We start from the raw sequence: 533871 nt of genomic DNA, 5'->3' as shown, positions 1-533871 counted from the left end.
GTGGCAAATGTACCTTTAAGCGGGACAGGGCGGGTAGCTAATTTACAACCATTGTGACTCATGCGGGTAGTGGCAACACAGGAAGAGAAATGGTTCTGGCTCTGAGGTTCATTGAATATGTGAACACATATATACAATCCCCCCCACCCTCCCAGTGAGGGGTAAATGTGCAATATGTTTTGAGCGGTAAATATAATTGTTTTAGGAGACAAGAAATTTCAGGCTCTAGTTGAGGGGCTACAGAAAGAAGGACCATGTAAATAGTCGCAGATTAATATAAACTGCGTAGGAGCGGCATCACAGTTTAGAGCATGAAGTAGAAAGTGGGGGCATGACGAAGGATCATAAGTTTAAATAAGGGAATGCTACTTGTCAGCGTATTGCCAAGCTAACTCATTGAAAGAAGGGGGCGTGTTCTAAAGAAAATAGTTGACAACACATGCTAAATTTTCGAGGAAGGTATGCCGAAATGCCAATTCTTACTAAATTAGTAAATAAGAAATACACAATAAATTTTAGGATACACGAAGGGTCTAATAAACTGCATTGGAGAGTTGGAGATTGTTGAGCTGGATGCATGTATTGCAGGGCAAATGAGAATGCCAGTGGGGGTTCCCTCATTTTCATTTTGTGTGAAATCTCTCTAAAACAATACTCTTTGTCTCCTTGTGTAATAATGTTGTGTAAAAACAGTCATTTTTTAATGTCTTGCGCATCTCAGTCTTAATGTGCCATTTCCCGTAAGGTTCTCAGCAGCAGTACTTATAAAGCGTAATGCATTGATACATTGCAGATTTCATAATGTCAATTTTATATTAAGGTCACATACGCACTCTTGGACAAATGTCTATTGTTGAGAGATGTTATTGGTAGTGTCCTTAAATTTTATTCACTCTTATTTTCTATGTTGAAAAGGCTACTGTAAATTTATTTGCTTTTGCTGCTGTATGTGCCTTGTTGGATTCACAGTGACATAGTGGTTTAGTGTTCCCAGTAACACGCAATTCCTAAATTTGCAAAATAGAAATTTCTCCTACCTTTCACTTGTCTTGCCCAGATGCCTGAGCTGTGCATTGTGCCCAGTCACATCAATTAAGTATGTTACTTTCAGGAGCTTGATGACTTATCAAATTTTCCGCAGTGTACATGTGTAATTGCACAGACTGAACTCTCGTGATTCTCTTCTTATTTTGCTAATGCATGATGCAAGATTCCAGCAATGCCATGCGCTACATTTGTTGGTCAAGATGCTTAGAGAATGGAGTTGCTGCACCTCGTGGTTAACCGTGAACATTTCCTTTCTTTTGGAAAGCTAAACGCCATTTGCTGCATCAATTGCATTTTTGCAGCTCAGATGTGTACTATACTTTTTCTAATTTTTAATCAATTAATATTCACTGTTCAGTATAAAAAAAATGGCTGTGGCTTAGCTAAGGTTAAGCCCAGGATGCGAAGCATACTAGAGTAGAAGTACTCCCAGATACACTCGCAACTTCATACTTTACCTCGGACTCTGTGGAGGAACGCTGCTGTTTAGCCGCGTACTGTGCACGTCGCTTGGCAAGCCGAACTTCTCGTTCTTCGGTCGTTTCCGTGGCTCTTTGTAACTTGCGCTTTGCGGTCTGACGAGCGGCCCTTTCCTTTCCCGCCATCGCGCTACACAACTGGCCTCGACGAGAGCGCGCCGCTCTTTTATACAGCTGTTATGACGCCAGTGCCCTAGCGGGAGGAACGGGAGTTAGGCCGCAGCACCGGCTGTGCGACCGCAGGCGAGCGCAAGGGTTGAGCCCGGCTTGCAGCTGTTGTGACGTCAGTGCCCTAGCGGGAGGAGCGGGAGTTAGGCCGCAGTACCATCTGTGGGACCGCAGGCGAGCGCACGAGCTGAGACCCGGCTATGTAGCTACGCGGCCGCAAGCGAGCGCACGAGTTGAGCCTCCACCTTTGCAGCTGTTATGATGTCATATGGTAGCTACGCGGCCGCGCGCGGCGCAGCAAGGAACAGCGCGGTTGTGCGGCTAGTATGCTTCGCATAAGATGACGTGCAGCGTGAAGGACAAGGACTGCGAGAGACGACACACACTGCGCTGACTTCCAACAATATTCTATTGCGTTGCCACATCGTGTGTTTGTACACAAGAGGGGTCATGCGCAGAAAATAAGAGGCAGGCACAAGGGGTGTGCTAACAGCAAGTCATTGTACTAAGAACATGGTCGCTTGAAAAAAAAAACATCACAATTTCTATCTGTTGAGATAAAGGACTTCACTAGGGGTCAGCGTGATAGAGGGGGCACTAACGCACACACTACCCAGTTTTCTCGTGAAATCAGCTTCAATTATTTACCGGGTGAGCTGTGTCTCGCCAAAACTTCCGTATCTTCAAAGAGGGGCATGCAGCCACAGTCCCGGCAATGGATGCCCAAGTGGCCTTGAACAGTGTTATGGACGTTGTTATAGTGCTCTCTTAAACCATCATTTAGGCACCTGCCTGTCCGTCCAACATATTTACTGCCTCAAAACAGGGAAATATGGTAAAACACATTCGTTGCACATATCGCAAAACGTTTTCTGTGCCCGACAGAGCAACAACTCTGACGCTATTTAGGCGCGTGTACACACTTACAGAGCTTTGCCAGCTTTTCTGGGGCTTAGAAAAGGACTGTGATTCCTGCAGCTTGCCCACTCTTTTTTAGCCTATCGGAGACATCATGCACATACGGTAGCACTGCGAACCTGTCTTTCAACCGGCTGGTTCCTTGACTGAGCGGGCTCATCACGGTTTGTGCACCTCAGAAGCTGTTCTGCTGTGGCTGAAATTAAGGGCAAAGGGTAGCCAACCCAGGAAAGGCGATCAACCTGTGCAACAAAACTATCTAGCATTTCATGTGAGCAAGATTTATTTAGGCTGTTATGGAGGCAAAACTTTACAATACCTCGTTTAACAAGCTTTGAATGTGGAAAGTTAGAGGGCAAGAGTGACTTCTTCTCGGTTTGAAGCACTAGCGCACCTGTTTGTTTGGAAGGCACTGCCTGAGATCTAGAAAGCGCAAAGAATCATCAATGGGGACCTCATTTGTTCGTTCTAGAGGCTGCAGCTATTAAAGTTCTCCAAGACTCCCAAAGCAGCAGGCTCAAAAGCGTGATCAGTGCAATCAATAAATAACAGGTAGTCCTCCACAAACCTGCACACTTTGACAACGGGAGACGCGTGTAGGTGACCTTGAATATTGCAATCATGATTAGCTAGATAAATATCACTTAGTGGCGGCGCTAGGCATGATCCTATACAATATACGGAGGAATGGTGTTTGTATAGGATCAGGCCTGGCGCCGCCACTAAGTGATATTTATCTAGCTCATCATGATTGCAATATTCAAGGTCACCTACACGCGTCTCCCGTTGTCAAAGTGTGCAGGTTTGTGGACGACTGCCTGTTATTTATTGATTGCACTGATCACGCTTTCGAGCCTGCTGCTTCGGGAGTCTTGGAGATCTTTAACAAAGCCTCTAGAACTGACGCATGAGGTCCCCATTGATGATTCCTTGCGTTTTGTAGATCTCAGGCTGGTGTTTCGAGCCGAGAATAAGAAGTCACTCTTGCCCTTTAACTCTGCACACTCAAAGCTCGTTAAATGGGGTATTAAAAGTTTTGCCTCGTTAAGAGCCTCAATAAATCTTGCTCACAAGAGATAAAACATAGTCTTGCTGCACAGGTTGATCGCCTTTCTTGGGTTGGCAACCCTTTGCCCTTAGTTTCAGTCACAGCGGAACAGCTTCTGAGGTGCACAAACCGCGATGAGCCCGCTCAGTCAAGGAACCAGCCGGTTGAAAGACAGGTTCGCAGTGCTACCGTATGTGCATGATGTATCCCATAGGCTAAAAAAGATTGGGCAACCTGCAGGAATCAGTCTTTTTCTCAGCACCGGAAAAGGAGGCAAGGCTTTGTAAGCCTGTAAACGCGCCTAAGTCACGTCAGTGTTGTTGCTCTGTCGGGCACAGAAAACGTTTTGTGACATGCGCAACGAATGTGGTTTATCAAACTGTTTCGCGGCAGTAATCTTGTGCGACAGACAGGCAGGTGCCTAAACGATCGTTTAAGAGAGCACTATAACAACGTCCCTAACATTGTTCAAGGCCACTTGGGCATCCATTGCCGGGACTGCGGCTGCGTGCCCCTCTTTGAAGATACGGAAGCTTTAGCGAGACACAACTCACAGGTCATCCGGGAAATTACAGAAGCAAATTTCACCGGAAAACTGGGTAAAACTAGTTAGTGTGTGCGTTAGTGCCCCCTCTATGGCGCTGACCCCTAGTGAAGTTTTCTATCTCAACAGAGAGGAATTGTTTTTTTTTTCAAGGGAGCACGTTCTTAGTACAATGACTTGCTGTTAGACACCCCTTGTGACTCTCATTTTCTGCGCATGCCCGCTTTTGTATATATTACACACGATGTGGAAACGCAATAACATATTGTTGGAAGGCAGCGCAGTCTATGTCGTCTCGCAGTCCTGGTCATTCACGCTGTACGTCATTTTTTCTCATTAATTGCCAACTATGCCAAGAAACCATCTTTGTTCAGCATATTTATAATGTTTGACACGACCATTTGCTGGCAAATGTTAACAGTGTGATACTTAACTTGAACTTTTGCATGACTGCCTGTGCTGTGTTCTTTTAGTAACCAGAGTATGGCTAATTTATTAAACCATATTTGCTAATTTTCATAGTCACATGCTACAGCAAGCCCTAATCTTGTATTACTGCATCTAAGTGCAAATAATTTAGAAATTTACTATGTATTTGAAAACGCTGTCCACCTTTCGTGCTCAGCAAAATCGTTTAATCAACAGTGGTTTGCTTTTATCACGCCTCCTACTGCACTTTGCACCCACACAATAGTAAATGTGGAATATTCACTCTTGATTTACAGTAATAAAAGAACCCATTTCCGATCTACATATTGTATATGTACCAGTGCCTTCGGGTTACAAAACAAAAATTTATAGAAACTGGAATTGTAGTTAGAATATCTGCTACACAGCACCTTTAGCCCAGAGAACTCTCGTTTCACAAAAGAGGACGAACTATGTAGGCACGAAGAAATTCTACATATTTTTCGTGCTCAAGTAATCTTGTTGAAAAGAGAAAATTAGCAATAATGCTCCTGGCATAAACCTCACTTAAAGCACGTCTATGCTTGGAAAGTATTGTTTCAGTCTGAAGAATGTTGGCCAGTTATGCTTACATCAACTTTCCAAACTTTTCATAATGCTTTGCCATTACATTAGTGCACAAAGTAACAGGTGTCTTTCTTGTGCGTTCGCTCTGCATTTCAATTCCCTAATTCACCTTTGCAATATCCCTTTTTTTTCAAGGCATCAAAACTTGAATTTTCGTTCATTGGGGCGTAATACTGAAAATTTATTCCTTTATGTGGCCCAAAACACTGCGAGGTCAACTCAGGCTCTTTCAGTGCCGCTATACATACTTTCTTCTCTAATAACATATTTGATCAATACATATATTTTAGATACCTTTGTGGGAAATGTACATGTTCTTGTACTTACGGATGTGTTTGGTGATTGTGCATGTTTATATTTCATGTGATTTAGGTATATCTTGTACTCTGTATTGCAGCATGCAATAAATATGTTTAAATTTTTCTTGAAAATGCAGCATATATCTTACCAGTCTGTGTTGCATATTATGTGGATGTGGAAATCGTGATAACCGTTGGTGTTGATATACATGCTCAAAAGTGTCATTTGCTAGGTTGTATTTGTGCAGCGAAGACAGGTTTTGCAATATACACCATGAATTACTAATATGTAATGTGATCCACACGTATATGTGTTGTGTATGCCCATCGAAGCTTCAAGGCCAGCTGTTCGACGGTGCGTTTGGTAGCCGAACTGGCACACGTGAGAGTTACGCGTGGATCGCTGTACATAGTAGTAATTGAAGGCGTGTACTGCCGAACCTGCCTTCCATACACACTAGCAATAAAAGGGTGTGCACCCTTCCAACACCCACATAGATGGGTGTTAATGTGGACTTACACCCTTACACCCTAAATTTATTTTGCTGGACACCCTTCCTCTAGGGTGCTATAATTTCACCCCAACTGTACGGTGTAGACAACAGCACCCTTACGGTGTTCGTCTGGCGACAAACTGATTTACACCCTTAAGGGTGTTAAAATGTTTAGAGTGTACGCGTAGCGGGTGTAAGTGTGTTCGTGACGTATTGGCGTAGCTCAATTAGCATTGGCCGCTTCAGCTACTATAGTCCGCATCCACAGTGGCGTTGACCAATCGCTTCTACTGATTGGTGATTGAGTGTGACGACGCTTTTACAAGGAACAGTAACTGGCCTTGGATGAATTGTCATGACAGCGGCACTTTCCAATGGAGCGACAACCGGAAAGCGGTACTTCCTCGCTGGCTTGCCCGACTGGTGCAACCAAACGAATTCGAATCTTCATGCCACTGAAATTCTCTCTACTTCCGTTTAGAACTGTACCTCTGAATTCATTTCCGTTTTTGAAACATTCTTTGCTCTTCAATCTTACCCTTAATCAAGGTGTTGTGCACTGCATATCTATTCAAATTTTTTTTTCGGACACTCAGGCATCATAGCTGCTGGACGCTGATGTGATGGAGAGCACGAAATTTGCCAAGTGACATACATACGCAATGACATATTTCTTGTACCATGATTGTATGTTCTTATATTACTGAGCTGCCCTACGCGTAGCACAAAGCCTCAACGTACTGTGCGAGTCACGGTGCTGTTTGTGGGCAGAATGGCATGATTGTTCTTCATTGTGAGAAAGAGGTGGTGCCAATTCTTTCGATGTTGCTCTCTAATTGCTACTCCAGGTCTTCATAACTCACCGCGGTTGCTTAGCGGCGATGCTGTTATACGCTGGTAAATAAAAGGTTACGGATTCGATTCCCGGATGCGGCGTCCACATTTCCAAGGGAGCAAACTTTTAAAAATGCTCCAGTACCAAAATTTAGGTTCACGTTGTAAAATACTCCACATAGATAGAATTCTTCCGAAGTTCCCCAGAACAACGCGTGCATCATAACTATATTGTGGTTTGGGCGCGTAAAACCCCAAAAATAAATTAAGGTAGCTCGTCATAACCCACATAGGGTACCAGTTTTGCGTTCACAATAAGAACAGCTATTTTTGGCGGGACACCTAAGGACGTATTCATTATGTTCAACTAATTATTTACGTATCGCTCATATAGTGGTGTTTCCCTTTTCTTTTTTTGTCTCTAGTGTTGTGTAGTGTTGCCATCCGGGGTATAAAACACCTGTCACCCAGGATCGCCCCGCAATGTATATTTCGCCCAATCGCGGTCAAAACAGGGTCATTTAGGCGCTGATTACAAATGATACACCCCCGGCCGAAGTCCTTGACACTGATACTGCGTGCACTGTGTGTTCAGTGACTGCGGCTTTATACAGCAGCAAGACAGGAGCTACCGCAATTAAAGTAGCGAAATGCAAGAGGCACGTGACATAGACTCCCTCTAGCGCTCGGCGCTTGTAGGTGGTCATATGACGTCTAATTTTTCACCGCTGCGTTACATGCACCCCATTTGGCCGATACTCACTCCTGGCGCCAAAACGGGGGACGGTGCACCTCTTGCCGGTGAGACAGCAGACTGGGAGGTGAAAGCCGAGATTGCTTTGCCTGCGGCCATCGCCGCGCAGCTTTCTTCTCGCCTTTCGTTTGCGCGTTTTCTTTAATGGCTGCACTCCAGAGGCGGACAACAGGGGGCGTTACGGTTCATCTCGCTCGCTTCGCGCTATGACCTGTCCCTCTGGCCCCGGCTCCAGTTTCTGAACAGGAGGGACGCGATGGCGAGGTCAGCGGGCAAGCACAAACCGCTACTGGGAAAAGAAAAGTGGAACGCTCTCCTTTCTTTTTTTTCGCCGACTCCCGGGTCTTCTTGGCGCCACCCTCCTGGACTCTGGCCGGAGGCCGCTACCAGGAAGCTCGCAATCTCGTGCCAGCTGGAAGTTATCACAGCACAGACACATAATAGACGACAAAAAGAAAACGAACCAGAGGGAGTGACGAAATTCGCCCAAATCGAATAATGCGGAGAGATACAAACAGTATGAAAGACAAATTAATTATAACGAAGCCAATAGACGAAAGCTTTCGAAGAGAGACGGGAGAGAGTAAGCACACAAGACGACACAAAAGAAGGGAGAGAAGAGGAAAATAAAACCAGAAAGAGCAAAAGGGAATGAACGAAGGAATGAAGGGAAGGAGTAACACTTAAACGTCACACTTGAAAGAACAAACGAAGAAATAGTGGGAGGAGTGAAATCCTCGTTGGCGCAAAAAACATCAGCGCAAGTTTACTTATATGGCAACTACATGTAAGCGGGCACCGAAAAAACGTTCTGTTTTGGAGGAGACCGATATGCCGGAGGAGATAAAAGGAAGACGGAGGGGAGAGAGGCGGAGTAGGCAGGAGTGGCGCCGGCGACAGCCGCATGTTCGCGGCGGCTACCGGCACAGGCGCCGCGGCAGCTGTCCCACCCAGATCTCCATTACCGAAAATTACCGGCGGGCGTTCTCAGTAGTCCGTTCGCTTGCTATGACCGCAAGAACGAAGCGGCAGTCGTGCTACTGCTTCTGCTACGGCTGCGAGGGAGCGCGCAACTATTAAAAGAAAGCAGAACGAATCCCTAACGTTGTTCCCTACGCGTGGTGAAGTGGTTTCGTACGTGAAGGATACTGACAGGGAGGGCATTCAATTTGCTATAAACGCTTCATGAGATGAATCGGCGGTTATACTGATTACAGGTAAACGTTGCAAGGAAGAAATAAAACACATGCGGATGGCAAAAAAATAACCCGTTCGTGGATCGGCAATAGAGATGGAAGCAGCTCCAGTGACAGCTGCCACTCGTCGTTATGGCATAAACGTCCGGCAACTTATCTTCTTCAGCGCTAGGCTACATTCCTACGCTATCACTGTTTAAAGACCATTATCAAAGGGACACAAGCTCTGCACTCAAATTAACTACATGCTTAGAAGAAATACTCAGGTTGCTTTACTGGGAAGCATTCTGAGCGAGGATCGACGGGGAACATCTCGGCTAGGTTTGCGGATGAAGCTGTCGTTGGAAACAATGCTACCGATGATATTCAATGAAACGATTGAACACGTTAGCTGATAAAACGTATTACAGGTCTTCTGATTAATATGCAGAAAACTAAGCAATGCTTTATAGCCAAGCTAGAAACCGATAATTCGTGATCTGCATTATGTCTCAGAGTTTTGTCTCTTGGGTCGATTAGTCGCAGGGGAGCCAGATAATGAGAAAAAATCCACAAGAAAAATGGGTTAAATGACATACGGAAGGCCGGCCCCTTAATGCTGTCTTTGGAACTGAAACTGTGCAATCATCACTGACATCAGCGAACATGGGTACCAAGTAAAGGGAAACGTAGTCGAAGAAGGCGGAGAGCCACGTAGCGTGATGAAATTTTAAAAAATTGCACACATAGCGTGGTGTCAGCTGACTCAAGAGAGAATTAATTGAATATCAATAGTGGAGGCCTAGGTCCTGCAGTGGACATAAAATATGCAACCTGAATACGGAATAACTATAGCTTACTAAATAATATTCCAGCTTTCATTACGCTGAAACATCGTGTTCGAGGATGTAATGTTATTGATTTTATAAGTGGCACTTATTTGTATTTCTGTGTTCTCTTTCAAATGTTGCGGATACCACTGCAGTAATTAGAACGCTAACAAAACGAGGGACAATAATTGCAAGAGAATATTCCTATAAAATTAACTGCTAAGGAAGACTAGTTCGGCGCGTGTGTATGACCATGTGCGCAATGTTTATGTGAATCTTAGATATGTTGTCACTACTTTTTGTTTATTCTGTCATTGCTTAAGGTATACATACTGTTTTCTGACCACCTCTTAATCAGAAGAAGTAGCCGGTGCGGTCTGCTTGCCCCCATGAATCACTGAACACATATAACAACACAAAGCAACAAGCGTGCAACAAATGTGCAGCGTAGGTAATCAGTAGTGTATTAAGTAAGCAGAAAAGCTATAAAAGCAAGGAAAGCACAGTTAAGGACGGCGCAGCATTATTCTGCTGGAAAGTTCGAAGACTTTGATGCATGAAGCGTCTAAGGCATACCGTATAGGGCTCACTTCATATTCAATTACCACAGCATGAAGCAGTGGTCGTTCAACGCATAGGGCAAGGGGATGCTCATTGCAAAGCATACCATAGTCGAATCAAAGACAGCCCTTATATGCTGCCATGTGACAAATGACCGATCGAAACTTGACCGGCGTGTCCATGATGCAATCTGTCATATTCATCCCGTCGAGCGTGCAATCTGACCTCAAAGGCGCACTTGGCCATTTGGAATTCAAAGCTTACCGCTCGTCTTCGTCTTTGATAAGAGTGGAAATACGATACAATAATAATTGGGCAAAACGAAGCCATGAATATTTCTAAATCAATCTACGTCAGGGGGGCATGCTCTTTTAGTTCTATTCGCTCAATACACACCCTTTCAATCTTCCGACATAAGATACGACACCTGCGTCAACTGTGTCACCTTCGGCACATTGATCGCTTTGCCTCTTCGTATATTGTTTCGTGCTTAGACGAAAATAAGTTGTGCTGCATCGAAAGGAGCTCTTTAACACCTCAATCGTTCCCAAGACATCGCTGCGTGGGCCTCTCCCACTTCCCAAAGACTTTTGTGCCTCACAACGCCAAGAAGGCGCAAACTCCTTCTTGGCGCAGGGGAGCCAGATAACGAGAAGGAGCTCCTTCTCGTTATCTGGCTTCTCAGAAAACAATCACGCCTTCTTGGCGTTATTGTTTTCTAAGAAAGTTACATAATCTTGTCGTCAAAATTTCGCAACTCCCCTGAGATGTCTCGTCAATGCTAAATTTGATTTATTGCGAAATCTTTAAGATCATGCGACAATACACTTCAGCATAGTGGTGCATACGGCAAGGTTTGTACGAATATACATTTTGCTAGCTTCGAAAAATAAATAGAACTCCCTTAAAGCTTGCAAAAAACGAAGCGTTGTTCTCGAAAAAGTGTTCATTCCTTAACGAAAATGCGTTCCTATATACGATGGTTTGCGGCGCTTCTCTCTGGTTTACACTAAGCGTGAGTGGCTTAGAAATGAAACGTCAAGACGCACAAGTCGCGTTTCCCCTACAACGAGCGCGTGTACATTGTGCATTGTTTGCTGGTTGTTCCAAACGAACGCGTCGGCAGGTTCTGCTTAGTCTATAGCACAGCGCTTAACCATGCGTTTACCTCGAAACAAAAAGCCTGTGGTTTCTGTTTCTACCAAAACCCAATTATAGCTTGCGCAGCCAACCACCCACCGCACAGAAGCTTTTTTTTTTTTTTTTCTTCCGCTAATCCACCACGGTAGTCTTTTGGGCGACGGTATCCTCACTGCGCTGGCAGGCTGGCACTGGGGCGTAATACCAGCACCTTCCTCCAGCGCGAAGGAAGTGAACGCGAACGAGAGAAAAAAAAAATAAAGAAAGAAGCACCGCCGCCGCGGAGGCATCGAGTCATCCGGGCGCCCGTCGGGGCAATCAGGGCCCGCCTAATCATCCAATCAGCCCCAGCGCCGCAACTGGCTACCTCCGCCGCCGGGTCGCTCGGTCGCCACCAGCTCGTTTTCTGGCGAATCTGTTGCGCCCTCCTCCTCGTCCCCTCCCCCCCCCCCCCCCGATCGGCTGAGCATGCAGACAAGGAGACGCCGCCGGACCAAGATCCGGCATCAGTGTGTACGTACGCGCGGTGCTTCTGCTCCATTACGTGTGCGATAAGGTCGGGCGACCCGACAGACGTCGCGCTATAGAAACACCTGTCCGCGTAAAGTACGATCGGTAAACGAAGCGAGCAAAACGACTCGCGACATCAGTAGGTTTAGCGACGACTCAGTAAAGATGACGTATCTCTGTCAAAGAGCTATCCTTAGTTTCCTTATATATCAATTTTTTTATTCCACTTACATATTACTTTCTTCTTATGTCGAGTAGTTGGTTATATGGGTTTATCGAGGGTTCAAGACCGAAGCAATATTTCGAGAGTAGGATGATTATGGTTTCGGGATGGTTGCGCTATTTGAGTAGTTTCTTTTTTTTTTTTTGCGCCTCTCCTACCTTTCGATGTTTATTTCCTTCTTTTGGCCTGGTTTGTACTTGGCTAAAGACACCTGCTGATGTTACTTTCCTGGCGTTTCTCAGCGGTCCTAGGTGAGATCAACTTGTTTGACACATCTCGATAACCTAAGTATAAAATTCAGACATACGTGAAATAAAAATCCCGTTCAAATCAGTGTTAATTTTATGTGCCTTTATTCTTGCTGCTCTGTTTCGCACTTCAAGTACATTTACCTCGGACAAAATGCGACAGTGCTGAAGCGAGGCCTTCCTCGCGTACCACATTATAAAAGGCTCTAGATCTACTTTTCGTTTTCTGCTTGGCGGTATTCTCTTAGAGCTTATATCTCCGTTAAAACTAATTCTCGAGTTTCATGTTTCCAAATCACGATCTCCTTATGGCGCACGCTGCAGTAAGAGGCTCTGGAATAATTGGGACCGACTGTAATCTTTTGATGTGCTCCCAATGCTCGGTACGAGCCGCCGGTCTTGCATTAGCCCGCGTCGTTCGGGAATCGAACCTTCGACCTCATGCTCAGCAGGGAAACACCGCAGTCACTCAGCTGGCGCGGTGGGTAAACCAAAAAGCCTAGCCGGTACCTTCCATGTGCAAAGCTGACAAATACCAAGATCTGACCTTGCTGTTGAAAACAGCGTCGAGTTCTGTGAAAGCCAACTGCGAGGCGACATTCCGACAAACTGGGGACACACGACATGAGACCGTCGCGCCGATGCTGACAGTGAGATGCTTTAATCCAGTGGCAAATTGAAGGCAAGTCCAACTCACATCGGTGCCACCAAGCTTACAATTTAACCCAGATTTTCTGACCGCGCAATCCTGCTCTCAATTAAACGGACCATACGTCGTTGATTGCTTTTATCTCACGCCGATTCGCAGCAAGGTCAACCCGCCAGGCCGTCGCATTTTGAGCAGTATTAAGCGTAAGGGTACTTACTGTTCGCCTGCCACTTACCTATTTGAATGGAGATCCAAATTTTTGTTTACTCAGAGAGCAGTAACCTAGAATGATCTACCCACCACGACGCTATGCGCCATTCCATTCCTGCACACATAAAGGCTTTCAGAGAATCATCACTTCTGCGTTACTACTAACGCATATCGCCTTTGAAAAAAAACCTTGATAGGGGCAGATCTGGTAGGCTAAATATGTGAGATTGTACTGAATGGTACGTTTTTAGAGGCACTCAAATAAATAGTACATGCTGCTCATTAGTATTGATGGGTGTGGCGGTTTATGTTGAGCACTGTCTACCTAATTATGTGCAATGCGAAAGGACACGGCCGTGTATAGTCACCGAGCGGCCGTCGTAAGGCGCCAACTGCACAGCGACGGGCTGGTGAACAGCGCCGCCAACGGCAGAAGTGAGCACACTGGCATGTGAAGCAGACGACGGGGCGAAGGCGTTCACGGTGCTTCCAGTGATTTCGCACTGCGGGTTTTAAGGCCTGAAGCACCGGGAAACGCATTTGCGTGTGTTTGCTTTTGAGAAAAGTCGCCACTTGTACGAGGCGGGCCACATTTACGGCACCAGTATAATGTATAAAGCAGAAAATTAGTGCAAATTGCGATGCAAACGCACCCCTTCAACAGAGCTCACCGCGGTAAGATAACTTTAGCACCAGCGTTTATATTAGATATTACTTTTCTGTGCACCTTAACATTTTCGCGTACTTAATCGCGTAAATAGGGGAAGAGCAAAACAAATCACTCACGATCTAGGAAAAATGTATAAAATTCATACCTTGGTATGCAACCATGGGGCTGCTGGGTGTGTGCCACTGGGTATGTCCCAAAGGCATCAGCCGCTTTTCGATAAACCTTTTTTTTTTTCGTCATCTTGGCTCGCTGAAAGTATAAACAACATCACACCTACACGGCGACATTTGCACAATGCGATTTTCCTTGTGAATGAGGGTCGGCGTCGACATTGTTTTTAACGTGATAGCGTTAGGAGCTCGTGCCGCAGAAAATCCGGTGTCGTCGGCGTTGGCGGTGAGCGAAAAATCCTGGAGGACAATTCATAAATAACAACAACTTGCAAGATGGGCTGGGTGGGAATCGAACCAGGGTCTCTGGAGTGCGAGACGGAGAGCTACCACTCAGCCATGAGTTCGATGGTTCAAAGCGCGACAAAAGCGCCTCTAGTGAATGCGGTGTTGCCTTAGAAACGTGCCGTAGAAAGTTATACTGCGGTGTATATCCGTTATTATGAGCATGTAAATTACAGAAGTCGCAGTTAAACGCATAGCGAAGTACGTTTACGCTACATTTCTTTTGCGCTTGGCGCACACGCAGAGCCATCTTGCGGCAAGCACAGAAGACCCCCTCCTCGCAACGTACGGCGCTGCCCCGACAGGTGGCGCGCCACTCGCCCGCTTCTTCCCTTCGTCTCGTCAAGAGCATGCCGAGCGAATGAGTGGGCGGTGCGAACGGGGTGCGATAACGCTATCGCGTTCCACTCTTGAAGGCGAAGCTTAAGCGTCTTCCAATTTTTTTTTTTCGGTTTTCATAAAAGCACATTCTTGCCAAAGATGGCCTTCAACATCGCATTTGTGCTCTTTAAGGGCTTTGCATGGGAGATATTGAGCTAAGAGGCTTTCGCTGCGACTGAAGCGGTTTCGAAAACTATTCCAATTTTCTCGTTAATCATCCAATGACGAAGTGTTTGTCAGAAGACTGCAAAGATTACCAGAGCGACTTCAGTGGCTATGAACGATAACAATATGTCTCTACGTTTAATATTCGGCTCCAATGACAATGGAGCGCCGAGAACATCTGTGTAGATTGACGGTGGGATCGTAACTGTACAGTTTCCTACAATACGTACTAGAGGAAATCCTGGCGCTGCAGTCTGAAATGGTGGGAAGTACATGGATTTGCCTGATCTTCGTCCTTGTGGATTCAAACGTTCTTCTGGCTTTGTATATTACCCCATATAAATCTTAGTGTCATAAATTTCAGCGCAATCTATGCTCTTCGAAGTGCAGAAGACGCCGCGAACACGCACAATTGCTATTAATTGCAGTTATTGAGCTTGTTCAGGGGGGCCAAATCGAAACGCGCCAAGCGTGTCAAGGCACTATGCCCGCGAGAAATTCATAAGGGCGTTTCATTCGCTTGTCGACAGGAGCTTGACACTTTGGTGTCTGTGATATCCTCTTTGAGGGCCTTTTAAATATGTACAGTCTCTCGAAATGATGTAATATTATTTTTCTGCACCAAGTGACATACTTTGTAGCCGTTTGAGTGGTGTTGTAATGAAGGTAATAAAGAAGAAAAAAAGCGTCCGTGGCTTAACGGTTTCAATATAAGGCTCCTGCGCTAGAGTTCCTGTATTCGAATCCTGCCGTCGGACAATCTTAATGACGTTTATTTATTTATTTATGACGCAGTACATCGTTGAAAATGACGAGTTTACAAAGTCACAAAGCTGTTTGAAGCCAAAAAGACTAATTTTAGGCAAATTCATGTACTTCCCATAATTCCCATGTTGGTACAACAGCTCTCATTGCAGCTCCCGTAGACACTAGCGCCAGAGTTCCCTCTAGTAATTATTGTATGAAACTCTATGGTTCAAACCGTGCGCAGTCAAGTCGATCACCTCTGCAGCGAACGCTTCTAGAATGGAATGGCCTGTATAACGAAAGAATAACTCTGTCCCTGTTCTTGTGCAAGCTCCGCGACGTTTACAATGAAGGAACCTGTATAATGAAGGACTCCGGAGCCCCCAAGCGTGCACTTCGTTATAAAAGTGTTCGACTGTGCTACATTTCTTTGGCACCGCGGACACGTATGCTTCATATAGCGCGAGCTAAAGCACAGGTGTGCGCTCTAGCTTCTATTCGGCCACAGGCGTTAATGGCTTTCTTCCTTGCGTGACGAGTGGGAGCATGTCAGGTTGTCCCATTCTTGTCTCGTGGCAGCTAACGCTTTAGGAGGCTGTGTTACCCCACCTTCGGGCAGGGCTCTCATTCCCCAGTCCTTTCGTAGTAGCAGAACACTGCAAGGCGCTGTGAGACATTCTACCGCCTTCTGACTTGACCCAGGTTGTACCGTTTCTTTCTGGAGTAAAAAAATTTAACGACGATTACAATACTTCGTAATGCGAAATCTATACGTTTGCATTTCGTGATATATTGGCTGGCACAGACAATGTGTCTCGGGTGACACAATGCAAAGGGAGCGAAATGTGGCGCGACTACCTGGCTAATCGGTATATCGCGAGAGGCACCACGTGGGTGACCAGTGGGGGAGATTCACAGCAGCCGCCGCAGACAGACCTCCGCTTATTCAGCGCTTCGTTTCCACATATGGTATCGATGGACCTGCTGTCCGAGTGTCGGTGAACAGACGATGTGCGCTACTATGGCGCCCTCTCGTAGCGGTCGCCGCCGCAGAGCCCGTCTTGCTCTCCACTACTCTTTTCTTCTCACGCTTTCGCCATGCCCTTCTTCTCCGCTTTCCTCCTAGCGCTCTCTTAGCTACCGCCATCTTTATGCCCCGCTGCGCTCCACGTTCTCCCTTTCATCATTCGCCGGGCTCATTCGCTCGCTTACGCCTAAGAGCCGCGCTCTAAAATGGAAAAAAAAAGGAGGCATAGGTATCCCTTTCTTTTTGTCTCTGAGCTGCTCGGCCGGTGGCCAGTGTGTCGGGCAGTTCACGTTCTCTGTACGTTGTAAGTACCTTTATCTTTGCAATACTTCGCCATTCTTAATGTCTTAGAAACAATCCCCATCTTCAGTAATGGTTCATTTCACATAGCATAGCGCGACGAGAGCCGTCGGTGCTGTAAGTGCAAGCACGCCGGTGAGCTTGAGCTCGCCGTCGATGCACAGCAAACAGTCATATGCCGGACGCAACTAGAATTGGGAAGCGCGAGGAAGGAAAATATGCCCTGAAAGGAAGACTGATGCACTGATAAGACGACAAAATGGTGACTACAAACCTGAGTGTTCGCCTTCGTGGCCCAAGCTCCGGAGCGGTTGCAGATACGCAGGGGAAGACGGGCAATTCCCATGGGACACGGAGCTATCGCGTATGAACGGGTCCCTTAGTCGTGTTAAAACTACTAGACCATAGCAAAGCGGCGTCGGAAATGTACTTGCTCTGCGATTGAAACGCAATACGCGGAGCGTGCGGCTGCCACCGCATTCTTTCTTTCTTCTTTTGCGCCACAGGTGAGCACTAGGGGATCGCCGTGGGACGAAATGCAGTCACAATGCGTCACAATGGTTCTCGCTTTCACTTAATACCAAGATGCATCAGCTCGCGGTCCCCAGCGCTTACAGTCGGTGCAAAAAGTGCCGGCGACCATGCGCTTCGAGTATCGCGTTTCAATTGCCGAGCACCGTACGTGCTGTTGCCTAGAGACCGCGCGTATTCAGTATTTCCACCGTACCATCTGGGGAGGTCGCGATGAAAAACGATTGAAGTGAATGGCCAAACCAAGTTCAGTCATGTTTCATTAACTGTTTGTGCACACGAAAACGCAGCATATTTGCTCAGATTTTGTTTCACTTGGTGTTTTATTTGCGCAACCCAAAACAAAAAACGGCGGACCATATTAAATCAACGTAACTGGCGGCAGCGCCTGCTGAGTCCGGGCCGGCCGTTACATGCCATTACATTCGTGGCGCTTGAAACGTTGTTTCGTTGCGCAAAATACATGTGAAGCACATTTGATGTTCTCACAAAAAAAATTGTGCCCTCTGATTTCCCTGGTTCTCCCCACTGATGCATAGTGTTATAATAGAATGATCAACACTATGAGATTCAGTGTGTTCTATAATTTTGTGCATGGTGTCGGGGTGGTACAATAATATTAGCAACGTTTCAGGAAGGCTTGAATCAGCATTGTGGAATAATGTTTGTTTCTTTCAGTCATTGTTACCAAACTTCACTTTGGTTGGGGCAACAAGTGTAATGTAGTTTGGTAGCGCTGCTGCCAACATATATATTATGTAGGCATCTGTGTTTAAACAAGGCCAGCTAATGGTTTGCCAGGAGCTAAGGTCCATGTAGACCATTAAATTTTGAGCTTACACCTGTGGCTATTACTGCTCAATGAATGCCCAACCAGGAGAACTGCCCATAACATTTTCTTCCACTATATTAACTCTAAAGTTTCGAACAGCGTTTGAACTTAAGACTTGTTTAAAATTACCCATTTCCTTGTTCAAGTAACACAAAGGTTCTACAGGAAGACTGAATCTCGAAGCCATCAACAGTGGCATGAATATAAACAGCGCTCAACGTTTCGCAGTCTTGAAGCTGGTTATCATATTGCCGCAGAGGGCTCTCCACATGCCACTTACGAGCACTCTCGTGAGGCATTACTCGTCGCATCGCCATTAGAAGAGCGCCAGCAACGCCTCGCGCATGGCAATACAGTGCGTGTCTCCCGTGCACGCGCACACACAGCAGCGCACTAGTCTCTCGTCCAATGAGAAGCCACGGCGTGGCTCCTGGCCTTCGGGGCGCGTGAAAAGTGCGTTCGGCGTGGAGACGCGGTTGACTGTCGAATAGGCTCCTGTTAACTCTTCTTTTAAATTGTGTAAATGCTTAGTATTGAGTTTCCAGGCACAAGTTCGCCCACAATTAACCAGTTTGTTTAGTGTGCTTCATTGAAGACTGCTACAATATTGCCCATCCCATTTTTTTTTCTTCACAGGCTTTTCTTGACTGTCTTATATATGGTCATACCCAGTGAAATTTTTATGTCGTTATTTTTTATTATTTGGTCAATATATTTTTTCTTCATCGGCTTTCAACAAAATGTGTATTCATAATACGCTTTCATTTACCATTTACACTGATCTTAACCATATGCATCTTGATACAAAATTTATTTTGCTTAATTTTTCGTTGCTTTTTTTTTTCAAATGTGCAAGCAGTTTATTTTAATTCCTATTTTGACTTCTTTGAAGACTAAGTCTACTGGAATAATGATTGCTTACATAAGTACATCGTTTTCTGTTTTGGTCACCCCTACTCTTTGCAAGAACTGACAGCCGTGTTCTACCGCTCCATCCCGATCACCACTGCTACGCACGCCCTCGTTGCCTTGAACACTTCGGTTTCTCTTGACCTATTATATGCATCAAATTCTTCTCCCCCAATAAGGCTAGGAGCCAGTGCGCTATGCATAAAAGAACGATGCAAAGGAAAACAGTTGTTACCCTGATGACAAGCACCTTTGTTGAATGTCGGCTACAGCAACATCGCTTGTTCCAACACTGTTGGTCTACGTAGATGTTTTTCTAACGCATAAGTTGCTGCTTTATTTTGTTCTGTGATTATCCTTTTATGCCGCTTTCTTTAGAATGGGAATTCACCAATACTATTTGTTTCTCCTAACAGCAGCAAGTTTATCCTTGCAAGGCGTTTGGGGTCAAGAACAACTTTCACCAGGAAAGAGTGCAGGACGAGTGATTGAAGAAAATAAAGTTGCTTCTGTGATCTAAATAACTTGAGGACTGAAATGTTGCACCTGTTTGTATATATGCTTTGCAATGCATTCATATCACAAAGTACAAAGTGTTTTATCTTTTCAGCTATGTCTGTGTGCTGGCAAGACAATTTTCTCAATGGTGACCTGCCGCTTAGGCTATGAGCTCCCTTAATGACATTTGCTTTCAAAGATATGTATTGTCGTGGACAAAAGCACCTTGGAAGTTTAAGCATCGACAAAAATGCATCTCGGCGTTCAAGACCGCTGCAAACAGTGTGTCACGTATGCACGTTCTGAACGCAGATGCAAGCACAGCTGATCCCATTAGATAGCGCTCCAATAAAATTCGGTCAGCGCTTGCGCGTCTCGGGTAATTTCGTGCCGGATAATACATTCTCCAAACAATGAATATGCTCTGTAAGACGAAATACTGGAAGCACCTGTACTTTAACGGATATAGTACGGATTCAGGATACCGTGTGTTCCGTTTTCTGAATACGAGAAACACCTGTACTTAAACGGTTACAGTACCAATTCAGCATACACTCTTCCGTTTTCTGGATACGAAAGCAGTCGTATTTTGTATTACAGTGTCTCTTCTACGGCTGTCCGTTCTACGGAAATGACCGTTCTTTATTTACGGAAAAGCGTTTGGTCCCACATTACCAGCGGATTTACCGTAAAATGAGGAAAATTTTTTTTACAGTTTACTTTAGCGGCTATAGCACAGATTTAGCAAACAGAGTCGATAGTTTTCTGAATACGGGAAGTACCTGTGGTTAACGGATATAGTACAGATTCAGCATACAGAGTCGTTAGTTTTATGAATACGGGAAGCACCTGTACTTTAACGGATATACTACAGATTCATCGTATAGAGAATTTCATGTTCTGCATACGGGAAGCACCAGTACTTTAACGGTTATAGTACATATTCAGCATACAGTGTGTTCCGTTTTCTAAATACGGGAAACACCTGTACTCTAACGGATATAGTACAGATTCAGCCTACAGAGTCTCTCGTTTTCTGAATACGGGAAGCACTTGTACTTCACCGGTTATAGTACAAATTCAGCATACAGTGTGTTCCGTTTTCTGAATAGGTGAAGCACCTTATACTTTAAAGGTTATAGTACAGATTCAGTATACAGAGTTTTGCGTTTTATAAATACGAAAGCACTCGTATTTTCTATTACGGTCTCTCTTTTAGGGCTGTCCGTTCTACAGAAATGACCTTTCTTTATTTACGGAGAAGCTTTCGGTCACACATTACCAGCAGATTTGGCGTAAACCAGGGAAATTTTTTTTACAGTGTACATGGTATAGCTTCCATAGAAATCCATACACTCGAAACGCGGTGGCACAACGGTGGTTTGTGGGGCTTAGCGCCTTCCCTGAAGATGGAACACTTCCGGCGGAACATAAATAATGTGAGGACATACCCATTAAAAAGAAGTAACGTTATTTTATTTGTCAACAGCGCGAAATTTATTTTAGTGGCCTGCCATTACGGTAGTATTTTCAAATGTCCAACAATTCGACGCGATGGCCGTTTTGAGCATTTAGCGCCCAAATCGATGCCCTGAAACGCCAGCTGTCACCGTGGCACCCACATACGGTGCATCCATTTTTTTTTCTTTGCGCGCCGAAGATAGCTTTTAGTCACGAGTGCTGGTTACATCTTCGGACGCCAAGAGCGTTGACCTGCGCTGGCGCTTGAAGACCGCGAAGTGAAAAATTATCTGGTAGTCGTAATAAAATAAAGAAAGGTGTTCGAACAGCTCGCTTAAATAGTCTTGAACACGTGACGCAGGCAGCGCGCATACACTGACGGCAGATTGCCATCGTTCTGTTCAAATTGTGTGGCGTAGTCTGAATCATGAGCGACTCAAGATAAAGGTGTCGAGATAGCCCTTTTTCCCTGGCAAGGACACGTGCCTTCCCCCAGTCGATTGCGTGGCCGCTTGAAGCAGCATGCTCAGCCGAAGCACTGGATTACACATTTTCTTTTCTCACGTCATAATTGTGCTATTTAAGATGCTTTTCAAAGCCACCAGTTTCAGCAATATACACGTAGTCGCAATCCGCGCATTGGACAACGTACCCAACAGCTGGTCCTTAACGTTGACGAGCGATTGTCGTAGTTTTTGGTCTGGAATTTGTGCCACTTGAACATTGTAAGAACGCAGAACACGGCTTCGAGCTTCACTTGCGGACGGGATTTGTGGTATTCCAACGCGCTTTTGACTAGAGGCAGCATAGGGTAACTATGGACGTGTCATTTGTCGTTAAACAGCACTCAAGGAAGAACATGGGTAACTACAGGCTAATAGTTCCCGCCGTCCAGCTTTTCACCATGTTTCATCCCAACCAAACGGGCTTCCGTCAAACACTGAACTTCCTTCACTGACACCTTGATCATGCGGTCGCTTGGGGGCTGTGGCGCAGGCTACGTAACTGGCTCTTCTCTGGCCGGCGTTCCATACCGACCACGCCGACACACGGAATCACCGCCTCTGACTGACAGCCGCTCTTGAATTCGCCATATGTGCTCGCGGACAACTTTCCGTGGCAATGAAGAGGAAGCTGCGCCAGGCAGACCGCGCACAAGCGGGAGCGCTTCTGAAAACAGTCCCTCCCGCACTTTCATCCGCGTTAGCTTAAGGTGGGGAAAGGAAAATATAAACACCTCATTTACAACAGATTCATAAGAGAGAATACGCCACGGCGCGCATGAGGTAATCTTGCGGCTTTTCCCTTCCGCGTATGCGCAAACGCGAAACCGTCGCCCGTGGAAGCTGCGTCGGTTCCAGCGTCCGTTCCGAGAAAGCCGAAGTGCTGCGCCAAAAGCTGTCAAATGCTGCCGGAGTACTTGGCGCGGTAACACATGTGCAGAAGCTCCGCCCCTAGTACTTTCCCTTCACTGCCGTTCAGTGCCCACAGCTTTATTCTGTTTGCTCTAACTTCCAAATGAAGCGTCCTTCTGAGAATTGTGGGCGACTACAGCGCGTTAGTTTCTTTCTAATATCTGGACCAATGTTTAGAAGAAAATTAACGTAATATAAAGTAAATTCCAAAATTAAATTAAAGGCTATTAGTAGCTTTCAGAAGCGGTTTCACTTCTGAAGAAAGTGCCTGGTTATCTTTCTACTTTAACAGTATATATAGTAAAGCGTACTAGAGATGCCAAGAAAGAGTATGCAGGTAATGTAAGTATACATACAAACAGCGTCCCCAATTCAGGAAGTCGTTTTCAGATCACTAGCCTTAAGATATCTGCAAAAGACTCCTTATCGTGGAACAGCTATAGTTGGAGAATGTGGGCACCCAAAGGATAGCAAAGGCGGTGCTTCTGCTTGTGTGCCCGAAGTATTAAGGTAGTGCTCGAAAGGGCTTTGGTTCGTTATAACAGATGTTAGAACAACGCTGTTCTACGAAACTTGCCGTTTGCCAAAACGCGCAAGACAAAAAGAGAAAATCAGCAGTATCATCCTAAGGACGAATCGCACTGACATCGGTAGCAAGATTTAGCGTTGCCGGTGAAATTCTCGGATACATTGTTCTTACTCTACACGATGTGACATGTTAACGCAACGTTTCCAAATCCTGCTGGGCAGAACGAGCAGCGCACTGGCGTGATGAGCGCTAACACATTAAGGCATTCGCTTTGGGAGAGTCAAAGTTGAAAAAAATGTCTGTGTCAAGTGTGGGAGGCCCGTTGCGTGGTAGAGGTGGGATAGGAAAGCCTATAAGAGTGTGCGTGCGTGCGTGCGTGTGTGTGTGTGTGTGTATGTATGTGTGTGTGTGTGTGTGTGCGCGCGTGCGTGCGTGCGTGCGTGCGTGCGTGCGTGTGTGTGTGTGTGTGTGTGTGTGTGTGTGTGTGTGTGTGTGTGCGTGTGTGTGTGTGCGCGCGTGCGTGCGTGTGTGTGTGTGTGTGTGTGTGTGTGTGTGTGTGTGTGTGTGTGTGTGTGTGTGTGTGTGTGTGTGCGTGTGTGTGTGTGTGTGTGTGTGAGAGAGAGAGAGAGCGCGCGCGCGCACGCGCACGCAGTAGTGCATGCAATGGTAGCTCAACTGACAGTGGTCTGCTCCGGACCACGGTCGGTTGCACTTCCTTCGTCGGAGAAGCAGGACGTCTGTCAACTGAGCTCCTGAACAACACTTTGTAATGTATTGAAAGCGGTTTACGCTACGGATGCGCGACCCCCAAGAAAGGCGACGTAATACTAAATCATTTCTCTGGCACTTATCGCTACATTGCCACTATTTTTTTCCCCGTTGCAGGCGCCGCACTTCGATTATGCACGAGTGAGACCGGCGAGAAACGGTCGGCATTAGGCAGCACAGGGTGAAATTTAACGTGAAGTTAGTTTGGGGTTTGCTGCCCAGACCAGAGCATGCATACTAGAGTGATACTCGTGAGTAGCGCTATAGGGCGCTCCCAGTTTTTGTGCGCACACCGCTAATGCCAACGGCGGAAGGCAGAATGCTGCCCTTGCTTGACTACAACCGAGGTGACTGAGCTAGCGTTGATGTTGCGCCCGCTTCGCTTCGTTGTTTTTGCAGCCAAGCGCACTCTGAGTCCCTGGAGGTCCTCTAAGCCTCCACGTGCGAGCCGAGAATTTCGCTCTCAGCGTAACGGTGGAGGTGGTGCCGTTGGCAAGAATGTGCCTGGAGTGACCGGATAGCAATAACAAGTGACACATAACATTCACTTGTCTATTTTGTTGTTGTTGTTGTTGTTCTCCCTGTTTTTTTTTTATTTCATTCCTCCTTTTTTTCTTTGCAGTATATAGGATGTTTATGGTTCCCCTCCCATAGCTTAAGCCAACGCGGATGAAAATACGGGGCGTTTTTCAGGAGCGCTGCTACTTCACACACTTTTCCCCCTATATTATAGAGCTTCCCTCCACAACTATGCCTCGACTCAAGGAAGTTCGTGGCAGCGCCGCAACTCGACATAAGTGGTCACAAAGCTTTACTGCATTTCGATGTGTGCGAAATGTTCAAACACCCGTGTACTTAGATTTAGGTGCACGTTAGAGAAGCCCAAGTGGTAGAAATTTCCCGAGTCCCCCACTACGGCGTGCCTCATAATCAGATCGTGGTTTTGGCACGTAAAAACACATAATTTTAACGCTTTAATGACACAGAAGGGTTTGGGTGCGAGCTAGTTGATACGGATCATTCATATTGGAAACAGCGCCAAAAAAACACGGACAAAGGAGGACACAGGACGCTCTGCGCCAATTGTTTAGAAGCGCACATCATCTTCAGCCAATGCGTGGCCCTCTGCTCAACTCGGTTGGGTCAAGAAAGAATTTCGGATTCAGAATAGCTTGGAAAGATGTACTTCTGCTTTTTTTGCCTCCAGAAGCTTTTTGCCTCCAGTCGCCAGCACACAAATTGCTTAACAAGCGGCAAGAAGTAGCTGGGGTACGACTTCAGACAAACACCTACCCTAACCCCGTAGCCTATCACTACTACTACCCTCAGGGCCATACCCTAATACACGTAACAATTTTAGGAAAACAGCGTATCTATTCTACATTACATGGTAGTGCCCAGCGGAAAATCACAGGAGTCATGGAGTCAGTAATACTGAGCAGTGGGAGGCCGTATTGCTTAGCTCCGACCTTGACCTACAGGCCAAGGTCATCAAGAGAGCTGAAGAAGCCTCCCGGCCCCAGGGGCTCGTAGCTGCCTAACCACAAGGTCACCCGTCAATACCTTGTTTTCCAAAAAAGTCTTTACTCATTCACTCACTCACTCACTCACTCTGCCACCGTAGCTTTTCCTTCATTGCCACAAAGTGTTGTCCCGTAAGTGTACAGTGCGCCTCACAAATAGTGTCTCCCCACTATGCATGCACTGAACGTTAACCACTTCATTGTGCACAGATTTACACTCGGGTGTCCTTAAAGCTGCGTAAACGTGGAGCACCAGTCGAAGCGACAGTTCCCGCTTAGCACTAAATCTCAAATTATTTCTCAGTACGTCGCAGGCTACGTGAAAAACAATCGCTGAAATACAATATCCCTTTCAGCCATCTTATCTGGATGAGGAATATTGAACGATACATGACCGTTGTGTTCGAGATGGTTAGTCAACAGACAGCTCGCAGGCTTAATGAAGCCGCAGGTTTCAGGCTGGCATTCTCTAAGCTGCAGTGAACTTCGTCCTGCAGTGGAGATAAAAATAGGGGGCGGCTGCTGCTGCTGCTGCTGCTTGGTGCTACTTTTGCTACTGCTTGCTGCTGCCGCTGCTGCTACTACTGCTGCTTGCTACTGCACACTCTCTTAAAATTTTCACACCCTTATGGGGGTAATGAGAGTGCTTCGGTTTTTTCGCCCTTGTAGACACCCTTGAAATGCCCTTTCTTTTAAAAAAGGGTGTTCCACAAGAAAACACCCTTGGAACAACACCCTAGTTCTTCTAATTGACACCCTAATTTTACGGGTGTAAATTAACAAGGCTATAATATGATAAATGAACTCTGGAAGGTCACACATTTATATCATAATGGTGTGCCGAGCAGTGGGACACCCTGTGTCCTTAGTGCAGCATGTTTTGTTATTAAGCTGTGCTGCCTGGTGGCAGTGTACTATCACTACAAAGGAAGATGACGAAAAGCATGGGGTGCGCGCCTTGCTGCAATGGCGAAACCCTAAATTTTTTGCCTGAAAGGGTCTCACATTAATATGTAGTATTAAATGCTGAACCAGGGGAGCAATGTGGCTACAACTCTCACATTCTGGCTCATGTACCGAACAAGATAGTTACATACCTAAGGCTTGACAGCATTTACAATACCTAGGCGGTCCATTAACCGCACGGCTGTAGTGAATACTAAAATACTTGCAGGGACCCGCCGTGGTTGCTTAGTGGCCATGGTGTTGGGCTACTAGGTACGAGGCCGCGGGATCGAACGCCCGCCGCGGCGACCACATTTCGATGAGGGCGAAAACACCCGTGTACTTAGATTTAGGTGCACATTAAACAACGCCAGGCCGTCCAAATTTCCGGAGTATCCCACTACGGGGCGCCTCATAATTAGAAAGTGGTTTTGGCACGTAAACCCCTATAATTCATTTAATTTTTACTTGCGGGCATAACACCTTTTTGTAAAGGTGGTGTCCATGCTACACCAATACTGAAAGGGCGGTGTCTGTGGTATAACCATGTAGGTTGGGTGTTTCTTTTACACCCATGTCTTAAAGGGTGCTTTTTATTAACCACCCATACGCAAGGTGTCATCATTTTAACACCCTTTCCTTTGAGGCGTGTTACTTAGCACCCTTTGCTTGGGGTGTAGCAATACACCTAAGAAGGGTGTCACCCATGGGACAAGTCATTTACACCTTTAAGGGTGTTCAAATTTTTGGAGTGTGCTGCTTGCTGCCACCGCCGCTGCCGCCTATAAGTTGGAGTAACTTGGCCGGTGTCGGCCGCTGTTCTGTTTTGCTTCTCTCATGAAAACAAAGATTGCGTTGCCGGCAAGTGTCCCAAACATCAATTATTTTGCCTTTGACACTTGCAACCGGTCACTAAAATAGGGCGTTTCGCCGAAAGGCGGGACATTGAAAGCGATAGCAAGGTGTTTACATTCGTCACACAAGGACATTCGGCGTCTAGAGATGCGCGTAATTTTTTAGCTCGGCACAACACCATGGCAGCTGAACCTGCGTGGCCGGTAGCTCTACAAGATCACCAGCTCATTTCAACAAAGGATAGAAGGAGAGAGCCGGTTTACTTCGCTAATCACTTATGTTCCCGTTGTACGATGAAAAAAATTACTTTGATGGATCTACATCATACACGTACGTTACAAATCGTACGTGTGTGTGTGTGTGTGTGTGTGTGCGTGCGTGCGTGCGTGTGTGTGTGTGTGTGGGCGTGCGTGCGTGTGTGCGTGCGTGCGTGCGTGCGTGCGTGCGTGCGTGTGTGTGTGTGTGTGTGTGTGTGTGTGTGTGTGTGTGTGTGTGTGTGTGTGTGTGTGTGTGTGTGTGTGTGTGTGTGTGTGTGTGTGTGTGTGTGTGTGTGTGTGTGTGTGTGTGTGTGTGTTTGCAGAAAGTGCTTTCCGAAACGTTATGTTGATCGTCTGCATTTCCAAGTGATCAAACACCGTATTATAGCATCCGCTTTTGAACTAACCACTCATTTTGCGATGAAAGCTTAACCTCGAAGTTTCTTTTTTCTATCGTTATAAATCTCAAAGCTTTCTTTTTATTTCAGCATGAATCTTACAAATCTGTAATTGGGCATTAAAAACCGATATCACAGTTTTGTACATTGCATCTCTTAGAACATCTCAAGCGGACAATTTTGATTTATAAAATGACAGCTTAAGTGAAATTGTTACAGCTTAGGGTTTACAAGGGTTTCTCAATAGCCCTACTCAAAAGTAAGAAATATATCTTAGAGCGGTGAAAAATAAATCACTTTTGTTTGCTTTAGACGTATCATTCAGTGCAGTTTACATAATTATGATATCATTTTTCATTACTGAGTTACAAAATTTTAAACGTAAGTGTTGACCTTATTAAGATTTTTCAATTTCGATAATATTTTTTTAAGAATTGAAGTCTTGTACAAGATATCGTTTCTATTATCGGTAGATTTTTTTTAACGACACATGCGTCAAAAATACTGGTTCCCGAAAAAAGTTATTTTTCCGTTCCCTTGTGTTTAGTTAGATAGGTACCGCCGCTTCAATATGTGATTTTAAACAAGGAAGAGCTGTTTTTAAGGCCAAGAACAAGAGGAGAACATCAGTGTTCTTAAGAACGTGATGAAGTGTTTTTGTCGCACGTGCATGACGAAGCTGTCATCCTCATCCGACCGTGATGTGGAAATAAAACGTTGGTATTTCGCGTTTACAACATGCCAGTGACTAATGAAAACTTACTACACATTAGGAACGCCTAATAACCACTTTCTCTTCCAACAGTCTGATTCGTCTCACTTCATTTCGTGCAGATACAGTGTCGTCATTGCCCTCAGCCCTTCGCGTCGCATCCCGTCGCTTCTTTACTGAGTCGATACGGAGCTCATCGCTATACTTTCGCCGCTAGCAGCCGCCCTAAACTTTCCCTCGAGAGATGACGGCCCGCTGTCGTTACGCAAGTCGACTCGGCGAGGGAGAAGGGTAGCAGGAACAATTAACCAGCAGCCGTTCTTCGGAGTCAGAGGAGCTTCTTCGTCCAAGCCGACGTCTCTCGGCGTCCTCTCCCATCCCAGCCACAGGCAGACCAAAACATCGCGACCACTTCCCGGCGCGTACCACACACACACACCCCTTACCCTCACCGACTGGTGCCAGTAGTGGCATCGACGGCGGCGACGTCGAGCCCGAAAGCGACTCCGGAACGCCCGAGGCGGACACCACAGCGGCAGCGTCTCCGGCGGTGGTGGCTCTTTCCCGAGGAGGAAAGAGACGCGCGCCACCGACGACCCGGATCTTGTCCGCGGCGACGACGCGCTCACCGACTAGCTACTGCCTTGCTCGCCTCTGCCGCGGCAGCACCGACCGACCTCCCTGCCCAATCCGCCGCTGAGGCCCTGCAGCTACGGCAACACACAACGTCCTTGACTCCCCGGAACTGCGGCGCCAAAGACGCCCGCCGCCGCCAGCATCGCGCCTCATCGACGTTGTCGTAACCCCACCCCCCCCTCTAGCCAACCCTCACCGGTGTTCCCTCGTCCAAGCCACCCCGCTCCAACATACACACACACTTCCCTCGTACATGGATGCGCGTCTTTCGACAACGAGGGGTCAATAATCGGTTGTTGTAGCCGGCTGGCAAAAGAAGAGGGGGACGCTTTCCCGCGAGCCCACGCGGGGAGTTACTATGGGGAACCAGCGCTGGATAGGCGGCGCGTCGAAAAGAGTGCGTTGCACGCCGCCCTGGCGACGAAACGCGGCATATTCCAGCCACACAACCAGACGACACACACATACGCAGCCGCATTATAGTTCGTATGTTTCCGTTTTCGCGCCGCTTCAAGTGGCGTTTTTGTAAAGAAGCTAGCGCCATCAAGTGAAGAAATGACGAAAGAAGCTTTTTAAGCTTTATACATTTTTCACAGTGCGTCGCGGCGAGCACGTGTGTTTCTTTAACGGTTGCGTCGTGTATCGATGCCATGCTTGCGTGGCTGCCTGCCTCGCAAATCTAGCAGTTATGGCTCCGGTCGTGCTGCGCTATGGTTTCGTAAGTATTAGTTGGCCTGAAGATATTCCATATTTCTCTGGCTAGACATAAAAAATTCTGATGTTACTTCGCCACAGCAGTCAATGGAGAAGAAAGCTTTATCGCATCAGCTGACTCGCGCAAGCAAAGGTTTGAGTGCTCGGCTGCTTGACCCGTAACAATCCTGGCTACATTTAGCACTAATTACATTAATTTGCCGGATGCATCTCAGCGCCGAGTCCTCATCCGCATGCGCATTTTTATAAACACATAGGTGGCTTAGTCACGCGTGCGCCGGCACTATGCGCATACAACTCGTATTACAAGGCAGCTTCCCTCCTACATAATTCTTGGCAATGAATGGATAATTTTTACCTTTCGTATCGTTCACTTGGTGCGGTGGCGTTGGAAGGGGCTTGGCGGTGGCATTGCGAAGGAAAAATGGTACATATACCGGATGGTGCATGCTATTGCTCATTTTGTTTCCGACGAAATACCGACAGCAGATTCTGCTGTTTGGTACTGTCTGCCATGGCTGACCGTCTTCACTATCGAATAAACCAAGGATACACGCGAAATTTGATTTAGAAACCAGCCCGACACCGCTTGACAGGGCGACAAGACGGGAGCTTACTCCGCTCGCCTGACTGCTTGGATCCAACGCCGCCTCCGTTCTTGTTCGTAGGGTTTAGATGGAAAGACGCAGAAGGATACATCCTCCCTCATCCCGACTTAGTTGTGGCACTTGTATACGCAACAGTATCGTTGGCGCCCTTTTGTTTTCCTTCGACTTTAAGGGCACGCAACGCAATTTTCGTCCGCGAAGGAGGCTGCATTGTGCACGTTCTGACCGCCAGGGCGGCGCTGCAGGCGCCGTGAAAACTCCAGCGCTGGTTCCCCATACAAGCCGCGCATCAACCCTCCCCCCCTCCAAACTTACGTTCTCACCGTGCACTAACGCACAGACGCGCGCACTTTCTCTCGCTGTGTTTTCTTCCTCCTCCCGCTCGCGCTACCTGGCTTTCCAGCTGTGGTCTCTCGCCTTGCGTACGCGCCGAGTTGAGCAGCTCCCGGCCGTCTCGTTGTCCGGCTCCGGAGCCTCCGATCAGCCGTGGAAGCAGAAGCTCTTTGGTGGTGGCGGCGGTAAAAGACGCGGCTACTTCGAGTTGCCCCCGGTGGCCAAGTGCGCCGCTTGGCCGGGCCAGTGCGACTCTCTCGCGTTTGTCCCTCCGCCCGGCCGCTGTGGAGCGATGAAGCGGGGCGCCCCGCAACGGCTAAACGCCAATTCTTCTTCGGGAGAGGCTAACGCCGTTTCTTGATTGCGTGTTTACATCTGCGAGCGAGCCGAAGCGTTTCGTTGTCGTCTGTCTGTCTTTGTGGGGTCCCCCTGCTTCTCCTTCCCTCAGATCTCTCGCGGCCCTGTGCGCTGTCGAGCGACGGGCGCATTAATGTGCGCGTTTCGTTACGCCGACTGCGGCATGCGACTTCCCGGAGATGATTTGTTGAGAGGAACTCGAAGTGAGCTTGGTGCGGAGGACGCGAGTTGGCTACCCAGTAAGCGCTTTTCCGCGTGATCGGAAACAGTGCATTCTTTTATTGCGTAAACGTAATGCATTCGCAGGCGCCTACCGTCATCTCGTATATGGGCTCTCTCACTGAGCCCTCAACTTATACCTTCTAGAGACATCTGATGCCACCCCACCACCTAGTTGCCATTAAAATGCACATTTCAATTTTTATTGCGGCACTCGGCCACCACATTGACGTTCTTTTGCTTTTTTTTTTGCGTTAGCATGAAATGCAGCTCGAGCGCTCTCAACGAAGCGCCATCGTCGCCTTTAACTTACCTTTGTATTACTACAAATGCGTTCTTTAACGGACTGCCTCCACTCCAATTAGGTAAAACAGCACTGAACGGCCACCCTGTACTATTCCACCCACGGAATCTAACAATACGACAGTGTTATAAGCAAACGCCGACCTCTGTATTCATCTTTGATTTCAGGAATAAGTGGTCTCATCGCCTACCAACATCTTTTATAATTTGTCTATCGTAATCGTTAATGATTAGACCCTGATGACATGGGCGCTTCGGGTCTTTCGTGCGTATCGCATTTTGCCGCTATGGCATCATTATTTTTGTTAGTACTCAATTGTAGAGATAACATCATCGTCTGACAACTGAGAAATATTAGCTCACCTAGTTCACACGCACTTGTCTTATGTCTATCCGCACATGTCTATTCGCAGTCTTTAAATCGCGGTGAGCTCTAATTCAGCATGCTCTCGTTGCACTTTACGTTCTCCGCAAAAAAAGAAAAATATAAGAATACCTCTTAGAATGCTCAGGTTCTGTTTTGCTTCCATAGGTTCGTAGTACTGTAGCTGCAGTCGTACCATCGACAAGATTTGACGGAGAGAACATTCTGTGCATATTGTCATTATAATTTTAAATAACAACGATGCTACAATCAAACCGAATCAATCCGGAGATCCTAGACTGCTGACTTCTTGCCGTTATTTACATTGCAGTCTGTAGCGTACGCAAAATAAAATTAACGGTACGCACTTTTCTATAAAAATAAATGTACCATTTTAGAGTACAGTCTCGACATGCAAGCACTTTATGGGATGCTAGTTTTAGAGCGTCAGCTATTAACAGGAGCTAAAGTAAAATCTTCTGTCCTGTCCCCGTTCACAGCTTTGATGCAACCATTTGGTGCCTTTTCTCCCGTGCATGGTCGACAAACGGGATATAAGCTGGCTACATTACTGGACAGATCCTTGTTCTGCGTCTCTGAAAAAGCTTAAACATTCACCCCCCTCCAAATGCCCGAAGAAGCAAATTCACGTTTGCTGTTCTCTCGCTTCGCTGAACCACTCACTCGTTCTGTGAGAGACCGAATGCGCGCAGCTTCGACGGCTCGCTACATTAAAGCCATGTCTCCAGTGAATGCTAGCTTGCGTATATGGTAGTACCGATGGGAGAGATTCAACTTCATTCACTAAAATGTCCGTCCATATTAAAAGGAAAGAAAACAAGGCGGAACCAAGAAGTTTGACTTCTTTTTCTCTCTTAACGATCCGAACGCAAGAAAAACGTGGACGAAAGTACTTCTTTTTCAGCTGAGGTGCAGAATTGTTAATGTAACGCGAGATGAAAGTGGACAAAAGGCAAACTGCCATCTGTAGGAGGCGAAGCGACATCTTCCGCATAAGACTTGCGACGCTTTATCAATTGACCTACAGTGACGGCTGTTCTCCCGCCCTCTACCTTGGATATTTTTGTAGGTGTGCTAGATCAGGCCCTCGAGGTCTCAGCCAGCTTAGCTCATGACGCCAGTGGCTGATGTGGCACATCCTTTTAACCGCAGGCGTGGCGTAGTATTTCACCTTAGGTGCGCTCAACTGGCCAGTTAAGCCGTACCCTACCTGAAGGCTACAGTCTTTCATACTCGACAGACTCGCCATGTGCACGGAACCTACAGAAGGGAAATAAAGAGCCGAGTGACCCGATTTTTCGTTAGCTAGGTTTTCAATGCTCAATACATTGAATATTAAGTATTCAGTGGGGTGGAAGCGCAAAAAAACGTTTTGATTTCTTCTTATGTAGCCGAATGTTCGCGGTACCTGACTAGTTTAGGCTAGGAGCTTGAGGAATGACGAGGTTAGCGACAGTGCTGCTGTCGCTGAAATATAGGAAGCACATTCTAGGACGTTAGCTTGGACTGGTGCTTTAAAGCGGCTCTGCCAGTTTCGTAAGGCTTCAGCCAATCTTGCTAGTCGTCGCGATTTATTTTCACCGAGGCAACAGAGGACCGTGGTGGAAAAACAGTGTCGGCAGCAGTTCTTTTTTTTTTTATGAAAATATCCGGATTTGGGGTGGAAGCACTCCACCTCATAAGAAAGATGGTCAAGTGATCATAATTATGTTGACTTGCATGGAATTCTCTTAACCAGTCCTTGTTAGCACTTCTTAAAGTATAATCATAAGTTACAACCTGCGGTGGCGGGACAAATATGCGAAAACGCAAAACAATCCTCAATTTTATCAAACAGTATCACAGCTCAAGGTTGCGCTTTACTAATAAAAATAGCTTTAGAAGCACCCCCCCCCCCCCCCCCCCCAGTGACACCGTAATATGCTGTTCTGTGCGTATTTAAGTAGCAGCGACAAATAGAGGTTCGCATATACTCGTTGGGACAAATTTCGGTCGTGGTATTAAAATTAGGCAAATTTTCTTGACACTTGTTTTTCGAGGACAATATGGTGGCTGTTTGTGCCTTTAAAAGTATCGTGAAGACTCCAAAAAAGGCAGCGTTACTCGTTAAGGTGACAAGAAACTGACTAAATTTGGCGGGTTTCTCACTAAGTGTCAATACCGTGCAGTTCTTTAATGTTGCGCATATGCAGAAGCGGTCGTCCGCGATGGCGATGTCCCCAGAAATAATGTACACGGCCGGCGGCGCCACAGTGGTGTAGGAATGCCAAAGGCAACCCGTACGGAAAGCGGCGCCAGGAAGTGCGCCGTCGTTACGCACCTCGATGTCCGCGCCGGAAGGGAGAGGGTGTGGGCGAAAGGAGGAGGAGAGAAAATTAAGCGCTCGTTCCACAGGTGCCAATTCCAGCGCAGACTCACACGCGGTGTGCAAAGCCCTCGACTGATTACACGTTTTGACACCTCTAATAAGCCGCGGTGTGTGTGTGTGTCTGTGTGCGTCTCTCGTTCTTCTTCGTACCGCCAAGTCTAGCCGAGCGACCTCTGCCGCGTAATGCGCGCACTTTTTTGGGGGGCCCCCTGATGACGCGGTCTTCGCACACGGCTGCTGGTCGTGTCGCAGATCCAATGATTTGTGTGGCACCGTTCCTGAGGTCTATAGGCTGGCGTAATCAGAGCGGTCCTTGGTCTGTTGTGCAATGGTCTTGTTGACCGATACGATTCTCTGTCGTGGAAGCTACTGGAAACAACGGTTGCTGAAATAAAAAAAAAAACGCAACACCTGTACAATATTGAAATCGATTGCAAAAGCGCGGCTTAATATAGTCGCTTAGATTGTTTGAAGAGCACATTCACCTATGAGATAAAAAATAGGCAACATTGTACAATATCGGAATATGGGGTACCAAATACAGATTTAAGACACGCGTATTCTAACATAGGCTGTTGGTGCAGTTCGCACTGCTCGCGCATATAAGATATGATTGTAGTATGTAGCGCCTAGATTGCCACTTGTGCGCGTGAAAATACTACGCACTGCTTGAGGAAAGAAACGCTATGTAAACAACGGGGCATTTTAAACATATGAAATTCCTTTTCACTGTTTGTTTACGATATAGATATACAAATTTCCTGCTTGAGAAAGCGCAATGCCAGTCATTCAGTTGGACTACTCGAAGAGGCCGACATTACTCGCCATAAAATAAAACTTGTGTAATGATGTTTATTTAACGTATTACTCTACAACATATATTGTAATTTACGGATTCTAGTAGGTGAGTTCGAGTTTTCTACGCCTAGCTCGGTCAGTTAATGTTTGCAGAGCGTTGCAACCTAAGTGGAGTTTGCCACACCTCGAACGCCACTTGTGTGCGGAAGAAATAACGCTGACTGCATCAGCAAAGATGCATTATCCAAACACTTGACTGTTAGAATGTTATGTCATTCTGCAACTTCTGTCATTCTCCCACTTACCCTTCCGTTTACACAGGAGTCAGTAGCACCATACAGCGTGTCCATATAACCCGCAAATTGTGATGCAGTACATGCAGAGCTGATTGGGAATCAAGCTTGCAGTTGCCTCCGAATAGCTTTTATTACGACAGCAATTATATGGACACTGATATATATATATATATATATTGACACGTGTACTTATATTTATGGGGCGACCACGTTTCGCCGCCTACCAAATCTTATCGCACAGCGCGGGACGCGCCTGCATGTATCCGAAGTTTCTGGAAAGTTATCGATGCTTCTATCCGCTGTCTGTTGTCGCCGAACCTTGTGTTATGTGATTTCATCGCGTCACGCGAATGGTGTAGAACTTTGTGGAAGGCAGGCGGGTCCCAGCGATTAGTCTGGAACATTCGATGACTGCTGTATAAAAGCCGACGCGCTGGACCCACTGATCAGATTTGCGACCATCGCCGACCGTGTTCGCCGCTATCGTTGTGTTATAAGTGTAGCCTGTTTTTATGGGCACAGGTTCGCCCAATAAGAGTTAGTTTTTCCTTCACAGTATTGCTACTGTGTTCTTCAACGTCACCACCACGTGACAATATATATATATATATATATATATATATATATATATATATATATATATATATATATATATATATATATATATATATATATAAAGAAAAGGGAATGAAAGTGCATAAAGGATAAATTGTCACCGGTGTGAGCCGAACCCACAACCTCCGCATTACACCTTCCTTGCACTACCAATTGTGCTACAGCGCCTGCTATGAAACCGTCCATTAACTTATGTATATATGTTTACTAGATCTAGCTGGGGAGTGTTAGCCAGCGTCCCGCAAAGCCATGGTAGGATGATGTGGAACATCCTTTTCTTGCGCGATGGCGGCGCGTAACACGTAAACACACGAGAACATTTCAACCACGGCCAATGAGGCTCAAGCATCTACTACTAATCATCCGCGGTTTAGTTGTTGTACGCTGCTGTGTTTGGTATAATTGCGAGAAAACACCGCGAATGAACAGTGAAAAGGAGAAGCGCGGTTGCAACACCGGAATGTTAATACCAGCGTGAGACGACGAAAAAGAGGTGAGTAGTAGCAATGCTCACTCATGTTATACGATGGGGCGTTTGGATGATACCGCCCCTTTGTGAATGATGAGCACTGATGAGTGCTGATGAGTGCTGATGATGAGATGAGTGCTGTAGTGCATGACGTAATTGAACAGCGTCACGTTTGGTAGACCTCGTATGTAGACGCGGTCGATGAGGCTGCCTCCTCTCGATGCGAACCGTTATCAACCGCGTTCAACAGTACTCCAATAGCGCCTCTTCCTCTTCACAATCACACTCACTCAACCGTACTCCGGCGGCACCTGCTGTTGCATATGGGTCGCAAGCCCCAAGGGTAGCGTTGGCCTGGCGGCCTGGGACACAACTGGAAGCATCCGAAGGTCCTGCCAAAGCATGAGTCGACTGCTAACAGAACAACTTGTTTATTCTAGCATCGCAAAAGAGCGGCCGGTCAGGTCGACCGAAGTGGAGAGACGGGAGAGCACGTTACTCGACAGAAGAAATAGGAGCCTCTCTCTTGGCGTCCGGGGGCAGCTGCTTTTATACTCTCGGAGTTGTGGGCAAGAAGGAACGGCTTGGGATGAGGCCACGTGACGGCGGTGCTCGGGCACGTTGAAACTAGAAGGTGACGCATCCGCCGGGCCGGCGCCGGTCAGACCTCCTCGCTTCACAGTTGGGGGAGCTCCTCTCCCCGGCTGCCGCGCTTTGACAAGCGTGGGCACCAACATGCACACATACACACACGCGCGCGCACACGAAGACACGTGGCATTGAAACATGCCTGGACGCGCTTGGCGGGGAGGCGTTGCGGCAGCGCTGAACGGGCCAAAATGTCCGCCGCTTTGAATGAAGCCCCGGCGTCCGTTGCATCCGCGCCGGCTATACCGCCCGTCGTAGGCGAAACGTAACACTGCGTATGGCGCGGCCACGTAGGCCCTATCTTGAAAGCGATCTGCGTTGAAGCCGGAGTGCGTCGTCTGCTGATAGCTTCGTGTGCGCCGGGTTTTCGCCGCTTGGTTCGTGTTAAAGCTCCATGGCGGATGGAGCTCCAAGATGGAGCTCCATCCGCCCCCCCAAATATTTTTCGTACTGTCATGCGCCACCTACCAAACAACCCCTTGGCGCCGGAAATCATGCTGGATTTTGTCTAGAATGTCCTTTTCGCTCTCGAAAAGACATTTCAGCGCGAAGATAGTGAAGTGGGGCGGGATTTCGCGGCAACGCCCATGCACCTGGATTTCCAAAACGCAAGGAGCTCCCTCCGAACACGAAGTTTCAATGGCGTTTTGATGGCTAGCGGGCTCGTCGCGGCATCTCGCGGAGACCGCGGAATGTACAGAGCACATAGATTTCAATTCCGAAACTTTCCGAAAGTTCTCATACAGTTTTGATGCGAAAGGTGCACTGACATATCCAAATTTGTGCTTTAGATTTTCAATTCCCAAACTTTGTGGGTTTGATGTTGTTATAAACATTTGACGCCAAAGCACGTGCGTTGACTTTTCTAAAGCCGTACATCGGACCATACAACGAGACAAGCCAAATCAACACACTATCAGACAAGTTGACAAAGCACGCAGCGAGGTCCGATAAAACGAAGCGTTGTGGTGGTTCATTTGTGCCGTCATGTCACAGAAGAGAATATCAACATTTTTTTTTTCACCTGCCCCAGAGCATTCATGTCAAGACACTAAGGTAACTACGTTCTTATTATTTCTTTCTGTTTTGACTTTTATTCGTGAGGAAACATTAAGCCTCTTCAGTTTTCTTGTCCTCACTACCCGCGGGCTGCCAGAGCCAGCCAGAGGTCATGCGTTTTTCACGCGTTGCCCTCACAACCGCTGGGCACACTTCGTGCGCGCGCGTTTTTCTCTGGCCGAGTGGATTTAGGCCTCACAGAGTTTTGGACGCTTTCTGGCTACCAGACGAAAAAAAGAAGCAATGGTCGCTCGCCGCCGCCACTGCGGGGACTCGAAGGATTGCAACGCGTTCGCTTAAGGGCATCACCTTCATTTCGATGTTATCGCAACCTCTCCGGAAAGTTTTTTGTCTCGCCAGTGTAGGATAACGAGCAGCACACATATGGTTCTTTGAGGACTAACCGTCTCACATTTTTTGCGATAATCCCTCGGTAGCCATATTACGTGCCCAAAGTAGGCACTTGATTGTGGCCAACACGCTTTCCTTCGCGTTTTTTTTTTTTTCATATTGATGCCTTCGCTCCACGACGCCCCACATGGGTCAGCCGACGACGGTGATGAAGTCTTGTGCGCGCAAGGGAGAAAAGCGGCAAGGAAGCGCGCCGCCTCCTGTGGCGCGCGATACATCAGGGGGAGTGGAGGGAGGGGATGGGGGCTGTGATCTGTGAAACTGTGGTTGCGCAAAATGTTAATTTGCTCTATTTGACGCATTACACGCTGTGAGTTTTTGTTAGTCAGATTTATTGAAGACTTATACGTATATTTAAATATCTTCTCGCGAGGTTTTTTGTATATACGTGTAGTGAAGTTTGTTTCCAATGACACTTTTGTTGCCCTTTATCAAACTGTATCTTGGCATTTGTATATTCCATTGCATCTTCGCATTTCTAATGTATGAGGGCGAGTCAAATGAAAGAGAGCTAACCCACTCCGCGCAATAATGGTTCGGTTCGTTATGCGCGAGGCATGCGCGTAGCACACAGGCATCTCTCATTTAAAAAAGTGACACGCAGGTGTAAGGCTAAAGGTTCTTTAATGCTCTCATACGCTGGGTCGAACATGGCTGCGTGACATAATGGGCACTGCAAAAGTGGAACAGCGTGGTATCTTGAGATCTTTGACTGCTGAAGGGGTTTCCCAAAAATAAATTTGTCACCGTAAGGCTGCCGTGTACGTTGAACCTTTCATTTCATTGGTCAATGTGAAGCGTTGGAGCAAACGGTTGAAAGAAGGACGTGAAAGTTGCAAAGGCGATCCAAGATCGGGCCAAAGCCACCGTGCAATCACCCCAAACACAATTGCAAAAGCTGATGAGCTAGACGAGAACGGAAGGATAAGCATCGGTGAATTGGCAGGGCGTGTTGACATCAGTCACAGTTCCGTTCGCACCATAATTCATGAACATCTCGGTTATCGGCTCTTGTGTGCGCAATGGATGCCCAAGATTTTGAACCATCGCCAGACGACGGAGAGGTTCGGCGCTGCCTCGACTCATTTAATCCGGTATCACAATGAGGGTGACGACTTTTTGTCTGCAATTGTGACTGGGGACGAATCATGGTGCTACTACTACGAGCCTGAAACACGGCGGCAAAGCTCACAGTGGAAACATTTGAATTCACCAACCCCAAAGAAAGCAAAGGCCGTCATTTCTGCCGGAAAGGGGTTAACATTTTTTTTTCGATCGTCAGGGTCCATTACTGATCGAATTCGCTAACCGTGGAGAGCCTATCAATCGTTTCCGATATTATGAAATGCCGGATCGGTTGTGTGTCCTAATCAAGAACAAACGAGGTGGAAAATTGAGGAACGGGATCATCTTGCTCCACGACCATGCTCGTCCCCACGTCATTGAAGTGGTTCATACGAAACTGGCAAAATTCAAGTGGGTAACGCTGCAACATCCGCGATACAGCGCAAAAGTCTCGCCTTGCGACTTCCACATTTTGAAGCATTTGAAGAAACCGCTCAAGGTAGCTATATTCATGTCGGACGATGTCGTGGAAGAATCAGTTGCAGTTTTTGAAGCAGCAATCCAAGGACTTCTATGAATCTGGAATCACGCGACTCGTTAGTCAGTGGGACAAATGCCTCAATGCTCATGGAGACTACCGTTTGTCATATATCCGCCTTAGCTCGCTTTCGTTTGACTCGCCCTCGTATATCTTGCAGAAATCCTGCATTTTATAAATACTCTGTGTTGAGACTATAATTTCGGTGCAATTGCTCGCAATACACGACCGGTGACCTCTGCTCCTGCGCAATACATTGTAGCAAAGGACAGCGTCATTGAGATTTTTCTCTGGTCGTTGCATATGTGCAAAAATGCAAACAAGATTCTTGAGTGACAAAGTTTCATTAAAATGTTTGTCCTCAACTTGTTCATTTCATGGCCTTCAAGTAGCATGCACTGCTCTGCTGGTTTCAAAGTGATATAGTTCTGAAGTTCGTGTGATATGTTGATTTTCTTTACGTAATAAATAGACAGAAAGCATGGAAGCATTGGCATCAATTGTTTGGGGGCAGAATTTGTGAGACATTCTATTATATTCTTTGATGAAAAAAATACATATTTAACTAGTCTTGACAGTGCGTAGCGTTCAAGAATTCGTTTGCAGCATATTTGGCAATGGCAATGCAGTTGTTATTAATGTATTTGATCGCTTGACAACTGCTATAAGGAGGAGGCCGAGCTTCAACGTCAGCCCCCCCCCCCCCCCCCCCCGCGAATGAAATTTCTGGCTATGCCACCGGTGCCCTGTGTTCTCGCCGCTCAGTTCGCGCTGAAGCGAGAGACAGCACGGAGGCCAATTTACTCGCTACTGCTGCCGCGCTTCTTCAAGCCAGCGTTTTGACAGCGAGTGTCAGCGGTCATCGAGTGAGATGTTTGTTTGTGCGCGCAGGACACCATGCATGTTGATTTAGTTAGTAAGTTAATGTTTATAAGCTTATACGGTGGATGAAATTACTATCCTTACTTCTTTTAGGTGTCCAATAATGTGCTATCGCAATCAGTGATTTTCCTTTCGGTTGCACCGGCGACGTCCTCGCAATGCGCAAGTTTCTTGTCCTTGCCGCTCTGCGTTGCGCGTCGTCTGCTACTTTCGGGAAACGTTGAAATGACAAATTGCTGTGTTTCGACCGCAATGACACGCCCATGATGGTACACAGCAAAATTCCTTCGACATCCATTTCTTTCTTTTTTTTTCAGGCTTGTGCACGGAGTCATCATGACGATTATAGAACTACGAGATCACGTTGCAGCACACACTGCAATGTGAGAAGCTGCTGCTGAACCTGGATTGGCTGGTTCTCGGTGTGGCCGCTAGGAGGCGAGCATACAGATGGAGTTGGAAATAGGTTCTGCGCGAAAAGCTTCTAAAAATTTGTCAACCAATGAATTTCCGTCATTTTGGTCATGCGTAAAATATCACTGCGAAATCATCTACATTGCGATAAACCCTTGTCACTGGCAAGTCAACAAGGTTAGGCATTGGGCTCCGGTCATACCTTACTAAACGTATATCGCTGAATAGAAGTGCGAGGCATGAGCCAATGCAAGCGCGTTGCCGCCAGATGTACAAGTTATCCTGGTGTCAAGCTAAAGTGCAGCCCATGCAGAACGATAGCAGGTAAAAAAAGTCATCCATGCCAAAGCCGCACGAGATCTATAACTTCACTGCACCGTGTGTGAAACTACATTTCCTAATTTCTGATTATTCAATTATCAGCAGCAGCTTATTTTATAAGTACTGCAGGGTGGAGCCCTCTACTGGCGATCACCAATTGCCGCTGCCTTGTGCAAGCTTGCATCATCGTATGCCTGCAAATCTACCAATTTCATCACACCACCTAGTTCTTGCCTTCTCTGGACACCCAATAATTACCTCTATAGATCACCGGTTACGCACCATACATAATACATGCACTGACCAACTCCACCTCTTCCTCCTAATGACAGCTAGCATACGTCAAATCGACTACACCGGTTTCCTCTCGGTTCCGCACAATTGTCTTCGTTTCTCTTAGTGTTCCGCCTATATTTTCTTGTTCCATCGATCGTTGTGCATTGCTTAACGCCTTTTCAAGCTTCGTTGTGAATGTCCAAGTTTCTGCCCCCTTTGTTAGCACCGGTAGAATGCAATGACTTTGCACTTTTCTTTTCGCTTACGGATAGGCTGCAGGGCACGAGTCGGTAATGCTTGCCGTGTACGCCTCAATCCATTTTTTTTTTCATTCTGTAAAGTTTTTTCCTATAGTATCTTATTTCTAAAAGGCTAGATAAACGTACTTTTGCACAGATTTCTTATGCTGACAGCTAAGCATGATTTGTTGTTCGCTTGCCAAGCTATTGAACATTACATATGTCTTCTGCGTAGTAATCTTCAGGTCTACTCACACTATTCGGCAAAGGACCTCAATCAGTCATTTCAAGTCATCCCCATCATTGCTGAATAGGACAATGAAATCTGGTAAACACAGGTTGCTGAGATGTTTCCCGTTGATCCTTATCCTAAACCTACCTAGTCTAAACTTGAATAGTTCTTCTAAGCATGCTATGTATATAATTGGAGAAACTGTGCCTTCTTTCCCGATCCTTTTATTGACCGCTATTCTTGCCCTTTTCTTGTGAGGAATTATAGCAGCTGTTAAAACTTCTTGATATTTGTAGATATTTACGCATGCTTTCTGCGCTCCTTGCCTACGTAATACATCAATGATTGCTCTTACGTTTTTTCGTAATCTATGAAATCCATAAAAGAAATGTTGGTTCTACTCCGTAGATTTGTAAACCACCTGAATGATGACGTAGATGTGATAAATTGTTAAGTGCCCCTTCTTCAACTTCAAGTCAGCCAGTTCAGTGGGCTGACTGAAACAATGTGTGACCCTGAGTTTATTAGAAAAAGAAACTTGGTGAATATCTTGTACAACATCGAAAGCAAGCTGAAGAGTCTGTAATTATTAAATTCATCGGTGTCGCCCTTGCTGTTGATCGGTATAATGTTGGCATTCTTCCAACACTATGGTACACTTGAAGTCGTGAGGCATTGCTTATAAAGGGCCACAATCTTTGCCAGTATAATGTCTACTCCATCTTTGGTGAAATCGAATGTTATTTTGTCGTCTCCTTCCGCTTTCCTTCAGGACATGTTTTGTGTAGTCATTATAACCTCAAGGTAGTTACTCACTGAAATATGTTTTCTGTTTGTCACTACTTCCTGTTGCGTGGCTACTTATTGTAGAATTCTCTGCTTCCATTAAAAATATAAAAATTGTTGATGCACTAATAACTCCTAAAGTTAGGAAAGAAACTTGCACATTTCCTCTTTCCTCATCGGTCACTTTTCCTTTTGGACCCTTTTGAGATCTATGCACTGTCTCCCGCATCGATCCCAGTGGCTTCGTCCAACTCCTCTCAATTCTCCAATGACAGCCTACTGATCTATTCAAATCATTCTTTTTCATCGCAGGTTACATGCGTTTACCTTGATGAAGAGGGAATATCCGCTCTTTACGAAACGAGGACACATTAACCGCGACCATTTGTCTCGCGATCTTACCCGTTAGGCACACGAACGCACACAAAAAAAAAGGCTATTCCTTTGGCCACAGAAAAGCTCCTCTCTTCCGTTTACAAGCTAGCTACCCATAGGATGAGGAGCAGTCGTACAAAAACCGGACCTTGATTCTGAGTGCGGGTGAGTTTCAGTGAGTACAAGTCAGTGCGAGTGTGAGCCTCAGTGAGCCCGTGATAGTCCTCCAAGATTTGAGTCTGAGTGATCTTACATAACTATAGGCGTGACTGGCGCAGTCCGCGTGAGTCGACGGTTGCATTAGAAGACGTTAGTAAACGCTCGAGTAAGTGTGAATCAAAGCTTCTTTGAGCCAATCTGAGCCTTAAGAAATATCATACTGATTGTAGGTACATCGCAATAGTTATCAGTCTGGGTGAGCCTACCTGTCGCTGAGTAGATGAGTCGAAGCGAGTCATATTCAATCATTGCCTGCACAGCTCTGGTCACCGCCTTTTAGTTGCGATTGATGTTCAGCGTTTTATGTAGCTTCATAAGAAAACATTGAAGCTACTGTCCACGAGGAGTATTGAATCTGAAGGTGTAGGTTTCGAGCGAAACAGGGAAAGAACGAAAGCAGTTTCACAGCTCGGTTTTCAAGCTTAATTGTGTGCGATCGTCCGTGCGTGATCGAGCGTTATTCCTCTGTACTAATGAGAAAGAAAACAGAACACTGGCTGTGTTGGTGAAGTGCACTGAGAACTCGTATTATCCATGGTGTCGCAATCGAGAGGCACTTAAGCGTTAGATAGAAGCCATCAACGCAACTTAATTACAGTTGCCAAGTAATACAAATGTTTGTACTACAGGGAACGCACGTGTTTTTATGGTCCTAACGGAAGGACAGGAAGCAAGCGATTGTTGTTTTGTCGAGCGAATCCGTTACTTTACCTTTTTCTTGGCAAGGAAACCCTGGATGCTACGATGGTGGTCTAACAATATGGAACTGATATATATATATATATATATATATATATATATATATATATATATATATATATATATATATATACAACTTTAATTCTTTATCTTTTAATTTATAAATGCGGTACGAGGTGTCAGTGCTATTAATTACGCGGGTATTCCTCGTTAATATTTCACGATTGCTCGGAGAGATTCTTAGATAGAACAATTTCCAACTGAAGCTTTCTTATACGACTCCTTTTACTTTTGCCATCTTGAGTGCGTAATTGCTAGACGCATTGTACAGTTGCGGATACATTATTTAGTGTTCGTAATTGTGAATTTCGTTTGCGTATAAACCTGTTCGTCATCCTACATGCGCCACGTAACAATTCACAGCAAGAACCGGGAGCGCGATCGGGGTCGTTGTTCAGAGCGCGCGATTGACTAAGCCGTGCCTACTTCGTGCGGCTGACGAATTCGGCGCTGCCGGGGCCAATCGCGCGCGGCGCAACCGAACGCGCGCTCCGAACAACGATCCCCGATCGCGCCCAGGCCATTGATAGACAAGTAATGGCCGTCAACCGACTTGTAGATTTCTTAAGACAAATAATACTTTCAACGGATAATGTTCTTTCTAAATGAAATGTGTTTGTCTCAGTCTTAACTTTGCGTAAGCTTTCGTTTTCGCTTCACAACATACTCCTGCTTCTGGGGCAGGTTCGGTGTCGTAAGGGTCGTTGCTATGGGACAAACGACCAGATGTTCTGTGCTTCTAAGTGCGTTCTCAAGTGTGAAACCCATTTGCCACACTTGCCAGGGTGTTGTTGCAGTTTCTGTGACTTCAAGCTCTCCTCCTTTTGTTGCGGGTGCAATTGCTCACGTGTAGCGTTGCCTATGCGTGGAGGGAAACACTTAGTGTTCCACGATAAATTCCTAATAATTATGTAAATCAATGTGACTCGATATTTATCCCCAACATTTCATAGGTAAGTATTCTGTTTCGAAAAAAAATGTGAGAATTGTTCTGGGTAAGCTCAAATAGCGGAACCAAAGAAGGTGAAAGAGACGAACACGGACCAACGGACAAGCGCTGTCTTGTCCTACATGTTCACTTTTTGGGATCTTTCATAAGTTCCGCTCTTCTATATTATATTAAAAATGAACCAGCTATGTCTCTTCGGGCTGACTGCGTTACGAGAAATGTTGATGTTTTATTGATGTCAACCCTGTACTGCAACATTTCCCTGACAGGTGATGACGTTTCCCTTCCTGTATGTCTTCAATCCGACAAGCGAAATTCATTTGTGTCGCTAATGGCGGTGAATACGACAGTACAACACTTCCCGTTTTTCTTCAGAATTCGATGTCAATGAAACATTTACGCCCCCAGTATTGCAGCATTGCGTTCCTGGGCCGTACCAGCTGCGCCCCGTTGGACCACCGACCACTTCACAGTATCGAGGGTCTCACCAATGCTTGGCGTCCTCCCAGTATGAAGACCAAACACTGATGCTTCCAGCACCTAATGGGGCAGTGTTCAAATGTGTGTGTTTCTTCACATGCATCCATGTTTCCAGGGCGAAAGAGAGCACGCACAAAAGGCACGAGGCGTCGCCTGGTTGCATTACATTCGCATTCCTGCGTGTCGTTTCAACTGTGCCGAAGCGATCGGTCCTCAATGGGAAATCCTGGATTCCTTATTGTTCATGAAGACAGTGTTGTCCGGCGACAGACTTTTCTTAAAGGAGTCCCGTTGTGTTCGCGCCCACACCCTCCAAAGGAAGGACGCAATGACAAGCGTTTTTTTTTCTTCTACGAAACAATAACTTCTTTTGTTTCTTTAATTGCATCCATTGCCACATAATAGACAAGTCTCTGTACACAGTGTTTTTGCGCTCACGCAAGCGCGGTGACGTGACACAGGAAACGCAACGTGACAGTGCTCCAAACAAAGCAAGGACTCGTACACGCGTAATGTCCACACCGCTCGTAAAAACAAAAAAAAAAAGAACAGCAATAAAGGAGGAAGAAAAGCAAGGAGTAAAGTACAAAGTGCAACTGAACTGTTGCAGGCACAGCGCACCCTGCAGGCGAACGAGGCGCTGCTGCAGCTCTGTGTCGAGTTAGCGAGGAATTCTGATTTTCAGCAAACGCAGCGAAAACAATCTTCCGGAGTTTATGATAACGAAGGTGAAAAAAACAATATTTCAGTACCCTTGTTCGCACACACACTAACCCGGCGGGCTTGTAGCACGATGTTTTATATATGCGCCTCAATATCTTTTCAACCTAAATTTTGCATAAATTTCAAGTGAGCATACCATCTTTAGTACATCTGGCCGATGACCTTATTCAGAATTCCTCAAACGGTACTAAAAATTGTTTCCTAAGGTAGTATTTCGGATAACTTTTCGAGGCCCCTTCGTCACTGATTTAATCCAGAGAACAATTTCCTCTGCCCCACTCTGACCATCAAGAATGCTTCGGTTCGTCACACATTTTTGCGGTATCGGCCTAATAATCTTTACTTTCACCAAACACATCAACCTTTTCATGGTTTCCGCAAAGATGGACAAGCCAACGTTCTGTGTGGCTGCTTATTCAGACTAGTGCGATTTCACCTCCTCAGGGATAAACAGTGTTGTGGATGCGGCTGCAGTCCAAAATTTGAAGCCACGCATGACCCAAGCTGGCATTCGCAACAGGACAAAAGTGCAGGCAACAACGCACTCTCAGAGGCAGAGTGTCGTGCGAAGCAGTTTGAAATAAATATGTACTGTCTCGAGTACTGTACGTCTTCCACTATGAAAGAAAGTTATGGAAAAGAAAGAGGGAGAGATGGTAAATAAAATTCACAGGGATTATCCGCAGCGGTGAGATCTGTATAAGCGTGCATTTCGCACATTCACAATACAATAAGAACAGAAAACACACGCACACCAGTAAGAACAATAAAATTTCTTCCTTCCTTCCTACATTTAGGAAGAAAGCACAAAGGAAACAAACACTCCACATAAGCGGATGCTTCGTGGCACAATAGAGCATGTTCGAAAGACGCAAGATGAACATTTGTTCTCACCTAAAGCTTGCAGGGGGTGCACACATCTTTCTCCATTTATTTACATATACTTGAGTGAAATATGGTAATTATATCTTTGATCAAGAAGGTTTCGCGACAGGAATAACTATGGTATGACAGCTCACTCGATATCTTAAGGTTGAAGAAATAGAAACCATACACTTGTATTTACAAGGACTAACGTTCCTCAAAAAGACATGACATGAAATGACATCATGGTCTGTAAATAAGGCACTGGGGAGCAGCGATGAACATGCATCGTAAATACTTTGTGTGTCATAGGTGTAAAGCGGTGCTTTCAATCTAAGCTTATCAAACGTGACATGCGATCGGTAGACGTAGAACATGACTTTCGGGACGTCTCAGCTTGCTTGCAAAAAAGGGGCCCGAATTTCGTTAAGAAGCACCCGCTTCTTTCAGGATAAGCCACGGATAGATTTCATTTGTTTCGGTAGGCGCTAGTAAGCAAAACTATTTACTATAAAGCAGCACACATCTTCTCAAATGACGGACCGACTTATTACCTTGGAAAAGCAATTCTCAAGCCAGAACAAACAGGCAAGTTAAATTTGATATCGAAATCCGCGCTTTTTTTCAATTGGCATCCTGAGTCAGTTTCAAAGAGGTGTTGACAGGCATTCCGAGTGCCCAAAACATTAGTTTCGTACAAAAACAGTGAGCGCGTTTAATGGCACCGTCACACCTATCAGAAGCAATCAGTTGGACGGAAAATCGCGTTACATCAATATAGGGTGCCGCATGTCGTCTGTGCTAATCAGATTTGCGGGAGTCACCTTGACTGTGCGTAGTGCGTATTAGGTGAAAATATATAATATCTTGTCGCTTATGTGCTGCTCAAGATACTGCTGTTCAAAGCAAGTGCAAATCTTGCACATGATTGCAGCAATAATCACGCAAATATTGTTTTAGATATCATGATTACAAAAATACCCTCCCCGGAGAGGCGCCTTGGGTTGAACTCAGCCGACCTCAATTAAATTGGTGAGTCGTCAACAAGTCCTACGAGGAAAAGCAACGCCGGCTCCCTCAGGCACTTAGTGGCAAACTTCCTGCTACGACCTTACTTGTATCCATGGATTAAAGCGTTCTTTAAGTGAGCTCTAATGTTGTTCTACCAAACACTGGCTCACATCAGCCCTAAACAGGCACGAAACACTTCGCTTTGCTCATTTCTGCAGAAATGTGGCATAAGGTGCTTTTGGTGGCAGATAGTCTACCTTAAGTTTATCCATTTCACGGTAAGTTCACTCATTTTGTTAAAGCACCACTGCAGTTATAATAAAAAGAATGCCGTGGTATGAGTTCACCACTCAACATAAGTGACAGCTGCCATGTGTATTCAACATGCATGTAAGATGCTCGTAGTGGAGATCGTTGCTGAGTGGCGAAAAGAGTAATATTTGCCTCATCAATACCACACATGCAAGCTGATTACCGTCGCACGAGATAGGCAGGCTATACGTCCGGAATAGCCGTCAAAGTTGGCATCTTGTAATACCGCTGGCTGACAGACATCCAGGCAACTGCGCACATTACACTGAATGACGGTAAAATGGCAGACTGTGATGTTTTTGGTATTCACGCGGTTGCCACTAGTTCATTTAGGTAGAGGTGTTTTTCACAGATGAGGCAACTCAGATACGTCACAGCGAAATGCCTACAGTAATGCACGGAAGGCAAACACTCCTCATGCATCGTTGTAGTTTCCCGCCTTGCTCTGACATTCGTTTTTAGACACTTAGACACTTTACATGCTTGAAGTTGATTCAGTAATCCAGACACCTTAACCTCAGCGGACATTGCAAAGAAAAACAAAAAAAAACAAGAAAAACAATCCGTGCGCCACTCGATAGTGTACTTCAGGAGCAGCACAGCCCTTCCAGGTTTGCACGTACACACTGAATAAGTGACTTCGTGTACTACAGAAAACGAGGCTTGCAAGTCATTTGCCAGTCCTCCAAGTTCTACCCAAGTTTTAACCACCATGGCTTGTCACGAAAAGTTCCAAATAAATTTGAGAATTAAGACACCTTGTGAAATGAAATTGTTCACTATATCGGCTCTCCTAAAAGGTAAGGAACGCGGAATGGCCGTAGAGTTTGTGTAAGGCTCGCGGCCTTAAGGGAATCGTGAGTGGTACACAATATAGCTCGTTTTCACGAACGTCTCAGTCAAGATCAAAACGAATACCGTAAGTGTAAGGCACAACAGTTAATTGCATTCATCGCACTCGCTAAACTTTTTTAAGGCCCCGCTGTCTATTATTGTTGAACTGCCCTGCTCGCTCTTTGTACATACATTCTTTAGAGCAGCAACACAGTCATTGTATATTTTTGCCCACTGACCAAGGTAGTCATATGAACGTTCGTAACGATCAACGTCAACTTCACCCACGCAATCACGTCATGGCGTTGCTACGACACTTATGGGCAATATGATGTAACCAGAACGTGGTACTTATCCGTGGTAAAAAAAACGTTTCGAATTGAGTCCAGTTTTCCACTCTTTGGTGTTGCGGTCAAGGAGGAGCACCTCTTGTCACTGCTCTTTCTCTCGTCGCATATCGGTGCTTGGAAAGGTGATGCCGGCTTCTCAAGGCATTGCTTGTCGAAACTGCCACTTCTAGGTGTCGTCATCTGTAGCTGCGATCACTATGCCCCATTAATGGCTATGATACGCACGAAAGCACACGCATCATTCCTTACACTGCTCAATCGAATGTTCGAAATAAATAATGCAAACATAGGCTTCGTGGGGAGCTGTCCTTGGCTCTCGATCGTTTCCGAAGGAAGATAGCGTTCCACAGTTCTTCTCTAAAGCAATGGTCCATGTAGCTGGTGCGCTGCCACGATTGGAAGTGCAGTTGGCTTTAGTTTGCCCCATGTGCTGCAGGAGCGTAATAGTCCAGAGCTCCTTCATCCAAGCCGGGTATTCGTGCTCTCTGTATTGGCAATATGCCATACGGTGGCTCTCTCTCTATCTCTCTGCCTCGTGCGTGGACAGCCGAAGCTGGACGGAGAAGGTGTTGCGGGTGTCACACAACCGTGACGTGGCCGGCACCAAGCACTGCAGTGAAAAAAACACAGAAAAATTACATAAGCTGTATTTCTTCACATTCTCAAGCATATCACTGTAAAACGCGATAAACCTTTCAGTGTTTACATCCATTGGCTGCCAAAAAAGTTGCACCATGCGGATAATATTCCCGGCACTATTCGCTTTGATGACCACTGCTCGCAAAACACGCCATCATCGTTGTCTTCATCATCATCATTCTAAATGTGCTCTCTGTGGCAAAGAATTGGTAACATCATCTCTGGAAGAAACGGTGACTGTGAGTGCGCCTCAATGTTGTTACTCTGTGCAGGCGCCCATGTGCAGCGAACGGGATGCAGTTAAGACAAGACCCGCAATCAACCCGATCCCGAGCCTCCGTCAGTATTGTGACGCCATCTACTTCAGACGCCTGCAAGCGATTCCTTTTAACGCACCGTAATGTTTCCATTGCAATGTTGTCAATGGCGACCGGATATTTCCGGAAAATATATGAAATGAACTTTACAGATTCTCCATACGCGCGTGCTACGTTTCAATGTTTGTTTTCGCATCACGTTTTGAATATTTTTTAGCGTTACAATAATGAGAGGTAGCAATATGTCGACGCCCCTGCGGCTGCCATTCCTTTTGCCCAGCTTTTCCTCTATATTTAGTCTGCTAACTGTACGCTCTGCGGATGAAGGCATCCCTCGAGACATCTAATTTTCTCAGCCAGTTGTGGTCGGTCAAGCCACTAAGCCCCTCTACGCGCAAGTTTCTCCATGACAACCCTCGGCTGCTTTGCCTTCTTTCTTCTTGCTATGTCAGTTATTTTGTTCCTGAAATAGACAACAGGATGTCATCTCTACGCATTACAGCCCTAGTGCACCCATGCCTGCCTCATTTCTATAAAAGATGTCTGTACCGTCGTTCCAATTCTGTTGTTTTTCGATCTCTACGATCGTATTTTAACATATTCTACTTCACGTTCCCTAACTTTCATGTTTCTGGCATTGTAAAACTGGCAGAATATTCTCGTTGTTAAATGTGTTGTTTAGAAAGTGTCAGAACTTTCTTCAAGAAGCACTGTAGCCGCTTCAAGGGCAACTGTATTAACTGAGAAGAGCGTGGTCATCGCTATCACTAGAACAGACAACGTACAAAACTGGCTGCTGTTAGCAATAGTAAATGTCGTCACAGCGTGACCGAGACCGATGACAGCACTGGCTTGCTAATTATGCACTTTGAAGTATAAATCTGTCTGACCCTCTAAAACAACTGCACTCTCTTGGTGCAGCTTATGTTGTTTACCCGTTGCCTACACGAGTCACACCTGCACTTACTTTACTAACACGGATGAGTTTCTTCCGATTGAGCACCTGCTGTTCTACATGGCACACTCTATTTTTCACTGGAAAAATAACTAAGCAAAAGTATATTTCTCAGAATCGCAGATAGCGTCATCACTGTTGTGAGATCCAAGCGCAATCAAAGAGTACAATTTCGGCTGACTGTTGAGTCTGTCCCGTCTTGGAAACATTCGGCCAACCAAAGGTTGTCATAGGAAATGTAAACGTACCGCTCCTTCATCATTATGGATGATGGATTCAACTGCCATTCAATTTCCTTAAGTGCCCTGAGATGACATGTAAATTATGGGTTACGCTATTTTTCAGGAGATATATGTCAAAGGCCCAACGTATCACATATGCTACGCTGAGTTACATCAAAATGGTAATATCAGCATGGGAAACAACGCAAAACGCATAGTCGAGTTTGCGATAAACTGGAGTGAAATGGAAGGTATGCATAAGTGAACAACCGAAATTGTACTTTGTAATTACTGTAGAAATGAGGCTTTCACTCATAAAATTTCAAAATTTCATTATTTTTGGACAGTTGTACCTGCCATGTCGAGAAGAAAAAGGGTCACAATTCGTTGCAATTTTTCTGGAAGTTCCCGTCTGTATAAGCACTAGAGGGTTGTACAATACAAGACGTAGTAAGGAAGACAGGAAAAAGCTGCATCAAACCAGCTTGTGCCGCCCGATCATGCCGCGAACTAAGCAGCAAGGAGAGCTGGCGACTCACACATGCGGCAGAAATGAACTCACCAGAACTCTGAGAACACACGAACTCACCAGAGAACATATGCCAATAGTCAAGTGTCTGACAATCATTTACAAAAATTACAAAGAATGTTTGAAACATGGCGTACGGAACGCAACAAATTATTTGTGGTTATACGTAACGCCTACATATACCCGCTCACTAGAGCTCAGTGTTAAAGAACCTCAACTATCTACCAGCAACGAAGGGAACCTCACCCGGTCAGGACTCGACGGAAGCAGGTTCCTCAGGAATTGCCCGGTGTCCCGGCTGGGGCTGTGGAAGGCACGCTCCAGTTGCCGCGTCAATGCCGCCGCCCGTCCCACCTAAACCAGGGGGGCCGGCGCCGCCCACCGGCCGGTGCCAGTAGGGATGCGGATGGTGGTGATGAGCCGCGGCCGCAACAGCTGCAGCGTGCGCCGCAGCCGAGGCGTCGAGAGCGGCCGCAGCTTCCTCTTCGCTGCCAGCTCCGCACGGCGCCGATAACCGCGGTGGAGCGAAGGCGCCCCGGTGGTAGAGGAACCCTTCTCTTAGGTCCGCCGAGCTCTGCGCCGCAGCAGCTGCCGCAGCTGCCGCGGCCGCCGCTGCGTACGGTTCCTTGCCGTCGGCGAGTTCGAGCGTTAGGCTTAGCTCCAGGTAACGAGGGTAGTATGCGGGCGGTTCGAGAGGCGTCGGGTACTGTGCCACGCTCCGAGCGGCCTTCGCCACCTCGGGGTCGTCCAAGGACATGTACGTGGGCCGCAGGTAACCGGATCCGCCGCCAGAGATCAGTTGGGAAACGTCTTCCGTGTTGGTGGGCGTCAGTGACTGTTCCACGTCGGCCAGCCTGTCGTCGGGTAGCTTGGTGGGGGCGCGAAAGGCCGCGGGAACGGGAGCCGTCGCTGCCAGGACCTGTCCGGGACCACCGTAGTAACCGGAAGGAAGCAGCGGAGCAAGTTCCGTGAACGCGCCGTAGCTCGGCCTTGGGGCCTTGGGGAGGGTCGGACTGTTGGTGCTGACACTGCTGCTGCCGCTCACGCTTCCGCCGCTGCTTACGCTGATGCTGTGACCGGGAGACGCCGGTCTCTTGAGTCCACCAGAAGACGAGGAAGACGGTGACATCCACTTCCGGTGATCGGGCGAAGGGATCGGGCTGTTGGTGCTTGCGCTTGCGGAAGCTGTCGCGGCTGCAGCACTAGTTGCAACGCTGCTGTAAGGAAGGCCGCTGTGGTGTGAGGGGCCGCCGTACTGGAGTACACCGGGGTGGTGCTGGGGATGGTGAGGCACCGGCGCTCCGTTGAGGTGGTGGGGCAAAGCATAAGGTGAGTGTGGCAACGGTGCTTGCGGCACTTCCCGCGGTGGCGGAGGTGGCGGAGGCGGTGGGTAGGGCATCACGGGCGTAGGGTAGTAGGCCGGCAGGCGCGTGGCTTCGTACGCAAGGCCGTAGTGCATCTTCGAGTGCAGGGAGTAGTACTGGTAGAGCCAAGAGTTCGCGCGCATCACGGCTGCTTCCCGTTCACTGCAAGAAAGAAGGCGGTTATTATATTTCAGTTACAGACTAAACACCTAACAGCAGAGGACTTTGTGAATTAGCGTTTCGCTCAAATCTTCTTCCCACTCTTATTTTTCAATTCAGCTTGTTGTTCTTACCGAAGAGGTCTTGTAAGGCATCATGGTTTGTTGCAAGCATTTCACTTTTTTAAATGCGACGTTTAGTTGCAATCACTACTCACATTAACCCTTACGTCGTGTTTTTGTTACATGCATTTATTTTTCAGTACGCATCAATTTCGTGAAACCTGTGTGTGTGGTATGGTACGAATTTTCACTGCGGCAGTATAGCGAGAAGCTGTTTTTCATCAAGACGTGCGGTGTTGCCTTCATTTAACCAAGCTCGCCAGTCTTAGAGATCGTCGAGCACCCTAAGACAAGAGATGCCTACATCAGATGCCTTCTTTTTCTTCACAAGTATGAGCTTGACGACGAACACTTAGGGTCCCTTTCTTTATTCTTTTTCGGGGGCACAGTAATGTCACAATGCAGTACGCACGAGCTGCTGAAGGAATACCAGCGTGAACATTTGATATCTCACCTAAGAACCTGGTTGGTGCACACTATGACGGGCTGCTGGGAGCTGTCGGAGCCATCCTTCACCTGAAGCACGGCATGCACCCACAGCCAGCCCGAACGACTCGTCTGCAGCCGCACCAGCAGGATGCACGATCGTTCTTGCTCCGACTGTGTTACTGCAATTGTCCAAGAGGACATAGGTGTGTTAAGCAAAGCCAACTTCCGGCGTTTTACTTCGATGGCAACGTACAAACCCGCTGATGTCTACGGCACACTCAACGCATTATTAAACAGTGCGCCGTTAAATCTATACAGCCCGATGTCCACCTGTTAGCCTACAGAGGGAGGATAGGTCTCATTTATGAACCTAACACACATCTGAAATATATGTACTTCTAGTTTATTTGTAAAATTACTAAACACATCATTACTTCGCATACGTGCACATCCAGGAAAGTAAGTGGCACGATCAAGGGCGGCGGCAGCAACCGCTTCAAGAGGATGCTCCCCATTCTACGTAAGGTCCGAGCGCATGCTTGCTGGTATGATATGCTGCAAGGAAACGCATTCATATTGAATCCGATAAGCGCTCGGACACAAGCGTTGCATCTACAGATACTATATAGGACAATACCTACTGCCAGATGATATGTCTAAACAACATTTGAAACATCTGGCAGTCTGGGCAGCGCAGCGTGCGCCACATGAATTACAACTAAATGCCGCATCGCTTCGCACGCGTCAACCGCCACACCAGCGGGCTAGCGTTAGCAGTCACAGTTGACCCGCTGCTGTTGTTGACCCGAGCACTCGCACGCAAACCGCGGGGCGAGGCAGCGACTACTTATGCGCGCATAAGACGCCCCCCATAAGGACCCTCTTTATTTTTATTTTTTTACAACGCTAAGGCAACAGCAGCACGTGCGACCACCCACTCCCTCACCACCTTCCTCCCCGCGTGTTCCTTTTTTTGTAGGTCTGCTCCTCGCGTGCGCCTTCGTACGCCTACTTCCACACAGCGGCAGCGCCAGCGCGTACACCGAGTTCCTGCCTCCGAGGCGGCAACCTCTTTTTCTTGGTCTCTTTCTCGCATCGCGCCGGATTCGTGATACGGCCCTGCATCTGAGAGGCCAGCTCCCTGAGATGAGAAGGGGGAAATCAAAGAAAGAAAGGAAAAAAAAGAGAAGGAAAAGGCTGGGAAGCCTGAACGAGAGAAAGAAGGAAACCGGTTGCTCGTGCATATTGCCGTTTGTCTGTGCTTGCCGCAGCAAGTTCGCCACCGCTTGCTATATAGCAGCGAGGCAAATGGCTGGCTTTTGGCTGTACGGATACATAGCTCGGCCTAAAGATTGCTCTGCGCGCGGGGCTCTATGCACCGTGGAGGGCGGGGAGCAACAGTCGTTCGTTCAGAACCAGAAACGGAGAAAGAAAGGAGAGAGAGAGAGAGAAGCGGAGAAAATACCGAGGAGAAGGAGGGTGGGCAAGATTGGGATCGTGCGTATAATTTCTCGCTTAGATCGCGTCACGCCCATGGCTTCTTCTTCCCTTAGCCAACGTGCACCCCCTTCATGTGTATTCCTGTCTGTGTCCTTTTTTTATCTTTACGTTTTTGCTTCTCCGGTCCTCTTGTTCCTGCTTTTCCTGCAGTCTCGTTGCTTTGGTAGCCGCTTCGTTTATCCTTCCCCCCGATTTTCCTCGCCTAAATTTGCACGCGGCGTGCTTGCGCGTGCAAGAGAGCGAGCTCTGGTGGACGAGCCTTTCGTTCTCGTCGGGGTCGACCGGTGTGGCCAATAGGAGAGACGTTCGGCTGGCGACTATGGTCACTTAATAAGGAACCCCCCCTGCCCTCCTCTTTTAAAAGAAGGAGGCGGGCGGATCTCCAGGGCGGATCTTACGAGATGCGCGGTCCTTGGCACTGTTTTTCTGTTCTTTTCTTTGAGCCTGTCTCTGCTGCTGCCAGAGCCAGATTCGTCTTGGAGCGGGTCGAGTCCGAGTGTTTAATTTAGCCTCCCGTCTCTCTTCTCCCTCCATGGCAATTTCGTATCTCGATGTTGCTGCCAGGCGGAGTGATGTGCCTGTTTGCTTTGAGGCTCTTAAGGCAGCGCCAAACGTACATCAGTATATTTGTTTGCTTTCACGAAAGTACGTGAGCTTAATTACATCCGTGACGAAACAGGACATGTAAGTCAAATTGTAAACCGTAAGTTCTAGTCGACATGCTGCATCAACAACGACCCCAACCCGTTCCCAATTGCATCCTTGATTAAATAGAAACACTGCGAGTCAAATTCTAGACAGCGGGTACATATCAACATTGTCCGTGTTATCAAGCAATGGCAGCGTTATGAAAGAGCGACTCCTGCCCGTTCTCAGTAATGGCCTCTCATCGACAATGCGTGGATATCAGTCCATTGCTGGTTATTTACAAATCTCCATCCGATGTTATAACTAGTTTTGTATCTAATGAAATTTTGAATACCGTCGTACTGGAATGTCAAAAACACGATACTCACTGAGGCGGTGCTTTGACTGTGCTTCCCTCAGGTGCTCCCAGTGTACCAGCTCATACCAGGATATGCTCTGAAGGCTGGACTTTTGGTAACCCAGATGGAACTCGCCACTGTGGAAAAGGACAGCGTAAAATGTATTTAAAATACGCACCTTTTCATACATTGTTCCCAGTTTTGTCAACGTACTTTTCTGAGAGCTCCCGAACATGTAATGACGCAACATTTGGTCTCTAGGAAACTCATAACATCATCGGCACATCAGTAGTACGTGTCTCGAGATGATACGAACAAAGCCGAAGTAAATGTCGCTGTCACAATACTTGTCCTGTTAAGATCGGATGTGTTACGTTACGTTATCAGGTTAAGCACATGTACTGATCGACGGCTTTCAGTATCTCAATGGGTCGTTTTGAGTAGCTAATGCCAACAATCCAAGGGCTACCCTTATATATGCCCACCTGGGCACTTCGGAGGACGACTGAAATCTCCAGTTAGCAGCATTTTCAGTTGCAATACGTCTCCTTCGATCGTCTTGCGCGAGCAATGGCCGAAAATTAAGTCTGCGGCCTTGTGCTCAGATACGCCGCAGCCGCTAAATGGCAGAGATTCGTGATACAATCAGACGACATCGAAATGGCACTTAAAACATGCGAACACCATAATAGTCTCAAGAGTTTCAAGACATTTACATGAGCGGTCTCCCGACAGCTCAAGTAAAATCTCAGCTTTCCCAGGTCTACAGTGGCACGCCTCGGCGGCAGTGCCCTTCTTTTTTCTTTTTCTTTTTCATATTATGCGGCATCATACATAACGTTGGTGCTAGCAGGTGGAACAGGTTTGTCCTGGTCACAAAGCGAATAAGTAACTAAAGCTACAGAAAGTGTTGAAAAATACTAAAGGGAATCACAGCATTCAACGCACAAGCATCAGAAATGCGTCAAACCATTAAATGTTAACTACGAAAGGATAGTTTGAGAACAAGTATAAACAAGCACAGCTTCCTTGACGATGAGTGTATCAACATAAATACATATCACTAGCTCCACAAGTGACACTCAAGGATACGTAACATACAGCACGTGTAGTCTTTGTTAGTCGAGCATATAATATGCGTGAGTTTAGACGCGATCGTTTACGGCGAGCATCTGACTAATCTTTTGCAGTGCTTCGCAAAGCGACGAGCGATATTCTTTGCAACATCGCAGTTGGTCAACTCACAAGTAATTTTTATTTTCTTTAAGTTTTGCTCTGTAACAATACAGTACTTTCAGATTGTCATACCTCTGCTCTTCAAATTCTAGGTAGAGCTTAGCTGCCCACACACTCTGTTTTTCTTCGCAAACACTCGGCGTCATGCACCTATATCTTAGGCGATAGCAGTCTTATTACATTAGCAATGTGAGGAAGGTAAGTAGCGATCTCCATACGGCCGTACAGAACCAGACATGAATGCGAAGACAAGAATGTGAAGTTGCGCCGCTTATTTGTAACGACACACAACATGAAGAAATACGATCACACAAAGATGATGATGTGTTACGTAACTGCTGTTTTTTTTTATTACATTCAAAAAACAATTGCGACAGCTACGAAAACGTTTTTTGCGATATGTTGCTGATACTGCATAAAGTGGGGCGGGGGCTATAACGGCAACATAATGCATTATTGTCGCCACCTCCTCTGTAAATATTCTTTTTTCTGAAAATAATAAATTCAGTTGCATTTATTCGAGTTTAACTACAATAGATACAGCAGACTTTTGTTTAGTGGAACCCTGTTAAGCTGAATTTTCGGATATGAACGATGTGTAAACATTTGACTGGCTTCCCATTAACCCAATGCAAGAAAAAAAAAACGAATACTACTACAACGCGGAACATGAACTTCCCATTTTCCGCAGCCGCCATTTACGCCTGCTATTCGAAAAGTACCCAATAACAATGATGGCGAAATGTAAGTAGAAGAAGAGACAAGAAAAAAAACTACAGAAATGTGATAACAGGATTTCCCATTCGCATTCAGCGTTGCTTCCTGGTTTTCTCTAGGTTATGCGATGGGGATTGCTTGTGCACCTGCACCTTACCAGCAGGAGAATGCAAGGATACTATAGACAATTCCAAGTTAGCTGGCTGCAGGAGCTTCCATGTTATCTTCTTTTTTTCCTATCTACCTACTTTTTCATTAGGACGAGTCCAATCGGCCACCCGGGATTCGTCGAGCAGGAGCTGGCTTCCCCGTGAATGGAGGCGTAAATTTGTTTTTTTCACGCGCTGCCGCTGCTGCGCGCGCACAAGGCCTGCCACTCACGCAGACCTCCGACCGACGGCCGATCCATTCATACATCGCCGGAAATCGCGGCCGGCGTATCGAAGCCGCCGTGTACGCATACGCACTCGCTACACGCGGACGGCGTAGTAAGCGCGCACGCTTCGGCTTTGATCAAGCGTGCAAGCGCGTGAGCGCACGAAGTCTGCCCACGCGCCCGCAGAGGCGAAGAGTCGCAAGGCCACGACGCCAGTGTTTTTAATGCGCGCACTGCGCACACGCTTTGCCATCCCGGCGCGATCGTGTCGGCGCTTTCATGATGCACGGGAGCATCGTGCAACGTAGACTCACCCCCCCGCCCCCTCCCCCGCGCGTCAGCGCATTATATAGCATCGGCAGGGCGAGAAACGTTGCAACATCCGCCGCGGCAGTGGCGGCGGTAGCGGTGGTCTTCACCGCGCTGCACGTCGTCACGCCGCTTGCCTAAGGTTACAAAGGCACCGCGAGGCGCGCGCAACGAGTACTGCTGCGTAAAGTCCCTTGCTTTAATGCTGTGGCCCAGGGAAGCTCCATCTCCGCGCACAGTACTCGCAGAACGCACCAGAGGTCGCTCCGAATGAGCATGCGCGTGCCTGGCCGCATAATGCTGCGTTCCGGGTAATGCATCCTTCCGTCCAACTCTAACGTCTCGTTACTGGCTAGAGCACAACTCCAGCTCTGTGCGACAATTTTCTCTTTAGCGTAATAGCCAAAGTATATAAGTCGCGTTCAATGCTCCGTGGTTCACCGCTATTCCCACTGGGTCGACAAAAAAAAAAAAAAAAAGACTTTAGGTAGAAGTAAACAGACTTTAAACGGCTTATCCTATTGGTCCTATAAAGTACATTGACTGTAGGGTAGCAAAACCGGTTAGGCTAAACTGGTTAACCTCCCTGCCTTCCTTCTCCACTTTTTCCTTCCTTCCTTCCTTGACTGTGCATAGACGAGTTTGTCATGTAAGGCATAATTAACCCCGGATACTCGTGGAAATCCCATAGGCATAAGTCGACTGTACTCGAAATATATAGAGGCATTGAAACACTGGCTACCCACAATTTTTTTAGGCAAGGCACTTATAAATATCTTTCTTAATGTGCGACAGTAGAAGGATCTCATGCGAGCGGTAAAAATGGCATTATCTTGAAGAGATCTCATGTTTGCTATTTATGCTAGCATCTACTAGGCCACACGTTAACGATCGCCAAAGTCAGGAAAAACCGGCAACTCAATTGATCTGATAGCAGAAGTTCCACACTGTCGTCACTTGTCATGCATGTGTACTGTACAACGCTTCCAAGAACTTTATTCAACACGTGAGAAAAAATCGCCCTCTCTGAATAAATGCAACGTACACGTTGACTTTTCCGTTTCTGAGTCACGATTGCCTGTTGGAAGTTGAAGTCGGCTCGTACACCGGAACTGCACTATTCGTTCTGATGCCACTGTGCTGGATGAACAGTGGCGTCATACCGACCATTTCCAGAAAACGATGTGCGCATTTGTGAACATTTGTACGCAGGGTTCTTCGTCGCTCAAGACTCGGTGATGCTTATGAAAACTATTGTCTCTGGCTTGGTTACATTCTCGTGACCACGTGTGCCTAAACTACCTTGTTTTTTTTTTTGGCAACGTAATTAGCAACTGCACATTAAACAAGTCTATCACACGCTTTCATCTGCGATGTAGTGTGATCTTGAGCTCTAAATCTTAGTCGTAGAATCGGAAGGGCCTTGTACATAAATGAATGAATACCTTACTTTTTCGCTACGTTCTACCTGCTCACTTTCCGTTTCCCTTGCAGAACAAAACAATTGGCAATGTTTATGGCAGCTTTCTGCGCATTTAAACCATTCCTTTCAGCAAATGTAATCGCCGGAAAACCCCAGCCATCTTTTCACGCTCGCATATAGTTATCTTTTCTCAACGCCGCGCAGTCTCTGCGTCCAGAAATTCTAACCTCGGTTGTAAGCACAACAAAGTTTACCTCATAGAATACTCATTGCTGCTCTTAGGAGCGGTTCGCGCCTCAGATAATTAAGTTAGGGCGGTTGAATTGGCAGTTGCCCAAGCGCGGTCACTGTCTTGGCGTCCGCGTAACAGATACCTACATAACTATTTTGCCTCAGGCATACAATCACTTCTCAGAGGACTGCGGGGCAACACGAGTACGAAAGACAGAAGAAACGAAAGCAAGAAAAAAAAAAAAAGCGAGTGGGCGATCTTGAACAAATCACACATCCGGGTACGACTCATGATTCTTGGACGCGGGCCTTCCTCTCACCACTAGATACTCCCTCTGGCACGCATGCGCACTGCATACGTCAGCGTAATTGCGCGTATAAAAGGCGCAGCGCCACTTCGCTCTGCCTTCATGGACGCTAATCGGCGTGAAGGATATTTACTTCCTCAGCCCCGATTCACGCCACCATTCCTGTTTCAGTTGTCGTCTATGTTACTGCACGAATCAAAATGTAAACGTTGAGTAAAATAGATGTGCCAAACGTAAATTTGCCAGTATTCTGAAGGATGGAATTAAAATCTCAGAAAACAAATCACGTTAGGTGGTTGTTAGCCTGTCCCAAAATGCAGTACAGTGCTTGCCTGACCGAGCACGACATTGAGTGACCAGGGCATGGCATTCATAGAACACGGTGGACATGGAGAAAGCTGCTCTATAGCGAAAAGTCACGAACGTGCGACACATCGACATGCTGGCTTACATATCTTGCAGACATTCAATAGATGACAAACATTCGCTATGGTATGCTTATACTGAGGCCTCCACCGTCCAAAAAACGACGTGACAGTAAGCACCGCGTGTGGTCCACTTATACGTGACCCCATATCACTTACCGAACGGTCAGCAGTAGTTGGCTCGCCCAGGCTTTCGTGATTCGAGTACCCCATATTCTTAACAATGAGTAATCATACGTGCTTCTCCCAGAGGTAACGCGTGCGAGAAGCTTGGTACAGTCCACGACCGCGGTTTTTGTTGCAGTTAAATAGATTTAATCCGTTCCCTGCTGTTCGGGTCACATCAGAACGCATTATAACGCTTTACATCAAAGATGACGCAGGCAGCTTCGTACTGGGTTCTGCAGGGCGCGTGGGTATAACACGCCATTATACACTCAGCCACGACCACAACGAGGTTCGATTGCCCCTAATCTGGGCGCGAGCGCGGCGAAGCACTCGCGATTGTGAACATCCGAAGGTGAGGTCGTTACCGTCGTATGTATGTCGAACGCGCCAGCGCTATAATGTACTACGTGAGCGCATTAGCACAGAATACCGCCTTCGTGCCCTCAACTCGTCAGCCGGGCACCAAAATAAGAAAAGAAGAAAAGAATCCGTGCTCATTTTCACGTATGTGCGAGGCTCTCCAAGTTGCCCGTGGCTCGTTCCTTCCCGGCGTCCTTAATGGAAGTCACGTCCGAGCTCTTCGAAGTACTGACCGCGCGCGCACAGATCTCTCGGGATGCTGCGGAGCCCAACTATGCGCCGAATGTGGAGTTGCGCTGGCCGAAATTCGCGTGCATTTGCAAGCCAGTGGTGGTGCATACTCTGGCGTCGCTTCAGGGCGGGTCACTGTGGTCAGGCAATCCGTTTGTGGGCCGAGTCGGCGGTATACACTCATCGGTGCGTATATACCTTGCTTTCCTTCGCTCTGGTCGCGGGTTTGCAACCCTTCTTTCTCACTCCCTCCCGGGGGCCCGTGTTTACTGCCGGCCGCCAGGTGCATCGCTCGCCGGTTGTTACGCGTACGGTTTTTTCATAAAGGCGCCCCAGCGGCCTTGTAGGTGCGTAGCGCTCATTAGCGGGAGGAAGGTACAGAGGAGGTCGGAGTCTGCGGCTTTCAAAAACGTCGGGGCGGCGCGGAGCGCATCGGGCCGATGACGAGATGCGAAACTTCCTCCTTCGTGCGCGCCTCAAAGGCCGGCCGAATCATCCGTGACCGGGGCTTGTCCATTTGTCAATGTCCACCGCCGAGCGGCTACACGTATACGCACAGCCCTCTTCAAGATTCTCCGGCATCAAGCTGCCGCTCTTCAAAGCGTCCCCGCCTTCCTTCATTCTTTTATTTTTTTTTTGTTTTTTCCTGGTTCAGACTCCTCTCTGGTTTGCCCGGCGTATCGCGTCCACTAAGTGGCCGGAGCGAAATGGGCATCGCTTACACGCGTCGTTCGCTCGGAGCGCCAGAAATGGAGCTTCGACAGCGCCTCCTGGTGTGCAGCTTGGCAGAAGTATCTCCTTTCCGGCTGCGAGTCATAGATATACGTACATGCTGTGTGTGTCTAAGGACAGATTGGCGATGAAGACGCATTTAGAGGCCGGCCGATGAATCTAAGCCCGCTTGCTTGTGCTCCAATTTCGGCTCATCTGTGATCCGCGCTCACCGTGTTCTCCGCTGACAGCCGGCGTGTCTTATTTAAGCGGAGGCCGTCTTTAGCGAGCATTACAAATGCGAGGCTATATTGCACGGTTTCTCGGCTATCGGTCCTTGCAAGTCAGCAAGCTGTCTTGTTGATTTTTCTTTGAGGGCGTAACGGGAATTTCGACTGATGGCAACCTGACGTTTTATCCTTATGCCTTTGTGTTTAAAGCGAAGCGTGAATTGCCAGCTTTGGGAATCACTGGGAAATGATATGAAGCAGAATTCAGGGGCGAATTGTAAAGATCAGGCACTGTGCCCAAAGTACAAATACCAAACTGCATGTTCGCCTGAGCAACATCGACAGATTGTCGAATTAGTTTATCTCAGGACACTTGCTTTCCTAAACACTTTGTGTTTAGAAATTCAAAGGTATTTGCCCATATTAACAACCACGGACAGCAATAGCGAGCGGCTGCAACAAAACTATGAGAGCTCGTAAGAAATAATGACATGCCTGAGCCCGCATATCAAATGTTCAGCGCGGCATATCGGCAATGTAAGTAATCACAGGAGGTAACAGAACACGGGATCCGAGCTACAAAAAAAAGGAGGGGATGCACACTTCATCTTAGTTAGTGCCAGCGTTCTAAAATAAAAATTTTCATTCAACACTCAAACGTTGTACCAAGTATATAGGATCATTGCACGCCTACATTCCTGGCTGCATGGTGAGGTCGCGAGGAAATTAATGTTCTTGCCAAGTTCACTCTCCCGAGAGGTTTAGCGGTCGGCTGTGCGCTGTCACGCTGTTCCCGGCACTGTTCGAGCCAGCTTGAAGGCTAGAATATTTTCATTCATGGCATCAGAATATTTTTTCTCGCTACTACGGAAAGGAGGCCGTTGATGCCAAAATGTAAAGGCGCCCTTCAATTGCTTCATGCCATCACTTAACCAACTCCCTCAAATTCAGCACGCCGCGATCAATCGGCACACGTCAGGACTCGGCGAGCACCGGCTTTCTTGACGAAACAATTACGCATCTCCAGGAGTAACGACACGCCACTGCTGTCCACGCGCAGCGTTCCTCGCATACACAGGGTCACGCGGTGTAAAGATCGCGCACGTCGCAAGACATGCATCGCCTTAGAGATCCAGGCACCGCCTTCCAGGGTGCCGCAGCAAGCTCCGTGATTCGCGGAGGATTAACCGGACACGCTCGGAACAATGGACGTGCGCCTGATGAAAAAAGCGATGCTCATCATCGAGACCGAGCAGGCTGCAAGAGTGGAGTATAGATGCGATACCCGTGGAGGACTGTAGGGGAACGAGGACGAGTGAAAATAGAATAATAATGAGAAGAAGACGGCGTGGCTAGTTCTTTTTGGCGTGCTCCCGGAGCACGTCCTCCCTCATATCCGGGAGCGCGCTTTCTCGCGAACGGTGCGCGTGCTGCCAACATGGCGGCCGCGTTCCGTCATGCCGCGTCACGAGAGAACGCGGCCGTTGCAGGGTGCAGTGTGCTGTATTGCTCGGTAGTACGCGTCGCTTAGAAGCCGCTGTCAGCCGTAAGGCGTCTGCTGAGCCTCAATTAAGGAAGTACAAGGCGGGTGGGGGGGTGGGGAGTTGAAAACTGCGGTATCTGCTCCTGCGGCCTGCAGAAGATTGTGAAATGCGCATTCTGGGCAGCCATTCCGGGGCTCGTTGATGTGGACACTTTGAAACTATAGTCCTGAGCACGGGCTGGTACGTGTCATCTTCTAACGGCGGACGCTACGGCTTCTTTTTGCATCGGCGAAAGCCACGGGATGACACCAAATCCTAGCAAGACTTGTGTCCATAGCAACACAGAAACTTAAAGTGATCAACAGCCATCGATGAAGGAAAACATCAAGCTGGAGCCACGCTTTCGATTAGAGGACTCGGTGCTATCGTCGAGTTGTTAGCCCTGAGGAAGACAGGTCGGGTTTTCGAAGCCTCGGTCCCAGCCTTGGACATGCCTCATTCGACCCCGTAACGTGGCCAAGGCGATTCATGTCACGAGTTCTGTGTCTGTGTTAGTGCATCAATTGCTCCCGAAAGTAGGGCTTTACTGCGACAGCAGCTGGCAACTCGGAGACACGTCATATACGCCAGCGCTCCTGAACCATAACGGTAGCCTCAGTGTACAGCTCAGACGCGAAAACTCCCATTAGCGACATTGACCCTTCGTGCATATTTAACACCTGTGAAATCTTCTTTAACACGCACCTTTAGATCAATCTTCTTCGGTAGGGGTTCCCTGCACGAACAGCTCCGTAAATGCTGCCCCCTATTGAGAAGTTGCACGAACCGATAAGACGTGAGCCTGAGACTTCTATCGGGTCAAGAATAGTAGTGCGTCGAAGTATTCAGGGCGCATGTTCATCCCAGTGCTTTTACACAGACATCTGACACCCGAATAATACAGCAACGTGAGGGCACTGCAGGTACACACGTTCACGTTACCGATACACAAGGGCCCGCACGCTGGTGCCTTTCGCACGCATTTCGATCTGACGCTGGCGTTAATGAGAACGCTTTAAATGCACCCTTCTTTCTTTCCTTCAACCGTGATCCGAAAAAGGCACGCTCCCCTACGGGCTCCCATTAGCAAGATCGGCACGGGTCATCGGACACAAGTAGTGCGCCCCATGTTAATGTGCCAAGGAGAAGTCGAAATGGGTTCGTGGCCGGCTCCAGACTCGCGTTCTAATTGCGTCACGCCAGACGCTAACCGTTACTCCGGGCTGGCACTACGGGCATACGCTGCACAAAGAACGCACTTGAGAGAACGGTATCGCGGGGTGCCTATAGTGTAGCGCACGTGCGCGTCGGTTGACTCGATATGATTTACAGCGCGTAGCTCCCGGCGGCGTTTGGAGCCAAAATCGTGAGCACCCGCTTCTGTTTTCCTGGTGCAACGAGCGCATACTCGGCTGGTTCGGGATGGATCCTGCGTCGAACAAGTTTGGTCACCGCTGAGGAACGCCCCTGCGGGCAAAGTGGGCCTGGACGACGAGCTATAGCAGGGAGCTAGCTGATCACGATCTGGGAAAGGCAATCATCACGACGAAGCACCATATAGAGGTGCACGGTCAAAGAGCGTGCCCGTCGTAGCCGCGCGAAGTAGCCAGTTTAGCAGCGGGCTTCTCCTCCTCCGGCGTCGGCAATGCCAGTGCTACCGTCCACTACCGCGTACGCACACGAAGGATATCTAGCCCGAGAAGGGTGCCTTGGCTCGGCGAGTGTAGATAGGCGTGCTAGCACGGACGGAGCAAATCTACGATGAGGAGCTGCGCCATCGAGAATGCTGCTCGTTTGTGCAATGGAGATCGATCATTAGGTGCACTGACACATTATATATATATATACATATATATATATATATATATATATATATATATATATATATATATATATATATATATAGATATCGTAATGGTCGCGCATGTCTCAATCATGTTACCGCTGAATCGCCACTCGATTTTTGTCCTGAAGCGCTCAAGGTACGTGATGTGAACGACTATACTTGTCAGACTGCTGAGACATTGTGAAATGCAGCGAGAATCACTTTTATAGACTAAAACATGCCACGACTCCACGTGCGGGTGTGAGGGACTTAGTTCTTCCCGCGGCAACACTCGATATTCAGGGGAGAAGTGCTTAGCCTTCTCCTGAAGCTTCTTAAATATGGCTAGCTTATCGGCGAGTATTAGCGCTTATCTGTATCTGTAACTGAACGTCACCAATCGCTTGAGGTCGTTGGTATAAACGCTACGTGGTTACGGCGTAAACTTGGTGGAGCAGAAGAATTTCACCTATCTTTCACCTTGCTTGTCTGTCATGGAATAGCATTATCGACAACGGGCATGCTCACGCTCCGTTCAGCCCACATGGCTTTATTTAGTTCCACACCAGAACGGATGATAGGCCGAAGCAATTGATACCTTGTCTTTGCAAGGCCAGCATCATCCTGCTTAGTCCTCTCCCCCCTCCTCTTCCTTGAACACACTTTATTAGACTGTATTTTGCATTAAACTGCGGCTTTAACATTTTCCTTAGGCGACTGACAAGTGCGCAGAGATCTCCGTGATAAACCACGCAGCATAAGTTGTCGCGTACTTCTTTGATTAACATATAGGTCGACGTTTAAATAATTCTGTTGCCGGACCAAAAGTGGCCGAACGAGGGAAAAGCTGCTGCTAGCAAACAAGGCTTTCAGCGATGACAAACACTCGTTATTCTCCTTAAAATCCTGCACAAATCTGTACGTTCTTGCTACACAAGCAACGTCGACTTCGGGCCTTGCTGAAACCCATAGTCGTGAGATTTGGCCTCCGCCTTTGGTCACACAAGGCGACGGCATTCGTGCAGTATATGTCTTCGAACGTACCTCAGAAAAAAAAAAGTGTAGCGCATTCCAGAAGATAGCAACAAACGAAACATGTGTCTCGAATGAGAGACGGCGTAAGAAAACAGGCCTTCATCAACAAGATTCTGATCAGTAACTTCAGTTCGCTGAACTAGCGCAAATAGAGGACCAGGACAAAAAAACCCTGACACAGGACTTTAGGTCATTACATCTGAGCCAGGTGTTTCTTAGACTCCCGTTTGCACGTCACTTTTGAATTTAGACAGAGCGAAAGTTCTACAAGGCCAACCGAACATTGTCGGGCCCACGTCATCGAAGGCACACTGACGCGCTCCCACTACACGGATCTGTATGGGTCTGCAGCCCGTCGAGCATTCAACGCCCACTCGTCACTCCGCTAGCCATTCGCACAATTCCTCGCTCGAGAGGTGAATCGTAAATGAGGTACCTACAGTTGGATGTAGTCTTTGTGGGACGTCAGAGAGACAAAACAGTGTCCTCCATTTCCTGAAGTGCCACGCGCTCAAACTAAACTCTCAGCTATACAAATATTCTTCAATTGCGCTCTTCCAGCGGCGTCAACTCGGTCCGCACGCCGCTAATTACGTCCCGTAACTCACAGCTCACGTTCTGGCGGTAGCGCCGCTAACGCGAAGCGGACGTGGCCCGTAAATCTTGCCGCCAATGGGAATGCCTCGTCGGCGACCCTCTTCTCAAATGCAAATCACTTCCTCTTACACGCAAGCAACACACAGCGGGAAGCACAATGGCACGCCACCCACCTCATCCACACACACCTAGGCTACCTTTTTTTTTTCTTGAGGACGGTGCGCGGCTGGCGTTCGCACTTTAAAAGAAGCCCTCCCCCCACCCCTCCCCCCTCCCCGAAATGTCGGTGGACCCGCGCGACACACTGTAACAGAGCGCAGCTGCCGCTACTCCCACTTTTTATGGGGTTTCTAGGTGCGCTGCCCTGGCCCGTGTGCGAGGCACGGGTACGCCGTGCGCAGTTGCTCGCTTGTGCAGCTTCTGCGCCGCGATGCGCTCGCAGCCATTATTGCGGCTGCGAACCAGAGAATCACGAGTCGGCGTTTCTTAGAAAGCGGCCAGGGAGTGCGCAGGCGTCCGTATACGCTCCGTACGGAGTCAGCTAAAGAAGTAGAGAGACTAAGGACAACGAAGAAAACGCGGAAATTCTCTATGCGCAAGAAAGAAAAAGAAGAGACGTAGAAAGGCGAGCATAAAAGGTGGTTGGCATGTCCTACGCCACGAAAACGAAACGTCCCACTGAAGCTGACATAAAGCTGAACGAAAATGCGAAACCTTAGGCTTGAGTGAGCGATGAATGAGCAGTCATGAACCTGAAGATGTTATGATGACACCATAATACTTATTTACGTTACTTCTGGAATATCAAACGCATGCACTTTCCCTTTTGCGCATGTCGCCAATGAGACGTTTGGAAGAATGCACGTGAAGCGGAATGCCATCTTCGCCAAGAACTTCTTTTCGATTAAACGTACGTTTTGAGGATATATATGCGAGAATTACCTAAGTTACAGACAAAAGGAGGAAGAGTGACCGACGAAAGGACGCCATGAACGTGAACGCACGTAAAGCAAAGCTGCATTAAAGTAGAACGTTATGGTTATACAATATATATATATATATATATATATATACGCCTTGTTCTAATTTTATCAAAGTTACATAAGCAGTGGCATGAGCTTTAAAGTAGTATATCTTGTCAAACCTTCTGCGTCAATTCGGCCTATAAACGCCTGTCTCCATGAGTGCTCGTCCGACCTTCTTGTTTATTTTACCACATGTCTACTGACCGAAACCACAACCAACCGCTGTGTCGTATCGTTTCCTTTATCCTATAGATTGTACGCATCCACGCTCCTCCGTGACAAGTGCTAGAATTGCGCTTCTGGCATGCGCGCTGTGGAATGTGCGCTGAATTAGGCGTGAAACTAACGAAAGTTGAACGGTCGTATCGTTAGTACGGAAAAGAAAAATTAAAATGAAGAGTATCTGAGAGTGCATGCAATTTTCAGAGCGGCGCGAAGCCACAGCAGCACGTAGAGAATAATTCTTGCGTGGAAACTGTCAGCTTCGAGGTACGTGTTGTGTGCAGCAGAGGAATCTGACTTAATGCACCGAGTGCTTCCCAGTTGATTTGCTCGCTTCCTAGTTGTCTTCGTCGCCGTAATTCGAGAACCCCAAATAACTATTAAACGGCCGCAGCAACGACAAAATTGAAAACGGGACGAGAGCTTTCTTTCTCTCTTATCCTGTCGGTCCCGTTTACACGACTGACTGCCACAGAACTTCGCATTCGTTCACGTTTAATGTCACGCGCAAAAACGCGGCTCCCAGGAACGTATCTCCTCCGTTTTCGGCGCATTAATGAAATCTTGCAAAACATTTCCTGGGTATGCGGTGCATTGTCGGGCTCAAGTGCCGCGGCCTCCGTTATCATTTATTTATTTTTTATTCGTGAACCCTTCGCGATGCTACTGTAAATGAGACCACCTTTCCTCGGACTTCCGCAGGCTGCTCCTATTCTACGCTGAATTCCCTGCTTTCTGCTGCCTCCGCATTTTAGTGCAAGCGGAAGCACAGCCGTGTCGAAAAGCGCATGACGTCTGCGGTAGTCCGGAAGCGAGAACGCGCTTTGATTCGCTGCAGTTGTAATTGTGTTACGTGGTCGCCCTCTGCTGTTCTTTTTTTTTTTCATGTTTCCACAAGACTACTCTCACAGCTCTCAAGGAAACACGTTCTTTCTATCACCTCAATGACAAGATTGCTTTATCCAGCTGGTATTCCTCTTTTTCATGCTTTTTACAACCAGTCATTCTTTAAACGGCATTTCCCACAGGAATGCAGACGCCTGAATCCGCGAACTATGCGATGAATCCAGGGGCTGCATGTATAACCATTCCCCTCCTCAGGGAAACAGCCACTGCCAGTTCACAACGAAGAGGACAGCGCGGTCGTGCCATCCTCCCTTTATTTCGTCCGCTTTCCAGGTAGCGCTGCTTAATATATACTGATTATGCGCCAACAAGAACAGCTACAAGAACCACAACGAAGAATTTGTAGTATACTTGTGAAGAATGCAACAACAGGCAGTATTGTTCTCGCAGAATTGTCTTTACTCTTTCTCAAAGCTTAATTGCGGCATGAAACGTGGGTGTCACAGATAACCTCTTTCTCGAGGTTGTTTGCTTCCCAAGTCTTTCTGCATCCATGACGCGCATGACAGCTGTGAGAAGAGCTTCAGTAGTAGATATCGCAATCCCTTCTTCGGTTTTACAGCAATTACAGTGGACTAAAACATCATACAAACAAACAAACAAACAAACAAACACAAAACGGTGTCCGTGGGCGCTTGAAAAATCTGCGCCACTATACACGTGATTCCGAGACGACATCTGAGAATGCAGGTACTTCAATTCCAGTGGCTCCAGCGGTTTCTGGAGCAACCTCAATTGCACCAATAACTGGGATCTTTTGTAACAGCGTTCAATCGCATTTCATGGGTGATCAATTGCGACGTAAGGAGAAAACGCACTTGTCACGAACGTCGCCCAGAGTTGCATATAGTTCCGCACCAATAATGCTATACGAAACACTGACGCTAGCGTCTGCTGCGTGGCTGTCCAGCCCGCGATGGCATGATTGGTGGTACAGAGATATGGCTTGCCCATTATTCTTTTAGTTTCAAACTGGACGTGTAACTTGCTAGTCAGTATCTAGATTCGGAGTAGTAAACGCTTGAATCTACATAAATTTATTTATGCTCTAGAAGTAAGATAGCACAAGCAATTACAGCTCCAACATAGTTGTCCCGAACTCGACTGTGATACAGCGCATTGTCGAGTTGGCGAACTAATGGCAGCACTGGTTTCGATTGATGTGGCAATATCTGACAATTAAAATACCACCTACAGCGCAATGGCACCAACCTGGGTCCCAAATAACCTCGGTGGCGGCCAAAATTAGCTTAGCAAGCTCCCTTCTAGGAAAGCTAGCTTTAAGAGAAAAAAAAAACGTTGACCGCTTGAATGACGCGAACAAAAAAAAAAGGCAGCATTGTTCTTTGCCATATGATTCGGTACAAAAATACTGTGAAGTACGTCTACTGCCAATTGTCCTAGAATAATTTCAGCGGCGGGTTTCTCTCCGGCGATGCGAGTATTCCCTTTGGCGTGCGCTGAGGCGAAGACAACACGCCGATGTGCGGGTACTCACTTCCTGTCCAGGTGTAGGAACTTCATGTCCATGGAGTGTATGGAAGTGAACACGGACGTGGATCCCTGGACGACGCACTCTCGCGTCTCAGGCATGGCGACGGGAGTGCACGTGGCCAAGAACACGGGCTCGTTGCGGCTGCACAGCGGCAGGTAGGACACGAAGTGGCCCTGCACCAGGACCACCTGCGGGAATCAAGCAAAAGACGCGGCGTTCAACAAACGACAGCGCAAACAAGGCTGAAATGCAGCTGCCCGTGTGAAACGCGAGGTTGACCTCGTTTATGCGCGCACGAAAGGGATCCCGTTACTTATTGCACCTGATTCAATGCTATAGACGCGCACAGGAGCGTCAACAGCGCTGCTCTTCGACACAGTTGCATCCTACTGAAACGTTAACTTTGTCGTTCCAGTAATTAATCAAGCCTTCCGTGTAATGCTTACGTAATATACGCCAATTCCATATAAATTCCGCTAAATTTCCGTAGTAATCGTACGGAAAATATATACAGTTATCGGAGTGCATGCGGAATGTTTCAGGATATATGCATTTCCTTTGCCGAGACACTTGGAAACGTTGCATAAACTTAGGAATAAGCAATTCAACAGTAGCCGATCCACAGGCAGGCTGTATGGACGCTCTCACGTGGGCTCAAATGAATGTAGGACTCGCAAAGCTATCATGCAACCCGTCACGCACGCTGAAAATGCGTCAACAAACACTCCGGTACGAGTGAAAGTGGTGCTCTTTGCCTCAAGTAAGTAAAAACACGACATGCAAAAAGGCGCGCAAGAAAGTGGCGTAGGCAATACAGCACTGCGCAAAACAAGCAATCGTAAAAAACCAGTGTCCCCAACAACGTGTTGCTTACAATGGGTCAGTAGCCGCCACAAACGTATAGAAACGAGCTTATTAACGGCCGTCATTCAGCGCTTTGAACACGCTACAGATGCTTCGACAAACACTGTTCGCCACGCGAGATTGAAACCGCAGCACTTAATAATAAGAAGAAGACGAATGTGCGCGGTTCCGACGACAAGGGTCATTGGGGGCAGCCGAGCGGAACAGAGGACGATACGCGGAACGCCTCTCCATTTCTGCACTCGCTCGTACGCAGAAGCGAAACGAAACGCGGCTGTGAATAAGAGTGGCTCCGGATGGCCGATGCATCTCAGCCGGTGAAGAAGAGCAGCGCTCCTCTTCCTTCCCCTCTCGAGAACGAGAAATCAATGCCGTCTTAGCCGGAGGGGCGGGGATGACGCGAACAGAAGAGGCAGCAGACGACTAACAGAAGAGCGGCAGAAAGAAGATTGTTTCGTTCCCAGGGATGGAAACGGCAGGACTATAGGGCCAAGGGAGAAATCCTGGCGTGTACAAAAGAGTTTCTTCCTTTTCTTCTCATTTTTAGAAAAGCAAATCGCGCACCGTCTTTTGATTGTCTTTTCTTTTTGGGGGTGCGGCAGGGTCATCTGTACGCCGTTCTCACTACCCCAGTCCGAGTAGACGGCATCGCTCGTCCCGCCCTCCCCTTTGGCCCATAGAACAGGCATGTGCTACAGGCATTGTTGCTTGTCGTCTGCCGAGAGCAACCGCTGATCGTTTCGTCGGAATCATCTGGTGTTTCTCTCTTGCTGGTATTGAACCGTACGGACTCATTTCTTGTGCGCGGAATGCATCGTTGACTGCTCTGAAGTCCGGATGTGAACGCTCTATCGCTCTGCCTCTGTTGGCGATGCCCGGTTGTTGTGTATACTGCAAGTGCCTGGCAAGGAAACACGGCGTCTATTACGTACCGGTTGAATATTCTCGTAGTATTTTGCGTAGCCGCTGAACGTCTCCACCGGCATAGCAGAAGATCCTGTTTATATTTGGACCTGCCATTGCGCGTGCGGCTAAGTAGTAGTTTTGTTTGCTATACTTTCGGAGGTTCGGCATTTCATAAGTGCTTTCAGTGTAAACTGATGGTGAACTTACGAAACAAGGTTAGCATCATTAGGAATTAGGTTTGTGTCACTTCTCTTCGATATATGCTCCTCTATTTAGGTTTGTTCCGTGTGCCCATATTCATAGATCTTAAAGTGAAAAATGTCTATGTTGTTGACTGCTAATGTATACACAGTACCAGATAATGTCGCAGTCGTCGTGGAGGATTCAATATTTTTACAGAAACGCGGCGGTGGCGTTAAGCTTTAGGGCGTGTTTTAGGAACCGGAAAGCTGTGAGGCCAGGTAGCTCGCTTTGAGCCGTTGTCGATCTAAACATTCCAAGTGCAGCCATGGCTGTCTTTCAAGTGCACTCGTGCCCACTAACTACCTCAATGACGAGTTCCTCGAACCCACGCTAAGCTACACCTGTAATTGCTATGCGACCGCAGTTCTTTGTTCCTGCCGAGAAAACCGGCCATTCACCACCCTTGCAGCCCCGTATAGCGTAGCGCGCAAGCGTCGAAGCCTCTGCTTTCCATTTCTTCGTATTGCGAAAGATTTCACCCCTCCGCCCCTACAACGAGAAACCCGCCGTGTGTGGGTTGTGACTATACGGTAACAAAAAGAAGTGACGTCAGTCCCACGTACGCGCTCGCGCGTCTTCCACTTGAAAGAACCACGGCAAGAAGACGACAAGACGTGCGATGGCAGGGCAGAAAACATGACGGTGCGCATCCGCCGAGGTTCCCACTTTCCGCTTCTTCCATTGTCGAGGCGTGGATATGGCAGGGGTTGTGGAGGGAAAACGAGCTTTCAATCACCCTCGGACCGCAAGCGTCGGTTGTGATGCGCCCATCATCTATCGTGTTCGTCTGTCCTTTTCTCTCTCTCTCTATTTTTTTTACTTTTGTGTATATCGTCAGCGTGCTTGTGGATGCTTGGAGTTGGAAAGGGCCATCTTTATAGCGATTGTGGCTCGCTAGGTCATAATACAATATCTAACTGCTCTCTAGCGGCCTACATGGTATGTATATATTAAACAATTTCACATAAAATGTCCATTTTGATATGACTGTTGTCAGGATGTAGATATATCTGCAGATATTTTTTTTTTTTATCATGGACCTCTATGTTTCCCACTGACTCCTCGGCCTGTAGTTTCCTATTGTAACATTTTACATTCTCAGAAATCAATTATACCATTTTTGAAATGCCCTAGAAACAAAGTTTTTTTGGCTACATAAGTAAAACCCGTGATTTCCTCTATATTATTTTATATATCACTTGACACCGCCTCGGGAATGATTGCACGAATGATTGCAAGTCTTGGCATTTTCAAATTATCAACGTCAGTAATGACAGTACCTTCTCATGCAGCCGTGATAAATCCCGTTTCTTCAGACCGGAGGGCTTGTTGAAGTAGGTTGCCAGTATACAGGGTGTTTCAGCGAACACTCAAAATTTTTTAAAGGTTGCCTATGGCAGAGAGAACAATTATAGTTCATGAGGTGGTCTACTCGAAGAGGGGGTACTTGCACAAGAAACTAAAATGCATAATCGACTGATTAGCAGAAATTCCCTCATGAACTTTTTAACTCGTTACCTTATGGCCCATATTACAATTTACAAATTCTAGCCGTTGAATCCACAAGGCGGATCCACTTGAAACGAATCTTCAGGATGACACGAGCTTTGAGATATTAATTCCCGAACTGTGCGGATAAATGCATTGGCGTTCCAGTCACTTTATTACCAAAACGTCGTTTTACCCATTGAAGCACAAAGCTAACTGTAATGCCAATGCATTTCTCCGCGAAGTTCGGGAATCAATATGTCGAAACTGGTGCCATCTTAAGAATTCGTTCCAAGTGCATGGTTCCGCCTTGCGACCTCTCCGGCTATACAACTTGTAAATTGCATTATGTGTCGCCAGCTAATTCTCTGAAAACTTAATTAGTGATCTTTTTAATTAGTCGATTATGCATTTCATGCTTTTCGTGCAAGTAATGTCCGCCTCTTGGAGTAGACGAGCTCATGAACGGTGCTCTGAACGAAAGGCAGCCTTTCAAAATTTCGAAAGCGTTCGCCTAAACACCCTGCACACATTTTGAAACAGTATACCGAAACGTACACCTCGGCTGTTTTGATGTGTGCTACTTGGAAAGCGTTGTGATGCTTGAAACATAGCTACTGTTCCACTTGCATACAAGCGCCGCAGCAATAAACAAAATGACTGACTATTTCGCAATAGGCTTTGTGATTCAAAATATAAAACGCGTTCTTCGTTCGACGCATTCGTGAATTTGCAAAGCATCCTTTTTTCCCTTAAGTGCATCGTTTGCCATTGGCCGGCCGCTTTCTATAACTATACGTCCAGCATCAGCATTGGTTTCGATTTGCTCCGAAGAATTCTAACGTAACAGCTCCTTGCAAATTGCGCCTCAGATCTGTAAGACGCTTCGAAACAACGAATTCACACAGAAGTTGCCACTGCTTAGCGAAGCGTCACAGAAGCGCCCGCCTGCCACGGGAAATCCCGGCTACCGCGATGTGTGCCGCTTCCGCGAACGTATACCTCGGCGGGTGGCTTCAATGGAGTTGTCAGTGAACTTGGCGCCTCCGTGCGCGGAGGGTCACGCATTCTATAGTGCAACAGTACACGGGCACGCCACTTCACGCACCCTAATTCGTGGAGCTTCCTTGTGGTCAACCTCGTTTACGCGGTTGGAAGCGAAAGCAAGGAAATCGAAGTGGTAACGAATGCGATAGGGCGTGCCTTTTGCACGGCGGCCGCAGAGAACGTTGCCGTAAGCTGATGCAACAGTGAGTGAGTGAGCAATAGCGTTTGAGCTGCGATGACGCGAAACACGTTGCTAGAGGCTACGGTGCGTTGTCATTCGAGTACCCGGGAAAGTCGGAGGACGGAGACATAATTGTGTGGCGGTGACGCTAATGCAGGGTATTTTTTGCGTACGCGGATTAGAAAGAATGCGACGATCCAGAAACTGACGTATGCAAACAAAGCGGATACAGGGTATGTACTTGTTTAGCATGCTATTTTGAACTGAGAACTGCATTTTTATTTCCTTCTGTAGTTTTGTTAACTTTTCTGGCCTTGCTCCATCCCCCTGTGCAGCGTAACCAATAGGACACCTAATCTGGTTAACCTCTCTGGCGTTCACCTCTTCCTTCCTTCCTTGAATTGCGACAATTCCAGTAAAGCATTCGGCGTTGCTCACTCAGCAGGGCTATCCAGATAATTCTTAGGCGTGGGATTGTCCTGCTGGTATGCGGTTTCCTTCTGACGTCATTTTTTTTTTCAACACGCAGTGCAATACTTCGCTGTGTGTGGAGGCGTACGGTTAGTCGTTTCATTATTAATGTTCCCACGTGTACTTTCGTTTCACAATAACGGCAGCTGAGCGAGCCATAACGGCTGAAATGTTCAATCTGCTCGTTTACTGTGTTGTTTTACGGCGAATCTAAGGAGGTCGAAGCACTTCGTGTAGCATTACAGAAAATTACACACAGTATACAAAGGTGCTCTAAAAATTCTGTCTGGCAAAACAATCAACGGCGCCTTCTTCTTCCTCTTTTTCTTGTGCTTGTTTCTTTCAGTCCGTTGCAACTTTGTGGCACTGCAAGTACTGTCCCCCGATCTCTTTCTGCCAAATCTCACATTTGCAGTAGGTGTTAAAATGCCCGCACGCTTCAAATAAGGCATATCGATTCCCTCAGACATGCGCAAAGAATACGTCCCGCTGCAACGGGGCTCGTCACGTGCCGATACAAACGCACTGCTCTGTCGAGGACAGCAAGTGTCCCTGTATCCCGACTACACTCAATCGCCTGCACCGCGAAGTGCACACACGAGAAGGCGAGGACGCACCTTCTGGTCGCCGAAGCGCATCTGACGCCGTGCGTTGCGCGACACGTTCATGCGGCACAGAAAGAGCCTCGTGTCCGGCTCGTGGTGCAGGACCCCCAGGGGATTCGGGCTCCGCATCAGCTCCGCCTGGATGGCCTGGTGGTCTTGCTTCTCAATGATGTCGTACACGCTGTCGCCGTGGATCAGCAGGTCCTCCTGCGAAACGGACACGCCAGAATGTAAAAATGGGTCTACAAGCATGACACGACGTCGTGTATGAAGTTCATTTCATTCGTAAAGAGCGTTAGCTGTTCTGATGCCGCGATCGATAGCAGTGCGTACTGGTGCACTCTGTGTTCAATAAAGATTAACGTTAAAGACTTCAATATGTAAATTTCATGCGCCTCGGGTTACAATTTGTATACGTGCGTGTCGAGACCTGATACTTCGACGTGCCAAGTATGTGAAAAGCTTTACGTATCGCACAAGTCAATGCTTCCGCTTCCGATTACCAGCGGAACCGTCATGACGTCTTGGGAAAATATCCAACAGGCTGCGTGCCTATCTCACAGGTCGAAATGTGCGGTGGCCTCCTTGAGTCCTGATAACGCGTCGAGCAATAAAGAAACTTGTAGGTACGAAGTAATATGCACCTTCTTGACACAGCAGGACCCGAAGGCCTTTTTGCTGTCGGAGAGCACGCAAATAATTTCAGCTAGGCAAGACTACACGCAGCAGTAATGACGTGCCGATTATAATCTCGGAATTATTTACTAGATATTCCCTTATTTAAGCGTTCAGTGGCAATACATGCTGGAGAAATTCACAAGAAAAGGAAACAGGTCAACTAGTACGTTCAAGATAAGATGTATAATCGGCACAAGGCCAACTAGTAGTGCCAGTATCCGTATACTTGAATCTCATTCTGAAACCACAATAAATGCAACCAATAGATGATGCACAGTTCGGTAGCTTAAGTACAAGAACGTTTAATTATAGACAGTCATTTGGTCGTGGCCAGTGAAACACTTAAAACAGAACCGTACCTTAATCTGGTGCAAACATTTCACGTAAAGCTTGACTTAAGGTATGTAAAGGTGTTTCAGTAATGACATATTGCATAGTTTATTTAAGCAGGTTGCCTGAGCAAGCGATCCGAATAGCTTGACGAAAGTGTTTGACGACTGCAATATTTTCTGCCGTTCGTTTTGGGCAATCCGACGCTTTGTTGTACAATGATCCTTGCTTATTTTCTTATTTATTTTGTACACTTCCACAAGGCGTCCGATCGTATTGCAAGAGGTGGGCTTCTTTTTTTTTTTTTCGTGCATTTTTGCTCTCTTTCTAGCAATTTTAGTCGCCTTTCGACAATACTTCTTGTAAAAGAGCGCCGTTCAATATCGATGGTTTATTTATCTTCTTCTCCTTTGTGTAAAAGTCACTTTTCTTTCGTATGGCAATGCAAAGACCATACTCTCCTCTTTGTCTTTGACTCCTCTGGATCGTGGCCGAGCCCTGTTAGCTATAATCTATGCCATATCCTTGGTTCTTTCTGCCTGCTCATAACTTTTGACAAATTGCTAGCGAGTAATTCAACTTCTCAGTGAAGAATTGCGTTCTCCGAGCCGATCCCATGCGTGCCTAAACCTACAAGGCAATATGCACACGCGCACTGGAACGAGGACGCGTTATCTGCACTCCGGCCCGCGTTCATTTTTCGCGCAGAGACAACTGCACCGCTTCACTCGGGGTTGGTTTGTTCTATCTCCCGGCTGCATCTCGTACGCGCTTAACGATCCTGCGGGCAGCAGTTGCAGCAGCACTCAGCGAATAGGGGGCGTGAGTGAGCGAGCGAGCAGAGCAACCTCGGCCGGCAGCCGCGTACCCCTTGCTTTTCGATGACTGCGGGGCAGGAGCAGATACGCTAGTAGCCCGTACGCGGCGTAGGCAACGCGCACGAAGCTGTCCACCCATTTGTTTGCACTTGGAAATTTCGCCGGCAGCAAGGTGTCTAGGCGCTCGACCGTGCTGTAGTACAGCAACATCCCCGACATGTGTTTACGGCGGCGACAAGTTTGACTCTGTGTGTGGAAACCTTGTTCGTCGTCTGCACTGCTGGGTCAATGGCGAAGTGGCATTGCCCAAATCGGGCCTGAACGCGGACACGCGCAGGCATGAGAGAGAGGAAGACAAGAGAAGAAATCAACTATAGAAGCAGATCAGCACTGCAATTTGGTAATTCACTCATCGCCATCGATACGAAAACCCGGTGAAGTCAGCTGCTTCATGTGATTTCAGCACTCCCCTCAAACAAAAAAAAAAACAGACCGTTTTGTCCTACTGTAACCGAGTACAACCTCATTCCAACTACTTTTCCTTGTGCTATACACGGGAATCACACGAATGACAGCAGGAAAGGCACTACGTGCACTACTTATATTCCGAGAAAACTTTCTGTCGCGAGATTTAAGTCTGAAATTAGAAATGTTCGCCGCAGAAGCCCAGAAGCTCACAAGAACTATTACAATATGTATGGTGTTGTCGTTTGCATTGCTCAAACAGCTTTCCCTATCAATATCTATGCTGCAGAGACATGCGCTTGAAGCATTCAATCGTCGTTCGAAGATACAAACTCGGGGCACTCCTGTAGACGCACCGCACCTCTCCGGGCGTAAGGAACCGGCTCTGCAGAGGTCATAATTCTTTCCCAAGAACGACTGTCGCCCGATGTTCAACACTGGTCCCCGGAGTACATGCGGGCCGCTTATCTGCTGCTAACTCAATTACCAGTTCTGCGCAGCTGCCCCTCAGCGAGCTGCAGCGCGTTGTTCCCGTGTGCGCCCGGCTTTCGCACGCACACGTGTACGTGCCCACTACTTGCGCAGCCTTGGCACGCAGCCAGTGCCTCCTAATTAACGCCCCTGCGCTCATTACAGACTTTCGTCGTATTGTTTCTCTTCGCGCGGCGCAATAGAAATATAAAGATAAGAAAAAAAAGAACGAGATTGCCTAATTGCTAACCACCTTTTATTTTTCCCCGTTTTTATACCGACCTGCAGCCTGACTCTGTAGGCGTAGCCTTCGGCGTGGGAGGGGATGCTTTGCCTTGTAACGCGCATTGCCAAGTTAGCCTATACAGTGCGAGCTGCGACGCGAAAATCGCCCTTTGCAGGGGGTCGTAAATAAGTGATAAGTAAAAGAAAATGTTCGGAAAGTTGGGCGACATGCAGCCTCGTTCGATTTTTTCGTTGCCTTTAATTAATTGCGTAGTAGGGTTTCGTATTACCTGTGCGGAAAGTGGGTGGGGGGGGGGGGGCATTTTGGATCAATTTCCTCGCGTGTCTCCCGGCTATTTCGATTGGCGTCGGAGCAAGGTCGAACCAGCTAACGTCCGGATAAGGAAGCACTGACCAAAATGGCTAAACGTCATTAACTCGTAGTGCTTCCTGGAGAATGCTAATGAGTATTTTTATACGCGAGGTAAACATTAAATGTTGGGAGAAAAATCCGCCGTTATGTAAAAGGTGCTCTCTTTCGAGGAGGACTTTGACTTGCACGACAATAGAACAACTTGTATTAATTCAAAATCGCCCGAGCCACTTATATCAGACATTTTAGTTTGAATGTCAAACAGCGTAGGGCTATATATACGAGCTGAAAACGCACGCTTACATATTTAATTATAGGCAAATAGTTTAGGAAACGCAAATAAGCATATTCTAGTCCTACTTGTTGAATTATTTAAGCAAATGGCAAATATCTTGCGCCAGTACATATAGAACTTCGAGCTTTTATCAATTTCGCATCTCTGCTGTACATATTCTATTATGGGGCGTTATCTAAGAATACCAGTTATTTAAGAATAAAGAATTTCAGGCAAGAAATGCCTGCGTATACCTTCCAGTCTTTCACCCTCACTTCGACACGACGTCAGCTCAACTCGTGTGGGAGGTAGTAGAAGACGATTACAGAATTTTACAGAAGGGTGGCAAAAAAATAAGCATTTACCCATATGACCATATTGCAATAAACTTCCCATATAGTAAATGCGTGGCCATGCACGCACCTTAAAGAAGTTTTGGCACAGCGGGGCATCTTTGCAGAAAATCCACAAGAATTCAAGCAGGAGAGATCTGTACATGGCTTGGATAACGCACACTAAACAGTTTCATTTAAAAGTGCAGCGAAAAGTTTCATGGAAGTAATGTCGATCCTACAAGGTGCACAACGTATAGAAACGTTACAATGGTCCCAACAAGAGGCCATGGCATATTACAAAGCACAAACTAGGTCTGGTGAAGAGAAAATCTGTCAAAGATCTTTCATAGATCATGCTTGAAACTACCACTTACATCTGTAACTAAGAGTCAAGGAACATTTAATAAAAAAGGGCAGTACAGTATTCAGTCAACTTTGCTAAAAACTTGACATATTATTCAGTTAAGGGCATGATACTTAATTCAAGGATAGAGCAAACGTGACTTAACACTTACCCTCGGGTATACTTTGGAAGTACTATTTCGTTCGACAGCCTTTTCTCATCAGTAGGATTTTAAGCGATTGCGCGACGCCCACAAGTGAAACATAATAACCTGAAGAAAAATGTACATCCGTTTATTACATGGATACAATATAAACTAAGCGTGATTTCCTGCATTTTTGATTGCTTTGTCTGAAGGATTTGCAGCCGCAGCTCTACGTCCCTCAATCACTCTCGTGAGAAAACGTGAAAAATAATTCAGGAAGGGTGAGATCATATCAAGCATCACGCCCAAAGGATCTCGAATAAAGCTTAGAATAAAGAATAAAGCGGTCTTAGAATAAATCGGTCCTAGAATAAAGAAGTCTTTCAAGTAAACGAAAGGCCGCCTATTTCAAGCAGCGCTTCTAATTAGTGCAAGTTCACGTCTACCCACGAGGCGAAGCTATAAGCGTCAACTGGAAAAACGCACTCGCATTGAAACATCTCGCGCAAACGCGTGTATAGTCTTTGACTTACAAGCAAGGAAGCAAGCAAGCGTTTGTGCGACAAGGGTCCGCATAGCTCTTGTACCCTGCTAACGTTTTAAGCATATGAGACACAAGCATTTCTTGCAGTGACCGTAGGCAGTCATCTGCAAAATTTACGTCGATCACGCAGAATAGCACAGGCGGCATCGCACATTTTCGCTTATGCAAAAGATGAAGAAAAGAAAGCGTAAATAACTGAATACTACTGAGTACTGAATACTGAACTTTTGAGTCAAATTATGATGCCTGAAACTGGGATCAAAATACATATATCCATTAAAAGGTGTACAACAGATGTGTACAATCAGAACGGCACCTGCACCACATTCATGCGCTTGCCTGTGAAGGTCCGAGGATGATTCTTCCCAACTGTGTATGCAGCGTACAGACAGGCACTCACTTCGTTGTTCCAGCGCGCCCTACATACATGGCCACCGCGAGAATCAATGCACGCGGTAGTTCCTCGCACGCCTTGCGCGCGCTCGGCAATGCGCTGCGATCCTTCTCGGCGATATCCGCATCATAGTATGGCTGCGGGACATCACGCTTCACGCCGTGATGAACTTTGCCGCTGCTGCTGCCGTTGTTGTCGTTGCTGTTTGTTTGTACATAGAGAAGGGCACCAACAGCCACCTAACAGCACTCGCCGCACCGCGCAAGGCGTGATGTCCCCGAGCTACCGATCCAGAGACCACGGCCGCCATCGCAGCTCCGAGTGCGATTATCGAAAATGGCTCGTGTGCGGTCTCTCCCTCTCAATCTCTGTCACACTTCCCGAGATCTGACACGCGCTCGCATCGTGTCGAGGCGAAGGAGCCAAGATAAGAGGAGGAAGACAAGCAGCCACAGATTATAACTCGGTTCGAGGAGAGAAAGCTGCTCTTCGAGCGTATATACAACCGGCGACGGCGCTTCCTCGCTTCTTCGTCTTCCAGCGTTGCACAGACAGTTAATTGCTGAGCCCGTTCGGCCTTATTTATCGATCATGATCCCCCCTCCCCCCCGTCACCCTTCTCCCGCGAAACCAGTGGCCACCGAAGACGACGCTCTCTCTCTCTCTCTCTCGCAGCAAATGGGGGAGAGGGGGCAGTCATCGCGTCCGGTTCGCGACGACGGGTCGCCCGAAAACGCTTCGTCGGTCACGCCCCTTCGATGCCGTAATGAGATCAAGTCCTTCACGTGGCACGGCGTAATGTAGGCGTGGTTGAGATGTGTCAAGGATCAGATCGAAACCGCATGATTATTATAGAGGGACAGTGTGTCGCGGCTTTCTACGGATACCGCGAAGAGGGCACCTGTGTATACGGCGAGAACGCATTTTGACTGTGACAGAGCGTCAAAATGCCGAGAGATTGCAGCCTTTGAAACTTCCTTTTCTTTAGCCTTTCTTTTTTTTTACTTGCGTTGATGTACGACCCTGAGTGTTTCCCTCTTCGTTTTTGTCTAGTCAATATCTCAGCTCTTCTCTCATTTTGAATAAATTTTAATCATCCATTGCGCCTGACTACCGACATGCGTTGCGTCCGCATAAGCCGTGGGTTTTCTTGTTCTTTGATATTTCAAACGCCGTAGGGAGATGCACGCAATTTACCACGTGATTTATCAGTCAAGCCCCCTATCCTGCACTGCGTCGAACGGCGTTTAAATAGCCCCTCAATCATTCAATCAAGCAGTTTCATTTTCACCTTGTAAGGAGGAGACGGGGCAGAAATCAGAGATACACCTTATCAAGGGTCCTGCTGCATTATTGTGACCTTGCTTTGAATCTTTTCACGATCGTCTCTGTCACGCACCAGAGAGCTGACAACCACGTGGAGGTGCATCGAGGTCTTCGGTGTCAGCGCACAGCACCTATTCCGGCCAACTGCGGCTTCTCGCCCGCATTTTCATGGTGGACGCGCATTTGTCTATTCTCTATTACATTCATTACCTGCAATTATTTTGGTCCAGTAGGCTGCTGTTTGGCTCGAGCAATTTACCGGCGCATATCCAAATGGCAAGGCTTAAGGACGTTTCATTCCGTTCCTGCTGGGGCCCCCAACTACAGCTTGGGGACACGGCCTCAATAGTGATTTATGTACGCCAAGGGCATCGTCGCGGTAGACAAGGTTGTTTATTGCTTTTCATTAACTAAGAAGCGATCGCTTGTCACTGTAAAACAGCACTGAGTCAACTTCGGGCCAGAATATATTTTTTATAACAAACAACCATACGCACAGAGTCAGGCCAGCGGTACTTTGGGGTATGTAAATTTCCATGTTTTTCTCACTTTCTTGTTTTCTTTGTCTTTTTTTGCTTACTGTACAAGGGTATTCGAAAACGTAATTAGCTGCGATACGACAGGGCTGTCTGGGAAAATGTTCTGAGTTTAACATTCGAGCGCTGTTAGCTTAAGTGCTCAGTGTTGAAAACAACTTGGCCTGTGATTTCTGAACACAGTACTCTAAAAAGAAAGAACATTAAAGTTCCTTTATCGTATTTCAGAAACTTGTAGGAGGAAGTGAAAACTGCTTGTACCTCAGGCACCTTTCCAAGTATAGAGTTATGAGCAGTCAACTCACCATAGAGTGACCAAGGTACTCAGCGGCGTTGTCCGAGATATAGAGCAGCTTGCCGTTCTGCGTCATCATCATCAGGAACCCGCTCATTGCCTGCGTCGGAGAAAACACAAACAAAAAAATGATTAAACGCGATATCTTCTGCTTGACACGATAACTCGATGATATGCAATTAAGAACTACTCCAGATACTTGAGGATTCATACTCGCATATGTGTCCGCCAAAGATCTCATGCAAAAAAAAAAAAAAAAAATGTCTCTGGGTAAAATATTGTCGCAATTTAGAAAGAGCATTTATCACGCGAGTTCGGAATGTTTGCTTGCTCAATCAATGCTCATCATCAAAATTAATTAAATATACTGCGTTAGTAGCAAGTGCACTCCGAGAGACGACTTCTCGCACCACGAAGCCTATGAAACATGAGCTAAGGTGTTCTTTTTTTTCTTCTCTTTTTTTTTCTTTTTTCTTTGGGAAAATGGTTGTGTCGGTTTTCGTTCCAAGATGAAGTGCGTTTAAGTTGGGGCTGCGAAATTCATGAATTAAAAAGAAAGCATCTGCTAAAGTTTTGGAGAGACGAATGCGCCAACGCAATCTGGCTCTATTTATAAACAGAAACCTATACCTTCCTATCGCAAAGCCACGATACTCCGTGGTATGAAAGCAATCTCTCTTTCCATTACAAACATGCGTTGGATACGGCTCGCGCTCATCGAAAACCGATCGGCCTCAGTCAGCGATCGCTATCGCCACTCGTGAAAGAATCGAGCAATGGAAAAATTGCCGCGGCTAACAAAGAACAAAAAAAGAAAGCAAAATACGTGCGAAAACAAAAAAGGATATTTGCGGCTCGTTTATAACGACGAGCATTCATCCATCTCAAACACCTCGCGTTCGCTCCCTCCCTCCTCCTCCCCCTCCTTGTTTCGCCTCATCGCCACGATCAAAAAGTCACAAAAAAATACAGCGAAAGCTGTGCAGCTCATGCATGAACGTAGCCTGCTCCCGCGGCAGCAGCAGCAGCGGTGCCTGCATGTGACTACTCAAGCGCGCGAAGTTATTATCGGTTTCTAAATTTGCTGCCGTTCCGGCAAGCGACCCGTGTAAAGCGGCTCTCACTACGCGCTTCCATCGCCAATGCGCGAGCTCTAAATGAGTTCCGGCACGGACAGACGCACAAGCGCGCTCTGCCCGAGTTGCTGTTGTCTCGGGAGCTGCACAACCGGACTTCGGGAAGGAGCGGAATTAGTCACCGACGAAACGGCTTCCTCAACGAACGCGTTCGAAGTAGCGGCCGAACGGGCGGGACGGGCGGGTTTGCTTATAAGGTGCGAGTTATGCGGTGAGCTGCGCCGCGCGCACGTTGACCGTTGTTTGGCCTGCGGTTTCGGGGCGTGCCCCCCCCCCCCCCCCTCTCGATATTTTTTTCTATTTGTTTAACGCTCGTCTACGTGTGTATTGAGTGTCTGCGTTTCGAACGAACGCAGGGAGTTGCTAGGTCTGTGCGAGAGTGCATTCGAGTGCTGAGAAGACATGGGCGGGTGTGAACTCCCCGCGCACTTTCTGGGAAGTGCTTAAATGAGGAAACAACAGCCTCTTGTCCGGGTTTCGCTCTGTTTCGCTCTTTCGCGTATATATACTCTCCGTAGTGAGCGTAGGGCCATCGCCAGGCTGAATGGTTGCGAAATATCCTGGTGTTCTCGTTTGCGGGCGGAGGAAACACTTGCGAGACAATTAGCTCGTTGAGACCTTCGCTGTTCATTTCTCCGTTTGTCTCACATTTGTTATTTACCGGGCTTGCAGCGGTGCCTCGAGTGAGTAGCTGTACCCAACGCGGGGATTTCCCTGTTATTCTATAATAACGAGAATATAGAATGGCGTTTCTGCGTCGCCATATTCGCACCGGAACGCTTCTGAGCAGGATCTCTCTGGTCGTCCACAGATTCCCGACAAACATTCTAGCTGACCTTTAGTATAAATCCGCATTCACGTCTTCTCCGTAGAGGATTCTCCTGTACCTGGCAGATACGCAAACTCTACAGACCCTGGACCGAGGAAACAACGAAGGTCGTTCCGCTAATTCTACGTAAGTGAATGAATGCTTGCGCAACTGATCTCACGTCGTTCATTACGCATGGGAGCTTATAGTCTGCCGCTGTCCTAACGCCAGTAGCGCAAATCCCTTTTCCTACTGTACATGTGCTCAGCACAAGTTTGAAGAGAACGCCAATGCTGGCTGTGTTGCGTATTTCGCCACGGAATTGTAAGCGCAGGTGTCTCCTGAACCATATTCCCGTTGTATAACGTCTTTCGTTCTTACCAACGGGCTCTTTCATCTTAATTTGTAGCCCAGTCGATCGCGTTTAGGAAGTGAAAGGAAATAAAAGAAATGCAACTAGTTGGAACCTATATACAGTCAAGCTTCGTGTAAGTGCATAGAGAGTCCAAACACGAGTTTGTTTTTATTCGATGTCCGCACAAAGTTGCACGGAATGCTCTATTGAGGCATTACAGAGAGGTGAAGGAGAGCTTTCTGGCTCTTTTCTTTATCGTGCCCCCGCAAGGCTGGCGCCACCACTGCAGCGGTGATGATGATATAATGGAATCCCCTTTGAAATGGAGCGGTGACAAATAGTCACCTAGCCTGCTCGATTTAATCCCGTATGCTATACATGTTTTTTATGTAGCATTTTTGCACACATCTGCTTTATCTTTTTTCTTGTTTTCCTTCAATATCTACTTTGTACCGCTAGCTATGACTGTAGAACATCCGGTCGTATCGATCTCTTCCATGATTTCTTACCACCAATACTCTAAAGGTCTCTTGCTTATATCGACTACTGACCGGTTGACGCTTCCGTCCACTTTAAACCAAGCGCTTCTGGATGCGTGGAGCAGAACGACATCTGGTGGTGTTGCAAGGAACCAAGCGGCCCGCGCAGCGCGCGTTCTTCGCTGTGATTGGTTGCCATATTTAGCTAGAGAACAGCCAGGCCGCAGCACCCACGGTCACGAAAACCGCCGAGGTTAACAAAGAAAAGCTTCCGTTTTGAAAACATCTGCTTGAAACTTAAAAACGTGCTTGCCCTACAGTCTGCTAAAGCCTAGCCTACCGGCGCCATTTGCAGTAGCAATCTGGTGACCAAAGTGAAATTCGTCGAGATATTTGTCTATTGCACGACTTTATTACGGTAGTCGAGGTAGGACAAAACAAACTCTCCACAAATGGAGGTACGAACACTATAAAAACGAGCAGACGAACACTAACGTCGACTGTTAACTGCAAGGTATCACAATGGCGGGGAAAAGGAGGAAGGCGCCGATCCTATGTGCGCATGCAATGCTCAATGCAAGGCGGCGTGAACACGTCCACCACGGACACGTGCGGGCACTGGCGGAAGATAACGGCTTAGGCATGACAATTATTTGTGCAATCAAACTCAGGCCATTTCATATCCCATGAGTATCCACAATTTGCTCAGGTTTCTGTCAATATAAAAACATGTCACCATCATCATCGTATCTAAGAACCTATGTCCTGTCGTAAACATCAAAATAAGTAAAACGCGTGGCTCACCAGCTTCTGTTGGTGGGCAATGACTAAAGGAACGTGCTTTCTGTAAGCCGCAGCGTGCGATGTAAGTACGTTCGAAGTCAGTCAAACTTGCTCTGTGTTCGCATGTGTGCCATCATTCGCTCTCTATAGGGCTTCTGAAAGGTTGCAACGACGAGTCAATTCGAACGATAGTCGACACTCCTGAAGCACGTTTGTTTTCCTTTAGATTGCATTATAAGTAAGATGCGTTTATACTAAACATGCCTGCAGGCCGTGACAACGTGACTGACAATACAGGCTCGCCAAAAGTATACTCTTCAAGACAAGGAAAGGTAGTCGTAGTCTTGGCGCCTGGGAGGGAATGCGTACAACTTTTGCACGCACTACAGTTCTATCTTAAAAAGAATGACTGATTACCTGATTAGTTCATTGATTGGTTAGTTGCTTGAGTAGCCTATTGTTTTAATATTTGATTGATTGATTGATTGATTGATTGATTGATTGATTGATTGATTGATTGATTGATTGATTGATTGATTGATTGATTGATTGGGTGAGTGAGTGAGTGAGTGAGTGAGTGAGTGAGTGAGTGAGTGAGTGAGTGAGTGAGTGAGTGAGTGAGTGAGTGAGTGAGTGAGTGAGCGAGCGAGCGAGTGAGTGAGTGAGTGAGTGAGTGAGTGAGTGAGTGAGTGAGCGAGCGAGCGAGCGAGCGGCCGTAATTAACGTTGGTATGTCCGCGGAAATGTCCCCGCACGTAACAAGAAGCGAGCGTTCCTTTCCACGGGAGACGTGATGACGGCGATATTGATCTCAAGAAAGGAAAGTCGCTTGATTCTGCCAACCCGCAGCTCGTGCAGGCGTCTTTCTTTAACGTGTCACGTGAGTCACGAACGAAAACGCACGCCGCCGGTCGCGTGCTCGCGCCTTGCAGGGCACGACAGCGACGCCTCGAGTTGTCGTCGCGTGCCGCCAGGTCGTCCGTCATAAAAAAAAAAGAGAGAGTGCGCACCGAGCAGAACGGCCGAGAACCGGATCTCGATCGGCACGTGTGATAAGACGCCCCGGCGAAAATGGTGGTAGCGCCGCTGGTATGCAGAGATGGCGCACCGCCGCAATGCCGCGCGGACGTGCGGGGAAGTGCGACTTTTTTTACGTTTGCGGGAAATCTGAAGTCGTGACTGTAGTACACCACATCTTCGAGGTACTGTGACTGCTGGCCATTGTGTCGCAACTTTGTCCTGCCGATACGAGTACTTTGTATTACTAATGACGCCTTAAAGCAAAAGGACATGCAATTACCATTTTTGGGGCCATGATGCTTACATTGCTTTCGCGCTCACTTTGCCACTTTGTCAGAGGAATTTCGACAGCGTAACGAATTTCAAGATGATTCTGAGCGATGCTGAGAAGAGCCTGAGAAAAATGAAAAATGATGTATTTGTTTTTCATTCTCAATACTGCAGTAAAGCTATCGTTACCTGTTGCGCGTAGGTAGGCGTCAAATTGCTGGAAGCAAAGGGTAGTAGTACACTTGTGGCGGTATTTGCAATCCACGTGTTACAATCTATCTGCAGCGATCAATTACGGCGCCCTTTTAACTCTTGCGTCGAATTCGGACGCTAAACTTTCTCAGTCAGTCAAGTACTCAGTCTGCCAATTGATAAATATATCACTGACCAGTTATATCAATTGCGCTCCTCCATGTTTATATATATATCTATATATATATCTATATATATATATATATATATATATATATATATATATATATATATATATATATATATATATATATATATAAATACCTTCGAATTCTGTAGGAATTAGAACTTATTTACTACGATGTAACTCTCGCACGATAGTCATGCCTGTTAGTCGATTAACTTCAAATTAAATAAGAAATTGGAACCCGTTCCACACACTTCATATCAGCTACCACTGTACAGTGCTCAATGGTGTACGTCCCTTCCTGCACGACATTTTTGTCGGATATTTCAGGCTCCTAAAATTCTGCAGCCTAGAAAACAGTGCTGTAGAACGAACGGCCTCGTACGCACCACAACGCGACGATAACGCAAGCCGGTTGTATTAAAGGAAAGCTTTCTTTGCCACTTTCTCCAAACATGGTGTGTGCTATCTGCATGCTGTGTCTGGCCGAGTGTACAACAGCTTGGGCCACCAGTCACGTGGCACTGAGTATGTGCCCTTGCAGACATCTTGGGTCACTGGGTATGTGCAGCTGGACGTGCGACACTGCGTATGTGTACTGAATAGACAACTGGCTCACTGGGTATGTGCCACTTGGCACGTGGTTACTGAGTACGCGAATCACTATCAGCATCACCAGGCTATCTCTATGTACCCTGCAGGAAGAAGGTATCTCCCAGCGATCTCCTAGTACCCTTGTCTTGCGCTAGCTGATTCCAACTTGCACCTGCAGATTCCCTAGTTTCATCAACACAGCTACTTTTCTGCCGTCTTCGACTGCGCTTCCCTTCCCTTGGCGCCTATTCTGCAGTTACTCTGATCTTCCACTGGTTATCTGCCCTACGCTATACATGGCCTGCCCAGCTCCACTTTCTTTCTCTTAATGCCAATTAGAATATTGGCTATCCCCGTGTGCTCTCTTTTACATGCCGCCCTATTCTTGTCTATTAACGTTACGAATAAAGATTTTCGTTCCACCGCTATTCGCACAGTCTTTGACTTGTTCTCCAGCTCCATTGTTAACCTCCAAGTTACGGCCACATATGTTAGTACCAGTAGAATGCAGTGATTGTACACTTTTATTTTCAAATGACACTGGTAATGCCTGCCGTATATTCTCTAACCCATTTTTTTATTATTTTGTAAGTTTCTTTCTCATGATCAGGGTACCCTTTGAGTAATTACCCTAGATAAACGTACTGCTGCACATACTCCAGAGGCTTACTGGCGATCATGAATTGTTGTTCCCTTGCCAGGCTATTGAACATTGTGAACAAAGCATGTGAATATTCTTGGCCAATTCCACAGATCTTGGCAAGTGTGCGAATGAACAAGCCGAACAAGGAGCCAGAAGTGAAGAAGTTGGCAGCTAAGGTAGAATAAAGTGAACAAACTGGGACCAGAGAGTGCATTAACGAGGAGCGTTGATCTGCGTAGAAACGATGCAGGAGGAGTGAAATGAAGGCATTCGAGTTAACGTGAGGAACGCATCACTTATTACCAAGTCCCAGATATGCGTGGAAACCACTGATCTTATTTCTTTTTATTTCTTCTCCTTTCTTCTTCTTCTTTTTTTTTTTTTTGTTTGTCTGTACCAAGCGGCTCTTGAAGAAGTTAGGACATCGAATGACTGCAGTCCATATTATTTTCCTCCTCTGTCATTCTAAGAGCTCCTTCTAAACTCAGAGAGTGAGCGTACAGCGTCTATCATGACAGCCAAGAAGATGTCTTCTTCTCGTTATTATTCATCTATTTTTTTTTCTATCATAACTCGTCCACACTGACCACGAGGGAAGGCAACACGACATCGCCAAGCAACGACGCGGCTGAGCGAGGAGGAAAGAAAGTACTTTCTTTTTCTTTCTTCCTCTCTTCTTTGATAACGTCCGGTATTCATTTATTCATTTATTTATCTTGGTTTGTGTTTCTTTCTTTATGCGCGAAGAGACAGCGCCCGTATAGTCGGTCCCACCGCATGCGCCGGAACGAACAGGCGGGCAACCTCCTTTCGCTTTTTTTCTGCAATCCCCGCGAGCTCGCATTAAAACTGCGGGGAGGCGACAATGTATACTGCGCAACCTCTCGAAAGGTAGAAGGCGAGAGGTGGAATGGGACGTCAGGGGTGCTATCGACGACTTAAGCACCTTCGCCGGTCGCTAGGCACGCGTGCAGGAGGCCCGCAGCTCGGCACGGTCATCAGCTTGCGTGCTTATGGTGGCACTGTACATGCAACAACCCCCATCGCACTCTCCCGGCGCGCTCGAAGCACTTCGCCGTTGCCGCGGCGTTGATGTCCGCGAGCCGTTGCCGGACGCACGGGGCGATCGTTGCTGGGTCGAGATCGTTTTTTACGAGGCGTAAAAGGAAGAGCGACACCAGCACCGCGATGACCTGTCCCAGAGCGTGGGTCGCATTACCGTGGACGCCTTAAAGTGCAGGAGGTTGGAGGGGACGCCGATGCGCGGGCTGTGGCCGTTGCGTTCCTGGTGACCGGCGAAGGTGACCGCAGTGTCTGAAGGCGGCGGCGGCGGCGCCTTTGTGATCTTCTCTGGCACGCAGTGGTCACGCGACAGACGCCCGACGTTCAGAGGGAGCCTCGGTGAGCGTACAGCTCTCGTTGGCCGTCGTCCCGGACGTTCAGGAGAACGAAAGTGCGTTCCGAGCGTTCGGGATTTGCATTCTTCGTTTCAGGGCCGGTAAATTATTATTATTCCTTCCTTGCCTTTTCTTTCCTTCCTTCTTTCTTTTTTTTTTCTTTTGCTTCCACTTTATTCTCAGAATGGCGTAAATAGTTTCCCGTAGTAACAGTTTCACTTGTTTCGAAATGTACCCATTTTTCGTGCTAAGATATTTTCTGTTTTGTTCAGTTTCTGTATCTCCGTACTTAATCAGTTGTACGAAATGGAGACGCACCCTTCTGATCAAAGCACATCCGCGATGCAAATTGCAGAATTCGCGAAGAATGGTACGTGGCCGACCATAAGGTTGCGATGCGATTTTGCGCAAGATCGAACTAAACCTCCAAGAGAGACGCTGTGGTCAACCAAGCGCAATGGCTAACCTGCGAACGACGTCAACAAACTGAAGGCGTTGCGGTGCGGACTCACAAAAGAAAACTCCCGATAGCCTCCCAAGCCCGGGCCTTCATTTCTTTCTTTCTTTTTTTTTCTGTCACTTTCGAACTTACACGGCCCAACAAAACGGGCGGACAGCGGAAAGGCAGCCTGGGCAAAACGCACTCTTTTACACGCTTCCACACACACACGCACAACAGCACGGGCCAGACAGTTAAAGCTGACGCCGCCGCGATGTCTTGAGAGAGAGCTGAGCAGTGACGGCTGCTAGGGGTGCAGAAAGAAGTGTGTGTGTGTGTGCGGAGAGGGTGTGTGTGTTGGCCTGTGGAGGGGCAGCAGAGAAAAGCAAGGTTTAGCCCGGGCGAAGTAGCGCGGTGGGGGAACAACCCAGATCGTGACGAACTTTTGGCGCGATAAGCGAGCCGACCGCGGCGGAGAAGTGGACTGCCCCCGGCCCGGTACGCCACCCCTCCCGTGTGCGTGTGCGTTTGTGTGGGTGCTTGCGCGTGCGTGTGTTTGTACGTGCGTTCGTGAGTGTGTGTCTGCGTTCACACGGCACGACCCCCGCACCGCCCTCGTACACCGCAGCTTTCCTTCCTTCTCGCAGCTTGCGCCGGGAGCCCGTTACCGCATGGAACCACGTACAACCGACGTTTTCTGCTCCTCAACAAAGCGATGCAACTCCACCCGCAGCTGTCCTCTGTAGGAAAGCAACTGAATGTCCACTTCACGTTTGATGTTTTCTCCAGCACGAGGGCACTGCCTGACGTTAGCTTTGGCTTTTTGACATTTGTGATTGCGTGACATGCGCTACGAAAATTTGTTCGTGTTAACTCCTACTGGCATCTTATTCACATCGCACTCAGAGTCTTTGAATGATTCCATTCTTTATAATACATAACTACTTAAGGGTCATGTCCAGCCACCCGAGGTCACGTTCTGTCAAAGCTATGCTGACGGGACATTCAATAAAAGTAATTGTATTCTGCCTTTTCATCGCTCTTGCCAAAATCATAGTCAAGGCTTTCGACGAGCACCTGCACAGGTCTTTTCAATCGGCGTACGTGCTTGGCCTTAAGGCCTGTTCGAATTGGCAGTAACGATATCAGGAACAGAAATCTGCTTAGTATAAGTAATCGATCGCTATTACGCCGTAATGGGTAGGAGAGAATTGGAGAGGAAAATAAGTACCATCGATCAGCGGAAAGAAAGATCGTGTAGTATCGAAGGTTTATGATATTCTTAGATATGTTCATGTCTATTGTGGCATTTTGCTCGCTTAGTAATTGGCGTGCTTATGAAATTTTGCGAAGTTTCTATTCTTATTTTGATGTTGTGTGACTTGCACTTTTGTTCTCCTCACGTGACAACTGGCGGACGAGACCATCTTTTGTTGCCAACATTACCTCGTTCGGGGATGTCATTATAAACGTCGGATAAATTTAATAGGTAACGGGTTTGCGTACAGTGGTCTGTCATGTAAAGGTGGAGTTTGCCTTTCGCAGGTGGTTTAACCGAATAATTATACCCAAAAGGACACAGGAATAAAGAAATTTCGCTTACACGCTTCTCATTTGTGCATTTGTACGCTTGCCGAAAAACCTCAGCACATGCCTCGCCTATCGCACAAGACTTCCGCGATTAGCCCTATCAACGCCTACCGCCTAACAACCACCGTTCCAACCACATAACCACACTAACATCTTTTCCCGGAAACCTATGAGCGCTAACATTCAAGCAACTAACGACTATGCATACTGTTGTCAGCAGCAGTGTTCGGAGTACAATGCTCCAGTGGGCATCGATCTTCCCGGCCGCTGAAGCGGCCATCCACATTCCACGCGGCCGCACGAAATTGTCTCAGACGCCATCGTCTCAAGCGGCGCATTATTACGATCCTCCCGAGGCGCCGTCCATCGGGTATTCACCGCAGGGTCGTAGAAGGCGTCTCATACAGCCGGGGCCTCTGTCAGCGCCGATATGCACCTTGTATGCCTGGCGTGGCCGGGCAAATTTTTTTTTTCTCTCTCTCTTCTCGCCTCTTTGTTTTTGTTGTTGTTGTGGGCAGGGTAGAAGAGCTCAGGGGCTGCCTTCGTTGTCTTTGTGCGGGCGCATAGCAGCGTAATGTGTACGCCCGGGGGCCGGCCCCTTATCGCGACCTTTTTGCGCGGGGGTAGATCGGCGGCGCGCAGCAAACGTGACCAGAAGATCCTGGTACGGTACGCCATCCACGCACGCCGCTCGCGATCACGCCGAGCGGAGCATGCGCAACGTATCCTGGTCTGCTTCTGGGCACGATGGTTGGCCCGTTCCGTTTGCTTCGGCCTGGCGTTTACACGGCCGGGGCGGGGTCTCGGTGGCAAGCCGTGTACGTACATACGAGGCCGGTTTGATCGACTGAAGCGGTGGTATAGATGCCAGGGGGACCTCGAGCTCAACGCGTGCAGTGTTCTTGTGAGGTACGAGACATTTGAGGGCCGCGCTGTTATATATATCGAGGCGCTAACACAAGATAACCTTTCACACTCAAGCGAAACATCAACTTTCTCTTAATCACTCAGCAGATCGAACGTAGATATTTGCGATGGTGAAGGCACTCTCTGGCGCTCTTCTCCTGCTGTGCAGACAAATATGTTCTGGGTATTCTTAACTGACTCGTACCGATTTACCCACGTGCGGACATGGACGAAGGGAGACAAAGGAAATTCGCACTTCCTGTATGGAATCTACACTTGCACTTATCGATATAAATTTGTTAGAACTTGCTGGTTTTCCGATACTGTTCTTAGAGGACACTATAGCCTTCTGCAAGGCCACATGTGGAGGAAATGCTGGCAGTGTATTTGTACGTTCGACCTCATAGTAAATCAGAAGAGGAACGTCTATGGCTCCGCGCGGTGCCTGCAATGCTTTGCCCCTCATAGACCACCGCACTTCATTTAACATTTCATGTTTGAAAACGAGTGACAACTAAAGAAAAGAAAGTGGAGAGCAGAATAACCATGAAGACGTGTTTGGAATATTTGTACCGAGCACAATGCAATAAGTTTAAATGGCCCACTCGAAATTGTTTTCTCGCCTTGATAAGTTTTCTGTGGCTCCCCTACACGGAAACGCAGGTTTACTTGAATATGTGGAACGAGTCATGAAATCTTTTACAAATATTACACTAAAAAGGAATACCGTGCACGACAAGTCAGGTCGTGTACTGAGATGTTCATAGGCTTTTGTTAAAAGAGCTGTTTTGACCACTGTTGTAGAATAACTTTGGTGACGGGGTATGGAACTAGTAAGAAGTTTTTCTACTGTTTAATGATACGCTGGTATACACATGTGGTTATTTCGATTAGCCATATTGTTTTTGAACCCGGTACTATCCTTGTTGGCATTGAGCCCAGAGAAGGCTCTGAGCGTACTTTGCATTTTCAACAAACGTTATCAAAACTGCACTGAATTAGACTGCAGGTCATACCACGCTGGCGCCCACGGGCACGTTCAGCACGTAAGAAACACGTTCGCTCCACTTGGCGAAGTGCACGTGCGGTATACTGTATGCATAATGAACAACATAATTCTACGCATTCTGCAGACGATAAGGACGTTGGATCCGCCTTTCCTCTGAAAACTCTACACAGATACCCCATACATGAGGACTCGGTCATAACCCAGGTCCCCTATATTTAAAGAGAAAAGCTTGAACGTCACTAGAGGCTTCACTCGAAGTTGCGCCGAGCTAAGGCCGTATACCCTATGCCTCCAAGTATGCTGCGGGGAGATCAAGGTCCTCCGGTCCAGCCTACGCGAGTCGTCTGCTATCCTCCGCTCGGCCAACTCCCTCCCCTTTAGCTTCTGCGAACAACGATGGTTGGCTGGCGCTATCTAATGCCATAATGAACAGCTGCATGCGCGACGATTAGCGGAGATCGGTGCAGGGATAATGACGCTGAGGCTGCGAGTGGCCCTCCTGCTCGGCATATCAAAAATACCGCCGCACTCTCGCTCGCTCTCTTCTCCGCGTGAATTACGCGGTCGTCTGGACAAAGAAAAAGAAAAGAAACATGGCTGCGTCTGCTGCTGCGCACTATTTGTATGGAGCAGACGAGGCGCTTACGCATGTATATACGCACGCACACACATGAGGAACGCCAATCACCACGCCTCGGGACTCATGTATGCGGCGGAGCAGACGAGGAGAAGGAGGAGATAATGAAAGAAGAAGCAGACGATGATAAAATACCAACGCCTATATGGCGATATGGCGGGGGCATGGACATCGCGCGACGAAGAAGCAAACAAAAGAACCAGCTCGACGAAGCAGACGAAAAAGAAGAAAGACCATGAGAGATGCAGACGAAACCTGCGTGCGTGCGTAACGATAGAGCGCTATAGTATACACGTAAGTGCCGCGACGAAATAGACTGCAGAAGGGAAAAGAGAAAACGAAATAAAACGACCACTACGCAGAGAGCAAAACCGAAACCAATCACAAAGATGGAGAGAGATGCAAGCTGCGACGGATGCCGCGGGGCCCGACGCCATGTTGTGTGCGATGAGGGGGCGACTGTGCTCCGGTGTCAAAGGTTAATGCGAGCAGCAACGCTCGCGGGACCCCATCGGAGGTCAGGGGTCGACTCGGCCTTTAGCTCTGTTTTGCCACAGCCCTCTTCCTTCCTTACACGGGGTTCGGGGTGGCTGATAAGAATTACCTGCCGGAGGGGCTAGGAGGGGGTTTTGGCTGCGGGGAGACTCTGAACGATGCAAGCAGAGCAGGGGCTACGGGACGAGCCACACGAAGACTCAAACAAAGAAAACATACCGAAAATTGTGCAAGCGGCTGCCGAGCTATCCGGGTACGCAGCTGAGGACCTAACTGTGGGAGAACCCGTGTATCGATGTCTCGAGCGAAAATTTTCGTTGAGCCCAGCTTTCTTTTTTTTTTTTTTCCTGTTGTGGCGGTGCGGTTTAGATATGACGGAGGGTACAAGAAGGCCTTGGCGTGATAAAGCCTACGCTGACGCAGTAATTTAGCCACAATTTGGCTAGTCTCAGACACCGAGAGCCGATTATGGTTGCGGGTCGAGGCGTACCCGGTTTGTGGTCAAGCGGTTGCTCCCCGAGCGCGGCTCCCTTTCAAACCCTCCTCTCTCGGTATTTCGACATCTTTAAAAACGAGAGATAGGTAGGACTCTACAGTAGTCCAACTTCAGATTTTACAGCCGATAGTAGCACGAACGCGCATGCAGATATGGCTATGCAGCAACAATGTTATCTCCATATGTTCGCTCTTGTGGACGTTACGGCTTCTCTTTCAAGTGACCAAAAGGAAGCGAAGACGCCTGCATGCATGCCCGTCGTTGCGCCCCTATTCGTTGTTTCCCTTCTTTCTTTCTTTCTTTCTTTCTTTCTTTCTTTCTTTCTTTCTTTCTTTCTTTCTTTTTTCACAGATGCGGCGACTGTGGTCAGCCTTGCGGAAGACAAATGACCTTTCACGTTGGTGTGATGCAATCCGTGGCGAGTGATAAGCCCTAATGATCTTGGCGAAGGCATGAAGTGCGCATAGATGAACCTGGCAGAGTGGAATGCCCTCACAGTTTACGGAACCCCCGCATGCTGGGAAAGGAATCTGCATCCTACAACGGTACTCGACCATAACCTATTGTAGCCGTTTGACATTGTAACTCTTGTTTCGAACCTCGCAGTGTAAAAAAACAAGTAAATAAAAAACACTACCTATATGCAGTATGCTTCATAAGCAGAATTGCAGTACCAACTAAGTTATGTAGCTTTATGACGGCATGCTTAAACGCCTAGAAAGCACATGCGCGACGGTGGCCATGACAGTTTAACAATGGTCACGACTCCTGGTACAGTGTAAGGGTTTACTTCAGATCCCTATGTCTCATGCCAGATGAGCAAGCGCTCATGTTACAACCATTCTTCAACACTTTCATTGGGTCAAATGCGAAAATTTGCAGTTGCCTTTCACCGCAGATGGCGTATGACGCGCACATGATGGCCGACGTCACCGTAGAAGTTTGAATACAGAAGAAGCGCGCAAGCTGATGCTGCTCTACACTAACTACGGCATCTCCCGTATTACACGTCGTCGCTACTTTTAAGCTTATCCGCTCGGCTCAGTGGCGCGGTGAGCGTGGGGACGGCCATCTTGAGTAATGCGACGTATGTTTAAAAAGCGTAATTCCAGTATTTCGCATATCTCTCATTCGATAGATATGTAAGACCAGAGCGCGGCGCCTTGAATAGGAGCATTTCTGGAACGTCTTAGTGCAGTCAGAGACAAGAGTATGTGTATACATAGCACGACTGGCGAACATCGGTGTTTGCTTCAGCGGAAAACATGTTGATTTCTTGAGACAGCTGCTTCAAATTTCAGTTGATGTATAAAGGTCGGTGGCAGTGTTAGGTGAGGTTTGAGCTCATAAACTCCTTACCTTATCGACCATTCCTTCGAAAGAGTACACTGATGCATACGCTTATAAGAGGCACTTTTAAATATCAGTATGGAGGGGGGGGGGGGGGGCGGGGGGGCGGGTTCAACTTACTTTGGAGAAGCCGAAGTGTATAAGCGGGACCTCCGGCAGAACATCGTGTTTCCGGAATACTGCAACGATAGAAAACGAAAAAAAAAAACATGAATAGGGCACGCGATTTAAGACACACAGTTATACAGTGGCTTGGCGTAGGCCCCAAGTGACAATGCCTGATATTGTCCAGCACGTGACAAGTAAAGGCAAGAAAACACTCACACGATAACGTGTCGTACTCCGGAAAAACGCACATTTACCGTGCCACATGGTAAGTTTGGGAATTGATTTCCACTCATGGCGGCAAAGGTTTAAGCAGAACTCGCAGCGGAACAAGTTGTACTTCCAGCGGGCACTTAGAAAGAATGCATATCGCAAAGTAAATGCCCGCATTCTCTAGACTGAAAGCAACAATGGTCGACGAGCCATCATACCACACACACAAAAAATGATTGGAATAAATATTCCTCTTTCAACATAGTGTGCAGGTTTGCTTGCTATATAGTGCCACGTGGCCTATCGACAACCTTCGAGGGAAATACACCATCAGATTGACGTGATGAAGCATCTTTGCCTCCGTACTGTGAATTTCCCGGTACTGCACCAGATACCCAACACCAGCAACAAGCCGACTTAGCTACACTGCAAACACAAAAGTTATTAAATTCAAAGCTCACGGCCACTTTACTGGTGAACGAAACCATTACTCTTTAGGATTACTAACAGGGAAACAGATTGTGGGCTTCCGCCGAACTATATATACAACATTGCTCAAACTGATGTGTAAGCGCGTTTATGAGCCCTGCTGTCCTTGATGGTACCTCGCTGTTTGCCTTAAATACAGTTGCAAAGCGTCAGTAGGGAACATATTTTCGGTTTCTCTAGCGTTTGCTCTCTGACACCCAGCTCTGCTTGCAAATTCACGCAAGCGGAATTAATTGCTCGTGACCTATATATTGTTAAAAAGAAAGGAAAAGTAAAACTCGGGCATGTAAAAGGGGAACCGCACCGCCACCGGGTCAACCGCAAGGCAACGCCCACATTGGGAAACACCGAGTGGGCGGTTCCAGGCTGGGAAGGGCGGGGCCACGCCCTTCGATCGAGAGGTCCAAAGCAAGAACAGCCAAACGCATGTTCTAAGGCAACAGGAGCATATGCATTCAGCGTTCTGCAATGAAGAGACGCGGGGTCCTGCTCTTTACACACAGCGACCGTCCCGTTTATTTCTCCGTACAAGCGCAGCCGCAAAAGCCACATACGAAAGTAGAGAAGGCAATCTTTCCTTTTGCTTAGGTCCCCCGCTTTCACTGCGAGTTATGAGAACTTGTTTGCGTAACTCGCATCACTTTCTGCTGAAAACTCCTGACTTGAGTCTGTCAACCTTAAATTTGCACAGCACATTTCTTGTGACCTTAGTTTTTGGGCGTGTCATTTAATGCATCAAGATGCATGCAGTCTCAGCTCCTGTGCGCCTTCGCACCATAGCTGTTTGCCTCGATCGCATGTGTCGTTCTTTTTATTTATCGCAAAAATATCCTCACCGGACTCGGCAGCATCCATTTCACATGAATTCATGCGACGCTGCGTGTTCAACACTACACAGCCCAACACCGTTATCTGGTACAAATGTAGAACGTGCACATAACTAGCCGGCTGAGTCACTCTCAGACGGCTACTACTCAGAAAATTTAGTAGACACTGGATTTTCGAGAGAAAAAAAAACATCTTAATTCCGCAGCCGCAAGTTCAATGGAAATTTTGAGCGCGTACAAGCCTGTGCGACCTACACATTGACCCTCTAAATTACAAGCGCCACGCCCTAATAGATCGATCAATTTTTAATCGTCGTGCCCTTGTCCCACAAACATCTGTCGCCAGCTGAAGTCTTTCTCAGCCTGTTCTTATCTCACTCACGGATCGTGCAACGCTCCACAGAATTCCGCGGTGTGCGGTCGCAGCGTGCCGTCCCAATCCCTCTCGTGCTCGCGTATTTCTGGCTCGTGTCTCTAACGCTATACCCGTATAAGAAACACACGCATACTACAGGGACCATGCGTTTCGGCCTGTTCTCGTGGCGCCTGCAGATCACACACACCGCGCGCGCGGGCCCTGATTGTGGTTCGAGTAGCCCTCGGGCTGGGTCAGCCCTCCGAGGCGAGGTCAGCCCAGCCGGAACTCCAGCGCAGTCCTCGCCTTCTCTTCTCACATCGCCTCCTCTCTCTCTCTCTCCCATCGGCGACTATCATTCTCATCTCCGCCATTTTTGCTCTCCGTCGCCCCCTGCAGGCGCCCTGTGTAGGCGCCCGCATGTGCCCCGTGGCGCTCGTCGCGTAATTAAATAAGCCGCCGCGCTGACGCCCGTCGCGAATATCGACTCCCCTGTGCCACCACCTCAGCCGTTGCCTGGCGTCGCCTCGCCTCCTCTCGCGAGTTCTCGCACTCCTCGCACACAAACACACCCTCGCTCTTTTCCTCTCTACATCATGAGAAAGGCTACCACAGCAGCAGGACCCCAAGACAAATGACCGTGGCGCTGAACGCCAGCCAGAACAGGGACTCAATTCAAAAAGCTGTAGATAAATTTGTATAAAGCAGTACCAAGCCAACACGCCTTTGACAGCGAACACATTATTACCGGAGGCTAATGACGTAATCAGAAAAAAAAAAGCTTTTACGAACAAAAAAAAAAAGAAATAAGTTTTTGCGAATTCGTCCCCTCGTTCGTAGGTGATCTAGGCCATCGGCAGGCTAGTTTCACAAACAGTACATATGTCTGCATAAAGATTGGCTGCAATTTTCTCTTACGAGCGATTGTATAGCGTAAGAGCCTCTTGTGAGTTTTTGAGAGCCCGCCGTGTCATCACTTTCGTTGTTCCTATCAGCGCTCGACAGCATCGGTTTCGCGCGGTCGTGTACTTTGCATTGACAAATCAAATACCCCGAATATCCTTTTTATGATAGTGGGGAGGGCAGAGGGATGGTGTCGATAACGTTCCTAAACTGCACACTGGGTTATGAGGGCCCCAATGCGGTTTCGAACACTTCGGGGGTTCTCTAATTTGCATCCGAAGCGTGGGTTACACGAGCGTTTCCGCATTGCGCTACACTCGAAACGCGGGTCGGGAATCGAACCTTTTACCTCAACTGTTTCCAATAGCAGAACGCCATAGCTGCTGAGGCAAAGGTATTGGACATTACAGTAACTTTGAGACTCGCTACGCAATAATACCTATAATACAGGCAGAGCAACCAAAATAAACATTCTTTGTACGCAAGGTATTTATCACACATAAAACTGCGAAAATTAACAAGTTTTGCAAGTACACGCTGAAACAATTATTAAATAAGCAGTTCAACATTATATGAAATCCGCACACTCCTTCAATAATACCTATAATACAGGCAGAGCCACCGAAGGGAAGATTCATTGTACGCACGGTATTTATTACACATAAAGCTGCGAAAATTAACACGTTTTGCAAATAAACGCTGAAACTATTATTAAAGAAGCAGTTCAACATTATATGGAATCGGCACACTCTATCAACCACAGCAAAGCCTTGGTACCATCTTTTCTACGGTAGACGTGACTCTGGGTTTCTTCGAGCTTTCTGGCTGAACACCACGTCAAAACTTGTGAATTGAGTAGCGCGGAACTGGAATTATCAGGATTTTCTCCGGGACGAGATACCCTTTATTATACAAACTTAAAAAAAGAAGAGGATTAGATGAGGAAATGCGATTTTGGGTCGTATTTTGTGCGCCGATGTCAGTCAGTCACGTCTCGTGCGTTCCAAAGAGAAGACACTCGCGACGCAAGACCGCGGGGCTTTTTTTTCCTCACAAACGTCGTTATTCGACGTACGCCGTGCTTCTACTGACATTTGTCGCCTTCAGTCCAGTTTCTTTACTCAAAACTCATTTGAACGAGCGAACAGTTTTTTGCACGGCATGTCACTGGTACCTTCAGCATGGCGTTCAACTTACAATACCGTTTATGACGAGCACTCACTCTCGCTAAATACAAATTAACGGCACTAATCACAGGGCACGAAAAGAAAGCGAACAACAGTGATGAAATAACCGTGTGAAAATCGAGAGTGTGTCATTATTCCTTAGCTGATTGTCCACAATGTATCGAAGTTCTTTCCTTGAGCCGTGCATTGTGCTCGGTAATTTCTCGAAAAGCGTACCACCTTTGAACGCCGAATGTTCCCGGCTGTGCATCTGCTTCTAAAACAGGTCATGTGGTCACCTTGGGCAAGTCATTTGCCTCCTCTCCATGGTAGATGATTCATCCAGCAACAGTGTGTAAGAATTCTGCAACGAAACGGTTCATCCCCAATTCTCCAAAACGAAAACCCTTGCTTGATTTAGAATACAAAGACACCTCGTTTTCCTCGCTTAAGTTTTATCTACTGCTGTTTATTTTACTGAATTGTCTTCCGTGTCCCAAACGAGGCCAGAGAAATGCTAAGGCGTTTGTGTCGTGTATGTCCCAGACATCCTTGCGCTACTGGTTACGTCGGGATAGAACTGAATTACAGACGCGTCTGGCGATCGAGAAATTTCACTGTAAAAAATATTGCAGTAAATGACACAAAATGTCTAGGAAGCTCCATCCCGAAGCATTTCACCATCAAAATATCGGCAGGCCGCCATTTTGTAAGGTGTACATCCCGACGTGCGGCGCACGGCAGTCAATTGAATCTCGCTATTCTCTCTCTCTCTCTCTCTCTCTCTCTCTCTCTCTCTCTCTCTCTCTCTCTCTCTCTCTCTTTTTTTTTTTTTTTTCATGGAGTATTTGTGGGTGTCTCCCTCTCTTCTTGTTCACTGGAATAGAAATGTGTGGTCGGAATGACGCCGATGGCTTGTCAAATATGATAAAAACCTGACACTTAAAATGACGGCTTGATTTAACAGACTATACCCAACATTGGACCTCTGCCCCTTATCGAATGTGGTGATGACGACGATCAAGTATCACAAACGGGAAGTACAACCATCTATCGCCTACATCAAGAGGACACCATTTAGCAAAGCAGTAGCTTCCATATCGAACGCTATAGCTTGCGTGCCATGGTGCTGTTGTTCTTTTTCATTCAGTGATTTGTACATTTAAGGCCTAAAGTTCGGTAACACGCTTTCTTACAGTGCAGCTCCACGGAGGTATGATACGTCTGGGCGTTTTTACGAGCCGAGAGACTACATGATTAAACAAAACGTTACTGGGCGAGATAGTTGAATTAATCGATAGATACATAATAGCGAAATTTAAAGGCAAGACACGTTTTACGAAGATCCGCACTTGAAGCATGCATCTGCATCTGCTTATAAAGTTTTTCTGTTTGTGCACTTGCTTCTGTCGCCTGTTGTACCGCCTAAACTATAGGACTTGGACATGCACCCTGCTTAAATCATAGAAGTCTGCCTACGCTGTCATAACCTACACAAGGAACAGGATAACTACAACAACTAAAAAACTAACTTCTTCGCTCATGTAAGGTTTAGCAGCGACTTAACCTTCACAATTCAGTTTAACATAATCTCCAATTACTGCTCCGTCCCTACAAATATAATAGAGCACGCTAATGCCTCATAGTGAACATAGTGATAGCCTCGCGAACTTACAATCATCAAGCTCTGCTTTTTCCGTGTTGACTGTTGTGGTACCTAAAGCTCAATGACGATATTCAGCCTTGGAACATGGAAACGTAAGAAGGGAAGCCCATAACATATAAACGCGGAGTTGGCTTCTGTCGCCACAGCAACGCACGTCAGAAGACGTGAGCGTTCACACTCGGTAGCTCATACGTGAGGCCAGCGTGCGACCGTTTCCCGCACTCTGGCGGACGTCCCCGTAATGCGCGTAAACGAGTAACAAAATTGCGCCGCTCAAGCGCTATAATTGGTCATAAATAATAAGCGTCGCGTCGTCTCTACCACTTTTTCCTTGTAGGAGAATTATGGAAGAATACGAGTATGTAGCCGCGCTTATGGGTATCTTTTCGTGGTGCTTTTCTTGTTCGTCTGCTGTAACTTTGTTGCGCTTTTCATGCTTATCCCGTCCTATAACGCGTACACGTGTTTCTTTTCCTTCTAGTATGCGCTAACTCTAAACTCCATTTGTCAAGAGAAAATCACACCTCCACTTAGGCCTAACCGTGACAGCAACGTGGTCAGAAAACAACCGAGAGAAAATTAACAGCTTCTGTCTTCTGTATAGCCGCCTTCTGCAGTTGTTCCTGTGTCCTTCGTGTTTGTTCACGTTTTACCGGTAGCACCCTCTTTTAATACAGAGTGAAGATGGAGTGCCAATGAGCGTAGCTAAGCACCGTGCGCTCCTCACTGACGTGCACGCGAGGATCTCGTCAACTACAGCACGGTTTTTAGAGCAGCGCTTACTAGACTGAAACGCGCACGCGTCCTAAGCACGCGCTACGTCTCCCGCCGTGTTTATTTTTTTAGTACATATACCGGCGTCGTGTGCTCGCGTGTCCGAATGAGCAGACGTTGACAGGTATTGATTCAGAAAAACGGATTACCCACGCTCCGCAGACGACGGCTTCTCTCCGTGCGACCGTGCCGAATGGAAAAACACTTAGCAAAAGAGAGCAGGCTGTAAGCACAGCGCCTCACGAGAAGCAGGATGTAAGACAAACCGCATTATATAGCAGACTCCCGTGCCTTCTCGGGCGACGACGCGCTGTTTGCTATAACGGGCAGTCATTGTTTTCTTTTTCGTCTGCGTGGATATGCGTGGATTCACGCAACAGCGTAAAAGCCCGAATCATGCAGAAGAAAGACAAAACAACTATGACCGCCGCAGCGACTCTGGCTTTTAAAGATCACCTTCGCGTGGCAGGCCACCCTATTCATCTTTTTGCCATTCCGCCGCTCCCACCGAACACACCGACTGCACGCACTCACAAACAAACAGACGCGCTGATTGAAGGTTACGAAACGGCGGCGGCAGCGTTTTTGCCAGTCATAGGACATCACCGACAGCGCGTAGTGCTGGCAGACAAGAGCAGACGACGCCAGGCGTGTTGTAGCAGACGAAGAAAACCGCTCGACGAGTATACGCGTTCTTTCGAGCAGACGGCGCCGCGGAATAGTCGGTCGTCTGTTCACGCGGCGTCGCGCCAGCGTGATCTTGCGAGAGAGGCTCTCGGCACCAATGCCCGTCGTTTTCGAAGTCGCGACGCGACGGGGAGACGTATTACAACGACCGGACTTGGAGCCGGGTTCCGGGTCGGCTCCCTTTCGCTCGATCCTTCGCCGTGGTTTTATACGGCGCTCACACAGACGCCATTTTGTACGTCTCACAAGCATATAAGAAATAAAATAAACAGCAATCGCAAGCGAAAGTGCCGGCCGCAGATATGTGCGTATATATGTACCAGACGCCCATACGGCTCGTCTGTTATACAACCTGTCTTTAGCGCCGCCTGGTGGCGTACGCGGCAGCCTTCTTTCTGCTCCCCCCACGTTCGTTGTTTTCGTATTTGTTCCCGCTGCCTCGAATGTAACACGTTATGGACACTCTTCGCTTTGTCGAAGACAGACCGGTGCACATAAAAGGAGCCGGACCCCGGGAGCGCGTGAGATGCGTAATGTCGGGTATAGAAAGACACCGCTGCTAGCAGTACTGTCGCCGCCAGCCTTGGCCCGCGGCCACCACCACTTGCTGGATTAGAGGCCCCTAACGCGGCGCCAGCCCACCTTCTTTCTTTCACTCTCGCCTTTCTTTATTTCGGCTCTTCCCATAACGTACCGTCCCCCCCACCCCCTCGTCCCGCTCTTTTCTTTTCCGAGGTACGCACCGGTTCCTGTCGCCAAGATGTTATACTACGGAGGGAAAGCGGCAATTCTGTGAAAACTTGATGACTGGTATTGGGTACTGCAAAGGGGGAGGCGCAGAACGCGGATGTGTGCGTTGTCCCCTGTGGTCAGAGCGCATGCGCCCCCGGTTCGCCTTTGGCGGAGGGCTGCGGTTATACGTGCCGTACAAACGAAGGGGGCTGTTCTTTCTCGAGAAAACACTTGTCGTCTGCGTCTTCTGCGTCCTTTCGTCCAGTGCGTCTGCATGCAGGGCTGTTGCCATATGCGTGCCACGTCAGCTATGGGTTCTTCGCTCTGTGGTTACAGGTGATAAAAGGGGAAAGCGAAACGCGGTTTTGTCTCCGGTTCGAGTGTTCGTTAATTCGCATTTGTGCCCATCCGGAAACTGTGCGAGCTGCTTCCCCGGAGCTCCGAGTGAGGTGGACGGCGGCACGTGTTTCAAGACGCTTTTGACCACGTTGTTCTCATTGGAACGTGAGGCTAACTTAATCGGAAAGAAACTACGAGAATATGTCGCTAGGAGTGTTATTCTGCGATAACGGTAAATCTGAGGCTGCTATACTGCAGATATATCTATCAGTACCTGAGAACAATAAGTGTATGACTGAAAAGTGCGTTGGTGGCAACGTAAGCTCTTGCCAGATCCTTTCCCAAGTTTTTCTTCTTTTCTTTCTTTTTTGAAGTGCGCTTCTCCACATTGCACATTGGCACAAATAATGGAGGCACCGTTCATGATTTGCCTCCACCCCAACGTCTGCACATGCATGGGTGGGGGTGGGTGGTGTTGCCTCTTGCTTGTACTTTGATCCCGGGACTAACGCCTTCATTTTCCATTGAATGGGACAAGCAACATGTGCTGGTGCAATCCGAGATTGCATAAATAACTGCGCCGCCGTAATTAGGAAACACGCGGGAAAGCTAACTTTACAGTTACGAAGAGGGTCTAAAGTCACTTTTCTTTTCTTTTTTTTTTAATAGAAAGCAGCTGTTCGCATCTTGCGAGTCATGCTTAATAATTATGTACTCCCTGAATTTGTTGCCGGTACAAAACCTTTTATTCGAAATAAAACTCCTAAATATATTTAAGTTTATTCTATAACAGGAAGCTTTGCTCAGGCCCAACTCTTACGCGGCCTATTAAAATTCATGTAAAATGCAAAAATGTTTTTTCTGAGATAAAAACTGGACCGATTTTAATGAAACGTGTTGCATTTGAGAGAGAAAGTTAAATTCTAGTGACTAAGCGGTATTTCAACTTAGAACCTTAATTTTTGTTACATTCTCCAAATATTCGAAAATTTGAAATATATAGATGCACGAAGTTTACAAATTAATAACTGTGCATCAAAAATAGATATCGCAGTTCTGTAAACGGCATCCATTAAATAACTGAAAGCGAATAAGTTAGACATGTCATTTTGTATTTTACACGAGTTTGTTACGTTGTTTGCAAGTGTACTGCAAAAACTATATTTCCATATCACTAAAATTTTTGAAATGCATGCGTAACATATCAATTTTGTCCGCTTTAGATGTACTATTAGATGCGTTTCACAGAATTGTGGCATCGTTTTTCGCTGCTGAGTTAGAGAGTTGTAAAATAGATAGTTTTGCTTTCTGAAAATTTTTGATTTTTGCCAATTTTTAATAAAAAGCTGAGAATCTAAATCAGGAATTGGAGACCAAGAGTCACTATATTTTAGGTTTTTCTTTCAAACGCAACAAACCTCGCCAAGTTTCGTGCAGTGGTTGCAGAGAAAAACGAATTCTCCTTTTACGCGTACTTATATAGGAACGCCCGAGCTAAAGGTTCCTTCCTCTTATTTCTCATGTGCCCACTTGAGCTAAGCGTACTTCATAGCTTTCATTTTTCTGAGCCGAATGCCTGTACGGACCGATTCGAGCTGACCCGAAGTGAATGTATGCGCCAGTTGCGGGCTAAGCTAAATTCGACTCGGCACGGTGCTGAGCTGGACTGCTTTAAATATGAGGGCGTCGTTAATCTCTGTGCCCTGCAACCGAGCGGGGCTACTATACTGCGTTGTAAGCGCTCTGACCTTCTTTCTCTTGCGCCTTCTTCTTTCCTCGACGTAACCGTACACGCGGTAGCCGTGAGAACGACGCCACAACTCACGACTGGACGTCACGAAGTGACCGACTGCGCGAGCGAAGGGGAAGCACGAGCACACTACGGACGGAGAGAGAGAGAGAGAGAGCGTACAGAATGGGAAAACCAGTCAGAAACAGCAGGTCTTCAGAAACGCCTCGCTGTGGAGCTGCAACCGCACGTGTAAACGTATCACCTCCACCGACGTCAGTCCTTTTCCTTCGTTGTTGTTCACTGCCTAAGACGACACTAAGACAAACCACAGCGTTGTCATCATCTTCTGCTTGTTTTTATTCTTTTTTTTAACCTGCGTAGCTCATGAATGAAATTCATCCGTAGTTTCGTCTGTGGCGTGAAAGGGCATGTATATAGACGTCGGCCACCGCGTCTTATGTTTAATGCTTCCGAAACTGGGGCTGCAGAATTCGTATCTTGATCAGCTAGGGGCAGCAGTATTTTGGGCAGCAGCTGCTGAGCCAAGCCTGCATGCGTGGTATATCTTGTCCGCATTTCGTTGCTAACGTGGCTGCACTTTTGAAGCCGTTGCCTTTCCCATCTCGTGGTGTCTTCCAATGGATTCGAACCCCGTGGTCCCACTGAATTTGTTTTGTCTCTGCGGGGGTCACGTGACCATCTTGGTCTATGGTATATAGCTTGAAGCACCAACCACCGCAAATACTGGCGGGCGCTTCGCACGTATTTACGATATCAAAAAGAAATATAGAGACAAACGCAAAAGTAAGTTAGCAGACCAGCATGTTCTGCCGTCCGAGGTGCTTTTTTTTTTTTTTTTCAATGACCTCAGAGTGGATACAGGGGTTCTAAGAATATTTTGTAAGTATTTCAAGGTTTCGTTTTCTACCTAGAGACGACACGCATGCCCGCACCAAATGTGGGACGGCGTCCTTGGAAGCTTGTGCCTCTCCGGGACGCATGACGCGGCATTTCTCTTTAGCCTGGCTCAAGCGAGACCGCGTTTCTCTTTTTTTTTCCCGACGTTTCGGCTGCGAGTGTGTCCACAAACGGTTGGTCAGGGCCCCCTTCGCGCACATCCCCAGCGCGCGCTACAATGCCTCAACGCGTAACGTCCTTGCGAGACGTGGCGCAAGCCGCGGGCAGAAGCCGCCGAGGGCCAGCGCGAGCGATCTCGTCGTTTTCCGGCTGTCCCGTTAAAACTCTCGAATGCGGCGAGCGAGGAATGCGGTTTCCGCGAAAACTCCCTCGCGGCCAAGCCGTTTCGGCGGCTCGCTTACGCAAACGACCACTCGAGCTAAGTAGCGCAGGACTCTTCGCCAGGCGAAATATTTCCGCAATATTATTCTCGACACCACGGTGTATATACTCTAAATCTTACGCACGCTGCTCGCCACGTAGACAAGGTGCATATTTTTAAACAACCAGTACATGGTTGAGGCGGAACAATAGGGGATGGTTTTGCAGGCCCCCATACTGCAATGCAATACAGTACGGCAGGCCCCCGTTTGGGCCTGCAGTATTGCATAAAAAATAAATTAAAATAAAATAATAAGGTTGACGCGGTTTATCAGTGTTATAATCGGCATTGCCAAATAAGTTTTTTCGAAGTCGGCTACTCCTATTACTCGTGGCCCAAGATAAAGAAGGCTCACCGTTAGACCCTAAAATTTTTTCCTGCCCGCAGTGAATGCAGCTGCAGCGCCACCCGCGGCTTCTCGAATGCTGAGAATGAAATATTTCTTGTCAATGATGCGAGAAGACAATCTTTGCCACGAAACATCGATTTGTGTCGCCATGCATAAAGGGTGACATGTGTGTGTTTGCGTGCGCTTTTTCGTCCTGTGCCTTTCCTTCGTACTGTTGTCATCACAGTGACGTCATCCTATTCAATAAAGGAAATCACGAACTTTATATTTTACAAGGTGTCCCAAGTATCGTGTACCAGGATTTAAATATATGCAAATGCCAGGTAGCCGGACCGAACTAAGGTAATGTTGTTTGCCGTCGCTTGGAGATACACAGATTATTTTTCGCATTCCGCCTAAATACATAATTAGTTCTAATTAATTTACCAACTTATCAAACATTCTAATTCGACGAACGGTGTGAATGAGAAAATTGTAAAGCGACATAAAAAACTCGCGGTACAACTTTCCATTGCTCAATACGTGCTACATATGTTTTTTTTCCGGGGGTGAAGGAAGCCCGCGAATACGCACAAAGTACATCGAGCGGCCACTCACGCGGCAATTAGGCGAAATGGAAAAAAAGTAATTTATAAATGTATTTCCAAGTGACGGCAAACAACATTACCTTGGTTCTGTCCAGCTACGTGGAATTTGCATACTTTCAAATCGTGGTGCACGATACTTCAGACACCCTGCATACCTCCTTGAAAACAGGCTCAGCCCAAACAACGACAACAGAGCCCGAGACCCACTGCTCTCACTCGTGTAGTTTGCACATGAGACGGGCATCCCCCGTCGTATGCGATCCCCTTCCCTGAACGCCCCCTCCTTTTAGGTCGAAGAGCCAACCTGGTTGTAATAAAGATGTTTCTTTCATTCATTGATGGTACTTCCTCACTTGGCGGTAAACCGAGCCTTCAACTTCTCTATAATGTTTTGCCGCATTTCTAGTGGCTTCGATGTGTGTTGACACAGGCGTACCAGAACAACTTTGGCATTTCTCAATAATATGTTTTGCCTCAGTTCTTGTGAGCATTGCCAACAAGAGCACGAAGTGGTACGGCAGCGCTGATATAAACCAAAAGCAATAACATCCTTTAAAAAGCTTTCAAGGCAGTTGCCTCGCAGCCTTGCATGAACAATCAAAACACTAAGAAACAATCAAAAAGAAATAGCCTCCAATGTAAACCTATTGTTAGACCTGGATGAGCAGACAGTTTGGACTCCCTTGGGACAGGATGTATCGATAGGTATAAATTAATTCCACAAAAAAAAATAGTAACCCCAACAAGCGCTACATTGCAAGAGCTTATGAAGTATTCCGAACTGTCGCATTGCGTAATCTATCTGAAACATTTCCAACGTTACTTGTTTGTCAGCTCCGATTGCATCAGCTTACCGTTTACAGCATGTAACAAAGTAAAACACGGTAGTAAAGATGCGTACACTCAATGTCAAATCAGGTGATAAAGAAACCACGCTTGAGCTCGCTTCTTTATCGCGAGATTAGAGCGCAACGTGCAGCCTGAAATCCGAGGAAGGTTATCTCCTTTTTTATTTCTTCGACACCTGTGGAATAATTATGCAATATCTGCGCGTACGCACCAGCGGTGTGTGCACACTCGTCCACACACGCTTAAACACGTATTCCACGGTAAGTCACGTTCTCGCCTTGAACTGGCACTCGCCTCTTAGTCAGCCTTGCGTATGCATATACGCTATACGGCACACCTGTCTTGCGCGCGACCTCTGCGGGTTTGTATACGGAGGCAAGAATGACGGCAACGAAAGCCGGAGAGCGCGAGGCATTGCAGGTGAAAACGTAGATCCAGCCGATGCAAGAACCAGCACGGCTTTACTGTGGAAAACCTGGTGCGAGGGTGAATCTGTAAAGCAAGAAAGGACGGTAAGAAATTTTTAAAAAAGTTGAAAGTCACAAACGCAGTGAGAGGCTGCGGAGCCTCCCCGATTGTGTTCATGCTATAGCGTATATGCGTACAGTATATGTGTACACAATACGTCATACGTCGAACCCGTTGATGGGCGGAAGGCCACAGCGGTTAATACGCCCGGCACAATATCGAGAGACCATGACGAAGACAGCAGCAGGTGCTGCCGCCGATGGAAGCTGCGCCGTGTAGTGAAGCGTTCGCAACTGTTGAAGAAACTCTCTTCCTGCTTCGAGAAAGAAGGCATAGGTTAAACAGAGGAGGCTGGGCGAGACGATGAATCGCCTGCACTCCCCTCTTTCGATCGAGGGCCATATATGCGCAGACGGATCGCGGCGCCAGGTGTTTAGGCTTAGCTCGTCAGGGAGAGAGAGTACACTGTGTGTGTAGAGCGTACGCGTTGGCGTACACACACGCCGCCTGCTACACGTGTGTGCTATGCGCGGCGACGGGGCCGTCCACTCGGTTCCGCCGTAATAGAGCGTCACGCGAGCGCTCTGCCGCGTCTTGCGGCGGCGAGCTTAAAACGCGGTGCGAGGACGCTTCAGCAAAGAGCCAAGTTGGCAACGTCTAAGCGATACGGGCACAACCACAGCGTTCGCGTATCTGTAGCCGGCGTTCCGAGTTGTCTGGCTAGTGTACGCAAGACGAAGCGCCGGGGAAGAAAAATACAACCTCCATTTTTTGGCAGCGCGGGTGTTTGTGTTTTGGAAAAAGGGGGGAAGAAATAAGGCGCTGAGGCGCAAAGCTGCAGCAGCCGCGTCATAGTTTGCTTCTTGTTCGTCTGTCCGCTCGCATGCAGCTTGCCTCGCGTACCGTCTGCATCAAGTGCCCTCACCGAGCAACCTCCACTCTCCCCCTTGTATATAGCTTGTAGCCGCACCCGGAGGGCAGCGTAGCGTTTGCGGGAGGACTTACGAAATCGTGATCTGAAGGAATCGGCGCAATGCAATTACCGGACCGTCGGCGCGGCTGGCGGGGCACAACGCGGAGAGCCCGCCCCGTCGCGGTCGCTATGGGTCGCGCGCCTTTTTTCTTTTTGCAGATGATTCGGGGTTGCTTTGCCGCGTGGGGCCCAATGGCGGACGAGAACGTGCGCGGCATATGGCAGCTGCAACGTCTCGCGTGCGCATAGAGCGAGATGGGGGGGGGGGGGGGAGGTATCTACAGTACGAGAGTACTGACCCCCCCCCCCTCCCCCCCACCCTGCAGCCACACAGCCGGCGCAATTTGCCGCCGGGGATCGTGTTTGAACGGCGCTGATTCTGTTTGCCGAGTGGGAAGGGAGCCTCCAGACGGTGCGTGGCGTTCGCGTCTGTTATGCTGCAGGAGTATCGTGCGCTCCGTTCTGTAGGGCAGACGATCGGAGCCAATTGGACGGGAATCTTCGCGTTCCGTATTGGCGCAATCGGTTATCCGGGTCTTTTCATTCAAATGTTCTTCGTTGTTTAGCTCAGGGGCACCTGCAGGCTTTCCTTTCTTTATTTTTTCTTTATTACTTCTCTGTCTGTGCGTATAATCCTGGTAATTTCTTTTGTTTCAAATCATGGCCGTCGAAAAGTGTTCACGTATTAGATATCGCGGAAATATTTCAGATGCGCTTTAAGTTTCAGTCTGTCCGTGACGGCAATATGAGTGTGTCTGCTAATCGCAAAGTTGCGCTACGCTGCCTCCTTTGACGGGCACGTTAGAAACCAAGAGACCAATGTTCAATATGTAAACCAAGAACCAATATTTAAGTAAACATCTGTCCAGAAGGCACCTGATGCTTCAGAGCTTACACGTAGTCTTTTCTAGATTATTCTCGAAACATTCCAGCTTCGCAGCTTATTGCAGCTTTACATGCCCCTCGACTCGAGATCAGAGACGCAGTTGACATAGCAAAGCCCGTCATTAACTGTAAGCTGTCTCATATACTCTAGCTGCAAACGCTCGCACAAATGTTGAATGGGTTCAGTTCTACGAACTTTACTATTTCCGAAACTCCAAATTAGAAGCCGGCGGCCAACGTTTGCAAGACTGCTAAGCCTGCTCAAAACGGGACAGAATATTGGCTTATATAAAAATAAACATATACGGCAGCATTGACACATGGCACAGTCTACACATTGCACTAATGAAGTAGCGAAATAGATCTCACCTGTGCGCACCTTGCTGGCCAATTATCGAGCAGATATCGCAAGCGCTTTCTTTCACCGACACACCTACTCAGACGCCACCTATCGCGAGTTTGTGGTTGTTGGATCAGTATTGCTTCATTGCCGCTTCCCAAAATAGAACGTGTACAGCCTACAGGGGCATTTCCTTTCAGCATAAGAATCGGTTTTATTGTGATAATTGGCAAGATTACACGATGTCAAAATTCCGTTTATATAATGGAACAAATAATGCCGATCTCGACGTTGCGGCCCACTCAGCTCCTAAGGCTCAACTCCAAACATTCCTGCGGCGGTCCGGCTACACTGATGCCAGCCGAAGGCTTAATTACTCCAGGTGCGTGCTCATCGTGAGCGTAGCAAACGCAAATGCGATAGTCAATCGGCAGGTGCTGCTTCGACGAGTGTATACGCCCACGCGGGAGCCAGCGTTGCGGATCCGCTGCCAGACAACGTGCCGTACTCTCCTTACCGAACAACCCTTGCTCGTGAAAGAAAGAAAAAATAAACGAAGATCACGACCGCAGTCCCCACGTCGTCTGCTGGCAGACCTCCGCTCAAACATACGCAACAGACGACCAGGCGTTTGCCCAAGCCGCGCGCTGCTGATTGAAGACAGGTCGATTTGTGGTGCCTCGAGCAGAAGCACGCCCGAGCGTTTTGATCCCGAGCCCGGTGTAAGCGTGCTGGGCACGGACAGCCCGGCACACAAGTCGTGCCTTACGCGACCGCAGGTGTTCGACGCCGAAGAATCGAATCGCGCCCGCGTACGCACACGAGTTCCGACGGGTGACGCACACAAACACTCCCGTGGGAGCTCTCGCTCTCCAGCTCGGTTTGCACGTACCCGGGCTGTTGTTGCCTGCCTTTCTTATTTCTTTACTCGACTCCCGTGCGTTCGTTCGTTCCGACTTGAGCGCCCGCTGGAACAACGCGATTGAGGGCTTTCGCGGACTGTGCCGGTAGGCGTCGCCGTAAGTCGTCGTCGACTGCGACGACGTCTAGCGGAGCATGTGCCCCGCGTGATTGCCAGCTGCGTGAGAAACGTTCCGCGTCGATCTATCGTACACTTGAGGGGGGGGGGGGGGGGGGTGCAGGCGCAATTTATCCCGACCGGACCGTACGCGCAGTCTTACGCAAAAAGCCGTTAGCGGCACACGCGCGCACAGTCTAGCAGGTGCAGCGTCGGAAACGATCTGTCCTTGGAGTGGTTTGCGCATGTGCGAGCGGGGCGACCCACGTGACGCAATGTGGGACACTCCCAGTGAAAGTGGTTATCGAACACCCCCCCTTCGGCTGTGTCCCAGGCGGCCAGAGTTTGCGGGCGTATTCGCTGTGCGATCCAGGAGTGCATCGCAGAGTTGGTGCCCGCTCGTCCCTGCGTGTGCCTGTAATTTGGCGGGAAATTGCGGAGCACTTCGTCGTCTGCTCGTTGCGCCAGCATATTTTTGCACAGCCGTTTCTTTTTCTTCTTTGTTTCGTCCTATTTTATTTGTTTATTTCTTGCCTAAAGTGACCTTCGGAATGCTTAACAGAGCTAGCTAACCGCTAGACAAACATTCACCTTATCGCTATACAGCCAGACTGCCAACTTTTCGGCTGCACAGCTTCCGATAGACGATCAGCCGTCTATATCAAACGGGACGTTATATTATGAATGTTATCCGCGCCCTGCAACGGGTTCCTGAGCTCCCAATTACGTGCATGCAATCATTTTCCTTGGGTCTTTTCCTGCGCCAGTTCAGACGCACGTATAGTTGTATCGGGTAGAGTGTCTCGATTTCCTTGCCAAGATTACACGTCTACATAAGCTTTCATAAACGGTCTCTATAATATTGAATGTGTGACTTAACAAGCGATGTGTGTGATAAACTTAGAAAGAACTCGAGACTTTAGAAAATATGCCACTATTCGTGCACCGTATGTCAACTGTTATCCTCATTTTCTTTCGCTAAAGAACACGTTAGTGTCAACATTAGGCATACAAAGGGATTCAAAGGCATGTGGCGAATGACAAAGCCAGGTCGCTTACTCCCCTCATGATGATATCGCGTGCTTTTCTCTTTATGACGTTCACGACGCTTTCGGCACACATAAGCTTAAGATGCACCTACACAGGAAAGTGGTGTATACGCTTCGTTTTCTATTTAGACTATTATGGCCGTTAGTTATAAGCTATTGCGGTGGCAGAACTGAAATATCCCTAAAGGAGCTCAGTTTTCTCGCGTTAATTGGGCAAAGAACGACATCGCAACATTACAAAAGCCAAACCGGTATTTCCCCTAGATGTTTAAGCCATAGTGCTTATCCCTGCAGCAGGTTGAAGTGGGGTTGGAGAAAATGCAAACGACGTGTGCCCCATCAGTGATCTTTTTTTTTTTTTTTTCAGTAGACTTTTAGCATTGCGTCCTAACTTCCTGACTTGCAACACGCAAATATAGGTATGTGGTAAGCTGCTGGCGATTACGTACCGTTTAAGACCAAGAAAAAGAACATTTCACGAGAAAGTTCTATCATGACATGCAATTGTGTGTACGTCGCTGCGTTACCACGCATTTCAAGAAGAGTTGTGAAATTTTATGTGCCAAAGCCGCGACCCAATTATGATGCACATACTTGCAGAGGACTCCAATAATTTATTGGCTGCCTGCGGTTCTTTAACTAATATGCGGCCGCAGCAGCCGGGATTAATTGAACCCGCGACCTCGAGCTCAGTAGCGCGGCGCCATAGACAGTAAGCTACTGCGGCGGGTATTGACGCATATTTTATGTTTTAAGAGGCTGAACGGTGTTCTCAAGTGCCTTAAAGGCAGCTGAGCCCAAAACACACGTGGCTGTACAACACGCTACAACTTTAGGACGAACACCTTCAACTGCATCATTCAGGAATGATAACAATGTTCAATCGAGGTGAAGGAGCTCGAATATTGCTGTTCAGAAAGGTGCACTCGAATACGTTACGTGATCTGAGTAACAAAAAATTAGTTCATTTGCACGGAGGACGGACAGACGGACGGATGGACGGACGGACGGACGGACAGACAGACAGACAGACAGACAGACAGACAGACAGACAGACAGACAGACAGACAGACAGACAGACAGACAGACAGACAGACAGACAGACAGAGAATTGCTCCACATACGCACACATGAAGTGCACGCAACTACAAATGGAAAGCGGCGGTAATCGACAACCGCGAATGTACGTCAATGTGAAGCCCCGTCGAACGCGGGCATAGCCGCCCTCCCCTTTTCGCCCCCCCCCTCCACTCCTGCCCAAAAGCTTGGCTCGAACTCTCACCTCCCACTGACCACCACCCACAGTATGCCGCAGTGTCGTCCCAAGGTCACTCAGCCGGGGTCAGGTATGGAGAGGCAGCAGCCCCCCTGCGGCCATTAGGACGGACCATGCGAAGGGTCCAGGGGGCGCGACCTGCGCTGACCCCGGTGGCGACCCCTTGTGGTGGAGAGGAAAAGCAACAAGGCCGGCATCCGCTGCTCTTTTGCTACATTGCTCGTCGGGTGGGGGCGTATTGGTCTCGCAGAAGGTTTGAAAAAGGCCCGGCGGGAGGGCAAGGCGGAACAGGACCTTCTTCTCCCATAAGCTACACACCGGCGCTGTTTTGGATCGCGGCATGCGAAGACCTGGCTGCACATGTGTGGCTGTCGAGATCGCCTTGTTTTCCCTTTTTGTGTGTTTGTTTGTTTCTTTTCGGTGGCTTCTTCTTTCCTCTGTGCGCGGAGTCTTTGATCGCCCCTCTTAGAGTATTGCGCAATGTCGCGCTTTGTATGAGTTCTTTCTTCGTTTTCCGTAACGCCCGCATAGTATGGACGTACACCATTGGCGTCCTCTACGTCTCGCCTGAGCGGTGCGTGGCTAAGCGTGGGAGCTTTGTTGTTATAAGTGCCCCGCGATTCGACCCTCTTTTCGAGTCGCGCTAAATGGCGGAATTTTCGCTCGCTGATCGTTTCTTGCGTGGGCGGTTGCGTGGAAGTGGCTATTTTTCGGTGTCCTGAACCGGAGTTCTCGAACTATAGAAGGGGGCAGCTGTACTTAAAGCGCGCCGCCTGGGAAATTGTTTTTGCGTGCATCTCGGATTAGCTTCACTCTTGTACCACGGAGGCACGAGTATGTTGGGAATACGTCAGCCCCGTTTCTCCGGCGAGGCAGAGGTGGATGGGGGAGAAGGCATTGCGGACATGCGGTTGAGTTGTTCAGGCCCCGTCAGGCTTATAAAATGAACAGTAGGTTAGAATTCAAGCTATACGTACTGCTGGTTTTCAGGTGTCTTGTTGCACAAAAAAGAGGTCAATGTTACGCACCGAGCAGTTGCCAATACGAAAACAGAAAAATTACACGCCCATATAATATATGAGCTATACAGTACTGTTACGTCAACTGAAAATGCTGCTGAGGTGTTGCCTCTCACTTTGAACCGCTTGTCATATTACACCTTGTTCGTGTGTCCGCGTGTCTGTGTGACGCATCAATTCGCATCCAATGAGAGCGATTTATTGACTGATCAACACTTCCTTCATTTGTTTGCTTATGAAATGTGCGGGGAAGCGTCTGTCGCACACGGAACAGCTTGTTGGTGTATATAGTTACATGCCTTCCACACGGGGGTACGTATGGCGCTTTCGCTAAATAAGTTAGTAACTAAATATACTTCGTTGTGTCACCCTTTAAGTATGTTATCTTGGTCGCTCTCACTGATACAGCGTAACCTGCGCTCAAAGAGCGGCTTAACCAATCTGCGCTCGAAGGCGAGTGAGCAGTTTCCTTTTCGTTTTCGGTGCCGTGCTCACGGAAGTTCTTACGCCTTCGTCGCGTAATTCTCTTGGCGGCAACGCTCAAACTGCGTCGGTATACCAAACAACACGTTGACGCTCTCGTTCGAGAACGCCATTAACTACACCGCTTATCAGGCCCGCTTATCGCACTTTTCGGCTACACGCAGTTGCCGCCGCACTGACAGTGGTAGGCACACTGCACGTGGCAAAACGAGTTCGTTCGCGAAAGGTGATCGTCACAACATTCTGCACACGATGCACGTATTTACTTCAAATGTGCTATAATATGGCACAAGTGGTGTATACACCCATAAGTTTATCGAATAAAGGCTGCAGCCATTATTGGTATACTGTATAAAAGTCAATACCCCACTTCGTCCACTCATTGCGTCTCTCCACAACAGAAGTAAGAAAGCTCGTGAATGATGCTTGAATTTCGTTATTATTGTTTTGTTTTTTGTGATCCTTTCATTGCGGTGAAGAGTGGTCGGAGCTCTAGCCGAACACTTCGACCTTTCCTCAACCACTGGCGGTTCACTCGCGCCCTTTCATACGTTGCGTAAGTTGTCGAGGTGGGTATATATAAACGGTGTTGGCTCATTTATTTTCTGTTTTAGAACGGTTGCATTAGGGTTTGCTAATTTTTACTTTTTTGTGCGTCTGACAGCCAGTGGTACCTTCTCTCCTCCTGTGGGCGGCGGCGGGCCGTCAAAGGCGTCTCTCACATCCGCGTGCCAGCCGGATTCAGGGCGGGAAGGAGAAAAGTTTTCCCACGAGGTTTCCGGACAAGAAAGGCGCACGTGGGGCACTAGTTTGCCTCGTGGCATCAAGTGATCTTTCAGCTCGTCCATCGCACCTCTCAGCCCAGTTTCGTTCCCACTGAATGCGTGGCGATTTAGTTCTACACCCGCAGATAAAGTACCTTGAAATACATCATTCGGATGGTCCTTTGCTTCGCTTTTGTCTACTATAGTCTCAGAGCCGCTCGAACGAAGCTGTCCATATACCGAGTTGTTCGAACGGTGTCCATAAAGTAAGGATGCTTGCGTGAGCGTTCACAGAGGCAGTTGCTTATTGTCAGACGACGTCCTATGCAGCAACGAAAGTATAGTCTGTTTAGCAAGCCCTCTTCTGTCGAAGTGTACAACAGCGGAAGGCGCTATCTGCGAGCCTATATTGTTCTCATAATTAACAAAAATGTAGATAGGAACGTTGCATGCTCAAAAGCCATGCATGTTCAGGTTGTCTGTCTGTGCCTATCTCTCTCTATCTTTCTCTGTGCCTGATGCGGGGCATACCCTTGAAAGGTTCAAATACAGCCCAAGTTTGACAGCTGGAGCTAAGTTGTCGTGAAACTTCCGCATAGAAACGAGTCACATGCAACGTCTGTGAAACGTTAAACGATTGCACACTACAAGGAAAGTTGCCTGAGGCATCTCTTTTTTCGTTTACGATTGGTCTCTATACCTGTCCATCTTCCTGCGAACCTGTGTTTGGTTCGATTCGGGAAAAGAGCTTCTCGCTTGCTGACTTTTCACTTATATACGGTTGTCGCCATCCGGAGGATCGAATCGGCATTCACAAGTTAAACGTATAGTCTTTGTGTCACGATGGGTCGGCAAGGTAGTCGGATGCACCCAGCCGGTGACCTATCGCGCATACTGTCAAGAGCGTAACTGCCGGTCAAGACGTCTTCTGCTGCATCGGCAACGTTTATGCGCCTGCGACCACCTCGGTAAGGTGTGAAAAGACTGTGTGGAACGCTATGTACGGCTGAACACGTGCACATGCCGCACACGTGTGTCGAGTGCCCCCAGCCTACCTGTAGAATACTTTCCCACGTATACCGCGCCGCACCTCTCAAGATTTACAACCGTGTAACACTCGTTCGCCCCGAGTCTGCCCACACAGGCCCGTGGAGGAAAAGAAAACAAAACAGGAGAGCCAGGATTTCTGGTAGCCGATATTCCACCTCCCACAACATCATCCGCGCGCTCCTCCGCACAAGCTCATGCGCTCGGGGACGACACGGCCCTGATGAATCTCCACGTAGGGAGCGTTGATCCCGTCAGAGGGCGGTGCTCCGACGGGGCGGGTGTGCGCGCGGCATCTTCTCGGGGCGGGACGGACGGTCTTGCTCGGATATCGAATTTCACGGAAGCGGCCGCAACTCTCTTGCCGCCGCGATCGCAGCAGCAGAAGCCCCGCGCGCGTCCAGAAACCACCCACTCGAGAAAACACCAAGAGCTTTCCGCGCTGCTCCTGTGCATCGTACTTTTTTTTTTCGGCCATTCTTAATTTTGGAAGTTCTCGTTTGTCGGTTTACTTCTCTCTCTGTCTCTCCTTTTGTTTCTTTTTTTTACATCGTTGCCCCTTACCGTTTCCGATGGCCGAGACAGCTTTGGGCCACGCTAAAGTCTGCGCCGACGCTCGAGCAAGGCAACAGCTGTGGACAAATTACCGGAGGCGACCCACTTATACACCCTCCAGGCCTGTACGCAGCGGGCACTGCTCGCTTGCTTCATTTCTCTCCCTTACCTTCCTGGCTTACCTTCTCGCGCCCTCGCTCGCTTTCGAGGCGCTTCTGCGGGCTAATAGGCTGTAATGCAATTTCGGCGAGACAGTTATTACGTATCCAGTTACACGCAAAGCGAAGGTCTACTGACCAGGCGCCGCGGAAGCTGCGGTACATAGTCGCAGTATAGTCTAACGTGTTGCGAAGGAAGGCGGGAAAAGTACTTTTTGTCTTTTCTTGCGAGGTAACAGAAAAAGAAATGGTGAGGCCTAGCTGTCATGTAGCTACAGCTACCGTAAACGAGTGGCACGACTCGGGAGCAGCGTTATTCCGCGTTTCTTAGCAGTTCTGTATAAACGTTGCGGGTTAGATTTCCCGTAAAGTAAATTTCAAGACATGGAAGGATGTAGAGCGAGTGTAACGTGACGTATGTTCGTGTTGTCAATTGTTCCAGAAGCAATATATTCGTTCTGAACTCTTACGCATTCGAGATCACAAGGAAATTAATGTTTGGAATACTACAGAAGTGCGTATGCCAGTCGATACTATCCATCAGTTTTCGTCCTCGCACTTGTCCACATTGAGGTCATTCTAAAAAAAAAAAAAATCCTTAAACCATTCTTGCACTGCTCTGGCAAAAAAATGTTCGAGGTGTCAGAAAAACTATAACAGCGATAACTAACGAATGTCAAATACAAAATCTCGTTCATACACCGTAGGGCGTAAAAGGTGTAAAAAGAAGAGTGAAACAGTGTGACACCACGCACATTCACGTGACAACAGCGCCATCGACACCTAACGCTACTGGCTACTAGTGTCGTCTGTATAAATCACTTGTCGTTACAAATTGCAACATTGATGACAATATGAGGTGCTTATTAGCGCAAGCGTCGCATATGGCAGCAGAGGAGTGTAAAGTTGATTGGTGCTGTTGCACTAAGAACTGCAAGAAGTGGTCCCGCACACAAGGCTGTACGTGATGGCATGACCTGACTTTCTCCGATCTGCCTTTATATTGATATATTCGTTTTCTTTAATGGTGCGCAACATTTTATCCTCCTTTTTCTTTCGGCAGCCGTTCTTCGGCAGCCTCTTCTATCAGGGCAAATGCTTCTAACGATAACGCCCTGAAAGATGTCAGGTTCTACCAAGAAAGACTTAGAAAAAGGGCATAACAAACGAAAACACGCTTAAGTACAAAAAGAAGTTGCAACAAATTGCTTGTGAAGTTATGCGATGAACGAGCTGTTCTCACGCTGTAAAACACAAGAAAGCTAAATTAGAAAAAGCTAAACCAGGTTACTTAATTGTTAAAGTGAGGAGGCCGTACCCCTAACAGAACAAACTGCAGCTTCGGCGTCCTCACTACAAAGAGACCAATGAAAACAAACAGCAAAATCATAAACGCAACCTAGTAAGGGGAGGGATGCGATGATGAAGCGTAAGGTGCGGTAGTTCTTGCCGAAAACGAAGGTGTTCGAGGAGACGCGGAGCGGAGTAGGGAGGGTGAAAAAAATTAATTAATTTGCCCGAGGGCGTCACTCCGCGCTGTTTTCCAGAAAGCAAGCAAATGTTCTCGAAGGGCAGAGCAAGTTGCTTTTATTATTATTATTATTATTCTATTATTATTCTTACGTGCGTTGCCCGTCGTATATATAGTCTATCACGTCGACCGACAGTGCCGCCTCGGTGCTTGGGACGAGCGCTCAATCGCGAAAGTCGTTTATCCACGTCGCATAACCTGTCTTGCTGAGGGGGAGGGAGGGGGGGTTTCGCCTCGACCACCGGGAAGGAGGCGGTGCTGCATGCGTGCGATGGAGTCGCGTATGCCCTCGTAAGGTTTCCCAAGAGGTGGACGCGCTTACATGGAATGTAAATTTAGATACACCGTAGTACGTGTCGAACGGGGTTATGGATATGGCCCGGTGAAACCACGAGAGAGAGCATCCATTTAAAGGCTCTTCGGAGGCTTCTCAACGTTAGTCCGGAACACGTCGAATATCCGAACCACTTTTGAGTTTGGAGTCTCGACAACTAGAACACCTTCTTTGACAACTTCTTCCCTTATCACTTTTGGTAAGTGTGTCAGGAAAAATTAATAAGTTCTTCAGCTAGCGCCATTTGCGGAACACGTTCGAAGGTGTACAGAGAGCGCGGGCATGGGGATCGAAAACAGGTTACCCTGACCGCTTCGGAAAGGTCAAAGTTATCTCCGCGAGAAGGAACCGTCCGTGGCCAAATCGATTGTGCAGGATAAGGAAAGGCTAAAAGTAACCGTTTCCCGACACCTTTAACCCGACAAACGAGCGTCTCCTACGAAATAGATGAGGAATGAAGTGCCTGCGCGCAGAATGAAAGAAGCAAGAGCGTATGATAAGGTTGCCTCGGTTGCAGTGTTCGAGTGCGTTCGACATGGGTGTACTCGCCAGCTACAGAACAGCGCTTGAATTTCAGCGATGCAATGTCTTCGTTCAACGTGTGCGTTTTTTTTTTTTTTGTCGTTTCAGTAGTTCCCGAAATGCAGGGGACGCAAACGGGATCAGTAGTTCTAGTGGCGACCTCTTGTAACGCTGTGTTTAAAACAACGCGCGATAAAGCATCCCTGTAAAGAGGGCGGCGCTACACAATCTACGCAGCATAGAGAGCAAGCGCAGTGTATCGCAACATCACCTCCCAAGTGTTCTAGCTTTCCTTTAACTTTCGATTTCAAGAGTTTCTTGTTTAATAACTGCAAATAAATGGGAAGATGGGCTATGCACGAGAACCAGCTATACCAAGGAGTTCTGCAATACATTAAGCTTTCTAGCAGGTTGCGGTTGAACACTGTTGAAAAAAGGTGGCGCCACAAGCACTGCGATTCTCGGCCAGGAGTCGGCATGCCGGTAATCCGTAATCGACAACGTGTACGGGGCCGACTAGAACCATTGTAACGATAGCGAGACCACCCTTCCTGCTCACTATCTCCAATCTCAGCGTTATAGCTAGCGATACCAGGTGATTTCGTATACACCTGAGGATATTTTCATTTCCGACTGTCTGAACGAAAGCGGCACGTCGACAAGAAACAAACGCGCGAATGCACCTTCACTCTGCAACAATCTTGCCAGTTTGTGGCTCCGTTCTGAAACATAAATCTTCACATCCGAGATTGATCGAGATTAGGAAAAGCGCAACTTTCACGCATGGCTAGCTTTTCAGGACCCCCAACAGCGCGTGGGAACTACTGAAAACCGAAACGCGATCTAGGACATATTCGCACTTATTCCTCGCGAATGTCCCGTACCTACTTTGCGCCTCGCTGGCGCAGTACGCACACAATCATCGGGTATTTTTTTTTTTTTTGTCATGACACTATCGCTAAAGCAACATGCATGCAACACGTATCCGCTGTGTGGCCTCCGGTGATAACAGAGAACGAGAGCAACGCGGTAGGACCCAGGCTGAATTACGCGCTAGCTCTCTCGAGTTTCAACGTTCGTGCCGGCGCCTCGAAAATTGTTCGACGCGGCATCAAAGAGAGGGCCGGTTTCTTTGTGTGCGCTAGCTCATCGACACTTATCCGATAGACGATCGAGCACGAACCATCGCCCTAGAAAAAGAAATAAAAACGAAAATGGAAAAGGCGAGAGCGCAAAACCATTCGTGTCAGAGGGAAAACGCTTAACGAAATAACGTCAACTAGAAAAGAAAAATAGAATATCAAGTAGTGTATAACTATGTACAACTGGAGCGAAGCCAGTGCTAGAAAACGCCAGAAAAGATTCCGACTGACTGTATGCATGGCAGCGCCACGGGAAAGCGCGAACGACCACGCCTATAATTAGAATCCGGTTCGGACTCGATTTCTTGGCGCAGTGAAAATCGTCGGCACCACCATCATCACTGCACCAGCAGCCCGAAAGAGGCAGCAGAACACGGATGGTAACAAACGGGAGTTCGCAGAAATTGCAGGAAAACGGACCAATTACACCGAATCGAGCTCAGTAAACAACGTACGCACCACTCAAACACTCACGCAGACGCGGACCTCCAACACTTCGAACTGCATTCGAAACGGAACACGGTGCACTCGAGAAAAGAATCGTAAGCGAATGCACCGCTTCTGCAACGTAGTGGAAGAGGGAGGCAACGACACGCCCCCAATTAGACCTTCAGACCCCGCATTTGGAAACACTTTTGGCGACTCGCCGAAGGGGCGCATGGCTTTCGCGGAAAGCGAAATGGCACGGAGATCGACTGTTTCGGAGCAGCCACTGAGCAGACGATTTATATGTATGAGACCTGGCGCTCAGGGTTCAACTGAAGCAGCAAAAAGCAGAAGAGGGGCGGCGCTGATTAAAGATGGCGGCCTCGGCTGGTGTAGTTGCAGACGACGGCAAAGCTTCGCAGGTTGGAGACTGTGCGTCAAACAAGATACAATACAGTAGACACAAACCGTCGGAGCCTCATTTAGGCTCGGTGGAGCCGAGAAACGAGAAACGATTGCGTAAGTAACACGGTGATGCTGCGTTCTAAGAGAATGAAGAGAGGGAGGGAAGCGGACAAAGCAACTATAGCAGACGATCTGTACGCGTGTGAGTGCGGACAAAAAGTGCCTCTTCGATCTAATGAAAAGACAGTGGGTCTGTTGCTCTGTCGGTGAGCCGGGGCGGGAGTGGCCGACTGTTTATTAGAGGTAAAGACTAAAAGGGGTCAAGCAGGGGTCATAATCGCCATAGCTGTTCCCTCTGTTTCGCAGACGAGCTCGCACATACGCACGTACGCTGCAAACGAAACTTGTGCTGGTCAAGCACTCTCCGTCTTTTCGGCTGCTTTCTTTGAAGCGTAATGGTGCCTTCGCGCTATGTCAAATACAGTATATGCCGGCGGGTACGCACTGCTAAGGAAAGAGGGGGCGTTTCTCCGGTACAAAAAGCTACAGACAGGACAGCAGCAAAAAGACAGGGGGGAGGGGGGGATAAACACTGACGCGGCAAAAACGCGGTAAACTGGAGTAGCCTCTGGGAGTTGGCCTAAGAATAAATGGGGGGAGTTACCGAGGTGGCAGCTCATCTCGGCAGTCAAAAGAAAAAAAAAGAATCGTAAGAGCGCTGATCAGCTTAGAGGGAGTCCTGCGGGCTGCTGCTGCTGCTGCTGTTCGCATTATATAAAAGAAAAGTAGCGCAAGCTACCAAGTTGGCAAAAAGGTGAACGCGGGGAGGGGACGTGCCATACAGCGATCATTTCCAAAGGCTGCAATTTACCGGGAGTTGAGCGCTTCTGCCCTCTCTGCAGTGGCCCCTCCCTCGCCTTTGCCCCCAACAAAAACTTTGCCCTTAGGGCAAGAGTATTTCTTGCTGTTAGGTATAGAGTGAGACGGCAGTTCAGATGACACGTTCAGAAGGCTATACAAAGTGCTATTCCTTTTATTGGCACCAAATTTTTTTAAATTGTCTTCGACTAATAACACAATTCGAACCCTCGATTTAAATTACTCGGCGAGGCGGCCAATAATTGTACGAGAAATAAAATAGTTAATTGGATAGTTAAAATTACTACGCTAATTAACTCTTTAATTAATTACATTACGGCACTTATTTCTATCTACGATTTGTAGCTATAGTGAGTATATGCGAAGCATTCGGACGTGAAACGAATTTTCGAGACTACGCCAGTTTCAAGATATTCATTTTCAATGTTTCCGTCCAAGTGCCTTGGCGTTCCAGTTACTTTTGAGCTTTAGTGCATAAAGGAGCTTTTTCCTGAAATAGTAAGTTGAGTAGTTGAGCAGTAGTTGAGCATTTTCTGTCCTCGTCCTTAACTTACTTCGACATGTTCGATCGCGCGTAGGACCCGAAGTTGATTGTCGTTACGGGCTTAGTGTTTCCACACGTTAGGGCGCGATCGTACTGCCCCCTGAGTCGTCAGATCTGAGTCGTCAGATTGCCACGGGTCATTCCCGATGCGTAGCATATAGAATACATTGGACGGCAGAGACAACAGCGTGTTATCAGTTCTAGAAGAGTTCTTCAGAATATTCGTATTCTGTATATTAGTAAAAATTCAAGCGAACTTGATTTGGTCACCGGAGCAAATGGCGCGAGCTCAGACAACGTGCGCTCTTTCAAAGGAAAGCGAAACGAAAAGGGGCGAGATTAGTAGGGAAGGTGGGAGGGGAAGGGAAGGCGTAAATATACAGGAGGCGGTGTCATGCAGCCTGATCGTTCTAGAGCTCAGGCGTGTTTACGTGCCAAAACGGCTTCGCTTAAACGCGTGACGTTTGGCGTGTGTCGCATACTTTTGTTAATTAGTTTCCCCCGCGCTATTCGCCAGGGGAAGCCCTCGGCTCTTTTCCGAACCATTACAACACCGATGCTGCACGAACACGTTGACGTGAGAGAACGGATAATTGCCCCCGTCAGCTCCTCCCCCCGTTTATTTTTCCGAGCATGGCGGCAGTTGCTTTCCGGGCGGAAACGACATGCTTTCCGGCTCGGCTAGGTGAGCAGCAGCAGCAACAGATGCTTTCGTGTTCGCTCCCGTCAGGCTATAGTCTATATAGACTGCCTGGCGTTAGGCTGCGTAGTGTAGATCAACGACTATCGAGGGGTTCCGACGCACCTCACCTCTTTCTGCAAGGAGGAATCTATTTATTGATTGATTTCCGACGTGTGTTTTTCTCTTAGGGATTGAACGTGGGCTTCTATTTCGCACGAGGAACGTATATTTGCACACATGAAATGTATCACGAAACTAGAATAACTATCGAAGCCAAGGCCTTTGACAACGGAGTTCTTGGTCTGGCTAATTCACGGTTGACTTTGCTTGCACCGAACGGCCACTTGTCCGCCCACCAGACGGGGGGCAGGATCAGTTTGCAAGTGAAAAGCTCCAATGCGACCGCTCGAACTGCATCGCGTAGTAGCAGTAGCGGACGCGCGAACTATTAATTTTGGCTCGCATTCTTATTGATTGACTACTTATATGATTGGCTGATTATGATTGACTGAGCGGCTGACTGATTGGGTTCGACGCCCCAAATCAACATGCGGGCTATGACAGGCGCCGCTGAAAAAGGCGCCTGAATTATTTCGGTTGTTCAGATACGTTTATTATTTGGCAGATTATACATCACCTTCCGTGGTTTTTTGGTGGCTTTGGTTTTGCGCTGCTAAGCACGAGGTCGCGGCATCGAATCCCGGCCACGGCACGGCCGCATTTCGATGGCGGCGAAATGCAGGAACCCCAGCGTACTTACATTTAAGTGCCCGTTAATAAACCCCAGGTGGTCAAAATATTCTGGAGTCCCCCACTACAGCGTGCGTAATAACCAGATCACGATTTTGGCACGTAAAACCCCCATAATTCAAATTATACATGAGTGTTTGTTACATTGTATATCCATCAGACTGCGGCCGCTATGGATGTGACTCGAACCCGCAATTTCGTGCTCAGCCTTTGAGTGGCGCACTCAGTGAACCGCCGATTGGCCGGTGCTTACAAATGAATAAGCGACACAAGCTTTCCGATGCTGCAGAGCCCTGCGCATCGTCACTAAGCTAATCGTGTAACGCTCCCTGCTGTAGAGTTTCGGAAAGTTCGTGTTTTAATATGTCTCGAGTGGTCTGGGAGTGCGGGTACGAACGCCCTAGATTCACTTTTCTTCGTGCAAATTAAATTTCGCACCCGGAAGACAACCCCAATGATTCGCCCAAAAAGCCTCAACTTACACCGCGCACACTCCTGAGCACTTAAGCTCAATTTAACTTCCTTCCCGAAGTAATACGCCCGCACAAATATGCGACGCCCCAAGCGAGGCCGCGCTTCTGCCGAGGACAGTCAATCGCTAAACGAAAAGAACAGGTCGCCTTGAGTCGTGGCGCCGACATTCACCTTCGGGCGTGAAGGAATCGCCGTCTCGTACGACACCGCGGGGACCATTAAACGTCCGGGGCGGCCCAGGCTAAAAGGCGCCGGTAATCACGGAGGCCTGCAAAACACGAGACCCCGCGGAAGGAGGTGCGATAATTCCTTTGCCGGGGTCGTGGGAAACGCGCCGTTGGGTTGCGGAGACGCCCTGCGGCCGAAACGCGCATGCGCGCCTCCGCCATTCGCGGGCATTTCGTCGTCGCGTGTGCGGGCAGGCGAACGCGGAGAGAATCTGCGGGTGGTGGCGCTGTCCGGAGAGAAGTGATAGTTGTGTTCGCGAACAAATAAAGCGAAAAAAAAGACAGCTAGTCTAGTCTGGTGGGACCGTAACGAGTTTCACTGATTGCTGTTTAATTGCATTGGCGTTACGGCAAGGAAATGCCTTCGTGGACAACTGAAACAAGAAGGCGGCATTGCAACGCATCTTCTCATGTGTCTGCTGGTAAGTGACTTGTTTCTTTGCGCGCTGCGACCATAATTTTGTGGCACTGTGTTGACATAAATGTGTTTTTTTAAACTTGGACGTATGCACTTGCGATCACGAACTCGGTGTCAATAAGGACAGTTGACTTGAAGCCTTCGAAATTTGTGCCATGTTTAGCAAGGAATCGCGGCGCATACGCAGAATGCCGCGATATACAGTGTCTTAATATGACATTACCCCCCCCCCCTCCGTTTTGCCCTTCAAAATATGTGCACCAGGATACCCTGCGTAAAACGACCGGCGACAACAGACGCCTGCCCCATCCCCTTTCCCCCCCTCTCCCCGATCAAGCTAGTGCCGCCCCTTCCACGAAAATAATTCCTGGCAGCGCCACTTGTCTTATATAGTCAGCGAGAGGTGCGAATTGACATCCACGCAACGATCGCGCGTAATCGCCATCGACCCCGTGGCCTGTCGGCGGTTTCACGCCTAATCCCCCATTGGGGCTGTCACACGCGTCGATGTGTAAGTATTCGCGACCGAGCGTGCTCAAGTGTGGTCCAATTAGGGCCCCGCCCCTCAATGCCGCGCGCACATTAGGGCCGCACCCATAGAGGTGCCGGCCGAGTCGAGCTTGTATGCAGGACGAGGTGCGGCGCTATTAGATATACAGAGGCGTGCATGTTTTATCGGCGCACGCGCGTCTACACAGGGGCAGCGCGACGCGCTTATGCGACAGGCGAGAGAACTGCTTCTTAAAGACGCACGCTGACTACGAAATGGGTGTAATGACAGCCTGTCGTCAATTAGCGGGCGACGACGATTAAATTAGCGGCCACTTGTTGGGCTGCAAGGTGACTGGGAGGGGCTGCTAAGCAGGGCGGGCTTTGACGATATTTGAGCGTTCTGCATCGTATAAATAGGGAAAATGAGTTTTAATGTGGCCGCGACGACAATTTTTAAACGCGATAATATTCCCGCACATGAGAGCGTGGAGAATATGTCTTTCCGCAAGCTTGTCGCAAGCGGGGAAACTCTGCGAAACATTTTTAAACCGAGCTTGTACAGTTAATGGTTGGACAGGCTGCTGAGTGCTTGAGAGCCGGCGCAATATAGGCAGTGGCGTAAAATATAAACAAAACAAAAATGACAACCATTCCACTCTGTCAAGGTGGAATGACGGCGAAAGCTGAAGCCAGTCGAAGTTCTCAAGCGAAAAGCAAAAAGCTTTCGTTGCCATTCCATCTTCACACAGTGTAATGGTTGTCGTTTTTTGCGTTGCGAGTCTGGCGTCATTGCTTGTTCGGAGGTGTCCAGGCTCGCGATTGTAGCTCTCGTGCAGCATCGCGGGAACATTCTTCGTCGGTGCTCGTTTCGCGCCGGCGCCGTTTGCATTCTCATTCCTGTTCCCGCCGGCGCTCCTCGTACGCATGTTGTTCTTCGGGTGTACGAACTATACGTGTCCGCTCCATCGATAACGCGGCTGTTTTTAGCGCCGATATCTCTCCTGCTTATATACTCCGATAACCTTGACGTCACGCAATTGTTCACGGCGAGCGCTCTAATCTGTTCCGCATTTTGACATATGCGCCGCCGCACTGCACCCGTACGTGATCACACACAAAGCAAACAATGAAATCCATTGTGTATAGGTTTATTAGAAATCCCTAAGTCCGTTTCTGTTGCCAGACGCCGAGAAAACTGCGGAAGGTAAGTAATACAGAGCTTTCGCTGTAAAAAGACAAAGAATAACTGCTGTAGCTATTTACGAGTGCTCGTTAACTATACATGTCCTGACAAAACCAACACAATTTAACAACAAACAACTTCCGAACAAAGTGCAACGCACTATCTCAAAGAACAGATACCGAATCCTGAAAGACAAATGCACACGCATATACTCTCGATTCCCATAGTGTGCGCACGACTGCAGCGCCAGACTTCCCCCCAAGCGACTTTAGTGCGAAGCTCTATACCGCAGAGTCAGCAATGTGCCCGTGGGAGCGGTGGTACTTGTGGTCGGTAGACGGTGCCATAAATGCCACTGCCCGATCGGCGCCTGCCAGTAGCGCCTAAAAAAAACGAAAAGAGAGCCTAATAAGACTGACGGACACTCCCTAAGCCTCGGTGCCACCGCTCCCTGTATTTCTCGCTAATGGCCTAATTGAAGTCTCTCGGCCACTTCACCAGGGCGAGGTGGGAAGCAGCCCCGGGGTGGAGAGAAGGCCGCGTCCGCGTGGTTCCGCATACAGATGCACTTCGAAGGCCGCACCCACCGACATGCTCCAGCGTGTGTACACACATATATGTGGCACGGTGCGTAACAGTAGCGACAACGTGGCGCTGCTACGTGTTATTAGGCAGCTCCACTCCATTACGCAGGCGGCCGACATGAATCACGCGATATGTGGGTGTGTGCAGTAGAAACTACAAAGAAATTTGATACAGGTGTATACTCAAAGAAGCTGGAAGACTCGGGACGAGTGCCTGTTTCTGCCTTTCTTGCGTGTCCGATCACGCAATTGCTTGGCATAAGTACCTCCGGGGTGGTTCGGACGCGTGTCGATATTTCTTGTACGTATGTTTCAAGAGCGTTCTGTGCGGCATTATTCGTGTTCCGTAGGGCCGAGGGACAAGGGAAATTAGAATTACCCACAGTCGATACATATATAACTAGTTTGGTGAAGAAAATTAGCACCAACAAGGAGCCCAGCTTCCCGACCTTGCTCAATTAAAACAGCCCCGTCGCCAACGCTCCTAAAGAAGAGACTGACGCTGAAGCTAAAAGGTAGAGGGCTGGCCTAAGGTACTGCTCTAGATATCCGGTAAAATAAACCTATTTACAGTACGAAAGGGACCATTACTCGCAGTAGCGGTAATAAGATAATTTAAGCACAAAGCAAAAAACACTAATCATTACTTCCAATATCACTAGCCGTTCATACTCGAAGAACTCCAGCAATTCAACATAGGTGTAAATAACCCTGTGCTGATGGAATGCACCATGACTGCCTAAGAAATTAAAAAAAAAATGCTTGTAACTGTGGACCTGTAGACCCGGCTCGAGGAATCAAGATATCATATTTCGCTTCATCATTGCCTGTATTGGACTATACCATTTGTAGACAATATTACAGCCATGTGCTTGTATTATGGCTTGTGTTATGTACGCCAGATGTGCTCTCCCTCTCGTTTTCAGGCTCGCTTTGTCGTGCCACTCATGCTCTTTCTTCGGGTGGGGTATGTAGCAAGTGTAATGGTATCACATTACATTGTTAAACTTCGCTTTATCTTCCATAGTTATATTCTTCTACAATTACAATCTGGGAACTACTGATGAAGCACTTATTCTTTGTCGTTGAGATCACACTCAGTTGGAGACAGAAACCGTCAGCATATTTTTTATGGCTTACAGCAGAAAAAACAAAAGCGAGAGGTTATTTAAAGGCATGGCTTGGAGTGACACTGCAGAACGAAAAGTCCGCCATACCATTATTCGCATTGGGCTGTTAATCTAAGCAACAAAACATTAAAAGTAGAGGAACACGACAGAAATTTCACCGTCTCGTAGAAACTGCTCGGAATGCCGCACTTCCTTCCGAGGTTGCACTGAGAAGCAAACTAAAACAAAGCAAAAAGAAGCGAAATGCAACACACGCACCGCTCTCAACCGCCTAAAGTTCTAAAAAGTCCGCTACATTTGTTCTCTACGCATTTTAACGCTTATCTCGTCGCAAGATTGAAAAAAAAAGTAAAGAGAACGTCGTGCTAGAGATTATCGCCACACGATCTGCTCCAAACGACCGTGACGAAACTCGCGACAATCTTCTCACTTCTCAGATGCCCTGCAGCACGGCGCCCCGCGCTCGAGCGGTTCGACTCTCTGCAGCATCTCGGCGCGTCGTAATGTGTTGTAAAAAAAAAGAAAAAGAAAAAGTAACCCGTCCCCGTTACACATTTCTCGGTTGCTTCGCCGCAGAATGCATATTGATGGACCGGGAGGAGGGCGCCACAATTTCCTCGCTAGTTTTATGGCTCCAACTTACGCGACGTGGCGGTTTCAGGAAGGCAGCGGCTCATTGCATACACGCGGTATATATATATGGATGCACCGGTTCCCACCGGCATCTGATGAATATAGATAGGCTGCTCTTCCAGAACTGGCAACTGGGGAGGGTGCGGGAGGGGTCTGGTCTGTGGTCAAGAGCTGGGCGTTCGTTATGCCGGGGCCTGGGAACCTGACCGGAATATAGCGTCGACCATACACTCTGACCGACCCGTGTTTGGCGCCGTGCATTCGCAACGGTTATAGGCTCCGACGTATTTGAGCGAGTTGCTATCTTTTCATAACTCGTTCGTGGTTTTCTTTTGGTTCGTGACCTCAAAGGTTTAGGCTTGGTCGACTAGCTTTGCCCTGCGTTAGGTTGAAGGGCGTGTGTTTGCGAAGCTCCCCAGTGATAACAGCTTTATCAGAATTAACCACTGCATAGGCACAAGAGAATGGTGTAGGGTATGCAAAATGCATTGCCTATATAGACAATTTTACGTAGGCGTACGAGTACCGGCATCGTGAGCTGTTACCATTTGCATTTTCTAACTCTGATGAACTAGCGCATGTTATCTACTATCGAGTCCAATAACGTGCCTGAAAATGGTTCTCCAAAAACATTTCGTGCTTCGGGGTCATGCTAATTCAACATCATTACAAACCAAATGACAGAACTTGTACGTATACCTGCTCAAGATGGAGACGATGGATGGATGGATGGATGGAATAACTTTAATGAAAGGTCCTGCGAGCTACGGGGCGCAAGGTCCCATATAGCGGGCCCGAAGATAACCCGAAGATAAAGTTTCTACGCTTTGATTCTAGAAGGCCGAAGATAACACGAAGATAAAGTTTCTACGCTTTGATTCTAGAAGGCCGCTACTTATTCAGTACTTAACAGGAGCTTAAAACGTAATTCATGGCGCGTATTTCTGATCACCGTAAACTTGAACCGGAAGCGTTTCTGTACGAAATTTAACACATGTTTTTGGCTCATTAACTTCGCTTCTCAAATATCCAACTTGCTTTCCAAGAGGAACCTATATCAGGTGAGGTACCACATGGGCTCGATTCCTCACTTCTGCTTTCAACGTGCCAAACTTCCTTTACATTGTGAAGCTGCACCGGCTAACGTGGTTACACGGTTTGCGATTGTTCCACTTCCAACATGTGCAACTTGCTTTCCAAGATACATCTGTATCGGGTGACCTAGCAGATGCATGGGTTAGATAATTACCTTCACCTTTCAACCTGGAAAATTTCATTTCCAACGGCAAGCTGGGCCGGCTGACGTGTTTCTTAAAGGTGATCTTTGCTTTCACAATGTCCAACTTCCTTTTCAAGAGAAATCTGTAGGTGATGCGATCAAATCGTTTCTGATAATTAACTTCTGCTTTCAACAAGTACCAATTGCTTTGCTATGGAAATCTGTACCTCGTGATGTAGTATCATGGTTCTTGGGCATTAACTCCGGCTTTCAACATGTGCGATTAGCTTTCCAATAGAGGTCTGTACCAGGGGGAGGGATTACACGGTTTCTGATCATGAACGTCTGCTTTCAATATGTACCGCCTGCTTTCCAGGAGAAACTTGATTTCAGATAGAAATATGTACTGGGTGACGTGATAACGTGGTTTTTGGTCAATGCCCCCTGCTTTCAATGTATGCAACTTGGCTTCAGATATGCATATACCAGGTGACGGGATTACGTGATTTCTGGCCTATAACTTCTGCTTTCAATATGTACAACTTGCTTTCTAACAGGTACGTGTGCCCAGTGACGTGACGTGAAGTGTTTGTCAATCACTTGTGAAACGTGTACGTCACGGAACCCTCCGTCAGGCCTGATCGTGGGCTTGTGCGAAAATTCGTTTCTCTCAGTTCTCCAAACGTTGATACAGACGCCAATCCTGATTTCCTAACTTCCCTTGACGTCAAGGAGGGAGAGAGCAAAAAATTTAATGCTTGGTACACCAACCAGGCGCCGGTCCAAGCTTGGTACTCGATGTAAGGGAAGAGTGCCAAGGCGGCTAAAGGGCACCTGCATTTAACATTCCACAGCGGCAGACTTTGAGCCTCGAAATATGCCTCGAATACGTGGTAACGATACCGTAGGCTCAGGTAGATACGTAGATTACACTGACAAATATTCTGAAGCTAACGCGTTTGAAACAGCTGCTTATTTGGCGATCGATACAATTGTTACCGTCCAGCTATACAACAAAATAGAGAGAGGAAAACTAGTTTCACGAAATCAATGCGTTCTGCTCCGTATATCTGCAAAGCCGGCTCGCCATAAATTGCTGGGATTCCGAGACACACATTCTCCGTTATCGCATGCGGCCGAGCCTTGGCCTCTTTCGTAGCCCTCCACTGGCGAGGCAAGAGAAGCGGCACTCAAGCATTTTATCGCTTCTGTTCTGGTTTACTGCGTCCTTTCATGAACAACACGGGCTGCGCATAACGATCGGTGATTCGTGGCATACCACGACGTCGGACACGCAAGTATACAGTTCCTACGGCCGCAATTCACCGACCGTAACACGCGAGCAAAATGCGAGCCCGTAAGGTGAGCGCATCGGGGCAGAGTCACATGGTCGCGATCGTGGGAAATGCTATGCGACGGGAGCATCTCTTCGCGAACAGGTAGGCGCTGCGGCGTGAAGGGTTACGGTGACGTCACCATGCAGCCCAGCACGATGGCAGCCTCCCTGCTGACCTCGCCTCTCGATTCCCAGTATAATAGGTTGGAAGGCAAGCGCGGTCAAGACACGAGGATAAACGGAAGCGAGTGAAACGTACGGTGCCAGTGCATATCAAGTGCGATGCATGAGCGATGACGCGCAGAAGTGTGTGGAAGGCAAGAAGCATCGGTATCGCACGGGCGTTTACAAAACACTCGTGCTCGCCGGTGACTAAACAAATCACGGAGACGCAGCCGCATCTCGGCGAGTTTGTTTATTATTCACGTAGAAGCCCTTTCCTGCTCAAACGAGAATAATTATTGCAGATGAAGATACAATAGTGCCCGTGAGTGTTTAGCTTCGTCTGCCTTTTAGTTTTCTGCGCTGAAAAGCAGTTCATGTTTGAAATGCTTTCGTTCGCAAAGTAGAATAGGCGAAGCGATGATGTACTCCGTTTGTCGTCAAAGGCGACGCATTTCTGGGATAAAATATTGTGTAGTAGCTTTCTTGGTTTTTTCCATACTGGCGGCGAATTAAGGGAGTCGAATCAGATAACCCATAGTAGTGAAAGCGCGGGACCTTGTGCAGCATGATTGACACAACCAAGGGACAGAGGTGGGCCAGGGGGACAGCAGGCGCAGTAGAGATATCAATAAAAAAAGAAACTGCAAGAAATAATGCTCAATGGTCACCAGGACTAGGTTGGAGGAAGCCCCGGTAATCAGTAACTAAGGCTTCGCTCGGTGTATATACGGTTCTCGCGGGTCTAAGTACCGCAATAGAGTGCATGGTGTTTAGCACAGCGTAAATAACATCGTGTTTCGGATGTTTCCCGTTAATACCGTTGAAGTTTGGCATGCTGCCTGGTTCTCTTGAAGTTTATACGTCGAGACTTAGCCAGAGAAAAATTGTTCGCGCGCATAGAAAATTAATAATTGATGTTGGGAACATGAAAGTCAAGCACTCCGATAGGCGAATCCTAAAGCAGGGTCCCCACCTGGAGCTGTCGCCGCTGAAGGGCGATGAAGTATCGAGCGGAAGAGGGAAAACTGTGTAAGTACGGCTTCCATTTGAATAAAAGGGAACACGTATACAACAGTTCTGGGAGCCAGGCACCGGTGCATGGGCGAACGTGCGGCTTGGCTCGTCTCAGCCACAGGTCACGTGGCGGCCGTCTGAAAAATGGCGCGCTCCGGTATTTATCTTCAGCAAAATGCGGGGTCGTTGCTGCCATTCATTCTTGTTCTTTTCACTCGCGCCCTTTGCGAACACCGCTAGCGACCTTCTCGCATATTCCCGGGCATCCGCGGCAAGTGTCGGTAGGGTGGTCCGTTCTACACACATGCAGCGCCGAGGACCCCCCCCCCCCTTTTTTTTTTTTTTTTGGCGGCAACGCGTGTCTGTAATGTCGCTGCTTTTCCTCGTTTTTTTTTTTTTGTCTCGCCACCGCAAAAGATAAATGTGGCGCTGCATGCATAAACATGGCACGGGCACGGCGATGCATGTGGTGCGGAAGGCCCTGTGGCTGAGCGGTAGGGACGCTTGCTTTGAGCATAAGGCAACCGCAGTTTTTGGTAACAGCATCGCACGTATGGAAGAAGCATGCCACATACGCACACCACCGCGGGCCAGTTCGTTTTTTTTTTTCGGGGTTGTGTGCAGGCTGCAAAGGACGGAAAGAAAGTTAATGATAGCGCGGTTCGACAGCCGACCGAGGCTGCTGCATGTGGGGAGAGATTAAACAGGGTACGACACGCAGTTAGCATTCGTACACGTGACTATAGCAATACACTTCCGTCAGTGAAGTTCACCAGTGATGACAAATGGCCGCGCTTCACCACGTCGCTTTTCGTGGTATTATTTTCCCCTGGTCGTTTAATAAATATGCCGTAAGAGGTCGGTATACTCCTTGTTTGCGTGCTATTTTTGGCGGCGCGAAGTATACTTAATGCATAAGGCATCAGAGCCTAGACGATTTTGGATCATAGTCTCTACGAAAGATCACCACATATTACCATAAGCCGCATAATTTGTTGTCTTCCAAGCTTGCGTGTCTGTGTGTGTGTGTGCTTGTGTGAACGTCTGCGCCTGTGGTCGCTAACCATAGCTAACGGCCACGATAACGAGACGCGTACCACAAGTGCGAGTTTTTGTCCTATCGTCACTGTAGTATAAAGACGAAATACTATAATCGCTGCCAGAATTTCAAGCTAAGAAGCCACAATACCGCGCAAGTCGGACTGAGGTTGACGCTCGAACCATGTCGTTGCATGGTTGCGTAAGACGAGGGCTGTAAATAGTGCTACGGGACAAATGGAGCACCAGTAACATTAGACTTTTTTTTTACACTCAGAGAGGCGAACCTGAGCAACGAAAATAGGAGGGTAAAAAACGCCGAAATATCGCGAACAAACGGAGGCTATCACCGCCGCCGGTCATCGGGGTAAAGAAAGGCACGCCGTCATTAGCCGCCACCGCCAGTGACGGTTTCAGCCCGGGTATTATGCTTCCCGCGCACACTCCTTCTTTCGGGCGTGGTAGCCAGCTCTCCGTATTTAGAGCTACGGCTCATCGGGATTTTCAGTGACAGCTCATTGCACGTCGCACCATCAGTTGCGTACAGGGTTCTGTGGCGCATACGCAACCACCGTGCATTTCAGATTTAAGGCATAAGCAATGAAAGAACGAAAGAAAAGAAAAAAAGAAAGACGAGCACAGAATGAGAGGACACGAGGCAAGCACTGGACGTCGGTGCCCCGAGCCAATTTGACGGCGAGAAAGTTAATGACACCGCTTTGTGACAGGCGAAGTGGTTTCCTGCCTTTTTTTGGCAAGCGACAATCCCCCATGCCTTTAAGAGCGTGCAGCGTCTTTACGGCTTCAGCAACCGTCAGGCCGTACTGGGACAGTCCGTCGCCAGATGCTGGCAGCAGCAGTCAGTAAGTGGATATGGAATGCCGAAAGTAGGCCTATCACGACACAGATAATCCTATTGACGAATAGATTTGGTGGCGAACTTCTGCGTCTGCGAGCTCTGACGCAACGACTTTTTGATGCACGCGACTGTCTTTCTCGAAACTTATGCCAACATCGAAAAGAAGCATTTATAACATAACAGGGGCGCAAATTGAAAGTAAATATAGACGACGAAGAATCGGTAGAATGGTGCACGTGCGCGAGACGAGCGAGCGACTAACTTCACACTTATGAAAGTCATTATTTAAATGATATATTTGAGCATAGAGTGACCTAATTTTCTGAGTGATTTCTGAACGTCCCTGAATAGTCTGCTCATGGCGCGGGCCCAGACAACAGAGTCATGCTTGGTGATGTGCACAAGGAGCCGAAGGGTATAGCGTATGGTCGAACTGTCGCTTTAATTTGGCACCTGGCTTTGGTAACTCGTAGTGTCTACGCCTTCGGAGACATATGTAGTCTGAAGGCTTCTTAAATGTTCAGCCATTGTATCGCGGGAACATTAATCGTACCGTTTTCCCACCTAACGTATGCGACAACTAATGACAAAGAAACTTTCGAAGCCTTAACTAGAAAAAGGTGGCATCCATTAAAGCTACGTTGCCTCTATGAGGTGTACACCATGGCGGGGAAAACAGTCTGGCATGGCACGTCATAAGGAAGGCAATGTTCTTATGACGCGAAACTTTTTGTGTAACTACTATGCATATTCTGTCTGAAACGGTATTGCTTTGGTCTCCATGTTCGGATCCACAACTTGACCCATTATCACGTCCGCTGGCGGAGGCAGAAATTTACGGGGGACTCGAGGGCACCTTTTTAGGTTTCTCGTTTCCGCAATACTGCAGGCAACTGCGCAACCGCCTTTTAGTGTTGCGGCCGATGGACGTCGCCGGGCCGTTTTTGTTGTCTCCGCGCTGATGCCAGCGTCGGCCATTGCGGAACCGAGCCAGTGGCAGAAAAGTAAGATGCCCTCGTCCTCTCGACGTGGCCGTCGTTGTCTTGGGCATGCAGAAACGCAGGGCGCGCGCTGGCCGGCGTTTGCGGAAGACTCTGACCGCCAGATGCACCACCACGCCCGGATGAAAGAGACACCATGGGCCAGCCAGCACGGGAGCGAGACCGCCTTTCGGGCCACAATGAGAACCTTCTTCTCTGGGAGCTACGCCGCCCGCGCCGTTTCGCTAAACGCCTCCGCCCTTACTTTGGAAAGGCATGCGTATAAAATGCGCCTTTCTTTTTTCTCTCTGTCTCGTTTATTCTCTCGCATCTACCTGCCTGCGTACGACGGAGGGGTCGAGCAAGGAACTGCAACGTGTACGGCCGGGGATTCTGAACAGAGGGTTATTTCGAAGGTACGACGTCTTGGTGGGCTAGTTGGCGAACTTGTGTTGACTGCGGTGTCTAGTGATCAGCGATAGATACGCGATACTCGGACATACATGGCGGCCGGCACTTTCTTGCGCCACCGGTGGGCGCTGGTGACACTGAGATGATCCGCTTTTGTGTCACGTGAAAGCGAGAATCTTTTTGGTGCATCGTGACTGCATTCGGCCTCCTCAACGATCACCGGTGGCGCAAAAAGCGCCAGCCGCCACGCTGTCTGAGTATCGCGATTCAGTCGCTCAGCACTGCTCAGTAGAGTTGGTGTGGGTACAGATCGCGCTCGTGTTGCCAAATTCTCTTCAGAATGTCCTTGCGTAGTGTCTGCGGAAGTTGATCATGTTCGCCTACGAGCCGCATTGCCACTTTGTAACGCTGTTCACGCGAGCATCAGCAAATGGGAGTGGCATGTCACCCTGTGGGATTTCTGTAACAGCCCCTGTGTTGCTTTTGCATCATGAACCCCGTAGGTGTGTGTGTGCGTGCTTGCGTTCGTGCGCGTGCGTGTGTGGGAACTGCAGCTGCCGGAGACAATTTTGCACCTGGCTGCGTCCTCATTGTCCTTGTTTGGTAAAGGCGATATAAATCTCTTCTTGATTACTAAAGGTGGTCACTCCTGCAGTTAATATGATGAGAAATCTCGTTGCTGGACAAAATTTCTTTACCATTAGCACTTCGTTTCAAAATCGGTTCATCTCCAGCTATCTCATTCGGCGGCAAAAGTGTCGATACGACTACAAGTGCTACATGGTAGCTCAACTACAACTACTGTCGAACCTGTCGATGAAACTTCCACTTGACATCTATACGACGAAATACCGATAACCTCCTTTACGTATTCTTTTTGTAGACACCGAAGCCGAACAGGAATTCAGGACTGTGTCGAAAAAACATTTACTGAGTAAAAAAAAAAAAAAGTTTTCTCGGTGCCCTGCTTTGTGGCTTCTGACACTCTGGATAGCGCTCGGCGTGGTATCGAGCCAATCTTCACTGCCGCGGCAAGTCGCCGATGACGCTCTCGCGACGTAAGTTATGCGAACGGTCGCCCAATTCGCTCCCGTAATCCACGAGCCGACAGTTTTGTCCCACAGGTCCTTGCCGCGCCAGTACCCTCAAGTGCCTTGCACTATAGAACGAATGCGACGGCAGTGGCAGGCACCGCCGATGTCCCGCAAAGTATACACAGAGCCGCCGGCGTGGGGGCACGGAGCCAAACGCAGCCATGCGGACGGGTGCCGCTTCGGCGGCCTCTTCTCGCAAGAGGCGCCGTAGTCCGCACATAGAGAGAGAAAGTATCCCGCCCACGGACAAGAGGCCGATGTGAATTTGAAAGACGTGCACCGCCTGGCCGCTCGCCGCCAAAGCAGCGGGCACCGCGGCGCGTGCTGTATGCACAAAGCGCGCGCGTCTTCGGAGCGGCGCGGTCGTCCGTCAGGACGACAAATTACGGGCGTACGCGAGCCGATCGCGGTGGGACGGCCGATTAAGCACCCCGCTCGCCTCGTCGGAGAACTCGACCGCGCGCGCGCGCGAGAGAGAGAGGGGACGGATTCCCTTTCCCAACTGGAAGAGAAAAGAAAAAGATTTCTCGCCGACTCGTACGCCAGTCGAAACACGCTCTCTTTGCACCCCTTGGCGCTATCTAAACGGTCTTAGGTGTGTTTTACTGTCGTTGCGTTCCTTTCTTTCTTTCTTTCGAGGTTGTAGGCAGAAGGCGGGCTCTTTTTTCTGTCCGTTTACGTTTTTAAGCTGAATTTAGCGGTCTCCTATAGTCGAACCCTTCTTTCCGTCGACCTCGTGTTCGCGCGAGCATGGCGGCTGTTTCCGCGACTTCTTCAACATACCTTACTTATTCTGGCCGTTCTCATCCGGGATGTGGATTTTCGTTATTTTATCCCCCCTCCCACACACACACACACACACAACCCTTAACTCTTTAGTGGAGTCAAGAACCGTGTGCTATTGCCGCATGCGCGTATACACAGACCACCAGTGCCTTTGACTTGCCCCTGTGTAGCTTTTTTTTTTTTTTTTAGCCTGCCCTCGGTTTCTCGAACTTTCTTATTCGTTCGATAGGCGCTTGCAACAAGAAGAAGGCAAGAAACAAAACAGCACGCGCCAATGCTTCTGAGCGCGCGCGTTCGGCAGGATGGGCAGCAACCCCCGCGACGACCACTGACTGCGAGGATTAGCGTCGTCGAGAGAAAAACTCGTCCTCCATTATTCACCCGTCGCGATGGCCCGTGATCCTAGCTCATGGACGGAGGTGGAAGAGCGGGGGGTAGGAGGGGGGGGGGTAGGAGACGGGACGCTCTGCCTGTACTGAGCGCGCGCGCGTGGTGTGCATACGTAGACGGTTCGTAAACGGCGGCAATTTAGTACTAGGAAGAGAAAACATGACAATTTGCGACGTGCCCGTTCGTTACCGGCCGGAATGTATCACACGGGGCGCGGGACACAGACGTCAGGCCGGATGCAGAGCGCGCGCGATCGACGCCTCTCTGGTCGTAACTGCTGCGCTCTGTTTAGTTTTACAGGGAGCGTACGAAATCAAGCGCCGCGGTATATCGCCCATGGAGGCTATGGCGCTGCGCCGAGGAGCTCGAGGTCGCGAGTACGATGCCCGTGGCGGCGGCGGCGGCTGCATTCATAAAGGGGCGGAATGCGTAAAATGCTCGAGCACCGTGCATTTGCTGCACGCGTCAAAAGAAAAACATAACAAAAGCTAGGGGGTCAAAATTATTCCTCAGCCCTCTCTATACGGCAAGCCTCAATGTCACATGACTGTATGTGCCGTTAAGTGTTTATCGCTGCATATACGATAATAATCACCCAGGACCTGAAGCTGAAGTGGCATGTTAGGCGAACTGCCAGGCTAACTTTTCCAGCATACCAATAAAGCTTGTTTCTCTCTCTCTCTCACACACACACACACACACACACACACACACACACACACACACACACACACACACACACACACACACACACACACACACACACACACACACACACACACACACACACACACACACACACACACACACACACACACACACACACACACACACACACACACACACACACACACACACACACACACACACACACACACACACACACACACACACACACACACACACACACACACACACACACACACACACACACACACACACAGGCAGTGGCTTTGGCACGTACAAGCCCGGAATTCGAAAGTACATGGAATTAGTTGGCCGCTTCTTCACAGGTTCAACACGATTGCTGAACAAACAATATTTAAGGCAGTACTGTTCATGTTCAAATGCCGCTACGTGTATTTTCAAATATAGCGGGATGCATCCAAATGCATACGATGCATTGACTGTGCATAAGCTTCACTGACGTTGCCTATACGGAGTGTTCAACAGTTTTATTCTTCAGAATCGTCTACATATATGCATCGTGCCGGGAAACATAGATTTGGGAGGCTTACATCGCTGCATGCCCGAGGAAATACAATAGTCGAGGTGTCATTTGAATTTATTTTTAGCTACAACGAGAGTGCAAACCATGCAATCCCGAGCGGACTGTTTTGCATAGGGAGCCTGCACTCAAGCTTAGCATGAAGGCGCCATACCGTTAGATGTAAGGTAGCGCACTTTTTTTTGTAATGGAAAAGCTTTGTTGCAACTTTTTTAGGAAATAAAGTTAGTCTATCCGACCGGACCAGATCAAGGTCGGCGGTTTGTTCAGAAGAATGAACGTTGAGCTGAAAGAAAAATATGAGAGAACGTAGAAGTAGAATAATGGGGTAATGCTTACTGGATCCTGTTTGCATGGCCAATTAAAACCTGGGTCTACTTTCGCAAAGTAGCCCTTACGCTAAATCAGTTCCTAATTATAAATACGATCCGCCACTCAATCGACCTTCAGCGATGGCAACCGACCAATGAGAAATTTCCCACGTACGGAAAGGTTTGGGAATTTTACCAATGGTCTTTTAAAGACTACAGTTCCCTCACTGCAAAACTATCGAAAATCAGGGACAAATATTGAAATATTCATATACTGAAGTATTTTACTGCTTACAAACCATAATAGCGAGAGTTCTAGGCGTAGAAGAAAAAAAATTCAAACAGCCTAGACATTGCTTACAGACGTACAGACCATCACTGGCCCCTTACAGACAGCATTTGCATTCCTCCAGACTATATAAAGGCGTTATACAGTTTATAGACAACAGCCGTTACAAATACATTCCCTTTGTTCTAGAGAGCATCAAATACTTCCAAAGGGAATATTTGCAGACCTTAGTTGACAAAGCGTGAAGGGCCATCTTGTTGACAGTTGAACTATACAAGCACTCTAAAAGTTTCGCAGAATAACGCCTGTAATCGTTCCATAGGCTGACTAAGTACATTGGTTGTTTTTGTTTTTGTGAACATGAAGACAGTCGAAGTGTCTGAACGCATAAATACCTGCACATAGCCGAGCATATCGTCGCACCTACTTGACTTAGAAACAACTGGCACTATATATTACAACCGAATGCACTCAATTCAGCAGCTGCGGAGAGCCTGCGAAGACAACACGTACGCAGGGCGCACCACGATCTTCGTTTCCCGCTTCTGCCTCGCACGAGAGAGGGAGGGGGAGTACCACGCGGCATTATATAGTGCACCCGCTGAGCGATTGCCGAAATACTTTTCCTGCTCTGTAGCGGCGAAATAAAGTAAATAAAGCGCCTATATATCGAATAACCAAAGAACAAACAAACAGATAGATGCGAAGAAAGCGAGAGAGCCAGATCGTGTGCGTGTGTGCTGTTCGCGGCAAACTAAATGAGGCTACCGCAAGCGCATTTGCAAGCCACGAACTGTACTCTTATTCTTCTCTCTCTTTTTTCTTTTTTTTTTCCGCTGGCAAGCTTAAGCGCTGTCTCGCGGAAGCACCGTTGAAACTGGAGCGCAGAAATGCGGCGAGAATTAAAGGAACGCGTTGCGAAAGTCAGGCAAGAAAAAAAAAGAAAGAAAACCAAAAAGAGAAGGAAATAAAGCTAGAATGCGAAGCGCCCAGGGCTAGTCTACTGTGGCTTCACGGCAGCGAAAATATCAAAGAACTAGATGCGAAAAGGCTCACCCTAGGAAACAAAAAATAAATAAATGAATAAATAGGTAAACAGAGAGGAGGACGCCGGCCTGAAGGAACTCTTGCATGAAGATCAGGAGCTGGGACAACGAACTCCCAGTGAAACTAAAAAATGGCCGAAAAACTTACACATACGCCGATATAGGGGGGTAAAATTAACGCCTCGAAAAGCTTATGCGCGAGCAAGAGTCTGCCTATGTAGGCCTCGTTATAACGCCGGCGATTTTCCGTCACCATTAGTCAGTGCTCAGTGAAATGTCAGATAACGTTAGCTTGATGCTCACAGATGATACCAGAGTATACGCACATCATCTCAGCAACACTTGTGTATACTAATACAGCGTACTATAGGTGCGCACTCTGTGACGTGCGCACGACGTGTTGGCACGCTTTTCACGAGCGTGCCAAGAGAGTGCTCGAGCTCGCTGGCAACGCGGCTCGTGACAAGACGAAGACCTCGCCGTCAAGGTTTCCACTGATGCGCTGCAATGAGCCCCAACTCTACCGGTAAGAAAACCGATGGACGTTCCAGACTTCATTAGACTCCTGCAGTTCTGCATGGGCAATACCTATTTCACGTTCCAGAAGAACATCTTTAAGCAGGTCTATGGACCGGATGCTTCGATTTCAGACAACGCAGCGAACATGACAGTGGAGTCAGTACAGTCTCGCGCACTCGCCACCTTCACACCACGTCCAAGGACCTTCCTCGGGTATGTGAATGATTGCTTCTCCGTGATTAGGAAAGCGGCTTTGAGCGCATTTCTTTTTCATCTCAGTAGCACATAGGACCGGCCATACACTTCACGACAGAGGAAGAAGCCGATGGCCGCTTAGTTTTTCTAGACACCCTAGTAAAACGCGACGGTAATAGATTGTCGTTTGGCGTATTCGGAGAGGATACGCACACCGGCATGTACGCGTCAACTCCAGTTCCGTACACCCGAGGTGTTACAAGAAGTCGGTGGTCGCCTCACTTGTATGCCGAGCAGAAAAGCTCTGATCAACCCCGGAGGACAAAGCGGCTGATTTGGATGGCAGACGCCGTGACGCGTCGTTTTCGGGCCTCCCCGGTTCGTGTATCAAAACTTTAGAAAATCGCTTAGCTTATCGAGAGTCACAACAGCCCCAGCGACAAGAGAAAAAGGAAAAGGGGTTCCGTTACCATATGAACCCGGCGTAAGCGAAAGCCTGTCCCGAATCTTTAGGTCCTGCGAAGGCGACGTCGCACATGTGTCCCTACGCTCAAGTTCAGACACGCAATGATGACGGTGAAAGACAAGCTCGCGAAAGAGAAGTTCCGCGAAAGAGTGTACACGATTCCTTGCGCTAGTTGTGATCACGTGTGCAATGGGTGAAACGGGCGATTTCGGAACAAGATTAAAGCAGCACAACTACGATGTCAACGGCAAGCACCTGGCAACACACGCGCAGAATGAACCCGCGGTGTCCACGGGCTATGGCATCGACTGAGATAGCGCTAATTCGAAAAGAAAAGAACAAGACGGCAAGGATTTACCTGGAATCCCTTCATACCCAGATGACGTCACACACGCTCAATCGCAACTCGGGCAGTCTGCCCCCGATATAACACCCGACGCTTACGTCACGCCATGAAGCGTTATATAACCAACCTTTCACTTCGTTCCCTTCATTATGAACAGGGCCCTCGTAGCACGGCCGTAACGTCTTTCGTTTTCAACAATTGATCGGCGCTCGATATCTCCCGCCATGAATTTTCCCGACCAGATGGGTTTCCGTCGAATCCTGGATTTCATTGGCGTGGATTTCATATGGGCGGACACGTACGCCCATATGAATGCAAGCAGCGGAAGGCAGAACGCTGTCTCTGATACACCGCCGAGGCATATGGAGGGAACCAGCGCTGGTCAGGAGGCGCTACGGAAGTTTGAGCGTGCAACCAAAATACGCTTACGCCGTCCAGAAAGGGGCCACGAAAATGGCACGACATTTTGAACGATAACGGACGCGCATCTGTATCAACGATGCGCCCAGTCAAGCTCTGTCCATGGCCATGTGCGTTTCGAGGAGCGCATGGTCCCCCTATTTTCTATGAGGCCGGTTCCAGATAAAGTCATGAGCTGGTCATGAGTGGCTCAACATAAGCGGTAAATCAGCTGACGTTCAATCGATGTACATGTGCCACTGAAAGCTGTTTCCTCCGATTGCTAGACTGTGTGTTACGGTGATGCATTTGGCTCGCAAAGTTTCAGCACATGGTTGCCCATAGTGTTCACGGTGCATCTACAGCGCTGTGTCGTTTTTGCAGGCAGACCAACCCACAGTCTCCTTTACACAGTTTGAAACAGGGAACACCTGGAGTGGCCACCGTTACGCTACCGTGGGAATGGTGCTTAGTGCATACATTTGCCTAATATCCGTGTCTGCGGCTTTATACGTTCTGTGACGTTTATTAGGCTTTATCCTACTAAATTTCGAATGCTTCATAATTTGCTAAACATATCAAGGCATTTAGTATCCCACGACATGCGTAATTATTTCGAATTGTTACATCTATAACGCAACATTTCGTTGAACGTTATACAACTTTAAAAGTCATCAAGCTTTCCGAAGCGAAAATGACGGAGGTTAAGCAAATCGATGCATTGCCCATCGTTCCTATAGCATGGTTGCACCGCCATGCTCGCATATTCCGTAGAGATTAGCGTCAGAGTACCCTCTAGTAATATTTTTTATAAGAAAATGCATGCCGTAATCATAGGTGGCAGAGAAAATGAAACATCAGCATTTACCCTCGCCTTTTCGCTTAGCTAAGCAGAAGAGTACTCCAGCATGTTCATAGGGCACAGAATCAGCACAGTTCGTATAAGATTAGCCTCGAAATGTCCCATGCGGCAGAATATCTCGGCTGGTGCATACCGCGTATCGGTACCGCCTTGAATTAGACAATGATACACAGTTCTATAACTTCTACACAATATTTCGCGCTGCGTACTTCTCCCGTGTCACACGCATTGTGTAAGCCTCGCGAACGAAATCTACCAAGTGTTTCCAGCCAAAAAAGAATGGAACTTCGTTCTTTGTCTCTCTCTGCTTCTTTTTTATCCATTTTCATTTTTCCCCCAAAGACTTCACAGCGTTGCGGTGTGGCGCTGTGTTGTACGTTTGATGAAACTCTGCGCGACTGTCTTCAATCGCTTTCTTTTACTTTATTTTTTCTTTTTGCTTTCGCAGCGTCAAATTCGCGCAAGCACACACATGACTGCCGACTCGGCGCCATTTCACTGCGCCTTCAACATCACCGCGACGACGCAGCTAGGCGGACGCAGATTATTGCGAAGCGGCGGCGGCGGCACGGGCCGCGAACATATACGCGACGCGTATGTGCGCGTGTGCCGTATGGAAGGAGCGCGCGTATACACCACGCGGCGTATAAGAATGCACCGCCGCCGGCACCCAACGCTGACCGACCCCCTCGACTTCTTCGCCCGTCTCCCGCTGATGTTGCAGTCGACGACACGGGCAACCATTAAGGGGCAAAGAAGCGAGCGCTTCTTCGCACCCTCCTTAGGCCTAACGATCGGACGGACGTCGTCTGCTACGCGCGCGGCGGCGTGGTCGTCTGCAATCCAACGCCTCCGACGCCGACGCCGCCATTGTTGTCCGGGGGGCGCTGCTCTCTCTGAAGAGGTGTGAGAAGGCAGCGCCTCGTATTAACGCCTCAGAAGGGGGCGATCTTTCGCAGGACCTCCCAAGGAATGCGGCGGACCATTCTTTGGCCAAATCTAGCATCTGCCACCTGCTTTTCTACAGTTTTTTGCTTTCCACTTGTATTTCGTCATTTTCTGCTCTTTCTTTCTTTCTTTCTTTTGACTTTTTTCACATTGTTCTGCATCACTTTGAAGTGGGGGAGGGGGCTATATCTAAGCTTGGCTTGCGCGTTGCCATTTCTTCATGTTTTCTTGTACGCTTTCCTTGCTCATGTATCTTTGTCTGCTTCTTTCTGTTTGTTTATATGTTTCTCTAGTTTCTTGCAGAACACGGACAGTACCTCGTTGAAGCCTCGCGACCTTCTTACTTGCGTTTTGTACAAAACTTTTTTTTCTTTTCTTTATAGACAACGAACACTATGGCGATAACTTGATTCCGCGTTGTCTTTCCCCAGGGATTTTGGCTTTGTCGTGTAGGGAAGGTATAGAGTTTGTACTTTTCTACCGTGCCAGACTAGCTTTCTTTCCTATATACTTTCGACGCTGAGGGGACGCAGTGCGACGGTACGGCTTTGTTTTGCTTTGCTGGAACTTCTTCCAAGGCATGGAAGGATGCGAAGCGGTTTTACGAGCTCAGATCAACCGAGAAAAGGAAGAACTCAAAAGCAACCTGGGGGTCTCTTACGACATGGCCCATTGTTTCTTCAGGGTTAACGATCGGCGAGCTCTTCATTGCCAGCTTGAGAAAAGACGTATGCCTGGTTTATTGCTTTCCCGTGCATTACGAGCTCGAAAAAAGAGCTCGAAGAGTTCCGCCGAGCCTCCTCACACAGGAACAAGAATAAACCCGATCCAAGTGCATATATGCGGATCTGAGTGAGACTCTCCGACTGCCAATCAGCGTCCTATTCTTTGTTTTTTTTTTTTTCTTTTTTTGCCCCTGTTGCACTGTTGAATCGCATTCTGAGTGACTCGGCGACATGGAGGCTTAAAAGTGAAGAACCTCGAACTGCGCTTATACACGCAAGACGTAGCCACATCTGCACTAAGCTCTGTTTATTGAAAAGCACTTGTATATATTTGCAACGCGACAACACACATTGTGCTCAAGTTAACTTGAACGCTTCTTTTTGGATGACCGAGTTCCAAATTTATTGTGGTCGTTTTCCAATGCAACGACGCGCACTAGCTGCCCCAAAAGAGGCCCAAAGTATTTCGACCATGAATACAACACTTTGACAGACGCCTATAATTACGTCCTAAGAAATGTCGCTTTTGGCTGCACCGACGGAAGCTTAAGCACAAAGAGTGACTACTGTTGCGCCAACAAAAAATCTGGCCAGTCGTCTTTCATTGTACAACAACATTCACATCTTATCCGGTAAAACGATTGGCTTCCACCCCATCCTACGAGATTACTTGTATAGCTGCCGCAACGAGATCAGTGGAGAACACAGTTCGGCTATAGCGCACTAATGAATGTAAGTTGTTTGCGTAGCCTCGTACGCGGTCGTCCTAATAACCACCTTCTGTACCCAACGGCTCGTGAACATCTGAGTAAGCGAGCCGTCAAACCAGGCGATTAGATGCACAAGCATGATACGCCGACAAGGGAACAGTCGTTCAGGCTTCATTATGCCTCCGTGCTCGTTTTCTTATGAATATACTTCGTGGGTCTCTACGCCCGAGGGATCGCGTTCCCGCATAGCAGGCGTAATCCGCTGGTAGCAGACGATTTCTTTTTGCACGCAGCCGTGACAGACGAAAAAACTGATCGGAGTTGGTGTATATACACGAGCGACCAGACGGCGCTAATGAGACCAGCGCTACCGACGAAATGGAAATCGCTATATCGCGCTCGCTGTAGGCTGTTGCAATGCGTACGTCAGGGAGAGAAAGCGGGAAAGAAAAAAGCCATAGAAGAGAGCAGGCTTATCAACGGCGATTACAGCCAATCGTCTCCTGCTTGAAGCTGAGGGCGCGCGCGCATAACACACGCCCAGCGCAAAACGGTGCCTCCCACCGGTTCTCACGGTTCTCCGGCGCATGCGCGCTCGTGCTCTACACTTCTTTTTTTTTTTTTTTTTTTTGCTATCTACTCGGACGAAGTCGTCGTCTCGCTGTTGCAGCAGTAGTGCTCACAAAACGAAGGCAAACTGCGTCATCAATCACACGTTGCCAACGAGAATCGCGCACCGCCTCAACTGCGGAGCGACCATGTCTTGAGGGCTGTGTAATGCGCCCGCCGCCGTTCCGGCATTAGTTTTTGCCAGCCTTTCGCATTGTTCCCGATCTCCCGCGAAGAAGTAGGTTGATTGTGAAGTCTGTGTGTATGGCCTCTGAGTCGCTTGTTGTCGGCGTGCTCTGGCGGACAACAGGTGTTCTATGGACAGCTGCTGTTGGCAAAGGAATGCGAGCACGGTGAAGCCGTCTCGCTGACCGCTTGCGTAACAGACAACAACGAACGTTGTTTCTTGGGGAGCAGAAGCCCGTATCTTGAGGATCTGCGGTGAGAAACGCGAGGGAAGCAACTTTCCCTTTCTTTCGCACAGAGTGCAATAAATGTATCAACCAAAGAAGTCGTGCTATGAAAGGTGCAGTGAGAAGCGAGGCAGAGGACACGGATAAAAGAAGGGCGCCTTGTTCGCGCCGAAATCGATGCGTCTATGTCAACCTTGGTGGCGATGTATTGATGGGACTAACTACACGCGTCAGGCTGGAACTTATCTACGTGATCGCTTATTTTGAATCAGTCTAGACAGGGGCTGAAGGAGGCCTTCACCGTTTCCGTTGATCTATAGGCGACCTTATAAGTCGCAGTGCTGGAATTTGAACACCGCTGCTCAATTCTGTACCAGGCTGAACTGCATTTCTCTGGCTTTGTTGTTGTTTCAAGGACACCACGTTATATTACGTGGCAACGCGACGTCCAATCTGACTGATGATTTCGCAATACCGACGGAAGGGTGCAGGGACACAGATGGCGCTCACCTCGGAGCGGTTAATACGTTCAGTTTGAACCCTTTGTTCTGGAAAACATCACCTGTACTGTACAATCTTACATTCTTGTGACTTCCTGGTGATGGCTTTGAACGCGCGTTAGTGTTAGAGCTGAGAACGCTATCGCTTGGCTCGTTGAGAAGCACCACGCCAACAGCTACTCAAGTTCTTCGATTGAGCGGATTTCCGTTGTTACCTGCTTAGGGCTACCAACTTTGATGTCTCTTGCGGACCGAAAGGCCCTAGTATGAATAAAAAAACCACGTGTCACCAAAACGTTCACGCGATATAACACTGCTATTTTTTCTTATTCCTCTTTTCTACATTTTGCTAAACGTTTTGTGAAGCCTACGTCACTCAAGCAGACATAGGTGCATTACGTCAGCCCGTCGTCTTGCTAAATTTGGCTGAAAAAGACACCTTTAGTGAAATCATACGTATACAGGAGCCCAGCACTAGGTTGGCCACTTCCTATGAACGCGCGTACATGCAAGTAACATAACTTACACAAACTGCACTCGCGAGCCATTCTCGAAGCGTGGTTGCCATGAACGTTATTCTTGGTCATGCCCGAAGTCGTAAAAAAAAAAAAGATCTTCGAGAGTTTCATGTTTCTAGAGCATCCTGCACGCGGAAGAAGACATCGCGATAGCGTGATGCAACAGGGCGCGGGCATTTCATGCACTGCCCGAACGTGCCTTTCTAAAGCAAGTATGCGCATAACAGCAAAACGAGAACAGCGGCAAAAACATAATAAGGTAATTTCAATTTTTTTTTTTTTAAATCCGGACAAGGTTTGCTATGGCTGCGCAGTGTGCCAACCAACGCTCCTATTTCTGTGAGGGTAATGCTTGATTTTCATCGCGCTCTGTGTGTCAAGAGTATTTCGTGCGAGAGTCGGTTCTGTATACGAAGCATTGCGTGTATACTGCCACTCACTACTGGAACATCGTCTCTTGGAATCTATGTTACACACACACACACACACACACACACACACACACACACACACACACACACACACACACACGCACACACACACACACACACACACACACACACACACACACACACACGCACGCACACGCACACGCACACGCACACGCACACACACACACACACACGCACGCAAGCACACGCACGCACACGCACACGCACACACACACACCTATTCGAATGGGAAACGGAGGTAAGTCATCTCAAGTGGGCAAATTATTTAGGCCAGAATTGTCACGTCATAAAGTCAGGCTGAGGAGGAAAGACATAGCAAAGGGCAGAGAAAGAAAGGTCCCAAAAGCACGTTTGAAGACAGCCGTCACAAAGATCTCACAGCGTACCCAAAGGCTACCGTCTATGGCAGAACGCATACGTCCACTTTAGACTTGACTTGGGCTCTCATTAAACAGCGGAGCCATATACCACCTTCTAACTTTTGGCCCGCTGTTTGTTAAACTTCCTCAGAATTATTTATGATAATAAATCGCACTGTTCTTGGCCTTGTTGCTGCGTGGGTCTCGGCGTGTGTTGAGAAAGCTGTCTTGAGGAGCTCCCATCTACGCAGCTGTGGCGAGCCTTGCAGGCAAATGTTCCGCTCAGAGGAGCAGCTGTTTTTCGCGCGCAAATTTTCCCAAACGGCTTTGCGGCGGGAACGCACCGCTCGAGCCCGAGCCCGGCGTCCCTGCTAGTTATGTGCAGTACACAACTCTCGGAGGACGCGTCGTCTCGCACCAGCTGTACACACCAACGAAAGAATATATTGCAGTTATATTGAAGTTGCCGTTATGATTGTGAATTATAACTAGTATGGATCCCAACTAGCCTTGTGCTAGGGATTCAGACGTCCTGTACAATATTTCCTGTGTACTTTTCCAATTTTTAATAAGCTTAAACTTCAACTTCAACCATAACTCGTGCGATATACATTAGCTCTTGAGAAGTGACAGAGTCCTGACAAGCAATTTCGCAGTCGAATGTTAATTTCGTACAAAAGCTTTATATTTGTGAGATATCTTGAGCTGCTAGGACTGCTATCAGCCTCTGAACTGTGCAAAGCAGTAACTTCTCGCAGCGAAATCATTCACTGACAGCAGGCTTCAAATGAAAAGCCTATCTCCTCTCATTACACCAGGAACAGTTTGTGCAAGTCTGTGCTGCAGGAACGTGTTCATCTGAGAAAGAATTCACCAAGGTTTCGTTTAATAAGCGCTATTATTCCTTGGCCAGTCGCCTTCGCTAATGATATGTCGAACATCGCGATTGGCTAGCGTTTGCCCTTACGAACAATATAGCTTAAGAAGTTCTTTGTGAATACGCGCCTTGTTTCAGAACTAACCGGGACTCAACGTACAAAGCATATTACGTTGAGTGAAAACAAAAAGCGCCCGTTTCCAAAGCATTAATTATTTCGCAATCATGTTGTCTTAACACCCGCTAATTGCTTCTGATGGGAGCAGCACGCTCAATTACAGCTCAATAGGTTGGGTTTGCCAAGTTGGTGTTCCATTATTGAAAAAAAAAAGAAAAAAACTTGAGCGCGGGGACGAATATAGACACAAACGAAATGACACAAAGAAGCGTTCATCAAGAAGAGCTAAACTTAAACAAAACATGAAAGGACTCTGTCGAACTGTGATGAGTGTAGTTCAACTCTCTGTCACGAAATGACGAGGTTATTTAGTTTACGCATAGAGCACTACTTTCGGTGATATGATATGCCTTCCGGATTTCTCGCGTAGTCCGGTCAGGATGCCCGAAGAAAATTATTGGTTATGAACAAAAAATGACACTGACACAATCGACTACGTGACGTCAGATGGACACTTGTTGGGATCATCTTCTTCGTGCGTTGCCGCTGCATGCGTTCCTTTTCTTTTTCAATATTCAATTACACATTTGCAGATGCCACACAAACACACAAAAAACAACATGGTCGCACAGAACGGTCCATTTGTGCAGAGTGCGCGAATTCTATCACACTCGTCCTCTCGGACTGACCCCGGCTGCAGCCTGGCTGCGATGCCGCTGCACGCAAATACTCGGAACAGGACCCCAGCCGCTTTTTTCAACCCTTCGCATTGGGGCGAGTATATACGTCGAGTTTTTTTTTTCTCCCTGCCGCTGCGCTGCCCTGTTCTGGGCCTCCTCTCTCGTTCGCTGGCGCGCCGGCACATAATTCAAATCTAGTTTACGCCGCCGACCACAGCAGCAGCAGCAACAAGCAGCGCCCGCGATAGTCTCGCCATGGCAGCATCTGCGAGGAACTCCGGTTCGTGGAAGCCGTGTCGCGTCGTGTGCAAATACGTTCAGGCAGCGTTTGTACAGACGGGCTGCAATACATCAAGTGACGCGCTAATCTCTTCCAGTGTTGACTGGCGTCGATGCTCCCGTTTTATTTTTCTCTCGGGAATTCGATGGTTGAAGCTAACTGCGAAATAAAATTTTAATCGGATGACTTATCGGCGAAGGTCCGAGTATGCTACCGGCGTATACGTAGGTGCCGCCTCTCGCCGTTCTCTCAAGTGTTTTTTTTTTTTTTTTCGCTTCGGCGAACCGCAGTCGCTTCGTGATGCGGTGAATCTCACAGTTTAATAAACTCACCTTTCTAGTGTTACCGGTTGAATTAATGTTTCCGGACGTATCGGCCTTGTACCAGCAAACTGGGCCGCAGTTATTGCACAACGCAGTCGACCTATGGCCTTCGCGTAGTTAACCCGCTATAATGATGTTTCGTGGCGCTACTGCCATTACGACAACCATGTATCAAGGTTAGCAGTAATCGGGAGCGGGAAGCACACAATAAATATTTGCATTCAACAACTGAGCGAGTTACATAAATTAACAGATGGGATAAACAAACTAATACTGGCCTTCTACACAGCACGTCATACCATATTTTGTTTCACTGACATATGGCTAAGCGGTGCCTCGCTACACGCTACACTTTTTAAGAGCAGATAGTTAACTTTCATACAAGACGAAACCACACACACACAAACACAAAAAAGGTGCGCCAGTTCTTCACACTGCAGAAAATCCAGGACAGACGATCGTTAAGGGTAGAAGCTGTAGACCTATCGCTATACGAGTAAGCCCCGACACGCCCAGCTTTGGCGGACAGGGTGCACACAGGGACGGACACAAATGCGCGGAGCGGACACGTGACTTACTGTGCTGGAAGTAGTTGGCCTTTCGCACGTACACGCACACGAGTGCCATGAGCTGCAGCTGCGACAACCGCTGCCGCGTCGACGACGGCAGGGGCAGCAGGTCGCGCAGGTTCGAGATCTCCGCGTTGATCAGGTCCCGGCGAAGCTTGGACGCCCCCTTGGTGGACTTGTTCGCCTCGAAGCTGCTGCACCAGACGGAAAACAGAGGGGGACACCCAAGACCCGGTTAGGTTTGGTGCGGGTGTTCACAACCGATCAGACCTCTCGAGCAGAAATCACGAGTCGGAAAATGTAGGCCGACATGCGGAAACATCGGCGAGACTTAAAAAGAAAAGAAAAATGGAAATAGGTTTAAATTACCGAAGAAGTGGCGATCATCGTTATCGTCATCACGCTTTCGCGGCGAACTCCGTTCTCGGCCCATTTTTTACTTCGCTACGCGATAAATGAGTCTCGCTTTAGAGCTGTACTGCACGTGTCAAGCGCATCCGTTCAGCGCCTGGAAATTGACTCATCTTATCGTAACTCGATGATATTGTTGATATCACGAGGAAGGAGTAAAGTTGAACGGGTTACAAAATGCGGAGAACGTGCAACCATCGGTCTGCTTGAATAAAACAACGAGAACCGAGAGTAGGAAAAAGCATCAGAGGTCTCAGGCCCCATAAACAATGGCACAGGTCAGTATAACTTAAAGACCCGGGCTAGTTCATTGTTCTTGCGTGCAATTTGGTCACTCAAGTTCTTCGTCGCCTTCGTTCTGACGCAGTGCACTGATGTGACGTTCATCGCGTTCGAAAACCTTCTCATACGCGGAAAGCTCGCGAAATCATCGGACATGCAGGTAATACGGCTACGGTCACTGAAGCGTATGAGTACTGGAAGCGGTCTGGTTCGCCTAGTCCTCTTTTCCCAGCAACCACTCAGTACACAGTGCCTGTGAAGTCGTCTCTTAAACGCTTCCCTAAAGTTGATGTCAAGTACTTCCAACTAAGTTCTGTAATTCCATAACCGCGTATACGTTGTCCCTCAAACCGTATAGTCCAATCCGCCTACAATGTCTCGTCTGGGATACTTTCGACAGAACGTGTGGGCTAATATTCGAGGAAATGCGGTGTATATATAATGTGCTACACATTTGGGGACATCACTTCCTTGTGCAGATAATGAATTGCTACCTTGCGTGTCTGTGTCCTCTCCATTACTCGCAGTTGTCACTGGACGAAATGCAATTGTGACAGGCCCAAGAGACCGAACTTTAAATCCCGTTCTCGCTTGATGAATGATTACTTTCATGCATGCAGGGTTTGAACGCACTTGTTGCATTTCACCTGCCATGTTGTTATGTATTTAGGGCTATTGAACATTTTTAACTACTGACAATGTATCGGTTTTTTTTCTCTCGTTTCTTTTTTTTTTCTTTTTTTTCTGCTACGTTGATAAACGAGAGCCTTGTCCTGCCATGTCGTTGCACGAAAAGACGTCTCATACTAGACGAGTTGCTGCTGTCGTAAGAATGCTATCGGGCAGGTGAAGATGAATTGCTCAGTAAATTTACTTTATTATGTGGTGCGTTTGTCTTCGTGTGTGTAGGAATCGCCCGTTTATATTAGTGATCATCGTTTTCACCACCACGCCTCACCCATCGTTTGGAGTAGCCTGCTAAGTTGTGAGCCACATAAACACAGGTAGTTTCTCGTCAAAGCTGTCCTCAGTACAGCGCGCACCGGCTGTCACTAGCGACCACGTTGGCACGCCTTGACGACAGGCCACTTTCAGAACAGTCAGTTTTGGAATGCCGACGTGAACTGTCGTCGCAGCAAAAGTCGGTCAAGGCTTTGTTGACTTTTCTACGTGACAGCGGCCTATTAGAAAGACTATAATGACCCCATTTCATCCCTTTTCATATTTTTTTTCTCACGCTTTTATTTTTGTCACGCTCTTCTTTCCGTCTTTACTTCCCCTTTCCCTTCCCCTAGTGCAGGGTAGCAAACCGGAGGTTTTAAGTCTGGTTAACCTCCCTGCCTTTCTCTCATTTGCATATCTCTCTCTCTCGTCAAAGCTAGCGCCTCTATATATAACAGGCGAAATTTGACTGGCAAATAATCAAATTTCAATTGACACATTATTAAACCAACCCACATGTCCTTTGACTTCCATATGCCGTCACCCTATATGGTATCCCCAATAAAAAACATATTCGCATGACGTATCATGACAAGAGAATGTTGGGAATCGCAGAGTTGATCGTGTACAGTGTTTTCACGCGGGCACAGCAAAATTTATTTTTTTTTATCCGTCAGTGGAAGATCATATTTTATTCAATGATTAAATGAAACGTATTAAGTTTGACTTCAAGATTTGAAGCACTTCACCGGGAAATTGGAATTGAGACAGGTGATTTTCTTCATAATGTGACAAACATGGACTTGCGTAAAGGTGACGAACACTTTCTTCTTCGAAGAAGACCTACTACGCTTTATTCAGGCCCTTATCTTCAGTAGAGTCACATACGCGATACCTTATCTCCACCTAACATCAACAGAAAACGCCCAAATAAGGGTATTATTATAAAAAGCGTACCAACAAGCCCTCGGCCTTTCTCCTGGCACGGGAACAACGAAACTTCTATCCCTGGGCATCCACAGCACTTGAGAAGAACTAATTGAAGCTTACCGTCAGGCGCAAATCACACGCCTCAACCTCAGCAGAACAGGCAGAACAACTCTTTGAAGATTGCAATACCCCGTGGCGCGAAAACCAACAGTGAAGAAGAACTCCTCATATCCCTACATAAGCAAATAATGGTGTCCCCTGTTCTGCGTAACATGCACTCGGAATATCACTTGGACAGGAGAAAAGCACGAGCCAAAGCAATAGAAAGATGATACGGCACTCTCTCCACTGCTCGCCGGACCGATGCAGCCAAGTAACCGAGTGAGGTGGGCATGGTAATCAGCGTCGTAGGACACAGACAGGAGGAACTGGTATCCGCCTGCGTTCGTACGCAGAACGTCACCGCAGCAGAAGAGGCCGCCATTGCCCTCGCCATCTCGGCATCGAGGCATGATGAGGAAATGTACATTCTTACGGATTGTCAGTCAGCGTGTCGAGCCTACGCGAACGGCCATCTACATAAAGTGGCATGCGATATTCTAAACCCCCTCAACGAAATACCCCGCACCGCTATAACGTGGACAACGGGACACGAAGCCGTCAGCGAAAACCACCGTGCACACACGATAGCCTGAGGCCACTGCAACCGGGCCCTCCGAGAGACGCCAGAATACCCCAGTCCACGAGCACTACACACTTACTACGAAATAATACAGCACTACCACCTTTAGAGAGGAACAATTCCGCCACTGCACCCATACCTCACCAGAGCTGAAGGCACGGCATGGAGGCGACTCCAGACCAACACCTATCCTCACCTAACGCTCCTCCATGAGCTGTACCCCACCCTTTATCAACCCCTTTCTCATTTCTGTACAGAGCGAGCTACCCTATGCCACGACACAATGGGCCAGCCGAAAGATTCCTAATAACTCCCCCAACCGAAACGCAACGCACGAGCAGTTGGAGATGGTGCTGACCAGCTCGGCATTGGAGGATCAGCGAATCGCCAGAACGGTAAGTGCATGCCACTGCCGTTGGGGCCTTGGACTGAAGGCTCTAATCGTAACGGGGACCCACCTCCCTCCATGACACATCAAAATAAAGTAACATTTAGTTCCTCTCTCCTAGCAACTGCAGTATTTGCGTATTCAACTTATGGTTATACTCCAGCTAAATCGGTGAACGTTCCACTACTTGAACGAATCCTTACGCACGTGCGTTATGCACATTGAAGGAATGCATCGTGCGCCAAATTGGACTTTAAAGAGTTCCGACAGCAATATGCTGACATGACACCGTTAAGGAAAGTACTGCCCTGCCATGGCCTCCGTAGGCAACATCCGGTTGCAGCCGGTCGAATTGCCTCCATTAGCAGTTCCTTTGTCGCGTTGCGTCTTGAACCTTTTATGAGCACGTCGCGTCCAAGACACAGAGAAGAGTGAAAATAGAAAAAAAAAAGAGAAAAAGAGATTGAAGAAAAGACAACGAGCACGAGGCGGAACTGGCCACAGGCGCGATACGCGTATACGACTACGACGTACCACAAAAGACCCGCGAACCCGACGAAAGAATGGGCGTCTCGGAGCGACCTGGTACAAAATGGACGTCTCGCTTCCGTTCGGCTCCCTCCTCCTCTCACTTTTTTTTTCCGGGGCGGGAGGGGGGTTTAGCTCCCACACTTCTTTTTGTCGTTCCGTTAAAATCCCTCTTGAACATCTCAGAGTACAACTTCCTCTCTCCTCCGAGCGATGAATTCAAAGATTCCGTCGCCTCCGAGGGGAAGAACCAAAAGGCACAAAAAGGAACGATCGGCGACGACGTAACGCCGCGCACGTGACCGACGTAATGCGCGTAGTGCACGAAGCGCCAACCGTTATCACTTGGTCGTGAACAACGACAGCTCGCTATATCGTCTGCTAAGCGAGTGCGCGCCTGCGCGTACGCGTGGTAGCAAGAGCATAAACAGCCGCGGCGGTGCGAGCATTTATATGGGAGAGGGAGGCCTACCTTGTGCAGACGACACGCGAGGCGCGAACAGGCCGACACAGACGACGGCTAGGACGAATGCGGTGCATCGTTTTGTTCTGCATTTGCTCCTCGCCTCGCTTCTGAATGTCTTCTGCTACACAACTCTTCTTTTTTTCTTCTGCTACATTCCTATTTTGTCGTCCGTTACATTTTTCTTATTCTGCTTTTTTTTCCTGGCTCGCACATACAGGACACCGTAGCCACACTTCTGCTCGAGCGTGGAAGACCGATGCCACCATCATCCGGATCACGAACGCGTGAGCGTGCCTCTCGCCCGAGTTTAGTCATATTTTTCTATTTCGCCCCTTTTTTTTTTCTTTCGCGCACGACGCGATAAACGTTTCCGAAACCAAAAGAAGGTGCGCTCAGCGCGCGTCGTCTGCTCGCTGCGCACGCTGTATCTTCTGCTCCTTCTTGTTCTTCTGTTCTTTCCATCGCGAGCGACGAAATGCGATTGTGTTTTCCTGTATTCAGGGTTTCTTTCCATCGTCTGCCAGATGGAGCGTGAAAAAGAGCTGCCGCAGTCGACTGGATTGAGGTGTGATGGTATTCCGAAACAACAGAAAGAAAAATAAAATGCACAGCGAATCCGTCTTTCTGAAATATAATAACAAAGTGTGCAAAGGAAAGGTTGTGAACATCAATGGTTCGATAGATACACGAAGGTTACGGTCACCGTATTGTGCGGAGGAACCACGATCTCGCGTACGCGTGGTCTCTTGGGCATCTATGGTGCGATTTCCTTCTGAATTCAATGGAGCGGAAACGAGTGCACCGGCATATTATAAACAACAAAATACAGCACTAAAACAATATAGTTAAAGCCGGAGGAAGACAGAACACGCATGAATGGAAGGACATTAGGGTTCGAACATCACGCTCTTCCACTTTGCCACGTGGCAAGCCATCGCTCCCTTGACTTGCCCACAGATCATACACGTTCTGCAGGCGGTGTGTACTCTGTCGTCAGCTGCTCTTATTTATCGTAAGTTTCGTCGTCTGTTCTACGGAGCAGGTTGGAAAACAGGATACGGCGGTTCAATCAGCTGCACACTTCGAGGTTGAAACGAAACCAAAAGCGCGGTACGCCGAAGAAATTTTGAAAACGATCACGGAATGAAAAAAAAAAAAAAAAAACGATGAGATGGATAGAAACTTGGGGGAGGATGGCCGCGTCGGCATGTTCTAAAAGAAGAGGCGGGGTGCGGTGGGGCATCGGCGTATGGTCGCACGCCGACTCGCACCCGGACAAGGTTACGGCCGCTCGCCCGCGCACACGCTTCGGTCATTTTCCTGAATGGACGCCGCAGGTGCCCTCCGACATCCCGTCGCGAGAGGGCGCCCCGACGAGAGGTCGCGGAATGTCCGAGCGGTGGTCGGCCGTCGTCTGCTTTGCTTATCTGCAGACGGCATCTCGGTGGCACTCGGATCATTACTCGCTTTCCTTTTTTTTCTTTTTTCTGCTGACCACCTTTTCTCCTGCCATCCGCTTTAGTAAAAACAGAAACACGAAGCGGGGAGACTGTTGCTGGTGCGATCTTGCCGAAGAGTTCCGGAATACGGCTTTGAATGGAAGCTCCATTAAGCTTCCACACATGACTTGGTGTTCCCTCCTGCGTGGTACTTCATTCGTCCTTTTATTCATCCGTCTTCAATTCTGCGTAGACTACTATAAAAGCGGCGCTTTCGATTAAACTGCAGCAGATGACACTGCTAGAATAACAGAGTGACGTCGCTGCGCCGGTACATGTGCACAAAATTGAACAGCTGTGTAGGTGTTACAAGCTGGCTCTAAAACAACTGAGACAGGTTGACTCCTGATCCAGTTTATAAATGCTTGTAGATGGTAAAAATGGCTGTGGTGTGTTTGTTTGTAGCTATAAGTTTGTTTATTGCACTTTTCAGCCTAAGTGAGAAGTCAGTACTCAGCGCTGCAGTGATGTATACTCATTATCACACCTGAACATCATAGCTTAAATAAATACTGCTTTTTCATTTGACAGAAACTTGGAGTACTTAAACGTTCTTGAATTTACCAAGTTACGCAGATGACGAATATATTACTCGTTATTTTCTTACTTGTTATACATAAAAAAATTTCAAAAATCAGCTTGCCTGCTCATACACCTTTCTATCTCAATTGAGAGAGCTCATTATATTTTAAATACCTTTCAAAACGCCCCCGCGACATTGGAGTTTCTTCAGAGTTTGTTTTCACCATAACCGCAATCACAAACTGACATAAGGCGATGGCTTTGAAATAGTACTCTAGAGCTGAGCTTAGCCGACCGATATAAGCCTAAAATATTATAATCTGCTTTTATAACATAGGCACCAAAATCAAACATTAAAGACCACGTTATTGACCTCCTCTCTTCCGAGACTGCCAGAGACAGAAGTTGACAAATGCATCGAGATCACTCTATACATTGCCGGCAGCAGCGCAATAACGTGTGACCTTTGGTCAAGATTCTTGGCCTCTGTACATTGCCTTCCTTGGTGGAAGCGGAGCAAATGACCCCCCTGCTGCGACTCGGAAAGAGCACCAAGCTCAGGCAGCCGCTGAAAGAGCAAAAAAAAAAGGGGGGGGGGGAGGGGAGGCAGAAAGCTGCAAGCACGGTGTACATGAAATAAAAACTATGACGCGAAACAGTCTTGCTGAATAAAAGCAGAAAAAAAAAAGAACACGACAGGAACATCTTCGCTAAACATAAAAAGAAAGCCGCGGAGCAGACGGAAAAAAACACTGAGTCGGAAAAGTGCACCGCCTCGGTGATGAAAATTCCTGAGGTGGTTCATACACCACCTCAGGCAGGCGGCGGAGCGCGGAATCTCCGTACGGTATCATCAGCGACATAAAGCTACCTGCAAGAAAGAGAGGAGGTATATCATTCCCGAAACACCCCAGCCTAGAATGCGGGCATACAGCACGTACATTCTTTGTTGTTGAGCGGCAAAGCAGACGACAGTGCGCCGGGTTTTTTTTCGTTCGTGTTTTTTATTATTACTTTTTTTTTTTTTACTTCTGCGGGTACGCGGTGCATGCGGAGGAAGCGGCGCTAGCACAGGACGATCGCCGTTCGGTGCAGAGGACAAGGTTTACAGATGACGTGCGCGCTGTTTTAGCAGACGAACAACGATCGGTTGGCGAGCAGTATATGGGGAGGGGGGTTTGGCTGTGAATGACCGGCTATGGGCGAGTGTTTTCGAAACGCCTGGAGTCGGGGTACTCACTCCAGCGAGGGTTATGTAACGAAGCGAAAGCGAACAGAAAGGACGCGCATGTTTTCTGGTCCCCGCCGCGGCTAGGTTGTGGGCGGGGCTGCGGTTGGGTCGTTTGGGTGCCCACCATGTTATGAGCACCTATACTTACACACGCACAAACAGAAGTGGTATATACGTCTGCAAGGAGCGACGGCAGCGCTTCTGCAGACGCCTTGACTGTGGGATTTGTCTTTTGTTCAAGCTTTTTCCATTACCGTCAGCGAACAAAAGTCGTTGGCTTCTCTGCCATTCAAAAACCTTTCTGAGCCTTGCTACGAACAGGACCTTGAGAGCATGGCTCTTTTGCTTGCAGACGCTAATGCAGAACAGTGGGTGTCCTTGAACCCATATTGCTTTCAAACGACTAAATGATGACGCAAGTCTTCTGTTCGCCGTGAAACAAAAAGACACGCTTCGTCAATATTGCTGCGGTTTCAAACACATACAGATATTTCGGTAAAGTAACCTATTTTGCGTCCGCGAGTGCGGTTAGCACTTGATAGAGTAAAGAATAGAGGCGAGTGTTCCCTTGGCAGAAAATTTAAGAAAACATGTGCGTATCACAATAACCAGCTTTGGGAGGCATAATTAGAAATGTTAGATCGCTAACAGCGATTGATTTCTAAACGTCCAATGTTATTAGATTCCACTGATTTTGACAATTAAGTTTTGCCTCTTTAGGTGGCATAACAGTTTCCATTGCGGAAGTGAGCAATCTTTCGCAATAAATAGGATGTAAACGAACTTCACTACTCCAGACGTCTGGACAGTCGAGCTTTCACCGCAAACATGTCTAAGAGAGAGAGAGAGAGAGAGAGGAAAAACACCAATGGTGTCACGACCTTCAAGAAGTGATAATAAATCTAGATGCCAGCTCCGACACTCTATATTTTCAGCAAACAAACGAAGTCCTGGATGGTCTCTTTCATTCTTTGTTTCTTTTATGCAACCAATTCGCTAGTGTCCCTCTTCCAATGAAATAGATTTGTATGGCATCGGGAAACCCACTTCCATCACACGCGTGAGTTCTTTGACACAGTCCCGGAGATAGCCATAACAAAATAACGACCGCATAAACGGCGACGAAAAGAGACGTCTGCACCATGCGCGCCGAATGAAAGTGAAACACACCATGCCGACGATAGAATAAGACCGCGAAGCAGACGTAGTAGCAATGAACAACAGACGAAAACAAGCAATAAGTAGCAAGCAGACGAAAACAAAGGACGAGGTCTGCAAACGCCGCCAGACGGCGGGGACAGGGCGGGTGCTTCGACTCGATAATGGATCCGCGTATAACTCCAGCTCTCGTACAGGAGGTGGTCGTTACGACTGTGCCTGAACACACGGCATGTCGGCCAAGTAGTGCCTGCCTGTATCTTTCGCAACAGTCAGCGAACGGGTTTTTTTTTCTCCGACCGTCCTCTACCGCAACAGCAGCAGCAGCAATAGACGTTCGATTTCAAAGGCCATTGTCTCAATAACGGCCCAGTACTCGTAACAACAAGAAAGGCACGTGACCATGCCGGAGGTACGGACGGATGTACGGTGGGTCTCTCGCATGGCAGCTAGGTTTAGCGGCGCCTTGCATTTCTGACGGATTTCACAAGTCCATGCACGGCAGCCATCGAGAGCTGAGACCGAGTTAATTGTTGGTATTTGACCACATGTATTTTCATCGTATGGCAACTTATAAATTTGAGAATAGACGGCTGCTATTTACTGCTCGATAATATATATATATATATATATATATATATATATATATATATATATATATATATATATATATATATATATATATATATATATATATATATTTTATACTTATGGGTTCTTGTGGCGTGGACGTGGAAGTAATGTGGAGTTTCATACGCGAGTTTTATTTGAGCGCTTAATAACATTTCTGTGAAGACATCGTTAGTGAGCCCATCCGTGTTACGAAAAAAGATGTATAAACATTTTTGTCTACTTTGAGTCTGAACGCCCAATTACACAGAGCTAACTTCAATCAAAGCACTCAACTTACAGTGCCATAAATGCGAAGTTTCGCGGCCTGTTCTTTGGCTAATTGTTTGGCATTGTGGAGGCGCACACATAACAAATGTAACACGTAACACGTAACAAACGTAACAACGCACACGTAACAAACGTAACATGGCAAATCGAAAGATGATGGATGTTCCATATCATGCACACGGAAAGAAAGAGAAATGCGCGCACATAAACACGAGAGCGTGAAGGTCCCTGAACACATGCATGCGCGATCGAGAAACGTTGACGCGGCCAAAGGATATCAGATTTTCAATTTACAGTGTTACGCAGAAACAATCACTTATCCAGTGCACTGCGGCGATTTGGCTATGTGGCACTGTCTATAGATATAAGCTCTAAACAATCTCGGCATTCGTCAACGCGCAAGCCTCCGGAGGCGCCATGTCCGCGTTTTTTTTAAAGATGAGTAGCACTCGATATTCTACAGAATATTGCCAGCCGGAATGGAAAGACGGAACGAAGGAAATTAGATGCGCAAGAAAGGTCCGCGGCAAGAGCACAGAGAGAGATTCGCTTTCGGCGGCACCGCGACGCCTGGAGCCCGCAGCTGCGGCGATCGGCTATGCGGCGATGAAGCCGTCAAAGGGGCGAGCAGCTGGAACTAAAAGTGGCGCCCGCTAGGCCTGGCGCGGACGCGGCTGCGTGCCGCCGGCGCGTTTCGTGCCGACCACTGCCGTCGCTTCCTCGCGAGGCGCGGACGCGTCCTCGCGCGCTTCGCGGGCCACCATGGACGCAACCGAGCGCAACCAGCAACGCTTCGTTGCCTCTTAAACGCTCACGCGCTGTTGCGGGTCCAAAGGCGTGTCTGCAGCCAGTAAGCTACGGGCGGCCCATTGCCCGGAGCTTCGCATAATTTCACTCTAAACTGGCGGGTAATTTACGCTGTGCGATAGCGCGCGTGTTAGCTTACGCGCGCCGAAGCAAGTGTATATCCGCGCTTAAGCGTCGCGCCGTCCTGTCGAGTAATTGTCGGAAAGGAGGCGTCCCGGGGGGGCCTAACTCACTTATGGCGGGGACGTGCTTTCGTGTAAAAGGTGCTTTTTTTTCACCTCGGATACGTCGCGCGAGAACGGCGATAATCCCAGTTTCGAGAATTTCGTGGTACCGGTACCGAAATATCGTTCCCGGTTGTTGACCCGCGGTGGCCGGTGACTTCGCATCGGCCTACAGCAGACAAAAGCCGCTTTCCAATGCTGCGCGCGAGGCAGGTTGGTCGTCGTACAGAATGTGTAGCTTACAGGAGAAGGAACACGTGGCCTGTATTCCCAGAAAGCTTTCGCCCTAACTGTTCGTAAGTATGAATTCCAGTCAACCCTGGCGCTCCACATATCATTAGCGAAGGCGACCGGCCAATGACCAGCAGTACTTGCGAACGAAAAGCTTCGGGAATCGGGCATCAGATCATGATGGATAAATTTGGCGCGGGCTTCCTCCATATACGGCTTTCGTTGGTACACCGAATATTAGCGGTTAGTCATGGCTTCTCTTGTCTTATGCTAATGATTGAGTTTACGAACTTGCGCAATCGACTACATCGACAATATGCTCTCATCGTGCCCGACCCACCTTGAGAGAGAGAGAGAAAAAAAAAGGCGAGAAATAGCGCCAGCAGCATTATGCCACCGCCATCTTTCTGCCCGACGGTAACCTTATACGACGCTCACTGTAGTATGTGCTCTGAGAGTTTCAGTTCAATACAACGCCATAATAAGGCGCGACTACCGCTGCTGCCTTCGTTTATTTGTTTCGCAATATCACGATGTGCGACAAGCAAGAGCGCTTTATAAGCCGACTATTATTTCTCACGGAAATCAACTGATATTGAAAGGTTTTACAAACGATTGCAATACCGAACCGTCAGAATGGCGGTTGCGTCCAAAGGAATAGAGTGTGGGGATTACAAAGACGAGAACTAAGGATCTAGGCCGAAATATGGTGTTCTACACAACTGTTGTAAGAGCATACATAACAGAAGGAAACGGAGAAAAAGTCCAGCATTTTATTCTAGTTGACGCACTACAAGGCCGACCGAAGGTGAATGGTTGGCATGGATTACTTAACCTTCTTCGTGTAAGATAAGCAAACTTTCTTAAAGCGAAACAACGGAACATTTCTATTGCGTTAGTGGACGAAAGTAAATTCCATACATCATTTGAGGGCGTTTCAAGCGTCCCGCTTCTGTTTCCTTAACTGATGAATACACATGCACTTATATACAGTGAATCTTAAAGCAGACTAAGCTCATCGTGCTTTGCTGTTCTTCTTGCCAGCTGGTAGCTTGTGGTGTGTAGCTGTGTGGTGTCATATTTTCAATATGACGCCACACAAGCGCGACTATCTGAATTGCTAACAGCCTTCTAGGTTTCGCATAACGGTATTTCTTTCGCCGTTGGCTCGGCCTTCGTACGCTGCTTGCCGCTTCGGGTCCCTCATTTGTGCTACACGTCTCACTCATGCAGGCAACGTTCTCACTCTCGCTTCGTCGTCTGTTTACTCCGGCGTCCGCGACGAAAACGAGTTAGCAAACAGACGTACGTCGGGATAAAAAAGAAGAAAGCATGGCGCGAAAGTGAGTGGACGGAAGGACTACATTGGAGGGACGCTCGTACAAGGCACATATGCGTCAACGCTTTGAGCGATTTACGCGACAACGCCATCTGGCGACGACCGCAGCGGCTGTCGGAAAAGCAGGCGGCGGCGGCGCGAATATGGACGCCGCCTGGCGCTCAACGGGCGCGTGTTAAGCACGTTGTGGCCTGGGATGAGAGCGCGAGAAGCAACACAACGGTCACGTGCGCGCGCAGCCGCAAAGGGGTCGCGCTGCGCACATGCGTCGGGCTCCGCGGCGACGTCTTTGTTGTGACGTCAAACGCTTGAGCGATTATGACGTAGTACGCGGGCGTCGGAAGTAACGATGGAGATGGGGGGGGAGAAAAAAAAATAGTTACGCTGAAGCTATTCCGCTACGCTCTAGCGCGCATCGAGTACGTTCGCTCGTTGTGTGGTGCATGCATTACTCCCCTTTGCCTCTGTTTTTTCTTGCACGAGTTACTCAACGTTTACAGTTGGGGTGCAAATTCAAGCTTCTGGAGGAGTTTTGTTGCTCCCGCAGTAGGTGAAAGGTCTCGAGTTTACAATATCATCCCTAGAGTAACATGGCAGTACTGTTATACACGTCGGTATCGTATATGCAAGTACCACATCTTTACACCGGGAAAGTGGCTCAGCGCTTAATGTGCAAGCGTTGTCTTGCGCTCTTAGAGCAGTACAACTTGCTCCTTTGGTAACTTACGTGGTGCTTTCTATCAGTCACAAAAGAATACATAACTGCTTGGCTTGACTCACCCCCGTATTCAGAAATGCATCTTAACTTGACGCCCATGCTTGACTTGATATAAACGACGCCTGGCGCGTACGCGCCCAAGACGCTCATTGCGTTTCCATTAGTGTGTTCACGACAGGCGTAACTAAAATCAAGTGAAGTTTGGGTTTCAAGTTGAGATGCATTTCTGAATACGGGGGTCATACACGGAATAAACGGTCCCCACGTACGGCACTTCCTTTCGTGAACAAATCTATTACAATTTCTCAGCAGGCCGGAGCCTTAATCCAATATGAGAGAGAGAGAGCAAATGATAAATGAAAGGTAGGGAGGTTAACCAGGACTGAGCCCGGTTGGCTACCCTACACTGGGGAAAGGGAAACGGGGACGGAAAGATTAAAGAAAGAAGAGAAAGTCCACCGGGGATATCGTTCAGTCACTCAGTCCGCATCACAGACGCTGACTCAATCCTGTATCTTTCAAATATCGCAGCAGCGCTTTTGTGGCCTTTTGTAGCTGCGATATGCGAGGCCATGATCCCAAGATCTTGTTCAAGGTGAACGGTTTTCTATCTAACTGGTTGAGAGCTGTGCAGAGTTCTTGTCTTTCATTTTCAAATGATGGGCAGTAGCACAGTAGATGGTCTATAGTTTCTTCGACACCGCAGGCATTGCACTCGGCGCTATCAGCCATTCCAATTAAAAACAAATATGCATTCGTGAATGCGACGCCCAAGCGTAAGCGGCACAGCATTGTTTCCTCATTACGCGGAAGCCCTGGTAACAGCCGCAGTTGCATAGATGGATCGAGGGAATGCAATCGATGTTGAGTGAAATCAGGTGTGTGCCACTTCTCCAGTGTCATACGGTGCGCTAGCTTGCCTAAGTGTTGGGCTGCGTCAGTCCGCGATAAAGGTATAGAAACAAGGGTTGCTCCTTCATGTGCTTTCTTAGCAGCTTCGTCAGCGACGTCGTTGCCGGAGATACCGCAATGGCCAGGCAGCCACTGAAACACGACGTCGTGCCCTTTCGCAATCATGTGATGGTGCATTTCTCGTATCTCCGATACGAGTTGTTCACAGGACCCGCGACGAAGAGATGACAGAAGACATTGTAAAGCCGCCTTTGAATCACAGAATATTGCCCACCGATTAGCCGGTTGGTTGTTAATATAATCTACGGCACCTCGGAGGGCAACAAGCTCCGAACCGGTCGATGTTGTCAAGTGAGAAATCTTGTATCGGATGCTTAGTGATCGTGATGGTATAACCACTGCCCCGGTGGAGCTGGTCTGGGTGGAAGAGCCATCCGTATATATGTGGACGCGGTCAAAGTAGAAAGTGTGCAAACAATCCAGAGCTGCTTGCTTCAAGGCCAAGGTAGGCAGGTCGGTCTTCTTTCTTATCCCTGGAACCGTAAGACGCACTTGAGGTTGTTTTAAACACCACAAAGCTGAGGTTGAACGTGCTGATGGTGTGAAGCCCGATGGTAGGGAGGCACGATGCTTGCTGACCTCGTTGGAGAAGGATGCCTGTGGTCGTCGTTCTGGCAGACAGGCAAGAAAGCTTGATTGAGTACGTGAAATTTGACGAACATGGGCCCTAAGCGAGTCGGTGCTGATGTAAGTCGTGATCGGATGGTCTTGAGCCATTATAATGGTTCCTGCTGTTGAGGCGCTCCGCGGAAGGCCTAGGCAAACACGTAGTGCCTGTGCTTGCACGCTCTGAAGTTCTCGAAGATTTGACTTGCATGTTTTAGCAAGCACGGGAGAACTATGGCGTAGAAATCCGATAAAAAGTGCTCGATATAACTGTAGCATGGAGCCCACTGACGATCCCCATGTTTTGCCGGCGATGAACTTGAAGATGTGAACAATAGATGTGAGCCTCTTCTTCAAGTGGGCAACCTGAGGGCTCCAAGAGAGGTCCCGGTCAACAATGACACCCAAAAACCGATGATTTTTCTTGTAGCAGATAGGCTGGCCATTGATGTACACTGGATAACCAGACATCGCTTTTCGCGTAAAAGCGACTAACGCACATTTTTCTGTTGAGGTGGTAAGCCCTTGTGTCTGAAGATAGTCAGATGCCTGTGTTGCTGCTTGCTGTAGCCTTGCGCGAACCTGCAGGCGAGTGACCGCTGATGTCCAGATGCAGATGTCGTCGGCGTATATTGAAACACTCACTGTTTCCGGTAGGGATTCAGCCAGCCCAAGAAGCGCGAGGTTGAATAGAACAGGGCTTAGAACACCGCCTTGGGGAACGCCTCGGCATGTGTAGTGGTCGGTAGTCGGACCATCTTCCGTAAGCACGAACAAGGACCTTTGTGTCAAGTAGTTTCTGATCCATCGATATACTCGCCCTCCTAGTTCAACTGTCAGAAGTGCGTCTAGAATGGTTTGATGGGAAACATTATCGTAGGCGCCTTTCACGTCAAGAAAGAGTGCTACTGATAATCGCTTCCGAGACTTTTGTTGTTCTACAGATGATACCAGATCGATGACACTATCAATCGATGAACGGCCTCGTCGAAATCCCGCCATTGAGTCAGGGTAAATTTTGTTGTGTTCAAGGTACCATTCGAGACGCATGAGGATCATACGTTCCATGAGTTTCCCGACGCAGCTGGCAAGTGCTATCGGCCGATACGATGCCAGTTCGAGCGGTGACTTTCCAGTTTTTAGTAGCGGTACCAGGCGGCTTCGTTTCCATTCCTGTGGGACGACACCATCTCGCCATGAGCTGTTAAAAAGGCTGAGGAGTTCTCTTCGTGCTTCTTGACCTAGGTGGCGCAAAGCACTATATGTTATCCCATCGGGCCCTGGTGAAGATGAACACCTACAGAGCGCCATAGCAGCTTCTAACTCTTCCATAGAGAATGGAGCGTCCATACTTGTATCTCGTGGACCGGGGATGTCACCTAAAGTCATGTCAAAGACTAAATTTGTGCCGCCGGCGACTTTCGCACAAAATTCCTCCGCAACTTCTATCTCGCGGCGGTTTTCATAGAGAGCAAGGGCGTTGAAAGGGCGTCGTTGCTGGGGGCTTGAGCTAAGACCCCACGCCACACACGGGATAATGGCTTGCGGGGGTCCAGTGACTCGCAAAAGCATTTCCATCTTCGATCCGCTAGCTTATCCATTCGCCGCTTTATCTTCTTTTGCATGCGCCGAGCTTCTCTAAGGTCAAGAATTGACTTCGTGCGCCTGTACCTCCTTTCAGCTCGGCGACGTAGTGCACGAAGCCTTTCCAACTCAATGTCATTCTCTGTACGCTTTGATGAATGTGTGAAGCAACGCGTGCAATCTTGCATTGCGTCAGCAATTATTTCTTCTAATTTGCGTGCGATACGTTTCTTGCATGTGTCTTCTACACGAGCTTGAAAGACTGACCAGTCGATTTGGCGAGATGCAACCGGTAATGCGGCGTCTAATCCATCGATTCTCACATAGGTCGGAATGTGATCACTTCCATGGGTTTCAATATCGGTGAACCACTGCACGCTCGAAATCAGGCAACGTGACACAAAAGTCAAGTCAAGGCAGCTGCTGTACGTTGTTCCTCGCAGAAATGTCGGGCTGCCGTCGTTTAGAAGACATAGATTGTGGCCTGATGCAAAAGATATTAGTGACCTGCCCCTCGAGTTTATCCTGGAGCTTCCCCATATATGGTGGTGAGCGTTGAAATCCCCTGTTATTATCCAAGGACCGGGAGTAGCAGTCATGATATCTTCTAGTCTTTTGCTATCAAACTGACTGGTTGGGGATAGGTAGACGCCAATAAGAGTAAAAGACAGCCTCTTCTTTTTCACAGTAACACAGACGTATTGGTTACCGTCGTGTGGCGCTACGGGTTGGGAAAAATACGTAAGGTCTTTGCGGATGTAAACCAAAACCTTACTACTTCGGACACACGTGGTTGAAACAAAAGGTTCATACCCTGATAGTCTTATGGAGGCTGATAAGTTCGGTTCACAGATAACCAGTATAGGGAAGTGGTTGTCAAACACGAACTGCCGCAACTCCGAAATACGTGACCTCAAGCCTCTCGCATTCCATTGGAATATGGAGGCACTTCTGACATCATCCCGGAACGATCGCTGTTGTTGTCGATGAGCCGTGGTTCTGCTGTAGAAGCCCTCAAGCACTGGACTTCTGAAGGCTCTCGAGAACCGGATTGATGGCATCCAGCACTTGCAACGCACTTCGAGCTGTTGGTGTCTGTAGCTTTTCCAGGAGAACACGAATAGCACTCATCAGAGAGCTTATCATGACAACAACTTGTTGATCCTGGTCTGACAATTTATCAGGAACAGATGAGGTATCCCTTGCTGTAGAGCTCTGATTTCGCTCAGTAGGGGCATGTAGCCGCGGGAGTGCAGGCCAAGCGTCAGCAGCCGTGCTGTCCGATGCACCTGTGTCCTTTGAGCTGACTGCGTTTGGCCGGGGCGGAAGAGCGGGTGGTAATGTCCGCGGCTGGCGTTCTGCAAAGGCTTTGGAGGTTCTTGATCGACGTCGGCGACGGGATCGTCGTCGCTTAATAGATGCTGCTGCTTCTCGGTGAGACGAGTGGTCTCTAACCATTTTTTTCAATATTTCCATTTCCTTTCGTATCAAAGGGCATTCCTTCGAGGATGCATCGTGAGGGCCGCTACAGTTTGTGCACTTCAGCACATTGGCCTTGCACGTGTTAGTGGTGTGGGGCCCAGTGCAGCGAGAACAGACGGTAGTGTTCTTGCACACACTACTCACGTGTCCAAACTTCATGCATTTCCAACACTGCAGCGGTTTTGGTATAAACGGGCGAACTGCGTGTCGAAAGTGGCCCACTTTTACATGCGATGGGAGGGATTCGCCCTTAAATATGATCTTCACACACCGTGACGTGCCGAGACGAAACGCGTTTGTGATGACGGTGTTTTCGGTAGCCGGCTTGATTAAGATCGACAGATCGGAGTCGACAATGGTCTCGTCAACATCGTAAATTACGCCAGTACTGACTTGTTTGCCCAGCGGAATATGAGGGCGGACTTTCATCCCGTCAAGTTCCGTGACATTGCGCAAAGAATCCAACGCAGCTGCGTGTTCTACGTCAATCGCAAGGACGTTCTTACGGGTGTTCACTCTGATGTCTTTGATTTCATTCGGAACTAGCGCCTCTAGATGTGAAGACACGGCTTGCCTGTTGAGGCGTCTCAGGTTGTCAGTGGCGAGAACTGGCGCGAACAGGATGGTGAGCTCCTCGGTATTGCGCGAAGATCTCACGGTGGACTCACTCGAATTCGATGATGCGCTGAGAAATCTTCGCTTTGCTTTACGACTCCGCACCAGCTCGAAGGTGTCGTCACAAGAATCTTCACCGCTGACATAGTACTGCATCGTGTCGTCGCTGTCAGTGTCGCTCTCGGTGCCGTTGCGCTTCCTGGAGGCAGCCGTCGCGGGCACTGCTGAGTCCGGCGGACGCGCGTGAGACTCCATCTCCGTCGCAGTTAAGGAGGAAACAGCAGTTCAAGGCAGAGTCCAAGAAATTCACAAAATGAGTAGGGCTGGAAGACTCGGCGTTCTGCCTGAAAGCTACGAAACGCTGTTGATTAAATGAGCACTCTTCGGAAAGCTCGCATACCGTACTCCTCGCCTACTTGCATACCACGTTCTGGCCACGCGCAGCTCAGTACACGCAGTAAGAGTAGAGGTCGGGCATATCAATAGGGGTAGCTGGCCCATGCCGTCGTCCGACTCATACACGCTAAGGACGAGGTTGAAGGGAGCAACTTGTTCTCATCGAGAACGAGGAGGACAGGGTATAATTACAATATCTACATGAAGAGTGGAGAACGTTGCATCTCATCAATCTAGAATGACTGCAGTGGAGCACTCTGAAGCAATCCGAAGCACTCAGAATACCCTTTTCCAGGAGTTTTCTTGCTCCCATTGGTGGGTGAAGGTGACAATGAACCAACAAACAATACTTGGTCCGCCAAACGTGTCTCGCCTTGCGGTCGTCGTAGATCTGTCCGAGGGAGAGGCATTGTTAACTTCACGAAGCGGTTCGTCACAGTGGGGCAAGCGAGGCTAGTAGGTCACTGCCCCCGATGACCGGTCGTAACAACGCGCAGCGTTCTTCAATTTTGCCTCAATGTATTTAAAATGTCGGCCCATGGCTTAGTGAGCATTATTCATCCCCCATCCCCCATCCCAATCCCCCATCCCCAGTGTAGGGTAGCAAACCGGAGACTCATATCTGGTTAACCTCCCTGCCTTCCCTCTTCATTCTCTCTCTCTCTCTCTCTTGTACATGAAAAAGTATTGTATATGTAACAACTACTCTCATTTGCTTGCGGCATGAGGCAGCGACACCTCTGGGTATCTTCAAAAGGCTCAGCTTTCGGAATGAACTTTCAAACATATAAACTGATGACCGAGCCTCTTACGTTGTGTCCGATCGCGATAACTCATCGATGCCATTAGTCATCTAAGGCATGCTGGCATATTGTCATGATGAAATCAATAAAAAGCAAATTGCGAGCCTTTAGCGAACACTGTAACCACCAGAACGCTAACTAGTGCCATGCTGCCCGATCGAACTCCCAGTCAGCTTTAGCAAGGAGCAAGAGCAGCGTCACTTGGACCCGTGACGTCAGTGCGCCTTACGCGTTGCAGCGGTTCGACAGCACAGGTTGTAGCAATGCGAGGCACACAGACACGCGGATTCCCTACAGACGAGCGCGCAGAGTCAGATCACTTTCAACTGTCTGCGCACACAGCGTGAGATTCTCGAGCCACAAAAGGAGCCGCTCGTACTCCGTAACCTTTGACCTCAAAGCAGCCACCCAACTACCACTCCTCCCTTTGCGCATCTCGCACTATACGCAAGATCTGTTAAGGGGGGGGGGTTGAAGTTCTGTGCAGTACAGCGTAGACCAAGCAACGTGAAAAGCAGCATAGCGTTTCTTGCAAAAATTGCTAGTGTCTACGGGAGCTGCAGCTATCACTGTCCACCCAGCATGACAATGGTGGCCAGTAAAATGGATTTGCATAAAACTTACTCCGGGGCTCTCAAATGGCTTTGTGAATTTGCTAATTGATAATTTTGAGCGAGGTATTGCGTTCCAAATAAACCTGTTCGTAACCAGTATGTGCGTGCGCAGAAGCTATTGCCTTTGTGCATATGAAAGAAAACTAAGATGCCTAGTAAACTTGAAAAGATAAGGCATAAAAGTAGCGCCACAAGAGCGTCTGAAGCAACAACCATGGATTAAAGAGACCGATCACTCATCTGGTAGCTTAACAACCTATGCCAGAGCTTCCACTGGCCATTTGGGCAGAAAACTATACCAGGTAAATGAGTGTGGACACAGCATAACCCACTACTGCAGTGACATATCATTTCGACGCATGTGCACATGGGGAAATAAAGAGGGTCGAAAAGGGCGGCGATGTGGGCCTTTTCGTACGTCTCCACTGTCGCTGCGGAATGTTTTCGAAGATGGTTGTAACGTACTACATACTGCAGTGTGACTGCACTGTAGACACAGCTTTGGCTTTGCCTTCTTTCAGTGAAGCTTTTGCTTTTCTTTTTCTCTTCCGTGACAAATCCACACGTTTCGAAGGCAAGCCGCGGGAGCCGTCTGTCTCGAGCTTCACCCTCTTGCGGCTGTCTTCCGCGCAGTCAGCGGGCCGCGAGCAGTCTTCTCGTTTCTTCCTGGCTGTCGTCTGCAAAGTCAGCGGGAGTAGCAGTCGACGCGTTCCCCCCGATGACCACGTCCCCATCCGCAGTGCGACCGTTTAGAGCCGAGTCCGTGTACCTGTATACATTTGTATGCGCCTTCACTGTAAGCGAGCTGATCGCCAAATTGAATATTTTTTTACGCGTTTGGTAGCGGCGCCTTCGGAAAGAGAAAAGAGAGGAGAGAAAGAGGGTAGGATGAGGGAAGGGGAAGGCACTGATCCCTCTGGAAGTCGCGCGATCACACACCACCGCCTATTCCCTCTGCCGTTCCTCCCGGTGTGCACCTCAAGCGGTCGCTCCATAGGGTTCCACAGCGATCTATACCGCTGCTACGGCGCAGCTGTTGAATATGAATGAGAGCCCAAAGACTGCGCAGCGACGGCGCGAAAAAAAGGACTGGGACTGCAGATAAGAAGTATAGAAAGACACAGAGGGCGTCGCAGCAGACTCTGCAGCGAAGACACGGCCTGCTGCCGTGGGGCGTCTTTTATGGACGCCATACGTCTTTCGGGCCAAAAAGGAGCAACCGGGCTGCAGACCAAGCCACGCGTACGCGCGTAAACGCACGCACAGACACCGCTGTTAGGGTGCACCCTTGCGTTCTCCGTATATGTGACTGCGCAGAGCTTGGAGACCGCAGTCTTTGTAGCGGGCGGCCGCGATCAATTCGACTTGTTCGCGAGATTACTACATGGCTCGCCGATCCCTCGGCGTGGTGGCGGCTTGCGAGTCGCCTGTGCAAACACAATTATTACCAGCGATCGTCTGCAACGATACGATACGATGCGAGAGAGAGAAAGAGAGAGAGAGAGAGGAGGGAGAAAGCGATGTCGGCAGGGGTCGCCTGCGACGTTGCGCACTGGCACGAGTAGCTTAGGCTTAATATGGCGCAGAGACAAAAAAATGAGCGCTGCGGAGTAGACAGTGCAGCATATATTTAGAAGCGCTGGTGTGGTGTGTGTTTGGAAACTGTCAAGCTGTTCCCTCCCTTTTCTCATTGCTTTTATCATGCTTGTACCTGAGGATGGCATCATGAAGTAACGACGAATTGATTGGTTTACCTAATATTATTGGAAATTGGGTGGAAACGTGTACAGTGAAAAAATCGCGCCTCTGGGAGTTGTTTAAGTATGCGTAATCATTGTGCCGCTTGCTCATCCACACGCAGCCGGGTGTCATTATCAATATTGTGAAACTTGATCCGACCAGTATAAACCCTTATCGGTCTCTATCAACCGTATCGGACTAGTTCCGACCTTTATCAACGATTATCAGTTGTTATCAACTTTATTGTGCTCGATCCGAGACTTATCAAGCTTATTGCAATTGATCCAGTCCTCATCAACCTTAACATGATATTGGATTGTAGCGCGAAGTGAACACGGACACAGAAAGGAGCAGACAGGTCCTTTTGCTCATCAACCTTACCGGACATGATCCGACCTTTTATCAACTCTTATCGGTCCTTATCACCATTATCAGACTTGATCCTACCCTTATCAACCCTTATCGCTGCTTCCTAACCTTATCAGAATTGATCCGACCATTATAAGCCCTTATCGCTCGTTGGCACCATATTAATCTGCGTAGTACCATTATCAACCGTGATGAGAGACATATAACCTCTTATAACTCCTTATCAAGTCAATGATTACTTATCTGCATTGCGCGATGTGAAGCGCATGAGCCTTCGGAGATCGCTCGCACTGCGGAACGCCCCAAAGGAAGGCGCATCCCGTGACCACCGAAAAGCTTCGGCAATGTGCGGCGTGTTTGGCAATAAATTTTCGCAGAATCAGAATTTCCCTTATATCTACAGTGATCCAAGTCACAGTTACATGTGGCCCTAGAGATTGATTTTATTCGACCATCACCAAATATTTCAACGGAGCCGTGACAGAAACTGTTGTTCTCAGACATTGCTGTAGCATTTTCTTACGCAGTGAAAGCGTCACTCATCACGCGATATGTGACGGACGGACAGACGATTTTTCTAGGTTGGTCGATATAGAAATGCTCACGCGTATAAAATTTATTTGGGGTGCTTACCGTGTATGCAAACTGCACAATGTGTAATGGGTATGTCGTATATTACAGGGTGTTTCAGCGAAGCCTTCCAAATTTTTTTTTTTAAGTTGGCCGTGGCAGATAGCAGAATTCTAGTCAATGAGCTGATCTACTCGAAGAGGCGGACATTACTTGCACAAGAAGTGGAATGCACAATAATCTAATTAACAAAAATTCACTAATTATGTTTCTAACAAGCAACCTTATGGCACAAGTCAGTTTGAGGTTAGGCAGTTGACCAATAACCGGAAACGAAGGACGCAGGTGGGTTCCGCGAAGAGGGGTCGTGGGAAACACCCACGCGTCAAATGAAATCGGATTAGTAGCTGCGCCGTAGAAGAGGCACTAGATCTGCACCCTAGCTAGAAACAAAAGGGTAGACGGTCCGAGCTGAAGTGGAGCGTTCGGCGAGACCGGCGTGAAGATGAAAGGTAGGGGGTGCTTGAGGTCACCGATAATGCCCATGCGATTCCCACATGTCCCGTCGACCGTCTCGGTCACGGAAAATTGGCCGACGCGACACTGCCCAGCCGGTTCAATTGAGTGTCAATGTTTGGCATCCGTGCGCGCCTACCGAGAGCGCCTGTGAAAACGGCGGTAGCTTTACCACCACGTAGCCGGCTACGGCCGATGGATGCTTTTGTGTGCGATCGCCATCGGGTCCCAATTGTGGTGTTTGGATTTTAAGCGAACCGGCCCACAGCTGCACGGGAGACAGAGTTTTCTCAGTACTGGCAGGGCAGCCCACTGTTTGGGAAACATGCAGTCAATCGGCCGTGATTTCATGGAAACATTCGCGCAGCTTGCGTGCCGGCCGCTTGCAGCTGTAAAGGGCAGGACATCAAGGGCCGATACTCGCAGTCTAACGTAGGGGCGAGGGAGATGACACGTGCGTTTGAGAAATGCTATCCCCTGGCGTGCTGTCAAGAGTGCCACTGTTTCCACCAGTGACGTCTGCGGCACGAAGGTGGTCGTGCTATTGGTTACAATGATGTGAACTCGCATGTGTGATTGGCAGGTTTGCGACTCCTTTGTGCAACTGAGCGCTTAACAAGTAATGTTTGTTTGTGCGGAGGGAGCATAGTTTGGGGCTTGGACTCGGACAGACGTCTCGGCGTTTGAATAAAGCGTCACTTTATCGGACAACGGCTCTTCCTTCGCGCTGCCACCGTACGCTCGAATCATCGAGTGGCGCGGACTTCGGACCTTAAACACCTTCCCTCCTTAACTAGTGTTGAAACTACTAGAGGAGAGAGGGAAAGGAAATTAACTGCACATATTGCAATTTACAGATTCTATCCGCGGAGTTCGCAAGGCGGATACACTTGGAACGAATTTTCAGGATGATATCAGTTTCGAAACAAACATTCGCGAACATTGCGGAGAATTGCATTGGTGTTTCCGTTACTTTTGTGCTTCAGTGCATGAAACGACACGACATATTGTTAAGAAAGTAAGTAGAACGACAGTGCATTTTTAACGCTAGTTTGACGGCGCATATCTCGTAAATGGTGCCATCCACACAATTAAGTTCAAGTAGATATGCCTTCCAGTCTGACCCGCTAGAATTTGTAAATTACAGTACGCGCCATAGGGCAATAAGGTAAAAACATAACTAGTGAATTTTTGTAAATAAATCGATTATGTATTTCACTTTTTTGTGCAAGTAATGTCCACCTCTTTGAGTAAGCGAGCTCATGGACTAGAATGATGCTGTCACAGGCAACTAAAACAAAGAAAATTTGAAAGTATTCGCTGAAACACCCTGTATAATTTAGGGCTCTGGAATAATTTGACCATGTCGGCTTTTTTTTAACGTGCAGCGAAAGTATGGTACACGATCGCTTTTTTTTCATTGCCCCTCTGTCGGAATGCGGCCACCGTTGAAGGGATCGAACCCGCGACCTCGTTCTGAGCCGGGCAGCGCAAGAGCGATCGAGCTGCTGCGACGGTTAAAATGTGCAGTTCATGTCGCTGGCTTCTGCGCAACGTTACACTGTCCATGGCAATACACATGATGAACGATGATTACAGCTAAAGTGAAACATTTCGTCCGTTTAGCGCTTCGCTATAAAACATGGGGCAGTCACGTGAGAAAAAGACAAGGTAGAAAATAAAACATAAATAAAAGAACTACGTTGATGGAGTGTCTGATTGCTTGCTTACGTGCAACGTGGCGCCGCACGCGACCTCACGCGATAAGGGAAATAAGTGCGAAGTTTCGCGACGAATATTACACGCATATGTAATATCTGGCACGGATGTTGAGTGTGTATTGTCGCTGCAATGCTTCCTTTTTTTTTATCAATGCTACCTTGAGACCGAAAGAAGTGAAATAACGGAAATAAATTATCCGAGCCCGAAGAAACCGCAGGCCTCTTGCCGTTACTTAGGGTAAACAGCTACAGGTACATATAAAATTATCCATATTTTCACAAATGCTGCCTCAATTGCATTCTGCCAAGAACTCGTCCTGCAGGCTGTCTAGTTCAAAAGCAACAAGTGTGCCTGCTTAAGGGGGCGCTGCGCCAGCGTCAAAATATTGATATTTCGGCCGATGCTGAGCAAGCATCTGCCGTAACGTACCGTATGAGTATTTTCCACGGCATGCCACAATTCAAATTTTACCCGCCGTGGTTGCTTAGTGGCTATGGTGTTAGGCTGCTGAGCACGAGGTCGCGGGATCGAATCCCGGCCCCGGCGGCCGCATTTCGATGGGGGCGAAATGCGAAAACACCCGTGTACTTAGATTTAGGTGCACGTTAAAGAACCCCAGGTGGTCGAAATTTCCGGCGTCCCTCACTACGGCGTGCCTCATAATCAGAAATTGGTTTTGGCACGTAAAACCCGATAATTTTTTTTTAAGTTCAAATTTTGTCACGCGCTTCATCACGGGTCGTTTTCGTCTGACGTGACAGCGGGACCACCTTTTCCGAGCTCCAGGCGCAGTCGGTTGCGATGTTAACCATGGATTGAGCGTTAACATTCGACGATGAATCTCTAAAACTTCTATTTAGAAAAAGGGTGGTTCTATGGCCAGGTTAACGTGTGGGGATTCTTGGGCGGGCTTACTGAAGCAGTCGCACGGCAATTACATCTGATTGGGTGTAATTTGCAAGTAGAAACAAACATTGGGGGGGAGCATTAGAATGTGCAGTGCCTTCAAATTTGCCTTTTATATATACCAAGCATGTCCACCTCTCTTTACAACTGTTCCTGCATTGGCGCCACGCTTAAAGCCGTTTCTACAAGAAATATGTATAGTAAAACAAAATACATCGTATATCTACACATATGCATGCATGATTAGAGAAGCTTTGCGCACACAGAGCAAGAAAGTCGACAGCAACAAACAGAACCACAAATTGTGTTGAACACTAAATACTGCCAGTCCAGTAGGTCTGCTACATTGTGCGTTTTAAATAACATCCAGTATTGACACTTAGAGCGTTTCAGATGTGGCTTCGAAATGGCACCAAAATTCTACCGTAATTGCCAACCGTATAGCGTTCGCAGGAAGACTGTTTTTTCACATGCGTAGAACATAGCTTCGTGTTTCGTGTGTTATCACCAGCACTTTCAAGAGTAGAACTTTTCGCTCGCTGTCTGCGAGCTTTAGTTTAACGTTCCCCGCAAGCACGCGCACCAAGGCCCCAAGTCAAATTCGGCGCGCTCGATATAGTGATAAAATTTGCAAAGAGTTGGTACCAGAATGAAAGTTACCACTTGGGCGCTAACGGCGAAGCACAGATAGCGACCGCCAGGTTGAACGTTAACTCCGCAGCTCCTCGGGCGGTGTTATTCGTATACAATACGTGGGGGCGACCTGCCGGCACGACGCAGCGTGCGAGGCGACTGATGCTGCAATAGCTGTGCAGCAGGAACATCACCTTGCCGGATACCAGTCGTCTCAGAACGCTGGCACGACGAGCGCCTCGTATAGCAGGCGTGCACCTCGATACCTGTTGCACGGGATGCACCAGACCGAAGTAAAACCACCGCCGTTTGTCCCACAGTATACGACCGCTTATGTTTGTGCGCGCAATTACCAGCAGCGAAGGCGGAACGCCGCTATGCATGGCTCCTCTTTAACGCAGCCGATGGCGGCTGCGTTAAACCTCCTTGGCTGCGTCCAGTCTGCTTGACCGTATTTGCAGCCAAGCGCAATGCGCGTCTCTCGTGTCCCCGCGCGGGCCGCGCACGTGCAGACGATACCTTGACAGCACGGTGGCGGTGTCTCTATTGTTACCATCGACATAAAGCAGCACGTAAGACGATCTTCAATCCACTGTGGCAGCAGTGTGTTTGTGACCTCAGAAAGCTTGCGCTCACAAGTTTCCGGCCCCCAAGTTTGTCAGGAACGCAGAAGCGTTTAGAACCTCATAGTCAACCCCGCGAGAAAAGACGCGAAGAAAAAATTTGAGACCATAGTCGCCGACACATTTATTCTTTCCGCAGCTTCCACCCACGCAGCCTGCGGTGTACTGGTACACACTACCAGCTGCTGCTGTTCGACCAATGCAATGCAGCGAGAAAGTTACACGTTGCACAGCTCTACTACGAGAGAATGAATATTTTTTTCGATTCAACTTAAAAAAAGAATTTATAAAAATAAAAATACTCTACATGTGTCTAGCTCATGTGTGTAGCGTTTTTGTCCATTTCGTGGTAAAATTAATTTATTATTCCACACATTTAACAAGCCCGTGAAAATGGCGCCAGCTAGAACTTCCTACTAGTTGCAGGCTGTTAGAAGTTGCTATTCTCTTCTGTACCCGCTAGATTTAGCGGGCTGTTTCTGAGTGTTAAATTCGTATTTTTCAGGGTCGTCTGTAATATGCATATATGGACGAAGGTAGTTTAAACCATCCTTATATGGGCGTTCATTCTACTAATCTCGCCGTCAGGGAAATTTATCCGTGACGCAACGCCAAGCCCCATTGTGACGCAGCTGACTGCATGTTGCATATCGTTTGCAAGCTGGACGAATGTAATAAATGCTGAGGTTTTGCTGTAGGCTGGCGAAAACAAGCAACGACTGACTTTTTCTCTTCCTCGCGTCGACGTTAACCTCATGGCGTGACAATGTGTCGAGATCTATATATGCCCCTAAATGCAAAGTTAGCTAACTGAGTGTCAAGATAATTTATGGCCATCTAGGAACAGTGGCTCGCCAGGAAGCTCAAACAAAGTGAAGTCTTCAAATACGATTGTATTTACGTTTCAAGTATAAACATACGTCATAACAGTTTTATCAAAAAAGGTAATTGAAAAGCTTCTGTTAGTTATGCGTTTCATGACTCGAAAGGCTCACAAAAATTGTGTCTGTTAATGAAATATACTACGTGAGCAAGGAGACTGTGTAGCTGGCATAGCGTCCTTATTTAAATTACAGTTAGTTTAACTTGGAACAGCCTGTATATATATATACGTGTTAGGATTGCCAGTTAGTAAAATTACATTCAACCATAGCTATATGCCGTTTGACCATAGCTATATATGGCTAATCTGCGAGGAGAATGAAACAAGCAACAACAACACTCCGTGAAGGGACACTGCGTGCCGATATACCTACTTTAGCTTCCTCCCGTCATTTTGCTTCCGCTGACCGTCTGTAAGTGTTCAAAATGCGTATATTTTTACGGGAAAGGCATTGCGCAGAATTATGTTTAGACAAATTGGTACAGATCACCCTATAGACAGCAACGGCAACGCACTCACTGCCCGTTCATACGCACGTCCACTCACACCTTTCGGCGCTCGCTATAAGCTCTATCTCAATTCTGTGAAATGTGCGTGCGGCAAGTATACGAGTGGCAGCGTGTACTCGTGAGCGAGTATGCTCTGACCTACATTCGAAAGGAACACCGTCACGAGAAGCGTCAAAGCACGGCGAGTGTGACACGGTCCGCGGCGTCCGTATAAAAGGCGCGTAGCAGCATCGGCCGCCGATGGCGCCTGGCGTGAAGCAATGGCGCAGCTGCCGCCGCCTGCCGCTGAGAGAGAGAGAGAGAGAGCCCACATCGGCTGCGGCTGGATACGCGGCCGATTGCCGTAACCGACGTTGGCCACACTCTCGAAAGGATGAGGGCCGATTTACGAGCCGATGGCCAGCTTTCGCGCGGTCCGCGTCGCGCGTTCTGACAGCTCTATCGGCGAGCTCGCGTGGCAGGCCAGGCGATGCCCATATGGGCGCAGCCGGCCACGGACGGCGATGCGGATGGGAGCTGCCGTTGCTGCCGCAGCCGAGAACGTGACGCCACCACTCGCACGTGCGCCATGCGAGCGTAAAGTCGACCGCGACCGATTCCGAAACCATACCCCGATGCGTTGATGAATATTCCGCTTTCACTTTCACGTTGCGAGAACGGATTCACTCAGATTCCAAAACGTACGCTTCAGGCTACGGCATGCTCAGAAGCAGTGTCAAGAGCTATAGCACGTCGCGCATCGATGACATTGAGCGCGTGGCACGCGCTCTGAAGGTTGGTTTCCGCTGCGCGTTTCAATCGATGCCGTCGATACGCTAAGAGACACAAGCGGCCGCGGTAACTGCCTCTATGGACAGCATAGCGTATGACCGTCATGATTTCGTTGTACTGCTTGGGCTGTTCCTATTGACTGCTCAGAATGATCAACTCAGTTGATAATGTAACCTATTCTACAGGCCACAGAAAAAATGCCAAGACAACGAAAAGGTTTTCGCGGCGGTATAACGACAGCATGCATTCCCTGCACGGGCAGATCACAAGACACAGAAATAAAGAACGGATCATAAGGGATAGAAACTTGCGATGTACGCCAAAAGGACGCTTCCACTCGAAGGGTTACCACTGCCGACCTTGCAACGTGAGCCACCACTTATTCGGTTCAGAGAATACGAAAAGAAAAAGTCGAACAGCGAGCACCCTGTGTGTACAAAAGAACGGCAAATAAACACTAGCAAACGCGTACCGAATCCACGCTACGGCGCCGCCTATTCACCATGTTCCCCGCCGTTCAGCACCTCGCCCCCTGCCCGCAGCTTCGAGCACGGGGCAAACGCCAAGAGGCGCCCGTGCGCGCGTGTGTGTTTGTGGACAGCCCGCTGCGAAGGCGGCCAAAGTTGGTGGCCGCAGCGGTGGCGAGAAAGCGTGCAATTACGGCGCGACGGGGGCCGGACGCGCGTCTCCCGGGAGCCGGCTTGAGTCATCATCAATTCCAGGTACGCCCGTGGTCTCGGTCGCAGGCACTACGTGGCGTAGTCTGGCCAGTGACCGACCCAAGGGGAGAGCACTCAGAGGGCCACTGTACTGCATGCAGCCACACGGCGAGGTACAGGGAAACGCGTTCGAGGCTCCTGGAGCTGCGCAGTTGATGGGATAATTGAAACCAAGGAGTAATGTAGTACATCGCGTTTGTTTAGACCGTGCTGCACACTTCGCGATTCTGCGGCGCCGAAGACCGACCTAGAGAAGCAGCGCTCAGAGTGCAACTGTGACCGGCAGAAGGGGCTGCCTATAATGAAGCTTGTGGAAGACTTGTGTTGCTGTGGAGTTGATCGCGTAATCGAAATCTAAGAGTAGCGTATTTGTATTTGTCCAGACGCCGTTGAATAGTCCAAGTTATTGCACGTGCCCAAGACGAGTACAGGGTCAAAGAACTGACTCACAATCAGGTATTCATGACATGACCATGGAGAACAAAAAGCAGGATCTTCTTGTGGCATCGTTGCGAAGTGTTTCTCCCGGTCTGCCCCAAGAAATTACAGTATTCGTGGCGATGTCCCTTAAGAGCTTACTGTTTCTCTGTCTCTATTTCCCGATACGAAATTCGAATGAACGAAACACGGCAGTGCTTGGTTCCGAGGGGTGAAGTAGAAATCGAGATTGCATTTCTATATTTTTGGTGAAAAACAATTATTTAATAAATGAGAATTGGACGTCGACCATGATTTTCCGCCCTTCTCCTGTGAGATATTGCAAAAGCCATATTAGAGGACATATATCGCGTACGCTTCCTTGCTTTCAGCTCGGGTTCAACGAACCCGGGCCCACAACACACAGCGTTTGTTGTCCGGAACGGCAATCGGTGCGAGACAGAGGGGCTCGACATCCAGGAACCGTCCGTCTCGAAATCGTGACCGGCGCCGCGTGCCCCCCGAGGCTCAAATAGAACCGCGCTACCGGCTGTTCACGCGTCACGATCGCTCGGAAAGCAAGCGTGCACTCCAGTCAGCTTATCTTTTTTTCTCCACGTTTAACAGTTACTAAAGAAAAGTTTGCTGCCGCCACTGACACCCGAAACGGTGTTATAACAGTCGACGGATGAGTGCAGCGTGCCATATATGTTCCTATGGTACGACGACTCTCTTTTGCTGGTCGCAGGCGTCTAACAAACGTATTAGTTTTCCGTATTACCTAAAGAACAATGCTACCGACGCGGGAGAAAGGACCACGATGGGGACGCACACGGCGCTGAACTTGCAACTGCCCTGCAAGTGCTGTCCGCGCGTACTTTGTCGTGTGTCGGTATAGTGTTGGTCTTCAAGTATTACGGAAAACCAGCAACTAACCCAATCTGCCATTCTCCAAACATATTAGGTTGTGTCGATGGTATAGATATGACATTTAGGGCACTTCCCCGCGCGAGCCGAGCCATGGGGTCGTTTAAAGTACTGCATGCTAGTTGGCGCATTGCAGGGAAGCTGATGAAGTTAACCGGAAATCTAAAGACAGCAATGCTCGCGGGGTAATCAGCGCTCACAAGATGCCCGAAACTTAAAAGGGTCGACACGCTCTTTCTCCTTGTGTGATTGAGATTTCAGCCGCAGTTTCTGTCTTGAGTGTGCGTGGTACGCTCGACGTGAAGTACCTACCGTAAAGTGACGTCACACCGCTCGTAGAAAATGAGGCTATGGCGAACGTCAAAGCGCCCTATATAACTCACGACGTGCCACACCTCGGTTTTATGGTTGGCGCCGAATGCAACTATCTATACAGCCATTAGTTCAGTTAAACCCTCTTGTCACCAAGCAGTGGACGTGGCGTTGGGAGGTGGCGTAGGTGCGATCCCTACACAGGGCGATGCTATGAGAAAACAGCCTCATGCAGAATTGTTAGGGTGCAAGTTAAAAATATTCAGTGTGGCTATAATCTATACTATGTAATTCCTCCCCTACCCCTGCACTCTCCAGCGCATTTGTTGCTTACGGTTGTAAAAGCACATCAATCAATCAATCAATCAATCAATCAATCAATCAATCAATCAATCAATCAATCAATCAATCAATCAATCAATCAATCAATCAATCAATCAATCAATCAATCAATCAATCAATCAATCAATCAATTAATCAATCAATCAATCAATCAATTAATCAATCAATCAATCAATCAATTAATCAATCAATCAATCAATCAATCAATCAATCAATCAATCAATCAATGTAAACGGAAATCGATCAATCAAGAGCATGCGTACCAGGCGCCCTTACATAACTGCGAAATGGTTCCAGCATTTAAATCCGGTCACTGTCAGCTATTCGATGCTTGACCCGATTGGCTGCCCGTTCATAAAGCGAACAGAGGCAGCTGACGTGGTGTCTACGCACTCGCGACATTGATGGCGTCATGCGGCCTTCGCGGGCACACGCCACGCCGATTCAGCGCACAGCAGCCCAACTTCGGTGACACGCACGTTTTTCTTACGCGAGCATTGGCGCGTTGGCGAATTCGGGACGCCCGATGCCGTGAATGGATGGGACGCTATGCGGCGAGAAGAAGTGAGGAAGTGAGAGGGAGAGCGCGCGGAGGGAGAACAAGACGCCGTTTATATAAGTAGAGATACGTGCGTGTGCGCGCTTTTTCTTCCAGGTCTCGCAGGAGCCGCGCGCGTGACGATGCCAAAGTCGTCGGTCACGCCTGCTTGAACAAGATCGCTCCCTTGTGGCACGGTCGGCCTGTCGTCGCGCCCGAGGAGGTCGTGACGGCGCCTTCCGTCACCGAGGCGACGTCGACGCCTTCTGCCGTCGCGGGGGCACCGCGAGACGTGTATATTAATACTACACACCGTCGCGTGGGTGTCGGGAAGGACGAGGACGTGCTTCGAGCTACGACCGCGGCTATACGCGCGGGTCTGAACGAGACTTGGCGAGCTTGTGGCCCAAATGTAGATTGTCACTCACGCAACGCCGAACACTGGAGACCAACGTAATGTTGCGATTCCCCCTCGTTCTGTTTTATTCCTTCATCGGCCAGCAGCACTCGCGAGCATCCGATTGTCGAGATAACACAGGCCGATCGTGGTTCAGATAACTGACGAACCGCGAAAAATGGAAAGCATTCAAATAGAATCGTTATATTATCCCGGCCCAGGACTGTCTCGGATACCACTAGTAGAGCAATGCGCTTGCATTTGGGCATTTAAGAACGCACAGCGGTGTCCGTAACAACGACCGCCGGAGGTCCCCATGGGCTGTTTTATTATCGTTATATGTCTTGCTATACATGATAGCCATTATAGGGACACAAATTTACAGGGGCACGCTGACAGATTGGACACGGTAGCTGGTCGAAAGTATTAGCGCGGTCTTTTGATAGACGTTTGATAAAATTGCGAAGAAATTTTATCGGCCCAGTGGTAACTCATTTTTATTTTCTGAACGCTTACATGCCCCACCTGCGTTGCTGGTACTGTTTTCTAGCTATATAAGATAACCCATTCGCACCTGAAGCCGAAACCTGGTTTAACCATATCGTTTTTACTAAAAGGCAGCCGGTATGTCAGTGACGACTCAGTTGAGCACTCCGATTTGTGACACACGCCGACGAGGTGACAATCACTCTTGCAGAAAGACATACGTGATACTCAGTTGGATACTGTTACTGATGCTGAAGACAAATGGAGAGTTGAAACACCTTCCCTCCTCCATTGGCCACATCGAAGACAGAATTTCTTTCAATTCTGTAGTCATTGACCACTTCCTGATGCAGTTACAATAAGTGCTATAACGCTTTGTAAGGCATGAGGGTGTGCTAATAAATAAATAAATAAATAAATAAATAAATAAATAAATAAATAAATAAATAAATATCAATCCGTCCCGTTAGCCTGACAATCTTGTGCGACCAGCTGCCAAATTGCATTGCCTCGTTTTGGCTGAAAGGGCGGCGTCATTGGGACAGGACCAAACCAGCACAGTCTTGCTCCTTTTAAAGTTTCACAGGTTCACAGTTTGCCCAAACACCACAATGGGGGTTGGCTGTGTGTATACGCCCCGGAGAAAACTCAAGACAACGTTTAATAAAGTGCGCAAGAAAGGCCGCTGGAAGGGCGGAGGGGCAGTCGACGCAGCCCACCCCGTTCCCACGATGCTCTCGTCCGTTCTTCCCGAAGGCGCAGCAGCGCAGTGCTTAAGCCTCTTTCGAAAGAAAGTGCGCGCGAGCGACCACGCCGGGCGTAATTGCTTTGTCTTGCGGGGTGGATCCACTCTCCGTTCTGGCCCAAAGAGACAGGCGAACGCTTTCAAGAAAGAAACGCAAGAGCAGAAGATACGCCGCCCTTTTTTTCTGTTTCCTTTTGTCCAAAGTCGCGTATGCATATGCGATCCTGCTCGGAGAACGGGTGCATCTGTCCGGTCGCTCGGAACGACCGCTTTCATAACGCAAGCAAAGTCCTCCGCTGCGCCAGCTTGCTTCAAAAACCCGTCGCGAGCTCCGTTCAACGTCTGCAATCGCTTGCGGGGTGTTCCTTCTCGAAAACAAGGCGTCGCATTCACGGCCGCCCTGAAACAACAGGGCGTCGTTGCCGGGTCAGCTTCTCCGCGTCTTCTCTCCACCGCATGAACTTTTCCTGCGCAAGGCCTACACAGTCCTTGCCTCCTCATCCCGCCCTTCTTTCAGCGGCAATTTTTAAAACACTCCCGATCCCGATACAACGGGGCACAACGGAAGAGGAAAGAAAAACGACGACTGTTAAACGAAGGCCAAGGGGAGGATGGCGGGCGGCGTGAGAACTAAAAAAGTGATAGCAGACGACGCCTTGCGTCGTCGTCTGCATCCGTGTGGAGGGTCGCAATTCTCTCGCACTTTCTCGCGCTTTCGCTCTCGCTTCTGCCGCGCTTCCGAAGACGACGAGCCGCTTAAAGAACACAAGAAGCCCATAAAGAAAGTTCGAAATAACGCTGGGGCGCAAGACGAAACAAGAAAATTCAGCCAGACTGAAACAAAGGCGAGTGACGGAACAACTAACAAGACCACTGGCGAGAACTAGGGGCTCCTTTTGTGTACGCTGACTACGGCTCGACTCAATTTTCGTCTGCTTCGCGCTTCCCGTTCGCGCCTTCCGCAGCGAACAACGTCACGACCTTGTCCCACCGCTGCAAGCTACGTAAATGTTGGCTTTCTTCCGCAAACCCCTTTTCGACTTCTGCTTCCTCCCTCTTGCTTTCTTGTACTTATCTTTGTTGGCACTCTAGGCAGTATACAGTTTCGTTCTTCGCACGTGCAGGCGACAAACGAGTCCTGCTCAACCCGGGGATGTGCACACGCTCATTGTTATTTTCTTCTTCTTTTAAATCACCCTTCGCGGGTGTTAAGTTTCCGCAGACGCGCCCAGAAGGGGCAGCCCACCGAGCGCGTCGACAAATCTGCCGACCCTTTGCAAACCAACTCTGCGCCAAGAAACACGTTCGCGGAATCCTCATCTGGCTGCCGAGCGAGTCGTTTTTTGTTCGTTGCATTCCGCCCACTATAACACGTAATGTCTTCTGCAGCGCTCTGCGACTCCCCTCTCCACCAGGATTAATGAACATTCCCACCCGGCGCGCTCGGAAGCGGATGGTTGCACCCTTTCAGCGCAGGGGCTATTAATAGCGACCATCTAGGACTGCCACGACTGCGTGTAAAACGGAGCCAAGCAAGCTCGACGAATTTGCTGTTATATTGTTGCATTCTTTAGACTTTGAGAAGGCTGAGAGAGGTTCTTGCATGAAGGTGGCGAGAGACGCTTCGTTGAGCGTGGCGCCGGGGTGTCGCTATTACGGCTCTTTAATCACACCGAGCTGCAAAGCAGCGCTCGAAGAACTGATCATCTTCAGTGACCACGTTTAGAAGCTGCGTGGAATTGCGTGCTCACTGTGAAGGAGGAACTTCAGTGGACGCACTTGTCGGCAAGCGAAAGAAATTCCCAGAGGAGTTTTTTTGTTCGTTTATACTTTGCTGCTTTTCATTCCTGCCACAAATGACATGATTATTCGCTGGCGGTTAATTGCTGAGAACGATTGCACTATTCGTGTACGCACGACATTATTAGTAACGCTTGTGACCGGCATAAGTGAATGGCGACAAAAAATGGGCATGGTCCACGTAAACATCGCTTCCAACAGTTTTATACTTGAGCGTAAAGGCGGTATTTCCACAAAGGGAAATTCTTGTCTTTTTGAGTGCTATCACTGAATATGAATTTGTTTGCCCAAGGAAATACCGTGCCGACCAGTCCTCGTCACACGATGAGTGTATGAATATATCGCAAGTCACAAGCCACCCCAAGAGCAAACAAAACGAATAATAAAGCAACAAAAAGGCAACAAACACTCGGAGCTTGAAATGACGTAAAAGAGAAATCTTGACAAGTATCACTGCTTCAAAACGAAAATTAAGTAAACCAAACGTTATCATTCTCGCCGAACGAAAAACTTGACAATTCCTTCATATCCAACGCTACAAATGTGTATAGTTCGTGTCCAAATATAAAATTACAAAAGCAACGCAATCAATTGCTTCTATCTCTAAAATGGGTCGTAAAAATTCAGTTAGCGACCACATCGATGCACTTATCGTTCGCCCGCTTGAGGAAAGACCAACTAATCATCTCACAAGAAAGAGGCTACGCTCAAACACACAATATTCCATGACCCCTGTTTAATGTTTTAGGCGGTAGTTAACACGGAGGAAACAGGCTCTATTACCCTGCAGGTTCACAAAGCGGAAGCAATAACCCGTGTCACGGATTCAAAACGACACGTACTCTACCTGCAAGCTATTAGTAGCTCACGTGTTTATCCAACAAAAGGAAGCAATAAACAGCACGTAACCACCTGCCGACGCAACGCAATCTTTATGGTTCTGCTAGGCTTTGGCGCTTCGAAGCCATACCTATCCCCTCTCAATGAACGGTCCAAGAAGCCTACTCGGAGTTCACTGCTAAATTTAGTCGAACGTGGTGCATACAAGCACGTTGGAACAAGTATTACCAACCGGCGTGTTCGACTGCAGTACCGTTATTGTTATTGTCATAAACGTTATACAGAGAGGTAGTTGGTGGTATTGATATTTACCTCATAAATAGTCAAGGACATTTCTTCATAATAATGCAGCAATTGTGTAAAAGTTGAGATTATCGAAATTTTTGCGAGAAGCCCCGAGGTATAAGTAAAGAACCCGCATGGTAAAAAACAAGAAAGAATTATCTACGCCATGACGGCGACTTTAGAAGTTCCTGAAAAAAAAATTTAAAAACTCTGTACATATTGATTTCTGGCAGTTCCAAGGGTGTATGTACCACGCCCCGACAAATTATCGGTACAACAACCTTGGGTTGCTGCGAAAGGAGCGATATTAATATGAAAGGAAGCAGCGATTTTTTTTTTTTTTTCACAAGAGAACAACAACTACTGCGGCGTGGGTTGAAATCTAGGAACTTGACACGTAACAATCTCTTTTCCTGTTGAACATTCAGTTTCATTGAACAGTGTTGCGAAAGTCATCTGTCTTTAGCCCCTACAGAGAGCTTGAAAACTGTTTGGTGTTCCTTTCAATATTGCTGAGGACTGTACTTTTCTCCGGTTTTAATCCACGAGTATGGTGCGTTACTTGTCGTTCAAGCAGCCGTTTCGCCGACATCAACTATAGTGGCAGTACCGGCCAGACGCGGAAAAAACAAATAAAGAAAAGAACGAAGGCATATCTAAGACAAAAACAAAGAATCTTATAGTGGCTCGAGTGAGCAGTTTGAAGCCTCTCAATCAAACGATGCATGCACCCAGCAGAATCTAAAATCTAAATGCTTAAACACCGTAAATGTCCACAACATATATATATATATATATATATATATATATATATATATATATATATATATATATATATATATATATATATATATATATATATACCTTCTGAAGATGGAGATAATTGCGGGATAGGCAAAACGAACCACCTGTTTCGCTTACTCGATAATGTACTCGCTCCTGTTCATAATTATAATTCCAATGTGCTCAAAGCACACACGAAATACATCAGTGCTTCAACGCATGCAATAAAAATTCAACGGAGTGAATCCCTGAGACAGCACACGTGAACGAAAGAGACATTAGCTCCGTAGTGCATATACGATCCCGGTGCATAGTGAAAAGTTCCTAATTCTCGTGCAGAGTAAGGTAATGTAGCAGCAGTGCACCGAATCATACGATGCCGATAAAGCCGCTTCCAAAGCTCAGCGTAAGCTCATGCAGCCCCGTGCTGTCGGCTGTCTTGTATGAGAGAGCAGTGGTTGAAGAGTATGCTGCCCTCTCCCTAAGCAACTCATAGTCGAGCTGGCAGGCGCACGCGATAGGTGTGGGCTATGCATGATGCACCCACCGCGGAGGAGAGTATAATGTTTCTGAGAAAATTACAATAACAAAAAAAAAACAACCCACGCTGCTGACTGAAGTGACCAGCTTATAAACCATATTCAAGATGCATTCCGCGCTCTACGTACACTTATACATCCGCGCACACAAGAGCAGTTTTGAAAATTGGGAAAAAAAGAAAACAGACGGCATATCCACCGAAGCTGCAGCGCGTTATTGAAACGCATACACACACACGACACAGTTCGTAGCTTTCAGCTGCCCACGAGCTGACATAGCGTACGCAAAACATGCGTGTGCACATAATGCGACAAGACTCGATGCAAGAAACGTTGCAGACGTTACACTGCGGTGTATAGGCCGTGTATTCGCCGCTCGTGGAAGAGTCACAATATCAAAAAAATAAGGGGGGGGGGGGGGGGGGGTGCGGAGGACCGACAGTGTCGTGAATGCATAAATACGCCGGGCATCGTCCACCCGTGTGCATGCATGTTTCGTTCCCGTTTCCGGGGGCGAGCAGAAATACCAGGGCAACAACCTATAGGACGGCGCGCGTTGCATGCATTGTTGTATGCCCCGAGGTGACGGCACATTGCGTCACGACAGCTTTCCGTCCGCGACGGCGAGGCGTACGCTACGCTACTCTGCAACGCTGCGCTGGGCGAAGCACGTACGTAGATTACGGACAGAACGAAACAGCGAACCGAACGAGAGAACAGCAGAGAGAGAGAGAGGAAGAGAGAGCGTGCTAAGACCAGAGTGGGAAGCGAACTGGATGGACGGAAGGGAAAGAAGGGAATGCCATAACCGCCTACATAGGCCTCGCACGAATACAATGGCCGGTGACGGCCTTTCAGGGTGAACCTGTGCCGTTACACTGCAGGCTCTCCCATGGCCGTTTCCAAGATGCAGCAATCGTGCTGTACGCGACGCGCTTCACTTGTTCGGGCCTATACAGAGTGCGTACGTTGAAAGGAAGTGCGAGCCTTAGGCTCTGACAAACAGTTGTGAACTTGTAGGGCCTCTGCATTTTCTTGCCTTGCCGGGACCTCAGGCATGTCAAGAACATGCTGGAGCATAATTCAGGAGTATTGAACTCTGTCCTTGGTCATAGGCGCGCTTCCGAGAGGGTGCAAGTTTCTTTTTTCATAGGGCGATCGAGAAAATACGTATACAGATAAAAACAGTGCGAAGAAGTTGTCTGTTTCATAGGTTTGTTATATCTGTTAGAAATCCCCATATATGTACGGGAAAGTATCCTATCGCACACATACATACACAAATGATGTAACAAAAAATAGAATTTTTGAAGTCCGAAGTTCTGTTAAGGTTATCTCTTGAGGTCGGTCTGAGTAAATTACGGTGACACACACGCACGCACACACGCACACGCACACACACGCACACACACACACAAACACACACACACACACACACGTTTGTGAGTAGTTGTGTGACTGTGTGATATAGGTTGCGTGACTTACAAACCTTGGCGCTTGACCAGCGCCAAGGTTTGTGACGGGTGGCGCTGGCTAACACTGCCAACGTTAGTTGTAGTAATAAAACACAAATATCCAAGAAAGTGCCTGGGGAAACGGTGCCGTGGTAGCCCAACTGGTTAGAGCATCGCACGCGTAATGCGACGATGTGGGATCGTTCCCCACTTTCAGGAAGTTGGTTTTTAATCACTTCCATTGCCATTAATTTCTCATTTCTTTAATTCCCTAAGTAAGTACAAGTAATTTCCCCTATGTTGTCCTTGGCGTCTTTGTTTGCATCTCACGATATGATTAACAAAATATCGGGCTCCCCGGTTAACCCCCTTTCTCCTCGTTCAATATAAACATATATATATATATATATATATATATATATATATATATATATATATATATATATATACATTTGTGACTAGGTGAGCAATCTGTCCGACGGCATTTCGCTGATCCCTTATGTCACCGGACAGGAAGACACAGTCGCGGCCTCGCAGTTCTACAATTCTTTAGGAATTATGCTTACATTTGTATAAATTTGTTTTCTCTCTATGATTCGCACGTCATTAAGAAACCTTTTTCACGAGCTAGACATAAAATTAGTAACACTGCGATTTTCGGTTGTCTTGCGGTGCTTAACCACTGATCTAATCTTCGTGAATGCAACGAGTCGGAAGACTTAAGGTACCGAAATTTCATCATTCCAAAAATATCCCTCGACTGTTAAACCCCGAAATTGGCACGAAATGATTACTCTTGACTCATGTTCAGGCTTTCTAGTACTGTCCTCAAAAGCGACCGAACCGTCTCAGGACATCTCCGCACGTAAGGTCGCCGACGTCCCACGTACGCCTGAAGAGCGAACATACGATACTTTCCGTGTCTCAGTCATTGCTTCATGCTACCGCCATAGCGGTATTGGCGTTGCACTGGTTCTGCAGGACTCGCAAGGAAAAAATGCGGCAGTGACTTGAAGAAGACATCTTTCTGCGAGGCTCTCGCTTCGCGTCCGCGCGGTTGCATGAATCAAACGCGACAGCGATCGCGGCTTCATGTGGACGAGCGTAGACTGCGGCACTCCCCCGAGCAGACGACACCGAAGAAGCCGCGGTCGAGTCGCGAAATAGAAGCGTCGCTCTATGTGACAACCGTGGCCAAATCCCATAATCCAGAACGTTTAAAGCATACCGCTCAGCCACCGAAAGAAAGCCGCAGGAAAGCGGATGCAACAAAGGGCCAGCCAAGAACAAAACAGGAAAAATAAGAAGCGAGAAAAGCCTAGCTCTCGTTCCCACAGCCGCCACGTCGGAGCGAAAGCTCTGAGCAGCCATACGGCACCGCCGGCTTTGCGACCGCAAGAAAGGCAGCCACGAAAGAAAACAAAGCAGACAACAAGGACAGACGAAGCAAATCGTCCGCAGGGGATGAGCAGACGGAGCGAAAACCGACACTCGTGTCATTTCCCCGGTGCATTTACCCGAGCTGCGGTACACGTCGAAAACCGTCTTCAATCGGCGTCCTCCGACAGGCGCAACAAGAATCCGCAGACAAATTTGACATGGGAGAAAGAAAAATAAAAGAGAATCGCAAAAAAGCAATAGCTGGTGCCGGCCGTGCGAGCAGCGGCGAGCAGACGACCAGTTCCGCGTTCGCGTGTGTGCCCTACCATGGCGCTCGCGACTCCCCCGCTTCCGACGCCCCCCTGTTGTGCCTTTTCTCCGCCCAGTGTGCCTTCTTTGGAAGCGTTGCAGCCCCAGTCGCAGGCAAACATACACGTACAGTTGCGGTATTATTTCACATCATTCTCACTTCCTTTCATTCTTTTTTTTAACCAATGCACCGACGCTGTTTGGGCGTTGACTTTTGCTTCGGCTACTTTTAATCTCCGTCTCCATGTGGCCACCAGCACGGTCCTTTACAGGGCCGGCTAATATGTCAACTTCGGCTAAATGACAAACAGCTTCGGTATTTATAGTTGCTGGTGCGATAATAGGTACGAAACTGCTGCACCAAACTCCAGGTTAACGGTGTAATCAAATCAAACAGCGCCGCCCGCCCATCAGTCAGAAAACGACCAAACCGAACAGGAGAGTTAAAGCAAGTGCATGCCTTTGACTCGTACTGTTATGGCGGCGACATTGTAAAGCCGTAACTATAAAGGCCCAGCCAGTTGCAGAAGTGAAAGGCGCCTTAATTTTTGTCATTCGCACTCTCACCCTTTTGGTACTATACCACTGAGAAGACATACCAGATTCACCAAAGGAAAACAGAGAACACTGTAAAATAATTTACACACCTAAATGTGAAAAAGGGTGTAAATGTGTCTATAACTCACACCTTTAGGGTGTAATTTATATTAGTTATAGACACATCTACACCCTTTTTCACTTTTAAGGGTGTAAATTATTTTACAGCGAAGTTACGCTTTTTCGCATTGTTTTGAAAGCACAGTTATATCATCCGTTCCCTGCACAAACAACCAGCCTTAGTCTTAGGTAGGATTGCCGTTACCCCTGCAATCTCCATGTCGTCTGGTACCGCGTCACGTAGACGACGCACTCGACACCGCTTGCAGAAGTCGTCCTGAAGAAGAGACGAACCACCATGCCTACAGGGGCTGTGCACCTTACAATCATACATAAATGCACATAAACGTGCAAAGGCTGCCGTCTCTGACAGCGTGAGAATAACAAGAAACAAGGAGACACTCCCACTCTCCGCAGTTTCTTATATACGTATACCACTCAAAGAGCTCTCCGCGTGCTCCTTCCTTCTTTTTTTTTTCTCCTACTCCGTATTCGATTATTAATCCTGTCATTCGCTGAGCGGGAGCTTGTCTTTGACCGGAGCTACGCATCCGATCTGGCTTGGCTATGCCGCGCCATGCTGGCGCCTTGTTAGCGGGATGTACGTATACACCGACGAGTGCGCGCCCCTGGCGCCGACGCCTGCTATAGCAGACGGCAGGTGCAATAATTAAAAAGAGCAAAGCACATAGTGCCGCCGTCCAGACGTGGATGAGCCCTCTAGCGCGGTTTGACCGTGTGCGTTCAGAAGCGTCAAAGGCAGCTGGAAAGGCAGTCTACGAGTTGTCAGTCGCCGGAAGCCCGCGCCGACTAGTCGTCGAAGACAGTTGGCTCGCAGGTCTGAGACAAGCGGTAGGCTTCAGCGAGCGAGAGGGTAACATTCGAAGCGTCCCAAGACGACAGGGGCGCGCGGCGCGGCGTCCGGTTGCAAAGCTCCTTCTCGCGGCATTCCCCCCTTCTACATCCTTCTATAAATACGCGCAACTACAATGATCCTTATGGTATAGACTGCTGACTGACAGGGCCCCGCAGGTCTTCGACGCGCAACGCGATAGCTAAAACAAAAACAAAAACAAAAAAAGAAACGAGAGAAAACCTGCAGCACCGCAGGGGGACGACAACATCGCTTCGCAAGGCCCTTCTTCTTTTGCTTGGCGACGCCACGTTAGGCCTAGCTGACAAGCGCGAGGCCACCGGTTGAAAGGTGGAAGCGCAGGAAGTAGCTCCCGTAACGCATGCGCGTGTCTGCAAGAGAGGCGCCGTTTCTGTTCGCTATGTGCTGAGACTAGGTACGGCGTTGATGCTTCAGCTCCGGATGAGTCCTATCCCATAGGCTCTCTTATACCTTTACATCCTGGTTCGTACGTGTGCGCATGCATATACGGCAAACAACCCCAGCGCGACATGTTGATTGAAACGGTCGCCTGCTTTCTTGTTCTTCTGGGTCTGTGTACACACACGCGCACGCGCGGGCATGTAGTATGAGCGTGCACACGACATCGGCAACGACGCAAGCTATTGCGTGAGTTCGTGACGTGCACAGTAGCGGACGATGCGTGCGAGGACTCCTAAGCAGACGACAAGGACGACGGGCGTTTCCCGAAGCGGCACTGCAACGGAACAACACATCTTGGAGGAAGTGCTCGAGTTAGAGCATGGGCGCGTGCCCATGCTCTAACGGACAGCTCTTTAAAAACGTGCTTGTCCACGCCGCTCTGCCGAGTTTAGAAACGTGCAACGGTTGTCTCAGGTGCATCGTGGTGACTGCTTCGTGTACGAGAACCGGATGGCAGTCATGCGGTGGAGGCAGATGCTATATCAGTTGCCGGAGATTTCCGGGAGACGATATACACTACATACATATATATATGCGAAGGCCAGTTGCGCGGCAGGGACACGTTGCTCATCGCTCCTTTCTGTATCTTGTGTGCTTTGGTGGCGACACACGTGGATGACTTCTTTACCTCCCCAGTGCGGCACGTTGTCATAGTTCTGCTGCTTCCCACGCAATGCGTGCCACGTCATGGGGTGGTCGCTGAGTGACGTGTCCGTTACGTGTTCAGGCGTGACCAATGTCCGTCGGATCGACTGGCATAGATGCGCTTGGAAAGAAGCCGTTGCTCATGAAGTTTCTCAGTGTCCATTGCTTTATAAGCCCACACCGAGTGCTACTCAGTGTCTTTGGAAGGACCATCCAAATATTTTCTTCCGCCAATAATTTTTGAGAATGTTCTGCTTAAGGCGCAAAGCAAGAATTCAAAAGTGCAGGACGTTATTGAACACTGTTATTAAGGTACCTACATCAGAAAAAACAAACAAGAAAACGACAGGTTTTCGGACTGATCTTTTAAACAATGAAAAGCTAACTTCAATAACAGTATCCTTATATCTCTTTAGGTAAATAAACAAAAGAATATGGTTCTCTGCAATTCCTTGATGACATGACGCAACTCAACTCTATGAGCGCTTTTATAGATGTATTCTCGCAAATTGTTTGATACTTTCTAGAGTGTCATATCTTCATCCAAGAATCGTACGGGAAGAGTAATAGCTATACAGCCATTCGAAAATCTGTTACGAAGCTCTAGTGACATCAATATGTTTCTATGCATGTGCATTTTTCTTTATCTTTCTGTCTCCCCTTACCCCGCCCCCCAGTGCAGGGTAGTAAACTGGATATCCATCTTCCGGTTAACCTCCCGGTCTTACGTATCTCTCTCTCTCTCTTTCGGTGCACAGCTGCATAATCATCCTAGCATCAGCTTGTGCAAGTTTTTCTAAAGTGGTACAGAGCATTCCAAAACTGACTTTCTCTTGATCAGGCCTGATCCTGCTTTCTTTGTAAATACAGGGGTTAAGTACGTTGTACAGTGATCTCCGCACAACCACACCCACGCATGGTTGTTACTTTTCCACATCAGGAAGAACAAGGTCGATGCGGAAAACTCCAAAGCATATGGTCAGAGGTGAAGCGTCACCTATGTATGCCGGATCCCAGCGACAACCCAAAGATTGTTCAGGAGTCCATCACCATTCCGTACCACCAAGAACTTTTCTTCTACACTTTGGGTCCGTATAGAGTGCATGCATACTTGTAGACAAGCGTCATAAGACCTCGCCCCACATAACCTTAAGAATGTGTATTGCGAGGTCGTTTAGAGTCATTCTTCAATTGAGTTCACAGATATGTTGCACAGCTTTCAAGCCTTCAGCCGCTATGAAACGCGTAACCAACTGGAGCTGTACTATACATAAACGTAAGGCTTAGCTCTCCCATAACACACGCTGGCGCCGGATGGAGGCTTTAACTGTGAAACATGTGTGTGAGGCTAGGGTTCCCCGCCCATCTGACGGCTACGCAGCTGCATATCGTCGTAAATCTGAGACTCTATGTGGTAAAAAGAAAGAAAACGGAAATTGCACGCACGGCTGGTCAACTCCAGGTTGCCAACTAACTCCTTTCCTTCCGTCTTCACCCCTCGCTGTACCTCTCCCTCAATCACATCCTTCCTCTCTAGAGAAAACTACATAAAAGCTTTATCCTCTTTTGACACGCTCACAACGAACCACACATTCGCTCCGGAACCGCTCGTCCACCATCGAGGAAGAAGCTTCTTCACCCGTTTGCTTCAGTTTGTTTGGTTCCCTGTAGTTCGTTTCGCAATCCATTTCCTGGCGCTAGCTCAACGCCCCATACGTGGCAGCATGCTAGTATATAGAAACCTTCGAAGCGAAAGCAGCAACAGATGGTTCGCGCACGATTGATAGAGGGGGAGGAGCACGTGATTATAGCGGGAAGAATCATGGCGGTGTATATACACAAAGAAAACGAAAGATTTTCTGCAATTAACGCATATTGTGTATTTCTAAAGTTACGGCTCGCCAGTTGTGTACCCTAAGGACATGCGCCTGTTTCCCAATCATGTGTGCCTCAAACAGTTCTTTGTAGATTGCCGCAATTTATGTGTGGGATTCGCGTGCGATATATGTGGAATACAAAACTCTGCCACATCTATTGTGTCCTATGTTGAGATAAGCTGTCGGTGAGCGAAGTCACTCTTTCTTTTAAGGTAATCGCCTTAGAGGTTTCGTTAACCTGCGAATATGAGATCCGGTGCTTTCACAAAGTGGCTAAGTGCAAAATATATTGTGCATTTAGCCACTTGGTGAGAGCACTGGAAACATATACGCTTTCGAGATAAAAATAAATAAGCGAGATAAAAAAAGAATACACGCTTCACCACGTCGATATATATATGAGCCCTTAGATGTGGTGACACTGCCAATCGCAAAAAGAATACACAATCGTTACAGCTTGGTTTACACATCAGGCGAAATGCATAGGCAATCTCTGTATGCATAACAGTGTCCCCGTTTTCACAGAGAGCACGAAACAGCTAAAGAGAGCAGGTTCTTCAGCCGAACAGGTTGTAGCCCTGTCATGCCAAAAGTGTCATTTATACAGTATGCTGCGCTGAGTTTAATGGCTCAAAATGGTGACTGAAGCCTGGTACAGGCGTGGCGCTAATCCATGCATAGTTTCGTTTTTGATGTGCTAGAGTGAAGTTTCAGCTGTGTGTAGTTCAACAGACCAATCAATAATTTGTAACTATACAAATTAAATGATAACTAAAGTAACAATTAATCTTTTTTTGCTCAAATGTACTCTCTATGCTCAAAAATAACGGTGAACAAGTTGCACTTTTTCAATGATGTGAAAGTGGGTTTGGGCAATACAGGGCTGAGAATGTTTCACATGGAAAATTTTACGTGGAAGCCACGCCCGCAGGTTAAGTATGCTCGGGCACACGGAAAGCGATCGTTGTCACAAACACAGTAAGGTGTTTAAGAGAGATCTGCAAAGGTAAACGTTAGTGCATATATAGATAAAAGCGGCTCACCTCAACGCATATTCGCGTCTGCATTATGGAGTATATGAAACGGATCCCCACTGTTCAAGCGGCCTATTCAAGCGAAAATGACGATGACCGTGTTAAACAATATTTGAATGCATTTTTTTTTCTAATCGCACTGACCACAATTCGTTTAGTCGTGCCCGTCGGAGCGCAGCTGAACAAATGGTCCGCTGTTAACGAAACTGCTCCAAACTCAAGTTCATGACACAATGCGAAAACAAATTCATAAATAGGCACACTCGTTGCTCACAGCATCGATCAACGTGTTCAGTTCTTTAACAAAGGAGGATGTCACATAATTAGGCGTCCAGCCAACCGCGGTCTGTGTGTGTCCATTAGTATCTGCTGTGTCTCACATGACGGTGGTCCAGTGATTATGTGACATTTTCGCGCAACGCACACAAAGTTTTCACTCTCAAAATAAACTTGAGTGCGTTACTTGCTCAATGCTTGTATGACAGTGAACGAAATCTTATCCGCAAGTCACTGAACCTATAAGAGCCAGAAACACAGAAGGACTGCAGAACCAACAAAAACATGAAGAAAAAGAAATAGGCAAGACTCGGTCAAAATTCCTTGCTCAACACAACGAACCATCGCCCTAATTCGCGTACGCATCTAGTCACACCGCGGCGTCAAGCCTTGAATTTAAAGCCTACCACAGCCCTAAAGGGTCGCTAACGATTTGAGCTGTTTCTTAAATTTACCTTCTACCTCACCTAAAAAAAGAAAAAAAAAACATTATGGTAAATAACACCGAGAAAGGTTTTCAAAATCAACGACTGCTTTCTTGTGTAGCGCCCCTGCTGCATAACCCCATCCCTCCTTGTATCACGACATCTTACGGACACATCAGCAGACACTGAACGAAGTGGTAATCTCACTCACAACTACAATGCCGAATGATTCCCCGACATGGTACATACTATATTGTAATAACTGCCATTACATCCCCACCATATCTCTAGTAGCCGGTCTGTAAGGTTGTTGAAATCGCTGTTGATCAAGCGGCTGCATTCGACGCGAGTTTCAGTTACATTTGCTGAAGGACAACGGCACCAATACGACAAAAATACTTAGAAATTCATGACGTCACACTGACGTACCGACGTTGTCATTTAGGCGCAAAATTTAAATATCATTGGAACGTTCACCCTTATTTTTTTTGTTATGATAATGGACATATCACTGTGAGGATAACAAAACTACAGTTTTGAAAAAATACTTTATCAGGCAAACCTGATTTATCAGCCATAGCGGAGATGTTTCGTATGTGTCCATTTAAACAAAGCGTGGCGTCGATTAGTGACCATCAAGTATAGCATAGGACTTAATGACATCAACGATAATTTAGTCGCAAATGTGCTATTAATGTTCGTGCCGAGCCGCGTCTCTACGAAGAGAGACACGAACCTGGTGCACTACAGTAACTGTTCCTTTGAAATACACCGGACAATTATGGAGAGCTGCCAAGTAGCACTTATACGGCGACATTGTTGATTCCGTGGCCTATAAAGTCATATGCCATATTGAAGTCAATGTATTATTTTCCAGCAGAAGAGATTTGTTCGTGGACATGTTTATAACGCGGCCAGCTTATTTTGTCTGTTGCTTTGGTGAGCGATAACTCAGTTTCCATTGAATCGGTAGGAAGGCATGAGAGAGCCAAGAAAGCAGTTTTTCGTGAAACGACTTCTACATGCTTTATGAAGTGAAGATTCTGGTCTTTTCGGAGGTGACGTGTCAACTGGTTGGTTTTTCAGCCTATGAAACAAAGATCCAGTCCAGAACCAACGTTTGAAAACTTGAAAGTGTCTCTTTTTATCATCTTGTATTTCCGCAGCGTCTAAAATTGAAGTTCGGATATGATTAAAAGCCTAACAAATAGGTAGAGATATTCAAAAGTCTGCATTGCGTTCTCAACAGGCGTTCCTATCACTCATTATTTCTGAAATTCCACTCGCCGCTTCTCTTTCTATAGCAGTAGTCATCTCTAAACTTCCCTAAAATATAGCGACTTATTACCCGCTTTTATTTCAAGAAATATGGCTTTGTATATACGAAGATATGAGTTTTTAATCTTATATCTCTTTCTGAACACGTCCTGTAGCCTGACATCGATTTATGCACAGCTTTATCGGCGCCATAGCAGAGACGCCCGCAAACGCTTGTCCTCTTGAACACGCTTCTGCTTTTGAGAATGCAACTCTGAAGGCACTTAGGAAAACGGCACACTTCTCTGTGTATGAACATTGGCCACGTTCTCCTGATGGTTAAACAGCATAACTGCTTCGATTTAGGATGTTTGTAAGATTTTGTGGAGTATCTCGGGAAACGTTGGGCACATTGCGTTCACGCCAATATTCAGCTAAGTCTTTAGGATGCACCGCAACAACACCCGACAGCAAGTTCACTGTAGTTAGCTAATATAGCTTGCAACTTAGCAATCGACGACAAACGCCCCCAAATTGTGCAGCGAAGCACTAGAATCTGTCTAGTTGACAAGGCGATTTTAATATCTGAAGCGTTATGTCAAGCACAAGTGGTAAAGACCTGCAAAGCCCAGTATCATGCAATTTCATTTTCATTACTGCTTTCAACCGCTTGTGAGTTAAATAATTTAGCACAAGGCAGAAGTTATGCGACATTGAATTGACACTGGAACAAGGGCTTGCACAGAGGCAAAATAATTATTGTAACATCAAAATTTTGCGATCATCGATCACATATTTAAATTCTTGTTCTTTGCCGAGTTTTATGATGGTTAAAAGCGAATTATCACATGCTGTCCCGGTTCAATTTTACCCGGGCACATTGTCTCATCTAAGTTCACTTATATACAAATTGTTGATTAGACCATCTTACGAATAAGGGCCCAAAGGCAATTGCTCTTTTTTTTTCGCTGGAATAAGGCGATAAAAATAAAAAATCGAACCCACGAATTCTCGCTATAGTGCCTTTGTCACGCGAATGCATGGTTTCCAACATTTGTTTGACAACTGGGCATATACAGACAAGAGCAAAGAGGAACGCTGAAATGACACACACTGTAAGCAAGCCAGCGACACTGACCCCATATCTCGATCGGTTCGCTTTAGTCGCTTGCTCTACTGTCACACAATGGTCGTAAGAGCTAACGACGCGTGTTCTGGCACTTCCTTCGGTGCACCAAAGTATATTAAATAAATAAGGACACCTTTGTTCCTGCTCTGATGGTAGCTAACCAAGCGAGATGTGACCCCAGTATATAGGCGATTGCTTGTCAATTTTTTTTCTTCTATGCCGAACATCCCGGGACCATCTTCACGTGTTTGATGACTTTGCCGCTAGATGACATATATCTGTGTGTAGATCTTTTGCTGTTCCTGCTGCTGACCGAAAGTGTAAGCTGCTATAATCAACCTTGTTAGAGTTGTTTATTTGGAGAACCGTACAGGTTCCAGGCTCTGAAGCGTATATACATGTCGACGAAAGTTATGAAAATTGGCTATCGACACTACAGTCCCTGGGTTAGAAAAAATGCTGTGTGCGCTAGCCAAAGCTTTATACTTAGCCTCATAAAACAAACGCGTTATGAGCAGCTAAAAAGAAATTTTTAGAGCTATCTGGAAGAGTACTACATACGCAAAATGTCCACCTGTTTGCCCACAAACAGTGTTGGAAACTAATGACGCGTTCCTTGATTTCACTGCCAGTGTATTCTTGCTTAAAAAGCACGAATATCTATGTGATTTTCTACTGCTTGTACTGGATCAATACCTGAGCCTAAAATCTGCCTGATTTATTGAAACAAAATGAAGAAAATATAAAATAAATGGCAATGTTTATATAAAATTTTCGGTCTCTTTTTTTTATGAAATCACGAAATGTGAACGTACGTGTACCATACATCACAAACGCACTCTGGGACCACTGTAGGCATTTCAGGTGGATGTAATCACACTGAACGAAGGAATTTTGAGAAATAACTTTTATTTCTATACAACATATCCTCTAAAAGCGTATAACTAGTCTCTCTAGGTTAACGTATATCTTAATTTGTTTGTTTAGGTACCGGTGTGAGGGCCTGTAAAAACAGTTGTATACGAAAAAAATAGAAGAAACAAAAAAATCGTCGCTGTACTTCTGCCTTCACTCAACAGACACTGACGTAGTTATTGTCTTTTTTTGTGTGTTGATAGTGTGTTTATGTTAGCAAATACAATGTTAAAGAAACGCAGTGGGAAGTGCTTTACAAATTTGTAAGTGTACATCGAAACACCAGTATGTTATCGATATCGAACGTTGCCAGCGTGAGCCAAAGGACCATTCAAACTTGTCAAATGCTTAATGCGCGCATGCCAACGGGCGTATTTACTGCTACGTGCGCACATATATGCATATCAAGGAATGACACACACGCTACTATATAGTATTGCCAAGCCGTGAATACAGAATTAATGGCAACATACAAAGCCGTGATTACTCAAAGTGCATCCCATGGTGATCCGTACCAGCCATTGCTTGAGATGTTATTGGACACTGCTGATATCGAAAAGTTTCAAGAACTCTTGTTGTTGTATTTCAAACTTTATTTAAATGAGCATGTGCCTGCAACTTGGCAATGTGGCTAATGCCGGCCACTGCATTTCATCCAGCCATGCAAAATTTGGCCAAAAAGGGTGGTAGATGTACAGAAATAATCCTATCTAAGCTATATGCATCCAAGCTTAGCCTAAAGAGGTGGCTTATCCTAAAATAAGTTGTGGAACAACAACGCATAACGATAGTGTATTTCGCACGTCATAAGTCACGTCACAGGAAAAGTTCCTCCTTACTAGCGAAACTACCTTTCTTACAAGTGTAAGCGCAAACCGCAGAGTTGGACATTCCAAGTTAGCAGTTTTCTAATGCTGTCACTGATATGGAGACGGTACGCTGAATTATTAGGTCATGCTTGTGTGTCTTCCACAGGGTCATGATGTTCCTTTTTTAAGCTGCACACAAAAAAAGCAAAAAAAAAAAGAATGAAGAAATCAACCGTAACTAAAGACAGGCGTAATCACGTACACGGCACAGCGTTCACAATCAGGTTGACGGTTGCGAAAAGGAAATTACGAAGATTGACAGCTCACCTGCACATCTGCAGGATGTTGGGACCGCCGGCCAGCATGGACGACATGGTTGCAGCAGGGTCGCCGCAGGCCGCGAACGCGCGCGGCCGGTCCTCACGGAAATCCACGAGTGGTCACCGTGGCGCACGCCCGCCGTGCGCGCCGGTACACAGAGGAGAGCAATCACAAAATCCGAAACGTCGCCGTACCACCCGCCGCAGCGCGCGCGTAGCGTGGCGAGCAGACGACACACAACGGGGACGTCTCGGGGTTACAGCAGAAGCAGGCGACACAGCACGGGGCGTGAGCGGACAATCGATCGATGGGGGACGTCCAGCGTGACACGCTTGTTTTCAACGCGTAGCCAAATCCAGCGCGTTGCCGGCGGCACTCGTGGTAGCAGACGACGCACGCTTCTTCATGGCAGAAGACGAGAAGAAACACGGGGCACTCAAAGCCGCTACCGGCACCGCACTGACCGGCTGCTGCGGCCGGCCAGCAGACGACGAGGGGGCGGAGCTGTGTGCTCGCCCTGTAGGCGGAGCGTGCCCGAAAAGGCGGTGCTTAGTTTTGTGACGTCACACAATGCACGCCCGCTCTCCCGGATGCCGTTTGGCGAGAGCGCGCGCCGCTGTGGCGTCTACGGCGTTGCGTCGTCTGGCCGCGTCCAATAGCAGGCGAACGCTGCTTCTGTTTGTGTTCTGTGCTTGTCGCGCGTGCGCGGTACGCGACAGGGAGCAGACGGAGCTGACACACGGTCCGCCGCTGCGTATTCGCTGGGGGTGTCCAACCGTGTCTCGCTCGGGCCAAATCGGAAGAGCGAACGAATAACAGCGGACTGCGGAGCGGCGCGCCGGACCGAGCGGGAAAGTACATACACATAAAAAGAAAACCAAAAGGAAAGAGGAAAGCTAAGTGAACAAAGCGGAGGGGAGTAAAAGCGCGCTTGTACAAGAAGGCGCGCCTGTATTTTTGCCGCCCCGGCGCCGGAGGTGAAAAGTATTACGGCTTGGGGGGAAGCCAAAGAAAGAAAAGCAGGAAGGGAGCCTTCTACTTGCCACGTTCTCTCTTTTTTTATTTTTTTAGATATCGGCTGCGGCGTGAAGCCAGCCCAGAGCTAAGGCGTTTGCCTGTGCGCTTCTGTGCGCCGCCATTCCGCAAACCACGAGAAGGGAGTGCTAGCTCGGGTAACGCATGTCAGGCGAACCGAAGAAAATGAACATGAAGAAATGAGCTAGCAAAAAAAAAAAAAAAAAGAAAAGAAGAAAAAAGGCTGCGGTGATGTTTAGTGGGCGGGGAGGGCGACCATCTACTACCGCACTCCACCGCCTACGCCGAAGTGAAATGTCCTCATTTGCTTCGGCTCGGTAAGAGTTGCTCTTGTACTACAGACCGCACAGGAAGGGGCTCTCTGATATTTTACTTTTCCGCTACCGATGTGGCGTTGAACATTAGGGTCGAAAATTATGACGAACATTTTACCTGCACTATGCCAATACGTATTTTTAAAGAATTTAACACGCTTTATTCATTCTTTCTTTTGCACTTGAGGTACGAAGTCACTGAGGAATACTCAAGTTGTATCTCAAGTCCGGGAAATAGCATGCACTCCTCCTTTGCAGATACCGCATTGTCAGGTCGAAATCATGCAACTCATGTGGTGTGTGAACAAAAAAAAGAAAAGAAAAGAAAGATGGTAGGCAGTATGTCGATGACTCAAATGTATACCGTTGTGCGCTGTTTACCGCTAATGCTTCTATCGCCAATAGCAGTGCATCGCCCCTTTATGTTCATTACATACCGTTTTGTATTATGTTACTAATGATTTAAGCCGCCACTGTAGGAGACATTTACTGTTAAGTGTAGCAGGAAAACAACAATAAGTGCTCATATTGTTTGTATAGTCCGCATGGCCCACAATAGCTACTTTCAACTGCCCATATATGGTAAATTTGAGACAACACTCCACCTTATCGCAGAGATAGGTGGTCGTAAATCTTTGTGTACTATATCGTGTGCTCATGCGTTTTATGCAAATTCCAAGCGGCATTAGGCTTTCTTGGGCGAGAATGCTTCCACATTTTCTTCCCTGGAGGTTGAGTTAAGACTCCGAACTTCAGTTTAACGCTACACTCATGAGACGCTGGTGGAAGACAAGTCCTCTAGTACACGTTGATTGTAGGCTGTAAGATTTCCTTTGTTCAGTGTGGATCAATCGATGGGGTAAAGACAGACATAAACATTACAAGACTTCCATGCTCACAGGCCCTGTGTCTCTAAAGATCACGTGTCCGAGCAAAGGCCTAGCTAAAAGGAATAAATAAAAAAAAACGACACCGTAGCGATTTATAACGTTGCATTTCAGGTTCGCAACTTTATCTAACGCAAAGCACTGACACTGAACAAAGCGAGTGCATGGAATGCTTTCAATGTCAAATTACTGTAAGACTGCAGTTCTGAGTTCTTTGTGAATGCGCATTTGCAAGGATGTTACTGGCTTACAAGAGAGAGAGAGAGATAGACTGATAAAACATTCATTGGGCATAACTCATAAGGACATGTACCCACAGGAAAACTTGTCCTTTGTATATGTCATTGCTGAGATTTCATGAAGTAAACTTAAGATATCAGGAGTCTACACTCTTACAGACAGCAGCGCTGAACATATTTAGAGAGCTGTATAGACCGTTTCATCGGGCGAGGAGGAAAGGGCGCGCGGAGAGCCTTTCCTCCTCTCTGGCTTGGGCGATCCGGCGCGGCGCTGCTTGAAAGCATTGCTGTCGCGTGCTGCGGAACGATTTCGAGGTGTTTTAGATCTTACTTTGTGTAATTTACGCCATGTTCGTTGATATAAGGTCGTCAGGGAAGCCTTTCGGTGCATCGGTAACTACTGTAGGCAGAAATATGTCTTGGGGGCGCAAGAATGTGACACGCATAATCAGCCGCGGTGTACGAGCATTATCAGTCGCGGTGCGTGTATGTGTTGTTTACTATTTTGCTTATATCAATTTTAATTCAACAAAGAAAACCAGCGTCTCTGTATTACCAACATTAAATGGTAAATCAGCTCACTGTCTGATCGATTGGCGTAGGCAGTAAAACATAAAACATAAGAGCGCATGCTCGTGCACGGCCAACCTAAGGCAACCACGAAACATCTGAGCGGCAGGCGCTATCAAATATTTGTGATACACTGGCATCGTTCTCACGCATTTCAAGTCTAGTATGCTTGAAATTACCATATGCCTACGCTAGCCTTGCTGCATGAGGCCCATGGCGCTTCTCAACACAGCGACCACTGCGGTTGGTGAGCCAGCACGATACACATAGAAGCTGTGTGCTTTGGCATTGCCTTTTTGGCCTGTATACAGCTATAATATATGAGACGGTTCGCATAAAAAGAATGCGATGGCTATTTTTGAGCGCAAAATTTCCGTAATACGTGTGAGGGCGTCGTAGAGAACTGAACGAACACAACCGAAAAAAAAAATTCGGTTATCATCCTCTTTCTCTAATAAGCACGAGAAAACGGGCTAACGCCGCACAACGTTTGTAAATATATACCCGCTGATGCCGTATGCTTGGACCATGCGCTATATAGAACAGAGATATCTGTAATCCAGCACCTACTACTGCTTAGGACGCTCGCGCAGTTCGTAAACGGTCGCTTTGTTGGACAAGCTTAATTCAGACTGTAAGGTATGCTGCTATTACTAGCCAAAACTATTTTATTCATTGGTGGAAACCTCACCCATCCAACCAAGTAGTCACGCAATGTAACCTGCAGTGAATAGTTTGAACGCTTGTCAAACAGCACAGCTCCTTTCGTAGCAGAACAGTACCCATGCTGTTACGATCGTCGCGTATACGTTTTAAGGCTCCTAAACCGCAGTTTAGAAATAGAGGATAATACTGCAATAAAGTCACATTAGTGATTGGAATATTTAGAAATACACAATTTATCTCCGAGGCTGATTGTAGGCTCAAATATGCGAGCACACATCGCGCTGCGCGCTCGATCTGTACACCTCAACGCCAGCAGAAATTCCGGCCATGACGCCTTAAACCACTCCAGCACGTCTCACAGAACCGTTTACCACGTAGAAGACGCACGTCATACTAAACAGACCGCACGACCGCGAAAACAAACGCCAGAACCTGCCGCCGAGCGTATACCTGCCATGCAAAAGACCGCTTTCACCCAAGCCAGTATGGCGCTGCTCATACGCGGCTCCACTGCGTTCACAATATGGCGGCGCCTACGAAAAAACGGTCTATATCAAGTCTAAGTGACAATAGTTGCTAGATTCTCGATAATTGTAAAAGAACTTAATCTACCCCAAGGCGGAAACTATTTTATTTCAAGTTCAAGACAGAACATGCAGTTATTTATAAAAAGAAGATTCGCAAAACGCTCAACTGGTACGTCCCTAGCTGACTATAAGGTGTTTGGCTGCTGAACAAAATGGGATGGTTTTATCACTGGTCGCGGCTGCCGCACTGCAGCATGTGGGCGGCAATCTGAAAACGCTCATGGATACTTAGGCTCACGTTAAAGAACCCTACATGATTAGGAAGCACAATTAACACTATACCCAATGAACGGAACAGGAAGTCGATAATAGTGGCAGACTGTATGGGCGAGATGCTACTGATCCAAGTTTGAAAAGCGGCTTAAAACGAAGGCAAGAGGGAAGACGGGACACGTGCGTGTCCTGCTTTCGTTGCTGTACTTGTGCTTCGTGTTAATCGCCTTTTTAAAGGTGAAAGAAGCTCGGGGGTCCAAGTTAGTGTGGAGCCCTTCAATAAAAATTAAACTTCTGAAATAGCCCCATCGTTACGGACGTTAAATGAAATCAGACAATCAATCGGTCTGTCTGTCACTCAGTCAGTCAATAAGCAGGAACCATACCGAGGAGTTTCATATATATACAGGATGTTTTAGCGAACATATTCAAAAAGTCCTAAAGGTTGCCTGTTGCAGATAGCTCAATTTTAGTTCATGAGGTGGTCTACTCGAAGTGGCGGATACTACTTGCACAAAAAAAAAGAAATGCATCATCGACTTTTTAACAAGCATTCACTAATTATTTTTTTAACAGATTACCTTTTGGCAAATACTGCAATATACGAACTATAACCGTGTAATTCTCAAGGCGGATACACTTGGAACGAATTCTCAGGATGACACCAGTTCGAGGATATTAATTATCCAACTTTGCGGAGAAACGCATTGGCTATCCGTTTACTTTAGTGCTTGGATGCATAAAACAACCTTTTGTTAAGAAAATAACTGGAACGCCAATGCATTTCTCCGCAGAGCTCGGGAATTACTATATGGAAACTGGTGTCATCCTGAGAATTCGTTCCAAGTGGATCCGCCTTGCGAACTCCGTGGCTAGAATTTGTAAATTACAATATTGGTCATAAGGTATTTAGTTAAAAACTTAATTAGCGAATGTTTATTATTTACTCGGTTATGCAGTTCAATTTTTTTGGTGCATGCAACGTCCGCCACTTCGAGTAGACCAGCTCATGAAGTGGAATTGTGCTATCTGCCACAGGCAACCTTCAAAAAAATTTGAAAGCGTTCCCTGAAACGCCCGGTATACACAAAGCATTGCATACATACGGTCTTGCATTTCCCCTAATAGTAAACTATAAGAAAGCGTAAGCTTAGCGTTGTTATTGTTTGCCACTTCAGCCAAAGTAGGCAAATTACTGACGTCTCTTTCTTCCTTATAATATCACGAACGGAATGAATCTGTGTGACGAAGCTCACGGACCACAGCTACAGCTGGGGACTGCCCCAGCTGTGGTATAGGTATCACAGCTGTGGTAAACATATATACTGTCATTCTCAAAACACACCGGTGACCTTGCCGTTACCATTGAAGGGCCATCTAAATAATTATAGGGTTTCGAACGAAATACCTCGCTTGCTTGCCTACAAAAAAAAAAAGGAAGAAAGGGAGCGAGAGCGGTGGAACCATCGGCATTGCTCCTTCAGGCCGACGAGTTTCTTCTTCACACGCACTTCACATGTCGCGCCCTCTTACGGCAATCAGAAGGGTAGTAACGTTCCTCCCTTGCGTGCATATCGAGATTTGCCACCCCAGGTGATCCGAAAATCAGCTACAATAACTTGTTTTCGACGGAAAGTAATGCTAAGTAGCATAGCGTGATGTCTTAAAATGTTCCTTTCATGACAAGCGACCACCAAGGTCAAACCTCTAGCACGAACGGGAGCTGCGATGCGAGAATAGTTCAACGCGATAGCAGCGTCCGGCTGCTAACGCACAGCGAAACGTGCCTGTACTCAGGCATCTCGGCCTATATAGACGCTGCAGATAAGAGCTAGCCTTTCTCACTTTGATGCGTTAGATTGGGACGACGAGGTTAACCGATATGAAAGGTATGCATTTGTGGTCGCTTCGTATGCGTTTGTGGGCGCCAATCGCGATGGCTTCGAAGCGAAAGCAAAAATACATTTGCCAACGGCGCCGTCGGAACGTAGCCGGGGTCTGTGATCGCACCCTCGCCGCAAGCGACAGAAACGTCGCCAAGAGTAACATCTCCAAATCTGCAAATGGAACACAAGCCCTGCCGCCAGAGCAAGGAGGCGCTTGGGCATGGATGCATGCAACCAGATATACTGCTGTATATCAAGCGTCACTTGCGGGCGGGTTCGTCAGCGTTTCCTCCCGCCAGCAGTGGCGTCTCCGTGATGCATCGTGCTGAGCGCACGACACTACAAAGACAGGAAGCACCGACCAACAATGGGAGATTTCTTTCCTAGAAGACAGTGTACAAGCAAACGCATACAGACAAAAGGTTCCCAGAAAATATTTACATATTGCTGACGGCCGCGTTGTGGATTTGCCCATATATGTATACATCTGTCGGCGTCTGTGAAGAAAAGGAGACTCTCAAAGATGACATGAGTGTGACACACACACACAGACACACACACACACACACACACACACACACACACACACACACACACACACACACACACACACACACACACACACACACACACACACACACACACACACACACACACACACACACACACACACACACACACACACACACACACGCACGCACACAGGCACACACGCACACACACACACACACACACACACACACGCACACACACACGCACGCACGTACGCACACACACACACACACACACACACACACACACACACACACACACACACACACACACACACACACACACACACACACACACACACACACACACACACACACGCACGCACGCACGCACGCACGCACGCACGCACGCACGCACTCACGCACGCACGCACACAGTAACGGCACCGTTCTGCATAGTGTGAAGCACAGTGCGAAGCTGGGAATCCATTGACCCTTTTCGCCAAGCAGTTTGCTCAAGAGAAACGAGATGGCGCTTTAGCGGCGCGCCGCACGTTGCCTCAGCGAAAGCGCACGAGTACAAAACCACAATCCCTTCTGCTCTACTTCTGTGCGATCAGCTCTCGGAAATGCAACTGGTTTTTCGCTAACGCACTGTGCTCCATTCATGATGCAAAATATGAAGCGGTGGAGTGAAGGCGTGTGCAGTATATAGTTGGCTGCAAAAATCGTGACTGGCTCGTTAAGGAACGGAATGAATCTGTGTGACAAAGCTCACGGACCGCAGCTACATAAGGACTGTCTGTGTGGCCGGCTCTTCGCGGCGCACGGCTTCCTTCGAGGATCAAAAACAAAGTATCACTCATCCGCCAGCATAGCGCTAACCTCCAAGCAAAGGAATTCAATCCCGGAAAATCTGCACGAGTGAGTACAGTGCTCGTTATATACGATGGCAAAGGGAATAGCGGCGCCTCTTGCCATATATAGTGTGTTTCTCGAACGTTATCTGCGCACATCTACTCCGACTGACACGCAAAATTACGCCCACTCCATCGCCAACTTATCAAGAATAAGTGAACGGGCGCATAGCATGGCATAGCATGGGCACATAGCATGGGTGACGGCGACTACACCGATATCACACTAATGTTCAAAGCTGAACATTGCATAAGGGTCCACACAGCGAGCGAGTGAATATCTATAATTATTGGCGACAAGCTATTACAACGTACATAACATCTACGTTACAAGCCTTGTGTCCAGCAAGAACAAATCTACCCAAATGAGCACACTCGCGAGCGGTCAGGCAGAAAATATGATAAATCAGACAGTGGCCGCTCGGGCAACTTTACTGACTCAGAAACGTGACAAGGCGCTGCCTGAACGGATTTGCTAAATAAAGAACGAAGAGTTAAACACGCTTACACTGATTCATTTCATAAGCGGAAAGTTATTAGAGCTTGGAACCCATTTTTGGCCCCACTTTTATTACAAGCACCCTGTACGCTGCTCGCACCGTTCGCACTAAGCATAATGAGCTCCGACAGCGCTTACATGTCCTTTAAAGCTGTAGCCAAAGATTCGCGTGTCGTTTACCCAGTCACTGTCTACGATATAAGGCTAAAGAGAGGTTTGCAGAGCCGCACCGGCGTCACCTATATCCATTGTATACACACAGAGGCAACGGAGGCAGCTGAGGCAAGCAATGGACGCCTCACCACGTGATCAAACATGGCAGCGCCTACGGGATCACCGTGAAAATGGTTAATAATAGTACGGGGCACTGTCGGTTGGTACAAAGCAAAACCACTCTCTCTCCCTGTGCAAAAAGTGCGGCTGACACGGCGTAGACACGGCTTTGCAGTATCAAGGAGCTCGAAAAGAGACGGCATATTCATAGCCGGAGCTATCCTTCCCTGTCATGCCCTTGTCGCCCCGGTTATACGCTTCAGCCACTGTAGTTACGTTATGGTTGTCATAGTTGTAGGCTAGAAGACTATCGCATTGCAACAATCTTCATTTCCACGATTCTCCTGGAGATGGATATAACGCAACCGACACCAGCAGTTAGCTTTCGGATATATCGTCAATGGTGAGCGGGGCCAGTCACGCCAATCCCGGTGAGCAATGTTTGGCTCTCGTTTGCAGTAGTATCCTGACATCATGACGGGTAACTTACATCATAGCCTTCAAGTCGCTACAAAATCATGCCGTACTTCCACATGAGCCAAAGAAAGCTTAGCGGGATTGGTTTTGCAAATATAAGAAACGTACACTAAGCTTATGACGCGTACGTTGTTTTCCAGCTGCGAATGAGCTCAGCTCGTAGGCCTATAGTCGCATCCATCGTTTCTCTTCGCTTGCTTGGAGTAGACCATGCATGTTGGTTTCGGAGAGGGGCAAACCGTTGCTCCCATGCATGAGGGAGGAAAGTTGCTCCATTTAAAGACAAACGTTGGGGACATTGCAGTTTCTTCCTTAATGGAGTAAAGGGTTTTCTTAGAGTGCAAACTTTCCTTGCACGATTCGTTGGTTAGATTTAGCCAGAAACATGCCGCACTTACGTGAGAAACATACTCGGTCACATTCCATAAAGCTCCCCTCGAAAATATCCGAAACAGGTCATGTGTTCATCAATTTCCGCTAACACCATCAAAAGCTCACAAAGAATATCGTTTGCCAAGCCTGATCTCGCATCGCGTAGGCACACATTCAAGTAATTAGCTGGAAATTAGCTAACGAAGCAGCGCTTGCAAGAGTCGAGACCAAATCTGAAAGTTTACATAAGCCGCATATCATGCGTGACATCAACTGATCCTTTCATTCCACAGAAGTGCAGTTGAGCCGGGGTCATCTACCATATAGCTAAGCTGTCAGCGTGATGCTGCTGCTGATGGTGGTAGTCACCCTATAATTACAAACCGCACGCTTCTTAACATTGAAAGCTGGCGAAGTGAGCAACTGCAAATGTTTGCCTTGTGAATGCGCACCATAAATCGTGCCCACGTGTGAGATTCCCGAGCTTTGAAAACGACACGAGGGTCTGTGTACACAGGGTGATCACTTTTAAGCTTTACATAATTTTCAAAAATCACCTGTGGTCAATAGCATAATCCTTGTCATTGAGTTGGATTATCCGAAGGGGCTGACATACAAGCACGAGAAATGAAACACATATTCAACAAGTTAAGAAAGATTCACAACTTAACTTCTTCATTAATTGATTTGCGGCACATATATTCCATTTCACGAAGCGTAAACGGTGAGTTTGCAAGACGTATCTATCTGAAATTCATTTGCAGGGTGACACCAGTTTGGATATATTATTACCAAAAGTGTGGAATGAAATACATGGTTATTCCAGGTACTTTAGTGGTTGAATGAATAAAAGAGGGTTTGGTAAAGCACGAATTGAAACAACAGTGAACTTTTACGGCGAGTTTGATGGCGCAAATCTCCATACCGGTGTGAATGTGGAAATTAATTCCTAGTGAATGCGCTTTGCAAGCTCACCGGCTAGAATTTGTAAATTGCCACTTGTGCCATAGAGTAATTAATTAAGAACTAATTGGTGAATTTGCGCTAATTATTTGAATATGTGTCTCGATTTCTCGTGAAGGTAGTGTGCCTCACCGAATAATCCAGCTTAAGGACTATAATTACGTTGTGTGCAACAGGCGATTTTTTTAAAAAGTGCGTAAAATTTTAAGATGATCACCCCGTATATATACAGGACGCAGGGCACCCTACAATATATTACTGTCTCAGCGCTTATTTATTACGTTTATCAATGGCATTCTGCACGACCTGTCTGTTAAAATCAAACTGTATGCAGATGACTGCCTCATGTATACTCAAGGGAAAATCTCAGATGACCGAGTGTCGTCAAAAAATTCGTTTCAAAATCTAATCCACTCGGTGTTAAGCTTGGCAAATGCCTATAAACTACGACGAAATCGTATGCATGAGAACTACGCATAGAAATGAGCCATTAAAATTCCAGCGCCTTAAAACGAAAATTCGGCAGTATGTTACACACCTGTAACACGTGAAGACGAAAGCCTGCCTCACACTTGGAAATGCGCCATCTCGCATAGTCGCGTTGCTGCTTTCACACTTCAGCTTCTTAGACTCGTTTTCGACGCTACGGCTTCGCGCACTCGTATAGCGGGCTCAGACTCGCGCCAACGACGTTTCTCTTCGACTTTATACGATTGATTCTCTCAGGAGGGGATTGAGACGCATGCTGTTATGTGTGCTGCATAGGTGATTTCAATGAATGCACTGCTGAGCGCTTGTAGCCTCAGCCTTACGGTGGTATGGCCAATTAAAAAAGTCACATGGTTTTTTTCTACCACTCGGCTAGATGTTGCGTATCGGTAGGTTGTATGCGTAATTGCAATGAATGTATGCGCTGTACGATTAACTTTAACTCATGAGTGCTTGCAGCCTCTACATTACGAGAGGGATGAGCCATTGCGTATGTTGCTTGCTTATAGGGTAGTATCAGCCGTATAAGGTTATCGCCTTAACAATTTCTTCTTCGAAGAACAACATTATAGATATCTAGCGCTTTGGATTACTAAGAATGCACATTGATTACGTCGCAGGCAGTACTAATACAAAACTTTTCTCTCTTAGAAAGGCATTCAGACGTTTCACTGCCAGTGTTCGTTTGCTTGCCTACAAGTCAATAGTAATATCACTACTTGGCTACGCTGTCATTTTTGTGTAATCCGTTCATATCAACCCATAGGCGCCGACTACGAGGGGGGAAGAGGGGGGCCTCCGGGGTTCGAGCGTCCTTCGAAGTTTTCCGGAGGGGGGATGGGGGGGGGGTGCAGAGCGCCCATGGCGATGCGGAATCAAACCCTCTCTCTCTTCCCGCCCCTCTAAAGTGTAATTACCATAGTTCTGGTGCCATATCATGTGAGGTTTCTTTCGAGTTGCCTCTATCTTGTATTTAAGATTTTATTGTAGCCAAAATTTACTGCATCAATTTTGGCACGGGCGTGTGCTGCTTTTCATTCATACTTTCGCTTTCTGCAAATCCTGACAATAGGACGACCAGTGCATTAGAAGCTGTAGCAGCGGCTACCTCATCAGTAATTTTTTCATTTCAACATTTTCTTTCCTTTCCGCTGTTAACACCATGTACAGACACAATATATTTAAACATATACCGAGGACAAAGCTTATTAACTTCTTAAAGAAGAAGCAGGTACCCAACTAAGAATGATTTCTAATGGATATGGATAGCCAATGCCTAGACAATGAATATGTTGCTGTATATCCACATCGCTTCGAATTGCATTGCGTGCTTTTTGACCCTGGAAAAAACCTGCAGACTTCAGTGACTCTTTCGACAGAGTCATTTCTCAAACGCGTGTGAAATGCCCGTGAATGATGCGTCGCTCAGTATTGCTTCTCCTTGCCATAGGCAAGGCTAACGACTCATATAAAAATCTAATATTATACATTTATTGTGGATGCAAAGATCGTCACTTGCATGCAGAGTTCATAAAGATATGTCATACAGTAACCGAAACGAGGCGAAGCCTTATTCACTAGAAATCGGAATCAATAGCAGTCATGCGCAGCAGCGCGTATATTCGGAGTGCAAGTAAAAAAAAAATCACCAACGATCACGATCAGTGGGGTAGCAACAGGGGGGGCCGGGGGGCCGTGGGCCCCGGGTGCAAGGGCCCAGTGGGGGGGGGGTGTCGTACGCCTGAAGACAACCCTCTTTCCGCCGGCTTGACTGGGCGCAAATGGCAAGGAAGGAAGGAAGGAAAAAGTAGAGAAGGAAAGGCAGGGAGGTTAACCAGTTTAGCGTAACCGGCTTGCTACCCTACACATGGGAGAGGGATGGGGGCGATGAAAGATGGGGAAGGGGGAGAGAGAGAGAGAGAGCACATAGCACAACACACAAACATCGTCCGGTAGAGTCCATCAATCTGGCATTGTACGTGATAACACTGTCAGAGCCGCTTGTCCAATCCCGTCTCTTTAAAAAACTGAAGTAGTCCCTTCGTCGCAAAGAATGCTCCAGTATCCAGTAGCCCGAGCTCATGTACCCGATGCGTTGCGCCGCAGAATTGTCGGCTGCAGCTCTATCCAACACCCGATGAAACAATTACACGAATGTTCGGGCTAAAAAATTTAATTCGCAAAATGATCACTAAACTATTCGCCTTTGCGGAACGTTTCATGTGGGGTGCGCTCGTGCTGTGCGTTCATGCTGGGAGCAGGAGTCGCTAAACATACAGTGAGGCGTTGTAAGGCGTTGGGGCTCTTGGGTACCTCTTCCGTTCAGAACGCGCAGCGAAGACGAACAAAGACAGCAGCAAGAGGGCGTTCAACCAGCGCGCCCGGCGCTCGCGTTTACGGCGAAGCGTTCGTTGAGAGCGACGTTGCATAAGTGGGGCCCATAGAATAAAGAAATGGGGCCGTCAAAAGTCGCGAATGGGATTCTCTGGATCGTCTTCAGACTCGCTTCGGCCGAAGAGTTTGGCGGCGTATGACTCGACAGGCTGTAGTCGCGGGCCCGCCGCGATGTCCGGCTCGCTTTTACTTCCCGTATCCCGCTCGCTCCGAGAAGCCGCTGCGATACCTGCCGTTATGTTTCACACTTTCCTTCTTACCCTCGAAAGTTTCAGAAAACTGTTGTTGTTGTGTGACTTCATGTTTCAAGTACAGTGTCTGTTTCAGCTGCACAGAATTTTATAAAAAGAAAGGTGAATTTTGTAAGGATATTTCCCGATCGAGATTCTATGAAGTTATGTCCTTTTGTGATTACTAGGAACTCGGTAGCGCGAAAAATATGGCACGTAAGTAATAACCATATCCTTAATAATTCCGTAATTAGTACTTATAGAGGAAGCACTTCAATTCGAGAATTGAGGACTCAAAGTCATATTATTAACTCAACAAAAACTTCTTAAACAAAACCGTTTTGGGTGCTACAACCTACGGTACTTTGGCACTGCGGGCGGCGCCAAGTATGGCAGTAGCGAAAAAAATGTGAAATAGTGGACCAGTGACGTACGTTGATCCCTCAACCCTCCCCATTGCGAGTGCAGACCAACAGGTTTCGCTGGCACGGGCTTCATCACGGTCTTTTTTTTTTTTTTTTTATGGTGACGCCAAGAATCGACGCGAAGCGTTGCTCTATTCTGTTCCCAATCTTGTGGTGGTACCGCCGCTCGGATAATCACGTTTGTCCGTATAGCAGCAAATAAAACAAGGCTTTATTGATCAGAATGAAGAGAACTAGTAATTGTCATAGCATTGGCGCCCGCGCAGCAGGGAGGCAGTTGGCGTTTTCCGTTTTTCTAATATGGTGGGGAGATCAGCGTCACAGAGACACAATTTTATTTTCGTTTTCGTTCAGGGCTGCCCACAGCCAAAATACTGCAGGCCATAGTACCTACGACGATTTTTGTGAAGTTGTTGTTGGGCAAGATATGAATGTCGGCCTTCAATTTTGGAAATGCAATGTTCCCGTTAAAATTGGTAATTAAATCTTTACAAAAAATGTTTTTTTTTCTTGTGACGTGAGCCGTATTTGCCACGATGCCGCATTTGTATTGGTTGTCAAGCCTTACAGTCTGACAGAAGATGTGCACATGCGCTTATCACAAGTTATCAGTGCAGCACCCTGTGTTATTTGGCGCAGAAAAAACAGCATGTATTGGCCTCGAGCTCCACCACTGTAAAGCTGGCGCCACCGTCGGCGTGACGTGCTATTAGGGATCACGTGGACATAGCGGCCGCGTCGGCTGCTTCGGGAGCGCCGAAGCGAGCTGGAAACGAGAGTTTAAGTTCCCTCGTACGCTGCGGTCTTCATTTAGTGGCGAGATTTTCCCGCTTCGAGTGTCTCCATTACAATGATTGAAAGCATTACAATAGGTAGTGGCTGCCTTTGAAGGCGCGCGACATGGTAGGCTACTACTCCGTGCCGTAGTGCCGGACGTACGCAACGGAGCCCGGTGTCATCCTTATTCATACGTAGCCGCAGGAAAAGAAGCTGCGTGAAGCTTGGCTCGCGAAACATCAAACCGGCAAACAGTCATCGGCTAATACTCGGGTATGCAGCAAGCGCAGACGCGAGGAAGATTTATGCCACGGCGCCGGGTCTGCGATGTTCGAAAAACGCGCCCTGAGACGCTCGCCCGAGTCCGCTGCCCGACTAATGTCATGACAGTTTGGTTTATGAACTTTTCGATGCTATAGATGCTGGCAAGTTCACGGGAGTGGAAAGGGGCACATTTAAAAAAAAAGCATGGCATATGGTCATGTTTGTGTTATGAATTAATGCACTGGATTACAAAAAAGAAGCAGCGGAAAATAGCGCACTGAGAACACCAATAAACATATAGTCCGACGCAACTCGAGAAATAATACTGAAACGTCCAAGAATTTAGAAAAAGAAAAAGAAGATTCAGTCGTCGCAATGGCACATCACAGTCGCCGTAGATATAGGCGTCGAAGTCTCTACAACGAAATTATTTTTGAACAGCTCTGATAGCGCACACGCAACAAAGGTTGCTTGTATACTGTCAAATGCTCATATTCTGCGGCCTAAAAGTCATGGCACGGTGCGAAAACGCGCACGCGGCGAAAGCGAAACAGTGCGTGGACAAGCATGCAGACGCGCTGTCGGTCGCTGCGAAGCTGTGCGATCGCTGCATTGAGGCTTCATTCTATTACGCTCCATTTAGTTATACCAACACTATAAGAACATATTTCACATAGTTTGCTCTCAGCGTTTGCCTACCTTTCACGCAAAAAGCCGGTTCGGGAGACTCCATTGCTGCAATTGCGCACAGTGGCGTTCACTTTACGTATTCGGTAAAGAGATGGCGTCTGTAAACGATTCTGTGCTTTCAGTTTGCCCAATATTTTTATTTAGACAGTAAAAACCTTCTCTCATTTCGAAAGTACTCACAGAAATGTCCGGTAGAGCTCCCGCGTGGTGTTTTTACTGAGCACTGACAGCAAAACCTATGAGGAGCGCGCCGCGTGATCCCTCAAACTACGCCAGCGAGGCGCTTCCGATAGATGGCGACTCCGTAACTCCTCGCCGCCGATACCTGCTGCATTCGCGATCTCTGGGAAAGAAAGCGAAGGAGAAGGGGACCCGAGGGACGTGCGAGGTATGCAAGGCGGCTGTACTGGTGCTGAAACCTGGAAATTGTCGATATCCTCGCCTTCCTCGACTACACCCGGGGGGGGGGGGGGGGAGGTGACAGAAGACCTATGGGCCCCGGGTGCCAGACAACCTAGCTACGCCACTGATCACGATACTACCTAATGCGAAGTTTGAGCGCGGCTCTATACGTGTTTTCATTTCGCCATATATTAGCTGGCATGGACTATCTGTATCGTGCAGTACTTTAAAAATGGAGCAAAGTGTGGCGCGACCGACTGCCTCGCTAACCGGGAGATCGCGAGAGGCACCGCGTGGGTGCAGCGCGGGCGCGATTCACAGCAACCGCCGCAGATAGACCTCCGCTCATGCAATGCTTTGTTTCCATATATTGTATAGGTGGCATCATCGGTCAACAAACGACGTGCTCTACTCTCGCGCCATCTCGTAGCCATCTTCACCGTAGAGCCGGTCATGGGCGGCACTACTTTTTTCTCACGCTTTCGCCGTACTTTCCTCCTCCGCTTTCCATCTCATGGTTCCGCTGCACCCTCCTCCTCTGCTTTCCTCCTCGCGCTCTCTTCGCTATAGCCGTCTTTCATCCCTCGCTGTGCTCCGAGTTCGCTCTTTCATCCTTCTCTCTGCTCGTTCGCTCGGTTACGACGGACACCGACGTTCGCCGCAGAAACGCGTGCTTAAGGGTTGCGCTTTAAAAGATACGCTGCAGCTTCTCCGGAAAGGCGAAGCAGTACGTATTATGATAGCGAAGTATAAGACACTTACACGAAGGAATAATATTACCGTAATATTACGTAAGGGCCGCTCCCTCAACTTGACAGCCAACGTTAAAAAAAAATCCAACCGAGAAGTAATTGCGTTCGGTGCTCTGATTCTGATGGCGCTCAACAGCGAATTTTCGCGGGCACGCAGTTTCTTGCGTTGCTACTAGATGGCGAGAGGAGGCGATCGCGGAGGTTTACGGCAGGTTTTATACTAATAATTAGAAAATTAGATCAAATGGCCCTGTCCTATGTAAGGCTTGTCAAAATCGCTACAAAAAAGGGCAGCCCTTACACGAGTCTATACGTTAGTTATGTCCGCCATACTTATTGTAGTAAACATTCACTTATTAACCAAAATAACAAGCATAGTGTAATACACGAACCGTGTAAACCCTTAAATATGTCACTAGATGACCACAAACACTCGCTGTCACAACACTAGCATCATGAAGAACGCCGGCAGCCGGGTCGAATGGTTCGTGCTGCCACGTGACTCACCGCGACTCCGAAATATAGATTCATCGTCATCTGCCTCTCTTTATATCCATCGTTTGGGACGGCTTTGGTCAGCGATGTTCTACCCCTGTCTCTTAACTTACATTACGCAATTTGCAACTCTAGGGGCGCGGAGAGACAGCCCGGGAAGGAAGACAGCACGCATGAAGTTAGCAGCCATCCCTGCTCACCCTTTATCATTGCACCTACCAATGATTAACAAAATTAGATACGGCACGCGGGCACTGTAAGCGTCAGCCGCGCACAGTATTTCGCAGCTATGGCAGGGCTAGAGAAAAAGACGCACACTCTCCTCATCAAGCGCATTTTTGATCACGTGACCTTCAACGAACCCGAATATTGAGTGAGCGGGAAGATAATCCCCATCGAGCCGCCCCCCTTTTCGGCTCACTGGTACGCGCCTTTTACTCGCGCCCACGATGTATGGGCGACTCATTCATATGGGTTTTGGATTTTATACGGAACATCACGGCAACGACGACGGCGAAATTAGAGATGTTTGGCTTGTCCGGTATTCCGGTAAAACGCAGGTGGACGGGGCGTGTTGGGGCGTTGGGCCGGAGGCGTAAACGTGAGCGGTCTGCATGGTGCAGCCACCTGATGGCGCAGTGCTCAAAGAGACAGAAACAGCTAATATTGCATTAACCGAGCGTATTCTTCTTCACTGGTAGCATAAATTTTCGGCACTGGCGTAATCATGTTGCTGCCAAAGATTTACATCCGCAACAAAGTAAAATACACTTGGTTACTGCAATATTAGCTGTTTCTGTCTGAGCACTGCGCCTCCAGGTGGCTGCACCATGCAGACCATTCATGTTTACGCCTCCGTCCCAACGCCCCAGCGCCCCGTCTCCCCGTCTGCCTGCGTTTTACCGGACTACCGGACAAGCTAAACCTCTCTAATGTGCCTGCAGTGTCGATATAATTTAACTGTCTCCTACTATAAGGTCTTGTAAATACTCATATAAAGCCTAAGACCGTCACTTCAGTTAACTATTATTCGAGGTCACACGAAGTTTCTTCAAAGGCAGCGGTTATTATATACATATGTGTATATATATATATATATGTATGTGTGTGTGTGTGGAGTTCGATCGGTTGGTCGCCCCTGCCCCCTCCCTTCACTTTCGGTTTTCGTTTTTCCGGGGAGGGTTGGTGCCTCCCCGGAAGAATGAGAACCTTACGCCGATGCATCAACCAAGGAAAGTAAGTTAGTAAGCTGAAAGACAGCGGCAGCTAATTTAGCATAATGAGGTTATAGCAGCGCGAACCGAAACATACGCACAAAGAAAGAGATGCACGGGGGACAACCGCTAACTTCCAACTAGCGGCTTCTGTCTATTGGCCTGATTTATATACACAGACCTGTATAACCTTCATTTTGTACCTCTTATTAGGTCTTTGTTGTGAAACTTATTAAGAGGTACAAAATGAAGGTTATACAGGTCTACGCCCCTACATCCAGTCATGATGACCAGGAAGTCGAAAGCCTCTATGAAGATGTGGAATCGGCGATGGGTAAAGTCAAAACAATATACAGTATACTGATGGGCGACTTCAATGCCAATGTAGGCAAGAAGCAGGCTGGAGACAAGGCAGTGGGGGAATATGGCATAGGCACTAGGAATAGCAGGGGAGAGTTATTAGCAGAGTTTGCGGAACAGAATAATATGCGGATAATGAATACCTTCTTCCGCAAGCGAGATAGCCGAAAATGGACGTGGAGGAGCCCGAACGGCGAGACTAGAAATGAAATAGACCTCATACTCTGCGCTAACCCTGGCATCATACAAGATGTGGACGTGCTCGGCAAGGTGCGCTGCAGTGACCATAGGATGGTAAGAACTCGGATTAGCCTAGACCTGAGGAGGGAACGGAAGAAACTGGTACATAAGAAGCCAATCAATGGTTTAGCGGTAAGAGGGAAACTAGAGGAATTCCGGATCAAGCTACAGACCAGGTATTCGGCTTTAACTCAGCAAGAGGACCTTAGTGTTCAAGCAATGAACGACAATCTTAAGGGCATCATTAAGGAGTGCGCAATAGAAGTTGGTGGTAACGCCGTTAGACAGGAGACCAGTAAGCTATCGCAGGAGACGAAAGATCTGATCAAGAAACGCCAATGTATGAAAGCCTCTAACCCTACAGCTAGAATAGAACTGGCAGAACTTTCGAAGTTATTCAACAAGCGTAAGACAGCTGTCATAAGGAAGTATAACATGGATAGAATTGAACATGCTCTCAGGAACAGAGGAAGCCTAAAAGCAGTGAAGAAGAAACTAGGTATTGGCAAGAATCAGATGTATGCGTTAAGAGACAAAGCCGGCAATATCATTACTAATATGGATGAGATAGTTCAAGTGGCTGAGGAGTTCTGTAGAGATTTATACAGTACCAGTGGCACCCACGACGATCATGGAAGAGAGAATCGTCTAGAGGAATTCGAAATCCCACAGGTAACACCGGAAGAAGTAAAGAAAGCCTTGGGAGCTATGCAAAGGGCGAAGGCAGCTGGGGAGGATCAGGTAACAGCAGATTTGTTGAAGGATGGTGGGCAGATTGTTCTAGAGAAACTGGCCACCCTGCACACGCAATGCCTCAGGACTTCGAGCGTACCGCAATCTCGGAAAAACGCTAACATAATCCTAATCGATAAGAAAGGGGACGCCAAAGACTTGAAAAATTATAGACCGATCAGTTTACTGTCCGTTGCCTACAAAGTATTTACTAAGGTAATTGCAAATAGAATCAGGAACACCTTAGACTTCCGTCAACCAAAGGACCAGGCAGGATTCCGTAAAGGCTACTCAACAATAGACCATATTCACACTATCAATCAGGTGATAGAAAAATGTGCGGAATATAACCAACCTTTATATATAGCTTTCATTGATTACGAGAAAGCGTTTGATTCAGTCGAAACCTCAGCTGTCATGGAGGCATTGCGGAATCAGGGTGTAGACGAGCCGTATGTAAAAATACTGAAAGATATCTATAGCGGCTCCACAGCCACTGTAGTCCTTCATAAAGAAAGCAACAAAATCCCAATAAAGAAAGGCGTCAGGCAGGGAGATACGATCTCTCCGATGCTATTCACAGCGTGTTTACAGGAGGTATTCAGAGACCTGGATTGGGAAGAATTGGGGATAAGGGTTAATGGAGAATACCTTAGTAACTTGCGATTCGCTGATGATATTGCCTTGCTTAGTAACTCAGGGAACCAACTGCAATGCATGCTCACTGACCTGGAGAGGCAAAGCCGAAGGGTGGGTCTAAATATTAATCTGCAGAAAACGTAAGTAATGTTGAACAGTCTCGGAAGGGAACAGCAGTTTACAATAGGTAATGAGGCACTGGAAGTGGTAAGAGAATACATCTACTTAGGACAGGTAGTGACTGCGGATCCGGATCACGAGACTGAAATAATCAGAAGAATAAGAATGGGCTGGGGTGCGTTTGGCAGGCATTCTCAGATAATGAACAGCAGGTTACCGTTATCCCTCAAGAGAAAAGTTTATAACAGCTGTGTCTTACCAGTACTCACGTACGGGGCAGAAACCTGGAGGCTTACGAAAAGGGTTCTACTTAAATTGACGACGACGCAACGAGCTATGGAAAGACGAATGATAGGTGTAACGTTAAGGGATAAGAAAAGAGCAGATTGGGTGAGGGAACAAACGCGAGTTAATGATATCTTAGTTGAAATCAAGAAAAAGAAATGGGCATGGGCGGGACACGTAATGAGGAGGGAAGATAACCGATGGTCATTAAGAGTTACGGAATGGATTCCAAGGGAAGGAAAACGTAGTAGAGGGCGGCAGAAAGTTAGGTGGGCGGATGAGATTAGGAAGTTTGCAGGGACAACATGGCCACAATTAGTACATGACCGGGGTAGTTGGAGAAGTATGGGAGAGGCCTTTGGCCTGCAGTGGGCATAACCAGGCTGATGATGATATACACAGAGGAAATAATATCCGGAGGACAAAACCGAAAACAAAACCAGGAAACGCACGCCTGTACTTTCTAAAAAGAATATATTTTTCTCTTCCAAGGCATCAGAAGGCCTGCTAATACACCTATCTTCTCGCATCATGCGCTCACGCCTCAGCTATATATATATATATATATATATATATAGTGCGAGTGTACATTCGCCATTATGTCTGCTTATCACGTGGGTACCACGCGGGGGCAAACAGACAGATGCTTGAGTGAACGCCTGCGCGAACATTGCGACAGTGTAAGAAATGGGAGAGGAGAATTCATGGCCATGATTGCCATGATTGTAGTTGAAAACTGGAGTTCGAGTGCACCCGCGTGGGAACTATAATGATGCATGTAATCGCACTACCTCTATGGCGATAGTACGAGTGGCGCTTCTTTTACGAGGGGGGTGTTTGCTTCTGAATTTTGTTTTCTTTTGTGTATATAAATCCGGCCAATAAACAAAAGCCGATAGTTGGAAGTTAGCGGTTGTCCCTACGTGCCTCTTTCTTTGTGTCTATGTTTCAGTTCGCGCTGCTATAATTTTACAATGAGAATATGATTGAAATCGTAAAAAAGAGAGGTGCTTCATCGTTTCATCTGCAATAATTTTGGGCCGACCCCAGTAAGCATTGTCATAGTGATAGCAATCTTACCTTCTCTGGGTGAAACAAACAGTTTCTCATTTTCCATTTTCATATAAGATAATTAACGGCCACTATAACGTAGACCTTGCAAGGTGGTCCTTGCCAGTGGTTCCGCCACAACACTATGATATAACCATAACAGCCTTTCGGGACGCGCAACAACTGCTTTAAGTACTCTTTCTTTCTAAGGACACTAAGCGAGTGGAACAAACTGAGAAATGAGGTTGTTTTGCAGCCATTTCTCGAAACATTTGCCCTGCGTCGGGAATTAGTGTTGTTCATTGTGTGGCTCTGTTCGTAAAATTTGTGGTTCTGTTTTCTTGTTTCATTCTGGTTTTGCTTATGCATACAGTTATGACAGTTGTTTATTTTTGTTTTCTCTTCCTGCCAATTGTTTGGGACATTCTTGATTGTATTACCCATACTGCCAAAATTCTTTTTCTAGGATAGCAGTGCCTACATCTAAATAAAAAATAAATAAATAGGAAGCAAGCTACCCTATAATATCTTCTTGTCTCAATGGCAAAGCGTGCGCTGACGAAGATCAGAAAACGTAGCTGCCCGTGTGAGCTCAGTGATGGCAGTTGGGCCGTATATGCTCGTCGTATCACATGAGTTGACGGAAGTCGCCCGACAGGTGCAAGTGGATGCAATATTTTCTTCTTCCCTGAAACTCGCTGGAAAAATACCCAGACGCTACAAATCCGTTCGTGAAGGTGCACCGAAGCTGTGTGTACACACCAGTCTTCTATTTGGTCACGCGCCAAGTGGTACTTCTCACGTGAAGTATGGTGCCTCCCGCGTGACGACAGCAGCGGTTGATCCACAGAAAGTGGCACAAAGCGAGGTGACGTGTAGATTACGTCAGCTCGTCCGTGTTCCCGCGGGCGGTTAGAATTAGGGAGCAACAGCGGGACCTTTGGCGGCAATCTTATACCCGACGGAGTGATATACCGGCGCAGAAGAAACGTTGATAGACTTGACAAATATTCTATTGACTTAGGTCGATCTAATATTTTCCTTGAGTGTCTTTCTATAAGCACGGCGGCGCATGATTACCGTCTTCCGTTTATTCATGCCGAAAGTTGCTGGGTGGTAAGGGATGGCAAATCCTTTGCCGTCCCATTGCCGTCCCTTTGCCGTCAAAGGGAGGGCAAAGGGTTTACTTACGCCTTTACAGAAGTAAGAAGTGCTCATATTTAGGAATTTATTCCAGGCCACTCGTGTTTCCGGTTCATGAGGCTTACTCTTATAGTTACTTGTTGCATCGGAGAGCGCATGGCACATAAAACACGTCCCGCCTACAAGTCGTTAATGTGCTCTTCCCCTCATCCCCACCACCATGACGGGCGACATGTACACGTCCAATCAGCTGGTTCGAAGACGGGAAAACTTCCGCGCAATAGCACGTGCGCTGTGCCGTGAGCACAAACGTGGAAATGGGAAGCTGTATAGATGTATAAGAGTAGAGTAAACATGTATAAGCGGCACGACAGGTTCGCCAAGGGAGCGGCACCCCTCCTCGCCCGTATATGGGATAACAGTGCGACAACATCATTAGGAGGCTCTGTGATTTATTGGCATTGATACGAGTCCTGTGTCACAGGAGGTCCACGCCAGCTTTGACTGTGTCCTGAAACGCGATTGGTCAGATATATAACATTAGAAAGGTTGGATGGAAGCCTGAAAACTATACATCCGGTGGCAACGTACAGTAATATTGAAGAAACATCGCTGCAGTTCCTGCATTGTTCGGAGCTACGAGCTTTTATTTGGTTATCTATTTATATTCGCCATATGCCTTGCGGCAAATCGGTCCGACTGTCTGTCTGTCTGTCTGTCTGTCTGTCTGTCTGTCTATCTATCTATCTATCTATCTATCTATCTATCTATCTATCTATCTATCTATCTATCTATCTATCTATCTATCTATCTATCTATCTATCTATCTATCTATCTATCTATCTATCTATCTATCTATCTATCTATCTATCTATCTATCTATCTATCTATCTATCTATCTATCTATCTATCTATCTATCTATCTATCTATCTATCTATCTATCTATCTATCTATCTATCTATCTATCTATCTATCTATCTATCTATCTATCTATCTAGTAGAAAAGCTTATCGTAGATGTGTCACACAGAAGCGCACACAGAGCCCACCTCTTTCGGCCCCACTACATATGCCACCCACGCAAGGTTGCGCTAATCGGACAGCATGGCAACATTTTCATGCGCTTCAGAATGCTTTAATTTTCTATACATTCAATAATCCATAAACTCGGCACGGCTTTATGCCACTGAGAATACTCCCGTTTGTTGTATATGCTCCACCTGTGAACTCGGAAAACTCGGAAAAAACCTCCATTGTAAACGCTGGGAAGCAGATCCGTCATACACGCAGCGATGGTCAAAGGGCCGTGACATATAAGTTCGAGTTCGAAATTGTTTTCCGGCAAGCAGCCACCTTTGCAGACCGGATGTATAACTATACATGTAGTCAGGAAGAATGGCACGCCATTTGCTGGCGGCTTTGGTTAGCTCTGGATGCTACGTCATCTATAGCCTTCCGTGGCTATATTCCACCTTCTGGTAGGAAAACTGAATCGTTATCCCCGTAGTGGTAAGTATCTACGCTTTCTCTGTTCTTTGATGCGCGTTTACGTGCGCCCGCGTGTAGAAACAAAAGCCGTCCACTTCCTTGTCGACGTCGTCTGCAACGAATCTGCATATTCGTATATGTGTGCTCTATGAGTGCATAGCATGCACCCTGTATACGCCGAACCCGTACGTGTACCTTACTTTGCGGCCACGCTTAGCTGGCCAACAGGAAGACATAGTGCATGCCGAGGAAAATAAACGTCCGCCGCAACGAAAGCCGGCGAATCACGCGAAAAAAACGAGCCAGACGCGCAGGTGTTCGTCAATTATGCGTATCCGCGCATATTTTCTCGCGGGTCCGCCCCGAACCACAGCGAAAGCGTCGTGTTTATACATGCGCGCCTGCAGCGACCAGCGAAGGCGCATATCCGCCTGTGCGTGTGTCCGTGTGTGTGTGTTTGTGTGGGACGTATCTTGTGTGCCCGTGTGTGTACTTGCGCGCGTGTGTTTAGTAAGTACGGAACACAGACGCCACGGTGTCTGGTGCAACGCCTTACGGTACGTACGCCACATCACAACGCCGCGCTGCGTCTCGCCACGCCCAACGCGGCCCTCCTCGCGCCAATCGCTTGGTCACGCCTTGGCGCTGGACTGTCCGGACATGGCGCCGGTGCGAATGCTGGGAGTTACGTATTGTTAAGGTCCTTCGATTCCGGATTTTATGTATTTTTTTATGTTTCGGGGTTAAAAAATAGGGCGTTGTCTTTTAGAGAAGAAAAGCGCGGATAACATCGCGGTTCTGTTGTCTGGCAGCACGAAGTCGGGGATTTTACAGGTAAATTTGACAAAGTATCAATACAAGCAGTGATCTCTCTTTGGACACAAAGGTTTTATTCGAACAAGCGAAATCACTCACAGGAACATGTAATGGCTAGGTGAGCTGCTCGAAAATCACGTGACGAACTCACCTCTCCAAATTCTCGTTGTCATAGACATTGTTCGTACATTTCGAAGAAACTACAATGACGAAAGCAACACATATAGGGACGCGTCTGGCGATTCCTTCTTCGCTTTGTTCTCTACATTTTAGTACAGGAATAAAGTACAAGAAATAAGGTTTAGTACAGCAATGAACGGGGCTAGTTGGTGGACGTTCGTGATTGTAGATTGCGATTAGTGTTACAGTGGCGGAAAAACTAATGGACGGACATAAATGAACAAAACGCAGACGCACGTGGCGCAAACTTCCAACTCGTTTAATTCACTGTTAGCGAAAACGGTTATATACAAATCGATGAGCATGTGTGTGGCCGTGGGGGTGGGGGTGAAATGTAAGATATAACAAGGTGACGATATGTGATGATGCGGTGGACCGGAACGGCAGCGTTCACTTGCAGCCGTTGACCCTGGCAAACTTGGCCTCATCTTCGATGAGCATGATGGACGGAGTGCTTACGCACTTCACTCTTTCTTTTCCTATCACGAGTGATATTTTGATATTATATTGCGATACCAATTTCGGCTAAACTGCACCGGCACCACGACATGAACGTGCCGAGAGTAAATACCAATGCCTAGTCACAATTGACATACAACTAGAACTCAGGACACTTATTGCACGTTACGAGGGAGTGTACGACATCCGTCATGTCATCCTTTTCAGGAACAGCAATTCTGCTGGGATTCTGAAAGCTTTGTCACGAGGTGCTGCGCCATGTTACAAAAAAGCTAAAACAAGAAGTTGCCGATGAATTTTTCTTACGCCAACAGCACGATTCCTTCAACCTAATCTCTGCATATACAGTGTTCGCGCTTCAAAGCCGAACATAACAGCTGAAAATTCTGATAATGTACTTTTTTGGGCATCTTAATCTGCTTTGTAATTCACTCAGCTCCGATTAAAAAATTGGCGGACGCTTAAGCTTCGTCTTTAAGAGTAGAACGCCGATAACATTCAAAGATCCCTGACTGCTTCTCACGCTTCTCGGCAACTGAAGCATATGTAACCGTAATGTATACCGGAAAACGATGGCAGCGAACGCTATGCTCGAAGGCGAGCGTTATGGTGGAAACGCGGCCTCTAGCACGGGCCGCGGAAGCGCGGAGGCGGGCGCCATCAAGTACCAGTACAGTTACCGTGAGATGTGAACAGTAAAGGCGTACAACAGAAAACCCCGCAGGAACTGAACCGCGTTTCTATTAATGGCAATACAACAAAAAAGAGAAAAGTGCGCAACTCGGCTGTCGGGCATTATGAAAAAGATTGATTCCTATTCTGTCAGATAAGGTGGTGCACGTGTCGCATGGACTATTGTGGCGTATGATAGACTCCATCACCGGCAGTGCGCCTCTTTCAGTATGGTATCCATCCATGGTTTCGGTTCTTGTTGCTTGTAATGCGTCCATTCGGCATTTGTATCTCGACGCATATAAGAAGTCGGTACATTTTCCCGTGCCCGACTGGGTGAAAGCAGGATTCGGGAGCTTTAATCAAAAGGTAGGACTGGCCCATTAAAATTCGGGAAGGTTGGTAACCCTAATTCGCACTGCGAATCACCAAATATAATTTTACACATTAGGCAGTCGATCTTTGTCTCAATTGCCGATGGCGAGTACTCTTCTTTCGAGCTTTATTTATTTTTTAAGGTTGGCCCGTGACACTGCCTCCAGGCGTGGCTCACCGAGGAAGATGTGGCATATCCGTGTTCAAATGTGAATGAATTTGGGGGCTTAACGTGGCGAAACTGCACTGTGTATAATGAGGGACACCTAGTGGAAGGTTGCGGAATGAATTCGACGGCCAGGGGTTCCTTAACGTGTACCCAAAGCATGGTAGGCTTTTTTTTTTGCATTCTGCCTTCTTAGGAACGCCGCCACTATGTACGGCCGGGAACTGAACCCGCGACCTCGTTCTCCACAGCAGAAATATATAGCCACTTGGCCACCGTGGCAAGTGTGTTCGAATTTTCGTGATGTTGTGTATGATCATCTCTAATGGGGAGACTATCATGGGCTTCAACCAGCTCTTGGAGTGGATGTGGCGTTTCCTACGGACGCAGCGACTCCTGTTTGTCACGCAGTATTCATGGAGGAAAGAATATAGGAGGGGCCCTGAAGTCACGTTTTTTGAAGCCGAAAGTGCAGCCATGTTGGTGTGCCATCTCTCTTTGCGCTTCCAATGAGCTCGCCGGAGCAGATAGGTGCTGTGAGGATTGGCAAGTCAATTCCCTCGCTCGTAACCAGTTGTCAAGATTGGAGTCGGGCATGAATTAGAAAGTAGCTGGCCCATGCCGTCGTCCAACTTATCCACGCTGAGGACGTTGTTGAAGGGAAGGACTGCTTCTCATCGAGAAAGAGGAATATGGGTTTATTTACAGTATCTACACAAGGATGTTGCAGTTCATCAGTCTAGCATGACTGTGACAGAAAGTGCACTGAGCAGCCGCACAACAGCGGTTTATAAACACTCGGTCCTCCCTCGATCCCAAGGTGAGGGAAACGTTCGACCACTCATCGTAAACTAGTCGCCTCTCTGCGCGGGGATTACACACACACACACACACACACACACACACACACACACACACACACACACACACACACACACACACACACACACACACACACACACACACACACACACACACACACACACACACACACACACACACACACACACACACACACACACACACGCACACAAGCACACACACACACACACACACACACACACACACACACACACACACACACACACACACACACACACACACACACACACACGTGCGTGCGTGCGTGCGTGCGTGCGCGCGCGCGCGCGCGCACGCACGCACGCACGCACGCGCACGCACGCACGCACGCGCACGCACGCACGCACGCACACTTCCGCACAGGTTCACGGTCCTCAACCGACGTCAGACGGACTTCGTAGAACTCGGGGCTTACGTCAGGAAAGGCACCTTTTATTCCCAAAGCTGACCCCCGCAGCGCGGCCGCTGGTTGCCCATTCTCTTGCGTCTTGAACGGCGCGTGGGAAGGGGCCTCGACTACGTTCCCTCGGGGACTCCCTTGTTCACAGCAGACCAGATCGGCGGTGGCAGGTTCAGGCACAAAGCCTGCTTCGTCAAACTCATCTTGGCTCCAGCGACGGAGAGTCGAGGGCGCGCGTATTGTTCTCCACACACAGTCGATTTGGTGACGCCGTGGCTAGAGGTTTGCGGTTGCGTTCCAGGAAAAGTTGACACCGTTGTCGCAACTGGCTGGCAAAACTTGCACCTCAGCGGGTCGTTCTTAACAGCGCCTCCATGGCCCGGAAAATCTCGACTGCCCAGCGCTGCCAACCGCTGGGCAGGAAGAGAACGGCTGGTGGCCAGGGGGTGATCCCTTGGCTCGCAGCGACCACTTGTGCAATGATGCCACCGCCCCAAAACATCCAACAACGACAGGCAACTGCAAAACGAACCACACAACACGGCTCTGCGCCGAGATGACGTACCTTGGATCTCACTTTAGACCTGCTAGGCTTGAAGGAAAACATAAGTGCAGAAATAAAAATGCTGCATTTCGCTGTGCCAAATTTTGAAGCAATTTCGTACTGACAAATTCACCAATCATGGAGAGAATCCTGCTAAATGAGGGGGGATCTTCTTGGCTTAATAAAATTAACAATAATTACCGTAAACCTTAGGCGGGACCCTTAAACGCAGAATTCAAATTAGCCTGCTCAAACCATCCGCATTGCTATGCAACTTTCCCTTCTTATATCTAACGGAGAAGTTGTACTCTTGGAGAGAGACTCCATCGGAGCAAGCGGCCATTTTTGTGTGACATTTGATTGAGCCACGTCAGAGGACAGTGGTCGGTCTCGAAGATGAACCTCGCTCCGTACAAGTAACACGACAACTTCTGGGTGGCCCAAACTAAACAAGCGCATTCCTTCTCTGAAGCGCTGTAGGCTTCCTCTCTTACATTTAGTTTACGGCTGGCATAGAGGATAGGATTCTCCTCGTTGTCGTCGCCGACCTGACTAAGTACCACGCCCATACCTCTGTCGCTTGCGTCGCATTGAACTCTGAATCCGTTGTGTAGCCTGGCGCGCGAAGCACAGGACGAGAAACCAATAGCGTTTTCAAACTTTGGAAAGCGTTCTCTTTGTCCTTATCCCAGTGTACGCTACTCTGTGCTCCTTTTCGGAAATCGTCCGTTAATGGACTTGCCATTTGCGAGTAATTCGGAATGTACCGTTGATAGTACCCCACAAGTCCCAAAAAGGAACGAAGGTCTGTTTTCGTGCGCGGCTAAGAAAATTCTCCAATCGTAGCTATTTTCAGCTCGGCCGGCCGTCTCGTGCCCTGGCCGACAACATGGCCCAGATAAGTAATCTGTGAACAACCAAATCTACACTTTTCCGGTTTCATCGTTAAGCCGGCTTCCCTCAAACGTGAGAACACCTGTTTGAGGTGCGATACGTGTTGTTCCCAGCTGTCTGAAAAAAATTGCTACATCATCAAGATATGGCAAGGTGAACTCCTGCAAGTCTTTTAGGACAATATCCATTAACTTAGAGAAGCTAAACGGCGCGTTCTTCAGCCCGAAGCTGAGTGCGAGAGGGCGAAAAGTGCCTACAGGTGAGATGAATGCGGCATAGCAGCTGGCACTTTCTGAAAGGGTAACTTGCCTGTACCCCCGCACGAGATCTATAGTTGAAATGTATTTAGCAGAGCTAACTCTCTAAATTCGTTCCTCAACGTTGGGTATCGGGTACAGCTGATTCCTAGTGATGGCATTTAGCTTCCTCTAGTCAACACACGGACGAGGGTCCTTGTTAGGGGTTTCTACTAGTATTAGCGGTGACGTGTAGTCACTCTCAGCGGGCTCAATAACTCCCAATTCTAGGATGCGCTGTATCTCTGTCTCCATAATTTCTCTCTGTCTTGGAGACACCCTGTAAGGCTTTGATCTTATGGGTTCGGTTGATGTCAGCTCTATTTCATGCGTTATTAGTTCGGTTCTACCTGGCCGATCGCTGAATCTGTCGAGATATTCCTCTAACACCCCTTTTAGTTCATTTAGCTGCTCAGGTCTAAGAGCGTGCGAGCTTACCACATGTTGTACTACTTCTTCTAGGCCGATTTCAGAATTGGAGGTCGCCTTATACCCCTTAAACTTGGTACTAGTCCCATCTTGCTCTTTGATGGTCGGTACATCGTGAAGCTGGGCGAGAAGTGCCATCTTGCTCTTGAGCAGTCGGTACATCATGAAGCTGGGCGGGAACAGTCTGACACAGATGCTCAGGCACAATGAAGAGTCGGGCAGGGCCGTCCGGGCGCATGTTAGAGCGGTACAATATACCATCTTGAAGCTTAAACATGCGAAGGGAAGGATCGGGCGTCGTTGAAGTGAGCCGTTGAAGAAGGTCTTGTAAAGAGGCGTCCCGACGTTGTACGGCTCCAATATCGCGAAAAGCAGCCAGAGAGAGAACGGTGACGGGTATGCCGGCCGCAGAAACATCAGGAGGATCGACAGGATGGCACGACAAGCTGTCCGCATCTTGATATAACCGGCCGGTCTTGTATACAACTGAATAGTTGTATTCTTGAAGGCGCAGAGCCCAGCGGCCAAAGCGCCCTGAAGGATCTTTGAGGGACGAAAGCCAACACAGAGCGTGGTGAATTGGCGGCCGTACAAATAGGGGCGGAATTTACCCACTGCCCAAACGAGAGCCAGACACTCGCGTTCGGTGATAGTATAATTGCGCTCAGCAGAAGAAAGAAGGCGGCTGGCGTAGGCAATAACACGTTCTCGTCCTTGTTGTTTCTGTGCCAAGAGCGCTCGAATACCGTGGCCACTGGCATCGGTACGGACTTCTGTTGGAGCGGACGCATCAAAGTGAGCGAGAATGGGTGGGGACGTAAGCAGCCCAATCAACTCGGTGAAAGCACCAGGTTGCTCAGGGCTCCAAACGAATGCAGAGTCTTTCTTGAGGAGCTGATTGAGGGGGCGCGCAACGCTCGCAAAATTTCGGACAAACCGACGGATGTAGGAGTAGGAGTAGCCCAAGAAGCTGCGAACATCCTTGGAACATGTTGGCACGGGAAAGTCTTTCACTGCCCGTACTTTATCGTGATCAGGGAGTACACCAGAACAATCTACGAGATGCCCGAGCTCAGAAATTTCACGATGACCGAAGTGGCACTTGGAAGAATTTAGTTGTAGCCCCGCCTGACGGAAAACAAATAGGATCGTCGATAGGCGTTCGAGGTGTGTCGCAAAAGTCGCAGAAAAAACGATTACGTCGTCCAGGTAACAGAGGCAGATGGACCACTTGAAACCATCTAGGAGGGCGTCCATCATTCGGTCAAATGTGGCCGGGGCATTACATAAACCGAAAGGAATCACAGGCCATCGGGAGTAATAAAAGCTGTCTTCTCACGGTCCATGTCATCGACGGCAATTTGCCAGTAGTCGGAGCGAAGGTCGATGGACGAAAAATATTGTGTTCCATGCAGGCAATCCAGGGCATCATCAAAGCGTGGTAGCGGATAGACGTCCCTTTTTGTTGCCTTGTTGAGGTGTCGATAATCCACGCAAAATCGCCAACTGTTGTCCTTCTTTTTAACTAGCACAACAGGGGATGCCCATGGGCTTCAATAAGGTTCGATGATGTCTCGAGCAAGCATCTTGTCAACTTCATGTTGCATGATGTTTCGCTTAGTCGGCGAGACGCCGTAGGGTCGCCGATGTATCGGGATCGCATCACCGGTGTTCATTCGATGTTTCACGACAGATGTTTGTTCTAAAGGGCGCTCTCCAAGGTCGAATATGTTCCGGTATGAGGCAAGGAGACAACGTAGTTCTTGAGCACGCTGGGGCGAAAGGTCGGGAGCAATCATTTTTGTTAGGGCATTCAAGTCTGAAGGGACAGAGGGCGAAGCAAGAGTTGAACACGAGGAGCTGTCGCAAGTTAATGCCGAAATGTGTTAGTCTCTGGCCGGCGTTATTTGCGTCAGGGATATTAGCGGAATGTGTAGACTGAAAGTCAAGGCCCAGGATGAGGTCGCGAGGGCCAGTGCTCTAGAACATAAAAGAAAACAGAAGTATGATGTCCGGTGACACTCACGCGAGCCGGACACATGCCAATAATGGCTGGTGTTCCACCGTCAGCGACTTGGACTTCAGGCGACGGGGTAGGAGTGAGGACTTTCTTGAGACGATTCTGAAGCTGAGCATTCATCACAGATACGTGCGCGCCAGTGTCAATCATACACGTAACAGGTACACCCTCCACTTTCACTTTAATTAGGTTCCGATGTGTGGGGAAGGTCAGAAGAGGATTTTTGCGTTGGGTCGGTTTGGCAGCATCACCTCCAGGTGCTCCACCCGTTAGTTTTCCGGAAGGGTGCGCCGGAAGGAGCTAGAGGGCGGTGATCGACGAGATGGGGGCGATCGTGCGAAACGGCGACGTGACGAAGGAGAGCGGCTAGAGCGGGTAGGCAGAGAAGTGTCGCCAGAATTTACTGGCTGCGGTTGCGGGGGGGGGGGGGGGGGGGAGCCGAGGAGCAGCATGAGGGCCGTGGGATGGGAGATGGGGCCAGGGGCCGAATTCCACGAAGACCGGCAGTGCATGAAATATGGCCGATACGGCCACAAGTGAAGCATATGGGCTTGTCGTCTGGAGTGCGGCATTCGGACGGGTTGCGATAGCGCGTTGGGGCATTCAGGTTGCGGGCGCGTATGACAGTGCTGGATGGAGTGTAGTCCGGCCGATTCACTGAGCAGACGTTGGTCAAGCCAACGTTGGCCAATTCTTGGCGAAGGACGGACTGGATCAACGAGACGGTCGCCTAGCAATTGTCGGGGCCATGGGTTGGGGTTGTGACAGGAGATGCGGCGCCTATTTCACGTCGGATGACATGTAGGATGTCATCAGAGCGATTGGGAGTGGGCCGACTACAGAGGTCTTCGCAGGAGGACGTAGCAGCCGTGTTGGGAAGACAGGGAAATGGCTGGGCAATGCGGCGACTCTTGACTTCTTCAAACCGCCGGCATTCGGTAATAATGGCTTGCACAGTGGAAGAATTCTTGAACATAAGGAGGAGGAAGGCATCATCTGCTACGCCCTTAATGCCATGTGCGACTTTATCAGGTTCGGACATCTTCGGATCCACTTTGCGGCACAGAGCGAGCACGTCCTGGATGTACGTACGGTAGGATTCAGTGCACGTCTGGAAAGGCGAAGCGATGTCTTTTTGGGCGGCGCGCTGACATGCAACAGGCTTGCCAAACGAATCCTTGAGCTTTTGTTTACAAATGTCCCAGCTAGTAAGTTCCTCCTCATGGGTCTGAAACCAGACGCGTGCCGTGCCCGCGAGGTAAAATATCAAATTAGCGAGCGTGATGGTCTGATCCCAGTTGTTGCTGGCGCTCACCCGCTCATATAGTTGAAGCCAGTCTTGAACATGAGTGTCGTCGGTGCCAGAATAGGTTCCTGGGTCGCGGGGTTGTGCTAAAATGATGGTGGGCCTGGGTGCCGACGGGCCCGAAGCATCGTCGTCTTGATCTGGCATTGTAGATGCAGCCAAGGAGCGCCCGCTGCGTAAATCCGTCTTGATAATGATCCTGCAACCTCCACCAAAAATGTTACGGGGTTCAAAACAGTCAGACGTATATTTACAGGATATTTACAAAAAATTGTAGCAGCTGGCAAGATGGTAGACAGCGCGCGAAGTCCAGAGCATCGTCTTCTTCCGACCAAGCTGAAAACATCTTCTTCGTCAGCGTGTCACAATATGATTGAAATGAACACTCTATGCATGCGACAGCTCCAACAGATAACGCAAGAGAAGTATACAAATTTCAGTCTTATTTGTTTGCCAGCTTTTCTCAAAGATCTTCGTGAAAGTGTCCCAAGGAATTATCTATTCAGGCCACAATCTAAGCACTGCCGCTTTAATTGATTTTGTATTTAGCGCGTGGATACAAAAAGACATAATGACATGCCGATTCCTTTTTTATCTCTGCAACGAAGTATTTTAGCTCACTGACGCGCTCGCACGTTTGTATGGCGAATGAGCGTTTCAAGGTGTGAACTGAGCATTGCTGACTAAAGCTACCGGAAGCCACGCCCAGTGCAAGCAACAAAACATTCCAAGCCATCCCTTTGTTTCTATGGCAACGGGCCCGCTTTAGCTTATATTTTGCACAGGAACCACAAGCCTGGGAAGTCAGGTAGCATGGAAATGATGATATCAATGCATATATTTGCATAAAATATGTCTTTATGGCTTAAAACGTTTTTTTTAGATTGTGATCTCATCATGTTCCACGAAATATTGGATTTTAAATAGATGAATTCCCAACAATTGCGACTGTGCGCAGCGTCGCACAGCCTTTTTCGTTTATACAAAAACCCCTGAAAATTTAGGGCAGAAAAGGAGCTCATTAAACGCTGTAAACAAAGCCAGAAGAGCGTCTCAAACCACGAGCCCGACGACCACACAATATCACGCAGTGATCACTCTGGCAGTTTAACGATTGAAACATGAGAGCGCCTTCTAATATATTTTTAGAAAATTCGGGGCGCATTCACAGCTGAGTCTTTATTATCCCGGATCCTTCCGTATGGAACACCTGCAGTGTTGTGAAGACCACCGAGATAAGACAGGAACATTGCTGCCGAAGAGTAAGGGAAGGGAATGTCTCGGACACCATCCGCTATGCGTGGAAGGGGGCACCTAGGGGGATATATACACATTTGGCCTGAAGCGGGCGGGTATGAAATCGACTTTATAATGCTATGCCTATCTATCTATCTATCTATCTATCTATCTATCTATCTATCTATCTATCTATCTATCTATCTATCTATCTATCTATCTATCTATCTATCTATCTATCTATCTATCTATCTATCTATCTATCTATCTATCTATCTATCTATCTATCTATCTATCTATCTATCTATCTATCTATCTATCTATCTATCTATCTATCTATCTATCTATCTTACAGTGGCCCAAGTTGTGTACCAGGTTCGACAAATCGTGCTATCGTCATTCAACCATGATCACGCCACCTTTGTAATGACATTATTGTCATTGCATCGTCGCCAGACAGTCGCCACCTAGCATCCGCCGTCATACCTTTGTCGTCATACCGTCGTCGTCGTGCCGTCCTCGTCATTGCCTTTTCCTGATGCGGTATTCCTCGCGCGGTCGTCAATATCATCATCATCAGCCTGGTTACGCCCACTGCAGGGCAAAGGCCTCTCCCATACTTCTCCAACTACCCCGGTCATGTACTAATTGTGGCCATGTTGTGCCTGCAAACTTCTTAATCTCATCCGCTCACCTAACTTTCTGCCGCCCCCTGCTACGCTTCCCTTCCCTTGGAATCCAGTCCGTAACCCTTAATGACCATCGGTTATCTTCCCTCTTCATTACATGTCCATCAATATACCATCGTCGTGATGTCAGAATCGGTATCTCATCGTCATGCTGTCGTTGTCATGCCTCTGTTTTTCCATCCGCATTGTTTCTTCGTGATTCCATTGTCGTCACTGCGTCGTGGTGATGCTGTCATGCTTGTGAGTACCTGGCTAAGGAAGTGCCACAACAAATTGGGCCAATACCCGAGACAGGGTATATCGCACACAGCCGAAACAACGGTAGTAATAGAATGACCACTACGAATTTTAAATCAGCGGGACTTCCGCCATGCAGTGTGCCGCTGGCGGAATTCATTAAATGCTAGTCATTGAATTGCATTGCAGTGCAATGAATTGATTTCATTGAATCCATTCATTGAGTGCTACTCGCATTTACGTCGACAGTCATCGTGAGACAGGTTCCGCCTTAATTTTTTTAAATTCTGAAGCCACTTCCGTGGGAGATCTCTAGCCATGACGCAGATGTTCTGCGGCAAAGATGTTCCCGCAATTTGCTAAGCTCCACCCATTATATGTACGTGTCACACGACTCGTATCGTGCTGCACGGTGCAGCCACCTGGTGGCGCAGAGCTCAACTTCCCCGAGTGTAGTTGCATTCCCCGAGTGTAGTTAATTTGCTGCCGGTGCAAATTCTCTGCTCTAACACGATTGCGCCACTGCCGAAAATTCACACCAGTAGCGAAGTAACGAACACTTGGTTACTGCAATAGTAGCTGTCTTTGCCTGGTGGTGCTCTACGCCACAAAGTGGTTACATAGTGCAGGCCTTTCACGCATTCCGATCCGCTCAGCAGGCAAAACGTTCAGTCCGCTTGCGTTCACCGGGATAGTGGAAACGCTAAAACTTTCTGTTGAAGAACGAGCAGGAGCACCGCGAAGGGAATCCCACGCGATCTTTGGCTGCCGGCCGCTCGGCTTCTGCTGAACGCACTGAAGTACTATTTGCCGCGAAGTATTTCTGAAATTTGGCGCCAAATCCATTTCTGGACTTCAATAAAAAATAGTTCACGAGCACTCTGAAAATACTATGAAATTAACTAGTTGGCGAAGTGATTAAAATTTAAATAGCTTGGAAATATATCGAACCCTCCAGCTGGCGCAACTGTTCCTTCGCAATAAGGACGTTGTATGAGATATGAATTTTGCAGGGACGAATTTTTGTAACTGCACGTACGAGCTTAACGCATGCTGCGAGTTTCTTCTATTTGGACACGTAAATACAATGTGCCCATAGTTTCCTGCGTGGGCTGTCCAGCAAGCCCTGAGGCGGCGTTGAGGCAGGGCCTTGACGTTCCCCCGTGGGAGACCTGAGCCCGGGTCGCGTTAAACCTTGCCGGATGTACAAGAAAGTTGTATCCATCCATCCATCCATCCATCCATCCATCCATCCATCCATCCATCCATCCATCCATCCATCCATCCATCCATCCATCCATCCATAGTTTCCTGCAGGACTCCGCTACCACAGGGCGGATAGACTCAGGGCTAAGGTTCGATTCCATTACTGTACCTTTTCCGTGCTTTGTTATTGGAAGCAGTTTGCAGGCGACCTGGGATTTGCCCGGGTCGGCTGTTCGTGAACGGTGTATTACAAGGAACGAACATGTTCGAGTGAGTAGAATACTTACACTAACCAGCGCCGGTTTCGATCTGGCCGTGTGGCGTCGGAAAGGAGTACGCTTACGTTGAGTAATGCGTTTCCGGGTTTAAAGACGCCACACCTCTCTGTGTGCTCGGATTGCAAATTATATCCGAAGAAGAGTCTTCCTTGCAAACGCCCAATGAAACCTTCTCCTAACTCACTTCCAAAAGTGCACAAGATCAGTAAAATGTTCCTGACCTCCGAAAAATTAGAGCTGGTGTTTAAAGTCGTCGGCAGAAAGCTAACTAGAATCAAGGGATGTGATACACGATGCATGCACACAGTAATCGTTAAGATTTTAGAAGCGCTGGAGGCGCGCCCGTACCTCAGAACATATCACCCCCCCCCACTGTACGTTTCCACCACTCGCAATGGCGCTGAGAAACAAGAATACTTTTACCTTCACAAATTCACCGGTGCACATGCGTGCCAATGCGAGAAAATCGTATACAAAATACCGCGAAGGGTTATGAATGTATATGCGAACCCTTCGGAGATCCTGTACTTGTCTCTTTCGTCAATGTCCCAAGTCTACTGTAGACTTTGTGCCTTCACTGTATGTCGTACAATTTCTTCGCCCTATTAGAACATTCTCCAATGTTTCAGTATGTCCGAGCGCAGTGATGCTACAGCCTATGGTATACGGCTTGAACGCGTTCCCGCACGATACCCCACCTCTAGCGATGTAGACATCGAGCTGCTCGTGCCAACTTCGTGGTAGGGTTGCGTTAGTGGCGGATACTTCAGTGACAGCTTGTCATGCATAGCCAGACACCCGTGCCCGCCTTCACGTGCTCTGCACGTACTAGTCACGCGGCCACTACGGTGCTCGGACGCAGGCTGACCTAGGATTGATACTTCTTGATACCGAATCCGCCGCCACGTGCCAGCGTCAGCTGTTATCGGCGCCCGTACACCGCCTGACTTCATCGCCGCCGCACAGGAACCGTAGTGCAACACCCCCTTAACAGCTTCGCCGTAAAATGGGTTCGATGAACGGAATACGTATCATTCGGTTTTGCTGTCGCTAATTTAGGAGACGCCGCATCAGTGGGATATACGGTGAATTTACCAGCTTACGGGAACTTCAATGGATCGCGAATACATTACGAATAGGAAGAGGAGTAGCGATTTTATGTTCACCTTGCTGTGGTTTTGTCGGCGAGACGCTCCATGAACTTCAGAGTAGCGGGCAAACACCGTGTTATATGGCGTGATAAAAAAAAAACGCACTCACAGTCGCTTTAGTAACACGTGGTGCAAGATTGAGCAGTGTTACTAAAACGTTGCGCTTTGCTGCATTTACTTTCACGCACTGGTCGCGAACACGAAATGCGAGTTGCTGCAGAATTCATCGGGTGTAACCTGTAACACCGAAAGCATAGTCCGAAGTGTGTTGTGCTGTTTTAGTTAGGTTGAATATATAAATTTATTGATTCTGTTTGCTGAAATGACTGCCTTATGAGCGAAATTTTACCAATGCTCTGGACGAACTTGCCTGGCTATGCAGGAATTAGCAGTTTATCAAATCAACATGAATATGTTTTCATAATGTGATACCTCAGCACCAAGTAAAATAATGTTAAACCTCCATGAAAATATATCTTTTATTTCTACAACGATTGTTTTATACGTGCGTGCATGTTGCTTTAGCCTTAAGTGATCGTTGAAACCGAACCTATAATGCGAAGAAAGCATTTTACACTGGGGTGAAATATTCTAACTTGTTCACGTATAGCTCGTCTCTGTGCCAGCTTTGTTCACCCACACCGACGAATTCATTTGTATATCTTCATTTCATCTGATTCTTTTCTTGACGCCGATTATGTATGATTTCTCCTTCGTATCCAACGTGTTCCTTATTCATTCATAGATTGAACTTTATTCATATTAGTTACGTTAAAAACGAAGCTGCAACTGAAGGAATCGATAGCCTGACCAATGTCAGTACCCTGTAGAACTTGTTCAGGATGGGTGGCATAGTGGATGAGCAATTATAGCAAGTAGGCGATCACAGGATTTGCGATTCTAATGAAATTCTCCAACTTCGCCATTTACTTTGACGTCCAGATAAATAAAGAATCACGTGCGCCATAGACATACATACATACATACATACATACATACATACATACATACATACATACATACATACATACATACATACATACATACATACATACATACATACATACTGTAAACGCTGCGTTTGCGTTACATATTCCTCATCTGTACACAGTCATCATCACCACTCGGGGCAGTAATAGTGGGTGGCTCGCTTGCTGAAATAGAAGGAAGACCAGCGACCTAAATTTGGACTTATTTTACACTCTACAATAACCTACCCAATTCTTGGCGAATACCCCAGACTGGGTACGTGCCAGTAGATCACAAGGATCGACATCTATATCTACATCTGCATCTACCTAACCGTTGCCTCACGAGTTGTGGAGGTTGCTCTCCGGTCCCGCAGTCCTCTCCTCTATTGACCTTCCCCTCGAGTAGAAGCCTGGAGCTCCGCTCGGGTCACCGCTTGTATCAACTTCCCTCGGCCATATCGGAAGATAAGCAGCCCAACACGGCAGTTTCCGCTATGCCTGCTTCTGCGGGGACACGTTATTGGACCATTACTAGCACTCAGAAGAATCCCCAGATGTTCGCTGGCCTCCACGGCGACGATGTTAAGTACTGGTGGGAAGATTACGACCGCCTGAGTGCATTTAAACATTGGGACGATTACGCGCAGCTCATTCATGTAGCCTTCTATCTAACCAACATCGCGAAGACTTGGTTTCTCAACCGGGAAGGTGATTTCGTAGATCAGACCTCTTTTAAACAGCAGCTGCGACAGATTAGTGCCCTCCCCGCTGTCCGTTGAGAGGTCGCGAAAGAGAAGCTTTCTGAGCGTGTTCAGCACAACGGTGAGTCTGCACACTTCAATACAGAAGACGTCTTCGTCCTTCGCCGCTGTGCCAACAGCTCCATGGCATAGAATAACCGCGTGGGTTACTTACTCAGAGGGATTGGGTCCGTTGCATCCAGTGGCGTAGCTAGGTCGTCTGGCACCCGGGGCCCATGGGTCTTCTGTCACGCCCCGGGTGTAGCCGGCGACAAGAGGGGTATCTTCAAACGTATCTGACACCCCCCCCCCCCTCTGGCCCCTTGCACCCGGGGCCCATGCCTCCCCCCCCCCCCCCTTTGTTGCTGCGCCACTGGTTGCATCTAGTCTCTTTATCATGAAGAACCCAACTACTGTAGCCGACAGCATCGCTACATGCCAGCGCCTCGATGAGCTCCAGTCGATCCGCTTGCAGCCTGACGCGTCTGAACGACAACGAGCTGTGTGCAGTCATCCGTACCATCAATCGCGAGGAATTGCATGCACAAACTTCAACACGTGCTTTCAACCTACATACAACGTGTCCTACACACGTTGTATCTATATACACACAGATATATCTACATGTCTGCATTTCAAACGACATTGCAAGCAGTTTTTGCTCAATAGCGAAATGCAATGACAACATGGCAGTATTATATCATAAATCAAATCACCATATTGTGTCTTTATAAGAACTCCTTGCTTATGTGACTCACCTTTGTCACTAGCAGCCTAACTACTATTTTTTTCCCTTGTTTCCATAAAAAAATACCAAGCAGTTGCTGTCGTTGTACATTCAGCGAAACGGTTTCCTTTTTTCTAGCAATTCCCTTGTCATTGTCTTTTGTGCGCCAGCACGCAGTGCTTTGTCTTGCTGCTAATATGCCAGTTATAATCGTCGCACTTAACCGTTCTCACCACTGACGGAATTCATTCATTATATGCAATGCTTTAGGGAGCTGCTTATTCCGCGGAGTCATCCTTTTCTGAGAAAACCTGGAGGGTGGAGTGAGGCGGTATCGCAACGTGTCCTTTTAATCACTGTCATCCCTTGCAATATGAACAAACTACCTTTCATATGTATTGCGTTCAACGACGTGCTACATCGAGGAGAACTCACAGGATAGCAAACTTATCGAAAATCTGCAAGTAATATCGCCGGGCTCGAAGGAGGCACAGTCCCGCTTGTGTCCCTAAGAAGAACATGCTATATATATTCTACTCAAGGCCCGCGTTCCCAAAAACTTCCGACCTTACAACTGTTTGTAAGCAAGTAAACTACAATTCTATCGAGGCCAAAGCCGAAAAGTCATTGTCGCAATCTAATGAAAACTTCCAGAATCTTCAAGAAGAACACTTCCAGAAACTCCCGCTAAATGAACTGTGCAAAGGCAGCGATTTGCGGAAAGCCTAATGCGGGGAAAAAGAAGAAAAATTTACAATTTCTGGAGAACGCGGTTACAAAAGCGCACATTGTAATTGTGAGCGTCATCATCACGACAGTGCTGCGGGTAAACGAGCAGCGCTGGGCGACTAATCTCTCGAGAGGCGACGGCCACCGCTGAGGGCCCACGGGGAACCAGGAGCACGCGCTCCTCCCTAGGTGTGAGCGAGGCGGGCAGAAGGGGTCGTGACGCAAGGGTCATCCGGAGCAGATCCGGCTCTGCGCCGGAGAAGAGAGCGCAGCTCCATGAAATATGACAGGCCCGCGCAGAAGCCGCTTCTGCTGCTGCTGCTTCTGATGTTGCAGGATCGGAGACTGCGTTGCTCGCAGGCTAGCACGGGGCTCGCGCCGCCACTTAAGCGCCGTGCTCAGCGGGCACTGAACGCGTTTTTACGGCGGCGCGAGCAGGGATGCGTCTATTACAAGGCTAGCCGTGGATCGGGGTATATACGCAAGCGTACGCACAAACGCATCTGGATCGCATCTCAGGTATGAGAGTGGAGGTACTTGCGGAAGAAGGAGATAGAGGGGAGGGAGAGAAAATGAGAGAGAGAGAGAGACACGGCGTTCGGCGAGCAGTTCGAGAGAGGGAAGGAGGAACGGAACCGTAGCACCTTGCGGATCTTCGCCGGAGTTCGTGACCGACGCGACGCCGATCCTTGCAGGAGCGCGCCTCGTTCGGCTTTGAGTTCACAGCACGTAGCAGAAGTTTGTACGCGCGTCTGTTATAAAACGTGACCAGTTTGCTAAAGGAGGCTAGTTTAGACGAATAAAAACGGAAACATGTATAATTATGAAATGGACTTGTATATCTTTGGGTCGGCTAGCTGTCTTCTGCGTGAAAGTCTGGTTCAATACCACTTCCTCTTTTTTTACTTCTAAGTCAAGCAATGGCGAAAATTGCGAAGGGCAGTACGTCGCACACCCGAAAAGTTATTCTAGAAAAGGCTTCTGAAATCTTGCTGGAATTTAGGTTTTGTACCGGAAGCATCAAATGAGAAACTCCGTAAAGCAGGACTTCATTTTCTTCTCCTAGTGAATAATACTTTTAGCACAGAATACACGTGGAGCTAGTCTTTCACTCTATTGCCGCATTATGTTTATTCTATGATTATGTGATTCTATGATAGCTACTCCGAATAATAGAAATGACTTGGTGCGCATACGGCAGGCATTAACAAGCCTTGGCTGGCAGCGCACCACTGCTGTCGAAAAGAAAATTTACAATCATTGTATTCAATGGGTGCTAACTGATGGGGCAGTAACTTAGATGTTACTAAAGAAGCTCGAGAACATGTAAGGACCGCCGAAAAAGCGACCGAACTAGATACGTAAGGCGTAACATAACGTTAAGAGACAAAAAGAGAGCGATGTGGATCAAAGAGCAAAGGGAAATAGCCGATATTCCAGTTTACATTATGAGAGAAAAAAAAAATAGAGCTGGACCGGCCACCTAACGCGTAGGGCAGATAACCAGTGGACAATTAGGCTTACAGAATCGGTAACAAAGAAAGGGAAGCGCAGCCGAGGATGGCAGAAAATTAGACGGGGCGGTGAAATTAGGCAACTTGCAGGGCGAAGTTGGAATCAGCTAGCGCAAGACAGGGGTAATTGGAGATCGCTGGGAGAGGCGTTCGTCCTGCGGTAGATATAAAGATAGGCTGATGATGACGATGATAGCTACATAGTTTCTCTTTTTTGCATCTTTCTCGTCAGCGCACGTGGTTGCTTCTCGCGAAAAAGTGAGAGCCCATTAAGAGGCGCCGTCTGGACAGAAAAAAGCCTTCCAACGCCTCTCTGCAAACTAATTTTTGGCTGAACTGTCATGATTGCAACTAGAATGAGCACAGCTTTGCAGCGAGGATAGGACTAGATGATTTGCAAAATGAAGTATTCGTCCTTGAGACACTACGCTCCCTATTTCTTAACTCGCCCTTACAACTTGCGCTGAACTGCGACGCAGTTTCAAACAATAATACTATGAGAGAGAAAACGCACCGCTTTCATAAGCTATTCACGCCTGGTTGTCCCTCGAGTGGGACAGCTATTTCGAAGAAAGAAAATGCATGGTTGCTTGTGCCAGAATTTCATGTGCCGACACGTACCTCACAAATGAAAAGCGCGCAAAGTCCGTCTCAAAGAATGCTCTCACCTCTCCGCTCATTTCCAACAAAAACCATCCCTTAAAGCTATAGAGAAAAAAAAAATTTCCCGCAGGCATGCAAATGCGCAATTAATGTAATGAGGTGACATTTTCCAAAAGAAAGGCGGTTTAATGCCTATTTGTGGACACGGACCTTCTTGTTTTATTAAGTTGGACGAAACTGATGTTTCAGTGAGTAAAGGCTTCGGCGAATGAACACCTATTTCAATGATATTGCAATGCATGGATTTTCAAGCACTTACCTGCGTGGAGGTGCCTGTGTGTACTTGTGACAATATCGAAGAAAGCTTGCGTAGAATGGGCTGTAGGGCTGGTTCATATAGTACATGATCCAATGCCAGACGCACACAAATGAAGATTAGAACTGGGCAAAGGGTGCCGATGGATCAGTTATTGGCAGCTAGGTAGTGAATGCCGCTTGAATTATAGCGCTAGTATGCGAAAAGAAACAAAGAAAAAAGAAGGGCGCAACCTCCTCATCCTTTGTTCATTAGATTGAGCTCATTACGCACAGTTTAGGGAGTTCAATAGCAGTAAAAATGAGGATTTGGCAAGAGGAAACTAATTATGGCCTGCTTGGCGGGGTTCACCTCAGTGTACAGCTCTACCCTGTTACTCCACAAAGAGCCAATTGAGGATGCATGGCAAAAAAGAGGAGGAAACGAGTGGCTAAAGGGTGTTCAGGCTCGAAAAGCTATGAGGGAAGTGCACTCCTTAGCCAATATGAACGGCATCGCTTAAGCTGTGTTCACACAGCGATTACAAGATCACTGGATTCTCACTCAGTGGCTTTTTCTTAATGACATTATTTTAAAGGAGAGGTTGGCTACTCCTCATTGTGTGACAAACGAAATGAAATTGCAAAATGTGCAGAACAATACTGAATGCATTAAGAGAGCCTGAACACATACGAAGTTCTACAGACGAGTTCAGAACGCAACACAAGATGCTACACGAACACGCACTAAGATGTAAGAACACTTATAGCTGCGTAAATAAATGAAAGAAGCTTTAATTGCATTAGAACAGATACGAAAGCTGACAGTTTTTCAGACCAGTGGACGAACACAAGTACCGATGCATAACTTACGATGTGGGCACTAAACAACACATAGCAAGATTATACTTAGAACGACAGAAAGCTGAGCTGAGCTGAGCGTTCGTGTTGTCCACTTCTCTTCTCTTGTGTCCTGTCTGCACGCCTCACACTTTTTTGCATCAGGTTATACTTATATGACACGCATATCAACACTAGTATCACTGTATCACTGTTATTTTGTGTGCGTTTTTCGTGTAGAAAAATCAACTGACAGTGACAGTGACAAGAACTTTATTAAAGTGTCCTGAGGAACTCGATTGGGGGGAACCGAAGGCTTGCCGATCAAGTTGGTGGCTCCGCCCACGACGGGACAGGGAGGTGGTGACTCTCCGCGACGTCGCAGGCCCAGAAAAATCACCTCAATGACAGCTTTTTTGTTCGCTTTATTTTAGTACCGAAACGTAGAAATTACTGCCTTGAACTAAAATCTACTGTTCCTTTTCATATCAGAGCAGGCCGTACATTAACCATAAAGTGCTCGATAATTCGAAACCACAGGGATGACGCACGCACCGACACAAGGTTAAAAGTTGCCTACACAAGATATTCCACATGAAAAGTTTCCAAGTAAAACGTACTAACCCCAATAGCCAAATTTGTGCAACTGTAGAACTGGGATAGATACTTTAGTTTCACTGACAGCTTGTAAAGGTCTTTGTTGTTTAAAGCAGTAGACGGATACACCACACATGTGTCTGTCTATATAAACGACTCTGGCCGTTTCAGGATTCTCAGTGGAAACGGTCGGCGCTTCACGAAACTTGGCAATTGAATTTCTGCGCCGCCATGTTTCCTATTTCGCACCAGGTTGGGCTGCGCAGAGAAATCTAAAGGGTAGACTTATTTGCAGCATATTGTCAAAATGGTCTAAGTTTAATTTAACAATATTTCTACTGTTTATACGTGCACGGCAACATTGATGGTTGTGCTTTGCCTTTAGCGCTTGCAGTTACCCCCAGCTACAAGACTTCAACGCTCATGAGAACGAAAGCATCATATCATAGAGTATACGACATCGAACTGCTGAAGCTGCTCTTGCATGCATCTCGCACGTCAGCTGGCGGACACAAAGGTCAGCACAGCTAAGAAGACGACCTTTAACGGAGCCGAGGCCCAAACAGGAAACCAAAAGTCAAAGGGAAGACGTAAGAACAACACAGCCAGCCCAAAATCGCTTTGAACAGTTTCGCGATCCCCGACGATCGACGTTTCTTGCTCGGCAGCGTTCATGAGTAGGTATGCTTTCTCGCGGGCAATGCTGCTGCCTGCAAGCGTTTAATTGGAGACGTTCCATCATGGAGTCGGGTGCTTTTTTCTCCAACTCATCCCCCCTCCACATAAAAGGGCGCGTAATAAATGGCCCCGGTTGGCTCCGGGCTCGGCTGCAGTTCCGGATTGGGCGCGATCGTGAGCGCTGCGGATTGGGGCCGCGCAGGGCGGGCGTATACGGCGCGTCAGTATATACCTCAGCGCACGCGCTAGCAGTAAACACACTGCCAGGCGACCCCTCCAGAAGACTTCCGAGCTCCTCCACTCTGGCGTTCTTGCCCTTTCCCTCTATCTGCGGCCCTCATCTGAAGATGCGGACTCCGTAGAAAGGGATGACCACTCTCTTCAGCTCTTGTGCTGCTTTTGTTGCCAGCTCTGCGGCCATACCTCTTGAAGCACGTGGCTATGCCCAGGACTACCGCGTTTTGCGTGCGCGAGATTTATTCGGGCGGACCTGCTGGGACCGCTTTCGGAGGGGGCGCTGGCGTCGCGGATAGCGGCGCTTCGAACGTAGTTCCCCTTGGCTTGCGCGTGGAGGGCGGAGTCGTCTTCTGTTCTCCTTCCCTCATCCACCTCCACCACGCCGCCTTTGGCTCCTGCCCGGGAACGTGAACGTCGCTTTAATACCGGAGTACCGCACGTTGAACTCGTGATCAACGCGCGCGATAACGCTTTGTCCGTGCCCGCCCGTAACGCCATATATCTACGTGGCTGCCCTGTAAGCACTCGTGCTGACGACGCGGGAGCGCCGTTGGGCAGACGACGGTGCTCGAAGGAGTCATCCCGGAGATGCTGCTCAAACCTATAGTGCAGACGAAATGATGCCGTCTGCTGGGTTCGGCAATCGTCTGCAACGGTCGAAATGGGTCGCCATTCTGTTTTGCGATCGCGTAGTGGAAGCATAGGTGAATGAAAGAGCGGCATCGGCGCATGCTTATGTGTCCCTTCGATGCATGGCGCGAAGGTTAGTATGTTCCACAATTACGGTCTGAAGCCCATGCGTTGGTCTGCGAGAATGGTGCGTCGTTTCTGAAAGACAAAGGTGCGGCTGGGTGCCGCTTTTAGAGCGTAGTTAAACGTCAGTCGAGAAGCTTACACGCATGGTTGGGAGCGCACTCCTTATCTCGAAAAAGGTGCGCGGGGAAGCGCGCGGGTTATCTTCGGGCTTCTCGAATACCTTTTCGAAGGCGGACCTACGAGTCACGAAGAACGTGTTAGGTTCCAAATGCGGCTCCATCAAAAGAGGGCTTCTCATAACGGCACTAGTGTACAGGCAGGAAACCATAAGGTAGCGCAGCAGAAAACAAGCTACTCCTTGAGGTTAATCGTTTCTGCTATTGTGTGCTGGTAGAACTTTAATGGGACCGAAGCAGCGAAGAACATGGCAGGGATGCTTACGGACAAGGCCTCTTATTCTGGAACTTTAACGGCTGTCTGAAGACCTTTTTTCGGAAGGACATGTAGCTCGTGTTTAAACTTACAAGCGTGGAATCGTGTCACGCGCACGAACTTGCATGCATTTCATGATTTTGATAAGCATATAGGGCCCACCTATAAATGGCGATGTGCTCGCAACTGGCTGTTTCCTCATAGTGCTGACGCTCACTGCATTTAAGCAGCGCGTTAAAGGTTCCCTGAAACTGAATCACGATCGCACAAACTCAATATCAACGCAAAGGATAGCGATATCGATGTCTCAGCGTGTAATCTTTCGTTCCCATTTCGGTATGGTGGAATGATGATCACTGTCGGTAAATGTAGTTGTCATCGTTATTTTTTTTCGTTTATAGATGGCAGGTGCCTAGAATAGCATCAGACGGAGGTGGCAGCTTTTTATATTGTGTATGAATCGTCATGGTCGCCACCACCACCAATACCATCATCATGGTGATAATAGTCATGGCAGATGAAATGGAGCGAATTTTACTACAAAGACCGTTCTAAAACGTGTCCTTATTATGTTGTAAGTTATTAAGCAAGCCGCACTCTGCACCACGGTTCTTGTCTAGTATAATATGAAAAATGGCAGCCGCGAAGCAATGCTTAATCTACCTGGCTTAAGATTCAAGCTGGAAAGCGCAATCGAAGCATTAATATGATTGTGTTTCTGCTGCGATAAATCTTCTATGCAGCCACAAATTCAAAACGGGGGTTGCCGAAACCCACCCGCACCTTGTCGCTGCTCTGCTGAGATAAGGAGCTGACCAGGGGAATTTGCAGAAGGTACCGCAATCTTGACAGTTACGCTTGGGACAGCAGCACCCGGCAGCACGCTTCTGTCGAGTCTGTTTGCGCCAACCGTAGTTACGGTTAGCGCATGCTACCACTTATTCATGCCTAGTGATCCTGCAGCAATAGAAAAACGATAGACAGCGCGAATTGGAACCGTGCATTGTGCAAGTCATGACTCTTTTCCAATCTGTGGAGTGAACTCGTTCGATATACTGAATTTCATACTTTTATCGATTGCGGTGAATGAATTCGAACCCTCCAGAATATCTGGGGGCTGATTTCCCTAGGTTATTATTCCTAAGTGGTGCTCCGCATTGACCAGCGTTCTTGGGTAGTAAAATGCCCAGAATGCCCACTGGTTGGCACGTCGTGTTACGAGGCATTCGACCATACGAAGGGGTGCACGCGAGCCCTGGCGTGCTACACGAAACTACGTTTTTATAGCAGCTGTTGCAGACTCATCGGAAGCATTTTTGCTATAACAGGCGGGCGGGACGTGACGAATCCGTTTCGGAATAGACCGGTAGTTAAAAGTGTCCTCGTGTTTTCCCTACGTCGAGAAACAAGCTCAGCACGTTAAGCTTCTCGCTGATAAAACGAATTGATCATTTGAAGTTGGAAGTTCATGCAAGAGGATCCTGAAAAGAACGAAAACAAGTGAAAAAAGTGATGAAAGAAAATGACCGCTTAAAGAGCCCTTAATGTTTGTTGCTGCATTGGAAATAACTGGTGATTACTACTGTTCAGTGTTTGTGTTGAGTGTCCTGAGGTTATAATAAAAATTGTGGCTATATTGATAATCATAGCGTATCAAAACAAATAACAAATCACAAACAGTTTCAGGCAAACACACCGTATTCGCGCAGATAGCGCTTGCAACTATTGCTAGTTTGTGGATGTTTATTTTCCACTCACGTCTCGGTATAGTGTACCACTTGGGGCTTCGTAACAGTCCTGTCTGGTGAGCATGCCGCGTCAAGAAGGGGCGCACTTGCTGTTCTTACAAAAAAAAAAAGACAAGCATAGTTTATAATGCCTGTGCTTGGCACTGAAAATTAAATTGAATTGATTCCATTTTTTTAAAGCTGGAAACGCTACGCGAATATTGCGGCTAACTCGAACATGTGGAACACTTACGTCGCCTTGGAAAGGAGAGCTGCCAGAAGTGAGAAAAAAAAAAGGGAACAGTTATGTTTGCTCTTTACGGATGCCACAAAACAACGCCGATGCATACCAATTTGTGCGCCATGAAACCCCAAAACTTGGTGTTGGTCTCTTTGTAACATCTACTAAAGTTGATTATCACTTGTGGCAGGTGAAACCCGTACGACTTGCGTTTTTCTCATGATGAACACAGTGGATGATACCGACCATCCTCGCTCAAAATTTATTATAGAAGGTAAAGTTTTTTACTTCCTTGTAATAACTTTCACAAGTAAGATCTCAAAATATATTTTTTCCAGACCAATATAAACTGAATACCTCTCACATGTTATTGGGCTTTTACGTGTTATATGTTGATCTGGGTGAGAGGCTTGCGAAACACTCGTTCCGCAGATTGAATTTCTGTTGAGGCATCGCGGTGAAGAGTCGTTTGATTCATACCCACTTACGAATTGTACATCGCTAACCGGGGTTTCTATAACGTAAACCTCTTCCAAATTGTTTCTATTCCATTTCTGCAATCTTCAATGGTCAAAATGTTTTTCGGCTTCGCTTGCTTCGCCTGTCTGTCACGTGACGTAACGAAAACCACGAGAATTCTCTATCGTACGCGTATATGACGTGTGCAGCTTTATTATGCATTATTAGGCCGAACAAAAGAAACATCACTATTTCTGATCCCACACCTTGTTCGCCATGAGCCCTGCGCCATTTGTATAAAGTTTCCGGGTTGCCTTCACTCCTCCTGTCGGTCACGCGACGCCTCAAAAGCACGAAAACTCAGCACGTCAGTGTGGCGTGCGCGCATTAAAGATGCATTAATATTCCGAGCAATACTGAACTTTCTTCGAAATAGCCGTAGACTACCCGTTCCAAAATCAACAAAAGATGTCTGCCTACCAATAGTTCTGGCACTGACTACCCAGAGCTGCCGGAGAGAAGGGATATATTTACGTCTACGAAAAATTTTACGTGGTAGTTGTCGAGCCCTTTTGGAAAGTTGGGGACATCGCTCTGCGAACTTCTCTTCGCTGACGACGCGTTCTGGCGGCGTTTTTTGCCTTCCGTTGAACGCCGCCGCGATTTTCGACGAGCGATCGTAATTTAATTAAGGGGAAGCGGACCAATCCCAGACGCCGGCACCATCCTCCTCAATGGGTTGCCTAGCTTCATTGCACTAGCTCGGCCCCACCAATCCCCTCTCAATTTCTGCGTGCTTCTCGCCTCTTGTCAGCCAATAAAACAAGAAAATCACGTGAAATTAGGCAATGCTATTCACTTTAATTTGAAATTAAATAAAACGACTTCCGAATCTAATTATTGATAGTTCAATTATGAAAAAAGAAACACCTCCTGGTGCGGTGCGTCACAGCTGACAGAATACCATTGATTGCGTCCTCGTATATTGCATATATTTTTTAAAGAGCTTAACTAACTCTAGCTGAGACATCCTGCATATATAAATTTAAAGAAGTGCAGGCGCTCGTAAAAAAAAAGCAAAAATAAACATTTAATTTCGACTTATCAGCCGCGGTTGGCCCTTCATCAAGAGTGTGAATCGCATTCTTGATGAAGAGCGAACCGCGGCCGATAAGTCGATATTAAATGTCTGTGTTGGCTTTTCTTTACGTGTGCCTGCAGTTCTTTCAATTTATTAAATAGCGGATCAGATCAGCTACTTCCTTCACACACACACACACACACACACACACACACGCACACGCACACGCACGCACGCACACACACACACACACACACACACACACACACACACACACACACACACACACACACACACGCACGCACGCACGCACGCACATACATACATACATACATAAATACATACATACATACATACATACATACATACATACATACATACATACACACACGCACGCACGCACACACACACACACACACGCAGGCACGCACGCACGCACACACGCACGCAGGCACGCACGCACACACGCACGCACGCACGCACACACACACATACATACATACATACATACATACATACATACATACACACACACACACGCACGCACACACACACACAATTTGTTCCCCTTTCATTGCCATTAATTTATCGTTTCTGTACTTCATGTAGGAACTGATATATATACATATATATACATACATACATACATACATACATACATACACACATACATACATACATACATACATACATACATACATACATACATACATACATACATACATACATACATACATACATGCATACATACATACATACATACACCAAGTTTTGATCAACTGTTGCCAAATTTCAGCCGAAGCAGTGTTCAATATTAAATGGTGGTAAGCAATCAGGTACTTCACCTCGGAAAGTTGTGTGGTAGGCCGGTGTTCCTACTTGAGCGCTGAGATTTGGCGCATTGTTGTTTAGCGAGTCTTGTAGGCGGTGTTGTTTATTTGGAGATACTTCAGGCGTTGGTTGAAAATGCTCCATGTCCATTCTTTGGAGAGGTATGAAAGCTCAAATCGCAGTATGGGCTTCCTCGCGGTTGCGTGTGGAATTCTTGCGAGTGTTATTGGAATATTTACGCGAATGTCGGAGTCATGAATTGATGCTTCGAATACTGTGAGGCGGGGATGTCATAGAATCGTGAAGTAAAAAACAACTCATACGAATTTCCCCAATAAGAATCACGCCAGGGTTTACATATACTTGCGATTGAAGGATGAAAAACAAGTGGGCTGCCTCATCTTCAAGACCTTGTGTTTGATTAAAGAAGCATAGCAGCCTAGGAACCTGGATTACTAATGTTGTTGCTTCGCGCTGGGTATACTTCGTCTTGACTTGTAGGAAAGTCGCATTTATAAAACAAAAAATCCTAAAACGAGCATCTTAGTTCCTGGGGTGAGACAGTGAAACCACATTTCGGACGTGAAGATTTAGCCCACCCAAAACTTCTAAGCGCCTGCAGTGTGCAATACACGCCAGACATTGAAATGGTTAGGCTCGATAATTTATTCGCACTAGCATTCACTTTCTGCCTGATACAACGTTCGTGCCTTCCGGCTGAACGGCAAATGTATCTGCAAGACGCACTCTAATTATTGCGACGACAACAGCTTGTAAGTCCGTAGCATAGTTTTGCAAATATGTGTTAGGTGCATAATAGTTCGGGCCTGCTTGATTTGACCTTATATGCTGAAGTCAAGCAGCGGGTGTCTCTTCTGCAGGAATTTTCGGAAGCTTTCTAGATGTTTGGAGAATGACATGTTTAGTGCCAATTTTCCCATCCTGCCATAGTCTCTGGCTACACTTAAAAGGGTCAGACCTATTTAAATGAGGTTTGCGCTTGATATGACATGTTTGCCTGCACGTACTTTAGTAACAGCACTTGCTAGTAACCTTTACGAGCTGTGGGTGGAATGCTTGCAAAAAGCTCTGTGCACGGTTTAGACGCTGTGGCATTTAGTACGTGTGGTTGACTCTGCTTTCCCTACTATACACGTTCGAAACCCACAAAACTCTTAAACACCATAGCGTCGGTGCTGTGTGGTCAGAGCTGAAACTTAGATGGTCTACGTCCGTAGAATTAGTGAGAGATAAAAAGTATGCGGATTGCGCTGCTGTTTGCTAAGCTATTTAGATTGACACCCTGTAGATCTTTACAATTTCGCTCTTTGCATTTGTGCCCAGTTCTCTGAAAACATTATCTCATGAATATTACGATGCTGTTGATGTGTGAAATCACACTGCTGTTGGTCGTGGTCTATAAGCAGTTCAAAAAGTATTCCTGCTTTGATAGCTTGTTTAAAGCTCCCAACTAGTACTATCTACCAGCCTCCATTCTGCACTGCATCCTTAGCACATGTGCACACTTTCGTACGGACATATGCAATGATTGTTGTGCGCAATGTAAAATTCACCCTGCACTAACTTTATCATTGTAATCCTCAGGGGCAATGCTAAAGAGTGATTCCAATCGGGCTTGGAACGCGACCAAGCCGTTTCACTTAAACCGTTGAGTAAGTTTTCACTTTGAATCATTGGCGGCCAGTTCCAGTATTTCTCAACTCGTCATACAGGAATACAGACCATATCTTTACGAAATCCGCTGAGGTTTTGCCAGCACTGGCAGCCAACTCTATTATACGGGGCAATCATAAACCTCGAATGCTTGACTGATGCACTGTTCTTTCGAGTATGAGGAAGTGCCATCAGAATTCTGCGCATGAAAGTGACAGTGATTTGCTTTAGAGTTGTCCTGGAGTAAGACGCTTTTATATCATTGCCAAGACGCCTGTCAGGTATCTGATATCATCAAATACCTCTTTGCAGGTCTACATAAGCACATATGTACCATCGCATGCAACCGCATAACATCAGTTGACATGTCACAATGTAGTGAAACGTAATGCTTGTTTCTAAGAGCAATCGATCAGTCCAAAAAATTTTAATTTTGATCTGTGTAACATGCCATAGGTTATGTTAGACGATGAGTATTTTCAGGAAACAGGGCGCCAGTGATCACGGTGAGAGCAAATGGAGCGACAGGGGAAACAGTCCTTGAAATCATCCCCAATCGCTTTGACACATACCCTTAATCATTTTCACGAATGCATTTTTTCACTGCTGACTAGTTAGAAAAGCTTTCCAGTTTATTAGAAAATAAAGAGAGGTAATCAAAGAAAAATTAGGGTTTACTGCTTGGAGAGAGAACTAAACTTTATTGATAGGCTGTAGTGCACGCAAAAACCTACATGCAAGGTTGCCGAAGGTCTAGGTGCTTTTATTATGTGGTAATAGCCTCTTGGTTTCGTGTTAAGAAGTTGAATAACCACAATACAAGCAAGGACCAAAGCGCTGTTGCTGTGTCGCCGGAGCTGGAATTCACTATGCGTGACTTGCTAGAAATAATGAGAGGCAAAAAAAAAAAAATAGTTTGCTCGCTGACACCTAAACGGTTATCACCCGTGTGGAGATGGGGGTACGAGAGCAAAATTAAAGAAAAAAAAAACACCCATTCACATTATGCAATACATCCCCTCGGTAACAGTTTCCAAACATAGTGTGCTTGTGACGTGGCTTCCTCAACCTAGCTTGCCACCCGGCATCGGGTACCAGCAGAGTCCTCAATAATCACGCGGATTGCGAAGCCCAATTGCACAGTGTTTTGTTCATCATCATCATCATCAGCCTGATTACGCCCACTGCAGGGCAAAGGCCTCTCCCATACTTCTCCAACTACCCCGGTCATGTACTAATTGTGGCCATGTTGACCCTCCAAACTTCCTAATCTCATCTGCCCACCTAACTTTCTGTCGCCCCCTGCTACGCTTCCCTTCCCTCGGAATCCAGTCCGTAACCCTTAATGACCATCGGTTATCTTCCCTCCTCATTACATGTCCTGCCCATGCCCATTTCTTTTTCTTGATTTCAACTAAGATGTCATTAACGCGCGTTTGTTCCCTCACCCAATCTGCTCTTTTCTTATCCCTTAACGTTACACCTATCATTTTTCTTTCCATAGCTCGTTGCGTCGTCCTCAATTTAAGTAGAACCCTTTTCGTAAGCCTCCAGGTTTCTGCCCCGTACGTGAGTACTGGTAAGACACAGCTGTTATACACTTTTCTCTTGAGGGATAATGGCAACCTGCTGTTCATGATCTGCGAATGCCTGCCAAACGCACCCCAGCCCATTCTTATTCTTCTGATTATTTCACTCTCATGATCTGGATCAGCAGTCACTACCTGTCCTAAGTAGATGTATTCTCTTACCACTTCCAGTGCCTCGCTACCTATCGTAAACTGCTGTTCCCTTCCGAGACTGTTAAACATTACTTTAGTTTTCTGCAGATTCATTTTTAGTCCCACCCTTCTGCTCTGCCTCTCCAGATCAGTGAGCATGCATTGCAGTTGGTCCCCTGAGTTACTAAGCAAGGCAATATCATCAGCGAAGCGCAAGTTACTAAGGTATTCTCCATTTACTCTTATCCCCAATTCTTCCCAATCCAGGTCTCTGAATACCTCCTGTAAACACGCTGTGAATAGCATTGGAGAGATCGTATCTCCCTGCCTGACGCCTTTCTTTATTGGGATTTTGTTGCTTTCTTTATGGAGGAGTACAGTGGCTGTGGAGCCGCTATAGATATCTTTCAGTATTTTTACATACGGCTCGTCTACACCCTGATTCCGCAATGCCTCCATGACTGCTGAGGTTTCGACTGAATCAAACGCTTTCTCGTAATCAATGAAAGCTATATATAATGGTTGGTTATATTCCGCACATTTCTCTATCACCTGATTGATAGTGTGAATATGATCTATTGTTGAGTAGCCTTTACGGAATCCTGCCTGGTCCTTTGGTTGACGGAAGTCTAAGGTGTTCCGGATTCTATTTGCAATTACCTTAGTAAATACTTTGTAGGCAACAGACAGTAAGCTGATCGGTCTATAATTTTTCAAGTCTTTGGCGTCGCCTTTCTTATGGATTAGGATTATGTTAGCGTTCTTCCAAGATTCCGGTACGCTCGAGGTCTTGAGGCATTGCGTATAGAGGCTGGCCAGTTTTTCTAGAACAATCTGCCCACCATCCTTCAGCAAATCTGCTGTTACCTGATCCTCCCCAGCTGCCTTCCCCCTTTGCATAGCTCCCAAGGCTTTCTTTACTTCTTCCGGCGTTACTTCTGGGATATCGAATTCCTCTAGATTATTCTCTCTTCCATTATCATCGTGGGTGCCACTCGTACTGTATAAATCTCTATAGAACTCCTCAGCCACTTGAACTATCTCATCCATATTAGTAATGATATTGCCGGCTTTGTCTCTTAGCGCATACATCTGATTCTTGCCAATTCCTAGTTTCTTCTTCACTGCTTTTAGGCTTCCTCCGTTCCTGAGAGCTTGTTCAATTCTATCCATGTTATGCTTCCTTATGTCAGCTGTCTTACGCTTGTTGATTAACTTCGAAAGTTCTGCCAGTTCTATTCTAGCTGTAGGGTTAGAGGCTGTCATACATTGGCGTTTCTTGATCAGATCTTTCGTCTCCTGCGATAGCTTACTGGTATCCTGTCTAACGGAGTTACCACCGACTTCTATTGCACACTCCTTAATGATGCCCACAAGATTGTCGTTCATTGCTTCAACACTAAGATCCTCTTCGTGGCTTAAAGCCGAATACCTGTTCTGTAGCTTGATCTGGAATTCCTCTATTTTCCCTCTTAGCGCTAACTCATTGATCGGCTTCTTATGTACCAGTTTCCTCCGTTCCCTCCTCAGGTCTAGGCTAATTCGAGTTCTTACCATCCTGTGGTCACTGCAGCGCACCTTACCGAGCACGTCCACATCTTGTATGATGCCAGGGTTAGCGCAGAGTATGAAATCTATTTCATTTCTAGTCTCGCCGTTCGGGCTCCTCCATGTCCACTTTCGGTTATTCCGCTTGCGGAAGAAGGTATTCATTATCCTCATATTATTCTGTTCTGCAAACTCTACTAATACCTCCCCCCTGCTATTCCTAGTGCCTATGCCATATTCCCCCACTGCCTTGTCTCCAGCATGCTTCTTGCCTACCTTGGCATTGAAATCGCCCATCAGTATAGTGTATTTTGTTTTCACTCTACCCATCGCCGATTCCACGTCTTCGTAGAAGCTTTCGACTTCCTGGTCATCATGACTGGATGTAGGGGCGTAGACCTGTACAACCTTCATTTTGTACCTCTTATTAAGTTTCACAACAAGACATGCCACCCTCTCGTTAATGCTATAGAATTCCTGTATGTTACCAGCTATATTCTTATTAATCAGGAATCCGACTCCTAGTTCTCGTCTCTCCGCTAAGCCCCGGTAGCACAGGACGTGCCCGCTCCTTAACACTGTATATGCTTCTTTTGGCCTCCTAACTTGTTTGTGTTTGTGGCCTCCTAACTTGTGTTTTGTTAGCTGCCATGAGAACGACTGCGGGACCATAGGAGGACTTGAGACCTGTGGGCCGGCGGTACGTGCGCGCGGTGACCGCTTAAGCGTTATCCCTGTGGTGCAACAAAGACACTGCATCGCTGGGTCAAATGACCATGAGCCTTCAGTGCACCACAGTTGTTGCCATTGCCCGTAGTGACAATGCCGAGGTGAAGCCTACGCGCCGGAGTCCACAGGCACGTAACGCGCACTTGCGTTAGCCCCGCCCCAGGTTGCTGCCGCTTAATGTTCCGCGCGCTGATTGGTTGTGGCTTCTATGCGCGCACGATACGCTGGTCGGGGTCGACCCGCGTCGTAACACCGGCGCGCGTCGACGGCGCCTAGAGCTGCCTGCCGGCGACCGGGCGTTCGAGCCATTTCTTCCGATGGTGTGCAGCATCCCAGGGCAGTGTTCTTTACCGGACCTGTACTTCATTGTATGCGACTTTTATAGCAAAACATTGTCTCCTGTTAGGCAGGCAGGCAGGAAGGGAGGCTGTAATTATGTAATCTGTATTGTCATTATTCAATTCCTTCGTTTGGTATCATTTCATGATGTTAGGCGGACATACAAACAGCCACAATAACGCGGCTTGACGAGGGTCTACACACCCTGACATGTGAAATATATTTTCATGTAGTCGAATACAACACAAAACATAAAAAAGAAAGAAATGACAACTAATATATGTATATATATATATATATATATATATATATATATATATATATATATATATATATATATATATATTATGTTATATATTATATATATTATATTATATTATGTATGTATAGAGGTATAAAACAGATTCAAGAAATGCGCTATGAACAGTGACATTGTGTAACAAAACCAGCAATCACGTGTCGTCATGTGTAGGGAGAGAAACAATAGGCAAGGCTAACCGCCTCAATCAAGGCTGATCAGTAACCACGCGTGGAAACTTTGCTCATGATGTTGAAGAACCGGAGCTGATAAATCGAAAGGTGCTCAAAAGAACTATTTGTGAAAAAGTGCATGTTGCACGAATGTTCTTGGGATGTTCATCGGTTTAGTCTACTGGTCCCCGTGATGTCCAAAATGTACAAGGGGAACCTTTGAGTCTCGTGGTTTGCTAAGATGGAAATGATATATCTTGTTATGAGCCTTACGACGCCCATACGCAGATTTGGGCGTGAATCCAAAAAAGTAATTTTATGGCGGGCAGCTAGCAGGCACGCTCTTCGGTAAAAATAGAAAGCAATACTCGCTGCGCTGACCTGAGATGTCAGCGGGCTAGTAATATTGGAGCTTCTGACTCGAAACCATTTTTCATATAACCTGATACTAATTAATACGTGCATTGCGGAGCCGAGAATTTCCACATACGTTCGCGCAACATCTAATGTTTCCGTGAGGTCTGTGAGAAATCGAAAATGAGGTCCGTGGAGCCTTTACTTCATTGGTAGTGTAACTGTGTACTCATTGACAAGTTTGATATGAAAATCTCTGCTTAGGAGAAGGTAATGTTTGTATAAATCAAATGGTTAAAAATTCTAACACCATCTTCACCTCCGTCTGGTTAGCCTCCGGCCTTTCCTTATTTCTCCCGCAAACCCTGTTGGTTAAATGTGAGCGAGGTGCACCTAAGCAGCAGTCAGTAGTAGGGCTACTCCCGTCACCTACCTCTATGGTGCATGTCTAGCGAATTCCATCTATTTGTACCACTACTTGCCTGAACAGCACTGGTTGTATTTCTTCAAAAAGCGTAGTTCCGGTAAAGCAGTTCTGAGGCGCCGTATAAGCTGGCTTTGTACAAATACGATCACGTCGGACTCGAAGAGTAGCTGCACCACAGCTAGTTTGCCAGCTACGTGGTCAGAGTTGTATCGTAGCCGTGTGGAGAGCCGCAATTGTGTTTTTCGGCTCGACGGTAGCGTTGCGCTGCACACTGCAGCTGCGCTATATCAAATGACCCTGAATACAGTGAGAAGGGCCGCTAAAGCTATGCTGAAAGTACCGAGTTTTGTACAGATGGATGGATGGATGGATGGATGGTATGAGCGTCCCCTTTGAAACGGGGCGGTGGGTTGCGCCACCAAGCTTTTGCTATTATACTGCCTAATGTCCTACCCAAGTTAAAATAAAAAGCAGTATGAACTCCCACAACCACATTTTCTGACCCCCTATTGCGAATTTTGCTTTTGCACGTCTCCGTTTTTTCTCGTTTCCCAACTTTTTTTCCACCAATCTTCCAATCGCCTCATAGTAATCTCTATTGCGGACATGTTTAGTTTTCCCATGCTCTCGCTGAACCTAAGCGCTTCAAGGAGGCCAGTGGTGCCTAAATCGACCGCTGGGCAGATGTCTTCACATTCTAATAAAACATGCTCCATCGTTTCCGTAGCTTTATCGCAGCAAACATATGCTTCTTCTTCCTTCTTATATCTCGCTTTTAGGTGCGTGTTCTAAGGAATCCTGATCTCACATCGAAAAGTAATGAGTTTCCCTTTGAGTTATAAATTATTTCTTTCCTGATTTCGTTTCTTCCTCTTAAGTAGTTACTCATGCCAGGTTTCTTTTCCATTGCCGCCACCCATCACATTATGTCAACCTCTCTGACTTTCCGCTTGACTTTCTTTGTTGCTGTGTTGCCCACCCTACAGGACGCATACTTGCTGGTAAGCTTCCTAGTTCTTTTCCTCCACTGTGAATCAATGTTTTTCCTGTACAGATACCTCAACACTCCCCTAGCCCATTTACTTTTTACATATTCCTTAGTCGTTCTTCATAATCAATTTTCCAGTGAGCTTCCCTCACTTCAAAACTAGTCCAGCAAATATCACCCTACCCAGCTTCATTTGTAGTCTTCCCGTGAGCATCCAATGCGAGGCGACCCACTGACCTTTGGTTCCCATCGAGTCCTGATTGTACCCCGGATTTGAAGCAAACAACCGCATTCCCAAAAGTAAGTCCTGGAACCATTACACGTTTCTACATATCCCGGAGCACCTCGTACCTATTGTATCCCCATAGCACTCTGTGCTTCATTATGGCTGCATTTCTCTTCCCCTTTACTGTTATTATATTTTCCTGTGTTTACACATATATTGTTACGGTGAAGGGAAGGAAGAAGTTGATTTAGACTAGAGGAAGACGAAGTATGTCAGTTGCCTGAATGCCATGTACGCCAGTTGTAAATATACTATATTTTACACTCGTGGGCCTGCTTTCTTCCTGCAACGTTTGGTGTAGGTGCGAGGTACAATCACGGAACTTCGCAGCGGACGTCATCTACCTGCTGCCACAATGGCAAATCAACTTCTTCCTTTCCTTCACCGTAACAATATATTGCCTTCGTTTATCCATATACCAAGGTATTTATATTCCCTTAGCGGAGTAATTTCCTGGCCCTGTATTGCCACTGCCTGTTGGCTGTTTTCATTGAATACCATAACAAATGATTTTCTAACACTAAATTTCAAACCTAAATTCTTGCCTTCCTGTCCACAGATATTAGCCAGACGTTGCAAATCACTTACTTGTTAGCTGGCAACACAATCTCGTCCGCATAAAATAAACCTAGAAGCTGCTGCTCTACTACTGTACCCGCCTGTCTGTATGTGAGATTAAACCCGATATTACTTCCTTCTAGCGCCCTCTCCATCCTCATCATGTACATCATAAACAGCGGTGGGGATAAAGGGCCTTGTTGATATCCACTTTCGCCTCGCTCCTCATCCCTTCCCATTCAACGCAAACGGTATTTTCTAGGTAAATCTATCTCAAAAGCTGTAGACAATCGTCACCTCAACCTTCCCCTTCCAGATTGTCCCACAAAATGTTGTGGTCTACGTTCTCATACGCCCCTGTAATGTCTAAACAGGCCACATATAACGGCCTGCTTTCTACTCTCGATATTTCAATACACTGAGTAAGAGCAAATAAGTTATCATCGAAGCGCCTACCAATTCTGAAGCCATTCTGAGGTTCTCCGAAAGCGCCATTATTCTTTGCCCATGCTTGCAGCTGTAATTTGATTGCCTGCATTGCTAGCCTGTATATTACTGATGTAATGGCCTACGGTCTATGCGAGTGAATTCTATCTTCCCCCCCTTACCTTTATAAATGAAATTCATTCTACTTTGTCGCCAACTGTCTCGCATTCGTCTATCTTTTAAAGTTTGTTTCCACTGTTTTCACCACAGTTTCCTTTCTTTTTGGTCTTAGCTCATTAATCAGCCTAACCGGAACCTTGTGTGGCTGTGCGCTTAGGAATCTTCGCTTCGGCTTTCTTCCAGTTGAAGTTTGTCAGCACCAGCTCCTTTTCCGAAATCTGTTCTATTTCTTGCTCTTTTTTTCTTCAAATACAACCTCGTAATTGCCTTGGAAAGATTCGGCTGTTATTTTGCGGATGTAATTTAATGTCACTTTCCCTTCCAATTCAATCTTCGTCTAGGATATGTTGTTGTATTGTTGTATAGTTCCTGCCTAATAATTTTATGTGGTTCCAAAATACTCTAGGTGCGGCCTTCTTTATCTCACGTATTTCTCATAACCATCGTTCACTTTCACCTTTTATATTTGCTTGCACCAGTATTTGAACCACAGACTTCTTGCGGTATATTGCCAATTTACTGGCTACTTCATCCTGCGGAACTGCGCCTTCTTTGCCTGCCTGTGCTCTCGGGATACTTCCTGTCGTTCGGCGATCGCTTCTCGTATCTCCCTGCTCCACTAGCTTTTCGGTTTATATTTTCCTTTCCAACGAACATGTTGTTTCTCTTTCTAGTTTTCTGTCGTTATTACACTTCGAAGCTCACAACATTACTACTCTTTACTTCGTCATTTGCGAAGTTCTTCCTCGACTCTACACGGATGAGTAGCGCCATCTGCTGGTTTTTCACTCTACTACCACTGCTCGTCGGCAATCTCGGAGGGTGTGGCTCTGCGGTGGCGAATGCCTAGGCAGCCACCATTACAAATTACGAGACGATGGGTGAGTGGCGCCATCTATTTTTCGTTCCCTTAGGTGTGACCACTTGCTCTCAATTTGCGAGGCCACTTTTCGGCGGCAGTGCACGCATAGACTGCACTGTGGGTGAGATTGGTCAGTGGCGCCTACCCTTCTTGGCTCCGCTAGATCCTCCCGCACAACCGCAGCCTCTGTCCCTAGGTTTTGGTAGCAGAAATGCCTTCCACACACGATCGGGATGTAGAGTGTACCAGAAAATACTTGCAGAGTGCCCAGAGTGGCAAAATATGGGCAGAGCATGACGCTTTTTAGTTGAGCAGCCGCCAGATGCGATGCTATGGCAGAGCCGAGAGGTTTCTCCACTTGGGGAAGTGGGAAACTTCTGCGATGCAGCTTGCCCCCCCTTTTTTTTTGCCGCTTAACTATTAAAGGGATAATACAGGTCGTGTTCAGTTTCGCGTTACTGCAAAGTAACACTATGGTGACTCGCCGCAGAAAGTTCGCGTTTGTGTATTGTCAACTCCGGAAATTTGTACGCGTCTTTCCTCTACTGCAGCTCTGCTACGGCAATGATCCGCACTTACGCGTTCATTGCAGGCATTCATAGTACGCGTAATTCGCCGTGTGCGAAGTGATAAAATGAGTAAGTTGTTGTAATACACTCGTAAACATGACACACTGTATTAAGGAAAAGAGCGAATTGACGCTGACAAACAACGAAACGCATCAGATACGCGTACAGCGAAGCTCACATTCACGTTGTGCTTTTCATTTCATTTAAAGCGAATATATCTCTCTGGCACCTTCAGCCGTTTTCGTGGTTGGGTGGTGGTCGGACTCGGAAAGGAAAACGTTCGTTCCTTCGTTCGTTCTTTCGTTGGCTCGCACGCTCATTCGTTCGTTCGGGCTATTTGATTACACTGGCAGCCATCATCGATGGTTTGTGAACAATTTCCTATTTAACGCGGAAGCGGTAAGGGCCCCGCGTTGCAAAAAAATCTGATGTCAGCGTCGAACGTCGCTAAGCGAAAAATCATTCCGAACCACAACCACCCAGGCACTGCGCGCGGCGCAGAGGCGGTTACTGAACTAATTGAATTCTTGAAAGTAACATGCGTCAGAAAAATCGTAATATACGGCCTAAACGTAACCCACAGGCCCGACAGCGTCGGATTGTAATTTGAAGGTACCAGGAAATGTCGCTCTTTCACGCGTAAGCTCAAACACGAACGCCTTTTCCAGCATTTTCATGGAGCAGTTTTGGCCACCGTTACTTGCGCGTGCCCAGCGCGCGCAAATCTCAGAAGCCATAAAGCGCTGCGCCCAGTTCTTTGCAAACACCTCTAGATGGAGCTCGCCTTAAATACTTAAACTCCAGTAAGCATTTTGGATGCTTGTTAAATGTTTGCGAATTTGAATTATACGGAGTGAGTCTTGACTTCCGTTATAAATAAACCACCACCACCACCACCACCACCACCACCACCACCACCACCACCACCACCACCACCTCCACCACCACCACCACCACCAAAATGCTACTAAAGATATCTGTAATTAAAATTTTATTTGATTATCTCTAAAGAAGCTTTATTTAATAGCGCACCTCTAATGTAAGTAGAATTGCTTAGAAATAAAGTGTCAGTGCATTAAATTTAATTTGCTTCCTGATTACATAATTTCCGCATTTATTACAAGCTTCGTCTGGGCGCGACAAGGCATTTTGCAGCATGCAATGCCTGAAACAACATCACCTGATAATGCTTATCTGCGTGACGGTGTCTCTTACTCTCGTTCAGCTTAATGGGTGCCTTCTATCTTCTTTGCTTTACACAAGCTAAATGCTGGAGCTAACAAGTTTTGTATAAAATCATGCTCCGTGAGTGTAACAGTAAAACACGGGCGACCCTCACTGCAAATGTAATGGTGGTCAGAGCAGCCATCACTGCACATAAATATTGCAGTTCTGAAGTGTGCGGAATAATTGTATTGTTATCCTCCTCGCACGCATAAAATTTTCGTGCGCTTTTCCCACTCGAATAATTTCGTTGTCGTTCTTTCCTTGTTCGCGTGCGTTTTTTCGCAAGCCTTCCTGCGTGGTAGATTATTACATAACCGTTCCCGTGCTCTCGCCTAGGAGGAAGGCCACGCATGCAGCCGTTTGGCACATTGTTCTTTCCCTATCTTGCTGCCAAAGCACTTAGATGAGGTGTAAAACATATGGAAATCATGTCCCGCTACACCATTAAAGATAAATGACCGCCAAGTGGCTTGCGCAAGAAGTGAAAGCGAGAAATTACGGCGCGCAGCAGACGCCCGCCACTTGTCGCGCGATAGCGGAGCGCGGACAGCTCTAGGGTTCTAATCGGTTTCGTCACAGCAGTGCCGTGGTGTGGCTGCTCACCGCAAACGCCTGACGCAGAGGCCGCCGCAATGGCCATTCTTTCCAACTGTCTCTAGTACACTCAAACGGGGGCCTGGACCCCGCGCACAAACACCGAAATTTTGCTCAAGATGGGCGAGTGACGCCATCTCTTGTTGCTTCAGCTAAGCGTGCCCGGTCAACCGTTATCTCTGAGTCTATGTTTTGGCAGCGGCAGACGTCAGATGCGCAATAAATTTTGTGGTAGATAGGGGTGAATGGAGCCATCTGTTTGAAGGCGATAGCCTTAAGTGGCTCATACCCCCGATGGCCTTGAGAAAGAGGCGTCGTCCGGTGCAGTGGTACAATACTATCATCATCAGCAATGTATCTACCCCCCAGGCAATCCCTCATCCCTCTGGTAATACAGAGGTTACAATCACTCAGCTCAGTGAAACATGCAGTGCATAGTTACATTCATTAGAATCACGCATACAACGTACACAAACGCGGCGCAGTTGAGCGGTGCAATAAATGAATAAAATGAGTGTGACCTTAATTCGCAATGGCTCACATTTTCGTAAGCAATGGCTCATATCTCCGTAAGCAATAAATAAAATGCAATAGCTGGTACGCCAATAAGGCTGAGGCTACAAGCGCTCAGCTAAGTGAAGCGAACAGCGCATACGTTCATTGCAATCACCATACAACGCACAGAAAAGCATACGTTTCAGTCACCTGCTGAAAAGATGCAACGTAAAGCCGAAGAGAAACGTCGTTGGCGCGAGCCTGATCCCGCGATACGAGCGCGCGAAGCCGCAGGTAAGCGTCGAAAACGAGCCGAAGAAGCCGAACTGCGAAAGTAGCAACGTGACGATGCCAAACGGCGCATTACCAAGTGTGCCAACAGCCTTTCGCCTTCACGCGTTACAGAAGTGTAACATGCTGCCGAACCTTTAGAGCGAAGCTGTTAAAGGCTAGTTCCCACTGGATCGTGTCCATGTGTTCGCAGAAAACACGAGCCTAAATACCTGTCAGACGCTCTTTACGTTCGTGCCGCCGAGTACGCACCGTGATCGATGCGGCCGCACTAAAATAAACGTCTTTACATGGGCCGATCCCAAAGATAGTGCAATGCCGGGCCGACCCGCGGCAGAGTCGACACAGGCGTTAAGCGCTCCCCATACGTGGGCGGATCCCGCAGATAGTTTAATGCCGGGCCGACCTGCGGCTGAGGTGCAGGTTGCCATTAGGGGCCCACATTACAGAGCTTCTCTGGTCATCCTTCTTCGCAGAGTGGAAGGGCACTGAGTTTTCTTTTAAAGCGAAAGCTTTACTGGCCGCGAGCTTGCGATTTCGCCGTGTCGGTGCTCCGAGGAGGAACATGACGTCACAACGCGCGCCTCACCGCGGTTCTCTCTCTCTCTCTCACTCCCTAGTCACTACTGCGCATGCGCCACTAGTAGCACCGAGCCACAGGTACTCCGCCGCTGCGCGGCGCCGCCTTTCGTCCGGCGCCTTTTGGTATGACGTCAGACCGCGTTCGCGTAGTTGCACTCACCTCCGCTCACTTCGGCAGCTGCGTCGCATGCCTGATAACATGTCGGTGGATTGAAAAGGAGAACTCGCGTGCTCCGCAACCACAATTGAGGCGGCAATATGGACGGTGACAATTCTGATAAGCAGGAGGAGGCCTGGAATCGACATCGGAATGAGATGAAGTGGAAACGAATCGCCCAGGAAACAGACGAACAGCGCGCCGAACGACTGGCTAAACGCCGCAACATAGCTAGACAACCAGACTAACCTGGACTTGCAATCAAGATTAACCAAGGCTAATCATGCTATGCCTTAGCTTTCGCTACGTATATCCTAGCATAGCCGAGCTAAGCCACTGCCAATTTTTACTTGAGCTAGCCGTGACTGCCCAAACGCTATCCCTGAAGCGATGTTGGCGATGTTGTGGCAAGAAGCCGACGTCTCCAACGACACATGTTTGAATACATGTTTTGTGTGAAATAAATACTTGCTTCAAGATGCGTGGATGATATTGTCTTTTTGACGTCACCCTTCGCCAAGTGAGAATCCTCAGCCTGTTAAAGAAAAGCAAGGCCAGTTCCACACGGTGAAAGCTGTTAAAACAGCGAAGCTGGTGCATGATTTCTCATGTTTGAACTCGTGTTTAGCACAATTTTCATGAAAGTCTTTTGTCATATCGTCATTTTGCTCGATTCAAGCTTCGGTTCCGAACTGCGCACACTCTTCAGTCGCGTGAGGTTGTGACCAAACCACAGTCTATCACACACCTTCCAGCTGTGGCCGCATTCACGGTAGAGGAATTTTTCTCTTTTGGTTAACCTAAAGTGCCGTGATAATTTGCAAGTAGCGACACTCTTTGAACTCTGCCGCCGCCGCGCGACCTCCTCGCCTCTTCCTCGCCCCTTGCGCGTTCCCCCCCGGCAACCAGTTTTGCCACCGTTTTTCTGCACGACGATTGGTCTCCCTGCCGTTGCCCTTCGAAACCCGCGGATCTTGAGTTTTGCTTGTGTTTTTCTTTTTCGTTCGCGCCATTTTCCTCCTGAGCACGGCTGACTTTGCGCTTTAGCTCGGCGTAGCGAACGTTGTTCGCTGTGTTTCCTGCTCTGTGTGCTAGCGCTATGCCGGGGTGTTGCGCATATAACTGCAGCAAGAAGCCTGCATATGGTTGAGCTGTTTTTATGATACCACAAGGAAAGCGTGACGCCTTGCGCAGGAAGCAGTGGCTGCATGACATTGGCTGAAAGAACTTTGTTCCGACAAAGAACACCGTTGTTTGCGAGCTGAGGCGTCCTTCTTATAGCTCGTAGCAAAGCATCCCGTAATGCTGCATTTTTTTTTCATTCTTCCGGCCTGCTCACCAGCGTTTTTGTTGCGGTTGTCCTCAGTATGCTTAATATTCTGGGGCGGCTTTATCACCTCGCACGTCGCTAACTGTTGTTATTCAGCCGGAAGTGCAGCATTATAGATTCTCTATACCTGTGGTATTGTAGGTGATGAGCGTTAGCTAGTCAACATTGAGTTTTTTTTAAAGTTTTAAGGCGAAAGCCTTAAAACTTAAAGAAACGCGAAGGTCGTGTTGTAAACTGGAAATATCACGTGACCCAAGGAAGGCCAGAGGTGACACAAAGCATGTCCACCCCTGTATGAGAGAATGATTACCCAAGTTAATTAACGAATCATTAGTGATTGACATAAGGTGGATGAGGAAGGATTAAGGTTGATTAGAGTGTATTAGAGAAGATTAGGGTAGATTAGAGTGCATTAAGAAGGATTAAGATGCATGAATAAATATTAAGGTGGGTAGGGGATTAAGGCGGTTTGTGGTGGATTAAGATGAAGGGTTGATGAAAGGGTAAAGACCGATTAGGGTATATATATATATATATATATATATATATATATATATATGTGTGTGTGTGTGTGTGTGTGTGTGTGTGTGTGTGTTTGTTGACGTAATGAAACCAAGGAACGCATAGGGCAACTCGCCGATTTTTTTTCAACTAAAGAAAGCAAAATGAAATTCGACGAGAAGTAAACAACCTGCTACATATTGGGTCGGAACTCACGTCTTCTCATTACGCATGCGAAGCTCTAAAATTGCGTTACCTCGGCGCTGTTTCGCAGCCACTTTCTTGGGTACTTGTATGCAGTTCGCAACAGCTGGCAATAGCGAAGGAACAGCTGGCAAGTCCTGCTTAATGTGGGTGTTTAAAATGCTATCTGAACGAGTTCTTGAAGCTTTGAAAGGCTTACAAACACACACAACGCGAACTAAGTCTTCGTGAAAATTGCAGCAGGGGTGGTTTGGAGTAGGATACCGTCGCGTTTCCAAAATCGGCGAGGACAAATCTTCGATGTCTTGTCCACGTAAACACGTCCGTGATGAGTTGAAGGCGTTAACTAAGAAACATTTCTGAGGTTGCGCAGACCACGCTGTGCATGGAGATGCAGGTTGAACTGCAGGGGTGTGAAATTAAAAGGCCAGTTGCTGCAGTGAACAATGAGATTTGGACGCCAGATAAAGCCATGAACTTTACAGTCTTGACATCAAACGGGAAGTGTTCCGAGAGGGCCGGCGATGACGTGTTTGTGCGGGACGAGATATATTTTAGCGGTCAGATAGCCGCACCAGTGGGACATCGATTCGCGGTAGGGAGCGCAGCTTTTTTTAGGCAGTCCGCAGTCTCAGCGACATAGAATAAATATTGAACGTAGTGATATACCACCGAGTAGCATAATTAGACTACAAGGAATTTAGAAAAGCGAAGCGGGTGAGGTAGTCCATCGCCACGACGATCCACTTATTTGCGGTTGTTGAGGTCGGAAAGGGTCCCAACAAGTCCATCTAAATCTGCTGAAATGGTCGGAAAGGAGTCTCGATCGGCTGTAGTAATCCTGCTGGCCTTGTCGGTGGTGTCTTCCGTCGCTGAGAGTCTCGGCATGAATTGACGTAACGGGCGACGTCGGCGGTCAGACGCGGCCAGTAATACCTTTCCTGTATCCTCGACAGCGTCCTGGAGAATCCGAGGTGCCCAGCGGTTGGATCGTCATGTAGGGCGTGCAGTACTTTTTGGAACGCAGAGCTGAGGGAAGAACAAGAAGGTAGCTGGCGCGGACTGGTGAGAAATTCTTCTTCACGAGTAGGTTGTTTTGAAGCGTGAACGAAGACAATCCTCGCCTAAATGCCCTAGGTACAACGCCGGTGTGCCGTTCCAAATACTCGACGAGGCTTTTCAGCTCCGGGTCTGCTCGTTGCTCTTCAGCGAAGTCTTCCGCGCTTATTACTCCAAGGAAGGCGTCGTCATCGACGTCAATATGAGGCGGCGGGTCAATGGGGGCGCGTGATAAGCAATCGGCATCAGAGTGTTTTCGTGGGGGCTTGTAGGTTAGAGTGATACCATATTCTTGCAGTCATAGGCTCCACCGCGAAAGCCGTCCTGAAGGATTCTTTAAATTCACTAGCCAACACAAGGCGGGATGGTCGCTGACGACTTTGAATGGCCTGCCACATAGGTAAGGGCGAAATTTCGCTGTAGGCCAAACGATGGCGAGGCATTCCTTTTCGGTCGTAGAATAATTGCCTTCCGCTTCTGACAGCGACGGGCTAGCGTAAGCTATCACCCATTCAAGCCCGGCTTTCCTCTGGACTAGGACGGCACCGAGGCTTAGGCTACTGGCGTCAGTGTGGATTATTGTAATGGCGTCCTAGTCAAAGTGCGCAAGTACCGGTGGCGACTACATGGGTCGTTTGAGTTCTTCAAATGCGTGCGCGTGCGGCGTTTCCCATTGGACTCGACATAACATTTAGTTAGATGTGGCAGCGGCTCAGCGATGCGTGATAAGTCCTTGAAAAAGCGCCTTTAGTAGGCGCACATGCCACGGAGTCTACGCACTGCCTTCTTGTCGATGGGCTGCTGGAACTTTGCGATGGCAGCGGTATTCTGCGGGTCAGGGTGGACTCCAGATTTGCTGATGACGTGGGGCCTATGCTGATCGTAGGCGAAGCGGCGCTTTATCGGCTTCAGAGTGAGCCCTGATGACTCGATGGCCTATAGCACTGTCGCAAGCCACCTACGGTGATCGTCGAAATTTCTAGCAAAGACGACGACGTCATCCAAGTAAACAAAACAAGTCTGCCACTTCAATTCTGCCAACACTGTGTCCATGACGTGCTGGAACGTTGAACGCGCCGAGCACAGTCTGAACGGCATGACCTTGAACTCGTAGAAGGCGTCTGGCATGATGAGGCGGTCTTTTCGCGATATCTCTCGTCGACCTTCTATTTGCCAGTAGGCAGACTTGAGGTCCATCGATGAGAAGTATTTAGCATTGCAGAGCCTATCCAATGCGTCGTCTATCCGTGGAAGGGGGTATACGTCTTTCTTCGTGATTTTGTTCAGTCGACGATAATCGACGCAGAAACGTAGGGTTCCGTCCTTTTTCTTCACTAAAACAACTGGAGACGCTCACGGGCTTTTCGACGGCTGGATGATGTCGTCGCGCAGCATTTCGTCGACTTGTTGTCTTATAGCTTCGCGTTCTCGCGTCGAAACTCGGTAAGGGCTCTGGCGTAGTGGTCGAGCGCACTCTTCGGTTATTATGCGATGCTTTGCGACTGGTGTTTATGGAATCCTCGATGACGTCGAAAAGCAGTCTTTGTATAGTCGAAGTAGACATCTGAGCTGTCGCTGCTTAATCATGGGGAGTAGGAGGAATAAACTTTATTTGTGCACAGCAGATTTGAGACCTAGGCTTCTCTACCTAGGTGACGGCCTCGAGCCCTTGGGCCCTGGCGGCATCTTCGACCTGCTGGATTGCCTTGAGTTGGTCTTCCGGTGCACAGCTGAGCAAGGCGGTGTCCCACTTCTTGACAGAATCTACATCTATCCGTGTGAAGGTCCAGGTAGTAGCGGTGGTAAGCCACTGGGTTCGGATATGTATCTGTTGGAAAGAGGCGCCATGCCATCGCTTGCCATCTACTCGGCAGGAGTGTCTAATCGGTAGTGAGGAGTGTGCCGGGGGGAAATGGGCCCTTCCCAATTTATAGTGTTTGGTGATCTCGTTAAAGCTGGTCGTCCGGTCTGTCTCCGTTCCCAGTATTTGTTGCAGTGTCACCTGCTCGGCCCGTCAGTTCTCGAGCCAGGTTGTGCGCTATTTCGTTCCCGGGATGGCGGGTGCCCTAATAATGTGAATGTCCTGAACTTCACGAAAGTTGTTTAAAATTCTCAGTGCTTCCGACAAGATTCTTACTTTTGCATAGTTCTTGATGGCTGTCTTGGAGTCGCTTACTACGATGTTAGCTTCCGTGGAGGCTATTGCCAGTGCTAAGGCCTCCGCCACCTCCGCCTTCCCTGTTTTTACCGTGCCACTAATTCTGCAGTCAGCCTCTAGACTCGTAACAACTATCGATATACTCTGTCTATGTGAGTACTCCGCCGCGTCCACATATACCACGTCCTTGGCACTACGCAATCTTTTGCGGAGAGCTCTCGCTCTTGCGTTCCTTCGATCATGCTGAAACTCTGGGTGCATGTTTCTGGGGAGGGGGGTATTGACAGATGTTCCCTTACTTTCTTTGGGATGTCTCTCCGCACTCCGTGCTGTGCTTCGTAGCTTATTCCGATGTCATCTAAGATGTGCCTCCCCGTCAAACTCTGTGTAAGCCTTTCATACTACGCTACTATCTGGGCCTCAATAAGTTAATCTAGTGTGTTGTGCACGCCGAGCGCCAAGAATTTCTCGTTTTACGTATTTGCCAGAAGTCCCAAGGCTTGCTTATACGCCTTTCTAATAATGCATTCTATCTTGATTTTCTCCGCAGCGTAGGGCTTGAGGAAAGGGACCACATATACAATACGACTGATTACGAATGTTTGTACTAATCGGATCAGATTGTGCTCGTTCATGCCATAGTGCCGGTTGGATATCCGCTTTATTAGTCTGATTGTTTGTTGAACACTATTGTCAAGTAGTCTAATGGTTTCTCCGTTATGTCCGTTTTCGGATAGGCGGAGTCCAAGTATTCTCAGAGAGAGAGAGAGAGAGAGAGAAGAATACAGGAAGGCAGGGATGTTAACCAGTCAATAGTCTGGTTGGCTACCCTACACTGGGGGAAGGGAGAAGGGGAAGAGAAAGAAGGGAGAGAGAAGGTGTAGGTACGTGTACGGACAGCACTTCAGTTAAAGTCGCTCGAGCAAACCAGAAGTTCTGAGAAAACACAAAAGTGAAGGCAAGTATTCTCAGGCTCTCCACTATCGGTATGGTGGTGCCTTCTACTGTGGCCACAACGCCCGGCCTTTCCTTAATGCTTTTTCGACCCTGCATGTGGGTGTATAGAGCAGAAGTTCTCATTTTGCAAGGGGCATCTCAGTCTCTTGTCCCTGATGTAGTCTTCGACCGTGTTTATGTCTGTTTGGAGGATCTCTTCCACATGCCTATCGCTTCCACCCGCTACCCAAAGGGTGATGTCGTCCGCGTATAGGCTGTGTCCGAGTCCTATCTTTTCAAGTCTCGCAGGAAGACCGATCGTTGCCACGTTGAATAGAAAGGGAGATAGGACTGAACCCTGCGGAGTACCCCTATTACCTAGTTTGAACGTCTCCGATTTGGATTCTCCAACTGAAATCTTTGCGGTATGATCCGTCAAGAAGTCTTTGATGTACGCGTATGTTTTACGTCCTACATCGAGATTTTGGAGATATTGTAGTATTGCCTTGTGCGTGACGGCGTCAAATACCTTAGTTAGAGCGAGACCTAGAAATGCCTTGGTATCTAGAGTTTTCTCACCCGCATATATGATCTGAAGCTTTAGTTTGAGCATAATATCCTGCGTCGATAACTTGGGTGAAAATCCAACCATGGTATGTAGGTAATGTCCTCCATCATCCGTGTATCTCGTGAGGCGTGTGAGAACCACATGTTCGATGAGTTTACCGATGCAGGATGTTAGCGATATGGGCCTTAAGTTCATGAGTTGTGGTTTCTTTCCAGGCTTCACGAAAATGATTTGGGCTGATTTCCATTGACTTGGAATGCCACCTTGCTCCCAGCAGTTGATCATGTAGTCCGGTAGAGCTCGGATGGATACATCGTCGAGGTTCCAGAGTGTTTTGTTTCTTATCCCATCAGGTCCTGATGCAGATTTCGGGTTGAGCCTGGTAAGTTCATATTTAACTTCTGCCTCCATAATAGGGGTATCAAGATCAGGATTCTCGTTACCTAGGTAATCCGAGAGTCGTTCTTTATCCGCATTTCCAACGTACATTTTTTGGAGCTCTCGAAAGAGCTCTTCTTTTGTACCGTCGTAGCTGTGTAGGACCTTCTGTAGATTGTGTCTTTGTGTGGTTTTTGTACTGCCGGGGTCCAATAGGCATCGGAGAATGTTCCAGCTCTTGGACATTCCTATCTGAATTTCCAGCAAGTCGCACATAACTTCCCACTTTCGTTGGGTTAACCTCTTTGCATATTTCTCGATTTCCTTGTTTAATTCCACAATTCTCTTCCTTAGTTCCCGATTATGTTTTTGCTTTTTACATCTTTTCAGTACACTACCTTTCGCTTCCCACGTGTGCAATAATATGCTATCCATGTCCTCTATCCCTGACTCATCCGGAACAGTTTTGGTAGCTCGTTTAATTCTTTCTTGTAGTTTATCTCCCCATTTCTCAATGTCCATTGTAGTGTCTTGCGCATCTTCTTGCTGGATTTTGCGGAAAGAGTCCCATTCTACAAGTTTCAGCTCTCTGCCCCTCCTTTTCCTTGGGCCTGCTTGTACCGTTGTGACGACGATGTAGTGGTCACTACCTAAGCTTTCCTGCTTGTTTGTCAATTGAGAATCTGCTACATTCTTCGTAAATGTGAGATGTGGTGTCGTGTTGTTGGTTGCGCTGTTTCCTATTCTGGTTGGTGCCTGACGGTCAGTTATGAGCGTTAGTCCTTCTTGATGAGCGTCTGCCAATAGGCTTCGGCCCTTAGTGTTCTCTATGCTGTATCCCCAAGCCGCGTGTGGCGCGTTAAAATCGCCGACCACGACCAGTGCCTGCTTGTGCACTACGCTCAACGCTTTGCGGAAGAGTGGGCCGAATTTGGGCTTGTGTCAGGGTGGACTGTAGATGTTGAGAACCCGCCGTGGTTGCTCAGTGGCTATGGTGTTGGGCCGGCCACGGCGGCCGCATTTCGATGGGGACGAAATGCGAAAACACCCGTGTGCTTAGATTTAGGTGCACGTTAAAGAACCCCAGGTGGTCAAAATTTCCGGAGTCCTCCACTACGGCGTGCCTCATAATCAGAAAGTGGTTCTGGCACGTAAAACCCCAAATATTATTGTATATGTTGAGAATAATTAGACTTCCCTCTTCTTTACGGGAGGGGATTATTTCAATCAGGACGTGGCCTATGTGGCGCATACCGGTATTGTGCTCGACAGTCGAGAGGTTTCTGTGTGTCAGTGTCGTGATGGAAGCACTGTAAGGTTTATACCCAGATAATTTTGCCATCCCCCCGGTCTCCTGCAGGGCGATGACATATGGCGTCTCCTTAGGTTACGAACTGCTGCAGGTTTCCTCGCTTGTCACGATACCCGCGGCAGTTCCTTTGCCAAATCGCGTATTGGTCACGCAGCGCCATGTTGATTTATCTGTTCTTCCCCGGTGGCCTTGCTATTTTCTACCGCATTCGGCCTGCTATACGGTTTGCTTTTGACCGGTCCTGCGCCTGCCGGCCGAATATAATTTGGTGTGCTTTCTAGTGCCGCTACTCTATTCTCTAATCCAACGAATCGTTGTTTAATCTCTACATACATGTTTGTGATTTGTTGCTGTAACCCATCGAACATTCTTTTAAACGTTCACATGACCTCGCTGATTACAAAGACGCATTTTCTTCAACCGGTTCTTGCGCCGTCCTTTTGTGTGGTAGTGCTTCCGTGTTCGCTTGTATGGGGACGGGTGTTGGAGCTCGACTAGGCTTCGACGTCGTACTGGCGGAGGGTGTGTTGCCCTTCTTCTTTTGCTACCGAAGCTTCACGTTTTCTGCCTTAAGCTGCATGTTTCTAATTTGTCTCATTTCCTGTTCTAGGGCGGACCCCTTAACTTTAGGCGATTGAGTAGCAGTGCTGGGTACCGCGCTTGCCCATCTCACCTGTGCTTTGATTGCGTCTCCCCCTCGATTAGTTCTCGAACAGGGCCTCGACCTTGATCTCGTCCACGATCAGGTCCTGGACCTAGACCTGGAGCGTCCGCGACCGGCTTCTCCGGACAGTCTCGGGAAGGAACCTGAGCGGTCTCCTCCATAGTTTTTCTTGCTTGTTTCTTCTTTGTCGGTTCAGGGCTGTTTGCTCGTTAAAGTCTTATGGTTATTGTTGTTGCTCCCTCTGGTTGCTTTGTAGTTGGGGTAGTAGTACTCTTCCTCTTCGGTCTCTTATTCTTCCCTCCTCCGTCGCTCCCAGCGGCTGCTCCTGACCAGGTACGGTATCTTGTATCTTGCCTTGCACTTCTTGTCTTCCGTCAGGTGGTCTTTGCCGCACAGTTGGCACTCCGCGTCGCAGTTGTGATCCTGCTGTGGATTCTTTCACCCACACCCCCGGCAAATCTTGTCTTCAGGGTAGGGGCACACGTGAGCCCTGTGCCCTGTTCTTCCACACCCATAGCATATGTCGAACCGCTTTTTATACAAGGAGCATTCGATAAGGATCGCTCCATATCTCACATGTCTTGGGACGTGAAAACCTTGAAATAAAACTCACGTCGTCTGTGTTACCCGTTCTCTTGGCGTGCAAAACTCCAGGATTGCGTGGCGTGAACAGACTGGTCACTATGTCCTCCGGACTCTCCTACTGGGATATTCCTCTGATGAGACCCTTGGATGTGTTATCAGGAGCTGCTCTATAAGCACTTGCTTCGAATTCTTGCTCTCCAAGGCGGAGCTTATTGACAGCCCCATATTTCCTGGCCCGGTCCTCGGAAGGCGTGCTGAGCACCACTGTATTTTGCTTGCTGTTTATGCATATGCTGTCTTCCTCCGCTGTATCTCGGCCGACCCCGGCAGCGTTGCGCAGGCAGCAGTAAATCTGATCCAGCTTGTAGTCCATTACGTTAAGTCCGCCACGTGGACGCACGGTAACTCTGTAGTCTTCTTTTGGCAGGTTAGGCAGCCTACTTGCTTTGATGATTTGTCGCGCCTTGCGTTCGTTCTTCCATTTGTTTCTATTTGTTGCTTCCCCGACGGAGGTTCTTCCCTGCTCCTCGTGTCCTGCCGATTCGGCCCCACCGCTGCATCGCTTCTTTGCGCCTTTTCTAACTTCACACCAACGTGATTGTTTTCCGAACTCCTCCGGTTGCATTTCTTCGCCTTCCATGCTCACGACTTCCATCATGGAGCAGGGCCTGCGTATCTCCGTCGGCGTGTTAGGCCGAGCTCTCTGAGCCACCTCTGCGGCGGAGGCGTTCGATGCGTCGGGGCGTTGGCATTAGCGTAGAGATCTCCCGCCACGCGTAGCGAGAGGAAAGAACGATTGACGGCTGCCAAATGGGCCCACCTGGTAGAGAATGGTATCCTTGGGGTGCTTGGCACTTCTTCTTATGATTATCAATGGATTTCGCCACAAAATGCAATTTTCCGCCGAGAATCATAAGGAAATGCGGAGCTGACGTGACGTGCATCCGCACTCCATCGCCTAATCATAGGGAGACTTGGATTTATGTCGAAGTCTGGTTCTAGAGCTATGGTCATCGCGGTAGATGCGGCAGAATCCGAGAGGACAAACGCATTGCTGGTTTCCACAATTCCCTCTATGTACGCGATGGTCGTGCTTTGTGGATGTGCTTGAACTCCAGGCTGACGTTTGTCAGCATCACTTTTGCTTTCCCTCCGTGTTGTCGAGCGATCGCTCTTGCGACGCAAATTTCCCGGTTGAGCAGTAGACATTGGTCGCCCTTGATGATGTCTTCTACGTCTGCAGTTGTTTCGGTGCCGACGGAAATAACAATGCTGGAGCGAGGAGGCATGCTCACTTGATCTTCGAGCACACTCAAGGCGTGGTGACTACGACAGCGCTCCGGTGTGATCGCTTGATCTTCTGACAGCCTTATCGACTTCGACTTCGGGTAGATGACTGCGCCGTGTTGTTTCAGGAAGTCCATGTCGAGAATGACGTCTCGCGAACGCTGCTTGAGGATAACGAAGGTGGCAGTGTAGGTCCAGTCCTGAACCGTAATTCTTGCAGTGCTTATGCCAGTCGGCATTATTAACTATCATCCAGCTGTCCGAATTTGAGGGCCATCCCATGCAGTCTTAACTTCCATCAATTGGGTGCCAAGGGGTCCACTAATCACGGAGTAGTCGGCTCCTGTGTCCACTAAGGCGGTGACTGCATGGCCATCGAGAGTACGTCGAGGTCGGTGGTTCTTTGTATTGCGTTGCAATTGGGTCTCGGCGTCGGATTATGGCTGCGTCGTGTTGACGTGCGGCTGGAACGTCGCATCGTCAAGTCTTCTTTTGCCGGCATATTCTTTGCTTCTAGGTTTTGTCAGGATGGCGGCGTCTCGTTGATATATCGTTGATATATCTTTTCGGCGTTTTTGTCGGCTATGGAGGATATTTGTTAGTTCGACGAACAGCAACAGCACCTCCACCGGTTGCTGCTTTTAGTTTTCCTGATATGACCTCGCAGACCGGCCCCGGGCTGGGCCAGTGTATGGCCGGCATTGCGGCGACAGGTAGCGGCCTGGTGACGGTGAACGGGACGGTCGTCGAGGGTTACGCCGAGTGGCGGCGAGGTAGTCGGTGATGTCACGTGGGCGTTCACCTTGCTGTGGGAGCGGTGCGTTGACGGCGAACCCTGGCAGCCCTTTGTCGCGGTAAGGACATAGGCGGTAGATGTGGCTGGCTTCTCTGCAATGATAGCAAAGCGATCGGTCGTCGGGGGCGCGCCAAACGTCAGTATTCGTTGGAATACTGCGTGGGAGGATGGGTTGGCGTGCCAGCGGCGGCAGTGGTGGACGACGAAACTGTGGCATTACCGGGTCCTGGCACAGGCGGAAGGGGGAACGTGATGGCGGGCTACGGTGGCATACATCATTCCTTCCGACTGAGGCTGCAGGGATTGAGGTACTCCTAGTGATTTTTGGAACTCCTCGCGTATGACGTCGGCAATCGAAGCCACTCGAGGCTGTGATGATGGGAATAGGTTCTGGAGCTCCTCCCGCACGATCGCTCTGATAGTCTCGCGCAGGTCGTCGGTGGCGAGTGACTGAACTCCGGCGCAGTTTGCTGAGTTTGTGCGGTGGTCGAATTGCCGGTTCCGCATTTTCAGTGTATTCTCGATGCTGGTGGCCTCGCGAAGAAACTCGTTGACGGTCTTTGGTGGGCTTCGTACCATTCCGGCGAAACGTTGCCCCTTCACACCACGCATGAGTAGGTGGACTTTCTTCTCCTCGGACATTTCCGGGTCGGCGTGGCGGAATGGACGACTCATCTCCTCCGTGAAGATCGCGATGGTCTCATTGGGCAGCTGCATTCGGGTTTCTAGTGGAGCTTGGGCTCGTTCGCTGCGTACGACGCCTGTGAATGCCTGCAGGAAGCCACTTCGGGATAGGTGCCACGTCGTTAAGGCGGCTTCTTTTTTTCTCGAACGACGTCCAGGCGGCCTCGTCCAATGTGAAAAAGAGATGTCGCCGCTTGTCGTCGGTGTCCCAGTTGTTGAAGGTTGCGGCTCGTTCATAGGTCTCCAGCCTGGTTTCTGGGCCTTCAGACGATGATTCATACGAGAATTCGGGACGCTGGGGCAGCCATTGGAGCTTCTGACGTGGGCTTGCTCCCTCTGGTCTTCCCGGGAAGCGGTCCGTATTCCGGTAGCATTCCTTGGTGCCTACGGCTAGCCCGCTGGTCGTTGGCGACGTTGGTGGTGTCCTCGGGGTTCAGGCTTGGCTTGTGGCTTTGCCGGGGCGTGAGGTACATGAACGCACTAGCACCTCCATCAGAAGTCACTTAGTAGTGGCGGTGAAGAAAGCAGCAAAAGTGGGAATGGCAAAACAAGCATTTTATTGGACGAACTTGTGCAATAAAAAACAGGCTACACTCAAAGAACGGCGACAGCGGCGAAAACAGTCGGCGGTCATCGAAAATCTGATCAGCGGGTAAAGCGAGTCGGCTTTTGTAAATAAGTCATCGAAGGTGCCAGAGTAATCACTGGTGCCCGCGTGTCTCCCCGAAAGTTCTACGCCATTGACGTCGCGCATACACGAAATCAGATCGCACAAAGTTCGATGACAACAGACATTGGACAGGTCCATCGATAACATTAGAGAAACTTCCGATACATGCAGGCGCGTCCTGCACTGTGCGATAAAATTCTTTAGGTGGCGAAACGTGGTCACTCGGAAAAGATAAACAAGTACACGTGTCGATAGTCTCTGGAAGTGCGTGTAGTAACCTAAGAATGCCAATTGAATAATATCAGTGGCCTGATTAGTGCGTAGTTAAAACGGGAATTCTAGAATTCCTTAAGTGGGCGTCCAATGGCTGCAAAATCTTTTATAAAATGGCGAAAATGAGAGCATAACCACACAAAACTACGAACGTCACTGGTACAGCTCGGGACAGGAAAGATGGTGACACCGAAGTTTTTGTCCAGATCGGGCCGTATGCATGTGGCCTCCTGCAGGTGGCCAAGTAGGGTGATAGGTGCCTAGCAGAGTGGCACTTCGAGTTCAATTCGAGGCCGATCCTGCGATCAACATCATGGATCATTGAGAGGCTACGAGATGTGAGCCATACGAAAGGGAGAAAACAAATACGTTTTCCAGGTAGCATAAGCACGTGGAGCACTTGAATCCTTGATACAAAAAAGTCATCATTCGTTCGAACGTGGCTGGCAAGTTGCAAAGACCGAAGGGGATCACATTAAGCCGATGAACCTCGTCAGAGGCAATGCAGGGGATTTAATCTCAGTTGTTGACGATAATCTGCCAGCAGCCGGACGGTCAGTTCATGGAGCCAAAATGTGCTGTACCCTGCATCTAGGGTGTCGTCAATACGGTGTGAAGAGAAAACAGTCTTCTTGTGATTTTCTTGAAATAGCGGCAATCTAAAAAGAAGAAACACGCTTTTCTTGATTTATTTTTCCTACCATGTGTGTTTATTGATCTGGTAAATATATATAAAGTGGTGACTTGGTGTCATCTCAATTGCATGGCCCGCCTACGGTCACCTGGCGACGTATTCTCGGACGATCACTTTCAGCGGAACTACCGCCTTCACGTGTCCTAGTGTTCAACCAGCCAATCAGTTTACTAGGTTCTGGTAAACCAGCCAATAAGCAAGCACATAAATTCATGTCGCCGAAAGCGCCCCTCTGATGATGATGTCTCCTGATGTACAGAAGCGAGAACCCAGTCGAGCGCTTAATTGCTTTTCTTTTAATGCGGGTAGAATTGCTAGAATACTTCACAAACCTTCTGGTGCCAATCTATATATCTGCCTGTCTGCTTGCTTTGGTATCTCTCGGATTATGCCTCTAACCATACTTCCGCCCACTTGAGCTACTCGGTATTGCATGGTCTATAGGTTAGTGTCATGGGCTAGTGTGTTGAGGAATCCGGGTTTGAAACCAACTGTCGGGCCAACTTGAATCACTGGGTATGTGCCGGTATTCAATCAGCATCTTTAACACTAACCTAGGACACTGGGCGCGTACGATTGGGTATGTGCTGCTCCTCAATGCACCTCTTTGTCGCCAACTTGGGTTATTGTGTGTGGGCCCCTGGGAATGTGTCCCTCTGCAATGATCGCCTTTCGTGCCAACAAAGGTCACTAGCTTTGTAGATCACTTCAATTAACGTAATTGACGCCAACTTTATTCATTGGGTATTTGCCACTCTTCAATGAAAGGTAATGACTTATAATTTATCTGGTGCTGGATGGAATCGAACTCCAATCATACAAAATAAGACAGTTTTGTCTTTGTATATAAACAAGGTAGGCAGAGGGTATTCATATGTAAAAGCGACAGAGGAGGCTGGTTGCATACGCGCTTTATGCATGACGTGTCTCTGCGTTCGCAAGATGGTGTGTGTCTCTACATGTCTTGAATGCTAACCTCATTACCACCGACAGTCATTGTGAGAGTGGTTCAGCAGGAAGTTCTTACCCTTTCTAGTAATTTTCTACTGTTGGGAATAAATAATAATAATAATAATAATAATAATAATAATAATAATAATAATAATAGTAATAATAATAATAATAATAATAATAATAATAATAATAATAATAATAATAATAATAATAATAATAATAATAATAATAATAATAATAATTATTATTATTATTATTATCTTCATGACAACTTCCCCTTCACGTACTAATGGTACAGCTTTGGTTTTATAACGTAAAAATATTCCAAACTTTGCCATTCCAATTCTGCAATCAGCCCTCCGCGATTGGTCAAACACTTTTCTGAACCACCCCCACTTCGCCTGTCTGTCACGCGACGTCACGAAAACGACGATCGCTCACATGTGATACGATGTGTACGCACTGATTAACAAAAGAAACGTAGTTGTTTCTGATTCGACGCCTTTCCGCCATTAGCCCTCCGGTAATGGTCAGAAGATTTCCGGCTGCATCCACTTCACCTGCCTGTCACGCGATGTCACAAAACCGCAAAATTCACTGCGTCAAAGTGACGCGTACGTGTTAAAGATGCATTAAAACTACATTGTCTTCTGAATAGCCACAGACTGCCCCGTTTCGAAAGGACTAAAAGATGGCTAGCGCCGATCACTCAGGCACTGGCTACTCGCACCTGCCGGAGAGCATGGGATTATTTGCGTATAATAAAGCTTTGCGTGGCCGTGTAACGTTTTCAAACACTTTCGGCACATTTACGACCTCGAACTGCCAGCTCTTCTTTGCTGAGGATTCGTTTTAGCAGCATTCTTAACTTCCGTTGCATGCCGCAGCGGTTTTCGACCAGCCACCTCAAGCTAAGCGAGGGGAAGCGGACCAATCGCAGACGCCGGCACCACCCTCTTCTTCCGGTGATGGATTTCCAGTGCACTGGTTCGGCCCCATCGAATCCCTTTCCACTTGAACATGCCCATCGCCTCTGGTCAGCCGATCAGATAAGACAAGCGGCTCACTGTAGGGAATCTTATTTGTTTTTAAAGCAAACAAAAGCGACCGCCTATAGATAAGAAGAGCGTTTGATTGGTCTGTTCAGACAACCCTGCAGGTGACCGCCCGATGCTTGCGTCGGTGGTTACGCAAATTTGACGTCCGGAGATTGAATTAAAAACATGTTGAAATAGTTTCACGTTATAGGGCCCCTTATTTTTTCTCCTACTATAATGCAAGTCGACTGGCCTTAAAGGCGGTAGCGTAACGTTTCTGGCGGACGCATAAGGTTAAAAGCGAACATTGAGTGTACATTTGTTCTTTGAGAAGTGTTAATTTTGAAACTTCCCACATGAGGCTACCGACACAAGAGATGCACTACTGAGGGGCGCCCAGAGCCTGCTAATACTATGCGCGACAGCTTGCAGAAGTTCAATAGGAACCAGAGACGCGTATTCGTCAGAAAAAAAGAAAAGAAAGACTTTGAGGCTATGACAAAGTGTGCACCGGACGTTGTGCGCTTTCGCGGTATTGCTGTGTAGGTCCTAATTGTGCAAAGTTCAGCACGTGTGCCTCGTATGACGTAATTTTTACGATTTTTTTGTCTATCTTTCTTGTTACCATTGAAAAATAAATTCACATTAGGTACCGAAATATATTCAATTGAACTGGTCATACATCTGCGTTTGCAAAAGGTTCTCTTCTAATTACTGTTATTGTGCCCGTGGAACATCATGCTAATGATGGTAACAGCGAACGTCTGTTAAAGCCAATTACAATAATGTTTATATGATAGACTATCAAAAAGAAGCTGGGAGGCTCATTGAAGGTTATAGGCCAATATACGAATAGCATGTCCTTAACAAGGGCGACTGCTGAAGAATCGTAGGGGATAAGGTGACGATTCTCTTGTTTAGCATAGAGATATTAAGTAGGGTGCGTTCTGAGTAGCGGTATAGGAAGGAATAATTAGAAATAAAAATGAATTACATGAAACTGGAAGGTTTTTTGTGATGAAAGCCCTAAAATCTATAATGTTCAAATTTTCAAACAAAACACATTCACTTCTAAGCACTGCCAGCCTAAGAATTTTCAATAAGATGTGGTCTTGACCAGCTTTCAAGTGTAAATCCAAGCAGTGCTTTTTCTCGCGCAACAGTGGTACTGAACTTCGAGTTATATTAAAAAGGAACGTAAGCTTGTGTTGAGAAACAGGAGGCTGATTTAAGACGAGTGGTTAGGCAATTATGTGAGATCGCTCTGCGGCCTGGACGAAAATTTGGGGAAGTGAAACCTGCGGTAATGGAGGATAGTGTTACTTCAAGTCGCGTTCAGATTTGCAAAATAAAGGCTTCTGTTAGCTCTTGCTTTACACTATAAACTTTGCTGAGCGATACACGCCAATTTTCTTACACAGAAATTTTCGACACATATCTTGAAGTGAATGAATAACGTTATTTAATCTTTATCTAGGTGCCCAAACGATGTGAGCACGGCACTAACCAGGTACCTGGGAAAGAACTTCACAGTGCTAAATAGTGGCAGAAACTTCGCCCATCCACACTGTACTGTGTATTATGCCACAGAAGGTCCATCATATCACAAAAACTTGAAACCGCCCGAGAGCTAACTATCTGAACTTGAGAAGCGTAAGCATGTGGAAAGGAATACGTGATTGACTTTCCTAACTTTAGAGCACATTACAAAATTGCTTGTCGGCTGCCATTTAAAAAAATGTGGAGGTTCATTGCTTGACATTTTCTTGAATGCGTGATAACATGGTTGACAGTTGAGAAGTAATTTGATGGGCTTCGTTGGTAATTACAATGGCAATGACTTGATATTTATAAGAAAATACTGTAGCTCACAGCTGAATGTCAGTGTAAGCTGCATTGTGTCAAGAACTTTCTGATATGTAAAACTGGAAACCCAATTAAACTCCGAGTAAGAAAAAAATGTAATTTTTCCTAGATGTATCACATAATATTGGCATGGGCGACTTCCACAAGCGCAGCTGCTGACACGCTATTGCCTTGTAAATATATTTGGCCTCAAGAATTAGAAATACCTGCTGTGTCATTCAGAAACAAGTCAGAAAGTTGTACATTGGAGCACATAAATATTAGAGATAAGAAAATTCTAAAATATTTTAGGACCACCCACTCGTTGTTAACACTGGTCTAGTTTGTTGTCTACTACACAGTTATTTATTTATTTTTATAACCACGAGAAAAGAGAAGTACGTGAAAAGAAAACGCAAATGTGAGTCCTGTTGTGGATGTTCTGTTAGCTATAGAGCACTTCGGCACAAAAAGGTTACCGCACCAGAATTTCGGCAAGTTGACTTATATTTTTTTGTCATTGACACACCCACACACACACACAACCACGCACACACACACACACACACACACACACACACACACACACACACACACACACACACACACACACACACACACACACACACACACACACACACACACACACACACACACACACACACACACACACACACACACACACACACACACACACACACACACACACACACACACACACGCACGCACACGCACACGCACACGCACGCACACACACGCACACGCACACACACGCCCACACACACACACACACACACACACACGTATATATATATATATATATATATATATATATATATATATATATATATATATATATATATATATGCAGCCGAAATTATCTTTTGCTGTCATATTGAAATAGATATGCCCTGCCTGAGGTCATTTATATCTTTGGTAATACTAAAGATAGCTGTTGCTATTGCAATATGTAACATGTAACCTCAAAGAAGTTTTTTTGTCATCTTTCGAAATGAACTCGCGTTAATATTTTTGTAACTTGTCACAACATTTTACATGTACAGTTTCCGGAATAATCCATGATAGTGTTGAGAAAAACGAACTTTTCGAGCATGACCTAAAAACAATCAAAGTAGGCTTAGATGTGCGTTTGAAGAGGTATTGTAGCATTTTTTGTATGTGTCAGAAAAAGATGTAAAGGCGATTTTGTATTAGATTTTTCATAATAACAAGGAAATAATACAGAAAACCCTCAGAAGATGAATACGTTCTTGAAGAAACACGAAGTGAATAGGTAGATGATGTATAATATATAGAGAGAATATTCATTGAAAGGTATCGCTAACCTATATGTGCAGTGACTATAGAGAACATAGAAGTATAACCACACAATTTTACAATATTATATCGGTCGTTGCAGTGAATGCGCAATGCGCAATGGGTGCGCAATTTGTTTCGTCTGTGAAATTCTGGTAGCAACGTAAACGGCGCGAAGTTCTTTGAAATTGAGGACGTCTTTGCAGGTTTGCATGCCATGGGTGGGGCACTGAATGTTTAGAGTTCTGAGTTTAAAAGAGGCAAAGAAATTGCTTGTAAGATAGGCAAATAGTGAAAAGAAATCTTCAGTCATGGAATTTAGTACATGTAGTCCACAGTGCAATAAAATTCAAAAGTTCGTATATGTCTTCAATATTTCTGGAACTCCCTTTTTGTGTGAGGTGCTTTATGGACAAGCGAAATGCTTACGCTTACGTACAGTCACGAGCAAATGCCATTTGTCCCGTGAAACGTGTTTAATCTCGTGCAATTTTCATGTCCCATTGTACCATTGACAAGCGATGCCCGACTACAAAAATCATGCAGTTCCCAGAGTCTAAGGGAAGCGTGTTATTCGGAGCATTTTCAACGTAGCTGGTTATGCAGGTTTGGTTTGCCCATTTCAAACACTTACTAGAGAGTCAAAAGCTTTTTTTGTGAATTGTGCAGCTGTGCATGTTAAAAGAACGCTTTACTCTGACTGAGAAAGCGTACAACCTGTTCGGTTATATCCTGGGCTCACCGCGAAAGTGGCGCTGTCTAACAAAGTCTCTAAAATAGCTAGGTGCAAAGGTGCTAGCATGGGAGAAAGTTGCACACTCCCGAACATGGAAGGAAAGGTCATCCTAGCTATGACGCTCTACTGAAACTTGCGCACTTGCTGTAGCTTGTGCTATGTAAGGTGAATCAGGCGTTAGCCATCTGAAAGAGCTATATTTAGTTTTTTATTGTCGGTGTGGCACATCAGAAACTTTCGCGCGATCATGCTTCTGGCCCTGCATAGCCTATTGCGATGCACAACAGCATACGAAATGGGGATATTGATACCCACCGGCTGAGGCAGTTATATAGAGAATATTTGGGCTATTTCGCGCAAGCATACCATAGGACGAAGTGTGTGCCAGAGTGGCTGGAATGCGCCCAATTTTTGAAAAGATTAAATCAGGTTGAGCTGTCAGTCCGGACAACGGCGGAAAAGACGACAGAGATTCTCACATCTCTGCAGTTGTGTTAAACATTACATACGTGTTACTATTGTTTGTAAACGTCAACAAAAAATTTGGCAGAAGGCATCGTACGAGAACTGCTCCCGGTAATGCGTTTAACACGGAATTAATGTAGCGACAAAACGTATGGCCACCATCTAGAACCAGTTATTCGTTTTGGAAAAGACAAATTCTGCTCGTTTTGGGCGGGATTCCTCTTTTGCGCTCCCCGAGAACCCATTTTGCCATCCAGCGCAACCACAGCGAAGCGCGCGTAGCGTTTGAATTGCATGGCACCGCTGTGCCCGAAAATGCTGAGAACCTGTAAGGCCGCACCCAAGCTCTTCCCTCGCGCTTTTTCATGGATACGCAGCGCCATCTAGGCACTCTGTTTAGACGTCCGGCTGTGGCCTCTGAGATGAGGAGCGTGGCGCTCCGGTGCCTGTGGACGCAGAGAATTGTTCCCTCGTTTTCGGCATGCTCATTGGCAAATACTGAATGACCCAAGTTGGCGAGAGGTTTATTAAAGAGCGGCACATACCCAGTGCATTCATCGTACAGCTAGCTAAAGCGTCGACGTGAAAGACGTTCAGTGAAAAGTTGCAAATACCCAGTGCATTTGTGGTGCAGCTTGCTGAACAGTAAACTTGCTGTCGTTGAGCAACTGTTGTGACCTTGGTTTTAATCCGCTCAGCATCGCATAAATTTCAGGGATGTTTTTCGAAATTGTAAAGCGGCAAATTTGCAGTTGCACATACATAGTTGCCAAAGCTGCCATCAAGGTCGTTCATTGAAGAGTGACAAACACGTATGGGCACATACTCATCGAAGAGGTTCACTGAAGACCAGCGCAGAACGAGTGGCACATCTCCAGTGATTCAAAAGTCAGATTTGCTTTAGAAAGGAAGACGACGTTTTCGAACGCACATGTGCGAGCGCGTCGGCTCCCGTTTCTACAAACCTTTTGGACCAGATTTCTTGCCTCAACCCACAGGAACTGTGCATCAATCGACGCAGTTTACTCCAAAGAACAGGCGGCTACCGAAATCTTACCGGTGGGTGGATTTTTCGGACTTTCCGAGACTTTTCCACCGCACGCCACGTTGGCGCGCAGCTACGCCTAACGAGCCAAACCATACGGGGCGGTCGGGCAGGCGTCGAGCCTAGGCCCAACGCGTCGTCGAGCTAGAAAATGGCCTCCAACCCCAATACCTGGGTTGTAGAAGGCATGGAAATCAATCCGGATGAAGCGGAGTGCTCAGGCTGGATCGAAGTCGTGAGCAAGAAGAAGAAACTTGCCGAGCGGTGTGATCCTAACGCGCCCACGTCAGCGAAAGGAAGCGGTAACGGCGGCGCCCGCAATGCCGCACCACAGAAGGTATTGCGACGAGTTGTGGAAGCTTCCAGAATCGCGAACCTTCCTAGGAATCACTTTAAGACCATTATAAGGCCTCGTGGAGGGCTGGACGTTAAGAAGACGGACCTTATTATTTTCAAGCGTGCGCTCGCCAAGGCGGCTTCCCTAACAGCGGAGCAGGTGTTCGACGACACGTTGTGCACGAACCCCTTCCAGAACATTCTCGTGGTTGCCACACCGTTCGAGGCAAACGCGCGCGCCTATGCCAAGGTTCAGCAGATTTGTATGGCAAGTGTCGTCATAGAAGTGGCGGCCTACGTGGCTACGTCGGACGACACATGTAAAGGAGTGATCCGCGGAATCAACGTGGACATCAGTGACGCAGAACTGACGGAGATGATCGTCAACCGGAGAAACCCCGGCGCTCTGGGGGTTCGAAGAATCAAGAAGACAACAACAGTGATCGTGTTGTTCGACGGACACAAGGTCCCCCTAAACGTCGTATGTGATGGTGTTCGCTACCCTTGTTCCTTGTATCGCAGGCAAGTAAACGTTTGTTATGCGTGTGGAGAATTGGGCCACAGGTCCGACGTTTGCCCGAAGGGCGAAGACCAGAAAAAATGCCGCGGAGGTGGCATGCTCACACCACCAGAGGATCATCAATGTGATCCCAAGTGCGCCATCTGTGGTGGGGCACACTAAACGGCAGACCGCAAGTGCAAACAGCGCTTCCAGGTGCCATACATCGTGCGCCAAAGACGGCGGCGCCGCAGGCGCGCACAGCACGCGCAGCGGGCGGCAGGACCGCGTGGCTTCGACACAGCTAGCGGCGGAGAAGCAATGGCGGGAGAGAAACCCTTCTACTCCCCTCACCGCAACATATCGGCATCGAGAGGACGCTCCCGCTCCCGATCCAGAGGGCGATCCAGCAGATCGCGCTCTCGCTCCAGAGGGCGCGACAATAGCAGCAGACGCTCCCGTTCGAGAGGACGATCGGGTTCCAGGGTCCGAATCCAGGAACCAATGTCCTGGGCAGACAAGGCCAGGATGAACATCTCAAGCGGCAAAAAGGTAACACAGGGCTTCTCGCCGGAGCATAAAAGAGAGCAATCTGAGATTGTAATGCTTAAGAAGGAAAATGCAGAGCTAAAAGAGGCACTACGAACGCTGAGGGCTGAGTTCGAGCTCTTCCGTAACTCGCGTGAACCCCGCGAAGTAGCCTTACCCATCCCAGTTCAAGCAGAAGGGTCGAATAAGCGCAAAGCTATTTCCCCCCCCCCCCCCCCCCCCGCGACCACGGAAAGAGAGCCAATGCAAACTGACGAGTCCCCCGCTCAGGACCCTAAGCCAGAGCCAAACATACTCGCGTCTTTGAAGGTAATTGAGGAATCGCTCACGCAGATGAGAGAGGCCTTAGCTATTCAATCTAGCACTGTCGAGCATATGGACAGTAACATCTCTCACCTAACACGTAGAGTTGGCATCCTCGAGTCTAAAATGAAAATGATATACGCTAGCAAAATCAAAAGCATCTCCACTGGCACCACTGCAAAAGCTAAGAAAGTACAGCAGGATCCCGATAACACGAGTCCCCTGCAGGCTCTGCTAGTTCAATAGAAATCAAAATGGCGGGACAAACCGGAAACCTAATTATCTGGCAGTGGAATTACGCCAGCTCCTTAAGGCGCAAGGCTGCTCTATTGCAGCTGATCAAAGCACAAGCGATAATGCCGCACGTCCTGCTCTTGCAAGAAACACTTAGTGAGAAGGTAAATTTATCGGGCTACCGTTCGGTTAGCCAAAAAGGAGAAAATGGCAGAGGTATCGCCACATTCGTCAGGAAAGACACCTCTTTTCAGGAGCACGAAGTCAAAATTTGTAACTCGGATAAGAAATCCGGTCTCGAGGCACAGTTAATTGAAATCATCCCCCACGGAAAAATTCGACGAAACATTTTCATTCTCAACTTGTACAGCTCTCCTTCCGCTCATAAGCATAATCTCCGGTCACTACTAAATAGGGTCGCAACGTCTGCGAAATCGCAGCCCTTAATAGTCGCAGGAGATTTCAACGCTCACCACCCGGCCTGGGGTTATGTAACACGAACAAAGAAAGGAGCCAACCTAGTTGCAGCGAGTACAGACCTAAACCTGACGCTGGTCTCGGACCCACGTTTCCCCACGAGGCTGGGAAACTCGGTCGCCAGAGACACGACCCCTGAACTCAGCTTCACTAGAAATGCTGTGGCCACGTGGTCCAACTTACAGGAGAACTTGGGGAGCGACCACTACATAACAGAACTCAGGATGGAAATAATAGCAGCTCCTCCCAAAACCTATAAATACACAGACTGGGACCTCTTTAGGAAAATAAGAGGTGAAGATGAGGCAGTATACGACACGTTCAGTGAACTGCTTGTACAGATACAAATGGATGTCGAGAAGGCCACCAAGGAAATAGTTACGGATTTTGATGCCCCAGGGATGGATGCAAGGTTAGCGCATCTCCTCGAAGCCAAGCGCTCTCTCCTCGAGAGATGGAAGACACAAAGACTCAATCGCAGGCTACTGAAAAAGATCGCGGAGCTCAATAAACTCATTGAGGAGCATTGCTCCGAACTTAATAAACAGCAATGGAGAGACGCCTGCTCGGCAGCGGAGGGAAAAATGCGCAAAGGAGGCAAATGGACCCTCTTTAAACATCTCTTAGACGATGGGCAATCCAAATGTAATCAGAGACTAGTCATAGACCGATTAATTAATAAGGAAAAAATGGAAGGCATCTCAGAGGCCTCCATATTTCGGAAACTAGCGAACAAATACCTTCCAATTGGCCAAAGCCCAGGTTCTCCCCTCCCTCAGTATGAGGGCGCGCCTGCCCCAGAGCTGGACGTCCCCTTCTCGGAAGCTGAGATCAGGGAAGTGCTGCACAATTTAAACGGAAGGTCTGCCCCAGGCCCCGACGGAGTTACAAACCGGCTCTTAAGAAATTTGGGCGACAAAGCAATTCAAGCTTTAGTGAAGGAGATAAATGAGGCATGGGAGGAGGGCGTTGTACCAGAGAGTGGGAAGAAGGCCACAGTGGTCTTAATCCCCAAGCCAGGTAAATCACCCAGCTTGGAGAACCTCCGTCCTATCTCCCTTACTTCTTGCATTAGCAAAGTAGCGGAACATGCAGTGCACAACAGGATGTCGAGACATATTGAGCGCAACGAACTATTCCCATACAATATGGTCGGTTTCAGGCCCTTGCTTTCAACGCAGGATGTCATGCTCCTGCTCAAAACACAGATAATCGACTCTCAAAGCAAAGATGTAAAAGGGGTCCTCGCACTGGATGTATCCAAGGCATTCGATACAATTGCACATGACTATATCCTTCACGAGATATCGGCCTTGAACTTAGGAGTTAAATTCTTCTCCTTCGTTGCATCCTTGCTCGAGAGCAGGACGGCGGCGATAAAGTTGAGGCAATCAGTCTCGAAATATTTCACACTCGGAAACAGGGGTACTCCCCAAGGGGCAGTTATCTCACCCCTTATGTTTAATATAGCAATGCGCAAGTTGTCGGAAAGCCTTGCAGCAATTCCTTACGTAGGTCATGCATTATATGCTGACGATATTACAATCTGGTGTACTGGAGGATTGGAGGCTACGGTCGAACAAGCTCTACAGGAGGCTCTGAATGTTACAGAGTCTTGAAAGGTACGGGACTGGCACTCTCGCCTGGAAAGTCGGAACTCCTGCTGTACAGACAGGCTAGACGAGGTGCTAGGGGACTCACCCCACTCGATCAGGTGCCCATTAGCGTTCGTACCAGAGATGGGCACACCATCCCGAGAGTCGACTCTATCAAAATACTAGGGCTTTCAATAAACTCAAAGGGATGCAACGACTATAGACTATAGCCAACGACTAAGACTATAGCCCAACTCACCACGAAAACTGAAAACATTATTAGATTAATTATGAGAGTGCCCAACAAGAAAGGTGGCATAGGCGAGGATATACTCCTTAGGGCTCACCATGCTTTCCTCATCAGCCATGTCATTTACATAGTCGCGGCCCTCAATTGGACGAAAACACAAATGGATAAATTAGACACGCTTATGCGCAAAAGTATCAAAAGGGTGATCGGCGTGCCAATCACGGCTAGCACAGAGAAACTAGCGACATTGGGAGTACACAACACAACTTCGGAATTAATAGAAGCACAAAGATCAGCACAAATTATTAGATTATCAAACTCCAAAGCAGGCAGAAGACTTCTGGATGCGGCAGGCCTCCGTCCTAGCTTCAATCAGGGAAATATCACGCAACTTGATATTCAGACAAGGAACTCCTTTATTGTAGACCCTTTTCCAAGAAATGTCCACCCCCAACACAATAAAGGTCGAAGGTTAGCGAGGGCTAGAACTTTCCTAAAGAACATATCCGGAACGGAGACCTTTGTTGACGCGGCGCGACACGCCAGTGCCAACAGGTTCTCCGTAGCCGTAGTCGATGACAGGGGAGAACTCCTCTCGGCAGCTTCGCTGAAAACCTCCTCGGTCGATGGTGCAGAACAGGCTGCTATAGCTCTCGGATTACTGGACTCAAAACGCACTACGGTGTACACGGACTCCCGAGCAGCTGTTAGAGCGTTCGCATCGGGATTGATAGCCAAAGAAGCAGCCAGGATTCTAAACGGCAAACACCCCTCTGACATTGTTCACCACATAGTCTGGTTCCCAGCTCACATGGGACCAGACGTATTACCGGGTCACCTGAACCCCAATGAGATAGCCCACGACCGTGCGCGAGGTTTTGTATGCCGCGACGGGATGGTTTCTCGGGAGAGTTCGGGAGAGCTCGTCCACAGTGATCCACTGGTTACTTTTCATGAAATCACCTCTCATTACAGAGAAAATAGGCAGACTTTTCCTTTCCCCCATCATAAACTCAACAGGCCACAAGCTAGCACACTTCGCATGCTCCAGACAGGGTCCTACCCCTCTAGGGGCTTTTTGAACATCCTCCACCCGGACATCGATCCACTCTGCCCAGATTGTGGCACTGAATTTAGCTCATTAAATCACATGCTCTGGCAGTGCCCTGTGTTACAGGATTTTAATACAGAAGAAGACTGGACAAAGGCCATCACAGACCCGAGGCAGGACGTCCAGTTCCTGGCTGTCCAGAGGGCCCCTGAACGAGCGGAGAGGCATGGCCTCTCTGTTCCGACATGGGGCTAGCCAACGGCTAGGTAGGGACCTGCAGGCCCCCGCTTAGCTCCTCAGGACCCCAATAAAGTCGTTTGCTGCTGCTGCTGCTGCTTTAGAAAGCGGCACCTACCCAGTCTCGCATCTATACTGACCCAGGTGATCGCGATATAGGTACGTGGAAGAGGGGCGCACGTGTACGCATTGCCACATACTCAGTTACCTAAATTCGTCTGAGTGTTGGTTTCGAATCCCATTCCATCAGAACAGCAGGCTGATGCACTCTCCATTTGACCACGGATCACCCAGAGACCCAGGATGGTAGAAAAATCGCTAAATGCAGAAATACATGCAATTCACGAGCGTTCCAACGTGGGCTTGTCAGTAATGCATCTTCAAGGGGCGTGCGGTTGCGCGATTAAAAGACGGGACAAAAGAAGACACACAGCACTGTGTGTGTCCCTGTGTGTATTGTTTTGTCCCGTCTTTTAATCGCGCTACCATACACCCCTTGCAGATACATGTATACCGATGCACAGTAGGGCTAGGCTATGGTGTCGGCGATCTTTCTTATTCCGAATCCCTTCTCACTTCGTCGTTCTCGTTTGGACCCTCTCTAACTTCTTCGCACCATCCGCCTGCAGTCCCCCCTCCTTCAAAACTCATTCCTCCTGGGATGATACCTAAAGACGTTCCCAATGGCTGGCCATCAGAGACCCTACCTAGAAACACAACTTCTCTTTGGGTAAACTCGCTTTTCTTGACATTAACATTAAGCTCCGCCATAGTCCGTGCATTAAATGCACAAACCAGATGTTCTGAGGGCTCCTCCTCGTTCCGAGAGTAAATTATGATATTCTAGATTTACATGTGGCAAAACTTCCCATGAAACGGTCACAAGACCGTCATTCATCGTTCATCTTCTGAAACGAAGCGTGCGAGTTCCTCCGGCCAAACAGGAGTCAATTATATTCATACATGCATAAAGACGTTACGAAGGCAGAATATTTCTTGTAGTCTTCGGAAAGTGGAACTTGCGAAAATTATTTACACTAATCAATGCGCGAAAACACTCCGCTGCCACTCGTCTCGTTTCTGATAGTCTCTTCGTAACATAGCAAAAGGAAAAAGCCCTAACTCCTTGTTAATTTGCTTGTTGTCCATGCAGAGTCGGATGCATCGATCTTTCTTATGGACAATAGTGACGGGCGACGCGAAAGCAGACAAGAATAGACGAATGATCTCAGCATCCAACGTGTTTTGAAGCTCGTTCTACAGCCACATACATCTCTGCCGTGACATATTATAGGGTTTTTTTCCCCACCACTGTAGCTTCGACTAACCTAAATGTTACCTCAAACTTAGTAATTGCCTTTCGATATCCATTCAAGCATAGCATTTCCGGGTAAAGCATCTGAATATCTTCACTTGACGATGGCTTCCGCAGGCTCCTCGAAGACGAAGCTGAAGGAGCCTTGAGGCTGTGGTGCTTTTTTTTTTCTGTGGTCATTTCTCCAGTCCAATAGAGGTCAAAGCGAAGTACACTGATATCTGGACGTGAAAGCAGTAATTTAAAGGGTACTCCGTCGAGTCTAGTGCCTGCGCAGCAACACTGTTGCAGAGACTAGGGGCCTTATAACGTAAAACTACTGCAATATGTTGTTATTCCACTGTCCTGACGTTAAATTTACGTAACCGCCGACGAAAGCATCGGGCGGTGACCTGCAGCGTTGCCTGAACAGCCCAATCAAATGCTCTCTGCGTTTATAGAAGATCACTTTTATATGCTTTCAAAACGAATACCATTGCCTACATTGGGCGGTTTGTTTTATCTAATTCGCTTCCAGAAGGCGTGGAGCCCGATCAAGTGGAGAGCTTTTGAATAGGCCCGAGCCAGCGCACTGAAAAAAAAAGGTAATCGGACGAAAAGAGAGGGGCCGGCGTCTGCTCCGCTTTCCCTTACTTAGCTTGCTGTGGCTGGTCGAAAATCGCGGCGGTGTGCAACGTACACCGCCGCGATTAACATGCGGTTAACATGCGGCTAAAATTGATCCTCAGCAAAGAAGATTTGGCAGAGCGCTGTCGTAAACTTGCCGAAACGGCTCGATAACGTTATACGGCCACGCAACAAGTTTTGTTATCGGCAAATAAACCCATGCTCTCTGGCAGGAGCGAATAGCTAGTGCCTGAGTGATTGGCGGCAGCCATCTTCTATTCCTTTCGGAAAGGGGCAGTCTCCGGCTACTCGGAAAAAAAAAATCTAGTTTTGTTCGGCATATTATTGCATCTTTAACGCTTACACGTCGCTTTGACGCAATGTGTTTTCGCGGTTTTATGACGTCCACTGACAAACAGGTGAAGTGATTGCAGCCTGAAACCTTTTGTAAATAGCAGAGGGTTAATGGCAAAAAGGCGTCGAATCAGAAATAATTATTTTTCTTTGTTGAACCATGCGTAATCACTGTGTAACGTTATGTCCTATTGGGAGCTGTCGTGGTTTCCGTGACGTCGCATGACAGACAGACGAAGTGGGAATGGTCCAAATAAAGTTTTTCACCAATCGCGGAGGGCTGATAGCAGAATTGGAATACAAAAGCTTAGAATAGGTTTACGTTATAGCACCCATGATATGGTTACACATGTCCATTTATCGTGAATATCTCACCTTCAGTCATATCCATGTACTTCTACAGGCTGTCCCGGTTGTACTTCCTCACTCTCAATAATACTAGCATTCAGAATTGTGATGCTTGCTCCGCTGTCAACTAACGCGCTCCTTTTCTTTCCATAAAAAAAATCAGATATGTATAAGAGGCTTGCAAGCGACAAATAAGCAGCATATGTTGGTCTCGTCAAGCGGAAGCCGAGGCCCTTTTTATGTAATTTTTTGTCACGTCATCTGACTCTTCACATTCGCTTGAGCCTTCCCGGTCAGTCAGAACGGACACAGGAGTAGAGGTGAATTACCAGCTTGCAAGCGGGCGTCTTTCATCAGCTTGTGTGGTAGTTGGACACGTACCAAGCATAATGAGCTGCTGCTGGGTCCTGAATATTGTACGTAGAGGATCCCCATTCTCTGCAGAAGTTCTTCAACACTTGTTTTACCCCACACTCGTATTTGCTTCTGAAGCTATGGACGAAAACGATGAATGACAAACGGAACCATGGAGGTCTCAGGCAAGGCTGAGTGAGCAAACTGAAGTAACCTCTTTTTTTCGTAAAAATAGTGGAATTCTGATCTATATCTGTATATGAACGTGATAGCTCTGATTCATAATAATACCCTATTGTCACTAAAAGAACTCAGAAAACTTTCCTTCCACTCCCTCCATGGCTGGTCTATGTCAGCGTTGACACGCAATTCGTACCAACCCTTCACTATTGCTGATAGGAACAGTCGCATGTCTTTCACTTTATCTTCATCGCTATGCCGGCAGTTTTTCATTGCACGTATATTCATAAAATGTTAGCCAGGACTCGGGACTACTACACTGTACCTTAAACATGTCTGGCTTCACTTGTTTGAGGCCCGGTATATTTATTCTTCTTTCAGTCACGTTTACAAGCAAACGCATTGATTCACTTTGCTGTCTGTTCTGTTGCTGTTGCGTTTCAAGAAATTTAGTCATTAGGTTGACGTCACTTTCCCACGAAGCAACGGTAGCAGGCTTCTAGCAATTTCGAATTGGAGTCAGGACAACATTATTATAATCTTGAAGTTTCACATTGGGCGTCACCTTTCACTTCGCTATTAAATCATTTGGCGTGAGCTTCGTTCTGCTGCTTATATAGGAGACAGATGCGTCGGTGGTCACCGTTTCTGGAAGAGTTTATTGCTTTTCATATTTGGGCGTTGCAGTCAAGATTCGGAGGCCATCACGTTGATTGACTCCTATGATAAAGTCCACGCACACCTCGACTTGAATGTCCACACAGTAAGTATGTGGCTGCGCGAATTTGTAGTAGTACAGAGTAGTGCTAGGCTATGGTGTCTGCCATCTTCTTTATTCCGTACCTCCCGTCACTAGATTGTATTCATTAGGACTCTCTTTAGCTTCTTCTTCACAGCTTCAACGTACAATACATAGATCGATAGCCACTGGAAAGTGCGTGAAGAACACTGTGAATGCTATCGCAATAATTAGAATGCTAACGCATTACTCTAATGACAAATTTGAATGGCCTCGTACTTTAACCACAGCTATGATGACGCAATAGCTGAGTTCGCTTGATAACTTCTTCAGAGAATGCTGAAGGTACAGTTTTACGAGAAATTTTCAGACACTGCAGAGGCAAAGGACCACCATACTCAGCGCATCACACAGAGCACACCAGCCGAGTGTTTAAGATTATGCCGTGTGATGTTCAGACTTTGCTTCAAGCCGGTGGTGGAGATTTGCAGCACCTTCTGTAGTTATCACTCCAATGGCGTAAGCAAACGCTCAAAATTTAAGGACCACCATTTTACCTCCACAGTTACCTTTATGAGAACCAGTATGTCAGCTGAGCTTACCTCAGTTATGCATAATAAAAAAGTTAGCCATTGCATCAAATATGTAAATGAGGGCTCCTGAGCTGCTATAAAGCACAAGTATCTGATTTAAAATAGCGTCATACTCTATGCTTTTATAGATATATTGTTTCTTTCTATTGACCTATCAAGTTCTTTTACCATTTGATGTGTTCCTAGTCTTGGTCAGTTCTTCCCAATTAGCACTTGTGTTTTCAATATGACAAGAGGCATATAAAATGCCCAAGCGCGTTAGATACACTTCACACTTTCAAAATACTCTCGCAATCAATCTTTATTGTCAATGCTCACACATCGCCGTTGTTGGCGTAGCATCCCATCATGGACATTTTGCTGAGTCTATTTTTTTCCGTTTCGACATTAGTTCTGAGTGGTGCACTGTGAAAGCATAAACATACCATGAGAAATAAATTGCAACCTGTGCTGCATTAAAAAGGGTGCATGAGATTACACGTTATATCAAAGGAAAATAATCATAGTTCTACGCCTCGGCTATTACATGTAAAATATACAGCTTAGCATAAATTTCTATTCACATATTTCGCAACCTACGCGTTGGGCGTGCATATCGAATGGCAGTAGGGTACAGATATCTTGACATCAAAAAAAAAAAAAAAACATTTCGCCAGAACCTATCTCGCAATGCCTCTCGAAGGTAATGTATTTAGCCTTTAATCAATATAGCGTCACTGCGTATCGACACCGTAGAACCGAGTTGTGTATGAGGCTCCTCTTTCGCGCTTCCCTATCACACTCGACGCCATATAGCAGAGCGTTCGCTAAGCGTGCGCGTGACCTCCGAAATTCATGGCGCGCAGGTGCATACGAATGGTGAGAAAGGCGTCATGCGGTAACGAGGCTCTTCTCATGTATTTTTGAAAACACGCTGCGCCATCCACTGACACTGTCTAGAAGTCAACGCGTGGCTTCCGCGAGAAAACGCGTGGGGCGCCCGTCGCTGCGTACGTTCAGAGTTGTTCACTCGCTTGCCGCACGCTCAGTGTCACTTACTCAGTGCCCCTAGCTGGACAGAGGTTCATTGCAGAGCAACACATGCTCAGTGCATTTGTGGCGCAGCCTGCTGATGCGTCGTGTTGCTACCCTTGAGGAGCCCCTGTGACGTTGGTTCAGTGGCACTCAGCCTCCGCGAAAGGCAAGGGATCTTTTTTGCTCATTGTAGAGTGCCATATTCCCAGCGGCACATGCCTAGTCATAAAAGTTCGCGTCGAAAACGTTCGTTAAAAAACGGCCCTCACCTACAGGTACATACCCAGTGACCCAAGCTGCCCTCAAGGATGTTTATTGAAGAGCAGAACAGACTGAGTGGAACGTGTACAGTGCTCGTAATGGGCGTAAAAGTCAGTTTCATTGAACAACGGCACCTACCCAGTCTGCCATGTAATAATCCTTGCCCACGTGAAAGATATTCGTGCAAGGCTGTACACATGTGCATAATCGCCACGCAAGTTGATGCGATGGCTGGATTCGAACCCTCTTCCCTCAGAACGGCAAGTGGTGCGCCACCCATTCGAACATGCAGTATCGAGTGACGCAGTTTTGCGAGAATACGGGTGCGGGAAGTAGTCGAAGAATGCTAACGCTTTATTACTTAGTCTTTTACCCAGCGAGTCGATGAAGAAATTTTCACTTACTTGAGGTTACTCAAAATAAGAACTCGAACGAAAAACTCGATGGTTTGCCGAAGGCAGGGTAGACAAAAATTTGCGACAGCTGCCTTAGGAGGCACCTAAAGATGCCTGTAACCATGCGTCTTTATTGTTCAAAAATTTTGCCTTTAATTATAACCAGCAAAGAGACGCCTTCCACTTGGAATCGTTTATGATATGCAGCAGCTACGCTTGATAAATATTGAGTACTTTCCGGAAAATATCAAGGCAAATATGCAGCCATAATGAGTATAATCTTTGCCATGACGGAGTTGACCCATCGCTTCTTTATATCAAGCAAAACAATCTAATTGCCCTGATGCGAGGAAAGGTCGAAATGTTGGCACATAGAAAAGCTAGAGTACTAAGCCCTTGAAAAATGACCCATGTTACAAAAATCAAAAGCTAATGATGCTGTGACTAACTGCCTATTGGGGGCGATGACTTACGGAGTCGCCATCTGTCGGAAGCGCCTTCCTCGCGTAGTATGAGGGATCACACGGCGCGCTCCTCAAAGGTTTCGCTTACGGCGCTCAATAAGAACACCACGCGGCAGCCCTCCTGGACCTTTATGTAAGTACTCTCAAAACGAGGTAAGTTTTGATTGTCAATATAATAATCTTGGGCAAACTGAAAAGGCCCAGAATCGTTTACGGACGCTATCTCATTGCCGAATACGTACAGTGAACGCAACCGCGCGCGGTCGCCGCGATGGTCTCCCGAACCGGTTTCTTGCGTGAAAGGTAGGCAAACGCAGAGAGTAAATTGTGTGAAATATGTTATTATAGTGGGCTGCCTGTATAACCAAAGGGGGCATAGCAGAATGAAGCCTCAATAGAGCGATCGCACGGGTTCGCAGCAACCGACCGCGCATGTGCATGCATGTCCGCGCAAAATTTTTCGCTTTCTCGGTGAGCGCGTTTTCGCCCCGTGTGTGTGTGTGCGTGCTGTGAGCTTTAGGGAGCAGCATATGAGCATTTCACAGTACACTAGCAACCATTGTTGCATAGACGCTATCAGAACTGCTAAAAAATAACTTCGTATAGAGACTTCGGCGCCTACGGCGACTGTGATCTGCCGTCGGGACGATTCAATCTTTCTTGTCTTCTAAATTCTTGGACGTTTCAATATTATTTCTCAAGTTGCGTCGCACTTTATGTTACTTCTCAGCATGCGATTTCCCTCTGCTTCTTTTTCGTAATCCAGTGCAATAATTCACAACACAAACATGACCATATGCCATGCCTTTTCTTTAATGTGAGTAATCTCCCTTTCCGTTGCAGTGAACGTGCCAGTATCTGGCATCAACAATTCATACATCAAACCGTCATGACATTAGCCAGGCAGTGGGCGCGGGCGAGTGGCTCAGTGCGCGTTTTCTGCTACTCGCCGAACATCGCAGTCCCGGCGCCATAGCAGAAATCTTCCTCGTGTCTGTGCTTGCTGCGTACCCGAGTTGTAACCGATGGCTGTGTGCCGGTTGTAAGTTTCGCGAGCCAAGCTTCACGCAGCTCCTTGTCTTATGGCTACGTGTGGATAAGGCTGACACCGGGCTCCGCTGCGTACATCCGGCACGGCAGCACCGAACAGTAGCCTACCATGCTGTACGCCTCCAAAGGCAGCCACTACCTATTATTGTGCTTTCAAATGTTGTCGAGCAGACACCTAAGGCGGGAAAGCCTCAGCATTTAATCAGAACCGCTGCGCAGGTAGGGGTTTAAACTTTAGTTTTCAGCTCGCTTCGGCGCTTCCGAAGCAGCCGACGCGGCTGCTCTGTCCACGTGATTCCTCATGCCAACTCACGCCGAAGGTGGCGCCAGCTTTTCCAGTGGTGGAGCTCGCCTCCAATATAGGATGTGCTCGGCATTTTTCAACATTTAGTTATCCAATTACTGCCCAAAACATACACAGACGACTTATTCGAAATATTAGTAAATGTCCGCTTGGCACTTTCTTTTGTATATAGACTACATATTAGCAAGAAGTCTATGCACCAATCACTCAAGGCAGAAACACGTGGAAATATTAGAGAAACATAAGCTGCAACAGCGATTGTTCACATCAGCCAATGTTCTTACCGTTCGCTTATACGCTTCCCAAATTCCATCTCAGACGGGAGCTATGTGTATTTAACGAGAATGTGCATTTGTGGAACAGGGCAAAATCAAAACAACGTCTCCAGATTCAAGAGTCTCGGTATCCCTACTTGCGTAACTAACACTCCAGAGAGTCAGTATTTTGTTGATCACGGAAGTGCATTTGTACCCAGAACATGATTACTCTTAGCGAATGCACTAATTGAGCAAATTAGTAAAAAGGAAATTACATGTCGTTACCTCAGTGACACCGGTGAAAATTATACCACACTCACCCTCTAATGTTTCAAGCGTAACGATATCATCAATTCCAAGACCCAAAGTTTTAAGCTGCTACAGTGAAACCACATCTAACCTGCCTGCGAGTAACCATGATGACGAATTGAGAAATATATCTTGCCTTGCTGATCGTGCGTTCTTGTACCTAACGAGTACACCACCTGAAACTTGTATTGAATTTGTGAGACTATAGCCCCTTATAGCCTTCGTTTGTCCACATGTGCTGAACAGCCAACCTGGCCAGACATTGCTTGACCTCCCTGCCTCACGTTGCTTATTTCTGTCTCTCTAATATGACTCTCTCTAATATGAATGAATGACAATCTTATGGGCATCATTAAGGAGTGCGCAATAAAAGTCCGTGGTAACTTCGTTAGACAGAATACCAGTAAGCTATGCAGGAGACGAAATATCAGACTAAGAAACGCGAATGTATGAAAGCCTCTAACCCTACAGATAGAATAGAACTGGTGGAACTTTCCAAGTTAATCAACAAGCTTAAGACAGCTGACATAAGGAAGTATAATATGGATAGAATTGAACAAGCCAAAAAGCATTGAAGCAGAAACTAGGAATAGGCAAGAATCAGATGTATGCGTTAAGAGACAAAGCTGGCAATATCGTTACTAATATACATAAGATAGTTGAAGTGGCTGAGGATTTTTATAGAGATTAATTCAGTACCAGTGGCACCCACGACGATAATGGAAGAGAAAATAGTCTAGAGGTATTTGACATCCCACAAGTAACGTCGCAAAAGTAAAGAAAGCCTTGGGAGCTATGCAAAGGGGGAAGGCAGCTCGGCAGGATCAGGTAACAGCAGATTTGTTGAACGATGGTGGGCAGATTGTACTAGAAAAACTGGGCACCCTGTATAGGCAATGCCTCATGACCTCGATCGTTCCGGAATCTTGGAAGAATGCCAACATAATCCTAATCCATAAGAAAGGGGACGCGAAAACTGGAAAAATTATAGACCGATCAGCTCACTGTCCGTTGCCTAGAAAGTATATACTAAGGTAATCGCAAATAGAATCAGGAACACATTAGAGTTCTGTCAACCAAAGGACCAGGCAGGATTTCGTAAAGGCTACTCAACAATAGACCATATTCACAGTATCAATCAGGTGATAGAGAAATGTGCGGAATATAGCCAACCCTTATATATAGCTTTCATTGGCTACGAGAAAGTGTTTGATTCAGTCGAAACCTCAGCAGTCATGGAGGCATTACGGAATCAGGGTGTAGACGAGCAGTATGTAAAAATACTGAAAGATATACATAGCGGCTCCACAGCCACCGTATTCATCCACAAAGAAAGCAACAAAATCCTCCTCCTGTAAACACAGCGTGTTTACAGGAGGTATTCGGAGACCTGGTTTGGGAAGAATTGGGGATAAGAGTTTATCGTAAATACCTTACTAACTTGCGATTCGCTGATGATATTGCCTTACGTAGTAACTCAGGGGACCAATTGCAATGCTTGCTCACTGACCTGGAGAGGCAAAGCAGAAGAGTGGGTCTAAAAATTAATCTGCAAAAAACTAAATTATTGTTTAACAGTCTCGGAAGAGAACAGCAATTTACGATAGGTAGCGAGGCACTGAAAGTGGTAAGGGAATACATCTACTTAGGGAAGGTAGGGACCACAGATCCGGATCATGAGACTGGAGTAATCAGAAGAATAAGAATGGGCTGGGATGCGTTTGGCAGGCATTCTCAGATCATGAACAGCAGGTTGCCATTATCTCTCAAGAGAAAAGCGTATAATGGCTGTTTCTTACCACTACTCACCTACGGGGCAGAAACCTGGAGGCTTACGAGAAGGGTTCTACTTAAATTGAGGACGACGCAACGAGCTATGCAAAGAAGAATGATGGGTGTAACGTTAAGGGATAAGAAAAGAGCAGATTGGGTGAGGGAACAAACGCGAGTTAATGACATCTTAGTTGAAACCGAGAAAAAGAAATGGGCATGGGCAGGACGTGTAATGAGGAGGCAAGATAACCGATGGTCATTGACGTTATGGACCGGATTCCAAGGGAAGGGAAGCGTAGCAGGGGGCGGCAGAAGGTTAGGTGTGCGGATGAGATTAAGTGGACAAAATGGCCACAATTAGCACAGGACCAGGCTAGTTGGAGAAGTATGGGAGAGGCCTTTGCCCTGCAGTGGGCGTAACCAGGCTGATGATGATGATGATGGATATGATTCTATCTACTAAGCATTGTGGATTTATGAAACATTAGTGAATCTTTCTAATATATATTTATAGCAACTTACAATGCTTTATTATGCCTGAGATAGCGGTGTCCGTACATGAAAAAAACGGCTTTTAGCTAGCGCACTTACGGCGTGGCCTCCTGTTACATCAGGTTGCTCTCCTTGAGGAACCGTTGCGACGTGGTTTCGATTCCACTTAGCGTCGGATAAGCTTAAGGGGTATTTCTATTGCCTATTTCCAGTGGCACACACACCTAGTTACCAAGTTGGCATCAAAGAGGATCACTAAAGAGCGGCACCCACCTACTGGCACATACCGAGCACTCAGAATCAGGTTGAAAAGTTTATTGGAAAAGCAGTATCTGACACAGTCCTGCATCCCACAGTGTTACCCATGTCGACGTGAAAGAAGTTCGCTGAAGGTCGGCACGTATGTACACATTGCCTTGACCTGAGGGTTGATTTCGGACCCTGTTAGTGAACACAACAGCTCAATGCGCCACCCATTCCATACGTACATACATACATACATACATACATACATACATACATACATACATACATACATACATACATACATACATACATACATACATACATACATACATAGACACAGACACATACCCGTAGAAGAGTGCATAAAGTAACCTTAAAATGCTAGCATTTTAAAATCGGCAGAATCCATCTCCCGATGTCTGTCTGCGGTAACACGTTTAGTATTGAATCTATTAGCGACACAACGTATTGCAACCGTCGAAAGGAGTTACGTATGAGACGTACACTGCAGCGGGAGTCGTTTTTCGAGCTTAATAAGAACACTCTTCGACATGTAGCGCCGCCGCCGCGAAGCCTTCTCTTGGCCTCCGAAATGTATAGCGTGCCAGTGCGTGCAAACTCTGAGAAACGCGTCATGTGGCAACCGGGTTCCTATCTCGCTCTTCTTTCTGGGCACGCTGCATCACCTAGTGGAACTACCAAGAAGTCCATGCGTTGCCTCCGAGACGAAAAAATTGGCGCTCCGGAGCCTGCGTGTTCTTAAAATTCTTCTCTCGCCTGCCACAGACTCGGTGGCACATACTCACCTACACGAGTTGGCGAAAGGTTCATTACAAAGGAGTACATACCCAATCCATTCATTGCGCAGCTCGTCAATGTGCTGTCATGAAAGGCGTCCATTGGAAAGCGGCACATGCTCAGTGCGAACGCTTCCTCTACTTTCGGGATGCCTGGAGCGTCTGCGGTGGCTGTCTCTCCCAGCCCTCTCCTATTTGCACGTGCTGCCGCTACGCGGCAGCGCTATATTCTTACATAATAGAGGGCCCCGTTGACCGGCGCGGTCAGAGTGATATAGCTGTGCAAAGTGAGCGTTTTATTGCGTGCTTATAGTTGGCGAATACCCCAACAAAATCTGTCCGTTCGATGCGCTCTATATTTGCAAAATTAATGCGTACTTGGTCGAATCAACGCATGCAATAGGAATGATAGTGTTTAGAATGTGATTCGTAGTGATATAAAAATAAAAAAAACAACAACTTCTGACAGGAATTTAAACCATGGACGGGAGCGTACGTAAGCATTCTTTGTCGAGTACCCCAATAAATCTTTCCATTCTGTGAGACCTTATATCCATAAAATAAGCGCATAATTAGTCAAGCTAACACAGGCAATCTTTATAACGGTGTTATAGTAGATGATTGGTAGAGTTACAAAAAAAAAAGAACGGGTTACTAAGCCGTCGCCGCGTCAAGGTACTAACAAGAAAGGAAAATAAAAAAAACGAAAAGAAAATCTGTGCTGCGCCAAAAAAATAAACAGGTTGTGACGGCGTTTTGACTCAGTGGACCCGATATATCTGTAAACTAAATGCACAATTGGTCAAGTTAACATATGTAATCCTTGTAACAGCCTTATAGTAGATGATATGTAGCGGTGTGTAGACATGCATAAGTTAGCTAAATAAGTGAGAAAAGCAAGGTAGCAGCCGAGCCAAAAAGTGTTGCGCATTAGTAGATGATTCGCAGAATTGTTGCGGCATTTTTATCTCCACACTGTAGCTGTTTCATTTCACGGTGTGCTCTTTGCTTCGCCAATGCATGCTCTAATAAGAGAAGCCAAAGTTTTTAACAAGCAATCTTGCGGTATTCCTGCGTGCCATTTTGCTCGTTGAGCCAGCGCCAAAAGTAAACTGGGGTTTCTTTGCACGAGATACCGACAGAAGAAAGGCTCCGGGAAGAGCGGCTGAGGAGGGTATGAATAAAAGACTGGCAAATGAATTCCACATCGAACAATTAAGCTGTCAGCAGTCTCTCTTTTTTCGATGGCGGCATTTCGATGGTGATGGGAGCCAAAGAGACGCGTAGTTGCGCGCCCTGTGTTTTTCACGGCACGCATTGCACGCATTGATCACCACCGTCCAAACCGCGAAGTAACAAAAATATCACGCAGCGGAAACGGGAATGTTACCCAGAAAAGTCTATACCTTCCAGCGCTTTTGAAAGTGTCATTAATTCGGATTCAAATTAGTAAATCTTGTCGGAGGGAACGGCTTTAGGGGGCTTGGATATTCCCGAGCCTGGCACCAACACTGTTGCATATTATGTCGCTCAGCAATGCTGCATGTCACCTGCCAGCCAGAATGGCACATAGCGATTTGATGAAGACAGTCTGCCACTTCCTGACAGGGCCGGGAAAGCCACGAGGTCGTTTCGGACGTAGACTGCCGAGCGGATGTCGTCGGCTGCTTTCTTAAAACGCAAAGAGGGTGCGAGAAATAAAAGCTTTGAAGAGCACAGACTAAAAACCTCTTTTATACTGTTGACGCTTAAAAGAAGGAACTCAAGCGCCTGAAGGAAGAATTCCAGGTTAGCAAGTTTCTTCAGGTGGTCAAGCACTCGGAACCACCGCATACTAAGGAAAGACTTATCTTTGATCAAGTTATAAACTATAAAGGTACCAAACCTACATGATCAGAACGGCTATCAGACAATGCAGGTTTATGTGCCGCCTCACTGCGAAATCATACGAGCACATCAGATCAGTGAAACTTCTCGCCTTTCTAAGTAGAAATACTTTGAAAAAGTACCTCGGAAGCTTCTTAAGTGAAGTGGGGTTTCGCGAGCTTGTCTAGAGAAGGCAGAGTGTTCAGCTGGAATACCTTACAACTCGCAAATCAAAACAGCACAGTATCGTCGTAAAATGAGGTGAACATTTGGCAGAAACTTCTATTCCACAAGCAGTGCCATGACTTTCTAGAATATGTTAAGTTTAGTGGTGAGATGAGCCATCTTTTGGCAGTACACCGAAAGCCAGCTTGCTAATTCCGTTCTTTGGTTCTTGTTGTGGAGAATGAATGCAAGGTTCAAGATTCCAAGAGGATAGTTTTAAGAAGGGACGCTCTGGAGAATTACTTGCGAAAAGAGTAACAGAGACTATCGAAATAAAAGAACAGGTGGGGTATAAAATGTTGCGCTTAGTAACAGACAATCATAAGTGACCGTTTCAGTGATAAAGACGCTGTCCATATGGCGCATACAAAACTCGGCTAGGCCACGTAGCTGACACTTCAAGACGCCTCTTTCTGGCCTTTGAGCGAAGTCATATCATCAAAAACGTCAGTTTTCACTTCTTATCAGAATAAATGAAAGGTAAGGAATAAATTTCTTCGGTGTATCTGAAGCTGCTTTATAAAATGCAACTAGACGGATCGATGAAGCGTGCCAAATTAGAAAGCATTTATACCCCATAACTATTATTCAGATAGGAGTAATGACAGCCATCCAAACTTTTGCATCTCCTGTCCTGGCTGCATTGAGTACTTGAAAGATCATGCAAGGCACATTTGTCGTACCAAGTTTGCCACTGTGGGGCGCACAGAAGAGTTTAGGACGAACATGAACCAGTGGTTCTTTTACTGGATTCCAGCAACTGTCTGCAGGCCATCAACCGATATAACCCTGACAATAGGCAGCCTGCAGACGCTAAAGATCCTCGATCCTCGACTACTTTCGCTGGAATTTGATTTTCTGGAGTACATTGAGATCATTCAACAAGCAAGCACATCAAAGAACTTTCTTAGAAAGGAGACCTATCAAGCCATTGTTTTCACCACTGCCCTAACTTCTGAACATGCAGTTTTGTTGAATGAGTGTAATTTCTTTGTACTTACGAGGAAGTTCGCAAGTGATCCGATAGAATCACTTTTTGTTTTTTATACGGCGGAGTGCTGAGTGGAATGATGTAATAGACGCAATAATTGCACTATGTGGACTCGGGAAAGTGCTCAAAGCATGAATACTTGCGTTTCGGATAGGACCAACGTCAACAGTTCAACATAATTTTGCTGGTCGCAAGCCATTAATGGAAGGGAGCTGAGGCCAGCACAACAGTTGTGTGAACACAAAGTGCGCCTAGATAGTGCTGCAAAAATTGTGCTTGTCGCCAAAGCCCTTTTTACCGACTCTAGATATGGCAGCAATTTCACTAGTTGGATGTTATATATCTCGTGTAGTAAGTGAAAATAATTTGTTAATATTGTCTGGGGGCTCTGGTCAGGAATGCGAAAGAAAATTCTACTATTGGTAAAGTAATCTTCCATTAACATTAAGGGTGACCTCCTCTACTACACAAAATAACTCATTAGACTATTGTATGGCCTGAAGAAATGTGCAGGCATTATCGCATGAGACTTAAGTTTTCTGGTGAAACCTTTGGAGCGGTGCATGCAGCACAATGTCAGTGTGATCACAGTCTTGCCTGTTTTGAAATTTAGAAGTAGCAAAGATCACCACAAGAAGGATTTTGTAGAGATCATGTGGATAAAAAATTATCAAGCTGTAATTTTCGAACCACGCTGCAGATGTAAGCCACAGAGAGGCAGTGGCTACTTGGTAGAACACAAAGCCGCTCTCTTGTAATGTATTGAAGTTGGGATGTGCTTTGTGTGAAATTTTGGCTTTTCCATTGAAGCGATTTCTTTTGTGACTGGAGATATAAAAAACTGATAGAGGAACTGTCCTGTTCCTCCTTTAGAGCTTGGTTATCGGTATTTCTGTTGCCTTTTTGTTTATACAGTGAATTATTGCTAATATCTAAAACTGTCATATTGCTGCCATCATATGAATGTACGTGCTCGATCCCTTTTTGAAGCTCTTCTTTCTTGATCAGTTTCTAAGGATCATCTTCATAAAACTATCTGTGATAATTCTGTGTGTTTATGCCTTTTATTTTTGCTGAAATAATTCCTGATGCCATCGTTAGCCCGAAAGGCTGTGGTATATGCACATCTTCTTGGAATAAATCAACATTTAAAGCGTTTTTATTTTACTTGATGTATTATCTCGATTCCATCTTGAAATTTTCACATTGAATGCTACATTTCTGGTACGTAAATCCATATGAATGATAATTTTCTCGTAGTTAAACACAAGAGGTTTTTGCGCAATGTTTTCTGCAGTGCAGCCTGCGAAGTGTAGTTTTAGAAGTTATCGTCAGGTCGCCGAAAGCCAGAAAAGTGCAGCGGCTCGGGGCGAGCAATAGGAGCGTGGCCGGCATGACGGGCATCTCCATGTAGATGTGGCGCTTCCCACAGCAATTGTGGCGCAGCCGGCTAATGCGTCAGGTTGGTGTCCTTGGGGATCCCTCGTGACATGGGTATGATTGAGCTTACTCTCGGAGAAATTTTGGACTTCATTAAAGAGTGCATGTTCTTAATAACCCATACATAATTACCCAAGCTGGAGTCAAAAACATTCATTGAAGAGCGGCACACATCTACTCGCCCATATCCGGTGACACAACTTGGCGTCAAAGAGCTTCATTCAAGACCGGCACAGACCAAGTGGAACACACCCAGTGCTTGAAGCAGGCGTCAAAGAGTTTTTTCTAACTTTGGTACCTAACCACTCCCGCATCTTACAGTGATCCATGTCGGCCTGAAAGACGTTCGTTGAAGAGCGGCGCATATGTAAACATATCACATATCACATAGCGCATACCATAGGAACGAACAAGTGCTCAGTTCCGCAGTGGTGCACCGTAGAAGACATCAGCCGCTGAACAGCCAAGGTCGCGACGAATGACGGCGCGTAGGCCAAGAAGCACCATAGGAAGGTGATCGACTAGTGCTCTCAATCAAGGCGTGCAGCGAGGGCAGCCATGAGCTGGCGATGGAGCAGCTCAACCACGCCGTTGGCACAGGGATGGTATGGCGTGGTACGGCAGTGCTTAGTGCCATGCAGGCAGTTGAAGGACGAGAGCACAATCAAATTGCCGACAGCATCCCGTTGTAAGAATCTTGGGGTATCAGAAGCGGGAAACCAATGCTAAAGCGAAGGCTATGGCAACTGTTTCCGCAGTGATGTCTTGAATGCACATAGCTTTGGTTCAACGGGTGAAGCCGCCAATCATTGTCAGAATGTACCGGCAGTCGTGAGAGGGAGCAAGCAGTCCAATGAAATCAAGATGAACGTGGTCAAACGAGAGTGAGGTGGCAAAAAAAACAATCAACAATTGCGTGGGAGTCTTTGTGCGGCGGATCACTTTGGTGGTCCGGCAAGCGAGGCACCAGGGATATGTATTAAAGCTCGGCCAGACTTACCGCTGCGTAAGAAGGCGTTGCGTGGCTCGGACGCTGGCGTACCATATGTCATAAAGTAATTGGAAAAGCACACGACAAAAGGCAGTCAAAGAAGGGGCGAGGTGCAGCCACGGACATGTCGCACCAGGGTGAGCCAGGTAAAAACGGGGGAGGAACAAATTGCGGACGGAGGGTACGGGGTGTCTACGCAGCGTTTGCAACTCAGGGTCTTTCATCTGCGGTGAAGCTAGACGTTCCCAGGCCAAAGCAGAGGTTAAAGTACCGAGGGAGGTGATGCCTGAAATTGTGTCAGCTGCCTCTTTGTGGGTACTTTTAATATGTTGGATATTCGTTGTGAACTCCGATATATAAGCCCTTCGACGAAGTTCACATGTGATGTACCAGGAAGGGTTCGTACAAAAGACGTACACCAGAGGTTTGTGATGAGTTAGAATGTAAAATGGATGGCTCTCGAAGAAGTGTCCTAAATGCTGGATGGTGGAGTAAATGGCGAGCAGCTCAAGGCCAAAAGCGCCGTAGAGTCTCGACAGTTTGAAGCTTCCGAAAGAAGAAACTCAGTGACAGAGTGAATTTTCTGCTGAATAATAGTGCCGCTGGAAGCATCCACCATGATGCGAGTCTGCAGGTTAGTCCTAGGATGCATGAGAAGTACCGAATCGGCGATGGCTTGCTGTACGGCCCTGAAAGCAGCTTGAGCTCCGTAAGAGTAGGACCACGCGGATGAGGAGCTTCTAGTTGCAGAAAGAAGGTCAGTCGGTGGCGCAGAAGTTTGGCGCAGTGCGCAATAACGTCGTGGGGGAAATTCCCTAAGTCCAGGAACTACCGCTGCTGGCATAGGGTAGTGCGTGCTGGGAAGTCTTTCACGGACTGGACATGAGAGGGCGAAGGACGAATTGCCATAGCCGAGATGTAGGGACCTAGCAAATGGAGCTCGAGAGACCCGAAGATGTAATTCTGAAGGTTGACAGCCAGGCCGAATTGTTATAGGCGTTGAAAGAGTTTCCAGAGGTGTGTTGCGAAGCGGGGGGTCCGTGGGGCTACGGAGGTTGCATGGATGCTGGCATGCCAAGTGCCGGGAGAAAGGTCCCGAGCGATGTTCAAAGATGATGAAAAGTATACAAAATTTAGATGATCTACTTTTACAGAAATGGCTCCATGACTCTCGAAGCACACTACATGCTGAAGTATTTGCATGTCCGAGCCACGTCCTACAGCCGTGCAGATAGGCTTTTTATTCCGTTTATTTCCCCTTTTCACTTCACTGTCTTCCTGTCCAAACACAAACGCCGATCCGTTAAAGATATCCCGCCCCCAGCGTCCCACCTTTTTACCGGAGTCCCACCTCCACGTTGCACAATCGCCTCCGCATACGGGGAGGCGATTGAACCTGATGTCGAAACGGTTCCCACGGGAGTGCTCGACAATGGCCCCTTTCATCAATTAGTGGCCTCTTCGTTACGGTCAGTCTGTCAGGATTGGGAGACTGGCCTTCGCGTTCGCTGGAGAGCGGCATTGTCTTGAAGTGAGCTGTCATTGTTAACGCGTCACCATCGGCGCCAGGTCCAGTCGTGGTCCGGGCCCGCACTCGTCTTGCTGTCAGTTCTGGGCGATCGAAAAGCTTATGATGCGCAACGTAGTTGCTTGTTCGGTAAGTCTCAGGAGACGGCCATTTAGTCGCCGTGAGTAAACGACCAAGCGTCCGTAGATCTCCACAGCTGCACGTCAGCCGGTCAAGCAGGCTTTGTTCCGAGGGATCATCAGGCAGAGCAGGGGAGGCTCATCATCTTGTGGAGTGGAACACGCGGCGAGGATGTCGTCGATGTCGAACTATAGAATGGAGGCCGGGCGTTACTTCACCAATAAAGCTTTGGAGTGTTTGAGCTGCGTTGCGGAGCCTAAAAGGTATGCGCACATACTCAAACAAGCCGAAGGTGGCAGCAATGGCCGTATTCGGGATATCGACAGGCTGAACGGGGATTCGGTCTTGCATGCTTTCAAGTGGCCTGTCAAATCTTGAATGTGTGGTAGGGGACAGCTATCGTGGATCATGTTAGCGTTGAGCGCCCTGTAGTCGCCACGCCGACACCAGTCACACGGGTTCTTTCTTTGGCGCCAGATGGAGTGGAGAGGCCCAAGTGCGGAACGAAGGGAGAATAATGCCCAGCTGGAAAAATGTGGTGTGTTAGGCTGTGCTCAAATGGAGGTCGTCCTCAAATTGCAGGTCTTCGTAACCTCAGGAATGTCTTTGATATATGTAGAATAAGGGCACCTTAAGATCAGCGTGCGGTCGCCAGTAGGAGCGACAGCCGACAGAAAGCCAGGAATGCAGACGCGCGTCTTGCTGCCAATCGTGATGGCAGCGCATGCTGACGTCCAGATACAAATGGGTCCGAAGGTTGGAGCCGAGGGTCGGCTGATTGACTTGGGCTTCGATGAACACCTACCGGAACGTACGCCGCAGGCCAAGGTCGATCGTGCGAACGAACATAATGATGAAGTTTGTTCGATCCTTGGGAATTGTATGATTGTCGTAGAGATAAGTACAAAAAGGAAACGTGCTACTGATGCCGTTTGGTGCGAAAATAGCCGCGCGCAGCTATCTAATGCACTCTGGCACAGCAAAGGGATGAGACACAGTAAAGCGAACCATGAGCCAAAATCGGCAGTTGTGACCGCCGTCTACGTGAATGTACAAACTATAATTTGTACTGCGCGCCATTGTGATGGTTAGTAGGTTGAGCGTCTCGGGAACCACCCCGCTCCGCCGTAGCCTTCGATGTACAAGGCACTGAAGGGCCGCGAGTACAGCGAAAGGGTTCGAAGGCGATCTTCGATCGCCAATAACTTCACTTCTGCCTAACGCATTTAAGTGCTTATCGACGTAAAGTATTTCCGAAGTTGTGTATATTAAGGTCAAATGCATTTCTTTACTTCTCTAAAGAGTGATTCACGGCCTGTTTAAGGGGTTAGAAAATGCGGCTATAAAACAGCATGTCCCTCTAGTGGTGTGAATATTGTGCTTTCCAAAAATTCATGAAATATACAGTGGCTAGCTAGCTACAACGTCTTTCATGTGAATTCTCCCATGCCTACGTTTTCTTAATTTTGAGTGGTTCTTGTGTATCACATTGCTAGACTTCACTACTTCTGCAGTGATGTTATGGCTCAGTAGTAAGTAAGTGTTTCTGCGTACACCTCTAAATCGAACAAATGTATATATAAGGCTCAACCATCTAGCCGGTTTTTTTGAAGAGACTACACGGAATAACTTGGTAATTGAATACTTTATCTTTTCTGCGCATTTCTAGTGTCCCATAAAAGACGTACGAAAATGAATTTGTGGATACCCGTGGCACTTGTATGGCTTACTTTCTACTTGTGGCACTGCGCCGAAAGTGAGTACTTTGTTTATCCAGCAAATGAGTTTTCTTAGTCCTTGGCAAAAATAAATTATTTTAGAACAAGAGAAGCCGTCGTAATTGTTTACCTTCTGCTTGGATACAAAAGGTCACATGAGTATCATTTCCAGTTTATTACTTGGTGAGACATGTACTCTCGCGCAAGCAGTAACATTTTGAAAAAAATTCAACTATTTCGAGAGAGAAATAGCAAGGATTGTGTTTCTGCTATGCCCACGCTTCACTGCTATTTATACTTATAGCTCTGGGTGAGTAGGGTGCATGTTTATTTAGGATGGCGGGTAAACCAGATTTTACTTGAAGGTTCTGTTAAATGCATTAAGTGTGTCTTCAGTTACCAGATAAGAATATTTGAGGTCGAACTATTTCTTTCGCTTCAATCGATATATTCTATTTATGGACGTCTTTTGGCGTGAGGTTTTATTGACCAGTGTCGGTGGGAAATTTCATGGAAGTGTCTTTATTTTTAAGAAGAACGACGAGGCTATCGCTTGGGCTACTTGATAGCTGAACGATGCCGCGGATGGGCTTGTCAGTAACCTGGTCTTCAGTAACCCGTCGCCACGACAGTCGGATTTCGGCAAGGTAACTGCTTCAGAAGAGCACGAGAGCCAGTGTCAGTGGTGGGAAAGACAGTCGTCGTCTGGCCCTAGAAGGTTCTGCGGCGATCAAAGGGAAATCAGAATTGATCAAGCAGGCAGAATTGTTCGTCGAATTGGGCCGGTGTAAGATGGCAGTCAATGAACGCAATAAAGTGAATCAAGAGAGCCGAAAGCACAGGCTCCAAGGCGGCGATAAACGGAAGAGGTGGGTCTTAGAAAATTTCATAAAATAGCTGCGCCTGCTCAGTACGACCAAGGTGCTGGAGGCGTAATAAACTGAGTGGAAGCGACTACGTGCTACACATGTATCAGCAGAAAAATAGTGCACAGCAAATGGCAACATAAACACTTGGCGACAGACAAAGAGGTTAATAACACAGTAAAAGCACATTAGCACTTTTGTGTCTTCCTCTAAGCAGGAGCCGCATGCAGATACGCTCGTTTAAGAAACTTCCGGATCGTAAACGGGCACCACAAGGTCCAGGACACCGTGTTAATTATTTTCCTGAAACGACGAATAGCTTATGAGGCATTAAGACTCGAGTCTTCTTCCCCCAGCCACTACAAGAACCTTCTGCAGGCATCTATAATGGTAGCCTACTGGCGCTACCTTATGTATCTGTTCACTCTTTACTATGGTAAGATGACAGCCGTATGGTAACAAATCTGAGCCGCCACTACGCCTTGGAAAGACGGCATCCCCTAGTACATTCTAGATAATCGTGAAAAATCCCTCAAAAAGGAGCATTTAAACACTACAAAGTCCATTAAAATAGTCTGGGGGTGCACCACCGTTGCTGAAGAAGGTCTTTACAGTGTTCTTTGCAAAGCGTGGAAAGTATCCTAGTGAAACGGCACACCTCCGGCCGATCTCTATAACATCCTCTATTTGTAAATTGTTTCATGTCGACCTATATTGCATCAAGAAGCTAGCAAAAGTACCGAGCTCACGAAGTTTCTCCGTCTCGTCCATCGTAAAGCCAGTTCGGGTGCCGAGCACGTCTGCGATGCATACGGAGAGAGGGCTCTTGTCGTAGCTCCGACGAGGATGCACTTTGTGGCATGGATTAGGCGAAATTTAGTAGCCGAGCGTACAGCAAATAAATGTATGTTGTTTTGAATCTTTCTATAGAAAGATATAGGTCGACCTATCATCCAATCATATTTTTTTTTATTTCTCGACGCTTTTAATGTATAGGGCTTGACCAATTTTCATTTTGGTCCATTTTGCAGCAACTACGGTAACTTGTCAGAGCAAGCAGTTTTGTAGCATGACAATTTAAAAGGAGAGAGGACTCACGTCAAGTCCACATTGGGGGAAAAATATTTGCTAGGAGGGATGAAGCCTCTCCAGCCTTGTGCATTGTAAGCGTCCATGATCCAGAGAAGATGACCAGACAAACTGAATAACTGTGCCGTTGCCCTATCTGTTGTTGAGTGCTTCAGCCAAAGATTGTTTTGCTGCATTGCACATTTACGATGACCTACAGTCTTTTCGGAAGCCCCGTTTCGAGAATTCTGCGAGGAGCTTTAGGTATTTCATGTAAACACGCGCATTATGTAAACTAAGCACGATGAACTACTTCACTTGTTCGGGTCAATCTGCGTGAGCTTTGACGTAGTGCTATTTACAGAGACGTCTTGCTTCCCGGATGAAAATTCGCCTTACTTTGAAAACCACTCATGCACTACTCTTGTACGGCAGATAAAAGAGCTGATGGCATCGCGATTTATGTTAAAAAGCCAACGCGTGAAGAAGTAATTGGTAATCGCTCAATTACAGACAAAAAGGTTGAAGGCTTTGCGATGCCTATGTCAACAATAATCGTTCTAGCTCTCCTCAGCCTACCTACCGGAAGCAGAGTGGCTTTTTAATTTGACGAAGACTCCTGGTTACTACAGCATCACAGCTCTTTCATTCTCGATCATGGAAAGCCTCAACAGAAACATGCCGTGCGAAAAATCACTTTCAAAAATATTACCGAATACGTAAGTTCCTTTGCATGCGTAGGTGTGACTACGGAGTCAACCTAACATGAGATAATGAAGCACTAATTGACATCTGTGTTACGACTGTACCCCTTCCTTTCTCCCCACTTAGCACGGCTGGTCAGCTTGCTGTCGACATAGGCGACCCCCTTCCTTAGTTCTGTTGTGACCCTTTTAATCACAAGAATGGTAAACCTAAATTTTATATAGCGACTCGTACGATTAACTAAAAATTATTGGAAATGCCCTATTCACTTGCATCCTCCACGAAGGGAGATGCACAAGCAATACCGATGACCCGAGTAATGCCTCTGATGCGTTCTTCAACAAGCTTATGGAGTGCTTTGACGAGGCTTTTCCAATGAGGCTTATGTGGCGAGAAAGAAGCAAAAAACGGAGGTATTGGATCAAGAAAACGCCATTGAAGAAGATTACAGAAAACTAGTACTATGTTCTGCTCATTCGTCAAAACTCGCGATGCGAGTATATTTACGAGATTGAAAACAATTGCAAATCAGGCATGACATTTAAAGAAGGATAGCGGAAATTAAATAATATGGACAATTATTCGCTAAAATTATTCTTGGCTCCCAAAAGTTGGGAACGAATTAAAACATCTGACATGTAAAAGTCTGCTGAAACATATAATTTGAACATACTTTCTACTGGTGATTCTTATGGCGTCGCTGAAACTTGATTACTTAATTAATTCACCCAAAGAAGTACTTACAATTATATTAATGATGTAGAGCGGCTACTTTTCTAGGCATGTATAATGTTGAAAACTCCAAGGCACTGAGCACTGATGCTGCTAACGAGGCTAAAGAAATAATGATGAGACTGAAAATAATAATCTAGCTTCCGCTTCTGATGAGAAAACAAAGGTAATGTTACTAGATTTTGTTTTAGACGCTATATCTCCAATTTTATCAGAGAATCAAGAAAGCGTTCGCAACAGGTACATTTAGAGATTGATTGAAAATTGTAAATGTATGCTCGATTAATAAGGACGGAGATGATGGACATTCAGCTAATTATCGGGCGATTGTCGATCGAATCTAGGTTATGTGACGTAGCATTAAAATATATTTGTGAAATTTCTTAGCAACGAGAAATATTACATGACATGCAGCAATGTTTTGAGAACAGCAGATTGATAAAGCTAGTTTACCTCAACCTAAGACAGATTATTATGGCTAGCATTCAGTACAGCCAGTACACAATTCATTTATTTGTCAATCTGAGAAAGTCGTTTCATTTTCGTAATCCCACTATAGTGCTGATGCATATAAAACACACACTGTACGTGGCATTCTCCTAATGTGATTAGAAAGGGCAATATACAACAAATATGAGTATGCTTCTGCAAATCGTGAAGAATCCCCGAAATATAGAAGCGAAACAGGAAGTTCCAGATGAGTCTACCCTGCGTCCACTGCTGTTTCTACTTGCTATAAATGACTTTATTACGATTCCACAATCACCGAAGTCAGTGATGTATACAGAAATATTTATTTTTTCTTTGGAGCAACACTTCGCTAAAAGCAATAATTTAAGCCATATAAGGGAGATGGTACCCGGGTAGACAACTTTAACGCTATTGGCGAATATATCAAGTTCCACTTGCGACAAGCAATTAACAATCTGCACAGCTACATAAATGTGTTTCTGCTTCTTCCATATGAAAATTCGACAAAATGTTGTGTAGTATGTCATTTATAAAAATCTAACTGAAAAAATGTTTTCGTTCATTAAACGAACACATAAAAAATAACGATTCCGTCTAGAACGACCAAAGTGCTATCACGTCTTCACTACAACACACGGTTTTTACTGAACTAAAAGCAATAAATTTTATAATTGCATTCCTGAAGCACGTTTTTTTAGATTTCACATTCTAAATAGGCGGTTTTTCGATCTCGAAAGTGGTGATTACAAAAAGTTGTCACTGAAAAATTACGTTTTTAGGTCAGTCTGGGCAATCACCACGGAGCAATTATGCATTAAGATTTCAAAGGAAAAGCGTTTATTTATTGCAGAGCAAATCTTTCCTATGGAAGTCGGAAAACGTTTTCAGAAATCTTGTTTGAAGTTTTAACCTTTTGACCATCTTAGTAGGCATTTACGGCGTTGTGTGCAGCAGCATTTGCATCCGATTTCTTTCGGAAAGCTTTTCTGGCACTCACCTTGACCTTTCTTCGTTGTTTCGTTACTTTATTTATAGTGAAAATTTCAACGTAAACAATCTTTTTAGGAGCCACGCCCACTTTCGCGAGCGGGTATGCATTAGAGGCGCGATTTTTTTTAATCGCTTGTGTTGCAACTACAACCGCGCCACTTGGTGGACATGTTCTCCATACGATGAACTATTATTGGTCATACTTTTGAGAAACGGTGTTTTGGGTACCATCCCCTCTTAAGATAACTGCCGGCTTGGTTAAATATAGATAAACTGCAGCTGAGCATGCAACAGAACGACATGTATAATTTTAATACCATTGAGAAATCCAATACATATTACCTTAACGGTACTCTTCCAGGCCGCCTGAAATTTCCGAACTTATATATACAAAGCAACATAGCTTGCAAAGCGCAGGTTCACAACTTCACGGAGGTTTCCGCCTGACGTTGTCAAATCGGGTGTATTGAAGTGAGATTTAAGTGACCATTTGCCAATCTACTGCATTTTACCTCACAAAAGGCCTAATTCAAATAAGCAACCAGTTTTTATCCGCCATTACTCTGGAAAAAATATCAGTAAATTCAAATATCTTCTCTCAAATCAAAGGTGGGACTCCATTTTAATGGAAACAGATGCAAATAAAGCGTACGAGGCTTTTCTTTCCTGCTTTATGGCTGCATACGAGAAGTGTTTTCCCCTCGAGCTATGGGTAAAACGAAAAAAGATAAGGAAGCCTTGGATCACTCATGAACTGCATATGAGAATCAAACAAAAAAACAGGCTGTTTGAAAAATTCCTGAATACCAAGCATGAAAATGACTTTACACTGTTTAAAAAAGTTCGAAACAAATTAAATGCAGATATTAGAAAATCAAGATTTGAATACTACATAACAAAGTTTGCAGACATTACGGGTAACTCACGGCTAATGTGGCAAACCGTGAGGGAGGTACTCTCGAAAAATTTCCAGCACAAAAAGGTTCCGTATCAAAACGATGCTATGACTGACAACGAAGTCGCAAATTTATTTAATGACCATTTCATTGCAGTCGGATCATGCGATGGGAATTCAGTTGATTCACCGTGCGAGCAGTTCATTGCATCAAACGCCGCAAACACATTGTTTTTAGCACCCACTGACGAACGTGAAGTGCTAGATATTATTCTGACACTAAAAAATGGCTGTGCTCCAGGAGCAGATGAAATTAAACCGAAACCTCTAAAGGCTGTAGGTGAAATAATCAGTTGTCCGCTCTCTCACATTTGCAACATTATTTTATCTACAGGAGTTTTTCCGCAGAAAATGAAACTGGCCAAAGTGACTGTTGTGCACAAGGGTGGCCCAGCGAACGAACTAACAAATTATAGGCCTATATCAGTACTACCAGTATTTGCAAAGGTAGCCGAACAGGTTATAAACAAAAGATTCGTCCGTTTTCTCACCGCGCAAAATATTATAGCCGATGAACAATTTGGCTTTAGGAAAGATAGATCAGCCGAAACCGCACTCCTTGGGATAAAGGAAAAAATTCTAAACAACATTGAAGAAAAGGCACACACCCTGGGAATTTTCCTCGACTTCAGAAAGGCATTCGACTGTGTACAGCACGATGTTCTAATAAGAAAGCTTCCACTTTACGGATTCCGTGGCGTGTCGTTGACCTTAATTGAGAGCTATTTAACGTCAAGAGAGCAGTTTACTGTCATAAATGCTGCAGCCTCACACGTAAAAACAATAAAATATGGTGTGCCTCAGGGATCTATTCTCGGACCTGTACTCTTTATTTTATACCTGAATGATATTGTGAATATACCAGGCAGCGAAAACCTAGTGTTGTACGCTGATGACACTAATGTCTTTTTCTCAGGTATTGACCCCTATGCGCTCGAAAGAAAGGCTAACTATTGGTTGACTGGCTTGAGTACATGGTTAAAACTAAACAAGATGCAATTAAATACTAGTAAGACCAAATACATTCTCTTCAGAGCAAAAGGTGTAAAAGCTCCTGACAACCTAAACTTAAACTTTCAAAACACTCAGCTGAAACAGTGCTCGCAAATTCGTTTTCTAGGTGTTCTCTCAGAAACTCTCTCATGGAATTCGCATGTTGATCAGCTTCGAAGTGATCTTTGTCGGGCGGTTGGCATTTTAAACAAATTGAGATATCTCCCGGCGTCCATAAAACGGCAAATATACTATTCATTAATACATTCCCGTTTAAGCTACTGTTCCCTTGTATGGTTAACGACGACAAAAACAAATCGAGATTCTCTCTTTGCAATTCAAAAGCGGGCGTTACGAGCTATTGGGAAAATACAGTTATTGCGCAGCTGCTGGCCCTTGTTTAGGTCTTATGGAATACTAGAAATAAGTAAACTGCATACATACAAATTATGTCTGGAAATATTACGCCAGTACAAACTAGACAAAATAACCTTCGAAACCACCTATCACACTAAACTTAGCACATACGAACTTAGGAAACAATGTATGGAAACACCTCGTGTACGCACTAATTACGGTTTTCAGAGGTTAGGATGGCAAATTCCGGACTTAATTAATCAATACCCTATTATTCTGGATACTGTACGCAACACTCCCTCTATACGTAAATACAAAATGTTAATTAAAGCAATGCTCATAAATGAACCTTAAAGGTGAAAACTGAACGTATACCTATCACTAGTGTGTTTTGTAAATACTGCTATGGTCGAATTGTGTTTTGAAGTATGCTGTTTGTTTTTCCGCCGAAAGCCTGTGTTTTGTAAGGATGTCTTATGTATTGTGTAAAAAATATTGAATGTGTGTTCTATTATGTAATGCTCTTTCTTGATTTTTGTAGCCTGTGGTGCCGCCTGTCATCCGGGTGGCGTGGCCTCGTCAGGCAAAGTATGCCTTTTGCCACGTCACCCTGGACAACCTTTTCGTTGTCTTAAATAAATTCTGAATGAAAAATGAACATAAGATCTAAGCAGGGCGGTGTGGTGCTTGTAGAAACGCACGAAACTGGTGCCTTTTTGCTAAAAGTACCCTTTACTATACGCAGTGCTATTCCATATCATATCAAATACACGTTACTTTGCCAAACCAATACCCTCACATAATTGAAGGATATGCTAGGTGTTCAGAAGATTGATCATTCAGTGACTAGATGAAAAAACGCTCTCTGATGAAAGCCATTTAGATTATTAAATTAAAAATTTTAGAAAGCATACAAACGAAAATAAAGTTTATGTTATATGAACTTTTAGGAAATCCAGAACCTGTACATTTAGAAGGCATGCTTACAGTGTGCCCTGAACAAGAAGATGCTATTGTAGAAAACATTCCGGTTACGTGGAGCCCGTTCATGAATACCGCAGAAAGTGTTCAAGAATATCCTGGTTCGAAATAACATCAGTTCCCGTAGATTTCATCTTTCTTGTATCGATACATTGGGCTCTCTATCTTTACTTTTTGTAATTGTACGTATTTGTGTTATAGACTGTAATTTTCCTTAGATCATAAAACTTTAGTTTAATACAACTACAGAAGTTTCATATATTTCTGCTTTCTCACGTAATTAAGGATATGTGATAGGCACCTTCTCTTCCGCCGTAAATACAACGAATATGTGTCTTTTTATTCATTCAATACTTATTTACGCCTACTGGTATCTCCAGAAACAGGCAAACTGCAAGAGCGGACAAAATATAGAAAACAGAACAAAGTAATAATATTCAACATTGTCAGACATTTCTTTACGCGTGTAATGCGATTGCTTCATTACAAAGTGAGCTTGAATATTGACAAGTGTAACAAAGCTAACATTGCATGCGGTAAATACAGAATGCGAATAATGTATTCTACCGTCTATGGTAGACAATTCACAGGAATGAAGTTAACAATTGACTTGGTGAGAAACTTCGCACACAACTTCCACATCAGACAACAGCCCCAAATAAGCATCTAAGCAGTTCCAAAGCTCAACTAAGGGGGAAAAAAAAAGAAGAAAATTTCAAGTAGTTAAGAAAACACATAAATGTTTATACATGCAATGGGTGAGTGCGATGGGTAGCTCTGACTGAAGGATTGTGTAACCGAATCGGTGCATCAACCTTATTCTTGTAGTTAAGACTTTTGTGAAGGGTGGAAATGCTCTCAAGCGTGCGCCTATATTGGCACGTGAATATCGATAGATCACATTCAGAGAGCGAGAGCGACAAAACTCGGTTTTTAGGACGATATATAAAACTCATTATTTGCTTCACTTTTGCGAGCTTAGTATTAGCATATGCAATACTCGGCTGCCAGGCCACTAAGGCATACTCCCAAATAGGTTAGACTAAGGATATCGAGGCTTTAATTAGCACTATTTCGTAGCTCCTCTTAACAGCTTAACTGGCTTACCTCCATATGAAGCAGTTTTCTGAATGCCCTGGCACAAATTAAATCGACATGATTATACCACTGCAGGCAAAACGAAAACGCCACACCAAGGTAACAAGACTAACTTTTACTGTTTTTGACACAAAACTTCGAGATAATTCTCTTTCAGCTTCCTTTATTTGCCTCTAAATTTACTTTTTCCATCCTTGTTCGAAAATTCTGACGCGTTCTTTATTTCTCGTCCTTGTGTTTGCTGTTAGGGCTCCATATTTTGCTATAGCATTGCGATGTTTTCCGTTTCTCGAAATTGTTCGCTTCCGCTTCGTACACATTTCAAAGGCTTATCAGCATTTTAGCAGGCTAAATCAGGCTAAATAGGGTTTTAGCTTTCCCTTGAGTATTCTGTATCGACACTTTTGTCTATTGACAAAAAAGCTCAATAACATGAAGCGGGAAAAAAGTAAAATGACGCTTGCCTGGATGTATACTAGACATCTGGTCTATCCTCACATATCCCGTATGTTGAACCCAATCCAAGGAATGATCACTGCTAACAAATTAACCAGTTATATTTAACAAATGTAAAAACGCCGCGCCTGGTCACTCCTCTACAAGCACAATATATCATATTATAGAAAGTAGTAGTAAAGAGTGCAGGATGCTTGGAATGAATTTTTATGCAAATCAACAGTAACTTCTTTTGTTTCTTTAGGTTGTTACAATAACCAACGACTGAGCATCTGCCCACGGAAGCGGCGCGTGTTCCAAGAATTATGCCCGGGAGTCCGCGAGTGGAAATGCAATTACTTCACCCTGAGATGCGCATGCGTCCGGAAAACGGCCCGAAGGGCAGACGGCAAATGTGTGAAGCCAGCAGAATGCAGTACGTTTCTGTGGGAGAAATGTTTTGTTTTTTTCGCTTTTTTCTTCCTGATTTCGCATACACAAATCCTGCCTCGTTTTTTGGAATACTAAAATTTTCAGAAATTTAGCTCGCTGCATTGTGAAATCAGGCAAATGCGGCATGTTTATTCCATGGTAATCAGGATTTCTAAGAAACTGTTTTTTGTATCTTCACATTCAATCAATTTTTGACTGCAACCTAAACGTGAAAACGACACGAGTAGTTGGATGCAGCACGGGCTTGTGTAGCAGACTTTCGTGTGCTATCAATATTTGCATATTTGTAGCTTGAATGTGTACGATAACGTAGCATACGCACGTAGTGCAAACAAAGGATTCTTAGAATAGAAATACTGAAATATCGCCCTCTAATTCATGCCATTTATGTTCCGCTGACGAACTGGGAACTCCTGTATGCAGAACGCTAACATTTTTCACAAAATTCATCAGAATATGAGCGTATCACAGTTATCACCTGAACTTATCAGCGGATTACATTGTGAATGCTTATACATGCAACTAAGAGTCAGCATTTAAACAAACTGATATGCATGCAAGTTCTAAATACGGTTTATTACGTGGTTATGGGTACGTGAATTGAGACAGGGATATAGAGGTATTATATTTATATATATATATATATATATATATATATATATATATATATATATATATATATATATATATATATATAAATCTGCAGTGGAATTGGTTCGCAGGAATTCGTTTGTACAAGCGGGCGTGTTGCGAATGACAGCCCAAATGTTTTGTTAAATACTCCGTTGAAGACAAAAATTAGAATTTTCAAAAATCAGTGTACCTGGAACGGGAAGCCATGGGAAACAGGTTTGTTTAAGTTCTTTTGACTAATTAGGGTAATAGAATAAATAGTCTATTTATTTACCGCTGCAGCACAGCTAGAGGCAATGTAAATTTTGTAGCTACTAACAAGGGGATGTCGTTCGACTAGCTATTCTAGCAGAAAAATGCTTTAAACGCGATAGCGGGAAGGGCCCCGTGTCGCATAAAATCCGGCGTCGGCAGAAGATTTTCGAACCACACATACCCAGGGCCTCCATGTGGCACAAGGAATTTACTGAACTAAGTTAATTTATCAAGCTAAAATACATATCAAAATCGTAAAGTATGACTAACACACAACCTACTGACATGATACCGGCGGATTGTTATCTGAATATACGATAAAACAGAATTTGTTATGAGAAAACTGAAACAAACCCCTTTTCCAGTGTTTTTGCCATGCATAGACCGGCCACGGCATCCGCCAATTGCGCGCGACGGCGCTCGAATATCTTGGGAGCCACGGAGCGGCACGCCCGGTTCCTTGCAACACCTCCCGATGGCGATCGCTTCCGCCGCAGAAAGCCCGCCTTCGTGCATAGAATTTGCCGCCGGTGCTTCCCGCTAAACAATACGGTTACTTACGTTACAGTGGCCGGACGCGTGCGCATCAGTCATGGATCTTTGAATGCTATCGCGTTCCACTCCTAAAGACGAAGCTTATGCGTCCTCCAGTTTTTTGCGTCTTCGCTGGGAAACTGGAACTGATAGCTTGAGGGACGCAGTAAACCACATGTACAACGTGCGTCAGCTCGTGACATCTGCTGATATCTTTCAGCCTGCACCACGCAAGCCGAACTGTCTTCCGTACTTAATACTGTTTAAGCGCAGAGTTTACAACCCTTTGCTCTGTCTTCCTTAGTTTGACGTGGCGATTATTTCGATGCAATGTGAGAGAGTGCGCACTACTGCTACGAGTGCCATGTAGTTTTATTGCCCACTTTCATTTCCCTTTACCGTATCATTTTCTAAATCTCAATCATAAACCATAACTAGTTCTTCTTATTCTTTTGTGGGCTTCATTACTGTTGCCTTCACATGGTTGGGACTAACAAAAATTGGCATGACAAGATTTCCTTGTCGTTCACACGTGCAAGATAGCTGGACCAAGGCATTACTATGGACGTAACCGTTGCTTGGTGTATATAAGAATAATTTGGTACCTTGTGTAATTCGATAACTTTAGAGTAATTTCTAACGAACTGCTGAAATAATATTGTTACGGGGTTAAAAACAGTCAGACGTATATCTACGGGATATTTACAATCATAGTAGCGGCTGACAAGATGGTAGACAGCGCGCGAAGTCCAGAGCGTCGTCTTCTTCCGACTAAGCTGACAACATCTTCTTCGTCAGCGTGTCGCATGACCCCCGGCGGCGAAGGCACCGGCTCGGTGCTGGTTAGGAGGCGGGCGAGTGATACAACTTAAGACGTGCGACATGGACCACGTCGGAGCGATGCTGAGCCACGGTTGGCTCAAGAGGGGCGATTTCGTACGTGACGTCAGTTACATTACGCAAGACACGGTAAGGGCCAGAGTAACGTGAAAGTAGCTTCTGCGAGAGGCCAACGCGTCGCGATGGCGACCAAAGGAGAACCAGGGTGCCCGGTGTGTAATGGACGTCACGATGGCGGGCGTCATATAAGCGCCCCTGATTGTCCTGCGACTCCACAAGTCGACGTCGGGCAATATGGCGCGCTTCTTGAGCTTTGAGCATGGCTTCACGGGCGTACTCGGACGTGGAATCCAGGCTAGCAGGCAGAATGGTGTCGAAAGGTAGCGTAGGGTCGCGGCCAAACAAGAGGAAGAATGGAGAGAAGCCGGTGGTATCATGGCGAGACGAATTATAGTAACGAACGGCAGCGCAACATCGCAGTCGCGATGGTCAGCGGACATCATGTCAGTAAGGGTGCGGTTAAGGCGCTTGGTTAGACCGTTCGTTTGTGAATGGTAAGCAGTAGCAAGTTTGTGTTTAGTCGCGCACGAGTGCAGAATGTCGTTGACAACTTTAGAAAGGAAGTAGGGGCCGTGGTCGGTAAGGAGCTGTCGAGGGGCACCGTGGTGAAGGGTGACGTTCTCAAGGAGGAAGTCGGCGACATCGGTTGCACAGCTTGTCGGAAGAGCCCCTGTGATTGCATATCAGGTGGCGTAGTCTGTTGCTACAGCAATCCACTTGTTTCCTGAATCAGACGTAGGAAAAGGGCCTACAAGATCAACACCTACACGTAAGAATGGTTCTGATGGTACGTCAAGTGGCTGAAGGCGACCAGCAGAGAGTGTGGTCGGCTTTTTGGGTCGTTGACAAAGGTCACACGCAGTGACATAACGGCAGACGTCATGGTATAGACCAGGCCAATAGAAACGCCGACGAACGCGGTCATAGGTCCGCGACACGCCAAGGTGACCGGCAGTCGGGACATCATGAAGCTGGGCGAGAATAGTCTGACGCAGATGCTCAGGCACAACAAAGAGTCGGGCAGGGTCGTCCGGGCGCATGTTAGAGCGGTACAATATACCATCTTGGAGTTCAAACATGCGAAGGGAAGGATCGGGCGTCGTAGAAGTGAGCCGTTGAATAAGGTCTTGTACGGAGGCGTCCCGCCGTTGTTCGGCTCCAATATTGCGAAACGCAGCCAGAGAGAGAACGGTGACGGTTATGCCGGCCGCAGAAACATCGGGAGGGTCGACAGGATGGCACGACAAGCAGTCCGCATATTGATGTAACAGGCCGGTCTTGGATACAACTGAATAGTTGTATTCTTGAAGGCACCGAGCCCAGCAGCCAAGACGCCCTGAAGGATCTTTGAGGGACGAAAGCCAACGCAGAACGTGGTTATCAGTGATGACTGTGAATTGGCGGCCGTACAAATAGGGGCGGAATTCACCCACTGCCCAAACGAGAGCCAGACACTCGCGTTCGGTGATGGAATAATTGCGCTCAGCAGAGGAAAGAAGGCGGCTGGCGTAGGCAATAACACGTTCTCGCCCTTGTTGTTTCTGTGCCAAGATAGCGCCAATACCGTGGCCACTGGCAACGGTACGGACTTCTGTTGGAGCTGACGCATCAAACTGAGCGAGAGTGGGCGGGGACGTAAGCAGCCCAATCAGCTTGGTGAAAGCACCAGCTTGCTCAGGGCCCCAAATGAATGCGGCGTCTTTCTGGAGGAGCTGATTGAGAGGGCGCGCAACGTTCCAAAATTTCGGACAAACCGACGGAAGCAGGAGCAAAGGCCCAAGAAGCTGCGAACATCCTTGGCACATGTTGGCACGGGAAAGTCTTTCACTGCCCGTATTTTATCGGGATCAGGGCGTACACCAGAAGAATCGACGAGATGCCCGAGCACAGAGATTTCTCGACGACCGAAGTGGCACTTGGACTAAATTAATTTTAGCCCCGCCTGACGGAAAACAGATAGGATCGTCGATATGCGTTCGAGGTGTGTCGCAAAAGTCGGAGAAAAAACGATCACGCCGTCCACGTAACAGAGGCAGATGGACCACTTGAAACCATTAGGAGGGCGTCCAACATTCGTGCAAATGTGGCCGGGGCATTACATAAACCGAAAGGCATGACTTTGAACTGATACAGGCCATCGGGAGTAATAAATGCTGTCTTTTCGCGGTCCATGTCGTCGACGGCAATTTGGTAGTAGCCGGAGCGAAGGTCGATGGACGAAAAATATTCTGCTCCATGCCGGCAATGCAGGGCATCGTCAATGCGTGGTAGCGGATAGACGTCCCTCTTGGTTACCTTGTTGAGGTGTCGATAATACATGCAAAATCGTCAACTGTTGTCCTTCTTTTTAACTAGTACAACAGGGGATGTCCGTGGGCTGCCACACGGTTCGATGATGTCTCGAGAAAGCATCTGGTCAACTTCATGTTGGATGATTTGTCGCTCAGTAGGTGAGACGCGGTAGGGTCGCCGATGGATCGGGCTCGCATCACCGGTGTTTATTCGATGTTTTACGACAGTTGTTTGTCCTAGAGGGCGATCTCCAAGGTCGAATATGTCCCAATATGAGGCAAGGAGGCAGCGTAGTTCATTAGCACGCTGGGGCGGAAGGTCGGGAGTAATCATTTTTTTTAGGACATTCAAGTCTCAAGGGACAGGGGGCGAAGCAAGAGTTGAACACGAGGAGCTGTTACAAGTTAAAGCCGAAGTGTTGTAGTCTCTGGTCGGCGTTATTTGCGCCAGGGGTATTCCGCGCGGGAGTACTTGTGTACAAAGTCCAAAGTTCACAAGTGGAAGGCAGGACGCGTTGTCCGAAATGGTAGTGACGGTCTGAAGAAAAGCGACGTTATGCGAGAGCAGGACATCTGGATTAGGGGATACGACGTAATCACCGTCTGGTATAGCTGGAACGGGGGAGACACCTATGTAGGTAACGGCACGGTGTGGGAGGCGAATATGCTCTGTGGAACATAGCCGTATCGGAGCACTATCGGGAGGGTCAATAGCAGCAGGTAGAGCGAGTTCCACAACACCAGCAGAACAGTCTATCAAAGCGGAATGTGTAGACAGAAAGTCAAGGCCCAGAATGAGGTCGTGAGAGCAGTGCTGTAGAACATAAAATAAAACAGAAGTATGATGTCCGGCGACACTCACGCGAGCCGGACATATGCCAATAACGGCTGGTGTTCCACCGTCGGCGACTTCGACCACAGGCGACGGTGCAGGAGCAAGGACTTTGTTGAGACGATTCCGAAGCTGAGCATTCATCACAGATACGTGCGCGCCAGTGTCAATCAGAGCCGTAACAGGTACACCATCCACGTTCCCTTTAATGAGGTTCCGATGTGTCGGCAAGGTCAGAAGAGGGTTCTTGTGTCGGGTCGGTTTGGCAGCATCACCTCCAGGTGCTGCACTATCTAGTTTTCCGGAAGGATGCACCGGAAGGAGCTAGGGGACGGTGATCGGCGAGATGGGGGCGATCGGGAGAAGCGGCGACGTGGCGAAAGAGAGCGGCTAGAGCGGGTAGGCAGAGAAGTGTCGCCAGAATGTACTGGCTGCGTTTGCGGGGGGAGCCGAGAAGCAGCATGAGGGCCGTGGGATGGAAAATAGGGCCAGGGGGTCCTAAATCCACGAAGACCGGCAGTGACGTAAAATATGGCCGATACGGCCACAAGTGAAGCATATAGGCTTGTAGTCTGGAGTGCGCCATTCGGCCGGATTGCGATACCGCGTTGGGGAATTCTGGCTGCGGGTACGTATGACAGTGCTGGACGGAGTGTAGTCAGGTCGATTAACTGGGCAGACGTTGGTCAAGCCAATGTTGGCCAATTCCTGGCGCACGACGGACTGTATCAGTGAGACGGTCACCTGGCAATTGTCGGGGCCATGGGTTGGGGTTGTGACAGGAGATGCGGCTTCTATTTCACGTCGGATGATATGTAGGACGTCATCAGAGCGATCGGGCGTGGGCGGACTGCGGAGGTCTTCGCAGGTGGACGTAGCAGCCGTGTTGGGAAGGCGAGGAAATGGCTGGGAAATGCGGCGACTCTTGGCTTCTTCAATCCGCCGGCATTCGGTAATAATGGCTTGCACAGTGGAAGAATTCTTGAAAACAAGGAGGTGGAAGGCATCATCTGCTATGCCTTTAATGACGTGTGCAACTTTATCAGGTTCGGACATCTTCGGATCCACTTTTCGGCACAGAGCGAGCACATCCTGGGTGTACGTGAGGTAGGATTCAGTGCACGTTTGGACACGCGAAGCGAGGTTTTTTTGGGCGGCGCGCTGACGTCCAGCAGGCTTGCCAAACAAATCTTTCAGCTTCTGTTTACAAATGTCCCAGCTGGTAAGTTCCTCCTCGAGGGTCTGAAACCAGACGCGTGCCGTGCCCGCGAGGTAAAATATCAAATTAGCGAGCATGATGATCTGATCCCAGTGGTTGCTGGAGCTCACCCGCTCTTATAGTTGAAGCCAGTCTTCAACATCAATGTCATTGGTGCCAGAAAAGGTTCCTGGGTCGCGGGGTTGTGCTACAATGACGGTGGTCGTGGGTGCCGATGGACCCGAAGCATCCTCGCCTTGTGCTGGCATTGTAGATGCAGCCAAGGAGCGCCCGCTGCGTAAATCCGTCTTGATACTGATCCCGCAACCTCCACCAAAAATGTTACGGGGTTAAAAACAGTCAGACGTATATTTACAGGATATTTACAATAATCGTAGCGGCTGACAAGATGGTAGACAGCGCGCGAAGTCCAGAGCGTCGTCTTCTTCCGACCAAGCTGACAACATCTTCTTTGTCAGCGTGTCACAATATATTCAGAGCAAAAGCGTCAACGAGGCAGTTATAGACAACCCAGTAAAATACTTGGTGCAGCAGTCTAATGGCCAGTATGTTTAGCACAAAGGTTTTTTTCTAGATCGAAATAAAGCCTAGAAAAACGACGAAGTACAGAGCGACTAGTAGCTCGGTTGCCAGCATAACTTTGGTTCAGTTCAGTTTCATGGCACTGGTATATTTTTACCGATGGCCCTACTGTCGCGACACACTCATATATACGACAATATCTTGATTTAAGTCGTCACACGATCAGGATGCATTTTCACATAATTTACCTAAAGTGACAGGTGTTCTGCACGTTCATGAGGAAATGAACATTTTTAGAAACTGTCACTATTTTTCAGGCTTAGGTGTGTTCAAAATGTTGATATTAGAAGTATTGATTAACCAAGATCAGTACGCCATGTCACATAAGCGTTAAGTCTGACCTTGGCTGCCTGAATACAACTTTGTCTACTTGTGAAACGAAAACATGAAAACAGTGAGGCCCATGAATGCCGGCTCAGATAAGGATAGCGGGCACGGGATCATAAATAGAACGTAACATGCGTCAGAAATTGTTTCAAAGTGCGTAGTGCGAAAGCAACATAATTCGCCTCTAAGCTATTAGGTTCCTACAAGCTCAGAAAGCAGTGTTTTGGTTGCTTTTGATATGCTATTTTTTGCCGTCTCATTTCACAGGAAGGATAGGCCGCTTATTTTATAAACGATGACAAGTTCGGCGAATAATATTGTAGCGTACATAGCTTTGAACAACAGTTCCATTGTTCGTTTTCAGTAGGAGGTAGTGCTATCGTTACTTTGCAGGGAAAAAGCAGATTGCCTAGGAAGCGGGTTTTTCTGTGAAGTGTAGGTGTGCGCTTTAAACAAATGACTATGGATGTGCTTATCTAATTCTCTCAGAGACTATTTCTTCGGGGTGATATCTCGTCGTTTCTGCATAATAAGAACAATATTATACCTAACCTTTCGCTACAGAAACCGACGGCGGGTATACATTACTTCCAGTTGCATCGTAGAAGAAATGACAGCGTCAAGGCAGAAGATATGACGCTCGAGCAACATCTCGATAGACAGTATTGCTTTAAAAATTAGGGCTACCATAAAAAAACAAAAACAGCACGAACACCTCCGCCCCCGCCTCACCATTTTTCACACTGACCAGCAAAAAACATTTGATTAGTACTTGAAAATAAAGAGAGACGTATTGACTTACAGCTACCTAGGAAACTGCGGCAGCGTGTTCTACCCACATCGGACAAAACGGGTACATTTCGAAAAGATGTGACTTCACTGTTCATGTTCTTTTTGTTTGTCACTTAACGGAGTTTTATTGAAACGTTCTAGAAAGAAAACATTTTTAGGCATCATTACGTAGTATTTTATCTCTCAAGCGGCCTTGATAGTTTCTTTAGATTTGTCAGATTACACGCGTCAGCGTAAAATTATTGAACTCGGCTATCTACAAAATACCAGACGGAAGCGATTTTGTTGAGCTGCAGTTGCTGCAGTTTCAAGGTCTGTTTGGTTTTAAATTATATTTAACTGCAGAAATACATGACCGAATTTGCTAGATATGATCGTAATAGAAAATTCTAGGGAGACGTATCATCATCATCACCATCATCATCAGCCTTGTTACGCCCACCGCAGGGCAAAGGGCTCTCCCATACTTCTCCAACAACCCCGGTCATGTACTAATCGTGGTCATGTCGTCGCTGCAAACTTCTTAATCTCATCCGCCCACCTAACTTTCTGCCGCCCACTGCTACGCTTCCCTTCCCTTGGAATCCAGTCCGTAATCCTTAATGACCATCGGTTATCTTCCCTCCTCATTACATGTCCTGCCCATGCCCATTTCGTTTTCTTGATTTCAACTAAGATGTGATTAACTCGTGTTTGTTCCCTCACTCAATGTGCTCTTTTCTTATCCCTTAACGTTACACCGATCATTCTTCTTTCCATAGCTCTTTGCGTCGTCCTCAATTTGAGTAGAACCCTTTTCGTAAGCCTCCAGGTTTCTGCCCCGTAGGTGAGTACTGGTAAGACTCACCTATGTATCATGCCGCATTTAGCTCGCATTCTGAAGACATTAGACATAGCACAAAATAGGGTCCTATAACGCGAAACTATTCGAATATGTTTTTATTCCAAGCTCCTGGCATCAAATTTACGTACCCGCCGACGTTAGCCTCGGGCGATGACCCGCAGCCTTGTCTGAGCAGCCCAATGGAACACTCTCCTCGTTAATAGGAGGTCCCTTTTGTTTGCTTTAGAAACGAATAACATTGCATACATTGAACGGTTCTTCTGATCTAATTGGCTGCGAACAGGTGAAGAGCGCGCTCAAGTGTAGATTGTTTCGACGGGGCTGAACCAGAGCACTGAAAATAACCGGTCAAAGAAGGCACCGACGGCTCAGGATCCTCAAACGGATCCTCAGCAAAGAAGAGTTGGCAGACCGAGGTCGAAAACATGCCGAAAGTGCTCGATAACGTTATACTGTCACGCAAGAAGTTCGATTATACGCAAAAAAATCCACGCTCTGCGGCAGGTGCTAGTGGCCACAGCCTGAGTGATCGGCGGCGGACAAGCTTTCGTAACGGGGCAGTCTCTGGTTATTCCGAAAAAAATTTAGTTTTGTTCGGCATATTTATGCATCTTCAATGCGTACACGTCACTTTGACGGGGTGAGTTTTCGCGGCTTTGTGACATTGCGTGACAGACATGTCAAGTGGGTGCAGCCAGTAAACATTTCACCAATAGGAGACGGCTAAAGGCGAAAGGGCGTCAAATCAGAAATAATTATTTTTCTTTCGTTCGGTCGAATCATGCATAATCAGTGTGCAGACGTAATACCAAATGGGGATGTATCGCGGTTTTCGTGGCGTCGCGTGACACACTTCCGTAGTGGGGGTGGGCCAGAAAAGTTTTGCACCAATCGCGGCGGGCTGATTGCCGAATTGGAATAGAAAAGTTTGAAATAGCTGTATGGTATAGCGCCCACGCATAAAGACGTCTTTTACCTGCTTGAGTAATTGTGTCTACGTTCATACCAGGTCAAGCGAGTGTTTCTTCTGAGGATACGGTCCCAAAGAACACAACGATTGAGCAGCTCCCTGATACTGAAGTCAGTAATACTGAAGCAGAACAGTTCCCTAATCGAGACGATCACGTTACCCTAAGTGTCGGTAAGTTGTTTTTATTATTTCAGCGTTCTACGTATTCCTCCTTGACGTGCTCCTGTATTAAGGAGATTATTTTTACACCAATGTAAGGCTACCATACATGGACGCCGAGAAAACCATTTAGTGTTCAATTGCAACCTATACTTGCGCACAACCCGCCGTGGTTGTGCGCAATGTCCGCCGTGGCCGGGATCGAATCCCGCCACGGCGGCCGCATTTCGATGGGGGCGAAATGCGAAAACACCCGTGTACTTAGATTTAGGTGCATGTTAAAGAACCCCAGGTAGTCGAAATTTCCGCAGTCCTCCACTACGGCGTGCCTCATAATCAGAAAGTGGTTTTGGCACGTAAAACCCCATAATTCAATTCAATGCTTGCGCACAGTATCTTACAGAGGCGGAAATTTAGAAATCTACAGCTGACAGGGATGCGACAGCCGTTAACCAAGCTGTACTCAAAGAGCGCACAAATCTTGATGCTTTATTCGTGCGTTAGAAACTCTGGGTTGGAAAGTTGTCTTTTCGGTTATTTAACATACCATTTCTTCAAAAACTAAGTTTACCGTGCATTGATTCCTATCTACAATATAAAAGGAAAAGGTAGATTCATTTTGTAGACCAATATAGTTTGCTTCCTTGAAAATCCCACTAAATTTAAATGTTGGTGCTTAGAAGAAATTTCTGTCACAGAAGTGAGAAATATTTGCATTTAAAAACAAAACATTCTCCTTTGCCAAGGGCCTCACGGATGTCCCCAAGACCACAGCAAATGCAGAGAGAGATGCAAGACTCATGGTTTTCAAGATGGACGGTGTGACTACTACGTCCATGACAACTGTTACTGTACTGGACATACTTGTGCGTAACATCTTTGGTACTTACATCATACATACACGAGCCTTTATTTCACAAGATAATGTCTAAAAGTTATGTCATGTCTCCTGAACAATTCTGAACTATTGCGTGGCGATTGGGAGAATGAATAAAAATTGAACATTTGACCTGGCAATATTATTGCCCATAATATCCTCACATAACTAACAATAAAGAGAAGACGGTACCACCTTTGGAACATATAATAACATAATCATCAGCCCTCTTTATTGACCACTGCTGGATAAAGAAAAGTGATTGTTATTTAGACATTTCCCATTCTTTCGTGTCATCCTACTCTGTCATATGCCTAGAATTATTTTTTTTACTTTATAAGAACCCCTAACTGTGTGTCGTTGTAAACGACGTTCGCCATCCTTTGGCGCCTATTCTGCTAATTAGAACGAGGAGGAGTCTTTTGCCTCAACGATACTGGAAGTGGTACAAGAGAAGAGCCTGATTTGAGGAATGACAAGAACTAAATACTTAGGAATGAGGCAACCATCCAAGCGTACAAGAAAACAGTGTAGTTTATTGTGTTGCCCTAGATTAAAAAGTGCGGTGTCACAGGCATCCCGAGCCAGGGGCGATGTGTCCGCATTGCCAAGGAGGCTGACCCCATCTAAACACCACCCCCACCGGAGAAATAGGAAATTAATAAAATTACTCTAAAAAACTCCAATATAGAGCTTCAATAGCGTACATGTTATTTTACAAAGTTAAACTTTTATTTGACATTTACGATTCGAGACTTAAGGTTATGCGCTTCTAGCGCATGTATTCTCTGGAGGTGATTCATGACAGTATTGCGAATAGCAACGTGTCTTATGATGGGGGCGGGATTGATAATCATGCGTTTTATATTTTATGACAATAATACGAAGAGCGGCACACACACATTCCATATACATGACCCAAGCTGGCGTCAAGGAGGTTAATTGAAGAGTCCACTATCTATCTATCTATCTATCTATCTATCTATCTATCTATCTATCTATCTATCTATCTATCTATCTATCTATCTATCTATCTATCTATCTATCTATCTATCTATCTATCTATCTATCTATCTATCTATCTATCTATCTATCTATCTATCTATCTATCTATCTATCTATCTATCTATCTATCTATCTATCTATCTGTCTGTCTGTCTGTCTGTCTGTCTGTCTGTCTGTCTGTCTGTCTGTCTGTCTATCTATCTATCTATCTATCTATCTATCTATCTATCTATCTATCTATCTATCTATCTATCTATCTATCTATCTATCTATCTGTCTGTCTGTCTGTCTGTCTGTCTGTCTGTCTGTCTGTCTGTCTGTCTGTCTGTCTGTCTATCTATCTATCTATCTATCTATCTATCTATCTATCTATCTATCTATCTATCTATCTATCTATCTATCTATCTATCTGTCTGTCTGTCTGTCTGTCTGTCTGTCTGTTTGGCTGTCTGTCTGTCTGGCTGTCTACAGTCGGCGTTCTAGCTTTGTCGTCCGTATGTGATCATGACATCGCCCTCAACGCTTTTATATCAAACCAGTGGCCCAATTTTTGTAATATCTTCTTCCAATATAGGCATGTATTCGTGGCCATGACGCCGTCGTGATGGTACCATCGTCGTCAGTCCAACTTCGTCATCCCGCCCTCTCTATGGCATCGTCATCACGTCAGCCTCGTCATACATTCGTCGGAAATTCGTTGTAGTACCAGCGTGCTGATGACGCTGTGGGACTTTCATTGACGTCACCCCAGTGTAGTCACCGAAATCTCGGTTTACCGTTGTAGGCACGCCTATCACATCGACCCAGTGTCCCAAGTTGTGAAATAGCTAGGGCCACTAGTTATAGATGTATGGAAACAACTTTATTGTAAATGCAGCAAAGTTTAACGACCGGGGCTCAGGTGTCCCATGAGGGGACTTCGAGGCCTTGCCTCCGCGGCGCCTCTCGTCTGCCACCTTCGTCACAGAGTCCTTTGCTTTCGTTTTCATTGCCTCGTCTTGATGCTGCCGTTGTCGTTCAGTTGTCGTCACTCCAACTCCGTCGCCTGATTCTTGGGGCACAGTCGCGGTCATGTTATCATTGTCATACCTTCATCGCAGTTCTTTTGTCCCAATAATGTTTTCCTGCCATCATGCTGTTGGGCTGTCGTGATCAACTTGCCTTCATGCTTTCGTTCTCATATAGTTCTGTGATGGCATCGTGGTCGTCCCCGCCATGGTTATTTTCATTCCGTTACCCAACCCTTGTCATGCCGTCTTCGTCACACAGTGGTCATGCCATCGTCATGACTCTACAACCAACGTCATGACTTCATAAGTACCTTCCGATTGTCGTCATGCAATTACCATCGTAGTGCCTTTCTCATGTCATCTACGTCATTAGTTCTTCACCATTCTGTCGTATTCGTACTGTAGCCATTCAATCGCCATTACGCCATGGCTATCATGTCAATGTCGTCATTGCGTCGTCGCTGAATTCACGTCGTCAAGTCTTTGTCGTAGTTCTATCATCATCGTTTCAGCTTCGTTGTCCCATTGTCCTGGTGCCTTCGTCGTCACGCTGTCACCGTGGCACCATCCTGATCATTTCAGAATCGTCATCTCATCGCTGTCATGCCGTCAATCACATCACGCCATCGGCATTCTGTGAATGTCGTTCTTTCATCGTTATTCTATCATGGTCACTGCATCGTCGTCATACCGCCATGCTCATGACTAAGGTTGGCAAGTGAGTGTCATAGGAAAGAAGACAGGTATTAGAGGCAGTGCATGTCACAAGTAGCCAAAACAAGTAAGTCTCAATGCGTTCGCTACAGATTCTATGTAAACATGTCTTCAGCGGTACAATTTGTCGCTACATTGCTTTAGTGGTAATGGCATTACCGTCAACAATCATTCTGGGATGAGTTCTGCCAGAATACGAATGAATGAATGAATAAATGAAAGAATGAATGAATAAATAAATAAATAAATAAATAAATAAATAAATAAATCAGTCGGTCAATCCATCAAGCTATCTATATATCTAACCATTTACCCACCAGCTTGGGTCACTAATAGTCAATGGCCTTATTGGTAGAACAGTGGACTGATCTGTTGAGTGATCAGGTTTGAAACCAATCATCGCAGCGATTTGGATTACTGTGCATGAGCCGCTCTTCCATTAACCTCTTTGACGTACCAGCTTGTGAGAATGCTCATGTGCCGCCAGCTATGTGCTGCTCTATAATTAAAAAAAAGTAAGCACACCTAAGCACTTATAAGGTGTACATGCAGAAGTGTTATCGTCCAATTGAACGCCGCTGAGCGGTTCTTCGAGTTTCGCGCTGCGAGTAATGTTTGCGTTAATTATCGTTCCGCCCGCCGTGTATGGGGAGAGTTGACGACGATGGCGGCTTCCGTTGCCTGCCCCTTCGCTCGTTTTGCTGCTTTTTTCCATTGCCCTCTGTCGTGTGCGGCGTATAGCCGTGGACAGCCACGTATCGCTCCGCGGTACGTGCTGCCCGAGCGAGCGAGTAAGCAGCAGCACCCTGCAGTGAAAACGCCGCATGCCACCGACATTTCGTCACTGCCGAGGTTGCGGCCGCCGACGATGTAGATGCTTCAGACTACACAGCGGTACAATACATATATACATATTCAATACAAATTCAACATGGACCACACGAGGACTTCGCGGCGGCTACAATAGGTGGCGCAGCGTCTCAAGAGGGAACACGAAACGGGAGCGCGGCGGCATACACCCGTCTTACATGATGTGTTTCAGTGGTTCCAGTATGAAGTACCACTGCATCGGTTCTATGCTAATCGAATTAACGTCGACATTCCTCATGGGATGGGTATCGCTGGAATTTTTCTCAGTTCACGTCGACTTGAGTAACACGATTGATTACTTCAGGAAGCATTGCAAGCATTTCTTGTTACTTGCATAGCCCAACTTCGATACACCTACGCCTCCACTGTCAGTCTATTTACTATGTGTACGTTGCGCTTTCATAATGCACTAGCATTCTTAGAAAACATGACGCACTTTCCGGTAGATATCTATCTTAGTTTTTATCTGCGCATGTACGTTTGTATGTTACTGTCTTCCGGCCTACCTGGGTGACTGGGTAGTCCGTGGTCGAATGGTCAAGGTGTCGGGCTGCTGTGCTGAGGTAAGAGGCTTCGAAAGCAACAATCAGATGAAATTGGGTCACCGAGTGTGTGTGCATGTGTACATACGTGGCTCTGTTCAATGAAGTTCTTTCACGCCGACACGGGTCACTGTAGATGCAGGGCAGGGTAAACACCACTCTTCGAACGAACTATTTGACGCGGGCTTGGAGCACTGGGTGCGTGCCATCTTTGAACATCTTTGACGCCTACTTGGGTTACTGGGCATCTGCCAGTAGGCGTATGCCGCTCTTAAAGAATCGATGACGACGAAGTTAGTCCGTGCTAGAACGCATCTGTCCGAGCTAGTGAGTTTTCGTCAAAGTTTCCTCAGTCTCTCAGGCGCGTCCCGCGTCCCGGCTTGAGGCGATGGACGCAGAACGCTCCGCAGGTTCGTGCGGCCAGAAGTCTGCGACCGCAAGCTCTTCTATGACTCAAGGCACCTGGTCAACCACTAGGGAAGGCTCAATAGAAGCTCCTACTGCAAGACGGCCTATTGCCAGCCCGTCTGGCCAGAGCTCCACATTGACAAGTTCCTTAAGGAAACAAGGCACCTGGTCCAGCACCAGCGAAGACGCAGATGTCTACTCAATCACAGGCCACAACTCATCGGATGACAGCTTCATGTCGGTGAGGAGCCGAATGTTTAAAAGGAGGCTTATCAAGGCGTCATAACCAGTGAGTACGTCAACCATGCAGCAGGAAGTGTACGCTGGTCGCACACCATTCTCTTCATGTCAGTGGATTCTTCCGTCAGCCTTCGAGTATTGAACAGGCAAGCTGTCTGTTTTCTTTAGGCAAAGGCGCCAAACAAAATCAAGGATATCCGGCTGAACACACGAAAGATTGTTCTAGCTGTCGGCACAACCCGCGGAGCCACGCTGGAGAAGCTACGGCAGATAACAGATTTGGGCAACATAAAAGCACGCGCAGTCATACCCGTGGATGGGCCCTGCACTGCAGGTGTAATCTAGGATATTGACTTGGCAATTTCAAACTCGGATATGCCAATTCTGATAAAACCGGCATACGAAGGAGTGGCCATCACGCACGTCTGCGGACTCGGAAACAGCCGTTGCGTGAAGTTAGGGTTCAATGGTGATGCCATCCCTTCGCACGTAAAGGTCGGCCATTTCGAACATTTGGTATGGTAGTTTGTCCCAAAGCCGCTTCAATTCCATAATTGCTTCAGGATCGGGCATGTTAAGGGCATCTGCGCAAACCCCACAATGTGCCCCCGGTGTGCGGAGTCGCACACGGCAGATGTCTGCCGCACAACAAACTTGAGGTGTGGTATCTGCGAAGGCATGTATGAAGCGACATCTAAAGAATGCCCAAGAGCCAAGAAAGAGTTTGAAGTTCTGAAGCAAATGGTCAGGGATAACTCAACCCATGGAGAAGCCTCAGAAACGATTCGGCGGCGTCGTCGTCATCGACGGAAACGCTCAAGACAGGGTGGAATTCGTGCACCGCTTGCGCTTACGCCATCGTCTTCAAATAGAACGCCCTAGAGCACATGGCCTAAGACGGACAAGTCTTCCCCCTTGGTAGAGTGACCGGCGCCTTCAAACTCTCAGCCTTCTAAAGAGCCTCCACGCTTGACGCTCACATCGAATCCCCTTTCCGTTGGTGAGGCTTCAACAGGAGACTGCCAAATGATTCCGGTGCTGCGATCCATTCTGAATGTCATCAGGGCTATGATGACATTCAGAATGACAAACATTGGCAAGCATTGACACCCCATCTGCTCGAAGTGGGCTACAATTGCTCGACGCGTCGAGCCTTGATTGAAGCCTGGCTGACAATCACCAGCCATTTCATGAGGGGGTCAGAGAAGCGTCGATGCCTTAGAAGAACGCGAGAGGTCTAAGATCTCGCATCGCCGCTTTTCGTGAATTTGCTCTCACTAACCGATTTCCAATCATTATCATCTGCGAAGCAAGATTATCACATTCAATAAGGCTATCCAGCTACGAGACAATGTTCTCATCGAGCGACAGAAAAAGTAGCAAGGTAGTCGTAATTATTCGCCCTGAGCTCACTAACATCGTCCAGCCTGTGCCACCTCATGATGATAGTCAATATGTGTGCATGACTTAAACATAGAAAAGTCAGCTTTGCCCTATTGGGGGTGTATTTGTCCCCATAAAGTTGATTTGAAACCAAAAGACTACAAGACATCCTAAAAACACAACCTGATCTGTTTATTACCTGCGGGGACTTCAACGCACACCATACCATTTGGGGAAGCTCAAAGGGTAACGCAACGGGACGATGACTAGCTGCATTAGTTTCCAACAATGCTGTCTACCTGCTGAGTGACGCGAGTCTGACGTTTCTGCGGAGAATAATGTACAGCAATTGCCTCGATTTGACTACAATCTACCGCCGCCTCGCCGCACATGTTAAGGGGTTTTTGGACATTGAAACGCATGGAAGCGACCACATCCCCATTTAACTCAACATCAAGGGGATGTCTAACACGTATACGTCCACTACGGCACGAAGAACAGATGAGACTATCTTTAAATCCCAGATTGAGGATGCTTGTCACAAAGGCCTCTCTCGTGAACTTCCACAAGCTATCAAGAAACTGGCATAGACACCCACGTGCACACTCACGTGTTCCCCAAGGTACTCTGAATTCGACCTTGAATTGGAGTGGCTTCGTGCGATTCACCGCCGTGCTGAAAGGTGATACCGATGCACTAAGTCAATTCAGGATCTAAGGACAGCCTGGCGAATGCAAGAGAAGATACAATGCCGCATGAATAAACTAGGGGCACAGCGGTGGTCGAAATTTTTTGCGTGCAAGGTCTACTGGAGAACTGTGCAAGGTCTACACTCTCTTCCGGAACAGCGCTTTCCGTTTAAGGCCCTAGCTCTATTCCAGCACCGACAAGACAGTGATGTGGCGGAAGAAGTCTGTGCTATGATTTTGGGCCAGACAACTTGCACAGGTTCGCTTAGATTGAACCATATTTCAGATTCACGAGATTCACGCATGGATCTGCATTTCACGTCACAAGAGCTTGACGCTGCGCTCGCCCTATGTAATCGGTCGTCGTCGCCTGGACCGGATGACATATCTTACCGTATGCTGTCTCACGTTGTGGAATGGGTGCGAAGTGCACTCCTTAATATCTGTAATGAATCCTGGCAGGAGGGCAAAGTGCCTGAAGATTGGAAGATAAGCCGCCTGGTACCGCTTCTTAAGCCTCAAAAGTCAGCCTTAGAGATTACTTCAGACCGACCAATTGGGCTGGCAAGTTGCGTTGGGAAGGTAACTGAGGGAATGATCCTCGCCAGACTTGAGTGGACCCTTGGAAATTACGATATACACCCAGACGCCATGGCTGGCTTTCTACATCATCTATGTTCTATTGACAACGTTATCGATCTGGTAACCTATGTTCAACGCTAAAAGACGTGTAAGAGATTATCTGTGGGAATGTTCTTAGACATAAAGAGAGCTTATGACAACGTTGTTCATGGCGTCATACTGGAAGCATTGGAATCGGTGGGCCTAGGCGGGTAATTATCGTTGGATTCGCAGTTATTTGCATAGGCAGACACCATTTGTTAGCACTGAAACTGGCCCAACCTCGCAATATTACACGCACCATGAAGTTCTGCAAGGAAGGTTTCTTGAGTCCCACGCTTTTCAACCTTGTATTTATTGGTCTCGTGGAAGGACTTCCGAACACGGTTGAAGTATTAACGTATGCCGACGACAACTGTGTCTGGGCATCTGGCGTGACAGGGCCGCAGGTACGCGCAAGGCTTCAAAAAGCAGCGACGTCAACATCGACGTAGCTAAATGAAGAAGGCCTAGAGATCTTGCGAGAAAAATGCACATGCGCACCTAAAGAAACACCTGACGGATATTTCTAATGTGTTCAAGTTTCTTGGAGGAAAAGCCCGGTGTACGCAGTACATGCAATGATGCAACTATGCAGGACGCTCTTTCTTTGGTATTTGCGGTACAGCTTGCCGGTGCTGACCCACACCTGCAGAACTAATATACGTACACTCGAAAGCGCCCAGGCACTTAGAGTGTGTCTTGGATTGCCATGGTGCTCGGCAACAGCTGAAACGACTGCGATCACACACGATTTCCCCGCCAAGACCCATGCAGTCATGGAAGTGCTCAGAGCACACGTAAGGAACCTTGATCTAGCCCCTGCCCATTATCTAGCATGACTGCTAGAGGATGGACCACGTGCCTCCTTTTGTCAGACAGTCCTGCCCTATCGTGCGTACCTTCCATCGGGCTATACAGCTCCAGTGAGAGTTCCCTTTCCCGCATGGTGTTCGGCTCAATAAAAAGTTCAACTAATGGTACCCGGAATACGAACAAAAGCACAACTCTCGTCTCCAACACTCAAGCAGCTTTCACTGCTCTTGCGGGGGGAGACATACACCAAGCATCATCACCTATAGAATGACGTTTCAACCACGGTGAATGCGTCTGCAGGATCGGAGATCTTTCTTGCAAAACCTAAAGATTCGACTGCATCACCAGACTGCATCGACTGCAGTGGAGCTCGCTGCTATTCGTTGTGCACTTCGCGCAATTTCTCATGAACTACCCAAGAAACAGGCACGTACGCAGGATTTTTTTTCGGGGGAGGCCCAACCCAAGGTAACTTTTCTATGCAAATGAGGGAGAGGGTACTTTTACTAGTACAAATGTGAATGATGCCCGAAATTCGCCATAAAGACGCGTAAACCCGCAAAATAGAATAGAAATAACATGTATCTCACAGGTACGCCTGTGAGATACACCTCTCCTTTACTTGGCAAAGAAAGAACCACATCAAATGGGCTCGTGCATGAAAGATGCGCAGGAAGAACCTTGCCAAGAACAAGTTAACCAGAAAAAGTGCAAAATAAAGATTTCTAGTAGCGTTCTGTAAATGATCTCTGGAAAAATTATAGCGAAATGTATATTTGCGGCACAACCACAGTTTTTTTGGATCCCTCCTACTGCTCTACCAAATGCGAAAACCGACTCGTGTTGTTATTTGGGAAGTTGAGTAACGATGCCTGGTCACCAGTCCCGTACAACCGCGTAAAGCACCGGACGTTCCTGTTCTAGACGTACTGCGCCCACCACGGAAGGTTAGAAAAGCACCCCCATTAGCACAGCAGGGAAGTGGCTACGTCAGCGGCTCGAATGATAACTGTGGAAGAGTCTTTCAAAACACACGGAATTATTCTCCACTTCCGGCAGCGCTTTCTCTACTTCTTTTTTAAATAAAAAGATGTTGATCCACAAATATTTTCACAAACAATTTTCGCTTTTTGTCCCTGTTTGGCTGCTGCCTTGGCTTTCTCCCTTAGTAGATCGCTTAATTTCTCATCTCCTTGCGACTCTTGTTTCTTGTTGCCAATTTTGCACGAAAAGTGCTGTACAATTAGGGAAAACAAGACGAGGTAAGGGGTGACAGTCATATTGCTTTTGGGTTGAACGGTTATTCCAGGGTCTGATGATGGACGCTTTTCGCAATATACCATTTTCCACCTTATCTAATCCATATCGCGGATATATGCTTCCGAGGATCTGCCAGCGTCGCGGAGAGCCATTACTCGAGGAAATAATGAAGCAAAACGAAAAGTTAAACGCCATTGGCGTTTTCTCCGGCCGCAACTCGTTCCATGAGCATACACACCAGCTCACTATGAACTGAATTTCGTTCTTGGTCCCTGGATCAGTCTAAACAAAGAATGTTGGACTAACGAAGCAACAGCACAGCGGCGATGCGCGTGATCGTTGAATAGATGGTGACATAAAATTGTGTTGGGCATTATAAATAAAATAAAATATTACAATTAAAACAATAAAGTACGCCCTGCCTGCTGCAATAGATGTGGACATAAAGATTGTGTTGGGCAATAAAAATTAATAAAAATAAAATACTTAAAATAAAGAACTAAGCCCTGCCTGCTGCAAATAGATGTGGGCATCTGAATTCATCTTGAGTTAATCGCGCGGGAACCGAATCCATGAGAAAACTGGCCCCCACACCCCAGGGGATCCCGATAACTACCGCCATCAAAAAGGAGTGAAAAACTTGACTACTATTCAACTCTGTGAAGACGGAATGGCCTCGAAAGCTGACGACAGTCAGAGCTCTCAAACGAAAAGCAGTGTTTCACCTCCGTTGCGGGTCGGCCTGAAGATAGTGTTATATCGGGCCAACCCGCGGCGGAAATGAAGCAGGCGTTAAGCACCCCCCCCCCCCCCCCCGCCCCATACGTGGGCCGCTCCCGAAGATGGTGCAACATCGGGTCGACCCTGGGCGGAGGTGAAGCAGACGTTAAGCACTACCCATACGTGGGCCTATCCCGTGCCATTGATCTTGGACCCCTCTTGCACGATCACCAGGATCGGCCCACATTATGATTTTTCTGTTAACGGACATCGAAAAAAACTATGGAAGTTAGCCATACACTGCTTTCGCTTTAAAAGGCAGCGGAATGTTGACCGCCAAGTAGATTGATTTGTCGGTGCTTTATGAATGTTTGTGAGGAGTGGTGGCGTGGGCGAATAGGGGGGGAGGGGGTATGTCAGTTAATCTCGGGGGGGGGCCCGGGCCCCCCCGGGCCCCCCCTTGGGTACGTGCCTGCCAAGAAATCAAGCGTGTTCAGTGACTCTAAGGCTGCTCTTCATTGTTTGGTTTCTGCCTTACGCCGCGGACATCACGAAAAACTACTTTTAGAAATCGCACTGCTGCTTCAGCACCTGATCGACAAGGACACGACAACAGGCTACAGTGGATTTCAAGTCACTGTGGCATAATAGCAATTAAACATGCCGATCCAGCAGCACGATCTGCACATGAGAGTAGCTTGCAAGACTCCATACCATTCTGAAGAACAGACGCAGCAATGAAAATTCGTGTGCTTGCAAATGAAGCCATAAGATCTTTATGCAACACACCAAGCTTGAAGTACACACGTTTACAGCAATTGGACCCGTGCCTTCGACTTCGACCCCCACCTGGACTCTCCCGACTCGAGACAGGAGTACTTTGCCGACTGTTGCTTGGTGTCGCTTTCACAAGATCGTTCGCCTTCCGAGTCGGTATAGACGAGAGCGCGGCTTGCAGTTACTGCGGCAACGAAGAGACTATCGAACACGTACTTTGCTACTGTCATCGATACAGCGCGCGCCGGCTGTCACTAGCGGCCGTGTTGGCACGCCTTGACGACTGGCCACTTTCCCAACAGTCTTGGAATGCCGACAATAACTCTCGTCGCACCGAAAGTCAGTCAAGGCTTTGTTGACCTTCTTACGTGGCAGTGGTGTAGTAAAAATACTATAATGCTTCCATCCCGTCCCCTTTTTCCATTTTCACGTGCTTCTTTTTGTCCTCGCTCTTCTTTCCGTCGTTACTTCCCCTTTCCCTTCCCCTAGTGCAGGGTAGCAAACTGGAGGCTTTAACTCTGGTTAACCTCCCTGCCTTTCTCTCATTTGCATCTCCCTCTCTCTAAAGAATTGATCGCACGTCACAAGCGTTGCTGAAGAACAGCAGCCCGATGCATTAGCAGGCTATTCAGCAAATACATTCGTTATATGCGACATTCCAATGAACCCTTTTCATACCAACGCTTTAGCGAGCGGCGCCTTGAGTGCACTGCGTATGTGCTGTTCTTCAAAGAATCTATCGCCAACTTGGGTCACTGAGTATGTGCCACTGAGTATCCGGCAAGCGAGGGAACATTTCTCAGCTATCGCAGGCACCGGTGCGCCAGGCTCGTCATTCCGGAGGCCACGCATGGACTTCCCGGTAGTGCCATTGGATGGCGCAGCGTGTACAGATACAAGCGTCAGGAAGGAGCCTGCATTTCTTTGCACCAATCATTTCGGAGTCTACATGCCGTGTTCGCGGCGGGGGTGCTACATCGCGCCTAGAGAAAGCGTGAAAGAATAGTTGCGTTGCAATACACGTCCCATGCACAACTAGTTTCGCCGGTGGAAATGCGTTGTGTCCCTCCTTTGATTCAATGCCAGCGCATTAACATCGGCACTCATTGTGAGATGTGTTCTGCTGTCATTTTATTAGCGTTTCATTAGCAATAGTTCCGGTGTCTCCATCTACATAATCTTAAGTTTAGATGTGGCGCTTCGGCAATGCATAACAGCTTTTAATATTCGTAATGAGTGCGTTGAACTAGATTAGATTACTTACTTCACCGGCGACCTAAGACTGCTCATTGAGGTTCATATAGAGACATAAAGTTGTTTTGTAGATATTTGCGCTCCCTTTCTTTTATTGCAACTATCGGCACTTTGACATTGTAAGTGACTCGAAGCAGTAGTACTGTTAAGAAAGCATTAGGCTCACTTATTTGACTTTCTTTATTATTCAGTTTCTGAATATGAACGCCGGTGATGGCAATGTGGGGTCAACAAAATTTAAATGATACCAGTGCGAGCCCAACCCACATCTTCTGCATTACGGCCGCTGTGCTTAACTATCTAGGCTTTCATCGACGACTATCTTCCCATTCATTTTCTCGGGCATTTGAATTTACGTACACGAGTAGCCTTGTAACCGTAAGCAAGTGCCGCTCACATCCAAGAAGGTGGTGAAGAAAAGTTCCAGGGCTTATAATTTTATGCCCGTACACAGATACTCAAGAAAGTGGGTGCAAGATTTGCCACTGCTTAGCCTAATCTGCATATTGCCACACGTGGAATGCGGGAGATGTAGGTTAGGCTAACAGCGGCACCAAATTTTTGTCTACTCGGGTTTTAATTACGTCCGTGTCAACAGCTCTGCTATTTCCAATAAATATAATCATATACACTTCTAGTACGTTTTCACTACCTTTATTGTCTGTTACTCCGTACTCTCCGTATTCGCTGTCTTTTTCTTACATTTGAGATGGTTGTTTCGCACGTTTAAACCAGATTACTACATTTTCAGCACCCCCACATCAGCGAGAGAGCGGATATACTAAAGGTATGGACAATTTTTTGCTACCTATTGTGTGAAAAGCGAAGTAAATACAAAACGAAGGTTTGATATAATAGTGGCTGATATATGCAAATTAAAGATTAGAAGTTGTCAAAGAAGGCCATCTTGGATGACAAAGCCATTTTTACCTGTTGGCTGAGCAGCTGAGGCGAAGAGGGCATCCAGGCTGCGGTTGTCACGGTGCTCTTCCCGGAATGTGGCCAGGTCGGGAAAAAGAATGTCGTCGATGGCGGCCAGAAAGTAATCAAAATTGTCGACGTCCCATGCACTTGTTGGTACAGGGAGCCGCGAAAGACAGTCGGCATCCGCATGATGTCGGTCACTCTTGTAACGGACTGCAAAGTCCAATTCCTACAAACGTAGCGCCCATCGAGCAAGGCGGCCAGATGGGTCGCGGAAAACAACCAACCAACATAGTGAATGGTGATGAGTAACGATCGTGAAGCGGCGCCCGTAGATATATGGGTGTAACTTCTGGACTGTAAAGACGGCAGCGAGACACTCTTGCTCAGTACCGGCAATGGGAAGACATGCAATTGGCAATAGGCAATGGCATGCTCGGCATCACCAAAACGCTGGACGAGGACGGCGCCGAGGCCGATTCCACTCACATTGCTGTGCAATTCTGTTGCGGCAGAGGGGCCAAAATGGCGAAGTATGGGTCCGGAAGAGAGCAGGAACTTCAGTTGACGAAACGAGGGATGCAATATGCTGTCCAGGTGAAATAGTTATCCTTGCGCAGCAATGAAGTCAGAGGGTAGGCAGTGGCGGCAAAGTAGGGTACAAAACATCGGAAGTACGAGCAAAGTCTCAAGAAGCTCCTCAGATCGCGTTGTGATTGTGGTTGTATAAAACCGCTAACTGCAGCGACCTTCTGCGGGTCTGGTCGCACACCCTGCTTGTCCACTAGATGTCCAAGTACTAGCGCCTCTCGTGAGCCAAAATGACATTTCTTAGATTGAGGGTAAGGGCAACTTGTTCAAGGCACGTGAGAACAACGTCCAGTCGATGGTTGTGCTCTGCAAAAGTGCGGCCAAAAATGACGACGTCGTCTAGATAATACGAACAAACCTTCCATTTCAGGCCGCGCAGTACCGTGTCCATAAACCTATCAAATGTTGCTGGCGCGTTGCACAAACCAAATGGCATGACTTTGAATTCAAACAAGCCGTCTGGGGTAACAAAAGCGGTTTTCTCTTTGTCAGCTGAGAGCATGGGCATCTGCCACTAGCCCGATCGGAGGTCTACAGATGACAAGTAGGACGCGGAATGAAGGCAGTGGATAACGTCGTCGATCTGGCGACGGGGATACACATCCTTTTCTTCACGGTATTGAGATGCCGGTAGTCGACACAAAACCTCCAGGACCCATCTTTCTTTTTCACGAGGCTGACCGGCGCATCCCAAGGGCTAGAGGAATCATGGATGACGCCCTTGGCTAGCATGCCGTCGACCTTTTGAGCGATGATATTTCGCTCCGACGGGAACACGCGGTAAAGCTTTTCTGCCTGATGGGATGCGCGGATCCCGTGTCGATCCTGTGGCGAGCCCGCGTAGTTGGAACGCGAACTTTGTTAGCGTTCTGCGCGAAGTCAAATAATGACGCATGGTTGCTAAGGACGCTGAGCAGGGCTTGACGTTTCTCTGAAGACAGTGACTTGTTGATCATATTTAAAAGGCAACGAGTCTTCAGGGACATAGTGGTCAGTCATGTGTTCTCGGGATTCGTGTGTCGTGTCATAGTTAAAGGGGCTATACTGAGACTGGTATCCACAACAACGAGGCAAGTCGCATACCGCCGGGTAGCACAACAGACTGGGAGGCTAAATTTAACACCCACAGTGTAGTTGTTCCGCGGGCCACTAAGAGGACGCATCGAGGTACGGGTACACTTTTCTTCACAACCATCGAAGGCACAGGCTCAACGATTGCATCAAATGTATCGGCGTCGACACCGCAAGCAGCAGCTCGAACTCTGGATAAGAAACGTGCCGGTAAGACAGCATCTTCAATAACGGCGAGAGCGCGTGAACAGGTAGCTGGTTGGTTGGCAAGAAGAGACCGGAAAAGCTCACCAGTACCGCAGTCAAAAGTGGCACTGCACTGTTGTAGGAAATCGAGGCCAAGAATTACGTTGTGAGTGTATTGAGCAAGCACTGCTAATTCGGCTTGATACAGGTTATCGGAGAAATAAACGTTCACGCTCTCTGCTCTCAGCAACTCTCCGCTCACAACACGAAATGTATTAGCGTTATCCCAGCGAAGCATCTCTTTACGGCCTAGTCAGAATTTAAAATCTAGGCTGATAGCGGAGCCACTCGCTGCTGTGTCCACTAAGGGCAGCGTAGCAACATTTTCCACTAAAACACGAATCTTTTTATGACATATGGTGACTGGCGGAGGCATAGAGGCGTGTAGTTAATGATGACTGGCGAGCTTACCTCCATTGGTCGCGCCGCCTCGTTTCCCGGCGGCGGTGACGTGAGACGTCGTCGCGGAGATGGACACCTGCGCTGGCGTGAAGGCGGCGGCGTGAAGCTCCACACAGAAGCTGGTGAGTCGCTACGGTAATTTGCCTGATGGGTTTTCCTGCTATCGGAGTCCGAAGGCCAGCTTGTCCCGTCGCCGTGCCGATTGCTAGGCCGATAAAAAGTGCATGGTTGCTCATGGGATGGTGGTGACGTGAGACGGCGATTCGGACAAAACTTGGTGACATGACTGTGAATACCGCATTGGAAGCAGATGAAGTGCTCACGGGACGCACCGAAATTGTCAGTAGCAGGATAACTAGCACGGCCGTCCCACTCTTGAGAAACTGCAAGTGGTCTGGGTGAGTAACCGTCGTGGAACTGATAACTGGAATGCGCGTTAATAGTAGGGTTTGGCGCTCTTGAACGAGGAGCGAAGTTGTAGGTGTCTAGGGAGGCGGCGTTGATGGACGTCTCACGGAAGTCGCAGTGAGAAAAGTGCTCTCGAGCCCGCGGAGTGGAGAGGGAAGCCGCCTCACCTAGGTCAAGCTCTTCACGCCCCACTTGCTGAATAACTGACACAACGTCGGATGGAGCTGGGACAACGTCAACATTGGCGACGTTAGTTACTTTGGCCAGGTGGCCGAACTTCGGTGTGATACGCTGATCTTTCAAGGATTCAAATGCACGGCCGTGCCGGATAACGTCACTTACGGAGTCCAGACTGTCTTTTCTGATGAGGAACAGGCACACGTCCTCGGCGATCCTTTTTAAAAGATGACCACCTTTGTCCTCTTCTGTCATCTGAGGGTCTAGGGCCTTGTACAACTTCAGCATTTCATCTGTGTACGTCGTGCGCGTTTCACTGGGAACTTGGGCTCGCTGCATTAGGGTTTTGCTCTGCACGCTTCTTTTAGCTGTCAGATATCCGAAGCACTTCTTTATTTCGTCTACGAACTTTTCCGACGTCGTCATGCTTTCTTCGCGGTTTTCAAGCCACACAGTCGCGGTTCCCTTGAGGAAGAAGGCAACGTTGTTAAGTTGGGCGGTGGCATTTCAGCTATAGAACCGACTTGCGCGTTGGTAAAAGCTGAGCCATCCGTCCATGTCTTCCCCGGTTTTTCCGGCGAAGGTTAGTGGTTCGATGTAGGGCGGCCATGGGTAGCTGGAAGAAGGTGGCGGGTTGTCGCTTTTTCACTGTCGGATGCCATCTGTGGTGTCAGACCAGCAGTGCCTGTCCTGTGACTCACTCGTGATAGTTGTTAAGCGTGCTTCCAACTTATGGCTACTTGGTGCTGCGTCATGCACGTCTTGCCTTGGTGCGTCATCGCAGGCATGCTTTGTGATGCATACCCGCTCCTGCATTTTTATTTATCTGTTTTCGTTAAAGCCATGCTTCTTCGTAGCATCGGCTGTGACCTACGCTAGCCATGTGGCTGGCGATGCTCCTGGTCACTAAATTTGTGGTTGGTGTCTGCTAGGGCCATTATCACCGACACAATGGCCGTCTTTTTGGAAGACTTGTGTTGTACGGCTTGAGCTGTCTGGCGGGGTAACTTGTGTCCATGACTAGGTGAGCGTCTTCGTACAGCACACAATTTGGTTGGTATAGGTGGCCATCCGGTAGGTTTTCACGTCAAGTGCTCGTCGTGCACTAGGTTATAGTGGGCTGGCAACCTCTCCAGCCACTTTCCTGCCCTGCTAACCCACTTGGCCATGTCGGCATAAATTTATATGGGCCTCTTCCATCTACTGGTGCTGGGAAACAATGGATTTTCGTCGCCTTTGGTCATCTGACACGATGTGCTGAAACAGTCGCCCTAAATGCCGCATGAGCAAAAGAAGTCGCCTCGTTCATTGTAAATAAATTTGTTCTCTGCAATGGCGCACCTCATGAACTGCTGAGCGATCGGGGTCGCGTATTCCTTTCGGAGGTCCTGCAGTCACTCATATCTGAATGCACAATTATTCACCGCACCACTACTGCTTATCATCCACAGACCAATGGCTTAACAGAAGGATGCTATCAATGTATGTTGCGTCTGACCACTCCAACTGGGATCTTCCCTTCGTCACATACGCACATAACACTGCCTCTGAGGCCACTACTGGATTCTCACCATTCTTTACAGCCGCCATCCCTGAAGCACCATTGATACGGTTCTCACGTACCGGGCGGACCCTGCTGAGTGCTCCCCTATTTCTACAGCCACTCAGCCCGCCGAGAAATGCCCAGAACTGGCCCGTTCTTTAATGTCTGCTAAAGAATGTCGCCAAAAAGAGCGTCATGACCGCAAACCATCGCCTCTCCCCTTTCCCATCATCTCACTCACGTTGCTTTGGGTCCCGCCTGTTGCTGCTCCTTGCCTTCCGTCAAAGCTCCTCCCAAAGTACCACGGGCCCTACCGCGTAGTTGTGCTACCATCACCTTTTAATTAAGTGGTCGCACCTGTATCGCCATCTGCCGATCTCCGTCGGCGCCGGATAGAGACTTTACACATTGACCGGCTCAAGCCGTATTACGATCCATTGAGCTCTCCCTAGGTTGCCAGAGTGGCTACTCTTCTATACTGCAAGGGATTGTAATGAAGAAGAACAGCACGCTGAAAAGCCCGTTGCCATCACCATTGCTCGTACCCAGTTCGCTCTCTGGGTGCGCCCGACCCGAAAAAATTCCCTTTAAAGCTGAAAGCTGGCAATGGGTATGCGCAACTGACTATGTGCTATCGGGTATGTGTTCATACTTGGTCAAATTCGTCCCTTGACAAGCGGAATACGTTATCTCCTTTGCTCGTGGCGCTAAGTCGTCAATACAGGCGACGAAGCTGTGCTTCGGGCATCTGCTGCCGCCTCTGCCTAATTAAAATTAGGTTCACGTCATTTAGAATCCAACATTGCGTTTACCCGGCACAATGTGCATTGTCCCATTGTTTCAGCAGAAACGCGCCACGGGAAGACGTTAGAGAAATATTGAAGAGTCAAACATATTCTCCCTTTTAACATCCATGGTATGTAGACAAGTGCGATCACCATTGCTGGCTCGCAGTAAAATGGTGTGGCGTACTACAGAAAAAAAGAATAATGTCCTATGACATTTCAACATGTCTGTTTTGTTTTCAAACCAGCCGAACAATCACGGAGCGCTCTTTCCAGCTGCACACATCCTGTGAGGCCATAGGTGCCTGGCGAAGGTGCTCCCATCTGTCGTGGTAAATGAGACAAAACGTATAGTGTGAGCCAGAGCGTCTTCGTTCTCCACACTACAACAATTAATAACACTCTAATATCCGTATAAATATTTTCAGCCGTTTGGTATATGACAATGTAATGCTAAATGAGATTGAACGACTTTATTTATTCATGCGAAATCATCGATTTCACATAGCAACTCGTCCAACTATCAAATCAGTAACCAGATAAGCACTTATGCGTTCTGAACAGTGTACTAGCGCACGGATGACTTATAGAAGAGAAGGCACATGATCGAAATTCTTCAGACAATGCACAGAATGGTTCTCATATACTGTCACTGTTTAAGGAGCAGCATGCGTGGACAGTTTCGACTTTAAGATGCTTGATCAGTGTGCAAAACCTAACCGGGTGTTCAATGCATCTGACTTCACCTTTGAATTCCTCCACCATGCGGACCGTAATCACGTTTTTAGTTCAGTATTAACACGCAGTACCACTTAAGTGGAACCACTTTCGCTTTCCGTTCAATATTATGTAAGTATAGCTATACTATAAGTATATTACCCAATATAGGTAAAGATAGGAAATGCAGGTAAATATTATTTAGAAAACCATCTGTACAACGCACACATGGCTATAGTTACATGTTTTTCGCGCTCATAAGCTGCACTACCGTTGTAAAAGCTCCGTAGCTCACTTACAGCTGTGTTGGAGAAAGCAGGCAACTTTCTTGAAACAAGCACAAGATGCCGTGCCAAAGTGGCTGCATCAATCTGACTACATCATATGGCCAAGTATTCTGGTGATTGAGTGGCCGCACTTCGGCGGTGCCAGACTCCACGGAATCGCCAAACAAATACATAAGGTATATTGCTGCATGCGGCGGTGTTTCGTCGCGCAATGACGTAAGACTTTGCAAAGAACTTGTGACCCAGCAGTGAAGATTTCTTCCCTTCGCCGCGTGTACTTTATACGGTAAATGCTGCGTTCGCGTTGCAGGCATAAGAACGTGCCAACATATTTCAGTCGTGTGGTAAATAAAAATTGCATTTGCAGGACTATGTTAAGTGGCGAACACGGTATGAGTATGTTAGAGCACCACAGCGAACTCAATGAGAGCTGACAAGTGTGTCCTTCCTCATGGTAATGGAAACCCAATTTTGTCTTGTGTACACGCAACGTTGTTGGCATTACGCAAACGGTCTATTACGTTCCATTGCTCCGTTACATCCTTATGTCCGCAGTCCTTCATATATTACCACAGTATTTATATACTTAAGAAAACTTAGGATATAATTTTTTTTCTTTCTGGATGTTGTGTCACGTTCTTGCTACTGTTGGCCCTCTAGCCCCTGTAGAAGTTTCAGCGCAGAAAGAAAACTTGATTCACATCTGCAGCAAAAAAGATATGTCAATGAGCGATGCAGAGGGAAATAATTTCACGGCTTTTCTGTGTAGGCAAGTTCTCGTCCTGGCCTTACGGATGTGTGGGAAACACAGGAGAACTAGTTCGGCAGCTTAAAGGTAAGTTAAAGCTAATGTAAGTACTGGGGCAATGCGGGGCAACTGGGTGCTACCAACTGTTCATGCAGGCTTGTAGCCCTGGTCAAACGGTTCATACAAAAGCATGATTTACAGTTTATTTCTTGCAGCTTTCAGGGTCAGTGCTGCCTGCTGGCGATGACATCTGGGCAATTTCGCTGATGACAGGACGGTGATAAAAAGTGTCAAAGTTTGTCTTGAGCTTGGGTAGCGATAAGCTTTCATAAACAGACGAGCGAAAGCATCAGATGCACGCCAGAGGCTCAAAAGCCAATATGAATCCCTGCTCACCGTTAACGCATGCGACAAATGTTGGAAGCTTAAAAGACCCTTCTTGGGTGTTTGATACAGATGAAACTCTTGTCACGTACGATTGTGATGGTTAAGGACGTTCGCGAGGGGAAACAAGATGCGAAGAGACACTAGGAGGTAAACAATTTTAAATTTGCCTTTCACACAATCGATAGGTAGAGAAGAGACAAAGATCAGTGTAGAACATCAAGTTTCACACGCACAAGACAGACATGACCTTCAGATCAGGAAAGGCCACAGAAATAAGAAAAAGGGTACCACACTAACCTTCAGCGCACCTACAGTTCAAAAAGCAGCAAACGTGACATATGGCGTGCCATTGCGTGGTTGGGGCGTCGAGGCGAGCCGATGCATTTGTGGCAAGTTGCTGCCGCTCAGACCGTCAGCGGCACATTGCTGCGCTATGGTATGCAGCGTCTACTTACTTTGAGGACACCACTGCCATGACCGGCCACCATTCACGAGCACCCCGACTCAGGGGCCACCCACGCGGATAGCGCCTCGGTAGGCCTCGACCAACATACGGTCCTCAGCAACTGCGCCCTGCCAGGAGCCGCCCAGTTGTTTCATGTGCATCCTTTGCTGCAGCTAAACAATAGGTACCCTGCCTTTATTGCTTTGCTATTTGGAGACCTGCTACTTCAACGGCTAGGGTCGCGGCATAGTGCGAATACACATAAGCGCATTATACTCGCGTGTTGTATTTAAAACTTGAACTAGCAGTTTCTTACAGTTCTTGTTTACCAGCTTACAAACCTCAATCATTGCGAGTGTTTTTTGCTTTTGTAAATTCATGCTAGTCATCAGTCTATTCTATTAATGTATGTCGCTGTCTGACAGGCATTTAAGGGCCACCCCTTGCGTCAGTTGTTGCTTGACAAGATATGTAACAATGTTCATTGAGGGATGTTCTGCAGCTCTTGGCAACATTGTAGTGGGCTCGTGCCATTCGCAGTGCTGCAACATAGTGCTGTTGCGTGGTTGGTTCAGCAGAGGTAAGTACTATACGATTTGACAGGTTGAGAACGGAAAGTCGACTGGCTTTATTCGGAAGTAAAAGCAGGTTTGACTAGTGGCTGTAGTGGCGCCATGGTCGGGCAGCGACATTACTTCCAAGAAAGAGCAGGGGGCAATGACTGCCACATGGAGGCCAGGCGAGGTAAAATGAATTTCGCAGAAGCGGGGACAGCGTATAGTGACGGACGCTTGCTACAAGCGCTCCCCCTCCCCCCCCCCCCCCCCTAGAATGTCGGTGCCTTAGGTGTGAATGGCGGAAGGAATGAAGAATTAATGTTCAAAATTAGTTGGTTCCACCCAGTCCAATGACACCCTCTGCTTCGCCGCGTACGTCAATCTTCAAGGTTTTCTCTGAACGCGAAACCACACGAAAAGGCCCTTTCTAAGAAAAAGTCACTGGTGGCTTGATAGAGTCGCGCCGCAGAATAACGGGCGTGGTTGTTTCCATTGTCGGGAAACTAAACACAGGCTGGCCACGGGCGGTACGTGGGGGTGTAGGTGGAAGCTGGCCAAGCCAGGAATGTAGTCTTTCTAAGAGCCACGCGGCCGCTGGAAGAGTGCCTTGCTAGGTGCCGGAAAACTGGCCTGTAACGCGCATTGCTAACCCATAGAGAAACTCCGCTGCTCTGACTCCGAGGTCATCATTGGTTGTTGTTCGCAGCCGCAGTAGTACTAGTCGTGGCCTGTCCACCCAATGCTGTCTGTCGAGCATGGAGGTGAATCACGCCTTCAGTTGTGGGCGGAGACACTGGACCACACCGTTGTTTTGTGGGTAGTAAGCCATGGTATTATGAAGGCGCGTACCGAGCACTCTCGCCAGGCCAGAAAAAAGCGTGCTTCCAAAATTGTCGATGCAGCAGGCCGGCATACATCCATGCTGCAGTAGACGCAGCATGGATGTATGGGCTCACGTTTTAAGGAAGACCAGTCGGGACTACAAGGGGATGAAATGCCATATTGTAAATCCTTGTAACGAACAGGCGCACGAGCTATGGAGCGACGCAGGATTTATTGAGTACCCTCAGCCCATGAATTCGCACAAGGACGCCCAACATGAAGGCGCTGAAAAATAACGGTACTGCCTCCAGAAACAAAGCACAAAAATTGCGGAAGAACCCATCTCACATTAAATGTCTGCGCGAATGCCATCAGGATGAAGCAATGTAGCAATTTGGACTCCTCTCCGGAGCTTTCCTTTGGTCTCGCTGCGTCATTCACTGGTGCCACCGCCATTACGTGACGCCCACGCTTTGCGCTTGTCTCAGTATACATTAGGACAAGTTTGTCTGATTTTAGATGACGCGGAGCAATCATCTATTTATTTTTTCCACTGTAGGTTATTAATTTTATTTGACTTGAGCAGAGCTCAATTAATAAACTGGAAGCCGTCAATAAAAGTTGTTCATGACTTAATATTTTGTACTTCAGAGAAACACGGCTGTCCCGGAAGCAAGGATGATTGTTCTTATGAATGCATGCAGCTGGGATTTGATGGAGCATTCTGCGGATATCGCCAGCCTAATTACTGCTTCTGCAAAACCACTGTTTCAGCAGGTGAGTTTCAAACATTAAGGTACATGTATGTTCGTATGCTGAAATAGAGAAAAAATTGGTTTGCGTCGTGCAATGCACTGACATATAAAAGAATAAGTGCGTGCGCTGCAGTGCCCATGTTAATGAAAAGTATTAAATGGGCTGCTGGCATCTTTGGTCACTGTAATCAAATGTCCTACGTAGATCATGTTGAGAAAATCGCAACTTCCAAGTATTGCTCGGGGGTTCTCCGAAGAAGAGCTGGAAGTAAAAAGGATAAAAAAATCCAGCGCTTCGTTCTCATAGAAGAAACTCTACGCGCCAACTGACACGATGTGACAGCTGGCACCTCCACTTAGACAACTGTGAATAAAAACTAGCGTTACTAAATAGCGAAGCTAGCAAGTTGAGAAACCCGTACAGTTTTGTAGATTTCCATCAATATTGCTTGCCGTATGCTTTTGAGAAAGAGGGTACTTCCTTGCTCTTCATTTTAGTTTCGCAATCACACCAAACCTTCTTCCTACAACTTCTATTATTCTGCTCTAGAATTGCAGCTTGGGCTTGTTGGTTTTCCATCCTGGTGTTAACAGCGCAAAACGTAGACGAGACGCGAGACGAGAGGACGACACCACAAGCGCTGACTTTCATCAACGTTTATTCGAAAGGGTTTATTCGAAAGGGTCGAAAGGGTCAAGGTTTATTCGAAAGGGTCTGCAAGGGGAAGGTCTGCTGGGCCTATGAACCCAGAGGCGACAAGGCGTCACAGCCATTCCAATCAGCGCATTCAAAACTGGTGAAGAGAGTAATAGCTAACCTTTGTCTAACATATGCTATTAAAAAATTGTGCATCCAACCTGCCGACAAAGTTTTCGTCGGCAGGTTGACCGCCTTCCTAGGGCTGGTTACCCGTCGCACCTTCTTGTGTCTGTTGCAGAAAAAATGAGCAAGAACCAAAAACTCGAGCGTGTCCATGGCGAGCAAGGTGGCGAGAAGCAAAAAAAATGAAAGAAAAGCGAAGGACCGTGGCCCTGCCATACGTGCACAACTTATCTCATCGCTTGAAAATGATTGGGCGCAAAGCTGGCGTTAATGTAGTGCTTACTACCCCGGAAAAACTGGAATGACTCTGGCGACGCGTCAATGCTGAAGAGCCGCTAAAGCAACAAGGGTGCACAATTAATCACCAGAATTGTTTTGTGGAGTGTACAGAAGCCAATACCTTTGAAATGTGGAAAAAAACTATATAGGGCAAACTTTAAGATGCACGAACGAAATACTAAAGGAACATAAACTTAGCGTAGAGCAGGCTAGCAGGAATCTAGGTATTCACGTCAGGGATTGCCGCTCTAAAACTTGCACCGCAGAATTCAGACGCTGTGAAGTGCTGAAGAAACACAATGACCAGCTGGTCCGGGAGATAATTGAGGCAGCCGAGATTACCAGACTTCGTGGTCAATGCGTTAGCATGCCGTCCTTGTTACTGACAAAAAAAGTATTTGAGCTTTTGCACGTACAATCACTATCTTGAGTGCAAAAAAAAAGATAAAGTGCATGTTTCGCATGATGTGCGATCACGTGTCTGTGACACGTGTGGGCAATGGTATAAGAAGCCGTGTTTCTTTCGGATAAACGTTGTTTAAAGTCAGCGCTTATGATGTCGTCCTCTCTTCTCGTGTCCCGTCTACGTTTTGCGCGGTTAACACCAGTATGTTATTCTACGTTCTTCGGTACTAAATTATGCGGAACTGAAGTTCCTATAACTCAGTACATTCGTAACTATAGACTATTTTTCTTCGCACAGATATGTGGGCTACAGAAGAAGGAAAATCACTCCTTGTAGAAAAGCCAGGTGAGTTAGGCATTCTGGATATAAAATGTTGTCTTTCTGTGTCTTGCGGAAAGTGTTAATTAAAAGAAATATAGTTGAAGGTAGGATTTTTTGAGAACCTATAGTCTTAATGTTCAAAAACAGCGCAATGACAACTACCAACTCGCCCCGTCTGCGCTTATTCTACAGCCTTACATTAGCATTCTTTAGTTTGCGCTTGCTTAATCTTGTAAAATAAACGTCGGTACCAAAATTCATTCTCCGGAATTGTGCCGTACCAGTGATTGCTCCAAGCGTTCTTACATTGGTTGCCGGCGAAGCTTTCTCATTACGCAAACCGTCACACTCACTCCTTGCAAGGTAATTCAGTGTGACGCACCTGAATCCTGGCATGTTCGATAATAATTGCAAGAGCACCATAGAGAATGAGCTCTTATAATTATCATATTGTTGTCCTGAAGACGTTCTCTAAGGTCTTTAAGGGATCTTAAAAGCGCAATGATGTGCCCATGCATTTCATTGTACAATAGTTTTTAGTCCGTTTCGTTGCCCTTTTTCACAGCACAATATATATATACAGCTTTTGCACAGCTATATATATATATATATATATATATATATATATATATATATAGAGAGAGAGAGAGAGAGAGAGAGAGAAACGAAAATAAAGGTAGCTCTAATGCCACGCTATGCGAAATGGTGCGGTATACACCGTAGCGCCCTCAATGAGAGCCATTGTCAATTTGAAAGAGCGTATGTTTGGGCATTTTGGTATTCCATAACTTTTAGGTTTTTAGCGCACAAAAAAGGAAGAGAGACAGAGGTACGGCGCGGACACAGCGCTAACTTCCAACAATTGTTTTATTCTACGAAGAGGTGTGTATTTATTCAACGAACCGATATATATGTGTACCGCTTCGTAGAATAAAACAATTGCTGGAAGTTAGCGCTGTGTCCGCATCGTACCTCTGTCTCTCGTCCCTCTTTGAGCGCTAAAAACCTAAAAGTATTGGCTATTTGTTTCTCTACATTTTGCTTGATCAACTGCGGGGTGTACCATTTGTTTTGCACGAAGTTGCTTTTCTGAAAGACTTCATGTACATATACGACTTCACACTGTGATATAATTATTTTCCAACAGGCTGACAGGCGGTTTCTTTTATTTTTGTAACTATGCCTGAACAATATACTCAATTGCGTAATATTTGGAAAAAGACAAATAAATGCGACAAATATTTCAACTGCTAACGAACATGTTTTCGCAGTGCTGCACCATGTACAGATCAGGGAGCTATTCAAAAATGGGGTCCATGGCTAAAAGAAGAAGCGAGATTCTCAAAAGCAAATGAGTGCACATGCCCATGCGAAATGTAACTCAAGAAATATAGCAGCCGTTCAAGTTAATGGGCACTCGATAGTGAGCACCTTTTCCCATGTTGCAGGTCTTACCGCCTTATTGGTCAGGTGCTGCGCAAAAGCTGGGGACTGAGGGCCGTGGGTTATTTGTATTGCCGATGTAATAATAAATATACTAGAATAAAGCAGCACTCTTTACTTGGGTGTTTGGAATACACACAATGGTGTAGAAACACAAAACAAACACCAATCTATTCTTGCATTTTTATAGAAGAACTTGCAGCCTGCGTACACCTGAAAAATGAAAATGAAAGATCATAAACAAGACTCTCTGTTCTTTTATGCTTGATTAGAAACGTGATCCTACGAACTAATGCCTATCGTCCATTTCGAATAGCACATAACAGCATGGATCAAATGGATGAAGTTCGCCACGCCATTTTGCAGCTAGGACGTGAGGAACCACCTGTGCATCATGAACAACCACCACCGGTACGTCGCGTGTCGACGTACGCTGATGTGTTATGCCAACCGACCGGGCATAGTGCTCCATTCGGGACCCCCAGCAGCCACCAGCCGACTCTGCGCAGTGCACCCCTTCTAGCAGAGCTGAGGCCACGAAAAAGCGATGTGTGACGTGCACCCGACCGGACGCCACTCGGTTTCCACTGCGGAGAGGCTGGACACCTCTACAGAATGTGTCCTTATCGCAGAGCGGGTCTTTGCGGCTTTACGATAAATGCACCTTGTCCCCGTAATGGTAAAAGACCCATCGAAATTCAGGACTACTTGACCAGAAAACAGGACACAGCTGCTAGATACCGACACCAGTCACGATTACCCGCGTATACACGCCACCGATCACCGAGTCCACGGCCAACCTCGATTTTACCAAGGCGTCGTTCACTCAGCCCACGTCAGGAAAACTGAAGCGAGCGACCTGTGGAGACGAGGCCGCTGGCGTTCGAAAAAGCCAAGATCCTCTGTCACGATCCTCCGTCAATAGAATAAGTGAATAGGTAATTTTTTCAGACTTGCGCATTACGATAGACGGTCATGAATTGAGTACATTAGTTGACACAGGTGCTGATTATTCCGTCGTAAGATATGCACTCACCAAAGAACTGAAAAATGTTTTGATGCCGTGGAGTGGACAGCTGAATGTACAGCTGGTGGGCACCTCATTACGCCCCTGCGTAGATGTACAGCGAGAATCGGAATTCGAGGTTTTTAAGTGAAAGCTTGACTGTCCGCGAACTTGCGATTTTGCCGTGGCCGTGCTCCGAGGAGGTACATGACGTCACACCGTGTTCCTCGTCACATCGCGTTCCTACACCGCATTCCTCGTCGTTGCGCTCGCCTCCGCTCGCTTCGCCAGCTGCGTCGCATGCCTGATAACATGTCGGAGGATTGAAAAGGAGAGCTCGCCTGCGCCGCAACCACAGTTGAGGCGGCTGCATGGATGGCGACAATTCTGATAAGCAGGAGGAGGCCTGGAATCGACATCGGAACGAGATGAAGAGGAAACGAATCGCCCAGGAAACAGACGAACAGCACGCCGAATGACTGGCTAAACGCCACAACATAGCTAAGCAACCAGACTAACCTGGACTTGCAATCAAGATTAACCAAGGCTAACCAAGCTATGCCTTAGCTTCCGCTACGTAAATCCTGGCATAGCCGAGCTAAGCCACTGCCAATTTTTTCTTAGGTCGCTGATTTTGTCGTACTGCGAGAATGTTCGAAGGATGTAACACCCGGAATTGACTTTCTTCTAACAAATGGTGCCATAATCAACCTGCAGAATTCCAGTGTGTAATTTTCTACGAAGCAGGCTATAGACGTGTCAGAGTCGGAGGAGCTAGGATACGTTGCCTTGCGGGACACTGACAATGACATAACTGTGCCACTGTGATGTAGCATGCTGGTTCGTGTAAGAAACGAAGCATTCGACGACTCGGAAGGTATAGTGGAAAGAAACGTCGAGCTACTGTTGAAAAAAGGTATTTGTGCAGCACGAGGAATTGTTCAACTACGCGATCGGTGTGCTGATGTATTGCTGACGAACTTCGGAAGTGAATTTAAGCACGTCACAAAGAACACAGCCATCGCCTTCCTGCACAGCGCTACTGCAGTCACAGATGTATGTAGCTTAGCGTCAAGGCCGCCTGCTGTCCAAACTGCGCATGGCGCCATAGCATCAGTTGCGATGAACCAAAGTCTGTTGCCAGCCAAGAAAGAAAGAATGGAGGACCTTATAAATGAATTCGCAGAATGTTTCTCCACCTCGTCAAAGGTACGGCGCACACCAATTGTTAAACACCGTATAATAACAGACGAAGCAAGCAGGCCAGTATACCAACATCCGTAACGAGTTTGCCCAGTTGAACGGGAGGTCATCAAGAGTCAGGTGCAGGAGATGCTCTAGCACGATGTCATTCAGCGATGAAACAGCCTGTGGGCGTCGCCCGTAGTCCTCGTGAGAAAAAAGAACAATACATTGAGATTCTGTGTTGATTACCGGAAATTGAACAGTGTGACCAAGCGTGATGTATACCCTTTACCCCGCATTGATGACACGTTGGATCGCCTACGACATGGAAACATTTTCTCTTCATTAGATCTAAAGAGCGGGTACTGGCAAATAGAAGTAGATGAAAGAGGCCGTGAAAAAACAGCTGTTGTACCCCAGGTGGCCTGTATGAGTTCAAAGCGCTTCCGTTCGGCCTCTTCTGTGCGCCGTTGACATTCCAGCACACGATGGACAGTGTCCTCTCGGGTCTCAAATGGCAGTGATGCTTGGTTTACCTAGATGGCGTAGTGGTATTTTCCACAACATTCGACCAGCGTGTACAGAGGCTGTGTTTAGTGTTCCACGCCATCCGCTCGGCAGGCCTAACCAATAAACCAGAAAATTGCCAGTTTGGAGGCCAAGAACTTCGTTTCCTGGGTCACGTAATTAGCGCGCAAGGTATTGGTCCGAATCCCGACAAGACTGCTGCCGTTGCGCGACTTCCAAAGCCGACAAACAACAAGACAATACGGCAATTTTTTGGGACAATGCGCTTACTACAGACGATTTGTAAAAAACTTCTAACGAACCTCTAACGAAACTTAACAAAGAATGCGTACCCTTCATGTGGCATACTGAAGAAGAGGTTGCATTCAATGAATTAAAGGGACGATTGCAAGCCCCACCGATCCTCGCCCTCTTCGACGAAACAGCCGACACAGAAGTCCACACAGATGAAAGCAATCTCGGTCTCGGCGCGGTTCTAGTTCAGTGGTAAAATGAGGAAGAGAAAGTGATAGCGTATGCAAGCTGCACTCTCTCGAAAGCTGAAACAAATTACTCTGCGACAGAAAAGGAGTGTTTGGCTCTCACATGGGCCATCAGCAAGTTCAGACCGTACCTCTATGGCAGGCCGTTTCGTGCAGTCAGCGATCACCATTCTCTTTGCTGGCTGGCAAACCTAAAGGGCCCATCTGGACGACTTGCGAGGTGAAGCCTCCGGCTCGAAGAATGCGACATTTCTGTTGTACACAGGTCTGGAAGAAAACATAACAGCGCTGACTGCTTGTCCCACTCACCAGTAGAGTCTACTCCTTCAAACGATTTCCCGTTCCTTACAGCCATGACGGCTTCGGAAGTCGCCGAGCGTCAACGGGCCGACACAGTATTGCTCCCACTCATCAAGCAGCTCGAAGGATACGACGCCCAAGTACCACGCATGTTTATGAGAGGTTGATGGTCATTTTGCCTCCGAGATACTGCGCTCTACAGGTGAAACTGAACGCAACCAGGAAAAATTCTTGCTCGTCGTACCGTCAGCCATGCGACCGGAAATTTTGGAAGCTTGCCATGATGAACCATAGTCGGGTCACTTAGGAGTCAACCGGACGTTCGCCAGAAGTCGTCTGAGATACTCCTTGCCTAAATTGTTAGCGTCGGTGAAGCATTACGTGAAGACATGTCGCGAAAGTCAAAGGCACAAAAGACCGCCCATGAAACCGGCCTGCCTTCTCCAACCCATAGAGTCACGAAGACTCCATTTCAACAAGGTGTAATGGATCGTCTTGGACCGTTCCTAATATCATCGTCAGGGAAGAGATAGATTGTAGTAGTGACAGACTATTTAACACAATATGCTGAAACTGGCTGCCTTGAGCGATGAACGGCAGGTGAAGTTGCCAATTTCTTCGTCTGTAACATATTACTGTGACATAGTGCACAAATGGTCGTGATTACTGATCGAAGAGTGGCCTTGACAGCTGAGTTGATGCAGTGTTTGATGAAGATGACTCACACCACTCACAAGAAAAGCACTGCATACCATCAGCACACAAAAGGCCTGACAGAACGTCTAAACCGAACCCTAGCCGATATGTTGTCCATGTATGTCGACCTAGAACATACGGCGCGGGACGCAATTTTGCCTTACGCCACTTTCGCCTATAATACGGCTGTACAGGAGACAACTCAGGTCACTCCATTTCATCTGGTCTATGGCCGCACAGTAACAACCACACTGGATGCTATGTTGCCAGTAGAATATGATAACAACAACCCGTACGACGTCGACCACTTGACTTCCTACAACGAGATGCAGAAGCCCGGCAGTTGGAACGGTTCCGCATAAGCCAGCATCAACGTAGCGACGCAAGCCACTACAACCTGCGCCACAACAAAGTTCAGTACCACCCAGGCGCTAATGTGTGGGTATGGACAGCAGTTCGTCGTCGCGGACTATGTGAAAAACTCCTTCGACGATACGTTGGACCTTACGAAGTTATCCGCCGAGTATGTGACCTGAATTACGAAGTCGTCCCTCATGAACAAGAGCGATCAAAGCGACACAGCCATGCGGATGTCATACACGTAGTCCGCATGAAGCCTTACTATGACAGGCAATGTAAACACATCTATAAATCAATTTATTTCACACGCATTGGGACGATGCGTTTTCGGAGGGGGACTAATACCGGAGAAACCTCTCCACATGCCAGTTACGAGCACTCTCGTAAGGTACCATCCCAAGCGCCTCATGGCTAAAGCCCCTAGGCATTACTCATGAGATAACCATTAGAAGAGCGCCAGCAACGCCTCGCCCATGGGCGATACAGCGCATGACTCCCGTGCACGCGCACAAAGCAGCGCCCGAGTATCCCGTCCAATGAGAAGTCACGGCATGGCTCCTGGTTTTTGAGGCGCGTGAAAACTGTGTTCGGTGTGGAGACGTAGTTGACTGTTGAATAGGCTCCTGTTAACTCTCCTTGTAAATTGTGTGAATGCTTAGTGTAGAGTTTCTGGGCACAAGTTCGCCAGTTCGTCCACAATAAACCAGTTTGTTTAGTGTGCTTAATTGAAGAGTGCTACAACATCAATAAATACATAATTATTGCACATCCTTCATACAATTTCAGCAACATACCGTTACAAAATCCAAAGACACTTCTGCAATGAATACATGGGCTTACACATCCAGCTTTATGTCTTTTAAGGCCAATACCCCATATGAAGCAAAGCAGTTTGACATCAAACTTGGTCTAACAAGGCTACTCTATTAGTTGTTGCATGATACACTATCACACAAGAAAGCGAACCTGGAAGTGCGAGTTTACTGTAACAGGCGTCGCTGACACGTAAACCTTCACGTAATATTCATGTAATTCATGTGCATGTAATAATGAGGTTGATCCCCGAATACTAGATGAATTGGGAACATTTGCTATGCAGTGCTTTCCGGGCTAAAAAATACACTTGACATGGAACAATATAAAATATCACTAAAGTTGCGGTAATTGACACTAAAGACACAAGTCACCAGGCATGTGCTTGTTCGCCACACACACAAAATCTCGATATAATGTTTGCCCAGCTGCTTCAAAGACAATGTGATCGTATGAACCTTGATGAGAAATAGTGGCATCTGATTCAGCTTCTTCACAGGTTCAGGCTTAAGTTATGCTCGCATATAAGATGGAAATAGCGCAAAACTATGCGGTCATGTAGCCTACGAGATTGAACCTGGCGAGCGAATGATAAATGCGAAACTTGTAAAGAGGAATGCTTTTAAATATGCGGCGCAACAGGATGTTTTGGGCGTAAGCAAGCAACTTCATGAAAACGCAACCGTTATTATTTTTCCTAGCCTTCCAGGTGTAGTACATCTGAATATGGCACCACATTTACCACTGCCCCAAAGAAAGCGCATGCATCCAGCGATAGGAAATGACGAGAGGCTGATAAATGAAAAAAAAAGTATAAAGAGAATAAGTTTACAATGTCCTAAGATAATTAGGTCAAATCATTACAGTTTCAGAGTAAGCATTAAAAGAGTCCGCTGATTTTCATCAGGTGAGCGAAGCGGGCTGTTGTGCTACAGACGATACATACATGCTGTAATGAAAAAGGGTTGTATACTTTACAGGAGTGAGAACTACGACACTGTGAGGCTCCCGCTTATTTGCCATAACTTGGATACACAGGATGTTTCCGGTCCAACTCTATGATGGGCGAGGTCGCTGAAGCGACCCCTCTGTTGGTCGAGATATCAGGAACGTGTCCGTGCCCTTTTCGTTGTCGTACACTGCGCTGTCACAAAAGTTGTTCGGGTTGGTGTTGTGTTAATTGGTTGGGCGAAAAATGCATATGACGACGCCCCATCCTGTGGATAAGTCCAGTTCTTTGACTCACTTTTCGATTTAGTAGGTTCACATGCTGAGGTCTCTTTGTGTCGTACTTCTGGTTTTTACAATGTTGTTCGTTGTTGTTGCTTTTATCAGAGCCGCTCTGTTCAACGAAGTCTTTCTTCGAGTTGCCTGAGTTGGCATTTCTGATGTGGCTGCACAAGGTGCTTAGGTTGAATTCTCGTAAAAACTTGGCTTACATCTGTTTCCCGAATTGTTGCGGCGATTCACAGGTACCTGTCATACAGTTTATGTATGTGACCCTCATCTAGGCGTGAGGGAAGTGAGCCCGGATTGTGAGTAGGCACGTCTGCGGCCAGATTCAGAATATGTGTTCCTATGAGTTGGCACAGTGTGGCACTTCGTGCTCCGATGCTTCGCCAAAGATCGCAGATTGTTCAAGCACAGAACTACGAATAGAGCATCGGAGCTGCGAAGCAATATGAAATTCCCCTGAATATCGTTTATGTGTTACCGATAAAGGTGAGTCTAGGTCGCAAAAAAGAACATACGCTTGAAGTAGTTTCTTCGAATGGTGGTCTTAGTAGGAATGACGCCGGTTTCATCTTATCACTGAAGTTTAAGCCCCACTTGTTGCTCAATTGTAGTTGACGCTGCAGTCTTCCTTCGCGCAGGTTGGAATTGTAGGAGGTGAGTCATTCGGCAATGCCGCAGTTAATGTGGCATTAGAATTTGCAAAGTCATACGTGAATGGAAGAATGATTGTAAGGTATGGACTGTTGCCTAATCTTTGTGGTAGAGTCGCGTGGCTTGAAATATGGTAATATGCGACGCATGCAAGTCGAGGCATGAAATGCGTCAGGTGTTTCAACAAAAATATGAGACTTATAACTTAACAACAATGCTGGCAATTGTGACTGATGTGTGGAAGTGAAACCTGCTGTAAGCTTGGTTCTTCAACGAACATGCCGCGTGGATGTCGCTAAGTGACAAGAATCTTTGCTTTATTCATTTCGTGTGGAAATATCCTGCACGGTGGGCTGTTCTCCATTGTGTTTGTGACAGAGCTAACATGAGGGTAACTACATGATGAGGTACGTATGAGAAGCAAAATTTCGTAAGCATGACGACAATTACGCTCTGTATTCGTGACTGAATCACAATGCTGCCCGAACACTGCTTGTTCTTCGTCTTACTGATATTTCAGGCACCGTACAACCGAGCACCATCACACGTATAATACCAAAACATTTTAAATGCATTTGTTACGTTCCACAACAAGAAGTATCAAGTGCATTTGTTACGTTCCACAACAAGAAGTATCAAGTCTTGTAGCCTGAAAAAGAACCGGCTACCAAAAAACAAAACGTTCAGGTGAAAATATTATAAAAATTTGTGCCACAATCTGAGAGGCATTACAAGCTGTTTGGTGGGTGAGTTGGCACGCAGGGTGCCTTGGTATAGACAGCGTGGAAAATGCAGCCAGGCATTCGAAGACAAAAAAAAGTTGTTTTGTTCGTGTGTATATATTGAGACTGTCTATGGCCCATTACAGGCAATTCCGCATCAATACACATAATGACTTGTTTGTGGAACTTTCACATTTACGTACTGAACATTATACGCTTAGTGCTGTGAAATGTTACTTATACATTGCGATATTTATATTAAAAAACAAACAAATATTAAGGTGCTTTGAAACAGTTTAATAGCCCACTTTGAATACTAACCTTCTTGTAGTTACCATAAGACTTAAAAAAAAAAAACACAATTTCAAGGAAAAATATTTGCGGCTTCCTAATATTCGGTAATCAAATCTTAGTCATTACATGATTTCTGGAGTTTGTTTTAGCGCTTGCACAGGTGCATGCGTCCACATGAAATTCTCCTCATATTTCATTATCCTTGCTGCTTGATGTTTTGCCGGAGACCTCAAATTTCAAAGGTGTATTTAAATGGTAAGTGAGAACACATTATCAAGAATTTGCTAAATGTCTAATGAGAGCTCCCCTTAGCAGAGCTGGTAAAATGGGTGCAGATGTGCTCAAAAGAAATTTTAAATTTATGTAGTATATTTAATAGTGTTTAGAGGGCAGCAGAGTTCACAGAAACCGCTAATAGAAAGGGAAAATCACAAGCCACTCTACCTGCTTGCGACCTGTAAAGGTGTGAAGCCAAAGGATAGTTGTAGCTTAATGTAATGTAGCTGTTGGCATTACATTTCTCAATAATTGATTTTACAAAAAATCTAGCTAAATTGTGAGCAGCTATTTAAGTCTGCGTTCTTTGGCTGACGTTGCGGCTCCGTCCGGCCTACCTAGTCGTATTTAATATGCGGAAACGTACGGCAATTCAAGCCAGTGCAGATTGATCACGGTAAACTTGAACGGAGCGCCTCGAAAACCACCTTTTCGTTAGCAGCGCACGAAGCCAAGTGGCTGTCGGACCCGGCAGCGCGATGACAGCTGTTACTTAGAAGGCTGTTCCTAATATATTCGTGCAAGTAAATGTCGGTAATTAAAATTGATTTGTTCAAGAGCCCTTTCTTGCTACACATTGCCTATATTTTACAGCTTTTTCACAGACTTTCTTATAATTGGACAATAATTTGTATTGTTATGTAGGCTTATGTTTGTTGACCACTAATGTCTATTACAATTCATGGAATAAGTAAGGTGAATTCTTTTTATTGTGCTCGCCTTGTGAGCCGCATATAATCACATTATTACTTACCGCATTCCACCAGGGCATTATCCGTGTACCAGTGGAGAAAATTGTGACATGTACTGCACGACGCAAGAATACAGTGGTGGATTCTGCACAGATGCGGAACCCCAAGAATGCCACTGCTACAAAATGTCTTCATACAGTAAGTTTACTAGACAGAAAACATTGCTCCCGTATCATCAAAACGTAAGTTTAAGCTGAAAAAAGACAGCAATTTGATTACAAGTAAAAGGACTAGCAAGGCAAAGCCTTTACGTGCTATTAAGTAAAGATATTGAAGCTTAAAGTAAAATCGAGCCAAACAGTTTCACCCCGTCTTTGTGCACGTGCATAAAGCAAATTTCAGGTCCCCGTGCTTCTTGCAACTGCGACCTTAATAAATTTAAAGGCTGCCATGGTTTTGAGCAACCGCACTGGCGGTAACGGAAAACACAACAATAACGTGAGAGCGCCGAGACATCGTGCGAGCAGCGCGCGATCCTCGCACGCGTAATGCTAGGACGGGGGATTGTTCCCTTCCTGCGGCATGTTGTTTTTCATCCACTTACATTGCCATTATTTTCATTTCTTTAATTCAATTAGTAAGTACAAGTAATTTACTCTATGTTTTCCTTGGTGTCTTTGTATGTTGGCTTCTCATGATATGAGTAATAAAAATCGGCATCTTCGGTTAACCCCTTCCTTCACATGAATATTAAAAAAAATTATTAATATGGAAATACAGCTTTTGCAGAACCCTTGTACATGACGTAGGAAATTCGCGTAAGACATATATAGAATTTGTCCTCTTTCAATGGTCTAGTGGATGACGCTTACAGAACCGCGATATCTTTTTTGAGTCAGAGCTATTTGTAAACTTCATGATTTTATATTTTACAAATTTTTGAATTTGTGAGAGTCCTTTGAACAAGATGCAGGCCCTAATTCGAAATTCCGTTTCCAACAGTCACTTGAATTTAACTTTGTCTCTTAAATGAAACAAATTTCATTAAGATCGGTCCAGGGGTTATCTCAGAAAAAACGTTTTTGCACTTTACATGTATTTGAATAGGCCGCCTCAGAGTTGGGCGCGAGCTAAAGCTTCCTCTTAAGCTTCGCCTTTAAAAGTGAAACGCGACAGCATTCAAAGATATTTGACTGCTTCTCGCGCTTCCAGACAACTGCAGCTTATGTAACGTAACGTTTAGTGGGTAACGTTGGCGGCGAATGCTACGCACGAAAGCGAGCTTTCTGGTAGACACGCGGCCTCTTGCGAGGACCGATCCTGGAGGTAGTGCACAGCCGCGGTAAAACAATTACACAATTTTCAGGTTTCTGTAATTGTTTCGCAATTTGAATATTTAAGCCAGATTTATCAGAAAACGCATGAGTCGTCGATATTTTCTTCCTTGACATTTGTTCGTGGGCTGTCCATTTTAAAAATTCTGCGGAATAACTTCGTCAAGAATATAAGGCAACGTATGAGCAACTTTAGAGGCAGAATAGTGTGGGCAATATAACCCACCCATACCGTATGTCATACCGCAAGGCCTGGCATATACGTATACTTAAATATAAGAGGAAATTTTCGCTCACTGACAACTCTGCCGACGCCAGTACCGGATTTTCTTCGTCGAGGGGCCCTAAAGGCTGTCACGTTAAGATCCCGTATAAGTTCATACCTACCATACAAGTATATGCTGAAAAACTCAAGGACCTCGGACTTCATAAATGAAAAATTATATAGTAATAAATACATAAAATTTTTCATAGAAAACGCTTCATGAAGCAAACGTATCACTTCCTCTATTTGTTAAATAATTGTTTTGCTATTTACTAGAGCTTTTTCCTTCACTGCTTCTTTTGAAAGATATATTGTTAGCCCTTTCCAAGGCGATGTATTATTTTTGGAGAACATGAGGAGTCTTAACGTAAAGGCTTAAACATTTTGGATATTGTCGGCAGCAGCGATATAGGAGGATCGCTTAAGCGGTTGTTTCCACCACCATCTTCGTATATCAGAGTCATTTTCGTCAGCGGATGTTTCTAAAGGAAACTGAACAATGAAATTAGGTAGCTCGCATAATGATATCAGCAATATTTTACTAAGACCAAAACGTTATAAATCTCATTAGTCAGTCGAATTTGAGCCAAAACGCGTCGACGACACGAAAGGTAGAAAAAGGCTACGAACCCTCAACCTTTCGTGGGAGTAGAGCCCACGTCCTTTGGTGCTAATTAAGGCTACAAACGTACTATGACCGTCGTACTATGACCATTTCTGGCAGTATTACCCATGATCTCTGGTGTCAGTGAAGGCGAAGTTAATTAAGATAGAGTTAATTAGGGCGCTTGAACCCACGACCTTAGGCGTTAACGAAGGCGAAGTTTATTCAGGCACATATAATTAAGATTGAGTTAAGGCACTCGAAGCCGCGGCCTTTGGTGGGAGTCGTACCCGCACTGGTCGTTGTCAAATCCTCGGCATTTGGCGGGAATCGAACCCTAGACTTTTGGTGGGAGTTGAACCCACCACATTTGTTGGTAATTAAAGCGAAGTTAATTAAGACACATATAATTAAGCTAGAGATAATTAAGGTAGTCAAAGCCACGACATTAGTTGGAAGTGGAACACTCCGCTTTTGGGAATAAGAGGGATGAATAAGTACACTGAGGGAATTAAGGAGGTGAGTACATCATGTGCCCGTCTTTAATGCATCGGCACTTGGGCTTTCCCCTTCCTGTTAGGGATAACATAAGAGTGATTGCGAATTTTTTCATTTGGACATAGTTTATCGAACATTGACGCCACATTATTCGTTAGTTGTTCTATGAGATTTGCTATTTTGGGCGCAGCTCCTAATGACCCATTGCTGCGGCGACTGTCGGCATCGGCGGCGTAACTAAGCCAACTAGCGCAGCGATAGATGAAAGAGTGAATGCAGAGCGGGAGGTGAAAGACGCGAGCCGTGAACCGCGGAGACCAATGAGAGTGGCCCCTTCAATGACGTGCGCGCGGGAAACTGGTGTCATGCGGACCCACCCGACCACTCGATGCGTGCTCGTATCTGGTCCCGGCCGGACCTGTGGTTTCGTACTATCATCTGCTCGCGTCAGCTCTCGCTAGCGCTTGCTTGGTTTGGTTTCTTTGGTCTCGTTCGCTCTTGTTTCGATCACCATGGTTTGCGATTGCGTTTTAGGCTGATTGTATGTGCGAGGTGAATTACGTAGTATTTTCTGGAAGCCAAGCGGCTGGTGCCGCTTGGCTTCCATTACATTGGTACCTTCGACAAGTCATGTATAAAAGCCGACGCGCTTGTCCCGCAGATCACATTTTCGATGATTGCCTACTATGCTACGTCTCTGAAATTGCTTGCCTCAGTATATCGCGAAATAAGAACACCTATATATAATTGAGTATAATATATATAATTGAATAAATAGATGTCTTCTAATGCAATTTTTCCCCATCACAAGACATTCTAAACAAGAAGTGCGTGCATCGTTCATTCTTGATCAATACATGCACATGACGTTCACATTATTTTGTGGCAAGGAACATATATTCGGCGGATTAGGGTTCTGAAAAGGGATGTTTGTTTTAGTGCATGCTCGAAGTAGTGTTTTTGCTGAGAAGGTGTGGCAAAATACTTGTTAGCATTTTACGTTAAGGGCCTCGTGTCACCGAAAATTCAGCGTTGGCGTCGGTTTCAGCATCGGTGTCGGCACCAGCGACGATGTACTGATGAGGAAGCGTAGAGGCGTTGCAAAAGTAATTTAATTTCTGAAAGTAAAATGCATCAGAAAATTCGTAGAGTACGACATACACACTACCTACAGACATGATAGCGTTGTATTCTAATATGAATATACGAGAAAACATAATTCTCTTAAGTGATTACATAGGCTGGACTTGCAGGGAAGAGTGAGAAGCAGTCAGAGATCTCTGAGTGCTATGGCGTTCCACTCTTAAAGGCGAAGCTTAAGCATCTTTCACACTTTTTAATTCATTTATTCACACTTTTAATTGGTGCCTAATTAAAAATATTGCAGTGCGACATTCCTGGAGAACAAATTAAATCGTTTCCCGCATTCTACACTCGCCTAAGTTTTACATCAGCCTGTTTGTATTTTAGGTAGTACCTCCTCGTTACTACCTAACCATAAAACTTGGAGACCAAAAACAGAGGATCCCTCTGCAGCTATCAGAAAGGTGAGTGAATTATACCATTGAGCTGTATCTTCGCATGATGGGAACGACATGATATAGATAATAACGGGAACGATAACGACATAGTTCTATGTTGTTGCATTTGGAGGTTCCTAAATAAAAATAACATGGTTAGTATAGCGTTGGTAATTCTAGACATTAGGAATTTCACTGTAGCCGTAAGGATGTGCTGCATATTGAAGGGTGCCAAAAGTCGAAGTCATACTTCTGCATTAATTGTTTGCATTACACTGGTAGATAATCTTCTGCATTAGGTATTCGAATGATTGCCGGGTATGCTTGTAAATATTTGTGTACCAGACACGTGGCTCGGCCCACATTTCTTACCCGCAAAATAGAGACATTCTTTAGCTCAGAAACTGCTTTTTATTGGTTGACATGGACGGAGTTGCCTGTTACATTGCTCCACGCGATCTCTCCTAAATCACATTTTTCACAATATACAAGCTCGCAGGACAGTTACGAGCGTGTAATTCGAATGTTTAAGTGTTAGGGGCTGTGGGATGCGCTACGCGTTTTCGCTACCAATCTCGAGCTCGCCAAAGTTTTTGGCGCTATTAAGTCCCTGCTTCCTCCATTAGAGTGAGTGAGTGAGTAAATGAGTGAGTGAAACAACTTTATTTGGTCCACAATAGACGCGAGTAATCTCGTCACCTGGCTAGGCCCACTCGGGGACCATCAGGTGAAACCTGACGGCCCTCTCGCGAGCCCTCTGGACTGCCAGTATTTGAGAGGTCTGGTCCTGGGCCCTAATGCGCTTCATCATTTCCTCTCAGTTGAAAGGGGGACCGGCAGAGGCGCAGCCCCACAGGACATGCTCGAAGTCCACATAGCCATTACACAGAGGGCAGTCCGGGCTTGGCAACCGTTCGGGGTACATTGTGTGCAGCGCCGCGGGGCTCGGGTAATGCTTGTTTGCAGAAGTCTTAGAATTACTGCCTGGGCCTTGTACAGCGAGGAGTGCGGCGAAGGCAGGAGTATTCTTGATAGACAATTATGTTTGCAGACGTCGTTGTACGAGCAGAGAGGCTCGGGTCACCCAGGAGAGGACGCGTTACTTGGCGCACGGTCAGTCAAACCTCGTGCAGCCGAGTGCGCCTTCTCGTTGGAGTTAAGCGAGGCAGCTTCAATGGTTCCAAGGTGCGCAGGGAAACAGGCCAAAGAGTGATGTTTCATGTCTTTAGCATTTTGGAATATACGTAGGGCCTGCGGAGCCACCATTTCCATCTGAAAGGCCCTGACAGCGGCCTTGGAATGTGAATAAATCGTGTCATGTATACTGTCCGTCAATGCAAGAGCAATAGCAACCTGCTCTGGAGCACTGGAACTAGAAGTACGGATGGTAGCGCAGCTGAGGACTTTGGAATCATAGTCGATTACCACTGAGGAGAAGGCTTCTTCTTGAGCGTATGAAGCAGCGTCTACGAATCATGTTCGATCCTTGTTCAAGTGGGCACTGGCGAGCAGAGCTTTACCCCTGGCTCGTCTTCGTCCCTCGTTGAAGGTGGGATGCATATTGCGTGGCATCCGGTGTATGGAAATCTTGGTTCTTACTTCGTTGTGCAGCTTCACAGCGTCGGGACCGACGACCGTGGGGTTACGTCCCAGCTTGCCAAGTATGGCTCGGCCCGCTGGAGTACCGGAGAGCCTGACAAACTGAGAAAACTCTTGGGCTTCAACAATTTCTTCGAAGGTGTTGTGAATGCCCAAATTGAGGAGGTCTTTTGTGTGCATTCGGATGGGGAGGCGTAGGGCAAGCTTGAAGACTCTTCCGATTAGGGCATTGATCTTTTAGCGCTCCGACATGAGCCAGTTGTGCATAGCCCTAAATAAGTGAGGTGGCATAGCACGAAGGCGTGGATAATCCGGATCAGATTGTCCTCCCTGGTTCCGCGGTACCTGTTGGTGATTCTTTGGATCAGGCCGAGAGTGCTTTCGGTCTTGGAACAAATGCGTTTGAGGACGGCTCCATTGGCCCCGTTCGAGTTCATAAACCTTCCCAGGACCCTGATAGTGCCTACCCGCGGTACTGGGGAGGCCTTACCGGTGAATAATGTAATGCGGCTCTCCGTTGCTGGCTTCCAGGACCGGTGAGAACCGCCTCTCGGCCTCTTCTTGTAGACCAAGAGCTCGGATTTAGCGGGCGAACACCTTAGCCCGGTGGGGATAAGTTACCGCTCCGTCACATCGATGGCTTCTTGCAAAGCTCCCTCGACCTGGCCCTCACATCCGCTTGGGCACCACATGGTAATGTCGTCCGCCTAGATCGTGTGTTTAATGTCCGGGATCTTGTTGAAGGCCCTCAACAGGTAGATCAGGGAGATGTTGAACAGCGTCGGGGAGATCACCGCCTCATTCAAGTGTTCCCTTTGGGCCAAGCTGAATTTTGTGTGTCAAAAACTCGTCAATCTTGAGAATAGTGGACCTGGAGGAAAGGAAGGAGCGCACGAAATTGTACGCCCGCTTGCTGACGTTAAACTCTGTCAGGCTCTTGAGATTAAAGGCGTGCGATATGTTGTCAAAAGCCTTTTCCAGATCCAAGCCGAGAATCGCCTTAGTGTCGCCGGAGTTGGAGTCAATGATCTGGTGCTTGATCAGTCTCATGGCGTCCTGAGTCGAGAGCCCCGACCGAAAGCCAATCATGTTGTCTGTATAGTATTTGTTAGACTCGAGGCGGTACGTGAGGCGGTTAAGCATGGCGTGCTCGGCCATCTTCCCAACCCACGACGTCAGGAAGATGGGCCTTAGATTGTCAATGCTCGGTGCCTTAGCTGGCTTGGGTATGAGTACTGTGTAGGCTGCTTTCCAGCTCTTGGGTATGAGGCCGCTGTACCAGATTTCATTCATCGTGTGTGTAAGGAACTCGATTGAGTTGTCGTCGAGATGCTTGAGCATTTTGTTGGTGACCCGTCGGGCCCAGGGGCAGATTGGCCGTTGAGGGATGCGATAACCCGCTTAACCTCAGCCACGCTAAAATCCTCGTTCATAGCTGGCCTGTCTCGCGCTTCGTACTCGGGAAACTGGGGAGGCAGCACCGGATCGTCCGTGGCCGCCAGGTACTTGTCTATGAGCTGCTCCGTGACCGCCTCATCTGCAGTCGAGTCGGTGGCCAAATGGACAGCCTTCGCCAAAGCTCTCTTCTGATTGGACTTGGTGCTGCCATCGTGCAGTAGGTGCCTGAGGAGACTCCAGCTTTCACCGTTCTTCAGCTGGCCCTCTGCCGAGTCGCACAGATCGTCCCATTGCTGCTTGCATAACACCTTGCGATGAGCCTCTATCCTCTCGTTTATTTTGGAAGTTTTCTTGATTAGTCTTCAGTTATGGCGCTGAGTCTTCCATCTCGCGAGCAGTGCCTGCTTGGCTTCCAAAAGATGTGCGAGCCTACTGTCCATCCTGTCCACCTCCAGATTTGTTGTCACCTCCTTGGTGGCTCTAGCCGCATCCTCTTTTATCTCGTCGCACCAAGAGTCTAAGTCCATATCCTGGTTGAGACGCGCTCGGAGCAGTTGGCTCGGAACAAGTCCCAGTCAGTAAACTTAAAGGTCCTTGTTTTGTTACGGGCAGCCTTGACCACCGCTTCGATGATGCAACAATCATTAGATAAAAATTTTTGGATATTTTTAATGCGTTCTCGTTTAAATTTCTACACTCCCCTCCGATGCTCGAGAATTCTTCGTCTTCCTATGCGTACACTGGCGCAACCGAAATCTCTATGACAACAACGTCCTGCGATGATGACTCCGAAATCATGAGTATAGTATAATGACAACTGCGTGAAGGCGGTGCCACGAGGACAAAAATATAGCAAATGAATGATGATGAAGGTGTAACGTCAACTATACGACAATCACTGTAATATGGCGACGACCAAGGCATGACGACTATGGTACGAAGAGCGTTGGATGATGAAGCTGGAATGATCACGATTGAATGGTCACGATGGCATCACGACGATGGTATGACAAAAAATGCATGACAGAGTTCACATAACAATGGCGTCATATTCAACATGGAATTACGGCTAGAGGACGTTAGCTCAAGCCGACCTCTCTGCATTCTTAGAAATAAATTATCTATCTATCTCTCCCTCACGGCAGCCTAACTACGACGGCATGACGAAGGAATGAGGTCGATGAAGGGACAATTGTGGTATGACGACGAAGTTACGACGACGGTATGACGAGAGTTGGATTACGAAGCTGGAATGACAACGGTGATTACAATGAGCACAATTACAAAGTACAAATATAGGAATGACGTCGATGGAATAACGAGTCTTGTTATGACGACTACGACATGGTGACGACCACATGAATATCACTGTATGACTGCGATGACTAAAGTTATATGACTAAGCTAGAATTACGATGATGGAACCACCACAATGACACCACAACATTAGTTTGATAACAAATGCACCACAACGACATCATGATAAGGATGGTAAGACAACGGCATTACATTCGCGATTGAATGACAAGCGCACGATTACGACTGTACTACGAAGGTGGTATGACAATGACGGCATTACAACACAATGATGACTGCGTGATGACGAGGATGGTATGAAGAGAGTCGGATGACGAACCTGGAAGGACAACAATGCAGCCACTACGATGACACGGTGACGGTATGACAATAAATGAATGACGACCGCGGCATGTGGCGATGACACGAAAATAGCGTTATATTCACGACTGAGTTACGACAGCATAATTGCAACGAAATGATGAAGAAATTACTTCGATGGAACAACGATGGGTCGATGACAGTGTAATGACGACTTGTGTACGAAGGCGATGGCATGACGAAACAGTGTGACGACGACTGCATGAAGACAATGGTTGTGATCACGATGACGTCACGACAAAAATATCGCGAGAATCGCATGACGATAACTATATCACGACGATAACGTGACATGGCGAGACGGCGACTGTGTAACTACGATGGCAATACGGCGAGACCATGAATACGTGTGCTGACAATGGAACATAGTGACATGGCGACATACGTGGTGGCATTTACACAAAAGCACGTTTCCTTGAGAACTGCAGACTTCCCAATCTCCGGCATTAACCCACCACTGCGGACGGCAGGATTAGGCTGACTCCAGAGAACAACGAGCTAAGAACAGCTAAATTTTTTTATGTTTTGGGAGAACTAAATCGGCCAAGAAGAACAAATGTGAAGATAGCGTAGCCTATTTTAAAAGTAAATTCAGGGCAAAGTATAAAGGTTGTGTGTTCTTTTGGAAGAATTACTAAAGCCATGTAAGCAAGCCTTACGCAGGAGTGATACAGTGGTTATGTAAGCGTTATACTGGTGGTGGCCTTAGACGGACGAATGCGTCGTCGTGTTCGCATGCGTAGAGAATGGAATAAATGTAGCTTCTCCGTCTACAAAGCTTGAAGTTGGTGGATAATTTCAGAATTCGTAGAGAATGAATAAAACCATTATGTCAGGTTGTGTGAAGGTCCAGAATTCTGAATGAACTAAATGTGGCAGCGAATTCAATGTCCATAAAAACTGAAATCTTGTTCGCATTGCGCCGGACAGTTTTATTATTGTGGGTAATTGGCGGTCATTCACCGTATTAATACTGGCTAAAACAGCGTTTACATGAATTATATACATGTATTCCCATGTACTTGTAGAAGAGAAGGAGCGGCAAATTTGGTATTGAGAGATAGCGTTATGGTAAAGGTAACACGTCCAAAGTATAAAAAATGGAATTGATTCATTCTTGGAGAGAGTATACAAATACCCTCTTCAATCCTCTAGCAGTATGATGCCAAGCGCGTGAAATATTTGCCCTGTACCTTCTGCCAGAAAATTCGGTAGCGAGTTTTTTGTATGTGGATGCTCAAAGGCTTTCGATTATGAAGATGGAAATTTTATACAGAGTAGGTTGGTTACTCCATTGCTGAAAATTACTTGTACAGCGCCTCTAACAACAAAGAAACGTTTTGCCAACTACGTGAAATATTTTCCAGCTGTCGTGGGTAGCTCTATGCAGCAGTGACTGCAATATGTGAATAACCCTACCGTCGTCATTATCATCATCTTCTTCTTCGTCATCATCATCATCGTCGTCATCATCATGATCATCCTGGCTACGCCCACTGCCGGGCAAAGGCCTCTCCTATACTTCTCCGACTACACCACTCATGTGCTAATTGTGGCCATGTAGTCCCTGCAAACTTCTTAAACTCATCCGCCCACCTAACTTTCCGCCAACCTCTGCTACGCTTCCCTTCTCTTGGAATCCAGTCCGTAACCCTTAATGACCATCGGTTATCTTCCCTCCTCATTAGATGCCCTGTCCCTGCCCATTTCTTTTTCTTGATTTCAACTAAGATGCCATTTACTCGCGTTTGTTCCTTCAACCAATCCTCTCTCTTCTTGTACCTTAACGCTACACCCAGCATTCTTCTTTCCATAGCTCTTTGCGTCATCCCCAATTTAAGTAGAACCCTTTCCGTAAGCCTCCAGGTTTCTGCCCCGTAGGTGAGTACTGGTAAGATACAGCTGTTATACACTTTTCTCTTGAGGGATAATGGGAACCCACTGTTCATGATCAGCCACAGCCTGCCAAACGCACCCTAGCCCATTCTTATTCTGATTATTTCATTCTCATGGTCCGGATCCGCGGTCACTATCTGCCCTAAGTAGATGTATTCTCTTATAACTTCCAGTGCGTCGGTACCTATCGTAAACTGCTGTTCTCTTCCGAGACTGTTAAACATTACTTTAGTTTTCTGCAGATTAATTTTTAGACCCACCCTTCTGCTTTGGCTGTCCAGGTCAGTGAGCATGCATTGCAATTGGTCCCCTGGTTACTAAGCAAGGCAATATCATCAGGGAATCGGAAGTTACTAAGGTATTCTCCATTAACTCTGATCCCCAATTTTCCCCAATCCAGGTCTCTGAATACCTCCTGTACACACGCTGTGAATAGCATTGGAGAGATTGTAGCTCCCTGCCTGACGCCCTTCTTTATTGGGATTTTGTTTTTTTCTTTATGGAGGGCTACGGTGGCTATGGAGCCGCTATAGATGTCTTTCAGTGTTTTCACATACGGCTCGTCTACACCCTGTTTCTGTAATGCCTGCGTGATTGCTGAGGTTTCGATTAAATCAAATGCTTCCTTGTAATCAGTGAAAGCTATATATAAGGGAGGGTTATATTTGCACATTTCTCTATCACCTGATTGATAGTGTGAATATATAGCGGGTTACAATATAAGTGGGTGACCGGCAAAGGGTATACTGTGCGGTATTGTTGAACTACGGAATAACGTTCCTAGAAAGCGCGAGATAGCCGGAGCTTGGCTGGAAATGAGACTTCGATTCTGGCAGGTCTCACAAGTCTGCTGAAATCTTATGTGTAAGAACTGCGCTTAGACCTAACTAAATTATTACATTAAATTATGGGGTATTGCGTGACAACACCACAATGTGATAATTAGGCGCCCTGTTGGGGGGAAGTCACGAATAATTTTGACCTTTTGGTGTTCGTTAACGTCCGCCTAAAACTAAGTACACGGAAAGTTTTCGCATTTCGCCCTCATCTCAATGCGACCACCTAGGCCTGGATTTGATCCCGAGACCTCGTGCTCAGCAGCGCAATGCCAAAGCCACTAACTAAACAGGGCGGGTCAAGTACATTATTCATATTTTTACCAAGTAAGATATCTATGATGCGTTTGAGTTGAAACATGAAAACTGAGATGCATATTCTTAGAATTTCACATTTCTTGTATATTCAATAGATTTTAATGAAGCACGCAGTTCGGGCTTTGATGGTGGTGCTGTTCATAAATGTTACTATTACTTCCACCTCGAACTTGTTTTCATGCGAATGAGGTCGATGACTCTTGCAGCTTATGAGGTATAACTGAATGCTGATGATATTTCGGGACCCCAGGCAGTGATGTTTTATATTTCAACTCTACTTTACTTAAGGGGCTTTATTTCAAGTAAGGTACTAATAAATTAAAGGTAATGAAACGACGAATAAAGAGGGAATAAAAAATTAAGTAACATATATGGAAAGGAACATAATTAAGACCTCTTAAATGTCTTCGTGTAAACATACTTATTGCCGTTTAGCAGGGAAAGAATTTTTCCACAAACAACACTTCAGTCTGTACCATTTATTTTTGAGTAATGTTTGCCGCTGAAGCATAAGGCGACAATAGCAAAATTATTGTGAGTTTCTAAATATCGTGTTCAACGATGCCCCGTTTTTATTATCTTTTTCCTTTTATTATAATCTAATTGTCAATGTACACACTCTGTTTTTTCTCAACAGTTGTTAATGAGCACGAAAAAGGTTGCCTTATTAAAAATTTCACAGGCCGCATGGTTAAAGTCGGAGTGCCACTGCATGGAGTCAGCATTTCGCCAAACCATGAGCAACGAATTGGTTCTAACTGTAGGATGTCACATTGCGGATGTTCCTGGGTAAGTACTTATATTCCAAATTCCCGTATGAAACTATCTTTCGAAAGAGCAGAAAAATAGCATTTCGACAACCTTTATTGGTTTAGGAGGAGGTGTACAACTGCGATGACGTGATGGTCATATGTAATCAGTGCTGCTCATGACACTCTAATATCAATGCCTATCTGTGATGTTTCACAGATGAAATTGGCAACAGTTACATATTTTGAAAAGTAACAGTATCAAAATTACCTTGAACTCCATCATTCTGGTTGTCGTGTAGACAATTACAGGGATAAAACTATCTTTTATTTCGAGATAAAGAAATATCCCCACAAGTCTGAAAAAAGGCAATTGAACTTCATTGGTTAATTATAGCAAACACAAACACAAGATGTCATATAATAGCATCCTGGCCGCTAAATGCCGGCGCTAAGTTGCTCCCGTTATTAACCGCGAAAACACACTTATACTCAAAATTAGTTGAAAAGCGTGCCGCCCTGCCTTGTATAATGTTCAAACAGCAAACTCTCGTACACTGGCTGCATTTATTTAAATGCGAACGCAATTATATGAAAATCTAGGCGCATTTCCGCCGCTGTCGTCGCTGTAGGCGTTGGCCTCTCCTTTGAGATTGGCGTCACTGTTGGTATCGCCGTGATGTTTCATATAAAGTCCAAGTACGATAACACCATGGCTGCGCGTCGTAGCATTTAAGTGCGAATGAAATCGTGCGAGGGTGACGCGAGGATACTGGCTTCATCTCGCGCGCGCATGGGAGGAAGGCGGGGAAGAAGCACGCAATGTTGCACTGCGCCCAAGGCACCAGGGGTGGGTATGGGGGTGTTATATTACAGAGGCGGCTGAACATGGCGCGGCTGAGCCCGGCTGCGGGGATATTGAAAGGGATCTGCGATGAGTACAGTCCAGGTGCGCCAAGGGCTCATAGCATCGTATGCGATGTGTTCTCGCCGCTTAGTTCACGTCGAAGCGAGAGGCAGCGCGAAGGTCAATTGGCTCGCTGCTGCTGCCGCTCTTCCTCACGCCTGCATTTTGACCGCAAGTGTCCGCGCTCATCGAGTGAGATGTGTATATGGTTGCCTGTGTGCTCGGGACACCATGCTTGCTAATTTAATTAGTAAGCGAATGTTTATGAGTTTATGGAGCTGATAAACCTACTATTCCTACATCGTAAAGCTGTCTACAAATTTGTCATCGTAATTAATGCTTCCCTTTTCGGGCGGAACTGAGACTTTTTTTTTACAATGGCGGATGAAGTACCCATCGTTGAACAGCCCCCGTGTTCTGTAACCTAGCCTCACCCAAGAGATACAGAAGCCTTCCCAGGCACAAGTGACTGGAACGTCGAGGATTCGATCGCCTTGAATGAACGTGTCGCTAAACCGAACAGGTGGAATTATGCCTTCTTACTATTGAACACCATAGCTTACTAAGCTGAAACGTCTGTATCCAGTATAAGATGAACTGACGAGGAACACAACCTAACGAACTCGAACCTATCGAAAGAAAGTGCAATGTAACCGGAAGAATGAAGCCCTGAAAGCGATAGCATGGTTTAGCGTTGCATGGAAGGCCATCGGATGGTGCCCAGCGACACGTGAGATAAAGATGTTGGCCTGACTCAGCATGCGAAAGCCATGGCTGCTGTTCATTAAAAACAGCACCGTGGTGGCTTCCAGGCCTAGCGGAGTTTTCGTGAATAGCGGTGCCGCCAGGGCCATTATAGGCGTCGTACCTCAATTACACAGGAGACGAGAGCTAAGGTGAACCCTGATCGTTTGTAGCTTGAAGTTTATTGTCCCTCCAATTCTATGTACTGGACACAATACCCAGTGGTATGCACGTGGATGCTCGACCAGAACGCTTGCTTCTCCGATTTAGCTCATCTCGCTCTAAACTATTGAAACAAGGGTATAGTAAACCTCGGTTAAGCAACGCTCTCGATAGGTCTTGTGCACATAAAATGTCATAAGTGCTAGCGCTAGAGCTAGAACGCCTCGATGCCACTCGTTACCCTGAACACATTGTAGTGTCTGCAGCTGAATGCACGCGCAAGAAGTTTCCAGTACGCGCTGCCGAAATGGAAGAAGCTGCAAAAGGCAAAAAGAAAAAGAAAGTTGCGGTCATTACTTAAGTGCATAAAATCTCGCATAATTTGAAGAGAATCGCGCAACGGTTGAACGTAAGAGTGCTGTTTTCTACTCCTGCAAATGTAAGAAGTATTTTCCGTTTCACGAGGCTATCTAATGCAATGAACCAGGAGAATAAATGCCGAAAGAAGCATAAAACGATATATATTGATTGCATTGAAGATGTCGTGTATAACATTCTTCTCACTTGTGATAAGTTCTATATCGATCAGATGGGTCGCCCTGCTAAGGATAGATTAAAGCAGCAGGACAACAATGACAAACGCGCTCTCGAAGGATGGTTAGCCATACACTGTAGATGGCGCAAATGTTGCCCCTGTTTAATACGTGGACTGTTGTGAGCAAAGCACAGGGAAGACGCCGTCTACAGCGTTTTTAACTACAGAGTTAAACGTCTTGCGTATAAATTATCTGCAGACCTGATTTGCAATGTGAAGTTCTACAGGTGCTCGTTGAATGGCTTCGTTGTCAAGGCGTTCCTGACTGTGTTATCTGGTATAGGCATGGTGATATGTATGCTGCGCGTCGTCTTTGACAAGAAAAATTGTTCAGAGTCAACGTCGTGTGTGTCTTCTTTAGCGCATCCTGTCTACTTTGCACTGTGCCTGTAGTCTTGATTAAGCAAGAAGGCCAGCTTTCCGCACCTATGGATTGCAGAACGAGCGATTGAACAATGATAAGCGTGGCATAAAGAGGTGGGGACGCGAAAGAACACAAATAGAGCCAAAACAGATAGTTTTTATTCCCGTGGATATTAGAATGAAGTGCAGCTTGGCTTGTCATTTCAAGCATATCGTTACCTAACGTCAGTGATACCACCGTTCAATATGCCTGACCGATATTACTCTTCACTGCCTTGAGGTAAGAGCAGCAAATTAACGTGTCTGTGATCACGTTAAGTGCTGCAGCGGCCACAATCTTCACCTTGTCCAATTGGCTCAGGTGACTTCATCCAACGTAGGCTGCCATCGCATCGTGCTACACGATTATGGTTTTTGCAAGGCTGGTGTTGCAGAACGGGTCCGAAGCGATGAGAAATTCAGTTGAGGGTGATGTAGGACTCAATGGGGTGGTGACATGCTGCCGTTCCACACGGTGCATAATCTTCGCTTAGAATTATTACGATCGAGTGCAGGCTCCAAGGTTCTAAAATGACAAAGACGACGATGTAGTAACTATTGGCCCTTAGGCAAAGTTGCTAATGTAAATGGAACGTCAATGTGTGTTTTGTGCTCCTGTGTTCCACAGGTACTTCCCGATGTAGAAGACAGAAAAAAATTTACTTTAGAGGTTTTGTGCACGAAATCTTGGAATTGGTGGAATTTGATGCTGCAGCAATGAAGCAAAATTGCTCATTGCCACGCGCCCATTCTTTTATTTCTAGGGCCGTGACAGTTGTGCCTCTACTATCGCTATTATCGATTTATCCTTCTCGCACAAGACGCACTTTCTCTATGCAGAATTTCGCAAAGGCTGTTCCAAATTCAAATCAGTCCGCAGCGCCAGTTAACTTGCACAAGTCCTGGTTATACTGACGAACATTTGTGAAGTGCTTTCAATTAGACGCGTGCACAAATGGCAAAAGGCGTGGAGCTGTGAGGTTAGATTTGCCGACCACTGATGCTGCGTAGCATTAACGTTGTCATTTGCTGGCTATAATGCGTTCTGCGGGCGCGTGAACCCAAATAATTCTTAAGTTCCTCATTTAGGTAATTGTGACCATTTATGGTTTTTATGTATCACTACGTCGTAACTCGATGACCTTCAAGGCGGCTGTATGATCGAGGGGTTGTATAAAAAAGTATGCAAAATTGTTAAAACGAAACATAGTGTACAGGTATGTTTCCGCTCGCCTGAAGAGAACTGCAGTGAGATACAAGACAGAAGTAAACGAAGACATTCACTGCTTTTAATGGACATTCAGTAATGTATATCCACGCCCTATTTATGAGTGCCGCTCTTTTCTTTTTGTTTCTTGAAGTGCCAATTCTCAAAACCGGCCAACAGATGAAAACACTGCAGCAAGGTAAGAAAGAAACGCTCATCATTGCAAACTTGCTCAGGGCTTCCTATCAGTCCTCTGAATAAATTAAAACAAGTTCTGATGCTGGTACATAGTTCTTGGTAGAAAATAAAATGCACTGAAAGCTAAGTTTCTAGCGAGTATTTAATATGTTGCCCTTGACGGTAAATATTCCACACCGCAATTTCTCTTGTCGTTAACTTGCCGTTTCACACAGCTCGACCGCCCCTACAAATGTCCACACACGGTTAAAATGGTGGTGTATACAATGCTTCTTGAATTTACGGAAATGAGAACGTTGCTGCAATTTATTCTTCGAAATATTGCACTTGTGGTTAGACTGTTCATTACCAAGTCGCATAGGCACTGCCTAAGGAGCACCATACAATTATGCGCGTGATGTTTCTATGCGCTAAGTATTAGTCTGCGCATCAAAGAACTAAACGCAGCGACACAATACACAAGGCGGGGTACTCGTGTTTAGAATAAGAGCCCTCATTTATTATATACTGCTTCATTTACTACACCTCCTATATACGCGGATTAGGCGCATTAAAATGTACTGAAACATTTCACTCAATTTTATGCAACACTAATAAAAATACCGGCAGTGCTAGGGGCAGTGCGCGAGGCTGCGACAGAGTTTAGAACATATAAGGTGCCACTGTCCTGAATTGCAATCGCGAAAACACCGGGAATGCGGGAGATGGAAATTCAAGACTGTGAGCAAAACGAGAACAAGGTGAAAGCAGGAGCCAACGTTTCGACAAGTGGACTTGTCTTCTTCAAGGCGACGTATGCTTTCTCGCCATAGTATATATAGGTGGGGTTCTTCTAAAGGGGAGAGGGTGTAAGGCGGGAGGGTACGGCAACGAGGGAAGGTGTCTTAGCATGTCGAATTGAGAGCAAAGGAATGCTGTGCACAAGGCCAAGACCAGCCCCCCCCCCCCCCCCCCCCCCCCCCTTTTGTCAACCACGTGTCAACGCACTCATGTTAGTCGGCGTGTCAACGGCGTCTGACACGCCGGCTGAAAAAAAAAGTAAAGGAAAGGGAAAGAATGAAAATAAAAAAGGGCGTACGCTAAGAAACCGAACTAAGTGTTGCTGCCTATAGCTTGAAATTTAGCACAGCGAATAGATTCTAGAGCTCCCTTGGAAACGTTTATGTCTATTGGTTGCAATGTCTTGAACTTATGGATAAGGCATGATTCTCTGTATTTTCGTTCTCGTTCAGAACGGAAGTTTTTCTGTAAGATGTAGAGTTTAAGTTCATCAAAGTTATGACCTGGTTCGTTGGAATGTTTGGCGAGGGCTTTGGGAAGCTTTTTAGCTGTGTCCGCGCGATGTCCGTTTAATCTGACGTTCATTGATTGTCCTGTTTCACCGATATATTGTTTCTTGCAGAAGGAACATTCAAGCATGTAAACCACATCCGAACCTGTACAAGTGAAGCTAGATTTGACTTCATGTGTATAACTATTTGCGGTGCTTTTAATTTTAATGTCACTTTGAAGGTGCCTGCAGCTTTTGCACTTAGGGCGACAACATGCTTTTATTACGGGGGAATGCTGTTGGCTGACTTTTGCGTGTATTAATATGTCTTTAACGTTCCTGTTTCGGCGATAGGTAACCCTAAGTACATCCGGGAACGCTTTTCTCAGACGCTCGTTACTTGATAACATTGGATGGTATTTTCGTAGGATGTTGTTTATGTTTGGGAGTGCATTAGAATATTTTGTTATATAGGCCGGCGGTCTGTCAGATTCTAGTGTGGGCTGTTTCTTCGCCAATTCCGACTGTCTCTCCAATCTTGACGCGGCATTATAAGCTCTATCGAGAGCAACTTGGGGATAGTTCCTTTCTGCTAGCGTTGTTTTCAGGTCATTTAGGTGGTGGATATAATCGTGGTCATCGCTGCCGATTCTTGTTATTCGTTTCGCTTGTCCGACAAAAATTCCTTGCTTGCAATGTCGCGGGTGATGAGTGTTGTAGTATAAATATTGTTGGCTATCCGTAGGCTTCCGGTAAAGTGTCGTTCTGTTTTCCGTTTTCTATGTAGACCGTCGTGTCCAGGAAGTTGATCTGATTAGGAGAGTGGTGAGCAGTAAATTTAATACTCGGGTGAAAGCGATTGAACTGGCTGATTAAGTCGGTTAAGGCGCTTGTGCCGTGTTCCCATATTATAGATATGCCGTCAATGTAGCGAAGATAGGTGTGGGGTTTTAAAGAGTAGGATTTCAACAGGTCTGCTTCAAGCTGTACCATGAAAATGTTCGCATACGTGGGAGCGAAGGGCCTACTCATGCTAGTGCCGAATGTTTTCAGGTAGTGAATAGAATCGAATTCGAAATAGTTGAGCGTGAGAACTAACCTAAGGAGTGATAAGTAAACTTCAGGAGCTTGCGCTTGGGGATTGATTGCGAGTGATCTAGAAACGGCTTCAATTCCTTCACTCATGGGAATGTTGGTGTAAAGGGCAGAAACATCCCAAGTGACTAGAATAGCGCGGTCGGAACGGATTTGGGTGGCGTTGATGCCATCGATAATTCAAAGGAAATGCGGCGTGTCTTGAAAGAAAGATGGGAGGGTGGTGGGGATGTTTGACAGGTGGTGATTTACGAATTTAGATAGTGACTCAGTAGGAGTGTTGTTATTAGACACAATAGGGCGACCTGGGATTTCTGCTGCAAATATTTCTTCGACCGGAACTTTATGTATTTTACGAAAAAGATAAAAGCGGCCTGCTTTTTTGTTCTTGGGCATCATGAAGCGATATTCAGATTGTGTGATTAGTTCCCTGGACAGGAGCTCCGCTATTGTGTTGATCACGATATTGCTGTAATCTGAAGTTGGGTTAGAGTCGAGTTTTCTGTAATGGGTGTGCTTGCTCAGCTGTGTAGAGACCTAGCATAGAGTTGTTTAGAGGGGGGTGGGGGTGGGGGTGGTCATGGCTTTGTTCACTGCATTCCTTTACTCTCAATTTGACACGCTAAGACACCTTCCCTCGTTGTCGTACCCTCCCGCCGTACACCTTCTCCCCTTAAGAAGAACCCCACCTATATATACTGTGGCGAGGAAAGCATACGTCGCCTTGAAGAAGACAAGTCCGTTTGTCGAAACGTTGGCTCCTGCTTTCACCTTGTTCTCGTTTTGCTCATAATCGCAAAAACAATCACTCTAATGCACTGCGGCGATTGGCAGATCGGCCGTTGACCATCTACTCGAACACTGCATCCATCGCTCTTCGGGCCGCAAGGCAGTGACGCCACTTTTGTGTTCGTTGAGGAGGACTGCACTGTGTGGACGCCTTTGACTGCGCAACACCATCTCCGTACGTGAACCCATTGAGCGCGTATGTCATTATCTCTCCCTCATCTTTCTATTCTCCTGTTTCTTTTCCATAGCGCCGGGAAGCTAAGCAGGTGCTTTTCTGGTTATCAACCCTGCTTTTCTTATTTTCAGGTTTCTCTCTTTCGCTCGATTACATTCCTTCCTTTTCATCATGGTCGGCCGGTTCCTGTAAAAACGGAGGCGAAGCACTGGTTAGAATGCTGACGAATCCCGAAAGAGAACAGCTTGGAAACAGTACCCTTAGACAATTTTGGCCCAGCACAGTGATCTCTCAACGCAACAACGTGGTATCCCGGTTTTGCTGGATAGTTACGATACATGGTAGCATTGCCTGTTACTGGCGAATTGTACATGCCCTTTCGCGAGTCTTTAGAACAGCTTATGACTATGCTTTCTCGGTCGTCGGTATCTGGAGCTGACACAAAGTTATATTTTAAGATGTTTGATGCAACAGCACGATTTTACCTTGTACACTACCTACATTGACCCCTATAATGAAACACAGGTAATAGTGAGCAAGACACCTACAAAAACGTATCTTAACCTAAAGGTGTGAACTCAATTGTGGAGGAAAGACTGCGAATATGCACACCTTAGCATACAGTAGCCGCGCGGCTACTGTGTGCGAGGCAGTAGATAGCAGCTTTTTCCGTAGGCTTGATGTAGGATGTTATAGCGAGACTTTGTATAGAAAGGATATATTTGCCAGGGAAAGCAAATAACGCTGCACCAATGACAGGGCTAGCACGTGCACACAAAATAGCCGCACCGTCGTCAACACCATCGTCCAAACACCGACCACAGGATCGCCGCCTGTGAGGATATCTACTAAAAAAGATACCGCACATTACTCAGATCTGACCTTGGTAAACCAAGGGTACAAAAACAAAGAGGTAAAAGCTGTGGCGCGGAACGCCTGGTTTAGTACACGACTTCCTCTTCTTCATACTTTCTTTTCCCTAGCTGTCCGATGCATTTATTCATTATAGTGCTCATATTTGCTGCCATCAAAGAAGCGGGTGATCTAAATGCTTAACTTTTATAACTTTTTAGGCACCTTGTGCTTTACTGTAAGGGCGCATTTGGCATACAGCCTACACCTACTTCTAAGTAGGGCGCGAGTGTACGGATAGATCTGTGAAGGAGCACCCACATTTTTCTTTAATTCAATGAAGTTTTTAACAATGTTATGCTTTTAGCCCCCGCTTTCGGTGACGTTCAGGTGACCTTGAGCCAAAGGCCTGTGTCGTTATACGGGCACTCAAACGAGAGCACCCGGGCAAGTTGACAAGGAAATATATGCACCCGTAGGCACGCTTACAACTGTGGTATGAGCGTAAAGTAAAATATAAGGTATAGCACATGTAATACATCATACTTGGTCTCTGCTTGACACTGGCTTTGCCGCACACAACGACAGCAACAAAACATAGTTACAGCGGGCAAGTGGCGAGAACAAGACGAGATCATCGGGGCAATCAGCCAAAGCTTCAGAAAAAGCTGTCTCTGGCCCCCAACCCTTTGTAAAGGACGGCATTACATACGCAAGTTAAAAAAATATTTCATATGAGTTCTTGCTTGTTAGCAATATCACTCAAGCGGTAACTTCTAGTACGCTGTCGTTTTATTTGTATCTTTTATTATCGAAATTCAAAAGACAGAGGCAAGGCACCATACACTTCATTGTCATCCGTTGGCGCTGAGCACTGAACGCCAGCGGTCCGCGACCTCCGCGGTGCGGGTTCTGCGTCGCCTCGAGAGGTGGCGCCACGCTGCGTGGCTCCTCCTTCAGGCACTTTCCTTCTAGCTGGGCAGTGCGCTCTGTCTCCCTGGCGTCTTTCGCTGCCTGTCGTGCTGCCTTCAGCCGGGTTTCTTCTTCTAGCTGGGTAGCGTCCATGTGGACCGGTGCATAGTATGGTGTGGTGTGGTGTGGGGCGGTGGGGTGCGGCATTGCGAACATTCACTACACCGATTTCAAGATTGCGGCTAGTGTCATCTCCAACCAATCTGCTTTGCCGGTTGCCATTTCATGCTTACATCTACTATCGATTACGGAAGAGCCAGGAATATTTTTCTTTGCCCTGCGCTTTCATATGATGCAGCGCATGGCGTCGGAAATAAAATTGTTCTTTAGCATGGTATTTTTTTATTGCTCTGGTACCTTACCAATGAAGAATTGTTCATATTATTTGCCCTGTAGATTCACTGAACGGAATGTACACCCTGAAATAACGAAGATCCGCGCCATGTTTTCTTTATCTACCCTCTTTCGTTTGTGCGCATTAAAAGGAAATCTTGACAGCACAGTCTCTAACGAAGTTCAGCAGTAAGAAATAATATGCAAAACTCAATGATCATCAGAATCCACTTCTTTGACAGGTATTCACAGTAAACATGCACTCCATGGCTAGCTGGAGATCTGGACTTGATACCTTCATATTCAGTACATGAGCTTATGTCAAGTAGTCCTACAGAATTTTATGATCCGTAAAGATGTATTGCTAGAAAAATTTTTCAGTGAAAATATTTTCTGCGTCGAGTTGCTGTCTATAACGAGCGCTTGCGACTTGCGTTCGACTCTGCTCATCATCGGGAAAATGTAGGGGTTTTCGTCATCGTAGAGCCTACCATTACCACCGACGCATACCTAGTTACACAAGTTGGTCGAATCAAAAAGGCGTCAATCTAAAGTGGCCGAATATGTCCTATTGGAATCACGTCCTTAAGAAATCTGAACTTTCCAAAAATGGCTATATGATGTACTCTTCTCAGGCCATGGGCCACTGCAAACCAATAAAACTGAAATTTGCGCAATGCTTTTACATAAATACCCAGCGCTTAATTACTGCCAAACACAAACACAGCAAGAAGAATACGCAACAATGAATGTTTGAAAGAAGCGCACAAAATGAAATTTCGGCGCATGCGGGCAAGATTTTGTTGCTATCCCTGCGATCTATTTCAACATCTGTATACTAATATTCAGTGCCTCGTTTGTGTGATAATAAGAAAATTAAAATTCGAGACAAAAGTGTTCATGTCACGTAGTTGATAAAAAGAGGTCCAATGTGTTTTCCAGACCTGGCTTTGCTGCTGTGACAAAAGCGTAAGTACTGTTTTCAAGAAACCTACACTCTCATAAGTAAAACAGTGTAAACGAATATAGATGGTTGTAATGAGTGCACGAATTAGGCATACTCATTATGTTATTCGCAAGCTGAGTTGCACCCTAGACGGGGAGAAATTGGTGTCGGGAACTCTTCATAGCAAGAAAACATAACTTCCAAAAAACTCACAAGGAAGAGACGGGCATCCGTCAGTTAGGAAATCTGCGTTTTCTCTTGCTATCCCTGTCTTTTGTCTTTTGTTTCTGACGCTTTACGCCGCTGCTACCATTTCTAGGCTCTACAGAAGTTCCTTGGCCTGGCTGGGTCCGTTGGCTGAACCTGAATGGGGAATGACGCGCCTTGGTATATTTGTTTGACAGCCCGCTCAGAAGAGACGAACGGTTGCTATCGATCTTTCAGGACCAAAAAAAAAAAAAAGCCATCTATGCCATTGCTGCGTATTTTTAAATAAGTTGACATTTTCACTGTCATCCTAGGGCACGCTTGCTTAGGTATCCTAGTTGTGCGCAGAAGGTTGGATGTTTGAGTACCAGGTAATGCTGCCGTCATTTTAATGAGACCCAAATAAACTAACGCTCGCATAATTTGCTCAACGGAAACGTAAAAAGCCGCAGGCGGTCAAAATAACCCGAGCCCTTCGGTATGGTTGCCTTGTAGCTCCAGTCTTGCTTAGCCACGTTAGACCACATACCACATCAATAAATTCGCCAGTAGGAATATGTTGAGCCTCCCGTCATGCTGAATCACCGCATGTATTTCCTATAGTATCGTTGACGAAATTAAGTCATGTTTCCTCAAGTTATTATTGCATGACGTATGACATTCACTCTCAAGTGCTGCAATATAGTGAGTTAAAAAAAACTAACAATACTGAGTGGTTTTATTAGGAAAGTGGGAAGGAAGTGCGACCAGTTGTCGGCTTCGTAAGTTCATACAGCAAGTGCTTTCGGGACATTATAAGTGCGGTATGAAGATGAAAGTTGCAGAAGAGGTTTCAAGAGCTAATACATCCTCACGGACAATTGACACATAACCATTGTGCGACCGCTAGTCTTCGACACCCTGAGAGTCTTTGCATTAATATTCCATGGTCTCATTAAATAAATTCACCAACCAACTTATCATTATGTCGCTGTTCAGTACGTGCTCAAGTGAACCTTAAAACTGGTTGAGCTAGCCGTACAACATAGAGCATTCGCCAAAATGAACTATTACTTCTCAAATAAAAAACACTCCTATGTTTCCGCCTGAATCTGCGACGACGTGCAAGAAAAACGATCATAATTGTACAACTGTCATGCACTAGAGATGGCTCTTTCCACTAGCAATACTATCACTATCATCTTGTTTTACATGAAAAGCGATTGTTATGTGTCACGTACTCTAACGCAGAAACAGAGAGAAACGGTTTTATGGCTAATCAGTCCTGACAAATAGAAACTTTGTACTCTGTTTTCTTAGCTGCAGATATTGCTGAAATATTTACTGTAATTAAATTTGGTTGTTTATGTGTTAGCACCTATATACGGATATGCACGCGATTGGTAAAAAATGTGAAGGAAAATTATTCCTATATAGCTAAGAAACTAAAAAATAATTTTCTTTCAATGAGTCATTTCATTCATTATCTATAAGAATCAGTAATATAAAAGCCTAATAAATGTGTGTTAATGACAGTTGTTACTATGAATATTACATACCGTTCTTCAAGTAATGCTTTGGTCAGTCACTTGGAGAGTCTATAAGTTGGTTTGTCGTTACAAGTTATCACAGAGTAGTGAGAGAAATAGAAAGAACAATGTATAGACAAGCAGGGTTGCTTAACGAATTCCAGTCCAGAATAGATACTCTGCACGGGGGAAGGGGTAAAGGAATAGGAGGAGAAAGAGAGATAGACACATACGAACTAAGCAACTTGCGCAATCAAGTCGTATTCGACAACGTTCTAAATGTCTCTAAGGCAAGCCTGCAGATGTCACAGAAGCCAGTACCGCAGAAAAAGTCTTCTGTGTGGACTTCATTTACACTTACTGTGCTGAAAGTTAATGGCATTACAGCAGGAAAATGCAGCTTCATTCAAGATACTGGCTTTACCATTATAAAATATAAAGACGCCAAATAAATGGACACACACAAGAGAAGAGAACGGGCCTTGTCCCGTTCTCTTCTCTTGTGTTTGTCCGTTTATTTGGCGTCTTTATATTTTATAATTAACAGCTACCAACTAGCCAAACAAGAAGCGCTTTTAAACTGGATTTACCGTTGGCCACTATATATTGTAACCTCTACACCACAGCGCCTCCATTTCTTCTTATTTACAGGAATAAAACGTTGCACTAAGACTCATACAAAACAAAGGGTAAAGTCAATTGAAGCTTAAACTATGCCTAGAAAAATATCTAACCCAGAGGCAGAATTTTAATACGATAGCAACTATATCGACACTCCAGGCGAGTTTCTGCCGGCGGTGGCGTATTCGCTGTCGGCGTTGCCGTGAGGTTCCGTATAATGTCCACGGGAGATAAAATCATCGCCGCACGCCGTATGCTGCACGTGTGAACAAAAGAGTGCGAGGATGAGCCGACGATCGCGGCACAATCTCGCGCACGCATTGGAGAAAGGAGGGAGGAAGCGCACCGTCTTCCGTCGCGCGCAATGCATGGGGGAAGGGCGGCCAGGGCGCCATGCACGACCGGCCGGGCCGCTGTATTTTGAAAGTCATCTGCGACAGGCAGAGTCTGCGCTGCGCTGTGTTTTTGTGCCTTAGCGGCAGGCGGGATAAGTTGCTTAGTGGCAGCACGAAGGCCAATTCGCTCGCTGCTGCTGCCGCGCTTCCTCTCTGCAGCGTTTTGACACTGAGAGTTTCTGCGGCCATGGAGTGTGATGTGTTCATGCTTTCTTGTGCGCGCGTGACCCAATGCTTGATAATTTAGTTAGTATGCCCATCTTTACAAGTTTATATGGTTGATAAAACTACCATGCTCACTTCGTATAGATGTCTGCTAATTTGCTATCGCAATTGGTGCTTCGCTTTTCGGGCGAAACGCTGCCCGGCTGTTTTTTACAGTTTTTTTTGTATTAAGGAGTATTTATGCCAGTCTTGCTTTGGCAACAACTATATAAGGCAAAGTCCTAAACGAGCTCTTAGGGTAAGGCTCTGGCTTTGTGTATCTGAGAAGTGCGACCTCTATGGCAGTCCTTCTTCGGCGAAAGAATATGAACGAACCTAGTACGTAGGTCCCCAAGTGTCCCAAAGGGATTGAGCTGAACACATTGCATCTTGTTCGCGGAGGACTACTGTCTATAAATTTATGGTTTGAAACGGGATGTGCTACAGTGAACTTGTTCATGCAATAAAACATAGGCTTCCTTTGTGCGTGCATTCTAGAAAACTGGAATATGCGGTTTCAAGCTCTGCAACGCTTGCGCGACAATACAGAGCCAGAAAATTTTGTGCATGCTGCGAGATTTCTTCGAGTGCTAATTAGAAACTTGGGACACTTGCGAAAAAGAATGCCTGTAAAGGACCAATCCCTGTGAATCGCAATATGGTATTGATACACTACCCCTTACCTGTACTTGCTGGGACGTTTTTTTATAAATGCAAGCCTAAGAAGAAGCTTGCGTTGCACTCGACTATTGTCAGATCATGTGTGCACTGATACAATGATAACCGGAAGTAATTATTTTTGGTTCTTACCTGCAGCTGCTCGTCGAGTAATTACAGTATATAACTAGATGAGTTGATTGCCAGCAGTAATGTTTTACTAACACATTTATTTTCTTGGTAATCCTACGCTTCATTATTAAAAACTTTTTCATAACGTGCTGATGCTCTACCGGGTCTTTTAAAAGCATATTTTTGTCCCACGTCAGTGAGGAAGGCCGTGTCCACGCAGTGGTAATTTATTGATGTATTTTCTATTCAGGAAATGACTGAAGTGAAAGGACATCTTTGTTGTGGTAATTTTCTCGGCGCCAGTAGCTAAAATTAGGAACTTTCGTTAGGGTTCCTAATCGTGTGGAACAATTTCCTCTGAAGCCTGCCCACCGACATTTTCTTTACTCACTCCCCGTGCGTACGAATTTCAAATGCAATGAGCAACTGTACAACTGACGACGAAGGAATGCTTAACCGCATAAAGCACAGCGCACAGGTGTCGGATGCCATAGGACTAAACCTACCATCGTTTATCTGAGTTGCACATGGCTAAGATTCTGATCGTGACCGTTTACCAGCCAGTGCTATAAAAAGCAGTCTTTCAGCACACCCGCTGAGATGTTTCAAAGAAGCCGAATAGTGTTGCTATGTACCCGTTCTATAGTCTGTGGAAACAATCAAACATTGCAACTCTTTCAGCACCGCTGACATAATAGTCAACGTGGTAAAGAATAATGATGAAACTGAACTTCACCTCAGGATCCTAAGCGGTAAGAAGCCGTTTTCTTTTAATAAATGTTTGTGCCTACTCTGCCACGTATCAGCAAATACATAGGAGACAGAACTTACTGAGAAAATGCAATATTCTTCTCGGGGATTAACACGTTGTCTAGTAACATTTTATTCATTTAAAGGGGCTCTGGCAAGCGCCAGGACAAGCTTGCTGAGGGGCGACGATGGCTTCAACTCCACGCTGCGATCTTGTGTGCTTCGTAGACAGGTCATGATGTCAGTGAGTGAGGCTATGATCATTCGTTAAATATATTATGTGCAATTTACGTTCCCATGATATTGCAAGTATTTAAGGAAATTTAAATATTTAGGTGATACTCATTTTAGGTATCGGACAACCATGGGTGAGGTGTTGGAACGATTTGAATGACGCATCACAAGCCAAGAACTTGTGGCACGTTAGCGTCCCATAATAGTAACTTCAGGGCGCGATAATAGCAGTTGCAATGATAATAGTCATGTCATGGCGTCCAAGATCACACCGCGTGCAACCACCATGGGAACGCCATCAACAGCCTGGGCAGGCTTGGCAACTGTGCCGCGCCGGCTTTCATGATTGCTCTATTGCGGTTTTTGTCATCATGTGGCCTAACAAGAGGGAAATATGACATCTAGACCAGGGGTAATTTTAGGGGAGGGTAACCGTCATGATTCTTGTATTTTTAGTCTTCTGTCATTGATAGCTTGGGTTCATGTGTGTCTAATTGTGTATTTCTTTTAGAGCGCATTTCTTAGGCGCCCCTTCCAGCGGTGAGCGTCGGCGTTGGCGTAGGCATAACCGAGCTGACGAGCGCAACAGCGAACGACGAAAGAGTAGACAGTTTTAGCAGAGCGTTTGCTTGCGCTCCGCTCCGCACACGTTTCACGCGCGCCGGTGGCTGCAGAGAATGCACTGATTTCGCTTATCTAACAAGAGCGCCTTCCAGAGATGCCACTGACGTGCTCTCAGCCTGGAGGTAAAACGATTACGAAAGCTACTACACGCTCCCTGACGCACCGCTAAATCAGGTTCCTAGCGGAACGTGGTCAGCGTCTCACGTTCCGCTGCCGCTATGTGTGCTGTGCGCACGCGCGTCAGTGTTCCCAGTAGCGTTTTGCTGAGCGGCTGCCTGCCAATTGTTGTCATAGGCCGGTCTGAGCGGAGCGGACCGTAAACGCTCTGCTAAAACTCTCTAGTAACGCGGAGCGCAGCGGGGAATAAAAGGCAGCGATAGCGAAAGCAGAACGAGGAGGAAAGTGGTGGAGGAGAGTGCGGCGCAACCATGAGGCGGAAAGCGGAGGAGGAGAGCATGGCGCAAACGTGAGAAGAAAAGCGCAGTGCCGCACAATGCGTGTTCTGCGACATCGCCATGAGATGGCGCCAGAGTACCATGCATCATCTGTTCACTCCTTTATGTTATAGATAATTCTATGCGATGGCTGTGGTCACCAAACACTTTTGCAACCTGTTTGTATGCGTGTCGGGAATTTTGTAGTACTTTCTGGAAGCCACGCGGTCACCAGCGATTACTCTGGAAGTTTCGACGAGACATGTAAAAAAGCCGACGCGCTAGACCCTTAGATAATATTTCCGACGATCGCCGACTCAACTCGCCGCTATTATGCGCTTCAGTGTCACTTGTTTTCAATTGTACAAGGTAGTCGAACAAAGAGGTAAATTCGTAACTCACAGTTTTGACATTATGTGGTCCTTCACTGTCACTATCACGTGACAATATAATCATAATACAAAATATGGTCGGCGAGTTCTTTCTGCTTCTTTTTGCTAAACGAGCTGCTCCCGAGCAGAGGCTATGCGCAGCCGCTGTGAGGACGCTGTCCTTCAAAATAAAATTCGTGGCCACAATATATCGCGAATTCAAAAAACTTAACAAGCCACGTTCAAAATTTGCACTAGAGAGTATTGTAATCGTCGGCGACTTTTTAAATATATTTTTTATGGCTTGCTGAAAATACATCTAGGGCAAATACAATGACGCGAAAAAAAGTGCGGCCGATCGAAAAGTGAAAGCAATCAGTAGTGATATGATGTTTACTTAGGAGAAATCATAAGCGCAACAAACTTGGAGTTAAAGCTACTATCATCACGCCGCCTTCCTGACTATGGTGACGAAGTGTGAAAAAATACACCACCAACATCTAAATGTGAAAAGATAAATTTTTGCGCACTACGTCATCTTCGTACTACACTGCCGCCTATTGGGTCAAAACTATTGCACAGAGGCTATAACCACTAGCACTAATTTGCAGGGAGCGCAAGACCTTGCTCAATTCGGCAAGCGCAGCTTTGCGCGATCAACCCATGCAGTTACAAAGTACACTTTGCTTGACTGATTTCTGTTGAATACAACCACATCTAGGGTAGAGTGACTTTTTGAAGCAATTATATGTCTGGCTTCTGCACATATTGCCCTTGTTGTCTTACGCGTTGCGACAGCATAAAGGTTTCAGTTCTATAATCACACCCGTGAAGACCCCGTGCTGTAATATTAATGCGCCTCTTTGCTTTGGAGATAAATATCCCCAGATTGCAATATAATTTTTGGGGTGCTATGTCGTGATTTATTATGTTGTTTCGGATAACAATCATGCCTCCACTGACTTTATTGCGTGTGACATGATGTGATATTGTTTAGGTTGGCTTGCAGAGTGTGTGGTATGTCTACTGCACTAGCATTGTGATGGTGTAGTGGGACAACGCTGTTTTCGCGCTATGGCAATATCCGTAAGGCTGAGTATGATGAGGCAACCTGCTGAAGGCACATTGTCCTAGGCTCATTGACTAATGAGGCTAGGAAAGGTGACATTGGTGGGGGTTCTTTTGAAGTTAGAGATCGCAGAGCAATATTTGTTTCTAGAAAGAAAAAGGAACATGAATGAAAATAAATTGTTGCTGACAGAGCAAAAATACCATTACCTCAAAGGCGCGGACACGAAATGGAGGTAGAGGTAGATAAGTTGGTCATTAGGTAACGCATAATTAAATATGCAAATAGAAAACCAGGAATCATAAATATAGAATGAGAGAAACAGACACAGCAAATTATATGCGAAAGCTGAAATCAAATAGACAATCGAGATTTACAAAAATGTCAAGAAAATAACCGGAGTGAAAATATTGTTACGGGTTTAAAAACAGTCAGATGTATATTTACAGGTTACTTACAATAATTGCAGCAGCTGACAAGATGGTAGACAGCGTGCGAAGTCCAGAGCGTCGTCTTCTTCCCACCAAGATTAAAACATCTTCGTCAGCGTGTCACATGACCCCCCCCGAATGAAGCCCCGGCTCGGTGCTGGTTAGGAGGCGGGCGAGTGATACAAACTAAGACGCGCGACGTGGACCACATCAGAGCGATGCTGAGCCACGGTTGGCTCAAGAGGGGCGATCTCGTAAGTGACGTCAGTTACTTGACGCAAGACACGGTAAGGACCAGAGTAGCGTGAAAGTAACTTCTCCGAGAGGCCAACGCGTCGCGACGGCGACCAAAGAAGAACCACGGCGCCCGGTGTGTAATGGACGTCACGATGGCGGGCTTCATTTAAGCGCCGCTGATTGTCCTGCGACTCCACAAGTCGACGTCTGGCAATATGGCGTTCTGCTTGTACTTTGAGTATGGCTTCACGGGAGTACTCGGACGTGGAATTCAGACTAGCAGGCAGAACGGTGTCGAAAGGTAGCGTAGGGTCGTGGCCAAACAAGAGGAAGAATGGAGAGAAGCCTGCGGTGTCATGGCGAGACGAATTGTAGGCGAAAGTAACGAACGGCAGCGCCACGTCCCAGTCACGATGGTCAGCGGAGACATACATGGAGAGCATGTTAGTAAGGGTTCGTTTAAGGCGCTCGGTTAGACCTTTCGTTTGTGGATAGTAAGCAGTAGCAAGTTGGTGTTAAGTCGGGCAAGAGTGTAGAATGTCAATAAGAGCTTTTTAAAGATAGTAGTGGCCTCGGTCGTTGAGGAGCTGTTGAGGGGCGCCGTAGTGAAGGATGAAGTTCTCTAGGAGGAAGTCGGCGACATCGGTTTCACAGCTTGTCGGAAGAGCCCGTGTGATTGTATATCGGGTGGCGCAGTCTGTTGCTACAGCAATCCACTTGTTTCCCGAAACAGACCTAGGAAAAGGGCCTAAAAGATCAACACCTACACGGAAGAATAGTTTTGATGGTACGTCAATTGGTTGATGGCGACCAGCAGGGAGTGTGGTCGGCTCTTTGCGTCGTTTACAACGGTCACACGCAGCGACGTAACGGCAGACGTCACGGTATAGACCAGGCCAAAAGAAGCGCCGACGAACGCGGTCATAATCCGTGACACGCCAAGGCGACCGGCAGTCGGTACATCACGAAGCTGGGCGAGAACAGTCTGACGCAGATGCTCAGGCATGACGAAGTGTCGGTGAGGGCCGTCCGGGTGCTTGTTAGAGCGGTACAATATACCATCTTGAAGTTCAAACATGCGAAGGGAAGGATCGGGTGTAGCTGAAGTGCGCCGTTGAATAAGGCGTTGTAAGGAGGCGTCCCGACGTTGTTCGGCTCCAATATCGCGAAAAGCAGCCTGAGAGAGCACGGTGACAGGTATGCCGGCCGCAGAAACGTCAGGAGGGTTGACAGGATGGCGCGACATGCAGTCCGCATCTTGATGTAACCGGCCGGTCTTGTATACAACTGAATAGTTGTATTCTTGAAGGCGCAGAGCCCAGCGGCCAAGGCACCCTGAAGGATCTTTGTGGGACGAAAGCCAACACAGAGCGTGGTGATCAGTGATGACGGTGAATTGGCGGCCGTACAAATAGGGGCGGAATTTACCCACTGCCCAAACGAGAGCCAGACACTCGCGTTCGGTGATATAATAATTGCGCTCAGCAGAGGAAAGAAGGCGGCTGTCGTAGGCAATAACACGTTCTCGCCCGTGTTCTTTCTGTGCCAAGATAGCTCCAATACCATTGCACGCAATAAGCACGCAATAAAAAAAGTCCGTACCGAGGCCACTGGCATCGGTGAGGACTTCTGTTGGAGCTGACGCATCAAAGTGAGCGAGAATGGGTGGGGACGTAAGCAGCCCAATCAGCTCGGTGAAAGCAGCAGCTTGCTGAGGACCCAAAGCGAATGCAGCGTTTTCCTTGAGGAGCTGATTGAGAGGGCGCACAACGTTCGCAAAATTTCGTACAAACCGACGGAAATAGGAGGAAAGGCCCAAGAAGCAGCGAACATCCTTCGCACATGTTGGCACGGGAATGTCTTTCACTACCTGTATTTTATCGGGATCAGGGCGTACACCAGAAGAATCGACGAGATGCCCTAGCACAGAAATTTCACGACGACCGAAGTGGCACTTGAACGAATTTATTTGTATCCCCGCCTGATGGAAAACAGATGCAATCGTCGATAGGCGTTCGAGGTGTGTCGCAAAAGTCGGAGAAAAAACTATCACGTCGTCCAGGTAACCGAGGCAGATGGACCACTTGATACCGTGCAGGAGGGCGTCCATGATTCGTTCAAATGTGGCCGGCGCATTACATAAACCGAAAGGCATCACTTTAAATTGATACAGGCCATCGGGAATAATAAAAGCTGTTTTCTCGCTGTCCATGTCATCGACGACAATTTGCCAGTAGCCAGAGCGAAGGTCTATTGACGAAAAATATTGTGCTCCATGCAGGCAATCCAGGGCATCTTCAATGCGTGGTAGCGGATCGACGTCTTTCTTTGTCACCTTGTGGAGGTGTCGATATTCGACGCAAAATCGCCAACTGTTGTTCTTCTTTTTAACTAGTAGAACAGGGGATGCCCATGGGCTGCCAGAAGTTTCGACGATGTCTCTAGAAAGCATCTTGTGAACTTTATGTTGGATGACATGTCGCTCAGTAGGCGAGACGCAGTAGAGTCGCCGATGCATCGGGCTCGCATCACCGGTGTTCAATATTTTACGACAGATGTGTGTCCTAGAGGGCGCTCTCCAAGGTCGAATATGTCCCAGTATGAGACAAGGATGCAACGTTGTTCTTTAGCACGCTGGAGCGGATGGTCGGGATCAATCAATTTCGTTAGGGCATTGAAGTCTCAAGGGACAGGGGGAAAAGCAAGAGTTCAACACGAGGAGCTGTCACAAGGTAAAGCCGAAATGTGGTAGTCTCTGGCTGGCGTTGTTTGCGCCAGGGATATTCCGCGTGCGAGTACTTGTGTATAAAAAACAAAGTTCACAAGTGGAAGGCAGGACGTGTTGTCCAAAATGGTAATGAATGTGTGAGGAAAAGCGACGTTATGCGAGAGCAGGACATCCGGATTAGGGGATACGATGTAGTCACCGTCTGGTACAGGTGGAACGGGGGAGACTCCTATGTAGGTAACGGCACGGTGACGGAGGCGAATATGCTCTGTGGAACACAGCCGTATCGGAGCACTATCGGGAGGGTCCATAGCAGCAGGTAGAGCGAGTTGCACAACACCAGTAGAACAGTCTATCAAAGTGGAATGTGTAGACAGAAAGTCAAGGCCCAGGATGAGGTCGTGAGGGCCAGTACTTTAGAACATAAAAGAAAGCAGAAGTATGATGTACGGCGACACTCACGCGAGCCGGACACATGCCAATAACGGCTGGTGTTCCGCCGTCGGCGACTTGGACCGCGGGTGACGAGTAGGAGTGAGGACTTCCTTGAGACCATTCGGAAGCTGAGCATTCATCCCAGATACGTGCGCGCCAGTGTCAATCATAGACGTAACAGGTACACCATCCACGTTCACTTTAATGAGGTTACGGTGTAGGGGAAGGTCAGAAGAGGATTTTTGCGTCGGGTCGATTTGGCAGCATCACCTCCAGGGGCTGCACCCGTTAGTTTTCCTGAAGGGTGCGCCGGAAAGTGCTAGGGGACGGTGATCGACGAGATGGAGACGATCAGGAGAAGCGGCGACATGGCGAAGGGGAGCGGCTAGAGCGCGTAGGAAGAGAAGTGTTGCCAGAATTTACTGGCTGCGTTTGCGGGGGGAAGCGAGGAGCAGCATGAGGGCGGTGGGATGGGAGGTAGGACCAGGGGGCCGAATTCCACCAAGACGGGCAGTGACGTGAAATATGGCCGATCCGGCCACAAGCGAAGCATATAGGCCTGTAGTCTGTAGTGCGCCATTCGGCCGGATCGCGATTACGCGTTGGGGCATTCCGGCTGCGGGTGCGTATGACAGTGCTGGACGGAGTGTATTCAGGCCGATTACCTTAGCAGACGTTAGTCAAGTCAACGTTGGCCAATTTTTTACGCAAGATCGAGTGGGTCTATGAGGCGGTCCCCTGGCAGTTGTCGGGGCCATGTGTTGGGGTTGTGACAGGAGATGCGGCTTCGATTTCACGTCGGATTACATGTAGGATGTCCTCAGAGCGATTGGGCGTAGGCTGACGGCGGAGGTCTTCGCAGGAGGACTTAGCAGCTTTATTGGCAAGGTGGGGAAATGGCTGGGCAATGCGGCGACTCTTGGCTTCCTCAAACGCCGGTACTTGGTAATAATGGCTTGCACAGTGGTGGAATTCTTGAACACAAGGAGATGGAAGGCATTATCTGCTATGCCCTTAGTGACATGTGCGACTTTATCAGGTTCGGAATCTTCGGATGCACTTTGCGGCACGGAGCGAGCACGTCCTGGATGTACGTGAGATAGGATTCATTGCACGTCTGGACATGCCAATCGAGGTCTTTTTGGCTGGCACGCTGACGTCCAACAGGCTTCACAAACAAATCTTTGAGCTTTTGTTTACAAATGTCCCAGCAGCTAAGTTCCTCCTAGTGGGTCTGAAAGTAGACGCGTGCCGTTCCCACGAGATAAAATATCAAATTAGCGAGCATGATGGTCTGGTCCCAGTGGTTGCTGGCGCTCACCCGCTCATATAGATGAAGCCAGTCTTCAACATCAGTGTCATCGGTGCCAGAAAAAGTTCCTCGGTCGCGGGGTTGGGCTGGAATGACGGTGAGCGTGAGTGCCGACGGGCCCGAAGCATCCTCGCCTTGAGCTGGCATTGTAGATGTAGCCAAGGACCGCCCGCTACGTAAATCCGTCTTGATAATGATCCCGCAACGTCCAGCAAAAATGTTACGGAGTTAAAAACAGTCAGACGTATATTTACAGGATATTTACAATAATTGTAGCAGCTGACAAGATGGTAGACAGCGCGTGAAGTCCAGAGGGTCGTCTTCTTCCCACCAAGATGAAAACATCTTCGTCAGCGTGTCACAATATGTACGATAATGCAATGCGCAGTGCCTTGCTATTTGAGATGCGGGCAGGCTGCCTGAGGACAAAGATACGCCAGATAAAATGTGCTACACAGGATAAGGTATGCGCCTGGTGGAGCGAAAATACATCTCGGCACATCTTAATGGAATATGGGAAAAGGGATGCATTCACCCAGGGAGACCCGTATCGACTTCTCACCTTCCAGAAGCGTTTTGATTCAGAGGAGATGGAAGGCATTAAATGGTCAGCAGTCGAGATAAGTAAGATACATTTATAGTATCGTTTAAAAAAAAGGAGGGAATAGATCGATAGAACCGGAATCATTTTAAGCTTAGGTTACGGTACAGTATAATGATTGAAGTATTAAATACAACACCTAAGATGGAGACTGAAAAGGCAAAATGCGAATGGTGACAGATGTAGTAAGATATTATTAAATAAATATGGCTATCAGGCGTCGCCCCGCTTCGCAGAAAATGCGAAAAACATCGTCACCACCGTAAAGTCTAGTGAGAGGCCGATATATGTGTGACGCTGAAATGACCTACATGACACGCGTTCGGAAGTGTGGTGCAACGATGTGCCGCCACAATGACCAGAGTAGGATTTGGACAAGACCGTGTGCTCTAAAGAGCTTCGAGAAGCTGGACAAGAACTTGGCTCTGAGCAGGTCGTGTGATCCAGGGACCCTGATCCAGATGAAAACTTTGGTTTTTTTTCGTCTCCAGTGGCCTAGTGTTGTAGATCGGCCAGGCCCTGTAGTTAGATGTAGATTGAGGACACACCACTAGTGATCTACGCTCTTCCGTAAATTGTCTGGCCGTGGTGCTCTCAACAAGTCTTCGGTACCTCGGAGGCCTGATCTGCTCGATCAGCCAGAGTGTCTCTTGTATTTAAGCGCCACCTCTTGTGCGTGCTTGATGTTGGCTGCCTGTATGTGGCATTTGCTTGGCCCAGTGTGTAATCTGCAACATAGCCTGATTCCCTGAATCACATGTAGTGGACACTGGCTGCGTACACAACCAGCCGCAATCAGAACCACTTTTTATACCTATTTCGACATCACTGATGTTCAATTACTAAGTCTGTCGTTTGGGAAATACATAATTCCAAGTAAACTGCGAGAAATCCTTTGTGTTATTTTAGTACCCTGTTAGCCGTGTAAGTTCTTCACTCTTCAAGTAAAACCAAGAAAGGCGTCTGCCCTTTCAGTAAGATATATGTTTACTGGACAACAATCAGGTTATCGCTGCGTTTTACAGCAGCGGAAATGATCTTGTATTTTTGCCGATTTTAAAGCAGCTAATGCGTCGGTGGCCGGCGTGCACCTACCGCTTGTGGGAAATGTGAATGTGGTTACTCTTCACTTGCTCACAGCTATTTGGTTCATTATCGAAGCACGAATGGCGTTTCCTTGCAGTTTATACACACTGCTGTAGAGACGAATTGCATAAACTCGTCCGCACAGAGTAAACATGTGGGAAAGGGTGCTAAGCAAAGCTTTCTTGAAGGCACTCATTAAACGCTATGCAAACTGAATGCGCGGTGTAAAACAGTCCTTGTTTTTGTGCTTACAACGTGTAGTCCTTTGAAATGTTTGTGCGCTGAATAGGTCGTAATTTTAACTTTATAAACATAATAGTGTTGTGGCCAAGGCATGTTGACAGATGGTGGATGAGATGGATCAGTCTAGGAACGAATTGTTCAGCACCGGTTTCGATTTGCGCTCCACACCAAAAATATCCGTCGTCCCCTTCTTCCTTTCGCCTTCACCAAGTCGTTACATTCCCCGTTTCGCAGACGAAGCCCCCCATGGGAGTGAGGGCTGAGTGATAGCGTGATATCGCTTGAGGCGCGTAATGTGCGCAAGATGAGTAGCCCTAGAGTGGCGTCCTGCCTGACCTTGCACGGGCGACCACATAAGTTAAATCACTAATGCGGTCAATGACTGCGAAGGGACCGGTATACTGAGCCAATAATATTTGGCATAAACCACGTCTGCGCTGAGGGGTCCACAGCCACACCAAGTCACCTTGTTTGAATAAAACCGAGTCGTGGCAGCGGCCATACCATTCTTTGAAGCGATCTCGTGATACCAATGTACGCAGACGAGCAATTTGTCGGGCTTCTTAAGCGCAGGACAATGTTTCGGCAACTGAGTCCTCTGTATGGAGCGTAAAAGAGAAAATAGTATCGAGACAGCTCCGTGGTGCCCGAACGTAGAGCATGCAGAAAGGTGGGAAGTCATTGGTTTCGTGCTTCGCTGTATTGCAGGCGTAGGTGATAAACGGTAAGATGTCATCCCAGTTATTGTGATTGGGTGATGCATACGTAGCCAGCATGTTGGTAAGGATGCGGTTGGTACGTTTGACAAGTTGTCGAGTGAAGGAACTGCGAAGTGCAGAGCCTAATCAATTCTTGGCCACCACGATCGCTGATGATTACGCGTGGCGGACCGTGGAGAAAAACTACGCAGCCTAACAAGAAGGCAGTGACGCAAGCGGCTGTGGAGGAAGATATTAAAGTAGTTTCCGCGTATCTAGTAAGGTAATCGACACAGACGATGCGAGAAGGCACCATGCGGGAAGTCAATACAGACTACAGCACACGGAGAGCTCTTGCACGAGCGGATTCTGTTCGTTTCACGTGACTCTCACGCCGGCGAAATAAAGAATTTTGGTACCAGTACACATTGTTAGCGGCGTGACGGTGCCGATGCTTGGAACGCCTTAGAGGAAGCTTACCACTAGTGCGTTGCAGTCCTAACGCCGATATTCTGTTGCCGGACACCACCTCCGCCACCGACCCGTCCTCCTGATGACCCACGGAATGCCCAAAGAAAGATAGAGCTGTGACAAGAAGTCTGATCACTCCGATCGCATAACTTAATGCATTAGCATGTGTGCAGCAGGCTTTCGGCTTCACGTGTTAGAGAGCCTTATCATGCTGCCGCACATTTTCGCTTGGGCTTTACGCTATAGTTATTGTTTATTGATGACCATTCTTAGTTTTTCCTACGTAGTCATCCTACTGCCCTCATTAGCATTCGGTCAGCCGACTGTGGTTCTGTAGCACAATCTTCATCGTAATTTATCGAAGACGTTTTACTGCAAAACAAGAAGAACTACTGCTTCGGGTTGTAAGTATCATTGCAGGTATAACTTTTTAAAATGATATTGATGGATGAGCGTGCCCCTAAGATGTCTGAGGATCATAACATCTGAAAGATATTTAAACACCATTATTAAGCGACAGCGTCTTTTTTGGTAGCACAGACGCACCTGAGCTGCCTTTCGACCTGAAAAAAAAGTACAAGGTCCTAGCCGCAACCGCAACTTGCGCTGTCCTGAAGATCGCAGAAACAATAGGTGGTAAGTTGCGGCAAGCACATGCATTGCCTAAATAATTATTTTAGTATTGCATCAATGACAGTGTATTGACACATTTGGCAACTGTTTACTTGCCACATATTTAAATCTTTCCTGGTGTAGGATAACGTGTTCGTTATCGTGATTTGTGGCACTCGGTGTGTGGGTTCCGTAGCGAAAGCAATAATAACTTCAATATTTCACTGTGTAGTCATATTATCGCGAATCCCAGTGTCAAAATAGCTGACCCAAATTAACACAGATACTTTCAGTGTTAAAATCGTGCACTTCTTTCTGTTAATAGACATGCTTCTCTTTAATACCTTTATTCTAACAAATGTCCTTATTCTACAGCGTAAGGCATTTGCATCATTTTCCTGCGGTCGTACTTTGGCGTACAGAGGAAGCATGCAAGCCGAAATATGTATTTTTTTTCCCTGCTTGCATGACGAGTTTATTATGAGTCTTCGAATAGCACGCCTTTGTATAGCTCAAGACTATCCACGGTCTTTATTTCGCCGTGTAGGAATAATTGTCGCAGTTCGTTTTATTATTATCATGATAAAAGCTTCCTTTATTTGCGTTGTTAGAAAACTTGATTTGCTGCATGAGCCTTGTAGTATATTGTTCAAAACGCCATGATAGGTTCATTGTTTCTCAAATAAGAAAAAGATGCAGGTTGGTTTCATTGTGCCGAATTATTGTTCTGATCCTTTTCCTGCGTAATTTGTACTTATCGCTCCAGTTTAGATATTTGATTCTGAGTTACTGTTTAAATGGCTAAGCAAAAAGCCAATTTACTGGGACAATGTATATGAGTCTGCCCATCAAGTCAGGAAAAAGTTTTGTAATGCGGACAGGACATAGGCCTTGCTTTTGCTGAAAACGCTCAAAATCACTCAGCTTGCACTTCCATGTATATATATATATATATATATATATATATATATATATATATATATATATATATATATATATATATATATATATATATATATGGCACATTGCCGCACATATATTGTACTAACTTAATATTGCTGAGCCACTGCAACGGAATTGTAACGCACGAAGCGCGTTACGGTATTTGAGATTATACGCCATTTCTTAAGATAGCGCAAACTGTGTCGTCGCGATAGCATACGCTGAGAAACAACCAGGCTTCATTGATGCTCCTCACGTCCATACACAACGCTTCATTACTTTGAGAAGATTTAGATTTTGTTAAAACGGCCTCCTAACAGGCAGCAATTCTGCAGAAACATCACAGTTGCCCGAAAATAGGTTTGGCCAATACACATACCAGAATAATTCGTTCACTCGGCAATGTGACATGCGTGATAGACAAGTTGAAATAAACAACTTCTTTTTTTCTTCCTAAGAGGAGCATGTTGCAAAAATTTAAATACCCGCAGGATGCTACAAAATGTCCAGTATATTGGGATTAATAACACTTGCGCAGTAACCTGCGTAGATTTGAAATAATTAAAGTCATCGATAGCCCGAGCAGCTCTGCCGTGAGAAAACTGAAATATCTAACCATAGAAAAAAATCGAGGGGCTTAGCATGAACAATAGTTTTGAATTCTGCGATAAAACAATTCTGAACAGTAGGAAAATTTATGTTGTCTACAGGGAACTAGGTAGAGCAAAATGTCATCGATAATAAGGGAGGCCCTTAGAAAGATATTAGTTGCATTTATTTATAGTACATGGGAGCTTCGATGCGTAGAGGCAGAAGCTAGCTTAGCTGAACTCTTTGTGGAATAATCAGACATTGTTTGGGATATCATCGGCGTTAGTGAGGTTAGAAGAACTGGTGAGGCTATAGAGTGCTGAGAAATTGTCACGTCTTCCGCTGTAGAGGACATCCAGATAAGAAGCGGTACGGAGTAGGATTGGAATTCAGTGAGGACCTAGTGGACAACATTGACGAATGCTACAGCATTAATTAGGTGGTATACATTAAAGGTAGTAACACGCCTACGCTCCCACCTCGAATCATGATGACAATATCGATCAATTTCATAAAGATGTTGAATTAGCGATGAAGAAACTGCAGGCTCAGTATACTGTAGTAATGGGTGACTTCAATGCAAAAGGGGGGAAAAGGCAGGCTCGTGAAAAAGCAAGTGGCAACTACGGCGTCGATTCTAGGAACACTCGAGGAGAGTTGTTGGTAGAATATGCGGAAAGGACTAAGATGCGAATAAAAAGGAAGTGTAGGAAGAAAAAGTGGACGTGGAAAAGTCCTAATGGTGGAACATGAAATGAAATTCGTTTCATACTATCTGCTGATCCCAGCTTAGCGCAGGATGTAAAAGTGATAGGTAGGGTAAAGTGCATTGATCATAGGCCAGTGAGGTCTAAGATTGACTTCAATTTGAAGAGAGAAAGAGTAAAGTTGTTCAGGAATAAATCGGCCAACTTAGATGCAGTAATGCTGGTACTTGCCAACAAATATGTGGCCTTACAACAGCGAGATGAAGATGACTAAGAGGTAATGAATAAAACCGTAATTAGACTGGCTTCCAAAAGAGCAGTTGAAGTGGGAGGTAAGGCACAAGGCAATTAGTAGGCAAGCTGTCCCAAGTAGCAAAGGACCTAATTAAGAAATGCAAAAAAAATGAAAGTGTCTAACTCATGAAATCAGATAGCATTCGCAGAATTGTCAAAACTGATCAACAAGGAAAAAAACTCGGGATCTTCGAAATTATAACGTGAGAAAGACTGAGGACGCAGTAAAAAATCGGCGCGGCATGCAATCAACGAGAAAAAGACTTATAGGACAACAGTAGATCTATGCACTGAAAGATAAGCAGGCTAATACAATCAGCAATGTCGAAGATATAATAGAAACAGCGAAAGAAATCTATATAGACCTGTACAGTACCCAGAACAGCCACGATACCTCCATTCGAAGTAGTAATATAAAGATTACAGAGGTTCCTTCTAGCATTAGTGATGAAGTTAGAAGGGCCTTGCAAGGTATGAAACGGGGAAACGTGGCAGAAGAAGATGGAATAACAGTTGATTTATTCAAAGATGAACGAGTCATACTGCAGGAAGAACTGGCGGCCCTTTATACGAATTGTTTATCGACTTTACGAGTCCCAAAGAAATTCAAGAATGCCAACATTAAAATAATTCACAAAAAAGGACACGTTAAAGAACTGAAACATTATAGGCCCATTAGCTTGCTTCCGGCATTATATAAATATTCACCAAGCTAATCTCCAATAGAATACCGGTGACACTGGACTACAGTCAGTAAAGGGAACAGGCTGGCTTCCGTGGGGGATAATCAACAATGGATCACATCTATGTCATCAATCAGGTAATTGAGAAATCCACAGAGTACAAGCAACCTCTCTGTATGGCTTTCATAGATTAGGAAAATGCATTTGATTCAGTAGAGATACCAGCAATCATAGATGCATTAGCTAATCACGGATTACAGGACGCTTACGTCAATATCTTAGAAAATATCCAAAGAGAATTCATGGGCACCCGAATTCTCCACTAGATAAGTAGGTGGACATCAATAAAGGAAGGGGTCAGACAAGTAGACGCAATCTCCAGTACAATTCACTGCGTGCTTGAAGAGGTATTCAAGCTATCACACTGGGAAGGCTTAGGAGTGAGCATCAATGGCGGATATCTCAGCAACCTTTGATTTGCAGATGACATTGCCCTATTCAGCAATACTAGGGACGAAATACAACAAATTATTGTGGATTTTAACAAAAGAAGTGTAAGAGGGGTGTTGGAGATTAATATGCAGAAGACAAAGATAATGATGAATAGCCGCGCAAGGAAACAAGTGTTCAGGATCGCCAGGGAGCCCCTAGAGTCTGTGAAGGAGTACGTTTACCTAGGCCAATTGCTCACAGGGGACCCTGATCACGAGAAGAAAATTTACAGAAGAATAACAATGAGATGGAGCGCATACAGCAGACATTGTTAGATCCTGATCGGAAACTCATCATTATTATTAAATAGAAAATTCTACAATCAGTGCATTACACGGGTGCTTGCATATGGGGCAGAAACAAAGAAGCTCTAAAACATGTTAAGGACCACGCAAAGAGCGATGGAACGAAGAATGTTAGGCGTAACGTTAAGAGACAGAAAGAGAGTGGTGTGGATCAGAGAGCAAAAGGGGATAGCCATATTCTGTTTTACATTAGGAGCACTAAATGGAGCTGGGCGTGTCATGTAATGTGGCGGTTAGATAACCGGTGGACGATTAGGGTTACAGAATTGGTGCCAAGAGGAGGGAAGACAGAAGACTAGGTGGGGTGATGAAATTAAGAAATTCGCAGGCGCTATTTGGAATGGGTTGGCGCAGCACAGGGGTAGTTGGAGATCGCACGGAGAGGCCTTCGTCCTGTAGTGGACATAAAATAGGCTGATGATGGGGATCATGTTATTTACTGGTAACAAAAATTGGCTGAGAGAAAATCTTCGTAATATTGAAGCTAGTAGCTGTATATATGCGCACATACCATAAATAATATACGGATCAAGGAAGATAATACAGGTGAAAGAAAGTTCAACATTTCAGCAGTCTAGGCACGCAGCCAGGTACTCAGATTACTGCCTGTATTAAAACGTGCGCCGTAAATGGTTTTCATAGGTAACACTGCCTGGGAGCAGAAACTGCTAAAAAGTAGGCTTTTGCATGCAACCAATGCCTCATTACCTATGTGCGCCTTTTCAGTTTGCTGGCAGTCGTGAGAAATACCTTGCCTAGCTGCTTAGCTAAAAGCACATACTTGGATGTCTTAAAAAGGTTGCGCAAGCGTCAGCAACGTGCATAAGCACTTGCGTGATACTGAAATCTCCAAAAACAAATTTGAATAAAATGCACAGCAACCCTTTAGTAAATCTTTCAATAGTAACAATATTTTTACGGCGTCCTCGTAGCCTTAATGGACTGATATTCAGAACGTCGGGTCACGCCTCTTCAAGCGCGCATGCAAAATGGACGTCGCCTTTCAAGACGGACTTTAGCTGCAAGATTGCAACAGTTTGAATATTTTATTATGTTTGTTCACAATTGCCCCACCATTTTTTTTTCAGGAGAATTGATATGCGCCCTATGGGGACTTGAAGTCGCTAACAACAATGAAGAAGATGACTGTTCCTATGCAATTGAAAAATTATGTCTGCAGCCACTGAGTGATGTATTTATGGAAAGAAACTTATGTGGAGAACAGTATCGCATATCGGAACTATTGTAGATGAAATACAGCCCCACCGTGACAATAAAGTTAAAATAAATCAGTTCACGCTGATCGACAATATCGTACGTTTCAGGTTTGACCACATCATCTGATATGGAGTCATAATAGTTCTTAACAGCGATTAATGCAAGAAACATTATTTTGCTCGGGAAATTTTGTGCACGAATTTGATGTTTGCAGTTGTACCAAACAGCTCCTTTATGTGTCGACCAAGGAGTTCGTCAAAATTACTCGGAGCTAGACCTTGGAGCGTAGATTAAAAGTGAGGATAAGTGAGCCTGAATATTAATCATTATGAGTGATTGACGGGAGCAGGCGCACTTATGAATCTCAGTGAGTTAAGGTTTGCCAGCGAAAGTCTCCGTGGGTGCCATTGTGTTAGAGCTAGATTTATAAGCTTTATTGACAATATGTACAAATTAAATTGATTAAAGCGTTATTGTAGTGCTGCATAGACATGATAACGAGTCAATTTTACTTTGTGTATCCGCAGCAGGCGTTTTCTTGTTGCCAGTGGTAGCCGTAGTAAAGTCAAATGAAGGAGGGATTGTTGTCTTGTTAAACATAACCAGAAATGCAAGGAGAGAAATATATACACCGATTTTGGCACGCATTTGGTGGTATCAAGATTGTAAGTACATCAGGGAGGAAACGGTATTGAAACAACAAATGATTTTTCCCTACGGTTAACAGTATTTGCCTTCTACCACTGTTTCACCGGCTCGCTTACCTAATGCCATTGTGTCGCGAAGGCGGTACTGCGTCGTATGCTGATTGGTTAGTTTCGAGGGAAGACGTCGAAAACTTCCTCTAAGTGCCCCCAATTATGACATACGTCGTAAGTGGGTGCACTCTCGCCTAAAGAAATGAACGGAAACCAACGACCATAAATTTAATGTAAGTGATATGTGGGCTGCCGCCAGCTGCAACCTCTGGCTGCATTCGCGCGACCTAATAATTAAACGCGCAACCTAACTTGTGCTTCCGCGGTTGTCGGCTTCTCTAGCTATAATTCTATTTTTTACTTTACGGGGATTTAGTCGCAACTCTGCTGCTGCTCTTGATCGCCTGTATGAATGTCAAAGGAATGAACGGCGTCTGCAGTTTTACGATGCTGCGAAAACGTTTCAGGGGTTCGAAAAGTTTACCCCACAATGGGTGTATCCGCCTTGGTAGACATGCGACGCATTGAACGGAAACTTTCGCACCTACCGCACAGGAAGTGTTGCGGTAACGTTCTATGTTTTTTATGGCATAATTACAATCACGGTAATCACAAGGACCAGTAAGACAGCTGAAGGGTACTATACCTGCTGCTGTGGCGCAGCGGCTATGAGGAGGAGAAATGGTGTTAGGTTCTGACAATGGAGCGGAGACCATTTGACAAAAGGATTTGTAAAAGTGCCCATATGTACCGTGCGTTGGATGAGCGTTAGGAAGATTGAGGAGATCTAAACTTATCAAAAGCCTTCTGCTACCTTACCACGCAACCTCTATGATGTCCACGAAGTCCTTTACGACCACCATAAACATTTAATAGAGACGTTCGCTCGTAGGCCATTTTATTTGCATCCTTCTCGGCTGATTATGCCAAAACGGCAAGCGTTTTGGCCTGGTGTAGTGTCAGCTCGGTCTTCACTAGCAGCTGCGTTTTCAGAGCCGCTGAACGAATAACACACACAACGCTGTCCTTGAAAATCCGGTCAAGAGCGTCGCGAAGTTCCAGTTATCGGCTATTCGGCGTGTTCTCACCAGAAACTTGTTCGCACATTCCGTTTCTATTTGACAACAATTAAAAATCCTGAAATACTCTGTTATTTCATGTCGCTTCAGAGCAGAGTACTTGTTAAACACTTGACAACTTATTCGAAGCTCGAGGTTTCTACCCCTCACGATAGTACTTGCACGGATTTCGTACTTAACGCTGCCACGAGCAGTGCTTTCGTCTTGGCAGAATCTGTGGTTTTGTTCGCTGCAAAATAGGCATCCGCTCTAATCAGATAAGACTTCCACTTATCTCTGTCTTTGTCGAAAGCAAGGAGCATTTGATTAGCCATGGCTGTTGTCGGCGAGGCTACTTCTGTGGCCCGTAGATTCTGAGACTTGGTTTACTGCGTAGGTGCAAACCTACATCATCGACAGTGTGGCATGTCCACGGCACGCTGGCTGGAGCAATAACCAGGCCCGTACAGCTCGAGCGTGGTAGGGATGTTTATTCCTGTGCTGTAATTGCTTCTAGAGCGCAGCTCTTAAGCCCCCGCTTCTGGGGCGAGCGTCAGCGTTGGCGTCCCTCGTAACTAAGCGAACGAGTACAGCGAAGTATGAAAGAGCGAACGCAGAGCAAGGCGGGTGATGAAAGACGACGATAGCGAAGACAGTGCGACGAGCAAAGCGGAAGAGGAGGATATGGCAAAAGCGTGAGAAGGAAGGAGTAGTGCCGCTCAACATGGGCTCCGTGGCCACTACGGCTTTTAGATGGCGCCAGACTAGCGCGCGTCATCTGTTCTAAAATGACGAGACCGGTACCATATATGGGACAAAGCGCTGCATGTGCGTAGGTGCGTTGGTGGCGACTGCTGCAAACTGCATCCACACGCTGCCTTCCGCGGTCCCCCGATTAGTGAGGCAGTCGCGCCATACTCCGTTTGCGACGTGCCGCACGAGAGAGATTGTCCACGCCAGCCAACAGATCGCGAAATGAAAACGCGAGTAGAGCTGCAGTCAAATTTGACATTAGAAAGTATGGTAATTATCGGTGAATTTTCATCCATGTTAAGGAAAAAGGAAGTGGGAGCGAGGAAGGTAAAAGGAAGACGTATTGCGCAGCTGCGCCAGTAAAATGCTGAAGATTACAGAAGCTTGGTTATGTGCTTCTAACTTGATCAGGCTCCTTACAACTATGATAAAAATAATGTAAGATCTCCTACACATGAATGATTTTTTTGTTCACATATTGATAAACACGTTGAAAACAGCATAGAAAGGTTTTCCGGCTTTTAGATACCACTATTAAGTGTAATATGATGTTTCTTTATATGAGGACAACTTGCAGTAACGCTATCAACTTGCGTCACAGGAGTCACGGATACAATAGGAAAGATTCTCGGGAAACAGCAGTATTGACACTTAGAGTTTTTATCGGGTGACTGCGTTTCTCCTTCTAACAAATGTCATCGCTCAGCGCGGGATTCGCCTGCATGTATCGAAAGATTCTGAAACGTTACCGATGGTTCTATCCGCTGTCCGTTCTCACGAAACTTTGCGTAATCTGATGCCTGCATGCGCGACGCGAATGGTGTAGAACTTTCTGGAAGCACGCGGTCACCAGCGATTGCTCTGGAACGTTCGATTACTCGTGTATAAAAGCCTGCGCATTTGACGGGCAGATCAGATTTAGCCGATCGCCGAGCGCGTTCGCCACTATTGCTGTGCTTTGAGTGTAGCTCGCTTTTGTGGGTATAAGTTCGGCCAATAAAAGTGAGCTCCGTCAATCATAGTATTATTGCTATACCGTTCACTGTAACTACTACGTGACAATATATATGGATATATATATATATATATATATATATATATATATATATATATATATATATATATATATATATATATATATATATATATATATATCTGCGGTTAGATAAGCTAGTGGGCCGCCAGCCACCCCACCCCGCCATAATGAATACTTTCCGCCTGTGCGCGGCAGAATCTTCTTTTCTTATCGAAATCCTTGCTGGCGCTCGCACAAGCGCCATCGTGACGTATTCTTGAAACTAGGAGTGCTTCTGCCTCAACTTTACTGCCATTTTAAGAGAAAGCTTTAGCTCGAGTTCTCCTATCTAAATAAATGTAAAAGGTGAATTCGTTTTTCTCGGCAACCACTGCACCAAATTTGACGAAGTTTCTTGCATTTAAAAGAAAAATTTAAAATCTAGTGACTGTGGCTCTCAAATTTTTGAGTTAGATTGTCAAATTTTTATAAAACATCGGCAAAAAGCGAAAATTTTCAAAAAACGACACTATCAAGTTTACAACTCTGTAACTCAACAAAAAAGGATAACACAATTTTGTGAATTGCGACTAATACTACATCTAAAGCGTACAAAATTGATACGTTACACATAAATATAAAAATATTTAGTAATATAGAAATACAGCTTTTGCAGAACCTTTGTAACCAACGTAACAAATTCAGGTAAGATGTAAGATGACATATCCAAATTGTCCGCTTTGAACGATCTAATGGATGCTGTTTACAGAACCGTAATATCTGTTCTTGACGCAGAGCTATGAATTTGTATACTTCGTCCTTCTATATCTTTCAAGCGGTCGAATATTTGAAAATTTTTAAAAGAAATTCAGGCCCTAAATCGAAATTCCGCTTCCAACAGTCACTAGAATTTAAGGTTCTCTCTCAAGTTCAGCAAGTTTCAGTAAAATCGGTCGAGGGGTTATCTCACAAAAACGTTTTTGCGTGTTGCATGTATTTGAATAGGCGGCGTCGGAGTTGGGCCCGAGCTAAAGCTTCCTCTTAAGATCAAGCTCCTCCAGCCTGTTCCGTGCTTCTTGTCCAACAAATTTACGCAGTTGGGAAGTCGTGATGCTTTGAGCCAAATGATACTTGGAGTCTTCATTCCCCTCACGCGTTGGTAAAAAGGCTGATCACGTCAACAAAGGGATATAGCCCGCGTTATCCACATACTTGTGGTCTCTATCCTGTCGAGTTTGACAATATAACATTCCAACACTGACAGCAACACAACCTTGTTTTATTGTTCTTCTACTAACCTTCTCAGTAAAAGCAGTTATTCGTCTTCTTTGGTTCTTTGTGTTCACTACATGTAAGCGCACAAAAATATTTCAATATATCGAAATTAGCATAAAAAATACCTACCTGCAGAAATATATATTTATTTCAGATTTACTATGTATCTCTTGCATACACTGCTCCTCATTAGTTTAGTAAGGGATAGAAAGAAAAATGCTACTCAGGTATCAATTGCTTTTATTGTAGAATGTTATTGAATATGTTACAGAATGCGTGGTGCAAACTTTTATCCAGCAGTGGCTGTTGCTTCATCTGTCTTGCACGACTTACAGTTAGCAAGAAATGCCCTTTTGCAGGCACTGTGCATGAAAGCTGCTGCACTTGCTGTTACCCATGCTGTACACACTCCCGTCTCTAGAAAAGAATAAACAACGTGGGTACAATCGTTAGCCGCAATATTTTCATAAAATAAAGATTTCTAACACACACACATATATATATATATATATATATATATATATATATATATATATATATATATATATATATATATATATATATACATAGGAAGTGTCCTCGGCTACTAGAACGTTTGTGATTATGAATGCATTATATGATTGCACATTGTGAGCCAAGTTGGTGATCAATGAGCCTAGGTAGAAGTAGAAAACACTTCACATCGTAGAATGAATGCATGCGGGAGACATGAAAAAATAACATATGTGACTTTTTCAGCACTGCAGCAGTCTTCTATGCCAATATTTTCTTTAATTTGTTACTTCAGCAGCACACCGCGAAAAACAATTTGTGACTGGAGGGCATGTTTTTTACTGTGAAAACCTATTGCAAAGCCGAGAAGTCGTGACCAGGACGAATACACAAGAAAACATCAGTGTCTTTCATTATGTTGTTTTTGTCCTTGGGCTGTGCTTTCACAAAAAATGTCGGAATCCTGGTGCGTCTTACACAAGCCAGCCTACAGGTTCTCGGTATTACATTTACATTTATTTTAGGTATGTGTTGTTTACTCTCTAATCTACAGTTTACAATTAAGAGAAGGCTTTAGCTCCAAAGCTGCTATGTAAATAAATGGGAACGCCATAAATCATTTCCCTCGGCAAACACTGCATCAATTTAGGTGAGGTTCGCTGAATGTAAAAAAAAAGTCGCAGTTTTGACAGAAAGGCGTAGCACCGCTTGCGATAACAAATTAGTGGATACCTATACGAAGCAAGGCAAAATTGTTTTATCGGCCGTATAAATTTACATAAGCATCCAACTAAGTTAACAAGCCTGGTGTCTCGCGCGCACAAGCAAACACGAACACATATCCCTCGATGACCGCACAAACTCGATGCCAAAACGCCGGAGTGAGGAAGTGCCGAAGCAGCTGCGAGCCTATTGACCTTCGTGCTGAGCCTCGTATCCACGAGAATTAAGCCGCAAAAACAGAGAGCGCGGCGTGCTGCGTCCTCGTCGCAGGTGGCTGCAAAAAAGCAGCGGCCCGGGCTAGCGCGCGCGGCTGCCCGGCAGCCCGGAATGGAACGCGCCCCCCTCTTGCCTCCCCTCCCCTGAAGCCCAGCGCACGACGGAAGACGGCGCTCTTGCTCCCTCGCTTTCCTCAGTTGTGCGCGCAAGATTGAGCCGCGACCGCTGGCTCACTTTCAGACCATTTGACTCGTGCACACTGCGTATACGGTGCGCGGCGATTATATAATCGCCCTTGTACTTTATACGGAACATAATGGCGACGCCGACGGCAGAAATGCGCCTGGAGTGTTCATGTAGTTGCTATCGTAATTATGAAGGCTCATATGTTGTGATGGTAGAGAGCTGAATCTTCATTTAGGCGGTCAAGCGTTCTGAAAATTTATTGAAATTGAAATATTTCGAAATACTTGACAGTCACGTTTACGACTCGGTAACTCGGCCATGATAAATAGTAATTCACTTTTGTGAACTGCACATTTTAATGAGTCTAAAGCGGACAAAACTGATGTATTTGTCACGGCTCTGAAATACATAATGAACACGCAAACATAACTTTTGTAATACACCCCGTAAACATGGTAAACAATGTAGGCTCTAAATTCTTATGTGAAATCTGATTGTTAGGATTCCAAATTTTGGTGGAGAGTTGCAGATTTGTCACATTATTCTTGTGTTTTCTTAACTACAATTTTTGGTCATTTTTCTTATATTGGAGGCTCTAATTATCAATTTGCATGGCTCTTGTTACTAGATAGTTTAAACTTGCTTGCTCAAGTAAAATATACTTTCTCTTAAATCGGTCCACGGGTCGACTCAGGAAAACATTTTTGCGTTTTAAATGTATTTGCATGGACGGCATCGGAGCTTCTTCTTGCGTAACAGTTTATTTTCCTTTCGGTGTAATAGAAAGGAGAAATGGACACAGGGCACCCAGTTTCAGGCAGACAAAGACAGGTGGTTTTTCACGACCATACGACATGCAAGATTTTGTTCTTCCAGATGCTTTCTTCTCACACAATCTTTGAAGCAAAACCACCATTCTTGGTTTGCAGTTGGCTGGAGAACATGGCATGCAACAGTTTCAGTTAATACATGGAATGATCCGGCCACTAAATACCGTTTGACAGTAAGTTTCGTGAAAGAGGAAAGGAGCCCTATTGCAAATTGTTTTTATGAAATACAGGAGCAAAAGGCAGGTCTTTGTAAAGCTGCTGTGAAAATAAAAGGAAAAAGGGGTTTGGGGGAACAATGGACAAGAAATGAGAAGTTCCGCAACTCAGTGTTCCTGAAACTCCTCCACGATTAAAAGTAGCAACATCTTCACCGCCCCCCCCCCCCCCCCCCCAACTGCGCTCTAGTTTTTCACTCTATCGCGCATCCGCCTCGATGGTGGTGCCGCGAACACTGATGCAGCGTACCCGACGACCTCGAGTATTTTTGCGGATGTCTGGTGGCAACCGGTGTCAAGTGTTCGCAATTTAGAGTGATTTATTTCGTTTCTCATAGAAATGATGTTTCCCTGTTTCTTAGTAAATCAGGAAATGAAAAAGTGTGTGCTCTCCTCCTATCAAGTGAAAACGTTGCGCGAATGCGAGCTTTATAGAGCCATGAAAAGCAAGATTTCGCCCTGCGTACGCTAGTTTGTTCTAATTCGGTTGCGGTCGAGCGCACTGTGAAATGTTTGGTATGAGTTGAGATGTGTTCAAGCTCAGATGACTTGGTACATTCCTACTGTTACGCGAAGGTGTACACGCCGTTCACACGCCAGCTGACACACGGGCATTGACACGAGATTGACAGACGGCCGTGTCCCTGGCCTTGTGCACATGGCTGCTTTATTCTCAAATCGACACTCTATCCGCTAACACACCTTCGCTCGTTGCCGCACCCACCCACCTTACGCCCTTTCCCCTTTAGAAGAACCCGACCTATATATACTGTGGCGAGGAAAGCATATAATAATAATCTTTATTTCCATCGGGAAAATGGAGGAGGTTGAGAGTAAAAGCTGCTCGTAAACGGCCGCTTGACAAAGGTCCACAGCCCCCCCCCCCCTCTACAGGGCAACAACAGCAAAGCAGGGAAAGACACACACAAGTATAAATAAATATAACCTCTTCACAATTTAGCAGAGCCCAAAATAACAGGATCATTTCATAAATGAAATAAAAATAGAAACAAAGGAAATAAAGCAACAATCAATACAATAAGTACAGCGGGCATAAAGCTGTACAATAAACACAAGATTAAATATACACATTATACGAATACAGGTGAAGTTTTTAAGAATGTGTGCAGTGAAGGTGTCGTAATTCACGTTTAGATATTTTAAGTAGGTCAGTCCCGGATTTTTTACAGTTGCTTAATAAAGTTGGAAGTGTGAAGGATAATTTTTCTACTGTGTAATTGGTTCTAGGAGTTCGTACAATCCACTCCTGTTTATGACGGGTAGGGTACAACACAGTGCTCTTTTTCAGTAATGACAAGTCATGCAGAGATTCAAGATGATATTTTAGTTCGCACTGGAATGCAAGTGCTAGCTTATAATTGTAAAGATTGAACACAGGTATTATGTATGCTTTGGAGAAAAGACCTTGCGAGTGACGGATGTAGGGTAGATTAAAAAGTATTCTGATAAGCTTTTTTTGAAGTCTGAAGATCTTTTGCAAATTTGCATACGCGATTGTGCCCCAGACTAAGAAACAGTAATTAAGATGAGAGTAAAACAGGGAATTATAAAGCAGGATCTTTACTTGATACGGGAGATATGATCTGTAATGGGAAATAATGCCGACTGCTCGAGCTAACTTAGTGAGAACAGCATCAATGTGACCATCCCATAGCATGCTCTAAGAATATGTTACACCCAGAATTTTAATATTATTTGTGATTTATAGGGGTGCGCCTCCATAACTTAATCTTACATGAGAATTTCGCTGCCTCGATTTAGGTCTAAATATTACAGATTTCGTCTTATTAACATTTATGTTTAGATGGTTTACTATTGACCACTTTTAAGCTTGTTAAGGAGAGAATTCGCGTCGTTGTGTAAGATATGGCAATCTGGAGCAGATAGAAATATACTAGCGTCGTCGGCATACAGAACATATTTAGGTTGAGAAGAGAGGTTAGTGCGATCATTGATGTAAATGTTAAAAAGAAGCGGACCAAGAATGCTGCCCTGAGGAACACCTTTAACTATGGAGTTTAAATCAGAACGATACGTTTCGATTTGATCGAACTGCTGTCGAAAACTGAGATATGATTTGATAAGGTCAAGAAAATGCCTTCGGATTCCATAAATTTCCAATTTCTTCAGCAGAGTGAAGTAATGAATGCAATCGAATGCTTTAGAAAAGTCGACATAAATACCTAGTATACAGTACTTTTTTCCAAATTCGGACAAAATAATTTCTTTCTGCTCCAGAAAAGCTAATTCGGTCGATTTGTTCTTCCTAAATCCATATTGACCATCAGAAATAAGTTTGTGTGAATCAAAGAACCAGCAAAGCTAATAATGGATAAGCTTCTCCAAGCCTTTTGAAAGTATGTGTAAGACGGAGATGGGTCGGTAATTATTCATATAAGTTAGGATAACCCTTTTTGCAGAGCATAGTTACTTTAGTGATTTGCATTCGTTTTGGAAAACATGCACTCGTTAGCAAAAGGTTAAAAATGTGGGTTAAATATGGACATAACACATCCAGCACATATTTCACCGGACGTGTCTGATCTCCTTCAGCGTCGCAACTTGAACTATTATTTAAAGAAAAAACTGATTTAACTTGATCCTCTGTTACAGGGCTTAGGAAAGCAGATGAATTATTTCTAACAGGTATAAAATTGTAAAAATCTTCAAGTATACCATGATCAGAATAATGAAGTAAATACTCATTAAAGGAATCTGCAAGGGCGCAGCCAGACACTTCACAGTCATTTATAGACAACTTCTCGATTCTAGGTGAAAGTTTCGTGCGTTTAAAAACAGTGTTCAACTTTTCCCATACGAGGTAACTTTTTTTAGGCAACTTTGGAATTCAGAGTAAATTTAACTAGATCTGCTTTTTTTAACCTCCTTGTTTAATTTGTTTCGGCGCGCCTTAAATTGCTTTAAGGTATCAGTAGCTTTTGTTTTAATAAACTGATGGTAAAGTATATTTTTCTCGTTGATTTTTCGGCGGAGTTCTGGAGTTATCCAAGGTTTGCGAATTTTTTTAACCAGCTCAATAGTTCTTATTGGAAAATGTCGCTTGTAAATCTGCAGGAACTGGTTCATAAATTTTTCGTACCCTTCATCGGCATTTTTTATCTCCATTACCCATGTAAAATCTGACTTCAGTAGTTCAGTCCTGAAGCTGTCTAAATTTGACAGAGTAATAGACTGAAAAAGAATGGGTGGTCGGCTTTTGAATCCTTCTAAATTCTGCTTCTTTACCATAACAAATATCGGAAGATGGTCGCTAAGACGACATGATATAGCTCCTGCTGTGATGTCTGTATTATCAAAATTTGTCACAAAGAGGTCGAGCAGTGTTTTATTGTCTTTCGTTATCCGGGTCGGTAATGGGAGTGCATTATCACAACCATTTGATGTAATAAGCATTTTGATGTTTCTTTGTTCGTCAGTGTTTGCTACATTATATATTAAAGTTGCCGGCCGACGGGACAGAGTAACCATTTGCAGAAACGAAATCAAGAAACTGCCCGTAAAATAAAAAAAAAGCTTGACCCATTTCCATGTGCGGGCCGGTAACAAACAGAAAACACATGGTTATTTACACGAACTGACAATATTTCAAGATCATCACATATCACAGAAAAAGAAGGAAGCAGTTCACAGTTTACATTCTGCTTCATCATTAGCATCACTCCACCACCACGACGATTTTTCCGATTTAAGCAGAAGGATTGATAACATGAAAAACGAAAGTTATCCTGGTCGTCTTTACACCAAGTTTCTGTTAACATGACAGCGTCGAACAAAAAAGAAAAACTAGAAATAAAACAATCCATTTCGGCTTCCTTGTTGCAAAGTGAGTGTACGTTTAAATGAAGGCATTGTAGTGAATTTTTGTGCTGGGTCGTTGCAACTGCGTTTGCATCCTTTGGAAGACGGTAATTATCATTAGCCATTTCAAACTCCGAGAGCACATTTTAAACCCATTTGTTGGACACACTGGAATATGCTATGACGGAAGGTCACGCATATTGCTCACTACGATTGCCGACTGGCCATCTGTTTTGCGCATGAAGATCGTTCCATTCCTGTGCCAGACATACTGATATGCATTTTGTTTTGCCCAGTCCTTCGTCAGTCGCAACAGATGTCGGTTATTACTAGTCATATTTTCCATAATGGCAACGTTGCTTTTTTCGTCCCTCCGTTTATCCCTTTTCTTGAGCCACTTATCTCTGACAGCTTGCCTGGTGTATCTAACTATTATTCCTGGGATCGTATCGGGCTTTCCAGGTAGCCGGTGAATTGAATAAGCGTCTGCGCTTGAAAGCCTTGAAACTCTTACCGTTCTAGCAGATTTTTAGGTTCGGTGGACTGAATTCCATGGAATTCAAGGTTCAGCATTCTGCTCCTCCATTCAAGATCATTGACTTCACTTCGCAACGTTTCATTTTCTTCTTCTTTTTTTACCTTTCTCTGCAAAATTTCCAATCTCTTTTGAATATCCTTTGTGTCTTTTTCATGGGTAGTTGGCCTTTCTAGCACATCGTCATACTTTTCTGACATTAGCTCTACAGCTGTTTCAGTGCTAGCTACAGTTCCCTTAAGCGGCATCAGCTCATCTAATTTTCCATTTATAGTAACGAGTAGGGTTTTAATGTCGGCTATCTCGTCATCAGCCAGCTTTTCACCTTGATTGCCTCATTTGCTGTTTCCATTTTTGCATGTGGGGCCTGCCCATTTCTGCTTGGCTGACTCCGATTTACTTTTGTACAGCTTTACGGTAAGCCCAGCAAAGGTTCCGAGATGGTACAATTTCTTGTATACAATACATTTGGCAGAAATTTCCTCAGGCGTAAACTTATTGCATGAGGAACAAAAGTCTGTCGACATCGTGCGTTCGAGACAGCAGTTTCAAGCAAAACAACAACAAAACAATGACGATAGCAGAATACCAAGGCGGTGGCAGTAGCAGCAAGCAGCACATATTCTTAAAAGCAATCACAAGGAACGACACCAACCTTCGAAAAAGCAGAGCGGTGTTCAAGCGATGGTCTTTCGTGCTGCTGCTGCCGCCGAGTGCTAGTAGATCCGAGCAGTCTGTCTTTTATCCATATGCCGCCTTGAAAAAGACAAATCCGCTAGTCGAAACGTTGGCTTCTGCTTTCACCTTGTTCTTGTTCTGCTCATCATCCCTACTCTTAGTCGTGCCTTCTCTGGTCGGGTGTGCCAGTGCACATAATATGGCTTCTTTTGATACCACTATACGTGTTATTTACTTTCCAATGCCCCAACGCAGTCGGCTCCAACACACTGGAGCAAATGGGGTGCCCCGAAGCTTAGTTGACTAATTTTCTTCGCTATACAGTGCATGTGCTCACGCCCTTCAGGCTGTCATCAAGATGCATCAACTCGACCTGAAGAAAGTTTCGTTATCTCCCAATATTTAATGCATGACGCCGCATGAGATACTCTACGTGTTACTTCCGGTAGTAAGATTGTGAATAAAGAAGTTATGTTAGAGGCTAATAGCGTTTATTTGTTATTGCTCGTTTTTAATAGCAGTCGTCACATTTAGTGTCAGTGTTTGCGATGTGCACATTTTCGACGTAATGCTATGGTCGTCGCAACTCTGTTGGCAGGATACTTCTTTCGAGGGTCCACTTAAACATCTGTCATCGGAAAATTATGTGCTGGTTCCCGGTGTAGTCGCTTTTCAGTATAGATGGAAAACAGCTTTGAACCAACCATGCTGTGCTGCGGTACCTGTTTGCCTCAGAGGACGAGAATATTTTTTATAGGAGGACAACTATGCTTAAGTTTGAATCTCTTTTCGAACTGCTTGTATAGAAAGTGTACAAAATAACAAATGCCACATATTCATTTACTGAAGTTCCATTTAATGTCTGATGCTGTTCTTTCCTTGGTATGAACTGGGCATTTGAAGTCGCCAGTGCCTTTGGAATATGTTTTTTATTTTACTTGTTTGTTTCCTTTCTTTCCATGTCATCTTTAGGCTAATTTGCTGGTTTTCCCACTCTTTTTGTGTACAAACAAGGCTGCACTAAAAGAATTAAAAGAAGAAACTATAGATAAATCAATAGAAATTACATGTACAGGAATGTCTCAACTGAATATGCTTTGTTACTACTCTCGGCGTAGCTACAGCGTTATATAAACTAAGATTGAAGTTACTGATCTAATAAAATTATCCCCTACCAAACTGCCTCTCATAACTTTGCTCTAAGGCAAACAAAATACAACACGCTGTACAAGCAAACGCACAAGTGACGGGACACCGGCAAGGCGAGCACGCCGTGGAAAAGCTCGTAGCACCAAATTGGATTTTGGAGCTGCCCTTTTACCTCCTAAGGCACAGGTGTGGCCGCTCGTTATAGTTCATGCAATCACTCCGTCGCGTCCGAAGTATTTGCGCTCCACACCTCCTTGTTTCGTGTGGAATTACACATGAGTTCTTTTGCTTAAATCGTTTCATACAAGCGTATCAACGGCAGCTCGTCACGGACAGCAGGTACAGTCAGGAAGCCTGCCGTTTCGGCCGGCGTGTTCGCGACAGAAGTATCGCCTATGGCGCGCGCCGACGCCTACGCACCGGCGCGGCTTTTAATGAAGCGCGTGCTTTTCGTTTGCGCAAAAAAAACAAAAGAAATCAAAAGCCGGTGACAGGGTGGGTAAGTGCGAAGGATGGTGGTACTTCTATTTATTGAGGGACTATAGGACGGTTACTCTCACGTTGGCTTTCGCGTGAAAGGGCGTGAACAGACGGTGAAAGTGCAAGAACGGACATATGGCATCGATGCATATATAGAATAGAAGATATATCAAATGTGTTCTTGAGAACTTGTTAACGACAATGTTGAATGATACCTTGTTTCGGCGAAGCAGTGTTCTGGGAAATGTAAAGATACAAGCGTGTAATTTAGAAATGACATTTAGTGTAGCATATGTGATTATACTATAGGCTGTAGAGGCGTTGCACAGTAGACTTCCAAGTGTTTGCGGATACGGCCTACTTGCGAATGGCACAATAACCCGGTACACATGAAGACTCGGTTTCCCTTGTTCACGCTCCGGCGGGAATAAAGTCAACATCTATTTCGGGGAGTGGGGAAGCGAGGGAGGCCGTGTGCCCCCCCCCCCCTTCCCCAGAATGGTTTCTGTTACTTTTATCTAGCCCGTGGCAATTGCATAATTCGAGATCGCACGAGCACAACCTATAAATATTCAACGAAAGGCAAAATAAGAATATGTCCAGCGCTGTAGGGGAAGCGACGTGTGAGACTTCTAAGCCAGATGCAAGCATGGCCTCGTAAGGAACGAAGGACATGATAAGTTTCAAACTAAGTAAATCACCGTAGGGAATCTTAAAAACAGCTGCGTGATTTCGCAGTAAAGAAGCTTTGGATTATTTATATCCAATTACCTCCAAAAAAACAAAAAAGATTTTGGATGTACACTAACGCTAGCATACTTCTAATTTGAATTAACACATGTTGAAAATTTTTAAAAGTTCATATTTACAGAAATCAGGTTGGCAATCGGTAATGAAATGTATTCGGCACTGAAACAAATTATAGTGTGTGCACCACTTCTTCAAGCAGTGTGCCGAGCGCTGTTGGTAGATTAGTATTGGGTTCACAAAGCAAAATTTTAATGAAGCAATGCTGCCTGTTCTTTAAACGAGAGAAGGCTCATGGGTAATATGCCTCGGAAAGTCGCTGAAAAGGCGGAGGTAAATTACTGGCGGCAACTCAATATTAACACAAAGACGTGGGGCTCCCGCACCGCAGGATGGCGCGCGCGAAGGTCGGCGCCACGAAAGACGATGAAGTGCGTAAGCTGCACGCTCTTCTTCTGGCCCTCCATTAAAGAGAAACATCTATTTTGTGAGACTCCGTCTTCAATCTAAGTTACATTTTTCTGGTGGAGGTGCTGTGTGCATGCTACCACTCCCAGGTCGAACGCCGCCTACAATAAGCCCAGTACGAAGTCCGGTCGTGCTGACTCCTGTTCACGTACGGACAAGCCTTCGACTTCAAGGACTACCACCTGAGCACGAGCCTCTACCGAATACAGTCAGAAGGATGAGTACATCGGTTCCGTCTTCCTCAACGGCACCGACCGAGGTCTTCGTTAACCAGCCGCGAATCCTCACATCCTTCCATGGGGACACCTTCGAGGATGTTGAGGACTGGCTCGATCACTTTGAGCGTGTCGCAGAATTCAGCGGCTGGACTCCAGAGCGCAAGCTACGCAACGCCTACTTTGCCCTCGAGGACTATGCGCGGACATGGTTTGAGAACCGTGAGGCGGCCCTATCGACATGGAAATAATTCCGACGGCAGCTAATCGGCCCATACGCCAGCCTCGATCACATGGAGTGAGCTGAATCTGCAATTCAGGCGACAGTACAGAGGCCGATCGAAACCGTCGCAATATTTGTGGAAGATATGTGCCGACTTTTCCGACGTGCGGATCCGTCCATGCCGGAAGAAAAGAAGCTCAGGAACTTCATGTGCGATGTCAAGAAAGAGGTATTCGGTGCCCTAATACGCAACGCAGAAAAGAGCGCTGCAGAGTTTCTCGCGGAAGCCGTATCAATGGAAAAGGCTGTGCGGTAAGGAGCCGTATCAATGGAAAAGGCACTGTAGCATCGAACAAGGCAGTACAACCACGACGTGTCGACCCTATCGCGTGACTCTCTCGCTATACCCCGGGACAATACCGACGCCTTGCGGGAGCTCATTAGGCTTCTTGTTCAAGAGCTCCAAAAGCTTCAGGTGGCTCCAGCATCGGTACAGTGACACGCTCTGGCTGAGGTCGTCCGGGAGGAAATCAGGCAGGCAGTCCAAATCCTAGAGCGAAGCGAGACACCACAGCACGAGGTACGGCAGTCATAACCTCGCAAGTCGTATGCGGAAGCTGCGCGAAGTTCGCTGTACCCGATTTTTGGCGATCTGAGCGACGTCCCGGACTTTCATGGTGTGCGCGCCGTTGAACAAGCAAATGGCGACTGCAGACCTCGCCGCACGCCATTCATGGCTGAAACACGACCACCCCAAAAAGCGACGTATGGAGCACCGCAGACCGCAGGCCCTTGTGTTTTCATTGCGGTGAAGCCGATCGCCTATACAGGGCTTCTCCTTACCGCCGAGCTTGGCTCCGTGGATTTTTACTGAATGCGCCGTGCCCGCGCAATGGTGAACGCCCCCTGGAGATTGAAGCATACCTCGCGGACGCCAGGACCTCGTTTGTCCCTGGATTCCGTTAACCCTGGCCACCGTCACCCTCCCGATACAGGTCTTCCAGCCCCTTATTCCCACCGAGAGCAACGAGGCGTCGCTCACGCAGCCCAGCCTCCCGGGAAAACTGAGTCCAGCGACCTGCGGAGGTGAGGTCGCTGACGTTGCGAACGCTGAAGATCCTACACTACGACGACCGGGATATGACGTAATCGAGGCGCAGAGAACGCAGTGTAGTTCCGTGTCAGTATCCTGCGATGTACCAGTTACCATAGATGACCACGAAGTCACTGCGTTAATCGACACGGGTGCGGACACGTCTGCTATGAGCCAGAATCTCGCGCGTATACTGAACAGAGTTTCGGCGCAATGGACCGGAACTCAGATTCGTGCTGCAGGAGGGCATCTCATAACCCCAATGGGCCGGTGCACGGCAGGAGTCAACATTCGGGGCTTCACGTACATCGGCGACTTCGTCATTCTTCCTGAGTATTCAAAGGACCATATACTCGGCAGGGATTTCCTTCAGGCGAACGGTGCCATCATCGATCTGAAACAGTCTAGAGTCAGCTTCGCTACGACGCAAACCATAGCGCACAGTAATGACAACGACCGTGACATGGCGCTTGGTGCAGCTGACGATGACGTCACGTTCTCACCCAAGAGCAGCGTGTTTACCCTTGTCCGATGCGACACGGTGGACGGCGCCGAAGGAATTGCTGAGGCAAACATGCCCCTGCTCCTTGAGCGCCACATTTGTATAGCCAGAGGGCTTCTTCAGGTGCGAAACAAATGTTCAGTCGTTTTGCTAACAAACATTAGCAAGAAGTATTGTCATGTACCGCTAGGAACGACAATCGTATTTCTTCGCGAAATCACTGATGTTGCTGATATTGCCACATTGGAAACCGCATCGTCTCAGCGATCTGAGTTACCCAGCCTAAAAGAACGGATTCACGTTAACGCCGCTGTACCAGACCATCAGGAAGACCGTCTACTGAATCTCGTGAATGAATTTGCGGACTGTTTTTCAACGTCATCCAAAGTGCAGGGCACGTCCACCAGAAAGCACCGCATTAATACGGACGAGTCCGCACGTCCTGTTCGTCAGCATCCTTACAGAGTGTCTCTAGTGGAAAGGGAAGCGATCAAGCATCAGGTGAAAGAGATGCTCCAAGACGACGTGATCCAGCCGGCCACAAGCCCGTGGGCCTCCCCTCTAGTGTTAGTTAGAAAGAAAGACAACATGCTACGCTTCTGTGTAGATTACAGAAAGTTGAACCGTGTCACCAAGCGCGATGTTTATCCATTGCTACGCATCGACGACGCATTCAATCATCTACGGCATGCCTAGTTTTTTTCTTCGTTAGATCCTAAATAAGGGTATTGGCAAATCGAAGTTGATGAACAGGATCGTGAAAAAACATCGTTTGTGACATCTGATGGGCTTTATGAGTTCAAAGTTTTCCCCTTCGGTCTTTCTTCCGCACCTGCCACCTTTCAGCGGATGATGGATACCGTGCTTGCTGAACTCAAATGGCAAACCTGCCTCGCATACTTGGACGACGTCGTCGTGTCCTCCAGCACGTTTGACGAACATCTCTCACGACTCGAGAATGTCCTCGCTGCGATCCATACTACCGGCCTCACCATCAAGCCTGCAAAATGCTACTTCTGGTTCCAAGAGCTGAAATTTCTTGGCCATGTCGTTGGCCCTCAACGTGTCCGACCAGACCCCGACAAGTTAGCTGCCGCCGCCGAGTTTTCACCATCCACAGACAAGAATTGCTGAGCCTCTGACACGGCTTACATGCGACGATGCGCCTTTCATTTGGGCGGACGAGCAGCAGAAGTTGTTCAATGAATTGCGCAAGTGTTTGCAAGAGGCCCCAATACTTGCTCATTTCAACGAAGACGCTGACACTGAAATTCATACTGACCCCAGCAATGCGGGTCTCGGCGCAGTTCTTGTGCAGTGGCAAGCTGGTGCAGAACGCACCATTGCTTATGCAAGCCGCAGTCTCACCAAGACTGAGAAAAACTACTCAACCACTGAAAAAGAATGCTTAGCGGTTGTGTGGGCAATTGGTAAATTGCGACCCTACTTGTACGGTAGACCTTTAAGGCTGCCAGCGATGAAACCACACCCTGTGCGGGCTTGCCAAACTCAAGGATCCTACAGGCAGACTAGCCCGTTGAAGCCTGCGCTCACAATAGTGCGATATTACAGTTGTCTACCGATTTGGAAGGAAGCACAGTGACGCTGACTGTCACGCGCACCACTCACTACGATGTCATCGGACCCTGACCATGACTTGCCCTTTGTCAGCGTTATCGATGCATAAAGATGGCTGAGCACCAGTGCGCTGACCCTGAGCTGCTGCCGCTGATCGACCACCTTCAAGGAGCTGAAAGAGTCTTACCTCGTTTGCTCGTGCGCGGCTTATCATCGTACTCTTTGCACAACAACGTCCTTTACAGGAAAAACTGCGGAAGCGGTCCCAATACGGAAGCGGTCCCTTGTCGTGGCGTCGGCGCTACGCCAAGACATTTTACAAGCCTGCCATGATGAGCCATGTGCGGGACACCTGGCATTCGCTAAGACATTAGCAAGGATACGACATAAATATTACTGGTCCCAGCTTTATTCTTCTGTTCAACGGTACGTGAAGACCTGCCGCGATTGTCAGCGCCGCAAGAAACCACCAGCTAAACCGGCTGGCTTTCTCCATCCTGTGGGCCCTCCTCAAGCACCGTTCCAACAAATAGGAATGGATCTACTTGGGCCATTCCCAGCGACCTCTTCACGCAACAGAATGATAGTCGCCGCTACCGACTACTTAACCCGGTACGCCGAAACCGAAGCTATTCCGCAAGCAAGTTCTTGTGAAGTGGCCAAGTTCATCGTACGCCACATCATCCTACGACTTGGTGCACCGTGGGTTCTCATCGCCGACCACGGTAGAGCATCTACAGTGGAACTTATGCAGGACGTTCTCCAGCTGATGCATAGCTCTCACCGCAACAGCACTGCGTATCTCCCTCAAACCAATGGATTAACGGAACGTCTGAACAGAACGCTGGCTGATATGCTCCCTATGTATGTCGACGTACAGCACAAGATAAGGGACGAGATCTTACCCTATGTGACCTTCACATATAACACTGCTGTACAGGAGACTACACAGTTTACGCCGTTCGATGTTGTATACGGGCGCCACGTCACGTCAACACTTGACGCCATGCTACCTCTGGCTGATAATAGCCCGACCAGCGAACACGTGGAAGAGTTCTTACAAAGAGCCGAACAGGCACGCCAGCTTGCTCGGCATCGCATCCGGAGCTAACAGCATACCGACACCCTTCGATACAACGCGTGCGTCTAATTGTCGTACAAAAATCCCTCACGTGACCTGATCCTAGGTGCCTAGGGACAGCATCGTTTAGGGATTTTTGAGAAGGCGCGATGCTGGCGCCGAGCGACGCCGTGGCGTGTTCGTCCTCGGCGTGATCGTTCTCTGGACCGCGCGTTGTTCAACATTGCTCATGTAATCGTGCGTGTGTTGCTTGTGTGTTGGTTGTAGGTTCTGTGTTACTTGGCGGAAAGCCGTGAGTAGTGGCGGTGCGGCAATGCGGCTTTGGCCTCGATGAGCTCTGGCACTACATAATCTGCGTTGTGTGACCCGTGCTTTCTTGAGAACCCGGCGGTGGTGACAATAGAAATATCGAAGTGGCCTAGCGCCTCGGCAGCGAAGTTCTGCGAACCGCGATGTGGCGTCGCCGTGTCCGACTTTGCTTAACGGACATCGAGGGATGTGCTGCTCGCTGCAAGTCATGTAAATGCAACTGCGTCGACCGCCCTCTGTTCAGCGCTGAATGTGTGTTTGGTGTGCTGTGCTTGAAACGAGTGGTGCAGCCGTGCAGCGGGGGTGGCGGAGGAGCAGAGTGGCTTAGGGTTTGCGCGTTCACAGACATGTGCTCCCGTCTTGGTCTCATTAGCGGCTGACGCGGGATTGTGGCGTGCTAGCTCCTTGCCTAGTATGAAGTTTACGACGCTAACACACAGCATGTTCACGTTTTTCCGCGCAATATGTCATTTGCATGACGGCCGAGTTGAAAACGAGACATATAGTGGTCTTTGCGTTTGTGTGTTGTAAATTACGTTCTATTGTGGAAGTTCTGAGTGTCTTATTACGCAAGGAGTGCGAACGTAAACAAACACATATGTGTGTCTTAATACCCATAATACCCTTTACGACTGATAAGTGGGCTACACGGCCTGTGTGAATCAGCTACCGTATGTTGCGACGCTCTTTCGTGTGGTAGACTGATGCATGGTGCGCGTTTATTTCTGTACTGTTGTAAAAACCATTTGTTTATTCACTCAATACAAATGTACGGCTTCTTCGCCGCAGTACAGCTTAGTTACGCGGTGAAGCATACTAGAAGTGGGAGGGGGCCGTTATCAGCCAGCATAGTATGTCCACTTAGGTGACCTGAGAGGCGGCGGGTGCGCGAGTGTATAATTTAAGAACTCTTATTATGTCCAGTGACAGTGGAGATCATTAACTGTAGCACCAAAGTAGTGGACCACTACCAGAACAAAGGCATGTAGTATGCCCATCTCAATTCTTGTGCTTATGCCAGTCTTATTTTTTACAGCAATAGCTGCTATGGGCTAACTCCCCTGGTTGTTCTGATGTCTACTGGTGTTGTCACTGGAATTCCCGAATTTCTTGCTAGAGTATTGCAAATAAAGTTCTCATTGTGCTGCGAGGATTTAAACATACGATCAAAAGAGTGGCAGTCCACAATTCTACATTTCAGCCACTCTGCTGAAGGTACAGTCGTGGTGAATACTGATCCTGGAGAGCGTGATCTAGCCTACAGGTGCCTAGATTGGCTAACACCTGCTCAATGTCTGCATACTGTATATAGAGCTGGCATCCACACCTTCAAGTTCTTGCACATCACCTTCCCACTTGTGAAGGCAGTCCTATGTTAAGTTTTCTTCTTGCATGTGATGACAATGATTGGGTGCATCTGCTTCATTAATCTTCTTCTAGTGCTTGGCTTCTCAGATTTACTGGATGGAGCTGTTGGTGTCTTGTTTTCCTCAAGCAAAGCGCGAGACATAGCAATGCGTAGCCCAAATATAGATTTGAGAAAACCAAAACGAATTCAGCAGTAAGAAGCTAAAGGGTTGTTTTGGTGTAGATCAGAGGCTAAGTCCGGATATGAAAGAGGAGGAAGAAAAGCCGAGTCTTTCCACTTCAACACTGAGGCACAACTCCCACAAATAAATAGGACTCTTACTTATTTTACTTTTTTAAGGAGATTACCGACTTGCATTGGCAAGTGTTCACAACACTTCAGCAAACACTGCATGAACTAAGCTTCCTGTGCATATTTCACCAGCTACTGCATCATTGTTTCACATTATGAGTGAAACTGCAATTTTCTTTATGCCACAACTTGCCCAATTTTGTGTTTTGCAGTGCTAATAAGGCACCTAAATACTCCGATGAATAGTCATACAGAGAAAAAAGAAGTAAGAAAGCAGTGGCTTTTTCTGCGTAGACTATGCATACACCCGGTGCTCTTACGGTCATTTTTTCCCTATCCGCTCAGCCATTCTAAACAAGAAAAGTTTATACACAATTAGTTTATATACAGACCACAACTAAACCACAGGTATCGTTGGTAAGCAAAGTATATTTATTCGGTGACATTTTCTGCAGCCCTGCTATTGAGCTTTCCTTCCTTCCTTTTCAGTTGTGCAGGTTCACTAAGAAGTGATGATACAGTTTGACAATTTTAACCATTGAAAGACTTAGCGAAACCTTTTTCGGGTTGTTTTTTCTTGGTTTCAGACTCTGCACATTGCATTTTAAGGCATGTTTTCTGTGTTTGTTGCTTTTTCTTTATGGGTAGGGCATGTCAACATTTTTTACACCATTTCAAGTATGTGGTGCCATAGACTGTTCTTAGATGAAGTCTTGCCCTTTCATTCTGTACAATATGATATCGGTTTTTTGTGTCCAAGGCCGTTTTACAGCGTGATTGTAGCATTTTGCTAAGTTTTGCCTCTGTCACCCAAGCTTGAAAGATTGCTACCCACTGGTGGTGGCATGACACATGCCACGTTTCTTTTTCAATAAAAGGAAGTCTGTCACTTATCCTGTGCACTGGTTGCCTTTTGTCTCTTTGAATTGCAATTTGTTGCCTATATTTGCTCTTTTGTTGCATTTCAGATTAGGAATGGCTATCATAATTGACATTTAACCATATTGCACACAATGTGGATGATATATAATTGCAATATATGGCCACCATAATATAATAGAAGTTAATAATTCAAAAATAGTGCCTTTGCATGGTGGTCCAGCCATGAATTGTGGCTATAAGGTACCAGCGCTGCAGATAGCACTGCTTGTGCAGAATATAGTGCAGCTCTACTACTTTCAACCATCATTGTTTTTATCTGCATTTCTATAGCTCCAGTTTCTGTGAACAATACACATCCGGTGGAAGGGTGGCTTGCACCTGCAGTTGGGTCCAATGAATAGCCAAATTTCTGCCCGTTTTCATGTTACTAGCATATTAGTAAAGGCAGTCGTTTTTATAGTAGCCTGTTTGCCCAGTGTAGAAGCCGCTGCAGGGTGTCGGGATCTCATACACATCTTCAGCTTTGCAGGGGACACAGCATCTGGCACATAGTTTGTCACAGGCCATGTATTCGGGGCAAGTTGAGTTCACTCACTAGCAAAGGGAGAACCAAGCTTGTCGGATATGAAGTAAACCGCCTGTATACTCGGTGGCCTTCATTTCGTGTGACATATGTGGTTATAGCGACCCTTGTTTTAAGCACTTCTTGTCTAGCAGCGGTCGTTTGCTTTTTGAAACACTCAGGATAGCTTTCAGCAAGCTGGACAGGAATAACGCTGAAAAACCAGCAGATGTTAATTGTCGCACTTATCATGCGAAGCTTCATACAGTATGATGAGGGCGTAAATAAATGAGGGTGTTCCTCAAGGCCTTGTAGCACATGTTGCGAGTTTGGAGCAACATGATGTATAGCACTTTTTTGATCGCATGCTATAGGTTTAGCAAGTGTGGCCATGGTTGAAGTGCAGTGCAAGGTCAAGAAAACAGATATCTATGAGCAGCACCCTGGTAAGGAGACTCTGGGAAAACTAGTGGGAAGCCTGTTGAACATCTGGTTGACCCACTTGCTGGCTCCACCAGGCAAAGTATAATAAAGAGAAGGAAGTCATCAACACATCAGAAGGTTTTTACATATAAACACTGTGCTAAGGTCATAACATGCCAACAAGTCTTAGTGCGCAGGCTATGCACGACCAACAACATATGCCTTCTGTTCGGACATTGCTCATTGTAACTAACAAGGATGGAGTGGACAAAGAAAGAACAGCAGCTCCATTAATTTAGTTTCACTGGTATCGACTGTGTTTTGTAAGCGTACATTGCCATACTCCCCAATGCCTTCTTGGGTGACATCAGCAAAGACCAGCTTGAGGCAAGGGGTAATAGACGTCTTTACAAGCTAAAAATGCATGAATGCATGGAGAGCACATTGTGTCCAAAAAGTAGGCACTTCACAGGGGCACTGGAGAAGGAACAGGTTATTAACAGTGGGCAAAGACAAGCTACTAAACACCCAACACTGTTGCCATGTAATGACCTCTGAAACAATCCCTCTTAAAGAGGAATTCATCTTTGTGTATCCATAAAGAGGGCAGATGGGCAAAGCCCCTTAAGTAATGCTGCCAGCTTCAAAAGCCTATTTTGCACATCCTGAATGCTTCCTTCTTAAGACTTTGCTGGGTGCAAGCATTCTACTGTCCAAAAGCTGTCATTGAGAGCACTGTTGGTTTGGTGGCAATAAAGTTCAGAAGGAATTGCAACAAACCTCCCTTCCTAGTTGGCCTGGATGCTCACGGTGCTTATGAAGCAGCACCATGAGGCAAGCAAGGTGAATGGATGCCTCCAAGCCCTTGTTCGTTTATCACACTGTTCTGTTAGTAACAACCATGAGACTTGAAACCAACAAGCTCAAGCTCAGCACTCGCATGGTTACTGCGGAGGATTCATAAAAAGCACAAAAACAGAAAACTCAAGGGAAAGGATAAAGCACCATTTAACACTTAGTATTGCTACAGCCCACCCCCTTCTTTTATTTTGTCTGGTCGTGCTACATCTTTTTACTATATATAGGCATGAACTTAGGTGATGTTCCCAATCAGTGTCCAATATTTATATACACTATGTGCTGGTTCAATGATGTTCAAAACACTGCAATGGAAGCTTCAAGTAGAAAAGGTGTCTGGAAGAAAGAAAAAAAGCTGTGCTGCAACCATCTTGGCAACATCTTGTCCTCTTAATAAAAGTTGTGCTTTCATATCAACTTGAGCCCTCCAGTTTAGAGTAAAGTACCAGTGTGCATATGAACAATGAATCAATTCTCAAAGAGCATGTGCAGTGCAGGGGCAAGAATCCGCATTGTGCTCCTGCATTGAAGGTGAATAACACGTACCATAATGGCGAATGTGCTTTAGTAAGCTTCATTGCAATATTAATTTGTAATGTACAAAGAATTGTCAATGAAGCTTACCACGAGCACAGATGCACTTGCAAATTATGTCACAATTGAAAGTAATGAGCACAGTGTAAACCTATGTGCCCTTTCCATTCTTAGTATGCTTTACTGCACGATGCTTATTTACACCCCTGTATTGCGGTGTAGCAAGCTACAAAAGAAACGTTGCATAATTAGGCTTTTTACGATTATCTTTCTCGCAATACACTATTATTTCGCGGTGAAGCTTAAGCAATGTACTGCAGTGAAGCATACTAAAAGTGAAAAGGGGCCACTGTCACTGGACATAATAAGACTTCTTCAATTATACACTTGCGCAGCCACCGCCTCTCAGGTCACCTAAGTGGACATACTATGCTGGCTGATAGCGGCCCCCACCCACTTTTAGTATGCTTCGCCGCGTAACTAAAATGTACTGCGGCGAAGAAGCCGTACATTTGTATTGAGTGAATAAACAAGTGGTTTTTACAACAGCAAGAAGTAAACGCGCACCATGCATCAGTCTACCACACGGAAGAGCGTCGCAATATACGGTAGCTAATTCACACAGGCCGTGTAGCCCACTTATCAGTTGTAAAGGGTATTATGGGTAATTCAAAATTTCAGACACACATATGTGTTTATGTTTACGTTCGCACTCCTTGCGTAATAAGACTCCCAGAACTTCCACAATAGAAAGTAATTTACAACACACAAACGCAAAGACCACTATATGTCTCGTTTTCAACTCGGCCGTCATGCAAATGACATATAGCGCGGAAAAACGTGAACATGCTGTGTGTTAGCGTCGTAAACTTCATACTAGGCAAGGAGCTAGCACACCACAATCCCGCGACAGCCGTTAATGAGACCAAGACGGGAGCACATGTATGTGAACGCGCAAACCCTAAGCCACTCTGCTCCTCCGCCACCCCCGCTGCACGGCTGCATCAATCGTTTCAAGCACAGCACACCAAACACACATTCAGCGCTGAACAATGGGCGGTCGACGCAGTTGCATATACATGACTTGCAGCGAGCAGCACATCCCTCGATGTCCGTTAAGCAAAGTCGGACACGGCGACGCCACATCGCGGTTCGCAGAACTTCGCTGCCGAGGCGCTAGACCACTTCGATATTTCAATTGTCACCACCGCCGGGTTCTCAAGAAAGCACGGGTCACACAACGCAGATTCTGTAGTGCCAGACCTCATCGAGGCCAAAGCCGCATTGCCGCACCGCCACTACTCACGGCTTTCCGCCAAGTAACACAGAACCTACAACCAACACACAAGCAACGCACGCACGATTACATGAGCAATGTTGAACAACGCGCGGCCCAGAGAACGATCACGCCGAGGACGAACACGCCACGGCGTCGCTCGGCGCCAGCATCGCGCCTTCTCAAAAATCCCTAAATGATGCTGTCCCTAGGCACCTAGGATCAGGTCACGTGAGGGGTTTTTGTACGACAAATAGACGCACGCCGATACAACGGGGGTCGACGCGACCGACGTCCATTACAATACCGGCGCCTGTGTCTGGGTCTGGACGCCCGTCCGTCGCCGTGGACTCTCGGAAAGGTTGATCCGCCGGTATTTTGGTCCCTACAAGGTTACACGCCGCCTCAGTGACGTGACCTACGAAGTCGTCCCCTGCAGTTCTGACCCTTGTTCACTCCGTCGTCGTCCTGGCGCTGAAGTTGTTCATGTAGTGCGCATGAAACCATACTTTGCGCGTACGTGAACGCCGAGATGCACTTGAGGAGCTCCATTTCTTGTGTCGCTTAAAGAACTTTTTGACGCGAGTGAGACGGTCGCTTTTCGCATGGGGGGCAATGGACACAAGGATGTGGGGCTCCCGCACCGCGGGACGGCGCGGCCAAGGTCGGCGCCACGAATGACGATGAAGTGCGTAAGCTGCACGCTCTTCTTCTGGCCCACCATTAAAGGGAAGCGTCTATTTTGCAAGACTCCGTCTCCAGTCTACGTTACACTATATAGGGTTGTTTTTGTAGCTGCACCAAATTTTTAATTTTGCCTTTAGAAAATAGCACAATTGTAACACATCGTCTAAATTACTCACAGAGGCGTCTGTTACTACTAGGGCACATGTACATCCTTAATTAATCAATTAACATAATGACGTTAATAGCCTTTTAATTATTTAGTTTATGGTGCATAATATATTCTGCGAATTGTAGCTAGTAAGCTTGCAAGACATATCGACTTGGAACGAATTTTTTGGATGGAACTGGCTTCGAGATAAGCATCGTGAAATTTAGTGTAAATATAAACCTTGCGCAAAATATGTACAAAGTGAAAGTCGGGTTTCGGCTTTCACCTTGTTCTCGTTTTCCTCGTTGTTTTATATATTGAAGCGCAAGATTAACTACTGTGCCAATGCATTTCGTCGGGAACTTTAAAAGTCCACTGCAACGAAATTTCACTTTGGCTAAATTGACTATAAATGCCGAGCGTATACTCTCAAAGTAACCTTGGCAATGCCACAGGGCTAGTAATTGCCAAATCTTGTTCTTAGCAGCGGTTAAATAGCCCCTACGCAGACGGCGCGTTCACCTGGCGGCAAAGTGTTAGCGATGCGCATATGGCGAGTACTGAAGAACCGTACGCAGCGGTTGATCTCTCATTTGTGCCATCTTGCGTCTAGGCAGCCAGGCACATTGCTTTCCTTTTATTGCGATAAAGACTTGCCCTTAAGGCATAATTCTTGGTGCGTATATGTGTAGTATATGTGTGCTGTGAGGCCTGTGTTGCGTATGAATTGAAGCAGTGTTTTGTGGAATCTGTTGTCATGTATGCAGCGGTCATAGCTGGTTGTCACACTGTAGCGGAGGCCGGCTTGCAGTAGGAGGCGCATTGCTCGATCATCGTTTGCGAGTCCACGGGTGTCCATATCGGCTTGCGTTCTCCCTTTTGCGCTCGTGATTTAAGCTGTTGCAAGAATGCCGATGCCTTGCGTGACCATCGGGTGCCCGAATACGTACTCGAACATGAGCAATGGCTGTGCAGCACACCACGCTGAGCAGAGGAAGCCCGAACACATCTTTCCTGTCCCAGCTTTCAGAGCGAAACGTGCACTGCGTCGCAGCAGGCAAGTGCGACGTGGGCTGGCCAACGCTCCCAAAGCGTCTAAACTGCAGTTGACGAAGCTGCACAAGCTACATTTCGACAGCTAAATCACTTACCCATCATACTTTGCTTGACAAACACTTTCTCGTGGTGACTATAAGTACTATATACCACGATGACGTAGGAAAACGAAAAGTAACGCTCAAAGGGGAATTGCATTCAGGGGCCATATTCTCGAGCGATCATTTCCGGTGGTGCATTATTTTCAAGACATTTCGTGCATCTCTTCGTCGAACACGTCAAAATAGACGAACGAAATCTTTTCTGACACAGCGCCAGAAACGAGTGGGAACCGCATGCTGCATTTATCACGACGGGGAACGCGACGGGGCGGCCATGGTGAAGATACGGCGGCAAGACATGGAGGAATGCAATGGCACCACGCTTTAAGTAAAATTACCCCCTTTTGCCACACAACAATAATCTTAATGTGTCTAACGCGGCGAACCCGATATTTCCAAGTCACGAACGGCATGCCCGTTATGAGCATGACATCGCATTCTCGACAGGAAAGTAGCGAGCGCAGCGTTTTCAAGGAAGGAAACGCAAGCACGACAGATGACGATTATTGTTGTGTGGCAAATATACGCCCCAAAGGGTGCACATTTGCTTAAGAGTGCAGAGCGAAATGGGCGAAGCTTTATCACTGCCGCAGTCTGGCTTGACTGGCCACACTCTAAGAAAAGTTCACACCCTTTAGAGTGCCTCTTCTGCCAAACAACAATAATTGTCATCTGCCTTGATGCATTTTCTTTCTTGAAAACGCGGCGCCCGCTACTTTCCTGTCGGGAATGCTATCATGCTGATAACGCGCATGCCGTTCGTTACTGAAAAGTACCGGGCTCGCAGCGTTAAAGAAAGGAAACGCATCAAGGCAGATGACGATTATCGTTGTGTGACAGAAGGGGCACTCCAAAGGGTGTAAACTTTTCTTAGAGTGCATAGGTTTACGCGCACCTACACTCTAAAACAAAATTACACCCTTTGGTTTGCATCTTGCCACACAACAATAAAAGTCATCGTCTTGTCCGCATTTTATTTATTTATTTTTTTAAAGATCCCTTACAGGCCCCTAGTGACATCGTGTAAGAGGGGATAGTACACTCAAAGGTTATACAATAATTAGAATACATATGTGAATACATATGCAAAAAATACAATGCAAGAAATGCGCTAACATGCAGTAATGTGGTGTTAAAAGTTGTGCAGAAGACAAACGGAATTTCCTTTCTTTAACGATGCGAGCCCAGTACTTCCCAGTAACGAACGGCATGCGCGTTATCAGCATGACATAGCATTCCGGACAGGAAAGTAGCGGGCGCAGCGTTTTCAAGAAAGGAAACGCAAGCAAGGCAGATGACAATTATAGTTGTGTGGCAGATATAGACCCCAAAAGGTGTACGTACCTTTGTCTAAGAGTGTACACTCTAAAAAAGGTTAACAGCCTTTGGGGTGTATATTTACCACACAACAATAATCGTCATCTGCCTTGCCCGAATTCCGTTCTTGAACGCGCGGCGATCGTTAATTTCCTGTCGAGAATGCTATGTCATGCTGATAACGCGGATGCCGTTCGTCACTTGGACGTACCGGGCTCGCAGCGTTAAAGGAAGGAAATGCGGGCAAGACAGATGACGGGAGTTTTCTGGTTGGTCTGACCAGTCAACGAGACGAGCGCTTATAGTGTAAGAGGCAAAGGCCGGGGAAGTCGGAAACGTCATGCCGGAGAAGCTAAGATTGCTAAAATTTTACCCTGTTTTATAAAGGTCATCCGCAGCACCGCGGCTGCCGCGGCGACCAGTTGTTGCCGCAGCTCGAGCGGACAAGTGCGCGGCGTGCTAGCGCTTCTTTGTTCGTCGAAGGCGCAAACGCAACACGCTCGCTTCAGTGAACCTGAACGGCATGCTGCTGGTCAGCCAAGATAGCGTGCGATGCACCCTGTTTCAGCCGCTCTGGCGTGTGATAGGACATGTTCTATTCCCGCACCAGCCACACTAGACTGTAGTGCGCTCAATTTTCGCCAATGTTGCGTAACTGCTGTACACGTGGATCGCGTCCGCATTAAGCCGGACTGTATCCACGCCTTCAGCTGTCCACCCGAATGCGCTCTTCGTCGAGCGGTGTCAGAACGCATCGAGGCCCTGCTGTGTAGACAACCAGATAGAGAAAACCGGCTGGACTTGTCACAAACGGCGTTATCACAGCACACGAAACAGCTGAGAAAGCATACTTACTCTGCGGCTGTTTGACGTGCGGGGCCTGCTCGCTGATATACGGGAACGCAATACAAGTAAGTAAAGCTATAGCCTCCTCGCGAGGAGGCCTTGGGAAAGCAGCCAGCGCCATCACTGGTTTCCCACATTCTTCACTGCGCATCACTTTCGCCGGGCGATAATGGCGGTGTTTTTTTCTGTTTCTGTACGAAAAACATCAATTCTTGCGAGCTATTTGTGAGGCATTGACCTGTACTTCAACCGTAAGATTTTGCACAGAGGCTATTGCATGTCTGAATTATCTGAAACTGGGCTTTTTTTGCGGTAGAATATTTCGTTGTAGTTGGCCTTTAAGGTTAACATGTCAAATCTGGTGGAGTCCCAAGAATTCGCTCCAAGCAAACAAGCCTTGCGAACTCACCGGTTACATTCTTAAATCGGTGTATGGGCCGTAAGATATTTAATTCGAAAGGTAATTAGCGTAGTTAGGTTAATTATTCAGTCATGCGTTTTCATTTCTCGTAAAAGTTATGGCCGCCTCATCGAGTAACTTAGATCAAGGGTTCGACTTGTGCTATTTGCCGCAGGCAATCTTTAAAGAAAATTATTGCAGTTAAAGAAACACGCTCTACGTGCTGAACAGGGGGACTCGCATTCGGAAAAGGAACCAGAAACAAGCAAAAATCCCGCTATTGGTGTGAACAATGATAGCCGGGATAAACGAAAAATCAGACGTGCGCAAAAAAAGAAAATACTTTGGAGGTTTCACACGCTAATACCGCGATCACATTATAAAGCACGCCGTAGTGGGGGACAATGCATTTTGACTACCTAAGGTTCCTTAACACGCACCCAATGCACGGTACAAGCGCGTTTTTGCATTTTGCCCCAACCGAAATGTGGACGACGCGGCCGCGATTTGATGCCATGGCTTCGTGCTTAGCAATGCAGCGTTAAATCCACAATGCAATTATGGCAGGTGAAGCACTAGAACAGCACACTCGATAGCCGAAATCCAGAAGCCTTGTTCAGTACTATACGGCGCACTGAAATTAAGATAAATTCGAATGGCAATGACAGTTTGCTTTCTCTTCTGAGTCGACTGGTACAGAAGTGGCCCATTATATCAAAAGTGCATTATTGCTTCCAGAAAAGAATTATTATTTTCAAATTCAGACTAGGATTTGCGAAATATTAAGTTAAAGTAGAAAATTTTTGATTAACACAGTTGGTGCGTACTGCGTAAGAACAGCGCAGAAAACATTGCGTATGTTTTGCCGCGCTGTTTGGGTAGTAATAAATAAACCTTGCTTAACGTTTTCTGATTCATTGACAGTGGGACAACCAAAGGGATCTGTGGTGGTGGCACGAAAAGGACAGCTGTAAAATTGACAGCGTAGAAAACGTAGGGGTGAGGAAAAATATTTCTAGAAATCTTTGACCAACGTATAAATGTAATGAGAGATTGACATAGTGATATATCATACATGTAACAATTACGAAATCGTGTTGTATAAAGCCGTTACAACATTAATGCTCCAAACTTCATTAATACGCAAAGTTTTGGTAAAGTTTCATAAAAAGAATTACTGAAAATGATCACTAAGATGTGGAACTGATGAGAAAATTGACAACATTGTCTTGTTTGACAGCAATTACAGGTTCACTGAAGACGAATGCAAAATAGAGTTCAATTCGTGCGTTTCCCTTCTCGAATACCAAAGTTATATGGTCCTGAGAGCGGGGACAGATTAGGCTGCCACAAAAACTGAAACTTGAGGCAAGCAAGATGAAGCAAGAAGCTGCAGAATACGGTAGAGGTTGCAGGGCGCTACTTATTTGTTAATGTATAAGGGACAAAGCCGCATTCCGATGAAAAAAAAAAAGGTTCACCCTCATGATTCTAACTTGGAGCATTCTAGTGCAAAATACTGCAGGAGGCAATAAAATATAAACGCACGTGCTACAAATAATTGTTCAGTAAATATTGATTCAATGGAATAGCATTTGTGTGTCCAAAGGGTGGGGGGAGGGGTAAATATTTTTTTTTTACTGCTGCGACTTCTTGCCAAGTTTTGTTTCTGCATACGCTTGCCTTTCAAGTTTATTTTACGGCGCTCACCTTTCTTTGTTACGTAACGACTATCTTTAGGGTCTATAGACTCCAAATACGCCTACAGGCATTTATTGTGGGCTGATCACAACATATTGCAGTAAAACACAGGGTAAAGATTACAAGGTGGTACATTACAGGTGGTAAAGGGAGCGACCTCACATTTTTCACTCGTACCAGCTAGCGTGTAGAGATGCGGCTGTTCCGACTCTGCGCCTGTCCTCGAAGACGCGGAGGCCGTTGTTAAGGCGCTATGCCTCTGTGCGACCCCATGAGGTCGTCAACACTGCATAGCATTCCAAACTGGTCCTTCAGAAAGTGTCGCATGAAATACCGCTTGGCCCCAGTCTATGGTTACAGCACCGCCCATAACGAACAGTGCAATATGGTGCCCCAAATACCTACCAAAGCATGCGAAAACCATTCTTGGCTAGAGACCAGGGTCGCTTGATAATGTTTTCATATAAGTGTGTGTTTTATATGCGTATATTAGTAATCCTTTCTATGGTCTCCACAGAGACTGCTCGTAATGTGAAATAAAAAAATAATTGAGAGAAAATTCCTGAAGGATACTGTGCCTTACAATCTATGAAATAATATATACCCTAAGAGGAATAAATATCACTGTGGTAAACTTCACTCAAACAGGAACTAAAAAGAATGGTCATACCTGAATTTTATGCTGAAGTGAATTCAAACCTTAACCGATAGCCTTCGAACGTTGCTGTACCCGAACTGGACCAAAACAAAAAATAAAAAAATAAGGGGTACTATTTCGGAAGTAAAACGATAAGGCCTAAGTACAATGATAGGCGCTGATAGAGTTGCGGTTCTTTCAAGTAACCACTGCTTCAGCCGGCACAGGCCACTAGCAGAGTGTTACAGCTTGGGCATTGCGTTGTGTGTGGGAATGGAGGTAGACGATAGGTATGTTCCGGCATGTAAGGCAAGCCTGGAAGAGACTCTAGCACTCATGAAATTGGCCATACTTGATGTGCTTTGCGACGAAAGCGTCCGTACGGGTGCACAAGGAATGACCGTGCATTTCTGCGGAACAAAACGTTTTCCTTTCTGTTGAAAAACATCAGCTCACTATATCGTTTCACGGTAATTGGCTGATGAAGTATACATCATTCAGGCACGTATGTTATGATAACCTCCGTCTTTATGACGTAACGGAAAATTTTCCTGTGTATGCGAAAAGCATTCGTCGAAGCCACGTGTTAGTGAAAAATGCTTTCGCTCATTCTTATCAGTGTGAGTCGGCTGTATAGCGATGTGGTAATGTCCAAAAATCCAAAAAGCTGTCGGTAAAATTAACGCAACGCAAAAAAATATATACAAGCGGCGCACACCGTGCTTGTAACGAGTGCACATAAAAAAAAGAAAGGACATTAGTGTTGTGCGACCGCACTCAATCGCAGCGCAAGCAAGTGACGCAAGTGCCAGCGACGCTGTTTTTTTACAAAGCTAGTGCTGAACCTAAGCATATTTTACTTCGAGAAAACGTCGGCAAGTGTTCCGCCCAGTCTTACTAAATGTCATATTAGTTCCCGCTATTGCAACGCCGGCCAACCGGTTAACTTCTACGTTGTTAATAAAACAGATATATAACTCTCCTATTGAAAGAATTGCTATTGGAGGAATTAGAGGGAATAAAGGGGATATAATAGTGCTCAGAGAAGTTAGGAGGACAAATGAAGCACATACAGTGCTAAAAAGCGGGAACGTCCTCTGCTACCGGGGCTTAGCGGAGAGACGAGAACTAGGAGTCGGATTCCTGATTAATAAGAATACAGCTGGTAACATAGAGGAATTCTATAGCATTAACGAGAGGGTGGCATGTCTTGTTGTGGAACTTAATAGGAGGTACAAATTGAAGGTCGTACAGGCCTACACCCCTACATCCAGTCATTAGGACAAGGAAGTCGAAAGCTTCTATGAAGACATGGAGTCGGCCATGGGTACAGTAAAAACAAAATACACTATACTGATCGGCGACTTCAATGCCAAGATTGGCAAGAAGCAGGCTGGAGACAAGTCAGTGGGGGAATATGGCATAGGCACTATGTATAGCAGGGGAGAGTTGTTAGTAGACTTTGCAGAACAGAATAATATGCGGATAATGAATACCTTCTTCCACAAGCGGAATAGCCGAAAGTGGACGTGGAGGAGCCCGAATGGCGAGACTAGAAATGAAATAGACTTTATACTCTGCGCTAACCCTGGCATCATACAAGATGTGGACGTGCTCAGCAAGGTGCGCTGCAGTGAACATAGAATGGTAAAAACTCGAATTAGCCTTGACCTGAGGAGGGAACGGAAGAAACTGGTACATAAGAAGCCGATCAATGAGTTAGCGGTAAGAGGGAAAATAGAGGAATTCCGGATCAAGCTACAGAACTGGTATTCGGCTTTAACTCAGGTAGAGGACCTTAGTGTTGAAACAATGAACGACAATCTTGTGGGAATCATTAAGGAGTGCGCAATAGAAGTCGGTGGTAACTCCGTTAGACAGAATACCAGTAAGCTATCGCAGGAGAGGAAATATCTGATCAAGAAACGCCAATGTCTGAAAGCCTTTAACCCTACAGCAAGAATAGAACTGGCAGAATTTTCCAAGTTAATCAACAAGCGTAAGACAGCTGACATAAGGAAGTATAATATGGATAGAATTGAACATGCTCTCAAGAAGGGAGGAAGCCTAAAAGCAGTGAAGAAATAAGTAAGAATTGGCAAGAATCAGATGTATGCGTTAAGAGACAAAGCCGGCAATATCTTTACGGATATGGATGAGATAGTTCAAGTGGTTGAGGAGTACTATAGAGATCTATACAGTACCAGCGACACCCACGACGATAATGGAAGGGAGAATATTGTTACGTGTAGAAAGACATAGAAGAAAAAGGCTATTTACAAGCTATTTACACTAATTTACACTTGAATTTAGCCAGAGCGCCAGGCCGACATTCACACGCGCCAAGGGCACAGACCCACTTCGTCGTCGTTCTCGCGGCGGCTCGTCTCTCGGGCATCTACGATAATATCGTAATGCTACCCCCCGGCGACAAAAGCGCCGTCACGGTGCTTTTAAATATCCAAGGCACGTGGAGAGTTGTAGGGCTTGAGCCGGGTGACGTGGACAATGTCACTGGTTGTCACACCGGAGGACGTAGTGGGCGTGGCTAGAACAATTTCATAGGTGACATCGGTCACTTGGCGGAGCACGCGATATGGGCCGGTATAACAGGAAAGCAGTTTCTCACAAAGACCAACTTTACGCGATGGTGACCAAAGCAACACGAGGGTGCCGGGAGCAAAATGGACATCACGGTGACGGAGGTCGTAGCGTCACTTTTGTTTATCTTGAGATACTTGTAGATGAACGCGCGCAAGTTGACGAGCATGGTCAGCACGAGTGATTGGATCACGGGCATAAGCGCTTGTTGAAGCTGTGGTGGACGGAAGCACGGTGTGTAGTAGTTGCGTCGGTTCGCGGCCATGCAAGAGGTAAAACGGGGAAAAGCCGGCAGTTTCGAGACGGGAAGAGTTGTAGGCAAAGGTAATGTAGAGAAGAGCCCGGTACCAGTCACGGTGGTCGTCTGAAACGTGTTTCGATAGCATGTCTGTAAGGGTGCGGTTCAAACACTCAGTGAGGCCGTTCGTTTGAGGGTGGTAGGAGGTAGTAAATTTATGCTGGATGGAGCAGGCCCGCATGATGTCGTCAATGACTTTCGCCAAAAACGTACGGCCACGGTCTGTTAGCAATTGATGCGGAGCACCATGCATCAAAATGATATCATGTAGAAGGAAGTCCGCAACGTCAGTTGTGCAACTGGTCAGGAGAGCGCGGGTTATGGCGTAGCAGGTCGCGTAGTCAGCCGCGACTGCAGCCCACTTGTTTCCTGATGTAGATTCCGGAAATGGGCCGAGAAGATCTAAGCCAACACGATGGAAGGGCTCGGCAGGGATGTCGAGCGGCTGCAGGTAACCAGCGCGGAGCTGGGAAGGCTTCTTGCGTCATTGGCAAAGTTCACAAGCGGTGACGTAACGTCGTACGGAACGGCCAAGGCCCGGCGAAAAAAAAACGGCGACGTACACGGTCATAGGTTCGAGATACGCCGAGGTGTTCTGCCGTTAGGGCGTCGTGGAGCTCTTCTAGAACAGTTGAGCGGAGGTGTTTAGGTATGACAAGTAGGAACTCAGAGCCGTCCGGATGAAGGTTACGACGGTACAGAGTACCGTCGCGGAGGACGAAGAGGCATAGAGTGGCGTCGGCCGGAGAGTGTTCAAAATGGTCGATGAGTCCTCTGATGTTGGTGTCATGACGTTGCTCGTCGGCGAAATGAAGCACCTGCGACACAGAGAATACACAAGCAGCACTGGTAATATTGGAGGAGTCAGGGTCGTCAATAGGGTAACGCGAGAGGCTGTCAGCGTCTTGGTGCAGGCGGCCAGACTTGTAGACCACAGAATACGAAAATTCTTGTAGTCTCGAAGCCCATCGACCAAGCCGGCCTGTAGGATCTTTTAGGGATGAGAGCCAGCAGAGAGCCTGATGGTCAGTGACTACGGAAAAAGGGCGACCGTAGAGGTAAGGACGGAACTTCGCAACCGCCCAGACTACAGCAAAGCATTCTCGTTCCGTAATGGAATAGTTGCGCTCCGATGGTGTGAGGAGGTGGCTTCCATAAGCAATAACGCGATCCTATAAGCAATGCCAGTATCCAGAACGAAGATCGATAGAAGAGAAATAGCCGGAACCGTGGAGGCAGTCAAGCGCGTCGTCTATACGTGGGAGCGGGTAGACGTCCTCCTTAGTAATGTTGTTCAGATGGCGGTAGTCTACACAGAAGCGCCACGTGCCATCCTTCTTCTTAACCAACACTACAGGTGACGCCCAGGGACTTGAAGAATGTTACGTGTAGACAGACGCAGACGAAAGAGGCTATTTACAGGCTATTTACACTGGACTGGAGCCAGAGCGCCAGGCCGACATTCACTCGCGCCAAGGGCACAGACCCACTTCGTCGTCGTTCTCGCGGCGGCTCGTCTCTCGGGTATCTACCGATAATATCGTAATAATATTCTAGAGGAACTTGAAATCGCACAAATAACGCCAGAAGAAGTAAAGAAATCCTTGGGAGCTATGCAAAGGGGGAAGGCAGCTGGGGAGGATCAGGTAACACCCGATTTGTTTAAGGACGGTGGTCAGATTGTTCTAGAAAAACTCGCCACCCTGTATACGCAATGCCTCATGACCTCGAGCGTACCGGAATCTTGGAAGAACGCTAACATAATCCTAATCCATAAAAAAGGGGACGCCAAAGACTTGAAAAATTATAGACCTATAAACTTACTGTCCGTCTCCTACAAAGTATTTACTAAGGTAATTGCAAATAGAATCAGCAGCACCTTAGACTTCCGTCAACCAAAGGACCAGACAGGATTCCGTTAAGGCTACTCAACAATAGACCATATTCATATTATCAATCAGGTGATAGAGAAATGTGCTGAATATACCCAACCCCTATATATAGCTTTCATTGATTACGAAAAAAGCGTTTTATTCGGTGGAAACCTCAGCAGTCGTGGAGGCACTACGGAATCAGGGTGTAGACGAGCAATATGTAAAAATACTGAAAGATATCTATAGCGACTCCACAGCCACCGTAGTCGTCCGTAAAGAAAGCAACAAAATCCCAATAAAGAAAGGTGTCAGGCAGGGAGATACGATCTCTCCAATGCTATTCACAGCGTGTTTACAGGAGGTATTCAGAGACCTGGAGTGGGAAGAATTTGGGATAAGGGTTGATGGAGAATACCTTAGTATCTAGCGGTTCGCTGATGATGTTGCCTTGCTTAGCAACTCAGGGGACGAACTGCAATGCATGCTCACTGACGTGGAAAGGCAAAGCAGAAGGGTGGGTCTAAAAATTTATCTGCAGAAAACTGAAATAATGTTTAACATTCTCGGAAGAGAACAGCAGTTTATGATAGGTAGCGAGGCACTGGAAGTGGTAAACGAATACTTCTACTTAGGACAGGTAGTGCCTGCGGGTCCGGATCATGAGAGTGAAATAATCAGAAGAACGAGAATAGGCTGGGATGCGTTTGGCAGGCACTCTGAGATCATGAACAGCAGGTTGCCATTATCCCTCAAGTGAAAAGTGTATAACATCTGTGTCTTACCAGTACTCACGTACGGGGCAGAAACGTGGAGGCTTACGGAAAGGGTTCTACATAAATTGAGAATGACTCAACAATCTATGGAAAGAGGAATGATAAATGTAACGTTAGGGGATAAGAAAAGAGCAAATTGTGCGAGGGAACAAACGCGAGTTAATGACATCTTAGTTGAAATCAAGGAAAAGGAAATGGGCATGGGCAGGACATGTAATGAGGAGGGAAGATAACCGATGGTCATTAAGGGTTATGGACTGGATTCCAAGGAAAGGGCAGCGCAGCAGGGGGCGGCAGAAAGTTAGGTGGGCAGATGAGATTACGAAGTTTGCAAGGGCAACATGGCCACATTTAGTACATGACCGGGGTAGTAGAGAAGTATGGAAGAGGCCTTAACCCTGCAGTGGGCGTAACCAGGCTGATGATGATGATCATAACTCTCCAGGAGCTTGCATTGGTAATTTACTGCTAAAGCTGCCATATCTGCACACACGTTGCGCTTAACAGATTACCGATAACCTGTTCGTAATACTAAACAAACATCAAGTATAGCTATAACTAACCTCATATAAGCCTTTCGAAATTGCCAAATAGGAGTGCCTAGTAATTATTCGCAACGCTTCTAATCAGGCCAGGAACCAAAATCTTTCGTCACATATTTCATTTCATACCACCCTCATTGCATCAAATAAACTTGGTCCTCAACGTAGTCCTTGAAAAGAAACGTCTGGAATCATTTCGCTGTACAAGGGCTGAAATATAGGGCAGAAAGTTTCAGTGTAACAAAGAAGTTCGAGAAGAACTTGAAGCCCGCACAAAGAGCAATGGAGCGAGAAATGTGAGGCATAACGCTAAAGAAGTGAAGAGAGTGGTGTAGTTCACACAGCAAACGGGGGTAGCCGATGTTATAGTCGACGTGAGCAAGTAAAACGTGAGCTGGTCAGGTCATGTAATACACAGCGCAGATAACAGGTGGACCACTAGAGTTACAGAGTGGGTACCAACGAAGTGAAATTGCCCCTCCCCCCCCCCCCCCCCCCCCAGTCGAGGAGGACAGAAGATTAGTTCTTGGGATTCGCAGGTACACGTCGGAGTCAGCAAGGGTGGAACACGCTAATTGAATATCGCTAGGAGGGGCCTTCGTCTTCCAATGTACAGGAAAATAGGATAGTTAGGATGACGATGACAAAACTTGGTGTGACCTAATCTATCTCAGCACATTAGAAAGCATAGATGATAGCCGCCATGAGACACTTTACAACAGTTGCTTAAGAAAGATTCCTTAAACGATGCATTTATTCCACAGACATTCAACTTCGCACACGCACTTTCCGAAGCCTTCCCTCTAGGTTCGCGAAATTTCATCTCGGTGGCATTTGTCTTTCTGACAGGGAACAAACTGAATTTCGCGCACTTCTAAAGCAATCATAACCCTCCGCAGCACCTGAATACGTAATTGATTGTAATGGCGCAATTACCTCACCGAATTTGAACTTTTCGTAAACAACTCCCCTTACGCGGTCCTCATTTGTAAAATAAAAATAGACAAGGTGCCTCGTTTAGCTCACCGACAACACCGACCTAACCTGCTATAGCTCATAGACATTACTATAAAAAAACAAGAGTTAAATTAACGTATATTACTAACGCCAATAAGTAAACCAAAAACGTTAAAATTTCCGCACATTGTACTTAAGAGGCGCCCCATTTGTACCAAATATAGCTTTTGTGTCGCCCAGAGTGCTCCCCTCTCGCTGCACAACGCAGCTTAATACTTGGCACTTTTGACCACTTCCAAGAGATTTTCTTTTTTTTTGCACGAGCTGTTTTTATTTAACGCATATTTATCTCATAACACATATTTTCTGCAGTTTCGATATCTTCAGCTTGCTTTTTGGTACACTTAGTCAGTGCCTGCGTGATTAAAATTGCGCCACTAGTAAAATGGAATCTGATACGCTCTCGAGCTTTTCCAAACGCGATTCAGTGCACGCGCCATGATTACACGAAACAGTTGAATTGTACCTACACATTGCCCATCACATGCCCTTTATTCTCGAAGCATATAAAACCTGTGTAGAGTTGGCTCGGGACGCTGGGACATCTAATAAAAAGAACATGCAACACTTTCAAGCAATTCTTAATGCAAGTTTTTAAAAATGCCGTATTTTGTCCGCATGCATGTAACTTCACACATAAATTTGCTTTATTGCTACTTCTATATATGCTAAATGTAGTTGTTGCCGATACTTTACTTGTATCAATGTAAGGGGCTAAATTTTAACCCGTTCGTAAAACACACTGTTAACGCTCCAGAGCACTTGTATAGAAGTTGATTGTAAAGCCTCATTTAACGCGCACGTTTTGAACTTTGCCAGCGTATCACTTCTAATGGGACCCTTCTTGAATTAAATACCACGTGCACTGTTCGGTTCACTAAAGTCACTATAGACAAACCAACTACGAGTCTCTTATGACACTTCAAGTTTAGAGAAAACTAGGAATGAGTAATAATTTGCAGCGCCCCTAATTAGACCAGGAAAACGGAACGTTTGCTACCCTTTACACATATCATTCCCCTATTTTAGGGGAATCGGAAGTTAATGCTTCATATAGTTATGTTGGTGCCCTTGGTAAGAATGCAAATAATAGTAGTGTGACACACTAGAATTCTTCAATAAATAACCACCTACAAATGATGTAATTACACATTAAGCATTTATCGTTTGTCTCTGACATTAGGTTCTCTATAAAATCAAATGGTAAACAACGTGCCTCGCGTATGTTGCTCAGGAGACCATGAAAACAAAAAGCTTGGCAGCATGTTACACTCGTGTAACACGGGAAGGCAAAAGCCTGCTGCACATGTGGTAATGCATTAAGTTACACGATTAGATGTGTCAGAATTCTTGCAAGACCCGCCGTAGTTGATTAGTGGCTATGGTGCTGGGCTGCTAAGCACGAGGCCGCGGGATGGAAACCCTGACCACGGCGGCCGGATTCCGATTGGGTCGAAATGCGAAAACACCAGTGTACTTACATTTAGGTGCACGTTAAAGAACCCCAGGCGGTCTAAATTTCCGGAGTCCCCCACTACGGCGTGCCTCATAATCAGAAAGTGGTTCTGGCACGTAAAACCGCATAATTTTTTAAGAATATTTGCAAGACATAAGGAGCCGCAGGGTGGAGTAAATGACTTAGGCTGTAGGTCGACCTCCTCAAAGACTTATGCGAGCACCTAATGCACTACCTAAGGGTTTTTTCGCTTTTTCTTTCGTTCTCTCTTCCTTTCCGTGTTTCTCTCTCTCTCTTCCTTTGTCTAATTTGTTATTGCTTTCTATCTTACTTTTTCTTTGTTCTTTCCTTCGTGTACACTTTCGTTCCTTCTTCCGTTCTTTCTCTCGTTTCCTCATTCATATCGAGCCACAGCATCTTTGCTTGATTACGAGGTTATGAGCCATTCATGATGATGATACTTTTTGCATCAGTGATCTTTTTCATCAGTGGACCAAACGCCGCTTTATTTCGGGTATGAGCCATTGAAATGAGGCATTAAGGCTTTCGCCTTGACAAATTCAAGCAGACACTCCTCTGGCAAGTTGTCTAAGTAAACTCAAGCATTCTACACCACTTGCTCATCTCGACTCAGACCGGTACATACTACAGCGCTGCGGGAACATAAACTGGTGCGGACGGCGGCGCAAGGCGAATTGATGAGGCAAGCAAACTACTGCAGGTTGCGGCGCCACGTGCATTGGTGGTATCGCTCTTTAGCGCCCCATACATCCGCGTCGAGCCATTATGCGCTGCATGGACCAGATCTTGTACGCGATGTGCGATGCAGACAGAGAGTGCAGAGAGCTCATAGCTTCGCGCTGTGTTTTCGCTGCTTCGCGTTGAAAAGAAACGCATGGGCCCATATTTTGAAAGCGATCTGCGAAAGGCGCAGGGTGGATCGTGAGCTGAGAGATTTGCGAGCGCTGTCTTATCGCCGCTTCGTTCGCATGGCAGGCAGCGTGAAGGTAAATCCGCTCGCTGCTGCGCGCTCTATCTATATTGTATGGACGATTCCAAAACAATGTATGCAATTTTCTCTTCACTTTGCCGGGCACTCGGCGCCCTTTATGCATGAATGCGACAATTGGCGCATCGCATCAAATCAACTTTCTAGCGAATCTTATGCAAGTAAAGGCGCTACTGCACCAGGAAAGCGCGTTACATTAATGCGTCCGACAGGGATGGATTGAAACGAGGAAGTCGACTTTCGCAGTGCATGTAAACACGATGGCAGGACATTAGGAATTCAAGAGAAATGCAATTTGCCGCGGATCGGCTGCTCTCCTCGAGCTGTGGCATGGCGCCGCAAGCGTCTGATGCACTGTCTTGTCTTCGACGTGCCGCATCGTGTGCCGCCAGCATTGCATCAGCGGTGATGCGCTACATGTAAACACTGGCGCATCGCATTACTCGTGAGGCGCTCGAGAATATGGTGCACCACTATCGCATTCTGTCGCATTCATGGAAACGCGGCTCTTGAATTTTTTTTCACCTCCGCCGCGGGTCGGCCCACATTTCTGTCTTACGTGAAACATGGTTTTCTCGTTGGGTAAATAAAGAAATGCTTAGGCATTTAAAACAGCGACATCACATAGCGTATAGAAAGCACGAGGGTACAAAAGTTCCTATAGCATTTTCAAAGGACATAATTATCCCACCTACTTCAATCTTTCGGTACACGCCAGCCACAGAGAGAATCCCTTTTTTTTCAACGCGCAATGTGTGCCGTTTTCGGCCTTGTCATGGAAGCGGGAAAACTTCGTAAGTATTTCACACAACGCCATTAAACGGGCCAAATGGAGGTTAAGCAGTTTTCTGAAAGCTCATTGACAAACCCACTTCAAATTATAACAATCGCGGCGTCATGTTCACAGCAGTCTCACTAAATCTTGTGAGTTTTAGGCATCCCCAATGGAAAAATAGTGTAAGCATATGCGCAAATATTCTAATATTTGTCACATCATGCTTGTGCCATTTTGCTCAGATCTGGGCACGAAAGTCAAATTTGCAATATTTGCACGTCACACTAGCCGCTAATAACGAAGTGCTTCAATTGAAACCGATGCAGAAGGAGTACTCAAAACTTCTTCAATCCTTACTTAGTGTTGCTTTTTTGTGATCTTTGATACGTTCGTTATAACAAGCCTATTTAACCTGCCGGACAAGAGGGCTTACAATGATCCCAGTTCTGTCACTACCTTTTTTAATATTATAGCACACCTATAATTCTGACGAAAACGGGTGTGCTTTACTTCTTTTGGCACAAATATGTTTTCTACGCATTGCCTAAGCCATTTATGTCCAATTCTTCGTTTTCTTACCAAGTACAATACCAGCTACACTGGACTGCTTTCTGAGTAGGAAGAGTATTGAGCATTTCGTTCAGTTTGTTCAGTGCTGTAATCAAAGCAAAAATGTTTAACTTACCGCTTTTAAGGGGGCGTATTACTCCACAGCTGCGGTCAGCATGAAGAATTGTGTAATCTCCCTCAATTAGTTCTTTAAGTGGTGGTGTCCCTGTGAAGGTAGGGTAATCATAAATGGAACATTTCTGGAGCGGCAGTCAATGTCATTTCGTTAAGTACTTTTATAGGCTCTAATGTCAACGCCGTGATAGAACGCAATATCACAATTACTGCGAACTGCAATATAGCAGCGAAATACTTATAGTTGTCGAACGAGGTATGAAACACACAGTTTCTTTTAAATTGATGCTTCATCGGATCCCATTTGGAGTAAAAACTGAGTTTAAGAGAATTATTCAAGAATCGAAAACAATGTCGACAGGCATGTAACACGAGAAAACGAAGGAATCCCTCATAATGGTTTTTCGGAAGTGAAACATCGCACTTAAAAAAGAAACAGACAGGGGAAAGAAAGGCGTGTACCATGCACTATGGGAATCGATGTAAGCGAAGCTTTATATGCTTTCTGCTTTGATTGACGATATTTAGCGATGATGTTGGCGGAGAATGTGTATTTTCTTCAGCGTTTAGTCCAATACGAGAGTGGTGAGTTGATGCTAAACATTACCTTGCGTGCAGCACTGCTGTTCGTGTGCGTAGTCGACAGCATACACGGGGAGACGTGTTTGCTTGATACGTTGTTGTGCGCCATTGTTCATAATCTCGGAGAGGGTTAAGCATTCTCATTGCCGCACATGGCACATCGTATTGTGGCAGAAGTGTTAGACTTTTTTTGCAGTATGGCCTTGCGCATATTTCAAGTAGCGATAGTAATTGTATGTAATCATTGTATACGTATTTTTGCGATCTGCGCCACGTATCGCTGCGTAGCGAAGACGCTCATGTACCGCGTGACGCTTCTTTCGGGCCTCGGTGTCTTCGACGCTGTGTGCACGCTTTGGAGCCATTATTCTGGCGCGTGTTTACGTGCTACTTTTGCATACGTGGCGAGCTCGCTGTTGAGACGCCAGCTCCAAGCGCTCTCTTCAGCCTATGGACGATGGAAATGTTTACACTATCACAGGCCAGCACGCGAACTGCACCACCCAGCACCTGCATTTTTGTCGCGCAGAAAAGCCAGCAGACTACGTGAAATACGCAGAAACTGGGAAACCCTGCCGCGGCGGCACCGGCGGGGGTGCGCGGATGCGAGTGCCATCTAGTGGTATTGTGAGAAACTCAGCGGCACGCGCGGCATGACCATAGAGAAAGACGTCCAACCAGAGCGGACACTCCCATAGAGCCCAGCGCTCGAATTTACAGTAGCGGACTCAGCAGACAGGATTAACACGTGCTTTTGGTTTGGGCGCGCGCTTACAACGCTAGCTAGCATGCGTTATGCTGGCTACGCTAAGCGGCGTGTCTTTTTCCCTTTTTATTTGGTTGTCCTGCTCAACCACGCGCGGACTTTTGCGGAATCGTTTTATTATCTAGTAAAAGTGATTGCGAATGATGTTTACAAGCCTGCAACGAATCTGTGCCACGCCCAATTTCATAATGTAGACGCAAGACTCCTTGTAAATGAGATATTTATTTTGCTCCATATAAATGCTCGCTCCGGGCTTTTTGTGCATGCATCCAACGTTGTGGCACCAGGTAAGCAGCAGTAGTTCACGTACGAAGTTCCACCGGACGGCATAAGCATAATGTAAAGATTTCACTAGGATACTGCCGGTGGAAACCATTTATTGCTACATTCCTTCGGTTAACCTCATAGTCTTCTCTTCTTCTTCATTACCCCGCTCGCGATGTGGATCGCCACACACTCCCGATCGGTTGTGCTGGCCCCCACGATGATAATACGGGAGCACGTTCACAATTGAAGCCTTTTCAACTTTTCCACAGGGTTCTTGGTAGTATATTGTCTTCAACAGTCCTTGTTTTCTAGTTGTCCTGATGGTGTTTTAATGTATTGTAAACGGCATTTTCGAATCAAGTCCCTTTCGAACTAACCTCCACGAATCTGGTTCAATCTCCGGCATCTTTGTGCAGCGTCTGCGGTCAAACTTCTTTTTCATTGTCGCTCTATATTTTTGTCATTGATGAGAAGTCTAGGGATGTTCCTTTAAACCAGTTCATTTCACTTAGCCCAATTCGTGGTTTGCTGGCAGCCATGAGCTCGTTCCGAATGCCGCAAAATGGGGGCTGCATCTCAGGCCTGCTGGATATGATCTGTTGTGATGTACAACAGCGGCTTTCAAGGCACATTTCCAGCCGCCTTTTAATTCTGGGGATAATCGTATGTATATCTTCAAGTCCCTTATCACTCGCTCTGCAAAGGAATTTGCTTCCGGATGGTAAGGTGTACGGAAGGGAAGGGTGATATTTCTTTTCTCAGCCCAAAGTAGCAGTTTCTCGCTTTTAAAGGCTGGAACATTGTCTGCGACGACGACTCTGACGTTCTTGAAGATTTCGCGTTCCAGTAATGATATCTCGCAGTTTACGTCCTCCTTTCCAGTTTTGGCGGCTACAACACGCGGGCACTCGTCCACGGCGACAAGGAATACTTGCGTCCTCCTAACGCCCTCCCCCTTCTTTTTGATTTCAGCGAAATCAAGATGCACAACCTCGAAGGAGATATCGCAATATTCTGACAAGACCATCCTGTTACCTCAAGGCTTGTACTTGGCTATAACAAGCTGACACTGATGATAAGTTTTCACATAACTTGTGATGTGTCATGTTTTTGCAAGTGAAACGCTGGGCTATTTGTGGTATGTCTTCCACAATCCGTCATGTCCTCGTGACTCTGGACTAGTGGGGTAAAGATTCAGGACTGTTGGCACTTTGGTCTACTGGTCTATTTTGCCATTCTTTACTTCCATTTTCTGCGTGCCTTCCGAAAGCTGTTACATGTTTATATTTCTAGTTGGGGCATCATGCGGCACGTGGAGTCGAGTTAGGGCATCGGCATCTTGATGGTTCTGTCCCGGGCGATGTATGATGTCAACACTTCGTTGTTGTACTTTGCTAACCCATCAAGCTGTTCTGCCTGATAGCTCTAACAGGTACGTCAACGCCTAGTTGTCTGTGAACAGCTCGAAGTGGTTGCATTCCAGGTAGCTTCTGAAGCATTGCAAGGCCCGCACCATCGCCAGTGCTTCCTTCTCCGTAGTTGCATAGTTGTCTTGTGTCTTCGTAAAAGTGGAAGAGTAGTAACCTACTACTCTCAGCTCCTTTCCTTGGTGCTTTGTAGCATCGCGCTGGTAGAGCATGGTGCCTACTCCATAATAATATGCGGCGGTATAGAGCTGAAAGGGCAGCTGAAAGTCGGGAAGCATTAATACAGGTTTCTGATGAAATGATGCGAACAAGCTCATTGTAGCTGTTCTGACACTCTTGTGACCCCATAAATGGCACGACTATTTGGGTCAATGCGGTGACGCATTTGGTTTATCTGGTATAGTCGCTTATGACTGCACGGAAATGGCCCGCTAGTCCCAAAAAACACTTGGAGGGAAAGAACATCATACGGCTTCGCCATTTTCTTCATGCATTGAATACTCTCTTCCTTGGTGCTTTTCGTTTCACCATCAAACACCATTTTGAGGCAACCCACCTTATTGCAAAGAAACTCACTTTTCTTTATGTCAATTTTAAGTCGTGCGGTGCTTACTGCCTCAAGTACTTTACACAAATGTTCCTCGTGGTTTTCCTTTGTTCTGGAGTAGGCAATGACATAATCCACATATACATTGCAAAATTTCCCAATGAATTTGCTCAGCGTTTCGTTCAGCATCATGTGGAACCACAACCCCGAATTCTTCCAGCCAAATGGTAACTGATTATACTCGATGTCGAATGGTGTGACAAATGCCGTAAACTTCTTGGTCGCTTTTTTCAGTGGTACTTCCCAGTACCCCTTGTGTAAGTCTATACGTGAAAACCATTCGCATCCAATCTCGTCAATGATGTCATCTATCCTAGGCATCAGGTATGGAAAAAGATCAGCCTGCTTGTGTATCATTCGGTATTCAGTGCACACTCGGAATGATCCATCTTCCTTTGGTACAATGGCAATAAGGGAATCAAACCAGGATGTCGATGGCCTAAAAATCCATGTTTCTAACATGCCTTGAAGTTCTTGTCTTGGCCATACTTCCTTTTCATCGCTAAGAATATACGGCTTTTTTCTGACCACTGTGCTGTCGCGCAACAAGAACGGCACTTCAATCGCGGTTGTGGCTTCGGGATATGGCCCAACGCAGATTAACTCGGGGAACTTCCGCGGCACATCTGCTGCGCAATGATGCCTTTCGCTCGTCAGGTTTTTCCGTCAAACACATATCTTCCTCAGGTTCTTCAATAGTCACCTCGTCATTCCATAGTATATGTTGATCTTCATATTCTTCATGTCAGGTCGTGATAAAAGAAAGGTGAAGTTCACCGCTGACACGACGAGTGCTTCCACCTTGAACTTCTGACCTTCAAACTCAAGAGCTGCTGTTGTCTATGGTAATCCGGAGATGAACAACCGTATCTACACACACGAATAGGTTTTCCGGATATTATGGTGGTTGACTCAACTACAGTTTCATGAATTAGGCTCACGGAAGCACCAGTGTCAATCAATCCTGATATGTTTTGGTTGTTTACGAGCATCGACACTGTCAGAACGTCGGATTTAACAAGGAACACCGTATTTTTAGCACTTTGGTGGGATTCAGTGGTGCCTCGACATTTGGAGGTATGGCTGGTTATGAAGTAGAGAGCCTCGTGTGGATTTATCGCTCGCTCTAGAGTTGTGACTCTTGTCTCTTTGATGGCACATTAAAATCTGCCGTAATAAGGTACGACAGTGACTGAAGCAGTTGGTCCATTGTGCTTGGCGACCTAGCTAGAACTTGTTTCTGGCACTCTCTTGTCATACGGTGTATAATGAGGGTGAGAACAGACGTTTCTAGAAGTTTCGGCTCGGCTGTACAAATGAAGTGCTACTTTTCCAACACATACTCTTTGAGGTTTATTGCTTTCTGTCTGTAGGATATGGCGTTATTCCAACGTTACACCTGATTCTTTTTGAATGCTCGAGAGAAACTCTGCTCCCACTCATTCCATGGTTCGTTCAACTTTGAACTTAACCGAAGACTGTACCATTTCCGTGCGTTGCCACACATGTTCTGCATGCGATCCGCGCCACTCAACAATTGGTTCATGGAACAAGCACTCATAAAAATGAAGGTAAGTATGTACTTCGAACGAATTGTCATCAGATATGTCTGGTTTTAAGAAATGCTCTTCTCTCTTGTTTCCAGATCTTGACAGTGTAACAAGAAGGTCTACCAGGTGCTGCTCTTGCTTCATCTGGCATTTCTGAAGGTCAAGCAGTGCGTTCAGTTATATCAGTGCCTGGTGGCGCTACAGCTAGCTGAGTTTCACGAGTTAGGGTCGGTCCTTTTAAAATAGTTTCAGACTCGTCTTGTTCATTGGAGGCAGGAATGGTACCTTTAGTGACGGTGTCGTCAGCCGTTAAACCGGAGGCCCTTGGAGTGCTCCTTAGAACATCAGGTGTGGTGACATCCTCCACTGGCCCGGCATGTTGTTCGTCACTTGCTTTGTAGCCTTCCATGGTAGTTCATCCTTCGTTGAACGCGACGTTCATCTTCTTCTCCACAGGCTCCCATTTTCGACTGCGCCAATGTAAATATTTCACTAGGGTACTGCCAGTGGAACTTATTTATTGCTACATGGATGATAATGAAGATGATGATGGCCTCATGTTATGGCTCATACCCACACTGGGGCATTGGCCAAGAATTGCGTGCTGAAACGATTACCTATTCTTTTGAAGTGCTACTTATTCGAAGAGAAAAAAAAATCAAGAAAGAGAGATAAGGAAACGTACAATAACACAAATTAAAAGACAAAAATAAATAAGTTATTCGTTTTGTTGACGGTATGTAACTGCAAACGGCATAAAATGCTTCCCTGTGGCTGACCCCTAGAACTGATGCACCGAAAGATAGTATGATTTCTGGTGATAACATTAACCCTAATTTAGCGAGCGGCAGTTCTAGATGTCTTTTTCTTGACAATTTGTATCGTCGACATACCAAAAAATAATGATCTAGTGATTCTCTTTTTGGCAGTATGGACACAGAGGCGATAGCGTCAGACCAGTCCTGTGCAAATATAGGTTTAATGGAGGGACACGGCAGCGTAATCTCGTGATCGCTGCTTCTGATTCTGTTGATGGACACCACTGGATTTTCCACAGAAATATGAGGTTATGCTATTCTGTCCATGTTGTTATTGATTCACTGACATCTCTATGAATTGAATATTTTCTTTATCTGATTGCTGTGATGTGCGCCACCAAAGGAAGAACAGGCAATATATGTCCACTCAGGGATGCTCGCGCTAATGAGTCTGCTATTTCATTTGAATGCAAGCAGTAATGGCCAGGTACCTATAATAGTTTTAGAGAATTCAACTCTGGAGGAACTAATGTTAGAAACGTCTTTAGAGGTGACGAATTAGATGAAGCTGTAAGCGAAGTACAGACCGAAAGGAAATCTGTTTTAATAACCGCACTTATTGAGTTCGACGGGACTTTCCGAAGCGCTAACCTAATTGCTAGAAGCTCGGCTTCAAAAACAGGTGTGAAATGTGGCTGTCTCAAGGAGAATGACCAGCCAAGCGGAAGCGAGAAGATGCCTACACCTGCCTTTTCGTTGTTCACTGAAGCGTCTGTAGCTATTGTGTTATTTGTTTGCATGTGTGCTAGGTAATCTTGCAACAGGTTATTTAAATAAGTGGCTGATTGAAACTTAGAGTTTGGTTTGGCGGGAAAATGTCATCAAACTCTATCTTAATATTCTGATGTGAGTCATTGACGGAATTACTTCTCGAATGTTCACATTCAAGCTATCTAATTGTTTTTGTACAAATATAATCTGTGGAGTGTGAAAGCGAGGCTAATGAGCAAGGAAGAAGGAATTTGGATCAATAATGAATGCGTATTCAGATCGTCTAAGCGGCAAGCTGTAAAATTTCAGAAATGCTTGAATTGTTAAGATGCGAAATCTTCAGGGCAATGTTGGAAGGCGCGCTTCTTGGTAGATAACATTAGTAGCCACAAACCTGGGGAGTCCCAAACACAGGCGTAGGGCCTCACGCGCCAAGAGAACCAGAGGCTTTATTTTATATGCAGGGCCGCCTGAGAACAAGACACACCCATATTCCAATATGGGGCGCATATACATTTTATAAATCGTCAAAAGTGAATCCCTACGTAGTCCATATTTTCGGTTACTCATTCTGCGCAGAATATCTAAAGCACGTTGTACTCTACCTGCGACACTCTCTATGTGTGGACTCCAGTTGAGTTTTCTATTTTATGTGATTCCCAAATACTTTAGAGACTGAACCTGTGGAATGGGTTCCCGCTTATATGGTATAGAAATTGAAACCGGATCCATCACCGAGAACGCTAAAATGTCGCTTTTGCTTACGTTTAATGACATACAAATTGTCAGAAGCCATACTTCTAGAATAATCATGTATCTTCGTAATTTTTGGTATAAAGTGTTAATGTTAATGGCAGCGCAAAGAATGCAATGTCATCTGCATACACGTAAACGTGCAGGTCCTGACACGTGGGGATGGATCTCATTAATATATTAAATAATATTGGGGATAGAACAGCTCCTTGGGGCACTCCACGAGTTTGTCTGAATTTACACGAACAACATCCGTCCTTGAAGCAATAAAATTCTTTTGATCACAAAAATTCTGCCACGCACGCGGTAGTATAATTGGGGAAATTACGACGCTGCAGAATATCCAGTAAAATTCAATGTTCCACGCTGTTATAAGCTTTAGCTATATCTAATTTCATCAAAGCAGAATATTCTCTCCTTTTCCGGGCAAGTTGGATGTGGCTCTCTAAATCAGTATGGGGACACCATATTGAGCAATTAGCTCTAAAGCCTATTTGATTTGGACTTAGTATTAAATTATTCGTGATCCAGGTAGTAATTCGGTAGTGTAATACCATCTCTATAAGTTTGACCATATTAGAAGTAAGGGAAATAAGTCTGATGTTTTCTATGTTATAACCTAGTCCTTGTTTTTTAGGTATCGGGATTACTTCAGCTACTTTCCAATCGTAAGGTATCTAGGCTTTGTGTAAGGAATAGCTTATAACGTTTAGAAGGTCTCCAGGAGATAGTTCAAATAAAATTTTTATCATGTGAACGGTAATTCCATCAGGACCAGGGGCTGACAAAGGTAAGTTTCGAATCACTTGAGCTAATTCAGGCAATGTAACTTCAGTATACACTAATGATGGGGCTAATTTTTGCAAATTATACGACATCGATGACGTGAATCTACTCTCAAAGCCTTTAGCAAGGAGTTCAAGAGATTTTCTCATTTCATGGGGAGGCAGATTGACGTAATCAATATTAGTTGGCGATGGCAGAATTTTCCGATATCTCATATATCTAAACAACGATTTTTTGTTTTTAGATTTAGAAAGGAAATCATAGTGTTTCCTATTATATTCCTATTTAGCTTTAGCAACTGTACGTTTAAAGACAGCAGCGTGAAACTTGTAATCAGACCAATTTTTGGGGTACTGGTTGTAGAGGAGCTGCTTCCAAACAGCCTGTCGGCGTCGGTGGTCTCGCGTGCAGTCTGTATTCCACCAAGGGTTATAAGATGTTTGATTTGCAGATGTAACACTGAATTCACCCTTTTTGTATGTTCTTTTAATTACCGCACAAAGTTTCATAGCCTTGGTGTCTTCATGCTCTTCAGAATGAAAAGCCAAATGTACCTTAAGATCGAATTAAATTAATTGTAATCTACTAATGCGCGTACCTGGCAGCATGAAGGCATAATCGAGCTAGCGATTTCAACCATTATTGGAAAGTGTTCACTGTTCGTTGCACAGTCCAAGGCTGTCCAGGAAGAGCTAGTGAAGGACGAACTTACGAAAGTTAAATCCAATGCGCAGCGGGACTGTTTACAAACATATGTAGGAATTCTAGAGTTCAGACAGGACAGATTATTATCTATAGCCCAATCCCACAAGCGTTTGCCAAATTGGTCAGTTCGAAAGCCCCAGCACGTGGGATGGGAGTTGAACTCCAGCAAAAATTTTGTCCTTACACCATGAAGTCACTGCTGAATTCAAACATCGAGTGTTCTGCACACCCGCCGGAAAGTATAAATTTACTAACGCGAAAGGTAAACACCCTGGTATGGTCATATCTAATGCAAAAAGTTCACTTTCGGGAGACATGTTTATATGAAATCTTTGCCTTAAGGCTAATTCTGTTATTGATAAAGGAAGCTAAACCCCCGCCCGTCGATGGACGGTCCAGTCGGAAAGGTCGATAGTTATTCAATTGAATATATGTATGTCCTGAAAGCCATGCTTCTTGCAAAGCAATAATATCCGGGGAGAATTTCGATGATAAATACAATAACTCTGTTGCTGCAGAGTAAATTGAGTAAATTTCAATGAAAAAGTTTGAGGAGACCTATGGTTGCGTAAGTATGACTCAGTAACTGCCTTACTTAAAATGTTTTCCTTTAAGAAATCTTCCTTTGTAAGGCTGTCTTTCTGATACTTTTTTGTCTTTGACTGAGTTAGAGTCGTAGCTTTTTTCGACAAAGGGGACCTACATCGTTTTAACGATCGAGGATCCATGTCCATTTCATCTGCACCCTGTGTGTTATCGTTGAAGCCGGTGCATTGGCTCTGGTGAACATCGACGGATGGGCTTAGGATTTCGGCATCTTGCGACGTGCAATTGGCGGTAACTTCGTCATTTGAAGGACGTGGACAGTCAGTTGGTTGAGAAGTTATACCAACTGCTGTTGTTGTTCCGAATATCTGCGCCATCTGGCTAGTTACAATTTGTGTCACGGACTCACAAAGGTTTCAAGCTGGGCGCTCCATAGATGTTTCCATTGCCCTTTCGATGGCATCAGCAATAGATAGTGAAAAAGACGCATCCGTTGCTGTCGCCTGGCGGGCTGTGACGCCGGCGTATCCATGCGTCCTAGAATGAATTTCAGCTACGGCTTCTCTAGGGGAGAAACGTCTTCGTTCAATGATTTCCAGAATTTGAATTTTCCGTGCCTTTGCTGAGAAATTAGAATAATCAGCAGAGTGCTCCTCATTGCAGAGGCAGCACCTTTCTTCCTTGCTTTTGCACTCGCTAGAATTGTGCTCTTCATCACAAATTCGGCACCTGGGAGCAGATCTACATCATTTTAACGTGTGTCCGTAGCGCCAGCATTTCGCACATTGGAGGGGACGAGGAGACAGAGGTTCCACTCTGTATATTAGAGGCCATGCCTTTATCTCTGAGGGTCGAATTGTCCCTACAAATGTGGTTATGATCGATTCAGTAGGGATCCTGCTTTTCTCGACCACACGTCCACACCGATAAACTGAAATTACACCCACCGATGAAAGCATCTCTAATACTTCTGCCGGTGTCATGTTCACGTCGACGCCACGGACAAGCCCTTTCGCACATGCCAAGTGGGGAGGATTAAATGTGCTCACCGGAATGGCGGCAAACAGCGAACACTTTAAAAGGTCTTGTACACAGGATTGGTCTACTGAAAAGCAGAGGGCACCACCTCTGCCAAGCTGGCGGACCTCAGTGATGTTCTGGAAATGGGCCGTCGCCGATCGCAATTACGCCTGATTCGCTTTTGGATTCTTCATCCGTATGACTCCGTTATTGGTTGTAACAAGAGCCACAGGAACTGACGTGATGCCGTTGCGTAGGAATAGATTCACAGGTAACTGTGGATCTATTCCCCTGGTCCGCTATTCCCCTGGTCCGCTTCCCCTGGTCCTGGTGAAGACAGGGGCATCTGCGTGGTCTGATTAGCTAAATAATGAGACTAGCAAAACAGTTGACAATCGATAAAAGAAAAAAAAAAAAACAGCTACTCAATCCTTGGCCAAAACCCTGCGAGGCAAGAACAACTCCACTGGAAGCTCCACTGGTCGAACGGCAAAGCGTTCCACGGTCACCTACGGCCACCCGATGGCCATCTCTCGCTTCTTCCTCCGGCTAACCTCATCGTCTTCTCCTCTTCTTCATTACCCCGCTCGCGATGTGGATCCCCACACGTGGGAGGCCCACCGGATGGCCTAAACTAAAAAAAAAGTTATTAGAAGCATGTGAAATTTGGTTGTTAACACCTTATAGGAATATTGCGTGTAGAGGGGACGCGTGTAAAAGTGGTGAATTGGTGGCATTACAAGCCAAAGCAATTTGCTTCGACGTAGATATGGCATAGAAAATACCCGGCTCATCTCAAACAATAGCATAAAATATGAAAACATCTGATTTCAACGCATACCCCATTCCCAGGCATTATTTTCTGCATTTTAAGAACATAAATGCACCGCCGACTACGCGTTTCCATATCTTGGCCTCAGCCGACCGATGGTACTCTACGTGTACAGAGAGGTGGCCACAACAGAGGCTCTCAGCCAGACCATGCTAGAGGCTCCAGAATACCTCCTACTCGCACTCAAGATAAATGCATGGGTAAAAAGCCTCTTTTCAATAGTTCGAAGACAGAGCTTTTGAGTTCTTGGTTCTTTAGCTACTTGGCATTATCTTTCGCACGTTGTGCCGGAGCAAGCAACACTCCTGGCAATAGCTGATCGCGTTTTTGACAAGCATGAGTACCGAAAGTATATGTTGTTGCGGGACCATCAAAAGCGTCACAAACTGGTCTCACTAAGTTTCAGTGCACGCCAAAGCGACTGTCACCACGGCCGAGCTGCCGTTTGATAACGGCGTCGAAACTATTCAGTGCTTCAAAAGTACCCCAAAAAATAACGAAATTAGTTACAATAATGTAGGGGGTAAGATAAAGCGGCCAACCGTGTCCCAGTAAGATTCACCATACTTGAAACTAACTGCGTAACGCGGCCTAGATGCTTTGCGCTAACTGCGTCGCCAAGTCGGGTGCGGCGAGAGTGCCAAAAAAGCTACCGAAATAAAGATTAAATGAATTAAATCATGGGATTTTGCCTGCCAGAAGCCCGGTCTGACTAAGCGGCACACCGTAGTGTGTACCTCCGGAAATTAGTTGTTTTATAATTAGGGGGTCTTACGTGCCAAAACCACATTCTGATGATGAGGCACGCCGTAGTGGAGGACTCTGAAAATTTTCACCTCCTAGGGTTCTTTAACGTGCACATAAATCTAAGTACACGGGTGTTTTCGCATTTCGTCCCAATCGAAATGCGGCCACCGTGGCCGGGATTCAATCCCGCGACCTCGTGCTCAGCAGCCCAACACCATATCCGCTGAGGAACCATGGCGGGTTCCGGAAATTTGTACTACCTGGGTTTCTTTAACTTGCACCTAAATCTAAGTACACGGGTGTTTTCGCATGTCGCTGCCATCGGAATGCGGCCGCCGTGACTGGGACTCAACCCCACGAACTCCTGCTTAGCAGGTCGCGGAATAGAATCCTTGCCACGGTGGCCTCATTTCGGTGGGGCTCAAATGCGAAAACGCCTGTGTGAAAGAGCCGTTAAGGTTGTTAACCTTAAGAGCCGGAATACGTTACAATAATGTTAGGGCTCATAGAAAGCGTCGCAAACTTCTCCCAGTACGAATTTTAACGGGGCCAGGACGGCAGAGCTGTTTTTAGCCAAACAAAATGCGTCACAAGTCTCGGTTCCGTGCCGTAAAAGCCTAAATTACCTGAAATGTGTTGCAGACTGTGAAACAAAATTTCTCCCCTTGCTGTAGTCCATTTGTGCAATGGTGCCCAGTCGCAGTGCACAATGAACGCAAGAATAGGCCGGGAGCCCTACGAACCAGACTAAATCCAATAAAGACACAGGGGTTGTCGAACAGGCGAACTTCACATACACAACCTGCCTCGCTCACTTCGGTGGCGTGTCTGGCGCATGACGCATGACGCATGCAGCTGGCGCGTCTGGCGTGCCGTCAGCTTTCTGCTTGGTAACGCAAGAAAAATATAAGTCGCAAGGACCATTTATACGCAAATCTTTTTAGTTTTAGCCAAAAAGAACTAAAAACGGTATGTAAGTTCGTTTCACATTCTTTTTTTTCGATGCTCGCGTCAGCTAGAGGAAGCGGTTAATACTAGCCGTGATGTGTTTTCTGCTGCCAGTCTACGCCGAGTGTACCCTCTTATTGAATTGTTCTTTTATGGCAAGACAATTACAGCAGCAGCACCCAGAAAGTACGGAGAAGAGGCAAAGAGAGCTTCGCTTTAAAAGATGATCTTTGTCCTGGGGATTGGATCAAGGCCAACGCCTTTTCGGGACGGTCGGTCTACCATCTTATATAACTATGCGCTGTGAGACTAGCAGATAGTAGCACGCAAAGTAATAATTCGAGAACTTGAAGTACAGAGACACGGAACAAGACAAATCAATTTGGCGGAAGGCCGCAAGGTGGAGGAAGGTTAATGAAAGGGTGAATAGTCATCCACCTGATTGTAGAACGAAGCTGCACATGTAACATTCAGTGGAAAGTGATTTTCCTTTTATAAGCGTCCAGCTTGTGCGTTTCTGCAGAACTGGTTTAGGACTATTACCAAGACCCACGGTGTAGTGAAATACGCTGGGTGGCTCTATCCTATGAATAAACAGACTGCGGTCCATGATCCAGAACTGTTTTTTCGGTTCTATTGGCGGCTTGGAGATTCGGGACTTCAGTACTGTTTTACCGAAGAAATGTACGTGTTCATTTGACGAAGGCATGCCAGCTTTTATAAAGAGGGAGTACAAGTGGTGAAAATGTGGTATATTATGTTAAGATTTAAAACTTTTGTGTTTTGGTGCGTCTCCAGCTGGACCAACAGGATGATCTCTTCCGTTCTAAAGGTGTCTGTGGTGTAACTCCTGCTCTATCGTCTACAGAAATCTATGAATTGAAGATAAGTTGTGCCGTCAAAAAATAAGATGAGTACCTAAAATTCGATAGTTTTGTTAAGCTGTGTTTAATGTGCTACTTCCAATGGTGGCACATGTCGATGGTCTACACTCGAAACAAACCCAGGCGGAGAAAAAATGACTTTGATCCCTCCAATTGAGTATCGATTGCAGCCCGTGTGCTTCTTTGGCCTGATAACCGACAAAATGTTAAGGTTTTAACTTTTTATTGTGCAAAGAAAATCTCTGTGGGATGGCGCAGGGAAGGTAACTGATGTAACATTACAGTAGGTAAAAAATGAGAAAACATTGTTTAAAACTTGTACAGCCAAGATAACCTACCGAATGATTTCAACGCTCTGATCCGTAAAGTAGTCAAGAGGGCTCTCGGGCTACCCATCAGGACCCATACCGAGGATATCCTGAAAACGTAGAACGTAAAACCACCGAGGAGATTGCCGAAGCCCAAGAAGGCGCGCAACTTACTCGTCTGACCACCACAGCGGCATGTAAACACATCCGCGAAGAGCTGGATTACCACATTGCGGGATTCCCGATGGTCAGTACCCCGATCGCTAGGTGCATTAGAGACAAGTTCGAAGTGGCCCTTGTACCCCGAAACGTCCATCCCGTCCACAATGAGGGCAGACGTAAGGCCAGAGCAGCAGCCATCCTCAAACAGATCAAGCAACAAGACATTAGAACAAGCTTCGTCGACGCGTCGGAGTACAGCGACGGGAAGACCTTTGCCGTCGTTGTGGTCGACTCTAGCGGCAAGATTTCCAATAGCGCCTTGATTCGCCCTTCAGACCCCGGAGTCGCAGAGCAAGCTGCCATCGCCCTCGTCCTGCTAGACGGTCGTGGGTCCGATATCTATAGTGATTCCAAAACGGCAGTTAGGACTTTTCAGAAGGGTTGCATCGCCAAGCAAGCTGCTCGTCTTCTTAGCGGCTCGAGTCCATATGCTCTCACACATCATTAAATTCACTGGTTTTTCGATCACGTATGCTCGGCCGACGGTGCTCCTCCAAACCTCAATGAGTCTGCTCACGAGGCTGCGCGTGACCTCATCGACCACGCCGGCTCCATAAGGAGCGCTGACTCCCCTCCTCTCTACGGCCACAGGGACGCTCCCGCTACTCACAACAAGATTATTAAATTTTTCTGCATGTCTAGAAGGGTCTTTTCACCCCCTCACCCCACGTTGAATAGGACGCAAGCCGTTTCGCTTAGACTCCTAAAGACCAGCACATATCTATGTCTGTCCGTTCTCCACGAGGCTTACCCCGACGTATATCGCTACGACGCCTGCACGTCCTGCGGGCAGACCTCCACTCAAGCGCACATGCTCTGAGAGCGCGGGTCGACATACCCCAAGTTCATCAAGGAGGAGTGGGACTCGCTTCTGCGTAGCTCCTCTCTGGACAAGCAAATCCGGACTGTCTGGCGTCCCCGCGACCGGGCCGATGGGCTAGACCTGCCGGTCCCGACGTGGGACTAGCCGTGTGCGCGACGAGTTCGCGTCCTCGCCGGACGTGCAATAAAGTTTCCTCACTCACTCACTCACTCACTCACTCACTCACTCACTCACTCACTCACTCACTCACTCACTCACTCACTCACTCACTCACTCACTCACTCACTCACTCACTCAATTATCATGTGACATTGAATGCGGTATGTCGTCTTTGAGAACGTGTCTATTCCGATGAGAAGGAGAGAGAGAGAGAGAGATAAACTGATTTACAGAAAGGCAGAGAGGTCGGCCTGAGCTGTAACTTGCTCTGGCCTGCTACTCTACACCGGGGAACAGGGACGGGGAGGGAAAGCGCTGATGAATGATGATGCTATATAGAAGAGATACGTATAACAAATTCGCAGAGTTCTGGCCTCTCTAAAGCCGTGCGTCCAGCCCAGTGGCTTGGAGAAAAGCTATAGCGGCTCTTGTTACCAGGGCTGTGCTGTTTGCATTAGGCCAAGGACCTAAAAGAAACTCGTCCGATAGCGGTCTGTCATGGATCTTTGCAATGGAAGAGACAACTTGCTGTCGTTCTTGCGCGTATGCGGGACAAACACAAAATATATGTTCAAGTGTTTCTGTCACCTCACAGCATTCACAGTGTCACGTGGTCGTGACGTCAAAGAACACAGTAGCAATAATGTGAAAGGCAAAAACTAGCTTTTATTGGGCGAACCTGTGCCCACAAAACAGGCTACACTTAAAGCACAACGAGAGCGGCGAACACAGTCGGCGATCGTCGTAAATCTCATCAGCGGGTCAAGCACGTCGGCTTTTATAGAGCAGTCGTCGAATGTTCAGACTAATCGTTCGGACCCGCGTGCCTTCCACAAAGTTCTACACCATTCGCGTTACGCGATGAAATCAGATAACACAAGGTTCGGCGACAACAGAAAGCCGGGTAGAAGCATCGATAACTTTCCAGAAACTTCGGATACATGCAGGCGCGTTCCGCGCTGCGCGATTAGAGTTGTTAAGCGGCGAAACGTGGTCGCCCGATTGGGCTAGTATCACTGGCACCTATCATATGTCTATAACGGATGGTGAATGCGACACCAAGGCGAATCCGGTGCACCATGCTCGTGTGGCTTTTTTTGAGCTTGTGAGGCATACGAAATTTCATTTCTTGGTTCCATTTCTGTAATCGCTTGTATCGTCGATCTGGTTGGGTCCAGTGTTCTAACGTAGAGTTGTGGTTTACGCGACGTAGTAGGGCGTTTGTGTCTGTACGTGAGAACGGAATGCGTACTTCACAATCATTATCTAAAGCAGTTTTCGCTTCAGCGTCTGCTTATTCATTCCCGATCAGGCCACAATGTGAGGGTATCCACTGAAAGGTGACATTGTGGCCATTTCTAGTTGCGTGGTCGAGGCGTTCTGTAATTTCTATAGCCATGGAATAATAGGGGCCCCGTCTGAGGACACAGTCAATCGTTTGAAGAGCTGGCTTGCAATCGCAGAATATGGTCCATGCGTGAGGAGGCTCCTCGGACAGAAATCGAAGTGCCTCCCGGATAGGAACAAGTTCTGCGGCAGTTGATGTTGAGCTATGGTCTAGTTTAAACCGCCGAGTGATGATCATATGTGGAATGACGAAGGCTGCAGGGAAGGCATATGGTGTGACAGAGCCATCGGCATACACGCGCACAGTATCTCCTTACTTTCCAGAAATGTGCCACAGGGTGAGTTGCCTGAGGCCAATAGATGCAACGGATGACGTTTTTACTAATTCCAGGTATCTGCAATGTAACAACAGGCTTAGGCAGAACCCACGGGGGTATTCTTGAAATACAGGTGGGAGAAAATCTCGACGGCAAAACGCTTTGATGGCGCGATATAGTCCTTGAAAAGCTGGAACCTGGGTGGGTGGCAGGGAGCGATGACAGAGGATGGTGCCTGTGTCGGGTCAACACGCGAAGGTACATTCAGAGAGGCTCGCAGAGCAAGTATACCCCAATAGGACAAGCAAGAGCTTCCGCTATTGTTCCATTAGTTGACGTGCATCGTGGGAGGCCTAAACATGTGCGCAATGCTTGAGCTTGAATGCTCTCCAGCGCGCGCACACAGCTAAATCCCATGCTTAAGAGCGCCGGCATGCTGTACCGTATATACCCTACGAATAGTGCTTGGTACAATTGGAGTAATGACGACTCCGAGGGGCCCCATCTTGTTCCTGCAACGACGCGAAGGACGTGAACAAAACTCTTCAGCTTTGACTTCAGTGCGGCGACGTGTCTTGACCAAGATAATCCCCAGTCTATGACTAAGCCAAGGAATCTGTGGTGTGTAACCGTAGGCATCGCTGCTCCGTTAACGATTATCGGATACCTGGTCATTTGTTTTCGCGTGAATGTAATTGCGGAACATTTTTCTGTTGAGAGTTGGAGACCTTGACGCCGCAGATACTTAGCTGTGATTGGCACTGCACGTTGAAGCCTAGCACGCATTTGGGGACGGGTGGCTCGAGATGTCGATATGCATATGTCGTCCCCATATGCCCTAATTTTCACCATGCTAGGAAGTTCGATGCAAGGCCAATCAATGCAACATTGAAAAGAGTTGGATTGAGAACTCCTCCTTGTGAAACACCTCGATGTATATGGTACTGTCCGGTGTCGCCATCAGTTGTCGACATATATACCGTGCGGCCACTGAGGTAGCTAACAATCCATGCATATAGCCGGCCACGGACGTCTAAATCTTCCAGCGCATCAAGGATAGCATAATGGAGTACATTGTCATATGCACCCTTAATATCCAGAAAAAGAGCTCCAACTAACCGACGGTGACTTCTTTCTTGTTCAACAGTGGAGACCAAGTCGTTAACACCGTCAATGGAAGAACGGCCTCTTATAAATCCATGCTTAAAATCAGGAAAGCAATTAATTCTTTCTAGAAAACATTCCAGCCTTCACAAGACCATTCTTTCCATTAATTTGCCGACGCAACTGGCTAAGGCGATCGGTCTGTAGGAGGAAAGCTCGTTAGGGTATTTCCCCGGTTTAAGCAGCGCTAAAACGCGACTGCATTTCCAACAATCTGGAACATTTCCTGTCTCCCACGTCGTATTATAATAAGATAAAAGAAGACGTCGTGATTCGATGCCAAGATGGCAGAGTGCAGCGTATGTGATTCCGTCTGGTCCTGGTGCCAATGAGCGTCGAGAAACCAAAATCGCAGCGTCAAGCTCTTGCATCGTAAACGGTACTTCGAGTCGCTCATCAGGTGACGGGGGCACGATGGTGACAAGGGATGAATTCACTGCATTAGATGCGTCCACAATGAGTTTACAGTAGTCCTCTGCTACCTCCAATTCGGTCCTGCGTTGATGTAGAGCCACCGCACGGAATGGGTGTCTTTGTTGTGGAGTTGCCTGGAGACTTCGTATGACCCGCCAGATCTTAGATAGAGGCTGTCGTGGATCTAGGGATCCACAAAATGCCCTCCAACGCTGTCTATCAAGCTTCTCCAGATACCGACGAACATGTCATCGAGCTCGGAGACTGTTCGAAAGATCTGACGGTGACTTTGTTCTGTACCGCCGTTCCGCGGGGCGACAGATTGCACGAAGGGCCTCATATTTTATGTCGACCGATGACCTGTGCCTCGGTATGCTGATTTCTCTGGTTTTGTCCCGCAGGGTAGAAGCAATGATGTCCTATATTTCGGATGGAAATGTCATACTCTGACAGGTGGTGTCGACAGAAGTCTTAAATAAAATCCAGTCTGTTTGGCGAATGTAACGTGAGGCTGAACAGCGAAACCAGCTAAAGTGATAGTAAGTGGGGAGGTAGTCACTACCATAGGTCTCTAGATCCGTCGACCAGCATGCTGAAGACAGAAAGCTCCTTGATACAAACGTTAGGTCAAGACAGCTGCTGTAGGACGTGCCACGAATAAATGTAGGAGACCTGTCATTGAGCACATTTAGGCCCTAACTACACATGAAGTCGGCCAAATATTTGCCATGCGAATTCATCGAAGTGCTACCCCACAGGGTTGGTGCGCGTTAAAGCCACCAATCACAATATGAGGACTTTGCGATGCTTGCAGCAGAGACATCATGTGCGAGCAAATGATCCTTGCTCTTGTGTGGATGTATCCTCCAATCACTGTAACCGTGCGACATCTGTGTTTCATGGTAAGGCATACGTAATCATTAGTGGTATGCGATGGGACGTCATGTCTGAAATACAAGAGATCGTGACGTATACAAACGAGCACGTTGCTCGAGGTTTGGTCGCTACGAGACCACATCTGGACATATTCAGAAATAAGGAAAGAAGAATCCATATTAGGTTCACAGATAACAATAAGTGGAAATTGGTACTTAAATACCCGCTGCCGGAAATCCGACAAACGACCACGTAGACCTCGAGCATTCCATTGCATAACAAGCGATTGACGCATCCGTTCCTCAAACATCATCGCCATACTTGCTTAGTGAAGAACCACTAGCAGTGCTTCCGACAGTTCAAGTAGCTGCACGGCAGCCTTGGCAGCCTGGGTATTTAGGCCCGAAAGAATCCTGCGCATGGAGCCCATCAAATTTTTCAACATACTCGCGACGTCAATGTCATCCATCTTTTCATTTTCTTCAGTGCGTGTAGGAGCGGTGCACAAGGGCGTTCCCGCAGGCCGTACTGGTAACGAGGGCCACTGAGTATCCGATGTGTGTGGGGCCGATGATGAGCCGCCTTTTACTTTCGCAGCATACAAAGGCTTTGCGGCACGTGCTTCTTCCTTCCTGAGAATAGGAGGGCGTGGATGCTGCACTTGAGCTGTCGTTCCTCCTACGCGAGGAGGGCTACGGTCCCGTTAATGTCGGTGTCGTGAACGGCGTCTGCGGTGGCGGATAGCCCTTGCCGGTTCCCTGTGCGTGGTATGATCTCTACCCATCTTCTTCAGAATACCCATTTCCTTCCTGATATTTGGGCACTCTTTTGACGTTGCGTCGTGAGCACCAGAACAATTTGGACACTTCGCAGAAACGTTGCAATTGCTGTCTCCATGAGGTCCACCAGATCGTTTGCATGTTACTGCACCCTTGCAAACTGCACTGACATGCCCAAGTTTCATACACTTGTGGCATTTTAAATCCCCGGCACGTAAGGACGTACCGGATGCCTCACATATCCAACCTTGACGTGCGTTGGCAAAGTTTCCGACTGGAACAATAATTTCACACATCGGCATCGTCCAAAACGGCGAAAGCTGAGCACAGGAGCCGACGATGATAGTAGTTTCGCCAGGTCAGTGTGTATAATATGTGTGTAATGTATAACATGTGACAGTGTGTAATGTCCACATCATCCACGTCGTCAATGTCCACGTCGATGACGCCTGTCATCGCTTCCTTGTCGTATGTGGGGAATGCGCGAGCAGGAATGCTTCCCAACTGAGTGACGTTTTTCAGTGTCTCCAGTACTGTCGGTGTATTGACTTCGACCGAGAGGATGTTCTTTCGAGCGCTTATACGTATTTCTTCTACTTGAACATGGGCAGTTTGTTCAAAATATTCCGAGAGGCTCTGCCTGTTCAGTGTGTTGAGGTTGTCTGTTGCCGTGGTTGGTACGTATGCAATAGTGTATGACTGCTTGCCACTTGCCTTTTTCGTCGCCTGGCGACTGGTCGGTGATGTTCTTCGTATCTTTCTCTTGAGACGTCAGCTACGTAGACTACATAGAAAGCTTTCAATGTATAAGTTGCTGGAAATGTCACGTTAACGAGTAACAATAGATTCTTATATTCGTCGTGTCACTGTTGGCGTGGGTAACGACAACAGTCCCTACCACTAACGCAAAACAATTTCTGCATAATATTTAACATTCTATCAACCTCGGTTGAACAGTAGTGACATATTAGCATTAGAAAAAAAAACATCACAAAATATCTTAACATGGCCGCCCAAGCCATTACGCCAGCTCAGGGAAGAAAAAGAACGCGACCCGAACGCAACTTAAGTGCGCGATGCAATACTTCTTAAACACAAGAAAACAGAAACATGGCCATGGTAAAAGTTGCGACCTTTTTACTAATAAGTATTATGCGTTGCTGCGGCACTTGTTCATGTCGGTGCGGAGCACCTGTCTAAGAAGTTAATCGCATGGCGAGAGTCGCCCTGATGGCGGTAACGCCGCATGAAAAAGCTCCGACTTCCCTAATATTACCGCAGAGAGCTCGCCACATGCAAGTCACGTGAGTCTACTCACAATGCTCACTGTAGACGCCTACATTGAGCTGCCTTTCTTTTCTAATTGGCTGCCAAGGGGCAAGGACCACGCTCAAGTGAAGAGGCTTTCAATGGGGCCTAGCCACCGCACTGAAAATACGTAGATAACCGGAGGAAGAGGGTGGTGCCGGCGCTTGCGATTGGTTCGCTTTCCCTCACATAGCTTGCTGTCGCTGGTCGAAAAACGCGGTGGCGTGAAGCGGAAGGCTAAAAATGCCGCTAAAACGGATCTTCAGCAAAGAAGAGATGACAGTGTGATGCCGTAAAGTGATCGATAACGTTACACGGCCACGCAAAAAGCTTTATTATACGTAAATAAATCCGTGCTCTTCAGTAGCTACGATTAGCCAGTACGTGAGCCATTGGTGGAAGCCATCTTTTATTCCTTTCGGAAATGGAAGTCTCTGGTTATTGAGAAAAAAATTCGTAATTTCAGTATTATTGTGCAACAATAAAGAGAAGGATGTAAGAGAGGAAGACACATCAAGCGAAAACGTTCAACTAAATGTATTGTACCACTGAATCGGTTTATAAATGTGAAGCACTATAGACTGCGCATGCGCTTACATGAAGAAAACGAACATCGCATTCGTGTAACTTAGTTATGGGCCATGTGATGACGCCTCCAAGAAACGTAGTTCTTTTTCTGTGAGAGCCAATGAAGGGAAACTAAAACACTTATCACCCCATTTTGCTGCCATCTGCGCTTCAGTTATTTCACGGATGAGCTGCGTCCTGCCATGGGATAGCCATGGTACAAGAAATTTAGTTGAAAGTTTGCACTTGGTGTGTCTTCTTCTCTTACGTCTGTCTCTTTTCTGTTGCGCAATAATACTTGATTAATTGATTAACAACTTGGCCCGGAATGGTGCTCTAAAAAGAAAAGGTTTTCTTCTGCATATTAATGCATGTTTCACGCGTACACGTCGCTTTCACACATTGAGTTTTCGCAGTTTTGTGACGTCGCGTAACGGGCAGATGAAGTGGGTGCAGCCCGAAAACTTCTTACCAATAGCAGACGGCGAATTGCGAAAAGTAGTTGAATCAGCAATAATTTTTTGTTCGTTGCTACCATGCATAATTAGTGTGTACACGTCGCATCACATGGGGAGCTATCATGGATATCGTGATGTCGCGTGAGCGACAGGCGAAGTGGGGGTGGTACAAAAAGGTTTTTACTAATCGCGGAGGGCTGATTGTAGAAGGACTAGAAAAGTTTGGAATAACTTTACGTTATAGCGCCCCATTTCTGGCATTGTGCCCGTCCCCCTCACAAGTATTACTGACTTCCGACCACGTTTATTATATCTGCGATGAATTGTTTCTTTTTATGAGTACTGAGATTCTTCGCGAAGCGTAGTGCTATAGATAACTTGTGGTACGCTCACGAAAGCAGTCAGTTTGATAGTTTCGTTAGCGTGACTTTGAGTTCTGCTTTAGAATCGGCCGTGGTTGCCGACATGATCGCACGACATATTCGCTCAGAACAAGATGCAGGCCTCTTTTATTTGGATTCAATCTTTCAACAAGTTCTGGGGAGTTCCTTGCGTGGAGCCGCACGGGTTCACGTCATGCAAGTATTGCGAATCGCTTGTTGGCTTCACGGCGCTAACAAATCAAGGCGATGTCCTGATTTGCTACGCAACTTCTTGTCTTCGCGTCAGCAAATTACAATGGTCCACAACATTTTGTCTAACCTTTGCGACGTCATGTCCGGTGTCCCCCAAGGCAGTGTGCTAGGTACATTACTCTTTTTATTATAATTCAACTACTTGCCCGCTAACTTTTCATCCTCAGTTCGGTTGTTCACTGACGATTGGGCCATGTACCGCAATATTAAACAATTCGATGATCACCTTACTCTCAAAAATGAGCTTGAACTAACCTGTCCCTTAACGCCTCCAAACGCAAGTTAATCTCGCTTAGTCGAAAGCGCACTAACTCAGTGTTCCACTATTCGATTAATAGTACCGTAGTTTCGACTGCCCCACAGTTCAAATATCTCGGCTTTTGTCTTTCATCGGACTTATCCTGGACGACCCATGTAGCAACTATCTCATCCAAAGCTTCTAAATCTCTCGGCTAACTGCGTAGAAATTTGCGTAACGCGCCTTCTAATGTACGAAAATTAGCATATCTTACTTATCCTCGCCCACAACTAGAATACGCTTCAACGACATGGTGACCATATCAACATTATCTAATTCGTATGTTCGAAGCCGTTCAGAATATGGCAGGTAGATTAATCTCTGGCAACTAGGACTATCATTTGAGCATTAGCAGAATAAAAGAAGACCTTGCATTTCAGTCATTAGCAGATCGCCGCGTCATTGCTCTTTTATGTCTGTTTCACAGTTCCATTTAGGGCCCTATAACGTAAAACTATTCCAATATGTTTTTATTGCAATCTCCTGACGTCAAATATGCGTAACCGCCAACGCAAGCATCGGGCGGTCACCCACAGGGTTCCGTCAACAGACCAATGAATCAGTCTCCTCGTTCATAGGAGGCCACTTTTATTTGCTTGAAAAAAGAATAACAATGCCTACACTGAGCGGCTTGTCTTATCTAATTGGCTCACAAAAGGCGAGGAGCACGCTCAAGGGGAGAGGGATTCGAATGGGCCCAGCCACCGTACTGAAAATCGATAACCGGATGAAGAGGGTGGTGCCGGCGTCTGCGATTGTTCAGCTTTCTCTTACTTAGCTTGCGGTGGCTCGTCGACAATTGCGGCGGCATGCAACGGAAGCTTAAGAATGACGCTAAAACGGATCCTCGACAAAGAAGATTTGGGAGAACGAGGTCGAAAACGTGCCCAAAGTTCCCGAAGACATTACAGGGCCACGCAAAAAGTTTTATTACACCATGCTTTCCGGCAGGTGCGAGTAGCCAGTGCCTGAGCGATCGGCGGCAGCCATCTTTTACTTTCGGAAAGGGGCAGCCTGCGGCTATTCAGAAGAAAATTAAGTTTTGTTCGGCATATTAATACATCTTTAACGCTTACACGTCACTTTGACGCGGTGAGCTTTTGCGGTATATTGACGGCGCGTGATAGGCAGGTGAAGTGGGTGCAACCCGAGAACCTTTGACCAATAGTAGAGGGCTAATGGCGAAAAGGCGTCGAGTAAGAAATAAATACGTTTCTTTTCTTCGGTCAAATCATGCATAATCAGTGTGTACACGTCATATCAGATGGTGAGCTATCACTGTTTTCGTGACGTCGCTTGACAGACAGGTTAATTGGGGGTGGTCCAACAAAGGTTTCTCCAATCGCGGAGGGCTGATTGCAGAATTGGAATATAAAAGTTTGGAATAGTTTTACGTTATAGCGCCCTTATAGTATTAACTTTCACTGTTTGCCGCTTCATGCTCCCGTGCGCACATTTGGTCAAATTCACAACGCACTTAGTTTCCTGCGAATTATGGTCAAACGCAGGCATTTAACTCATCACCATTACCAAGAGCTGTTTCACATTGGAACTGTCTCCCGGATCACATTGTATTCATCTCCAATCGTGAAACATTCCTTGATTACACGAATTCGTTGCGTGTTAATTTTGTATCACGATGTTGCACTTTGATATGTTTATCATGTAACTACTGTTGCCCCCTTTACTCAATGCCCTTCAGTGGGCATATATATATATATATTGTGACGCTCTTACGTGCACAGTGGGTTCACGCCTCAACAAACAGTATGCGGAGGTACCGAAGAGTGGTGAACGAAGAAGACGACGGGTAGCTGGCGAGCTGAATCTCGACAGGCGTTCAGCTGATCAAGGCCATCGCATTTAACTCTACCCGGCTTCAAAGTAACGCCTTTTGTGGGCGTAACAGAGTGGTGGAGGTGCTGGGTACGACACAACGTACCACGGAGTCGCAACATCTAGAACTTCGCCGGAGCCGTCGTCTTGCCGGTCTCTTCCCAACGACCTTGCCTATTGCTCAGAACGGAGGTGGACAAATGTCAGCTCTACTTTCACCTGCTTAAAGGTCAGCGCCAGTTGGACCTTTGCAGCACTACATGGAACCACGCTCGTTCGCGGGAAAAGTGGGCGAAGACGTCAACGAGTGGCTGACGCACTACGCAAGGGTTAGCCGCTACAACCGTTGGGATTCTGTCACTCATCTTGAACATGTCGTACTCGCTCTGAGTGAGACAGCGCTGATGTGGTATGAAAACCACGAAGACTCCCCAACAACGTGGGAGCGCTTCGTTGAGGAAATTAAGAAGTGTTTTGGCGACTTATACGCCAAACAGAAACGCGCCGAGAGAACACTAGCTCAAAGAGCTCAAGCTCCTGGAGAAAGATGCACTATATACATAGAGAAAATACTCAAGCAGTGCAAAATCGTAAATTCGCAGACGTCTGAGGAAGACCGACTCGGACATCTCCTTAAAGGAATTGCAGAAGATGTATACAATTTCCTCATAAGGCGGGAACACGTTCATTCCGTCTCAGATGTCGTGTGTCATTGCCGTACTCTGGAGACGTTGAAAACACGTCGCATAGTGCCAAAATTTGGATGCCTGGCGAATATGACAACCGTTGCCAGCGTCGATGAGAGCCCGTCCACCGATCTTTCGTCTACTATCGGCAGGTCGTGCGTGAAGAACTGCTGCGGCGCCAGGAACTTGCGCGCGACGTCATACGACAACCTGATGCTTATTACGCGGAACACATGGCGCCTGCCGCACCATGCGCTTCCTGGCAACCGTCGGTATGTGTCACAGACGTCAACCACCGAGGAGCTCCATGGCCACGTGAGGGCACATTTACGCCCGAACACCGACCTGCAGAACACCCTCGCCCCAGCAGGTTTGCACGGAGACCGGCCGTTCCTCCTGTGCAGCAGGCTCAGCCGCTTCGCTCTGCTACACGACCCCCCACGGCTGAGCGCTTCGAAGGGCAGTTCATCGATCGTCGTTTACCTGTGTGTTATAGTTGTAGCGACTTGGCTCACATTGCCAGGTAATGCAATCGCCGCCAACCACCGAGGTTCGACCGGTCGACGATGTCTAGGCGGTACCCCGCTCCTCTGGGCGAAACATATTCGCCCTCGCACACATATTTAGGAAGCTTGCCTCACCAGCACCCGGAGCCGCTGCGGAACCGTTCTCCAGCATCCGATCGCAGCTTGACACCACCACCCGCTCCTCGTGTAAGCCGATCGCCCTCTCCGCGGTGTCGATACTCGTCGCCACCTCCGGAAAACTAGCCAGCGCGGCTGTTGGAGGTGAGGTCTCTGGACAATCTTCGATGTCGACAGAGATACCTCCAACCATTTGTATGTTTAAGAATAAGGTGTCGGTGTTAAGTGACGGGGTTTCATCCATGGCCTTAGTGGACACGGGAGCAACCGTTTCAGTGATGAGTCTTGCGTTCAAAAGCCTCCTAGGACGAAAAGTGATGTTTCGCTGGGACCGTGCCGATACGTTTCGCGGAGTGAGTGGGGAGTTGTTGTATCCTGTGGGCGTGTGTAATGTATACGTTACCTTGGGTGGTCAAATATTTAACGCGGAGTTCGCTGTTCTACCTCATTCTACGCATGACGTAATCCTGGGCCTTGATTTTTTGAAACTGTGTGGTGCCACCGTCGACTGCAAAACGGGTGAAATCAGTGTAGGTACGAGCTTTTCTGCTGCGTTTATGGAAGGCCCACCGTATCGTGAAAGTTTGCTTTGTGTATCCCGGGATACAGTTGTGCCTCCGTTATCCGAAACGTGTGTTTCAGCGGCCTGTTTCCCTACCACCGACGAAACGTTTGACGCTACCGTGGGGCCCGTTCATCTGAGTTGCATCAAGAGGAATGTACTGATACCATATTGCACGCTGTCAATTGTTCAGGGACGCACTAACTTATTCGGCCGTAAACCATTCGAGTGAACCTGCAATACTACCACAGGGTCTGAAACTTGCCGCCTACCATGAAGATCAAGTGCTATCGCTCGCCATTCTTACAGAGGCCCTTGATTCTGCGGATGAGCGCCATTTCGTTAATGCCTGCCGTGCAGCGCACTCCTCATTTCTGACTATGATAACCAAGTCACTCAGCACTAAGCAGCGTCACGAAGTGGCGAATATTCTGCTAAAACATTCCCGACTCTGACTTTTTCCAGCAAGAGGGGCCACCATTGTTTCCTTCTTCTCGTATACACCATCGCATAGATACGGGATCTGCCCAACCGTTGCGACAGAAACCATAGAGAGCCTCACCATCGGAACGCAAGGTAATCGATGACCAAGTCCACGAAATGCTAAATAAGAATGTAATCCAAGAATCCTGTAGTCCGTGGACAGCGCCAGTGATTCTGGTTAGAAAGAAAGATAGATGGTACATGGCGATTTTGTGTTGACTACCGCCGCCTCCACACCATCACTAAAAAGGACGTATATCCACTTCCGCGCATTGATGATGCTATCGACTGCCTCTCATCAGCACCTTACCTTTCGTCTGTTGACTTGAGGTCGGGGCACTGGCAGGTTCCTATGCACAAGGCAGACAAGGAGAAAACGGCATTCGTAATACCAGATGGACTTTTTGAATTTAATGTTATGCCGTTCAGGCTCTGTAATGCTCCTGCAACTTTCGAGCGCTTCATGGACAACATCCTGCGTGGTTTGAAGTGGGAAGTATGCATGTTCTATCTAGACGATGTAGTGATTTTCGGGCGCACGTTCAGTGAGCACAACGCGCGCCTCGATCTTGTGCTACACTGCTTGAACAAAGCGGGTTTGGTGCTCAACTGGAAGAAGTGTCATTTTGGAGAGCGGCAAACACTCGTTCTGGGACACCTAGTAGGTAAGGACGGTATACGACCTGATCCAGCGAAGACTGCTACGGTGGAAACCTTCAAGCAACCTTGCCATGTAAAAGAGCTACGCAGTTTCCTAGAGCTTTGCTCGTACTTCCGCCGGTTTATTTGTGGATTTGCCAACATGGCGTATCCGCTGACATGCCTCCTCCAGAAGGGCGTTCCCTTTGAATGGACTCTTGAATGTGAAGCTAGTTTTAGTGAGCTGAAGTCTCGTCTGACGTTCCATCCCATTCTTCGACACTTCGACCATGCGGCTCCCACAGAAGTTCATACGGACGCTAGCGATATTGGCATCGGCGCTGTCCTTATTCAACGCTTCGACACCAAAGAACACGTCGTCGCCTATGCGAGTCGCTCTTTAAGTAAGGCCGAGCGTAACTACACCGTTACAGAGCAAGAATGTCGCAGTTATTTTCGCAGTACACCGCTTCCGGTCGTACCTGTACGGGCGCCCCTTCACTGTGGTGACAGATCATCATTCTCTCTGCTGGCTGGTTAAACTCCGTGATCCGTCGGGCCGGCTTGCGCGTTGGACACTTCGTTTACAGGTATATAAGTTTACCGTTTCTTATAAAAGTGGCCGCCGACACCATCGCATCTAACTCTACCCGGCTTCAAAGTAACGCCTTTCGTGGGCGTACCAATATATATATATATATATATATATATATGTATATACATACATACATACATACATATCGGGGGGGTTCGGAAAGCTGGTCGTAGGTATATATATATATATATGTTGTAACGCCGCATCAGAGGAGCGTTGATGAGAAAGCAACGGCGCGAGGTTTTTGGGTGATCGGTTGTTTCGGACAGTCCGATCAAATCAAATCAGATCATCTTTATTTTTCCAAAGGACATTTGGAAGGAGGCCCGAACAAAAATGGAAGCTAGTCCACTTGACGAGGATTCAGGCCCCCTTTTATAAGGCACAGCGAAAGTGACAAATCGGCAACCAAACAATAGGATCAAATATTAACTAGTGCACAATAACGGAGGCGTACAAGCGAGAAGAAAATATAAGCCTAACAATTGTTGATATATATATATATATACTTAGATCTTCTCTACCCGTCTCACTGTAAATAAATCTATGCTACATCCACAAAGAGTGGTGGAGGTTCTTGGTACTGGACGCCCTAGACAACCCAGTCCTACAAGTCTTCGAAGAAGCAGACGCCTGGATGGACTACCACCAGAGCCTACTAGCATGACCGACGCCCAAGCAGGCTGGTAAACGAACAACATCGAAGAAAGCAATCTTCGAGCCAGCCAGACAGCCATGCAACCTAACCACTAGACGCCGGAACAACGCATATTCTCAGGTATAACAGATGAAGACGTGGATGACTGGCTGAAACACTACGAAAGAGTAAGCCGGCATAACGGGTGGTGTACATCAGCGCAGCTTGAGAACGTTGAATTTTTTCGCACCGGTACAGCTTTACTTTGGTTCGACGATGATGAACGCATGCTGACCACTTGGGAAACTTTTGGCCGGGAATTGAAAGCCTGCTTTGGTGACTCCAATTGGAAAAAGAAGAAATCGGAACACACGCTTTCGCGCAGAGCCCAATTGCCTGGTGAAACATGCAGAACGTATATTGAAGAAATATTAACGCTATGCGTATTTGTAAACGCGAATATTTCGGATGAAGACAAATATGAACATCAGTTAAAAGGCATCGCATAAGACGTCTACAATTTTTTAATAACGAAAGATAACCTTAACAATCCTTCGGAATTCAGGCAGTAATGTCGCGTGTTCGAAGTTCTGAAGACCCGAAGGGTCGGACCGAAGTTCGGGCGCTTGCAGAACGTGGACGTTGTCCAAGCAAATATGGACGTTGCATGTATGGACGTGGCTACCTGTGGTGACATCGCCTCGATTGTGCATCGAGTGGTTCAACAAGAACTAGCACGACTTCAGGGAGCCCGCGCTGGTTATCACTGCGGGTTTGACGAGGGCATTCCTGAGCCACCATCATGGTCGCGACAACATCGCATCGAGCGCAGACCACCTTCTAAAGAACCACACATAAATAACACGAGCTTTCGGTCTCTCCCGGCGAAACGCAGTCGCCGCCAGTCTTCACCAGTCCTTCGGGACACAATGGAGTACTACCCAACACAATGACGGGTTGCTTCGGAATACCCGATGCCACGACATGCTCCAGCAGAATCATGCCGGCGCCACGCGTACCTGCTCGATTTAGTTTCAGCCACGACCTACCCGTCTGCTACGCCTGCGGCACCCGAGGACATATTGCGCGCTTTTGTCGCCGCCGCCCGCAGCGAGCGTCAGGTTGTTTGGCGTACACAGCTCGTGTGCACAAATACGCGCCCGCGCCATTTGGAGTCCATTCTCAGCGGCAACAGTGGTCGTACCAATCTCGCGATGAGTCCCCAGTTTACGAGCGCAGCCTTACAGCACCGCCGACCCGACTGCGCTGTTCGCCATCCTCGCGCCGTCGTCGGGTGCCTTCCCCGCCACAGATAGGAAACTAGCTGGTGCGGCCGATGGAGGTGTGGTAGTGGGACGGTCCGACTCGCCAATTCCTCCGTCTGTTGTTATGCTGAATAACAAGGTGTGTATGCGTATAGACTGTGTAAATAATAGTGCGCCTGTCTATATGGATGCTGCTATTTCTGTTATGAGCCTTCGCTTCAAAGATCGCTTAGTATAGAAAGTCATGTTCGCGTGGGATGGCAAAGAAATTTCTGAGGAATTGGAGGGGAAATGTTGCGCCCTGTTGGTGTTTGTTTGGTTTTGGTTATGATGGGAGGACAGAGCTTTAGAGCCGAATTCACTCTATTGGTCCACGCAACTCATAATGTTATTTTAAGCATAGATTACCTGCGTGAGTACAGCGCTACACATGATTGTGGGAATGGAGAGATATTACTAAGGAGCACGTTGCCGATCGCCATACTTGATTCGCAGACCGATCAAGCCAACATGGTTTCGCTGTATGAAAATTTGTTTCTGGCTGGGCGCACAGTCATGTTCGGTCCCGTGAGTTCTTCACGTGGGCGGATGGGATCATGCTGCGCTCTTGTCGAGCCATATCACAACAACGCGATTAAGAAGAAGGTGTTGGTCCCTCGATCAAGTCACTGATGGGCGCGCTTTCCTGTGGAGAGTGAACGCTTCTATGAAATCTGTTACCCTGCCAGTCAAAATTAAATTGGCTGCATTTGAGGAGCAAGCCACCATTGATGTACGATCAGTTGCGGCGCCTTCAGACGTCAGTCGCCCATTGCAAAACAGTTCGGATCACTTGCGACGTATGATAAACAAGTTGTGATCGTCTTCTGAGCAGGAGGTACACCAACAAGTGCTTGCCTGCTACACGTCAGTATTCGATTTTACTCAACGCGGGCCTTCTCGGATGTTGCCGCAAGCCCGTATGCACTACCGCATCAACACAGGGCAAGCGACTCCAATACGTCAGAAACTCTATCGCGTATCTCCCACGGAAAAAAAGTGATCGCCGAACAGGTCGACGACATGCTGCAGAAAGGCGCTATTCAGGAGTCTTGCAGTCCTTGAGCAGCTCCTATTATAGTAGTGAAAAAGAAAGACAACTCGTGGAGATTTTGCGTCGACTACCGCCGCCTGAATGCCGTAACAAAGAAAGACGTGTATCCGTTACCACGCATTGACGATGCCATTGACTGCCTGCACTCCGTATCGTACTTTGCGTGGTTTGACCTCCGGTCCGGGTACTGGCAGATATCGATGCACCCGTCTAACATAGGAAAGACTGCTTTTGTTACGCCTGACGGACTATGAGTTGAACCTCCTGCCGTTTGGCTTATGTAATGCCTCAGCAACCTTCGGGCGATTGATGGACTCCACCCTCCATGGTCTCAAATCGGAAATTTGTATGTGATATTTAGACGATGTGATTATTTTCGGCCGAACTTTCCACGAGCACATCCAGCGGCTCGGCGTTGTTTTGGACTGGATCCAACAGGCTGTCCACGTTCTAAACTTTAGGAAGTGTCGTTTCAGTGAGCGTCAAGCCCTTGTGCTAGGATATCTCGTCGACAAGGACAGTATACGGCCTGATCCCCAAAAAATTTCTGCTGTTCGCAAATTTAAGCAGCCAAAAACAGCGAGAGACCTCAGAAGTTTCCTGGGTCTTTGTTCTTATTTTCGCAGGTTTACTAAAGAGTTCGTCCTGCTTGCTTGTCCACAGACTGACCTGCTCCACATGGGCACTCCCTGCATATTGTCTGCTCAGTGCGAGACTTCTTTCCAGCAGTTGAAGTTTTTGCTCACCTCTGAGCTCACCTCTTTTCCGCCATTTCGATCCGGAGGCGTTCACCGAACTGCATACCAACGCAAGTGGTGTGGACGTTGGTGCTGTGCTCGTCCAGTTTCTTGACGGACGCCAACACGTCGTTGAGTACGCAATTAGTATTTTGACAAAAGCAGAGAGCAATTATACAGTCACGGAACTGGAGTGTCTTGCTGTTGTTTTTGCCATCCACAAGTTCAGATCTTATTTGTATGGCCACCATTTCAAGAGTGCCACCGACCATCATTCTCTCTGCTGGCTCGTTGGACTGCGTGAGCCAGCTGGGCATTTGGCTCGGTGGGCCTAGCGTCATCAAGAGTACGACTTTTCTGTGCTTATAGCACACAGACGCCGACTGTTTATATCGTGTTCCCTCTCAAAGCGAGGGTACTGATGATGATGATTTCGACGAATACTTAACTACAATGTCACCGGACTTTCCTGTCTTTGCCGTCTTCAAAAACAAACCACAGCGGGCCGCTTCACTAAAGCCGATTATTGATGAGACCCACAGATCTGAACCGGCTACGCTATTTGTAATTCTTGACGGTCTGCTTTACCACAAGAATGATCCAATCAACTCTGCTCTACTGCTGCTCGTCGTCCCAAAATGCGTACGCCTTGCTGCACTTCGGGCCGTGCACGACGACCTTACATCCGGTCGCCGTGGATTCACTCGAACGCTCCACCGCCACCAACTACGTTTCTATTGGACTCAATCGTGGAAGACAACCAAGCAGCATGTCGCCAGCTGTGATGTCTGCCAACGCCAAAAACAACCAACTACAGGTCCTGCAGGAACTCTGCAACCGGTTAGACCACCGACTTCACCTTTTGAGAAAATGCGTATATAATTACTCGGACCCTTCCCCAAGTCTCACACTGGTGGCCGCTGGGTAATTGTGTGTGTGGAATATTTAACACGTTATACTGACACAATGGCACTTGTCTCAGCTACAGCATCCGATGTTTCGGGGTATCTTCTGCATTCGATTATTCTCTACCACGGAGCTGCTCTTGTGGTGATAAGTGATCGCGGCCGGCAGTTCACCACTGACGTCGTGGAAGAGTCGCTACGCCTTTGTGGAACTCAATATCGTCATTCCACGCCTTAACATCCGCAAACAGAGCATCTAACTGAGCGCACCAATCGTACATTTGTCAACATGCTTTCAATGTATGTTTCAGCGGATCATAAAAACTGGGATACCGTATTACCGCTCATCACGTATGCCTTAAACACAGCCAAGCATGAAGTCACAGAATACGCATCTTTCTTTCTCCTCTACGCTCGCCATCCTCAAAGTTTTCTGGACACCATACTTCCTTTTTCACCTAACGGCGACGCTTCTGTCACGCAGATATTGTGTCGTGTCGAAGAAGCGCGTCGACTTTCCCGGCTCAGAACCCTATCGTCGCATGTTCATGCTAAGGCTCGCTACAATGCACAACATCTACCCATCAGATTCGCCAATGGGGATTTCCTGTGGCTGTGGAGACCGGTTCAGAAAGGGAGACTTTGCCAACAGCTTCTGTCCAAGTAGTCGGGCCCCTTCGTCATTCGCAAATGCTTGAGCGAAATGACCTATGTCATTGCTAAAGTGACGGCTGATAACCGCCATTCACGCGAGACGCAATGTGTGCACGTCGTACAATTGAAACCGTACCATCAACGCGCACTCTGACTCACTCGGTGCGCTTCTTCTGCCCCGGAGGTAAATGTAACACCGCATCGAAGGAGCATAGAAGAGAAAGCAGAAGCGACGTGAGGTTTTTGGGTGATCGGAGCGGGAGAGTTATGTACAACGCCAGCACAGTCCAATCGTGATCGAGTTAGGCTCTTATAAAGATTCATCAAACACTTCCTGTCGCTACCGCATGTTACGTGGGATAGAATTTTCAAAAGGTTCATGGTTTTTAGACATTTTTCTTTAATATTACGATACTCAAGAGACGAGCCGTCGCGAGAACGACGAGAAGTGGGTCTGTGCCCTTGGCGCGAATGAATGCCGGCCTGGCGCTGTGGCTCCAGTCCAGTGTAAATTAGTGTAAATAGCCTGTAAATAGCCTCTTCCGTCTGTCTTTCCACACGTAACATTCTGGTGGAGGTGAGTGATCCCCGTCCTCGCCACGAAACTCCGGAGTGGTCGGTACATCGACCTTGTGACCATGCTTCCCGGTGACGAGACCGCCTCTGCAACGGCTTCGACTTGTTCGACTGCTCCCGTCGTCACGGTTGCCCAACATCTCGACTCTGGTGTGTTCTCTGGCCTGGATGGACAGAACGTTGACGAATAAATCAAGCTATATTAACATGCCAGCGCTAATAACAGGTGGGACCCAACCATTATGCTCGCCAATGTTATCTTTATCTCGGCGGCACCCCAAGTGTGTGGCATCAGACGCATGACGACCAGATAACCAGTTGGGACAGTTTGAAAGGAAAGCTACGGGAACTGTTCGGTGACCCGATTGGGCGCAAGGTTGCCGCGAGAAAGGCTCTTGCGTCTCGCGTTCAGACATCTACAGAGCCGTACCTTTCATACATCCTCGACTTCTTGGCTCTATGCCGCAAAGCTGACGACGCTATGTCTGAAGCTGATAAAGTGTCACATGTTTTAAAAGGCATCGCCGACGACGCTTTCAATTTGCTTGTGTTTGGCAACGTCTCGACAATCGACGCCATCATTAAAGAATGCCGTCGCCTTGAGCAAGCTAAGAGCCGCCGTATCACACACTACATCAGGCGGCTACCCTACACTGCTGCTACGTCGACATGCGAGGGTCGACCGCGTCAGGCCACCACCTGTGACGACGTCACCCGTATTGTCCGCCGCGAGCTCGAGGCCGCCTGTTCGCCAGTTTTCTCCGCGACGCCTCTGATCCGCCAGCAACTACGATTGCGATGATTCAGGCCATAGTCAGACAGGAATTTGAGAACATGGGTCTGCACTGCGTGTGTTCAACATCTCAACCCAGCGTTCCCCAGTTCTCTACCGGCCCTCCTCGTCCCCGGCAGTCCTTTTCTGCCATATCTCACCGCAACCCGTGCGAATGGCGTACCCCTGATGACAGGCCGATCTGCTTCCACTGCTGTCGCAATCGGCCATGTCGCTCGTCACAGCCGCAACCGATGGCCACCATCCCCTCGGACATACGCGGCCACTTATGCCCGCACCTTTGGAACTTCTGTTCCCTATGCCACCCGCCACGAACCCACATCTGCTGATGCCCCTACTCCGAACCTTCGCTACAGCCGCTCGGCCTCACCTCGATGCTACCGGTCTCGTTCGCCCCAACCCCGCCGCTTCTCTTCACCGCCTATCGCTTCCCGGACCCAGCCGGAAAACTAGGCACTGCAGTTTCTGGAGGTGAAGCTGCGTTGTCGACCCTACCCTCAAATCCTCTGCTGACGTTACCTACGAGCCAAAACCTTCTTGACGTTGGCGTTGAGGGCTATCCTGCCACTGCACTCATCTATACAGGCGCTCATCTTTATTTATGAGTGCTGCCTTCGGACGATGACTCAAAAAGCTCCTCACCCCAGCGTCGGCACGCGTCATCCGCGTTGCGGATGGCGGTACTGTGCCTATCGTCGGCATGTGTACGGCACGTGTCAGCATCGCTGGCCGCCAGACTTCTGTCCTCTTCACCGTAATTGCTCATTGCCCCCACGACCTAATTCTCGGCCTCGACTTTCTCTCCGCGCATTCTGCCCTTATTGACTGCTCTGCCAGTACCCTTTGCCTGGAGTTGCCGATTCTCGCAGAACCTTCTGACGCACCCCAGTGCCGCTTACGCCCCACCGACTTTCTTCGCCTGCCGCCAAAGTCAATAGCCTTTATTGAACTATTGTCTTCCCCACCAGTTCCTGATGGTGAGTACCTCGTCACTCCTCTGCCCGACATCCCAATACAGTATGACGCTACCGTGCCTAACGCTATAACTTCTATTAGTGCGAACCGCGCTCGCGTACCTATCTTTAACTTTGAATTGGGAAAAAAAATTCTACCGCAAGGTATTTGCATGGCCAACGTTGATTGTCTCGGCGACCATCATGTGGCAGCGTTATCAACAGATAGTCCTTGCGAGCTTCGCAGGCCCCTCACGCCCGCCTCTGGCGCCGATCCCAACATAAAGAAAATGGTTGCGGCGGACCTGTACTCTGCGCACGCTAAAGACCTTTGCCAAGTATTATCGTACTACCGAGATATTTTCGACTTCGACGATCGCCCTTAAGGCCGGACGCTCGCGGTCAAACATCGGATTCTTACTAGCGATGCTAAACCTATTCACCGACGACCATATCGAGTTTCTGTGTCGGAACGCCGAGTAATTCAAAGTGAAGTGAAAAAATGCTAGGTAAAGACATGATTGAGCCTTCTTCGAGTCCCTGGGCGTCACCTGTGGTGCTGGTTAAGAAGAAGGAAGGCACATGGCGCGTCTGTGTAGACTACCGTCATCTGCACAACGTTACTAAGAAGGATGTCTACCTGTTCCCACGTATAGACGATGCCCTTGACAGCCTGCATGGTTCCACCTATTTCTCTTCTATTGATCTTCGTTCAGGATACTGGCAGATTCTGTTGACGATATGGACAGAGAAAAAACCGCGTTCATCACACCTAATGGCCTATACCAATTTAAAGTAATGCGGTTTGGATTATGCAACATCCCTGCCACCTTTGAGCGTATGATGGACTCCTTGCTCCAAGGTTTCAAACGGTCCACGTGCCTCCGCTACCTCGACGACGTCATCGTCTTCTCGCCAACGTTCGACACTCACCTTGAGCGTCTAACAACTATACCTGATGTATTTCGAAAGGCGAAGTAGCAACTTGACTCGTCCAAATGTCGTTTTGGCCACCGTCAAATTACTCTTCTGGGCCATCTCATTGACGCCTCCGGAGTACAGCCTGATCCCGACAAAACTCGCGCTGTCCGAGACTTTCCGGTTCCCAAGACAGCCGCAAACGTCCGAAGGTTTGTAGGACTATGCTCGTACTTTCGCTGTTTTGTTCCAGATTTTGCGAAAATTGCTAGACCTCTCAGGAATCTTTTGAAGAAAGGCATACAGTTCTCGTGGGGCACTTCAGAAGCCGCCGCCTTCTCTCGTCTCGTCACTCTTCTAACCTCACCACCCATTCTCGCCCACTTCGATCCTGATGCTCCTAAAGAATTGCGTACAGATGCCAGCGGTCATGGTGTAGGTGCCGTCTTAGCCCAGCGTCAGCGTGGCCAGGATCGCGTTATTGCTTATGCGAGCCGCCTCCTTATTCTGCATTGTTATGCGAGCCGCCTAACTATTCCATTACGGAACGAGAGTGCCTTGCTGTTGTCTGGGCGGTTGTGAAGTTTCGTCCTTACCTTTACGGTCGCCCTTTTTCCGTAGTCACTGACCCTCATGCTCTCTGCTGGCTCTCATCGCTAAAAGATCCTACAGGCCGGCTTCGTCGATGGGCTTTGAGGCTACAAGAATTTTCATATTCCGTTGTCTACAAGTCTGGCCGCCTGCACCAAGACGCTGACAGCTTGTCGCGTTACCCTGTTGACGACCCTGACTCTTCCAATATTACTAGTGCTACTTGCGTATTCTCTGTATCACAGCTGCTTCATTTCGCCGAGAAGTAACGTCGTGACGCCTACATAAGAGCACTCATCGACCGTTTTGAACCCTCTCCAGCCGATGATACTCTACGCTTCTTCATCTTCATCCGGAAGGCTCTGAATTCCTACTTGTCATACCTAAACTCCTCCGCTCAACCGTTCTAGAAGAGCTTCACGACGCACCAATGGCAGGACACCTCGGCGTATCTCGAACCTATGACCGTGTACGTCGCCGTTTTTTCTGGCCGGGCCTTGCCCGTTCCGTACGACATTACGTCGCCGTTTGTGAACTTTGCCAACGACGCAAGGAGCCTTCCCAGCTCCCCTCTGGTTACCTGCAGCCGCTGGACATCCCTGCCGAGCCCTTCTATCGTGTTGGCTTAGACCATCTCGGCCCATTTCCTGAATCTATATCAGGAAACAAGTGGGTTGGAGTCGTGGCTGACTACGCGACCCGCTACGCCGTAACCCGCGCTCTTCGGACCAGTTACGCAACTGATATTGCGGACTTCCTTCTACATAATATCATTTTGATGCATGGTGCTGCGCGTCAATTGCTAACAGACCGTGACCGCACGTTTTTGGCCAAAGTCAATGACGACATCATGCGAGCCTGCTCCATACAGCATAAATTTACCACCTCCTACCACCCTCAAACGAACGGCCTCACTGAGCGTTTGAACCGCACCCTTACCGACATGCTATCAAAATACGCTTCAGACGACCCCCGTGACTGGGACCTGGCTCTACCTTACATCACCTTTGCGTACAACTCTTCCCGTCTCGAAACTGCTGGCTTTTCCCCGTTTTAACTCTTGTATGACCGAGAACCGACGCTACTACTAGACACTGTGCTTCCATCCACCACAGCTTCAACTAGTGCTTATGCCCGTGATGCGATCGCCCGTGCTGACCATGCTCGTCAACTTTCGCGCGCTCGTCTACAAGTCTCTCAAGACAAACAGAAGCAACGCTACGATCCCCGTCACCGTGATGTCCATTTGGGTTCGGCACTCTCGTGTTCCTTTGGTCTCCATCGCGTAAAGTTGGCCTTTGTGAGAAACTGCTTTCCTGTTACACAGGCCCATATCGCGTGCTCCTCCAAGTGACCGATGTCACCTATGAAATTGTTCTAGCCACGCCGCCTACATCCTCCGCTGTTACAACCAGTGACATTGGCCACGTCGCCCAACTCAAGCCCTACAACTCTCCACGCGCCTTGGATATTTAACAGCACCGTGACGGCGCTTCTGCCGCCGGGGATAGTATTACGATATTACTACACTCAAGAGACGAACCGTCGCGAGAACGACGACGAACTGGGTATGCGCCCTTGGCGCGAGCGAATGTCGGCTTGGCGCTCTGGCTACAGTCCAGTGTAAATTAGTGTAAATAGCCTGTAAATAGTCTCTTCCGTCTGTGTCTTTCCACACGTAACAATATGTTTAATGTGTGGAACGAAAGTAAGCCTGGAATCAAGTATTATACTTAAGAAATTTATGCGATTTGTTCCCAGGTACTTGCTGTCCGTACAGTTCTACACAAGGATCTGGAACTAGGCCTCTCTGTTTAGGGAGGGGGGGTTGATTTAAAATCCATTTTTGTCTGCCCACTTGAACACCTTGTTGAAGCCCTGCTGTGCCTGTCTCTTGAATACTGCGAGGTTACTTCATATGAAGCCTATTTGAATGTCGTATACATGGAATAAAAAGTAGCTGGTGGTAAGCAAGCACGAAGCGTGTTCATCTTCACGATAAAGAGCGTCCAGCTAAGCACGCCTCCCTGTGGTACACCAGTTTGTTGCATAAAAGGTCGCGACAATACGTTGCCGACTTTCACGAGGAAGATACGATTCGACAAATAGCTTTCTATTATGTTTAGCATACTTACACGAGTGCCCATTCCCGACAAGTCTCGCAAGATCCCGTAACGCCACGTTGTGTCGTACGCTTTTTCTATCTCGAGGAATATCGATAAGAAAAACTGTTATGTACAAATGCATCGCGAATATATCTTTCAATGCGCACAAGGTGATCTATCGTGCACCGCCCTTCTCTGAAGCAGCACTCATAATGATCAAGTATATTGTTGAGTTCAAGAAAATGTATGAGTTTACGATTAATCATTTTTTCAAAAAGCTTACACAGGCAACTTGTAAGGGCTATCGGGCGATAACTTGCCACCAAGGAAGGATCTTTGCCGTACTTCAAAACAGGGACCGCAATCGCTTCTTTCCATGCGGATGGAAGGTATCCGGCCACCCAAAGAGTTTTGAAAGTTGGGAGTCATGTAACTTCTGGGTCAGTGTGTAAGTTTTTGATGATGTCATACATGACTATATCAGGTCCCGGTGCAGAGCTCTTGCAGGCGATCAAGGCAGCTCTCAGCTCAGAAATAGTGAAAGGCCGATTTGACGGTTCGTTCTGATTGCATTTACATGAAACTGGCTTAAGTTCTCCTATTTGTTTGTATTTAAGGAAGGGTTCAAAATAATGAATTGAGCTCGACATACGCACAAAGTGTTCCCCAAGAAAGTCCGCCTGGTCTTGCAGGGTATTCCTTTGGTCGTTCATCAGAGGCGACGGATGGATTTGTTGCCCTTTTAGCTTTCTTAAGCTATTTCCCACATTCGTCTCCTGCGTGTATGAAGTGATACCAGGGAGGAACCTTACCCAGCTTTCTCTCTTTGCCTGACGCTGTGTCCGCCTTCCGTGTGATTTAATTTATTTAAATTGAATTAGATTTTCGTCATTTGGCGACTTACGCAATACGCCCGATGCCTTGTTCGGCCTCTTTCGCACCTTTCTACAGTCTTCGTTCCACCACGGAACCAATATTCGTTTGCGGATAAACTTTTCGGCCGCGTCGATAATAAAAACGGTAAAATATGCAACTGCATCACCCATAGTAAAATCATTTCTAAAACCTCGGCGTAGATAAGATCATTCTTGCAAAGGCTCCCAGTTCGCCAGTGCTAATTTCAAAATAGAAACATGGAGGTGGCTGTCGTACTGCGTTAATAAATGTTAAGTTACAGGGAAGTGGTCACTTCCAAAAGAATTATGGATGATATTCCATTCCAGATGTGGCAGAATAGAAGCAGTGCCTAGTGCTAGATCTATCGATGAAGATGAGTTGCGTTGTATGCTATAGTAGGTCGGATCCTTCTTATGAAACATGCAGGCACTAGAGGTCAGAAGAAAATTTTTAATAAATCGACCTCTCGCGTAGCATCGCGAGTCCCCACATCGTTTATGGGCATTAAAATCCCCAACGAGTATGTAGGGGTCAGGAAGCTGATTAATTACGTTACAGAAATTGGTTTTTCTGAGATGATGGTTAGGAGGCATGTATATAGAACACACAGTCACGAGTTTGTTAAAAAGGATTGCCCGAAGTGACACTGCCTCAAGGGGCGTCTGAAGAGCGATCTGTTTACAAGCTACAGACCTACCCGCAACTACTGCAACACTGCCGGAGGCATTAGCCTCATTGCGGTCTTTACGATAGATTGTGTACTAACGAAGAAAGGTTGTGTGTGTTCGTTTCAGATATGTCTCTTAAACACACAGCAACCTTGGATGATGCTTGTGTTGAAGTTCTGTAATGTCGTCTAGGTTGTGAATGAGTCCTCTAACATTCCATTCTAGTATTTACGTCTCCATTATGGTAAATATGTTGTGTGTGGTGTGTTTAAGGGACGAGGATTAGTTCACGGGCCCTTTTCAGGCGCCGTGACGCGAGTTTTGTCTTTCTTGGAGCTGTCGAGAGATGCTCGCCGGTCCTTAGGCTCTGGTGGTGCCGTCTGGTTGGTTGATGTGTCCATCGCCTCTTGCGAGGCACTGGACACGCGTGCTTCCGAGCGCTGTGTTTGATGTGAAGGCCTCGGTACGTTGGACGAGACCTTTGAGACCACTGGGTCTTTGAGACCACAAAAGTCTCTTCTTCTGGGGTAGCGGAACAGCACAAGCTGCCGGGGGGCCATATGGCGTCACCACCGGCGCACTGCGTGTGGGCCGGACAGCCGTCGGAAGCCGTTGTGTCGCCGCCCCTGACGCGTCACATCGGCAAATGTGATCTTGGGCAGTTAGGGTACCCGCCTGCCTGGCTCCGTGAAATTTATGTTTTCCTTTACTTTATTTGTTGCAATTTCCTTTTCTTTTTTCCAGGATGGGCACGACCGCGAGTATGCGGCGCGCTCCCCTTCCTAGTTTACACAATAGGGAAAGTTCTTGCAAGCTTCAGAGGTGTGTTCATGGGTACTGCATGTCGCACATGTTTGACGGCCTCGGCAGCTCTGTGAATTTTGTCCGAAACGCTGGCATTTGAAACACCGGAGGGGATTTGGCACGTATGAAGTAGGACGGAGCTTGATGTAGCCGGCCTCGATTGACTCGGGCAGGACACTTGAACCGAAGGTGATTATTAGGTGCTTGGTTTGAATTTGTATGCCATCGCGCTTCATCTTAATTATTTTGTCATTAATAACATTCTGTTCACTGAAGCCCTCCAAGAGTTCAGCCTCAGTGAGCGCCAGTCATCATCCGAGACAACGCTACGAGTTGCATTCATCGTACGGTGCGGGGTTACAATTACTTGGGTTTCGCCTAGTGACACTAGTTTTGGCAATTTCTCATACTGATTCTGATCACAGGCTCCAAGAGGAGATCACCGCTTACCATCCTCGACGCCTTATAACCTGGACCAAACACTTGAGCCAACGACTTGGAAACAAGGAAGGGTGAAATTGTTCGGACTGGTTTATCTGGTTTTTCAGAATGAATGACATGGAAAAGCGAGAAGGAGTCTTTTTGCCGACCAAAAAAACTGGAATACTTCATCGGTGCGCCCTCTTTTCTGAGAGCAATCAGGGAGTGGGCCGAAGGAACTATCCATAGTGGAACGTGTAGTTTTCAGCAATAGCGCCAGCCACCCACCGTGGAGCCCTACAAAGGGATGGTACAGGAACTGTAAAAGCAGGTCCTGCAAACGCCAGCTGTACGTTATCCCTACAAACAAACGCACATCAAGTAACCTAGGTTGGCTATTCACACAAGGTTAACCCTTGCTTCCCTGAAAAATTGGAAGTAAGGGGTAGCCAGGCGAAGACAGGAAAGGTGAAAAGTGAGAAAGACGAAGGACGGTGGGAGATAAAGACAGGAAAAGGCAACTACCGATTTTGCCCGGGTGGGTCAGTCCGGGGGTGCCGTCTGCGGGAAGCAGAGGTCAAAGAGGTGTGTTACTTCCGCCGTGGGGCCTTCAAGGTCCGAACACCCGGCATCGGCTCAACCTCCCCGACCCCCCTTTTCTCAGACACGGCTAAGCCGCGCACGGCTACACGCGGCATAGTACAACCCTCGTGTGCTCAGGTACGTGGTGTCGCAGCACACCAAACGCCTGCTAACGCAGATGCCTCTGCGGGGCGTCCCATCTCTTCTCTACCCTTTTCACTGTATATATATATATATATCTTGCACTTGAAGAAATTGCGTGTGACCTCGAAAATTTGTACACCGAAGTGATGGCCTTATAGAAGAATTTACAAGACCTCTTACTAGGGGACAGTTCAATTTCACAGCATGAGTCCTCTCCCACCACCAAGAATCTCGCGTCTCTCGGTGGTGTAAGCATCCTTCGTGTAATTTTCGTATACTTCGCAATCACTAATAGTGCTTCGCCTTTCCGGAGAAACTGCAGCCTTCTCTCTGTCTTTATTTTTTTTCTTTTTCTATGAATCCAAGTATTAGCGCTCCTGCGCATGGCTGCTGTTGAGTCTGCTGTTGAGTCTGCTTTCGAGTGAACCCAGCTTGGGCTCATTTTGGTTACTGAATGAATTATACAAGGTGCCACAACTATCACGCACGAAGACTTAAGAGAAGAGTAGTTGCGTTTCTCGAAGAAAACCTAGGGCGTATTGTTTCCAGTATAGTGGAGTAGCCGCCAATGATTATTTTGTTCCTGAAATTGAATTAGGCTACGCAAATAATCATCTAATTCCAGAAGTACTGTCCTAATTATCGAAGTGTCAACGGATCATGTATAGGCACCCCCCGGCACCCCCAAGCAACCCCAAGTGACATGTAACTGCTGTGTTTTCAGCGACGTACTAATTGCGTACAATTTTTTTCCGACTGGCAAGCAAACCTCACGAAATATGAATACCACGTGACTGCGCTCCCACCCACATCATAAAGACGCGCCCTCAAATGAGCTGATTGAAAGCAACTACATTGCCTGTCGCAAACCCGAAGAGACAGCGCATCACCTTGATAATGGTATGGAAGGAGCACCAAAAGCAGGTTTCGTGGTTTTGGAGCTATTCCTTTTTCTCTACGTCACACTTATCCGTCTTTCAAGGTCGACTGATCACATCGATAACATCACCATCTTTGATCATACACTGACTGGACAGTGTTGCGTTGACGAAATCCTTGAAGCAGTGGTGGATGAGTTTCTCCACGAAGTCCCGCTGTCACTTTTTTTACATCTGTGACATCTGTACATCTTTTTACATCTTTTACATCTGTGACATCTGTACATCTGTGACATATTTTTACATCTGTGACAGCAGCAGTCGATCAAGAAACTGGCTGGAGGCTACTTTTCATGTGCAGTAGATTTGAACGCACGGATTTGTAAATTGGCCCATGCGAATGCACAAAAAACCGAAAGAGCGAAATCACTACGCGCGCGCGATTGACTGCGCGAGTAGTGACGTCGCTGCTCTCCGTCGGAGCCGAGCGCGTGCACAGCAGTTTCTGTGTGGCTCCAAAATGGGTACGCCACGTGTCCTACATGCAAGGAGACGGTAGCTTTCGGTCAGCAACGCCGTGAGCAGAACCGGGAATGAGCTCATCTACGCCGTCCCGATGCTGCAGCCCGGGCACAAGAACAGGCTCATGCAGCAGAGCGCAAGCAGCAACTGCGTACCGAGTATGCGGCAGCCTACCAAGCCGTCATTTAATGAACCATTAGGATTAACCCAGTGATAAGGACCGGGGCCCCACGTTTCAGCTTCGCTGGTTAACCATCTGTACGGAGTGGTTGGGCGGAGATTTCTTTCTTCATGTTCTTCATTTAGTTCTGGTTGAACACAGTAGCCTGTTCTAGGGCGCTGCCTTATAATGTGGGTGGGAGCGCAGTCACGTGGTTTTCGCCTTACTTCACATGGTTTCTTTATCAGTGGAAAGAAATTAGTACACAATTAGAACGTCGCTTAAGATATCGCAGTTAGATGTCTCTTTGCTGTGCCTGCAAATGCCTCATTGACACGATAAATATTATAGTACGTCTCAAGTTAGGTAATCAGCTCCAATTACGTAATTAAATCTCCATAGCGAAAAAATTACTGGCAGCTACTCCACTGTAATGGAAACAATATGCACTCCATTTTGTTCGAGTAACGCCGTGCTTTTTAAAAATCTTGATGCATGATAGTTATTTGGGACACCATCTATATATATTTATGACGTCTGCATGCAAGTGACGATGTTTCCATCCCTATTAAATGTTGAAAATTATTAAATGTGTTTTTAATTAGTCATTAGCTTTCCTTACTGAAAGGAAAAGCAATACTAAGACACGTGCCATTCCTATGCATTTCGCACACCGTTGATAAAAGAGTCTGCCGAAGGGGTCACTAAAGTCTACAGGTTTCTTTCAGGGTCAAAAATGCACGCAAAGCTTTTTAAGCAAGGTTAACATACAGCTACATATTAATTCTCTCGGCATACGCTATCCATACCTCTAGAAATAATGGTAATCAAAGGTGGACCTTGTTCATAAGGAGGATATTGGGCCACGATTGCGGCTTCAATTTGTAAAAAGTCGACTATCTTGTATCGGCTACTGACCTTGACACTGCACATTGCGTTCCAGCGACCTCCAGCCAGAAAAATGACACTGCTGCCCACTTTTGCTACCAAGCAGGCGCTTTTGCTACTTAAGCAGGCGCTTAAGGCGCGGCTCAATACTCAAAACATTGGTTTTTAGGGGAAAGGACTCGACCTGTTTTTGTAAATGAGCGTCTCTCGCCCGACAACAAGAGACACTTTTTCGAAGGCCTTAGCACTCAAAAAAGAAAAGCAATGACCTCCTCTGTGGACGGAAAAGTGCCAAATAAAGCGCGAAAAATTGTAGACAGCCATGTCTTCCGCCTAAGATCCAATAGTGAGCTATCAACCTGCCAGTCACGATATCCTCACCCCACATGGCTCTTTGTTCGAGAGCGGAATGGCTCTTTGAACCTAACGAACTTCCATCTTTTTGTTCTTCACCTTGCAAAGGGTTGATTGATTTCAATGCTTGTAGCTAAAACAACGTTTTGACATTATCACTAATGTGTTATGTATACGTGATGAATTATCCATATTCTCAATTAGTGAGACTTGATTCAGTACATCTAACAAATACTTGTACAGTTTTCTAACAAATGCTCATAATACTGTCACCGTACCAAAATAATCACTTTGGTGTGGCTAAGTACATCACGTCGCATCTTTACCGTCACTGAAGGCTAGATCCAGAAGTAAATGGTACTGACTGCGAGTCACTATGGGCAGTCTTCGATGAGTCATTTCTTACGCACGACGAGAAGATGGTTGTTGTTTGCGTGTGTAGATAACCTTCATCATCTGGAACTGACTTTTGTCTCGCTTTGAATGACGTGTTAAACAAACTGGCTATGGACCACAACAATGTGAATATTTTAGGAGACACACATTAACGCGATCTGTAGTAATAATTCCTTGTACAATGAGCACAGCAATTGCCTAAATGGACATGGTTACGGATGCCTTATAACTGCTCCTACCTGATGCACAGATAACGGACAGGTAACTGTTATAGACCAGGTATTGTCAAACCTATTCACTCCCCCTGGTGCTGTCATTTGAGAACTCGATAACTGCGTTTTACCCATTCTTTGTCCAAATGAAAATTTCCAGTAATATACCTGGTTTATAGTTTACAAAGCAGCATTTCAACTCATTACTATTTAAAGAAATCATAGCTGGTACTAAGTGGGAACCCGTGCTTGTCAAAAATGACCCTGAAATTGTCTTTATAAAATTTGTCAACATTGTTTTTGATGCACTTGCAGCCTCTGCAACTACAGTTTAATATCCGAAAACACTTTTAACACAGACAAATTCATGGATGAAGTTTTGCCTTAACTGCGTGATCAAAAAGGATAACATGTACGAAAAACAAAAAAAGTTGCTGTTTCGCCAGAATAGCGAAGTACACAGCGATACGAAGCTAAAAAGATTTATCGGCTGCATAAACTTAGAAACATTCGCTCACTACCTGAATTAGCAAGCGCGGTGTCAGCGCGCACAAACATAAACACACTACTCGATGAGCGCGGATCCTTGCTGTCAAAACGCTGGTGTGAGTAAGCGCGGTAGCAGCAGCGAGCGAAGTGAGGTTCGTGCGGTTTATCGCTTCAACGCAACTGTGAAAACACAGCGCAGATAAAAGTGTGAGCGATCTGAAGATCCTTTTCAAGATACGACGCGTGCGACCGCGGGAAGCCGTGCAAAGTTCGCACTTGTTGGCGGAGCCGATGCCGCCTCCTGTCCCCCCGCGCTGCCACCCCGCTTTCCTTCATATATGCCCTGCGAGATAGAGACGTGGTGCCGCGATCGTCAGTTCCCCTTGCACGCGGTGACGAAATCCACAGTTGCTGACGGAGCACAACGCCTCCCCTCCCCCCTCCTTCCTACCCTACCACGGCCTTTCTCGCGACGGAAGACGGCGCGTTTGGTCTCCGCTGTCCTTCTTCGCGCACGCCAGATTGAGCCACGATCGTCGGCTTCCCTCACGTGCTTTTACTCGCACACACAGCGTACGACGTGCGGCAACGGTGTTATCGCCCTTGGATTTTATACGTAATGTCACGACAGCGGCGACGGCGACGGCAAAAATCTGCCGGGAATGTCCACAGAATTGTTATCAAAATAAAAGAACAGCCGTTTAACCTTCGCTTTATGCTTATGCTACAAGAACTACTTCAATGATCTGGCAAGATCAATGAAACACGGAAAGTTAAAGTACCATGAAAGCAAAATTAAAGAGGCTGCAAGTGACGCGCACAAAAAATGTAATGTCACGAATTCCATGTTCGGTAGGTCTGTACATGTGCTGCCATCACATCTCTTTTTATGAGTACCACAGCTGTGATGAACCAATTCAAATAGCTAACGCATTTTGTAAGCCTTTTAGCCCTGACCGCAATGTTCATACCGTTAGAGTGGATCACGCATAACCTCGTGCAACTACTTACACTTTCCTTTACTCTGAATCACCTGACTACCTATGCGCAGTCATCCCCAATCTTAAGAGCACAAGCCCTTGTCTTGGTAATTTTGACTCTTCTCAAATATACTGAGAGGTCATTTCATATGCCATCCGTTTTCTCGCATGAAAAGCAATTTTTTTTAAAACCGGCGTATCTCTTCCAGCTTAAAAACAATGTATTTTCAGTTGCGTTAATTCATTAACAGGCGCTAATTGCGTTGGCTTCCAACTTTGGGGATATGGGATACCTTCCCTGACCTATGTGGGGCTTGGATTCATACTCCTCCCCTACACCAGGAAAGTAACAAACAGTTACGCCAGCCATTTCTAAGAAAGCTTACTTATCCTGGACGAACCTGTGCCCTTTAACTCAAGAGACTTCACTCCAACAAAAATGTCACTCGAGCTTGACTTCTTCCAACGCCGTCTTCTTCTTCGTCACCGCCTGTCGCGTGCCAGTCATTCGGTTCTGGGGCATGCGCTACCGGTTTGTCAGCACGTGGTACAGTAGCAAACGCGGCCCAGTGCTGCGGTACGTTGCTTTGCGATGCCTTGCTTGCCATTGTAGTTTGGCGGCTATTTGAGACACAGGGCGCGGCAGGTGTCTATTATTTCGTAAAGATGGCGGCAGTATGCTTTGTTTACATTGAATGTGTTACGTTTACGACTGTGGCCTTCTGTTCGCTGTCATACTAGGTGTAGTATTGTATGTCCACAGTGCTCTGTCTTGGTTGTTGCAAGCTTTTCGTAATAAAATATTTTCAAACATTTCTTATAGGCAAGTATGGAACAGTACCTTTAGGCGTATGTTTACTAGCAATGGGATACACGCCATAATTTCTAAGGCAATTAAGTTGCAGCAATTAGGTAATAGTATCAGGCCAACGTATTCGCGCATTTCTGTTTCTGTTGTGACTTAGCAAAGAAACTGACTAATCCTAATGGCAGTCCAAAATTTCTGCTTGAATGTCTCTGCATAACTGTGGGAGCTAGTTAAAATGTTGCAGGAGCTCTCACCTTGAACATCAACACTGAGTATAGGGCTGCCATCGTTCTCCCTGATTGTCAGATGAACTTGTGCTTCACTGAAAAGGTGCAAAACAGCACGCGAATATATCAGCTACACCATAGGAAAAGATGGAAATTTTAGTTATAACCTAACTGCAATTTAGGCCATTAGCCCTAGGGAGGAAAATATTAGTAGGCTGATATTTAGTTTCAATTTCAAAGAATCTTGTGGTGTTATTCACGAAAATAGAGATAGAACCTAAACAAACATTAACGTTGTGCCAGAAGAAGCAAAATTAATAGCTGATTTCTTCTGCACTTCTGTATTTGAACACATAGAATATGTTACTCGGCCAACAGAAATTATCCTTAAGCAAGCATAAAGAATTTATTTAGGTGCTTTATTTAGGGCCATACCACTCACAGAATGCACATGTACACCGCAGGATAAATAATATACCCTTAACAAAAGTGTGCATGGGAGGCAGACCGAAAGACAGACAACGGACTTTATTTGATCCTGAGGAAATTTTTTTCAGAATAATTTTGCAATATACGTACTGCTGCTTCCGATGGTCAGGTTGCGGCTGGAAAATAGGAAACATTTAGAAATATATTTTTGTAAAAATTGTGGTAAGAAGTGTAGGCTGGGATCCTTTATCACGAACTGAACGCGAAATTGTAGATGAAGAAGTTCACTGTTCTGTGACTGTGAAACTATCATATGCCGCGACATATACACAAAATTTGAAAGCTCTTTCTACAACCCGCTTTCATGTATATCGAACCACGTTTTAGTAATGCATTGCCTAGAGCAATCAAAACACTCAATCTAAGACCATGCAAAATTTTTGGTAGGCACAACTTTGAACTAAGATGCGAGTCTTGAACATTCAGCTGTTTTGTTTACTTGTGAAAATGTGCAATTAATTCTTATTTTCAGCATATTATATTAACTGTGTTTTTATAAATATACATTTTAGGACATAACCATGAAAATTTTCTGTTATATAAAAATTCGCTTCCTCTTGACACATCGTTTTACATGCCAACATAGTAAATGTTGAACCTACGCATTCGAAGAAATAAAGGAAAAGTAATAGAATGTACTAGAAGCCAAAAGTACTTGTCTTGTTTGCCAAGAAAAATGTTTCTTCAAAACATAGTCCTACTAGTGCAAACCAATTTAACCTTTTGGGCAATCGAATACAGAAGTATATGATAAAATAACAAGTAGTCATTCTATGAATTGAAAGGCATCTTAATTTGTGTCCTAAAAGATCGCGACAACATAATGAAGTTGTGAGTTTGTCAAATTTGATATACTCAACAAAGGTTATTCGTATATATAATTCTACTACTGTGTAACTATTATTATGGAAAAAGTATGCTAGGAAGTACATGTCGTCAGAAAAATGACGAATTTTGCCTGCTTGCAACAATTTCAGAAACATGAAGAAATAGTGGCTCTAAGGTGCTACTAGCAATTTTACCATATTCCGAGCAGCCCAGAACGATAGTATACAGGTTACCTTACTGAAAAAATTTCCATGCAGCCTTCAACAGGTAATTTTATTGTTGCATGTCCATTGCTATTTCTACATTCAAGCCACGTTACGCTTAAATGTTGCATGGACAGTCAGATACCTACATTCTGTCAACCGGCATATAAAGATCTTGGCAACGTGATAATTGTAACAATGGAGCAGCGTTACTGGATCAGAAATTCCCAGAACTTTACCGGACGTCACCAGTTGAGACTGGGAAGAGTCTCGGAAAAGAACAGCAATTTACAATAGGTAGCGAGGCACTGGAAGTGTTAAGGGGTAGGGCAGGTAGTGACGGCGGATCCGGATCATGAGACAGAAATAATCAGACAAATAAGAATGGGTTGGGGTGCGTTTGGCAGGCATTCTCAGATCATGAACAGCAGGTTGCCATTGTCCCTCAAGAGAAAAGTGTATATTAGCTGTGTCTTACCAGTACTCACCTAGGGGGCAGATACCTGGAGGCTTACGAAAAGGGTTCTACTTAAATTGAGGAATTAAATTCGACTGGGCAGTTCGGTTATGCAAATAACACGGATTTGATTTTTTTAGTGCAGTAAAAGCAGCATCTATGTGCTGAAACAGCGTCTGCTCATCTGTTCTTGTGCTATGAAATATCACCAAAAATTATACATTTCATCATGATAATGCACAATATAACTTCAATATTTCTAATTGAAAATGAGGACACAGGCACAAGAAGGTGACTCGATTTCTGTTTGTGGCAGCATTCTTTTGATGAGCCGCTGTCAACAATACTGACAATAAAGCAAATTTACATATTCTTTAACTCACGCTTACAGCTCATGTTATCTGCGTTTAATCCCACACCTACGCCCATATCTTGATGGATATGTGATACTGCTTTGCGATGTGATATGATATTTTGCATTCTCTGTGATCTACTGAGGTGACGTTAGGCATTCTTTGTGATATCACGGATGCGAAATTATACGTGGTCTTTCTGATGTGAGATATACATTCAATTTTCGTTGCTATTATCCTTGTATAAGTTCTACAAGCTCCTCTTAGATTTATCAGTCTTTTTTCCATACAATATTTGTTACTTGTGGCTATTAGTATTATAAGTAATGGTTAGAGTGGCTATTAACTTTTTGGCACGTTTCCTGTACACTTCTTTGTATTGACGTCTCTAATTTTGACGATGATTGCCTGCAATTGGTATATCTCTCTCCACTGGACCCTTTACTAGCTGCTGGCTATGTTTCAAGCAATGTTTTCCGTACATTCTGCGGTGCAAAGAAGAACAATAAAATAAAAGTGAGAAAGTTATTCGAACCAAATTTGCTACATTATCTCAGGGGGAAGGTATTAAAAATAGCCAGAAAAAAGGTGATTCTACGTTCATATAGCAGTGCTGATGGTTGTGTGGATGCAAAAGTCTGAGATGCAGTTGACAGAAGCGTCAAATGAATATTTTGCCTTTCCGGTTTCATTTGATTGTTTTTACGGGCACTGCTCATCGAACCTCACAAACAGTTTTTTTTTACATCAAGTAGTACAGTCCATCCGCAATGTGATGAAGTAGCTTTTTGATACGTCTACGTCTGCAATCTCAATAATACAACTTTTGTCTTCCCTGTGCAAAATTTCCTAAATTCCTTGACACTGAGTTTCGGCACAGACTTCTGTCGCTCCACAAAACAGCCCTCTGTGTGGCACTGAGAAGTAACATCCGCTGACTCACGTCGTCCCCTCCGTCACAGTACCGCATTTTTAAAACACACCTCCTCACATTTAATCTTCAAGCAAAATATGTCCACACTCCTTCACACTGCAGTCAAACACCAAACGCTAAGAAAACCGCGATTTGGGCTTCTTGGCAGCGCATGCAGCCAGTCTGGCACAAACCATATTTTGATGACTACTAGACAATGCACAGAATAACAGATTTAAACTCTTACGCACCATGTCGACGTAGTGAAGAAATGGCTTTGTTATTTTGGAGATGACAGAATGGTGGGTGGCAGTACGCCAAAGAATACTTAAGGTACAGATGTTTACAAGCACGTTAATCGACACATTCTGCAATGTATGCCCAATAGGCAATCACCATCAGGACCCACAGTATCAAAGCGCGCATATTAGAAAAAATGCTTACCTAAGGTTCTTGCTGTTTGATACTTTGCTTGCTAAAAAAGTACGGCTGACCTGATCTCCGGATGTCTGTTGACGGCATTGCGAATAGCAGTCGAGCAATGTAGCGACAGACCTTGTCCCTGAAGTCACGCTCATTTATGACGTGTAGGGGTAATTGGGAGCCTTTCATTGCTTTGGCTATACCTCAAATACTTCGATAAAGTCTCACTTTGCTACTGCGCTCGTTTTATAAGGTCGCCCTTGAACATGGAGGTATGATGACTACTGTATGATGTCAACGCAGAGGCTGTGGAACTACGAAGGAATGATATCCATAGATCGACAAAGGCAGTATAACGACGACGGCTTAAACTATGAGGATGGTTTAACGACAACAGTGTGGCGATGACAACATGATGATATGAGGTGACAACTACATGGCCACGACGGCGTGAAGATAACTTGTGATTACAACCGAATGAAGAATGTGGACAATGCCGCACCGTGGTGGCATGACCACGATAGTATAACAAGCAATGCATGATGACGCGATGACACAATTACGACGACGGCGTGAAGACTGCGCCATAATCACCATTGAGTGATGACAGACTGATTGCAATAGAATAACGAACAAGGAATGACATCAAAGGGTCGACGAAGGTGGCATGATTATGACTGGATGAGGACAATTGGATGACGTTATTGAAGTCAGAGGATGCGTGATGGCAACGCTACCAAGACGACAGCATGAAGAAAGTCAAGTGTCGAAGTTACAGTGATGACGATGGAACGACCGCGATAGAATACCGACAATGATAGGGCAATGAATGCATGGCAATGAATGCATGGCAATGACCGTGTGAAACCGATGCATTGAAGACGATGCCATGACAAAGGCATGAGGACCATGGGATGATGACGAGCGTATGACGTGTGAGGTCAAAGACAACTTTTACCAAGCAAGAGTCCAAGACGAGTGGTTGAAGAAAACAAAACGGCTTCTGTGTACTAAATATCCTGATAACCAAATTCTTACGCCAATTGTATGATATAAAATTCTTTCGTATCACAAAGTGTAAAGTGAACCTTTTCAGCTATGCCAATGTGCTTGACAGACGATTTTCTCAAGAGTGAGTTGTTGCTGCTGCTATCAGCTGCCTTCATGTCATTTGCATTTAAGGATATGCGCTATTGGAGACAAGAGTGCCCGGCATATGTGAGGGTCGACCGAATTGGATCTCTGCGCTATCGGCCGGTATCAGCCGTGTTAACGTTTGTACCTAAGACGACCGCAAACCGTGGACCGCGTTTGCACTTTCCGAGGCCAGAAGTTAGCACTGATTAACCAAGCAAATAGCACATCGACAAAATGTGGATAACATTCGCGCGTCCTAAGCACTTTATTTCCTATGCAGATTGTCCAAACCGTGAATACGGTTTGCAAACGCAATGCTGGGAACACCTGTATTCTAATGGTTGAACCGCGTAGTGTAGATTTTGCATAGAGTGTCTCCCGTATTATGAACACGGGAAGCACCTGTATTCTAATAGTTGTACTGTAAAAAACTGTTTTAGCATACATTCTTCCGTTTTCCGAATGCGGGAAGCAGCTGTGTTTTATGGTTGAACTGTATAATGTACACATAGACCTCCGTATTCTAAATACGCAAACGCTCTTATGTTGTATTATGGTCTCTGTTACGGATGTCCATTCTCCGGTAATGACTGTTCTTTATTTATGGAACCGTGTTCTCTCACAAATCGCCAGCTGATTTCGCCGTAAAACACAGCTATTATTTACAGTGCAGCTTTTCATGGCGCGACAAACCTGGACTCCACGGAGCCAATTGCCGCGCCCCGATGTATGTATCTACATCATTACCTTGGACATCATCGGACCTTTTCCACTATCTCGTGGTTATACAAAATTGCTTACGTGAATTCATCGCTACACCTGCTGGCATGAAGCGTCTCTCAAACCTGACATCAAGGCAGAACCAGTTATCTATAATTTCCTGTATGCCACGATCAGCCGTTTTGGTTTGCCGTCGATAGAGACTTCTGGGCTGTTTGCGCACTCGCGCAGCTGCTTATCACCCGGTATCCAGCGGCATCGTCGAGAGGCTGCACCGCCAATTGAAAGCAACGCAAAGCTTGCTTCGTCCAGCTCCTTCGTGCAACCGTTGCGTCCTCGCTAACTTATGCTGACCCGAGTCCACGTATCATTTTCGTGCCCTCGTGACCGCAAACATCGTCTAATATTTTCGTGATTATTTAGGCGCCTCGTCGTCATCTTCAACATCGTTATGACGGCCCCTTTTCACCCCTCAAGGGTCCCCAACACCACTTTACTATACTGCTTAATGGGCTTAAAGACGAAAACGCTCTGGAGAGGATCAAACCAGCCCCCTCCTTCAGGGTGCCCACTTGAAAGATTTTTGAAACGACCGCTGGCCCGCCACTTAGGTGAAAGTGGGGGCACCTGCGGCGCAACTTTTTTCTGCTGACGCAGCCCTGCCCAACAACGTGAGATAGGCTAGAAAGGAAAAGGAAAATAAACTATGGCTGGCTTCACGGTTGGGTTACTCGCAATCGAGGAAACAAAACTTTGCAGCTTTTAAATGTGCTTAGTAACCTGGAAGACAAATGTAAATAGATAAAACATAGAAACATAGGTAGATAGTTGGCTACCGAAAAGTACATAAAGTATGCTGATTATGCTAATGTAAATAAAGGGACCTTGAACTCCGGCTTAAGTGCAAGCTTGACATTGGAGCACCATGAAGCAAAACCGTTGCCGAAGGACGAGTAGCGCAGCAGGAGCCAGTTAAGTTTGCAAGTACTACTGCTAAGGCGAGAGAAATGCCTGACTGACGCGTGGCTGAAAAGATATGCTTGTGTAGACAACTAAAGTTTCAATTACTGGGGTAGTATATCATATGGTACTCACATCATTCCAGTTGCTCTTCACAATATGGCGAGTTAGGGTGCTTGCACCTGTGGCATCATATTTGGACTCCCAACACAAGCGATTAGTTAAGCTTGTTGGCACTTGTTCACCCCATAGTAGAAAAAGCGGTTCTGTTTGTCGCAAGAGCTGCAAAGAAAAGCGAACAACATGCACTTTCCTGTTTAGGATCTGTATTGCTCAGTTATTTAGAAACTCAAGACGCATTGCCAGCTTCGGCGTAGCCTTGAGGTTCCGTATGAAGTGCAAGTCAGATAACATCGAGACCGCGCGTCATTTGCTGTGAGCGCAAGCGAAAGTATGCGAGGTGAGCCGAGAGGAATGGTGGCTCTACCTCGCGTGCGAAAGAGAGGCAGGCGGGGAGGAAGCACGCCGTCTTTCATTGCACGCAGCGCAACGCGTGGGTAGAGGGGGGGGGGGGGGGAGGCTGCGTTCTACGGTGGCTGCAGCTGCGTATGGTGCGGCGGAGCGCTTCTGCGCAGGCGCTATCTTGAAAGCAATCTGCAGTTGCTACTGAGTCTAGGTACATCGATGGCTGTTGTCTTCGTGTGATCTGCGTTTCTTCATGTGTGCGTATGCGCGCATGACACCATGCTTGTTAATTTGGTTACAATGTTTACAAGGTTATAAGGCTAATAAAACTACCATCTTTACATCGTATACATTTTCAATGATTTTCTCTTTCAATGGATCCTTCGCCTTTTGGGAGATACTGCGGTATTAAAAAAGCGTTATAATAATAGGAAAACATGTATACCGCAACATGCGTTCGTATAACTCAATCCTTCCGTAACTGCAACCACATTACGTTTGTTTTTTAGCATTCCACTTTGCGGACATTTTCATTTGACAGAGTCATCATGTTTAGGTTTTTCTGAATGTTTGAACATAGCCTGTAGCAGATAGCATAATTCTTCAGCTTGAGCTCTGTTAATGGAGGAGTCGGGCATTGCTATCACGATAAATCTAAACGCATTCAAACATATCAAAACAATGTAGAAATTGTAGCCGGTGAGTCTGCAAGAGGTGTCCACTCGAAATGAATTTCTGTGATTACGGCAAATGCGAGATACTTTCTGAAGTGTGCTAAAGATACATGGGCGTTCTAGTTACTTTTGTGCTTCAGTACATAAAACGTATGAACAATCAGAGACAAATGCTTTTGTTGACAATTTCAGAAAATATGCAGCAAATATAACGCACCCTGTTGGAATCATTATACGACAAAGCTTTCCGTTGAAGCATAAAGACTACTGGAACACGCGTTTGTGTTTATTCAATGCGAGCGCAAAGTGAAACTGAATGGTTTATTTATGTTGGAGAAGATTAGAATGCACTTTTGAACGCAACCAGCCGCAAAGGAGTTCAGAGAGGCAAGCGGGCTTTCTGTGCCCAGTTGCTTGGGTACTCTACTTCCCCTTGCAGGCGCAGATGCGACCATCCACATAGTTGCCAGGCGGCGCAACATGCGCAACGGGAGACCATCTCCTCCGGTGCCCTCTCTCTCGTCTTATCGCGGCTCTGCGCGTCGCGGCACTCTCGCCCTCTCCACCATCGTCCAACGACCCGCACGTACAGGTCAGCTTTCCCCCTCTAACTTCCACTACAGCGGGGGAAGTAGTGTGACCCATCGCTCCTAGATGGCGCCCGCAGCTTAGTTACATCTATACGGCGAGAACAGAAGAGGAGCAGCAGCAGCAGGAGGCAGCCACGTTCAGCATGAGACGCACAGGGGCGTGCGCAAAAGAAGCTTCGCAATAAAGACAGAGTTGCCCAGGCCATATAATGCGCCGTACAGGCCAACGGAGGACTATTAGACTAACTGAATGGGTGCCAAAGGAAGGGAAGCGCAGTCGAGAACAGCGGGAAATTAGGTTATATGATGAAATTAGAAAGTTTGCATGTGTACGTTGGAATCAATGGTAGGCAGGGGTAATTGAAGATCGCTTTCAGAGGCTTTCCCAATGCAGTGGACATAAAAATGGGCTAACGCTGTTAATGGTGATTTAAAATAGCGTTTTTTCAAAAAAGAAAAGAAAAGTGGAAGAGCAACGTATTAAGCGAGTTTGACGGCGCGTTTCTCCAAACAAGTGTAATTCTAGAAATTAATTCCAAGTAGACGAGCCTTGCAAGCTCACCGGCTATAGTTCGTACATTGCAATATGTGCCGTGACGTGATTCATTAGAAAATAATTGGGGAATTTATTTGTAATAACTTATTATCTGTCGATTTTTCCCGCAAGAAATGTTGCATCTCCTAGTAATCCGCCCCACGTACTGTAATTATCTTATTTTCAACCAGTAATTTTTCAAAATTTCTTGAGAAATTAAATATGATCACTCCGTATAGGCAAGCGCGATCTCTGTGAATGAAACAGAATTTTCCTTGTTCCTGTTATGGGGAATGCGTTATTTGATTATATACTGATATCTTTATTTTTCGTAACGCTGTATTGTTTTATTACTGTGGGTGCTTTTCAATATATTTCAGCCAACAGCTATAAAAATAGCCTGATAAAATCAAATGAAATGCACCAGTGTGCGCAACCGACCTCCTTTAAGCCACTTCAAAGTATTGTTGCCTCGAACCCATCGTAAGTAGGCTAGCGATGATGAATGCTCGCGACAGGGACTAACCTTTTTACCCACGAGACCCTGAGACTAAATAGGTATCTTCCATTTTGTGTGCATAAAACAGCATTACATAAGTCCAAGACATTTTCTGGAAGATCCCCAATCTTTCCTTCATATGGGTTTCCGCGCTTATAACTCATTATCTGCTTCAGTCTTCAAGGAAGTGATCTCAAAAAGTCCGAAAAGCATGTATCCGTGTTTTTTTGTTTTTCTTTAGCATAGAGGTAGGGTGTCGTAAGTTTTGGGGTGGGGCTCGTTGCAGTCGTAATTTTTATAGAAAAGTGTCTAAAGCTAAGTCGGAAGTACGCGCGAATAATGTAGGTCTGTTAGATAGTGGATAGGTAAGGAGGAGGTTCTTCTGATACCGCACGCCATTAAGCTTCCCGCTACCTTATAGCATAGTGATTATAGCACGTCCATAGCTGCTTATGATCAACGCCTACTGTGCCCTCACCAAATGAGCTAACTTCAATCCGGCGTAAGCAAGTAGAATAATTTATGCAATGTAGAAGATCCAAAATTTGTGCAAGTTAGTACTGATTGAATATCTCGAAGAGGTTGTGCAAGGCGACAAAGACAGAAGGCAGGAAACACACAGAACAGTTGTGAGTTCAGCGCTGTCCTATGTTTCCTGACTTCTGTCCTTGCCGTCTTGCGCTGCCCCTTTGAGATGTTCAATACATGGAATGTAGTGTACTTCGACGAAAATTAGAGCTGTAGATAGCTCGCTAGAGGCGTTTAGAAGTGACTCTAGGCGGTAAATATGTTAGACTACAAATTCCCATAGCAGAGTGTACGTAAAGTGCGCAAGAATGGGCCTTTTGTGGCAGCGGTTAATATGATGACTGGACAAGCAATTTGACAAGCTCCCACCGTGGAGTAGCGGTTGCCTATCTACTTGGAATGCGCGTTGTGGTCTCACGCGCAATTGCCTGTCGCATATCTTATACCAAAGTTTTCTTGCTGAGTTTCATACCTATATGTCCTTTAAGACCGAATGCATTTAAAAAGATGGTGTAGTTATCTAGGAGCGGTGCAGCGAACAATTAGTTTACGAGTTTATTACGAATGCTAGAAGTAACTGTGGGGCTAGTGTCTACAAGAGCTGCAAGCAGGACATTTTAGCCGGTATGACACTGATGTGTAGTACACGGATTTGCATAACCTTTGACCATCTGCTAATCTTTAAGTATGTACCGCGTTTAACTTGATTTCATAAACATTATTAAAATTGGATGATGGCAGGATTCGAACACAGAAGCTGTAGCACTGAAGCCCGATACTGAAACCGTTACGCCACGGACACATAGACAAGCAGAACCAGTGTAATTAGCAATGATTATGCGTGCTTCTAAGTCCTATTACCATCTGAAGGAAGAAGGATGTCGATTAGATTTAAATTTAGGCCAATTTAGGCCTAGACAAAATGTAATGAACAAATCCAGAAGGTCTGGAGCCCCAAAACATGAAGATCAGACACATTTACGTACTACCCATTACGCCCGTGGTGGCTTAAGGATCGCAGCGCTAGAGTTCCATCTAGTACTTGTAGGAAACTCTATGCAGTGTATTTTTTCAAGCATACGGATTTATATAGTAGTCATTCGAGGAAACTGTGGTGGTAGTGTCTACAGGAGCTGGAAGTAGGGTGATTCAGCCAGCCCGGGAATGGTGGTTGCTTCATGGATTTGCGGAAACCTTGGCCTTTTGGCTTCAAACGATTTATGGAGTTTGCAACCTTATTAGTATGTTGTTATAAAATTTAAATAACCAAATTTAAAATGCCCGAAAGCAGGATTCGAACACAGGACTTCTAGCACAAAAACTTTATATCGTAACCATTACACCACAGATGCGTGCGCCGATAAGGGGCTTTGAAAACCCTTTCTCGCGGTCAAGCTAGTACATTGAGACAATTTGCGCGTTTTGATTTAGCCATCTGGGCAGGTGTTTCCCCTGAAATGAGTACTTATTATGTGTGTTCACAGAGTCCTATTACAGGCTGCACAAGAAAAATAAAATGACTGAAATATATAGACCGATTGGGCCAGATAAGGCTCAATA

At 46.8% G+C, this 533871-nt stretch overlaps 2 protein-coding genes across 2 annotated transcripts; one reads left to right on the top strand and one right to left on the bottom strand.

The window, feature by feature from the left end:
• Positions 1–46636: 46636 nt before the first annotated feature.
• dysf (neuronal PAS domain protein dysfusion) lies at positions 46637–214443 on the bottom strand. Its single transcript, XM_050181366.3, has 10 exons — positions 212178–214443; positions 159655–159839; positions 101229–101287; positions 86334–86423; positions 78784–78978; positions 72970–73154; positions 57644–57750; positions 55153–55306; positions 53300–54579; positions 46637–51002 (listed from the first exon to the last, which is right to left on the bottom strand). Exons 1-9 carry the CDS (start codon positions 212222–212224, stop codon positions 53304–53306), a joined length of 2298 nt encoding a protein of 765 aa, XP_050037323.1. The 5' UTR covers positions 212225–214443; the 3' UTR covers positions 46637–51002; positions 53300–53303.
• LOC129383363 (uncharacterized) lies at positions 206052–428494 on the top strand. The gene is made up of 17 exons (XM_072289262.1): positions 206052–206190; positions 326610–326696; positions 336575–336745; positions 346981–347112; positions 347847–347966; positions 361077–361112; positions 368246–368311; positions 371087–371212; positions 372996–373043; positions 383779–383901; positions 387875–387951; positions 396286–396437; positions 400569–400613; positions 407041–407067; positions 411450–411520; positions 423033–423128; positions 428207–428494. The coding sequence occupies exons 2-17, from the start codon at positions 326633–326635 to the stop codon at positions 428365–428367; spliced, it is 1515 nt and encodes a 504-aa protein (XP_072145363.1). The 5' UTR covers positions 206052–206190; positions 326610–326632; the 3' UTR covers positions 428368–428494.
• Positions 428495–533871: the final 105377 nt, after the last annotated feature.

This window comes from Dermacentor andersoni, chromosome 7 (assembly GCF_023375885.2).
Source record: "Dermacentor andersoni chromosome 7, qqDerAnde1_hic_scaffold, whole genome shotgun sequence".
Taxonomy (NCBI): Eukaryota; Metazoa; Arthropoda; class Arachnida; order Ixodida; family Ixodidae; genus Dermacentor; species Dermacentor andersoni.
Note: the sequence above shows the minus strand (reverse complement) of the source record. Positions and strands in the feature narration are given on the sequence as shown.

Excerpts from the sequence above, each read along its gene's own strand:
- LOC129383363 (XM_072289262.1), top strand. The coding sequence starts at position 326,633 with ATGAATTTGTGGATACCCGTGGCACTTGTATGGCTTACTTTCTACTTG. Across the intron at positions 371,213-372,995 it reads CAAAACCACTGTTTCAGCAG|ATATGTGGGCTACAGAAGAA; the intron begins GTGAGTTTCAAA and ends TTCTTCGCACAG. Across the intron at positions 407,068-411,449 it reads TTTGCTGCTGTGACAAAAGC|CACCGCTGACATAATAGTCA; the intron begins GTAAGTACTGTT and ends CAACTCTTTCAG.
- dysf (XM_050181366.3), bottom strand. The coding sequence starts at position 212,224 with ATGTCGTCCATGCTGGCCGGCGGTCCCAACATCCTGCAGATGTGCAG. Across the intron at positions 159,840-212,177 it reads AACATCCTGCAGATGTGCAG|CAGCTTCGAGGCGAACAAGT; the intron begins GTGAGCTGTCAA and ends CGTCTGGTGCAG. Across the intron at positions 57,751-72,969 it reads TTCCTACACCTGGACAGGAA|TGGCGAGTTCCATCTGGGTT; the intron begins GTGAGTACCCGC and ends CCTTTTCCACAG.